Genomic DNA, 571,377 nt, shown 5'->3' on the forward strand with positions numbered 1-571,377 from the left:
ACTGGCCCCAGGTAGCTGAGGTGCAGATCAAAAGAGTGACTTCAACGAGCCCAGACTCTTGCATCTTCCATACATAGAAAAGTGCTAAATGCATGAACTTAAGATGTCTGGTTTTCTTTGATCAGCAGTAATCTTTTGATGTTTGACTACCTTCGTTTTTTGTTTTTGCTTTTTGGCAAAACCTCCTGTATATCCTGGCTTCTCCCTTACCTCTGTCCTTGGAACAGTCCCTCAGAGCTACCTGAGAGGCTGTCTTCTGGGCTTAAGTCCTCAGTAAGCCCACCGAATAAAATGTAATTCTCAGCTTTTAGGTTGTGCTTTTTTTTTTCTCCCCAGTGGACAAAAGTAACAGGGTCACCGGGGCCCAGAGAAAGTTGCTGGCTAGGGGTGGCTGGGCCCCGTCACACATCTAGGTCACATCCTATGGCCTAGCTTTGCTTTTTCAGTGACAGCTTCACTGAGATATAGTTCACATACATATAATTCACTCGTGTAGAGTCTACAGTTCACTGTTTATTAGCATATTTATCATAATCAATTTTAGGACATTTTCATCACCCATAAAGAAACCTCTGTCGACCGAGGAAAATGCACAACCTAAAAGTCAGACATCGAAAGTCAGACATCAAAAGATTACTGCTGATTAAAGAAAACCAGACATCTTAAGTTCATGAATTTAGCGCTTTTCTATGTATGGGAAGATACAAGAGTCTGGGCTCATGGAAGTCACTCCTTTGATAGGCACCTCAGCTACCTGGGGCCAGTGTCCTGTTTTTCTCCATCCTGACTCCCCTCAGGGTGCACCACGGGGGGGTGGGGTGGCAGCTGCAGTGGCTGAGAGCTTGATGGCCACAGCATCCTGGTGACATTCTTCGTCCACACCTCCTACCCCTTAGCAGTCGCTTCCTTCCCTTCCCTACCCCCAGCCTTAGGCAAACACTAATCTACTTTCTGTCTCTTATGAATTTGCCTATTCTGGATATTTCATACAAATGGAATCATATAATATGTGGCCTTTTGTGACTGGCTTCCTTCACCTTGAGTAATGTTTTCAAGATTCATCATGTTGTAGCCTGTGTCGGTGCTCCATTCGTTTTTTTTGGCTGCGTTGGGTCTTTGTTGCTGCACGCAGGCTTTCTCTAGTTGCGGTGAGCGGGGGCTACTCTTTGTGGCAGTGCGTGGGCTTCTCATTGCGGTGGCTTCTCTTGTTGCAGAGCACGAGCTCTAGGTGCACGGGCTTCAGTAGTTGTGGTTCACGGGCTCTAGAGCGCAGGCTCAGTAGTTGTGGCACGTGGGCTCAGTAGTTGTGGCGCATGGGCTTAGTTGCTCTGTGGCATGTGGGATCTTCCTGGACCAGGGCTTGAAACCGTGTCCCCTGCATTGGCAGGCGGATTCTTAACCACTGCGCCACCAGGGAAGCCCAATACTCCATTCTTTTTTTTATGACAGAATAATATTCCGTTGTACGAACAGACCACATTTTGATTATTCACTCATCATATGATGGACATTTGGGTTGTTTCCACTCTTTCGCTGGCATGAATAGTGGTGCCATGAACATTCATGGACAAGTTTTTACGTGAATACGTTGTTACTTGTCTTGGGTACACACCTAGGCGTGGAATTGCTGGGTCATAAGGTAACTCTGTGCTTAACTGTGTGAGGATCCACCAGACTGTTTTCCACAGTGGTTGCACCATTTTATCCTCCCAGCAGGGCTCAAGGATTCCAGTTTCTGCACGTCCTTGTCAACACTTGTTAATGCCTGCCTTTTTGATTATGGCCATCCTAGTGGATGTGAAAGCATATCTCATCCTGGGTCAGCCTGGCTTTATCAGTAATAAAGCTGACAATTTGACCTCTGTTCAACTTCTGTGTCTTGTCTCTCACTTGGTTCAGAATGTGGGAGGGATGTTATTTACCAGCCCCCCAAATTCCATCCACTGCCTCTGTGCCCCCTTGGGTCCAACGGACCCCACCCTCCTTAGGGCCCACTGTCCCCAGTATAGACTCCTGCCTCAGCATCTGAAAACCTAGGTCCATTCATTTCTTTTTCTTCTCCTCTTGAATGAGCTCCTCTGGGGCAGAAACCCAATCCAATTGCCCAGTCTCTGGGGCCCAGTGAATAAATCTCTGGCCTTTCAAGTGCCGTGGTTGACTGGGGATGTCTGCCACTGGTAGAGGAGGAGCAGCAGGACACATGTGTGAGGTTGTATCAAGTCAGGTTCCCAGAAAGCGCCAGCTCCAGAGTCTGACGTTGGGCTCTGTAAAAAGGTTTTCACAAGGCCACAGTCATCATGGCAGGATTGAGATCTGAAACAACCACCACATAAAGAATCATGGGCAAGCTGATCATCAAACCTATGTTGACATTTCTCCAAAGAAGGTTTGCAAATGACCAATGAACAGATGGAAAGATTCTCAATATCATTAGTCTTCAGAGAAATGTAAATGAAACCCACAATGAAATACCACGTTACACCTGCTAGAATGCTATCATTAAAAAATGGAAAATAACAAGTGCTGGCGTGGATATGGAGAAACTGGAATCCCGTACACTGCTGGAGGGAATGTAAAATGGGGAAGCCACTGTGGAAAACAGTTTGGCTGTTCCTCAGTAAGTTAAACGTAGAGTTTCCGTGTGATCTGGCAATTATTTGAAAGTAGGGACGCAAACAGATACTTGTACACTTATGTTCATAGCAGCACTAATCACAATAGCCAAAAGGTGGAAATGACCCAAATGTACATCAGTAGATAAATGGATAAACAAAATGTGGCATACCTGTACCGTGGAATATTATTCAGCCATAAAAAGGACTGAAGTACTGATACAACATGGACGGGCCTTGAAAACATTATGCTAAGTGAAAGAAGCCAGACACAAAAGACCACATATTGTGTGATCCGTTGATATGAGATGTCCAGAAAAGGCAAATCCACAAGGAACATAAAATAGATGAGTGGTTGGCGGGGGCTGGGGAGGAGAGAATGGGGAGTCACTGCTGACAGGTCCAAGGTTTCCTTTTGGGGAAAATGCTCTGGGACTAGATAGAGGTGATAGTTGCCCAACATCGTGAAGGTCCTAGATGTCACTGAATCATACACTTTTAAAGGGTTAAAATGGTAAATTTCATGTCATGCGTTTTGTTTGTTTTGTTGTGTTGTGTGTTTTTTTTTTTTTTTTTTTTTGGCATGTGGGATCTTAGTTCCTCGACCAGGAATAGAACCCATGCCCCCTGCAATGGAAGTGTGGAGTCTTAACCACTGGACCGCCAGGGAAGTCCCTGTTATGCATAGTTGACCACAATTAAAATTGATTCCTCCTGCAGCTGCCCACACAGGAGAGTAGGGTGTCCCCAGCATGGCCGTGGCAGCAGAAGTAGAGACACATGGATTCCGGTCAAGGTGGTAAAAAGGCAGAAATGACGGGAATGGTGATTGACAGGATGCGGGGGGGGATGGAGATGGAAGGATCTAGGTTGACCGCACCCTGTGTCTGGGTGGGTGGGTGCCTGTCACATGGGTGGGAGGACATAGGAGGAGCAGTTTGGGCACAGCGATGTCTGTGGGACGTCGGCAGGCAGTTGTGTGCGTGCGTCTGGGCTGGAGGTCATGTCCAGACTCCTTGGTGAACAGATAGGAGTGGATCCGTGCGGAGCAAGAGAGAGGGGGCCAGGAGCAGGGGCCCCGCGTCCTTGTGACCGGGGACAATGCTAGACTACGCCAACCACGCCGCCTCATTGCAGCAGGTGCCCCTTCCCCTCTTGGAAGGCTCCCTGCTGGGTGAGGACTTGTGTGGTCCCCCACCACAGGTGAGGGCGGGGTGGTGGAGGAGGAGCCCCTGAAGGAAACTGTGATGGCCCAACCAGAGAGGTGGGAGGAACTCAGGGAACCCCAGGTGCACCTGTGCCAGCTCTGAGACTTTGCCCTCGCCTGCCCGGGCCTCAGATTTTGCATAGATATCACAGGGTAATGAGAGTAGAGCAAAGTGGCCCAGAACTCAGGGTTCAAATCCCCACTCTGCCCGGGAGGAGCTGCGAACCTTGGACCGGCTTTCTACACCTTGGCGCTGACATTGGGCGGGTCATTCTCTGTGGTGGGGCTGCCCTGTGCACTGTAGCGTGTTCCGCATCTCTGGCTTCTACCCAGCAGAGGCCAGGAGCCACCCCGGTTGTGACAATCCAAAATGTCCAGACATTGCTAAATGTCACCCCCATAGAGAACCACTGCCTTAGACAAATCACTTGATTTCTCAGCGCTTTGGTTTCTTCCTCTGCAAACACAGATACTAAAGCCCACCTCCTGGGATGCGGTGAGGTTTAGGTAGTGTCATAAACGCAGCGCACGTGGCGCACCCTAAGGGCTCTGTGTCAGTCCAGACAGTAAGAGGAAGCGCGAAGCGTCCGGCCCAGTGCTGGGGACACAGCGGGTGCTTCTTCTGGTGTGGTTTTGGCCACGGGTTTTGGAGGCTGGCTTTAGGGAAGGCGATGAGGAGCCCGAGGCCGCTCTGGGAGAAGCTCTTAGGAGTCACTTCTGAGCATTCCCGCTGCGATGGCCTGCATCCTGGGACATCAGACACTTGGGAGGTCCCAGCCTGGCTCCGCGGCCTGAATGGAGTGCCCGTCCTGGGCCTGCTGCTGCGCCGCTGGCCCCAGTGGTGAGCTTTGAGGCTGGGAAGGAGCGGGCTTCCGTGGCTGCCAGGAGCCCCTGCCTCTCTCGCCTCAGAGCAGCCAACTGCCAGCTCGGCCAGGAGCTCACCCCGCAGGGCAGGCTTGCCAGGATCGTCTGTCCCGTCTGTTCCTGGTGACCAACCCCTCCCGGCCTGCCTGGCATGCCCTGGTTTTGACACTCGACGCCCCACACCCTGGCAAATCTTTCCGTTTTAGGCGGGTGGCCACCCTGGGCTGTCCCGATCCGGGTTTCCCAGGCTTCCCCGGGCGTGGAGCTGCGCAGCTGGGCCCCTGGACCACTGAGCTCTCCAGCTGGGCTCACCTCAGGCGGCACCGGCTGGGTGACCTGGAGCAGAAATAGAACGGGCAGCACCAATTAGCAGCTGCTCGTGAGCCGGGGGCCGCATATCCACCAGAGCGGCCCTGAGGACAGACCCTGGAGGGTCATGGAAAATCCCACTCGCAATGTTCCTCCACTGGTGGGAGGGGCTGTCAGGATGTCCCCTCTCCTGGGAACACACCCAGCTTTGCCTCTTGCTTGTCCACAGGCCAAGGGCGAGAGCCTGGGGGCAGGGGAGGCACAGACCCCAGAGATCCTGATTCCATCACTTGGGGGTGGGATGGAGGTGAGATTCTGCATGTCCCACACACTCCCCAGGTGATCTGGATGCTGGTGGCCTTTGCACTGCCCGGCGAGTCGAGGTGGGGTCCCGCCTCGCTCTGTCCCACCCGGAGTCCGGGGTCCAGGCCCTGAACATGCTCTGCACCTGGGCCTGGGGGCCACCTGCTCACCGCGCAGCCCTAGAGGCCGGCTGAGGAGTAGATGCGTGGACGGGGCCTGGCACAGAGCTGGTGCCGGGTCCCTGCTGCTGGGAGCTAGTTTCTGCCTTTCTGTCCATTCGGAACTCTGGCGTCTTGGACCCACAGCAGCTGGTGTGGGCAGAGACCCTTGGCTAGGGGCTGAGGGACCTCTTCTGTTCCAGGCTGCTCTGCCAGCCGCCCAGGTGACCTTGGGCCATTCCCATCACCTTTCCAGCCCACTGTCTTCTGTCCTTCCTCCCCTTTGGGGGACTGCTTCCTGTCAAGAGTGGAGGGGCAGCAGAAATGATGCTAGCTGGGGAGTCTGGGACGCTGGGGCTGAATCCAGATCAGCCTTAGATATGTCGCTGGTTTCTGGGCCTTGAGTTACCCATCCGCAAAGGGGGGTGCAGAAGTGAGGACTCGAAGGCGCCTCCATCCCCCGGTCTCTGACAGTCCAAGGCTCCCAGGCTCATTCTTGGCCCCAGGCACACGGCCCTCTGTCTGCTGTTTTCTCTGTACCCTGTGACCTCCCTGGGAGCAGGTAGTAGGAAAGGGCTGAGGCCAGGTACACAGAGCTTGCTTTGTCTCCTGCTTACACTCTGCAGAAAAAAATTCACCCCTTCATTACCCTCTTCCTCTTCCAATAAGGAAACAGGCTGAGGCTGGCATGACCACGAGTCACAATGTGAATTCAGATCCATAGGAAGACGTTTAAAGGATGCTCCTTTGCCAGGCTGCCACCTCCCCCCCGGGGGCAAGTGGCTTGCCAGTCAGGGCCAGCTGATTTCCGACCCCCACTGGCCACCCTCACAGCCAGGGCAGGAATTCCCGGTGAGCTGCAGGCCTGGTTGTAGCCTGAGAGGAAAGTCAGTCTGGGTTGTAGTTGAGAAGTGGGAGGGGCTTCAGGGTCCTGTAAACTGATCTCTCCAGTGTTCACAGAGCACCTCCTGAGTGCTGGAGGCCCCACCCCGAGGCAGGCCCACCTGGGCCCCCAAACTGATCAAAATCCCTGACGCTGGTGCGATGCTTGCCCCTCAAGGCGATTCCCCACATGTTGTCTCCTTTGAAGGGCCTGTGTGGTTATCACACCCGTTTCACAGATGCGGAAGGTGAGGCCCAGAGAGGGGCTGGGATGTGTCCAGGTCACACGGGGTTGGGGCCACCACTCTGGCCGCACACAGTGTGCAATGCCCATGACTCAGAGGGACACAGGAGATGAGGGGAGAGGAGCTGGGGGAGCTCTGGGGGCTCGGCAGGATGTGGGCCCTGGCGTCCAGGATGGCGGGGTGCCAGAGGGGGCCCGGGAGCAGGGTCAGGAAGGCGGGCGCCACCTCCGTGGGTGGTTAGAGTGAGGAAGCTCAGACAGATTCCTCCTGGGACTGGGAGACACACCCAGTCTCTCTTCCCAATTTCTGTCCTTGGGTTCCTCATCCATCCCACCCGGGCGGCCGTGGGTGCGGTGACTCAGGCCCGTCTCGGCTCCCACAGGCCCTGCCAGGCCACGGGCAGGACGCCCGGCCCAGGGGACGCAGGGTGTGGCCGAGGCAGGCAGCCGTGGAGGAGCGTCTGGGGTCAGTGGCTGACAGCAGTGACCGAGGAAATGAGGAAGCAGGGGAGCGGGCAGGGAGGGGGCGTGGCCACACTTGGCCAGGCTTGACAGGCGCTCAGTACCCCGCCTTGGCCGGGAGCCCAGAGCGGGGATGCTGGGATGCAGGGCGATGTGGGCTGAGGGCCCAGCAGGCCGCCCTTCAGCAGCTCAGCAGCTCCCCTTCACTCTCTCTCCCTCCCTCCCCTCCTCCCGCCCCCACTTCTTCCTTCCAACTCCCTCCCTTCTCCCTTGATCTTAAGAAGAACCCTGTGAGGCACGCGGGTGGGGATTATGACACCATTTCATAGACCGGGAAGGCGAGGCCAGAGAGAACTGGGACTTGTTCAGGCATCTTCCCCCCTCCCTCCCTTCCCTGTCCTACCAAGCCACCTCCTGCCCAAGGGAACATGCTTCTCCTAGGCTGGATGCTGGTATTTATAAACCATGTAGCCTGGTTGGGGAGCAAGGGCTCTCCCTTTGAGCACATCCTGCCATGGCCAAGATTTACTGGGCCACGGAGAAAGGGATGAAAGTGTTCCAGGCCCTACACAGCCCATCTGGGACGGTGGGTGGGGGGGCACCAGAAAGCCCCCGAGTCCCCGCAGCCTGAGGGATGGGGACGGGGCGGAGCTGGCGTGCAGAGACACCCTGCCACAGGAGCTCACAAATTGCAGCCAAGAGGGGTGCAGAGGAGGCACTGCAGGCGGCATTGGGGCCCAGAGAGTGTCGCCGGGCCCATCAGCTGGGAGGGCGCCTGGCATCATGGACTCCTGCCAGAGACCCCTCTCTGCCCACCTTTGCTGGCCTGGGCTTCTGCCCTGCCGGCCACCACTCTCCACATGCTGCCTAGTGTTAAAGGCCGGGGTGGGCTGTGTCCAGCCTTGGGCTCCGGGGCTGCCCCTATGCCAGGGACAGAGAGCAGGCTGCTGGACCTGGGAAGACCTGGAGGATTTTGGTAAGGGCGCCCGGAACTCTGTCCAGCCATCTCACTTCAGATATGGACGCATTCCTCCTGACCAGGGACCACCCCAAGCAGACTCATAGGCTCCTTACTTCTGCCCCCGGCTTATCCCTGGCCTGCCGGGTGGCCCAAATCTTTACTTCATTCTGCGCCATCTAGAGATGGCTGGAAAATGTTGCACCGAGGAAATTAGCCTCCAGCAGAATCTCTTTGCTTCCCCGGGTCTGGGAAGATCTGGAGGCTGGGTGTGGAGGGGGAGGGATGGACGTGGGAAGCCAGGAGAGAGCTGGGAAGGACTGCACCTGCTTTGCTCGAGGAGGTGGACCGGGGATTCCTGCACAGATGCCCGCCCTGGGGCTGTCCCCTGGGGCTCCTCTCCTCCACCCCAGGTCTGGTCTGCGCCCTGCCCAGCCCTGCCCTGGAACATGCAGTGATGGAGGGACGGAAGTGTGCAGAAGTCCCTCGGGTGGTGCCATAGGGTCACTTCACAGCAGCTGTGCCCTGGGGCTGCCTTCAGATCCATCACTAGTGAGCCTAACTGCCCCAGAAGGGCTGGTCCCCATCCCCCTGCGGTGTCCCAGGGGGATCTGGCTGGGCAGCCGCCGCCCTTCTCTGGAAGAACCAGTCACACCTGCAGGTCATCCAGGAAGCGGGAGGATGGGGAGGAATGGCCAGTGCAGACCCCATGGTGCATCCCTGAGCCTTGGGGCTTGTTGCTGGAATCACAGAACTGGGCGGATGAAGACTGGATTCCGGAATTTTAATTTTGTTCTGGGCCGCTGAGCGTCTGGACGTAAAGGAGAGCAACAACACTGCCTGCTCCCAGTGCCCTCAGAGTGTCTTGTGCCTGTCCTGGCTAGGCTCCTCTCCTTCCGACTGCCTCTCCTCCCCGTGTATCTGACCAGATCGAAGTTTCTGGAGTGTAACGTTCACCCCAATCTTGGAGCCGGGAGGCAGACTCATCAGCCCACCAGCCTCTCCCAGCCTCCGCCTTCCTCTGGGGGTGCGGGAGTGCTGGAGGGAGCGTCGTGCAGGGCGTCAGCCTCTCCACAGCCGTCCGTTCAACCAGCAAATGTTCTGAGCAGCTGCAACAGCAAGGCTGGGCTCAGACACTGCTTGGGGAACCGCGTCCTGACTGCACCTCTTTCGGAGAGATAGTGAGCAACCTAGGTGTGACACGGGAACCCTCCCACTGGCTGGAGCAGAGCAGGACAGCAGGGCAGGCAGGAGGGTGAAGGAGGTGTTTTTTTGCAGTTTAGCAGGATATAGGTGACATTTATTTTTGGCTATAAAGCATTACATAGAAATAGAGCAGTTTATAGCAGCGGACTTCCTACTTTATTTTCCATGTCTATCGGTAAAAAAAAATTTGAACACAAATCCCAGTAGGTGCAGAGTAAGGCTACCCTCCTTTACCAAGTGATTGCTTAAGGAATAGCAGGCATCTAAGCCTCAGCTGGGCAGTGCAGGCATTCTCCTGGCCACTGTGATTGGTTCAGGGATGGCGCCATCGGAGTGAAGTTCTGGGAAACAGAACTCTCTCTCACTCCCCTGGCTGTGAACAAGGACGCCTGTTGCCCTGGTGGCTGCTGGCAGCCAAGTTGTGACGATGAGGGAAGCCAGCCTGAGACCAAGTCCGCCCACAGAGGGGGACAGAATCCAGACCACTGCAGAGAAATGGGTCTGCAGCCCGCATTGGGCTGTGTCAAAAGCCTTTCTCATACCTGGACTTTCTGGGCACTGAACCAATCAATCCCCTTTAGTGTTTAAATCAGCTGAATTATGTTTTCTTCATCCGGAAACATCTTAACTGACCCAATGACCTTCTAGAATTTTTCTTTTGGGTCTACACGTTAAACTTTTCCCAATAAAACTTGTAACCTGACTCTCAACACTTAACAATAAATTGTGAACCTTGTTAAAAAAAATGAAGATGGATGTCACCATTTTTTTTTTTTAATATCTCTACATTGGAATTTTATTAAGCAATAAAAAGGAAGGAACTACTGATACATGCTACAACATGAATAACCTTCAAAAACGTTATGTTCATTGAAAGGAGCCAGATGCAAAAGACTACATATTCTGTTTAAATGTAATGTTCATAAAGGGCAAGTCTATAGATGCAGAAAGCAGATGAGTGGTTTCCTATTGTGGGCACAGTCATTTTTTTTTTTTTTTTGGATGTCACCATTTTTAATGGTTGTACTGTGTTACACTGGTTGTCTCATAATTCATTTAACCCATTTCATTTGCAGTGGGACATTTAGATTGTTTCCAACTTTTTACTGTTTCCAGTAATGTTAGAGCATGTATGTATCTTCGTTCACTTGTCCAACAATTTCCTTAGGATAAATTCCTAGGAGAGCAGTTGGAGCATCAGAGCATATGTGCGCTCACAGGGCTTTTGCTTCATCTTGTGAAATTGTACTTCGCCGACGGGACACCCACCTGTTTACACTCCCACCGACACCACTTCCTGGCACTGTGACCAACGTCACCCTTTTTCATCTTTGCCGGTCTATTGATAAGTGGTATGTATTTTTTTACTTAAAAAACGACTAAAAATTCCCATTTTCGGGTTTCCCTGGTGGCGCAGTAGTTAAGAATCCGCCTGCCAATGCAGGGGACACGGGTTCGAGCCCTGGTCCGGGAAGATCCCACATGCCGTGGAGCAACTAAGCCCGTGCGCCACAAGTACTGAACCCGCATGCCACAACTACTGAAGCCCGTGCGCCTAGAGCCCATGCTCCACAACAAGAGAAGCCCGCGCACCGCAATGAAGAGTAGCTCCCGCTCGCCGCAACTAGAGAAAGCCTGTGCGCAGCAACAAAGACCCAACGCAGCCAAAAAAAAAAAAGTCCCATTTTCATTTGTTCATCTACCACTTGTATTTCCTCTTTGAATATGTCCTTTGATGCATATATTTAAAATATATACTTAATTAAGAAATCAGGCTGTTCCCCCTTGGGGTCTTCTACTTCCTCATTTGTAAGATTTCCGTATATTAATACTGTATCAGACATGGCATATATTTTGTCCAATTGAAAACGTAATGACAAACCAAGCAGCATATTTAGGTCGTCAAATCAGTTTTTGTCAGATGGCCCCTGCCGTAGGTGGTGCTGGTGGGGCAGGAGGTGTTGAGGTCTCTCCCCAGTGCCCAGGCCACCCCTCCATGGCTACCTACAAAGGGGCATGCTCACTGACCAGGCTGCTGTGGCATTTCCAGGCCACACAGATTGGTTCAGGGGTGGCAGGTAGGTGATCCAAGTGGGCCAGCAGAGGCGCCCTGTGACCACGTGGAATGAGGCTCACAGTATGTTATAAAGCAGCTTACATAGTCTGGAGGCAGCGAGTGTTTATTCTTCACAGTGATTAGTTACAATTTTGTTAAATGAAAGGAACTGGTTAGTGGTTTCCTCATATCAATTTTGGGGAACAATTTAAGTTCCGCTTATGACTCGCAGAAGAATAAGCAAGAAGTGACCCAGGTCACGTTAGCCTCGCTTGTCTTGGAAAATAAGCTAAATTGAGTTTTGCTTGTGTGACTAAACTGGTTTTGTCTGCTCAGGGAATTTTCTGGTCTGGTCTCCGTTTGTGTATGATTGGAACACATGTATCCCGTGTGTGGGTCTCAGACTGTTCGATGCATCCACAGGAAGCCGTGCACAGCCTTGCACTGGCCCAAGGGTCCCACTTTACAGCCGAGGAGGTGGTGGTACTGAGCACACGGCCACCGGACCCACCGGTCCTACTACATGTTCCGTGCCCCCCAGAGGCTGCGCCCTGACAGAGCGATGAAACCTGGGGCGCCGTCCTTCAAGACGCGGTGTCCGTCCTGCATGGTGCTGTGGCCCCTCCAAGTGAAGGCGTGGGTGCAGGAGCCAGGGGTGGGAGCGGGGGGCCCCGACTGTCGTCACTCTCAGGGGAGTTTGTTTTCCCTGTTCTCACAATTCTGGCCTCTTCTAGAGGTCCCGAATCCCAGAGTGGGAACGCTTTCAGAAAAGGACACAGCGAGAGTCTCACTGAACTTTAAGTTCACTCACTTGGGGCTCCTTGTGCCAGGAAACTAGCAGGCAAGGAGAGGCGTCTCCTCCTCACCATGGGGGAGGCAAGGGTGCCCCTGTGTGGTGAGGGCAGCAAGGTCACGTGCGGCACCTACAGGAGCCACTGGGGTGTCTCTCTGACCAGCATGAATGGTATGTGGGCAAGTAGAGCAGCCACGGCCTGAGGAGGGCGCCATCAGTGACCAGCGGCTCCGAGGCCTCTAGGATGAGAGTCTGTATCACTCCAACAGGTTAAGTGACCTAGAACAGCAGAGGCGCTACCGGGTAGGGGCAGGGTTAGGGCTGGCAGCGGGAGGGCGTCGACAGCAGGTGATGGTGGAGGGACAGTCACTGCTGTGGCTCCAGGGTCACATCGTCAACCTCCTCCTGGAAGTTTATCCAGAAAAGGGACCAACCAGAATCCTGGAGACGCCTTCCTAGACGGTGAACTTACGTGAAGCCAGCAGATCTGCGTGGGGCAGAGGGCGGGCTGCCGCAGACGTGCTTGCGTCACACCGCCCAGACTCCTCCTAGAAGACCAAGGCTCTCATTCCCCTCAGTTGCTGGCAGCGTAGGCTGCTGATGGCTTGGAGATAAGTCCCTCCTTGGGATCTGACCTCGGCAGAAGGCACCTCCTCTCCCAAGATTACGCACCTTCCCAGGGGGCAGCCCACATTCAGTGACTCGTCCATGCAGCCGTGCAAAGGCTCCACCTGCTCATCTCAAGACATCTCTGGGGGCCATCCTTCGGGGTTGGCCCCATGTTCCACTGTGGCCCCTCCCAGTTTAACTTCTCCCCAGTAAGCCACCTGCATGGAAATACCTGTCTCACAATCTGCTTCCTGGGAAACCCAGCCTGCACCACAGATCTTGCCATCCTCAATCCCCACCTGTTAGGCAGCACCCAGTTTTCTCTTGTCTCCTGGCTTCGGCAACGACGTTCCCGGTTGCTTTTTTGTCCCGTCATAGCTACTCAACCTGAAACAATAGCTACAAACCTATCAGTGGGCCTGACTCCTCCAAGCCTCAGCGCTGTTCCTTCATTGCTGCAGCATTTACGCTTGCCTTTTCCAAAAAGTGTTTGAGGTAGCTCAGTGCATAACAGAGTGAGAGTTCTGTAATTACATTTTCATGTATTATGAAACAATTTATACATGCAAAAAGTCACAAAGAATAAAACAAACACCTGGACACAGTCCATCTGCCTTAAGAAGTAAAGCATAAAACAACTGAACTCTCTGTAAATTCCTCACCGATCAAAGTCCCCACCAACACCCAGAGGCAACCACACTCCTGAATTTAGCTTTTAGTATTCTTTTACTCTAAAAAAAGGGAATTAAGTGGTATCATACCACATGCATTCACATTCAACTTTTTTTCACTCAACGTTGCTTGTGAAATCCATTCATGTTGACATGTAAGTAACGTATTCATTTTTACTATCGTATAGCATTCTCCGGAAAACTATGTGTAATTGATCAGTTTTCCCCAGGAGCAACATTGCAATGAACGTTCCTGTCTTTGCACACAGGCGAGTCGCTCTAGGGTACACACCTGGCTTGTAGGGTATGTGCACCTTTAACTACAAGAAATTGCTAGATAGCTGTCCAAAGTTATTGAATGAATTTATGCTCCCACCAGCAGTGAATCGCTGCACTCTGACTTATGCACTGCTCATAAATCCACATCGCCATCAATTTTGGCACTGACAGATTTTTAAATTTTTTGTTAAGTGTGAAATGGTATGTCCTTGGGTTTTTTTTTTTTTTAAATAGATGTATTTATTTTTATTTATTTATTTTTGGCTGCGTTGGGTCTTCATTGCTGCACGTGGGCTTTCTCTAGTTGCGGCGAGCGGGGGCTACTCTTCATTGTGGTGCGCGGGCTTCTCGTTGCGGTGGCTTTTCTTGTTGTGGAGCACGGGCTCTAGGCGCACGGGCTTCAGTAGTTGTGGCACGCAGGCTCAGTAGTTGCGGCTCGCGGGCTCTAGAGCGCAGGCTCAGTAGTTGTGGCGCAGGAGCTTAGTTGCTCTGCAGCATGTGGGATCTTCCAGGACCAGGGCTCAAACCCGTGTCCCCTGCATTGGCAGGCGGATTCTTCACCACTGCGCCACCAGGGAAGCCCACCTTGGTTTTTACATTAGCCTGAATCTCAGTGAAAGGAAGCCTCTTATGTTTGCCGCTCAGGTGAATAAAGGCTCACTCGTTCACTCTCTGTGCTCATGCACACGTCCTGTTTGACTCCTGCATGGGTCCCGTTCCTCGACTACCTCTGCAGGACTCCGGCTTTCACGCCTGGCCTTCTTCCAGATATTCCCTCACATCCATCTCTACCACACGCCCCCGCCTGAACCCATTTCTGGAGATTCTCTCTAACTTGACTTTGTTTTTTGATTACGTTGCTCTTGATGCTGACCTATGCCTGCCCACCGGCCCTGGGACTTCGCCCTGGCCTGTCCTCCCCTGTGTAACCCCGTCTCCTCACCTGGAGACCAATATGTCCTCTAACCTAGTGCTTGGCTGAGGCCTGACATCTGACCTCAAACCCAACATGTCCTAAACCAACCATAAACCTGGCTGCAAACAGGCTCACCGCCTGCTTTGAGGTTTCTGTCGGTGGTACTAGTAATCTTTTGCTCAGCCTTGAATCCTTCGATTCAATCTTAGTCTCCCTGTAACTAACTCCCTCCTCTAAGAGACAGTAGACAGGAAAGCATTAGGTAAGTTATGGGGAGCAACCAAACCTAAGATGTTATAATTACATCCAATCAGTCGCTCGCTGACTGCTGTCAATCTTCCCTTTCTAAACTCTACCATCTTAGCTCTGCTGCCACCCCACTCACTGATTCTCGCAAGAAGCTAAATTGAGCTGGGGAAAATCTCCTGTCGGTAGGGCATCCCTGAGGCTGTCAGGAGCTGATCACTGAGGAAGACCTCTGGGGAGGCCCCGGGGCTGTATATCGGGAACAGATCCCTGGGGCCTTCCTGAGCCCCACTAGGCAAGGATCCCAGGAGGCTTCCTGAGGCTATGTCCAGGAAGGGGTCCCTAAGGATCCACTGAGGCTTTAGCAGGACATCTCTGGAGACTCACTGAGGTCATGAAAGGACAGGATGCCGGGACAGTTCCTCAGGCTGTGCAGCATTGTAGCCCTGAGCGTCTACCGAGGTTCTGTCAGCAGGGGATCCCCAGGGACCCACTGCGATCGCCTCAGGGAGATTCTGTGGCTGTGACAGAAGGGGATCCCTGGAGAGCTCCCATGGTTGTCATCCGTTTAACGAACGCTTACTGTGTTAGCTGTAGAAGCGGAAGACACAGGTCTCACCCGCCCAGCAGTATCTTGCAGTACCCTATGGGCTCCGTGGGAAGAAAGACAGGCGGTAAATGTTCCAGGGCGGGGACAAGGGCTGTGGGAAGCCTTTGCTATTACGAGACAGGATAGAAAACTCAGTGTCGCAAGGGATCTGAGAGAGCCACTCACTCTGCTCTGAGGGCCGGGGGTAGCCTTTACTGAGGCGCTGGTTGGCATACGACTGAGATAATACACGTAAAGTACTTAGCACAATACCCTGCGTACAGCAAGTACTACATCAATGTTACTTATCATAAGTGAGGAGGCACGGAAAACTTTAATCAGAAAATATCATCAAGAACTGGCACGCGTCTGTCAAGCGGCTCCCCAAAGCCGCACTGCGCTCCCGTCTGAAATGCCGGTCCCTGACCTCTCAGGTTAGGTCTACCGCCGACAGAAATATAATGCAGCCACATAGGTAATTTCTAATTTTCTGGTAGCTACTTTGAAAAAAAGAAGAAAGGAATGTGAAAGTAATTTTAGCAATACATTTATTGAATCTAATACACAAAATATTTTACTTCAACGTGTACCTAACATAAAAATCAGCGTCATCATTCCTTCTTTGGTACTGAAGTCCTGGGTGTATTTCACCTGCACGTTTCAAGCGCCGATAGCCGCCCGCGGCCAAGGCTCCGGTGGGGGAACCTTCACGCTTCAGCCGAAGCCTGGCCCAACCCCCTCCTTCCCCGACCCACCTGCCCCCTCCCCTGCCCCTCCTTCCCCGACCCACCGGGCCCCACCCCTGCCCCTCACAAGCCCCGACCACTTCCTTACGGTTCTCACCTCGCTGCACTGACTGCAGCGGTAAGTCAGCCACTTGGTATTTACCGATCCCTAGCAAGTGCGGGCGACAGACACCTCCTCAACCACCACCCGCAGCGGGGTGCTTTCGGTCTCCGCGTCGCCTCGCCCTCGGGTTAGGACCGTTGTCCTGCCGCTTCGCGCAGCAGAAGCCTGGGCCGAACACCAGGCCTAAGAAGCCTGCAGGTAGAAGGATTACCCATCCGCTTCCTCCGCGGCACCGCCCCTTAGACGCCTCTTAGTGACGTCAGGCTCCGCCGCGTCCGTCACGCGCGCCTGGGTCGGAGGCGGGACTTCCGGCCGCGCGGAGGCACAACTTCCGGAGGGAGGCGGAAGAGCCTCTCGGCTCTACCCTCCGGAATCCCGGGACCAGTGAGGGGCCACCCGGCGTACCGGAAAGGGCCGCCGGGGCGGGTTGGCCGCCCTCGGGGTGTCGGGGCTGCGGGTCTGAGGGATGAGGAGAGGCCATGGCCAGCGACGGGGCCAGGAAGCAGTTCTGGAAGCGCAGCAACAGAAAGGTCCCGGGCAGGTGGGTGTGACGGGGACCCGGGTCGGGGTCAGAGGTCAGAGGTCGGCTGGGCGCGTCGGCCCGCTGGGCTGCGGTGGAGTCGGGGTCTGGGGAGGGGTGACCTGGGCTCTGAGGAGACTTCTCGGGGTGTCCTGGGGGTCGGATCGTGGGGTCTGGGAGGTGACAGTGGCTGCACGTAGGAGCGAGGCCAGAAAGGAGGAGGAGGAGCTGCCGGCAGGCTTGTCCCGAGACCGGCAGGCTCTCTTCTGCGAAACTCCTCGGCCCCCTGGGGAAGCTGCAAGGAACCCACTGGGCTCCAGCCGCGAGGAGTTGGTGGAGTGAGGAGAGTGGCCGGGGCAGTCTGCGCCCGCCCGCGAGCTCGGTTTCTGCAGGGGGCGTGGTGGTTTTGACCCGCTTGATTGGCGTTCTCGTCTCTCCTGTGGGCTGCTGCTTTTGCCCTGGGCGAGGAAGAATACTTGAGGCTCCCTGTGGATTTCCATGTCCCACTTTCTGGCCTCAAAGCCAACTCCTGTCTTGAGTCAGCAGCAGGAAGCAAAATTTTTTTTTTTTTTTTTAGTTAAGTGCCTGCAGCGACCTGGGTGCACCCTGGAAGCTGTACAACTCCAAAGTCCTCCTCTGATTGATGTGTCACCCAGCCCAGCCAGGGCCCTAGGAAACATGGCAGACGTGACGGGCAAAACGCCTAGGATAAAATCAGCTGCTGGTGAAAACAGATTAGAGATAAACAAACTACAAGATTTCTACACACTGTTCAGTTTGGAAACTAAAGTCTGAGATACTGAAAATTAAGAATTGTGGTCTTAACTCCAAGTAGAACCATTCATAAGCACAGTTTATTCGTAAGTGTTGCATAGTAAACACTATTGTTTGAGTGACAGAATTGTAAACTTTGGAATGCACTGTGTCGTGTCAGAAAGGTTTAATTTTCAGAATGGTCTGGGAGTTAGCAGTATGAGTTCCTGACTGCTCAGAAAAGCGACTTTGGAGGGGGTCCCTGAAGTTGGCCAGGCACCCTATTTTACTCCAGAGGACTGTGGGTTTTTTTTTTCCTTTAAATTTATTTATTTATTTATTTATATTTTATTTTCGGCTGTGTTGAGTCTTCGTTGCTGCGCACAGCCTTTCTCTAGTAGCGGTGAGAGGGGGCTCCTCTTTGTTGTGGTGTGTCGCTTCTCATTGCGGTGGCTTCTCTTGTTGTGGAGCACGGGCTCTAGGCGTGCGGGCTTTAGGAGTTGTGGCACGCGGGCTCAGTAGTTGTGGCTCGTGGGCTCTAGAGTGCAGGCTCAGCAGTTGTGGTGGACGAGCTTAGTATTTGTGGCTCACGGGCTCTAGAGCACAGGCTCAGTAGTTGTGGCCCACGGGTTTAGTTGCTCCTCGGCATGTGCGATCTTCCTGGACCAGGACTCGAACCCGTGTCCCCAGCATTGGCAGGTGGATTCTTAGCCACTGTGCCACCAGGGAAGTCCTTAGGACTGTGCTTGATTGAAGAACAATAAGAGGTTTCATCGAAACCAATGTCAGGGTCCAGGATGATGTGAAAATCCTGGAATAGCAGAGAATAGGAGGTCCTAGCAGTGACAGGAACACATGCTCTAGAACACAGACTCCAAGGAAAGGAGCCACGTGGCAGTAGAACTTTTGTGTGTTGTTTTTAGGTCTTGAGATTTTGGTTCCTCCTCCGTCTAAATAGATTCTGATTCTTAACAACCAGCTGAGGTGTGAGAATAATCAAGCTCTTGTGTGTAGTTATAATGGTGAATAAACCTTTGGATTGATGACCGTGTCTCTTGGGTATTTGTCCTTGTATTGGGTTCAATAGTGCCCCCGGCCCCGCCCCAATTCAGGTCCTCGGACCCTGTGAATGTGACCATATTTGGAAATAGGGTGTTTGCAGATGGAATCAAGTTAAAATGAGAAATGAGGTCACACTGGATTAGAGTGAGCCCTAGTCCAGTGACTGGCGTCCTTATAAGAAGAAGGAAATTTGCACACAGAGAGACAGACACAGGGAAGATGGCATGTGAAGATGGAGACAGACTGGAGTGATGCCTTTACAAACCAAGGCAGGCTGAGGATTCGTGGCAGCCAGTAGGAGCTAGGAGAGGCAGGGAAGGATCCTCTCCTAGAGCCTTCAGAGAGAGCATGGCCCTGCCGACACCTTGACTTTGGACTTGTAGCCTCCAGCACTGTGACAGGATAAATTTCTGTTGTCTTAAGCCGCTAAGTTTGTGGTACTTTGTTGTGACAGCCACAGGAAAATAATACTGTCCTCAACTTTCTTCTGTGAAATCCTGCATTCCCAAAGACAGCCCTGCTTTTTCCTTGGACTCCGATGCTGTGCCGTGCCTTAGGCATTTTTGAGAGCAGTTCCCATGTGATAGTCCCAGACTTGGAGTGGAGTCTTGGAGGCCTCCTGGAGGCTGTCACTGCAGAGGGCAGGGCGAGGAGGAGAGGTCGGCTCGCCCGGAAAGGCCTGCACAGCCGCTGCGTGCCCCTCGCCTCCTGTGGCCTCGTCTCTGGCAGTGCTGCTGTTTCAGGCGACAGGAGGAGTTGCAAAGGTGTGCCCGTTTCCCTGTCAGTAGATGACCTCCCTGTGGTGACCACTGGCCGCATACCTGGTCTTTACCTACCCAAGCTCGGTGCTGTCAGATCCTAGCTGACTTCCAGCGGTCGTGCCAGCTCTTTTGAGTGGTTCCTGTGATTAACTTTTTTTGAGTGTGGGCCTCAACCCCGAGAAACTCAAAGGAGGAGGAATACACCCCCCACAAAATATGGAACTGGTAAAGGCTCTTTTGTATAGCACAAGCCTTTATAATTAGTAATTCCTATGACAGTAGTGGCTGCTATTCATCGAGCACTTACTATTTGCCAGGTGCTATTCCTGGCGCTCTGCAAGTGTTCGTGTCTCTGGTGTTTTAGAATTTACAAAACACACTCTGTCCTCCAAGCACACTCTGACACTCAGTGAGGTAGGCTGGTTTAAAGCCCCTTGGTCGTTTTCCCCGAAATGCCATGCTGAGAAGCTTAAGTGTTTTTGCATGATGTCTAAGGCCCTTTATAACCTGAGGCTGCTCAATTCTTTAGCTCCGTCTCCTGCCCCTCCTTGCTTTGAGCTTTGCCTTCACTGGTGCTGATGGACTTGTAGGATCCTTGCTGTACCTGCTGTGTGATGCCTCTGTCAGTTTCATGCTTTCATAGCTGACCAGAATGTTCATTTCCTCCCTTCCCTCTCCTTTGCCTGGCTTTTTATTTTTCTTATTTATTTATTCATTTTTTGGCCTCGCTGTGTGGCATGTGGGATCTTAGTTCCCCGACCAGGGATGGAACCCCTGCCCCTGCATTGTGAGCGCGGAGTCTTAACCACTGGACCTCCAGGGAAGTCCCTGCTGGGCTTACTTTTTAGAGATGTTTAAGAACTCGCCTCCAGTGTACCTCCTGGTCAGGGCTGGCCTGTTTTCATGCAGTCTGGACTAAAGTACCCCTTTGTGCGTCACACTCAGTGTTGGAAAGTGCTTGTTTTCTTCACCAGACGGTGAGCTCTTCATGTTTGGGGAGCGTGCCTTACTCATCTTTGCATTGTTACTGCCAAATCAATAAGTGGTGGTTGATCCGAACTGTTTTCCAGATTAACCTGGAGAGACTGAGTGATTTGGCCAAGGGCTTACACTGCACGAGGTGGTCTTGCTGATAGATCCCCCTATTCTGTGCACACCCTGGTCCTTAGATTATGTATTTGGCTGATGCTTCCTTAGAAACTTCTTCTCTGGATGAGGCAGGATGTGTGATATGGTGGAAAGATGTCTGACTGGGAATTGGGTGGTCCAGGTTTTAGCCATGGTTTTCTGTTAATCTCTCTGTGACCTTCACCTTCCTCATATTGCCCCCAGGGCCATCAGTTTCTGCATGTATAACCTAGGGAGTTGCATTAGACCTAAGTGGTTGTGACCTACAGGAGGATATTTGCTTGGCCTAACCCTGTTCTCTTAGACGAGAAGGAGAGAGGCCTCTTGGACCAGTTTTGAGAGTCTGATAATTTATTTATTCAGCAAATATTTATTTAACCCAGATTATGTGCCAGTAATGGTTCCAGGTGCTAGAGATGCATCAGTGAACAAAACAGACCAAAATCTGTGCTCTCACAGAGCTAACAGCAGAGTGGGAGAGGCAGAGAATAACTTAAGTTTTTTTTTTTTTTTTTTGGTTGCGCCTCACGGGTTGTGGGATCTTAGTCCCCGACCAGGGATCAGACCAGGGCCCTTGGCAGTGAAAGCGCTGAGTCCTAATCACTGGACCACCAGGGAATCCCTCGAGAATAACTAAGTAGAGAGTTAACTGTCAGAAGGTGATGACTGCTATCAAAACAGAGCAGGGAAGCGGGATAGATCTTTCGGGGGCAGGTGCCGTGGGGCGAGTGTCATGGTGATAAGGTGACCAGGTAAGCTGTAACAGAGCAGGTGACATTTGAGCAAGATTTGCAGCAGGTGAGGGAACAGGCCTCCTGGGTGGCCGGGAAAGAGTTGTCCAGGCAGAGGGCTGAGCTCTTGCAAAGGCCCTGGTTCGGGGGCAATGCTGGTGTGTCTGTGGAGAAGCCCGGGGGGCCGGTGTGACCACTGCTGAGGCGGGGAGAGACGTGTGGGGCACGAGGCCTGAAAGGTGGGAGTGGTGGGCCTCATGGTCCCAGGAAAGACAGGGCCTCCCAGTCTTTTCTTCCGAGTGAAGGGGGAGCCTTTGGAGGATTGTGGCAGCGGCATGCCCTGCCTTTGGTTTAGCAGGATTCCTTTGGCTGCCCCGTTGTAGGTAGACTGGGGGGCCGGGAGGGCCAGGGCGGAAGCAGGGAGACCAGTTAGGAGGCTTTGCGAACATCCAGGTGAGAGGCGGTGGTGGTTTGATCAGAATCAGGAAGTTGATGATAGGAATCAGAAAAGGTTCAGCCTCTGACTCTCTGGGCCTGTTCTTTCGCGGGCCATTGACTTGCTTGGCTCCCACGGGGCTGTGGCTTTCTGCAGTTGCACTTAGCATTCTTGCTACACTTCACTGTAAATGCCAAGATGAAATCATAGCACACTGGGTGGGAGAACGCAGGCAGCCTTTCAGCGTGGATCCGACGCTTGCTATTTTAGCACGGCTCTGCCTGGCAGTGTGCTCTGCTGGCAGCAGGGTAGGCGGGCCGCTGGGGCAGGTGAAGGGTGACATTTGTAAGTGCGGTGGCAGCAAGAAAGGCCGGGACTGAATATGGCGGGGCCGTGGGTGCTCGGGTAGACGTGGGGCAGAAGACCATTCGCGGTGCGCTGGCCCCGGCCGCTTTCAGCGCACAGCTGTCACGGCCACGAGGCGGCCCTGAGCAAGGGGGAGGCTCAGCTCAGCTGTCGTCTCCGCAGGCCACCGTCAGTCGTCAGCTGCAGGAGGGGAGCGTGGCGGGGCACGGTTCATTCAGAAAATACTGGAGCACCTCCAGTGCGCCAGGTACCACGCAGAATGCCGCGCAGGGGCGTGGGCCTCGGGGTCCTCAGGCCGAAGGAGACGGTGAACACCTGATACACAAGCAGTCTGCAGGCTCCCACGGCCGCAGCCTGGTGATGGGGGCAGAACAGCGGAGCCCCGCGTCCATAGAATGCCACGTTCCCCCCGCCCCCGGAGGAGGTCTCGCCTAGGCTGGGACCCGGGGCTGGAGCAGGGACCATCCTGCCACGCAGAGGTGTGGGTCGGGGTTGGGGTCGGAGCTCTCCGCAGGGAGACCCCGAGGAGGAAGTGAGGAGGGGTGCGCGGGGCCCAGAGCACGCAGGGCTTCCAGGCCCTGGAGAAGATCTGGGTCTTGGTCCCGAGAGCCATGAGGAAGCACTTCATCCTGTTCCTCCGCCTCGAAGAGAGGGTGAGAGGAAGTGGGCACGGGAAGTGGGGACCAGGGCAGTGGCTGTGGGCGGGGGGAGTGGACAGGTTCAGGGCCCGGGCTGCGGTGGGCCTCGAAGGGGTCACTGATGGGCGGGGTGTTGGAGGTTGAGGTGACCCCCAGGGTTCTGGCCTGAGGGGTGGGGTCCCCCCCAAGATGTCCACGTCCTCATCCTCGGAGCTTGTGACGTGTCAGTTCCACAGCAAAGGGGAATTACGTTGCAGATGGAATTAAGGTTGCCCGTCAGCTGCCCCTGAGACGGAGAGATTGCCCTGGATTATCCGGTGGGCCCAGCACAGTCACATCAGCTCTTAAAAGTATCAGAGATTGGACAGAGGTGGCTCCGTCTGATCTGCGCTTGCTGGCTTTGAAGATGGAGGAAGGGGCCCCGAGCCAGAGCACCTGGTGGCCTCTAGGAGCGGGGAGCAGCCTGTGCTTTTGGTCAGCAGGAAGACGGGGACCTTGGTTCCGCACCCGCTAGAAACTGAATTCTGCCAGCAACCCGGATGAGCAGGAAATGGATTCTCCCCAGGACCGCCTCCAGAATGGATGCAGCGGGCTGACCCCTGGACTTTAGCCTGGGAGACCCATGCCGGACCTCTGACCTCCAGAGTGTTAAGATGATGGGTGGGAATGTTTGAAGGCAGTAAGTTTGTTACAGCGGCTGCAGGAAAGCAGAGCCCTGCGGGGGAGGTGGAGGGGCAGGGAAGCGTGGCCGAGGGCCGTCGGGTGGGGAAGGGGTCCTGCACTTGAACGTGGGCCGGTACCTCGGCCAGTCTTCACGGGTGGGCTGGGCCCTCACTGGTGAGCTCTGCAAAGCGTGTTTAGTCAGAGGGGTCTTCTCTGTTCCGTGTCCTCTCGGGTCCAGGGGCCAAGTGGAGGCTGTGCCTCTCTTTCCTCAGAAGTTCTGAGCTGCTGCCCCACCTGCTCTCCTGTCTTGTGTGTTTATAGACCTGGCTTGTTTTCCTGCTGGTGCTTCTGGAGTGGCTGTTTGGAGTGTCTCTTTATTCCTAGTTTTCCCTGTCATGAGGAGCCCAGGAGTCCGTGCTCTGGCAGTGACTTTGTGTTTTGTGTGTGGGGCGTCGGTCTGGTTGCCACCCGTGCGTGGAGATGGTCTTGCTGTGCTGAGCACCGTGGAAGCACCTGAGGGTGGGGTTTGGCTAAATACATAGTTTGTTTTACTTGTTTGCTTTCCAGTGGTCATGTTTCATGTTATGAAACACCTTTTATTTTGTCTGGAAACATTTTGAAGAAATAAATTTAAAATGAAATCATTTTTTTTCCCTCTTAAATGTTGATCTAATGTTGCAAATCTGGACTCTTTTGGGTTAATTTTAGATGAGGACAAAAATGACTTAAAAAAAGATCCTTGATGATTTTGGATTTGTTATGTTTTTTTAAAATTTAGTAAAATGAGAGCTGGAGGAGGTGTTTCACCCCCCTGAGTCCTGTGAAGGCAGGAGCAGAGGTTGGGGGTGGGAATGAACAGAACAGGCGCCGGGAGCCCTCGCCTCCGTTTTTCTGTTCCCACTGGAGCGGCCCCGCCTGGCCCGCGTACAGCTAGGACAAGGGCAGCGGCTCGGTGACCCGGGGCCAGGGCGTGACACCCGCCCCCACCAGGCCTTCTCCGGAAGCTCCACCATCTCCCACTCCTGGGCTTATCCGCTCCTCAGTGGAACGCGTGCAGCGTGAGGACTGGCCCCTGCGGGCCCTCTGGGTGCAGCGGGGGTCCCGGCCTTGGGGCGGCTGGGCTGCACGTGGGGGATGCCTCCGTGCTCGGCCCTGGGAGGGCAGACACGACCGACCGCCTGGTTCTCCCTCCGGAGGATTCCGGGGAGGGTGGCTGTGAACCACATCCACGGCCAGGTGTTGGCTCTGCGCCCCAGGCGGGAGGTGGAGGCGGATGGAGGTGGTGCTGGCCTTGCAGTGACACCGCGTACCTGCGCCTGCTTATTGAGCACCTCCCTTGTTTCGGGCTCTTGACACACAGGTTCGGGCCAGCAGCAGCGGGAATGCTGAGGGGTCCTTTACAGACTTCACAGGCTGCAGCTGAGCTGGTGGTGGGCCTGGCCCGGGGCGGGGGGTGGGACCCGGTTGCTTGCACACGGACTTCCTCTTTCCCGGTTCTCCAGGGGTGAGAGGGGCAGCTTCTAGGTTCACCCAGACGTTCCCCCCCGCTCACAGAGAGAGGCAGAGGGTCAGGAGGCCCAGAGGGGACGGGGCAGCCTGGGTTCTTCCCATTTCTGGGCTCCATGCTACAGGGGACTTCTGTTTTGAGTGTCCCTGGTCCTTTTGTTCCCTCATTCTGATGCTGTTTCCTCTTTTGGGGGGATTCACGTGGAAATCCCAGCCTGAGTGCTGAAGGTGGCGAAGGCGCAGGTAGCTGTCGGGGAGTTTAGTTGCTTAGAATGGCTACGGGTTCTCTTACTGGGGTTAGGAGGGCTCAGGGCTGAAGCTGCTGTTAGTGTTACTAGCGCAGCTGGGCAGGGGGCCCTGCGGGTGCAGACCCCGCGGCAGCCCTCGCCCGGCTGCTGCTCTCCGCCCGAGGCCCCTCGGTGAGCGGTGAGCGAGCTGGCTTTGAACTCAAGCATGTTGGCGGAGGGCAGAGCCCTTTCTCTCCGCCGCCCTGTGCGTTTCTGGGCTCCTGACCGCATTAGCGCTCTGTTCCCCGTGGTCCATCCTCCCGGGGTCTGGAGTTCACTGGCACTGCCAGGGTGTTCCGGCCCGGGCATGGCCCGCCGTCTTCCTTCTCACCCGGGCCGCACACTCGAGCTTGGCCCGCGCTGTCGGGGCCGGACGGTGACACAGTTCTCAGACGTGCCCCGGGCCGCTCTCGCCCTGCTCCCTCACACAGCTCGCTGCAGGGTTTGCCGTGCGCCTTCTTTCTACTAGCCTCAAAGACAGAATGCCCTTGCTTGGCGCTCAGGCTCACACGCAGCGAGACAAGCGATGTTCGATGCCTGTCTTCCTGGTGGGCTCCTAATCCTCGGCCGAAAGCCCTCAGCGGGGGTCAGGGCTTGTCAGAGGGCGTGGGCGCGGTGCGCGTGGAGAGGCGGGGCGGAGGACGGGGTCTTGGAGAGGGGAGGGGGTCCCTCGGCGTCACGGGACCTCGGAGGCGGGAGGCAGCCCCTAGGGGGCGCTCAGCACCTGCTTCTCTTGTTGTCACGTGCGCGTGTTTGCAGGTGGCGAGGCCAGCCGGTTGGGTGGGAAGCAGAAGGGGTCTGGCCTTGCCATTACAGAATGCAGGAGGAAGAGAGCGCGGGAGACCTCCCGGCCCCCCAGTCTTCACCGCACTGTCTCCCTCCCGCCGTCTAGGGCGTGGGGATTGTCTTACGGGGCCGGTTACCGTCCTGGGGTGGCTAGTGCTACGGGTTAGTCTCAGACAGACCGGGGCTGCCGCCTCCTGCACCCCGTTTCGATTCCTTTAGAATTACTCCCTAGCTTGGGTTAATTTCCTGTGCCAAAACCAGTCATGGAGCCATTACAGCATTTTATGTTCCAGCCACACGTGGGCTCATCAACCACCGTGACTGTAAGTGGCTCTTACAGGGCCCGGCAGGCGTGGGACGCTGGGGGCTCCTCAGAGGGTGTTGCCTAGTTACGCCCACTTATGAGGGGATGTGCTCTAGTCTTTGGAACTTAACTCCTTCAGGTTTAAAATGCTTAATCATTCAAGTATTTGTGTAGTAAAGAAGGGAGCACTGAACTAATGAGAACCTACTGTATAGCACAGGGAACCCTACTCAGTGCTTTGTGGGACCTAAATGGGAAGGAAATCCAAAAAAGAGTGGAGATATATATATGTATACATATAATGGATTCACTTTGCTGTACAGCAGAAACTCAATACAACATTGTAAAGCAACTATATGCCAATAAAAAGTAAAAAAAAACAAAAGAAGGGAGCACTGAATGTAGCAACAAGTATCTTGGGTTTTGGGATCGCTGTTCTTGGAGATTAAGTCACGGAAGGAGTGAGTGATGGGGTCAGGAGGAGAGGGACGCTGGGGACAGCGGGTGGGTTTCAGGTGTCACAGACGGCCCAGGGAGAGAGACAGGAGGCTGCCAGGGGCTGCACGAGGCGGCGTGCGCCTGTCGTGTTGTACCTGCGTGACTGCAGAGGGTTGCGTCCTGTCTGGGGAGGTGGGTGTGAGGCATGGCAGTGGGGGCAAAGCTGATTTTTGTGACGGGCCCGTTAACGTGAGGTGGTGATTTGTGGCCGAGAGCCAGCAGCAGCTCGGCCTGGAGGCCGCTGTTTGAGTGTTTACTGGAGGTGCCCAGTAACGCCAGGAGAGAGCGCGGTTTCCCACGAACTGGGAAGAAGGCGGGGTGGAGCCCTGGGCTTCGGGACGCATGGAGGAGTCTGAGAAGCATCCAGATAGGCTGGCAGGAACTGGGAGAGGAGAAGGGGCTCAGTGCGGTGAGCCTGGGGCGAAGTCGACAGGAGAGGGGATGGGGCGAGAAGCAGCAAGGAGGGGAGAGCTGGGGAAGTGGGACCCGGTGACGGCCGACTGCCGGGCTGGCGGGGGTGGACTTTTCCATGTTAATTTCAAAAGACTCCTCCCCCCCCCCCCCCGTATTCATACATTGTGCTGTTATGGAGATGTAATTGACGTATTATATTACTTTCAGGTGTGCAACCTAAGGATTCGCTCTATGTACGTATTGCAGAATGATCACAGGAAGTGTAGTTAACGTCCATCGCCACACAGTCACACGCTTGTTCCTCGTGATGAGAACTTGTAAGATTACAAGCAACCTTCGCATCTGCAGGGCAGTGTTATTGACTTCAGTCACCATGCTGTGCGTTACATCCCCAGGACTTATTTACCTTGTTAGTGGAAGTGTGTGCCTGTGGACCCCTTCACCCATTTCGCACCCTGCCCCACCTCTGGCAGCCACCAGTCTGTTCTCTGGGTCTGTGAGCTCACACGTTGCTTTTTTCTTTTAATTGAAGTAGAGTTGATGTATAGTATTATATTCCACACATTGCTTTTTTCATGTGAGGGGGAAGTTTATTGTCAACATCCTCACTTCTAAGACCTGTCTGAAGAGCCATCCGTGAAGCAGCTTGCTGATTGGATCAGTAATTGCCCGTCTCCACTGGCTCCTGGGCCCCCAAGGAGTGTGACAGGAGACAAACTCCAGGCCCTCTTACAGGGAGCTCGTGGCCCGGTGGGGAGAGCTCAGTAGGTGGCTGAGAGCTTGGGGGACGGGGCGAGCGTCACTGCCAGGTGGCGTAGCGTGGGTGTTGATGGTGGGACAGCCCCGGAGCCCCTTTGCTCAGGGTCCTGTAGGGCCACGTGTGTCTGCACTTGACTCTGTGGGCGGGACCATTTCAGATGATGCCGTGGGCGGGAGGAATGGTGGCATTGTTTACCGTGGTAATAATGGCGTTTCGTACATTTTCCTCCAGAGTCCTCTAAAGTTAATTTCCTTGGAAAACTTACCCCTTCTGAACATATTTTATAAACCTGGGGAGCATCACTGTGGTTAGAACACGCCTAATGGTAAATCAGTTGCTAATTTAGTTCATCTTTCAGAAAACTACTGGAGGCACTGAGTGATGACTGTGCTTGGAGAGGTTGATGGGCTGTAAACTGAGTTACTGCATGATTTGCCTGTTTACTTCATGTGTCTGAAATACAGGGAGGCAGTTAATCGTAAAGGTGGCCGTATAATTTTTCATTTATTTTATGATGCTTAGGACACCGCAGCTTGGATGTATTTCTTTTACTTTTATCTCCTCTCACTCTTTGCCGTTTCATTCATTGTTATTTTCACTCACTGCTCTTTAACCTTTAACGAAAAAAAAAAAAAAATAGCTCTTCTGGTGTTGTCCCATCAGTCTTTGTTTCAGAGCCGGGGCCTTGGTGTAGGTGGTCCAAGTTCAGACCAGAAAGAAGTTCTCTGGGATACACAGGAGAGAATCGCCTTATTGTCAAACCCAGAGGCCTTGCGCCATTGGGCTCTCCTTCCTCCTGCCTTCTTGGCTTCTGCTCTGTAACTTAGGCTCATTCCCTCCTTTCTCCTCCCACTTCAGTGCCTACCTGTATCCTAATGACCCTCCACCCTGGCGGGAGCAACGTCCCTGGCATCTAAGCAGCGCCAGCGTCGGGCCGGCCCTGGAGCAGGTGCTCAGCCAGGGTGTGCCGAGTGACTCTAGTGGGGCAGCCTCGGGGTCGTCTGTGACTGGCTAAGATGTCACTGATTCGTGGTGCTCTCGGTGAAGGCCATGCCCCAGAGCTTGGCTGTCCACAAGTAGGCCCTCAGACAGACAGTCTTTGTGAGTTTTTAAAAAGCTTTCCTGGGGGGCTTCGCTGGTGGCGCAGTGGTTAAGAATCCACCTGCCAGTGCAGGGGACACGGGTTCGAGCCCTGGTCCGGGAAGATCCCACGTGCCGCGGAGCAGCTAAGCCCGTGCGCCGCAACTACTGAGCCTGCGCTCTAGAGCCCGTGAGCCACACCTACTGAGCCTGTGTGCCACAACTGTTGAAGCCCACGCGCCTAGAACCCGTACTCTGAAACAAGAGAAGCCACGCAATGAGAAGCCTGCGCACCGCAAGGAAGAGTAGCCCCCGCTCGCCGCAACTAGAGAAAGCCTGCACGTAGCAACGAAGACACAACGCAGCCAAATATAAATTTAAAAAAAAAAAAAAAAAATTCCTGGGGACTTCCCTGGCAGTCCAGTGGTTAAGACTCCACGCGTCCACTGCAGGAGGCATGGGTTTGATCCCTGGTCGGGGAACTAAGATCCCGCATGCCGTGTGGCACGACTGAAAAAAAAAGCTTTCCTGACTGGTGGTGTAAAGGCAGCCTGGAAAGAACCCGGAAGAGATGGCGTTGGTCCCTGGGGCCCATCTCTTTCTTTCGGGCGTTCCTGTATCTGCCCAGTGTCTCCAGCCTATCTTCATGTTGGGACCCCGTCCTCCTGGGAGCGCTCTTCCCGGTTCTCTCTTTAAACCTTAGCTTTGCCCGTTCTTTGTCATCTTTCTTTCCCTTACCAGTGGGGGCGTTTTCTGTGCCTTCTGCAGAAGAGGTGACCTTTATGGGAACTCGGGGCTCTCGTGGGAGGCACTTCTAGTTGGGGGCCGCTTCGGGGCTCCTTCCTGACCCGTCCTGTGCTGTCCTTTGTCTGGACCCAACCCTCTCACCGAGCTGGGAGCCTCTGTTACATCGCAGTGTTGGAAGCTGTGACGCCTTGTTAGTTCTCAGTCATTCTTCTTCCATCTGAGTCCTTCCCGGCTGCTCAGGCATGTGGTCATCAGGATATGTACAAATTGGGCCCAGAGGACACCGCTCTTGGTCCCTGCCTTTGCCTACTGGTAACAAATTAGTCTTTCTTAAGTTTCATTTTCTTAGTTTGGAGGATGATAAAAATGTCCGTCCTTTCCACATGAAGTATACTGAAATGTTCTGTGACGGTAGCAGTGCAGACTCTTGTTATTTGGGGCGGGAGGGGTGGACTTGGACCTGTTTAAAAGTTTATCGAGTGATGTTGGTCATCTGGGCAATGGGTGCTGAAGGCGTGCTTTTGCACCCTGAGCCTTCCCCCCGTGCGCACCTGCTCCCCGGCACCTGGGCCAGGAGGGACTGGTCTGGTCCTTCCCCGTCCTCGCTTCTCCCTAGCTCGCCCTCCCTCCCTCCCTCCCTCCCTCCTTCCTTCCTTCCTTCCTTCCTTCCTTTTAACACCTTTGTAGAGATATCATTGACGTAACATACATTTCGCCCACTTAAAGTGTACAATTCAGTGTTTTTAGTATATTCACCCAGTTGTACCACCGTCACCACAGAGAGAGGCCCAGAACTCATAAGCAATGGTTCCCCATTCCCTCTTCCCAGCCCCTGGCAACTGCTAACATACCTTTCGTTTCTATAGATTTGCCTATTCTGGATGGTTCGTGTAAATTGAATTGTGTGTGTGGTCCTTTGAGACTAGCTTCTTTGACTGTGACGTTTTCGAGGGTCATCCATGTTGGGGCATCTCTTTTTATGACCTAATAATGAATATTCCATTGTATGAATAGGCACATTTGATTTATCCATTCATCAGTTGATGGACATTTGGACTGTTTCCACATTTTGGCTGTTATGAATAATACAGTACAAGTTTTCTGGGTAGACATGTTTCCATTTCTTTTGGGTGTGTACCTAGGAGTGGAATCGCAGGGTCATGTGGTCAATGTTGGACCTTTTGAAGACCTGCCAGGCTGTTTTCCAGAGCGGCTGCACCCATTTTCACTCCCATCCACAGCGTGTGAGGGTTTCAGTTTCTCTGCATCCTCGCCAACACATATTATCTTTAAATTTTTGCCCCCCTCCTGGCTGTGAAGTGGTACCTAATTGTGATTTTTTTTTTTTTTTTTTTTTTTTTTTAATTTTTTGGTCGCAGCTTGCGGCATGTAGGATCTTAGTTCTTGACCAGGGATCAAACCCCTGCCCCCTGCGGTGGAAGTGCAGAGTCTTGACCGCTGGACTGCCGGGGAAGTCCCTCTAATTGTGATTTTGATTTGCGTTTCTGTGGTGGCTAATGACGGTGAGCCTTCTTTTTGAAAGATTTCTGTGCACAGTGTAGGAAGCATGGGGTCGGGGGAGGCTTAGAGAAATGTGTCTTGGAGGAGCGCTCCAGGCACTGCATTCCCTGACCCTCTGAATGGCTGTGCCTGCAAACACCTCCCCTCTCAGAGCCAGAGCCATCTGTTTAAAACCCTAGAACACATTTCAGACTTTCAGGAAGGCACAAGGTGAATACAGGGCACGTAGACCACATCCACAGTTGATGCTGTCGTGTTCCTTTCCTGGGCCCAGCTGTTTAGTCTCACTTCCCCTGACCATCACGGTTCTGAATTTTGTGGTTACCCTGCACGCAGTAGGATTTTTGACCACTCAATGTATGTACCCAAAAATGATATATTGTCTCATTTTTGCATTTAAAAAACTTCCTGTAAGTGGTGTCATACTGTGTGTACTCAGCGTTTCACTATTATGTTAATGAACTTTCCCCATCTTGAATCTGGTGGCTGAAGTTCCTTCATGTTTACTGTGGTTGGTATGCCATTATATGCGTACGTTCTAGTTTGTTTATTCATTATTCAGTTGATAATGGACATCTAGATTTTTCTTAACGTTTTTTCTCTTTGTGGTATTATGAACATTGCTGAACCTGTCTCCCTGTGTACTTGTGTAACTGTTTTTCCAGGGTGTGTAGCTGGCAGTGGAACTATGTCACGTGGATCTGCTTTTTGGAAGGAATCATTAGGGTTCAGTGAATTACTGTAGTGTTTTAAAGCAGTACAATTTATAAAAAAGTTTATTGGTTAATATATTTTTTAAGGAAAGATTTCATTATTTGAAAGGAGGTATGTGTATTAGTTGCCATTTATTCTTTAAAAAGGGCTTTAGTTGAAGCCTGTTTTTCTCTTTCCCTATGCAAAACCGAATAAAAATGTAATTTTAATAAGATACAATGAGGTTCCTTTTAGTCTGAGCTTGAACTTTGTTGGAACATTTTCTGCTCAGTAAACACAAGTGGTTTGCCCATGAAGAATTAATGAGTTTCCTGCTGTCCTGGGAGGGAAAGGCCTGCAGGATGTGATAATGTTGCAGACTTTTGTGAAAATGACATGCAAATAGTGGGCTGTAGACCAGACTGCCTGCCGGTTTTGAGCCATATTGAATACATTTGCGCATAATGGAAGATTGCAAGTGTTCAAGGAAAGATAGATTGATAGTATTGGTAAATACTGTCTGTAGGTCACTGCAGTATTCACACTGCTGTTACATGGTTATCTCATTTCATACACATTCTTATTTCCATTTCCGGGATGAGGAAGGTAAAGCTCGGAACAATTACTTGGTTAACGCTCTTATCAGCTTTAAGCGTTGGGACTTGAACCCAGGCCTTTGGATTCTTAAAACTGGAAACTTTCTACCAAGGTCAGGGAGGCATCCATGGAAATTTCAGGAAAGGAACCACGACAGATGGGTGGTGCTTGACCTAGGCAGGCTGATACTTTTTTTTTTTTTTGGCCAAAAGAAAAGAAAAAAGAAAAGAAAGCTCCTGGGTGTCACTGGGAAGTCTTGAAGGCTGTGGCCTGAGTCCCTCACGTGTCTAGCAGTTGGGCGCAGGCTGTCACCTGGGACCCCCGCCAGCGCTGTAAGTTGTGGTGCCTACACGTACGCGCCCTCCATGTGGCTGGTGTGGGCTTCCTCACAGCATGGTGGCCAGGAGAACCAAGTGGAAGCTGTATTGCCTTTTAAAAACGTTTCATCTTTACTGAGATTCACATATCATAGTTCACCTATTTTAATTCACATACGCCACCATTCATTCATTTAAAGTGTAAAATTCAGTGATATTATATTGTATTCAAAAAGTTGTATAACTCTCACCACAGTCAATTTTAGAACATGTTTATCATCTCAGAAAGAAACCCTGTACTCATTAGCAGTCACCCCGGCTTCCCACCCCCCACCCCAGGAAACCACTAATCTTCTTTCTGTCTCTATAGTATGATTTGTCCATTATAGACATTTCATATAAATGGAGTCGTATAATAATGTGGGGATTTTTTGGTGACTGGCTTCCTGTACTCAGCATAATGTTTTCAAGGTTCTTCATGTTGTAGCATGTATCAGCATTTCATTTTATAGCTGAGTAATATTCCATTTTATGGGTATACCACATTTTGTTTACCTATCCATCTAGGGTGCAGCTTTTTTCTTTGCATGTGGTTATCTAGTTGTCCCAGCACCATTTGTTGAAAGACAGTTCTTTCTCCAGTGAAGGGTCTTGGCACCATTAAAAAAAAAAAAATCAATTGACTGTAAATGTGAGGAGTCTGGACTCTCAGTTCTATTCCGTTGATCTCTCTGTTTATCCTTATGCCAGTACCATACTGACTTGATTACCGAATCTTTTAGTAAGTTTTGAAATCTGGAGGAGTGAGTCCTCCAACTTTGTTCTTTTTCAGGAGTGTTTTAACCTGGTCATTCTGGGTCTCTTGAGCTTCCATGTGAATTTCAGGGTCGTCTTATCGATTTCTACGCAGAAGCTGCCTGGTATTTTGACAGGGATTGCATTGAGTCTGTAGTGAATTTAGAGAGTGCTGTAGTCTTAACAATATTACGTCTTCTAATACAAACATGGGTGTTTTTCCATTGATTTAGGTTTTCTTTCAATTCTTTCAATAGTAGTTTTTAGTTTTCAGAGTATAAGTTTTATACATCTTTTGTTAATCTATTCCTAAACATATCATTCTTTTTGATGTTATTAAAAGTGGAGTTGTGTTTTTAATTTCATTTTTGGATTGTTCATTGCGAATGGATAGAAATACAATTAATATTTGTATGTTCGTCTTGTATGTTGAGGCCTCGCTGAATTTTTTAGTTTCACTACTTTTTTAGTGAATTCTTTAGTATTTTCTGTATATAAGATTATATCATCTAGTTAATTTTACTTCTTCGTTTCTAATCTGGATGGCTTTTATTCTCATTCTTGCCTAATTGCCCTAAGACCTGCAGTACAATATTGAACAAAAGTGGTGAGAATGGACATCCTTGTCTTGTTCCTGATCTTAGGGGGAAAACATTCTGTCATTCACCTTAGGTATGATGTTAGATATGGGTTTTTCGTAGATGTCTTTTATCAGGATGAGGACATTTCCTTCTATTACTAGTTTGTTGAGCATCTTTATCATGAAGGGGTGTTGAGTTTTGTCAGGTGCTTTTTCTGAGACTATTGAAATCATTGTGTGGTTTTGTCCTTTTTCCTGTTGGCATTTTCAGGTTTTAAGCCAGCCTTGCATTCCTTGGTCGTGATGTATAATCCTTTTTTAATGTTGTTGGATTTGGTTTGCTAGTATTTTGTTGAGGAGTTTTGTGTGTATACTTATAGGAGATACCGGTCTGTAGTTTTTTTTTTTTTTGGCTGTGCAGCTTGCAGGATCCTAGTTCTCTGACCAGGGATTGAACCCAGGGCCACGGCAGTGAAAGCGCTGAATCTTAACTACTGGACCACCAGGGAATTCCCTGTAGTTTTCTTTTGTGATGTTCTTGTCTGCTTTTGGTATCAGGGTAATTCTGGCCTCAGAATGAGTTGGGAAGTGGGTGGGCTCCTGCTTTTCTCCCCTTTACCAGAACAGCTCTGCTTCTGCCTGTGCTGTGTTTCTCTGTAAAAATTCTTTTGAAAAGTTGGTTTACTGCTAAAACACCACCCCCCTTCACACACAAAATGAAACCTCACAGGACAACAAAACTGGAGCTACATGTGTTAACACTGACACACAAAAAAACCATCTTGAGAGAAAATAAAGCTGCAAAAAGATATATAAAGATGTGTATATTATAAAATAATATTAACTTAATCTTTACAGACATGCAGAATAATATCATAGGTTGCCTAGAGATGCACAAGTCTGCAGTAAAGGTACAGACACTTGTGTGAGAATTTTAAATGTCAGACTCAGGTTGGTAGTTACCTCATAGGACAGTAGAATTGGGGAGGGTTTCAAATCTATTGTATGACAAAATGATAGGGTTTTTGTTTTTGTTTTTCCAGCCGTGCAGCGAGGCTTGCAGGGGCTTAGTTCCCAGACCAGGGATCGAACCTGGCCCCCACAGCAAAAGCACCAAGCCCTAACCAGGGACCGCCAGGGAAGCCCCCAAATGATAGGGTTTTGGATGGAGCCAAAGTGACACTGTGGTGTTTGTGTGGGTATTTATGTTCTAGGTGCTTTGAAGTTGGCCTTGCAACCTGCTAGCTGGGTGTGACCTCGGGCAGGCCACTTAAGCTTTCTGTCCCTCAGTTTCTCATGGCCATATCTGCCTGCTGGGTCGTGAGGATAAGAGGAACGAACACACTGAGTTTGGAACGAAGCTAAATCTGTTCACCACGGCTGTTATGCTCTATGTTTTATTGTCTGCCGTATCTCATGCTGGCTTTCATTTCCCAACCATTTCACCCTCTCCCGTGCCTTCAGGGTCTTACTGTGTTGTTCTCTTTGCTTGGAATGTTCTGTCTACCTCACTCTTCCTATTCATTTCATAGGTCTCAGTTTAAGGGATTTTTCCTCAAGGAACCTTCCTTGTTCCGTAAGACTGGGTTTAGGCACCCTCGTGGCATGTTATTGTAGGAATTCTCATGGAGCGTTATAATGCCCGTTCGGTTTTTGCTATTATAAGTAGACTGCAAGGTCCTTAAGAGTTTGGACTATAGTGTGCTCATCTGTGCCTGCCCAGCACCCGTCATAACGCCCATCACAAAGTGGCATTGTCAAATGTTTGTTAAATTTTGCTGAGAAGTTTTAGGATGTAAAAAAGAACATTTTACCTGATTTAAATATTGTGCTGCAGGCACAGGAATGGAAAACTGAATAGAAACGGCATAGGAAACTGAAAAAATGACCTATATATAATAATTTAATGTATTATTAAAGATGATATCCTCAAACCAGTGGGGGAAAGGGTAGGTTGTTTAATAAATTGGAATAATAGGTTACTTTTTAAAGAAGTTTCCTACTAGGTAGTATATAGCAAAATAAAATAAATTTTAGGCGATTGAAAACACGGGTAAAAAATGAAACCACAGAAATATGAAACAAGCTCATATTTATGCAGTCTTAGGTGTTATGGACTTAGGTGTTATGTTTGTGTGCCCCCCCCCCACCCCCCAATTCATATGTTGAGATCCTAACCCCCAATGTGATGGTGTTAGGAAGTGGGGCCTTTGGGAGGTGATTATGTCATGAGGGTGGAGCCCTCATGAATGAGATTAGTGTCCTTATAAGAGAGACCCCAGAGGGCTCTCTCACCCATTCTGCCATGTAAGGATATAGGGAGAAGATGTCTGTCTGCACACCAGGAAGGGAGTTCTCCCCAGACACTAAAAGTGCAGATGCCTTGATCTTGCACTTCCCAGCCTGCATGACCATGAGACTTTGTTTATAAGCTGCTCAGTGCATGGTATTTTTTATTATAGCACCCTGAATGGACTAGGGCAGTAGGGGTGGGCTTTTCCAAGTATAGTCCTCAAAGCAGAACCCTCCGTAAAGGATAAAAGTGTGATGACTTAACATAAACCTTTAAGCCTCCCACATACCAGGAAAACAGATTTGCTACCTGTATTCGTTTTCCATTGCTGCCGAAACAAATTACCACAAACCTCCTGGCTAATAACAACACACGTTTATTATCTTACAGTTCTGGAGGTCAGAAGTCTGCACACAGGTCTCACTGGGCTAAAACCAAGGTGTTGGCAGGGCTTTCTGGAGCCTCTAGGGGAGAAACCATCTCCTTACCTCTCCAGCTTCTCAAGGCTGCCTTGACTATGGCCCCCTTTCTGCATCTTCAAAGCCAGCCGTGCAGCCTCGCTCTGAGCCTTCCTCCATGGTCACGATCCGCACCCTCCCCCCCCCCCCCCCCCCCCCCCCCCGACCACAGCCGGGGAGGTTTTCCACTTAAGGACTTGGTGATTAGATTGAACCCACCTGAATAACGCAGGATGCTCTCCCAAGGTGTGTGCCCTTAGTCACATCTAAAAAGCCCCCTCTGCTGTGTTGTTACCGAGTCTAAGCTGGTACTGCTCGCCACACAACAGGCCAGTTATCGAGAGAAAAGTTGTTGGGACAGGGAGTAGCGACTTTATTCAGAAAGCCAGCAGACCAAGAGGATGGTGGGCTCGTGCCCGAAAGAGCCAGCTTGCCTGAGTTAGAATTCAGGCTCCTTTTATACGAACAGGGGAGGGGGTAAAGTCAAACGCTTCCTGGTTCCCATCAGCCCCCAGAGGGGATGTGTTCATTTCTTCCTGCCTGCGGTCATTCACAGGTGGGCCTGGGCAGGAGGTTTCCTGTGAGCTGAACAAAGGTATTTTAGCTTAACGCTCATGACCTGGGAGGCAGGGTTCCCAGAGATGGGCCACTATGTATAATTTAAGCTTACAGGCAACATCCCTTTAGTGATGAACTTGTGATAGGATACAAAGGTTCTTCCCTATTACTATTCCCCCGTCAGCATCCGTTCAGCGGTCCTGTGGGAAAAGGAATGAAGACCATTCTGCTGAACGGTAGGTGATGAATACTCCTTAGAACCTTCAGTTAGTCCTTTTTATCTACAACTGTTTGAGCCCGACGAAACCTCTTAGCACTTTGTTGTCTAATTCGTAACTGAACTTGGGGTTTTGGTTCCAGTTCCCAATACATATACTAAATTCCGGTGCTATTTATTTGGACACAGTTAAACAAATTGGTGGCCTCTTCTCCAATGGGCAATGGAGATGGAATTCCCGTCTACTTCAGTTGGATGGCCAGGCCTGTTGGAGGTAAACTCATGAATAAATAGCGCCCGAAGTTTTAATGGGATTGGCCACCGCTAGGTCTTTAGCATTTATAGATTCTCCTGCCTGGGCACACACCTGCAATGGCCTGCCATGCAGTATTCTAAAGGGGCTTAATTTAAGCCCGCTTCTGGCAGCCACTGATCCGTAGCAGCGCAACTGGCAAGGCCTTATCCCAAGTTCAGTGTCTCTTGACATGTTTTAGCGACGTTCCTTTTTAACGTATGATTCATTTTCTTGGTTTTTCCTGTTGATTGTGGTCTCCAGGATGAATGTTGTTTTAATGCCGTCATCCAAATCGGGATAATTTCCCTACGGAGGGCTTTAACCACGTCAGAGATTTTCTGTCCAGGTGGCATATGTTTCCACCCATCCTGAAAGAGCGGCCACACAAACACTAGCAGGTGTCTGAGATTTCTTGCAGTTCAAGGCATTTGAGGAAAGTCTGTTTTTCAGTCCTCGGTGGGGCAGGTTCCTCTGTGTTGAGTCTCCATCTGGGGAGGTCTGACAGCAGGCTCTGGGTTATTTTTAAAGACCTTGGGGGAAAGAGCTCTGTCTCCTTTTCTGGGATTTTCATGAGCTCCATCTGTAGGCTTAAAGCGTGTTCTGGGGGTCTTCCCTGGCGGTCCCGTGGTTAGGACTGCGCTTCCACTGCCGCGGGCCCGGATTCGATCCCTTGTTGGAGAACTAAGATCCCACGAGCTACGTGCTGCGGCAAAAAAAAAAAAAAAAAAAGCGTGTGTTCTGGACTCTGATGTCAACGCGTTTTGGTGAAAAGCTTCAGGGTGAGGTCTGTCAGAAAGACAGTCAGCTCATTTCCCACTGTCGGTTTTACCTGGGGCTCCTGTGGGGAATTAGGCGCCTCAAGTCCAAGGGAGCCCCTGGGCCTCTTCCGAGCGTTCCTGTCTTTCTACCGTGCGAGAGGCTCTTGCTCTGACTGTTCTGTTTTCGCCGAGGGCAGTCTGTTTGCCAGTGTTCCTCCTCCTCACAGCACGCTGTTCTTTCCCCAGTGAGGGCTCACCCCTCCTTCCGGGAATCCAGCGCCACTGCCAAAAAAGTGGCGTGTCGTCTTGCGTCTTCTTTCTTCTGTCGTTGTTCCCTGTTGAACACTTTAAAAGCAACATCTGCCAATCGGGAAGGGTTCATTCCAAATTCACCATCTCATTTCTTCAACTTTCTCCTGATATCTGAAGCGCTTTGCTCCAAAAGGTCAGATTTACCATCCTAATATTTTCAGGGACCTCGGGATCTGCATTAGTGTGACGTCTGTAGGCCTGATAAATCCTCTCCAAAAATTCAGAGAGGTCTTCATTTGTTTTGCTGAATTTCTTGAATATTGTTCAAACTCTTTAACGTTGGTTTCCCTTTTCAAAGCCCTGCCAAAATGGGGCCCTCCTCCCTCACTGGGGTCCCCATTTGGCTCAGCTGTGGGTGCTGCCAGGCGGGCTTCAGGTGCAGAGGACCCTCCCTGTAACGAGGGTTGCCATCTTTCCAGTTAGAGAAGTCTGAGAAACCCAGCCAGCTGGTCATTTGCATTTAGTCCCCCTATGAGATAATGGCATAAGGGAAATAGCCATGATGTCCCAAAGTGGCTCCTGGCCCAAATTGGGTGCCCTGTCGGGTCTTAGATGGCGATACCAGACCTAGTCCCTGTGCCCCAGAAGCTAACACAGGCTTTTCTAATTGATCCCTAGAAGGAGGGGAGGTCCTGAGCCCCAGTGTCGGGAACGGGAGGTAGTGGACGGGGTGGAGATATTGGCAGAACCGCCAGAGTGGCTGGGACGCCAGCTCAGCCAGAGGAGTGAAGGTGTGAAGCAATGTGTGCCCATTCTCATTCCCTTCCTTATTTTCCCTGATAACAGTACCAGTGCTTGCCCATAAAGGATTTCATCTTTCTTCCCTGCTTTTTTCCACAAAATAGCTATAGAGTCGTTCAAAAGCCACTTAAAACCATAGATAGCAGTTGATCATCTAACCATTAAAAGGTTGCCTTTTTGCTTTGGCATCAACCAGCTGGGATTACAGTGCAGTTGAACAAAAACTTGATTACTGCTGTGGCAAACAATTTAAGATAATTTCTATAATTATGACTGATGTCTTTACCAGGATATACCAGAATTTTAGGAGTTCCATATAATTTCTAGAATATAACATTTACCCATGTGATACGATCTCAGAAGTTTTATCATCACTCATTTGACAGTGCCTCTCCTGCAGTTCAACACACCACATAAGCCCAATGAGTTTAATATTCCTCTCTCTGAGATGGAGGGAAAACAAGTAATTTGAGGTGTTCCAGGGACCCTCCGGAAAATCCACAAGTTAGCCAGAGGTCAAATGAACCCCACTTAGAACTTGATCTTTGGGAAGTTTGTCAAAAATATCAAAACATTTTTAACCAGTGGTAATAAAAGATCTCAATGACAAATACAGATCACTTAAACTCACATTCTTTTACCAAAAGCAGTTCAATATTTTAAGAAAACTTTGTCCTCTTAGAGAACCAAATTCAGGTCTTGTACCACTTTACCTCTGAGATTTTAATTAAGTTCAATCTTATCTTAGAACTTGTTTAGTTCTGAGTTATGGAAATCTGGAGAGACTATTCCAGACAGACATTCCCAGTACATTATTCCTGCAGAGTTTACCCAAAACTCTCTACTTCATTTACCTCTATTTTACTTACTTAAAAGCTTCGTCACACTGTTATTTTTCTTGCTGACAAACTTTGTAATAGGGATAGGGTCTTATTTGACTTCTAGTAAACCCAGGTACAGTGAAAGTATTCTACTTAGTGGTGATGACTCTAAAGTCATATCTGTATCAAACCAACAAGCTTAAGCTAACCTTAACACCAGATGTTAATACTGAGTATTTCCTAGATCGCGTGAACCTGAGACTCATTCTGGCCAGTTTCTTTTATATTTGAGTATTTATAAGCACTTAATTTCCTTTAAGCCAATTAAGTAGAGCTCTCTTACAGATTAATTTTGGCAATGCCACACATCTATAAATCATGTGCAAACACAAACAAACACAGGGACCTCATAGTGCCCATTCCAAAATTCTAGCCGTGAATCAGGTACAACAATGTAAAACCCATCAGTTACAAAAGAGGTTGGAGTCAAATTGGGTTTCTGGCAAATGGGACAAATCAAGGTCACCTGTATACTATAGCTAAACCCTTTTTACTAGTATTTCTGGAAAAGACACTTCTATTTGTTTGTAGCTTTTGGTGATTTTAGGAACCAAGTGGAACCTTTCTCTTTTTCCTCGAATGTCCCACTCTTGGACAAGGACAGGTTTTTTTTCCTGTTCCTTTCCTCCATTTAATATCAGTAAAAGTTTTAAGCATCACAAAACTGATTTGGCTGTTAGTGGAGAAACAGTACCAAACAAAATGAAACAAAAAAACCAAAAGAACAAACAAAATCCTAAATAAACCCTCAAGTTTGGTCTTGGGGTTTTACATGTACCAAGGACACAGGAGACCATCAGGAGACCATAAACGGCATGTTAACACAGCAAGAGTAGCAGTACAGGGTGCACAGGGTCCCAAGATAACCCTTTCTAAACCCCCTGTGGAGATCCTAACAGGTACTGTGGCCACACGTTGTTACAATATCATCTTCCACTCACCCATGCTTCAGAGCTGTAATCAGATCCCTTATCCAAAATGCACCTCAGGGGACTTTCTCTAGGGATAGTTGAAACATTCCCCCCTTTTCAAGACAAAACACAAAGGGCACACACAAATGCTAGCATCCAAAGAAACCAACGAACCGGTTCACAAATCGGGTAGGAGTCCAACAACTCTTTCCACTCTCCGACAGGGTACTCCGCTCAAATACAAAACAAATTGGCTTATTCCAGTGAAAAAGCCCCAAACGGAGAGGAAATAAAGTTTCCGGCTGTGCACACCGGAGCGACTTAACCCTACTGTATGGAGCCCGTCGGCTCCCAAAATGTCGATTCCTTGATCCAGCTGCCAAGCGCTGGGGTAGCCGGTGTCGTTTCAGGGAGCTTTGGAGGGCAGATCCTCAGAATAAGTGGTCCTGGCAGCTTCTAGGGCCTTACCCGAAAGTTCCCCGACTGGGGCGGCTGGCCACGAGAGCAGCAAGGCTCCTAGATGGCTTCCCAAAATTTGTTACCGAGTTCCAGCTCGTACTCCTCACTGTGTGACAGGCCAATAATCGAGAGGCGAGTTGTTGGGACAGGGAGTAACGACTTTATTCAGAAAGCCAGCAGACCAAGAAGATGGTGGGCTCATGCCCCCAAAGAACCATCTTGCCTGAGTTAGAATTCAGGCTCCTTTTATACGAACAGGGGAGGGGGTAAAGTCAAACGCTTCCTGGTTCCCATCAGCCCCCAGAGGGGATGTGTTCATTTCTTCCTGCCTGCGGTCATTCACAGGTGGGCCTGGGCAGGAGGTTTCCTGTGAGCTGAACAAAGGTATTTTAGCTTAACGCTCATGACCTGGGAGGCAGGGTTCCCAGAGATGGGCCACTATGTGTAATTTAAGCTTACAGGCAACAGCCCTTTAGTGATGAACTTGTGATAGAATATAAAAAGGTTCTTCCCTGTGACAGTGTGAGGTGACACGTTCACAGGTGCTGGGATTGGTAGGTGACGTTTTTTGGGGCCCTTATTCTGCCCACCTCACTGCCTCAGTGACAAAGGAATCCTCTGTTTACAGAGAGGTTTTTACAAATCAGTGAGAAAAGGGTGAACAGCCCCTTAGAAAAATGGACAAAGGGTCCGAACAGGCAGTTTACAAAAAGAAGCAGCACAGATGAGCAAGATATGTTTCAAGATCGCTCAGCCTCCCCAATAATCGAGAAGGTGCACAAGCAGCATTGAGACCCCTTTTCTCCCATCAGATAGCAATGATTCATGGTCCCTACTGTGGGCCCTTGAATAACACGGGTTTGCACCGCGTGGGTCCACTTACAAGCGGGTGTTTTTCAGGAGTAAATACCGCAGCCCTGCACCATCTGGGTGGGCTGAAGCTGTGCGCGCAGAACTGCAGGTGGGAGGAGCCGTGGACACGGAGGGCCGACTGGAAGCAACGCTCGGATTTTCAACTGTGCGGCGGGGCGGTGCCCACACACCGCGTTGTTCAGGGGCCAGCCGTTTATACCTACGGTCCATACGGGCATCCTTTGTGTCCCAGGCCTGCCTTCTCTGGGACTTCATCCTCTAGAAGTTATATTTGTGTGAAAGTATTGTCCCCAGAGAAGTTCATTGCTGCTTTTATAATCACACACAATTTTAAACAAGTTAAATATCTCACGGTCAACACTGGTTAAACAAATTACCGTGTAACCATATGGTGGGACAGTGTGAAATTAGAGGGGAGATTGTCCAGGGAGGTGGTACTCATATTATTAAGATTTGTAAAAAACTTACAAAACTTGAAAATAATTATAGATTCATGGGAGTTGCAGAGAAGGGTATAGGGAAATCCCACGTGCCCTCAGTATTATGTTTTTAAATGTGCATAAGCTGTGTATATTTTTCGTGTGTACCACATAATATATATAAAGTAAATAAATGGATTTAAGTAAATTGAAGAACAGTAATATGGGGAAATAGTTGTGATACATTACTAAGTAAACAAGGTAGGATTTCATTCTGTTTTAAAAAGCTAAGAAGACTTCATCTATATACTGAACACCTGAGTGTCTGTGTTTGTCTTTACACACGTGCACCCTGCGAGGCTCTGCGTCAGTGTCACGGTGGCTGTCTGTTCCACGTGGACCGCGTCACTTAGGACTGTGAGTGCCCGTGGCCTCAACAAACAGGGGCTTGTTCATTTCATGCCATGAAGTCCGAGGTCCAACGTCGGGCTGGCAGCTCTCAAACCTGCTGGAGACCCGCGCTCTCCCCATCTCCGCCGCCACCCCCCACCCCACTGCCCTTCTTCCAGGGAGGATTTATTTTTAACTCGTGTTTATTTCTCTCGGGGGCAGGATGGCTGAGGCACCTCTCGGCCTCATATGTGTGTTCCGGGCCAGAAGTAGGGGAAAGCTAAGGGCCAGGGGTGTGCCAGCTAAGCGTTTCTCCTTTGTCTCTTTCTGACCGCTGGCCCCGGGTCCCGCGGCCGCCCCTGGCTGGGCATCGAGAGGAGGAAAGGGGCGTGGGTGAGGTCGCTCCGCTGACCAGCGTGCCGGCGGGTTACTCTGTTTCCGTCTCTTTTCCAGATCTGCTCTGATGAACACAGACTTTATAGTGAAACCATGAAGTCTTTTAACAAAATTATATTTCTCTTCTCTTTGTAATTCTGTATTCCATCTTTAGACAGAATGGTACCAGAGGAGAACTTCCTGACGGGCGTTTCACGGTCAGTCTTTTAGTCTGAGGGCAGAGGCTGCGGGAAGCCTCACCAACTCCCCTAGTCGATGCCCGAGGCTCTGTGGTGACACCCTTGGGGCCGTGGGTCCCTCAGTGAGGCCCGTTCGCAGGGAGGCTGAATGCCCTGCTTGTGTGTGGGGCGTGGGCTTGCACGGCGCCATTCATTCCTTCCAGACGCGCCCTCGTGACCCTGCGGTGGCCGGAGTTGCTCCCTCGGGCGCGGGTTCAAGGAGCTGGTCTTCTTCCTGAGTCAGTGGGGGGCTCCTGGGAAAGCCGAGGAGAAGCTAATTTGTTTTCCTTTCTTTCTGAATAGCATCCAGCATGTGTATGGCGCCCAGCACCCCCCATTTGATCCACTGTTACATGGCACGTAAGTGACGCCTCCAATCTCGCAAGGCTGTTCTCATCTCAGGCCAGGTTTTGGGGGGCTGTGGTGACCCCCCCCGCCAGCTCCTTGGAATTCCCGAGGGGGAGGAAAGTGGCCTTTCACTCAGCCAACACGCATCAAGCAGTTGCTTTGTGTGAGGCGCTGCTGGCCTTGCATAGCCCATCCTCGGAGGAGGGCAGACGTGGAAGCCATGGCCCAAGGCGGGCAGCCTGTGCGGGGTCGTGGGCTGCCTGTGGGCCAGGGCGGGGCTGGCAATTCTTTGTGAGCTTAGATCGGGAGACAGGCTTCTTAGAACACACCAAAAGCAACAACAGCAAAAGGATAAATTGGACGTCATCAAAATTAAAACCTTTTGTGCTTCAAAGGACACACCATCAAAAAAGTAGAAAACCCGCAAGAGAAATTTTTTGCAGACCATGTAGCTGATAAGGGTTAATTGACTTCCCCTGCTCTCTGCCCACCGCCCGCAGCTTGCTTGCCCGTGCCTGGGCTCCTCCAGCAGGGGCGGATGTGGGGCAGGGCTGGCCCTGGAGGACCACACGTGTCGGATAAGCTCCTGACACTCGGTGGGGCCAGTGTTGTGTGTCGTCATGCTGTGGGCATCCTTGAAATTGTCCCGTGTCCAGGTCCACCTGCCAAGGGCCTGTGTCCTGCGAACAGTCTCTCCTGACCCACGCCACCAGCTGCTGCCTTAGGGGGTCTGTGGAGGTGTCGGGGTGAGAGAGTGTTGGTGGGTCAGCGGGGCAGGGCTGTGCACTATCGCTGGGCGGTGCTGTGTGTCCTCATACATTGGTCTGTGGGGCGAACACGCAGCGTGACTCTCCCAGAAAACCTCTCCTCCTTCCCTGTCACTGCATCCTGTGAGCTTTGTCTCATTCTGGATGTCTCTGCATCGTGTTTGCTTTTTCACTTCACTCTCGGCTCGCTTGTGTACCTTTTCACCCGGGGTCTCCTCTCTGACCGGTCGTGGGTGACCACGCTCAGCCCCCCGAGGCGCAAGTAAAAGCTGCCTTTGCTTTGCAGCTTGCTCAAGGACACACCCAAGGTGCCGACCACGCCGGTGAAGGCCAAGCGAGTCAGCACCTTCCAGGAGTTTGAGAGCAACACCAGCGACGCCTGGGATGCCGGCGAGGATGACGACGAGCTCCTGGCCATGGCGGCCGAGAGCCTGAACACCACGGTCGTCATGGAGGCGGCCAACCGCGTCCTGCGCAACCACAGCCAGCGGCAGGGCTGCCACAAGCCGCCGGGGGCTCTGGGGCCCGAGCAGAAGCCAAAGCCTTCGGTGGAGCCTCCTTCCGTCCCGAGTGGTGACCTCCGGCTGGTGAAGTCTGTCAGCGAGAGCCGCACGTCCTGTCCCGCAGGTGGGAGGCGAGGGCTGCAGAGCTGGGGCCCATCTCCAGAAAGCGGGGCTGGAGGCCGCTCACCGGGGTGGGGAGGGCCCCATCCTCCCGCGCAGCAAGCGTCCCCGCCCTGGGGCTCCTAGACCTGAGCGGCAGCGGGCCTCCTGGGTAGCAGAGGCAGCACACTTTCTCTGGTCCTCCTGGCTGAGTGCGTCTCCCCTGCAGATGGAGTGGCCGGCCGGGAGCTTTCGTGGGCTGCTTGGGGGACCCCGCCCTTGTCAGGACGCCCTGGCTGCTGCCGGGGGTGTTTCCAGGCCAGGGGCCGGGCCAGCTGCACGTTCCGGGGCTGGACCTCCCTCGGCGGCTTCTGGCGATTCCCTCCAGGACACAGACGCGTGGGCTCAGGGCTTGTAGGGGTGGGTGTCTGCTCTTTGGAATTGCCAGCTTTGAATTATAAACTCCGCCAGGGCAAGCTCACGTCTGCCTCTCGTATCCACGTGCCTGGCACTGCCTTCGTCACTTTTGCCTTTTTGGGTTGGAGGGGCTGAGATAGAAAACAACACAGTTGTTTAACGAGCGTCTGTGATGGGTGAGACATTGTCCTCTGGGCTCGGGCTGCCCCAGGGGACAAGCTGAATGGAAGTCCTTGCCCCGTGGAGTGTCCCTTCTGGCGAGGGGGACAGACAGCAGCCTGCACACGAGGTGTGAGGAGGCACGAGGGCTCGAAGGTGGCAGGGGCCGGGGGTCAGAACGGAGGTGGGGAGCGGTCCCCAGAGCAGGGTGGGGCCTGGGCTGTGGTCCTAAATCGGGCAGTCAGGGCACCCTCCCCGGGGAGGCGGCAGTGTTAAGGAGGTGAGGGGGTGATTGTGGGGGTCTGGGGGCAGGGGGCAGCGGTGCGGCCGCACACCCTCTAATCCCTCTCCCCAGGGTCTCCTGGGGGTTAGTGTGCTCGCCCCTTGCTTACAGATAAGAAAGTGAGATCATCACCGTAGCCTAAGGTTACCTGTTGGTAGCTGCAGAATTAGCTTTCATACTTAGGTCTAGTTTTCAAAAACGCTTTGCAGAAATTAACTTCTAAAATGTTACAGTCTTCTTAGGTGTGAATTATTTCATTTGATCAGTTTTTGTATTGGAATGTGAACTATTTTTCTTTAAAATAGGGAGACCTTTGAAGTATTACAGCTTAAAAATGGAAGGACACCCAGTTTGGGCTTTTACAGGTTGATGGAAAATTCCTGTGACTCGTGACGGGCACTCTGACCACCTCCTGTGTGCCCGGGCCGGGCAGGCGTCCCCAGGCACCGAGTTCCTCCTGCTCGTGGGCTCTGCAGCTGATGCTGCAACCCTGCGAGCCACAGAGGCGGGACCACGTCCCAGTCCTCTTTGTTCTTCCTGGGCGTCCTGGGCAGTTAGATGCTGGTGATGTAACCCGAGCTGTCCTCAGGGCCTGCTGCCCATGGGACCTGGCAGCCACGCCCGTCCCTGCACAGGGATGTGCTGCCTGGGGCCGGGGGCGGGGCCTCTGCCTCAGGTGAGAGACCTTTGAGGTCCATTTGACTTTACTGCTCCTGTGAGCAGCGCTTTGAAATTCTGAATGTCCTGGAACGTTCCACCGCGGGGCACGGTGCAGTTAGAGCGTGGCTTCTCCCGCGGTGTGGCTGTGTCTCTGCCAGCGTTTGTGCCACCGCCCGTCCCAATCGTGAGCCCCCGCGGGGAGCAGATGTCACCCTGCGCGGCGCCCGCAGGGCCTCCCTGCTGCCGTCAGCTTTGCCCTTCGGCCCTGGGGAGATGGCGGCCTCAGAGCTCAGCGGTGGTGGGTGTGGGCGCGTAGGCTGGCTTCCCTGGGCCTTTACTTCACCTTCTGGCTGTCCATTTCTTAATGAACGTCTGAGACATCTGTTGCCTTTGTACCTGAAGTCAGAGGCACTTTGCTTGATTTCGGGTACCACTGGGTTAATGGCAAAGCGTGTCATTGGCTGGGAAGGGCTCAGTGGGCATCGGCCAGGCGAGGGCTGTCCCCATAGCTGACCATGACCCAGCCGCGAGCGGGTCTTGTATGGACACCAGTGGGTGGCGGTTAAATCACACTCTCAGGGGCCCCGGAGGTGGGACGTTGACGTGTTTTCCACTCACGGTGACAGGAGGCCTGGTTGTAGACCTTACTGTTTCCTTGGGGGCCGTTGCTGTTGCTTTACCTTCCGGATCCCACCAGCCCCACCTTCGAATGGGGCTCAGGGGCAAGTGGGGCCATTCGGGTTGGAATAAAGTCACACGGAGCATGTCTACGATCGCAGATAGATAAAAGCGAGCACATTTATTCCGTGCTGCCGTGGGCCCCGTCCCTGCTCGGCGCCTCCTGCAGACTCACGAGGCGCACGGGGAAGAGTAGGTTCCCCAGGAGGGAGAACCACCTCTGAGTCCCGCCACCTCTGCCCTCCCCTCACCACTCCAGCCTGTCCTCCCAGAGCCCCGAAGGGGGAGGTGCTCTCAGCGCTGCGCCACGTTTGCAGGCTTTTCTGGAAGTTTTACTGGGCCAGACTCTGCCCGGAGGCCGGGCCATCTTGCTCCTCGGTACCCTGAGGGCCCCCTTGGGAGCCTTTCCCATGCGTTTGGTGTAAAGCATGTCACCTCCCTTCTGGCAACTGCTGCCGGAAGCCAGCGTTAGCATGTTCACTCCACGTTTGTTTCTTGCCCCATTTCCTGGAGTTTAGTTTTTACTGTACTTTTTTTTTTAAATTGATTAATTCTTGGCTGCGTTGGATCCTCGTAGCTGTGTGCGGGCTTCTCATTGTGGTGTCTTCCCTTGTTGTGGCACACGGGCTCTAGTTGCTCCGCGGCATGTGGGATCTTCCCGGACCAGGGCTTGAACCTGTGTCCCCTGCACTGGCAGGTGGATTCTTAAATACCGCGCCACCAGGGGAGCCCTTTACTTTAAATTTCTGTTTTGGAAGATGCGATTGCTCAATGGGATTTAAGTCCCGGGGGTCTACAGCCTTTCAGGGCCTCTTGCTTGTGAGTCCCGTGCTGGGCCCTGGAGGCTCTTTGTCAGGTGACCTGAGGGCCCTCTGCTCTTTCCTTTGCCTGTCCCCAGTCCCGGGTGCTGGGTGCCGCGCACTGTGTCACTTCAGGCCCTCTTGTGGGTCCTTGTGGGTGGCCCTTCAGTCTGTCTCAGGTCAGTGGTGCCTGGGTGAGGGCTGGGCAAGCTTGCACTCTGGTGGCCCGTCGTCTCCACCTGCAGTGGGGGATCTAGCTTCCTTTGCTTTCTCTGGGTGACGGTCCCTGCCTGACCTCCCTCCTGGGGCTCGGGGAGACCTGGGACGTTCAGACAGTCCTCAGCACCTTCATGGGCTTCGTGCGCCCTTCACGTGTGCCTTGGTGGCTTCCCTCCATGCCAGGCCCGGGTGACCCGTGCGGGCATCCTCCCCTCTGCCCTACACCAGCCAGGTCCTCAGGACGCGTCACCCAGGCAGGCACAGACCGCTGGCAGCCCTGACAGACCTGGTCTCCGGTTGTGTGGTTGTCAGTGTCTTGCTTTTCGTGGGGCGCGTCTGTTTCACTGGGGAGCGCCCCTCCACCAGGAGGGCCGGCGCGCTCCATGGGTGTGAGCTAGGTTCATTTTACCCCCAAGAAACCAGGTCCTCGCTGCTCGGTGATGGCAGATCCACGGAGCGAGAGCAGCGAGGCGTGTGTGAGGCCTCCTGAGGGGCGGGCGTGGGTGTGGGTGTGTCCGGAGCCTCACCTCTGTTCTCTCCCCCTCCCTCTGCTGCAGGAAGCGCCAGCGACGCCGGCCCTCTGCAGAGGTCCCAGTCTCTCCCACACTCGGCGACCGTGGCACTGGGCGGGGTGCCGGAGTCCAGTACCCTCAGCAGCTCAGCCTTAAGTGAAAGAGAGGCCTCCCGGCTGGACAAGTTCAAACAGCTCCTTGCCGGTCCCAACACAGATCTCGGTGAGTCCCCCCGGGGGCGAGGCCACGCCGGCCGTGCCTCGTTTCTAAAGGGGGTGCAGCTCTGAAGGCCAGTCTGCTGCCATTTAACGCACTTGCTCCCCGTGTAATTCACCTGGTGAGAGGTTGGTCTGTTGTGTTTTGTGCCAGTAGGTCACTAAGACGAGAGCCGTTTGTCCTGAAAGTTTACTCTCGACATGTTTATTAACGTGCTTCCTCTGCAATTCGATCAGCATTTTCTGATCTTTTCTCCTTAATGCCCAGTTGCACTCTTCTGGCTTCTTAGCACTGCCTTGGGGAGCTCTGCAGGGCCGGCCAGGTGGACGTCCTTGTTCTTCACAGCGGTCGTGGGGCTGGCGATCCGGGCCGGTGACGGACGTCCTGACCGCGGCTGGCTTTGCACCTTCCTGCAGGGGCCCAGTGGGTCTGCGTAGAGTGTGAGCACTGCAGGGGGCAGGGGGCAAGACAGGTCTTGGGCGGAGGGGCCAGCAGGGGACAGGACAGTCACAGGCGTGGTTCTCGTGGGTCATGATATCCGCTTGGACGCTCTGCAGCCAGGCTGAGGCGTGCTTGCTGTCAAGTTCTGCTGGAATTCCACTCAGATCTGTGTTCTGCTATTTATGGATCTCATCCCTGTTGAGTGCCACTCTGCACGGGGCATTCTGCCCGGTGCCGGAGCTTTCGGGAGGGTGGAGGTGGCTGTAGTCCCTCACGGTCGCGCTCTGTGGGCTGGGCGCTGCGGCGGGCAGTGCCCCGCGTGGCCGGCAGGTGGCGCCGGAGGCCCGCGGAGGGAGGCGGCCCAGGCCCAGGCCGAGCCTGCAGAAGCCGAAGCTGCGGGCCTGGCTGGTGAGGCGGGAGGAGGGCGGCCTTGGAAAGATCCTGAAGCTCGGGAGGTGCTGCTCTGGCCCGGGTGCTGTTCTCACCGTGGGTTTTTTTTCGTGTTAGTTTTGTTCAGTTTTTGCCTGCACGCGTTTCACAGTCTCACAGCACAGAGATTTGGGCCGGCTGTTCTTGGTAGGTGCAGAGGGGAGTCGAGCCCTTTCCCGTCCCCAGCTCCCCTTTCCCCCTTTGCCCGGTTCCGGGTGTCATTTTCCAGAGATGGTCCGTGCGTATGTTGTGTTAAACTTTTTATTTCGATGTGATTTCAAATTTACGGAAAAGTTGCAGGAACAGCACGAGCGCCCCCCATACGCTCCTTGCCCAGATTCACCAGTTGTTTACGTTTTGCCCCATTTCATCTGTGTGTGCGCGTGTGCTTACGTGCAGACATGCTTTTCCCGAACCGTTTGAGCCATCTGCCCCGCGAGTCTTCATTATTTCCGAAGAACAAAGACACCCTCTCGATGCTGTCAGGATATCGTTGTCAAAGTCCACGCGGCACTGCTCGCTACTGCATGGCCCACGTTCACATCCTGACGCTTGTCCCAGTAGCACCCGTGATACCTTTCTTCCTCGTCCAGAATCCACTGCAGGACCATGCGTGGCGTTCGGCTGCCACGTCTCTCGTCTTGTTAGCTGGAGGGACGCTCCGGCCTTGCCTTGTGGTCTTGGAAGAGCGCAGGCCCTCCTGAGTGGCTTGTTTCACGTTCCCCTGGTGAGACTTGGGCCGGCTGTTTTGGTAGGAGCAGCACTTAATGGATTTGCCTTCCCAGTGACCGTAGCAGGAGGCCAGGGTGCTGGTTTGTCCTGAGGTCGATGAAGCCAACTCTGATCCCTGCTTTGGGGTGTCTGCCAGTTCTTCCCCCCAAAAGTTACTCGTGCTCCTTTGGTGATTCAGAAGTGATTTGTAGAGAGGTACTTGGGTCTGTGTATTGTTACATACGTTTCTTTCTTTCCTCTCCATGCGAACGGTACGGCTGCTCTGCTCGCCTTTTAAATTTAACAATGCATTTCCCGACAGTACTAGGGAGAGGCTGTGGCCTCTGTGCGGGGTCGGCAGTGAGCCCGTCTGTCTGCGGCTGCCACGCCGGTTGTTAGCCGCCCCTCCCGAGGGGCCCGTAGGTTTTCCTGACTTGCTCTCATTACAGACGCAAGAGCTGTTCTTCTGACAGAAGAACACCTGCTGCTCACCCTGACCTGGCGCTCTTGGAGCATCCCTGGCTGTGGGGAGCTCGGGGAGGGAGAGCTTGGGGGCCTCGGTGCGTGGAAGGCTCGTGCCCTGAGCCCGACGGAAGGGGACCGTGCGTGAGGAGCGGAGCGCGGTGCGGGGGCAGCGTCACTGGGGACGGTGAGGGTGGGGCTCCCGGGGCAGCTGCCTGCGTGGCTTCCTCTCCGCGTGCCCGGGAGCGAGCCTGCTCGTTCACCTGCAGGTACAGCAGTGGCAGCACAGGTGCCCCCCGCTTTACACCACCTCGCTTGCACGGAAGACCTACTCGGTACCTGTTTTCCCTAACCGAAGGAAATCCGGAGAGGGTTTTTGCTTTCGTGAAAAAAAGTGAAAAGCGAAAACTGCGTTTTCGCTTTACGCCGTTTCAGCTTATGAAAGATTTCATAGAAACACTCTACTTTCGGATAGTGGGGGGGAACCTGTACAGATTTTGCTAATAATATCGATACATACGAAGTTTTTAGGAGAGTGCCCAGCACTCAATAAACACTCGAAAAAAGTTAGTTATTTTACTTCTTCTGATTATTTTCATTTGCACTGGCCTGTTTATCATCTACTTGATTTTTATAACATTGACATATGTGGCCACTTTATAGATATTTTCTTGGTTACATTCAGCAGCTTCTAATGGTAGGTGGCAAGGAGATAGCTCGTGAAAACAAGATTGCCTGATGGGAACTGCAGTTCTGGGTCAGGGTCTGAGCCCCCAGTTAGAATCTTCCAGTGGACTTTGTCATTGGAGTAACTTTTGAAAATAAAATCGTACTTAAAAATAAAGCTTTCAAGACTTGTGGGAAAATGAGTACATACGGATAGATTGAAAGGTTAATAGAAAATCAAAATCTTTTGTTCGGTTGTGGGATTATGGTTTTTTTCCTTTCTTTAGAATTCTATGTAAGTATCAACTCTTAACACCAAAAAGCGAAAACCAAAGCTTTCAAAGTGAATTACTGGATTTGTATTTAGTGGCAAGAGAAAACACAGCCGGTAAATTGCCTGTTTTTATAAGGCAGTTAAGGTAGCTTCGGAAGATAGTGGGATGTATTATCTTCACATTACATGGAAGATGTAAGTGGCAAATATTTGCTCAGGTTGAAGAAGAAAATCGCTGACGTGAGCAGCGCCCGCCCGCAGAAGCAGTCCTGCCTGCAGAACGTCGCTCCGTCCGTCAGAGCGCTGGTTTTCTTGGCTCGGTTTGTGCTGCCTTCTGGGGATGAGAGGAGCAAACAGAACTTAACAGCTCACTCCGCTATTAGCATTGACTCAGTACTTACTTGTGCAAAGGCTGCCTGCTTTGAAGCCCAAGAAAGTGACACTTGGAGGCTTTCGTTGTGACCACGTGCGTCTGAACTGGCGTGTGAGTTGGCCATCGGCAAAACATGTGCATCCCGAGGCCTGCCGAGTGACCGCCTGGTGGCAGCCGGGCTCTGAGGTCGTCCGTGTGTGACACGCAGGCCTGGCGCCGGACATTCAGACACGAGCACAGAGGGAGTGAGGCCAGGTGCAAGGTCGCGGTCCAGTTACCCCGTGAGCACCCGGGCTGGGCTTTAAGGCGGAGAGCATGCCGGGAGACGGCTGTGGGGAGGAGAGGGGTTTTTCGGGGGGCGGGGGGGCGGTGATTTGGAGTTGTTCACTCAGGAAGCAAGGGTTTGAGTTCGGTGCCCCTTCAGGGCCCGGGGCTGGGGACAGCCCTGCCTGCAAGGGGCCCTGATGGCAGGAAGGGGGAGGCTGTGCACCCTGGGAGCCAGTGTGATAGGTGACTCAGCCTCCTGTCTCATCAGCCATCACGGGGGAGTTGGGCCTCCCCTGCAGGGTCCTTGTGACGTTGGAGGTGGTTGACGTGAGGTGCCCACGTAGTTCTTCATTCGGCCAGTGTTCGTAGAGCGCCGGCTGTTGCTGTAGGCGCTGGGGAACGGACCCCAGGGTCCCTGCGCTCAGGGGCTGACGTTGAGCGTCGGGGACGGACAGACAGACAGGCAGATGCACGCAGTCAGCACTCCAGGAACTGGCCGAAGGTAGTAGGCGCAGTGGAGAGAAAAGCAGAGCTGCGGGGTAAAGGCTGGAGCTTCTGCGGAGTGAGCGCTCGGCGAGGATTCTTTGAGCGAGGGCACGAGGGCAGGCGTTGAAGACGGAGAAGCATCCCAGGGAGGGGCCAGGGGTGCAGAGGTCCTGCCCTGGGACGGGGCTTCCGGGATGGACAGGGCCTGGTGGGGGAGGGCAGGGGAGGGGAGGGGAGGAGGGAGGCCGGCAGGGCAGCGAGGGGCAGGTCCGGAGGGCTGAGAAGGCCAGGAGGAGGCCCCCAGCTTTCTCTCTGCGCAAAGCCTCTGGCAGGGCTGGAGCCAGGGGAGCGGAACAAGGCCACGCAGCAGTGGGGAGGTGCAGGGATGGGGGGACAGGGAGGAAATTAGGGGGGTCGACTGGGGGAGGGGATGCAGGACGGGTCGGGTGGGCGTCGCCTGGTGGACGGGAAGCTGGTGGCCCAGGGAGAAGGGGCCACCAGGACTGTGTCAGCTGGAGCCCAGGGGCTGCAGGCGTTAAGGGGACAGCTGATGGACACAAAACCGGGGCACGCCCAAGAAGGGGGTTTTTTCACCAGGTGGCAGAATCAGGTACTGGTGAAACAGAGCCAGGGGAGGCGGTGTATCCAAATAACTGCACACTTGCTGCGTTTTTGGTCCTCACTCTGTGCGGGGCGCCGTGCTCCCTATATGTTGACATGCGTGTGCACCGCCCCCCAACCCAGACACACCCGAAGCCTGCCCCCGGCAGCAGCCGGCTCCTGATCACAGCTGGGGAGGTTGAGCCCTGGGGCAGGAGGCGACCCTGCGGCCCCGCGGCGGGGGCAGGGCCGATGCCGGCCGGGTCCTCGTTTCTCTGCTGAGGGCCTTGCTGGAGGACCGGGAGCGGACGGCGTGGCCTGGCTGTGGTGGCAGGGCTGCCGGCACCCCTGTTCCCGAAGGTCCGGGCGGTGGCCCGCCAGCGCCCAGCGTCAAACCGTAGGGCCAGGCGCAGCCCCACACCCTTGCTGCCGTGTCCCAGCCAGGGACAGTGGAGGTTGCGAGCGTGTGCGCCCGTGCGGGCTTGTCCTGCTGCCTTGTGAAAGGTGAGGGTGGTCCCAGAGGGGCGACAGAATGTGGGAGGGACAAGGTGGCAGCTCCGCTAACTCAGCCTTGCCTCTCCCTGGAGTGTCACTGGGGAGGACTCCCGCTAGGACGGCCACCCCGGGGGCCACTGGCAGCTGCCCAAGTGCAGAGACGCCAGGGAAGAGGAGTCGCGGTCTCCTCGCGTGCAGTGTTCACGCTCCCCCGCCGCAGCGTGCTTTGGACCCGCTGGCTGAGCCGCGTGCCCGCGTCCCGATTCTCAGCGGAGGTGTGGGCAGCGTTCGGTTCTTTGCCCTGCTGGTGCCAGTTCAGCTGGACACGCTTCCTCAGATTCCCCCGGGCCCTGCCGCCAGCCGAGCTTCTGAAAGGTAATTGGAGTCTAAGAGGCGGGGCACCAGGGAGCCTGGCAGGGAGCCTCTGCAGCCCGGTTTTATCTCAGCTGTGTGGTTTGGGGAAAAAGTGCTTTTCAGTGAAACAAACAGAGAAGCTTTAAAAGAGGGTTAATGAATTCACCACGCTGCCCGAGCCCTGCAGTCCCCGCCTGCAGCTCAGAACCAGAACCCTGGTGCACACAGTAGGGCCTGGCACACACTAGGCGCACATGCACCAGTGGGAGGAGTGAGCACATCTCAGGGTGAGCCGTGGCAGGATTCGGTTGGGGCCTTTTCCTCGGTTGCTGCGTCTCGTGGTCCTGGCTGTGGGTTGGCTGGGCCTCTCCTGTCAGGGAAGCACAGCCGCGGCCGATTCTGACCGAGCAGAGTGAGTGCAGACTCCAGGCGGGGTGGGGGAGTCTCTGTGAGGGGACAGGGAGGCCAGAGCCCACGGGTCCGGGCTCTTCTCGCCCACCTTTCCTTCCCGCTTCTCCTGGATTGCCCCCCTGTTTTGCTTCTCCCTGGTAGCGTCTTCTCTGACGTCAGGAGGAACACTGGCAAAGCAGCTTTCGTTAAGAACGTGCACAAGGAGTTCGTTTTTGAAAAAGTTCCCCTGTCTTGAAAGGCAGACTCTAGGTTGGACTTGTCGCCTGAGTTGACTTCCCAAGGCCCTCACTCCTCCCCCCGAACCTGTCACCGTTCGTGCCCCCGTCTCTGCACAGCGGTGCCCCCTCCAGTGACTCGGGCCCAGCCCCCCACCGTCTTCTCCTCCCTCCTCCCCACTCCCACCTCTGGGCTGTCACCAGGTCTCCTGCGCTCAGTACCTCCAGCCCACCGCCTGGTCCCTGCCACCGCCTCTCGCCTGATGGTGACAGCCCGTCCCCGCTGGCCCCTGCGCACCTGTGTCCGGCGTTGTGCTCTGCACAGCTGTCAGCGGTCCTTTGGAAATGAGATCCGGATCAGGTGCCGTCAGAGCCATCCGGCGGCTCCATCTCACTCAGAGAGTCAGCCGTTGGCCTGGTGACGCCCGAGAGGCCCGGCCTCCCACGACCTGCCTGTCCCCCTCCCATCGTCCCCTCACTCTGTTCTGCGGTCGCCTGGACGCAGCAGCACGTCCGTGCCTGGGCCTTGGCTCTGCCGTCCCTCTGCCTCGGCTCCCTGCGTGACTGACTTCCTCCAGGCCTCTGCTCGAACAGACCCTCGTCTTCAGGATCTCCCGCATCACGCCCCCCCCCCCCCCCGCCCCCAGACGCCTCCATGCCTTCACTCCCTCTCATCCTGCCGTGTTTTCCTCGGATCACCCGTCGCCCTCTGCCCCCGACCCCCGGAGGGAGACCCCAGTCTCTTTCTAGGGGTCGGCGGCGCCCGGTGCGCGAGCTCAGGGCGGGCACGGGTCGCCGGGCACCAGTGAGACGTCTCCCCCTTACTTGGGCGGGCGCAGTCCTCCCGGTCTGGCTTTATTTTCCTTCTGTGAAAGTAATCACTAGGTAAGTAATTATTCCCGACGTCCAAATGCAGGTCAGCTGCGGCAGCATCCACCCTGCAGCCGGGACCCTTGCACGTGTGCGGACCCCGTGCTGCGCCGTCCCCGGGCCACTGACGCCCTGCCTCCCCCCAGAGCCTCCGCCCGGCCCATGGGTGGCTGATCGCCCGAGCCCCCCCCCCACGGAGGAGGGGACCCCGCACGGCTCCTCCCTCTGTGTCGCTCTCGCTGTAGGGTTTCCGCGACGATCGTTCACGGAATGTTACTGAAAGTGAGAGACGTGGGAAAAATAATAAAACCCACAAACCGCAACTGCCGCTGTGTACACTGGCTGAATTTATGACAGTGTGTTTTCTTCTCTCCTCTCATCACCTGTAATCGGTTCTCGCCGACCCTTCGGAGCCCCCGGCAGAAGGGGCTCCCCGAGCTTGCTTTGTCTTCCGGGCTTCAGGCCGGGAGTGTGAGGACTGCAGAGGCCGCGCCAGTCCTGACGTCGTTGCGTTGCCACTGCCAGTATGCTCATGTTTTGGGTGGCATTCGCACTGCTAGGTGTGGCATTTGAGCTACGTGTAGTTACCACTCGGCTTAAGAGAAACCAAAGTGAATATGATTCGGTGAAAGTTGAGCGTTTCATTTAATATCTCTGGTAGAGCAGATCTTCAGTTTAATTAGGAAACCTTTCAGCGGTGTTTCAGGTAACTTTCTCCTGGATGACGATTTCCTGCGTATAATCTTAAAAGCAAATGTTAAAAAAAAAATGTTTGTACGTCTACTGTACAGTCTTAAAGGAGCAGTTTGAGAAATCAATCCGGTACACGTTTGTCTTTTTTCTCTAATGATTTCCTTTGTGGATCAGGACATGAAGTAACCAGCTGAATAATCATGAGACTGTGGTGTCTGTTTTCTGTCTGAGGGATGAGAGCGGAAAAGTGGGCAGAGTGTGTGGGAGTCCGCTCCCTGCCCTGCAGCCCTTTGTGCCTGTGACTCAGCTCTCAGGGTTGTGTCCATCTCACCACGGGACCGTGAGTTCCTCGTGGGCCGTGCTGTGAGTCACTGGTCTTCGTGTCCAGTGGTGGGGGACAGGACACAGCGCTCGCTCAGGAAGTGCTGGTGGGGTCCATCAGCCTAGTCTCTCCTGCCCCACGGCCTCTCAGTGTTCTTGACCTCTGTGGTTCACCAGCTGAGGAGGGGGATCGGTTAGGATTCGTTTTGGCTGAAGGTATCAGAAAACCAGACTCAGGGGCCTTTAGACAAATAGGGGTTTATTTTTCTCAGCAGGGTGTCTGGAGTTAGGGAGCCATAGCTTGATTTCATTGATTTCATCAGGGATCTAAGCTCGTGGCCACAAGGTGGCAGTCATTGTCCTGTGTCAAAGCAAAGGGCAGTCACCATGGCATCTGTAGTCTTATCAGGAAAGCAGTTTGACCAGAGCTGGGTCACGTGCCCCCTGCCCAGCTCCCGCCCCCCGAGCTGCAAGGGGTGCTGAGAAGGATCTCGTGGGCTCGGCCGTTGGCACTTTGGAATTGGGGTTCTGGTTACAGGGAAGAGGGAGGGGATGGACGTTGGGTGGACAGCCAGCTGTGTTTGCCACTCAGATAGGCACGTGTAAATCTGTCACCCCACCAGGTTTCCGGTTCCTTGAGGGTAGGGACTGTCTTTCTTGTATTGTAGCACTTATTAACCCATGGCTGGTGTCTAGCACTGCCCCGACCACACCGTGGAGACCCAGAAATTGTTTGAATTGTGTTGAACTGTATACACAGTCTTGGGTGTGGAGGGAACGAGTGAATGAACTCTGAATTTTCATAGTCCAAGACACAGCATTTAGAACGAGCCCTCCTGTGTCCTGTTTTTCCCCCCACATGTAGCTCAGATTCCAAAGGACCACAAACCAACACATAGCCAGGTGTCTGGTCCTGGGAACTGCAAAGAAAATAATACTTTTAAATTAATTAATTAATTAATCAATGCACAGATCCTATCTTGTGCATTCTGGAAATGCACATCCTGTAAAGTTGCCAGATGAAGCTAGAAAGAAGAGGGTTTTCTGAAGAAGGGAAGTTGGAAGAGATGGTGAGCAATTGGAATTCCCCGTAGGTGTGGAAGGATGCGGGCAACACAGCAGCAGGATGGTTTGACCTCTTTAGAATCAGATCAAGGGCTCTGGGACAGCGGTAGTGGTGACCTTGGTGGTAGTGATGGTGGTGGTGGTGGTGGTGAGGGTGGTGGTGGTGGTGGTGGTGGTGATGGTGGTGGTGGTGATGGTGGTGATGATGGTGGTGGTGGTGGTGGTGGTAGTGGTGGTGATGGTGGTGATCGCGTTGGTGGTGGTGGTAGTGGTGGTGATGGTGGTGATGTTGGTGATGGTGATGGTGGTGATGTTGGTGATGGTGGTGGTGGTAGTGGTGGTGATGTTGGTGGTGATCGTGGTGATGGTGGTGGTGGTAGTGGTGGTGATGGTGGTGATGATGGTGGTGGTGGTAGTGGTGGTGATGGTGGTGATGTTGATGGTGATGTTGGTGATGATGGTGATGGTGGTAGTGGTGGTGATGGTGGTGATGTTGGTGGTGATGGTGGTGATGATGGTGATGGTGGTAGTGGTGGTGATGGTGGTGATGGTGGTGATGATGGTGATGGTGGTAGTGGTGGTGATGGTGGTGATGGTGGTGGTGGTAGTGGTGGTGATGGTGGTGGTGGTGGTGGTGGTGGTGTTGGTGATGGTGGTGATGGTGGTGATGGTGGTGGTGATGGTGGCTGGCTTTGACCGAGAGCTTACTCTGTGTCAGGTACATGGAAATACGTGGAATCCCTGAGAAGGAGCTCAGAGAGGCTGGGGCACAATGGCTGTCCACTTCAACTTTACCCTCCTGTGTTCCTGTCATCTGTGTTTTCCAGACAGAGGCCCTACTCACTCTGGTGCTTCTTCCTGGGGAGATTTGGTTGCCCATCTTCCTAGGAAAATCCCAGGAGCCAGAGTCAGCCGTGCTCCCTCGTTTGGTTACTTTCTTGTGCCGTCTGTCTGGTTGGCGCTTACAGGTAGGAAGGAAAGTTGCACGTGTTAAAGATGAGAAGCAAGAAAGTGGAGAAGAAAGAGGTCGGGTGCCGTTTTGACTTTGTCACTCCCAGGCCCTCTGTGATCCTCAAAGGGCCCGAGTTATCCCTTCCCGGGAGGGAAACACAGAAGTCACATGTGCAGGGGCGGTGGGGCAGGAGAGGCCAGACGTGCGGCCCTGTGTTTGCATGTCCTGGACCCCCGCTCTTGAACTGCCCTGAGGATGGGGCCCCTGACCGTGGCAGGTCAGGAGACTGTAAGCTGAGTCACGCGACAGGAGCAGATGTCTGCGACACGCTCAGGGGCCACGTGGAGGAGCGGGAGCCAGAGCTGCCTGGACAGGGTCAAGTCCTGGTCCACACTGTGCTCCAGGAACGAGCGGCGGTTTACTTTTCACTTGACGGGCCCAGGGGCTGCGGTCACCTGCTCAGCTCGACCCTGCACTCATTTGAAAGCTTCACTCTGCAGGCCCACGAGTCCCTGGGGTGCAGGTGCTCACGGACGCTGTCTGAAATGGCCGGTCACCTGGCTGCAGGGCGTGCCGGTGGTTGTGGACCTCTGAGCCTGTGCCAAGGATTCTGCCCTGCGTGGCGCCGAGGCCCACGGGCTGCTTCGCCCTGAGCGGGTTTCTAGTTTGAGCGTAGAAAGCGAGGAAGTGCATTATTGGTGTGGTAATGCCCTCGTCTTGGTCCATTCAGAATGCTGGAACAGAATACCGTGGGCTGGACGGCTACAGCTGACATTTATTTCTCGTGGTTCTGGAGGCTGAGAAGTTCCAGGTCAAGGCACCGACGGCAGATTCCGTGCCTGGTGAGGTTCATAGACGGCTCCTTCTTACTGTGCTACAGTGGCCGAAGGGGTGAGGGAGCGCCCTGGGCCTCTTTATCAGGGCGCTAATCCCATCCAGGGGGACCCCCCCCCCCTTGTGATCTGAGCACCTCCTACAGCCCCCACCTCTGAACCGTCACCCTAGGAGTCGGGATTTAACATAGGCCCTTTGGGGACACAGACAGTCTACGGCAGCTTTCCGCTCGCTGAGACGCAGCGCTGTGTGGTCACCGCACAGCACCACCCTGCCCTCCTCAGGGAGGAAGGCCTCTGTTTGTGAAGGTCTCCCCCACAGGTTTCCTCGCTGGTTCCGTGCTGCCCTAAGCGATCAGCAGAGCGGCCGCATTTTGCAGATGAGGAAACTGAGACTCAGAGGAGGAGGAGGGCCTGCCTGAGGGTAGGCCCACAGGCAGCAGCAGCCCTGGGCTCCCTGCACGTCCTCTGCACTCACTGTACCAGGACACGGCAGTCCATTTTTAGAGATTTGGTGCAGGATTAGGTCGCACGTGACCAAAATGAGAAAAAGGGAGAAATTCCTGATGAATAGAAGTGCAGGGCGTGGGAGATGAGAAGTCACTCGGGTTGACCTCACAATGGGATAGGACACAGGAAGGAAGTTAGAGAAACAAGGAAGCGCTGGGTTTTGTGTCGGGAAGTGAAGAAAATCATCTTTATCCTGAATTTGCCATGAGGAGTGAAGCGCTGCCGGGTAAGGCTTTGGTTCTGGTTTTGCGCCAGGTCTTGAGCTATTAATACAAACTGAGGCTTTCTGGTGAAATAGACTGTGCTCAAATTGGTCCTAAAGGGAAGAAGTTCAGGCTTGCTTAAAGTGATTAAAAAAATGAAATGCCCTTTTTCTTAGGATAAGATAGTCTGAAAAAATTAGTTAAGGATGTCTTTTTAAATCTCTGTTTTAACCTATGTGTTGTTTTAGGTTCTAGAAGTAAGAACAACCACATTATAGAAAAGTCAGCAGCCATGATGGCCAGTCACCTTGCCCCCCATCTCTGGCCTCTTGTGGGACAGAGGAGTGTGGAAAACAAGCATGTGGGCTTTGGGGTCACATCAGGTCATGGCCACGCTTTGCCATTTACTGGCAGAGTGACCTGGGCAGTTTTTTTCCCCCAAACTTCTTTCGGCGTTAGTTTCCCCACCTGTAAAATGGGTCTAATGGTGCTCGCCTCCACCTGGCTTTGGGAAGCAGTCCCGTGAGGACTGGTCCGTGCAGTGCAGCAGGCTCGCCCTGATGCTGGTGCGGGTCTCCATCACTGCCTTTCCCAGTGGAGCCTCCCCACCTCTCTCCACAGTGGCAGCGAGGATGCAGGTGCCACTTGTCACCCCGATCCAGTTAATACCACCTCATGCGCCTTTCCCACCTTGCTGCAGTCTTCATAACCATCATTTTTAATGGCTGTATAATGTTTTTGAGAATGATCTTTATTTAAAATTGTTATCAAAATTGTGTATCTGTCTAAATCAACACTTAATTTATATGCTTAGTCAAAATCTAGACATATATAACAGTATTCAAAATACGTACTATAAACGCACTAATAGAAACGTTGTTCCTTGAGATTCTGCAGGAGGGGGAGTTGTGAGAGCACTTAAAGTTTGGGAACTGGTGATGTTCATTCGTATTTTTTGTTTACTAGTTTTTTTTTAATCGAAAAAGCTACATCATGCAATGTTAAAAAATTCAAGTGGTCTCTAAGGGCTTTCATAATGGCAAATAAATCTCCGTCCCCAGGCCAGTGGCTCCCCTCCTGTTTCTTACCTCTGTTCATAAGTGCTCTGTGTTTATTCAAGTGACTGTATGGATGGGTGTGTATACGTCGGCCCCCCAACCCCCGTTCTCCGTAAAATACAAATGGAAGCATATTAGTCTCATGGGCTTCTTTTCTCACTTTATACACGTCGGAGAGCCTGAGAATAGGTGATACTTAGCACAGTCATCATTTTATTCCCTCGTGTCAACCTGGCATACAAATCATCAAACTCTCAAGTAAAATATTCTTTTTAAAAAAATTGAGGTGCAATTCACATAGCATACAATGAACCATTTTAACCTGCACAGATCAGTGGTAGTTGGTGCATTCACAGTGTTGTGCAGTCACCTAAAGGTTGTGCCCCACCTAAAATATTCTTAATGAAAACAGAACATCCTCATGATCCCGTAAAGAGAGAAATCTGCACCCCCATGTTCACTGCGGCATTGTTTGCAATACCCAACACATGGAAACAACCTAGGTGTCTGTCAGTGGACGAGTGGATAAAGAAGATGTGATACACACACACACGCGCGTGCACAGTGGGGTATTATTCAACCATAAAAAGAATGAAATATTGCCATTTGCGACAACGCGGATGAACGTTGAGGGCATTATGCTAAGTGAAGTAAGTCAGAGAAAGACAAATACCATATGATCTCACTTACTTGTGGAATCTAAAACAAAAACAAAAACAACTGAGCTCACAGATGCGGAGAACAGATTGCTGGTTGCCAGAGGTGGCGGGGTTAGGGGGCAGGTGGAATGGGCGAAGGGGGTCAAAAGGAACAAGCTTCCAGTTATAAAGTGATACTGTATTGCATATTTGAAAGCTGCTAAGAGGGTAGATCTTAAAAGTTCTCATCACAAGAAAAACACGTTTTGTAACTGTGTGGTGATGGGTGTTGATTAGACTTACTGTGGTGATCATTACCTTGTATACCTGAAACTACTATAATATGCCAGTTACACCTCAATCAAAAATATTCTTAATGCAAAAGAATTGTCAGACAGGAACAAAGACACAGACCTAGAGAATGGACTTGAGGATACGGGGAGGGGGAAGGGTAAGCTGGGACAAAGTGAGAGAGTGGCATGGACATATATGCACTACCAAATGTAAAATAGATAGCTAGTGGGAAGCAGCTGCACAGCACAGGGGGATCAGCTCGGTGCTTTGTGACCACCTAGAGGGGTGGGATAGGGAGGGTGGGAGGGAGGGAGACGCAAGAGGGAAGAGATATGGGGACATATGTATATGTATAACTGATTCAGTTTGTTATAAAGCAGAAACTGACACACCATTGTAAAGCAATCATACTCCAATAAAAAAAAAGGAATTGTCAGAAATTTAGTCATCAGGAGGTTTTTTTGGTTTTGTTTGTTTGTTTTTTGGTGTAACAGTAGTTACATAATTGGGGATTTTTTATGTGTATGATCAACTGAAGAGGTAGGTCTTCCCTTCACTCTTTGGGTTGCCCCTCTTCAGGTGTGCCCTGTGGTTTGACGATATTCAATTACGGATTAAATCACCTCCCAGAAAATATGATGCATCATATCGTGTGTGTGTGTGTGTGTGTGTGTGTGTGTGTGTGTGTGTGTGTGTGTGACCTTGGGAAGTCCCCTGGTGAGGGCTTTCCCCTTCCTGCTGCCCGAGAGCTGGTCCTACCGGGCGTGCACTTCTGGAGCCCCGCCTGGGCCAGGTGCGGTGCCCGACTGCCTGCCCTGAGCCCGTGGAGCCGCCAGGGTCAGCCGTGGTCTTCCCATCTTACCGAGTCCCCGGTGGACGTGGCTGAATCAGACTAGATGGCCCATCCTGACTCCAGGGTTCGTGTTCGTGCTGCCCCAACAAGCTGCCTCTGGTGGGGACGGGGGACTTAGGTGCGGAGCGGTGTTCTGGAAGGGTTGGAAAGGCAGTGTGTTCACTTGTCGTGATGCTCTCCGGGGTCATCGCCACGGGTGTGCGCACCACCTAAAAACTCTGTCCGGGTGCAGGACCAGAGAGGTGAAGCCCGCTCACGTCTCTCGACGCTGTGGACACCTTGGTTGTGACCCTGTCCTTCTTTTCTTTGGGGCTTACGTGCTTTGTCCTTACCTCCTGTCCAGGTTAATGTTACTGCTGTCAGATCCGGCATTGTGAGTGTGCTCAGTGCACACTGCGGGGTGAAGTTTGTTGGAGTAGCCAGCGGCGTTGACCTTGGTCTGTGGTGTGTCCGGGCGCTGGGCACGCCCGGACCGCTCGCTCCCTTCCTACTCACGTCCTTGCACGCCCGCCCCTGCAGCTGAGCCCCCTGGGCTCCTCGGTTGTCCCGTGGAGGGAGGGTTGACCTTAAGGAGGGGAGGCTTTACCCCCAGTTTGTTGCCAGGGGCTGGGGTGGGCTGCCGTGGTCATCTGCAACCGGCCTTGGTGGCTTTTGGCCTCGGGGAGCGTGGCTGAGCTAGGCTGTGGTCCAGGACACACCCGGGCACAGGGCAGCAGGCTGCTGGGGAGGAGACATGGCGAGTGGGGCCGGGCCCTGACAGCCGCAGCAGCAGCAGGGACGATAGCACAGCGACACCACGTCTGCCGAGGAGCAGAGCACACCGCGCGCGGGAGCCGTGCGCTGTCCCTGGAGTCGGGCAGCCGTGGCGTGGTCACCGTCTGTGGGCCTCCCGGCCAGCAGAGCCAGCACTTGGAACCAGCGGCGTCCGAGGGAGCTTGTCGTCGTCCCGAGGCGGCCGCGCTGCAGGGACGAGGCTTCTTTGAAGATGCAGCGGTGGGAGAAGCCAGGGGTGCAGGCGGGGCCAGAGCTTGGCAGGTCGGGCAGCTGTGGGGCAGTGGGAGAGGCACTGCGACGGGAAATCCCCTGGGAGCCCAGTGGTTAGCGCTTTCGCTGAGCTGGGGAACCACGATCCCGCAAGCCACGTGGCGAGTGGGGCACAGATGCTGAGATCTCGGGTTCACACCCTGCCTCTGCCGCCGTCGCGCCTTCTGGTCACTTGCTGCATCCTTGGTCTCGGTCTCCTCATTGGCAAAATCAAGGAGTCGGGCCGATGGCAGCAGAGGCCCGAAAGCCTCAGACACAGTGACTCGTTCTGTGGGCGGGCGGGAGCCGCGAGGGTTTGGGGTCTGGGAGTGGAACGATCAGAGCCGCGCTTTGGGCAGGTTAATCTGGCTTCTGTCCCTTTGTGATAATCCCACTGAAGGGCTGCAGGTGACAACGTGTGGGTGACACTCGGAAATGCGGCCGCGAGTGAATTAGCTGTGCTTTGAACCCAAGCTGTCTGGAGCTCCCCCTGCGCGTTTGTGGGTCCCTTGCCCCCCTCCCCGGCCTGCTCTCTCCCGGGCACCGGCCCTTTCTTCTCTGCACACCCTGCGGTCACGGCCGGCTCAAGCCAGTGAGGCTGTTTGGAGCTGGCCGGTGGCGGGGAGCAGACCCGGACCTTCGCAGTCCCGAGGATCATGGGAGGCCCCGTGCAGCTGGCCTGGGGGGCGTGTGGGCTCCTCGGCTCTCGCGGGTCCGCCGCTTTGTTGGACGCTGGGCCTCCATCTGCCTCCAGCGCCCTCCCCGCCTGGGTGAGCCTGCTTCCGTCTGCTGGGCCCACCCTCCCGGGAGCCTCTGCCCGCGGCCTGGGGGTGGCGCTGCGTCCTGCGTGCCTTTGTGAACCCGGCTTTCAGTGGACGTTGGTGAAGAAGGGCAGAGGCTCCCAGCGTTTTAGTTGAAAGATGCTGCCAGCTAGCTCAGTGCTCTGGGGTGGATTTCGTGATCCTTGTCTCATGACCTACCACCACCGTTAAATTTAGGAACTACCATCAGTTTACATGAAAACATTCCCTAATCCTTGTGAACTTAAATTTGCCTGTTTCAGCGTATTCCTTAGTTAGCATTTATCTTTTCTTGCTTTGGTTCCTTCCTTCCAAGTCACTTTACGCTTTTTTGAGCCTCACCGTTTTGCGTTTCTGCGGTGCGTGGTACCTTCCACGTTATTGACAGACTCCGTTGTGTCGTGCTGTGTCGGGGCTGCCAGCGTGGTGATCACGTGGCCACCACCGCGCGTCACTTTAGCATTGTGCGTCTCTCAGGCGCCCGAGGCCTTTGTGTATGCAGGTCACTGGGTTCCATTTGCTTGTCCCTTTAATGACTTTCTCGATCAGACCGTTAAATACTTCGCTAAAGTACACTCTTTTCTTCCATTTATTCGTGGTTATTTCCTCAATAAAATGCATATCGAGTTAGTAAGACATGCATTTCCTTATGTGTGCCAATCCTATCAGAAGTCATTAAAACTTTTCTAGATTTGGGCCTTCTGTACTTGAAAATTCCATCCCCATTGCCTAAACCAAATATGAAAGCATAAAATCTATTTAGCAAAGTCATTTTTTTTTAAAGATTGATTGATTGATTGCTATGTTGGGTCTTCGTTTCTGTGCTAAGGCTTTCTCTAGTTGCGGCAAGCGGGGGCCACTCTTCATCGCGGTGTGCGGGCCTCTCACTATCGCGGCCTCTCTTGTTGCGGAGCACAGGCTCCAGACACGCAGGCTCAGTAGTTGTGGCTCACGGGCCCAGTTGCTCCGCGGCATGCGGGATCTTCCCAGACCAGGGCTCGAACCCGTGTCCCCTGCATTAGCAGGCAGATTCTCAACCACTGCGCCACCAGGGAAGCCCGCAAAGTCATTTTTTGATCTTTCATGTACAGGGTTCGCATGGCAGGAACACAGCCTTATCTTGTGGAATATTAACTTTGTTTATCTTTGATATTCTTAAGTATAATTTAAAATTACAAGTGTTCGGTGTTTAAAGTTTAGCACATAGTGTGAATAATCATAAGAAAAACAATAGCACTGAATATTTTTTGATGCCCATCTTGTGCCATGTGTGGCGCTCAGTACTTTCTGTGAATTTTCTTGATCTCTTCTCACAACGACCCTGTGCGGTGGACACAACCTCCCAAGACCAGGGTCAGAGAGAACGATGAAAACCAGCTGTACACCTGCTGTCCTGGTAGCCCAGGGGGTTAAAAGAGCTTATCTTTGTGTCTTTTCGGGAGGGCCTTTATGGGGCGTGTGTGTGTGTGTGTGTGTGTGTGTGTGTGTGTGTGTGTGTGTGGTCTTCCTTTTTATAGACTTGGGATCAAGCATGTACCTCTCTGTGCATCTCGTGATTTTCACTTGTTATAAATGATGTCTTTCCCAAGATAGTAATGTTCTCTGAAAGCACGATTGTTAACGGCTGTGTAATAGTCATTAAAGTACAGCCACTTCTGCCATTTGCTCATTGGTGACACATTTCGTAAGCCATTCCCCTATTATTTGGGCATTTCAGTTGTTTTCAGTTCTGGTTTTGTTTGTTATGTATTGTTATGACTGACCCCAAGGAACACCCCCAGTCATAGCTCTGCACACCTTCTGTGTTTCCTTAGCATAAATCCCGAGGCCGGACTTGGTATTAATGGAGGAACACCGTCGGTCACTCGGGCGCCGTGTCCTCGCGCGTGACCCTTCAGTTCCCTGAGGGTCCTGTGTAGTTTGAGAGCCGCCGTTGACTTGATTACTCTTTGCCCTTTCGCTTCATCCACATCAGTGTTTTTGAATTGAAGTGCCCTGGGCACACAGTAATTTATTTGGACCCTTCTGATGCTATTTCACTCAGAGCCTGCCCTCCTGCCTTCCTTCTGTTGGATTTGCTCGGGTTTTGCTGCTCAAGCCTTTCTAGATTCCTCCTTGGCGGGTGGGCATTTTCACAGCCATTTTTGCAGCCATTTCTTAGTCTCATCTATTCACTCTCTCCCTAAGTTATTCATTCTGTCATCCATTTGTTGATTTCTTCCTTCGTGTTTTCGGAGAGCGAATTTCCTAAGCACCTGCCTCATGCTGGGCACTGAGGATGCAAGAGGTATTGATTAGTCTGCTCCTGGGCTTGTGGAGGGACTGAGACCAGTCAAGTGGGGGAAGGAGCCCCTGACCTTAGTCGGGGAGCGAAGGACGGAGGTGAGGGAGAGGCGCTGCTTGCTACTCCCCCGTCCAGGCGTCCCCCTGGACGGGGGAGTAGCAAGGTGTGGCTGGGCCGTGCTGCGTGTGTGCACCTGTGCGTGGGCCCCTGTGGGAGATGGAGCTTGGCAGGTGGGTCCAGCCGCAGCTGGGCGGGAGGGCTCTGGAACGGCGAAGCAGTTTGGATGTTATCCTGAAGCTCGTGTCATTTCCCTGCTCACAGTTCTTTCAGAATGTCCCCTTGGGAGAGTCTCCCACCTGTGGTCGGTCCCACCCCCCTCTCTGGCTGCGTTTCTCGCCACTTCCCGTCTCTGCACTTGAAGCTGGTGGCTCCGGTCCAGTCTGTCCCCTGGGCCTCCCAACCCCTTCGGCTCGGCCCGCGCCGGGGCCCCCTTCACTCCCACACACGTTGGTTGCGAGGTGTCTCTGGGGACCCTGGGCTGAGTCCCCTAGGAATCACTGTGGCTCTGCTCAGGCCTGGCTCAGGGCCCTCCCTGGTGGTTTCTGGTCACCTGAAGAGCAGGCACTACCTGCTGTGTGGTGTTCAGGGGTGGCGCCTTTATCTCAGCCAAAAACTGTTTTCAGGAAAATTCCCCGCTGCGCCCTTCACCAAGTCACGTTGCTGGTTTCCAGTGGGACTAGGTGACTTCTGTGGGGGCTCAAAGGAGAATCCGTCCATCAGAAGCGAATCCAAGACTCACACCACCGTCACCAGATTGGAGTCTCCTGGGGCCTGCCGTGTCGGGCTCTGCTGTGGGCAGCCCCGCGGGGGGATCCCGGTTAGTTCCCGGCCTTGAGGTGCGCACAGGTGAGGGGGCGACGCGGCAGGCGCCAGGGTGGGCGGCCCAAGATGGGTGCGGCCAGCCCTGGCTGCAGGTGAGCTGAGGGGGCCCGTGAGCTGGTCAGGCTGGCCTGGCAGAGGCCGCGGGGCTTGGACTGGCTCGAAGGGCTGGCGGGGGCTCAGGTCGGCGACAGAAGGGGCCCCCGGGGCTCGGAGTGGCATCAGCCTGGGCGCACGCACCGGTCACTGTCTCCTGGGGAGCTTTAAAAAAACACAACAAAACCAGTGCCTGGCCTTCCCCGTGGCCGGGGCCTCGGAACCCTGGCTCGTAAACCCCGTCCTAGGGCGGAGGTAGTGGGAGTGCTCAGATGGTGTCTGGAGCCTTGCCGTGGGGCTCTGGCCACGCGAGGCTTTGGGAGGTCACGGGCAATGCCAGACCTCAGTAACTCACTGTAGCCCGCAGTGTCGCCAGGCGAAGGTCTGCTGTAGCATAGACGACCTTGTGATTCCATTAACTAACACGTGCTTGTTAGGGAAACTTGGAGAGTACAGAGGATCGCTGCAGACAGATCATTACCTGCATCGTGTCTCACCAGCTGAACTGTGGTCCTGCTCTTCGTGTGGTCAGTGTCCCCTACCTGCCACCTGAGGTCACGTGTGAGGGGTGGGTCCTCTCTGGAAGGTCCAGGGCCTGCAGTGAATTCTCGGGGTGCCAGGGCAGCATCCACAGGGTCGGGGTGGAGACCGCAGCTGTCAGCTTGGCCTGGGTCCTGGCCACACCACTGACCACCACGTGACGCTGAGCTCATGGAGAGGATTAAGTGAATTCACTTAAGTACAGCTCTCAGGTGCCTGGCATATGGACAGGACTCAATAAATGTTAGCTGGGATACTTATTTTTATTCTCGTGGTCGCTTCTGGCTCTGCTCTCCTGCTTTCTTTGAATTCTTGATTTAATTCAATCAGTTAACTGTGCTTTTGGTCCAGGCACCTGCTGGGTGCCACCAACATACAAGGTGAAATGAGACCTGGTGCCTGCCGTGACTCAGGCGACATGGATAATGGTCTCGGGCAGCGCCACTCAAGGGGAAGATGTCGCTGTAGCCATGTCTGTGATTTCACACGTTCTTGTAGCCACACCGAGGACGTGCAAAGAAACAGGTGAAATTAATTCTAAGGATTTAGGGACTTCCCTAGTGGTCTAGTGGTTAAGACTTCGCCTTCCAATGCAGGGGGTGCGGGTTTGATCCCTGGTCGAGGAGCTAAGATCCCACATGCCTCGGGGCCAAAAAACCAAAACAGAAGCAGTATTGTAATGCTGCTTTTAAACTCAATAAAGACTTTAAAAAAAATCTTAAAAAAAATAATTCTAAGGATTTACTTATTATTCCAATATATACAAAGTATTATCTTAACATATTATAAATTCAATATATACTCCGTATACAAGCTGTAAATAGTACCGTGGACTCATGTGTTGGTACCGCGTCGGTAAGAAATTCCTGGCGGCGGAGGGAAGTTTTTCTTTTGGATTACGGATGTCCAGCAGTCGAGTTTAAGTTATTTAGACAGTGACTGTGTTAACCCCCTGAGACTCCAGAGCGTCCGTCGGCTGCAGGTACAAATGCCTCATTTCCTAAGCCCTCCTTGGGTGATAGTACTTTTGCCTAAATTTTGGCTTAGAATGAGGCGGCACCTTTTTCCCCCGGGGGTCAGATGTCTGACCCTGTTTCCCTGTGGCGGGTGTGGGAGCCTCTGCTCCTGCCCATCGCTGGCTCAGCGCAGGCCCCCTCGCCCCCTTGCCGCCGCCCCGTGCTCACAGGCCATGCAGAAGGGCCAGCTCGGCTTTGCCTTCTCATCTGCCTCACGTCTCTGTCCTACTGGATGCTGGTAGCAGAAAGGAGACGTGGAGACATTTGTTTTCCACGTTGGCATAAATTATGCGGTACCTCCTTGCCAGGAAAGATCATGATGAGTTGGTTTTTGTTTTTTTTTTTTTAAGGAATTTTATTTATTTTTTGGCTGCATTGGGTCTTTGTTGCTGCACCCGGACTTTCTCTAGTTGCGGTGAGCAGGGGCTACTCTTCGTTGCAGTGTGCAGGCTTCTCATTGCGGTGGCTTCTCTTGTTGCGGAGCACGGGCTCTAGGCACGCGGGCTTCAGTAGTTGTGCCGCACGGGCTCAGTAGTTGTGGCTCAGGGGCTCTAGAGCGCAGGCTCAGTAGTTGTGGTGCATGGGCTTAGTTGCTCCTTGGCATGTGGGATCTTCCCGGACTAGGGCTCGAACCCGTGTCCCCTGCATTGGCAGGCGGATTCTTAACCACTGTGCCACCAGGGAAGCCCCCGGACACATTCTTGAACAATTAAGGTGCTAATCAGTGTCATTTCAGAATGGAAGAAGTACGATAATCAAGCATCATCTGGTAATGGAGTTACAGGAATGTCTCAGCCCACAGTCACTTGGTTGGTTGATTTCTCTAGCACGCTGGATGCTAAGGAGATTTATTAAAAAATAACACACCACCCTGAAACGTAGTCATAGTCATTTCTGAGTTGGAGTTTCTCTTTTAAGGAGTTTCCTTAAGTCACTTGATGTGTGAGCTGCACACTGGGTCGATCTGCTTTCCTTTAATCTCTCCCGTGTAAGTGTCCAGCAGTGTCTAAGTGCGGAGGCCTCTCTCTGTCTTAAAGGCTCGTCCCCTCCCCCTGCTCAGCGATGCTCAGCTTTCCTGGGAGTGGAACCATCTGTGACATTTTCACGTGCAGACTGCAGTTGAAGGAGCCTAAAGCCTTTAGTTTCTTACTCCCCTGATCTTGTTAGTTACCACCAAGTTTGTTTATTGAGAGTCTGAGCCGGGCCCATCATGTGTGTAATCGTATATGTAATCCTCAGGGTTGCCCTTGCCCGCCTATAGGGAGGCTGTTGACAGCAATTTCCCGGGGCTGGGCAGCTGTGGGGAGGGGAGCCAGTGTTTGTCTGCTTCCAAGCGTCATACAGGTTGAGGCCGCGGTGTCCAGGATGGCTCCTGGCTCTCGGTTCGCGCTCAGGTAATTGTCGAACGAATAAATGGAAACGCACAGCCAGTTTCAGCTCTCCTTTCCATGTGTGCCTCTGTGTGTGTGAAAGATTAGCTCACTGTGAAACCTGTTTTTCTTCCTTTGCCAGAAAGCAATCAACAGAGACTCCTGCCTTCGTCGCGTTGTAGAGTTGATTGACATGGTTCTTTGTGCCTGGAAAGCAAATTATGTTAAAATGTTCCTCGAGATCTATTTATAAGTTACACGGTTCAGCAGCGCCGTTTGCTTAGAACTAGGTCCCGCCATGTTCTTCATGCACAACCGCTGCCACACAGGGGAGCGGGGCTCCCACGGACCTCGCCCCTGCCTGTCGGCCACTGACCTCGGGGAGGTGGAGGGTGGGATCTGGTTCCTCACCCTCCGACGCCCCCTTCACGTGGAGGGGCGTGGTGTCCCCGCCCAGGGCCAGGGCAGGCTGTGATCGTGGGCTCGTGTGCAGCCTGGCTGTGCCGGGGTCGGGGTGGGTCTCTGTTCCTGCTGGGCCCTTGATGCTTGATGCCAGGGCCCTGAGAGAGCCTGGCTGAAGTGCCCTGGGGTCCCCGGGACAATAGGCCACTTGCTGCCGGGGCATCGGCAAAGGCTTCACTAGGTCTTGGCTGTCTTATCTGCACAGAACGTCCCAGCAGACGGCATGAGCAGAGTTAAAACGCCTGCAGTTCTTCATGCAAGTGGTGACGTAGGCTTACCCCCTTCGCTCCCCCGACAAAAAAACCCCCATCCCCAGACAGTCGTTAGGCCGTGTCTGATTCAGCAAGGCTGCCCCAGAAGATAGCACCGCATACTTCTCCTGTGCCTTCACTGGAATTAGAAGCACCTTGAGGGCAGGGCTGCCTGAGCCCCTGTGCCCACCTGAAACATGGCACAGGCCTTCCTACAGCCAGCACTCAGGTTGTAGGGTTTTTTTTTTTCCTGTTTCAGAGAATGTATGGAGTTGGAACACAGTTGTTGAGCGTGATTCTTCCCTCCTGGCCCAGGACTAATAAATGTAGGTAAAGGTGATAAAGTAAAAAAAAAAAAAAAAAAAAAGGCAGCCTTGTGGTTTCTCCAGGAAGCAAGGTACAGGGTCGGGGGGTGAAGAGGCCAGAAGCCTTTGAACGGCCTGCTGTTCTCTTAGGTGCTCACGTTCTGCTTGTAGCAGCACCCTTTCTGCTGAATGCTGCCCGGTCGCTGGGGAGATCAGTTTGTCTCCTGCATCTCTCTGTCCCACCGCCACTGTGCCAGTTCCGATTCTTGCCCTCTCTGGCCTGGACCATTCTTGTGTTGTTTCCTCTGCCCACCCACCTGTCACATGTGGTCTGATGACGACGCCCTTCTGCCTCTGTCAGCTTCCGCTTCAAAGCCTTTGATTGGCTGCTGTGGTTCAGGGGTAAAGTTCAGACTTCTGAGCCCGGGACACGAGGCCAGGCCCTTCCCTGTCTGGCCTTGGCCTGCCCTCTTGCCTTGTCATGGGCTGCTCTTTGCCACTCACTTCCTCTAGCCCACGGGATCGTCTCTCTCTTTGAATGTGCCACTCACACGCACACACATGTGCACACACACACAAGCCCTGATATCTGGTGCGCATGTCCTGCCTGCCAGGCCTGTTCTGAGTGCTTCATGTATCTAATTTCGTGCTTAAAACAACCTGCGTGGTGGGTACTATTATTGTTCCCTTTTAGCCGAGGAGCTGGAGGCACGGGAACGGCCGGCAGGGTCCCTGAGGTCACGCCGTCACCAAGTTCCCTGACCAGGATTCGAGGCAGGACGGGTCCTGTCCTCGTGTGGCGTCCCCCGGCCCCCTTGGCCTCCCTGCTTCTGCTGACACGGCTGGGCTCCCCCCGCCGCTCCTTGGCACCCCTGTGCCATCTCTGAGTCCCAGGCCGGATGGCAGCTCCCCTCTCGTCCTGGTGGGATGCCTGTGCTGACAGCTGCTGGGTCTGGGCGGTGGCCCTGGGGCGTAGGGCTGCGTCCCGTGGGTTTCAGACCCCACCGTCTGCTCAGTGAGCAGGCACTTAGGCAGCCTGGGGGCATTCTGAATTTCTTAAAATACGTGTGTTGGACTTCAGCATCCCTGATGGCCTGGGAAGTGTGGGGACCTCCAGTAGAATGTTCCGTTGAGGCTTCTCTCTTCTGAGCTCCGTGACTTTCACGAAGTTGTCTCTGTTTTTGCCGCTGATCAGAGACGAAACTTTTATAACTGACTTCCCAGCATGGAGAGAGTACATCTACTTAACATTGCTGTCGAATTAATACTGCGTCTGGAAAGGCAGGGAAAAGCCAGGTTAAGAGAGTCTTCCTGCATAATTTATGAGAGACTGAGTCATAAAATAAGCATTTACAATGGCCTGATTTGCCCAAGGTAGGGAGCGATAATGCAGCTATTGTTCACAGCCTCGGGGACAGTGGCGTTTCTGTGCCTCCTAAGGTCTCCTGCCTCTTAGTCCCCTCCGTCGATTTCTGAGGTTATCTCAGCTTCTCTTTCCAAAATTGGCTCTCTGACTGTTTGGGGATCAGAGCTTTGAAATTCAGTGATATGTGTGCAGACGGAAATGATGTTATGCAAACTGAATGTGTCGGCATTTCTAAATAATGAAATCTTAAAAAAAAACTCCTGCAAATGAACAGATTCAGTGCCAGCCGTGCTGGGCATGGTGAACTGAGTGGGGGATGCAACGGAAAGTGAGACAGGCCCGTTGCCCGGGTGCTGCCAGCTGCTGGAGAGACAGGTTGTGTCCCTGATGGTATGAGCACGGCGCCCGCGGGAGGAAAGGGTCCGGGGGGAGATGGTTTCCCGATAGCGGAGGGTACGGCGGGGCGGGTGGACAGCCGCTTTCCTGGGAGAAAATACTGCGAACCACGTATTTGGAGCTGTGCGAGGGCGTTGCGGGTATCGGCACAGCTGCCCCGAAGCGGGCACGGGTGCAGATGCTGGGGCGAGCGGCTGGGCCGTGTCCCCCCACCCGTCTCCCACCGCCCGGGCTCCAGAGGGCAGGCCCCCCTCTGTCACTGAACGACGAGCAGCCATCGCAGCTTCACCAGCAGCCCTCCCGTCTCCGAGGGCGAGAGGTCCCAGGGCTGCGGCGGGGCTGCGGCTCTGTGTGCCCCCCCGCCCAGGCCCTGGTCTGGAAGCACAGAGTCCATCCAGGGCCGTTCTCCGGGTGGACAGCGGAAGCCAGGGGCTGGCGGAAACCCTGGGTGCCTCGTAAAGCTTTCGCCAGGTCACAGTGTGTCACACCCACCCGTGTTCCATTGGGCAGAGGCTAGCACACGGCCGAGGCTGGCCTCAGCGGACAGGAACACATAGCCCTTTGTAGGGAAGCTGTAGTAGAGCCTACCGGGCAGCCGGTTTACAGAGTTCAGGCAGCTCTTCTGGCGGCGCGTGGAGGGCGGCGTGCAGGGCTGAGGCTGGACTCGGGGTGAGATAGGCGTGAGGGAGGAGGGCACGTGGACTTAGCGGTGTGGCAGAGAAGTACAGAGACACGAGGGCTGTCTCGGAGGGCCGCGGCGTCGCCAGGATGAGGGCACTGGTGGAGCGAGGGCCCGCAGGGTCAGTAGCGTGGCCGTGTTGCTGGTGTTTGGGGCCGGCTAGCTGGCAGTGACCTCGTCGGGCAGGAGGCCACCTGGGGAGGCACAGGTTGGGCAGGGCCGGTGTTTTGGCACTGGGTGTGTGGTGCCGTGAGCCCTGAGGTGGGTGAGGCGGCCCAGCATCACACATGGGGGTGAAGAGGAGGGGTCTGGCAGAGCCCGCCCCCGACCTGCCGCGTGGCGGGAGACGTAGTTCAGGAGGCTCTGTAGAGCTTCTCGTTTGATTTCCAGCAAATTCTCCAGAGTAGATTCTCTCGGCCACCATTTTGATTAATAGTGGAGGGAACACAGAGATCAAGGAACTTGCCTCAAGGTCATCCAGTGAGCGAGGCCAAGCCTGCAGTTCAGCCCCCGTGCTCGGGGTCCAGAGTGCATGCCCCCTCCCGCGGGCCATTTTCCTTCTCAGGTAGGGCACTCCTAGTGTCCTCTGGTTGAAGATCATATCTAGTATATAATGAAATTTTGTTTTCTGCAGTTTTTCAAGTGAGTGCACACCCATGATCTGACTGAGAAAGTAATTAGTATTCATATTAGAGCTCACCAAACAATCCCCTGGTATTTCAGCACCAACGGAGGAGCAAAGCAGCAAGCACTGTGTTTGTGATCTGTGATTTATAGCCGCCTGTGCCCAACAGGCTCTGGGCAGAAGGCTATAAATAAAATTAAAATAAATGGAAACAACGCGCCTATAAATTGTGTTGCAGGAACCTCCAATTGCCTTTTAGAGGAAATCCCCGATAAAATGCTGTTTGGCAATTCGTTTGAAAGAGAAGGGGCCGTAGATCACTGTGGCAGAGTCAGTAAGGTGAAGGACAAGGCTGCATTGTTGGAATATTTTAAATACGAAAACGAGCTGACCCACTGATACTTGCCATTTGGTGTTGGCTACTTTGGGACGTCCCGGGCACGTCCTTGCTAATGGGGTGAAGGCTGTCAGTTGGAAGTGCAGGATGTTTGGGGACGCCAGTCAGTGTTTCTGGTATTCCTTTCCTTTTTCAAGTCACCTCCTGGATCGGGGTCATGGAGGCTGGTGGGGCTGCATTTGAGTAGAATGCAGGGAAGGGGCCCACCTGGACACAGGTGCCCCGGGGCCGGGGGGCAGGTCCACAGAAGGACCTGTGGGCTTGTGCACAGAGAAATCACTTGGTCCCTTTGAAGTCTTGCTGTGTTTCAATGAATGGTGTCTCAGTTATGACCTATGAAAAACATTAAGTCTCTTTAAAAATAGGTTGTCCATTTTAAGAAAATATTTTAATAAAAGGTTGGCTTTAAGAAAGTTGCCTTGATGTTTATTCTGCTGAAATAAATTATAACTGTATTGTTAATTCCTGGATATCTGGTGCTAACAAGCTATTAAACAAGTCAAGAAAGCGATTGGAGAACTCCTTTCTTGGGGAACAGAGAGAGACCTTCCCAGGCGAGCACTTCGATGCTGCACGTTTTTTGTTCCTCCTGGGCCTCCTGCTAAGCCGCATGGGGGTTTCTCTTCCAGGATGAGTCTAAGAGTCAGTGGAGGCCCAGAGAGAACAAAACACACAGGTGCTTTGAGACCTTGCCGAACTGAGAAGGGGTCCCGGAGACTTGGCCAGGTTTGAGGATGGAGAGTGAATCTCAATTACGGCTGTGATTCAGAATGGTCAGGTTATTGGGAACATATACTCGTGTTAGTCTCACACTGTCTCAATTTTATATATGTGCCAACTAGGCAGAATCTAGAATCCCTGTTTGCTGCGTGTAAAAGCACTTACGTGAACTTTTTTTTTTTTTTTTTTTTTCCTTTGGCTGCTCGGCGTAGCTTGTGGGATCTTAGTTCCCTGACCAGGGATCGAACCCGGGCCCCCCCGGCCGTGAAAGCCTGGAATCCTAACCACTGGACCACCAGAGAAGTCCCACCACTTACGTGCCTTTTAACTCAGTTGACCATACTTGTGAAAAGCTAAGTTGTTTAAACTTGAAGGTCACAGTTCAAGCCCCATTGTAAACACCCTTGAATTGTAGGCGGAGGACTCACAGTGAGACAGACCTGCCTGGGAGGGCTTGGAGACAGGGCCACGGAGGCATGGCAACTGCTAGGCCACCTTCAAGCTCCTGACAGCCTTTCAAGGTTGGCAGCTGGAAGTCAGCCTGGATTGCCAACTCCTTGCCCCTCACTGAGTCCCACAGTGTGTTCCCATGCTGGGCCCCCAAGGCCTTGCCTACAGGGCTCTCAGCTCCCTGTCCTGTCCTCGGGACTTGACTCCTGGGTGAGATAAGGCTCAAGGAGCAAGTGGGAAAGGCTGAAAGTTCAGGGGAGGGAGGAGCGGTCTGGCTGAAGTGATCAGAACACTTTTTCATGGAGGAGGTGACAGCTGGGCAGAGAAGTTTGAGCTCCTGTGGGTGGAGACGGGGTGGTACTTCCGAAGAAGCAGGCGGCTACAGAGCAGTGAGCGGTCTGGTTCCTCTGGAGCCTGGCCTTTGGGCGAAACAGCAGCTGCAGGCTAAGGGGAGGAAGGCCTCCCTTCTCTGGGCTGAATCAGCCCGAGCCAGGGTGCAGGAACCTGCCGGAGGGAGGAATCGGGCTTGTCTCCGCTTTACTCCCTCTGCCAGTGCCTTAACGTTAAAAAAAAAAAAAAAAAATGTCACAGTCTTTTCCTTTTTTTAAATTGAAGCATCAGGGACTTCCCTGGTGGTCCAGTGGTTAAGACTTTGTGCTCCCAATGCAGGGGGCCCAGGTTCTATCCCTGGTCAGGGAATTAGTTCCCGCATGCTGCAACGAAGACCCCATGTGCCGCAACTAAGAAAGACCCGGTGCAGCCAAATAAATAAATCAATAAATATTAAAAATAAATAAATAAATTGAAGCATCATTGACCTACAACACTATGTTAGTTCCAGGCATACAGCGTAGTGATTCGATATTTCTATACATTACAAAATGATCACCAAGGTAAGTCTAGGCACCACCTATCACTATACAGAGTTATTACAGTCTTTTTGACTGCATTCCCCATGCTGTACATTTTATCCCCGTGACTCATTTATTTTATAACTGTAAGTTTGTACCTCTTGGTCTCCCTCACCTATTTCACTCCTCCTCACACCCCCTCCTCTCTGACAACCACCTGTTTGTTCTCTGTTTCTGTTTTGTTATGTTTGTTCATTTGTTTTTTAGATTCCACATATAAGTGAAATCAGGCAGTGTTTGTCTTTGTCTGGCTTATTTCACTAAGCACAGTTCCCTCTAGGTCCATCCACATTGTTGCAAATGGCAGAATTTCATTCTTTTCCTATAGCTGAGTAGTATTCCATCGTATATATAATATACCACATCTTCTTTATCCACTCATCTACTGATGGGCACTTAGGTTGCTTCCATGTCTCAGACGTTGTAAATAATGCTTCAGTGAACATGGGGTGCATATATCTTTTCAAATTAGTATTTTTGTTTTGTTTGGAAAAATGCCCAGAAGTGGAATTGCTGGATTGTATGGTAGTTCTATTTTTAATTTTTTGAGGAACCTCCACACTGTATCCCTTAGTGGATGTACCAGATTACATTCCCACCAACAGTGCAGGAGGGTTCCCTTTTCTCCATATCCTCGCCAACATTTATTTGTTGTCTTTTTGATAATAGCCATTTCAACAGGCTTGAGGTGATATCTCATTGTGGTTTCAGTTTGCATTTCCCTGGTGATTAGCAGTGTTAAGCATTTTTTCATGTGCCTGTTGACCCTCTGCATTTCATTTCTGGAAGAATGTCCCTTCAGGTTCTCTGTCCGTTTTGAGTTTATTTTTGTATATTTTATGAGAAAGTACTCCAGTTTTATCCTTTTTCATGTAGTTGTGCAGTTTTCCCAACACTGTTTATTGAAGAGTCTGCCTTTTCCCTATTGTATATTCTTGCCTCCTTTGCTGTGGTTGAATTGGCCATGTAAGTGTGGGGTTATTTCTGGGCTCTCTTTTCTGTTCCATTTACCTATGATTTGATTACTGTAGCTTTGTAGTATAGTTTGAAATCAGGGTGCATGGTACCTCCAGCTTTGTTCTTCTTTTTCCAGATTGTTTTGGCTGTCGGGGGTCTTTTGTATTTCCGCACAAATTTAAAAATTATTTGTTCTAGTTCTGTGAAAAATGCCATTGGTATTTTGATAGGGATGGCATCGAATCTGTAGATTGACTTGGGGAATATGGTCATTTTAATGATACTAATTTTTCCAATCCATGAGCATGGTATATCTTTCCATTTGTTTGTATTGTCTTCGGTTTATTTCATCAATGTCTTATAGGTCTCCAAGTATAGGTCTTTTTTACCTCCTTGGTTAGCTGTATTCCTAGCTTTTTTTTTTTATGCAATTCTAAATGGGATTGTTTCCTTAATTTCTCTTTCTTATAGTTTCTTGTTAGCGTATAGAAATACAACAGATTTTTGCATATTAATTTTGTATCCTGCAACTTTACTGAATTCATTTATTAGTTCTAATAGTTTTTTGGTAACATCTTTAGGGTTTCCTATATGGTATCGTGTCATCAACAAATTGTGACAGTTTTACTTCTTCCTTTCTGATTTGGAGTCCTTTCCTTTTTTTTTTTTTTTTTCCTTGTCTTACTGCTGTGGCTAGAAGCTTCAATACTGTGTTGAATGAAAGTGGCAAGGGTGGACATCCTTGTCTTGTTTCTCACCTTCGGGGAAATGCTTTCAACTTTTCCTCACTGATTATGATGTTGGCTGTAGGTTTTTCATAAATGGCCTTTATTATGTTGAGGTATGTTCCCTCTATACCCACTTTGTTGAGAGTTTTTATCATAAGTGGATGTTAAATTTTTTCAAAAGCTTTTCCGATTGATATGATTGTATGATTTTTATTCTTCAGTTTGTTAATGTGGTATATCACATTGATTTGCAGATATTGAACCGTCCTTGCATTCCTGGGATAAATCCCACTTGATCATGTTGTATGATTCTTTTAATATATTAGTTGAATTTTTTTTTTTTTTTTTTGGCCACACCACACAGCATGTGGGATCTTAGTTCCCCAACCAGGGATTGAACCTGTGCCCCCTGCAGTGGAAGTGCAGATTCTTAAACACTGGACTGCTAGGGAAGTCCCTTTCGGTTGAATTTGGTTTGCTATTATTTTGTTGAGGATTTTTGCATCTATGTTCATCAGTGATATTGGCCTGTAATTTTTCCTTACTTTCTTTCCTTTTTTTTTTTTTTTTGTGGTGTCTTCGGTTTTGGTATCAGGATGATGCTGGCCTCATGGAATGAGTTCAGAGGTATTCCTTCTTTATTTTTTTTGAATAGTTTGAGAAGGGTTGGTGTTAACTCTTCTTTAAATGTTTTGAAGAATCCAACTGTGAAGCAGTCGGGTCCTGGACTTTTGTTTGTTGGGAATTTTTTTCGATAACTGATTCAATTTCATTACTGGTAATCAGTCTGTTCATATTTTCATTCTTTTTTTCTTTTTTTTTTTGTCTGTGTTGGGTCTTCATTGCTTCATGCAGGCTTTCCCTAGTTGCAGCGAGTGGGGGCTACTCTTCGTTGCGGTGAGTGGGCTTTCTCGTTGCGGTGTCTTCTTTTGTTGCGGAGCATGAGCTCTAGGCACGCGGGCTTCAGTATTTGCAGCTCGTGGGCTCAGTAGTTGTGGTGCGCAGGCTCTAGGGCATGTGGGCTTCAGTAGTTGTGGCACGTGGGCTCAATAGTTGTGGCTTGCGGGCTCTAGAGCACAGGCTCAGTAGCTGTGGCACATGAGCTTAGTTGCTTCGTGGCATGTGGGATCTTCCCGGACCAGGGATTGAACCTGTGTCCCCTGCACTGGCAGGCAGATCCTGAACCACTGCGCCACCAGGGAAGTCCCTATTCATGTTTTCTATTTCTTCATAAATCAGTCCTGGGAGATTGTACATTTCCTGGAATTTATCTATTTCTTCTAGGTTATTTATTTCATTGGCATATAATTGTTCATAGTGATCTCTTATTCTTTTATTTCTGTGATGTCAGTTGTAACTTCTCCTTCCTTTCTGATTTTATTTGGGCCCTATTTTTTTTTGCCTTGATGAGTCTTGCTAAAAAAGTTTATCAATTTTGTTTATCTTTTCAAAGAAGCAGATCTTTAGTTTCACTGAATTTTTTTTTTTTTTTTTTTGGTCATGCGTGTGGCTTGTAGGATCTCAGTTCTCCAACCAGGGATTGAATCCAGGCCACAGTGGTGAAAGTGCCAAATCCTAACCACTAGACCACCAGGGAACTCCCTCACTGATCTTTTCTGTTGTTTTTTTTTTTTAGTTTTTTTCTTATTTCATTTATTTCTACTCCGATCTTTATTATTTCTTTTCTTCTACTCACTTAATAGGTTCGTGTGCAGGAATCCTTTCCTGAGCTGATGGGCAGCATGGATGCTCCTCTGTATGCCCAGGTTGGTGCCTGGACAACGTTGCTGGTGAATTGAGCAGCGATTGGGTCGTCTGGATGAGAAGGGGACTGAGTGTGGTGTGCGGCACATGCTTATGAGAAGATGGAAGGAGAGGACAGAGTGGTCGGGGCTAGGGTTTCTGGGGCCGCGGTGTCCTGGTCCTCTGAGCATCTGTAGGGCCTAGCGGATGCTGTGTGTGCCTGAGGCACTTGGTGGGAAATGCATTTCGTCCACCTGTTCAGTGTGGTGGCTCTGGATTTCAAGATATCCCTCTCTTCACGCTAACTCTGCAACTTGAGCAAGTTCTTGACCTCCCCAAACTTCAGTGTCCTTATTTATGAGATGGTCTGAGCGGTGTGGTGACTCAGGGCACAGGCGCGGGGCCAGTTCTGCTGGGTGGAGGAGATGGTGGGGGGCGGTAAAGATCGCTGACTTCTCTGCCTCAGTGTCCACATCTGTCGAGTGGCGGTAATGATACCTGTCTCCTCAGCTCGTTCTGAGCCTTAGTGCCCAGGCACGCAGCAGCTCTCAGAACAGTTGCGGCACAGAGCAGCGCTCGGTAAATGTTAGACGTTATCGTTATCATTATATGTGCTTTTATAGGAATGGTGATAACTGCCTTGCAGAGATGAGGGCGGCAGTGGGTAGGAAGTGACTGGCACAGACGGTGCTCTGTGAGCCGTTCACCCTGGGATGCCACGTGGTTGAGGCCCTTGGCTCCGCTGTAAAGCCGGCTCGCATGCTAACCACGTCCCGTTATCGAGCTGCCGAAAGGCATCCCCTTGTTATCTGTGCCCAGAGGAGCGCACGGTGGCTGCAGCGCACGTTGGGAACTGGGTCAGAGCTGGGGCGCCATTCATTCTACGGTTGGCTCCTAGAGACTTCTGGAAAGTTCTCTGTAGGGGGCCATATCATTTACCATCTGTTTTCAGGGTAAAGGGGTCACTATTAACAGCTAAAGAGGGGCACATGGGGAGTGAACCAAGCCAACTGACATGTCCAGCAGCCTGGTTGTCTGGGCCGAAGAAGGGCCAAGCCTCCTTTGTATTAAAGGGAGGAAATTGCATCTTGTTCCTAGATGATTCGCCCGGGAGAGCCAGTGCTGTGCCGTAAGCAGTACCTCGCGCCACCCCGGGTCCCCAGGACGGCCCCTCACGTGTCAGTAAGGACAGGACAGATGCTTTCCGTCCAGTCCATCAGACAGACACACACGCTGCAGACCGAGTCACGCCTGGTGAGCATTTGGGGAGGCGTCCAGAAACCCCAAGCCAGGTGTCTGTGGGCTGTCCAGCCCTGATGGGGTCGCACAGCCTCTGTGTCTGGCCGTCACTTGCAGGACTGTGGGCCTGGCGGGGTGGCCGGCCTCAGCGTGGGGTGACCGTGGAGACGCGCCGGGCCCTGTGTCCAAGGCTGTGGCCAGTGAGCCCCCTTGAACTGCTGCCGAGAAGAGGACCCCCGGCTGCGTGCTTCCTCCTCCTCTTCTCTCCCCTCTTTTGAGAGGTTTATCAGCTTAGTTGTGACAAAGGGATGTGCACCCGTCAGGCCTCTGGGCGGCCCCATCTCCCTCCATTTATCCACCCCCGGGCGTTGCGCAGGCACCTCCCCCGCGCCAGGTGGGGCGGCCGTGGTCACGAAGCTGGGGAGGGAGCCTTGTGGCAAACGGCTGTGCGGCGTGTCGTCAGGCGGGGCCCGCGCTGCGCCGTGAGCGTGGAGGTGGGACGCGGTGGGCGTGGGGTTGGGGCAGCTTGTGCGGGCCGGGGGTGGCCAGTCGGGAGCCCGGCACGGCCCGAGCGGAGTAGGCGGGGTGGGGCCGGGCGGCCCTGGACGGGTCGCCGGGCGCAGGGTTCTGCACGGCCCCGGTCGCGGGCACGACGAAGCCTCCCCACCCACCTGTGAGCTGAGCGTCGCCGTGGCTGGCGGTCGAGCACAGCGAGGCCGGGCTGTGAATCCGAGTGACGTCGCGGGCGCGTGGCCCCAGCGTGGCTCCCGAGTGCACAGCCGGAGAGCCGGGGCTGGGACAGCGGGCCCTGGACTGTCCCGGGGGCACAGCACCTATGCGGCAGAGGACGTGTCGGGTAGGTGGTGTCGAAGGTCCCCTCCTGCAGTCAGGCCTTGACTCCCGGGTGCTTCTGCTCCGGAGCCGTCCGGGCAGCAGAGCCCCGTGTGGGCCCGGCGCCCGGGGCCCGGTGTCGCTGGTCTTGGATTCCCGCTTCTTCCGCGGGCACAGCTCCTGGCGTCAGCGGAGAGCCGTGCTGGTGGGCTGACGGATGCCTTCCTGTTTTTCATTAGTGGAGAAAAGAGCATAAAATGAGATACCAGGGTTTCTCATGAATTATTTCGGGAGAAGGACCCCACTTTCTCATCTGAGCTGCCTGGCACACGGGTGTACCTGACGCTGTTTCCGGTCTTGGACGTGGGTTCTGAATCCGTCTTTTGTTCCATTGAGAAGATTAAGGGCAATATGTGGTTGAAAAAATTTTAATGAGGCACCTAACGGAGCTATTATTCATTTTGAAACAAGTTGCTGGGGTTGCCATAGTAATATTAAACCTTTTATTAAAGATTTTTCTTTTCAGTCTGCAGTCAGTTTTTGGTAAATGCTGATGGGGGAGCTGCAGATCCATGAACCTGGTGTCTGGAAAGAATTTTCTAGCTCTCTTGAGTTAAATCATTCAAGGAGTTTATGTTATAGGAACGTAAAGCTTATAAATCTAGTTTATCATATCTATCATTTAATTGTTCACGCAAGCCAGCTCTTCATGCAGCGGTTTACAGTAATCTCAGTGAAATAACAGTTTTGTGTCACAAAATGAATAATGCATGCGAAGAAATTGTTGAGCTCCTTAAAATCATTATGCTCGAAATATTAGGCTCTTTGATTTGGAAGTGATAGAACGATGATCGTGAACTAGTTGCAAGCTGGGGACGTCAGAGTCTGGCGTTCTCGCGGGCGTCGGGTCGCCAGCGCCCGGGAAGAAGGTGCTGGCGCCGGGCCTTCCCCGGGAGGACCGTGCAGCTCGCTGCAGTCACACTGCAGGCAGCAGCCCGCCGGAGAGCGGGCGAGGTGGGGCCGCGGGCTCTGGGAGGGCTGGGGTGCTGGCTTAGAGGAAGAGAGCTCTGTTTGAAAGATAAGGTGCTTTTTAGACCTCCGTCTGTCTGGGACAAGAAATAGGGGTCTTGCCTTTGGGTGCTGTTGCCAGGCAGACGCCGTGGAGTGGGCCACGAGGAGCCGGGGAGGGAGAGCGTGCCTGGTGCTCTGCTCCCTCGCCGTTGCTCGTGTCTCTCAGCCACGCACACGTTCCACGGTGTGTGTGGCAGTGGCTGTCCCACTTGCGAGGTGAACGAGCGGTAGCTGCTGGGGTTTTTCGCGAGGGTGACGTGCGGGGTGAGCTTGTCCTTAGCGCACCTCCATCCGCGTGGATGTTTCATCGGCCGCGGAGACACAGCCTCCCCGCCCGAGCTTTGGGCCTGTGAGTAGATGCGCTGCGGGGGATATCGGGGTCGGAGGAGGCAGTTCGTGGCGGGGTGGGGGGCACTCCGTTCCTCAGGAAACAGGCTCGGCTCTCCAAGGTGGGAGTGTGATCCATCACTGTCAGCAGGTTCGCGCCACCTCCACCTGCTCTCGCGCTCTAAAACAGTTGCTATGAAAAATTTCAAACACACGCAGAGGTCGAGAGCACAGAACAGTGGAGCCGATCCACCTATCACCCAGATTCCGCGACGATCAAGATTCTGCCGTGATCGGCTTGATCCGGCCCTTTTTTCTTTTCCTTCTGCCCCTTTGCTGTAGTATTTCAAAGCAAATCCCAGACCCCATGTCATTTCACCTTTCTGTTCTTCAGTATGCATTCCAAAAAGAAGAAAAATCTCCTGCTATTTTAAGCACATGGTGCTGGTGGAGAGGCCCTTCAGGAAGGTGTTTCCCTCCACCGACTCTGGCGTGGAGTCCACAGCCCGGGGCTGGATCTCGGGGGCATCAGCCTTCCCTGGGAGTCAGTGACTCAAGTGATGTTTGGCTAATTGGGTGGAAGGCCTCGCAGTTTGGAAAACCAGTTCTGTAGAGTCCCTCTGTCTGTTTGGGAGACCCTGGGTTTGGGGGGGCCTGACCTGGAGACATTTGTTAGGCCTTATGGCTCCAGGCTTGACGTTCAGATTTCCGTGTGTGAGGACTATGGTAGATATTCTGGGACGCAGCGTGACTGGACCTGGGATGTCTGGTGTGGGTCTAGAAGGCAGAGCACTTCTTTTGGGAGGAGCCTCAGTCCCTCAGGTGTGCACGTCCACTGATGTCTGTAAGAGACCTCTGATAGGGCCTCGGGTGTTAGATAAGAGACCCCTGATAGGGCCTCGGGTGTTAGATAAGAGACCCCTGATAGGGCCTCGGGTGTTAGATAAGAGACCTCTGATAGGGCCTCGGGTGTTAGATAAGAGACCCCTGCTAGGGCCTCGGGTGTTAGATAAGAGACCCCTGATAGGGCCTCGGGTGTTAGGTAAGAGACCCCTGATAGGGCCTGAGGTGTTAGGTAAGAGACCCCTGATAGGGCCTCAGGTGTTAGGTAAGAGACCCCTGATAGGGCCTCAGGTGTTAGGTAAGAGACCCCTGATAGGGCCTCAGGTGTTAGGTAAGAGACCCCTGGTAGGGCCTCAGGTGTTAGGTAAGAGACCCCTGGTAGGGCCTCAGGTGTTAGGTAAGAGACCCCTGGTAGGGCCTCAGGTGTTAGGTAAGAGACCCCTGGTAGGGCCTCAGGTGTTAGGTAAGAGACCCCTGGTAGGGCCTCAGGTGTTAGGTAAGAGACCCCTGGTAGGGCCTCGGGTGTTAGGTAAGAGACCCCTGATAGGGCCTCGGGTGTTAGGTAAGAGACCCCTGATAGGGCCTCGGGTGTTAGGTAAGAGACCCCTGATAGGGCCTCGGGTGTTAGGTAAGAGACCCCTGATAGGGCCTCGGGTGTTAGATAAGAGACCCCTGATAGGGCCTCGGGTGTTAGATAAGAGACCCCTGATAGGGCCTCGGGTGTTAGGTAAGAGACCCCTGATAGGGCCTGAGGTGTTAGGTAAGAGACCCCTGGTAGGGCCTCAGGTGTTAGGTAAGAGACCCCTGGTAGGGCCTCAGGTGTTAGGTAAGAGACCCCTGGTAGGGCCTCAGGTGTTAGGTAAGAGACCCCTGGTAGGGCCTCAGGTGTTAGGTAAGAGACCCCTGATAGGGCCTCGGGTGTTAGATAAGAGACCCCTGATAGGGCCTCGGGTGTTAGATAAGAGACCTCTGATAGGGCCTCGGGTGTTAGATGGGTTTGGTTGGTATGATTTGTCATCTCCCCCATTTCTGTTTTTCAGAGGTATTTTTGTACACTGGGAATTATTAGTGGAGGGCATTATGTTGCTGCTCTGCCTTTTCGTGGTACCTCTTCTTCTCCCACGCCCCCTCCCCATTTTACACGACTGTAAGGAGATGCGGTGGTATGCTGATTTTTTCTGTGATCTTAAGTCATGCTCACTGGGTTTGCTGATGGTGTTCAAGGTTCGTGCTTTTCCCAAGTAGGACTTCTGAGTCCTTCATTACAAGATGTACAAATGACACTGTACTCAAGGCGACCAAGCTCGCTGGTGCCCTGTGTTTTCAGAAGGGGCCCCACTCACTCCGGGGGGGCGGGGTGGGTGGAAGTGGGGTTTGAAATGAAAAAAGGTTCAGTTCCAAATGGACATTTCTATATAAAACATTAAAAATATGTAAGGGCCTGTTCTAATAGCTCCTAGGGCAGTAGTGAAAACTAGCAGAGCATGAAGGGGGTCTCTGCAGTACACACTCACGGGGAAGACCTCAAACCTCTGCCCTCAGTGGCTGTCCTTCCTGGGTGACAGTCCCATCTTAGGATGAGGAGACGGGAAACTAGTTGGGGGAGTGAACTTGCTCTAAGTTACCTGGCAATGCCTTTGCAGTGGGAAGTTTTTGCTCGTTAAGTGTGGCTCTGAAACACTTCCTTTGAATTCCGTTCTGCATCTTTCACCCTTCTCCCCAAAACCCCAGGGTAGGGAGGGGGTTCAGAAGAGCTCTTTAAGTATGCCAGTGGAACTTGTGGGCCGCTTGCCCCGGGCAGCATAAATCTCGCGGTAGAAGCTTGCCGTCAGGGACCCAGGAGAACAGGGAAGGAGGGCCTGCCTTTAGGAAGGCAGTGAGTGCAGACCATCTGCAGTTGATTCTGGGCCCATAAATTGGTCTGTGACTAACTGCAGGGAGTTTTAAAGCAGGTCGTGTGTGAATTTTAAGCGCTCCCTTGCCGAGGCAGCTCCGACCTGGTCCTGGTTTCAGAGCAGGCTGTGGGGTCCTGGGAGCCCACGGTGGGCCCCTGGCCTTCAGCCTCCCCGTTGGCAGCTCGGGCAGACCCCTTAGGCTCCCTGGTACAAATATTTATCACCTCTGCCTCAGTAGCAGGGGCTTTCGGTTGGCGTCGATGGAGCTGTGTGCTGATGTTTGGGCTGTTACTGTATATTACTTTTTTTTTTTTTTTTGCCTGTGTTGGGTCTTCGTTTCTGTGCGAGGGCTTCCTCTAGTTGCGGCAAGCGGGGGCCACTCTTCATCGCGGTGCGCGGGCCTCTCACTATCGCGGCCTCTCTTGTTGCGGAGCACAGGCTCCAGACGCGCAGGCTCAGTAGTTGTGGCTCACGGGCCCAGTTGCTCCGCGGCATGTGGGATCTTCCCAGACCAGGGCTCGAACCCGTGTCCCCTGCATTAGCAGGCAGATTCTCAACCACTGCGCCACTAGGGAAGCCCTGTATATTACTTTTTTATTGCATACTATTTCTGTTGCAAATAGTCGTAAATATTGTTACAGTTTTGGCTACATTATGACATGCTTCTCTGATCTCACGTGCGCTTTGGGCTGCAGGGCTGAGCACTTTGTATTTTGCTTCGGTGCTCCTTTCTGAGTGGGTTTCAGTCCACAGTGACGGGGCCTCCTCACTTCCTTTCTAGACCGTAGACCTTCACCACGTGGTTCATGAACTCTGACAGCATCTCACGGTTGGCAGGGACCTTAGGGGGACCCTTAACAATGCGTCCCCTTCCCCGCCCCGCTGGACACATTCCTTAGCCTCACCTGTAAGGAAAGCAAGGGTGGGCTGTCTCAAAGGCGGTCGGTTGTGGGCCTCAAATGCCACGGCTCATCTAATGCTCCAGGCAGGGCGCCTGATTATTCCAACAGCGGAACATTCTTTCTTGCAGGAGAGAGACTCTGTTGGCAGGTTCTCCCACTGGTCTGGCTCTGGCCACCCAAGTGTGTCTCTGTCCACCTGGCAGGTGGTCTCTGGATCGCAGATGGTGCTGGCATTGTGCTGCTGCCCCAGCTCAGGCCATTCCCGGCTGTGACCGCAGGGCCCTTTACCAACCTGACTTCCTCCCCTAGACCCCGGGTCTGTGGGTCAGCCTTTCTCCGGAATTCTGAACCAACGTGGGAGGCAGTGGGCCTGTCTCTTCCCCTCCCATGGCCTGGGATCCCATTACTCCCCTGGGGCAGCTACCGGGTGCTCTCGGCCCTCCCGAGCCGCTTGTTGACGAAGCCGCAGCCCCTGTCGTCTTTGCTAGAGAACCGCTCATTTGGGTCACCTGTCCTGGGCTGGACGGCCGGTTCAGCCACCTTCTTCCTGCATCCCAGCAGGAGAGGGACAGCCAGGCCTGTGGGTCACGGCACCCGGCTCGTTGGTTGTCTCTGCCTCTCTCTAAGGGAGGGATCGAACTGGTCCTGCACCTCTTTTTGGGCTTTTACTTCCTCAAGAAAGACTCGCAAAGACACGATGGGGTGCTGATGCGAACGCGGCTGCGCCGGCGCTGTGAGCACCGCTGGGGAGCGCCTGTGGCTGGGCTGTCGGCCCTCCCTCTGCGTGGCGGGTTGCGGAACACGCCTGCTCCGTCTCCCTTTAAGTTACTCTTGTTACGTACGCGTGCAGCCAGGTGAGTTTGCACGAGCTCAGGTAAGTGACAGCCGGTGATGCTACTTCAGCCCAGCCCTGCTTGCTCCCCGGGGAACGTCTGGAGGAAGTTAGCCAGCCCGGGAACAGCTGCCACCTTTGTGGGGCTGCCGCCCTCCTTCCCCCGTTGGGGTTCTCGCAGCTGTTCTGCGTGCCTGCTGTGGGGCGGGCCTTGTGCGCGGTGGGCGGCCCGGAGCCCCTGCCCTCCTGGAGCTCGCGGGGATGGCGCGGGGGTGAGCCCCAGGCTGAGGACGGCGCGGGGCCCCTTTCCGCCCTCTCGGGAGACGGGCTGCCTGTGCTGCCGGGGTCAAGGGGGCCAGCACTGTGGTTGCTTTCGGGGCGCACCGTTGAGTGTTTTGCCCACCGGCAGCGTTGTGGGCTGCATGTGTCAGGGCTGATGCCAGCCTGGTGACTCTGTGTGTGGGCGTGTGTGTGTGTGTGTGTGTGTGTGTGTGTGTGTGAAATTCACAGTAGAAATATAGTGTGCAGAGCCCTTCTGGGGAGGGGCAAAACCAGACCCAAGAGTTTGAGAAATAACCATTATCCCATTCAAAAAATGTACCTGTCACACCCACTAGGGTGGCTCTAACAAAAAAGACGCTAACAGGTGCTGACGAGGATGTGGAGAAGTCAAAACCTTATGCACTGTGGGTGGGAATGGAAAATGGTGCAGCCGCTTTGGGGAGCAGTCTGACGGTTTCTCAAATAATTTAACTTAGAGCTACGACATGACCCAGCAGTTACACCCCTAGGTATGTATATACTCAGGAGAATTGAAAACTTACGTCCACACAAAAACTTATATGTGACTATGCATAGCAGCGTTATTTATAGTCGCCAAAACGTGGAAACAAGCCAGGTGCCCATCAAGTGATGAACAAATACATAAAACATCATCTATCCGTACGATGAAACATTATCCAGCTGTACAAAGGAGTGAAGTCCTGACACAGGCCACAGTATGGATGCACCTTGAAAACTTCCTGCTCAGTGAAAGATGCCAGTCGTAAAAGGCCACATTGATATGAAATGTCCAGGACAGGCAGACCCACAGAGACAGAGGTAGAGTGGTGGCTGCCAGGGGCTGGGGGCAGGGGCAGTGGGGGGTGACTGCTGATGGGAATGTGGCTTGTTTGTGGGGTGACGAAAATGTTCTGAAATCAGATGGTGGTGCTGGTCGCCCAACTCTGTGAATGTGCTAGGACCCATTGACTTGTACGCTTTAAATTTTAGGGTATGTGAATTATGTCTCAAAAAAAAAAAAAAAGCAGTTTGAAATGTACCTGTTGGCGTTTGCTGCGGGCTGTCTGTGAGGGGATGCAGAGGGGCTGTGCCCTGGCAGGGGTGACAGTCTGTTAGGGGTGAGGAAGAGTGTCAGACAGTCAGAAGGTGCCAGCTGAACAGCTGGCATTTCCGTCTCACTGATTGGAACTTGGGGAGGGGCAGGTGTCACTCTGCAGGTCACAGAGCTCCTGCCACCGACCCCTTCCGGGGGGAGAGGGCCTGCTGGTGCCGGCCTGGCAGGAGGGCCCTCGCTGGTTGAAGGCAGCAGCGCCCCAGGGTGTATGACATCCAGGTTCCTGGTTCTGCGCTGTGCCACCCCATAAGGATGCAGTGCAGGCAGGCCGGCGAGCGCTCCCCAGGCCCCGTGTGCCGTCGGGATTCAGTGCGGTGGTTGGGATCCCACAGCTTGTCTTCAACAGGAAGAGATGCCGACGGGGAAGGGCTGGGGATGGGACTTCCGAGGTGCTCAGGCCGGTGGCGGTTGGGGACGGAGGGCCGGGTGGGATGGCGCACGAGGCCCAGCACGGCCGGCTGCCGGGCTCGAGGCTCTCAGCACGGCCTTTCTGCGCTCCGCGTGCCGCCAGTGAAGCGGTTGCATGGAGCCGCGTGGCCGTGGCCCAGTGGTGGCCTTCGCAGGGTCCACGCTTTGTCGTGCATTTGGCATTTGCTGAGGGCGGGAGGCTTCTTCTTGGGCATGCTGGCCTGGAGGGTGCTTCGTGGGTGCTGTGGTGGCAGCCCGGCAGCCCTCTTCTTTCTTCCTGCCCCCGAGGCCACGGCCAGCTGTTCGGCTCAGGTTGTCAGGGCGCTCAGCTCTCTCTCACCCAGGGGGAGCTGTGGGCCTTGCAGTGGCGTGCGGTCAGTGCGGGCCGAGGGCGGCCTGTCCTGCTCGGAGTGGGCGAGAGAGAGCCAGAGGAGAGGGCACCTCACCCCCTGCTCACCCCCTCGGGCGCCCGCCTGGCTTCCCAGGCCCCCAGGGAGCCAGACAGACCCTCCTCCGGGGCCCCGTGGGGCTGCCGCGTCTGCATCTGCCCCGCCTTCGGTCTGTCGACGCGATCCAGGTCCAGCCTGTCCTGGCCCATTTCTTCGAGGCTCAGCAGAGAGTCAGGAGACTTCTGGATCGTCCTGTCTGTGGTGGGAGCCTTGTTTACATTCTTCTGGATCTCAGTGGCGTGTGTCCTTGTTTTCTCGGCTGGGGGGCGAGGCTGTGGCGGTGATGACACTGCGGGTGGAAGGCTGGGGGGCTTGTTCTTGGCCTGGCTCTGGGGCCCGGAGGCCCCGCTGGACTTGGAGACTGTCTGTTTGCCTGGCACCAGGGCCCCCAGTGCTGCTCCTGTGGGGAACCTGCTTCCCTGGCAGCCCTGCCTGGCTGTGGGCAGAGTTCTGAAGGGCCTTTAAGGCCAAGAGCATAGCAGGCAAATGTCTGAAGAAAGCCAGAGGCTGGAAGGGGCTGACTTGCCCCTTGTTAAGCATCCTTTTGTGTTTTCAGACCTCTTTTCCCTCTTTCCGCCGTTGTCCTTGGCTCTCTCTCAGTTCATTGATTTTTTTTTCATGCTCCATCTGCACCCCATCCGCAGCCCTGGTCACGTTTCTAAGCTGCTTCTGGTGGGCAGGGATGTTACAGGTCTGCTATAGACTGAATGCTTGTGTCTCCCAAATCCACATGTTGAGCCTTCATTCTCAAGGTGTTGATGTGAGGAGATCACCTTTGAGAGGTGATTAGGTCGCAAGAGTGCAGCCCTTAGGAATGGGATCAGTGCTCTTACGAAAGACACCCCAGGGAGCTCCCTTGCCCTTCCCCACGTGGGAGCGCAGCAAGAAGACAACTAGGAGCCAGGAAGGGGCTCTCACCAGCTACTGAACCTGCCGGTGCCTTGATCTCGGACTTCCAGCCTCCAGAACTGTGAGAAATAAATGTCTGTTGTTTAGAAACCCACGGTCTCTGGTATTGTTGTTCTAGCAGCCTGAGCAGACGAAGGCAAGGTACCTCTAGGGTCTGAGCAGAATCGCAGCAATGCTGAAAGCAGGTGAGAAAGGTATTTAGACACCTGCTTGCAGAGACGTGCTAATCAGCATCACATGGAAGTTGGGGCATAAGAATTTTTGAACGTTGGAAAAACGTCATTTCCTTTCATTGGGGGTCTTTGTGCCTTGGTCTGTGACTGTACCACGTGCCTGGCTTTGACCTCCTCCGGGACGTTTCCTCTGGCTGGCAGGTTGCCACACCTCATTTGGGGCTGTGGGTTTCACTTGCGTCTGCCATACCTGGAGGCACAGAGTGTCCTCTAAGTGCCCTTTGCCTGAAGTCTGGATTTCACTCCCCGCTCTGCCGAAACTGGCCTTTCGGAGGTCACCAGAGACGTCCCGTTTGCCCAGTGGTGCTTGAGAGCTGACCAGGAGCCGAGGAGTGAGTTCAGTTTCCGGTGTTGTGGGTGGAGACGGGAGCCTCACGAGGAAAGGTCCCTGTTCCAGCGTGTGCTTCTGGAGCACGTGCTGTGGACTGGGCCCCAGAGGCACAGCGGTGCATGGAGGGCTCTGCTCGGTGGGCTGGGAGCAGCTGGGGGCCGGGCAGGTCTGGAAAGCAGGCCTGTCCTGTCCTTTTCCTGCCTGAGTGATGGCTTTGCAGTCTTTGTTTTCACCTGAAGCATCTTGCACCTGGAAAAGCTTTTCTCCCGGGATTTCTGTGACCCGCCCCCCCCCCCCCATCTCTGAAGGTCCCCCTGACTCGCTTCTGCTCTGCCCACCTTGATTTGGTGCCCACCGTGCGTCATCGAAGTCTCCCACCTCTCTCTTGTAGTTCTCCCTGGCTTGATTTCACTCTCCTGAGCTTCCGTCCCCAGTCCCAGTGTCTTGTAGAGATGCCCACTGGGGCACACTTGGTCTTTCTCCGTCTTAAACGTGTAAGGTGTGGTAGAAAGACCACGAGTTTTGGTTTAGAGTCAGGCAGCTGAGTATCATACCGCCATCTGTAAAATGGGGACAAGAATTGTGCCTCGGGGTGAGAAGCTGTCCCATGGGGATGAATGCTGGCACAGCCCGGTTCTCTCTCCACCCCCCCTTCTTTTTTTAATTGAAATATAGTTGATATACAATATTATATTAAGTTACAGGTGTACAATATAGTGATTCACAATTTTTAAAGGTTATACTCCATTTATAGTTATTATAAAATATTGGCTATATTCTCTGTGTTGTATAATATACCCTTGTAGCTTATTTTATACCTGATGGTTTGTACTTCCTACTCCCCTCCCCATATAGTGCCCCTCCCCGCTTCCTTCTCCCCACTGGTAACCACTAGTTTGTTCTCTATATCTGTGAGTCTGCTTCTTTTTTGTTATATTCACTAGTTTGTTGTACTTTTTAGATTCCACATGTAAGTGATATCATATGGTATTCGTATTTCTCTGTCTGACTTACTTCACTTAGTATGATAATCTCTAGGTCCATCCATGTTGTTGCAGATGGCAAGATTTCATTCTTTTTTTTTATGGCTGAATAGTAATCCATTGTATATATATGTGTCACATCTTTATCCAGTCGTCTGTTGATGGGCCCTTAGGTTTCTTCCATATCTTGGCTGTTGTAAATAGTTCTGCTGTGAACATAGGGGCATAGGGGTGCATATATCTTTCCGAATTAGCGTTTTTTTATTTTGGAAAAAAGGCCCAAAAGTGGAATTGCTGGATTGTATGGTAGTTCTGTTTTAAGTTTTTTGAGAACCCTCTCTACTGTTTTCTACAGTGGCTGGCACCAATTTGTATTTCCATCAACAGTGCATGAGCGTTCCCTTTTCTCCACATCCTTGCTAACATTTGTTATGTGTGTTCTTTTTTTGGTGATAGCCATTCTGACAGGTTTGAGGTGATATCTAACTGTGGTTTTGATTTGCATTTCCCTGATGATTAGCGATGTTGAGCATCTTTTCATGTGCCTGTTGGCTGTCTGCATTTCCTCTTTGGAAAAGTGTCTGTTCAGCTCTTCTGCCCATTTTTTAATCGGATTTTTTGTTTTTTTGAGTTGAGTTGTATGAGCTGTTTATATATGTTGGATATTAATCCCTTATCAGTCATATCATTTGCAAATATTTTCTCCCATTCAGTAGCTTGTCTTTTTGTTTTGTTGATGGCTTCCTTTGCTGTGCACAAGCTTTTTTTTTTAAATTCATTCTTTTAATTAATTAATTAATTTATTTTTGGCTGCGTTGGGTCTTCGTTGCTGCATGCAGGCTCTCTCTAGTTGCGGTGAGCGGGGGCTACTCTTTGTTGCAGTGTGCGGGCTTCTTATTGTGGTGGCTTCTCTTGTTGCAGAGCATGGGCTCTAGGCACATGGGCTTCAGTAGTTGTGGCACGTGGGCTCAGTAGTTGTGGCTCGCAGGCTCTGGAGCGCAGGCTCAGTAGTTGTGGCACACGGGCTTAGTTGCTCTGTGGCATGTGGGATCTTCCCGGACCAGGGCTCGAACCATGTTCCCTACATTGGCAGGCGGATTCTTAACCACGGTGCCACCAGGGAAGTCCCTGTGCACAGCGTTTAAGTTTAATAGGTCCCATTTGTTTATTTTTGCTTTCGTTTTCTTTGCTTTAGGAGACAGACCAAAAAATACTGTTACGATTTACGTCAAAAGGTGTTCTGCCTATGTTTTTCCTCTAGGAGTTTTATGGTGCGGGCTTACATTTAGGTCTTTAATCCATTTTGAATTTATTTTTGTATGTGGTGTTAGAGAATGTTCTAATTTCATTCTTTTACATGTAGCTGTCCAGTTTTCCCAGAACCACTTATTGAAGAGACTGTCTTTTCTCCACTGTATATTCTTGCCTCCTTTGTCATAGATTAATTGACCATAAGTGTGTGGGTTCATTTCTGGGCTCTTTATTCTGTTCCATTGATCTATGTGTCTGTTTTTGTGCCAGTACCATACTGGTTTGGTTACTATAGCTTTGTAGTATAGTCTGAAGTTAGGGAGGGTGATTCCTCCAGCTCTGTTCTTCTTTCTCAAGATTGCTTTGGCTATTCGGGTTCTTTTGTGTTTCCATACAAATTTTAAGATTATTTGATATACATCTGTGAAAAATGTCATTGATATTTTGATAGGGATTGCATTGAATCTGTAGATTGCTTTGGGTAGTATGATCATTTTAACGATATTAATTCTTCCAATCCAAGAACACAGTATACCTTTCTGTCTGTCTGTGTCATCTTCAGTTTTTTTCATCAGTGTCTTACAGCTTTCTGAGTGCAGGTGTTTTGCCTCCTTAGGTAGGTTTATTCGTAGGTATTTTATTTTGATGCGATAGTAAGTGGGATTGTTTCCTTAATTTCTCTTTCTGATAGTTCATTTTAGTGTATAGAAGTGCAGTAGATTTCTGTATATTAATTTTGTATCCTGCAACTTTACTGAATTCATTGATGAGCTCTAGCAGTTTTCTGGTGGCGATTTTAGGATTTTCTATGTATAGTATCATGTCATCTGCAAACAGTGACAGTTACTTCTTCCTTTCCAGTTTGGATTCCTTTTATTTCTTTTTCTTCTCTGATTGCTGTGGCTAGGACTTCCAGTACTGTGTTGAATAAAAGTGACGAGAGTGGGCATTCCTGTCTTGTTCCTGATCTTAGAGGAAGTGCTTTCAGCTTTTCACCATTGAGTATGGTGTTAGCTGTGGGTTTGTTGTACATGACTGCTCTCCTGATCCTTGTCCCATTTCTCCTCTCCCCCTCCGCTAGGCTAACTACCCATCTCCACTTCCTGTTTAAATCACAGTTGTAACTCTGTGATTATTTCTTTTACTCAGGGTAAGATTTGGGGGTCATTGTCAAATCTTTGCCTCTCTGTCTTGATATCTAGTTATTGCTGAAACCTATCTGTTCTTGTTCTTTCAAAATGTTCTTGTGTTGTTTCCTTCCTTCTTTCCTTTCTATCTGTGATGGTCCTGCCCTGGTTCAGACCTTTATTATTTTCTGCTCATCCATTGAAGGAGCTTCCAACTAGTCTCTTTGTGTCCCTCTTCCCCTATAACACGTTCCGTGTCCTAGCGGGTGAATCAAACTGAAACACGGCTTTCTCCTCGGCTCTAACAGCTCCCTGCTGCTTCCAGGACAAAGATCAGACTCCTGGTCTGTAATGCCCTTCGTAATCAGGCTCTTAATTACTTGTTCATTCTTCTGCTCCATCTAGACGTAGGAACCTACCGATCCTGAACTGCTGATTGTTAATCTTTATCTAATACTTGTGAATAGTGGTGATTAAAGTGTATACTAAAGTATGAAATCATCTGATGGCACAACAGATAGCAGTGTAGTAACTATTATGATAGTTAAGTAATAACAATGAACAGTAGTTCATATATTCTTCCTTGTCTGGAATGTGTCTTTCTGCATATTTTCTTTGATCTCAGTGTCCCAGGATGCCTTCTCATCCTTCTGCCACCCAGAGTACCCAAGGCAGTGCCCTTGGGTACAGGTTGATCACAGACCCAGGTGCTGGTTTACCCTGCTGTCCTGGCATTATTATTAATTATGCCCCCAAGTGTCTAAACAGTGTATCATACGGCCACCCTACCTATGCGTTATGAAGAGCATGGGTTCCAGTGTGTGAACGGTGACGGGCCCGCAGCCGCGGCTCTTTAGACTTGCCCAGAGCCCTCATTTCCTGCCCATCTCCCTTGGCAGGTGTAGGGTTTAGCACCTCGTCTGTGCAGCCGTGATGCCAGGAGTTAGGGGTACAGGGGTGTGTAAGACACAGTCCCTGTCCTCTGGGAGCCCCTGGTCAGGGCACAGACAGGCCTGGAACCAGAAACAGCTTGTGTTGGCACCAACAGAAGTGTGCACCCGGAGAGGGAAGGGGGTGATCGCTTTGGTGGGGTGGAAGTGGCGGGGCAGGCTGGGAGCCAGGGAAGCGGTTCTGTGGATGACAGTGGACCGCTGGGGAGACACCAAGGATAGGTGGTGTTCCAGCCGAAAGCACCCTGGTGGCTCCGGGACGATGAAGCGAGCCTGGCTGTGCCACGTGGGTGTGGACCTGTAGCTGGGAACAGAAACGGTCAGTTCTTAACTGTCCCTGGGTCTTCCTCTCATTGCCACTGAGGCTTCCTTCTGTGTGTTTACATGTGAAATGATATGCAGGGGACTGTGGGATTATGTTGCTTTGCCTTTGTAATTACATTGCACACTTATCTAAAATTAATTGAGCTTATCTCTGACAAGGCTGTCTGCAGCCTTCCTGCCGGCTTCCTGTCTGCTGGGTTCCTCAGTCACATGTGGCATCTAGGAGCGTGCTCGCTGGCCTTTGGGGTCACAGTGGGGGAGGGGTCCCTCAGGAGAGCTGGGAGATGGTGCCTCTCTGCTCTGCACTTCCCGGGGGGTGTCTGGTCTCGGGGGCTTCTCCAGAGTGATGGGTGCTGAGCAAGTGCAGGAGAGCAGGAACCGGAAGAGGTCGTGATGACCTCAGGGTCCTAAGCAGACACATGGATGTGGCAGAAAGCTCTCTTAGGGGCTGTTGTGTGGCTGCCCCCGTTGATACACAGACATTATAGCGTCAGAACGACTGTACTTGCTGACCCCTTAACAGACTCTGCCTGTTATGCAGTGAGTAGCCGGCTGCCAGGGCCTGTTGTCAGCAAACACTGATAACCCCAGAAGGTGTGCAGCTCAGGCCTGCTGCATGTGTACGTATATTTCTTTCCTCCCTTTCTTCCTTCCTTCCTAAATTTATTTATTTACTTACTTTTGGCTGCATTGGGTCTTTGTTGCCACGCGCGCGGGCTTTCTCTAGTTGTGGCGAGCGGGGGCTACTCTTCGTTGCGGTGAGCGGGCTTCTCATTGTGGTGGCTTCTCCTGTTGCGGAGCACGGGCTCTAGGCATGTGGGCTTCAGTAGTTGTGGCACGTGGGCTCAGTAGTTGTGGCTCACGGGCTCTAGAGCACAGGCTCAGTAGTTGTGACGCACGGGTTTAGTTGCTCTGCGGCATGCGGGATCTTCCTGGACCAGGGCTCGAACCCGTGTGCCCTGCATTGGGGGGTGTATTCTAAACCACTGCTCCACCAGGGAAGTCCTGTACGTATATTTCTTACTGCAGAAATCATAGGAGACTGAGGGTCTGTCTTCATCGAGTCCTTCTGGAAAGCAAAGAAGAGAAGCTCAAGCTTCTAATTTGTTTGAAAGGGTTTAGATATTTAACATGAAATAGCAGTAGCCTTTCCTTTAATTAAATGCCATGCGGCATTGGCTGTGGGATCAATGGTATTGAAGGGAAAACAGTGTAATTAGACCTTGTGAAGCGACTGGCAGATGACTGGGGTTCTCTGTCAAGGGTTGGGGTGTGGGTGGAGGGCTGGTCATAGGACGGGCAGAAGAGTGCACGGCGCTTTCCCTGCTGTAGGCTTTGAAACGCCAGAGTTTTCCCCAAAGCACTGTGGGTGTACTTCTTGATTTCCCGTTAGTGGGGAATGGATAGAACTCTCATTTAGTCAGTTCCCTATTATTAGACATTTAGGTCATATCTTTTCTTTTAACATATAAATAACGCCACAGTGACCATCTTTATGCATACATATTTGTTTACATTTTGGCATGTTTCTTTGGGACAGATTCCTGGAAATGAAATGACTGGCTCAGAGGGCGTGAGCATTTTCAGCGAGGCTGGATGTGAGCTGGAGGTGTCTGTCTCCATGACATCGAGTCGTAAATCTGCCTTCAGCCCTGCATACTTGGTGCAGGATGAAGCGTTCCCTGGGCTCCTGTGGCTGCCCGGGCGCACGCGCAGGGCTCCCTGGGCGTCTCTGGGGCGTGGCGTCCTCAGAGTGGGCGCCTTTGTCTTGGGTCCGTCTGCGGGCCTCTCCAGCCATGAACACGCCCGGAGCAGCACGTCCAGCTGAGCGGGCCTTTGCCGGGTTTTTAGTTCCTGTAATGAAGGTTGGGGGTCCCTGGGAGGGCTCTCATTGCTCTGCACCATCCTGTCATCTTGGGGGTGGGGGGGGGCCCTTCCAAATCCAAGCCCCTCCTTCCCCCGTGCAGCACCATTCAGCCTCCTCAGTTCTGATCAAAGCTCTGCATACCAAGGTCCATAATTATGTTCCCTGAGACAAAGGGCCCCCCCCTTGCCTGGATCCGCCCACCTTAGAAGGCAGTTAGGGTTATATAGCCTTTAAAAAATTCCTTATCCAGGACTTTTGGAAAACGTCTTTACTGAGATATAATCCACATACCATACAATTCACCATTTAAGCGTCCAACTCAGTGGTTTTGAGTATGTTTGTAGGGTTGTGTAGCTGTCACTATAGTACATTTCAGAGCTCAAAGAGAAACCCTGGGCCTGTTAAGCGGTCACTCCCCGTCCTGCAGCCTCCCTCCCCTCAGCCCCAGGTATCCACTAATCTTCGATCTCTGTGGATTTGCCTATTCTGGACATTTCACACAATGGAATCATACACTATGTGGTCTTTTGAGAATGGCTTCTTTCACTTAGTGAAATGTTTCCAAGCTTCATCCATGTTGTAGCGTCTATCCTTCAGTCGTTTTTGGGCCAAATAATCTTCCATTGTATGGATGGACCACATGTTATTTATCCATTCATCAGTTGATGGATATTTGGAGTGTTTCCACTTTCTGGCTGTTGTAAGTAACGCTGCCATGAACACTCATGTACGTACGTGTTTTTATGTGGATATGTTTTCATCTGGGTGAAATACCTAGGAGTGGAATTGCTGAGTCACGTGGTAACTCTGTTTAACTTTTTAAGGAACTGCCAGCCCGTTTTCCAAAGGGGCTGCAGCATTTTACATTCCCCTCAGCATTAGATGAGGGCTCCAGTTTTTCTTTTTTTTTAATTTTAATTTTATTGGAGTATGGTTGATTGACAATGTTGTGTTAGTTTCAGGTGTACAGCAAAGTGGTTCAGTTATACATATACATATATTCATTCTTTCTTAGACTTTTTTCTCATATAGGTTATCACAGAAGCTGCAGTTTCCTACATTGTTTATTCGAGCCATCCGAGTGGGTGTGAAGTGGCATCTGGTTGTGGTGTCGATTTCCCTGATGGCTAATGATTTTGAGCATCTTTTCATGTGCTTATTGGCCATTTGTATCTCTTCTTTGAAGACATATCTATTAAGATCCTTTGGCCTATTTTTAATTGGGTTATTTGTCTTTTTATCATTGACATCCAAGTCTCTTGATGCTGTCCATTTTTTTCTAGTTGATTGCCACGAGGATCAGGCTGAACATAGGGATCGGCAGGGAAGCTGACTTTGGCTGGCTGGGCTGTTTCCTGCGGCAGCTGGTAGGGGCGGGGTGGAGGTGGCCTCGAACTTTCCAGATGGGAGGGCCGAGGAGAAGCAGGACACCTACCATGGAGGGTGGAGCTGTTTTCCTGTCATTGCTGACAAAGTGACTTCTGTTTTAATAGGATTTGTTTTCCCCTCTATGAACAAATCGGGTATATATTCATGGAGGTAAATTATAATAAAAAAAAGAAAAAGGAAAGGAAGAGGAAAGAAGACTCCTGCTTGTGATACAAGCAAGAAACTGTGTTAAAACTAGCAAAATCAAGCAAAACAAAAACAAATGACAAGGAAAAAAATAAGATTGCCAGGTTCCTTTTTGGTTCGAATACGCACAGTCCTGTGTTCCTTTCTGATGATGACATGACCACCTTCATCTAGTGAATAAAATGCTTCCTGGAGATTAGTTCTAAAATGGTGTGAGGGGGAATTTCCTAGAGCACCTGTGAATTAAGCAGTGAACAGGAGATGCGTTATTTGGCTGTTTTGTAAAGCACATGCATGGTTTGTGTGGCAGTAAATGGGGTTACACTGCGTGGTACAAGGGGGAAGGGGGGTGTGAGTCTTGGTTTCCTTTGTGGGGACGTTGCGAGCAGCTCTTTTTGGTGGAGGGACGTTGAAAGCAGGTAATAAACTTAATTTTTAGGAATGTGGTTGATCTCATGTAGAATGACTTAGCAGTTAATTGTAGCACAGTTTCTACAATAAAATGCATCTCCGTCTTTTCATTCTTTTAAAAACATTTCTCTTTCCGGGTTGTGAAATGCAGTGGGGCAGCCAGAGTCTGGAGCTCGGAAGGCCTCGCTGTGTGTTTTCTTGCCAGTGGCTTCAGGTCTTTATGTCTGTGAGCAAAGGAAATGGCGGGAAACTCTGGAGGTGGGGGTGGCCCTCTCCCCCTTTTTCAGGACTCTCAGGACTGTGGGAGCGGGTGGTCCAGCTTCTCTCGTGTGGTCGTTACATCCTTTCTGGTGAAGTCGCAGCCTCAGGCACGGCTCCTGCTCTGTGGTCCGGAGTGGAGGGGAGACCTACCTGCTCACAACCTGCCCAAGGCCCAGGAATCTGTGTCTGCCCCTCCGCCTGTGATTCCTATCCTGGTTGGGAGTTAGTTACAGCCCCATAAGTCAGGTTAGGTAATTCTATACAAAGTAAAAGCATTGCTGGGCTTCCCTGTTGGCGCAGTGGTTAAGAACCCGCCTTCCAATGCGGGGGACACAGGTTCGAGCCCTGGTCCGGGAAGATCCCACATGCTGCGGAGCAACTAAGCCCGTGTGCCACAACTACTGAGCCTGCGCTCTAGAGCCTGTGAGCCACAACTGCTGAGCCCGTGAGCCACAACTACTGAGCCCGTGAGCCACAACTACTGAAGCCCGCACGCCTAGAGCCCATGCTCCGCAACAAGAGAAGCCACTGCAATGAGAAGCCCGTGTACCGCAACGAAGAGTAGCCCCCGCTCACTGCAACTAGAGAAAGCCTGCACGCAGCAACGAAGACCCAATGCAGCCAAAAATAAATAAATAAAATAAAATAGATTTTAAAAATAAATAAATAAATAAATAAAAACATTGCTGTCCTTCACGTGGTCGGCCCTGACTGTGTCCCTCCAGGTTTTCTTTTAGGGCCGCACCTGGGCCCTGCTGCCCCCAGCCCGCAGGCCTTGGTTCAGATGCTCCCTGTGGGGAAGGCCTTTCTCTCTGTCTGTCTGTCTGTCTGTCTGGTGGACCTCACCCCACCTTTCAAGTGGCCTCACTGTGCAAAGCCTTTCCTGGCCTGGCATTAGACTGTGCAGGACTCGCCTCAGGTCCCGAGCCCTGGCTGCCTCTCCTCACCGCCGTGTTCCCCTCTCCCTGGGCTCAGCTCTGTGTCCCCAAGAGGAGTGTTTGTCCATTTCTGCCGGTTCTCATGCCTCTAAATGCACACACCTTCCCTGTCTGGAGGAAAACCCTTTAGATAAAAGAAAAAGTTATAGCGAGAGAAGTTATTTTGCGAAACTTTCTTATGTGAATTGCAGCAATTAAGGGTCATCAGGATGAGAATCCCAGAGCACTGAGAAGAGCTGCCAAGCAGTTGGGCATCCTTGCCTCTCACCTCCTCCTCTTGCTGCCGAACAGACTGCAGCTGGCTCCTGAGAGCTCAGAGAGTGCAGCCCTCACCATCCCCTCCTGCAGCTTGGGCCCCAGGGTCCTGCAGAAACACCTTCCAGAAGGATCCTTTAGCTCCATCACCCTCCTAGCTCTGTCTGTGGAAGGGAAACCTTGTTCCAGTTTGCCAAAGGCCAGGCAGGAACGGGACAGGCGTCTTTCTCAGGCTTGCCGCACTTTTTCCTCTCCCGTCCAGGCTTCCTCTTACATAGAGTGGCGAGGGCCACCGTATGACACATCATTTACGTGTCGGTGGCTAGGAAGTTTTCCATTTCTCCGTATTTTCACCTGAGACGAGAAGCAGGCTTCCCTGGAAAGTTACCTACTTGACTTTGAAAGACTGAGGGTGGTGGGGTGGTCGGGATCTGCTTCCAGGGGCAACCATCCCCCTGTTTGGGGGTTCCTCATGGGGTGCAGCGGTGTTCCAAAGCGGGTGCTGCAGGGTGCACCAGCCTGGTGGATTCCCGCCTCCGTTCCGGCACAAAGCCTGGCGCACTGGGTGGGGGTGGCCATGGGGTGACTGGGCGGTGAGCAGGTCGCAGGGGCAGCTGGATCCGGGCTCATCCTTCGGCTGGTCCACTGGCTGCTGTGCCCCTCACATCTGGAAGGGGTCGCTGTGCTCTTCCTCTAGCTCCCTAGTCACCCAGCAAGCCCTGCGGCGTTCGCTCCAAATACCGGTGCTTCTGCTTAGGAAACCCACATCCGGTCACAACACCTTGGCAATCTTTGCTTAACACTCCCCGCCCCTCTCCCCCACCCACGCTGGCCCCTCAGCTCCTCTGAGTGTAACTCCAGGTGGGTGGCACGCTGTCCCAGCCTTCCCTGTATGATGCAGGCCCTGCTTCCCTCTCCAGCCTGATTTCTCGCTGGCACCCCCTCGCGCCCTCCCCCTGGGTGGGTGCATCGTGCTGAGCTACGTACAGTTCTGTGAAGATGTTTTACAGGCCACCCCGCCGTGCTTTTGGGTGGGTGGCTTCCTCCAGCTGCAGTGCTCTGGGCCCCTTGGCATACACCTTACTCAGTTAGTTTTCTTTCTATCAAAGTAACCCATGCACCTGGTCTGAAAAATGAAGCAGTAATATAAGACTGGAAGCAGTAGTCCTCGGCCCCCAGCCTTCCTCACCCTGCATCCCATCCCCACGGGCTGCCACTCTATGTCTCTATGTATAAGAAACTATAGAGTTCCTTTTCTGTTTCTAAACACTCTGCAAATTCTGCAGATTTTTACAGTCTAGCTGTATTTATTGCCATCTTCCTCTGGACGCAGAGAGGTTACCTCTCATGGTTCCCTTCCCTCTTCTCGTTCCCCACCCTCTAAGTGTAGCTCATGTCACAGTGTTTGGGAAATGGGGATCCATTGTGCTCCTGTGGCTGGAACTCTGGTTTGGGACTGAGCCACCGGTATCTGCCGTGTGTGACTTTCTGCTTTACCCTAGAGTTGTTTCTCTGTGCGGGAGGTGGGGACTCCTGCGTGGCTCCAGGGGTCTGGCTGCCCCCCGTGCCTTGGAAGTGGTCCACCTGTGTTCAGCCGCCGCCAGGCCTCTGGGGTTCTCTGCCATGGATGGGCCTCCCCCTCTCAGGCAGCAGGTTTTAGCCTCTTCACCACTCTGCTGAGTCAGCTCCCTCTCTCTCATCCACGTTCCATCTTCCAGATTTTTGTTGACATTTCTTGTCTGCTCTCGTCTCCTCCTTGATGCCCTCGTTTTTGTTTATGACATTGTTCCTTTCCTGTTGTGCTGATGAGGTCAAGGCTGGGGGGCAGAGATGAATCTTCCAGGTTTTGAGTTGGCTTCAAGGTGCCTCTCAAGCAGCAGCTCCCTGGGAATCTTCCCCGTGTCCCCCTTCTTCAGGGAGGAGCCCACCTCTACTCCGGTGTCCCGCGTCACCTGCACACCTTTCTTGCGCAGCCTCCCTAAACACTTGCACTGTTAGACTTTCCCTGCCTCCTTCCAGTGAGCCGCTGGAGGGTAGGAACTGGGGCTACTCGTACCCTCCGAGGCTCCTGCAGAGTCGATCGGTGTTCACAGACTGGGTAAATCAACGTGTGTGATGGACTCGGAGCAAGGCGAGTGTGGAAGTGGCTTTGGCCCCACAGGCAGCTTACCCAAAGGGTGCTCAGTAAGCGCTGGTCAGATTGCTGGTTTATGAGACTGTCCCGAACCGTGGCTTTCAGGAACAAGAGGCGTGCTTGTCCTGCAGGGCCTTCTGACGCTGGTGACAGCTCAGCTTCTGGATTGGATTCAAGCAAGAGCCTAGGGGACTGTAATATACATGCATTTCTTATTCTTGTCCCAGAATTCAGTACTGCCAAAGTTTTAAAAAATAAGAATTAAAGCCAGTTTAAAAGAGATGAGTATTAGAAAAAAATAGCTTAAATTATGGGTTGATTTTTCTGTTATTCCTGGCTTTTCAGAAAAAAAAAAAAGGTACTTATAATAGGAGTTCTTTGCATACACCATTTTGTGACAGATTTCCGGTTCAGTCTCAAATGTGATATTTTACATCCAGTTAGAACGAATGAGTCCCAATGGCTGCATGGTTTGGGTTCGCAGCCCAACCAGCCAAATAATTACATCAGTAAGCGTAACAGAATCGTGTTCTTGCATTTGTATAGTATGTCACAATGCTTTCTCATGTATTGTCTCTTACAGAAATTCTGTGATTTAAGCAAGGAAGGTATTTTTATCTTGCTACATGTTTTAGGGGAAGAAACTGGGGCTCAGCAGAGATTAAGAGTACTGACCGAGGCCACACAGATTCTCGTTGGCCACGCTGGGCCTTGAACCCAGGTCCATTGAATCCACAACTAGCGTTTGTTGCTCTATACCTCTCTGCTTCCTTTCATCATGGACTGTTTGCAATGTCAGTTTCCCAGGTGGGAATTTTATTGAGAAGGAAAGACTCACAGTACAGATGAGTATGGAGTTGTGATATTGGTGTTGTTTTCACAAAAATGTTTCCAAATTTTATTTTTTGGAAAACAAATGCACTATTGTAGAAAAAAATGCTATTTGTTTCTCATTCATTTTCTGCTTATTAAAGTATTTCTTACATTTTAGTTTTCTCTCTTAGACAACTAGTGATTTTGCAGTCTGATTCCAAGAAGTATGGGGACAGAGAGCTGAAAGAAAAGCCAAAACCACGCTGTAAATGTAAAGACTCAGGCAGTTGAAATAAAAGGTGGAAAAAGATATGCCAGGGAAGCGCTAATCATAAGAAAACTAATTTGCTTATAATAATACACCAGAAAAAATAAACATCAAGACAAAGAGTTTTTTTTTTTTTTTTAATAAACTTATTTATTTATTTATTTATTTATTTATCTTTGGCTGTGTTGGGTCTTCGTTTCTGCGCGAGGGCTTTCTCCGGCTGCGGCGAGCGGGGGCCACTCTTCATCGCGGTGCGCTGGCCTCTCACCGTCGCGGCCTCTCTTGTTGCGGAGCACAGGCTCCAGACGCGCAGGCTCAGTCGTTGTGGCTCACGGGCCTAGCCGCTCCGCGGCATGTGGGAGCTTCCCGGACCGGGGCACGAACCCATGTCCCCTGCATTGGCAGGCTGATTCCCAACCACTGCGCCACCAGGGAAGCCCAAGACAAAGAGTTTTATTAAGACAAAGAGGGATGTTTTATAACGATAAGAGGTTCAATTCGTTAAGTAGAGGCACCTTTCCTAAATGTGTGTGTACCTAATAACACAGCTTCATGATGCATGAAGCAAACATTGACAGGAATAAAGAAAGAAATAGACCAATTTCCAACCTTAGGCAGACATTTTAACACCTCTTCCTGAGTAACTGATAGAATAGGTAGGTATATAGATCAGTAAGGGGAGATATGAATAGTGCTGTCAACCAGCTGGATCTAATTGGTGTGTAGAATACCACATCCACCAACTGAAGAATGCACATTCTTTTCGAGGACATGTGGCACATTTGCCAAGTAGACCATATGCGCTGCCAAAACAGGTCGTGATAAATCTCAAGGGATTGAAATAACACCAAGTTCATCTGACCAAATCCTTTAAATTAGAAAGCAGTCTACTGTGATACCCAGGAAATGGTCAAATACTTGGAAATCCATCAGCATACTTCTAAATAACTCATGGATCAAAGAAATCACAGGGAAAATTAGAAAACGTTTCACACTGAATGATAATGACACTACATACGAAAGTGTATACGATAAACTACAACAGTGCCTGGAGGGAGGTTTATACCTCTAAGTGCCTATATTAGAAAAGAATAAAGGTTCAAATCAATGATCGAAGCTTCTACCTTAAGAAGCTAGGAAAAGAGGAGGGGATTAAACAAAACCAAAATTAAAGACGGGAAATAAAATAAAGGTGGAAATCAGTAAACTGAAAAATGTACAAATGAGAGCAAGAATCAAGAAAATCTAAAATTAGTTTTTTGAAATTAGTTTTTTGACCAATGGAAAAAGAGAGAAAACACAAATTACCAGTGTCAGATATGAAAGAGGAAACATCACTACAGACCCTACAGACATTAAAAAATAATAAGTGGATACTGTTGACAACTTTATGCCCATACATTCAAGAATGTACATGAAATAGACATATTCCTTGAGAAACATGGCCTAACAAAACAGATGCAAGAGGCAATTGGAAACTCTCATATCAGTTTAAAACATAAATTTGTAATTAAAAAACCTTCACACGAAGAAAGTGTCGGGGTCAAATGGCTTTTCCAGTGAACCCTATCAAACATTTTAGGAGGAAATAATACTGATTCTCCAGAAAGTCTTTCATTTCAGAAAAGAGAGGAGAACACACTTCTGAGCTCATTATATCAAGGTGGCATAGCCCCGATACTGAAACCTTACAAAGACATTGTAAGAAAAAGAAACTAGAGACCAATATTCCTGATGAACAGACAAAAATGTCTTTAAAATATGTCAGTAAGTTGACTTTTGCTTCAACCCGTGGAGGATTAACTGTCAAAGGAATTGCTCCCCTGTTGTAACAACTGGAAAACTGCCCCCAGTACTTGAAATAGCTGCCTTGGGACCTTGTGGAACAGGTGATGCCGGACCGCGACCCTGAACGAAGGGGAACAGCAAGGTGAGCTTTACATTTGCTCCTGTTTACAGTTGGAGGCAGTCTGCAGGCTGCAGCGCAGCTGAACCTGGCGGTCTTGCCGAGTTGAGGACTCAGGAAAGGGGGTTCCCAGAGGCCGAGCCAGAGCGTGTGGAGCAGAGTGCTGGACAGGAGAGAACAGCCAGAGGTAGAGCCCAGGTGTCGGCAGAGCGTCCCTTCAAGTCCTTGGCGGAGTGCTGATCTGTTCACAGGTGGGGTGAGATTCCATGAGGCAGGGAAAGAATCCCCAGAAAGCAGTCAGTCAGACAACCACCAGAGCTCACGCAGGCGTCGGCTGTGGGGTGTTGCTGCCGGTACCGGGACTGGGAAGTCACTCTGGCCAGTAGCTGAACGTGGGAGAAACCCTGTGTGCTCAGGGCCCGCGTGCTGGAGAAAACACGCTCTGCAGGGCCTAAGTGCAGGAGAAAGCCTGCTCAGGGGGAGGCGGGAGCTAAAGGGCACTGGGGACCACCCTCTGCAGGAGCCTGGAGAACCTGGACCAGAGCAGCCCTTTCTCCTCGACGGTCCTTCCTTCACCCTCTGCTGAAAAGGAGAGCGTCATGCCAGCTGGCCAAGGAGAAATATTTACAGGACCCAGTTCCATGATCAGAGAGGCAATAAATTGATAACTGGCACATCTGGCATTCAAAAAAAAAAAAAAACAAAACAAAAACCCAGGCATGCTAGGAAATAGGAAAATATGACCTAGAATCAGAAGAAAAATCAATCATTAGAAACAGACCCACGAATCAATAATAAAATTATTATGAACAACCCAATAAAAAGATGGGTAAAAGATTTCAATATAAACTTCATAAAAGGTATAAAAATGGCCAGAAAGCACGTGAAAATCTGTTCAACGTGCAACATCATTACTCATCACAGGATGGCTAATTAAAACTGTAATGAGATACCATTTAACATTTAGTAGAATGATGAAAATTAAAGACCGACGTAACACTAAATTTTGACCAGGACGTGGAGCAGTGAAGACTTTCATACATTAATGGTGGAACGTGTAAAATGGTACAACCACTTCGGAGAACCACATGGCAGTTTTTTTTAAATAAAGTTAAAGATGTATCTGTCCTGTGACCCAGCAGTTGCGCTGCTTCATATTTGCCTCATAGAATTGGAAACATACACCCATAAAGCAGGTATCCACAGGAATGTGCATAGCAGCTTTTTCATGGAGGAAAGCTTGTAAATAACCCAGGCATCTGTGAGCAGGTAGATACCTAAACAAATGGTGATATGTTCTTAGCAAAGAATACTGTCCCTGCTTGTAAAGAAGGAACTACTGCTACACGCATGACTCTGACAGACACATTATGAGCAAAGAGGTAGGACACAAATGAGGGCATCCCGTGTGTAGTATTTACGTGAATTTTAAGGACAGGCAGAGCTGATCTATGGTGATAGATATCAGAAAGGGGTTAGCTCGGAGTGGGGGGCAAGGAGGCACTAGAAGAGGGTGAGAGGAGTGTTTTCAATCTTGTTGGGGGGCTCTATTCATTCTTTTATTGTGTATAAATGACACTTCAATTAAGAATGTGACACCTGCCCCCCCCCCCCCCCAAAAAAAAAGAAACACCTCTAAAGGGCTGGAGGGAGGAATTGGCCTTGCATCTCTCCAGTACTTACTGCCAAGCAATCGCAAGGCACTGCATCAGGACAGACAAGCAGGAGAATCATGGCGGTCTGACCTCCAGGAACTCATAAGCCCCTTCTAGGAGGTGAGACTGATGCTCATGGCGTGGCCCTGAAGGTGGGCGGGCTCCAGGCTCCGGGCTCTGGGCTCCAGGCGGCACTCACAGAAGAGGGAAGTGAGTGAGGGCTGGAGTCGTCAGGAAGGTGTCCTAGATCTGGAAGAGGCTGAGCTGGGCCTGGAAGGCTGGGTGGATTTTGAAAAGTTGGAGGTAAAGGTGGAGATGCCACAGGAACTTTGTAGAAACACAGCAGGGTAGACAATGAAAGGTAGGTCTCCAGCATCCTCGAGCCCGCTCCCTGAACCCCTCCCCAAGTCTGGCTGTGCTTCTCGATTCCTGTGTGTGCTGGCAGAAATACTCAGTGTGGCTACATTCCCTTCTCTGTTCTCTTCATAATTTAGAGAAGTTTATTCTATATCCACCCACAAAAAGATACCCATTCTTTTCCATGGCAACACTGTCATCCAGTGGGGATGTAACAGGGTTTTTAATCATCTCCCTATTAATAGACACTTTGTTTCTAATTTTCTGTTATGATTGTACTCAGATGAACACCCTTGTGTATAATCCTTGCGTACCTTTGCAGACATCCTTGTTGAATAGGTTTCTTCAAGTGAAGTTGCTGCTCAAGCATTATATACCTTTAAATTTTGACCAACACAAAAATTATATCAATATACACTCTTACCAAACTATAAGAGAGTGGCTGTTTACCCGGAATCTCATCAATATTGGGCATTATTTAAGATTCTAACTTTTTTTTTTTTTTTTTTTTTTTTTTAATGGCTGTGTTGGGTCTTCGTTTCTGCACGAGGGCTTTCTCCAGTTGTGGCAAGCGGGGGCCACTCTTCATCGCGGTGCGCGGGCCTCTCACCGTCGCGGCCTCTCTTGTTGCGGAGCACAGGCTCCAGACGCGCAGGCTCAGTAATTGTGGCTCACGGGCCCAGCCGCTACACGGCATGTGGGATCTTCCCAGACCAGGGCTCGAACCCGTGTCCCCTGCATTGGCAGGCAGATTCTCAACCACTGCGCCACCAGGGAAGCCCTAAGATTCTAACTTTTGACAAGTGTCTTGTTTTAATAATGTAGTTCTTTGATCACCATTAAGGTTACGTGCCTAGTTTTATACATTTATTAGCCATTTCTGTCTCCTGTGAATTTTCCATTTTTCTGTAGATTGATCACTCTTACTTTTTTATGTGTTCTTTACATATTAGTGATGTTAACCTTTTAATATTTTATGTTGCGTGTGTATTTTTCAGATCTGTCATTTTTTTTTTAACATAGTTTCTTTCACTGTACAGTCATTTTAAACTTTTATATAGTTAATTTGTTAAGCTTTTTATTTATAGTTTCTGAGATTTGTGTCTTGCTTAGGAAGACCTTTTTCCCATCCCAAAGATAGCAAGATATTCTCTTATATTTTCTTGTATTTTAAAAATCATTCCTTTATACACATACGTTGCATTTAGATCTTTGGATCTTTAATCATCTGGAAAAATGTTTTTGTATGGTAAGATATATGTTCTAACTTTCTTCTCTGGAAATAGATACTGTATTGCTGGGACGTCATTAGTTGGTGGGCCCCTTGATTTGGAATGCTCTTTTTATCGCAACTAAATACAGGTTTGATGTGAACCGCTTATTCTGTTACACTTATCTCTCTCTTCATTTTAGTTTTGCTCTTAGAATCCTAATGTCTTAATTATTGTAGTCCTAGTATACGTTTTCTTATCCGTTAATGCAAATTCTTTTACGTTATTCTTTTTGGAAATTTTATTGGCTGCTCTTATGCATTTGCTCTTCCAGATGAACTTCAGGTCGGCTAATTAAGTTTCAGTCTATCTTGAAACTTACATGCAGTCTATCCTGTTGGAATTTTGATTGGCTTTGCTTCGAACTTAAAGGTGGACAGTTGACAGCATTGTAATTTTGAGTCTTAGATCCAGTCTTCTGTGTCTTCTTGTTTTTATCTCCTAAATTTCTCTTTGGTCATTGCCCTTCTCTCACTGTCACCATCCTAGCCACCATCACCTCTGCCTTGGGCTTCCTAAGTAGCCCCTTAAGTGGGCTCTTTGGGGCCACTGGCCCCGCTGATCCTTTTTCCACACTGTGGTCAAGGCTTTGCGTAAGCTGTTCCCTGGGCCCAGAATATTCCCCTTCCGGCCCCCTCTTCTCTCAGTTGATCTCTCCGCATCTCTAGGTCTTATTTCAGTTCTCATGTCCTCAAGGAGACCTCCCTAACTGGGTACCCCTTCCCACTGAGGACTTCATTGTGCTGTTCACTTCATCTTTTAAGCACTTAATCCAGTCGTGATTTTACATTTGCCATGACCTTGGAGTGGGAGGTGAGTTCCCTGCGCCTGGGGGCTGTGTGGTGGTCACTTGAGTAATTCCCCTACCGCTGGCCTTGTGCCTGGCCCCGTGGATGTGTTCCTTAAATACTTGTTAATGTCAGTCAGTGAGCTCGGTGTTTTCCTCTGTTTCTTTATGTCTTTAAGTAAAACCCTATAGTTTTCTTCACGTGGTGTTGTGCATTTCTTGTTAAGGTTATGCCTGCCAAGTTTTCTATTTATTTTTTTCTCAGTAGTGGCAAGCTGTTGATTTTTGTGCCTTGCACCTGCCCGTCTTGCTGAACTCAGAACCCTGGTTCCTGCCTGTCTGCTGGTGCTGCCGGCCTCTCTGCTGGCTTCGTCCTCAGGCTGGTTGGATTCTAGGTGGCTGTCGCAGTCCCCAGCCTGACACCTGACCCGAGCAACATTCAGAGGAAGCAAGAGAGGGTTACCTCCGACACATTTCCCAGGAGCCAGGAGGAGCTTTCTCAGAAGCCTCCAGCTAATTTGCTCTCTCTTCTCAGTGGTTCAAATAGGGTCCCAGGCCCATCGCCGAATCAGTCACCGGTGAGGGCGTGGCTTAGCTCCATACCAACCAACCTGGTCTAAGTTTAGAGTGAGGCAGGTGGGTTCAGCCTCTCCTGGGCTGCTGGGGGTGGTCACTTTGCATAATCAGGATTCTCCTGGAAAGGTGGAAGGGGCGAATGGGCCCGGGGTGAAAGTCCACCCCTGACATCTGTCAGAGCAGTCCTGTTACTTCTCCCGTCCACTCATTCCAACACCATAATAAAGTTATCATATAAGATTTCCTGATGCGGAACCATCCTTTCATTCCTGGAGTAAATCCTACTGGTGTCTGCTATTCTTTAGATATCCAGTTGTGTTTTGATCTAAGATTTCGATCTTGTCTGTGTTCCAAGAAGCCTTCTTAGTAATGGAAGTTAATCGTGGGGAAGGACTCTGGGACGTGAAGGTCACTTGGTTCCTGTGCCGCCACGGCCAAGTCACCTAACCTCTCGTGAGACTGTTCCTCTTTCACCTTGTAGGATTGCAGCCCTAATGAACTCAAGCTGTTTGGAGGATCAAATAATATATATGAAAACTCCTTTTAAACACCAGAGCTCACACAAAGTCAGAACTGTGTCTCATACTGTCTATTTAAGGTACCATTTTTATGAGCTTCTTTCACGAAGAGAGAGAACATTAACGACTGAGATTTCTCTCGGCTTTCTTCATAAACGATCATCAGAAAGCCAGGCTCATGCAGTCAGAGAGGCCCTGGGAACATGATTGGTAAACATTGCGTTATTGGTGTTCGGATATTAGGTTCCTGCTTTTCATAATATCCTTAGGGAACTGGGGAAGATTTGATATTTTCTGAGATTGCCGTAAAATGCAAGTTATCGCTGGTACTGTTGCCCAATTATTCCGTACTTATTTTACTTAGACTTTAGTAATTGGAAAAAGATTAGATGCCAGGACTTTGTATTTTGTTGATTATATTACCAAAGTCTTCTCTTTAATCATTTCTTTTATTCCTAGTATTAATCATTAGCTCTGAGCTGTTAGGTGGAGGACCTAATGGTGGATTCCTAACTTAAAGGAAAGAAATAATTACTTCAGTTTCTGTGGCATTGACTGTTATCTATCTACAAATTGAAATGTGTTCTCTAGCTGTTCAGAGCATGTGATGGATACACTGGAGGAGACCCAGAAGGTCAGACAGAATTCAGGGGCCCTTATCCTTGCCCCACCACCCCCGGCCCAGGCTGTGCCCCATCCTGCCCTTCGTCCAGGCTCCTCTGCCCCTGCTAGCCCCGCCCCTCTGTGACCCCCCCCCCCGCCCCCCACTGTAGGTGTTCGTTAGGGCAGCAGTGACTTGTACTCTTTAAACTTGATTGTCCTTGGTGTGTGTAATATGGCTACATCCTTATCAGTGCTGTGTAGACACAAGCGTATCTCCATGAAGGAATGTCTTTCAAAAGCAGTCCTGGGAAAAACACCTCACGTAGGTCTTCTTAAACAGTAAGTGGTGAGAGTGACATGGGATGAAAGAAAGATGTGAAGTTGGGAGGGGGAGGGAGTGAGAGAGAGAGAAAGAAGGAAGAGGGTGGGAAGGAAGGAGGGGTGGAAGGAAGCCGAGTCCTCTGGACCTCACCTGTCTCGGTGGCTGCAGGGACACTGGGGTGCGTTTAGCAAACACGTGCTAAGATTTCAATGCAAACAGGTCACGTTTAGCTTTGCTTGAATAGAGTGGAAACGTCTGTCGTCTGTTGAGAAAAATCAGTCTGGAATTTTTATCATTTAGGTTCAGTCTGGTTTCATTTACGGGGCTCTTTGCCCCCTGGTAACTGGTGGAGGGTGTCACCACACAGTGGAAGGTTTGCTTGCTGTTTGTAACCCTGTTCTTCCCTGTCTCTTTCTTGTCAACAGAAGAATTGCGGAAGTTGAGCTGGTCCGGGATCCCGAAGCCCGTCCGTGCCATCACATGGAAGCTGCTCTCGGTAAGTCCCCCCGGGCCTACCTGCCCGTGCGTCTTCCTCCTGCGAGGCCAGGCTCCCGGCCCTGTCACGTGCCCTGGCTGTGCCGCGGTGATCTGGGCCTTCGCCGGGGCTGCGATGGCATTTCCCATCCTTTGCTTAATTTCAAGCTTGGTTTGACAAGGCTGGCAGAAAATGAGGATAAGTCATAATTTATGACGCTGTATTCTTCTTCTCTGATTTTATTAGTTTTTAAATCTCTGTGGTACTTCCAAACCTGTGGTATAGAAAAGTTCCAGCATAGAAAATTATTTCAACTCTGAGGATCCAAACAGGGAAATATGTTTGACTGAGGATTTTTTTTTTTAAATGTTAGTAACCACGACGTTAGAAACAGTTTGTGTTTGTGTGATGGAGGCTGGAGTTGTGGCTTGCTCACCCCTAGTGCTGAGCTGCCCGTCGTGGAGGCTTCTGGAGAAGTTCGGGTGCTGGTACTTCACCTGAGTCAATGTCAGAAGTGAGCTTGGCCCTGCTGAAAACTTCAGAATAGTTTATTGACAGCATTCTTCCCGCTTTCCTTTTTTTATTATTTTTGGAGCTAAGTTAATAAGGACCCCTAAGAGTTTACTCTAAATTGGGTCTGACTTTCAGTATTTAAAAGACTCTTTCCTGCTAACGAGTCTTGATAAATTTGCAGCTTAGTACCTCGTAATCCTAATTGCACATGCAGCTCTGAACGGTGAATATTTATTGATTAAATATTCTCTTGACATTAAAATTAGACCTACTGCAATTGCTTATGTTTTTGTTGTTTGGTGTTTTTTATTTTAAGCGTTTGTATCCCGTTTTCCAAATGTCCTCTAAGATAGGTTACAGGAAGTTTGGATGAAAATACCTTTAAGAGCCTCTGTTGCGGTTTTGTCTTTGTTAAGGGTGTGCTGCACCTGGTGGAGAGTCCTCCGTGAATTACACTGTCCCGTCCTCTTTCCTTTCGTTGTCAGCCTCTGTGGGTCATGGTTTAGGCCCCCTCACGTGCTGCCCGGTGATTGACCTGGAAGAGGGGCCAGCTGGGACTCAGTGGACAGAGGGGCAGAAGAGGAGATAACACGGGCTCCACTTGGCTGATCTGAAGGGATGGGGGGAGGTGGGCAGAGTCTGTAACCAGGAGCGCTGGGGATGCGGGTGACAGAAAGTCCAGCCTGCTCAGGCACATTTATTCACTTAACCACCACTGATTACAGGGGCCCTTTGCCCGGAGGCAGAGGGGAATTAGACACTAGCCCACCACAGTGGGTTGGGGTGCTTGGGTTTGGTCAGGGGTGCAGCAGGGTTTGCTCTGGGGGCCACAGACTGTGGGATGTATGGGATGCAGGCGGGCACTATGGGTGAGAGGAGGGCAGCAGTGTAAGTGCCGAGGGCACACGTTCTGGGGGGGAGGCCTTCACTCCCAGGGTCTGCAGGTGGTGGTGGTGGGGGGGAGGCCTTCACTCCCAGGGTCTGCAGGCGGTGGTGGTGGGGGGGAGGCCTTCACTCCCAGGGTCTGCAGGTGGTGGCGGTGGGTGAGAGGTGGGGGAGAAAGGACAGAGATGAGTGGGACACTTCTGGCTCTCTTAGGCTTGCGTTGATCGCTGAGTTAAAAAAAAAAAAAAAAAAAGCGTTGGGGTCAATGAGCAGAGCCTGTCCTTCCAAAGGGGGGGCACCAAGAAAGAGGGGGCCGTTCCAGGGCAGTGCAGACTCACGCAGTGCCAGGCAGGGCTTCTTGGAGAAGGTGGGATGCTTCTGTGGCATCTCGAAGCAGGTGTCAGGGCTCCTCCGGAGAGGGAGATGAGGAGGTCACGTGGCCTGGGGCACGCAGCAGAGGCAGGACCAGCAGGAGTGAAGGCCGAGGCGAGCCGGCTCCCCAGGAGCCAGCAGGCTGACCCCTTGGATGAGGGAGGGGATGGGGAGGCACGGGGAGCTGGAACTGGGGGAGGCCAGGTCTCAGGGGCCACACCCTGAAGGCTTGAAGTGGGGGTCTGGGGGGCTGCGTTTCTGGTGAAGCCAGGAGCCTCTTGCAGGGGCCGTTGGTTGGCTTATCCGTTCATTTGATCAGTATTTATTGAGCGTTTTCCGTGTCTCAGGCACTGTGTGTGATGCCAGGAGGTAGCAGGGAAGGGAAAACGACCACGTCCTGTCCCTCACGGGGCCTGCGGAACAGGGTGGAGTCCCTGCCTTCCTCTGCTGCCCCTAGGACAGAGCTGGATCTCACTGCACGGCAAGGAGCCCATCTTCCCAGGAGCCCGCATCCCCAGTGCGCTGCTATCTCCGGCTCTCTTCCTTTGCTTTTTCACTTGTTTTGCAAGCATTTATCGAGTGCATGCTGTATGCCAGACCGTGCACGTGTGAGAGATTCCTCTGGAAGCGGTGGTCTGTGCCCCTTGGAAGGGGGTTAGAGCTGGGGCAGGGAGAACGGGAGGGGGAAGAGGGGGTCCAGGGCTGCAGGTGTGGGTGGGGCTCAGGCAGTTGAGGAGAACAGGGTGGGCGCTTTGGAACTGTGCTCACTGACCGTCCAGGCCCGTGCGGGCGAGCAGGGGTGTCACCTCAGCCTGCAGGGCTCCTGGGCTGCACATGGTGCAGCCACGGGGGCAGGGAGGGGGCTCTGGGCACCCAGGGGCAGGGAACCCAGCGGGTTGAGGGGTGCTGGTCAGACCCGGGTACGGACAGGCGGAAGGAGGTCGGACCGTGGGCGCCGTCACCTCCTGTCCTGTAAACCGGACCCGGGGGCTTGTTTCTGAGGCTTCTCGTCCCACGGGTGCTCCCGGCGCGGTCAGCCTCAGCGCGTGTCCTGTGGCAGGAAGCTCAGGCGCACCATGAACCCTGCCCGTCACGCAGCCCGGGCCCAGCAAGTGTTTCTCGTGGGTCTGTCCTCGGCTGGGCGCTGTGCAAGTGCCAGGCCCAAGGGCGTCGCGGGGATGGTGGGGAGAGAACCCTGCGGGCTCCTGGGCCGCGGGGGAGGGGGGCGTGTGGAGGAGGGGTCTCCGCAGTCAGGGCTGCCTCTCGGTCGTTCTCTGTCTCCGAGGGTCTCACCCAGCCTGACACTCCTCTCTCCTGGGAAGCTCTCGCAGATCCTGATGTTTGGGCCCATGAAACAGATCCGAGCCTTGGGTGGACTGAGGTGTCAGGGTTGGTACCGACTCCGGCTCGCTGTGACACGGGGTCTGCTGAGCGCCCACCCCAGGCTCGGCAGCAGGGACGTGGCGGTTTCAGGTCACCTCTTGACCTGTGTGGCTTTCCATTCTGGGTCCACATTCGTGTCACCTGGGCAGCTTGGGAAGTACTGCTATCTGGGTTCCCCAGGGGTTCTCAGGCGGGCCCGGGGTTGGTGACTGCTGCTGCGGGACACTCCGGCCCCACGTGGGACAGGGCGGGGCACCCCCGAGCCCGCTGGCAGACAGGGCGCTGAGGGCAGCGCACCTGGGCGGAGGTGCTGGGCGGGGGAGCGGCTGGGCCTGACTCAGCCGGATCGTGCGGTCCGGGGCTCAGCTGCCGGGGCAGAGGTGGGTGTCCCAGCCCCCTCGGTGTCCAGGATCAAGAGTTGAACCCAGGATCGGGAAGAATTTACGCTCTGTCCAGTTTAGAAAGACCACCAACCACAGCTGAACTTGAATATGAGTCTAGTTCAAGACCTGGCTAACGAATGACGTTCCCGACACATTTAAGATTTGTCGTTAACACGATTCTGGTGGCTCGTGGACGAGCACTGTTCTTAACTGATGAGTAGGAAATGCTGCTTTAATGAAGAAAGATGGGAAACTTGGCTCTGGTCGCTTATGGAGAGCTAACACATGCTCTAGAACTTTCCATTAAACCACCACTGACGCTGGTTGACATTGAAATTCCATGCAAGCCGTGCAGTAACTTTTAAAAATTAATCCTGTAGACACTGCTTTATTTAAAACAGATAACCAACCAGGACCTACTGTATAGCACAGGGAACTGGGCTCAATAGCCTGTAATAACCTAAATGGGAAAAGCACTTGAAAATGAATGGATACATGTATATGTATAACTGAATCACTTTGCTGTGCACCTGAAACTAACACAACGTTGTTAATCAACTATACTCCAATATAAAATAAAAATTAAAAAAATTAAAAAAAATTAGTGCTGTAGAAAATCATATTTTTGACTCTTAAAAAGAACTATTTCAGAAACATTGAACAAAAACAAAGTAAACACTTGACATTTATGCTAGTCAGTAGAATGGTTAGAAATGATCAGTGAAACTCTGGTATCGTCTTTCCTTCTTTCAATATATTGAGGTGAGTTTGCACGTGAACCCAGTGGGAGGGAGCGGTTTGATGTTTGTGTCACCGGGACAATTTTGATATAAGTATATGCATGCATTGTTTTACATTTATGATTAGTGTTTTTATAGCATGCTAATACAGCAATTAAGTTTTCTGTAGTTCTGTCATTTAAAATTCAGTGCATACTTGAATATATTTCATTTGCATAATTTCCAGTCTTGCTTAATTATCTAGGGGCCTCAACTTGCATATGTGTGTTTTCCTTTAGGAACGGGAGCGTCAGGAGTATGTGTGGGGTTTTTTATTGCCCGTGTCCCTGTTTTGATACCCTTGCCTTTTAGGAGTCCTGTTTCGGTACGTTAGTTAACGTTTGGGGGTGGCGAGAATTTCTGGGTACTCGTTCACATTCACTAAGAATCCTTTGGTGACACTGCAGGTGATCTGCATAAGGCTGTCCACTCTGACCCCGGCTGACACCGGGGTGGCCCCACTGCCCTGGCCTGGCACACATGTCCATGCCTGTCCTGTGCCAGGCTGTTGCGGGCTTGCCCAGGACCGGCCAGGACATGCGGCCCTGTGTGCTCCATGCGGCTCTGTCACCTTTCTCAGGGCGTCTGTGTCTGTCTCTCTCCACCTCCATCCTCTCCTCCATCACCAAACCCAACCCAGAGCAGTACTGGGCCAGCGCAGCCCTACTTCTCATCAATTAGCTCAGACACGTCCTCCCCAGCCCCCAGGGCAGGGGCGCTTCTTGGGGTGTGACGGTGTCCTTGCACATCTGTTGACATCATTTGTTCATCCACCAAGTATCTCTGGAGCATCTGTTGTGTCCGGACAGTATCCTGAGCCCTTGGGGGCCGTGTGTGAACAAAAGGGGTGACGGTTCCCGCCCCGATGGAGCTGGCGTTCTAGTGGGATGACACAAGCAGTAAACGCAACGAGTAAACTTCACAGTATCTTCCAAGGAGCTGAGTGCTACAGAACAAAGCGGGAGCAAAGTAGGGGGGCTCCTGAGGGTGAGGCCGGCGGCCGGGGTGGCGACCTGGGAGCAGGCACTTGGGGGAGGGGAGGGACGTGGCCACGCAGGGTCTGGGGCGGCGCGTCCAGGTTCATGGGTTCTTTGGAGAGGGATGCACCAAGTCCAGCAGCGCGTGGGCCTTCGGGACGCGGCGCAGACCGGGCAGCCCCGCTGCCTGGAGCCGTGCTTGGACGGTGCGGAGGGTGAGCGGCAGTAACTAGAGGCGTCCTCGGCCCCGAAGCCAAGAGGAGGGGCCGCTCCAGTGGAAGGGCCAAGCGGCGCCCGAGCCTGGAGCCCAGACCGAGGGCGTGGGAGCTGGCCCTGCGGAGGAGGAGGAGGAGGAGGAGGGCGGGCGGCTCCATCAGGCCTGGCAGGTCCTGTTCTAGGCGCCGTGGCTCCTGCCGTCCGCGCCGCAGCCTGTCCTCGGAGCTGAAAGATTCTCTTGTAAACGAAGGTGCACAGCCGAGTTCCCATGACGTTTTACCGACAGGAGCATCCTGCGGGCTGGATGTGGCCTGTGGGTGGTAGTTTGCCGACCCCGATGCAGAGGAGAAGGGCCCCGGGCAGAGGGAGCAGCAAACTCAGAGGGGCCACGAGCCAGCGTGGGTGCAGGGCGAGGGAGGGGAGAGTGTCCCCCGGCTGAGAGCTGGGAAGGGCCGGGCCGGGCGGGCGGGAGGCCTGGCGGGAGCAGGATGAGAAGGGGGCAGGGTCTCTGGGGCGTGGTGCTGGGTGGTCTGGTCCTTCGTTTCCACAGCAACGCCGGCAGCCGTGCGGGGATGGCCTGTCGGGTGGGGAGAGAGGCAGGGCCTGGTCCACCGGCCGCCGGCCACCGCAGCATCCCCGCATCCCGGTGCTGTCAGGGAACGCGCGTGCGTGACAACGTGGTGCCGGGGGACTCGGTCCCCGTTTCTGTGAACGAAGCCAGATGGCCCGAGGAGGTAGGGCCTCAGGTGGGCCGGCTTTGCCTTCAGTCCCCCGCCAGGTCTGCGTGCCTCTGGGGCCCGTGTCCTCACCTGGGGACAGGGTCGGCATCGGCCTGCGTGTGCCGGCGAGGGTTGGAGGCAGGTCTGTGTGTAGCCTGGTGGGGAGCTGCCCCTCCGTTTCCTCACCCGTGACTGTGGCAGTTTTAGGACAAAGAAAAAGAGGTAAAGCCTGGTAACCGTTACTCTCCAGGAGGTGACAGAGACTTGACGTGGCAGTGAGGCCAGCCTGGGCGTGGTCGATGCCCCTGGTCCCAGGCGGATCCTCTGAAGCTGTGACTTCCCTCGGCGGGGCAGGGCTGGGAGCCCAGCAGGAAGGGGGCTCTGTGTTGGGGCCCCCCCGGGCCGGCGTGTTCCAGGTGGTGCTGGCTGAAGAGGCCGCGTCCTGAGCCGCTCAGGTGGGTGGTTTGCCAACTGGCATGTGGAGGCTCTGGCGGGCCTGGCACTCCATCCACACTGGGGGGCTCCCGTTTGTTTTTGTTGCTGGTGTAATTACGTGAAGCGGTCTGCTCTTTGGAACGCAGATGCCTCACTTGACCAGAAGATAGAGGCAGGTGGGAACCGCGGCCACTCCTTTCCTCGGTAGTAGGGCCGCTCACTATCTGACTCTCATGTGTTGTCAGATGGACCTGCTGCTCTGGGAATGGGCCCCTTTCCGACCAACGGTAAATAATTGAAGCCGTGTGAGGGCAGGTGTTCTCCATGGGGGCTCCTCCTCGCTGCTGGGGAAGGTGGAGGGCAGGTGACACCTTGTGCCAAGGCTGCTGGGATGTAAATTGCTACACCTCCTGGCAGGGTCACTTGGAAAAAAAGGCATCAAGAGCCTTAAATATAGCCCGTATCCCTTGGAGCTAACGATGCACTTGTGGAAATTTTACTGCTCACGACCACGTATTTTAGAATACTGGACAACTGAAAGTTGTCAAAACGTTCAGAAATCGAGGAAAGGTTAAAAAGAAATCTGTATAAAGAAATATATATGGTGGAAGGCTATGCAGCCTTGGGGATCAGTGGTTTTAGAACAGGGGTTGGCAAGCTTTTTCTGTAAAGGGCTGCAGAGCAAGTGCTTCAGCACGTGTTTCAGTGGGTCACATGGTCTCTTTCCGACTACTCAGCTCTACCTCGGTTGTGTGCAGCCATACACGTGAGCAAATGGGCGTGGCTGTGTGCCACCAAAGTTCTGTTTATAGAAATGGGCAGTGGGCGGGCGTTTGCCGACCCCTGTAGTGGAACAGTACGACGTGACAACGGTAATATGGTCATGATTTTAAGTTGAGATACATAGGCATGGAATGTTGGAGAGGAAATTTCCTTAAAAAGGACTAGGCATTAAAAGTAAGTTGGGCTTCATTAAAGTCAGGAACTTCTCTTCATCAAGACATCATTAGTAGGGAGAAAGGGCAAACCACGGGGAGGAGGAGGAGATGCTTACAACAGGACTCACGTCAGACTGTATATGGCAGGTGCTTATGAATCAGGAGGAGAGAGGGGGACCACCTGACAGGGAAGGGAAAGGGGCTGCACTCAGATGACATACACGGCATCCTTCAGTCCACTGGAGATGCAGGTGAAAACTACATTCTGATAGCTACCTCCGTGAACCCATCAGGATGGCCAAAATGAAAAGATGTCTGATCGCAAGTGTTGGTAAGGATGTAGGGCAGTGGGCGTTCCCATGCACTTCGAATGGGAGTGTAATCACTTTGGAAGATTCTTTAGCAAAATCTGTCAAAGGTGTGCCCACCTAGTAGTTCTGCTCCCAGGTATATACTTAACAAAATGCGTATCGTGCATTATGAAAGGCAGGTACAAGACTGTTTATCACAAAAACTTGGTAACAACCCAAATGTCTGTTAACAGAACGGATTTCGTACATGGAGATATTATGCAACAGTGAAAATTTTTTTATTTTATTGTTTTTTATTTTTGGCTGTGTCAGGTCTTAGTGGCAGCACGCGGGATCTTCGTTGCGGTGTGCTGGCTTCTCTGTAGTTGTGGCATGCGGGTTTTCTCTCTCTAGTTGAGGCGTGCAGGCTCAGTAGTTGTGGCTCGTGAGCTTAGTTGCCCCTTGACATATGGGATCTTAGTTCCCCAACCAGGGATCGAACCCACGTCCCCTGCATTGGAAGGCGGATTCTTTACCAGTGGACCACCAGCGAAGTCCCACAAGAGTGAAAATTAACTACTGTTTTCGTGTTACAAAATGAATGAATTTTTCAAACATAATGCTGAGTTTAAGCGACGAGGCAAAAAAAAAAAAAAAAAAAAAAAAGGTTCTATGTATATAAAGTTCAGAAATAGGCAGAATTTATCCAGGTGTCAGGAGTCAGGGAGGTACCTCTGACACCAGATCAGGAGGTAAGGGTCAGTGGTTGGAAGGCTCCCAAAGGGCCCTGAGACAGGTTCAATCTATGATAATTCACACACACTTTTTGGGAGCACACGTGCACACACACATTATATTTCAGTACATGTTTATTAAAAAGTTTAAATGGTGTGATCCAAATGTGATAAAACAAATGTGCATGAGTGTGTAATCTGTAATACAGAACAAATGCTATGGAGATGCCTTAGAGAAATAAAGGGGATGCGTGTGCTCACACAGCTGAGAAGATGCGGCTGGACTTAGGTTGATTTCATCATCAAGGCAACTGAGCGCAGCTCTTCTTAAGTCAGCTCTTCGTGGTGGACCTGCAGCTCGTGGTCCTCCCTCATGGTCACAGAGTGGCTGCCGCAGCTCCAGACTGTGCACATTCTCTCTGATTCACAAGCAGCAGCAAAGAAGGCCCCGGGCCTGGCTTTTGTGCCTGCATCGGGTCCCCCCTTTACCCCTGAGCCTGTCGGTCACTGGCTGGTGGGATGGTGTAGCTGTTTAGCTTATTAGCCCATCAAGACCTGTTCTGAAGGAAGGGAATTACCCACCTTCAGGTGGCACATGGGTTGAGACTAGGAAGACGCAGTTCCCAGAGGCTCTTCAGGGCTCTGTTTGAACAAAGGAGGCATAGATGTTTAGCAGTAAGCATGGTGACGTTGACTATGGATGTGGAAACGCTTTGAAACTCAGAAAGCACCGCAGGGGATGTATTTGTTCATTTTTCACTCATACGTGAATGCACTCAGTGAAAACTCGGGTGCCTGCCGTGTGGCTGGCACAGTGAGGGGCTGGCTCCGTGGAGCCTTGTGCCAGGTGCTGCTGGGACGCTGTGTAAGCAGCCTCCTGGAGGGTCAGGTCCAGCCTCCGGAGGGAGTGACGTTGAAGGGACACTCGAGGGATGAGGAGGGACATTCGAGGGATAGGCTTTAGAACGTTAGGAAGAAAGCAAGGAGAAAAACCCTTCTTACACGGGACGCAAGGACCACTAAATATAAAAGAAAAACTTTGTCCGTTGGACTTCATGAAAATGTGAAACTTCTGTTGTTTGAGACATAAAAAGGCAAGCCAGAGGCTAGGAGAATATAATCACAGTGCATATATTTGACAAAAAGACTCGTGTTTCGAATGTATACAGCACTCATAAAACTCACTAAGAAGACAAGCAACTGATTAAAAAACTGGGCAAAAGATTTGAACAGACGTTTCACCAGAGAAGAGAAGCAGTGGCAGAGGGCTTTGTGAAAAGATGCTCAACATCATGAATCATTCGGGAAATGAAATTAAAAGCCCTCGACAGAGTGACTGATATTAGAGGTTGACAATACTGAGTATCAGGGAGGGTGTGGAACGTCTGAGATTCTCAGGCATTGTTAGTTGGGATGGAAAATGGTACCATCCTTCTGGGAAAGGATCCGGCAGTTTCTTAGAAAACTAAACATACACCTACATTATGACCCAGTAACTCTGCTCCTAGGTATTTACCCAGGAGAAATCAAACTGTATATTCATAAAAATCTTGTGCAAGAATATTTATAACAAGCGTTATTTAAAATAACGCCAAACTAGAAACAACTCAAATGATCAGCAAAGAGTGAATGGCTTCACAAGCGGGTAAATAGCCATACCCTGGAAATTCCACCCGGGGAGAAATAGGAGGTCACTGTTGGTTCCTGAAAGGATCTCAAAAAACAGCAGGCTATCATACTGTATTTGTCTTTCCCTTTCTGACTTACTTCACTTAGTATGATCATCTCTAGGTCCAACCACGTTGCTGTAAATAGCATTATTTTGTTCTTTTTTATGGCTGAGTAGTATTCCATTGCATATATGTACCACAGTTTCTTTATCCATTCATCTGTTGAAATCTAAAATATGGCACAAATGAACTTATCTACAAAACAGGAACAAACTCACAGGCATAGAGATCAGACTTGTGGTTGCCAAGGGGGAGTGGGGCGGGGAGGGAAGGACTGGGAGTTTGGGGTTGGTAGATGCAAACTATTACATATAGAATGGATAAACAACAAGGTCCTACTGTAGAGCACCGGGAACTAGAGCCATTCTCCTGGGATAAACCATAATGGAAAAGAATATTAAAAAAAGAGTGTCTATAGGTGTATAACTGAGTCACTGCTGTACAGCAGAAATTAACACAACACTGTAAATCAACTATACTTCAGTTAAAAAAGAGCCAGCAGGCCGAGTGAAGGAAACCTTGCCCCCAGGCACAGGTCTCCACTTACGGGCGATTCTAGGGCGGCAGCCGCGACCTGTGGGGAGGAGGGGGTGGGGGGACCGCAGAGGGCACTGGGGCGGTTTTGGGGCGAAGACACTGCTGCAGTCTTCACGGGGGCAGTAGTCACACAGCTGTACACCTTTGTCAAATGTCATGGAACCGTTTCCTGAAAAGAGGCACCTTCTATTTTATCTCTGTTGTGGCGGTAATGTTGACTGAAAAAGTAGAAAATGTAAGACAGGAGTCTGGGCTCTTCATGGCCACCCTTTGCTGCCTGCTGGACCCTTTCTGAGTCCGTATGGGGCCTGCGGCTGCCAGAGCCCAGGAGCCTTTGGAGAGAGGAGAAAATGTGCATGAGAATTTACACATATGTGTGCGTACACACACAAACACACACACAAGCATACGCACGTGTGTATATATATATGTGTGTATATGTGTACGTGGACACACATATACACACATGTATGTACACACACGTGTATATTGTAGCGCCTACACACTTCTGAGCTCTCCATGGTGTCCAAGGCATTTAGAGAAGGGGGCTTTCATCTCTCAGCTGTGCTATAGATGAGCGCGGTAAATGCCAGCCTGCTGCCCTGGCTCCGGCCCACTCTTATGCGGCTGCAGGTGAAGTTCCATCACCTCGGTGGAGGCTGCCGATGCCTGAGCCCAGACCCCCATGGAGTGCGGTCTTCCCTGGGGCTCAGCTCACTGCTTTTCTTTGTGTCTCTTTCTTCACAACTCATTTGTCCTCCCCTCTGTGTCAGATTTCAGAGCGCCAAGCTCGTTTAAGATGTGAGCCTTTTGACTACAAACTTTTCACAGAGACTCCAGGAACTACCATTAACCGTATATGTACTTTTCTTGTTTGTTTTTTTTCTCACGCAGGGTTACCTTCCTGCCAACGTAGACCGAAGACCAGCCACTCTCCAAAGAAAACAGAAAGAATATTTTGCTTTTATTGATCACTATTATGATTCTAGGACGGATGAAGTTCACCAGGATACATACAGACAGGTGGGGATACTTCTTCTTTTTCTTGTCACTTGAACTACTCGGTGGCATCTGCCTTCTTGGAGGAAATGCTTTATCTGGCAGGTTCCTGATTGGGTCACAGGTCTTTATCTTCTAGTAAATAAATAAACTTGAAAACAAATAATGGTGAATTCCCGCTGATACTAGCACCTTGCGCATCTCCAGTTCCTTCTGCAAAAGTGGGAAGGGTGCTCTTTTTTTTTTTTTGAACGGGTATTGATTTTATTGAATAGTTTTTTTTTTTTTCACACACACACACACACACACACTGTATTTTATTTTTACAGGAGATAAATAGACTGACATCAAGCATTGTACATGGATGACCACAACAAAAGCAACAATGATTGCAATTACCAAACATGAAACGCACTCATACTATGTCATAATATTGACATTCAGTCCAGTAATCCTCCACTGTAACAACTCCTTTACTCTGCAGTGAAAATTGATTTGTATGTTCTTTGCCTCTGAGTGGGAAGGGTACTCTTAATTGGAGCCACAGAACAGGTAGCCCAGACCCCTCGCTGTGCACTGAGATCCTCCCCCCGACCCCCGCCCCGCCCTGGGTGGAGGGTGTCTTGTGACTCAGCGAGCGTCCGTCTGACCAGAAGGTCAGGAGCGGACATTTGTCTGGGTCGGGTCAGACGTGTGAGTCCCCTGGGCCCCGCGGGCGCTGCACTCTGCTGCTGTCAGGGGTGTGATGTAGGTAGAGGAGAGGCGTGCTGCTCGGCTCGGTTCTGGAGACACAGTTCAGTCCATAGCAGAGGTGTAGCCAGCTTACAAGTTTGCTATTTAGTTTAATACAAAATGGGTATAATTATGGCTTCTTGAATAGTCAGTTGACAGTGCGCATGATGGGAAAGATACTTAAAATTGATTTACGGTTCATGGTGTATCCAGAATTTGCTGTTAGAATCGCTCGAAGCCTTTATAATTCTCATCGTCTTTGCAATATGTGAGAATTCAGAATGGTTTGTGCTGCAGTTGAACAAAAAGGTGGTGAGGAATTGGTAGCACTGCCTCGTATTCTGACATGAACGTCTGATTTTCCTGATGCGTGTCAGTACTGAGTATTTCCTCTTGGAAACCCGACCTCTACGTGAATGAGAGTTGCCGAATTTTTCCCCCTCAGATGTGGGATACCCACATCTCCTTGTCAGTTTGGTGTAGCGCTGTAAAAAGGTCCAAAGACAGGCCTTAGCTCTGATTGCTAATCACAGTTTCTTTAAGTTAAATGGATTGCTGGAAGGCATCTTCCCCACACAGACACGTGGCAGCTCTGCAGGAAGAGTGACTTGTTTGGGGACCGGGCAAGGGAGATGGGGACAGGGACCTGCTTCCGTCACCTTCCAGGGCGGGGCCTTCTCTGCCTCTGGCCCCTGCTGCCCACACTGGGGCTTGTCCTCTGTCTCCCACCTGGGCGGCTCCCAGGCCACACGATGCTGCCACCCGTCACTCTGGGAAACTGATTTGTGATACAGATTGCATTTGGATTGGATCAGGGAAATACTAGCTTACCTGGTTTGTTTTTCCACTTCACTGGTTTTAGGGAATGGGTACATTCGGTATTGTGTTGCATGTATTTTTGCTGTGTGTGGTTTTTTTTTTTTTTTAATAAATTTATTTATTTATTTTTGGCTGTGTTGGGTCTTCGTTGCTGCTCGTGGGCTCCCTCTAGCTGCAGTGAGTGGGGGCTTCTCTTAGTTTGGTGCGCGGGCTTCTCATTGCGGTGGCTTCTCTTGTTGCAGAGCACGGGCTCTAGGCGCGTGGGCTTCAGTAGTTGTGGCTCGCGGGGTCTAGAGTGCAGGCTCAGTAGTTGTGGCGCATGGGCTTAGTTGCTCTGTGGCATGTGGGATCTTCCTGGACCAGGGCTCGAACCCGTGTCCCCTGCATTGGCAGGCGGATTCTTAACCACTCCTCCAGGGAAGTCCCTTTGCTGTGTTTTTATTCCAGAAAAAGACGTCCAAAGGATGACACGAGCATCTATCAGCAAGATTTACCAGGCTGCATTCTTTTATGAATTTCTTAAGGGAAAGTTAATTAAAAACGGGTTGCATACATTTTTATTCAGTTACTGTGATAGGTAATAAAAAGCTCCTGCGTTATTGTGAATCCCCCAAATGTTCCTGCGTTACTGTAATTGAGCACAGTGTAAGCTGTGGCAGTGTTTCCCGTGGGCCTGCTTGCTTTGTGCTGAGCACACACGCCTCTTGGAGGTGGGCCCTGGGCCGTCCTGGGCGGCCGTTTCAGGTGCTCTGTTCAGGTCAAGGTGGAGCCGGCCTGGGTTTGGGGCTTGGGCACCCTGGTCTCTCCCTGCTGCCCGCTCACGGTGTTTGACCCATGAGCTGACCTCAGCCGGCCGTCTGCCCCGAGGGGTGTGGCCTGGCCTTCCCGCAGCACTGGGAGGCCGCAGGAGGCCAGGGTCCCCTGTCTGCTTCCCTGTCCCTCTTCTGTCCTCTGTTCATTTGAGTTCTGTGTTTACTCTTCGGGGGAAGATGTCCCGTCCAAAATACACAGAGTCGGTCAGAACTAAAGGTTCATCTGTGTGTCCTCCCCGCGCTGCGGGTTCTGCAGACTTCGCGGCCGCCCCAGCGGCTCAGTCCTGTGGGGGGGGCGGGGCACACAGAGCCGGTGCTGGAGTGCACCGTCCTGTCCCCCAGCAGGCGCATGACGGGCAGCTCTTCTGTTACATGGGCTGTGCTGGCCCGCGGCGTGCCGGGGACAGACGTGTGCCCACGTGACTCTGATGGCAGGGGATCAGTGCTCTGAGGGTGACCCTAGGGGACGCCCTGGTCAAGCGGGTGAGAAGGTTCTGGGCTCCTGCTAGTGGCCAGCTGCAGCCTTCCGACCCCACCAGACTGGAATGTTCCCTCCTCCTTGTCCTCGCCCTCCCTCTGCCCCTCCTCCTCCTCCTCCCCCCTCCAGGTCTCCTCCCCTCAGCTTGCTAGATCCCTCCCCGCGTTGCTCAGTGGGTTGGAGAAGGGTTATTTCTTGTCTTCTCTGACGCCATCTCCTCTCCTCTCTAACTGTCCTTCTCACCCTCCCTGCTGCCTCATCGTCCACGCTCCCTCAGCCCTTCAGTCAGCTGGCCCCTGGCCCCTGGCCCAGTTCTTACCCTGGGCAATCTCATCCCCTCCCTTGGTACCGCTGACGGGCAGCTGATTTCCAGGCTCTCCCCCGAGGGAAGAGTTCAAGGCGGGAACCTGTGAGTGCGAGAACGATTCCCACGTCTCAGAGCCGTGCAGCTGATGGAGCTCTGGGGGCTGTCGATCCACCTTCTTGTTGGCTCTTCCCCAGTAGCCCTATCGAGGGACGTGGCAGGTGTCTAACAGGCGAGGATGCTGAGCCCCAGAGCCTGGTGAGGGGCCCAAGGCCACGGTGCTGGCGAGGCAGAGTGAGGAGACTCGCAGGCCCTTGGGTCTCAGAACCCTCGTGGTCACGGGCAAGGACGGGGGATGAACCTGCATTGTAGGCTCCCCGCGGCGTGCAGATGTGCACGTCTTCCCTCGGCCCGTTTGGGCCATTTTCCTGGGTTGGATGGGGATGGTGATAGCGTTGGCCCTGTGGGGTGCTCGTGTAGGGCGTTGGGGGCCGGCCCGGATGCCAGCTCAAGCCCCGAGCGATCTTACTTGGTTGCGTCTTGAACCCGCAGGTGTGCTGCCCTGCGGTGCGGGGAACTTTGTTACGACTCTCGTGTCGGATGGTGGTCAGGCGGGGATCAGCTGATTCTACCAGAGGTTTTTAAATGCGTCCTCTGAAAAGTGCCCTGGGTCCCCCAAGGATTTTGTAAAGTGGAGAAAACTGTGGCCGGGGTTCGAAGAAGAAGCTGTCACAGTTGAACACTTGTACACTGTTGATGTGCTTGAATCGCTCCCCGTGTCAGAGGCTGGAAATCAATGTTTGCTAATTGCTATGGATCCTGTTACTAAATAGCTGAGGGCCTGCTCTGTTCCTAATCACGCAGCTGCCACTGTTGGGTTGGAAAGCGTGGAACAAGCCTGTCGTGCTAGGACGGGGGCGGAGAGGGGGGGCCCAGGCAGACAGAACCTGCCTCTCCTCCACGGGAGAACACGTGACACAGAATTTGTCTCCTCAGAGAGAGCAGACCGAGACCCAGAGCAAATCCGTTGCTGTTATTAAGGATCGCCCTTTAATCATAATGCCTGTCATGATGTTCGTCATCTTTTAAAATACGTGTGTCTTTCTCCTCCATCTGCAGATCCACATAGACATCCCTCGAATGAGTCCTGAAGCATTAATACTGCAACCCAAAGTGACAGAGGTAAGAGCTGGGATCCGGAAGCTCCCTTCTTGGAGGGAGATGGGTGCCCACCGTCCTAGTGGCTCCACCCACGGCAGGTGTGGGGATGGCCCCTGGGGACAGAATCGCCAACCGGAATTGCTAACTGTTCTTTAAATATTTTTATTGCGCAGTACTGGTGTGTACAAAAGAACGTAGTTGGAGTTGTGTATGTAGTTGACACTCACGAGTCCACCACCCAGTTTAGGACCGAGAAGCCCACTCGAGGGAGACTGATAGTGTGGAAGCCACCTGCTGTTCTCACTCGTCTCCAGGCCCCTCCCCAGGAGATGACCTGTCTCCTGACCTGTATCTGTGATTCTTCACGCCTTTAATACATGTCATGTGACACTGGGAAAGCCGTGTTCTGGAGCCCGATCATTCCTCTGTGTAGTCTAGTCTCCGCAACTTGGCTTTTTTCATCTACATTATTTTCTTAGATTCAGCTAATCTCTGTGTCTAGTCGTTATTTAAATATTCCACACTTACTGTTGCCTTTTTCCTGTTGGTGGACATTTGGGTTGTTTCTGCGGTTTGCTATTGGGAACAGTGTTGCCTGGAAGCTTCATGTACAGTCATGCAGGTGCCCCCTGGCGGGGATTTCTCAAGAGCATTTACGAAGAAGGAAGATTGTTGCAAGGTTGGCTGTCAGCCTGTTAAACTTTCCAGACGACGTCAGGACGCTCTCCAGTGGGTTGTCCTGATTCAGCTCTCCCCTGTAGAGGGCCAGCCGTCCTGGTGCTCACACCCCTGCCAGGTCTGGGTGTTGCCAGGCTTCTCAAGTTCTGTCTCTGGTGGGCATTCTTCATTTTCCTTTTCTCTCATCACCCGTGGAGTAAGCATCTCTTCGTGTATTTATGTGCTTCTGTGTCCCCCTTCTGGGAAATGCTTGTTCCCACCTTTGCCTGATTTCTTGGGTGGTTGATCTAATTGTTTGTTGGTTGTTGATCTTTATATATTAGGGATTCTAATTCTTTGCAGTTGGTATATGGCAGATTCCTCCTCCCACTCTGTGGCTTGTTTCTGACACTTTCTTCTTGATGGCTGTCACGATCAGAAGTTCTCAGTTTTCGTGGCGTTGAACTTACCCATCTCTTCTATTAGGGTTAGCTTCCTGAGGAGATCTTTTCCTACCCAGACATCCTCAAGCCGTTCTCCCTCCCTTATTTTCACCTCAAAGTTCTGAAGTGTTAGCATTCACACCTGTTTTAATTCATCTGTATCCGATGGCTGTGTGTGCTGTGAGGTGGGAATCCAGTTGAACGTTCTCCCGTGGTGGCCAGTCCAGCTTGTCTCCCCACGTTTGCAGTGTCCCTCTGTTCATGCCATTTTCACATTCACGGAGATCTGGTCTCTGTTTTGTCCCAGTATTCGAGTTACCTTCATTCATTCAGCTTCACCCTAAGTCTCAGTATTTGGTAGGAGGTGTTCACACCCCCTCTTCCTCTTCAAAAGTGATCAGGTCATCTTAAGGCTTTGCTCTTCCACGTAAGTCCCAGAGTCAGGGGGCCAAGGTTTTCTCTCTCTCTCTTTTTTTTTTTTTTTTTTAATATTTATTTATTTTCCTTATTTCTTTTTGGCTGTGTTTGTTGGGTCTTAGCTGCGGCACACAGAACCTTTTTGTTACGGCGTGTGGTCTGCTCAGGTTTCTCTCTAGTTGCGGCACTCGGGCTTCTCTCTAGTTGTGGCGTGCGGGTCTTCTCTCTCTAGTTGTGGTGCACAGGCTCCAGAGCGTGTGGGCTCTGTAGTTTGCGGCACGTGGGCTCTCTCGTTGAGGCACGCCAGGTCAGTAGTTGTGGAGTGCAGGCTTTGTTGCCCCGCGCCATGTGGGATCTTAGTTCCCTGACCAGGGATCGAACCCACGTCGCCTGCATTGGAAGGCGGATTCTTTACCACTGGGCCACCAGGGAAGTCCCTCTCTCTCTCTCTTTTTTTTTTTTTTTTTAATTGAAGTATAGTTGATGTACAGTATTATATGTCACAGGTGTACAATATAGTGATTCATAATTTTTACTCCATTTATAGTTATAAAATACTGGCTATATTCCCTGTGTTGTACAATATGTCCTTGTAGCTTATTTTATACCTAATAGTTTGTACCTCTTAAACCCCTCCCCTATAGTCCCTCTCCCCACTGGTAACCATTAGTTTGTTCTCTATATCCACGAGTCAGCTTCTTTTTTGTTATATTTACTAGTTTGCTGTATTTTTTAGATTCCACGCTTATTGGTTTTTAACGTCTGTTTGACTTAAGATTGGAATTGCACAGAATCTATAGGTCAATTTGGGAGAACTGACATCTCTATGAAATTTAGTCTTCATTTTCATGAACATGCTAATTCTCCATTTTTTAGGCCATTCTTTAATGCCTTTCAGTGAAGTTTTAGAAGTTGTTTCATAATAGGTCCTGTGTACAATTTATTAGATTTATTCTTAGTTGTCATATTTTTTTGTTGCTATTATAAATGGCATCTCTTTAAAATTGAATTTTCTTATTGTTATGAATGTTTGTTTTGCGTTTTGATTGCTCCAGTAAATGCACTTTTAAACTTGGATATCTCTTGTCTGTGCAGGAAGTTTGTTAAAAAGAAATCCAGGATTATTAAAGCCAAAGTGCTTTAGATTACAGAACACAAAAGGAGAAAATTAGTTTTCCACAGAAGTAGTCATTTTGAGGTACTTCTCTTTGATTGTCCTTTTCAATAGTTGTGCTTATATCTGGAAAACAAGAGATCACATATTATAACCTGATTTTAACGTATTTTTCCTTTTAGTGGAAAATAGAGTCTGCCACGCGACTTTCGGTTTATCTTCACTGTTGTATTTTTCCTGTCACTTGACGACTCCTTGTAGAGCTGAGCCTGTGGGCTCCTGGTTTCAGAGACGGGATCCAGCCACTGCCGGCTGGTGTCCGCTGGCCTGCTCGTGTGTGATGTGCTGGGACCTCGATCCCAATGGAAGCGCCTCTGCAGTTGCCAGGGGCAGGGGGAGGGGACAGGAGACTGACAGCAAAGGGACACGAGGGGACTTCTCGGGGCGATGGAAGTGCCCCCGGCAGCGGGGCTCCCACGGCCCCTCCCTTGGCTCCCATGCACTCCTCCCGGAGCTGCAGACCTGCCCAGGGCCCGGCTTGGGGGCAGATTGTGTGTGTGTGGGGAAACCTTCTGGAAGTGTTGGTCTCATGTTAGAAGCAGGCAAAGTCAAGTTCTGGTTTGCGGCATCGCGGAGGTTAGGCTTGGACACACTGAGGCTGATCCATGGCAGCAGTGGTTTCCCCGGCCGGGAGCCTGCTGCCCCCTCGGGGGGGAGGTCATGGGCAGCACATCGGCTGCTCCCCTGTGCTTGGCTTTCTCTTCGTGGTCCAGGCTGGGGCTCTAGCTCCCTCCGTCACGCTTGCATTCCAGCAGCAGAAATGCGAAGACACAAGACACGAGGGAGAAGAGCAGCCCTCCCATAACATAGGTGTCTGAGAGAAGCTGCTGTAGTGCTTTGGCTTGTATCCTACGTGCTTGTCCTTGGCTGTACAGAACCAGGAAACGTGACTCTGATTTCCGCTGGTCTTGTGCCCCTGTAAAGTCTGGGCTTCTCATGACTCGGGAAGAGGGGTTTCTGCCGTAAGCGTTTCCCCCAGTCTGTCCGTGCTTCGGTTTATTCGTTCAACAGGTGATGCCCACTTCTGCTCTGGATGTCTTTTCCTCCCCACCCCCCCCTTCCCCTTCCCCTCCTTCTGCCCCCCGTCCTCCTTTTCTCCTGTCAGCATTATTGACGGCTAATTGACACGCAGGAGAACTCACCTGTGTTAAGCATACAGTTAGATTAGTTTTGACACCTGTTTGTAGGAATGTAGCAGCCACTGGAATCATGGTGTGGATACTTCTGTCGCCCTGAAAAGTCCCCTCATGTCCCTTTGTAGTCAGTCTCCCATCCCCTGCCCCTGCCCCTGGCAATTGCTGATCTGCTTTCTATCCCTAGAGTTTTGCTTTTAAAGCATTTCACAGAAAGGGAATCATACAGCTTACAGACTTAGTGAGTGGCTCCCCTGACCTGGACAGGGCGTGGACGTTCACCCCTGCTGTCCACGGCACCGCCGAGCAGGGCCGTCTTCCGGGGATGTGTGTGCCCAGTCACCAGTTGATGGGTACTGGGGTCCTTTCCAACTCTGGGCCATTACAAAGTACATTTGCTCTAAACCTTCATGTATAGATCTAGGGAAGGCATCTGTGTTTTCCCCTCTCTGGTAAGTGCCTAGGCGTGGAGTTGCTGGGCCGTATGGTATGTTTATACACTTTATAAGAAACTGCCAAACCCTTTTCCAGGGTGGCCATGCCAGTTCGCCATGCTTGAGACGCCTAGTTGCTCCACATTCTTGTCAGTTCTTGGGATTTGCCAGTCTTTTTAATTTTAGCTATTTTAAAAAACAGGTGTGTCGTGGGATATTACGGGGTTACAATTTGCATTTGTCTATTGACTGTGGATGTTGAGCGTCCTTTCATGTGATGATTTGTCACGCTCAGATCTTCTTTGGTGAAGTGTCTGTTCCATTTTTCACTCATTTAATTGCTTGAAAAACCTTTAGCCTGCCTGTTCCCTGGCCTCCCGTGGACCTTCTGAGTCAGACTCCTGGGGTGGAGCCTGGAAATCCCCATCTGAAGGAAGCCCAGCCGGACGTGGAGGCCACCGATGGCGGGAGGGTCTTGGCAGAGGTAGGACCTCCTGGGGTAACCACTGGAGGCTGCTCCGCCTGACCTCCCCAGGGACCTGGGACATGGGGCCCAGCTGCTCCTGGGTTGGGGCTGCCCCCCGCCACCTGTGCTCTGCTCTTCTGTCTCCGCTGCATCTGAGCAGACCTTCTGTCTGTCTCGTTTTCAGTCCTAACGCATGTGCCTCAAGCGGCGCACGGCACAGAGCAGCTGTGCGCAAGTACTTGTTTCATGAACAGCTGTCTGGATTCCTCCTTCTCTCACCTGTGACCTCAGGTGTCTGGTTCGGAGATGCTGTTCCCAACGACCCTGGCTGGTGTCCCAGCCCCTCTCCCCCACTTTCACTCCCACTTTGTGTGTCTCAAGGCGCTTGTTATCCGATTGGATTTGTCTTCTTGTTGATGAGGTCTCACTCCACCTACATGTCAGCTCCCTGGGAGCAGGGCCACGGCTGGGGTGCCTGGAGCATTGCCTGGAGCCTCATGGGACTTAGGAGATTTTGTTGAAACCAGTAATTAATCTTTTTATCCAACGATGTTATTTGAAAGTAAAATTCGTAAATTTTTTGCCACTTGCTCTTTTTATCCTCTGTCCGACGTTGAATAAACTCAACCTATTACTTGGGAGAATACGGATTGTGACCCGAGGCCCTCTGGCCCCTGCGATTGGTGCAGGGAGCTCATGGGAAGAAGCTCTTTCAGATTTCGAAGCTGGGTCTTTTCACTTGATAAGTTCATCATCTACCGGGTCACTTCTCCTCCGTAATTGTTATATTATCTGCCCTCTGGTTATCTGCTTCTTAGAGCAGTTTCACAAATTAGGGAAAGTAGATGCTTTTTCCAATTAGCCGTGGAGAAGTGATGTCTCATTACATTTAAACAGACACAGAGGATAATGAAACACGCAGGCCTTTTAAACACGTTATCTATGTACCCTTCTTCCAGTTGGCGTGATGAGTTTTCCGTGGCCCTGAAGGATGGTCATTTTCCAGGAGGCAGGTGTCAGTGGAGCACAGATGTGTTCATGCTGGACTCCTTCCCCGACTGTGAACTTTCTGTAGACAGACTTCCCGACCAGAGCCTTTGCGTGGAGAAGCGTGGGCCCCGCGGTGGACGGGAGGAAGCCCGCTTCCGAGGAGCAGGCGTTGCCTCTGTCCACGAGGATCCGGGCCAAACTGAAGAGGGTTTTGGCATTTGCATGTGCCGTTCCTCTGCCTGGGGGCCCCTCCCCAGCCTACTCTGCTCGGCAGCCCCCCGAGCTTGCCAGCACCCCCTTTCCTGCCCTGGCCGCCACCGCGCCCACGTGCTTCCCGCGTGTTGTCACGTGTCTCTGCCCCCTTAGACTCGACCAGCCTCCACGCTGGTGATGGCCCCCTCTGGTGCCTAGCGGACATTGGTGGGCTTGGGTGGGTGAGTCAGCTGTCTTGCTGGGATTCCGGCCGTGGCTCTCTCTTCTCACACTGCAAGCTCCCCGGGCACGGCCTGAGTCTTTCTTCTCCTGGGGCCTGGCATGTAGCATGGTGAGCGCTTGGCAGATGTTGGCGGGACGCATGCGTTAAACGTGCCCTCCTCCCGGTGTGAGCGTTCTGCACCGGACTCAGTGCTCCACGAGTCCGTGTCTTCTTTCTCCTCCTCTCTTCGTTTGGTCTCATAATTCATCTTTTTTTTTTTTTTTTTCTTCAGAGGTGAGGATGCATTTGTGAGAGCCTGAGAGATACATATTTGTTGTAGAATCAGTTCATTAAACTCTTCTGGTACATATTTTGGGGATCTAATCCGTAGATCTTTCCTTTTTTTCTCCTTTTGGTTTTATGGTAAAATATGTCAGAGCAGAAAGATTTCTTTAATATATATGTCCAATTTAAAGAAAAAATTAAAAATTAGCTTCCACATACCCACTGTCAGGCTGAAGAAATAGAGCCAGACTAGCGTCATTGAGGTCCCTTCTCTGTCCCTCTGCAGATGTGTCCCTGTCCCCCAACAAGTAACTTGTTCCCTTGAATTTTGGTTAATTATTCTCTTGCGTTTCTGTATAGTTTTATGACATGAGTTTATATGTGTGTGTATGTGTGTGTTTCGCCTGTTTTTAATCTTTTTTTTTAGTGGAACTGTGCTGTCTGTACTCATTTGCCATCACTCTTTATATTACAGGGTTAAGGTTCTAAGCTCCATCCACCGATGCTTGTCGTGTAGTTCATTTTCACTGCTGTGTAGTATTCCCTCCTGTGTTCTGTGGTTTATTGATCCGGTCCAGTGTTGATAAGCTTCTGGGTTATGTTCGTTCTTGTGCTTTTCCTCAGAATGTTGCCGTGAGCATTCCGAGTCCCTGTGCACAGGTCTGAGGGTTTCTCTGGGGGGTGTACCAGGGAGTGACCCCAGGGGCCGGTGGTGAGTGCCCAGTGCCGCCTCCTCCCCTGCCCTGGGAGCTGTGAAACCGAAAGGCTCCCTGACTGCCTGGGTCTCAGGGCGCTGTTCACTTCCGATCTCTTCACTGCTGATCACGTTAAGTATTTTTTCTTAGGTTTCTTAGGCCATTTGATTTCCTCTCTTGTGAAATGCTTCTGCCCCTATTTCTATTGCATCTTTCTGTTTGTTAGTTTATCCTCCTGATTTGTAGGAGTTCCTAATATAATCTGGATACTAATTCTTTTTTGGAAACATATGGATACATATATCTTCTTTTAATTAGTAGGTTGTTTTTTCACTCTAGTTGGTGTGAACAGCAATTCCTAATTTAACAAAGGCAGTTCAGCAGTCTTTTCCTTTATGATTAGGCCTTTCTGTGTACCGAGACATCCTTTCCAACCTCACGATTTCAAAGAAATCTTATATTCTAAGAATTTTAGAGTTTTGCCTTTTACCTTTAGGACCATAATCCATTTGGGATTGACTTTGCACGGAGTTTGACACAGCAGCCCCATTTCTTTTACAATCCCCCACGTGGATGAGTGGTTGTGCCCCTTGCCCTCATGAGCTATCATACAGCAGCTGTGTGTGGGCTCCTTCTGGGCTATCATCTCTTCCCCTGGTCTGTCCACCCACCCCTGTGCCCCCTTCATCCTGTCTTGGTTACATGGCCTTGATGTCTGGTAGGACAGGCCACCCAGGCCTGGTTCTTGTTTCTGGGCTACTCATGACCTTTTGCTTTTGGAGGTAAATTTAAAATCGTTGTATTTCATAGAAATCTCGGAAATTACATAGAATCTGTTGAACAGTTGGAGAAAATTAACACTTTGTTTTTGCATTTAGTTCTTCCGATCTTCTAAACAACCGTACCTCCTTAAATATATTACACAACTTACTAAATTTATTCATAGATACATTTTAAGCAAATAGCGTTTTTAAAATTTTTAGTGGTGTTGTCTAATTTTTTATTGACAGTATATGGAAATGCAGCTGACCTTTGTAAGTTAATTTTGTATCTGGCAAACTTACTAATCTCTTTCATCAATTCTGGTATTTTGTGTGTAGATGTATTTGAGTTTTGAAAGAAGTTAATCATATTACTTATGAATAATGATAGTTTCGTTTTTTTCTTTCTGTTCTGTATATACATGCTTGGCTTTTTTTTTTTTCCCTGCTGGCCAAGACTTCCACTACAGTATTGAATGTTAGTAGTGAAAGCAGGAATCCTGGTGTCATTCCGATTCTAAAGAAGTCTTTTAACATTTCTTCTTTTTTTTTTTTTATGGTTCTTTTTAACATCTTTATTGGAGTATAATTGCTTTACAATGGTGTGTTAGTTTCTGCTTTATAACAAAGTGAATCAGTTATACATATACATATGTTCCCATATCTCTTCCCTCTTGCATCTCCCTCCCTCCCACCCTCCCCATCCCACCCCTCTAGGTGGTCACAAAGCACCGAGCTGATCTCCCTGTGCTATGTGGTTGCTTCCCACTAGGTATCTATTTTACGTTTGGTAGTGTATATATGTCCATGCCACTCTCTCACTTTGTCCCAGCTTACCCTTCCCCCTCCCCATATCCTCAAGTCCATTCTCTTGTAGGTCTGTGTCTTTATTCTCGTCTTGCCACTAACATTTCTTCTTTGACTTAGGATATTTACTGTAGATCTTATAGATACCTTATGTTAAGGATGGTGCCTTGCTTTTCTCATAGTTTTAAAATCGTAAATTACTGTTGAGATTCATCATGTCCTTTCCCACGTGTCATCTGAGAGGAGACTAGGTCTTTGCTCCTTTATTCTGTTGATATGGTAGATTTTATCAGTGGGCTTCCTAGTATCGAGGTGACTGTACATTCCCGAAATAAATCCAAATTGGTCAGGATGGATTTTTTTTTACTGCCTCATGGGATTAAGTGTGTTAACATCTCATGTGCCGAACCGCCAGGAGGGGAAGCCTGGCCTCTCTTTAAATGGAAAAGTGCCCTCTGACCAGTGTCTGATTCCTCAGTTGTGCTTTGATATGTTGTCCCATCAGCTGTGCCGAATATTTGGTCTGGTGACGTGTGTGACACTGTGATGTTTTGTTTGAAGGTGTTGTTTCTTTTCTGTACTTCAGTTTTGAGTGTGATGAAACGTCTGTGCTTTGCTAACCTATCAAGACAACTGGCTTGAGCACAAAATGTGGGATGTAAATCCCCACATTTGAAGGAGGTGAAGGTGGAGTAATTCACACACCAAACCTGGCGTTGTTGCTTGCTTCAGAGAGTGCTGCATTATTAATTGTGTTGTAAACCTATATTCAGTGTATACTTTATGTGATATCTGGGTGCCTATTAATCTATATTTTAGATTTGTTATAGACTGTTATTCTTGTTTCATTCATCAGATGTTATAATTCGTACGGGGGAAGGTTCCCTCAATCCTGTTGCAAGCACTTGTGTTGTAAATATCTCTTTCTTTCTGAGCCCACACGGCTCCTGGATTTCGGGAGATATAAATCCCACAGATCTTCTCAACAGAGCTGTATATCTTGCGGCTCCTCTCGTAGAAATTAACTCCACAGTGCTCTGTACACTGTGAAGTCGTGTTGCCGATGCATATGGTAGAATTATGATGTTTTCACATTTCTGAAATCAGATTTTTTTTCCTAAGTAATCATGAGCACAGCGACATTTTCAATTTCAATGTATTTCACTTCTTAGAATGCAGAACATCTCAGCTCCCCGAGTGCCCTGAGTCGCTGGCATCCTGGTCCTGCCTTGGAGGCATGTGGAGGGCCTGTGATAAGGTTTACACAGTGAGGACAGAAAGAGCTGCCAGGAGGGGGCCTCCTGAGCCCCTCCCCAGAGCCCTCTGTGGGAGGACGCTGGAGTTTTTTAGGAAAAACCTGGCATGGCGCTCAGGTTTCTGAAGTTGGGCAAGCAAACGGGATGCCTGTCGCATTTTCCTTTTTTTTTTAGCCCTGATGGTAATAGTAGCAAGTATTTTTATTATTGTCGTTGAGTGTAAACTGCTCTGTAGAAAAGATACTTCAGGAAGAGTTTAAAGTTTGAACGACTTTTAATGAATTCCTTCTCTCTAATAAAGATAGGAGTGTCGGGAATGTCAACAGAACTTTAAGAGCGAATAATAACCAGTGAGTATTCATTGCTAGAGCTGTCTTGGATCGTTCTGTGTTTTCATTAAACACATCCACACACGGAGGGCATCCTTTCTTTATTGGCAGATAATACCGCTACTTAAACCCACAGCACATTCATTTAAATGTGAGTTAACGTGCTGTGACAGATCTGACCCCCTCTCCGTGTCTGTTATTTCTTGAACTCCCCTGCTTCTGCTAATAGTCTTGTGCAAGTGAATGCACTGTTTTCACCTTTCCTGTGACAGCTGTTAATAAAATGCCTGGATTTTGGACACACGGAGTCGTGGGGACCGTGGCCCCTGAAGAAGCGCCAGTGGCCGACTGCTGGGCCCGTGGTGGCCGCGGTGGGCTCCGTCCTCGGCAGCGTGTGGTGGAGGCCCTGGGGCACAGAATCCGTTTGTGTGGTGCCAACCCTGCTCCCGCTGTGCGTGGCCTTGGGGAGGATGACCCGGAGGCAGGGCCGTCTGTGGGGACACGAGTTTGGAGGGGACACCGAGCTGCTGAGGCCAGCCGGCTCACGGTCTGGGAAGGCTCTCCTTCCTGACCTGGGCCTTCGGGCGCCTTGCGGGCAGGAGGCCCGCACCCCCGGCTGGCCGGCACCCCTCCCTGGTGCACCTGTGGCCCGGCTGCCTCTGCCGCCGCCTTTCCCCTGGGCCCGGGGTGCTGGGCTGACTGCGAGGTGAAGCCCCGCGGCCCCGGCTAGAGGGGGCTCGTCCTTGCAGGGGGGCTGCAGGGAGGGTGCAGGCTGGGCTCCTGCCGCTTGGCCCGCCCGGCCTGTGCCATCCCAGGGTCCCCCATTGCGCTCCGGCTGCCGGCTCCTATGCCCCTCCGTCTGGAGTCCTGGCCCGGGGCTGCTGGCTTTTGACCCCTGATGTCAGTGACCCATCACCTCTTCCCACTTCGTCTTGGGGGACTCAGAGCAGCTCTGGCCTCTGGTCTGTCCTCTGAGCCGGGCCTGAAGTTGCTCTGAGGATCCGGGCATGTCGGGGCCCTTGGAGACAGGCGTCTCGGAAGTGGGCTGGAGCCGGCTGTCCCCACGCCGGACCTCCTGGGGCTGTGCCCGCTTGGTGAGGTGGCCTGGGTGGCGAAGGAGGAGTGGGTGTCCTTTGTGAGGTTCCTCTCTGTCGTTGTAGCTGAGACTCGGTATCAGAGGCCCCGGAGAATCGGATGGGACCCGGGGAAGGGGGCGGGGCAGGAGGAGCGAGTGTGCTTCCCGCTGGCCTCTGGCGCTTCCGAGGGCAGACACCCCAGGGGACCCTGTGTGTAACTCGTACCCCTTAAAGCATGTTACATTTTGAAGACACCTGCTTGGGGAAAGCGATGCACAATCAGTGGCTTATGTTTTGTTTCGTTTTTTTTTTTTAACCAGTCTGAGAGCAAAAGCTTAGAAATGGCTCCATGCCTTCATTCTTTGCAAAATAACCGTGCCGTTGTTTGATGCAGGTGTAGAAGTCCCTCAGCACAGGCCCCTCTGCGCTGGGGCCGGGGTTGCTGTTCCTCCGTCAGGGTCTCCGTGTCTGATCTGGGGAGAGCTTGTTACGACGGCGGCGAGGACAGGGCACAGTGACCTCAGGGAAGCCCTCCCTTCACGCTGCTGCCCGAGTGCTCGCACGGTTGGAGCGCCTTCCCGGGCTGCGTGGCGGCCTTGCTGGGAAACGAGCCGAGGGGCTTCCAGAGGGAAGCAATGGGGACCCCGGGGCCCACGGGCCTGTGGCGGATTAATGGGTGGGGGAGTTTTTCAGCGACGCGAAGTGACTTTGGCTGGAATCAGTGTTACTTTCTGTGATTTCAAAACAAAAGCAAAGCACGCTCCTATGAAGTGATTTAAGACAAAAGGTACAGAATAAATCAGTCAGTGAAAAGGAAACAACAAAGAAAAAGAAACGCTGCACCCTTGCAGCTCGGCTGTGGTTTCCCATGGCAGGTGGCATCCTCCTAATCGGCATCACAGCCTGGTCTGTCGTGACTACCTCTCTGCCCACAGCCTTTAATGAGTAAGTTAACTGTGCCGCTGATGGGTTTAGGTCTGTGCCGGGCGTCCTGCAGCAGCCCTGTCTCCCGGAGCCACCGAGTCCAGTGTCCCGCTCCTGTCCCACCGGCACCCGGGAAGAGGGTCCGGGAGCAGGGATGGGAGCGGACGGAGCCTGGAGGCTGAGCCAGCCGGACAGCTGAGGGCGGGCACGCAAGGGGCAGATGTCGGAACACGTGGTCTTGGCACGTGGGTCCCCGAGGCTGGAGCTGAGGGGGCCCGGGGTGCAGCCAGGGGCACGAGGGCACCTCGCTGCCTTGCGGATCCTGCAGCCCCTGCCCCCAGCCAGCGCCCTCCCTTCAGCCCCGCTCAGCTATGGGCAGGTCAGGACTCAGGGTTCCCCCCTGTCCTTTTGGGTTCATGTTTTCCTGGTGTCACCAGGCATCCTCTCTGTATGGAGATCTCTTCTACATTATTACAGTCAGTGGAGTTTTTTCCTTGGGAGTCTAGATGGGGCTCATCTGTCTCTCAGCTTCTGCCTGCCCCTCAGCCCGATGCTGCTTCCTGTTCGGGGCTGGGGTGGCTGGTCCCAGAGCAGGGCTGGAGGGGACGCCTGGGCCAGGGGAGTCGCCTGCGAGGGCAGGTGCGGGGGCCTGGGGCAGGTGGTTGGCTCGGCTGGGGTGGAGCCTGCCTCAGCCTCCTGGTGTCCTCAGCATGGCAGGACTGTTACTGTTGGAAGAGAGAGGCTGAAGGAGATTTAAGCAAGTGGTGTACCTTTTCTTCTCCCTTTCCCACCCAGAGACGCTTGAAGCACGGGAGTTTTTCTTACTTTCTAAAGTCATAGCTACTGTTACAGGGAAATAATATGCAAGGAGGCGAGGGGCTCTAGGTGCAGCCTTCTGGCTCTGATTACGTGAGGAAGTAGGAGTGCTTGCCCAGAGCAGATGGCAGGTGAAGGGCACGCAAGCGTCAGAGCCGCTGGGGGTGTTATTTATTGGCATCGAAGCTGTGAGGGCTCCAGGTCTCGGTAGCGGCCGGGTGCCTGTGTGGCGTTGGGGCAGGAGGGCATGGAGACGGCTCGCAGGTGGCATGGTCCCCGGGGAGGGCGCACACACCCACCTCCTCCGTGGGATGGACCCGGCGCTGGCGGACAGTCGCGAGTGCTTTGCCCAGCCTCCTGCGGTAGATTCTGTTCACTCCTGGTCCTTGACTTGTGGCCTGGAAGCAGGGAGATCTGTGCGTGGATAAACGGAGAGTTCTCTGTACGTGGAGCCAGGCCATCTTGCGAAGGCCGCCGGCCCCGAGCCTCAGCCAGGCGTGGCGCCTGAGCCCTGCGCCGTCCCGCTGCCTCTTGCCGTGGCTGTCTGTCTGTCTGCTCTCTAGAAGGCTCCTCTTGCCTCCTTCCGTCTGAACTCCTCATCAGCCTCACAGCCCTGTGTGCCGTCGCCTCCTCTCCGAAGCCTCCCTGCACCAAATGCCCCCACCTCCTTCCCCTCCGTGGAGCTGAGTCTCCCCTCCCAGGCCATTTCCCGTCTTAGACAAGTGGGGGACCTTGAGGTCTTGACTGGTTGGCATCTGAGGAGCCAGGTCTGGAGCATTGCTTGATGGAGAAAGAGAATGGGAAAAGCCAGTCCCGAATCCAGGAGACACCCCGGGTGTCGTCTGTCCAGAGAGACCCCAGGCGGGAAGGTCCAGGCGCCCCCCCGATGGCAGAGAGCTTACAGAACAGAGGGGAGTGAGGGCTGAAAATGGAGGGTGGGGGGACCTTACTCATATACACCTCCATTCAGCCAATGGAGTTCCATTCAGCTACACGCCAGGACCAAGGGCACAGAAGTGAGCGAGATGGAGGAAGACCCTTCCTCGGGGGGCGGGGGGGGCCTCTGTGGAAATGGGCGGGGAAGAGGATCTGCCACCTCGATAGGGCGTAAAGGATGTTGTCTTCCACGAGAAGGGGTTGAACTAAGATCTTATGCTGAAAATCATGGTGGCCATGAGAAGTTTGGGAGAAGGGCATTCCAGGCGGAAGGAACAAGTAAGTGCAAAGGCCCCGAGGTAGGGACAGAAGTGGGCGCAGTGTGAGGGGACCCGGTGGAGGCCACGAGGGGCGAGGACAGGGCAGCACGTCCGGCTCCTTGGAGTCATGGCTAGGAGTCTGCTTTTTCCCTCAGAGTCAGGGAAGCCCCGGCCAGCCCAGCCCCGCTGCAGCTGTCTCAGGCCTTTCCCGGCACCAGGAACAGTCCATTCCAGTCGCCTGCACAGGTGCTGAATTGTTTGCACTGGACAGGACTTCAGCACCCCAGCCATTCCTCCCAGGGTAAAGCTGGCCACGTCATCTGTGCCAAGTGGCTTCTCTTGGTGCCAGGGCTGCCGAGGGCAAAATGGCATTCATGCTTGTGAGCAGGTTTAAGAGTGTGTGTGTGTGTGTGTCACAAGCCCTCTGAAAGTGTGGGGCTTAGTTAACGGTGGGAGTGCTCCACGGCTTAAATTACCACTTGCCAGGAGGATGAGATTGCAAAGGAGGAGGGGAGGTCTCTGTGCTCCGAGCTCTGGCATGTCCTTCAGTCCACATGCGCACGCGCTCGCTCGCTCTCTCTCTACACACACGCACGCACACACACACACACACACACACACACACGCGCACACCCCTGCTGCATGGACGGCTCCCTGCTGGACCTCGGGCAGGTCCAGATAGATCCGATGCAGACTTTCCTCACCAGGAGGAGCTCATAGTCTTTTCTGTTTCTTTCTTGCTATAAAATTATAATTTCTTGGTCTTCTCTTCTTTTTGGATTCATGTATGAAAACAACTCTTCTATGCTAAAGCACAGCAGTGGTGGCCCTTTCTAGGCTGTACAGGCCCCCGTTTAGTCAGACCAGTGGGGCGGAATCCTGGCTCTGCTGCTCACAGGCTGTGTGACTTTGGGGAAGTTGCTTAACTCCTCTGTGCCTCAGTTGTCTCCTCTGTATCAGTTATGTCTTGCCGCATAACAGCATTACCACAAACCTAGCGCCTTGAAACAACACACATTTATTCACATTTGTTGTCTCAGAGTTTCTGCGGCTCAGGAGTCTGGGCAGGGCTTAGCTCAGGGTCTCCGCAAGCTGCAGGCAAGGTGCTGTCTGGGCCACAGCCTCATCTGAGGCTCCCCTGGGGAAGAATCTGCTTCCACACGCCCCTGGCTGCTGGCAGAATCTGGGGGCTTGTAGGCTGCGGAGCTGGGGGTCTCGGGTTCTTGCTGGCTCTCGGCCCCCCTCAGTTCCTTGGCACGTGGCCCTTTGCATGTGCAGCTCACAGCTCAGAAGCCGGCTTCCCAGAAGCCAGCAGGGGAGAGCGTCTCCTGGCAGGCTGGGTTATGATCTTCTGTGACGTAATCCTATCCCCTTGGCTGTATTTTGGTTAGAAGCAGGTCACAGGGCCCCGCTCACACTCCAGGGGAGGGACCACACAGGGGCGGGCGTCCCGGGAGGTGTGCAGGTGGACCCCCTGCCTGCCGGTCATCTTTGGCGGACTGTGCAGCGTTGGATGGAGGTCTGCCGGGGCCCAGTGAGCGAGGAGATGCTCAGCCGACCTTCGCCGCCCCTCCTGCCCTCGCGTGGCCAGCCGTCCGGGTCTCTCCTGCCTGTCGCTGCTGCCGCCTGTCGCGTGTAGCCCCGTCCACCCTCCCCTGCTCCTGGGCTGCAGGGCTCCAGGCCTCTATGGAGCTTCCTGACGAGCGGTCCTGGGGTCCTCCTGCCGGCGGGCCTGGGCTGAGCGCGCCGTACCCTCCCAGCCTGTCCGCACCCAGGCCGCCCCCTGCACGTGCAGCCCTGCCGCCCGTCCCTGGGCTTTCCTCGGGTACGCGTGGCCGGGCGGGGCCGTGGCTGCTGCATGTCTGACGTGTGACTGAGAGGTGCTGGGGCCCGGAGGGGGTCCCCCCTGCAAGGGCCCCGCCTGCCCGCCACCCTGGCTTGTGGGGTGCTGCTCCCCGCGTCACCGAGGGTGCTGAGCCCGATGCTGGAGCGCGAGGGCTCGCCGCTTGGCGCTGTCTGTGAGAGAGGGCACACGGTGAGCGTCGGTGAATGATTCTGGTCTTTTGATCTTACTTAAATATTCAGTCTGGCTGGAAAGCTGTTGACTTAAAGTGACAGATGTGTGTGGATAGAGAGCATGAATGTGTTGCGAACTCAGCAGACGTTTACCAGGTGCCCCTGTTACAGGTGCTGGGCCGCACTGCCGCCTGATGAACGGGTGGGTCCGTTGTGGCTCATTTGGAAGGACCCCAGTGGATGAGTGCTAGGGTGGGGTTTGGGCGGGGGCCTGGGATCTGGGGCTGCTCGTGCCCTGGTTGACCTCCCCCGTCTGGGCGCCAGGCCCCTCGCTGTAAATGCCCTAGCTGGTGGTGACTTGGGGGTGTCTAGACCACAGGCCCGGTGATGTGCAGGAATGTAGGCAGTATTGGGCGGGGTTGACCTCCTTGGGTACAAACATGCTTGGCTTTGCAAGGTCGGCCCGTTTGGAAATGATGTGAGTCATCCTCTGTTGGCACGCTCGCTGGTCCAGCCTGCGCTGGTGGGAGGCCCGGGAGGGCGGCGAGGCCTGGCCCAGTGGCAGGAGCCTGGGGTCGGGGGAGCTGGCGGTGGGTGTGTCACTGAAGGGAGGCGGTTCAGCTCAGCAGGGACGCTCTGCCGGGTGGGGGACCGGGGGAGGCTTATGGCAGGCAGTGCTTGGCTCTCCCAGGAGGCTGGGGGGCGCAGGTGGCAGCACAGTCTCCATCGAGGGGCTGGGGCTTAGCTGGGAGCCAGGTAAGCGGGGGAGGGACAGGCTTTCTAGGCAGCGAGCATGGCAGGAGGTGACAGCCTGGTGGGCTCTGCGCAGCTGGAATTTGGGAGCCGGGCGGAGAGGAGGAGAGGACCGTGAGGCAGGGGCCGGACGCGGGGGCGCCGTGTGTAGGGGTGTGGAGCCAGCGACGCCCCTTAAGCCGTGTGTGTGTACACGTGTGTGCGTGCACGTGGCTGAGGGCGCTGTGTTGCGCCTGGTGAGATCCCTCTCCTGAAGGAAGGTGGAGGAGAGGGTGGCGTGAGTGACATAGTGGCGGGGAGAGAGGAGGCCCCCGGGTCGTCGGATGGCTGGCGGGGGTAGGGGTGACGGAAGACGCTGGCCTCCGGATGCCGATCGCTCTCCAGGGGTTTAAGAAGACGTCTGTTATGTCACTTCCGTGTGGAGTCCAGGAAGTAATACACGTGAATCCATAAACAAAACAGACTCACAGACACAGAAAACAAACCTACAGTTACCAAAGGGGAAGGGAGGGGGAGGGATAAATTAGGAGTGTGGGATTAAGAGGTACAGACTACTGTACGTAAAACAGACAAGCAACAAGGATTTGCTGTATAGCACAGGCAGCTGTATTCAGTATCTTAGAATAAACTATTCAATATCGTGGGAAATAATCTGAAAGAAAATCCATTAAAAAAAACAACCAAGCTCAGAGATGCAGAGAACAGATTGGTGGTTGCCAGAGGTGAGGGTTGGGGGTTGTGTGTGTGACATGGGTGAAGGGGGTCAGAATGAAATAAAAAGTAGTAGAGCTGTAATGTACAGCTCGGAGAGTACAGTTAATGATATTGTATCCCGTCTTCGAAAGTTGCTAAGGAACTAAATCTTAAAAGTCCTCATCACAAGAAAAAAAATGTATAACGTGTGTATGGTGATGGATGTTAAGTAGACTTATTATGGTGATCATTTCACAGTATAGTATTTACAAATATTGAATCATTATGTTGTACACCTGACACTAATACACTGTTATATGTCAATTATACCTCAATAAAAAAAACATATGCGGGAAATTTAGAGCATCCATCCATCCATTCCCTCCCTCCCTCCCTGCCTCCCTCCCTCCCATGCACCCTTCCATCCCCCCACCCTTCCATCCATCCATCCATGTACCCATTCATGCATGTGTCCACCCACCTGCCCATCCACCCCTCTGTCCCTCCATCCCTCTCTCCTTCACTGATAGGCCGGCTGCTGCTGTGCTGGCTGACCAAGTCCAGGACAGCCACACGCAGTGGTTACCCAAGGGGCTTGGAGGAGCAGAGAGCATCTTTTGTGGGAGCCAGCTCGTGGGGTGGGACTGAGCCCAGGGGTTGGTGACATACTCCGTATTGCTTGTTGAGTCTATACAAAATTAAGATAACTGGAGTTTTACAAAAAAATTAAACCTATTGGTATTTTAGTATTAGAGATTGAAAAGTATTGATAGTGTATATTTTAAGAATGTGTACATTTAAAAGTTTCTGCTGTGTTTACTTTTTGCTTCACCAGCTGTTCAATTTTCTTTCAGATTTTTGAAAGGATATTGTTTATATGGGCCATACGTCACCCTGCCAGTGGATATGTTCAGGGGATAAATGACCTTGTCACTCCTTTCTTTGTAGTCTTCATTTGCGAATACATAGGTAAGATCATATCATGATGTTTTCTTCTCACAAACATTAAACATGAACTTTAGTGGCCTTAACGATGTTGCTATGCGTAATTATACCGATACTGAAAATTGCTATTAATTTTACTGTTATTAATGACAACTAATATTAGAGAATAATAGTTTTCTCATTGATGCCAGCTTTAAAAAAGTCTTTAAATCCACATGCCCAACTACTGAAGACATTAAGATGCAGTTATTATTATTAATATCTTCTTTTTCCTAATGTAAGAGGAGAAATGCAGCATATATGGGGAGTGTAGTTTTATGTTAATGGCCATCAGAGCACCGGCTTTAATGGTTTGGATTTAAATGGGTAAGGTTAAGGTGACAGAATATCAGTTGAATGTTTTGCTTACAAGCTAAAAACCGAATCTTCTTTAATTGCATTTCTGCAGCAGTTCATCACCTTTCTGCTTTTGATATACTAGTAGCATTTAATTTTATGGGAATATTAATTACATGCAAAATAATTGGTTTAATGGGCATTTAGGTTGGGTTGTGATGTTTCTCTCTGAGTACTGCATATTTTTTCTTCCATTTATGTTGCAGCAGCCAACTGTGATATACCTTCACCTGGTTTATATTTCAAGTTTAAAAACAATTCTGATAACACATGTGCAGGATCTACTTTTTAATTCATCTATGGATAAAATCTAAATGCCACAGGAGGGGTTTACTCTTCAGTTGTAGCATTTTTACTTAAAACTGATATTACTTTGTCTTCATGTGAACCTTCCTGCCTTGGTGTTTGTTGGTTTTTTAGGTTGCGTTTTAGCCATTTCAGTTTCTGGTCAGCTTCGATTCCATCGTTGCTGTAATCTGGAGAGAGTGAGGTTGACTCCAGGGCATCTGATCCCCTGAGGATGAGAATGTACCCGCTTGGTCCATTTTGTGGGCACCCCTCTCCCAGCACTGACGATTTCATGGGAGTCTCTTCATTGCTAAGCAACCAACGAGCACGGGCTGCTCCCCCATCATCTCTTCAGCAGGGAGAGGTCGCTCCTGAGAGCGCTCCTGCCTCTCTGCTTCTCCCTCTCTCATTTGACAGATAATGAAAATGTTCTTAACGATCCTAGAACAGTAGGACCTCTGTCAGTAGACTTCAGAGCTGTTAATTGAAAGAAGAGGTTCAACTGAGATGTGATTAGAGAACTGATATTCCATGTTAAATAGACCATTTAATTAATGTGGTAAATAAGTTTGCCTTAATGAGTCTAGCAGCAACTTACGTTGTAAGACCCGAGCGATCCGTTGTGCGTTTGTCTGAATGATCAGCAAGCTAGGACGAAGGGACGTGACCGTGATGTTAATTGTCCAGAAGAGAGAGAAGCTGGAGGAAGGAGAATCTGTGTTCCAAGTGGTGCCTTCAGTTAGAGACTCAAAGAGACTCCCCTTGCCTTCCGTAACCCTCACCACACACACTCACACACACACACACACACACACACACACACAAAAGAAGACACACACGTGCGCGCGCGCACACACACACACACGCACACACACACACACAAGAACACACATGTGCAGCGGCCCGACTGGCCTCCTGGGGCTGCCAGCAGCCCAGGTCTCCTCCGGGGCACCTTGCCCCGCTCTCCAGGGACACAGTGTCTTCAAAATGCAAGTTTGGTGCACGCACACGTGCATGCACGCTCGGGCACACACAGACACACGCACGTGCACCACCGCCAGCCACAGCCTCTCCAAGTAAGTGTGGAACAAATCCCCAACTAACCTCGGGATGGAGCCCATGGTCTTGGGTGGGCCCTGGAGGTGCCTGTCCCACCACAAGGGACGGCTGGGGACGGAGGTCAGGGGAGCTCTTGGGACCCCGGAGGTGGGGTCACGGTGTGCGGGCTGTCCAGAGGCGGAGGCGGGAGAAGATGGCCACGCAAGCGGTGCTGAGGCCAGCGGGGGGAGCCCAGGCGCTGAGTGCCACTCCGGGAGGGTGTCGCGTGCTCGGAGGAGACTGTCGCGGAGGAGGGCTCCGCGTGGCGAGGTGCGGCTCCCGGCTGGGAAGCGCAGGGTTGGGTCCAGTTTCTTTCTCTCCAGGCTCCGCTGAGCCCGGGGGTCCTGATGTCTCGGTTTGGGCTGGAAGGAAGGACGGCCCCTCTAGCCTTGAGCCGGCCGCGTTTCCCACTGCCCTCTGCGTTGGGGCCCCCGACGGCCGCTCGCTGGTCATCCCTCGCCGGTGTCTGTGCCTGTGTGTCCCCATCAGACCGGCCTGGGGACGGGGCGCGGGCCCACGGCAGCGCCCAGGGAGGACAGCCGTTTGGGCAGAGCTCCTCTGAGTCTTTTCGCCATGTGTTGTATTTATGTAGTTCAGAGCACATTGTGTATAAAATTGTTTCATGCCTTTTCCCCATTTAACCTTGTAACTAAGCTCATCCCTATATTATTAAGAAATCTTTGTAAAGATCGTTTCCACCTCCTGCACATAATATTCTGCTGAGATAATGTAGCGTAATTCATGAAACCATTCTCCTGTTGTTGGATTTTTTTAGTTTTTTTCCCCCCAGGCATGGCGCAAGTTTTAAGTAAAGCCTGTAGTTTTCAAACAGGCTACCATATTCCTTTGAGCAATGTTAAATCTGATTTAAAATTAAGAACCATTATTCCGTCACCTTGAATCCCACAATTTAAGTAGAGACTTATATTTTACCGGAACCAAATAATTTCAGCATAGCAAGAAACGAAGAAGCATTCCCCCCCTCCCCATCCTCTGTGCTACTTAAATTTAGAAACTACTCTGGCGCTTTGGACCAGCTCCTCGGAGTGATTGAATGAGGGTTGTGCGCATGGGAGGGATGACGGTGACGCATTTTGGAAGACGAGGAGTATTTTACAATTGATTTTCATTATCAGCACGTGTAAGCTCTGATTGATTTGATTTTATATGTCATTTTGTCGTAAAATAAATTACTCTTGAAAGCTAATACGGAAAGTGACTGGCATAAACAGTGTATTTACTTATGAACATTATGGGTGTTTATTTTTATGTTCCTGTTTGTAAGTCAGAGTCTCAAAAGCACAGGTTGTTTTTAAACAGGTTAATTCTGCCCAGAGAAGACATTTTAGCACGCGGTTCCTGGAGATTGGGATGCGCTGGAATTGGATTTGGTGTGCGGTTGGCAAGGGGCACAGAGGAGAAGCGATGCCAACCAGTCGGGACACAGAGGAGAAGCGATGCAGGGAGTTTGCTGTCAGCTGAATGCTAGTGGCGCCACCTTTCTTTTGCCTTTTCCACTGTCAGCATGAATTGGGCTTCCAGTGACAGGGAGAGAAGAGCTCTTGCTCATTTCTCATTGATAAGTTACAGCTTTAGAAACAGCTGTTTCAATTTTCCTTGTTTGCATTTAAGTTTTCCCTCATTGCACTTTGTTTTTTCCATGTGTTAAGTGAACCAAGGCTGCTTTTAAATGCATCCTCACCTGGCTTCCTTTGGTGTTCCTCACACCTCATGTACCTTTGGGGTCCACAGCTCGTCTCAGAAACATGTTAAAGACAGAAACGAGCGCATCTGCATACAGGAGGCTTCCTGTGGCAGTTCTGTTCTATGTGGGGGAAGTGGAGAGCAGAGGGCCCTGGGAATGCCAGTGGGTCAGAACCAGAGGGTGGGGCTGCTGTTTGGCAGCCCCTGAAATGACAGGAGGGGGCTGTATGCTTGCATAGCCCGTGGCGTGTATGTAGTCAGATCTTCTATTTAAAACGTCTTGATGATGGTCAAAGTAATGGACTTACTAAAAAGTTGGAAAACTCATTAACAGTATAGCTCCTTGTCCCAGAAGCTGTCATTGGGACGTTTTACTAATTTCCTTCTGGTCTTCTGTCAATATACTTTTTACATTGCAGCAATTATATTATGCATGCACATTCTAGTATTGCTTTTTGTTTAACATCTAAACATTTCCCAAAGTCATTAAGCACTTAAAAAAACCTCTTTTTAAAACATAGTGACGCACTTCTTTCAATAATGAGTAGGAAAACTAGACAGAAGATCACCAAGAAAGAAAGAAAACTAAGCACCTGAAAACCCCTAGACCTAACGGACATCTACAGAGCAGTGCACCCGTCACAGCAGAATCACATTCTTCTCAAGTGCACACGAAACATTCACCAGGAGAGACAATATGCTAGACCATAGAACAAGCGCCAGTACATTTGAAAGGATGGAAGTCATACAAATTGTGTTCTCTGACCACACAGACATTAAATTAGATATCAGTAACAGAAGGAAATTTGAAGAATTTGACAAATATGTGGCGATTTTAGAGCACAACCATAAAGAAGCAATGTGGGGACTTCCCTGGTGGCACAGTGGTTAAGAATCTGCCCGCCAGTGCAGGGGACACGGGTTCGAGCCCTGGTCCGGGAAGATCCCATATGCCGCGGAGCAACTAAGCCCGTGCGCCACAACTACTGAGCCTGCGCTCTAGAGCCCACGAGCCACAACTGCTGAGCCCGTGTGCCACAACTGCTGAAGCCTGCGCACCTAGGGCCTGTGCTCTGCAACAAGAGAAGCCACCGCAATGAGAAGCCCGCACACCACAATGAAGAGTAGCCCCCGCTCGCCGCAACTAGAGAAAGCCCACACGCAGCAACAAAGACCCAACGCAGCCAAAAATAAATTAAAAAAAAAAAAAGATTAAAAAAAAAAAAGCAATGTGTCAGAGAAGAAATCACAAGGAAAATTAGAAATTACTTTGAGATGAATGAAAATGAAAACGCAGCATACCCAAACTTATGGCATGCAGCTACAGCAGTGCTCCAAGAGATATTTATATTAAAAAAGGACATCTCAAGTCATTAACCTGAGTTTTCAATTTCAGAAACTAGAAAAAGAAGAGCAAATTAAAGCCAAAACAAACAGAAGGAGGGAAATAAAGGCTAGAACAAAGTAAATGAGGTAGAGGATACAAAAACAGTGGAGAAAAATCAATAAAACCAATGTTGGTTCTTCAAAAACATCAACAAAATGTTGGCAAACCTTCAGCTAGACTGACCTAGGAGAAAAGGGGAGAAGACTCAAATTACTAAAGTTATGAGTGCTTTTAGAAATAAACAGCACTAAGGAAATACTGTGAACAACTCTCCGAATTCGGGAATGTGGATGAAAAGGAGATGTTCCTAGAAAGGCACAAATTACCAAAACTGACTGTGATGGTTAATTTTGTATAAACCCGACTAGGCTGTGGTGCCTACTTATTTGGTCAAACACCAGTGTAGATATTGCTGTGAAGGTATATTCTGGATGTGATTAACATTTAAATTAGTAGTCTTTGAATAAAGCAGATTACCCTGCATACTATGGGTGGACCTTATCTAATTAGTTGAAGGCCTTAAGAGCAAAGACCGAGATTTCCTGAAGTAGAGGAAATTCTCCTTAAGACATAGAAATCCTGCCTGAGTTTCCAGCCTGCTGGCCTGTCCTACAAGTTTCAGACTTGCCAGTCCCCATCATTGTGTGAGCCTGTTCCTTGAAATAAGTTTCTCTCTCTCAATATAATGTAATATAATACAATATAATATAGTATAATATAATATGTACATTTATTTGTCAATATCTATATGGATATATACAAGAACAATGTATATAGGAGATTAAATTAGTAATTTAAAAAATTCCAACAAAGGAAAGCCTAGGATCATAGGACTTCACTGGTGAATTCTACCCACATTTAACAAAGAATTAACACCCCTCCTTCACAAACTCTTCCAAAAATAGAAGAGAGGACATGCTTTTCAGTTCATTCAGTGAGGCCAGTATTATCCTGATACCAAAATGGGAGACAAAGATATCACAAGGAAAGAAAGCCAGTGACTAGTATTCCTTATGAAGATAGATGTAACGATCCTCAACGAAATACTAAGAAACTGAATGTAGTAACATAGTAAAAGAACAAATGGAATTTATCTCAGGAATTCAAGGTTGGTTCAACATAGGAAAAATCAGTCAATGTAATACACTATACTAACAGACTGAAAGACAAAACAACGTAATCATCTCAGAATGACTGACACAGAAAAAGCTTTTTGACAAAATCCAACACCCTTTCTCGATAAAAACACTCAACAAACTGGAAATAGAAGAACTTCCTCTCTAATAAAGAGCATCCATGAAACACTCACAATTAACGTCATGCTTAATGGGAAAGACTGAATGCATTCCCCTTAATGATTAGGAGCAAGGCAAGGATGCGTGTGCTCCCCACTTCTATTCAACATTGTGCTGGTTCTAGCCTGGGCAGTTACGCAAGAAAATGAAGCAAAAGACATTGAGAATGGATATGAAGAAGTAAACTACCTCCCTTTGCAGATGACATGATCTGTATGTAGAAAATCCAAAGAAATCCACTAAAAAATTATGAAAGCTAACAAATGAGTTCACCCAAGGTTGTGGGACATAAGATCAAGGTAGAAAAATCAGTTATGTTTCTATACACTTGCAATGTACAATGCAAAAATGAAATTATGAAAACAATTCCATTTACAATAGTGTCAGAATGAATAAAATGATCTAAATTTAGCAAAAAGAAGTACAGTATTTACTCTGAAAACTAGAAAACATTGTGGAAAGATATTAAAGAAGATCTAAGTAAGTGGAAAGACATCCCATGTTGTGGATTGGAAGACTTAATAGTATAAAGACGGCAGTCCTCCCCAAATTGATCTAAAGAGTCAGTGCAATCCCTGTCAAAACTGTAGCAGAAATTGAAAAGTTTATCTTTAAATTCACATGAAAATTTAAGAGACACAGACTAGCCAAAACGATCTTGAAACAGAACAAAGTTGGAGGATTCACACTTCCTGATATCAAAACTTACTACCAAACTACAGTAATCAAGAAAGTGTCATTCTGGCTTATGGATGGACATGTAGATCGATGGAACAGAATTGAGAGTCTAGAAATAAACCTTCATATTTACAGTCAGTTGATCTTTGACAGTGACGCCAAGACAGCCCAATGGGGAAACGGTCTTTTTCAACATATGGTGCTGGGACAACTAGATATCAACATGCAAAAAAATAAAGTTCCATCCCTGCCTCTCACCATACACAAAAATAAAATGAATCATGGACCTAAATGTAAGAGCTAAAACTATAAGACTCTAATAAGAAAGCATAGGAGTAAATCCTCATGGCCTTGAGTTAGGCCATGGTTTCTTAGATATGACACCAAAAGCAAAAATGACAAAAAAAATAGGTGAACTGGACTACCTGGAAATGAAAACTTTGAGCTGTAAAGTCTCAAGAAAGGGAAAAGACCTCTGCAGAATGGGGGAAAATATTAGCAAATCATCTACCTGGTAAGAGACATAGCCATTATATATAAAGAACTCTCATAACTCAATAAGATAATCGAATTTTTAGAAACAAAGCATTTGAATAGACGTTTCTCCAAAGAAGATAGACAAATAGCCAGTAAGCATGAAAAGATGCTTGACATCATTAATCCTTAGGGAATGCAAACCAAAGCCACAATGAGGTACCACCTCACACCCCCTAGGATGGCTGAAATCAAAAAGACGAACAGTAAGAGAAGTTGGCAAGGATGTGGAGAAATTAGAAACCTCATGTGTTGCTGGGGGCGTCACACTAGCCGAGCAACTTCGACCAACAGTGTGTGGCATTTCAGCAAAGAGTTAAACCTAGAGTTACCGGCAAAAGCCTGCCCAGGAATGCACGGGAGCGCTGTTCATTTCAGCCAGTGAAACCCAAACCCCAACCCAAGTGTTCATCAGCTGATGAAGGTGTAAATAAAGGATGATCTACCCGTACAATGGAGTAGCATTCAGCGATGAAAGGGAACGGAGGACCGAGACACGCTGTAACACAGATGGCCCTTGAAAACATCATGCTCAGCGAAAGAAGCCAGCCACAAAAGGCCACGTGCTGTATGATTCCGTCTATATGAAATGTCCAGAATAGGCAAATTTGTAGAGCCAGAGCATAGACGAGCGGTTGCTTGTGGCTTGGGAACAGAATTGGGGGGATGGGGGTTGACTCGCTGGGCGCAGGGTTTCTTTTAGGAGGGACGAAATGTCCTAAAATCAGGTTGTAGTGATTGTTGCACAGCTTAGTGAATATATTAAAAACCACTTTCACTGGCTGAATTGTGTGGTATGTAAATTGTATCTGAGTAAAGCTGTCGTAAAGCAAGTAGAGGTGCTGTCTTTGTCTGTGTGGGCTGCTATACGAAGTTCCACACACTGGGTAGCTTATAAGGAGCGAAGTTTGTTTCTCACAGTTCTGGAGGCTGGACGTCTGTGATCAGGGGCTGGCACGGTTGCATTCTGGACGCCTCTCCGCCTGGTGCACAGCCCGCGCGTCTTCTCACTGTGTCCTCGCGGGGTGGGAGGGGCGAGGGAGCTCTGGGGGGTCCCTTTTGTAAGAACACTAGTCCCATTCATAAGGGCTGCACCCTCACGACCAAAGCACCTCCCAAAGGCCCCACCTCCTAACACTGTCCTCTTGGGGTTAGGGTTTCAGCATTTAAATCTGGGGGGAACACAAGCATTCCGGCCCATATCCCACTGTGTGGTGATACAATTTGGTTGTTTTCTGTTGATGCACGTTTGCCTGGTTCCTACTTTTTCACTGTCATGGTTAGTACACGTAGTAAGTGTAATTCTTGATTGCATTTTGGAGTGTTTTCTTGGCATGTACTCTTAGAAGAGCCATTACTGACTCAACGGTTGGGTATTTTTAAGTCTTGATAACGTTTGCCAGGTTGTGTACCAGAAAGATGTTTGAATGTCTGCTCTGCAGCCGCGTCAGGGATTGCCATCTCGCTCTGTCTTTGGGGTCTTCTGAACATTATTTGTAGCTCCTGGCTGGAGACAGGACCTCCGTGTGCGTCTGTGTGCTTATATGTGCACGTCACTTGTTTGTAGATATGTCAGTGTTTGCCCGTGAGGCTGTTCCAGTGTGGGCCAGGGCTCCACGATGTTAAGGGACTGGGGGAATTTAGCTGAAGGGCCAGGAGCAAGCAGGACACCCTCCAGCATTGACGTTTGAGTTTTCAACCTGCAGGAGCCGTATTCAGCAGGCCTAATTAGGAACTTGGAAGAGACAAGGGTGCGTGTGTGTGTGTGTGTAGGGAAACAACACTGGAGTGGAGCCTGGCGTCTGCAGGCCTTGTGCCCTGTGTGCGCTAGTGTGGCAGAAACAGGTGTGTGACCAGCAGCCTCTCTGGGGGACGTTACGCACCAGATCGTTTGTCCCCAGTCCCTGAGGCGCACGCTGGCCCATCTGGAGCGAGGTGGAGGTGGGGTCAGTTGGGGCAGTTTTGTGGAAATGCAGTGTGTGCACACGCAGAACACGCGTTGGCATCAGCCAGGTCTCTGCTACACTTCCACCAGCCGAGGAAGATGCTGGTGTCTCTCGTGAACGACGAAGCAAAGCCTATACAGTCGTCAGCCACCCAAAAGGCGGCCAGTCCTCTCTTTGGCCTGTGGGCCTGTTTCTGCGACCTTGCTTTCCATCAGTTTGATCCCACTGTGTCCTCACCTCGCTCTCCAGTCAGACCCCGGGGGTCTACAGTCTTTTCCTCCGTTGCCAAAAGTGATGGCTTAGGTGCGGCCTTTCCTGTGTTAGGTGACAGTCCCCAGCATTTAAGGAGCGCTTGCTCTGGGCTGGCGTGCTGGTGAGCGGGGTAGTCAGTTAGGACCTGGGGCTCCGAGGCCGCAGACCCATGAGGTAATCGTCTTGTTCCTCCTGGTACTTAGGTGGTGGCTCTCCTTCCTTGGAGTGACAGCCGCTGTCTAGCTGGAGTGTCATAGGGTTGTGGGGTAAAGAAGGGGTTCTCCCCGACCCCTCCCCTAATTCCCCTCAGCTAAGTTCACGGTTTAATTAACTTCACTGCGCATTTCTTTTCATTCTAACGACAGCCTTCTAGGGTAGGCATTACTGCTTTGAGTTTAGGAAAAAGGAGGCGCGGAGAGAAGTTACGTAACTTGCCGAGGTCCTGGTGTTTTCGGATCTGGAATCGGTTTCTCTGCTTTATCTGAACAGCCAGGCCGGCAGCGCTGCCCCGCGGATACCTCCTAAGCTGCTGGCAGCCTGGCTCTGCCCAGGGCTGGCCACGAGTTCCTTGATCGTGTGAGTTTTGTGCTTGCTGCTGGTTGTTAAGTCAAGGATTAATTTCCCCAATTTGTAGCTTTTCTTACTGACACGGTGCCGAAGTGCTTTCTTACGTTCGGATATGATTCCCAAGGCTGAGGTGGTAGAATTTTATCCTCCTTAATTGGGACCCTTTGTACAGCCTTTTAAAATCCTTTCATCAGAGAACAAGTTCTATTTCCTTTCCATTGGAGTGCAGTTTCACGGTTGTTGGTTTTTTTTTTTTTTTCCTTTCCCTGATTTATTTCCTTTCTTTTTTAAATGGTTTCTCTTCACTTCTTGTTTTAAATTGCAGTCATTGCTAAAGGGGTCCTGGCTCTGGCTGACAGGAAAAAGCTAACAAATACATTAGTGGGATCCTTTCACTTTTTACCCTCTTAATATAAAATGCCACATAATCTGACATCCGGAAGCTTCCGCAGTTCAGCCCAGGGCCTTCGAAAACGTTTGACTTCATCCGAGTCGTGTGAAGGCCAACTTGGAGGCTGAACTTTGTGCTCAGAGCTTGCGGCCCTGGACCCTCTGCCCAGAGAGACCCCTGCCCCACGCTTTGCATAGTGTTTCCCAAGTGGACCCTATTTCCTGGGCCTGGATTCAGAATCCCTACGTGATAATTAAAGTCCTGCAGAGGGGTGTGGGCTGGACGGAAGGCTTTGCATTTACATTTGAAGACTCTCACTCATCCTTTCTCCCCACAAACTTTAGCTTTCTTCTCGAATTTTTATATCTCACTGTGTTAGAATCAGGAATTTGCACAATGTTTCGTACATAACACGTACCAGTTCCTGTCTTCTTTGTTTTTCAGCATCTTTAAACGTTTCCCTTTTATCAAAGGTTGTTGTTAAATCACCGAAACCTTTTTCGGATCAAATTTTATTTTGTTAATGTTAATTTAACAAATCCATACATGCACATACGTCTTTACACACAGGCCACATGCTTATTCCTTCTGAAAGTACTGCGTGTTACAAGAGCTACTGGTGGAGTGTCACAGCTTCTTAAAGCGGGGGTTGCTCTCTGTGTTGGGTTCTGTCCGTGCAGCCCAGATGGCAGGCAGCATCGGTGAGACCCCCGTCTACTGGGTTTGTCCCTCACTTTCCGTGGCCCCCTCCCTGCCCCCCACATGCTAAAGCCCCCCGGAGGTGGGGGGAGGAGAGGTTGTGAGCCAGGACGGGGTGAGATCTGTTTTTCACTGACGGTGACTTCGAGGTGTGGGCAGCCTTTGTTTTCAAGCTGAGAGGCCGCGGTGTCAGCGTAGTTTTATTTTTCCCTTTTGGTTGTTCTGTATTGTTTTGAGAGGAAATATTGGGAGACGAGTGGTTTGGTGGCGGCCATCGAGTCCAGCTACCTGCACGTCCTCCCTCCAGAAATCTTTATTTTCTGCCTAAGACCAATCCGCCATCTATCTACTCCTCTCCCTGCGCTGTTCGTGTCCATCTCCGGGTCTGGCAAGTGACATTCTTTCCACGACCATTTTCTCCAAAGAAGCACGAGTCGGGCCCGACTCCAGCCCTGGGTCCCTCTGCGCGGCGAGCACAGGCGACGTCGGGGCAGCTGCTGCCGGCAGTCAGGTGGCTGTGGCGGGCTCAGGGGGTGGCACAGCCCTGCTCGGCCTCCCTGGCCGGGGGCTTTCACGAGTCCAGCACAGACAGCTTGAAGTCTTGCTGAGGATGGCTCCTCCACGGCCTGCGGCCAGGCCAGGCTTTTGGGTCCCGTCTGGTGACCTCCACTGTCAGGCGGAGGTGCGGACACCGGGCGGGCAGAGCATGAGGCAGACTCGCGGTGATTATGGCTCTTCCCGTCGGGTCTGGACGAGGTTCTGCCGGTCAGCCACTCAGGCTCAGCCAAGGGTCCCTGGATGAGGGGACAGAGTGTGAAGCAGGCCTGGATCACGGACCTCTTGTGGGCGTGGACACCAGCCGGCGGGGCAGAAAGGTAGCCTTGAGCGATTACTGACCGACAAAGACTGTATTCACCAGCGCCTCTGACTGGGCCTGAAGAACCGTCAGCTTTAAACTCCAAGTGAAAACGGTTACTGACCGAAAAGCAGACTAACAGACATTCCTCATAGACTGATTAGCTAGACTTGTCAAATACTGGAAGTGAAAAATCGTTCCCAGGATGAATGTTTTACCCCTCACGAGCATAGCATTGGGTCTTCTTGGTCGGAGACAAGTAGGGTTCTTTGAGGGACGCACGAGGAGGATGAGGGGCTTTATTCAGGCTGCTGGAGTGTTCTGTGTTGTCCTTAGTTTTGAGGAACGGCGTGAACCTCTGTGAACCCTCAGGGACCATTCGACCCAACTTTAGTTTTTGAGTTTCCTGTTTGAGTATTTCAGACTATGTGTATGGGTTGAAGTTTGATGATTTTTATTCCATTCTTCAAAGAGCAAGGAGAAAAATCTACTTATTTTTGAAAAATAGAATAAAATCCCATTCTGTCTTGCAGCTACTGTGTAGGTCCATTGGACCTTTTTATAAATCTAAGATATATTGTCAGATCATAATGACCTTAATTTTTTTCTGTGTCTTAAAATATTTTGCTATTGTATCATCCCAGGTATTATTTTATTGTTACTCATCAATTATTCCTAACTACAGTTAAAAAAAAGGACTAAAATAATAAGAGGATGGAAGAATGGGAAGATGGAATCATCTAGAAGACTGATGTCACTGAGAAATAAACCATCCCTTCTGTGTGATCCTTCAGTTTTCTTATTGTGTTTCCCAAATGATAGTGTTATCTTTTAAGAAGGTATAAAAGAGTCCATAGACATTTTTGTAGTCTTTTCTTTTAAAAGCTTTTATTGAACATAGTAGAGAATTAGAATTTTTTATTTTTTTACACCCGTAATGACAAGGAGAGGAAAATCGGCAGAGGAAGGCATTTCCCCATTATTAGACGAACTAGGAGATGCACGCAGAGGGATGCAGGGCAGCTCTTTAGATGCAAATGACGACAGTGAAACTGATCGTCTAAGCAGAATCGCAGACTGTGAGTCTTCAGCCGAAGGTGTCTTAGATGAATTTTCTCAAACTCAGGCATCAGTGATTGAACGATGTAGCTCTAAGGACATGAAGGAAATGTGGTTTCTCATCCACCTAGTCATTCAACAGGAAGGACTTCATCACCTAAGATTTCGTGACAAGAATGTGGACCATCCCCCCTTTGCCAAAAAGGGGAGATGTTTGTGGACCAAACTTGCATATAAATGGAGAAATGCTGAAAGCAGGTGTGTCTGCAAGAGGTGATTGGAATGCAGGCTGCCTCGTGTGCTGTTCACAGCGAATATCAGTAACGGGGCCGTCTTTTTCGTTGTGCTTTTTTCTTTTACCTTTGTTTTAGGTGTTTTTCCCATTCTTTTTTTTTTTTTTAAATGAAAGTTTATTTATTTATTTATTTATTTATTTATGGCTGTGTTGGGTCTTCGTTTCTGTGCGAGGGCTTTCTCTAGTTGCGGCAAGTGGGGGCCACTCTTCATCGCGGTGCGCGGGCCTATCACTATCGCGGCCTCTCTTGTTGCGGAGCACAGGCTCCAGACGCGCAGGCTCAGTAGTTGTGGCTCACGGGCCCAGTTGCTCCGCGGCATTTGGGATCTTCCCAGACCAGGGCTCGAACCCGTGTCCCCTGCATTGGCAGGCAGATTCTCAACCACCGCGCCACCAGGGAAGCCCTCTTTCCCATTCTTTATAAAGATGTCTCACTGACTTCTGAAGGCCCCGAGCCTCACCACTGTTGTTTGTTTCTTTGGGCAAGTTTCAGGGACTCTTCCAAGGGTGGTTAGAAACGGCTACGGTGGCCACACTCTTCCAGCTGCTTAGCTAAGCCATTAACGTCAGACGTCTGAGTTTTTGCTTCAGTAACAAGAGTTGAATGATTTTCAAGAAGGATTCAAGCTGCATTAATATTTAAGAGACTTTTTGAATCCAGGAAGTGCCTGTGGATCTAATATATACAAGCACACGTCCATTAGGAAGGGCGGCCGCACGCTTGGCTCCCTGTCTGCGGAGGTTTATTCCAGGGGAGTGCGTCTTGCTCCAGCACTTAGCTTGCCAGCCTCCCAAAGGCATCCGCGCCGAGAAGTCATGCTTTCTATCACTTTGCTGTCTTAAATAAATGTGTCCCAAACAGCAGGGAAAATCAATTTAATTACTTATGAAACTTTTCCTTAAGGGTGAGTGAATTATGGGGAAGAGATGAAGTATCTGTCATCGGTCACCTCATTTCAGGGCCAGATAGGAGAGAAGTGCATTTCGTTATGAAGATGAGCGTGGGTTGGCTGGTGAAAGCAGAGAGAGGCCCGCAAAGGCCCGTCCGCCCGGCAGTGCGGGTGGGAGAGCGTTGTGCTCCTGGGACTGATGGAAGTGAGCTTGAGTGGCGGTGGTGGCGGGGACGGGCGTTGAGCGGGAGCCAGAGGACTTGCGTGGGTGTCACAGCAAGAGTGTTAGGAAGGAGGAGAGAGCCGATGGCAGTTACCGTAGTGATGGGGGCGGGCTCGGAAGGGAGCTGCCCACTCCCCGTTTCGCTCGTGCGCTGCTCCCAGCCTCCCCCCAACCCCCAACATCTGATCCGCCCCGCCGTCCATCGTGATGTAGTTCATGAGCCTCGTCACCCACTCTGCAGAATCTGCCCCAGTGGTCTTCGCCAGGGGCAGAAAGCAACTGTGTTTTCCCTCCACCTGACACAACTTTGCAGTTTATCTGCTGGAGCAGAGACCAGCTCAGAAGATGAAATGGTCTGTAGCTGCGGCTTTAAATGTTCAACTGTCAAGGATGTAAGTACAGGATAAGGGAGGGTGCTGCTGGCTGGCCAGGACCAGAGCAGGGCTGTGATGAGAAGGGGAGAAGAAATCAACTCTCCCACCCCTACTTGTGTCTTCGGTCTGACCTGTCAAGTGATCAATTTCTTCACCCACCTGCCTGCCTACCTACGTTCTGCCCACCTGCAGGTACCTGTCTCTCTTTTAGTGGGTATAATTCGGTGGCTTTTAGTGTATTCAGAGTTGTGCAACCCTGACAGTAATTCCAGGACATTTCCATCTCTCAGAAAGAAACCCTGTACCAATGAGCAGTCATTCCACATCACTCGCTCCTCCAGCCCCCGGCAACCAGTGATCTACTTTGTGCCTCTGGACTTGCCTATGCTGAGCATTTCATACAAGTAGGATCATACGTTTGGTGACGGGCTTCTTTCACTTTGCGTAATGTTTTTGAGGTTCATCTGAGCTGTAGCATATGTCAGAACTTCATTCCCTTTTAAGGCTTAATAGTATTTCACTGTATGCATAGATCACCTTTTGTTTATCCATTCATCAGCTAGTGGACATTTGGATTTTTTTCCCTCCATTTTTGGCTGTTATGAATAATGCCACTGTAATTATTTGTTTACAAGTCTTTCTGTGTGGACATGTTTTCAGTTCTCTTGGCTATATACCTAGGAGTAGAATTGCTGGGTCATATGGTAACTCCATGTTTAACTTTTAGAGGAACTGACAGACTCTTTGCCAAAGGGGCTGCAGCATTTTCCATTCCCACCAGCAGTGCATAAGGGTTCTGATTTCTCCACATCCTTGTCTACACTTGTTAGTGTCTTTTTTATTTTAGCCATCCTAGTGTGTGTGAAGTGGTAACTTGTGGTTTTGATTTGTATTTCCCTGATGACTGATGATGTTGTGTGTCTTTTCACGTGCTTATTATTTTTAATGTGGTGGGATTATATTTGAGGCTGATTGGATTCATTAAAAAATCTTTTGAACTTTAAAATTTCTTTTACTAACATTAAAGTTTATATATGCCATGCTTTTAAAAAGTAATAAACCTTTTTTTCACTTGATGTTCTCTAATCTATAGTAACTTGACTGAAATTGGTCTCAAATTTTATAAAATGAAGATACTTTCCTTTTCATTATTATTACTTTCATTTTTTTTTTACAGGAAAAAGTATTCTCAGAGAAAGTTGGGTGCAAAAATTTGATTTATTTTCTTATTCACAAAAGCTGAAAGTGTAGGTTAATTTTTCTTTTAAGGTAGAGATATAAGTTTGTAGAGAGTAGGTTATTTCAATTTCTGCCATCTTGTGCTTGAGAGAGATTAAAGGAAAAATTTGAAATGAGAAGGCACCTCCTCTAACTTTGCAACTTTATGCTTTCAGCAACTGATCCTCTTCAGAATCTGTGGGTTGGTTGTGACTTTGGTTCTTAAAGGTCAAAATAGAATCCCCATCTTCTGGTCTCTTTGCAGTTTCTTTCAATTCCACAGACTTTTATAAAATCACTCACAGTGGTAGGTTTTTGGCATACCAAGATGTGTAAGACATGGTCTTTGCTCTAAGATAGTTTAAATTTCAGAAGGGATAAATGGTGATTTATTATATTCATTCGGTCCGCAGTTCCTGTTGGAGAGACAAAGGTGATGCTAATTGTGGTGATGGTGACGGTGGTGGTGGTGATGATGTTGATGATGGTGGTGGTGGTGATGGTGGTGAAGATGATGGTGGTGATGATGTTGGTGATGGTGGTGGTGGCGACGGTGATGGTGGTAGTGGTGCTGGTGGTGGCAGTGGCTGCAGCTAACTTCCTTTGTACCAGGAGCTTTCACAGAACTTTCCTTATTATTACATCACTGCTCCCTGAGGTTGATGCTCTTATCATCCCATTTTGCAGGTCAGCAAACTGAGTCACAAAGAGGTTGATCAAGATCTTCAAACTACTGACTGTCAGAGCCAGGATCAACCCCCGGCCGTCTTCTGCTGTGTGGACAGCTTTTCTCTTGTATGGGGAAAGGGGCAGCCAGATGGCTGATATCAGAAGCTCCAGCCACCGGGGCTGTGTCCTCATGCTTCTGTCCCTTCCTCTGTGGGCCCGTGTAGGGACAGAGTTCATGGGGTCCCCTCTGTCAGTGCAGACTCCTCACTGATGAATAGTGCCTCCTGCTTCCTCGTGTGGGTTTGGGGCCCCGTCTTTCCGTAGAGGACAGAAGGGCAGCTGAGCCACGGAGGAGGGGATGGCTCGTCCACGCGCCATCAGCTGACGCTTGGTGGCAGTGAGCGTCCTCTTTCTGACTGATGTGATGTTTTGTACACTGCGGATTAGACGTTGCTTTTCTGCTCAGTATAGACGTGTGACCTAAAGTACTTTGGAATGATCCTTATCAGCAGTCGAAGCAACACTGCCACTCTGTGTAATTCTAACTCTCTGGATTGAAGAGCCCTCTCGTCAGTGGCCCTGTGTTGGTACGCACCCTTCTTTCTTATCTTGCGCCTTAGAGATGTGAACACAGCTTCCGAAAATGAGGGGCTGGAGTGTTTTTGTTGAATCGACCCAGCAGCTGCATTGAGGCTCATTTTCCCTGCCAGGCAGGCCAGCGTCAGCTTGTGCACCACAGCGGCCGCCCACTTGGTCCAGCCCACGTGACGGCCACCTGCCCGCGCCACTGTATTCTGGACGCGCCTGGCACCAGCGTCGTTCCCGTCCTTGCCTGCAGGGCGTGCTCTGTCGGAGGGGGAGCAGCCGGGACACACAGTGCTTCTCCCACAGGAGGCAGTGTGGTCGGTGGCCTGTGGGGGGCAGGGGAGGTGGTGTCCTCGACACGCGGGGGCCCGGGCGTCGCCTTCCCTCTGCCGCTCAGGCCCACGGGCCTGGGCTGACCCTCTGCCTTCTCATCTGCAGGGCGGCACTGGGATCAGAGCAGATGGGGCTTGAGACCAGAAAGCCTGGTGGAGAGCAGGGGGTAGTGCTGGATGCCGGGACAGAGGTGCCACCTCACCGCGGTAGGTGCGCAGGGAGGGCCTCAGGGTGACAGGCACGTGGGCCCCATTTGGTGCGTTGAGAGATTTCCCAGGCAGTCTCACTCTGGGACGAAGGTGCTTCATCCACACGGTCAGCACCCTGCACAACGTTTTCAGCATGACCACATCTCCCAGGGCAAGCCCGGGGCCTCCCTCCAGCGTCGTTGGCTCGGCGTGCCGGCCGGGTCGGGAGGTGCCTTCTGAGCACGTCACCGGGGGTTTCCTGCAGCGTGATCACACCTCCTGCTCTTACGGTGGCAGGACGTGGCCCCGCTGGGTCTGAGAGACAGAGCTAAGCTGCAGAGACAGGCCCCCAGATGCCTCCTGCAGGCCGTGGCCATCCTGGTGGCAGTCATTTAAGTTTTAGCGCACGTCCCGGCCTGTGGAAGGCACGTGCGTTGTTCACCATTTGCCCATGTGACTGTTGTGTTGGATGGCCTGGGTTTCTTCTTGTGTCCACTCTAGCGGGTGCGACCTCTCCGCCCTCCCTCTGTCCCCCCTTTCCCCTCTCTCTCTTCCCTCCCTCCCCTGCCAAGTCTCGCTCTCTCTCTCTCCATCTGAGGTGTGTGGATAATCTGTCTCAGGCCTTGGGGGGGGTGGGCCGGGGACTGCAGCCCGGGGAGCGTGGCTGGAGGTCCTGACCGCAGCCGGGCCCCTGCATTCCAACCCTGCTCAGCAGCCTGGCTCTTCTCTCCAGTGACTTGGCTGTGACCTGCCGTTCTGTTGCTAACCTGGGGGACCCGGTTATTGAGCTTTTTCTTCTCAGGAGGGATGCGGGAAAATTACCAGGGCTTTCAGAATCCTGCTCTCACCTGATAAACTTGCCTTTAATGCCAGGCGTGAATGAAGTAGGCTGCTCTTTGTGCCCTTGCATAAACGTGGTGTTGTCTAGGAAACACGCCTGTGGAGGGCTGCGGAGCCGGAGGGCCAGAGCGTCAGAGACGAACGGGAGAGATTGACCCGGCCGAGCAAATAAAAACAGCAAACCACCTGCCCTCGAATAAAACATTTTAGGTGACAGAGAGAAAACAAGAAATGAAAGCTCTTTAAGTAGAAAAGATTTTCACATACGTTTTAGCTCTTAAATTGGCAAGTGAGGTGGCATCCATACTTTTTCCCCGTTTTGGTCAGTTCCGTTCCAGAGCAGGACGTGGACAGACAGGGGCAGTTGTATCTGATGAACGCTCAGGAACCTGCCAGGAGCGTTGGTTTCGTATGTGGTCACGACTCTGCGATTCCCCATTCTTGGTCCTGCCCTTCACGATTCCCCACGTGCTGCACGCCCTGGGGTGGGCCATCCTCCACCAGCCACGGTCACGGTCACAGTCAGAGGCTTTGCTCATTTCCCCCTCGCTGCGAATTTCTAACTCCCGTCGCGTGTTAGCCGATAGCCGTTTGTCAGAGTCTGTTCTGTGCCCACGGCTGCTGCCCAGCTCGGTCGGGGAAACCTTTGACTCAGGCGCAGAGGTGCCTCCTGCCTGTGGTCTTTGCCCCTGTGGGGCAGAAGCTGCAGCTTCTCAAGAAGGAACAAGAATGGTTGTTTAAACTGAGCCCATCCCTGCTGCTCAGAGACCCCGTGAGAGCGGGGGAGACCGTGCCTTTCCACCTGGAAGCAGGGTCGTCTCCAGATGCTGCCACGCAAAGGTGCTCAGACACGAGGCAGAGAGCCCAGGAGGCGCGTCACAGCCAGGCCTACTAACGCAAAGTCAGCCCCACGTGCTGGGCCAACACCAGGACATGCACACCCACCCCCACCTGCACCCACGTGCACATGCACCCACGTGCACACACGCCCATGCATACACGCGCCCGTGTGCACACACGCACCCATGTGCACACGCACCCACGTGCACACCCATGCACACACACGCACCCACGTGCACACACATCCACGCACCCACGCACCCACGTGCACACACGCCCATGCACACCCACACACCCCACGTGCGCACACATGCACACGCACCCACGTGCACACACGCCCATGCACACACACCCCCATGCGCACACATGCACCCACGTGCACACGCACCCACGTGCACACACGCCCTTGCACACACACACCCATGCACACAGATGCACCCACGTACACACAGACCCATGCACACACACGCCCATGCACATACACGCACCCACATGCACACACACCCACGCACGCACACACACGCCCATACACACACCCATGCACACACACACCCGTGCACACACACCCATGTACACACAGGCCCCACGTGCACACACGCCCATGCATACACACACCCATGCACGCACACACGTCCACGCACACACACGCACATGCACACACACGTGCAGAGGCAGGTCACACTGTTTCGGTCATGTGAGCAGTTGTGCACGGTTCCCTGAGGGAGCAGGCGCCCTGGAAGGACCACGAGCTGGGAGCCTTTTGCCTGGGGTTCTCTTCCCCGCGCATCTGTCAGCCTCAGTGAGGGGTGAAGCTAGAGCTCTTTATAAAGCGTGCTGTCTATGCGAGACACAGGCATCTCACTGGACGTTCTGAGTGAGGGTGAACCCTCTCGGGTGGCCCTGAGGCCCAGCCAGCCTGAGGGCCCAAGCAGAGGCTCTTGTGGACATCAGAGAAATGACACCCAAGCGGTGATGGCCCGGGTCCCATAGGACACGTGAGCCCTTGGAAGGATGTTGGCTTTTGATCTGGAAGAGAGAGGCTTCTCCACAGAGGGTTAATGTGGCGTCGCCTGTGAAAGGTGGCTTGGGACACATGCAGGGGACGGGGTGCAGGGAGAAGCTGGGTGGAAGTCAGGGAGGCCAGTTAGGTTGTTGACCTAGTCCGAGGGGAGGCAATGGCGTGGGCTCAGAGCCAGGTGGCGGCGAGCCGGGGTTGCATCTGGCTGGTTTGAAGGGTTTGCTGAGAGATTGGATGGAGGTGAGAGAGAGAGGTTAAAGATGACCCTGAGGTTTTCCCCCACTAATGGGAGGGGATGGAGTCGCCTCTTCCAGAGAAGGCCACGGAGACGGACCAGGAGCCCGGTCTCGGGTGTGTGTCGTGCGTGTCGTCTGTTAGACACCCCAGTGTCCCTCTCGTGTCAAACACTACTGGTCTTTGCTTTCTCCTTCCTGGGGAGCAGTTGATTTGGGCCCTTTCCAGGTCTTGGTGTCCAGTGTGAAATGCAGGCCTCTTCTCCAGGGCAGGTGGCCGCGGCCCTGGCTTCTTGGCATGCTGCCTCTCGCTTTCCCGCCCGAGGTCAGAGCCGGCCCTGTCCTCTGAGCTTCCCGGTCTGCATTTCCCGTAAGGGCTTGGGGACCCGAGGCGGGAAGTCCCAGGACCCCTGAGACGAGAGTGCTGCATCTTTTATCCACTGAAAGAGTCACTGTAGACAGGCACAAATGATGGATGGATGTTGACGTGGGTGCTGACAAAGGAGAGATGCATCCTTGCATCTTCTAGATGCTTGTGTATGTGAAAACTCCCCCCTCAGGAGTTCTGCTTCATTTCTCTCAGGGTTACAACTGGAGTTTCAGTTCTGTTCTTTCTCTCAAGAGAGCTTTCTGCTGGCTCACATTCCTTGTAAACATCCAGGATATGGTTTTGTTGTGAGAAGTGTGTGAACCTGCCTCCGTGCAGGTGGATGTGAGCATTTGTGGGTAAAAGCAACCGAGCAGTTTTGTAGCTTTCGTTTGTTCCTGTACACAGCCTCGGGCCTGCCTACCATTTGTTTGTCTGCTTTAGACTTGCCGTCTGCAAAGCAGAGGCAGTACTTCCAGCCTTTTGTCTCGCTGGGAGGCTAATGATTGAGTTATATATATAGTGGCGTGAAGTCTTTGAAATAAAATCACAAAGTACATGTGCATTATTATTATAGCTCTAATGGTATTTATATTTAAATCATGATTGCAATAATAATACACCATTTTGCCAATAAAACACAAAACCACTTCAGAAGAACATTCTAAAATGATGGCGTTTTCTGGGGCTGGTCAGCAGCGTCTAATTTGGGGCCTTCACAGTTGGTTTCGTGATTCATGCATTGTGTATTTCCAAAGAATAATCCAGGGCGTGCAGTATTGCCCAGGGCAGTGAGTATGGAAAATACACAGTTGGTGCGGTTGGACTAAAAGAGCAGTTGGCCGCCTGGATCAACAGGGCTGGATTTCATGCGGGGTAGGGGCTCTCAGCAGCCCTCCATGCTGGTTCTGAGCCCGTGAAGCTTGACTTTGTGACAATGTGTCATCAGGGCCGAGGGCCTTTTGTCAGCTGTCCAGTTACGGCAGAGATGTACGGTGGGTGAGCAGCTCAGTGGGGACTGAGGTTTTTTCCCAGATGCATACAGAATTCATAAACCTGATTTATAACCACTGGAATTTGTGCTACTCACGCAGAAGGCTCAGATGCGGAGCCTTTATTAGTGGGAAATGTCTAGACTTTATTTAGTGGGAAATGTCTCTCTTTTAGTCGCTCTGGTACTCCAGTCCCTGTGGATGTACAAGGTGGTGAGTCTGGAGGCTGTGCCGTCTGCAGAGAAATGGGGGACAGCTGTGCCCCCCTCCTTTCATCTCCTGGGGTATTACATTTAGCTTATTGGAGTTGGACCAATTACTGCATTAAGAGCAGAAGTCAGCGAGAGGCGGCCCTTTATTATTAGTTATTTTATTTTATTTTTTATTTTTATTGTTTTTAAGATTTTTTTTTGATGTGGACCATTTTTAAAGTCTTTATTGAATTTGTTACAGTATTGCTTCTTTTTTTTTTTTTTTTTAACCTCTTTATTGGAGTATAATTGCTTACAATATTGCTTCTGTTTTACGTTTTGGTTTTTTGGCCACGAGGCACGTGGGATCTTAGCTCCCCGACCAGGGATCGAACCCTCACCTCCTGCAATGGAAGGCGAAGTCTTAGCCACTGGACCGCCAGGGAAGTCCCTGTTATGAAATTAAGAGTGTTCTGCTGAGCCACACGGCACAGAGTGGTGGTGTCCATGGCCAGTGCGGCCAGAGCACGTCTGTGTCCACCTGCAGCCACTCCTGCCTCTAGAGCTTTCTCCTTGGCTGGCTTCAGGACGGGCCTTCCTGGTCTTGCTGCCCAGGTCCTCCCCCCTCTCTTACATTGGGACATTCATCTCAACTAAGGAATCAATATTGATAGATTATTATGACCTATATTTAGTTTTTACTAATGACCGTTTTCTGCTCCAGGACCCTGTCCAGGTCACCACATGACATTTAACCATCGTGTCTCCGTAAGCTCCTCTTGGCTGTGACATTTTCTCAGATTTCCCTTGTTTTAATGACCTTGATGGTTTGAGTACTTGCCAGGTTATTTTGTAGAGTGTCCCTAAATTTGGGTTTGCCTGATGTTTTTCTTGTAGTCAGACTGGGGTTGTGGGTTTGGGGAGGGAGCACAAAGGAGCAAGTGCTGTGTCATCACATCAGGGCGTACGCGGTGACAGGGGTGATCACCTTTGGTGCTGACCTTGATCACCTGGCCGAGGTGTATTCATCACGTTTCTCCTTTGCAAAGTTCCTCTTTTTTTCCTCTCCTTTCCTTCCTGTCCTCTTTGGAAGGAAGTCACGATGTGCCCAAACGTAAGGGGTGGCAGTTATGCCCTACCTCCTTGAAGGCGGATCTCTACATAAGTTAATTGGGATTCTTCTGCATGAAAGATTTGTTTGTTTTCCCCATTTGTTAATTTACTCTATCATTTATATCAGTATGGACGCATAGATATTTATTTTACATTTTGGGTTATAGTGCGATGGTACTGCACTATTTTTTTTTTGAATTTTTGAATTTTATTTTATTTATTTTTTTATACAGTGGGTTCTTATTAGTTATCCATTTTATACGTATTAGTGTATATATGTCAATCCCAATCTCCCAGTTCATCACACCCTCCCCACCCGCCCCCTCCACTTTCCCACCTTGGTGTCCATACGTTTGTTCTCTACATCTGTGTCTCTATTTCTGCCCTGCAGAACGGTTCATCTGTACCATTTTTCCAGGTTCTACATATATGCATTAATATACGATATTTGTTTTTCTCTGACTTACTTCACTCTGTATGACAGTCTCTCGATCCATCCACATCCCTACAAATGACCCAATTTCGTTCCTTTTTATGGCTGAGTAATATTCCATTGTATATATGTACCACATCTTCTTTATCCATTCGTCTGTCGATGGGCATTTAGGTTGCTTCCATGACCTGGCTATTGTAAATAGTGCTGCAGTGAACATTGGGGTGCATGTGTCTTTTTGAATTACGGTTTTCTCTGGGTATATGCCCAGTAGTCGGATTGCTGGGTCATATGGTAATTCTATTTTTAGTTTTTCAAGGAACCTCCATACTGTTCTCCATAGTGGTTGTATCAATTTACATTCCCACCAACAGTGCAAGAGGGTTCTCTTTTCTCCACACCCTCTCCAGCATTTGTTGTTTCTAGATTTTCTGATGATGCCCATTCTAACTGGTGTGAGGTGATACCTCATTGTAGTTTTGATTTGCATTTCTCTAACGATTAGTGATGTTGAGCAGCTTTTCATGTGCTTCTTGGCCATCTGTATGTCTTCTTTGGAGAAATGTCTATTTAGGTCTTCTGCCCATTTTCTGATTGGGTTGTTTGTTTTTTTTTAATATTGAGCTGCATGAGCTGTTTATATATTTTGGAGATTAATCCTTTGTCCGCTGATTCATTTGCAAATATTTTCTCTCATTCTGAGGGTTGTCTTTTCGTCTTGTTTATGGTTTCCTTTGCTGTGCAAAAGCTTTTAAGTTTCATTAGGTCCCATTTGTTTATTTTTGTTTTTATTTCCATTACTCTATGAGGTGGATCAAAAAAGATCCTGCTGTGATTTATGTCAAAGAGTGTTCTTCCTATGTTTTCCTGTAAGAGTTTTATAGTGCCCAGTCTTACATTTAGGTCTCTAATCCATTTTGAGTTTATTTTTGTGTATGGTGTTAGGGAGTGTTCTAATTTCATTCTTTTACATGTAGCTGTCCAGTTTTCCCAGCACACTTATTGAAGAGACTGTCTTTTCTCCATTGTATATCCTTGCCTCCTTTGTCATAGACTCGTTGACTGTGGGTGCATGGGTTTATCTCTGGGCTTTCTATCCTGTGCCATTGATCTATATTTCTGCTTTTGTGCCAGTACCATATTGTCTTGATTACTGTAGCTTTGTAGTATAGTCTGAAGTCAGGGAGTCTGATTCCTCCAGCTCCATTTTTTTCCCTCAAGACTGCTTTGGCTTTTCAGGGTCTTTTGTGTCTCCATACAAATTTTAAGATTTTTTATTCTAGTTCTGTAAAAAATGCCATTGGTAATTTGATAGGGATTGCATTGAATCTGTAGATTGCTTTGGGTAGTATAGTCATTTTCACAATATTGATTCTTCCAATCCAAGAATATGGTATATCTCTCCATCTGTTGGTATCATCTTTAATTTCTTTCATCAGTGTCTTATAGTTTTCTGCATACAGGTCTTTTGTCTCCCTAGGTAGGTTTATTCCTAGGTATTTTATTCTTTTTGTTGCAAGTGTAAATGGGAGTGTTTCCTTAATTTCTCTTTCTGATTTTTCATCATTCGTGTATAGGAATGCAAGGGATTTCTGTGCATTAATTTTGTATCCTGCAACTTTACCAAATTCATTGATTAGCTCTAGTAGTTTTCTAGTGGCGTCTTTAGGATTCTCTACGTATAGTATCATGTCGTCTGCAAACTGTGACAGTTTGACTTCCTCTTTTCCAATTTGAATTCCTTTTATTTCTTTTTCTTCTCTGATTGCTGTGGCTAGGACTTCCAAAACTATGTTGAATAATAGTGGTGAGAGTGGACATCCTTGTCTTGTTCCCTGATCTTAGGAGAAATGCTTTCAGTGTTTCACCATTGAGAATGATGTTGGCTGTGGGTTTGTCATATATGGCCTTCATTATGTTGAGGTAGGTTCCCTCTATGCCCACTTTCCAGAGAGTTTTTATCATAAATGGGTGTTGAATTTTGTCAAAAGCTTTTTCTGCATCTATTGAGATGATCATATGGTTTTTATTCTTCAGTTTGTTAATGTGGTGTATCACATTGATTGATTTGTGTATATTGAAGAATCCTTGCATCCCTGGGATGAATCCCACTTGATCATGGTGGATGATCCTTTTAATGTGTTGTTGGATTCTGATTGCTAGTATTTTGTTGAGGATTTTTGCATCTATATTCACCAGTGATATTGGTCTGTAATTTTCTTTTTTTGTAGTGTCTTTGTCTGGTTTTGGTATCAGGGTGATGGTGGCCTCATAGAATGAGTTTGGGAGTGTCCCTTCCTCTGCAATTTTTTGGAAGAGCCTGAGAATAATGGGTTTTAGTTCGTCTCTAAATGTTTGATAGAATTCACCTGTGAGGCCATCTGGTCCTGGACTTTTGTTTGTTGGAAGATTTTTAATCACAGTTTCAATTTCATTACTTGTGATTGGTCTGTTCATATTTTCTATTTCTTCCTGGTTCAGTCTTGGAAGGTTATACCTTTCTAAGAATTTGTCCATTTCTTCCTGGTTGTCCATTTTATTGGCATAGAGTGGCTTGTAGTAGTCTCTTAGGATGCTTTGTATTTCTGCGGTGTCTGTTGTAACTTCTCCTTTTTCATTTCTAATTTTATTGATTTGAGTTCTCTCCCTCTTTTTCTTGATGAGTCTGGCTAAAGGTTTATTAATTTTGTTTATCTTCTCAAAGAACCAGCTTTTAGTTTTATTGATCTTTGCTATTGTTTTCTTTGTTTCTATTTCACTTATTTCTGCTCTGCTCTTTATGATTTCTTTCCTTCTACTAACTTTGGGTTTTGTTTGTTCTTCTTTCTCTAGTTTCTTTAGGTGTAAGGTTAGATTGTTTATTTGAGATGTTTCTTGTTTCTTGAGGTAGGCTTGTATTGCTATAAACTTCCCTCTTAGAACTGCTTTTGCTGCATCCCATAGGTTTTGGATTGTCGTGTTTTGTTGTCATTTGTCTCTACTAGGTATTTTTTGATTTCCTCAGTGATCTCTTGGTTATTTAGTAATGTATTGTTTAGCCTCATGTGTTTGTGTTTTTTACGTTTTTTCCCTGTAATTGATTTCTAATCTCATAGCGTTGTGGTCAGAAAAGATGCTTGATATGATTTCAATTTTCTTAAATTTACTGAGGCTTGATTTGTGACCCAAGATGTGATCTATCCTAGAGAATGTTCCATGTGCACTCGAGAAGAAAGTGTAATCTGCTGTTTTTGGATGGAATGTCCTATAAATGTCAATTAAATCTATCTGGTCTATTGTGTCATTTAAAGCTTCTGTTTCCTTATTTATTTTCATTTTGGATGATCTGTCCATTGGTGTAAGTGAGGTGTTAAAGTCCCCCACTATTACTGTGTTATTGTCAATTTCCTCTTTTATAGCTGTTAGCAGTTGCCTTATGTATTGAGGTGCTCCTATGTTGGGTGCATACATATTTATAATTGTTATATCTTCTTCTTGGATTGACCCCTTGATCATTACGTAGTGTCCTTCCTTGTCTCTTGTAACATTCTTTATTTTAAAGTCTATTTTATCTGATATGAGTATTGCTACTCCAGCTTTTTTTTGATTTCCTTTTGCATGGAATCTCTTTTTCCATCCCCTCACTTTCAGTCTGTATGTGTCCCTAGGTCTGAAGTGGGTCTCTTGTAGACAGCATACATATGGGTCTTGTTTTTGTATCCATTCAGCGAGCCTGTGTCTTTTGGTTGGAGCATTTAATCCATTCACGTTTAAGGTAATTATCGATATGTATGTTCCTATGACCATTTTCTTAATTGTTTGGGGTTTGTTTTTGTAGGTCCTTTTCTTCTCTTGTGTTTCCCACTTAGAGAAGTTCCTTTGGCATTTGCTGTAGAGCTGGTTTGGTGGTGCTGAATTCTCTTAGCTTTTGCTTGTCTGTGAAGCTTTTGATTCCTCTATCGAATCTGAATGAGATCCTTGCTGGGTAGAATAATCTTGGCGGTAGGTTCTTCCCTTTCATCACTTTAAATATGTCATGCCACTCCCTTCTGGCTGGTAGAGTTTCTGCTGAGAAATCAGCTGTTAACCTTATGGGAGTTCCCTTGTATGTTATTTGTCGTTTTTTCCTTGTTGCTTTCAATAATTTTTCTTTGTCTTTAATTTTTGTCAGTTTGATTACTATGTGTCTCGGCGTGTTTCACCTTGGGTTTATCCTGCCTGGGACTCTCTGCATTTCCCGGACTTGGGTGGCTATTTCCTTTCCCATGTTAGGGCAGTTTTCGACTATAATCTCTTCAAATATTTTCTCAGGTCCTTTCTCCCTCTCTTCTCCTTCTGGGACCCCTATAATGCAAACGGTCTTATGTTTAATGTTGTCCCAGAGGTCTCTTAGGCCTGTCTTCATTTCTTTTCATTCTTTTTTCTTTATTCTGTTCCATGGGAGTGAATTCCACCATTCTATCTTCCAGGTCACTTATCCGTTCTTCTGCCTCAGTTATTCTGCTATTGATTCCTTCTAGTGTATTTTTCATTTCAGTTATTGTGTAGTTTATCTCTGTTTGTTCTTTAATTCTTCTAGGTCTTTGTTAAACATTTCTTGCATCTTCTAGATCTTTGCCTCCATTCTTTTTCCGAGGTCCTGAATCATCTTCACTATCATTATTCTGAGTTCTTTTTCTGGAAGGTTGCCTATCTCCACTTCATTTAGTTGTTTTTCTGGGGTTTTATCTTGTTCCTTCATCTGGTACATAGCCCTCTGCCTTTTCATCTTGTCTGTCTTTCTGTGAACGTGGTTTTTGTTCCACAGGCTGCAGGATTGTAGTTCTTCTTGCTTCTGCTGTCTGCCCTCTGGTGGATGAGACTATCTAAGAGGCTTGTGCAAAGCTTCCTGATGGGAGGGACTGGTGGTGGGTAGAGCTGGGTGTTGCTCAGGTGGCCAGAGCTCAATAAAACTCTAATCCGCTTGTCTGCTGATGGGTGGGGCTGGGTTCCCTCCCTGTTGGTTGTTTGGCCTGAGGCGACCCAACTCTGGAGCCTACCCCGCTCTTTGGTGGGGCTAATGGCGGACTCTGGGAGGGCTCACGCCAAGGAGTACCTCCCAGAACTTCTGCTGCCAGGAAGTACTTGCCAGAACTTCCTTGTCCTCACGGTGAGGCACAGCCACCCCCCGCCTCTGCAGGAGACCCTCCAACACTAGCAGGTAGGTCTGCTTCAGTCTCTGTGGGGTCACTGCTCCTTCCCCTGGGTCCCAATGCGCACAGTACTTTGTGTGTACTTTCCCTCCAAGAGTGGAGTCTCTGTTTCCCCCAGTCCTGTCGAAGTCCTGCAATCAAATTCCACTAGCCTTCAAAGTCTGATTCTCTGGGAATTCCTCCTCCTGTTGCCGGACCCCCAGGTTGGGAAGCCTGATGTGGGGCTCAGAACCTTCACTCCAGTGGGTGGACTTCTGTGGTATAAGTGTTCTCCAGTTTGTGAGTCACCCACCCAGTAGTTATGGGATTTGATTTTATTGTGATTGCGTCCCTCTTACCGTTTTGCTGTGGCTTCTTCTTTGTCTTTGGATGTGGGTATCTTTTTTGGTGATTTCCAGTGTCTTCCTGTCGATGATTGTTCAGTAGTTAGTTGTGATTCCGGTTCTCTCGCAAGAGGGAGTGAGTCTGCATTATCTTTTGTTTTTCGGAATATTTCAGCTTTGGCCATTGGCTCTGTTTTAGTTGGTGCCTGGGTCCCTGTGACATACCCGCATCAGTGTGTGTGTGTGTGTGTGTGTGTGTGTGTGTGTGTGTCTGTGTCTGTGTCTCTGTCTGTGTCCATTTCTCCAAGGAGTCCAGTCCCTTTGATTGGAGAACGGTATTAGAAGCCAAGATCTGTATGACTGGTGTGCTCTTGTCAAGTATCTTTTAAAGAAATTATAAATAAGGGAAAATATCTTTCACGTTTGCCTTCCTTTACCATTACCTGTCATCTTCATTTCTTTGTGGAGATCTGTATTTCCCCCTTGTATCGTATTCTTTCTGGCAGAAGAGCCTTCTTTAGCATTTCTTGCAGGGCAGCTTTTCTTTGTCTGAAGAAGTGTTTATTTCACCTTGTGAAAGGTGTTTTTCACTGAGTATAGAAACCTGGGTTGACAGCTTTTTTCTTTTAGTACTTTAACGACATCATTGCATTGCCTTTTGTCCTGCATGGTTTCTATGGAAAGTCTGCTATAGTTATTATTTTTGTTCCCCTTCTTAGGATTTGGTAAAATTCCCTGGCAGTTAACCAAGTCCATCATCCTAGCGTCCTAGTCTAGTTAAAATGCCATCTCCACACAAGGATGGACACGGGCGTTAGAGCCGGGCAGAAAGGCCCGAGCTCCGTCCCTGCTCAGCTGTGCACAGGCTGTGGCCTCGCTGGGTTTGATGTCTCACCTCTGAGACAGGGGAGTAGCTGCCTGCTGCTTGCTCTGGGTCAGGATGAAGTAATGTGATATGTGATCAAGATATATGATATGTACTCCAGGTGGAAGTTCCTCTTGGTTGGGTTGTCTCAGTGCACATCAGTTAAATCAGCGAGCTGAGGCTTCACCCAGATGAGAAGCTGCATCTATTTCCTTGTTCAAGGCCGAGGATCCTTGTGGCTCACGGCGTGTACTCCTGCGCCCAACCTCACATTCCCCACCTCCCCCACCCCCCGACTGGCTGTCACTGCAGCTCCTCCTCCCAGAGCGCAGCCGGCATGGTGCTGTCTCTGAGCGTACCACTCCCTTGTTCAGACGCAGAGCCCCCCATGACCCCGACTCGCCACCACAGCCTGACTTCTCCTGCCCACCCGCTTCCGCCTGACGTTCTGAGAACCTTCCCCATGGTTGTACTGGCCTGTAGGCCTCGGTCAGCCTACTTCTTTTGGTTAAAACCCCATTTCTGAGAAACAAAAACAACAAAAACCCAAAGACAGCATTTAACAGAAAACACGTTATGAACCACATGGCCCCGGGGGAGCACTTGATGCGCGTCTGCCTGCTGCCAGGCCCGTGAGCGTTTGCAGGAGCTGAGCCCTGAGCCTGGGCCCTAGGGAGCCCTGCGGACCATGCTGTTGGGGAGTGGGTCACAGGGCAGTCCCTGACTGTGACAGATGTGGTGTGTTTGCTGGGGCCCTGAGCGGTGGGCAGGGCGGCCAGCCTAGGAGGACATCAGGGAGGAGGGCAGGGCATGTGAGGCCCGGTGGGGCGAGGTCCTGGGACCCTGCAGCCACCATGAGGGCGTCATGCTGGTGACTGGCGGGGCCACATCCAGAGCGGCCACAGGGAGTCTCCGTGGAGAGCCCTGGGGGCCAGGCCAGTGGGCCTGGGTTTATTGTGGGGACCTGGGGAGCTGTGGGAGAGTAATTTCGTCAGGAGAGTGAGGTGGTTGGATGTGTGCAGTTTGGAAACTATGCTTATTTACCATCCAAGACTCCCTCTTCCACGAAGCCTTCTCAAACCTCCTTCTCCAGCATGATGGACTTTCCCCTCCTTGGATGCTAGCATGCCGCATGCCTCTCTCTCCATTCGGGCCCTGGGAGGCCAGCTGACCATCCGGTCTTCAGCCAGTGTGTCTCAGGCACCTCTTTGATGCCTTTGTGTGGGGTATCACTCCTGGGGCTTTCAAGCCTACACTTTATCAGGGAAGACCAACGATAACACAGATTTCTACACACTTACTTGATTACAGTGGTGATAGTTATTCCAGAGGAGGAGAAAAGGCCTGTGTGAATGCGTTAAATAGACAGCAGGCCCACCCAGGTGTCCAGTGAGTCCCCCAGGCTTGCGGAGCACTGCCCCACCCATGGTAGTAACGCCATGAGAGCAGGGTCACGGACGAGCAGATGGATGACATGCTGTCACGTGTGGCCTGGCATGTGGCATAAGTGGAAAACCCCATAGTCAGTCTTGAGTCCTGCCTTTTCCTGTATCCTCCCTCAGTGTTAAGTTCCTTGAAGGCAGCGGCTGTCTCTCACCTCTGCCTCTGTTGCAGCCCAGGCTCTGGGCTGAGGGCCAGAGCTTAGGACACAGAGCCGATGGGGTGGAGGAGGGGCGGAATTCTCAGCAACTGGACACTGTAATGTCTTCATTCAGCTGTTGGTTTGGACTAAGTGGAATTGGTCATCTGCCCATTAGGGATCTAATTGAAAATAATACTGAGCAATTTAATACAGTGATTTCTTAACATCTCTGGCATAAATTAGCAAAATGCTTCAGAATGTTACATCCAATTGAAATGGAACTGACAGTATCCCAGTGAAAGATAAGTAGATGCTATTGGAATATCCAGGGAGGAGTTTCTGATCAGCTCTGGGGATGAAGGGGTTATCCTTGTAGTGTTCTGTTGAACCACAGAATGTTATTTATAACCCTTGTCAGGAGCAATTAAACTGATTGATGATTAAGGAAGTTTAATAGTTGAATAATAAGATGCAGTTCTTGACAGCTATTTTTTCTCATTTTGGAAGCATATTTTATGAGTCTAATAACAGTGTGAAGGATGGGCCGCAGAGTATATTGTGGTGTAATCATGTGGTGGTGATATAATATTCAGTCTGGTGTTACATGGTATGTTACTTATAAAAAATTAATACACCAATTACGATTTTTTGATTTATTATTGAAGCAGTTGGTTAACACTCACCCCAAGCAGGGTTAATTAGTACATATTGATATATTTGATTAAAAATACACTGATGTTGAATTGGATAAGAAAGGTCAATCAAAATAAATTATTTTCTCGCCACCCCAGAATGGTATCATGCATGACTTTAGTTATCTCTCGTCCTCATGTGAAAAGGTGGCTTCAAACTGACCAGAAATGTTTGCTTTGCTTGGTGGCGCCGTAAGCATTCCATGCCGTCGACAGTGGTGTTCACATTCTCACAGCACCCTGCACTTCTCTCCTTGCCTGTGGGGTTTTTTGTGACGGTGTTTATCCTTATGAACCATTTCTTACGTCTGTGAAAAGCAAACGTATAGTTGAAAAAATTCTTCTTGGAAATAAGCGACGATGCTGCAGTGTAGGAACAAATGAACCAAAAAAAAGTCTAGCGTCCCAAGCAATGAAAATGCAAATTGCACCAATAATGTAGTTCTATTTTTGTCTATCAGATGAGCAAAGATTGCAAAAGGTAACCCTCCCTGCTTTTCAGGTGAGGTGAGATCGACACCCTGTAATCTTTTGGCGAAGCAGGCTTTCTGGGAAGCGCTGGGCGCGTATTGAAAGGCTTGGACGCCCCCTTGTCTGGAGGAGACAGGAGAAGGGCACGAGGATTGGGGCTGGGGCGTTCAGCATAGAGCCCTCTGTTCCTGTGGAGCCTCCGGGGGAACCCAGACGTCCAGCCGCGGAGGACGTGTAAGCCAGTTGTGATTTTCATGTGTTCTCAGTGTGTGAAAATGGCTGGGGTATAAGCAAAAGTAGTAAGACATAACACTTCATAGTTAGTCTCAATTCTGGTTTATTAAAACAAAGTGTGTATGAATGAGTGTCATGGGCTAAATTGTAACACAGTGAACTATACCAAGATGTCAGCTGTAGCTGTGTCGTGCATTTATGGATGCCTTGCCTTTCTTTTATATACACTCTGTATCCTCCAAGTTATTTTCAAGCATCATGCGTTGTAATAAACGCGCTGTTGGAAAGAACGCTTCCCTGGAATAAGCAGACAGAAGAAGGCCCCTCTCGGGGCTCAGCCTGGCCGCCCCTCAGTTGACGGACATGAGCTGGGGTGTATCCAATGTCTGGTCCCGCCCTAAGGTGGTGATGTTGGGAAAGCACGTGGAAGCTGCTGTCCGCAGCCTAGGTGGGTGTTACGTCGGTGAGGCTGCGTGTGCACACGGACGGGGAGGGGCCGAGTGGTGCGACTGGGGGACCAGGGGGCTCTGGCAGAGGCACCTCTCCTCACTTTCAGATGAGCCTCCCGTGGGGAACACCCTCCATCCTCCGGGATCTTAGATTTACGTGCTCTCTGTCGCTGACGAGCCGGGAACAGGATCGGCCTGGAAGATAAACAGAGGCCAACAGATGGAGGCCAGAGTAGCCCCTTGAATGTGGACCCAGCCGGGCTGGGGTGTGAGCTCCGTAGGGATCCTGGGACGGGGGCGAGCAGTCAGCTCCCGGTGGGGTCCGTCCTGCCCGGGAGAGGGAGAAGGGCTCTGCCGGGCCCTGCATGCCCCTTGCTGTTGCCCAGAGACCTCCCTGAGGAAAGGGACAGCCACCGGCCAGTGATGCTCTGGGAAAGCCTCCCTGACAAATGCCCCGGGCGGGTCCGTGTGAAGAAGGGACCCTTGTGGAGGAGGGATTGGAGGCGGGAGACCCAGGCCATCCCCTGCCCCCTGATCGTGGCAGACACCCCCCCCCCGAAAAGGCACCCCACATCTCCTGCACTTGGAGGGGGCTGGTCCTGCGTCTCAGGTTGGGCACAGTGTCCTCAAGTGGCAGGGGATGGCATGCCGGGCAGCCCAGGGGTCCTGGGCTCCTGCAGGAGGGTGACAGGCAGGGACAGGGGCCGGGAGGTGGTGGCGCAGTTGTCGCGAGGGCTTCCAGCCCCAGGGCGTCGGGGTTCCTTCTGTGCACCTAACTGCCCGCCCTCCTTGGGTGGTGTAGAACCAGAGGCTTTGAAACCTGGATCGGGTCCTTCTGGTTCCCTTTGTGGCTGGGACCTGGCAGCTGGTTGTCCTGTTCCCAGGGCCTGTGCCAACCTTGTCACCGCCCCCCCCCCCCCCCCCCCCCCCGCGCCCTTCTCAGCACTTTGCCGGCCCCCCTGCAGCCTGCATCTGAATCCCGTTCATCCCGTGGGTGCTTAGTTATCTGTCGTCAAGTTGCGGTGGGACAAGGGCTCCCTGTGGGCAGGGGTCTCTGCGTGTGCGGGCACAGAGGACCCCCCGCCTTGGGTGGCATTCTTGCTGTCGGGGAGCTGTGATTTATGGGCACTTTGAACAGTTTGTCCTTGCCGCCCAGCCTGCCCCTGTCCGCAGGGCCCTGGAGGGGATCAGCTCCGCGGGTGTCATGTGCAGCGGGCCTGCCCCAGCTCGCCGGGCGCTTCTCTCTCGGGTTCCCAGGACGGCAGTGGGCTTGGCCGCTCCTCAAGAGTTAGGTCCCATCTTTGCTTTATCTGTGGACGTACTAAACGTGGGGGAATGAGCATGCATTTCTCGTAACAAGCACCCTCACTCTTGATTGCACTGAGAGTGCTTCTTCTGTGGCTTGTGGTTCTCGTGAGACAGAGCTGCAGCCCTCTGAGTGTCCGAGTTCTTTCACGAAATCTATGCAGAAGGAATATGTTTTCTCCTCTGTACCTTCTTTCCGCCCAACTGAAGCGTGAAGCTTTTCCTTTAATCAAGTATGAAGCGAGCTGGGTCTTGGATGTGGCTCACAGAGGCGGCCTTGATCACGAAACGTGTCCCCGTCTGTCCCGTCCCCCACCCCCAGACTGCGGCGAGGTGGGACGTTCTGGTTGGTTCTCACAGCCCTGGGCGGGTTAGTACTCTCCAGTTCACACGGTGAAGGAACAGAAACAAAAGGACCCTGAAACTACGGGAGGGATGGATGAGGCATCTCTTAGGGCGCCCGTAGGTGCAGCCGTCCCCGCCTCTGTCCACGATTGCCCTGGCAGCAGTGGAGAGCCAGCGGGCACAGGCGGAGGGCAGAGGAGGGCTGGACCGGGATGAGGCGGGTGCGGGAGCGCCATGCACACCGGGGTCCAGCTGGGACTCCCCACGGGGCTGGCCCCGCGCTGTCCTGAAGGTAGGAGCCGATGCCCAGGCCTTCGGGCAGTGCCCAGGCTGTCCCCCTGATGCCACCCCACGGGCAGGGGGCCCTGGAAGGGAAAGGCTCACCTCCTCACCCCTGTGCCGAGGGCCTCCCGCCTCCTCGTCTGTCCTTCCTCCAGTCAGTTCTGGCACCCGTGACCTCATTTGACCCTGACTCTGCTTGGGTCAGAGCAGACCAGACCCCCGGTGCCTCCACCCTACCGCCGTTTGGAAGCAGCCTGGCGCCAGGACTGCTCTGGTTGGCGTGTTCTGTGCTCTGTGTCCCTCTGAGCAGCCGCGTGGGCGGGGCTTTGCAGGCTCTGCTCATTCTCATGGCCTGAGGTCAGAGTGTGCCTTTTGATTTCAGTTGGCCCCTTGTCCTTTGAACTGACTTTTCCACTCAGCCTTTTCGGCGCTGCCCCCTGGGACCTCTGAAGGCCTCCATTTTGTCAGCAGGTCCTTTTGGATTTTTCTGCCCCAAACATAGACCCGCTACTGTCCCAGAGCCCCGGTTCCCTGTCGCAGAGGATGGTAACAGAGCCTGAAATCTGGATTTCCCGGGAGCACGCGGGGAAGGAGGATCCCATAGGCGACAGGCCGCCAGTGACCGAGCCGAAGAAAGGCCAGGATCTGAGCTGTCCTCCCTATTTAGAAATCTGTATTCTCTTGGCATCTTTTTGATATTGGGCTCGAGGACCCTCAAGCCAACCTACAGTGAGCGGGTCTGGGCAGGCTCCCGCTTCGTATCACGCTCTACAGCTGCAGACAAAAGAATGGCCAGCCTCCAGCTAGGAGAAGAGATTTCCTCAAAAACAAAACAGAAACCTTGGCCCAGGACTGCTGGCATGAAGAGAATTCAGTAGAGCCCGTGGAAAATGACAACAGAGTGATTAACACAAATCAGGCCTTTGAGGCTCTGCTCTGACAGAGGCTTTCCGCCTTCATTTTCTCTGTAAATAGTGTTAGCTAGTTGGTGTTAGTTCATCTTTTATCCCAGGCAGCTTTAGTATTGAATTGAGTCTCCTAACTGCCTTTGATCAAACAGAGGTTCCTGGTACCAATACATTAACATAGTCTAACTTTTTAAAAACAAGTTAAGCATTTCAGAAAATGTGGTAAATGAAGGTCAAGCATCATCTAAGCGTTTTTAAAATTTTGCTCCCGTGTTCAAGTTGAGTAATTGCTGTAGATTCACTCTTGGGTTCTACCTCAGCCAACTTGTAGGGACGCCAGTGCCTTCAGATTGTAATGCATATCTGTATGGTTTTATATTCCTGGTACATTTAGCTTTTCAAGCGGCTCAGGACATTTTTAGGCCCGTCCTCAGCGCTTATAGCCCCGTGAGACCAACAGAGAGACTGCAACAAGTTATACTTAACAGTGTTCATGCAGCTCCCTGATTTCTGTACAGCTTACAGCGTTCTGGGCCCGCACCCCTAATTCTGCATCTTGTAATCCCAGCACAAACATGACAAAGGAGAGACTCAATCGTTTCTTCAGGCAACTGGGTCGATAGAGACTCGGGAGAATTTTAACCTAGTCCTTCATTCAGTTGAGCATTCTACCCCCCCAATCCCCCATCCCTGGACACTGGGGACCCAGGGCTCTGTCAGGGGCCTTCCACAGCAGCACGTGGACTGACTTAGTTCTCGTACACGCTGGGTACTAGACGGGAGGGGCAGACACAGCGCCGTCGCCTAGTGATTACAGAGGGACCCACGTGAGCCTGCACAGGTTGCTAGCCAGACAGGCTGGGGAGTGTGTGTACGTGTGTGTGGATTTTGACGGACTTATCTGGATTGCTGTGATTTGGGCTGCCGAGTTTCTTGTGTGCTTCCTCAGGGTAATGGGTGACTGGGCTGGAGGGCACACATCCCGAGCCTGCTGGGAGGCCTGGGCTCTGCCCCTGAGGGGTGCTCGTAGTGGGAGGCGCGGGTGTCTGAAACCCCAACAAGGAGAGCCCCGCTCCCGGGGGATGAGAACTCACCCCCTCCCCGCCCCCCTTCCCATGCCTCACGGCTCCCCCTGGGAACTCAGTGAATCCAAAATGGGTTTAAGGAACAGCCACAAAGGCACTTGTGGGAAAAAAGTCAAACTTCACCAGGACATAAAAAAATGCAAATTATACCTCATTTTACTGAGCTGTTTGTACCTTCCCAGTGAGCAGAGGTGGAAAGAAGGAACCGCTGATGAAAGGTGATGGGGTCCACAGTCTCGGGTGCCCTGGCTGTGGTATAAATTCCGAACGCTCCTTTAAAATATTTTACTAATATTTGTCGGGACCCTGAAAATATTCTTACCTTCCCCTCACCTACCAGTTTCATTTGAGATGTTTATATTAAGCAAATGATTCTCAACGTGGATCAGACCCCTTATGCAAACACGATGCTCATGGGGGGGGGGGTGGTGCTTTCCTGATAATAGTGAAACGTTCCAGATGACATCCAAAGCAGGGATGTGGTTAAGGAGACCGGCAGAGCACCAGGTCCTGACTGTTTACCAGCATCCTGTAACATCCCAAAGAGTGTGTTATAAAGTGGCAAACCCTGGCTGCAAACGTCAGTATCCATATATACACATTTATATTTACAGTGCAACCATAGCCATAGAAAAGCTGAGCGAAAAGTACGTGTAGAAGAAACTGGAATAAAATTAAACTCAGGTAGCCTGGAAGTGTTTTACACGATAGACTTGTGCCTAATTTCCCTCTTTATTTACAAGTTTGAGTTCTTCAAATTTTCTTCTGTGACTGTGGATTAAAATGATCGGTACCTGATCATCGTATCCCCACCCCCACTCAGGATCTCGCACATGCCCTGGTCACCGCCTGGGGTGCTCGGCGCCCCTCTCAGTGCCCACACTGGCCTCACGGTGTGCAAGGCCCGGGCAGGCTGGGAGTGCTCGGGCCGTGGCCGTTGAGAGCCGTTCGGTCTCTGGCCAGGTTGCGGGTGCTGAGTGAAGGGCGCCCCCGTTCCTCGCCTCTGCCTCCCCAGTTCCCGGTGTGCTTTGGGGGAGTGGGAACCTCCCAGAGTGAAACCCAAGGGACCAGCCGTTGGGGGCCCCTTTGGGGACCTGTGCCTGCATTGGCTTTTCCTCTTTGATTCCAGCGTGCACAGGGTGATGGCCGTGGTGGTGGCTCAGGTGGCTCTGGAGACCGTTCCCCAGGCCTAGGCCCTGCACTGGGCCGCCTGCAACACACCTTCTGTCTCTGGACACTTCTTAGGGCAGGGATGGAGAGCGGGTGTGCTGTTTGCAAAATAAATGTCGGTCTCAAATAAGAAGAAGAAGTTAATTTGTTGGACATTTCTGCAGTCAGGCCTTTTGCAGACCTTCTCGGCACCCAGCGGCCCCAGTGGCCCCCCCCTAACTGCAGGGACCTGTAGCATTTGCTGCAGCCGTGAGCCAGGAGGCCACCTGACCAGTAGCAAAGGAAGGGCCCCATATTTTAAAGGAGTTCCGAGGGTTCTTTTCTTGGGAATGAATTTCTTATTATTGACAAGTTGGAGAGCCACACAGTTGATTATATAATTTTGAACAGAAGTTTGCTTCAAAAAATATTGAAAGGAGCCCGTTTTGCTTTGACCTTGTGTTGTAATCCGTGGACTGTCTGTCCAGGTTGTGTTTTGAGCCTCGTACTTTCTGTGATTAGATTCCATGCGGTTGGGTTAGTTACAATGCAAGCAGTTTTTAACTTCCTGTTCAGGGTCCATTTGCTGAAGGTAACAGAGGGAAGAATGGGTTGAAATGTAGCAATTCTTGATTGATGGGTCATCAGGGGCATTGCCAGGGTGACTGAAATCCTGGTTCCTGGCGAGGCCATGCCTGGTGAGTGAGCACGGACGGCCTTTTACGCAGACATGTTGGAACTGCCGCAGCGGCCGTGGCCACGGACCCCACCGCAGTCTGCGCGTGAGACCCTGATGTCGGGTGCCAGCAAATGCCATGCCCCCTCTCGCCATAAACGGCGTCACAGTTGGGATGTCAGTAGCGTGAAAACATGAGTGGAATTTTGGAGTCGATGTGTCTGAATGATTTATTGAGGACCAGGAGTTGTCAATGAAAGCAAGCTGCTCACCTGCGAATGGCCCTGGCCAAAGTCACCTTGTTGGAACTGTCAGCGAAGGCTGGGTTGTCCATCAGGTCGGGCCGCAAACCCTTCTAATGAGCCAGAGCTTAAGGGCCTCCATCACCCCAGCAGCAGAGGTGCTCACAGTGTGACTTCCTGGGAGTGCACGTCTGGGCTTTCATTGTGTCATTAGTAGTAAAGGGGAACAGCACCTTATTCCTCCTGATCTGGGGGCCCGGGGGGCGCCTACCCGTTCTCACGGGGAGTTGGGCTTGCACCGTGGAGCCCCGCTCCCCAGCCAGACCGCGAGCCGTGGCAGGGCAGGGCCCAGGGCCCCCCGTCTCAACGCCTGGCTCCCCATCGGGCACAGCAGAGCTCTGTGGATGTTCATGGCCTCTGGCCTATTTTGTCAGATTATTTTTCAGAACCCTTTATCCTTCTCTTAGTGGAACTTCTGTGTTTTGTGTGCTCCCTGTGGCTCCTGAGTCTGTTTCTCTTCACTGGTATCAGCGGTGGGTATCTTAAACTTTGAAATGTGACCGATTTTATAGGTGAACTCATTATATTTAGTTGGATTTATTCATAACTAGTGCTACTGATCATTTCTTTATGTTTTAAACAAAATATATTTGTTTATTTATTTAGGCTGTGCTGGGTCTTAGTTGCCGCACGCAGGATCTTTAGTTGCGGCATGCAGGATCTTTAGTTGACGCATGCATGTGGGATCTAGTTCCCTGACCAGGGATTGAACCTGGGCCCCCTGCATTGGGAGTGTGGAGTCTTACCCACTGGACAACCAGGGAAGTCCCCATTTCTTTATGTTTTATTATTTTTTAATTATTATTATTATTTTTAAAATTTATTTTATTTATTTATTTTTGGCTGCGTTGGGTCTTTGTTGCTGCGCGCGGGCTTTCTCTAGTTGTGGCGAGCAGGGGCTACTCTTCATTGCGGTGCGTGGGCTTCTCATTGCGGTGGCTTCTCTTGTTGCGGAGCACAGGCTCTAGGCACGCGGGCTTCAGTAGTTGTGGCACATGGGCTCAGTAGTTGTGGCTCCTGGGCTCTAGAGCTCAGGCTCAGTAGTTGTGGTGCACGGGCTCAGTTGCTGTGCGGCATGTGGGATCTTCCCGGACCAGGGCTCGAACCCGTGTGCCCTGCATTGGCAGGCGGATTCTTAACCACTGCGCCACCAGGGAAGCTCTCTTTATGTTTTTAACTGACTTTTTCATAAGTAAACTTTTCAAGTATTTTCCTCATTTTTACCAGGCTGACTTATATATTTTTCTTGCTTGGAAATAGCCCTTCATAGATTGTTTGATATTACGCCTTGGCCTGTACTGTGTTGCAGATGTTTGTCCAGTTTGTTTTACTTTCTCACTTTTTCACTTACAACTGTTTTACATTTGAATATAGTGACGCAGAGCAGGTTCTCCTTCTGTCCTGGGCTTTTCCCTGGGAGGGTCTTTCTCTGAGCTGTGCACACACGCAGAGTCGGGATTCCATCGTCACCCTGGGGGTAGTGCCTCTACACGCACCTTCTGGAGCGACTTTCTGTCCCAGCGCAGCACCCCTCAGCTTTCCTCGCTCCCTTTCTGAATGCAGTTCACCAAGGCTTTTGCGAGCAAGCAGGGTCTCGTGTTGGTCAACCTTTCCTTCCATTTGGCTGCGTTAGTAATGGTGAGGGAGTGTTTTGCTGATTGATTTAAAGACCCGTTTATCCTTTGAGGAATTATTTTTGACTTAATTAGATAAAGGGAGTAAATCAATTGAATGAATTGATTTATGATCAATTTGCGTCTGGCAGATGAGCATGACTCCAGGAAGCTTATCCTCTGTATGAATGACTGCTGTCCGCCTTCTGAAAGATGGGTCTCTACAGAACCTGCTTCTGATTGGAAATGGCATCAGAAAGGTCTTAACCAAAAGTCTTCCACTCCTTTCCTCATGAGGGAATACTGAGGGGCTTAAAGCCTTTAATTCAGTGAATAGATGTGAAAGCTTTCGTCCTGTGAGCCTGATGAGAGAGGGTCCAAGCTCCACTGCACCTCAGATGAGCATTGTGGGTTTAATGGTCTGTGTGACCCTGGGGGAGGCCGTATGTGTCCTGCTTATGACTCTCGGAGCGCGGAGAGGGCGGGAGCCCGTGAACCTGGCGCCCTGTTTTCCTGAGAAAGTGTGCCTGCAATTCTCAAAGGCGAGCTCAGCATGAGCTGCAGCCTTTCAAGGGGGCCTCAAGATCAGAGGGAGCTTGGCCTTCTCAGAGCCCCCTGAGCTTCTGCGGAAAGGAGGCTGTTAGCGCAGGCTGTACGTGACATCGTTTGGAAGAATGCCTCCTTCAGTTTGAAGGAATTCTCCTTGATTGACTTGTTGTTTGCATTAGTGGAGGCAAGTTAGATTTTATGTATAATCTTAAATGCAGCAATAATTTGGATATTTCCCTTAACCAGAGCCATTGGGGTAAAGTCTTTGTTCATTCTTCATAGGGTGCGTTGGCATAACTTTTACTGTGTTCTAGGTCCAGTTGTTGATGTAGTTACTCCTCCCTCCTAGGCTGTCGGCTCTTTGGTGGCAGGCTGTTCATTCACTTGGCGGGTGTTTTGGGGGCGTCTGCTGTGTGTGGGTGGAGGGCCTGGGGACACGGAGGGCGGGGTGGGTATGGCCCTGCTCTCCAGGGGCTCTTACTGCAGTGGGGGGGACAGAGCGCACAGGTAAAGCAGTAGGGGGTGACACAGCTCGTGACACGCGCCATGGAGGAAATGCCGCGGGGCGTTGCCGCGTCCTGGCCTGCCACCTGTCCTCCGCAACAGGTGGTCCAGCGCCTGGTATTTCACGGTGTGGAGTTGATCTGTTCTCTGGCCGTGACTTTACCAGCGGGGGGACATGAGTGGCGCGGCCCGGGATCTCACGTGAGCCTCCGTGGCGGCTGAGGTGCACACGCCCTGTTTGGGAGCATCTCCCCCGCCTCTGGCCTTCTCTTCCTGTCCACGGTGCTGTCCCTCCGTCGGGTCCCTGCGCCCCCCCACCCCCCTGCGTGAGACGCCGATGCACAGCTGTCTCCACGGCTCCCCTTCCCGCTAAGGAAGTCCAGCTCTGGAGCCTGTCGCCGGGGCCACGGAATCAGGGTCCTCACCGCCTCTTGTGCAGACGCCCGTGCCGCTTCCCGGCTCTGCCTCCTGAGGCCCCTCCCTCACGTCACCTGCTTTCCCGTCACCGTGTGCTCTGTTCTGCGTCTTCCCAAGCCCAGTTGGGATGCCACGTCTCCCCTGCTCACGCCTCCCCGGGGGTCAGGGACCCTGTGCTCTTCTGAACCTTCTGTGTCTGCCCCTTGTCCCTGCTCACTCTCCAGCTGGCCGGTTCTTTGTTCACAGGCACGGCCATGTGAATTGCATCTCCCTGGAGATAAATCAGGTCAACAAATGTTATCAATGAATAAGGTCGATAAACAGAATGAGTGAGTCAGCGCATCCGTGGACGAGTGCATCGGCGCCCTCTCCCTCCAGACTCTACGGGTGGTTCTTGGTTTCGTCTTCACCTGCCAACCATCCCCACATTTTTTTACACGTACAAGTGCTCAATACAAGTTAATAGAATCAATCAGTATTTCCACCAGTAGCGTTTCTGTTACCAAAAACTCCTACTCACAGAATTATGAAAAAAATCAAAGATCCCTTCAAGCTAAAAGAACGTTATGAGATTAAAAATTTTTCTTTTGCCAAAAGGACATTATGAAAACAAGGGTCACTAAAGATACAGAAATTTCCGTTCACTCTCGGGCTCCTTACCCACACCACCACTGCCGTTTTCCCGTGTTGCCGAGAGGCCCTTTCCCCTGGGGATCAGAGACCCGCGTTGTTACAGGAAGAGACCAGTAGCTGCCCGGCCGCCCCTCTGTCCTGTTCCCGAGAGCGTGCCTTCTGCCTGGGGGTGCATGTCTGTGAGACTGGAAGCCCCGATGGGGGGGTGTGCTTGGGGTGGGGTGGGACGGAAACAGAGCCTGTTGCTGCTGAGAGAAGGTCGATCCGTGTCACTGGGGTCCCTCTCAGGGCCGGAGGTTGACAGTTGAGCGTGGCCCAGTGGTGCCGTCTTGCCTGACCAGGGGGCAGCGCGTGGTCCTTGCTTTGTCCTTGATCTGTTACCCTTGTCTGCTGACAGCCCATCCACCCACGTGTGCCTGGGGCTGTGGGCTGCGGGTCTTCAACCGCGTCGCAGCATTGGGCACTCTGACAGGGTGTAGTCCATGACCTTGCGTTGAACATTGTTTATATTAGAATTAAACATTCCTACTGCTCAGCCAGTCTGATCATAGCATTCGTTCTTTTTGCCGGGCCGAGGAGTTTCGTGAATTTACAGTCTTGAGTTGTGACACTTCTCTGGCCAAAGCAGGATTTTTCCCTACATTGGAGCCCAAATCTATGTAATGGAGTCTCCATCACCAAAGTGTCAGGGTTTCAAATTTAAACCTCCCAAGTTGAGCGATGCAGCAGATTAGACAGTAGAACGGTTCCAGCTTGCTCATACAGAAGGGACTATTTTTGATTACCAGCTAAGCTTCTAATTATGTGAAGAGGTTTATTGCAGGGCGCGTGCCCAGTGGGTGATGGACGTAGTCGTAACAGCAGTGTTGGTCCCCTCCCTGCCCTCGCTGTTCCCCAGCAGGGCCGGCGCTCTTCCCCACGCCTCGTGCTGAGTGAGGCCGCCGTCCAGCCCGCGCTGGCGATCCTGGAATCCCGTGATGGTCCCAGCGCTCTTTAAACTGAGCAATTTCCCCTCTCCAGTTAGCGAGGAGGCCGTGGGAATCCCGCCCCCAGCAGACGGAAAGCTCGGTGAGCTTGTGCGGCAGTCCCACGGGGGCGGGGACAGGGGAGTGTTTCTTACGCACGAGGTCCTGCTCTTCTAGAGCTGTTGCCGTGCAGGGAGGTTAGGGACCAGGGCTCCTCCCTCCTCTCCACACGCAGTCAGAGGCCCCGGTGCCCAGCCCGTCCAGAGCGGCGGCGACACCAAGGGGACCAGCACAGCCTCTGGGCTCTGCCCTTCCCGGCCCGCCCTCTGCCCGCAGGCCCCGTGTCTGTCGGGTGGACGTGTTCTCCTCAGCGGGCTGTTTTCAGATGAAACGGCCCTGGCACCAGAGGACGCGCTGTGGAAACTCAGGAGCGACACTGGGTCCGTCCGTCCGTCGATGGGGGCGGTGTCCCGACTGCCTGGTGGGCATCCTCGTCATCACAGTGTCCTAGCGTTTTGCGCTCATCAGCCTGCCTGTTCCTTTATCCACTGATGCTCTCTGTCTCCTGCACACGGAAACACGGGCAGGACATTTCTGCTCTCTATTTGCCTAAGACAGGTTTTGGGATATTTCACAGCAGCAGTTATATCCCTGTGTGGTTTTCTCCTGACCAGGCTGAGTACCTTCCATTCTTTTTAAGTTTATTTATTTCTTTTTATTTATGGCTGTGTTGGGTCTTCATTTCTGTGCGAGGGCTTTCTCTAGTTGCGGCAAGTGGGGGCCACTCTTCATCGCGGTGCGCGGGCCTCTCACTATCGCGGCCTCTCTTGTTGCGGAGCACAGGCTCCAGACGCGCAGGCTCAGCAGTTGTGGCTCACGGGCCCAGTTGCTCCGCGGCATGTGGGATCTTCCCAGACCAGGGCTCAAACCCGTGTCCCCTGCATTGGCAGGCAGATTCTCAACCACTGCGCCACCAGGGAAGCCCCTTCCATTCTTGTAATAGTTTCCTGTATCTGCCCATCCGCCCACCTGCCCAGTCTGGCAGAGGCTGGCTAGCACTGGCCCCACCCACTGAATGCCAGCGGGTCCCCTCACTCTAATCATTCTCACCCCCAAACACCCTGCAAGCGTCTCAAACCATTTACAGTACCACCACCGTTGGGCACTTTTTCTCTAGGGTTATTTACCTGTGGAAAAGACAGACTTTAGTTAAACTATCCCAGTGGCTTAACCAACATTTTTTCCCCTATTGCTAAAATAACTGCATTGTGAAAATGGATGTTCCCTTTTTACCCTGTACCTTTCCATAGAGAATAAAGTAGTGATAGCTTCCTACCCCACCAATCACACCCCGGGGCATTCACGGTTCTCCTCTGAGCAGTGTTCTCTGCGTGCAGGTCTACACAGACGTGCAGCGGTGGAGTTTTCCTTATAAATGGAGTTGTTGGTAAAGATGGGATTGTTTTACAAATTGCTTTTTAAACAGTCATATGGCAGAACAGCATTTTCAAAGAATTTATTTAAATCATCCCCTAAAGCTTTTCTATGATCTAAGAAGACAAGTGAGATTATTTTTAATTAAATGTCTGCTTTTACGTCCTGTGCCTTTATATTTGGTTGTGGTCTACTTGGGACTCCTGATCTACTGGCCGGGGCTGTGGTGGTCAGCGCCTTTTCTGCCCCCCCCCCCCCCCCCCCCCCGCCCCAGGCGCCCCTTGGGTTAGCCTGTGCACTTGTCGTCCTCCCTGGCACTCTGAGGGCTCTCTGGGGTCACCTTCCTCAACGTGGTGTCCCCGGGGTACAGGGCCTGGCCCCTGAAGGGAGGTGTCGTGGATAACGTGGGGAGGAGGGCTGGGTGCAGTGTTACTCGTGCCAGCGTTACTGTTTGTTTGTGGTTAGAAGATAAACGCAAGACAGAGAATCTAGTCGGGTTTTTGATGAAACAGTTTGGTTTACATTCCGTTATTTTAAATAACGTTTAACTGTTGCCATGGTGAGTCCCCAGCGGTCCTGGCTCCCAACCCTGCAGGGGGGGGAGGGGGGGAGGCTGTGTGGGCCCTGCCCCGCCCTGGGGGGCCCTGTGCTGCGTCCCCCTCCCGCCTGGAGCATCTGCACGGGTTGTGTCAGAATGGGCCCACCCCCCAGGTCCCAGGGGTGCTGCAGAGCCACTGCCGCGGCCACAGCCACAGCCATGTTGTTACTTAGGCCTCACCTCCGTCTGCTGCTGGCCTGGATCTGTCTGCTCTCCTGTACCTGTCAATTGATCATTTTTTCCCTTTGGGTCATGTTTCTTCCTTTGAACCCTGGGATGGCCCGGGAAGCCTCACTTCCGTGGGTCTCTCTCAGTGGTCTTGGCTGACGGCCTTTCTTCCGGCCTCTCCACTGTCACTGAGTCCCACCTGGCGTGGGCTCCATGGCCGCTGGCCTGAAGCCCAGACTCCTTGGGCCTGTGCAGAGTGGGGCGGCTCCGTGTTTGGGTTTCCTCCCCTCCTGGTCGCCCCCCACCCCGACCCCCGGGCTGTCCCAGGCAGTGAGTGAGCTCTGGTGGCAGGTGTGCACCCTTGGGCCAGAGGGTCTTGACCCCGAGAGCTCGTCTCTGCCCCGTGGTGTGGGCTCTCCGGGGGGTTAGTAGCTTAGCCTCTATCAGACCGAGCCTGTACCACACCTGCCCTTTTGTTCGTGGTTTGGTCCAGCTGGGCCCCCTCGGAGCCACCAGTGCCCCCCGCCAGGGGCAGTCACTGTGTTTCCTGCTCTTGGGCCCGTCCCTCGGCTCTGACTGTGCTGCCCTCTGTACGCCCCTAAAAAAACCACGGCGGGTATTTATCTCATTCTGACAATAAGGGTCATTCCGATTCTCTTGGCTTTTCGAAGACAGATTAGCATAGGGGCTCTCTGAGTTAAATGCCATTACTTCATTACATCCAAGAGTACCAAATGGCCCACTGTGAGAAATGACACCGCTATTTCCTGGGGTAAAATAATAAGCCAGCTAAACAGACGAAGAAAACTCACCCAGTCTCCTGCCCACAGCCCGCGGCAGCTCGCACCCTGCGGACCCGGGCTGAGGCAGCCCTGCTGCTCGTGACCCAGGAGAGGAGCCTGAGGTCTGGGGAGGGCTTTAGTCCCCTGCTTGCCTTTTCTTATAGCTGAGGAAGTATCTCAGTGCTTTGAAGGCCCTTGAAAGAGAGTGCGTGGATGGAAGACCTCCAGAGGAGCCCTCTGATTATTGTTGACTCGGTTTCCTGAGAACGGAAAATCAGTCCAGCTCTGCTCTAGTTTGGGGGGGGATGCTGAATCGAGTTTCCCAGCGAGGAGGTCTCCGCCCTGACGAGGTGACTTGCACTCCTGTCTGCGAACTTGATCTTGCAGCAGGAAGGGCGTCGTGACGGGCGGGACCCGGTGCTGGGCGGCCCTTACAGCGCAGGGCAGTGAACCCCGGGGAGACGTGATTTCCCCATCTGTGAACTGGCGGCGATGACACCTCCCGCCTCGGCTGCCACGAGAAATTCCGGAGCCAGGCAGGCCATCCGCAGAATCAGGTGGGCCTCCATCCCAGAGTGTGCTCAGGGCGTGTGGGCGTAGGGTGCCTCCTGGGACTGCAGAGTTCCGAGGCCGGGCGCCTTGCTGGGCCAGCCCAGCGGGCAGAGCGGTGCCCAGTGCAGGAGGGAGGCCCCCAGCCCCGGAGTGGGGCAGCTGGGCTGGTGCAGGTTCACGGGCGCACTCGGGCAGAGGGGAGCTCAGGGCTGGCCCCGGTGCACTCTTCATCCCAGTCCCATGTCACAGGGAAGGGGACAGGGCCGCCTGGGTCTGCCTGCCAGGGCCTTGGCTGAGCACACAGCCTGGGTCCGAGTAACCCACCCCTCCCCCATCATCTGGGTGACTGTCTGGTACCTAAATGTTTCCGTTTTCCATTTATAAGGTGTTTTCCCCTTTAACCCACCAGCTTCTTGGGGGCGTTTGTTCCTCCTCATCTCTGTGCCCAAGGGTCCGGAGTTTAGGGACACAGGGAGGGCCTGCTGCCTCTCGTCACTTTGCCCCGACGTGGGGATGACCCAGTGACCACCGAGGGGCGGGGGATAAACACAGTGTGGCCCGTCCATACAGTGGAAAGTTATTATACCATAAAAAGGAGGGAAGCACTGTCACAGGCTATGACACGGTGACCCTTGGAAACATCGTGCTCAGTGAGAGAAGCCAGACACGAAAGGCCACGTGTCCTGTGATGCCACTGAGGTGAGATGTCCACACAGGCACGTCCACGGGGGCAGGACGCAGCCTGGCGGCTGCTGGGGGCTGGGAGGGGCAGGGGAATGGGGAGTGACTGCTAATGAGGCCAGGGTTTGTTTGGGGTGATGAAAATGTTCTGGAATTAGATCGTGGTGATGGTTACCCAACCCTGTGAATACACTAAAGCCCACTGAATGGTACACTTTAAAAGGGTGAGTTTTACGGTATGTGCATTGTATCTCAATAAAATAACCCTCCAAACCAAACCAAACCATCAGAAACTCGTTGCGTGAATGAGGGAGGAGATGAAGGAAGGCAGGTAAGAGTGCTGGTTTCCTTTGCCCAGAAGGACAGACGTGCCTCCAGGGAGACGCGGTGATTAGGAGTTGGATCTGCTGTGTGGTCTGCACGGCCGTGAGGCTGTGCCCGGTTGGATGTGTGTCCGGGGTCGTGGCCTCCTCTCTGGGCTCCTGAGGCCCCCCACAGAGGCCCCAGCTGGTTGGTTCCCTCACGGGGTGCTGGCCTGGAAGGACCCTCCCTGTTTTTACTTTCTGATTTCCGCTGTGAACAGAGGACGGAGTGGGAGGGTGTTCCCGGGCGGCTCTCCCAGCCCAGCACCTGGTGGGAGTCAGGCCGTGTCGGGCTGCTGCTGGGGAGGCGATCGAAGCCCGGGTGTGAGGTGTGCGCAGGTGTGGAGGGCTGGCCTGCTCTGTGGGAGCGGTTACGAGCCCGGGCTCCGGGACGGATGGCGGGTCCATACCCTGACCCCACTCCTTACCAGGCCGTCACCGGGCCGGCTCGTTGTTCCTCTGTACCCCATTTCCCAAGGGGCGCAACGGTGGCCGCAATAGAGTTAATGCATTTAAAACATGAAGAAGAGTGCCTGGCATCTAATAACCACTCAGTAAATGTTAGCAGTTATCATTGTTATGATTATTGTCATTTTTACCTGCTTAAAACTTTCTAAATATATTCCGGGCTGAAATGTTTCTTTTAGTAAAGAACATTTTCCTTGCAAAGTTACCATGCACCTTTGCAAAATACAACAAAAGTAAATAAAATTAAAAGAATACGATGCACAATTTTTAAAACATTTATGAGTGTTATGCTGGATGATAGCAATTTTTATAAGGATCTAAAGTTAATTTCTTCAAATGTCTGATAAGCCATTTCAATTAGGCATCTGTTTTGCATTTTAAAGCTTTTAAGTTATGCTTTCTCATTAGATTTTTTATGCTTGGAGGAGGAAATTATTTAGAGCACCATTGCCTATTCTTTCTTTCAAACACATCTGTGTTTTTGCTTTCTTGGTGTTTGCTCATAGCATAGAAGTATTTACGCAGTGTGGTTTTGGGAACTCTCACCTTGGAAACGGGTTTTTAGAGGGGTTATTACTGAATGAATATGTGAATATATGAGAAGCAGAATTTTAGAAATCTTAGGAAAAAACGTTCAGACCTCAGTTAGGAATAAGTAATAAATTGATATTTTAGGTCCTCTCTTATGAGGATGTGAAATGCCTGAGAAGCAATGATTTACAATATGTTAATTATGTTAATTGGAGAGGATTCAGAATATTAATTATCTGCAACTAATTAGGTATCAAAATGGAGACCCATTAAGTGATGCGGTGGAAGATGCCAAGTCATCTAGCTGGAGCGAGAAGAACGGGGCGGGGGCGGGGAGGTGGGTCCTGCCGGCAGAGCGCACGCAGAGCGCACGTCCTCCTTCGCCCCGTGGGCTAACGGCTCCCTGTCTTCCCCCCGCCCCGCGGCACAGATGACGAGGACGTGGACACCGCTGACGTCTCCTGCGTGCCTGCGGACGCGCTGCGCAACGTGGAGGCCGACACGTACTGGTGCATGAGCCGGCTGCTGGACGGCATCCAGGTGAGCCCCCCGGAGGCAGCGCCGCCCCGCGGCGTCCCTCTGGCGGACTTCATGGTCCTCAGGGTGACTGTGTGTCTGCGGGCGCACACGCGCCTCTGGAGCTGGTTGGGGGGCACAGTGCAGGGCTCGGAGGGACCAGGCCCCCCCCTGCAGAGTCCGATCCCCGCGGGTATTCCACCCCCCCGCCCCACTCGGCCGCCGGTGACTGTGGTTCTGCCCCCCCAGCACGGGGGGGGTCGTTGACGAGCCGCTTCACTGTCTGCGTGAACTGTGTTCAGAGGAACCTGCCTCTTAAAGGGCATCAGATTTGGGGCTTCCCTGGTGGCGCAGTGGTTGGGAGCCTGCCTGCCAATGCAGGGGACACGGGTTCGAGCCCTAGTCTGGGAAGATCCCACATGCCGCGGAGCAACTGGGCCCGTGAGCCGCAACTACTGAGCCTGCGCTCCGCAACAAGAGAGGCCGCGATAGTGAGAGGCCCGCGCACCGCGATGAAGAGTGGCCCCCGCTCGCCTCAAGTAGAGAAAGCCCATGCACAGAAACGAAGACCCAACACAGCCATTAAAAAAAAAAAAAAAAGTAACAAATGTTCAAGTACAATTGGGGTCTTTAAAAAAAAAAAAAGGGCATCAGATTCAAGGCCTTGGCTCCGCATCCGTGACACCGGGGCCCGTCAGCCGCCAGCCCCACCATCCCCGCCCGCCTCGGGTCAGGGATCTCGGCGCTCGAGGACCAGTGACACTGCCGGGTCCCAGAGGGAAGCGTGAGCTGGGGGGCATCCTGCCCCCCGTGGGTGGGGCTTCTGCTGGACCTGGTGTCAGCTGGGCCCCTGGCTGGGATTCTCCCTGGAAAGCCAGAGTCTTCCGGGGCCTGGGATGGTTTTATGGCATCATCCATTCCCCTAAATCAGGGGGAAACTCAAACACAGTGCCTGGGGAGGAAGACGTTGGCAGGTCAAGAGCAGGAGGACGGGCTGGAGCCTTGCGTGTGGCGGGAAGTGGCCGCGGTAGGTAGACGGCCCTCGAGCCAGCTGTGGGCCATTTTAGGCTTGTCTGGTGCCCACACAGCTTTCCCAGACGCTGGCCTGGGGCCGGGGCTGCACCCGCTCTGGGGCGGGAGAAGGGATTTAGGGCCGAGCTCCCGGGCTCACCGCGGGGTGAGGGGGAGAGGTGTGAGCGCTGCGGCACAAGGCATAAACCACGCTCCGACGACACGCCTGCGGGGCAGAGTGGGACCTGGAGGGGGACCGTGAATTTGCCAACAGAGGAGGGGAAGAGCCCGGGGCAGGGTTTTGGTCTGAGGTTCGTTCTGGTCACTCACGGGAGAACGGTCCAAAGATGACCGCCACAGGACGGAGGCTGTGCGGGGGCCTTGGGTTCTGCCAGGATCCCTTTGTCCCAGGTAAGGAGGGCCCTTCCCCCTGAAGAGAGAGGACTGGCGTTGCGGATGCACTCGTCACAGGCGTTTCCCGCCAGCTTTGGCTTTTCCTGAGCTGTTGTCATAGCAGGCATTCCTGATGCCGCCCACTGGAGAGGCCTCAGCTAAGCTGCCTGATTGGAAATGGTCCAAGCAAGGCTTTTCTAAGATGTCATCTAAAGACTGACTGAGGCCCTGAGGTTTAATTTGAATAAATCAGCTAGGACGATTCTGTTGAAGAAAACTGTGTGGGTTCCCATTCCCCTTGATAACTTAGGAATTGACAAAGAGAAAGCAGAAGCCCTTTCTGGAGTTGAACAATAGAAAGCTTGTATCTGAGAGCCCATCAGAACGCCTCCTGACTGATTTTGTATCTTGTAAAGAAAAATGTGCCTGCTGGCGACAGATTTTGGCCCCAGCATCAATTCATCATTTCCCTACCCTGCTAATGTTTTCATATTTTTCAGTCTTTCTCCCAAAACTTAAGACTCTTTTCCTCCTTGGAAAGGAGATTGAATCATAATCTGAAACTTTTTATAAATTTCAGATGTCACTTTTCTGATCATGAGTGATGGAACTTCTGCTATTTAAATACAAGATTATCCGGCTTCTATTTGTAAATAAAATCAGCTGTACAATGAAACCGATGCTGGCTTTTCATTTTTCACCCGAGATTTGTTGTCTGATGAAATGGTTTCTTGACAGGGGTGCTGCGTGGAAGGCATAATGCTTCTCTGGCGTGTGTGTGTGTGTGTGTGTGTGTGTGTGTGTGTGTGTGATTACCACGCACGCCAGGCCAACGGCAGCCGTCTGTCTTTCTGTCACATGCTCATGACTGATTCCATGTGATCCTCACGTGAGCAAGCATTCAGCGATGCCCATTACCAGCATCCAGGGAGTCTGGGGGGGCTCTTCTGTAATTCCCTTAGATGAGGCCATCCCCCGTGACCCTGTGCGAGCTCCATGGGGGACTTTTCAGTGTGTGCAAGTACTGTCGCCATTGTAGTTTGGATAAGTGTGAGGATATGAACTGACTTAAAATCAAGAGGAAACATGGACCGGGTGTCATAAACCCATTGTATGCTATTATAAATAACATATTTTTATGATAAATGAATATTTTCCAAAACAAAAATGTTTAGTGAGAAGAAAGGCATGGTTTTACTTTACGTGCCTTGACAGAAGACAGCTGAATTCTCCTATGTGTTTCTCCAGTCAACCTGTCGTAATATGTTTTTTTGGTTGAAGTATATGAAGAAAACCCAGCCTCTCACAGGTATGTAGTTGGAAAAGGGAGAAGTATTTTAACAGCCCTTTCAGATGATTGTGGATGTTTTCCCTTTAATGCTGTACCACAGCCGAACAGATGGTAGTTTCTTAAAGGTCACTTGCAGTGTGAATGTGAAGCCGTAGCAGTGAACATTTTGTGCTCAGTCACAGTGTAAAATCCATTGACCTGTCTTGCACTTGGAATAGATCTTTTACAAACGCATGGTTCTGTCACACCAGACACTGGTCATTGGAAAATCCTGGATGCCTGAGGTATGTAGATTTTCTAAACATTGGTGCGTTTCATCATACAGTATCAAAAAATCACCTTTGTTAGTGTTACCACCATTCTCATAAGGAACTGTCAAGCCCAGAGTGGTGGATAAAAGTTCTCTAAAATTCAGATTTTGGCTTAAAAGTGCAAATATTATTATTGGCAGCAAACACTGTGAATTGGTTCCCTTGAGGTGACAGGGTAACTTTGTTCATTTTTGAGAAAATTTCTGCCAGATACCCAAGTTTGAATAACCAGTTTGCCTGTTGGTCATTCTTTCAAGTACGTTTTCTCTTGGAAAATGTATCCAGTTCTGCTCTCAGCTCAGAGAATGGCACCAAAAATTGCTTTTCTGGAAGAAATCAATGTTTTTGGGTGCACTTCTCCAGAGCTTTACACGTTCTTCCCATTTTTCCCATAGAATACTGAAAAGATGTTTATCAAGGGTCAAGATTTAACCCAATACTAATCATAAGATTAGGAACTTTTCCTGTGTCACCCAGGACATCCTTAAGTGAAACTGCCTCTTTTTAAACCACGAATGTGTGGCGTTGAGTACGGTTGTGGATGCTGCCTTGGTCCGTGCCGCGAGCCAGCACTTCTACTTGCCACCACTTCTGTAGCATGACAGCAAATGCCAACACGGCGACAGAGGTAGATGATGCCTCAGTATCATTATGAATGCAGTTTGGACCTCACAGGCTGCTTGAAAGGGTCCCAGGGAGCCCAGCGGTTGGCTGAGCACCGTGGGCGCTGCAGCCCCGCAGGGAGAGATGCTCTCAGGGAGAGGCCCCCAGGGTGAGCTCACAAGAGGAAAAGTACAAGACGGAGAAAGTGCGCCACGAGTGAACGTCGGCTGGCCCTGGGACTGGGGGAGTTGTGCCCGGGGACGTGGGATCCTACAACAGTGGGTCTTTCTGCCCGTATCCTGCTCCTTGGATCCTGGGCATCGTGAGTTGACTGCATGTCCAGGGGCCATTGGGAACGTGAGGTGGAGGGCCCTGACGTGGGCTTTCCCGTCTCGTTGGCAGGATAGAGCCACACTCGGGTCTCATAATGAGGTCGATTGTCCTCAGGTATGACGTGAGGAGTCCAGCCAGAGATTGAAGGGGTAATTCCCTGGTGGTCCAGTGGTTAGGACTTGGCACATTCGCTGCCATGGGCCTGGATTCAATCCCTGGTCGGGAAACTAAGATCCCACAAGCCACGCAGCGTGGCCAAAAAAAAAAAAAAAAATTTGGTGGGCCATTATTTCTTCCAGTGGTTTCACGGATTGTGTCTTTCTAATGCCACCTTTGGAGGTGATTTTTGGTTAGGTCACCAAAGGCCAGTCCAGCTGATGGGCTGCTTCTTTACAAAGGACCGCTTTGCGACAGGCCAGCAGGACCTGGGCCTTGGGGCCGAGGAGGAGAGTGCCCGTGGACTTTCTGAGGAAGAAAGCTGCTCGAAGGCTCTGCTGCGGCGCCGGGCAGGGCAGGCCCAGGTCCCAGTCCAGGTGGGCGAGCCCTTCTCTGGCTTCTCGGGGATTATTCTTGGGCCTTTGCCAGCCTTCTCATCTCACCAACGACATGACGCCAGGGTTGTCGGGGAGCTCTCACCTCTTGAGTTACGGCTTCCATACTTGCCCGCCCTGCAGTCGTACAATTACTCTCAGATTCATTACTTAGCAGGACAGCCTCTTTGAGTAGAAAAGAACTGTTGCCTTTTATAATTAGTCATTTACATGTTCTTTCCTTGGGGAAGAATGACTCAATTCTAAGAACTGGTTGCTGGCGTGGAAGGGATGGGAATATCGGGGAAAGTGACGATATTATCTTGGAACTTGCCAGAGAAAAGGCCGGAAATGTGGTGGTGTAGTGACTGGCAGAGAAAGGCCGGGAACGACCAGACCTGTGACTGGGGGCTGGAGGGGACACTGTCTTGCGGGGGGCGGGGTGGTTCCTCAAATACAGCTGCTGTGAGTTAGCCAGGGAGAGAAAAGGGACGACGTATCACAGGGAACCAGAGCCTGCACAGGGAGCCCTTGGAGAAGGTTCTGCTCCGAAAAGGAGAGCGGCCCGAGGCACGCTCAGAAGGTGGCCCAGGATCCTCAGAAGGAGCCAGAACCTCGATCTGTTGCCACCTCTCAACCAAACTCCAAGGAAAGAGAACAGAGGGCCGGTGCGTTGCTTGGGAAGGTGGTGGAGAGGATGCGTACGTGGCCTTGACGTGGCTGTTGTTGTTCACATCAGGAGTCTCCACCTGGAAAGGGCAGCGGAGCAGCAGGAGGAGGGCGCAGAGCCAGACCTCGTGCCCAGCCCGCGGGTGGACGGTGGATGGCCGGAGCGCCCGCTCCACGTGGCGCTTTCCCGTCTCACGTCCAGATGCGTCACGCGCGGGGTGGAAGCACCTTCAGAGCTGTGATGTTAGAGCTCCAGTCGATAACAGTGAGGACTCTTGGCAACATTTTAGAAACGTTTATTAAATAGACAAGAATGTGTGGGTTACTGGGCTGAAGCAGAAGATTCATTAAGAGTGAGTTATTGTGCGCCAGTGTAAAAATGAAGATTAACAAAAATTCAATTTACAGGAGCATTGAAAACAGTGAAATCCATGTCGTTGCCTGGATGAATCGTTCATTCCTCTTAATTACAAAGCAGTGCTCCATCGTGTGACTCTATCACAGTTTGGTTAAACATCCTCCAGCTGGTGGAAGCCAAGGCTGTTTGCAGTCTTCGGCCGTTAGGAGTGAAGTTTCCGTGAGCACTCATGTAGTCGTCCTCTTGTTGACGTGTATTTCTTGTCTCTTGGGTCAATACGTAGGAGTGGACTTGCTGGGTGATGGCGTAGGGCTATACTTAGTTTTTATGAAAAACGTCCAGATCTTCTCCCCGAATTGGTTACGCTATTTCATAAGCCCGTCAGCAGTGAGGTCTGGCTGCTCCACATCCTCACCAGCGTTGCACAGCCCTGTTTTCATTTCTGCTGGTTAGCAGTCCTGTGTGTGTGTGTGTGTGTGTGTGTGTGTGTGTATCTATGTATCTATATTGTTGGGCTGCACTCCACAGGCTTGCAAGGCCTTTACTTGCCCAGCTTTAAGAGTGAAGAAAGAGCCTGGAGTCAGCAACAGAGACATCAGCGGTTTAATGGACGGGGGAGCTTAGCTCCTGGAGCAATGCCTCACCACGTGCGGCGGGCGGTGGGCAGGACATAGCAGCTGTCTTCACTCCCGGGAGAAGGGGCCGTTGCCAGTTTTAGGGGGAATTGACCTCAGGTGGGCTTGTCAGTTACCAGGGAAACCAGCAGAGAGGCACGCCCCTCATGGCCCCTTTGATAAGAACAGTCAGTAGCTGGGGCCTGGGGCAAGTATGAAGGAAGGTCAGTCACATGAGCAGGTGTAGGTGAAGCAGGCGCTGGTCCAGCAGGGATGTACAGAGAGCAAGAGAACAGCCATCCTGAGTGGCCTGACCATACGGTGTCTAGATATCTATATCTATATATCTATATCCATATCGAGAGAGGGAACGAGAATATTTTTTCCCAAGTTTGTGGCTTGTCAATTTACACTTTTAAAAAAAAAATTATTTATTTATTTATTTATTTATTTATTTATTTATTTTTGGCTGCATTGGGTCTTCGTTGCTGCACGCAGGCTTTCTCTAGTTGTGGCGAGCGGGGACTACTCTTCGTTGCGGTGCGCGGGCTTCTCATTGCAGTGGCTTCTCTTGTTGCGGAGCACAGGCTCTAGGCGTGTGGGCTTCAGTAGTTGTGGCACGTGGGCTCAGTAGTTGTGGCTCGCGGGCTCTAGAGCGCAGGCTCAGTAGTTGTGGCGCGTGGGCTTAGTTGCTCCGCGGAATGTGGGATCTTCCCGGACAAGGGCTAGAACCTGCGTCTCCTGTGCCCGCGGAATGTGGGATCTTCCCGGACAAGGGCTAGAACCTGCGTCCCCTGTGTTGGCAGGCGGACTCTTAACCACTGCGCCACCAAGGAAGTCCCTCAATTTACTTTTAAAAAATGTCTTCTGCTGAGCAGAAAATTTTAATTTTGATGAATTCTAATTTATTATTTTTTGTGGTAATGGTTGTCTGTGTCCTAACCAAAAAGCCTTTTCCTACGCCCAGCATACCAGGGTATTCTCCTATGTTTTTCTTCTAGAAACTATAATTTTAGTTTTTACTTTTAGGTCTGTCATCTAGCTTGACTTAATTTTTCTGTATGGTGTGAGGAAGGCCCCATGGTTCTTTTTTAAAATATAGATTTCCTAGTTAACACAGCACCATTTGTTGAAAACAGTTTTGTTATGTTTCCAGAGTAGATTGCTTTGGCACCTTTTCTGGAAATCAAATGACTGTATACATGTGTGTCCATTTCTGGATACTCTGTCATGTTCCATTAATCTATTAATGGGTTGTTATACCAGTACGTACTGTCTTCACTACTGTAGCTTTTCTTGGAGTTCGGTAAAGTCCTCCAAGTGTGTTCTTTTTTAAAAAAAAATTATCTTGAGTATTTTTGGTCCTTTGCATTTTTATATAAAGTTTATCATTAGCCATTTCCTACCAAAAAAGCCTTACGGCCTGGGATTTAGAATGGAATTATATTTTGAATCTATGTGTCAGTTGTCCCAGAATTAACAGTATTAACAGTGTTAATTTATTCTAATCTGTAAGCATGGTATAGTTTTAAATTTATTTAAATGTTCTTTAACTTACCCTAATAAACATTTTGTAGTTTTCAGTGTATGGGTTTTGCTCATCTTTTGTTAAATTTATTTCTAGATTTTTTTTTTTTGATGCTCCTTTAAATGGTATAGCTTTCTTGGTAAATTTTGTTTTTTTGATTTTTACTGATAGTTTGTACAAATACAATTGAGTTTTGTAAACTGACAGTTTTTCAGTTCCTATTGTTGTATAACAAATTGCTCCAAAACTTCCTGACTTAGAACAACTGTTTTATCACTCTCACAGATCCTGTTGGTCAGGATTTCAGTCAGGACACACCACGAATCTCTGTCTGTGCACCACGGTGTCTGGCGCCTTGGTGAGACGGCTTGAAAGCTGGCACAAGTTGATGCCTAGGGACTGGAATCATCTGCAATCTCACTCTTTTACGTGTGTGGTGCCTGGGCTTGGACGACTCTAAGACTGAGACTGTAGATTGAGCTGCCCACACATGGCCTCTCCATGTGGCTTAACATCCTCATGGCACAGTGGCCTTAGGAAAGTCAGACTTCTGACATAATGATTCAAGGCTCCCAGTAAGACTTCCAGAAAGCAAGCTGTTAGTTGCATTTTTTTCATGACTGAACCTCAGAAGTCGCATAATATCACTTCCACTCTACTCTTTTGGGTAAAGAAGTCATAAGCCTACTTTAAAGAGAGGGAAATTAGACTCCATCTCTTGATGCAGGAGTGCCCTGGTCACATAAAAGAATATATGGGATAAGAGATATTGTTGTGGAAAATATATGCCACACCTCGTTTCTTGTAATCTTGCTAAATTCACTTATTAGTTTTAGGAGCTTTTGGGTAGATGCTTTAGGATTTTCTATGTGCATAATCATGTCACCTACAAATAAACAGAATTTTACTTCTTTCTAGGTAATATGTGTGGCTTTTATTTCCTCTTCTTGCCTTATTGCATTGTCAAGGACCTCAAGTACAATGTTGAACGGAAGTGATGAGAGCAGACATTTTTACCTCCTTCCAGGTATTGGTGGAGAGGGTGAAACATTTAGGTGCTCACCATTAACTTTGATGTTAGCTGTTGACTTTTCGTAGATGCCCTTTATCAGGGTGGTTTTGACAGTGCAAATTCCACAGACAAGGAGTCTGTATTTTTAATAAACATTCTGCCTTATTTTGGTAGGTCTTTTTCTTTACATTTGAGGAATACCAGTATATAAAGGGCAAAGAGATTGAGGATAGGATTTGTAAGACTTGGTGGAAGAAGAGCTGGAAGACAGATCATAGTTTGCTGAGACTTCTAAATAATTATGAATCAGTATTTTGCCAAATGCTTTTTCTTGTGTTGAGATGGATGGTCATATGATTTTTCTGACTTACTCTATTAATGTACTGAAGGACATTGATTAATTTTTAATGTTAAGCCAGCTTGCATTCCTGAGATAAGTCCCACTTTGTCGTGAGATGTTCGTCTTTTTATATGTTTCAGGATTCTCTTTGAAATTTTATTTTATTGTATTGTATGTAATATATTTTAAAAGAGTTTTATATCTCTGTTCATGAGGAATACAATTGACCCTTGAACAACACAGGTTTGAACTGTGCAGGTCCACTTACACGTGCTTTTTTTTTTCCTCAATTAAATACGGGTAGTACTGCATGATCCAGGGTTTGCTGAATCCACAGATATAGCACTGCAGATACAGAGGGCTGACTATGCGACTTGAGCATCTATGGATTTTGGTATCCATGGGGGCTCCTGGAACCAACCCCCTTTGTATACCAAGGGATGACAGTATTGTCTTCCATTTTCTTTTCTTCTGTGTATTCTCTTTTTCTGTTTCGGCATTAGGGAAATGGTGATTTCATAAAATGCTCCTGTGATTTCTGAAAGAGTTTGTGCAAGATTGGTATTGTGTTTTTCTTAAATACTTGATAGAATTCAACAGTGAAGCCATCTTGGCCTGGAACTTTCTTTGTGGGAAAGTTTTAAGTACAAATTCAGTTTCTGCTCCGGGTAGGGCTCCAGATTTTCTATTTCTTTTCTTGTCAGTTTTGATAATTTGTGTATTTTAAAGAATTTGGTCATTTTAAACAATTGTAATTTATTGACATACTGTTGTTTACAATATTCCCTAATTCTTTTAATGTCTGTAAGGACTAAAGTGATGTCTTCAATTCCTAAAATTGGTGATTAAACTAATTGATATGTGTCTTGAGATCTGTCACATAGTCTATCTTGATGAATGTTTCATGTGTCCTTGAGAAGAATGTGTGTTCTGCTTTGTTGGGGAAGTTTCTGTAAATATCAGTTAGGTCATGTTGGTTGATATGTAGTGTTTTTCCTGTGTTCTCTACCCTTACTGATTTTCCATCTGCTTTTTCTATCAACTGCTGAGTGAGGACTTCTGGAAGTTCCAACTATAATGGTTGATTTGTCTCTTCTTTTAGTTTTGTGAGGTTTTGCTTCATGTTGTTTGAATCTTGGTTATTAGATACACACACATGTAAGATGATTATGTTTTCTTGATGAATTTATATGCTTATTGTTATGAAATATTCCTCTATTTCTGGTTATATCCCCTGTCCTCGATTCCAGTTCCTCTGATATTAATATAGCCATTCCATCTTCCTTATGATTAGTATTTCCTTGGTATGTCTTTTCCATCCCTTTGCTTTTAATCTGTTTGTGTCTTCTTATTTAAAGCACTTTTCTTGTAGACAGCTTATAGTTGGATTTTGCTTTCCTACCCTTTTAGTGTGTGTTTAGTTCATTTACATTCAGTAATTATTTATATGGCTGGGGTTTACACTGCCATTTTGCTATTTATTTTCTATTCATTTCATCTTATTTCCTCCCTTTTTCCTCCCTTCTTTTGCATGCATTGGGCACTTTTTAAATTAATGGACCCTGTTTTTTAGGGCAGTTTCAGGTTTACAGAAATATTGAGCAGGAAGTACAGAGAGTTTGATATACTCTGTTGCCACCTCTTCACACACACAAGGTTTCTCCTGTTATTGACATCTTGTGTTCGTGTGGTGCCTTTGTTACAGTTGATGAGCCAATATCAATATGTCATTATTAACTAAAGTCCATAGTTGACATTGGGGTTCCCTCTCTGTGCTGTACATTCTGTGAGTTTGGACAAATGTATAATGACATGTATCCGCCATTATGGTATCACACAGAGTAGTTTCACTGCCCTAAAAATCCTCTGTGCTCCACCTGTTCATCCCTCCCTCTCCCTGAACCCTTGACAACCACTGGTCTTTTCACTGTCTCCATGGTTTTGCCTCTTCCAGAATGTCATTTCCGTGGAACCACACAGTGTGTAGTCTTTTCAGATCGGCTCTTTTCACTCAGGGAGACTTTCTTATTATTCTTGTTAGTTTTCACTCTGGCTTATCGGCCATCTCTCCTCTCCCCACCTTTCTTTCAGTTAGTGGTTACTTTTTATAGCACGTATTTATAACTTACCTAGACTCCCTTCAAATACTGCTGATCTTGGCGAGACAGCGGTGAGTGGTGGCTTGAAGCGAGATCTTAGTTCCCTGCCCAGGAAGTGAACCTGGGGAGCCTGGGTGAAAACCAGGAACCCCAGCCACTAGACCAGCTAGGGCTAGAGGCTAGAAGCAAAGCTGCCGTGGCGTTTGCCCCCGTTGAAAAATGCATTTCTCACGGAGGCAAAAACTGTAAAAACAGGTACAAAGTTAATTATTAGAGACACAGCACAACAAGTGGGAGAGCACACAGAGAAACAGTTGCTTAGTTAAGACAGAAGCAGGGCAGAGATGCACACGGGGAGAGAAAGGGTGTGGGCGTCCCCCCATAATGAGGAGGAGCCCAATAAAGAGGCGGTGAAGTCATTCATATAGGGCAGTTCTTCCGGGTCTTTGTTTACCTTTGGCCAATCATCTGGTTTCTTCTTCCACACGTGACCTGCTGTAGGACCCTCCCCAGCATGCGTGCGCAACTTTTTTCCAAGATGGGGTTTCAGCCCAGAGGCCTATGGGACGGCCTTAGCATCACCTGTTATGGGGTGGTGCCCCCTCCTTTTTGACCCCCAAGGAGGCTTACTGCGCGTGTGCAATCGGGGAGGTTTCCTTGACCTCAGGAATGGTCATCTTATCTCTTTACTCCGGCAGACCTCAGCTCCGGCTATTAACTTTGGCCTTGGAGTGTCTGGGGAAACAAAGCTCCAATTTACTCCGCCTGTCAGACTCCAGCTGTCCAGCCCAGGGGCCCATCTACCTCTACCTCACTGGTACACCACCTTCTGCTGCTGGCAGGCCCGTGTCTGAACGCAGGCATTCAGCATTTCCCGTTTCCCCCGCGGTTTACAGGAGGAGCACTGGCCGCTCTGCCAGGGCTGGGGGAGCCTTCAGCCTTCACCACGTCCCATGTCCGATGTCACCGGGGAAGCTGGGGAAGGGGTGGGCGGGTGGGCGGGCGGGCTCACCCTTGGTGTGGACGCTGTCTGGGCTCCTTGAGAGATAGCAACTCACTTCACACCCCCAGCGCCTTGGGAAGGAGCCGTTCCTCACCATTTTACAGATGAGGAAACAGAAGATCAGAGAAACTCGGCTCGCGGGTGGGAAAAGAGTTGGCTTGATAGATTTTTACAATGCTCTTCCATCTGAGAAACATGCCACGGAGCTCTGTCCTTGTCCTCGTCCTTCTCCCCTCTTCCCAGAGACCGTGGCGAAGACGTGGAGGGTGTGAGTTTACCCACTGCCTCTCAGCTTGGAAGGACAGCTAATGTGATCGATGACACGATCAAGGTGCAGAATGAGTTCCACTGACTGCAGTTCCGCCTGAGAGCCAATCAAACAAACGAGCTCACGGGAATAAGTGAGAAGCCCTACGTTCAAGTTCACAAAACCAAGCAGTACAGTTCGTTGAATGCAGCCTGGACAGCCTGGGTTGACTGCGTCGCCAGTGGGACGCTCTCATGGCTCTCGTGCCCAGATTCTGGCTTTGGTCTTGTAGCTGACCTCTCGCATCCTCGCTGGCCCCTTCTGTTACGCCCCACCTTGCGGCCAGAGTCGTCTTTTCCAAATGCAAATCTCGTAACCGTGGTGGCTCCCCATTTCCGTGTCAGTAGCTTCCTTCTGTAGCTTTGCTGGGGTCTCACCCTTCGCTCCCCACGTGGCCTTCCAGCCTCCGAATGGTCTTCTCCCGTCAGCCCCAGCTTCCTTGCGGCCCCTCCCGCCGCACTGGCCTTCATTCACGCCTGGAGTGTGCCTAGCTTCCTTCTCCCTGCGTCTAGGCCCGGGCCTCACGTCCTCTGCACGCAGAGGTCAGGTCAGGTCCTCAGGTCAGGCCCCCGTTCTGTGCCGTGACGGCCGGGCTCCCCAGGGCACAGCGAGCCCCCATGCGCATTTGCGTGGTCTGCGTGATGAACGTTTGCTTAACGACCAGACCGTCATCTCTGGACAGAAGGCCCGTGCTGTTCTCCTGCCCAGCTGTGTTGGGAGGCCTAGGACTGCCCCCGGGTCCCGTGACTCCCAGCATGTAGCTGTGCTCCCGGCCGTGATTCCTCCCAGCGCGGTCGTGTGAGGCGGCAGCGGCCAAGGGAGAAGGCCCAGGGGGACCCAGGCGCCAGCTGCCCGGAGTCCTGCCCTGGTGGAGTCGCAGGAGACGCCTAACTCCCCAGCGACGAGTTGGCACCGTCTGCCAGGAGCTCGGTAGAGGCTCTGCGCCTGGGGTCTGTACCGAGGCTGTTCACATAGGTACCTCTGCCTGGCACGGACCGGCAGGAAAGCAGGAGCTCGGCGCAAACCACAGTGCTCAGCTGAGGCCAGCGAGCCATTCCTGCTGGTTCGGGAGAGGTGGCAAAACCCGAAATCCCCGGTCCCAGGCGCTGGCTGAGGGAGGGCCGACCTGGCAAACGGGCCTGTCTCAGGATGGCGGTCTCCGGCCTGCTTTTCCGCACCGTCTCTGCTCCGGCCTCGGGGTATTGTCTCCCGCACGAGGCACTCAGACAGCGTTTACTGCACAGAGGGAAGAGCTCCCAGTCTGCTGTGGTTCTGTCTTGTATGGATTGATGCATCAGTTGCATGGATTGGATCATCAGGGTGCCTGAAATGGGGCCTTGTACCGCTGAGTTGTTCCAGACGCAGGTCCAGGGCAGGTGAGGGAGGCCAGTGTGGTTTGAGCCTAAGAAGGCAGCTTTCTCGGAGTGAGACTGGCCAGGAAAGGGGTGTGGGACTTGCTGAGGGCTTGCATCTCTGGTCTGGGGGCACAGCCCCTTGTCAGAGGTAAGAGGGATTCTCAGTTCTCTGGGAGCTGGGAGTTTTAATAGGCGGGTGCTGGGGTCCTTCTGGCTAAGCCGATATGAGTGTATCTTCCAGCTCTTCTCTGAGATGCTCCTTCAGAAGAGTCGATTCTGCTTGTCAGCTGAAGAGCGCGGAAAATGCTGTTTGTTATTGCTGGAGGGTGAGGCGGGAACAGTAGCATGTGCGAGGCAAGCCTGGTGTGCATTTTTTGATTTTTTTCTGTAAAAAGGTAAGCAGAAAGGTAAAGTCCGTCTGCTACGGACTTCACTTTCTGTGAAACATTTCCCAAAAGGTCATTGTATTCTTCAGACCTTCCTTCCTTCCCTCTGACCCATAAGTTTTACATATTCTATCGTTTCTTAAAGACACAAAATCAAATCTCAGTTTGAAAGGATATGCATGTTTACTTTTCACGGAGTATTGTTAATATTATGACTGTTACTATTTCTGTAAATATACCACATTCTTATTTACTTCCTATTTTGCCTGCCTAGTCATACATTTATTCAGCAGACGTTTTCTGTGCCAGGTGTGTTGCCGGCGCGGGTTTGGATGGCATGCTGGGGGTGGCGCCCCTGCCTGAAGTGGGCAGAACCCACGGTCTGATCAGGGGCGCTGGTGGAGCCCTGCTGGGCAGCCTGAGTGCCAAGTGCCTCTCCTGAGGCCACAGAACATTCTTTTCCCCTCACACCTTCCATCTCAGCCTCTGGCTCTGGAATGTCCTTGGTGTGCCCTTCAAAGGCTTCCTGGCTGCTAAGTGGGGCCGTCCTCAGCCGACCACACTGTGCCCCTTCTGAAGGCTGGTCTTCTCTGCCCCCCGCTCCCTGCCTAAATCCAGATGCCAAGGCCACACCTGTCAATCTTCTCAGGTCCTTCCACAATACAGATTTTTTTTTTTATACTCTCGGGTGTCATTCTTTTCTTATTATTTGGATTTTCAAGAGAACTCATCTCCCCTACCTGGGTTTTGAACAAATTGAGAAATAAACTAGTGGCAGATGGTCAAAGAATAACTTTTATTTCTTCTAAATGAGAAGCTTGAAATCCTGTCTTAGTGTGAGAGCCAAATAACCTGGCTGACTGAATCCCAGGATCATTCAGGCTGACCCACCCTGTCAGAGCCAGTGCTGGGCCTGGGCAGGACCCCCTCACGTGCATCAGAGCTGTACCAGGAAGCAGCCTTCTGGGGGTTAGGGGGAGCAGTCTTCTTGGGGGAGCAGCCTTCCTGGGGGAGCAGACTTCCTGGGGGAGCAGCCTCCCTAGGGAAGCAACCTTCCCAGGGGGAGCAGCCTTCCCGGGGTGGGAGCAGCCTTCCCAGGGGGAGCAGCCTTCCCGGGGTGGGAGCAGCCTTCCCTGGGGGAGCAGCCTTCCCCAGGGGAGCGGTTTTCTTGGGGGAGCAACCTTCCCAAGGGGAGCAGCCTTCCCTGGGGGAGCAGCTTTCTTGGGGGAACAGTCTTTCTGTGGGGAGCAGCCTTCCCCCGGGGGAGCAGCCTTCCTGGGGGATCAGCCGATTCTGAGAGCTGGAAGGAGGGCTGAACCTACTGGCTGTTTAGTCTCCCAGGCTTAGCAGTTGAAGTTGCCTTCTTGGGGTGAGTATTTCTGGGGATGGAGATAGTGCAGGAGAGGCACCAACTGAGTTCCCTCCACTTGGAAGCAGACCCCGGGTTTGAGAGTGCTTCCTTCAGCTGGCTGTTTGCGTAACCATTAGGTCCCTTCTCGGCCAGGGGTGTGGCCCGCCTTGGAGCCCACCCACAGCCCATCGGGACAGGCCAGCCCCCTGTGGAACCCCCGCTCCTTTGAGGATTCTCCTGGGACGCTGGGGAGAGGGCATTAGAGCCTGGTCCTGATGGCTTTGAAACGTGTTAGAATTGAACGTTAATTCGATAATCTGCAAGGCCTCTACCTAAGGCTGCAAAACCACTCTTAGTTTATTTCTCATCCTTAATTATGTCCTGCTTGACTGTTCCACCTGGCTCATCAGAAATTCCACCTTGAGGTGAAATGCCAGTGTATAAGCTTCCAACTACACAGCATGCCCCGAATTCGAGTATAAATCTCCTTGTGTTACCCAGTTTCAGAGAGAAATTGTCTTAAAGGCCAGCCCTTGTAAGTTCAAGTCCAAAACCAGAATTTCCATTGCCCATTAATGTCTAAGTCCGTGAAAGCTCACGACTTGTGCTTACCTTGTGCTGCTGCCCTGTCTCGGCCGGAGGGGCGCCCGGTGTCTCACCGGGACACGCACGGGCCTTTCAGGGCCCAGAGGTCCTGTCCATTGAGCGCCAGTCTGTGAAAGCCCTCGCGTCACAAGACTTCAAAGTGTGGCAAAACCCACAAGCTTGTCGCCGTGTCTAGAGGACACATCACGCCAGGCCCCTGTGGCAGCCGCCCCGGGAGCACCGTCCCCCTGCGCAGAGCAGGGCGCATGTGGGACCTCAGCGTTGCTCTGAGTCGGGGCACCGCACGGAGCTGTCCTCGGTTTTGCCCTCGCGGGGATGTGACAGTTGGATCCAGAGGCTGTCACTTGAAATCGACTTGGGAGAAACCTCAGCAAGAAGTTAGGTGTGAGCCTGCTCATTTTCTGTTTCTGCGGGAAAGAGATCCTTGTTGCCTTGTAGGCATTTTAAGTTCTGTGTCATCGTGCTGCCACTCCTGCTCTAGCTAGGAGGGGTGTGTGTGCGTGTGTGCGCACGTGTGTTAAACCCAGAGAGCGCCGACCGTGCCGGGATCGGAGCCCTCCACGTCTGACTGCTCAGCCTTAGACGCTGCTGCTGGTGTGAAGGTCCTCCTCTCCCCCATGCTGTGTCGTTGGAGACCCCCTCGCAGGTCCTGGGGCGGGTGGCACCGGGAGTGCTGTTCCCACGTCCCTGGGGCCTCCCCCGTGCCTTCCTGAGGACAAGCCATCCTCTCCCAACACCGGCCCAGCAGGAGCTCCCCTGAACCGCCAGGGACCGAGGCCCCATGCGCTCACTCGAGTTCAAGGACCCGCAGGCGCAGCGCGTCGTGGCTTGAAACAACACACGTTTGTTACCTCATCGTCCTGGAGGCCAGAAGGCTGCCATGCACCTGGGGTGCTGGATCAAGGTGTAGATCAAGGCGTGGGCAGGGCTGCGTCCCTTCTGGGGCTTCAGGGAATAATTCGCTCCTTGGTCTCTTTTGTGTTGCTTGGGTGGTGACGCCTTTGCCCGCCTTCCACGTCCGCGGTGGCGAGTCAAGCGTCCTCGCAGCTCTGACTCTGAGTCTCCTGTCTCCTCCTCCACCTTCAAGGGCCCCGGGTCACACTGGGCCCACCTGGGCCATCCAGGATGCTTCCCCTGGTTCAGTCCCTTGCTTAGCAATCTTTGTCCCCCTTGCCTGGCTCCAGGAATGTGCCCTGGACACCTTACATGCATCTTACATCTTACCTGCAGTGTAAGTGCATCACTGCAGGAGTCCAGTTGAAACCCTCATTTCTGCAAACGGTCCCTGAGCGCTGGCAGAGGCTCCTGAGGGCAGTTCTGTGGGGATGCCCTGGGGCGGGACACAGAGGGCGCCACCTTCTCCTCCGGCTGGTTTGTGTTCTCAGGTGATGACAGTGGGCACCCGGCCTCCTGTCCCTGAGCCTTCATGCACCTGCCGCTCACAGTGCTTCCGGAAGCCTCAGAGCAGCCCTACACGTCGGCACTGTCATTCTCACCTTATAGATAATGAAACTGCAGCCCAGAGGGGCGGTGTTACTTGCCAGCGTCACACAGCATCTACGTGATAGAGCTGGGCTCTCGTTCCAGGTCTGCCTGACTGGAGACCCCCCTCCCCCCGCCCAGTGCCCACACTGGTTTTCCTGTCTTAGTTTATGAACTTCTTCACCTGAGTTCACTGAGACTGAAGTCCCATGTTCACTCTGCGCTCACGCAGTGACCACGTCCTTGGCCCTGGGACGGCCGACGTGACGCTGGTACTGCCAGGTCGCTGTTACGGATCGGCTCCCCTGCAGCGCTGAGGGCTCTTTGCCCCTGTGCCAGCCAGAGCAACTTCCGGCAGGCTCTGGCCCTCAGTGAGCTGTTGGTTCAATTTAAATGTAAATACCTGCGTTTACATATAGACACGCCCCATTAAACATTCCTGAGATTGGTGTGTTCCCCTCTGACATCACGGGGTGTCGGACTTCACCTTCTGGTTCGTGCTGCACACGGGTGGTGTAACGCAGCCTAATGCCTTGTGCGTTGATCGCTTTGTGAATCTGTTATGTTGTGAAACTGTTCACCTTTGTTCCCGCTGCCTTTTTCCCCTTTGGAAAGCGGGTTTTATTTTCCATGCATATGATATTCGTTGTTATTTTTCCCTTAGGATAACTACACCTTTGCTCAACCTGGGATTCAAATGAAAGTGAAAATCTTGGAAGAACTCGTGAGCCGGATCGATGGTAAGCCAGCTTCCTGGGCTCCCCTTTCCCTGCGGGGCGGGGGAGAAGGCGGTGGAAGGCTCAGGACTCGCCGGCCATCAGCTGACAGGATGCCGTCCTCGCCCAGCCCGTGGCCCCTGGCTTGCGCCTTCCACGCATCCTTCTGAGGCCACCCGCCGCTGGAGCAGGAACCGCTGCCATTCCTTTTACGAAGGCGATATAATCAGAATTCAGTGCCGTCACTTTGCAGGAAGTAATGAGTGCGTCCTAGAAGCAGGCAGCTCTTACTCCTTATTAAGCCCGGTGATTGTCATAATCTGGGTGACAGCCGGGTTGTTTATGGCCGTCCTCTGGCACACTGTTCCTGCCTCTGCACACATTTTGCTATCAAGGATGCTGGCGTAATTTCTCCACGGAATCCAATTAATTACCGAGTCTGAAAATAGCATCTTTAATATTACAGAAAAATTATAGTATGTGCTCGGCCATTTTAGATTATGCTTTCATGTTTAAGTGGGGGCTTTGAAATACTTTCTCCCCTCATCCTTAAAATAATTCCCCCTATGATGTGCTGACTGTCATATTGCAATAGCAGAGTTTAATTAAAGTTGAGAGATAATGCTGCCCATTTCAAGCATACTCTCCTGATAGTTTGTTAAATTAATGAACAGAGCATTAACAGAGGGATACCAAGCAGACCCGGGCATGGATTTGTGACACCAGCTGGCTGGTCAGTGGTGATGTGAAGAGAAGACACAGGCTGTGCCATCAGGAGCCCTGTGTGAGCTTGGTGGGTGACTTCACTGAACCTGCAGAGAAATCGTACTTTGCTTAAAACGTAGACACGCCGCCCGTGTTCCAGGGCTGCCTTCCAAGGACAGGCATATCCCGGCGTCTCTTCCCCTTGCTGTACCTTCAGCAGTAGAAAGTATATCGGTAATCATCTTCCCAAGAAAGGCCCTTGGTTTGGGAAATGATGGAATGACATTATGAAATGGAATCATACAAATCATCAACTCCATTCTGTTCCTTGATTGAACCTGATTTTCAGTTGTATCTAATGGTTATTACCTAATTTCCATATTATGAAGTTCTACACAGTTCTTCCACTAATACTTTGATTCAGTATATTTAGCTGCTTTGCAGCTACCTATTCAAAGTACTGTTTTTGGCTTATGTAACTGCATTTATGTACATTTATGCTTAACTTCATGGGGAGATCTTTGTTGGACGCTCTTGGGTTTTTTCCCTGCTAGCAGTTTCACACCTTTCCCCCAGCCTCGTTTTGTTCTTTGAAATACGATTTGCAGGAGCTGTGAATTACACTTCCTTAGCAGTTCTTCTTTTCCTCCTGTGTCTCTTAGAAGGCAGATTTTGTATATTTGTGGAGGTTGGAAAGTTGCGGTTGGTGCTTATTTGTTCCAGGGTTGCAGTCTGGGAAATAGTTGAGTTGATTTTCTCTGGTGCTGTGGTTTAGAAGAAGCACATCACAGGTTTGCTGGATGATGGTTTAAAAGAACAGCAGCAGCAACCAGAGGAATCCCAACCGGATCTGGGCTTTTCAGTAAATCCCGTTTTTATTTTCCTGCAGCTTCTGAGGAGGGCATTTTCATCCTGTGGTTGTTTTGTTTAAATGATCAGTTCTTCACAACATGGGAGGCTCTTTTTGGTAATCGGTTAGACTTTGTAATCTGTTTGTAACTATTCTTCCAATGAAACCTGGAAGAACATCTGTGATGGCCTCAGAAGAAGAATTCCCAGGCTTTTCAAGCAGGAAGTATCAGAATTGACAGAGTTTGGGCTGTTACCCCTCAGCAGCCCCGGGGAGAAGTGTCCATAGGCCCCCTTCTCTCACTTTCCTCCTGGAGAAAGAATTTGTGGTCTTGGGACTGTGCAGGGACGGCAAGGATTTTATTAAAGGCAGGATACACTAGGAAGAAAATATTGCTTTAAAAAACAACAACAAAAAAAACCACTGCCCCATTTTTGCATTTCAGGGCAAGGACAGCATTGATTTCAGAACTTTTTGGCAATTTGGTGAAGGAACACCATTTCATGGACCTGTTATTAAGAAAGCTGAGGTTTTATGGGCTTGACCCAGATGGGAATAGTTTGGAAAAGAGCTAAATTGCTACACAAGGAAAAGTGAGAGGAATTTTGGGGTTCCAGTAGTAGTGTTGTAAGTCAGGAGAGAATGGAGAGCGAGAGGAGGGCAGAGGCCCAGGGGTACAGGAGGGTGGCAGCGAGGGGAGGGGAAGATCAGGAGAGGGTCAGGGTCACTGTCTTATTTTCTAGCTGTGACAACTGGCTAAAGGATTTCTGAAAAGTACTCTTAAGTAGTTTTCTATTTTGAGTAGTGCAGTACCCTACTCTCTGTTACCCCCAAATCTTTAGAAAAAGTCTGTTCCCTAGACAGGAAGGTGGCGTGACTGAAGACAGAGGGTCGTGTCTGTAATGGAGGCCGAGCAGGAAGGTGATGGGCAGCAGCCTGAGAGACCGCCCGGTGGGTGGTAATTGTCTCGAGAGAGGTAAGCTGGCTAGTGAGAAGCCCCAGGGGAGTCTGTAATCTTTGGTGCAGAGCTTTCAGAACTTCCCACACAATGAGAGATGGAGCCTTGAGCCACTGAATTGGCAATGTCAAAGGTGAGAGTAGGAGGGCCTTCCACTGCCAGTGGTGGTGGGCTAGGTAATTCCAACCAGATTTCTCACTGAAGAGAGCTAAAAAATGGATAAGATTGTTTTTTAAAGCCAGCAAACAGACAAACGAATGAGGGGTGGTGAGGAAGAATGAAAGAGAGAAAAAAAGAAAACAAAGAAGGTAAAAAGAAAACAAATTTCATAAAAACATTGAACTCTACTAATAGGGAGACAAGAACTTCGGGCCAGATTCTGGAAGAATGCTGGAACCAGAGAGATGAGCCCAGCCCTGAAGGCCACTGTTGTTCTGAGGGTTCTTGCTAATCCAGAAGAAAGAATCCCAACGTGGTTTGTAGTTTTGACAGCTTCATGGAGGGAAAGGATCAAACCATAGCCTACCTGAGGATAGGAGTGCAGAAAATGCCCAGGTACTTTCTGAGACCCAGAAGACCAACTGTCAGGGTGGAACTGAAGTGAAACTGCCCTTGTGGAGTCTTGCAGGCCAGGTTTACATCACCTGAGAGGACCACGGTTGTTTGAGCCTTGATTATGGCACTTCTCTACTGGAGTAGAGTGCTTGGGAGAAGCAAAAAAAAAAATCTTTTCTGGAGGAAGTTACCAGAAAGTTGTTCCTCAAATTGTTTCTGCTTTTTTTTTTTTCCATATAAAATGATCTACACATAGTCAAAGATACACACACATTCAAGACTTCCTAAGTGAGAACAAACAGAAACAACAGATAACAGAAACAGGCCCACAAGATGTTAAGTTTCTGTAATTCTTACGCATAGACCATGAAACTATTTTCCTTACTATGTATGAAGAAATATAAAAAAGAGAATCTTGAGAATGTTTGCCATGGTAGTGGGAAACTATATGATTTTACATAAAAGATTTGAAAAATACAATAACCAAATTAAAAAGTCAGTGGGCAGATTTAACAAATTACACATAGCTATAGAGAAAGTTAGTGAACTGGAAGATGGGTTGGAAGAAAATAGCCAAAACAAAACATGGAGAGATAAGAATATGCAAAATATAGAAAGTAAGAGATATAGAAGGTATGGTTAGAGAGCCTCATATGTACTTATTTGGAGTCATAGAAGGAGAGGAGGGAGAGTGAGTAAGAATCTGAAGAGATAATGTTTCATTGTTTTCCAAAAGTACTGAAATAAACCAATTCACAGATTGAAGAGCCCATTGAGTCTTCAGGAGAATAAAGAGAAAACTGTATGTAAACACATCATAGTAAAATTCAATTGAAGACTAATTCTTAAGGCAGCGAGAGTAAGAGATTATTTTCTAAGAATGGCTGTCTGAGAACTGTCTTCTCAACGAAAGGACAAGAAGATATGTTCAATGTGCAGGAAGAACGATAACTGTCACTGTAGTGTCGACATCCAGCAGAAATACCCTTCAAGAATGAATTTGAAAGTCCAAGAGGCCACCTAAATCTGAATTGTTTCTCACTGCCTCCAAGAAGCTGTGTAATCAAGAAGGAAAGCAGACGAAGCACACACACCTACCCTTGCAGCATAAGCAGGGGACCACAATTACTGTGAACTTCAGAGCCCTTGGAAATCGGCAGGTCAGCACCCCATCCAGCCTGGGGAGAGTCAGGTGGTCAGTGGGAAAAGGAGTGGGTATATGGGCAGCTTAGGAGTAGAACCAGATGAAATCACCACAGGAAGACGAAATCCCACCGAGAATGGGAAAATACTGAGACTGGGTCTGAGGTCTGGGAGATCAAAGCGCTGGCTCTTGGGAAATTGGAAAGGATTTGGGAGTTCTGGATGAGTGTCTGCTACGACCTTAGCAGAACCCATTTCTAACAGTTACCTGCCTCTACGAGGTGAATTCTTAGGTCACATTTTTTCGGCGAGGGCTTGCCTAGGGATTTCTTGTTTCTGTCAAACTGCGCTTTATTTTGGCCCTGGAGCAGAGCAAGCCGCTTCTTGTGCAAATGTGTTACTGCCATAGGCCGGTCCGCCTCCAGCAGGCCACCTCGTAGCCCAGCTGAGGGACATTTGGTGTTTCTTTGGAGCACTCTGGCTGCGGGTGGGCAGATGGAAGGATTGAGTCTGGGAGACCAGGGGCAGCAGCTGTTGATAATCGGGTGAGACAGAGCTTATCCGACAAAGGCCAGCGTGTGGCATTGAGGAAGGGGGTGGCCTGGAGTCAGTATTCACGTAGCTCTCATTCGTCCAAAAAGCAGCCTCAGACCTTTTTTTTAAAAAACATTGATTTCTTAATCTCTTATCAAATGTAGTTTCTTCTTCTCTCTCGGGGAGGAATAGCTTGAGCCCTCGGTGTTAGATGTGGTTCCCGGTCCTCTGTTCTTCTGGGACTGCCTTGCACGATGCTCAGACTTTTTCTGGGAAAGGCTGTGCACAGAGCTCTCGTTCAGAGAAACGCCAGGCAGCATCAGTGCTTCCGTGAGACCACCCACCATCGTGTGGTCGTTCGTGTCCAAGCCTCAGGGCCTCCAATAGACAAGGACTGGTTGGTCGGTCTTATTGGCTGCAGCCCGCAAACACTAAGGTCTTCACCACGTCCTCGGGTTCTGCTCACACACGCCGGAGCAGTGGTGGGCGTGTGGGGCCTGCGGCGCTTGTTCCCTGTGCCTGCAGACCCTGGAGGGGACCCGTAAGCAGAGGGGTGCGCGTGCGCCCTGGGCGAGCAGGTCTGCCTGCCACGCGCGGCAGGATGCTGATGCCTGGGGATGGGTTTTACACTGGGTGCTGTGCCGTTTCACTCTGACCTGTTTCCCGCATCCCTGTCCCGGGCAGGGGCCAGCCTCCTGCGGTGCCCCTGACCCCCTCTGTGTTGCTGCTGCCTCCCCGCTTCCCCTTCCCTCTCCCATCAGCACCAGCTCCCTCTCCTCTGTGGGCTGCCACCACTCCTTGCCTGAGCGCACACGCTGTGTCCTCCGCTGCTTCGGGGTGGGTTAGATCTGAACCCTCTCGCGCAGTGTCCGAGCACACGGCCTGGCACCAGGAGTGCATCAAAGGCGCGTGTGGGCCAGACTCTGAGTGATGGGGGTAAAAGTCCCCGTTGGGCGGAAGCCAGGTACCACTGTTGCTGGCCAAACAGACCTAACCCTGACCCTGGCCCTGGCCCTGACCCTGACCCTGACCCTGACCCTGACCCTGACCCTGACCCTGGCCCTGGCCCCCAACAGACAGCCTGTAAACCTCAGCAGCTCAAGCAACACACGTTTGCGTCTCACCCACATGACACATCTTTGTGGCTTTGCCCAGGGCTCTGGTCTGTGTTGTCCTCACCTGGGGACTCAGGCTGATGGAGCAGCCGCCTTCAGGAGTTTGCTGGCCCAGTTCCTGTGATGGAGGGAAAAACTATGGGGATTGTTCACAGGCTCTTTGTGCTTCCGAAAGAAAGTGGTCCCCGGTGCTCGGCTGCATTTCATTGGCCAAACCGAGTCACGTGCTGCAACAAAAGTCAGGAGGAAAGGAAAGGGCCCTCCTGCCTGGGCCGGGCGAGCCTGGCCCCGAGACTGGGGACAGAGTAATGGGTGAGGCATAGAGAGAAGTTCAGAGGTAAGAGCGGGTGCTCTCAGCATTTCTGTTAAATCAGTCTGTTCCCTACTTATGAAACAATTTTTGTACATAAGATTAACAGTTCATGCCAATCATTGAGTAATTTACTGCTTCAATAATAAATACACGTTAACACACCATGGGCTGACAGAATTTCAACGTACAGAGTACTGGAGGAGATTTTCACTCCAGATTACACCTGGAATGTTTACACATATTTGAAAGTGAGATTTCACATTTTTGCCGTGTATCCGAGTGACACACCTTGTACCTTTATTGTCCTTATGTCTGTTACATCTGATGTCAATCTTTGAGGTTGCACGATCCCTAGTTGCCCCCAAGTTCAGCCCTTGGGCTCTTCGAGAGGCTGCAGTCAGAGCCCCTGTGACTGAATCCGGGGGCTGGGCCCCCTGTGGGGAAGCCTCACCTTGGATTCTATGCTCATGCATCTTTTGTGACATAAGATAATGTAAATGGAATATTTTTGCTATCTTTTGATTGAAAACACCGTGAGAACCTGTTTCAGTGTTTTTTTTTAATAGATCCTTATTGGAGTATAATTGCTTCACAATACTGTGTCAGTTGATGTTACACAACAAAGCAAATCAGCCATATGCATACACATGTCCCCATATCCCCTCCCTCTTGAGCCTCCCTCCCATCCTCACTATCCCACCCCTCTAGGTCATCACAAAGCACTGAGCCGATCTCCCTGTGCTATGCTGCTGCTTCCCACCAGCCAACTGTTTTACATTCGGTAGTGTATATATGTCGATGCTATTCTCACTTCGCCCCAGCTTCGCCCTCCCACCCCATGTCCTCAAGTCCATTTTCTATGTCTACCTCTTTATTCCTGCCCTGCCACTAGGTTCATCAGTACCAATTTTTTTTTTTTTTTTTTTTTTTTTAGATTCCATATATATGTGTTAGCATACGGTATTTGTTTTTCTCTTTCTGACTTACTTCACTCTGTATGACAGACTCTAGGTCCATCCACCTCACTACAAGTAACTCAATTTCATTTCTTTTTATGGCTGAGTAATATTCCATTGTATATATGTGCCACATCTTGTTTCTCCGTTCATCTGTCGATGGACACTTAGGTTGCTTCCATGTCCTGGCTATTGTAAATAGTACTGCAGTGAACATTGTGGTACATGACTCTTTTTGAATTATGGTTTTCTCAGGGTATATGCCCAGTAGTGGGATTGCTGTGTCATATGGTAGTACTATTTTTCATTTTTCAAGGAACCTCCATACTGTTTTCCATAGTGGTGGTATCAATTTACATTCCCACCAACAGTGCAGGAGGGTTCCCTTTTCTCCACACCCTTTCCAGCATTTATTGTTTCTAGATTTTTTGATAATGGCCATTCTGACTGGCGTGAGGTGATACCTCATTGTAGTTTTGATTTGCATTTCTCTAATAATTAGTGATGTTGAGCAGCTTTTCATGTGCCTCTTGGCCATCTGTATGTCTTCCTTGGTGAAATGTCTATTTAGGTCTTCCACCCATTTTTTAATTGGATTGTTTGTTTTTTTTGATATTGAGCTCCATGAGCTGTTTGTATATTTCGGAGATTAACCCTTTGTTGTTTCATCTGCAAATATTTTCTCCCATTCTGAGGGTTGTCTTTTCATCTTGTTTATGGTTTCCTTTGCTGTGCAAAAGCTTTTAAGTTTAATTAAGTCCCATTTGTTTATTTTTGTTTTTATTTCCGTTACTCTAGGAGGTGGGTCAAAAAAGATCTTGCTGTGGTTTGTGTCAAAGGGCGTTTTTCCTATGTTTTCCTCTAAGAGTTTTATAGTGTTTGGTCTTACATTTAAGTCTTTAATCCGTTTGGAGTTTATTTTTGTGTATGGTGTTAGGTAGTGTTCTAATTTCATTCTTTTACATGTAGCTGTCTAGATTTCCCAGCACCACTTATTGAAGAGGCTGTCTTTTCTCCATTGTATGTTCTTGCTTCCTTTGTTGTAAATTAGGTGCCCATATGTGCACGGGTTTATCTCTGGGCATTCTATCCTGTACCATTAATCTATATTTCTGTTTTTGTGCCAGTACATACTGTCTTGATTACTGTAGCTTTGTGATATAGTTTGAAGTCAGGGAGCCTGATTCCTCCAGCTCTGTTTTTCTTTCTCAAGATTGCTTTGGCTATTCGGGGTCTTTTGTGTTTCCATACGAATTGTAAAACTTTTTGTTCTAATTCTGTGAAGAATGCCATTGGGAGTTTGATAGGGATTGCACTGAACCTGTAGATTGCTTTGGGTAGTAGAGTCATTTTCACAATATTGATTCTTCCAATCCAAGAATATGGTATATTTCTCCATCTGTTTGTGTCATCTTTGATTTCTTTCTTCAGTGTTTTATAGTTTTCTGAGTACAAGTCTTTCTCCTCCTTAGGCAGGTTTATTCCTAGCTATTTTATTCTTTTTGTTGCAGTGGTAAATAGGAGTGTTTCCTTAATTTCTCCTTCTGATTTCTTGTTGTTGGTGTACAGGAATGCCAGAGATTTCTGTGCATTAATTTTGTGTCCTGCAACCTTACCAAATTCATTGATTAGTTCTAATAGTTTTCTGGTGGCATCGTTAGGATTTTCTATATATAGTATCATGTCATTGGCAAACAGTGACAGTTTTACTTCCTCTTTTCCAATTTGTATTCCTTTTATTTCTTTTTCTTCTCTGATTGCTGTGGCTAGGACTTCCAAAACTATGTTGAATAATAGTGGTGAGAATGGGCAACCTTGTCTTGTTCTTGATCTTAGTAGAAATGGTTTTAGTTTTTTACCATTGAGAACAATGTTGGCTGTGGGTTTGTCATATATGGCCTTTCTTATGTTGAGGTAGGTTCCCTCTGTGCCCATTTGCTGGAGAGTTTTATCATAAATGGGTGTTGAATTTTGTCAAAAGCTTTTTCTGCATCTATTGAGTTGATCATATGGTTTTTATTCCTTAATTTGTTAATGTGGTGTATCACATTGATAGATCTGCATATATTGAAGAATCCTTGCATCACTGGGATAAATCCCACTTGATCATGGTGTATGGTCCTTTTAATGTGCTGTTGGATTCTGTTTGCTAGTATTTTGTTCTGGATTTTTGCATCTATGTTCATCAGTGATATTGGTCTATAATTTTCTTTTTTTGTGATACCTTTTTCTGGTTTTGGTATCAGGGTGATGGTGGCTTTGTAGAATGAATTTGGGAGTGTTCCTTCCTCTGCAATTTTTGGGAAGAGTTTGAGAAGGATCGGTGTTAGCTCTTCTCTAAATGCTTGATAGAATTCACCTGTGAAGCCATCTGGTCCTGGACTTTTGTTTATTGGAAGATTTTTAATCACGGTTTCAATTTCATTACTTGTGATGGGTCTGTTTATATTTTCTAATTCTTTCTGGTTCAGTCTTGGAAAGTTGTAACTTTCCAAGAATTTGTCCATTTCTTCATGGTTGTCCATTTTATTGGCAAATAGTTGTTTGTAGTAGTCTCTTATAATCCTTTGTATTTCTGCAGTGTCAGTTGTGATTTCTCCTTTTTCATTTGTAATTTTATTGATTTGCATCCTCTCCCTTTTTTTCTTGATGAGTCTGGCTAAGGGTTTATCAATTTTGTTTATCTTCTCAAAGAACCAACTTTTAGTTTTATTGATCTTTGCTATTGTTTTCTTCGTTTCTATTTCATTTATTTCTGCTCTGGTCTTTATGATTTCTTTCCTTCTACTGACTTTGGGTTTTCTTTGTTCTTCTTTCTCTGGTTGTTTTAAGTGTAGGGTTAGATTTTTTATTTGAGATTTTTCTTGTTTCTTGAGGTGAGATTGTATTGCTATAAACTTCCCTCTTAGAACTGCTTTTGCTGCCTTCCATATGTTTTGGATCATCCTGTTTTCATTGTCATTTGTTTCTATGTACTTTTTTATTTCTTCTTTGATTTCTCCAGTGATCTCTTGGGTATTTAGTAGCGCACTGTTTAGCCTCCATGTATTCGTGTTTTTTATAGTTTTTTCTTGTAATTGATTTCCAATCTCATAGTGTTGTGGTCAGAAAAGATGCTTGATATGACTTTCAATTTTCTTAAATTTACTGAGGCTTGATTTGTGACCCAAGATGTGATATATCCTGGAGAATGTTCCATGTGCACTTTAGAAGAAAGTGTATTCTGCCACTTTTGGGTGGGATGTTCTGTAAATATCAATTAGATCTATCTGGTCTGTTGTGTCATTTAAAGTTTGTGTTTCCTTATTTATTTTCTGTTTGGATGATCTGTCCATTGGTGTAAGTGGGGTGTTAAAGTCCCCCACTATTATTGTGTTACTGTCTATTTCTCCTTTCATGGTTGTTAATATTTGCCTTATGTATTGAGGTGCTCCTATGTTGGGCACATAAACATTTATAATTGTTATATCTTCTTCTTGGATTGATCCTTTGATCATTATGTAGTGTCCCTCCTTATCTCTTATAACAATCTTTATTTTAAAGTCTATTTTATCTGATATGAGTGTTGCTACTCCAGCTTTCTTTTGATTTATATTTGCATGGAATATCTTTTTCCATCCCTTCACTTTCAGTCTGTATGGGTCCCTAGGTCTGAAGTGGGTCTCCTGTAGACAGCATATATATGGGTCTTGTTTTTGTATCCATTCAACCAGTCTGTGTCTTTCGGTTGGGGCATTTAATCCATTTACATTCAAGGTTATTATTGATATGTATGTTCCTATGACCATTTTCTTAATTGTTTTGGGTTTGTTTTGTGGGTCTTTTTCTTCTCTTGTGTTTACCACTTAGAGAAGTTTCTTTAACATTTATTGTAAAGCTGGTTTGGCGGTGCTGAATTGTCTTAGCTTTTGCTTGTCTGAAAAGCTTTTGATTTCTCCATCGAATCTGAATGAGATCCTTGCTGGGTAGAGTAATCTTGGTTGTAGATTTTTCTCTCTCATCACTTTAAGTATATCCTGCCACTCCCTTCTGGCCTGCAGAGTTTCTGCTGAAAATTCAGCTGATAACCTTGTGAGCATTCCTTTGTATGTTATTTTTTGGTTTTTCCTCGTGGCTTTTAATATTTTTTCTTTGAATTTAATTTTTGTTAGTTTGATTACTATGTGTCTTGGCGTGTTTCTCCTTGGGTTTATCCTGTATGGGACTCTCTGTGCTTCCTGGACTTGGGTGACTGTTTCCTTTCCCATGTTAAGGAAGTTTTCAACTATAATCTCTTCAAATATGTTCTCAGACCCTTTCTTTTTCCCTTCTTCTTCTGGGACCCCTATAATTCGAATGTTGGTGCGTTTAGTGTTGTCCCAGAGGTCTCTGACATTGTCTTCAGTTCTTTTCATTCTTTTTTCTTTATTTTTCTACTCGGCAGTCATTTCCACCATTTTGTCTTCCAGCTCACCTATTCGTTCTTCTGCCTCAGTTATTCTGTTATTGATTCCTTCTAGTGTAGTTTTCATTTCAGTTATTGTGCTGTTCATCTCTGTTTGTTTGTTCTTTAGTTCTTCTAGATCTTTGTTAAACATTTCTTGTGTTTTCTCAATCGGTGCCTCCGTTGTATTTCCGAGATTCTGGATCATCTTTACTATCATTACTCTGAATTCTTTTTCAGGTAGGTTGCTATTTCCTCTTCATTTATTTGGTCTTGCAGGTTTTCACCTTGCTCCTTCATCTGTGACATTTTTTTGCTGTTTTATTTATTTATCTTTTATGAGTGGGATTGTGTTCCTGTCTTACTGTTTCTTTGGCCTGAGGCTTCCAACGCTGGGGTTTGTAGGCTATTTGGTAGACCTGGGTCTTGGTAGTGAGATGAGGAACTCCATGAGACCTCACTCCAATGAATATTCCCTGGGGTCTGAGGGTCTCTGTTAGTCCAGTGGTTTGGACTCGGAGCTCCCACCACAGGAGCTTCGGCCCAACCCTGGGCTCGTGAGCCAAGATCCTGCAAGCCGCCTGGGGTGGCAAAAAAGAAAAAAAGAACAAAATAAAAAATAAAATTAGACTAGGAAACTAACAGATACGTTAGGAAGAATATAAAAGTAAAAATATAGATGAATCAACAACTGGAAGGTACATCAGTACCACGATAGTAAAAAAAGAGGAGAAGGAAAAAGAAAAAAAAGGTGTGGGGGGGAAAGGCCTTGGCTGTGGAGGGCGAGGCCTAAGCAAGGGCGAGGTTTGGGGGGTGGACGGGGCCAATGCTCAGGACCCACGGGGCTGGAAAAGGCCCTGGGGACTGTGGGTGGGGGGATGGGCTTAGGCTCAAGGAACAGAAGGGGCCCAGGCGTGCCCCCCACCCCTGGTCTCATGGGGCAGGGACCTCACCTGGGAGCCCAGCAGGCTTCCTGGGCTCGAGTGGGCGGGGCAATCCCCCTCCGCTTCTCTCCTGCTCCTCCTGGATGGCTCCTCCCGCCTGCCTCTCCTGATCTCCCCGGCCTCAGGGGCGCTGATCCTGTCTGGCCTCTACTTCTCCTCCCCCCTCAGTCCCCCTACGTCCTACTGGTTCACTTGTGGGTTCCTCCCATCTCCTTGGGCGCCAGAGTCCCCCACCAGCGGCCGGCAGGTGCCCTAGTTGTGGAGAGACGCTAACTCCGTGTCTTCCCACACCGCCATCTTGACTCCGCCTCCCCTATTTCAGTTTTAAAAAGGAACATTTGAAGATACTCAGCCTCAGCAGACATGTAAATCTGCTTATATCTGTGCTTGGTTTTTCTCAGAACACTTAAAATCAGATCTTAAAGAATTGCTTCACAGACTAGTGAGTTTTCCCGTGGGGAAGGAAACAGACACAGAAAGGGACTTCAGTGCATAGTTCCTGGTGGGGCAGACCCAGCGGAGGGGAAGTGGGAGGAGACAGGCACGCCCACCCCCTAAAGGCCCGTGACTCCTTTGCAGGCCAAGGTCTGCTGGGCTCTGCCCTTAGCTGTGGAGGGACCATAAAGCTGAGGCCCCGGTGGGCCAGGGGGAGGTGGAGAGACCCGGTCATTAGTCAGCCAGTCTGGACCGGATGGCCAGTGAGCATAGCCCAGAGGGAGTTCTCTCCACACTCTAAACTGTCCTAGGGCTGCTTGGGGAGGCCAGAACCACCAACAGAAATGCGCCTTCTCAGGCTTATCCAAGCTCTGCTTTCCCTTTCCTGTAGGAAAAATGGGGAGAAATCCTTCCTACCTAATGTTAGCAGTGTCAGATTTAGCAAATAAAAATATGGAACACTCAGTTAAATTTGAATTTCAGATCAATAATGAAACATTTTTTGTTCGTTGGATGCAATATTGGGCACATACTGAAATCCAGAGTTCACTGAGCCTCCTGTGTTTTATCTGGCAACTCCACAAAGGGAGAGTTCAAAGTTGCATCAAGTTGGAATTTAAACTTAGTCCTAAGCTTGAGGCTGCCCTCTTCTCCTAGAGGTTACAGGTGGCGATGAAAATACGGCTCACACACGATGGGTCATTTGAAATTAAAGTATACACATGTGCACACACACATACACGCCAGTAGACACACACACACCCTTACACGTATATGCACACACACGCACCAGTATACACACTCCCCCACACCAGTACACACATACATGCACGCACACTCACACCGACACACACGTACACACCAACACACGCATGCACCAATGTGCCCACACCCCTCTGCACTCATACATGCCCACTTTAGATGTGGTTCATTTTCTGGGCGGGGCTGCTGTGCTTGAGGTTAGTTACTTTCCCATTCTGCCGAGGGGCAGACTGACCTCGTTACCCATTCCGGCCACCCGACATGTCCACGGAGGGGCAGCCTGCCTCCCGGGAGGGCTTCTTGTTTATGCCAAAGGCTTGGATTGACCTGTACACCAGCTGAGCTCATTTGACTTTCCTCAGTGCAGACATTGTGATGAGGCTGGTCACCAGGTGATTTTTTTAAGTGAAGTTACTCCTCTTCATTTGGTTGGATCAGTTTCTGACTTATTAATCATTATGCTCTGAAAGGCTGGCGTAGGGCCCCTCGACCGTCTGGTGAATATATTCACAGTCGCCCTGGGGATGGTTGGATTTTTTTTTCACTGACCTTGGATGATGACCTTCGGAGATGTGTTGCGTGTCGCTCAAGTCCTCGCGCACAGCCGCGCGGGGCTGCCCGTGCCGCCCGGGACACTCACCTGGTTGATCCCTGCCCATGAGTGCAGGCGGGCTTGTAGGAGGTTCCTGCCTTCCGCCTCCTAACAAGATCCGCGTCTTCCTCCTCTCTGGTCCACCCTCCACGCTGCTGCTGATGTGACGGCAGTTGGACCTCGGGACTCGCGGTGCGGTGGCCTCCAAGGCCCTTCGCGGTTTGATCCCACACCCCTTCATCCTGCAGCCAGCTTTAGGCCGTGCTGAAGCCTGGGGCTGTTTATTTTTCCTTAAGCACGACATGTGACCTCAGCCGTGCTGGGATCCCTGTTCATGTTGTTTCCTTTGCCTGGAACGCCGCGGCCACCCCCCACAGGCAGTTAGCCACCCCCCCCCCCAATTTGCTGTGCGTGGCAGAACAGGGCAGCGCTCCAGGCTGGGGTGGGGTTTGACGGGTGGAGGGAGGGCAGGCAGGTGGGGTAAGTGACAGATGTGACTTTGGCCTTCAGGGAGCCGCAGGACCAGGACATGCTGACGCAGCCTGGGGAAGCTCAGTGGCCCCGTGCTCGCCCACCCGGTGGGCCTGCTGCCGTAGAGGGTCTACGGGACGCCCTTCTTTAGGCCGTAGCCCGGGAGGTGCCGTTGACAGTCCCAGGAAGATGTCACTGTCACCCTGGCCTAGGGTGGCACCAAGCCCCTGGGGCCCTGTAGTTTTCCTCTGAGATGTCCTTCATGGTTTGGGGCCACCACCAGATATTCCACGGCCAGTCCGCTGTGACAGGGCTGCTGGGGGCCCGGAGCGTGTGTGCATCCCTCCGCAGGGCGTCTGTGGTGCGCTGGGTGGGGTGGGGGCCAGTGTGCGGTCTGCAGGCCTGGATGTAGACGGCAGCCTGCCCGCCCCCCGGCCCCGTGCTCCTGTGTTTCCCATCCTTCCTCTGAGGCCGTGGAAACCCTTCCCTTGGGGGGTCGTCCTGGGTGCTAAAGAGCAGTGACAAGCTGGGGGCCTGTAAGCTGGTGGGAACCTGAGGGACGGGTTGACCTCCCACTAGGGGGTCAGAAGGAAATTAGACGCTAGAGTTTCCGTCCCCTGGTGACAGGGGCTGCTGGTCCACGAGCAGACACGGGAGGCAGGCTAAGCAGCCGAGGAGAGAAGGTGGGCCCTGCTTTGGGCTCCTTGGAAACCATTCCTGAACGTTTCTGGCTTGTCCTGAGCCACCACTCAGCACCGGGCAGGACTCCGGAGGCCGGCGTGCGTTCAGATTCTGGTTCTGTCGCCCCAGTGGTGGGTGTGGGTGGGGAGTGATGGCCCCGCGGTGGCCATGGTTTCCCTGGGAATGAGAGTCAGCACAGGTAAGATGCTTAGGACGGTGCCTGGCCCATCATGAGCCCAGCCAACTTTGTACCTGTATCATCTCACCATCATTTTTATCACCTGCGTAGCAGGCGAGTAGCGGTGGGTGGGCTAGCACTCCTTTGGTGGGATTAGTCTGGGGCCTCTGCTCCCTGGGCAGGCGCCTCTGTCCACCCCCGGATGCCCGTTAGCGTGGCCGATACTGACCCAACGCAGGGGGGCCAAGGGGAGTGCGGGCTGTCATTATTATTAAAATTTACACTCTCACCCTTCGGGGGAGAAATGCCCGAATGCACTCCTGGAGATTAGTCTTATCTCGGTGTGTTAAAGGCTTAATCTGCGTGTACATTTTCCCTTCCCTGTGTTTTTAAATTTAGGTTAAATGCGATTTTAATGAAATTTCTCTGAAAGCTGTCTCGACTACATTGTAAGGTTAAAATTGACTTATTCTTTCAAGATAGAATTCAGTTACAGCTAGTAAACTAGATTCAGCTTTATTACCATCCAAGTGAAAATATTTTTATTACTGCTACAATGTAAGCCGTCGGAGAGCAGAGGATAAATCAGCGGAGGGGCCCTGGCCCATGGAATATTCAGTGCGTGACAGCGAGAAATAACAAGCTCCCCTCCCCCGCTTGCATCTTCATTAGGCCCCGGAGTGGCTGATGGGAGCCGGGAAGGATGGCGATGTTTCCTTTGAGGCGCGGGGGCCCTGGTGGCGGGCAGAGCACCCGCGTGACGGCAGTGCTGTCAGGCACGGGAAGTCACGTGGGCACGGCGACTCCTCTGTGTGTCCCTCACCAGCCCGTCTCCCTGTCTCGGGCCAGGGCTTTTCCCCCACGGCCAGCGTCCTTATTCCGGTGGCTCTGTGCTGTGCCTGCCTGAGGCCTTTGGACAGCAGGTGGCCCATGGGTTCTCACTCTCCCAGGGCGTGTCCGGCTGATTTAATGTGCCTTCAACTGAAAACCCACATGGCTATTTGGTTGCATTTTTGGGAAGAGGGATCTATTACTCAGGCCAAAAAAATCAAAGAAGGAGAGGAAGTTTCCCGTAATCTAAAAAATAACGTATTATGAATAAACCCCTGGGTCTAGTTCAGCTCAGCCTCCATCACCAACTCTGAACTTGGTTGCTGCTGCTGCTAATAATAATAATGATAATAATAATGGCAGCTGGCATCCATTAGGTGCCAGCGTACAAGGCACTGTTCTCGGCTCTTTCTCTGCATCACTGTGCTGGTTTTTCACAGCGCCCCTGTGAAGTGGTGAGTGACCATCCCCATTTTGAGAGCCCTGCCCCTTCTCTGGCCTCAGTTTCCCCTCAGGCCGGATGATCTCCATGTGGCCTCCAGCTCCGCCCACGCTGCGTTGGTACTGAACATGGGAGAGCCCACTGAGCTGTCTCCCAGCCGTGCGGGGGACCCGGTGGTATCCTCGGGCTCTGAGTCACGCTCGTCCCCGCCTGCGCCCCAGACTTCCTTGGGGAGCAGCAGCCTGTGGCCGCACCGTGGCCGCGCCCACCGCCAGACCCCCCGTGCTCCGCCCCTCTGGGGACCCCTGGCCGCATCTCGCGCCCCGCGTGTGCAGGGTGTGCTCCGCGCCCGTTGGTGGGTTAACAGTCAGGTGTTTGCTGTGCTTCCTGCACAGGGGGGCGCCCTCAGCGTCCGTGGCTTCGAGTTGCTTCCGTAGAGTTTGAAGATGAGGCTCCCTGTGTACAAAGTGCAGGTTTGGGTTTAAAGCAGTTTCCGTGTTGGTTGTTCTAGTCTCTAGATGTTTGCTGCACCACATGGGTTTCCTTGGAGGCTTTTGTTTTGCCTGAGGCTCTCAGCTCCCCCTCCTCCTGCCCTTCAGTCCGTAGGATGGGCGGTCGGATGCCTGGGAAAGCTCGTAATATGTGCCAGTGTAGCCCCGGCTGCGGCTACATCATTTGTAAAAGGGACAGAAAAATGCTGCATATGCAGGACAGACGAGCAATTCCTGGCTGAGTCGCTGAGAGCCGACCCTCTCGTGGCCGTCTGCGAAGTGTCCGGCCTCAAAGCGAGTCCCCACTCCCACCCTCCCCCGCCAACCCCACCGCTGGCCGAGCTGGGCCTTCCTCGCTGGGACCCGAGGGCCTCTCGGACTTGCTGGCTTCTCCCGCCAGCTGACCTCTGTGCTGCTGTAGAGACAGCGCTTTCTCTGTGCAAGAGCCTTGATCCCAAGTGACCATCTTCACAGACATTTCCCACCACCCCCAGGGGTGTCACGTCGTCGGGGGAAGGGGCGATGCCTTCCAGAGAGCTCGGAAGGACTCGGCTCCACCGTGCTTGAGGGGCTGTACCGGCCCGACGTGAAGGGTCAGTGGCTCAGGGGTCCCCGGGCTCAGCACCCCTGTAGCCGTGCTGGACGGCCCCGCCCTCCGCCCTCCGTCCCTGCCCCTGCCAGCCTTCGCTGCAGGAGCCCGGTCCCAGAGGCCTCCCCACCGTCGTCCTAGGGCCTGGGGTCAGGCCTGTAGCCGCCTCCAGAGCCTGAGTGGTGTGTGGGGGAGTCGGGCTGGGCCCTGCCACCTGGGACCCTGCCTGACCCTCTCTGGTTCCCCGCTCCCTCCTTTCTAGGCCTCCCTGTCTCCCGGCCCTTTGTGTTTTCCTCCCACCCCCCGAGCAGGTGGCGAGGGATCTGTTTCCTTAAAATCAAGGGGCAACTCTCCTCCCATGTCTGGGCTGGCAGGGTCCCGGGAGGGTCTTGGGGCTGGCGGCCGGCAGGTGGGACTGCACTGACATGCCCCCCAGGACAGAGCGGGGTTTTTAAGACCTGGAGCTGAGGCGTCGGTGGCTTTGACCATTGAAGACGTTCTGTCCTGTACGAGCAGACAGAAGGTTAACAGTTGCTCCGGGAGTTCTTCCTTCCAGGCCCGCACTTAGCACCGGCTCGTGAAAGACTCCCCGTTCACAGGCGGGGCCCTCGAGATGGCCGGGCCACCGCCACCCAGCCCGCTTTACGGCCCCAGGAAGTGGGTGAAGGTGGGCTGGGGCGGGACGGGGAGGCGGGTCGGTGCTTGTGTTAGAGATGCTACACCTGTGGCTTGGCCGGCCCTCCTTCCCGGAACCACCCGGAGGTGCCGGCACGGAAGGCCACGTGGGGATTACTGGCTCGCCTTCGGCTGCTCGGGTGGGGGCCTGTTTACCTGGGGAGCGGTGATGACCGCCCAGTGGGTAGGGAAAGGCGAGCACGCGAGGCCTCCCGAGCAGTGAATTAGCTGCCTTTCTCCTTAGTGATGCTATCTTTGTGACCCTCCCCCCGAGACTGATGTCCGAGGTTTATTGCCAAACCGAGACGAGTTAATTAAATTGTAAGTAGAGACTTCCAAAGAAAGCGACTCTCCTTGACCTTAAGAAGAAAAAGTTGTCTTGGTTTTGAATGTAGGCCATCAAGTCTGCTTTTGAAATGATTCCCCGAAGCCATTTTTGTTCATGGTTACAAGCTGCTGGAGAGAGTGTGGGTGGCTTTATCTCCCTTACTGTAAAGAACCAACGTCCGTCTGAAATCAGGACGGGAGGCCGCCCCGGCAGCCGGGCTTTTCCACGCGGGGCTCGGTGGAAGGAGGACAGTTTATTGCACGGGGGTCAGACTCCTTTCCACAGTAATAAACCATCCGCCCTTTCAAGAAGGCGGAGGAGGCACGTGCTGTTTCTGTGAAGGGGGACCTCAGATGGGCCCTCGGGGCCCCCCGTACCTCAGGCTGTGGTCCCTGGCGGGCCCACCCTCAGGGTGCTTTCCCTGGCCTGTCCGAGCACCAACTCTGCCCTGCAGTCACGCCCCCATCACCGCGCAGGGGACAGTGCAGTCCTCCGTGCTCTGCCGGGCCCGGGTCCCCCCCCACAGAGACCCCCGGTGTCACGTCTGCGGTGGTAGCCCTCCTGTGTTCTGGGGGCTGGGCAGGATGGGGAGGGCCGGGGTGCGGGCACAGGCCGTCCCGCTGCTTCTCGAAGCCCCCCACTCTGTCCCAGCACCCCCTCCTCGCCTCTCTCCAGGGCCCAGGGCTGTGGGCTCGCCTCTTGGCTCTGCGTGGCCTGGGCGCAGGCTGAAGCAGGCCAGGCCATCGGGGGAGCCCTCTTGTCCGTCTGTCTCTGTCTCTCTGCCTTTCTCTGGCCCTCGAGTGTTTGCCCCCTCCTGTCGCTGTGCGGGGTGCCGGGAAGGAGGGGAGGTGTGCGCAGGTGTCAGAAGCCCCTCTAACGGCCTCTTAAGCCGCCCTGGTCCAGGCTGGGGTCCCGGACGGGGTGCCAGTGGTCTCCGCCGGGCGTTGCCTGGGAACAGCCCCGCACCCAGCAGCGGTGGGAGCGCTGGGGCGCTGGGCACTCAGCCCGTGGTGCTCTGCCCGCAGCAGGCACTCGGTGCGTCACCCGTCCCCACGGCTGGTGAGGTCAGGGCTGACGGGACCTGCACCTGACACATGGGGACTGAGGCCGCCAGGAGCGTTTTGCTCAGGTCACACAGATGCATTGTCCCTCTATCCACTCTGATGAAGTGTCTGTTGACCCTGGAGCCCATGCTTGTCGCCCCTCGGCCCGGGCTCCTGAGGGCCCCGAGTGTGCCCCTGAGTGTGCGTGTGTCCACGTGTGCGTGTGACCGCTCCAGTCTCTGGTTGCTGCCCTGCTGAGGGGGCTCTTAGCACCCCTCCTTGGAACCCGTGACAGCGATGAGGAGACCCGCTCCCCCCGTCTTCCCCAGTGCGTGGCAGCCACGGGCCCTGAGCTGGACACTCGTGCAGCCGGCTCTCTGGCGCGTGGGGACACGCCGGCACCGGGCGGTGAGAACGCAGACCCGCGGCTGTCCTCTGCAGGTGGCACCTGGGGGGCACCGGAGACCAGCAGGCGGTTAGGGGCTGGGGCGAGACGGGCACAGAGAGCCGTTGTCACAGAGCTGCCCGTCGTGTGTACCCGGGAAATGACACCGTGCGACGGGGACGCAGGGCTGAGGGGTGCAGGTCCCCACGTGGCACCTGGGGAGCCTGGAGGGGGTCGCTTTGGGTATCCTCACATTGTCAGCTGCGTGGAGAAGGTGTCTCTTCATTTGATCTGCGCCAAGCAGCCTGAGGACAACCAATGCTTTTAGCTCCATGCTAAATGGGTGCCTTACCAGGGTGTGCGGACACCGTGGCCCACCTCCTTCTTACACTTGGATGCCTCCCTCCTGATTGCAAGGAGACCTGCAGTTCCCTCCTGGCGCCCTTATGCTCGCTGTCTTCACACCGTCCCCGGGTGTGGAAAGCGCTCCAGCGGGAACGGCATACGGGCCTGTGACCACACGTGTACAGGTGTTCCGGGTGAGCAAGGTTTCCCGCGGCACCACCCGTGTGGGCTGTTCTGCGTCGTTTGCTTGCTGACAACAGCAGCGGGAGAGCCAGGGCTGGGAAGAGCGGCTGGGACAGGAAATCCAGCCATGCTGGGGGGGTCTCAGCAGGTAGGATGGGGGCGGGGAGGGCTGGCTCCTTCCCGGGAGCAGCCCGGCCCCTGGAACGTGCTGCGGGTCTCGGTTGTAGGCGGGCAGGGTCAGCCGAAGGCCGTTGTCTTCCTCCTGCTCGTCCCCTGGTGGAGAGCGGCCTCTGCTTATCTGCCACTCAGGCCCCTGCAGAGCCCCGCCTGGCCTCCTGAGCCTCCGCTGAGCCCTCCTCACTTCAGATGGCCCCGGGCTGGCCGAGCAGCTGAGGGTTGAACTAGGGCCGCCAGGAGAGTCTCAAACACCCACCTCCCTGGTTCGGTCCTTCCCTGGTGCGCAACAGCCCAGCCCTTCCCGGTAGCACGGGGCTTTGCCGGCTCATTAACACTGTGTGCACTTGCGTGCTGGTGCCCGAAACCCTGGTGCACCCCCTCTGTCTTAGCACTGGGAGCCCTGGGGGGGCCTTCGGAGAGGCCCCCTGAGCACTTGCTGGCCTGTCAGCCAGCCCGGTCAGGGCAGCCCAGACCCTGGTGTGGGTGCTGGCCTCCTGGCGGGCAGATGCCTGGTATTCATGCCCCAGATCCCCCGCTCCGCACCGTGGGCACCTGGCTGGCCAGCTCACGCCTGAGGAGCCCCAGGTGGATGTTCGGGGAAGCTGCCTTCACGGCACCCACTGTTGAGTCTTTAGTTTACGCAGGTGTCTCCTGGGAGGAGGAGCCCCACCATTCGCTCATCCCGAGGGCCAGGCCAGGAGCGGCTGTGTGTGTGCAGAGAGCACCCAGCCATGCAAACCTCAAGGCCACCAAAGTGTCACAGGCACTCTCTAGGAGTCGAGGTGAGGGCACTGAGGAAGGGGGCTCAGCTCCAGGGTGGAGAGAGGTCAGAAAAGGCTTCAAAAGGGCAGTAATGCTTGAGCTGTCTTGAATGTGGGGAGGCACGGACCAGCCATTACCAGGCGCGGGGAGTCTCAAATCCAGGTCAGACTCAGACACATGTTTTTTGTGGCGTATTCTCAGTCTTAAAGTGCATCAGGAGAGAGGGAAGACTTCTGGGAAAGCTGTACGTCTTCGATTTCATTGCAGACTTGGGTGGTGTCAGGGCTGGCCTCCTGCCCACAGCGAGCTGAGATCTGTCCACAGTGCAGCTCGTTGAGATCTGCACGCCTCACCAGCCCCGCCCTGTGTCCCCTCTAGAACCTTGTATGGGTGTGGGGGGATGGAGCCGAGACCCATCCACCGGATCTGGCGTCGCACCCACTTCCTCTCTTCTCTGGGCGTGGCCAGGGCTGGGGGCAGGGAGCCCTCATGTGGCTTGTGGAGCGGTCGGTGCCCCGCGATGTGGGCTCCGTCTCCTGCACTCCGTGGAAACAGCCCCAGTTTGGGGTGTGTGTTGAGGTGCTCGTGAGCACACCTGTGAAGGGAGCATGACTTCATACCTCGTCGCTTCAGTTCTGTGTCGCTCCGGAAGAACTCGTATTTTGAATGATGTTACTGTGGAAAACATAGACCTTGACACCTCTCCAGGGATGGAAAGATGGTGTGGGTGGCGTCAGATGAACGCTGTTTCCTTACAACCTGCTGGGAAGCTTCATTCCATCCCGCTCTCGTGTTTATGCTGGGGTCCTGAGAGTGTGGTGGTGTCCCTGTCCCCAAGGCCAGGTGTGCCTGGTGTGACCTCCTCCCGGGGGTGTACTGCCCACTTTACAAACGGGTGGCAGCCTGTAGGGTCCGACCCGCCGTCACCGCCACCCCCCTTCTTCCTATATAACAAGCTCGCGACCCCGCGGCCTGGCCTGGGTGTTGAACTAGCCTTGGAGGAGTGACCTGGGGAGAACGTATGTGCAGTTTGGCCCCTGCCCTGATGTCTGTCTGGATCTCAACCCTCAGGGTCGTTTAATGCTGGAGGAAGTCCTCTGCTCGTACACCAAGTGCCGCGTGGGGTGCCCCGCAGCACAGTTCTGCTACTCCCTGCCAGGGTGAGCGCCAGACCCCCGTGCCGGCTCAGTTCTCCAGGAGGTGCCAGCCGCACGCCCGTGGCCCCCAGGCCGCCCGCACTTGTGACCCATCAGTGATCAAGGCAGCGAGCGGTTGCTGGGGCCCCAAGGCCTGATCCCTCGCTGGAGCAGCTCACAGAGCTCAGGAGAGCCGGCCAGGGAAGAGAGGCGCAGGGTGAGGTCGGGAGGGTCCCGGGGACTCGGCGCTTCCTCTCGGCCCTGGAGTCAGGGCCTGTCGCCCTCCACAGTTCACGTGTTCACCCGCTGAGCCCGTGCGTCCGGAGTTTTTACTGGGGCTTCCTCACGTGGGCAGGATGGGCCGAATCACGGGCCCCCCTGATGGAGCTCAGTGCCCAGCTCCTGTCGTGTCCTGAGGTCCGGCCTCTGCGAGCCCCGACCCTGAGACCCTGGGACCAGGGGCTGTCACCTGTGGCCCCGTCAGAACGCGCGTGTCCCCTGTGGCTGGAGGGGCAATGCGTCTGCTGGTCTCAGGTCCTGGCAGAGCCCCTGCCCAGAGCCTGGCCGCCTTCCCACTCTTTGTCTAGGTCCCCGTGTCCTGAGTCTGCTCCCTCTGCCCCTTTGCTCACTGCGCTGTGATGGCTGAGCAGGGTCCGTGGGGAGTCTGACGTGGGCCTGTGGCCCGAGGCCTTGGGAGCCGCGTCTGCTCTCGGGTGCTTTCTTGAGGCGGCTGAGAGCAGGCTCCCTGTTCGGCGGAGGCCTTGTTCGCGTGCTCAGAGCTTCCCTGGCGGATGTACTTCTGGAATGAGGCTTAGCTGCCCTCCCTCCCTCCTCTTGGTCTGGCGCCAAGAGAAGGGCTGGGAGGGGCCTGGCACCTGTGTCGCATGCCCACCGAATGGCAACCACTACCCCGGGACTCTCCCGAGAGGGTGCTGTGAGGGAGCTGGGGCTCTCCCCGTTCCAGGGAGGGCCTGGAGGCGCTGACAGCCTAGAGAACCTTCTGGAAGCTGACCTGGGATCTGAGCCCAGCTCTCCTGATGCTGTAACCCGAGGTCTCTCTACTGTTCTCCAGTCTGACCCGGGCTCTGCTCTGCCTGAGGAAGAAGACAGGCCCGCTCACTGCATGAGCGTGTTGTGTGCGTGGGGAGTGGAGTCACGGGTCCTGGGTCCTGCTCTGCTTCCTTCACTCCCCTCCCAGCTCAGGCCCTCTGTCCTCCTGGTGGCCTCTGGGGGTGGCCCCGGCAGGTCTGTCTGCAGCGGGGAGCCCTGGACGGTTCTCCCCCGGGAGCTGCTGGGCCGGGCGTCACGCGTGTCGTCCTCTGTCCGGCTCCTTCCTCCTGCCCCTTGGCACAGCCCTGCGCCCTGGGTCCTCAGCCGGGGGTCCTGGGTATGCGGCTCGGCCCTGCCCGTTTGGGGCTGATGCTTTCTTCTAGCTGTTTGTTCTTACCGTCCATCAGCCCTGGCAAACGAGGAGGGTGGGTGAGCCCAGAGCAAGGCCGCCTTGGCTGCAGAGAGGCCCGAGTTCGCGTTCGCTGTCAGAGGCTCTTGTTTTTGTTCTTCGTTATCTTTTTAACTGATTAGAGGATTGAAATCTCCACCCACCCCCACCCCCGAAACCAAAGCCTGTTCGGGCCTCGCCCAGCAGAAGTGGGTTGGGGGGTGGCTTGGGGCGGTTTTCCTTGTCAGGTATCTACAGGTGAGCAATTAGGTTCACTCTTGGGGCAAATAAATCTAAGCAGTGCCTGGCCCTGCGTAAACAGTGCCTATTCTTCGTGCCAAGTCAACGGGATACATGTTTTTTTTTTCCTTTTTAGCATAAATCTTGGGGCACAATCTGTTTGTGTAATTTATTTTTGTTTTTAATGAAGAAGACAAGGTGTTGCAGCAGAATTTCCAGCCTGCAGACGCGCTGTTTCAGGTGCTGGGAGAAGCGTCCGGCACGTGCTGGGCGATGGGCACTTCCTGTGCCTTTGTGGCGGTCTGCCTCAGAAGGCCTTGATGGAGAAACGTCTCCTCAGCCTGAAAGATGATAATAATTACATCTGCCTGCTCACTCATTCCACGTCCCCTCTAATTTCCAGTGAAATGGAACTTTCAAATGCAGAATCACCGCTCACCGAGTTACCTTTATCAGTGACAGAGCATCTGCTCACAGTTGCTTATAAGAATCTTCCCAGCACACACATTTGTGCTCCGATGTACATAACTGGAAAGTAATGGCTGGGGCTTAGGCGTCCATTTTTCAACACGTTCAGAGCAGGAGGCGGCCTCTCCGGAAGTTCACTGTGTGCGTTAGGAGGGGGGCGGGGGCAGTGGCCATGTCACTCTTCATTGTGGCTTCCGGAGAAGCCAGGTCACCAGTGAGAAACGGCCACCTCCACGTGACCGAGGAGTGCCTCCCGCGGTCCTGGGATGGCTGCTCCTGTTGGCCTCGAATCGGCTGGGGTGGCCTGGTCGTGGGTCGGAGCCTGGCGGCCGAGGCGCGCATCCCCACCAGGTGGGCCCGGGGCTGCCTGCTTCGCTGCTGTCGGGAGCTCGGGCCCGCGTCGGGCAGAAGAGAAGCCCGGGCCCTCAGGACACTCAGAGCCGGTAACTCTGGTGAAATAGGCAACTCGGAGGCTCAAAGTTGCGTTTTCTTTCTGTCTCTCCTGCACGTTGCTGAGCTCGTGGAGGGCAGGACGCCGGCCATGTCTCCTCTGTAGCTTCACTGTCACAGGCGGTGGGGTACATGGAGACCCCGAGAGCTTCCCGGAAAGAGCTGATGAATGAGCAGCCTCTGCCCGTGTCCTCGTGGGGTTGACGCTGTGGCCCTTGCTCTGCAGAGGCCCCGGCCGTGCCCAGGGTGCTGGTACCCGGCGATACCGGGCGGGTCTGTGGGCCCATCTGGCATCGTGGGGTCATTTCAGGGCATGGAGAGGGACAGTCCTGAGTCTGCCGCTGCCGCGTGCACCCCCGGATGGGCCACCTCGCCTGCTCCTCGCGTGGGCACAGGTCCCGTGGGCGGGAGCTGGCCACTGGGCTGTTGGTCCTCGCGCTCTGGCTGGCATGGGCTCCGCTGGCTGAGCCTGAGACGGGGTGGCGTCCGCCAGCGTCTCGTGGGGCGCGCCTCAGGTGGGACTGCCGGAGGAGAGAAGGGGTTCATTTTTACTTGTTTGGTTAGGTTCCTTCAGTGACAGATGTTCCGGAAATATGTGTTTAATTTTGCAAATCACTTTGCTCACCAGTTCACGTTAGAAAGGTGTGGCGTGCCTCCCGGGCACTTGTTAGAGTTGCTTGTTTTCCCCGCTTGTAAACGGTGACCTTCTGCGTCAGCCGAGGAGGCCAGTGGCACTGCGGGCGCAGGGATGTGGCTGGGGGACTGCGGGCAGCTCGTTCCACGCCACCGCCCTGCCCCCGCCTCCGAGCGCATCCGGCCCCGGCCGTCACTCCACCCGACCCGCGAATGTGCTGGGCACACGCCACACGCCGGGCCTGGCTCTGTGCCAATCCCTGGGTCCAGACAGGGTCCCGCCCCACGGGCACCGCGGTGCAGGGGGACCCTGAGGAGGGCCTTTGACGGCTCGTCAGCTGGCGGGCCGACACCCAGGGCTCCACAACCCGTGAAAAGTCACCTGAATCCACGAGGGTGAACTCGGAGCGGCCCCGCCTTCCCAATTATCAACACCCGGCGAGCGCCTGGCGTGGGGTGGCGTCGGCGCCCCGCGCGGGCCTGGGCAGGAGGCGCCTGGCCCTGCCACCCGCTGCTCTCTGTCCTCAGCCCCCGTGTCCCGTGGAGTTTCAGTGGCTAGTGAGTGGCGGGTCCTGGAGCCCCTGATCGTCCAGGCCTGTCCTGGGAGCAGTCCCTGCGGGTCCCCCTCCTTCGGGCGCTCTGTATTCAGGAGGCGGTTTTCTCTTCGGAGCTGCCACCGCCCTTCCGCCCGCTCTGCCCCCGCTGCCGACTGCACTCGTGGAAGCTCACTGCCCTGTTTCTGTGTAAAAGATCCTTGTTCAGTAAATTGATTCATTTTCTGAACTGCCGGTTTCCAGGTGTTGATGGTATTCGCGTTTCCCGTTGGCCGGCGTGCTCGCGTCGGTGCCCAGGCCTCGGCAGGGGCTGCCGCCCTTGGGGAACAGGCACAGGGGGCCACTCAGTGCCCCACGGAACTTTCCAGCTTTGTAGCTGCTGCCGTTTTCAGCTTAGAAATAAATCTTAATTCTTTAAAAAGAACAGGACGTCCATCGCATTGCTGGAAAGCTCCGCAGTATCTCGTCGTGGAGAAATAGGAGGAGGGGGGTGACTGAGAAATGGGCGGTTTATTCACATGTTCAGTTACCCATTTTCTAACTTCATTCATTCCCTCATTCATTCATTCATTCATTCATTCACCCGTCATCTGGTTCATGCTTACTGGGCACCTAGTATGTCCCAGGGCTGCAGGTGCGGAGGGGTCTCAGGCACTGCACCTGCTGTGGAACAGCTCATGTCCTGGGGCGGGCACGGCCCTAAGCAGCGAGGCCCGGGCAGTGTGACACAGGGTCCAGGGAGGCTGGCGCGGGGGGAGGGACTGGGGCGGCGCCCGGGTGGGGCCTGGCCGGGCACACAGTGTCACCCGAGCGGGCGCAGTGCTGGGGGCCGAGGGCCGAGAAGGGCGGTCCTGGCCCAGCTGGCCCTTCTTTGTCTGCCAGCTGGTGTTTCTCAAACTGTGGGCCATGTACGGGGCCCTCACGATGTCTGGAGGGGAACCCCCTCGTGGTATTAGGTGGCCCCCGAGCTTACAAGCTGGGGACACGGGGAGGACACTTCCCCCTGCAGACCCCAGGGCTCTCCTCGGTGACAAGCCGTGTGGCTCGTTTGTGCCGGGGCTGCCGCCCTGGAGGCTCCACCGGCTCTGTGCTGTGGCTCTGCTCCCACTTCATCCTCCGCTGGAGCAGGAGGGGACCGTTTTGGGTCGTGAAGTGAAGTGAACAAGTAAGTGTATTTAGTACAACACAAGCTGATTAGAAGCTGTAGAGCGGACCACAGAGCCAGCCCTGCCCTGCGTGGGGAGCCTCTCCTGGGACGCGGACCCTGTGTCAGAGGCTGGAGCCCCGTCTTCCTCTGTCTCTGGGGGCCCGGGTGCCGGGTCCTTGTGTAACTTGTCCCTGAGAGGGCTCCCAGCACAGGTGGGTGGCTGGCACGTAAGAATCTTCTGGAGACACAGAAACTCAGATCCCGCCGGGAAGATTGTGATCCAGAAAGTGGAGATGCACCCGAGAAGCTGTGTTTTAACAGCCGCCGAGATGAGGATGACGTCTGGGAACCCCTGAGGTCACTGTCCGCCCACACTGCGGCCCTCTGAGCTGGCCTCGCGCTTCCCTGATCCCCTGGCTGCCGCTTGTTTGTTTGCCGCTTCTAGAACTTTCGTCGGGAGCACTGAAGGACCTGTACACTTTTTCAGGGCTGCCTCTCAGGGCAGGCGGGGAGCGGGGGGTGAGACCAGAGGAGGAGCCAGTGACTCCGGGCATGTGCAGACACGGGGCCGTGGGCCACACTCGTGGGTCCTGTGGACAGAAGTCAGGGTGGGCACGTCCCAGTCCCCAGTCTGGATAATTAGGCCACACTTGCCTGTTTTGTAAGGCAGCACCCGTCCTCCCCTGGCCCTTCGAGTGGCTCTTCCCAGGGCAGAATGTGGGGAAAATGGGGCAGTCACCATGATCCCCAGAGTCTCTGCTTCCTTGGAGGGGCACTTCCAGGGTCCCAGGACCTCGGAGCTCCAGTGAGCTCTGAAGCCTTTCCCGCGGGTTGTTGAGAGCCCAGCAGAGAGACCTGGGCGGGGAACGCTAGGGGCTCGAGCCGTGGAGCGCCGTGATGGGGAGAGACTCTGTGGCTGGTGGGAGATGGCGCTTCGGGCCTGGTTCTCCCCAGGGGCCCTGCTGTCTTCACAGAAGCCCCAAACCTGGGATCCAGGGATGGGCCCGCCTGCCCCCTCACTGGCCGGGCCCGGGAGCCCGTGGGACCCAGGCCGGCACGAGGTTGAAGCCGTCCCCTCTCTCAGGACTGCAGCCCGTATCTGGCGGACCTGCCTGTGGGCCAGACGGGTGAAGGTCAGCTGAGCCCCGCCATGTGCCCCCGAGCGTCCGCCGGCCTCTCGGACCAGTGCTGCCATCTGTAGGGCAGGACTGGGCCTGCCCGTGTTCCTGGGGTGGGGCTCGGGGCATCCCAGACGGGGCACACACTCCGCCCGCGGGAGCTGTCGTGGTCCTAGTTACCGTTAACCGCCGTCACCACCCGTATGCCTTGAGGAAGAGAGTCTGAGGTCTTGGAGTGGAAGTTCCTTTTCCTTCCGTGCTCCTTGGGGGCGGTGGCTCGGCTGGTTGGAGGGGTTCCGAGGTGGGCCCGGGGCCTCAGGGAAGGGGCAGGCCTCCGGGGGCTCTCCTGACAGCCGCGGGGCCTGTGTTTGTCCCTGCAGGGCAAGTCCACCGGCACCTGGACCAGCACGAGGTGAGGTACCTGCAGTTCGCCTTCCGCTGGATGAACAACCTGCTGATGCGTGAGGTGCCCCTGCGCTGCACCATCCGCCTGTGGGACACGTACCAGGTGAGCGGCCCTTGCACCGCCCCCTCCCGCAGGGTGCCCGCGGCAGGAGCCAGGCCAGGTCCTGCCCCCACGAGGGCCCGGGCCGTGTCCTCGGCACCTTACCTCCTACCACCTTCTGCTCTGGGTCCCTTTGCTGTGCTCCATTTTGCCTTCAAAACATCCTTCCACTGAAATGCGGTCTTTTTAAAGTCCACCTCTGGCGTTCTTGTCATCTGACTAGATGTAAGACAGGGAAAAGAACTTTCTGTAGTTTTACCTGTAGCTGGATTTCATCCCGCTGTGCAGTTTGCACTTTGGCAGGTGTAACTCCAGCGAGACTCTGAGCTGCATCTACCGGACACACTCACGCTCAGGACTCACACCTTGTCTGTGTTTTGAGTCACTCATGATAAAGATTTTAAAAAGTCCCCGACAGATTCATTGCGCTGTGAAGTTTCCTCCTCTCCACAGCGTTTTCTGGAACAAACCACCTTTGTTCTCTCGAGTGTCAACGTTGCTTATTCTAACGCCTTTCCAGTTTCTTGGAGATGTTCGCTGCGGCTGAGGCCATGCCGGGGGTGCCACGCTGGCCTTTCCTCATCCCTCGTGGCGAGCAGGCACCTTGTGTGGACTTGGAGTGGCGTCCCCTTGGAGGCTGGCTTTCCTTCTTAACTCCGGGAGGCAGGGTTTTCTGCACTGGGTGCCAGCCCTTCATGGGCCTTGGACGGGGCAGCTGCCTTTGGAGGCTGGGAGAGGGAGCCCCAGGCCACGGGCTTCTTCGTCGGGCAGCAGGAGTCCCAGGTGCAGGGTTGGGCTCCCGTGCGTTGACGTCCACGAAGACGGCAGTGGGGGCCCGGGGCCCCGAGCAGGCTGGAAGGGCCTCGCCCCCCGGCCTCCTCATCAAAGGAGCCGTTGGTCTAGATGGCGCGATCGTCCGTGGGATGGGGACCTTGAGCTGCTGCCCTGCTGGCCCCCATGCCCGCCAGCCTTGAGTTCTGAGCACATTTCTCCCAGGTCATCGAGAACAGTAGCCTAGAGCTTTGTTCCTCATGCTGGCCCGTGTGCCTGTTTGCCTGTGTGCCCGTGTGCCCGGCACGGGGGTCTGTGGCTGTTTTTGTGGCTCTGAAGCCCTGTGTTGTGACTTTGCTTTTCCTTTTTGCAGCTGTATGTGCTAATGGTGTTGGCTACAGAAATTATGACTGGTCAGTAGCCGCACCCAAATCCCCCACTTTGGTTTTGCTTTCGTAGGTACTTGACAGCTACAGAATTTCTAGCCACTCACATTTCCTGGGATGTAAAGCCTTTTTTGGGGGGCTGTTTGGTTAAAGTGGCCATTGGCCTGGTGCTATCGATCAGGTCTCAGTTACGTCGCAGGAAACAAAACTTCATATCCCGTAAATTTTGAACGCTCTCTGCTAGTGATAGGTTACACTGAGATCCTGACCCCCCTTATTAAACACAGAGTTCCCTGTGATACTGTCCCCATTATGAATAAATTAGATATTAAGTCAATCGCATTTTGAGGAGCAGAAAATGGATCTGCGCGTCTGTGGTCCTGCACCACTTCACTAAAACTCCTAATAGATATTAAACCTTTAAGCACAATTGTGGCATCTTTATTGAGTTAATTTTCTTGAAATTAAATTTTGTTACGAATCGACTCATTTGTACCATGGACTGATTGTTGAACTGACAGTACCCTCGTCATAAACCTTTTCATATCTTAAAAATTGGGGGTATTTCTATTTCACAGGCCCAAGTAACCATGAAATTGTATTGCGTCTTTTGGCAGTGAAAATACGTAGTAATCATAGGATGGCAATCGGGTGATTACTCTCCCTTCAACTAGGGTGCTTATTAGCTGGGCCATTACAGGTTTCAGTAACTCTTTAATCCCTCACAAGGTAGCTTAAAATCCTCTTGGGACATGTGTCAACAAAAGGCTATCCGTAATCTGTCCCAGGCCGTGGGCTAGATTGGTGGCACAAAAATGAATGAGGGGCATTAGTTACAAGGAGGAAAAAAGGCGATTAAAAAGCGCAGATCATGCAGAAGTAGCCCGAAGAGCAGGGAGGTGAACCCTGGGTGCGTGATGTGCCCCATACGAGCAGGGCGCTGGGTGCGGGCCGCCGTGGAGGCCGCCGTGGCTGAGCAGCCGGTCCAGCTCCCAGGGGAAGCCGGGGGGAAGGGTGCGTCCCACCCGCCGTAGCTGGAGCCGACACGTGGATTTTGAGGACCTCAAATGAGAGAGAAAACTCTGGGCCCGTGTGCTGTGCTGTGGGTCCACGGCCGCAGGGCTGACTGAGGCCGTCGGGGCAGCCGGGATGCACTCCGTCCCGCCCGTGTCCTCCCGGCCCTCGCTTCCCCTCCCGTGGGCTCCCCTCCACGCCCCCGCTCCGTGTGCAGGAGGCGTGGGCTCCCTCCCTAGCGAGCGAGGGCCCCACGGGGCTGACGGGAGAGCACGCGGGTGTTTCCGGGCCACACCTGCCGCCTCCTGCTGCCACCTGGACGGTGAAGCCGAGCCCGGCCCTCTGGGTCCGGCCTGGGGGGCCAGTCCCGGGCTGCGGAGGGCTGGGTCAGCAGGCCGGAAAGCCGCTCGGCTGCGCGTTTCAGGGGCCTGGACTCCAGGGCACCCTGCCTGCTGGCGGGCACTGAGCGGCGCTTCAGCTCTCGCCCCTCTGCACTCAGAGCCGCTCTGCGCCCTGAGCCTGTGTTCCAGCCTTAGCAGGCCTCCCTCGCGGTCTTTGGTTTCACGCACCTTCTCTGGAATTGCTTCCCTGTGGAAGAACAGCCACAAATGCGGCTTCTATTTTATTGTAACGTGGGTGGGCCCCGGATGGTGGTCGTGGCTCAGGGCTCGTGGGCCTCTGCGTCCCTGCGAAGCCCAGGGCCTGCTCCAGGGCTGCTCCTTGGGCGTCTCCCGGCAGCGGCCGGCGCCCTGGGCGCAGAGGTGGGTCCTAGGGCTGCGCTCCCTCCCCGCGTCCCTGGCTGCACTTTATGTCTGGAGGCCTGGTGGGCACAGGCAACTGACTCCAGGGACCGCCACCCCCCGACCCCCGGGCCAGCCCCTCCCCCGGCAGTTCCTGGGACAAAAGCCGCCCTTCTGTCTGAGCCGCTTGACCTCCTTCCAGACCATGGGAGTGTGTGTGCCTGTGCGCTGTTGAGGAGGGTCCCTGGCCCCCGGTTGCTCGCTCTCTGGGGTGTGCACCGGGGCTGCAGTCCCACCACGCGGGCGGGCGAGGACCGCGTGAGCTTCTCCCGGCGTCGGCGGTGCGGCAGCCCCCCTCCCCCACTGTGAGTGGGACTGTCCTCCCGCGGGGGGACCTGCCTGGGAGGAGACAGCCAGAGGGGTCGGCACCTGCTGATTTCCTGAAAGATGGGAGAAGAAGTGCGTTTTCTGGTTTGTATTTCTTTTTTCCTAAATGGCATTAGTATGTCGGCCAGCTCAAGGTTGCTTTAGCTGTTCGGGGTCTTTTGTGGTTCCCTACAAATTTTCGGTTTGTTTTTCTGTATCTGTGAAAAATGCCATTGGAATTTTGATAGGGAATGCCTTGAGTCGCTTTGGGTAATATGGACGTTTTCACAGTACTAATTCTTTCAATCCACAAATGAGGAGTGTCTTTCCATTTATTTATGTCTTCTTCAATTTCATTCATCAGTGTTTTTTAGTTTTCAGTGAACAGATTTTTCACTTTCTTGGTTAAATTTATTCCGAAGCATTTTATTTTTGATGCAGTTGTGAATGGGATGGTTTTCTTAATTTCTGTCTCCAGTAGTTCATTGTTAGTGTATAGAAATGCAACCGAGTTCTGTATATTGATGTTTTTTTTATCCTGCAAGTTTACAGAGCTTGTCTAAAGGTAATGAAATTATCTCACAGAGGTATCTGCACCCTCATGTTCATGGCAGCCGAGATATGGAACAACCCAAGTGTCCATCGATGGATGAAAAGATAAATTGTGTGTGTATACACGTATGTATGTCTATATATACATGTGTACACACACACACACAACGGAACATTATTTGGCCTTTAAAAGGAAGGACCTCGTGAGCGTGGCCGAGGTGGCTTAGGGAGGGTCTAGGGGAATAGGCGGGGCAGCCGGAGGAGGGCGTCCCCCGGGCAGGAGGGGACACACCTGAGTGCGAGCCAGGGAGAGAGGCCCAGAGCAGCAGAAGGCTCTAGGATGACGGGACCACCCAGAGGGGAGCCTCTAGGCACACGTGGGTTTTCCACACTCGAAAAATATGACCAGTGTGACCGAGGAGCTGAATCTCTAGTTTTCATTTTAGTTCACTGAGATTTATGTTGAATAGGCCCACCCAGAGTAGCTGCATGCAGCACTGCTCTGGCAGCGACTGGTGGAGTCAGCGGGTCAGGACCCGTGGGCATCGGGCAGCAGCGGGCAGGGTCAGGACCCGTGGGCGTCGGGCAGCAGCGGGCAGGTGCAGGACCCGTGGGCAGCGGGCAGCAGCGGGCAGGTCAGGACCCGTGGGCATCGGGCAGCAGCCGGCAGGTCAGGACCCGTGGGCAGCAGGCAGCAGCGGGCAGGCGCAGGTCCGGCGGGGCAGTGACTCGAGCCAGCCCTGGGGAGAATGTGAGGAAATGGACTTGGCTGGAGCCCCCTGTCCTCCGAGAGGTGTGGCTGTGCAGGGAGGGGGCCGCGGTGGGAAACCCCGGGCATTTCCAAGCTGACGGGCTTGTCGGGAGAACCGAAGAGGTGGGCGCGCTGGGTGGTGGACATCTCTGCCCCCGTCCCTCCTTCCCCGGCGCCCCGAGGCTGATTCAGGAGGGTGGGCTCCGCTGGGACCTGTCTCGGAATGAAAACATCAACAGCTTTCTGGAATGGAAATGTGAGAGCCAGGCTCTCAGAACAGTGATACCTGTTCTCTACATTCTAGTAACTTCCTTCCTTCCCATTCCGGCTCTGGCTGAGGTCTTCCCATCACTGGCTGATACTCGGGGCGTGAGCCCCGGTGGAGCCAGGGCCCCGGGCCAGGGGAGGGGGCGTCACAGCCTCGTGTCCACGCAGAGGTGACGACGCGTGTGACTTCAGGAATGGCAGTGGCCCCCGCCCCATCCCGAGGACTGCGGCTTGGGTAGGTGAGGGCGTGCTGAGGGTCCCCACGGAGGCTGACGTTTCCCACAACCTAGTGATTGCGTTAGAAGAAAAGGAAAAACTTCCTTTTGCCAGGTGAGTGTCGCAAGGTGGCTTCACTGGCTTAAAGCATTTATTAAATTCCTTCTTAGTGGCGTCTAAAGGCCACTGGAGTTCTAATTAAGAATGTATACGTACTGCTCGTGTCCCCGAGTGCATCTTTAGGGGCCGGCTGTTGACACAGGAGAGGAAACGTGGACACCCACACATCGGGGCCTGGCTGGCGAGCGGCTCCTTTTCTCACCGCCCCTCCCTCCTGGTGCAGAGCCGTCTCACACGAGCGTTGGAGCGGCCTGGGCTGGTGCTCCCGGCCCTTGGCCCTGGCTCTTGGCACACACGCCGTCAGAGGGAAGTGGCAGGAGGGCATTTTCTACCAGTAAAGCTCCGAATCGCTCTTCTGTGGCCAAATGGAACATAAGGATTTGTTTGGATGTTCCACGTAAGCCCCGTGGATACTGTGACCTCTGGGACTCTGGCAGAACGGCCTCTCCATCCTAGCCCAGCGCTGCCCTTGTAGCCTTGGGCAGGTCCAGGGTCCTGAAGCTCAGCTCCTAGGATTGCTGTTGGGACTGAAGGAGGAGTTTCTAACGCAAGGATCGGCAGACAGGTCCTGTAAAGGGCGAGGCAGGCAGGCTTTTGGGCCCGGGGGCCATGTGGGCTGCACAGCTGCGCCGCTGTTGGGGCCCAGGGGCAGACGCGGCCTCGCCAGCCAGACTCGTGGGGAACTGGGTGCTTCCCGCACGGAGCTTAGAAAGCACCATGCACACGGTGGGCGCTGGGTAAGAGCCCTTTTCTTCCCACACCGCTGTCGCCGGTATCTTGTAAACTGTAGAGCTGCACAAATTCTGGGTTTTATTGCCGGGCTGTCACTGTTATCAGCCAGTTTTTACAGAAATTGGAACTGGGGTCTCGGAGCTCAAGTGACTTGGCCTCTGCGTCATTCCAGTGGCGTGTGGCCCACGCAGGGTCCCTCCACCTGGGCCCCCGCCGTCCGCGCGTCCCCGGCCCTGGCCGAGCACTCTGCCATGTGCGGGGACGGTGGGGCTGCGGTCTGAGGAGCTGGCACCCTACAGCTCCCTGTGTGTGAGGGCAGGGGACCGAGCTGCAGCCTTCCTCTCTCATGCGGTGGCAGGGCTGTGTGTCGAGCTCCTCCAGGGTCCTGGGGGCCTAGCTGGGCCCTTTCTGAGATGCGGCCCCGTGTCTCACAGCTCCCGGCCGCGCCAGTCAGGGGCAGGGGCAGGGGCAGGGCAGGGCCTCCGGGCCCGTTGAAGGCCAGCTGCCAGCTGCCCCCTGACACGCCAGGGCCCCCGCTGGCTGCCGCGGAGCCCTGCATGCCCCGAGACCCTGAGCTGGCTCTGATCCCGAGATGCCGCGTCTGCTGCGGCAGACGTGGCCGCCTGCGCCATTTTAGGTGAAGTCTCCCCATTGGTGCAGCCTCCCCATCCTTGGAGGCGGTGAGCGAGCCGTCGCCAGAGGTGAGGCCGCCCCTGCACTTCGGCAGACTTCCCGGCCTCCCGGGAAGGAGCCCGGCAGTGTGGGACCCCTGTCGCTGGCCGGGCCCCGGGGTCACAGTCAGTGCTCGTTTGTTGGGCGCCTGCTGTGGGCCTGGCCCTGTCCTCGGTGCCGGGGACCCAGCCACGGAAGAGGTGGGTCCTGATCTCACAGAGCCCGCTTCCTGGCCAGGGAGCCCAAGCAAACCCTGGGAAGAAGGTGGGCCTGACTGTGTGTGGGGAGGTCGCAGGGCTGTGCAGCCGGGGCGGCTGGGGGAGGGAGGTGGTCCGCAGGAGGTGGCCCTGCAGGGCCGCTGCTCTGTGTGACGGGAGCTTTGGGAGGGGCTCTCGGGGAAGAGCATTTCAGGCTAACGGCATCCTGAGAGCCCAGCCGGGACAGGGGGCGTGTGGAGAGGCCCGCAGGCTCCAGGCGAGAGGCGCGAGCAGAGCTGGATCTGCAATAACCAGGCACCGCGTGTGACTGCCCGATGCCCAGGCATCTCCAGGCTGGGAAATCTGGTGAAGGGTACAGTACGGGTGTTTCCAGACTTTACGTACACCCTGAAGTTTGAAGGTGGAGTCAGAGGGACGGGCTGAAGAGTGAGAGACGAGGCTAGGTCGGGGGATGTTTCTGGAAGGGCCTGCAGTGGTGCCCGCTGCCGGGTGTCCGTGTCCTGCCCTCCTGCGGGCACCGCCCCCTAGTGTGGGCTGCAGGTGGTGACTCACTTCCTGCAAGGGGATCCAGCAAGCATGTGGGGATGTCACCTCTGAGACTGTGACCCCGTCTCTCTACTCCCACCCTGGCTCGCTCCGAGGGGAGCTGCTGCCACGTTGTCAGCTGCCCAGAGGGGAGGACCCGAGGCTGCCATCAGCCACGGGAGCGAGCCTGGGGACATGAGATGACCACGGCCCCAAGCTGGCCCTGGGCTGAGCCTGTGAGAGGCGCTGAGCCAGAAGACCCAGCCGAAGCCAGGTCTGAGCCACGCAAACAGCAAGATAACGGATGCTTGTCCTGCTCCGGTTCATGGAGTTTGTTAAGCAGCAGGAGATAATTAATGCATTCGTGTCTTGGTGGCAGGAGATGGTTCAGGTCGCGTTTACTGGGTTGGGCAAGATGGGGTGGGATAGACTGGAGAGGGCGTGGGAGGGAGGAGTCCTGTCGGGCTTCCTGTGCTGGAGATGCCTGTTGGCCCTCGAGGGGAGGGGCCCTGGGCAGCTGACCGAGGCCTGGCGCTTGCTCCGGAGACTTGCAGGCAGGTGGCAGGAGGTGGCAGCTGTCGGCGGAGAGGCGGGCTGTGGAGGCCCGCGGCAGATGAAGCCCTCAACTGGGGCCTTTGAGTTTTCAAATCTGTCCTTGATGTGCACACAGAGTGAGCACGGTGTTGGTGCCCACTAATGCTTTCAGACGAAAAGAAATTTTTTTGCAAAGGTTGGGAGGCGGGGGGGATGTGCCTTCCCAGAAATAACTTTGAATTTGGAGATCAGCCTGTCAGTCCATGGAATTGCATTTAAGTTCTCATTGGAAATGCAAGTTAGTTCTACTAATAACACTTTTCTAAGCCCAAAGGGGGCGTATCTTCTGATGTCCCATGGGCATCTGTCTTTCCTTCTATCCGCCCTTCTTTCCCTCCCTCCCTCCACCCAGCTACCTGCCCACCAAGTACAATGTGAACCCTGGTGCACAAAGAACAGGGCGGGGTGGGGCTCCGGGACTCCACTGAGACACGCCAGGCAGCATCCCTGCCCCCTACGGGTCCGCAGCCTGGGGCGGAGGTGGGCGCGTGATGTAGTTACAGCCCGGGCAGCAAGCGCTGTGATGGAAGTAATGAAGTAGGCGCCGGGGACTTGGGGGCACCGCACGCTGCCCAGGGGTGCTGAGGAGGCTTCCCGAGGGGACCTTGAGGGTCGGAGGGTGCACGGAGAGCTCTTGCGGAGGACGGGGCACAGAGCCGGCTCGCAGCGAAGCAGGGGCAGCTTGCACGGGAGGGAGAGCGTGTTCCAAGGCTGGCAGAGGCAGGTGGGCACGGCTTGCGCTGCAGGGTCTGTGCTGGGTGTGGTCGTTCCCGGGGTGTCTGGGGGCCGGGACAGAAGAGGGGCCGTGAGGGGCGGCAGGCCCACGGTCTCATCCGTGGAGGCGGGCCAACTCTGTTCCCAGATGGTGACTTGACCTCTGCAAACCTTGGTTTCCTGTCCGTAAAAGAGAACAGAGCCTGCTCCCGTGGCCACGCCTCTAGCCCCACCTGTGATGCTTACCTGGCGCCATGGCCACACCGCCAGTCCCACCTGCAGCATGACCTGTCACTGCGGCTGTCCCTCTCATCCCACCCGTGCAGAGTCCCCATTGCTGCTGTGAGGGCCGCCTCGGGGCTCTGGTGAAGGCGCCGGGCGCTCAGCTCTTGGTCATGGTTCTCGCCAGCCCCGCGTCCTCCCGCTGGGCAGTGGCGGATGGAGCCCTGGGGCCCAGGGCAGGAGCTGGCGGGGCGGCCGGGCATCCTGCCGAGGTGTTCGTGTGGGCGCGGCAGAGGGGCCAGGCGTGCAGGAGGGCCCGGAGCTGCAGGCTCTGCCCCGTTGCTTGTCCAGCCTCGTCTTGGGGTCACTCCCACCTTAGCGACCCGCGCTGCATTCAGACGATGTGCAGGCTTTCCCGAGGCCCCATCCTCTGTTCCGTGGTCCTGCCTTTCCAGGGGTCGTTGGGACCTGCTCTTCGACTCCTCTGGAAGGTGGCCCTGGGCCTTCACACTCCGCGGTACCCTCAGGAGTGCGGGTTGCGGTGCCTGGTGGTGGAGAGCACGCTCGGTGCAGAGCCCACGGGGTGCCGAGCAGCGTGCCAGCCGCGCGGCTCTCCTGAACCTTCCAGGGCTCTGCAGCGCGATTCTCAGTGAACCAGGCAGCGGTGAGCCTGATGGATTGGGTTAATCTAATTAGACTGGAGAAGCAGGTCTCCTTACGACATACTTTTTCATAAGCCCATTAAGGTTTGAGGTCGTGAGCATTTCACGTGGGCCCCCCTCCAGGAAGCAGGCATAGATCACTGTCAGCCGGGGAAGGGTGTAGAAAGGAGCATATTCAGTGAGACCGTGCTCCCTGCTAAGTTTGCGGGGAGGAGCTGGAAGAGGGCTGTACCCCCTCCTCCAGAGCGGCATTGAAACAGCGGCCTGGGGATTTAGAGGTAGTATTTAAGAAGTATGGAGAATGTCCTTAGTGACGCTAAGACTTTCTTTCTTCGTATCTCCATCAGGATGGGTTTATCGGAACTTATTCAGGGCTTGGGGACTGTGGCGATGTCTTCCCTCTGCAGGCCTGGTTCAGGCTGAGTGAGACCTGTGCCCCTCAGTCCTTGCTAGGGGCCTGTGCGTCTTGTCCCTTCCCTGTAGGTGCACCACCGACCCCCAGTCCTGGCAGGCTGTGGACTCTGGGACAGGCCCCCAGTCCCTTAGTGACCAGTTAGATGCACCCAGGGGATGACCGGGAACAGCCGGTGAGTGACCGAACCACAGAGACCAGATGAGGAGGGAGAGACCCCTGGGGACACACGTGCTGCCCACGTCTAAGGGCCGGGCCTGGCGTTGGCATCCGACCTGGTCTTTGGGGCTCTGGGTGTGGAACTGGGATGCGTGGGCAGAAATAACGGGTTAGCGTCCAGAACGTGTTCCTGCTGGCTCTGTGTCTCCCTGACATGGTGCCCCCGTCTCCTGGGTTCCAGCTCCCGCGGAGTCACGGCACCGGCTGACGCTGCTGCAGGCGATCCCCGCGTCCCCACCAAAGCGGGGCTGCTGGAGCGCTGGCTGGGTGTCCAGGGTCTCGTGGGCACGCATTTCAGGTGAGGAGGCTGGAGGCCTCGCGCAGGGTTACACTGAGGATAATAGCTCTGTCGCGTTTGTGCTCAGCTTTAAAATGATGCGTTTATGAACGTTTTATCTGCACTGTGACCTGAAGCAGCTTGTCTGACGTCCTTTGGCCTCTGGACAGAAGGCTCAAGAGAACTGGGGGCTGTTGGAGGAGACCCAGAGGAGACAGGATGTGTCCCGATGCAGTGGCCCCGGGCCGCGTTCACAGCCCAGATGTGGCCCGGCCCCTCTGGGCTCTCCGGGTGGGCCTGCTGGGAGGCGGGGACCAGCGAGGGGCCGGGAGGTGGGTGCGCTTGCTCTGCCTCGACCCCTGCCCCTGGTTACACAGGCCTCCTTACCAGGCGGAGGGCAGAGGGCAAAGGGCAGCGTAGACGTGGCATCTCAGGTGCTTGTGATGGCGGCTGCCAGGCCTGAGGACAGGCAGAGTCACAGTAGGCACTGGGACACCTCCCCCCGCCGGACCTTGCTCGTGTGCTGACCCCGTGCCCTCACAGGACCCCCACGTGCACGGGGACACTGAATGAGAGTCGCCGTCCTTGCCTGTCTCCCCCCCACCCCCGTGAATGCCCTGAGTGGGGCGGGGCAGGGCCGTCTGGTTCACTGACCCTGGTGCCCCGGCAGGGCACCCGCTGCTCTTTACTCAGGAGCAGCGTTGGGGGTGAGGACACCTCGTGGGTTTGTGCCGGGGGACACGCGCTGCGAGCTCCTGGCGGACGTCACGGCCGTCCACGCAGGGGCGCTTCTCCTGACCGCTGTGCCCTGGGTTTACAGACTCGTCTTTAAGGGTCTGGCATTGCCCGGTAATTACCCTGATTTTTACGTCCTCTGGAAGAAACTCAAAAAGTAAAAGTTAGCCTGCGAATTGCCTTCTGGAGCTTGGCCTGGTGCATCCCAAGCGTGGGGAGTATTCTCAAGGTTTCCAGTCCAATTTTCCGTGACCTTTTGTGAATGACCACGAGGAGAAGGCCGTGGTGCCCTGGGGTGACCACTCAGTGCTGCTGGTGGGCTTTGGCTTCTTCCTGGGCCCTGGGAGACCAGGCTTTGTGACATGAGGGTGGTGTCCTGGGCCAGCCGTGGGCTTCCTCTCGCTGTGTGAGCATCGAGCTTTCCAAATGCTAACCTAGCTGCTCCGCAGACCTCTTTGTGCTTAACCGTGAGTGCAGAGAAGCCTGCCGAGCAAAGTACAGGCCTGCCCTGGGTTCACTGAACATCAAGGCCCCCTTGGCTGGCACCAGTTGCATTGCTGTAGATAAACCTTAGACCGTGGTTAAATTCCAAGTTGGCCTCCTTCACTGCTTATTTTCTAAAATTTTATATTCTTTTATTTCACCCTGAGAGTATGCTGCAGAAACTTCTTAGAGAAGAGAAAGCCCTCCCCCTGACATAACTAGCCGCTCTGGGGGCACGCTAGTGTTCCTTCTCCATCTTTTCTCGGCAGTTTTTAAAAATGTAATAATCATGTATTATATACAGTTTTGCTTTCTGAGTTTGTTACACTGCCCCATCATGACGTTTTTTTCTTTTTTTTTCCCCCTGTATTAGTTCCTAGTCCTTACAGCCATCGCTTTAAAGGGTTGCATAATATCCTGATAATATCCTGCCCTGTGGGTATATTATCGTCTGCTTAAAGGTGGTGGGTCAGTCTTGCAGTGTAATTATGACTGTCATGTGACCTCTTTGTGCTTAGAGCTTTTTCTGTATTAACAGTCCCTTGAGACAGATCCGCAGGAGTGGCCTTACGGGGTGAATGGGCGTGACGGTGTTCAAGGTACTTGATGCGAATCGCTCTTCAGGGGCATTGCGTGGATGTCGTGACCAGCAATACGTGAGAGTGATGCTTTCTTCACCCTTGTCATCATCAGGCTTTTGAACTAATGTTATTTTTCTTAAGTTGACTAAGCAATAGATGGTAATCCCTCGATTCTGGTTTTATTTCTGTGGTTACTGTTACACTTCTAAAGTTTCGGATATATTGATCTTTAGTAGCTGCTGTGCTGTGTTTTAAGATAACCTTTTTCTCGGTCCATGGTTTCTCGGCGGGGCATTTTTAAACTGTAGAGAATCAGTTGAGTGTGCCCGTCGCTGCCACTGGAGTTTGTCTGGGTCCGGGGCTGGGACCCGCAGGACAGGCTGTCGGGAGGGGCGGAGCAGAGGGCAGGCGAGCCCACCGCGGACGTGCAGCCCGTTCCCCAAGTGGCGGCTGTTTACTCCATTTTTTGGAAGAGAAAACCAAGGTTCGAGAGGCTGTGATTCGTTCTCTGCGGGCCTCTCCCGCTGTCTGTGGCCACTCCGGCTGCCCTCCCTGTGTGCCCAGCTCCTGTTGCCTTGTTTATACCCCGCACATCTGCTCCCAGGTGCGGCCTCACGGACTCTTTGCTGGTGTGGCCGAGACCTCGCGGGGCAGAGGCGCTGGCCCCACTCGTCGCGATTCCGGCCGCGCTGCTCCCCCCGTTCTCAGGCCCTCGGAATCCAGGCGTTCCTGTCCCCCTCGTCCGTGTGATAACAGGACAAAGGCGCCTCGCCTCCTATTGAAGGCCAGTAGCAGGGCAGGCGACAGGCGCCTCCCGATTGCTGATGCCGCACTGTGATGCCCGCGCCGCGGTGCCGTGGGGAGACCGGCAGGGGTGCTGGCTTCCTGGTCCTTTAAGTCACGCTCCCGCCCGTCGTGACCGTGTGAACAGGGAGGCGGGCGGTGTGTTTGGCCCAGGCCTGGGGAGTGTGCGCGGGGCTGGGAGCCCTCGGGGCCAGCACCGCCTCTCTTTGGGGACCAGGCTTCTCGGCCGAGCACGTCCTCAGAGCCTCCCTCCTCTGGACACTGGCCGCCCGTCTCCTTGTCCCCATGCCCTCGGTGGCTGTCCCTGCCCCCCCGTCCTTTCTGCTCCCAGGGCCGCACGTCACCATGCAACCACGCTTCAGAGCCTGCGTGGGCTTCCTTTATCCAGAGCAGGCGAGGCTCAGAGGGAGGCCGGCCCAGGAGAGCAGGTTTCTCGAGGGCTGGGCCTTGGCCGCATGGGTCTCTGGGTCCCAGTGTCCAGAACAGCGTCTGACACAGACATGCTGCTGTCAGCGTCTGTTAAACCAAGTGGCGTAAAGGAAATGACATTGAGGACTCGTGTGTCCGTGCTTGACCACCTGCGGGAGGCGTATGGGGTCAGAGGAGGTTGGGCCACTGGCTGGCCTTTCCCACCGCCCTGCCCACGCTGCACCGCGAAGAACCGGCTGTCACGGCAGGGCTGTGGCCGCGTCCCACGCTTCCCTCGGCCTCCTCGTAGCAGGCGGGTGCAGTTGGCACCCTCACGGCCGCCTTCAGGTGAGGGAATCGGGGCTCAGCCAGGGCAGTGCTCTGTCCAGAGCCACCGGCCGGTGTAGCGGGCCTGGCAGACAGGCCTGGCCGTGGGGCACCTCCAACTGCCCATCACCCCCGCTTCCTGCTTTGTCGTGAATCCACGTACTGGGCGTCCGCGTGTTTGACGCGTGGAGCCCGTCCTCTGCTGGGGAAGGAGCCGTTGGTGGAGAGCAGTGACAAATGGGGGGGGGGGGCGGGCAGCAGGGGCTTTCCCAGGTGGTTTCTCCCGACCTCCCCGCCACGCCCATGCCCACTCCCACTCAGCCTTTGAGAAACCTTGGCTTTGCAGCTACTTTTCATTGACATCATTTGAGCTGCAGATTTCAGGGTTTTTTTCAACATTCCACTTGAATATTGAGTTATGAGTGTTTTCACCCCCAACTTGAGCACATCTGTGTCCGTCCCCTAGAGATGCTTGGACGCTGGAAGCAGATGCTCATTTGGGCGGGACTGGGGCAGTTCGTGCCCGATGGTCGGGCACGTTCTCTGCACTCATCCGCTCCTTTATGATTTCAGACCGGGTCGCCAGCAGCCAGGCCCCCGCTCCCCGGGTCCTGAGCACGTGCCGGAGGGCTCCCATAGCTGGGCTGCCGCTGCTAAGGGCTCCTGACTCTGTTTTCGGGAAAAGCTGCTGATGCTTCTGCAGGCGAACAACTGCCAAATTACATGGCGGGGAGGTGCTGTCAGAAAGGGGTGAACAATTTAGTTATAAACCCGCTCAGCAGCCTGTGCTTTCTGGACGCTTTTCTGTTGTGGAGTGTGAATGGTGCCTCCGCCTTCCACTGGCCCAGTGCCTCTCAGATCTCAGCTTGGTGGCGACAGAGGCGGGCTGTCGTCGACATTTCACTGTCGGGGGTCCTGTCTTTGCCCACTCGAAATATACCTGCAGCCCCCCCCCCCAGAATGGCATTCACAGTCATTTAAGGTAGCTGTCGGGATCCCTGGAACGTGAGCTCCTGGAAGTCACGAGCCTGGTCTTCGTCCCTGACCCCCTCGGCCACGGTCCTCTGTCCCCTCCAGAGGACCTCAGGGACGACGTGCTTTAGGACTCGGGAGGGCCCGACTTGTTCCCACAGCTGCACGCCCCGCCCCGGCTCTTTTCTTTGCCTGGCGGTGGCCCCGCTTTCTGTGGCCCCGAGTGCCCGGGGCTGTGTCCTGCACTGCTCTGCACTGAGACACGAGGATGGCTCAGCCCCTCGGGACAGTCCATCCACAGCGTTGACCTGTCTCTCTCCTAGAATTTTATACACGTGGAACCGTCGCAGGATGTGCTGTCTGGCCTCTTTCACGCTTTATAATTATCTTGAGATTTATTCATGATTTTGCATTATAAGTAAGTTCGTGCCTTTTAATTGCTGAGTCCTCCTTTGTTGTAAAGGAGTCTTTCCTTAAAATCGCTACTTCCTCCCCATCTCGAGGTTAGGAGGTGTGACAGGGTATGTCCTCAACCCTCTTTTCTTGGCCGTCAGACAGAACTTGTGATGTTCTCTCTGACAGCGATTCTCAGAGCCTGGTCCCCGGGTCGCAGCATGGCATCACCTCGCTAGAAACGCATGTTCTCAGGCCCCACCTGACCCGCTGCATCAGAATCTCCAGGGCGGCCCAGCCACCTGTGTCCCAACAAGGCTGAGGAGACTCCGGCGCCCGCTCAGGCTGGAGGCCGCTGCTCTGAGACTGCGGGGAGGTCAGGACTCGGTCCTGGTGGTCGCGAGGTTCAATCAGAGACGGCTGGTGGCTCCTGGAACAAAAGCGTCTCATGTCCCGACTGGATTACGGGGTGTCCTTCCCGCTCCTTTCTGCTCCGTTCCCACATGGGGGCACCGTGGATTCCTGACACGGTGTCTGGCGGTTTCTGTTGCCATCAAGATACAAAATGTAGAAATAGGTGGATGTTATGATATTAACGCAGAGAAGAGCAGGAAAGTTCCGCCGTCCCTCACTGTCCTTGTGGGCGAGGAGAGGCACCTAGAGGCGTCGCGAGTCCTGAATGGGACCCTTCATCTGCCCTTGGGCCTCTCCCGCCCGGTGGCCCCTGCAGCGCACGGCGTGGCCAGTCACCCCAGCCACGCACCTGGCCTCGTCTGAGACCCGTCGCTCTCAGCCTTGGGTGCACGTTGGAATTGCTGGGGCAGTTTTAATTCCAGTGCCTCATCAGACCAGGATCTTTGGTGGGGGGCGTCCAAGCAACAACGGCTCCTGACACCCCACCCCGCTGAGCTCAAAGTTCAGCCAAGGTGGACCCTGTCCTGGACTCTCCCCTTCCCTTCCTCCCCACCTGTTGCTCCTGCGGCTGAGATAACACGTGACTTCTGCTCCCATTTCCACCACCAGGCGGCGCCCTCTGTCCCCGGGGTGGTCCCAGAGCCTCCTGCAAGCCGGTGCTTGTACTCACTCTGCCGTCTCTCACCTGCCCTCTGGCCCACGCGCAGGACCAGACCACTGCGTTTGGTGGCCCTGGGGGCTCTGCGGTGGCGATGGATTAGCCGGTCCCCTTTCTCTGCTTGGAGTGGCTGCTCTGGGCCACCAAACCCCCTCACCTGGCCAGCTCGACTCAGGCAGCCCTCAGGTTCCCTCTGGATTGGATGCTGTGCTGGTTACCTGTTTCTGGGAAGCAAATTGCCCCAAGCTTCGTGGATCAAGATAACAATTGTTTGTTTTGCTTGTAGACAGGCCATTTACCCTGGATTCGGCAGAGATGGCCCTGCTGGGTGGCCTGGCGGGTGGCTGGAGAGCGCCCTCTGAAGAGGGCTACCCGCCTGCCTGGCAGGTTGGTGCTGTCCCAGCAGGAAGCTCCGGGGGGCCTGGGGGCTGCTTGGGCTCCCTCTGGGCATGGCAGCTGGGTTCTGAGAACCAGGTGGCCTCCGAGGCCGGGGAGCGGCCAGCACTGCACGGCCCCTTCCACAAAGGCCCACCCAGACCAGGGGAGGGAAGAGTCCCCACAGCCCAGTGGAGCCGGGGCGGGTTCTGGGGGAGCTAGTGGGAGGGGGGAGCTTCCCAGGGTGGCGGCAGCAGTCGCCCCTGTCCGTGCCAGCTCTGCGAGGGCAGGTGTGTGAGGTCACGGGCGAGTCCTGGGGCCTGCGTGTGGTGGCACGCGGGAACGTGAGGTGGCCCCATGGAACTGCACACGCGCTGCACACCCAGGGATGCCCGTGATCCCCTGGGCCCTGGACCAGCAGGCATCGAGCAACCTGTACTGTGAGCGGAGCTTCCAGGGGGCGTGTCTGCTCCATGATGGCCAGCAAAGCAAGCGGCTGCCCACAAAGAAACATCTAAACGTGCAAGAAGTCCAGATTACTGAAAAAGTATTGGGGTTTCCCTGGTGGCTCAGTGGTTAAGAATCCGCGGGCCCATGCAGGGGACACGGGTTCGAGCCCTGGTCCGGGAAGATCCCACATGCCGCGGAGCAGCTAAGCCCGTGCGCCACAACTACTGAGCCTGTGCTCTAGCGCCCGCGAGCCACAACTACTGAGCCCACACGCCTAGAGCCCGTGCTCCGCAACAAGAGAAGCCACCGCAATGAGAAGCCCACGCACCGCAACAAAGAGTAGCCCTCGCTCGCCGCAACTAGAGAAAGCCCGCGCGCAGCAGCGAAGACCCAACGCGGTCAAAAATAAATAAGTAAAATAAATAAATGAAAAAAAAAAAGTATTACAAGTTTTAACTTCTTGAATATTAAAAAATGGGAATATATATGCAAATGCAACTTAATCAGCCCGTTCGAGCCTTTCAGCGTTCAGCAGATGCGTGCTTTTTGTTGGCAGGCTTCCTTCTGGGGGGTGGACACATGGCGCCTCCCCCGTCCTTCTGCGTGAACCCACAGCCATGCCCTGTTCCAACGGCTGGAAGTTTCTAATTGTCGGCTTTTGTCTTTGCCTTTCACAGGCCGCTTCCTGAAGGCCTACTGTTTGGCTGTGTTAGTCGATAGACGCACGTGCTATCAGAGTGCTGACGGCTTACCTTCTCTGGCCCTGGGTTCAGATCTTGACTCCTGTGCTGTGTAGCTGAGCGGCCTTGGGTGCATCTGGCCGGGCCCTCGGGATGGGGTGGGCGGTGGCGCCCTGCTCTCCGTGAGCCTTGGGTTTCTTCTCGGGGCGTTGGTGCGGGCCAGAGCCCGACTTGTAACCACACCTCCCTTGGTGTCTGGCCTTGGCTGATGAGGGACCCTCTCCGATCCTCAGCTCCCCAGCTGTGAAAGAGCGCTCTTCATGGTGCCTGCCTCCCGAGGCTGGTGGGGCTCCCCTCTCCTCTCTGTGTTTCTCATGCTGGGGTCTGCCTTCCGCCCCCGGCATCCTGCCTGTCTGGTTTCTGACATCTCCACGTGGTGCCCGTTGAACTGGCCCTCGGCGGGGCTGGCACGGGGAGTGTGCAGCACCCCTCCCTCCTGCCTCTGGGCTGACAGAGGCCCCGAGATGCTCCTGGAGAGCTTAGGGGGATGTAGCCCAGCCCAGCCACTTGTCCGGAGCCCCGTGGGAGTGAAGTGAAACCTCGTCCTCCCAGGCAGAGAGACAGCAGCCTGCAGGGAGGGACAGGGCATGGACGCTGCTCAGCCTCTGTCACAGCCTCCTTGCGGACCCCTGGAAGTGTTTGGGGAGCACAGTCTCAAGGAGGAGCCTGGACGCCCTTCTAGCCAAGCCTGAGGAGGTGGAGGACAGGTTGGGTGTGACTTGTGTGGTGTGTTGGTTTCCTAGGGCTCTGTGACCAAGCACCACACACTGGGGGCCTTACAACCACAGACATGTACTCTCTCACAGTCTGAGGCCAGAAGTCTGAAGTCAAGGTGTGGGCAGGGCTGGTTCCTTCTGGAGGCTCTCCTAGCCTCTGGTGTCCCCAGCAGTCCCCGGCATTCCGTGGCTTGTAGACGCATCACCCCAGTCCTTGGCTCTGTCATCACAGGGCTTTCTCCCCTGTGTGTCTGTGTCTGCAGTTCCCTTTTCTGATACGGACACCTGTCTATGACTTCATCCTCACTACATCTGCAAAGACCCTGTTTCCCAGTTAGGTCATGTTCACAGGTGCCCCTGGGGTTAGGACTTGAAGATCTCTTTTTGGGGGGACACAGTTAAACCTGTGACAGATGGGCTGTTCTGGCACCAAGCGTGGCGGTCGTGATGGGTGAGGAGAAGTGGCCGGCCCGTCCCTCCCTCCTGGTGGGCGTGCAGGGTGGACCAGGGCTCAGTGGCCCCGGGCAGCTGTGCGGGACCGCCTGGCTGCTCCCTGCCGGGCAGCTCCATCCGCGGACGCCACGTGTGCTTAGTAAACACGGGACCAGGGACATGGAATCGCTGTCCAATGTCTGTACGGATTGAGCTATTCAGCTCAGTGTGGTCCATGTCAGGAAGGATTAAATGCTTCAATCGGATGATTTCGCCTGATGGCATTTTAAGTACAGAAACGGTAGTACATTTTCAGGGGGAAAAAAAAAAAGTCCTTTTCTTATTGCCGTGAGTGCACTGTTATCAGTACACCTCTGTGGCTTTGTGGCTTTGGGGGCCAACCCGGCCCTGGTCGTGCTCAGCAGTGGGGCAGAGCTGGGCCCCCTGTACTGCCACTGTCACCGTAAAGCCAAACCCTGGGCGCAGCCGGGTTTTCATAACTGAGAGTCGCCGCGAGGGGCTTTGTCTTCGTTATCCTTGGGATCTCCGGCGTGGTAAGGTGTCAAGAATGAGCTGCTTTTAATTAAATTTCACAGAGAAAAAATGTTAACTCTAGAAGTGTCTTTCTTTTCTGCAACTGACAGTGTCTTTTGAAAAATGTACTCTACACGTTAATCTCCGTCATTACGAAGAGGCCGTTCTAAAGGATGTATCAGTGCTTTGAAAAGGAGCAGAGTCTCAATTATAAATTAAGGGTGTTTGAATCTGTCTCTGGCTCTTCACTAACGTTAGCCCCGGCCTCAAAGTTGCGCGGCACAGATGTGGTTTTTGCTCAGGTGGCGGCCTTTCTCCCCAGGAGGTGAGCAGAGACCTTGCAGGGCCTTCTCCTGTCCCCTGGCCAGGTGCGCCTGGACCTGCTTCAGAGCAGGGGGGTCGAGGAATAAATGGTGTCCAAGATTTCATTTCCCTGCTGTGCTTCTCTGTGGAGACCTAGCAAGGTCCTTCAGTTCAAAGGGCTAAACTGATTGGATGGATCCCTGGAGAAGACCTAAGGGAGCATGTCCTCGGATTTCCCCTCTAATTTTAGGGGCCGAGAGATGAAAGATCTTGAAGTCTCTACCATTCCCCGCCCTCCAGCTGCACGTGAGCAGAGGGAGGGAGGGAGGAAGGGCCCAAGGCTGCTGTGCCGGGAGCCTTGTCCCCGGATGCCACCCAGGCTTTGTGTTGCCCAATCTCATCCCTGTTTCCTGGTGCCAGGAAGCAGCCAGGTTTCGGTGTTGCGTTTGGTCCGGGGGCCCAGGGACCCCTGGCCACTTCTGCATCCCTCTTGGAGTCCGCGGCCAGCCCGCTTGGCTGTGGTGCATGGGGCAGGGGAGGGGGGCTGGTGGTAGGTAGAAGGATTGTGGAGAAATACTGAGCCGCATTTTGGACCTGCTGACTTGGAGGACCTTGGACACATGTGGGGACCATGGCCAGTGGATGACTGGACCTAGGGACCCAGGAAAGGAAGGCCTTGTCTGCGGCCACCCTGCGCTGTGAGGTGTGGGACACACAGGGAATGTGCTTCCGGCAAGCCTGTGTCGTTGTGACATGCCGACACGCTGTGGGATCGGAGCCACCAGCAATTAAATAAGCCAGGGCTGCACGTAGAGCACACAGTCACTTCCCAAAAGGTCGGCGGTTTTGTTGAAAAGAGAAAAATGCCCCCAAATGCACAAAAACAACCTCAAAGCCACCTGCTGCCCAGCGCAGGAAGGTGGCTGCCCTGGAACCCCTGAGTGGGACTGCGGCGAGGGCTGACCGCTGCGCCCCAGAGCCCCAGCTGGGTCGTGGCCCAGCCGGTGGAAGAGAAGCTCGCCCGGGGCAGCCCCATCCCTGTTCCCGTTCCTTTGGTGACCGACTGGCCCGGCAGAGGGAGGCCGCAGAGGGAGGCTGCAGAGGGAGGCGGCAGCGGGAGGCGGCAGCGGGAGGCGGCAGCGGGAGGCGGCAGAGGGAGGCGGCAGAGGGAGGCGGCAGAGGGAGGCGGCAGAGGGAGGCGGCAGCGGGAGGCCGCAGCGTGCCGTCCCGCCTGCCTGGCTGCCTGGCGTTCCTGGGAGGGAAGGGCGGATTTGGGAGGCGTGGTGAGCATCCACAGGATTCCCTGCCACGGCTACTCGGATCTAGGAGGGCCGAGCTTACCTGGGGTCGCCGACTTCCCTGACGCTCCCCTGACTCTTCCATGGAGCAGTTGTCCCTCTGGGGCGGCGAGGAGACCCCTGGCCCCTGGATGGACTCGACCTCAGAGCACATTGGTGTCTCTGCTCTCACCCCGGCCCACTTCTTCACCTGATTGTTTTTATCCAGTTTTAAAGCTTGTTCTGGATAGGTGATGGCAAAGCTTTTTGGGGCTTTTTTTTTTTTTTTTTTTTTTTTAATTGGATGGCACTATTCCTGCAGGCCTCCCTGCCTGCGTTGGCCCGCCTGACACCAGCCCGCTTTAAAGCCTCCTGCTAACCTCCTTCCAGGAGTGTAGAAGCGAAGGAAGGCCGTTGGAAGGCGAATCCCAGTGCCGTTCTTCCAGGTGTTATTTTATTTTTAAAAAATTTTATCTATCCATTTATTTATTTATTTTTAAAAATTTTATTTATTTTTGGCTGCGTTGGGTCTTCGTTGCTGTGCCCGGGCTTTCTCTAGTTGCAGTGAGCAGGGGCTACTCTTCGTTGTGGCGCGCAGGCTTCTCATTGCTGTGGCTTCTCTTGTTGTGGAGCACGGGCTCTAGGCACGTGGGCTTCAGTAGTTGTGGCACGCGGGCTCAGTAGTTGTGGCGCATGGGCTTAGTCGCTCCGCGGCATGTGGGATCTTCCCGGACCAGGGCTCAAACCCGTGTCCCCTGCATTGGCAGGTGGATTCTTAACCACTGCGCCACCAGGGAAGCCCCCCAGGTGTTGTTTTAAATGAATAAATCCTGCCTCCTCTTTCATTCATCCTAGTGATGAAGAGGTGAGACTCGGGGGAGAGAGGGCCTGCAGAGATGGGCACAGACATACACAGGGTAGACGGGGCCTTTCTCCCTCCTGAGAGGCTTCCCTTTGTGTGACCGCAGTGAACTCTGGACACGGTTGGCGCACAGAGGGCCAAGGAGCCAGCTGAGAGGCCCTTGGGGTTGCTGCCACAAGGCCAGGCCTGTCCCGCACTGTCCTGACCTATCCAGCCCAGGATGGTGGGGGAGGTTTGCGTGCATCCTCAGGGGTCAGGCCAGAACAGGCAGAGACGCTGGGGCTGGAGCCAGGGCCTCAGGAAGGAACGGTGGCCGTTTATGCAGTAACTCGGAAGAAACAGACAAAAACTACGCGCACATGCACACAGCCGCGCTCTGCTCAGCATTTGACCAGCCTTGAGGCTCTACTGGGTCTGCCTTTGAAGGTGGGGGGAGGAGAGAGGCACCTGCCAGTCTCGTCTCCCTGGAGCACACTTGTCCATCTGTCTGTCTGTCCATCCATTCATATTTGACGCTCTGAGCACTTGTGTGGGTATTTGGACCCGTCCGAGTGCTCGTGCCGGACGTGAAAAGACAAACGAGAACACCTTGTGCCTTGGGGGCCTTCAGGTGCGTGGGGGACAGAGGGTAGGTGCTCCTTCACCACAGCCAGTAGGTGCTAGGCAGGGACTGCCAGGGTGGGTGGCTCAGCTGTCCAGGCCGCAGGCAGGCTCTGGTCTCCTGGCTCTTGTTTTCTCAGCTGGCCAGCAGTGGGGGACCTTGTGGGCAGAGGTCTGGGTGCCAGGCTGCAGGGACAGGTACCTGCTGTGTGCCACCACCACCTCGGGCGAGGCATTCCGTGCGTGGCCCGCCATCGGGGAGAGGACCCTGTCCCCCCAGGCCCCCTATTCCCCTCTGCCAGCATCTCTGGGGGTGAAGCAGACATCACGCTGGGCCGTCAGGAGAGCCAGCCTCGCCCGGGCACTGCGCCCCTTCCCCGGAAGTGTGCACAGCAGGACACGAGACGTTGAAGGTGAAAGGCCTCCCGGTGTGGCCGTGGCCTTGCTGCGCCCTGCAGCCTCCCCTGTGTCTCACAGGGACTTAAATAGAGGATCTTTCCTGGGCTTGAGTGATCCCGAATCATGTCATCAAGTGGAATCTGCAGGGTAGTATTTACATACCTGTAACGTCTCTCAAACCCTGGGGCCAGAAACTCCAGTGGTTGCTCTATTCATGGACTCGTGTTGCAGTAAAATGGGGTAATTGTTGAATATCTGTGGAAATGGGTATGATTGTGTCCTCTTTAATGAGCTAACAATTTCATGCCGAAATCTCAGCAGCGCTATTGTTTAGAATAAAAGGAGACATGCAGATGAGGCCAGGGCTCAGATTGTGGTGTGAACAATGCCGGCAGCCTCTTTGTTGGGCCCATTAATTAATTCCCCATCAGCCAGTTTCCCTGGGAATGAACTGGAAAAATAATTAAAATGATACATGGGGTAAGGAGTTTAGATATTCAAAAGGTGAAGGCGAGAATTAGTTTAATACATAATTAGACGTATTACTTGTGACTGTACATTTTTTTAAGCGTGTTTCACTGAGGCAGTGGGGTCCTATTTTTAGTCCTGGATGGCTCATAAGCACCATTTGGGACTGTTTTTCAACTCATGAAGGCTCATAAATTTTCTTAATGACATTAAGTGGCTAATTATATTGTACATTGTTAAAATAACTCCAACTGCAAAATCAAATAATACAACAAAAGTTGCAAAAGCAAGTTTTTAAAGGAGTTAATTTGACTAAGTTACCAAGTGAAATTCTGGGTGCTTGCACCAAATTGAAAGAGTTTCAGCAAAGAATCTCCAGGTTCGCGTGATTTGTGGTGTAAATTTGATCCAGAGGACGAACCTCCCTCGCCAGCCTGCTGTTGATGTGAGTGGTCCAGGTGGGAGGTCCCCCCCGCCAGGTCCTAGCTGACCGCCGCGTCCACAGTTCTCGAGAGCAGCCTAACCCCACGCAACGTTCACTTCCGTTGCAGTGCTGTGTGTGTCAGGCTCCGTGGATAGCTGTCGAGTCCGCCCTTGAATGGTGCAGACACATTTGAGTTCCACCCGTCCTAAACTCCTGTCAGCATCGTCCCCTTCCTCAAGAGCCACCGCTGGGAGGAACCAAAGCTGCCCTGACCGCCCCAGCGCCGTCCACCCAAGTTGTTCCCTGTGATTCCCTATTATTGTGAATTACAGGCTGAAGAGGGCCCAGCAATTCCATTTCTGGGAATCTTAGGATGTAAACATTTCTTAAAGTTATCGATGTTAAGTTTGAACCCTGTACTGAGGCTTTGTTGTTTTTTTTTTTTTTAATGGGCAACTTCAGACTCATTTTAGAAGCCAGTCTCCTGAATGATGGGAGGAATGACCATAAACCATAAATGAAAGAAAATAAAAACCCCTCAATGAAGAGCCCACGGTGGCAGCCACCATCGTAAGCACTGGTGTTACACCTTGGCTTGTGTGGCCGTCGGTAACTGCGCCGGGAGCCGGGCCCCGCCTGCGTCGTCAGTGGGTCCTCCTGAGGCTCAGGGCCGGCCCGGCGCTGCCCCGAGGTCTCCCAGCCACGAAGCTGCTGTGGGTCGGCTCGTCGAACCTGGTCTTCCCGCTGGACTTTACGAGGCCATGGCCGTGCGTGTGGCCCTCGGTCAGTCCCTGCTGGTCCTCGGCTGCTTTTCGGTGGCAGTGCAGGACCGCTCTCCTCCTCACTCCACGTGGAATGCTGGGCGCCCCTGGTCTTCCCTAGGCCTGCCCCGCTCGGGGGTCAGCCGCACCCCACTGTTAGTCGTTGCTTTCATAGTCAGAGTTAAAATGGGAAACCCTTAGCTCAGGGTTGGAGGGAAAGGGTTCCACCCTGCCATTTCCATTCTTTCCTTTTAAATGAAACTCTGTCCATTAATCATCCTGTGATTTGATCTGTCAACCCAGAAACACTTGCTAATGCTTTATAGCCGTGGCTTGTCGAAGTTCTGGGAAAGAGGAAAACAAATAAGCGAGTCCTAGTAAATGAAAGTTATGTCCTCATTTGAATTTCCGAGTCCAGAGAGCCCGTACGATGCGGACGTCAGTCTCTCCCTCCCTGCTGGGGAGGAACGTGGGCTCGCTGTGCGTCACGCGGGGCTCTGATGAGACGTGAGCGGCGTGTTTGGCTGGGCTCAGCCTTCCTCCCCTGAGACGGCTGCCTCTTTGGGTTGCAAATTACACACTGAGCTCAGTGCTGGAGCCGCGCTGCGTTCCCGTGGTCTGTAAGAGCATTGCATGAAGCATCACGTTTCCAGGTGGGTGAGCACGGCGTGGGTGCTCAGAGACCTCTGCGTGTGCTTGCTCGTGGAAGGCCCACCGAGGCGGAGGCGTGCGGGAGCGGGGGGCCGCGCTGAGCTCTGGGGACAGGAGGGAAGCGGGGTCAGAGCCTGGAGAGGCTGCCCAGGGGCGGGGCAGGGGAGGGAGGCTGCCCAGCTGTGCAGCTGCCGGAGGGACTGAAGCTCAGGGTCCTTCGGGCAGGCCCCCGCTTCTCCCCAGTGGCCCCTCTGCCTGGTTCACTGCTCTCCAGCACGAGGCTGCTGTGTGATTCTGAAAATAAGCCCACGGAGCTTCTCATCACGGCCGTCTTGGCTCCAGCAGTGCGGTGCCTGATCCCACACTTGGCTGGAAGCGACCTACCAAGTTGGCTCAGCAGGGTGGCGTTTGCACCGGTTTCAGATGTCGGGGCCCTCGTTTCTCTGCACCTACAGCGCTTTGCTGGACCCCATTAGTGCTCCTGCTGTTCTGTGGAGGCACCGTCTTCACGCGTGCCACACACACACTAGCTGGGAGTCCTGGAGGGCGGGACCGGCCGGCTGGGCTCCGCGCGCCACCCCGCTGCACAGGGCCTGGCACGCCGGCATCCGCAGAGGGCTGTGTGGGAGGTGGGGGGGGCCTGGCACCCCCGATCTGATTTACCTGGTGTCTTGTAGGGCACACCTGTAAACACCTGCCAGACCTTGTTTCCGGGGGAGGGTAACGCGGCCCCGTCTCCCAGTCCTCGCTGCTGTGCCTCTTGGGGCTACAGCTCATGTCTGGTTCAGCAGAGCAAGCTCTGTCCTGCCAGCTGGGGGCCGGGGGCCGCCCTCCCGGCTGCAGTCAGGCCCCGCACTCCGGCGTGAAGGACGGGTGGCTCCAGGCAGCTTCTTGGTCCTGGGGTCAGATTTGAATGTAAAACTGAAAAGTTCTAAATTTATTAAAGGCTTTCTTTGGGGGCTGGAAATATGCCATAGATTTTCTATCCCTCTCAATTCTCTCTTAAAATTTAATGCTGCCGTAAAAATGATGGATAACAAATTATTCCAGGAAAAATGATACTGAAAGACTCTTCTAACTGTTGAAGCAGAAATGTAGACTTGGCGAGGAAATATATGTGACCCAGAAAGCTCACAGAGAAATAGGAAATCATGTACTTTGTGGAAACCACAACTGCATAATGTTGTTCCAGGCTGCAGAAAACAATTTTTATTCAAGGTATTGAAGTACTGAATCTACTTTGCGCCATTGGCACCTTTATTAACATAGTAACATCATGCCTTTCTGGCTACTTTCATCGAGTAGCCTTTCCTACTTGGAACATCACAGAATCCCAGCAAATGAGCAGGAAAGACCAAACTTTAAGGCTTAAAGTCAGAAAGTTCCCATGTGACAGCCTGTGTCCATTGCTCTCTCGAAACTTCCTTGGCCCCCTCAGTGCATCCTCCCAGAGAGTTCTGCCCACACGGTTTTGAACTGTGTGAGGCTGTGATTAAAGCCACGGATGGCGGGGCTTAGGACTGCCCCACCCGGACACAGTGATGGTGGCGGGAAGGCGACCTGACAACCAGACCGCAGGCCGGCAGGAGGGAGGAGGAGTTGTGTACAGACCAGACAGGCACTCAGACCCCACCGCAGTCTGAGAAGAGTGAGTGCGGGGCACACCGCCCTTTGTTCCTTGGTAGGCCTTGGGAACATCATCCCATGGTAGGTTTTTTTAAAGAGCATAGTATTAAAAGACAGCGATTCAGACTTGACTTCCTGACTGTTTCACACCAGAGCAGTGGGAGTGATGGTGCTGATGGTGTCGTGGTGCCGATGCCCTAGTACCTCCTAGACCAGGCATCCAGGCCAGGGTATGGCTTAAATGGAGCCCCAGGTAGCCGCTGGCTGAGATGGCCCCGACTGGCGCTCGTGGTCACATTTGTATTCCCCTGACATGTGTCGCCATGTCTATTAGGAGAACTTAGGGAAAGGCGTGACCAGTATCAGTGATTTCCAGTTGGAAGTGTCACCATGACAACTCCGGAGGTGCTGGAAGCAGACACTTGGTTAATTCTGAGTCTTGACCCTTCCCAGGCAACTCCACAATCTTTCCTCTGGAGAGAAATAGGCTCATTTGGGAAATGTCTCTCATTGTTCCTAAGCTACATCCACTCAAGTGAATAATTTACTTTTTTCTATAGGTTTGGAAGAAGAGGTGCACACAACCTGTCTAATACTGTCTCTTTGCACATTGTAATGTTAGCTTCTTTAAGCTGCTCTTTTGATAGCCGGTTTCTCAGGGAAGAGGCAGCACCCTGTAAATGGTGCTGCCTCAGTTCTGTTGTCCTCTTGGTCCCGTAAATCTCAGAAACTCCATGCCACCTGGGCAGCTGTCCCACTACCTTCCTGCCTAATCACCTTCACTGGCACCTCTCTTGCCCGTCAGATAAAGCCCAGAAGCCTCAGGCTGCCTGTTAGGTATCTTTACCATGCAGCCCCATCCTACACTCCCGGTCCCGTTCATCAAGACTCTGGGGAACATCTCCTCCAGGTTAGACCTGGGCCAGCCGGGGTAGCGGGAAAGCACAGACGCGAGTGAGACGCAGCCCTTGCCACCGTAGAGCTCACCGCCTGCTGGAGAAATTAGACTGAAGAGGGGGGGACAGTGAAGAGCCCAGGTGCAAACCCAGGAGCTCCGGGGGGGCTCCGATCCCTGTATCACTTCCTGGGTGGGTCTGAGGCAGCCTTACAGCACGCTGAGCTTTAAATATGGCGTATCACACGATCCTCAGATCACCCAGAAATGCTGATAGACTATCCAAAGCAGACTTGTAAGTGCATGAAAGCTTGCAGGAAAGCAGGGTCATCCCAGAGGGCCAAGTGAAAATAGATGGGAAGGGAGAGGGGTTTTTTGCCAGTCTTTAGGCCTGGGTTTGAACAAACACTTGGAACAAGAGGTCGACCGTGTGCCCCTCACAGGTAGGGAATGCAGAGCTAAGGCACTTAGGTAGGGCCATACTGAAAGGCTATACTCTTGGGCAAAGGATGAACTAGAAGGAAAAAAATCCATTTGCCAGCCTGGGAGACAACTGGGTGCACCTCTGTCTCAGCCTGGGCTGTCAGGTGGGGGTGAGGGAAGGGATGTTCCTCCCTGTTAACTTTTTACTCAGGGCCACGTTTAGCACTTGAATTGACAAGAACTGAGCAATTAGCATAGAAAGATATTAAAGGCTATTAGTATCAGTGGAGCGCCTCACATAATTATAACTGGAGACTTTAATTCTTCTGTCTCAGTGATTGATAAAATAGGCCAAAAATCAGTAAAGATAAAGGAGATACAGAAATATCATCAAGCAACTTGCTTGAGCTCATTAATAATCCAACAACTAGGGATATCCAGCCACATTCTTTTCAAGTACACAGTGACCAATAACCACAATAGTTTATTTCCTGGGCCATAAAACAACTCTGAAAATGTAAAAGGATTGAAATTATACAGAGGATGTTATCCAACTGTAATAGAATTAAGTTAGAAATCAATAAGAATGATGTCTACAATTCTCCAAATTTTTGAGAATTAGGCAGCAAACCCTTAAAAATACCCTTGAGTCAAAGAAATCAGAGGGAAATCAGATAATATTTTAAACTGAATGAATAATAAAAATGTAACATTTGAATTTGTAGTATGCAGCTAAAGCAGTGCTTGGAGAGCTAACATATTCCTATAAATGCATACATCAGAAAAGAAGAAAGATTTAAAATCAGTAATTTTAGTTTCCACCTTCAGAAGATAGAAAAGGAAGAGGAAATTAATTCCCAAGGAAGCAGAAGGAAAGGGCAAAAATCAATAAAATAGAAAATGGGCAAGCAGTAGAGGGAATCAACAAAATCAAAAGTTATTTTAATAAAAAGTTTAGTAACACTGAAAGATCTCCAGCTAGGCTAATCAAGACCAAAAAAAAAAAAAGAAAGAAAACAGAGAGAGGAAAAAAAAAAAAAAAGGACCAGTATCATGAATAAAGAGGGGCCATCACTACAGATCCTACAGATATTTAAAACTTAGCAAGGGAATATTATTCACAACTTGTAACAGTCAGTCAAGTTAACAACATAGAGGAAAAGGACAGATTCCTAAAGGATACAAATGATCAAACTTTGCACATGAAGAAATAAGAAGCCTGAAAAGCCCTGTATTCATTTAAGAAATGCCTTTCATAATTAAGAACCTTTCTATAGTGACAACTGCAGGCACAAATGACTTCACTGGTGAACTTTCAAATACTTAAGGAAGAAATAATACCAATCTTACACAAATTCAGAGCATAGAGGAAGAGAGGACACTTCTCAGCTCTTTTTATTAGTCAGCCTAACTGAGATACCAAAATGAGACAAGGATGTTATAATAAAATAAACTTATAAACCAATACCTTAATTAACAAAGTTGCAGAAATCTTTGACAGAGCATTAGCAAATTGAATCAAGTAAATTATAAAAATAACAGTACATCACTATCAAGGGGATTTATCTCAGGCATCCAAGGTTGGTTTAACATTCAAAAATAAATCAATGTAATTGATCCCAGTAACAGAATAAGGGGGAAAACTATAAGATCACGTCAAAAGATGCAGAAAAAGCATTTGATAATTCAACACCCACTCATGAAGAGAACTCTCAGTAAACTGGAAATAGAAGGAAGCTTCCTCGATGATAAAAGGCATCCAGAAACCCTACAGCTTACATCACATTTAATGGTAAAGTTATCAAATGCTTTCCCCCTAAGTTGAGAACAAGGCAGAGATATTTGCTCTCACCACTTCTATTCAATATTATACGTGAAGGTCTAGCCAGGACAATCAGGAATGAAAATGAAATAAAAATTATAATGATTGGAAAGTAAAAAGTTAAACTGTCCTTATTGATTACATATGTAGAAAATCCTAGAGTCTGATGAAAAAAAAAAAGAAGAACAACAGAACTAATAAAGATGCTGGATACAGGTTAATATGCAAAAATCAATTGTATATCTATATATTAGCAATGAAAAATTAGAAGATGAAATTTAGAGACCAGTATCATTTATACTAACATGAAATTCATAAAAATACTTACATACAATTTTAACTAAAGATACTTAAGATTTTTACACTAAAAATTGCAAAGCATTGCTCAGAGAAGTTGAAATACTTGGTGAGATATACACCATGTTTATAAGTTGAAAGACTTAATATTAAGATATTAATTCTCCACAAATTGATCTGTAGAGTCAATGCACTCCAAATCATATTCTACCAAGCTTTTTTGTAGAAACTAACAAGTTTATTCTAAAATGTATATGGAAATACAAAGGACCTAAGATTGCAAAACTTACGTTTTGTTAAAGAAGAACCAAGATGTAGGGCTTAAAGTCTTGATTTCAAGATGTACCATAAAGCGGCAGTAATCAAGACAGTGTGATGTTGACATAAGCCTAAATAGTAGAATAATGGAACCGGGTGAAGTCCAGAATAGTTAAGAAGCACACAGGGAGGAAGTATTTATCATACACATATTTGACAAAGGACTCCTATCCAGGGTATATAAAAATTCCTGTAGCTCAATATTACAAAGACAAATAGCTCAATTAAAAAATGGACAGATGACTCAGACATTTCACAAAAATAGATGAATAGCCAATAAACACTTGAAAAAGTACTCAACATCATGAGTCCTCAGAGAAATGCAAAGTAGACCACAGAAGGAGACCACTATACACTCACCAGAATGGCTAAAATTAAAAGAATTGAGAGTGCTAAACATTGGCAAGTATGTGAAATCTTATATATGGCTGGTGGAATGTCAAATGGTAATGCCCCTCGGGAAAACTGGCAATCTCTTATAAAACTAAGCATACATCTGCCCTCTGATCCAAGAGCTCCATTCCCAGGTCTTTACACAAGAGAAATGAACATTTATGTTTACACACACACACACACACACACACACACACACACACACACACACACACACACACACACACACACACACACACACACACACACACACACACACACACACACCCCTTGTAGGAGAGTGATCAGAGCAGCTTTATTCATATTAGCCCAAACTGGAAACAACTCAAACACCTATCAGCAGGGGATGGGTAAACAAATTCATACAGTGTGATGCTTTTCAGCGACAATGGAATGAATCTCAAAGACACTGTGTTTGCCCGCGAAAGCCAAACACCAGAGTACGTACCGTGTGAGTTCATTTATATGAGGTTTTGGAACTGGCGAAATGGCTCAGCAGTGAGAGGGCTCCCAGCCGTGGGTTTCCTGTGCCTCCCCTGCAGGATGCCTGGGAAGGGTGCGTTCTGTATTCATAGGGATGTTGTTGATTCCGCTGGCGCATTTACTTGTCGAAACTCATCGGGCAGTATTCTTAGGTTTCTGTATTTCTCTTTATGTAAATTCTACATCAGAAATAGCTAATAAAAATTTTAAAATACTGACTAGACATACTCAATTAAAAAAAAACTGTCCCCCAAACCATAAAGCAAAACAAAAAGGGAGTCAAAACATGAACCCAGAGTAAGTGGAACACCGAAGTCATATTTTTTAAGTCTTTTGAGCTTGAGCTTCAATTTTGAGGCCTTACCGAGTGCTTGGGACAGAAGGAAACGTTCACCACAGGCAGTGAGGCGAAGGGGAGAGCCCTCTGAACAAATCAGTCACCTCCAAAGGGCTCTGTCCTCAGGGTCAGGCTGCTTAGCAATAGCTCCCGCCCTGCCCCAGGACCCTCGTGCCAAGCTCTGTGTGAGTGTGAGTGTGGTGTGTGTGTGTGTGTGCGCGCGCGTGCGCCTGTTACCAGGGAGGGTTTAAGGACCCTCTGCGTAAGTGTGAAAGACAAAATATCACACTTTAGGGAGGACTGGGGATGTAGAGCAGTAAGAACCATCATACACACTGGAGAGGTCGGGCGGGCGGGAGGGGAGTGTAAACTAGTAAAAAACACTTCAAAAAATCATTTGGCTTTTCCTAGGAAAGTTGAGGAGATGCATTCTCCTCCACCCAGGTATTCCACTCCTGGGTTATATGTACTCAGAGCTGTGCTGTCACTAGCCACGTGTGGCCGTTTAGATGAATATTAGTTAGAATTTAAAGGACTGAAAAATTTAGTTCCCCAGTGCTATAGGCCAGCTTTCTTTCAAGTACTCAGGACCCCGCTGCGGCTGGCGGCTGCCGACTCGACAGCGCAGACGTAAGACGTTCCCATCGTTGCAGAATTCCGTGTGGCACGGTGGTTCTCAAAGCGTGGTCCTTGGGCCAGCATCAGCGGCAGCACTGGGGAGCTCGTCAGACATGCAGGTTGTCGGGCCCCGTCCCAGAGGTCCCCTGGATCAGATGTGCTGGGGGGGTGGGGCTCCGTGTGATTCCGGAGCCCACAGCGGTTTGAGAACCAGTCATCTGGAGAGACTCGTACAAATGTGCACGAGGATTCCAGCAGTACTGATCTGTAATAGCCAGAAGTGGAGACGAGCCTAAAGACCCATCGGCAGTAGTGTGGATGAAGAAATTGTGGAGTGTCAGCGAGGCACGGAAAGTAATGATGGTCTGCAGCTGCATGAAGCGACAGGCATGTATTTCAGGGACATAGTGTTGAATGAAATAAAAGTCCTCGAGCCATACATACCTTGTGCTGCATTTATCTAAAATTCAGATCTAGAAGGAAACAACTGTGGTGCAAAGATAAAGGTAGTCAAGGAAATGATAAACACACAGTTTGGGATACTGTTTACCTTCGAAGGGTTGGAATCTCAAGGAAAGGGCTGGGCTGGCTTTGGAGAAAGTTACCTAGTTAGAGGTTAGTTTTCTTCTTAAACAATGGATAGTAAACCAAAGAATTCTTGTTCTGTTGGTATGCTTTTATTCCCATATATGTAAAAAATATTTGGTATTAACTCAATATTTAGTTAAACAATTTAAAAATAGTAAAATATCAAAGTATTTGGCTGGTCGTGAATTGAGTTTTTCCAAAAAGTAAAATTGAGCACCAAAAATATCATTTTAAATACCCACAGATTCAATGAATATTTCATTCATGTAATCTTAAAGTATATTTGTCAGATTTTGTTTGAATTTTCCTTCTTAACATTTATTCCTCCTTTGGGGACATAAAAGGATTAGAAATAAAATGCTGGGCAAAGCTCTCCCGATCAAACTCGAGCAGAAGCAAAATAGGAATGATAATATTAAGATTAAAAAGACTAAAGGAAATAGTATTGAGTTAATTAAAGACAGCCATTTTATTATAGCAAAACAATATTAAATATATATGTCCTAAGTCATGGAGATAAGAAAACATAAAGCCAGAATCTGATAGAAAGATTACAGTTGTATTGGAGAACTTTAGTTCTTTCTTATCAGTGTATGAATTATCAAACAGAAAAAAAATAATGGCCAAGGATCTGAACAGTATAATTTTCATGGTCAAATTAATATTTATTCACCAGGAACCCAGAGATGGGAGAATAGCTGGACTCTGTTTAGAAGAGGTCACACTAACACCTGCATCCATGCACCTGGATACACGTGCATCCTGCATCCACATACATGTGTGCTGGTGAATGTGCAAAGCAAAGGAATCTTCATTTAAACAGTGAAGTTAAAATCGTATTCCAGGTTAAAAATTTTCAGCCCACCGGTGCCCACTACACGCCTTGACTCAGTAGCCCGTGTGCAATATCTGAAGACCGTGATGTGTGCATTGAGCCCGTGCCCTCCTGTCAGCCGTGTGAGCAGCGCGGGGCCCAGGCCAGGGGGTCGATCAGTGTTCCTTTTCCTGCAAATTAGAAGGGTAGCGCCTAACTGTGTAGAGGGAACATGGGATCTCTTTGTATTATTTCTTGCAACTGAATGTGGATCTACAGTTATCTCGGCAAAAGGTTCAATGAGAAAACAACAATGTAGGCCCTTGTCCCTCTGTACCGCTAGTATATATGCAGTAATATTTGTACGAGGGGTAATGTTATCCAGCGCCCACCGAAGGTGAGCCATCAGCCGGTAGTGACTGACCCGTAAGCTGGTAAGAAAGGTGGGCAGCCAGCAGGGAGGTGAGGACGGGGCTGCAGCAGGTCGAAAGCAGGGCCCAGGAAGGACGCATACAGGGGCTATTTGTTGTTCTCTTGCCAACAACACAGGTTCTTCCCTGTTGGCCCAGGAACCATCCGAAAGTTAAGCTGGAGAAAATAGAAAATGCTGTATCCACAGGGTCTATCCGTTGTAGCACTGTTTGTAATGGTGAAAGGCCCGAAGCCCCACAGATGTCCGTCAGCACAGGGCTGGTTGACACTCCCAGGGGTTGGTGCACCCCACAGGGGTGAGGAGGGATGAGGGGGCTTTCTGCACGTGGCTGGGGGGGGGGGTCTTGGCTGTACTGTTTACTGGGAGGGGCAAGGCACAGACAGCATGCGTGGGTGCCCTCGTTGGTTGGTTGGTTGGTTGGTTGGGAGCGTATGAGCAGACACACAGACACACACAGATGGACAGACACACACACACCTTTTCCTGAGTGCACACGTGTTTACTTATATTACAAACAAAAGTCAGTGAAAGGGTAAACCAGAACCTAGTGGAAAAGGTGTGGTCTTCGTGGGGAGGATGGGTGGTGTGGAGAAACAGGGATGCAGCCCGACTTCTCCAAATGCACCTGGTTTGAGGTTTTTACTGTGGAATCATGTGTTGCTTTTCATAATTGTAAAACCAAACTAAACCTAAACAAGTGGGCCTTAAAAAGCAAGGACAAAATTAAAAGGTAAAAAGTGAACCTAACTCTATATTGTGTTGGTGGCCTAATCACACAGAGCAAAATTACTTTGAATAGACTTCTGAGCAATTTGCACGTACAGTCCTAGTAGCATATATTTCAAGCACAAAAAGAATTGCAAAAAAATTTAAAAACCTGCTCAGTAATCATATTGTTAGTAATAACATGAGTGCTATCTTGAAACTATTGTTTATATACACACATTACACATAAATACGTACATTAGGGTAAAGCAAATAAGTAATTATGATAATGTTATAGGAACTAAGATTTTTAACCTAAAAGAGAATCAAGCATAAAATCAAAGAAGGAAAAACGCTATAATCTTAAATATGATTTAAGACTCAGTATGAACCTGTGATGTATTCTTCTCTTTAAAAGAAATAAAATCACATCTTCTAGCTTCCTCCCCTGAAAATTATTGGGTCCAGTGATCAACCCAGTGTAAATAAGCACCCTGTGGAGTTTCCATACCATTTCCCGTGAAAAGGAACCAGGGCTCCTTAGGAAAAGGCGCGGTCCCAGGCCTAGGGCAGGAAACGTTCAAGATGATTCTGGAGCGTCTCATCATAAAGAAGGCAAGTGGCCTCTCAGAGACTTCCGGGGTCACGTCAGAAGCCCAATTTAAAGGGGCCAGAAATGGGAAGATTGAACATCAGGAAGAATTATGAAGGCAGTGGATTAAAATAAACCAAATATGTTAAAGTCTATGAATTCATCATGATTTCTAAATTAAACCCTCACCAGCTCGCCTTTGAAGGTTGCTAGGGCATCACCTGATAAACAAAAGGAACGATTCAAGCAAGTATCGTGCTTTTCTGGTAATCAAATAGTTTTTGAGGAGAAGTTATTCCTTACAGAAAAAAAGCGGATATAAAAGCAGAGGGAAGGAAAGAATCACATTGTCACCCTAATGATATTAACAGCTTAATAAGGACGCTCACCAGTGGCTTTGAAGATCTTCAGAGGTGGCTGGCAGGGAACTTTCTAACGCATGGATCCGTCTGGCAAAACCTGCACCCGCTAATAGTGTCGTGAAGGAGAGACGCAGAAGCCACGAGCCTCCTGATGGGAAGCATGAAGGGTGTTCTGCTCCATTAATTCCTGCAAAACAGAATTGCATCCGACTCCGCCCCAGCTTCAGGGTCTAAGTCCAAGCTCACAGGACATCCTGGGGAAGGGGACACGGGCACCACTCGCCAGCCGGAGCCCGAGTGGGAAACACCCACAGAACAGGTGACCTGCTTTTCATGGATGACTTGTGATGACGGGGATTCCCTTAGAATATTCCCACAGCATGTGGGCGGCGTGGGGATCGGGTAAGAGATGAAACAGGTTTGGCCACATGTGATCGTTGTGGACCCTGAAGAATGGGTACATGGGCTCCTTTATTCTGTGCTTTCTAGTTTGGGGAGTTTTTGAAAAGTTTTATTATAAAATGTTTTTAGAAAGCACACCCCATACACACACCCTCTCACTCTGAAGGCCTGGCCTGGGGGAGGGAGTTTGGAAGGAGCAAGGCCTGAAAGGATGTAGAGTAGTCCTGTAGTCATGGCGGCAGGACCATTGGACACGACAAGGGGACAGTCGCATCGTGTCAGACTCTTTCTTATTTCTTAGTTTGCGGCAGTGTCTGTGTAATTTTCCTTGTTTTAGCTTACAGGAAATTCTTTTCTCTGTTGTCAACGTTTTCTGCTACATCTGGGCATTCCCTAGAGAACGGCCATTAGGGGAATGTGGATTCTTTTTGTTCAAATTAGTTTCAAAGCAATAACAGTCCTAGTCACAGCCTTATTTACAAGGGGGCTGATTTAAGTCTTGACTCAAGGTTGGTGGTCTGAGGACGTTCAGTCATTGGGAAGCAAGGAGCTTAGTCCATAACTTGGGACTTGATCGTGGCCTTCATTCATTCACTCGGTATTTTGATCATTTTCCAAATACCTGCTGTGTGTGGAAACACTGCGCTAGCTGCTGGGGGAGACCCAGGCAAAGGGAAGGCAGGTCCTCGTCCCCAGAAGCTCCCAACCCAAGTGGTTCTCAGATTTCACTTTGTGTGACAGCCTCTTGGGAGCTGGTTAAGAATGAAGGGTCCAGGCTTGTGACCGGGAGATTGAGATTCTGCTTCTGCTTCGCGCTGAGAGCGGACATCTGTTGGTCCATCCCAGCCTCATCCACCCGCCGGGCCCCAAGGCTCATCTGATGCCAAGGACTGAGCTGGCATGAAGGGCACGGGTGACGTGAGGCCCAGCCCCTGCCTGCAGGGAGCTCCACGTCAGCCGGGGGTGTCTGGGGACCAGCCAAGCTCGCGCCCTCTCGTTTCAGACAGTGTCATCCGGTGGAGGGTGTGCGTGGCCCCCGTGGACCTCCACCACCTCCGTCTGCTCCTGCGTACTGCCCTGGCTGAGTAACTTTGGGGAATGCCAGTCAAGGACATGGAAAAGCTAACATTTTGGCTCAAGTCAATGTCCTTTGTTGCTTTGTTGTAGCAAAGGAGCGATCTTTCCCCTGTCCAGGCAGACACGGGGCCTGCAGGGGCCTACAGGCCACGCGTTCCTCTGCTCTCAGAATCCTCCTCATTCGTTTACTACCAGAATGAGACTTTACAGAGAACTGCTCGTGAGGCCGATGGCCGTGTGGGGGAGTGGACAGAGGCAGGCATCCAGAAGCGACCCTTCCGGGAGTGGACTCGTGGCCCTCGGCCCCTCGGGGTCCTGCCCTCGCAGTGCAAACCCTGGAACCTGTCCCGACGTCTGAGGCCTGAGAAGGTGTCTGGCTCAGCGCTCCCTTTCCATCGAGGTGCCTGAGGTTCGTTTGGAGCTAAGCTGTCTGTCCGTCTTTAACAAGTTTCACACTCGTGCTCACCATGAGATGCGCATCGGGGTGTCGGCCTCCTTCTCTGACCCCGTCTGGGCGCAGGGCTTCGTGCTGTGCACCTAGACACGTCACCCTGGCCTTCCCGGAGCTCGCCCCGAGGGTAGACAGGCGCTCTGCACTCCTGGACGAGCACTTGGCAGCCGAGGCAGCGCGGGAGCTGGGACCAGGTCAGCTGCCCTCTCCAGGAGGGCACAGGGGTCCCTGTGGGCCGGTGTCTGCGCAGAGGGGAGGGGTACAGGAGCGGGCTGCACACGCGTGTCCTGGTGTGTTGTGGGGACATGGCACTGAGCACGGGAGGGACCCTCGGAGTCAGCCAAGAGAGGCCGCAGGGGAGGCGGCCGGGGAGGTGCGGGCAGAGGCAGGGGCCTTTGAGGCCTTGAGAGCTGGGAGGAGCGTCAGGAGAGAGTCGGGGAGGAGGCCAGGGCTGGAGCTGCGGCGGAGACGGGGGCGGTGAGGGGGGGGGGGAAACCAGCTCCCGAGCACACGCTCACCCCACAGGCAGGGTGTGCCACCTGAGCTCTCCCGGTGCCAGCCTGTGGACGGGCACGTGTGCAGGCCTGCCTGTCCAGCGAAGGGAAGTGCCCGCCCGTCCTCGCAGAGCTGTGGACGGACAATTGGCTTGTTCACCGAGAGCTGCAGCTCACTCACTCACTCTGACCTTTCTGCTCTCTTGGCTCAGTCTGGTCTACGGAGAGAATTGAAGCTTTGAGTTTTTAACTGGTGTGATGTCATTTCTTACTTCAAAGAAAAAATAATCAGGACCCACAGCGGGATCTTCTTCCTTTTAATTTGCCAGGATCATCCTTGACAAACTGTGAACAACGGTAGAGATTATCAGGTTGGACAGGGTAGCAAAAACGCCTGTAAGGCGGTGCCCATAGTCCAGACCGTGATTCATGGTCTCACAAAGATGCCAGGGCATCAGGGATGCAATGTTTAAATCTGGGAAATGGGAGGGGCCGTAAGAAGGGCAGCTGAGGTTAGTGACAATGCGATGCTGGCTCTGGCCCCTGCAGTTCTCCAGAACTTGTATAATTCATGAAGTTTTGACAGAGCAGCATTCAAAGGATGCCTTTGATTTCATCCATAAAGGAGCCAGGCATGTGCAGGCAGCGCAACACTTGTGATGTGAACTTGTGGTGCGAGCCCCCCCTCGCCTGATGTCTCTTGGAGGTGACGAGCGGCCCGTGCTGCAGGGGGGCCGAGTGGCACACAGTCTGCTCCGAGCGCACGTGCTGGCGGAGTGTGTGTCTGTCCTGAGGCCCGTGCCAACATATTTAAATCAAAGCCATTGTTTGTTTGGCTCTTAACTGGTTTTCGCTGGTGTGCCTTGTCTGCATTTAAGGATCAACTTCTCCCTTATGTCTCTGTGAGCCGTAGGACCTTGTTGTTTCTGTTGTTGATTAATTGAATACCTAAACCAATCGTTCTTCGTCGTTTTAGAAGGACCTAGGAACACAGCACTGGAGAATGCCTTTCAAAATTGAAGACGGATCATGATCTGGGTGATGGTTAATTTTGTGTGTCAACCAGGCTGGGCCACGATACCCAGCTATTTGGTCAAATATTATTCTGGATGTTTCTGTGAAGGTGTTCCTGGATGAGACTAACATTTAAATCGGTGGACTCTGAATAAAGCAGATTGCCCTCCATCACGTGGGTGGGCCTCGTCTAATCAGCTGAAGGCCCGAATGAAACAGAGGCCAACCTCCCCTGAGCAAGAAGCAATTCTGCCTCCAGAAGGCCTTTGCAGTTCAACTGCAGCATCAGCTCTTCCCTGGGTCTGCAGCTTGCTGGGCTTCCCCAGCAGATTTTGGACTCTCCAAGCTTCTATATTCAGTCTCTTTATACATATGTATGTGTGTGTGTGTGTGTGTGTGTGTATACACACATATATATGTATATATATATAAATGTATGTGTCCTGTTGTCCCAACACACACACAGCCTTTTGGTGCTGTTTCTCCAGAGAACCCTGATACATCATCAACAAAGGAATAAACATTTCTTAGGAATGTAAAAAAATATTTCAGTATTCTTTGTTATTTTATGCTTTTTCCAGCTTTAAAATGTTCATTTCAGTTGGGAATTGCTGACACATCAGAGCGACAGCAGGTGGGTCACCTCCCTTTCCCAGACCAGCCCTCCCTGTTGGATGAGCATGCAACCAGTGACTCCCGGAATGAATTGGACTGGCCGTGACCTTTGTCATTTAGCCATTTGGAGTGTTCTCAGACGTGGACAGACACATGCCTGAATTATCTGGCAAGAGATAATAGATCAGTCACTCTGAGGCCGGCTGGATGAGCACCAGCTCATTTATGCCTCAGGATTTGGCTGCATAATGAAATGTGATTTACAGTTCCATTACCAGCCCAGGCCCCAAACATGAGGGCGTTGGTGTGAATTTTAAGATGGCCGTGCTCTGCATTCCTGGTAGGTAATTGTGTAATGCACTGGCCTGGTGATGAATATTTCAAAGGAAATCATAGCAAAGATTTTGCTTGCACAGCTGAAGTTGGTGCACTCGGATCCGCACAAAGAATGGGAAACAATTCCTGTCGTTTGAATGGCCTCAGAAATCCATCTACATAAATACATGTACGTAGGAAAATCTCCTGTGCCAGAAGGCCATTCGGTTTTATTTCAGTGCCAAAAATTATAAGCAAAGTTTAATGATGCGATTAAAGGTGAAAAATTTTTCCTTTTATCACAATTTCTCTATTATAAAAAATAGAAGGAAAGCTGTTTCTTTGCCTGATTGCCTACCTTTTGAAAAGTGTACGCCGTATGTAAGTCATATGCATTTAGTTAATCGTGTAGTCATTTCAGACTTTCATTTTGTCATTTTATAAGCAAAACTAGATCCACTGTGGAACCTGACATGCACTTTGAAGAAAACTCATGTTAGGAGCGCCCGGGTTTATCTTCTGCCTCTGGCCAGCAGCTGGAGGAGAGGGGAGAGGCCGGGTTGCCCCGGGGACCGCTTTTCTGCATTAAGTTCTCATCCTCTGAGCTTCTCTCAAAAATCAAGCCTTCTCCGTAAGAGTGTAAACATGCCAACAGCCCCGCTGGTTTAAGGGCAGAGGAAAGAGTCTCAGAAGAAGGTCAAAGGGAAGACGGAGGGCAGTTAGGGGCTGCCCCCCGCCCCCTGTGCCTGTGGCCCTGGGAGGAGACATGAGCAGGGGTTGCCCAAGGTCGTGGAGGTCAGAATCCACCTGAGGCCACAGTCTGAGTGACAGCGAGGTGGCTGGGGCCAAACAGATGCCCCAGGCTGGGCTGGAGCCACAGGAATTAGTGGTCCCTCACCCAGTGACCCCAGAAAAGACCATTGCAATTTAGTCCCCAGTCTGTTTCTTTTGTTTTAATTATAAAAAGCCTTTTTTAAAAAAAAAAAAAAACTTTATTGGAGTATAGTTGATTTAAAATGTTGTTAGTTTCTGCTGTACAGCAAAGTGAATCAGTTACACATATACATATATCCACTCTTTTTTAGATTCTTTTCCCATGTAGGTCGTTTCAGAGTACTGAGTAGAGTTCCCTGTGCTGTACAGTATGTTCTTATTAGTTACCTAAATTTTAAAAAGTCTTAAGTGTACAGAAAGTGTAGCTAATAATCCAGTGAATGCCTGTGTACTAACTACACAGTTCTGTCAAATCTGACAGTTCGTTTTTCATTTTTGTTTCGGATCATTTATTACTGATTTAAAAATTAAATTTCACATTTGTCATTGAAGCTTCCTTCCTTATTCTCCAGAGGTGACCACTACGTTGAAATTGGTTTTTGTAATTTCTAAACATGCTTTTTTTCATTTTCACCACATACATATATATCTATAAACAATATTTATGATCTTGATGATATTCTGAAACTTTCTATAAACGGCATCACACTTAAATACTCTTTTGTGACCTGCTTCTTGTGTTCAACTTTATATTTTAATGCTTATTCATGTTGATGGATGTAGCTGTATTTCATTTATTTTCACTCTTCATAGCTTCACACTGTATGAATATGTTATAATTTATCCAATCTCCTGTTGAAAGACATGTGAGTTGTTTCTAAGTGTTTTGCAGTTACAAACAGCACTCAATCCTAACGTTCTTGTATGTGTCTCCTTATACCCTGGTGTAGGAGATGCTCTGTTTAGGACAGGACTTTTCTGGGTTACAGCATGCAAACATCTCGATATTACCAGGCTCTTCACAGCAGTTGCATCCCCCCACCCCTCCGCCCAGCATGCGCAGAATTCCTTTCCGCCCACATCCTCTCCTATACTCTGCAGTCCTCACAATTTCTAGGCTTTGCCCATTTGAAAAACAAGAACTGACATCTTTCTTTTACCTGTCTTGCTCCGCACCTCCCTGGTTACCAGTGAGTATGGGCAGCTTTTCCTATTTTTACTGACCACTCGAGGTCTGTTCATATCCTTGGCCCATTTTTTAAATTAGGTAGTTTGTCTTTTTCTTATTGATTCTTAGGAGGATTAAAAAATATGTGTGTGTGTGTGTGTGTGTATATATATATGTATATATATACACACACACACACACACACACATATATATACTGGATACTGGATACAGTCCTTTGTCAGTCATATATGCACTGCAGATATCCTTTGCTAGTCTGTGCCTTATACATTTACCTTAATAGTGCCTTTGTCAAACATAAGTTTTAAATTTTTGTGTTGTCAAATTTACTGATTTTTTAAAAAATTGATGCCTATGCTCTTAAGGTTTTGCCTTTGCAGGTTGCTTTGTAATCCACCTTGAATTGGGGCTTACGTATGGCATGAGGTAGGGACCTAATTTTACTTTCTCCATATGGATAGCCAGTTATTTCAGTATCATTTATCAAATAATCCATCCTTCCCCGGCTGGTCTGCCTACCCTGTCTGCCAAAGACAAATACCCACATTACCACGGGCCTGTGCCTGGGGTCTCTGCTCCCCTGGCCCACCTGTCCTAGGCCCAGATCACATGGTCTTCATCAGTCTCACAAAATGTCTTGAGAGTGGATGTAAATCTTCCCCTTATCTGTCCATCTGTGGGCTTGTCTTGCTATTCTTGGCCCTTTGCTCTTCAACATCAACCTTAGAATATGCTTCATGTTCCACAAAAAAACATGGTTGGAATTTTTATTAGAAATACCTTGATTTATAAATTATAATGGAAGGCAATTGACATCTTTCCAGGTTTGAAATTTTTGTCCATTAACCTGGTGTATCTTCCTGTTTATTAGGTTTTCTTTGATGTCTTTCAGAGAACTTGAGCATCTCTCCCACAGCTGTCTTGCACTTATTTGGTGTGATGCATTCTTGGGTGCTTCCACCTCTCCCCCAGGGGAAATCCTACAGGGATGGGCCACACGTCACCCAAAGGCTGCCCACCTGCCTGCAGTCCTGGCCTGTCAGGGTGTCCTTTCCTCTCCTCTGTCTGCCCTGGGAGGGGCTCTGAGTGCTGGGGGTCCCCTGCGGTGACGTGGGCATCCATCATCCTGCTGCCTTCTTTTTGGAGCGGGGTTTGGGTTTGCTAGACACAGTTGACTGCAGGTAATGAAAGTCTTAAGACCTGAGATTTCAGATGTCTGATCCGACTGGAATGGGATTGGGGCGTTTAAATGGTCATTTTCAAGTGCATCTGGGGTCTTATGTGAATTGTCTTTTCCTCAGCTAGAGAGATGATTTTATGATTTTTAAAAATGACGTTCGTTATAGGACCAGTGTTCCTCCTTGACCCCCAGAATTCCCCGGCCTCAGAATCCTGAGGGTGAGCATTTTAGGAGGAGACTCTGCTACCAGGCTTGCTCTTCAGAGGTGATGGGCCGCCACGAAGGCAGAAGGGCTGCTTGTCGTCCTGGTGTACCGCTGAGTGGCCTTTCCAGCTCTCTGGCTTCCTTTCCCTCCCAAGTCATCTGGAGCCTGGGGAGGTGGGAGATAAGGATTTGCAGCCTGGGCCCTGTGCGGTGGCGGCCGGACGGCCTCGACTGGAGGGTCAGGCACGTCCCTAGAGCCTGCTCTGAAATGGCCGCAGCACTGTGCTTCCAGGGGGTCGGCGCCGCGGTCAGCCAGCACTGGCCCCTGCCCAGGGGGCTTCCTGAAGGCTCATCCTCTTCCCTTGGAGAGCTCTCTGTGTGCTCGCCGTCTCCCCCCTGGGCTTGTTTGGAAACGACCGGTCCCCGTGGCTGATTTTGCACCAGTCGGGAAGGTCCCGATTGCATGTGCCAGATCCCAAAGACGACGGAGACCCCCGTCCTGAGTGGCCACGGGTGGTGGGCCCTGCGACGTGTGGGCGTCCGCTGCGGAGAGCCTGCCTCCTAGGCTCGTCCCACCCGGGCAGCCGACAGGTGGTGTTTATTGTCAAGGTTAAGCTTCATTAGAGCAGAAGCCCAGTTTCCATTAGGATATGAAATTTTTATTTATTAAGTTGCTATTTTAACATAATTTACCAAGTCATCGAAGACAAATAATCCACTTAAGCGAAGCTGTAAAACCCCATTTTCCCCGAACTCTGTGTTCCCGTGAACGCGTGGCTTATACCGAACTCCGCTCGCCAGCCGGGGGGTACCTTATGGGGACGCAGGATTCACAGCCCAACCTCCTGAATTCCGAGTGAGGATGGGTCTCAGGGCTGGCCTGAGGCTGACCTCTGCACCCCCCGGTTAAATAAAGGTTGTTAAGCAAATTAAGAGGCCCCTCCATCACAGGATACAGCGAAGGCTGCTGGTGTATTTTTCAAAAACGTAACTGCAAAGGAAGAGAGACTCTCGTATAGCAGAAATCTCGAGAAAATGTAAATCGAGAGAGAGAAGGGGGCAGCATCCAAGCAGGCTTTCACCCAGGGGCACCTGCCAATTAATTTCCAGGGCCTTCTGCCTGGTTGTAATGAGCCTCAGGCAGGAGACAAACCTGGAGCCTGTCCAGGGACTGAACAGGTGCTGCTGGTCGCCTTTCTTGGCCTTGGCCATGGAAGTTAAGGAAAAAGGAAGGAAAACACCTCCCTTCGGAATATCTAACCGCAGTCCTGAATTCACATGAGTCTGGAGTCCCAGTTCGTATTACTTGTCTTAGAAAATTTCAAGCTGAAAATTTAGTTGAAAGTAGTCTTGGGATAATAGTGCCTTTAGGCTCTGGCAGAAGCAAGCACAAAGATTTTTTTCCCCCAAAGAAAACCGTTTTTGATACACGCTTCAAAGAACTCCAACAGATAAAAGTTCCAAGGAACATGTCGACGAAAAGTTGATAGTCAATCTAAGAAAGAAATGGAGAATTTTATTCGAGCCAACCTGAGGATAATAACCTGGGAGACAGTCTTTCAGAAAGCTCTGAGGACTATTCCTCCCGTTAGAAGTTAAAGCACAGTTACATACATTTTCGAGAGAAGGAGTAATACTCCATCAAATGAGGTATTGACAGTTTACATAGTCCAGATCTGCACGTACAAGGCGAGTAGTAGGTCATCCTGACCCCTTACAGGATTAAGAAATGTTATCTCCTAAGGAGTTACCTTGCTGGCGCCAGGCGAAAATTGCTCTCTGTGATGGAGCAGGCATGCCCGTGTCCTTTGGGAGGTCTGGTTCATGTGTAGCGTAGGTGCACAGTGCATGCTAAAGAGGGGTAGTGGCCCAGACTGGCAGAGAGGATTTTATGTTAAAACATTTTTTGTCCTGCCTTAAAAATAATTTTATTTCATCAAACATAAGCTCCAAGAGGGGGAAAAATCACTAAAGTACAAGGAAGCAGGCCACTAAGAGCAAGACTCAGCAGAGAAAACAAGCTACAAGAAAGAGACCTACAAAGACTACAGACTTTAAAGTTATCTGAGAAGTGCTAGAAAATAAGTTTTAACGTGTTTAAAGTGATAAAAAGGAACATAGTGAATGAAAAAGAAGGAGGAAAGGGAAACTCATAATCTACAAAGCAGGTCTGAGAAAAGAAGCAAGTTTCAAATTTAATAGGTGAGTTAAACAGGAATTGTGATACAGTTGAAGAGATGACTAGTAAATTGGAGGAAAGATTTGAAGAAAGTAATTCTCCCAGACAGACAAAGAGATGGAACATATAAAAAGAGAGGTTAAGTGAAATGGAGAGCAGAATGAAAAGACCTCACACCTGCCTAACCTGGGTTCTGAGAAAATGCAGAGAATGGCAGGGGGCAGATGGATGTTTGATAGGAGATAATGGATGAGAGTTTTCCAAAACTGATGAAAGCAACCCATTCTCAGGATATCTCTAGCAGAATAAATATTATAAGGAAAATGCAAAACATCCAAGACAAAGAGGGTATCTCAAAAGCAGCCAGAAAGAAAAGTTTGATTTCCTACAAGGGAATGACAAATAGATTGATAGCATTAAACAGCGGAGGCTAAAAGATGTCATTTTTAACATCTTTAAAAGTAATAACCAACAGTTCTATCTCTCAAGAATGAGAATGAAGTAAAGACATTTTTAGACGACAACTGAAAGGGTTTACTGCCAAAAGACCTCTCATTAGAGGATCTTCTAAAGGTTGCATTTCAAGAAGGATAATGATTTTAGAAGAAATGTCTAGATGCTGCAAATGCAGCAGAGGTTCAAAGAAAAATAGAATATTATGAGCAACCTTGAAAACTTAGGTGGCAAATTCCTACAAAAAGAAAAGTTTTCAAAAATTTTTAAAAGTCTGAAGTGTTTTATAATCATATGGAAATTGAATCAGGAATACAGACCTTTCCACAAAGAAGACATCATGCCCAGCCCATTTCTAGCCAACTTTCGAAGGACGGATATCCCAGTCTCGTACAGACTCTGAGAAGAGAAGAGGAGGAGGAAAGAGACAAACACAACCTTCGTGATTAAAGTAGACAAGGATGGTTCTATAGAAGGGAACATGAGAGGCCAGTTTTCTGTAAGTGTGAGAGCAGCAATCCTAAATGAAAGATCAGCAAACAGGGCCCAGCTGCGATTAAAAACTATAACGTACTGTGACCAAATTGAGTTTACCAGGAGTGCAAGGTTGGTTCAATATTAAAGAAACTCTGATACTAATGTAATTCAGCACATTCACAGATTAAAGGAAAACAATCTTATTGTCTCAGTTGATTCAGGAAAAGCATCTGATGAAATTCTGTAACCATCCATAAGAACTCTAGTAAATAAGGAATAGGAGGGCACTGTCCTAACCTGCTACGCGTTATCTACACGAAGTTCTAGTGCAAAACAGCTTGCTTCTCCGGCACGAAATGTGCAAAGCAGCGGTCAGGAAGCAGAAGGCAAGGATGCCACCACACTGCGGCAGTTCTGCTCAACATGCCGATGCCAGTTCAGCCGGCACAGGGCAGCGAGATGCAGAAGCACACTCCCGTCTCTGGCTTTTCTCCTCGGCGCCCTCTAACACTCCAGGCAGTGTCACCTGCCAGTGACGTCCGTGTGGCTAAACCCAGTGGTCAGTCACCTCCCCGGGGCTCGTGTTACCTGACCCTCTGCAAGCACCTCACACTCTCCTGTGACTCCTCCCATCTCCCTGCTCATTCCCCGCTAGGCCCTCAGTGTAAACTTGTGGCCTGGACCGTGGGGCCATCCTCTTGCACTTGTAACAGGGAAGAGCCAATTCTGATTACATGTTGCATCTGCTTCTTTTACTTTAACCTTTGTTTTCCGCTGCTTTTGTTCACTGAAAGGATACTGTCTCTACATAACGGCCTGCCTCGGGGAACCCTGCCCCCTGAATGTTAAACCAAAGTGCCTTTGTTCAGGGAAACATCCAAACCCTGTTCCACCTGTGGATGGCTGGCTACAAGAAAGAAGAAATCAGTACATCCCCTCCCTGAGGCTGGCCATTATTCCAGGTGATATTTGCAAAACTTAGGGCCTTTTCACTTTACTTCTCATCTCCTCCCCCTCTCTGTGCTATAAAAGAAACTGGCATCCAAACCCCGATAAGATGGTTTTACAAAGACACTAGTCTGCCATCTCCTCGGTCTGCTGGCTTTCCAAAGAAAGTCACATTCCCTACCTCAACACCTCGTCTCCGATTTATTGGCCTGTCTTGCGGCGAGCAGAGCCAGCTTGGACTCGGTAACGCACCCTGGACGCATCTGTCCCACTGCCTGCCTGACGGCTCCACTCGGATGCCTAGCAGGTGTGTGTCCACAGGACAGACTCACGACCTTCCCATCAACACACTTTCTCCTGCACCCTTTCCCGCAAACCTTTCCTCCTCTTAGGAAACGGCGGCTTCCTCTTGGCGCTTGTTCAGGCCAAGGATGTTGGTATTATCCTTGGTTCCTCTTTCTCTCCTGCCCCGTAGGTCCCACATTCGTCAGCCTATTTTGTTGGCTCAACCGTCAAACCATCTAGCATCTGACCTCTTTTCACAGCTGTGCTGAACCCCTTGTCCCGACTCACAAGTTGGGATTTTATGATTTCCATGGTCTCCTATCCCACCTCCCTGGGTCTGCCTCTCCCCACCCTGCCCGCTGCCAGGTCTGTCCTGGCAGCGCGGGGAGCAACGAAGAGGGGTGCAGGTGACCACTCGGGGGGCACGCGGCTGACCCCACGCTTCCGGTCAGCGTCGTTTCCGGGCAGTGCCGGGCCGGACGCCTGCTCTGCTCTTGCCTTTCATTCAGGGCTGAGTGATCGGCCTCTGTGGGGAAAACGGGTCCCTTCTCACGGGGTGCGTAGAATGGGGGCCCCTCGGACTGGCCTTTTATCGTTGCTGCCCATCATCCGTGCAAGAAAGCAAGCGAGCACCCGGTCGCCGGGCACATCCGCTGTGTCCCGCTGCCCGATGAGAGAGAAAATTGTCCTTATTTTAATGAGATGAGGATTACAAATGAAGGCCTTGAGTAAAAAAGCGAGCAAGCTGGCCCGGCTCCGTGTTCCCGGCCGGCCTGTCTGGGCTGCACGCTGACCTTCTCGGCTATTCTCTCTTGCAGTCGGAACCCGAGGGCTTCGCGCATTTCCACTTGTACGTGTGTGCTGCTTTTCTCGTGAGATGGAGGAAAGAAATACTGGAAGAAAGAGATTTTCAAGTAAGTAAATGCCTTTTCAGAAGAACCCGAGTGTGATTTCCTGCTGGGAGGGAGGTGCATTAGATTTAGTTCACAGGGTTATTTGTGGAGGAGCTTGGAGACGGGCTGCCCGTGGTCACCACTGACCTGCCGCCTGAGACTCCACGGCCGAGGGCACAGATCACATGGGGCCTGGGCTCTGCCGACACTGGTCTTATTAAACGTGCTGTCATGGACTCCAGGAGATACCCCCTGAGCCGGCCGGTGTGTGTCCTCAGCAGAATGGCCAGGGGGCTCCTGGGAGCCTCGTGACAGCTGTGGGGAGTGGGGCATTAGGGAAGGGGCTGGCCGCGTGATCAGATGGCCTGGCTGCCCGGCACTTGGTAGCTGTGTGACCCAGGGGTGGTTGCTTAGCCTCTCTGAGCCACGTTTCCTCAGCGGTTCAGTGGGAGAGCTACACCCGCCCCCATCCATCAGAGGCTCTGTGCTCGACCCAGGGGCTCGAGGTGGGCCGAGCCCCCACCCCGTCCCCGCCCCCAGGTGTGCTTTGTGCGGTGGTACTGTGTGCGGTGTTGACCCCTGGGAGAGCGGGCCGCCTGGGGTGCAGTGAGGAGACACCAGCGGAGGGGACCAGGGACCAGGCTCTGCCCCTCACTGGCTGGGGGTCACTCTCTGGCTGCTTCACCTCCTCGAGCCCCTCATCTTTCAGGTGAGGGGACAGGGAAGGGGAGGCCCTGTTGTCCCAGGCCACAGTGTGGTGACACTGGGCAGCTCGCTTGGCCCGTGGTCCCTCAGCTCCCGTGCTTGTCAGACGCTCTGAGGACCCTGCGCCACCCGCTGAGGGCCGTGGGGAGCTACCCCGCCCTGCCGCAGCGCCTGGGGGCTTTCCATCTCGGCCACCAGGAGACGGTGGACGGGAAGGGCCTCTGCCCGGGCCAGCAGAGCCCAGCGCCCAGCCTGCCCCGCCCCGAGGTGCTAGATGGGGAGACCTGGTCCCTTTTCTCATCCTGGCTCCTGCCCTTGCTGTCAGCACGGGCCTGGCCATGCCCGCGGGTGCTGCGCTGCGGGAGCCTGGCTCCAGGGCGGCCTTCGCCCCCGCCCTGCCTCTTCCCACCTCTGGTTGCTGTCTGTGAACTGGGGAGAAGGCAGCCTCCTGCCCTGCCCCCTTGGGCTCATGGGAGGCCTGCGGCCCCCCGGGTCACTCTGCGTTGGGCACGTGGAGGTGCCGAGAGAGCCCGGCGCCGGCCTGCGTCGCTGAGTGAGGGGGGGTGACCGCGGGTGGCCGACGGGGGCCCCCGAGGGCCTGCTGTCCATGGAGGTGCGGGAGAGCCCGCAGGCTGGCCGGGCTGTTGGTTGGAAGGGAGAAGGGCCCCGCCTCCCTGGTGACCAGGGCCAGCGTCCACGCCTGCGCCCGGCCAGCTCTCACCTGGACGACAGGTGATGCAGGTGCCCGAGTCCCCCAGGCTGACGGTGTCTCAGGTGTCGCTGCCTCAGTTACGCTGGGGCTTCTCTGGTTGGGGAACGGTTCCGGGAGGCCCCAGCCGGACATCACTGCCCTCGCAGGGCCCGCACCTGGTGGGGGGCGGTGGTTCGGAAAGAGTGTAGGGGGTGCGCTGAGCCCAAGGCTCGTCGTTGTCCCAGGAGCCGCTCGTGACCCCCACCGCTGGGCGGCCCCTGAGCCTCGCGTGCCCGAGAAATGGCCCTTGCCCGCCGGCGTGAGTCCCGGCTGGGGACAGGGACCTGAAGCTGGTAGTGACCTCGTGCAAAGGGTCTTGCCCTCCGTTTCTTCCTCCTGCTCCGCAAACAGGGACGGTGCTGCCAGGGTCCAGGGCCACTAGGAGCAGCCCTGGACGCGAGGGTCCCTGAGCTGGGTGGGAGGAGGTGCCCGCGGGTGGGCGGTGCTGGGCCGGCTCTGGCCCTTCCTGGGCCGCCCCGCTTGGCCTTCCTGTCTTCCCGGCCCACGCACAGGAGCCCGTGGAGGGCTGCCCAGGGCTCTGCAGTGTGGCCGCCCCACCTGACGTGGCTGCGTCCCTGGTGGCCTTGGAAGACGTGAAGACGAGCCCCTTGCCCCTCGCTCTCGTGTTGCTGTCTGGCCAGAGACGCTGCCCTGTTGTAACTGGAGGGCGCTACTGGGTGGCTGGTTAGAACGCTTTGCTGGCCTCCTCAGGGCCCTGCTCTCTTAACTCGAGGTTCACCGAGGCCGGGGGACAAGCACAGCGCAGCAGCCGGTGCGCCAGAACTCGGAGGAGCCATGAGGTCGATTCTCCCCCAGACTCAGGATGGACTCAGGCCTCGGTGTCGTGGGGTTGGATGCAGGGCGTGTTGTGAACACACTGCGTTGTGGGGAATGGAACTGAATGGGAAAGTAAACAAGAAGAGAAAACAAAGCACCTTTGGAGCCCTGGTGGGCACGGGGCAATTGCGTGTGCAATTGTGGCACTTTAGGAACATGATTCTGTGTGCACGGAAGACAGCTTGAGGGTCCAACAGTGGGACATCCATGGAAAAGGCTTGAAAGGCCCTTACTCTCTGCAGGATCGTGATTTGCCCCTGGGGAAATGGCACACCGCCGTGTCATCTCCGTGGGAGCAGTCATTTCCTGAGGGGCGTCTTCAGAAGAAAGACGGAGGCCTCCTAGTGTTCAGCATGCCCAGCGGTGTGGGTGCTTTTGGCGGGAGGGCATGGGCTTGACTCCCTGCGTCCGGTTCCCAAAAGCCTAGTGAAGTCGGGGTCCCGCCTCTTCTTGTGTGCTTCGGCTTCTGAGACCTGCCCAGGCCAGGGGTCTGGTTGCGTCCTGTTCTGTGGACCTCCGGGAGGGTCGCTGGGTCGTCTGGTTGGAGGGAGGCACCTCCCGGAGTGGACGGTCACTCCTGCCCTGAGGTCTGGTGCCCCAGGGACCTTGTACTTTTCCCCGAGGATTTGCTGTCCCCCGGGCAGACCTTGTGCCATCCGTCCTGCAGGTAACGGGTCCCCAGCTCTGCCCGAATGCAGCCCGCAGGCGCCGCACCCTGGGTGTCTAGAGCCAGCCTCCTCCCCCAGGACGCTGTCCTCACCCCGCCAGCCACAGAGGTCCCCGCCTCAGCGCCCGCAGCCTGATTCTCCCCGGCTGCCTCTTTCTAACCAGATTCTGTAGGGCCTGTGGGGGAAGGAGCCCCCCTGTGCCCAGTCTGTGTCCCCTGGCGGTGCGGCTGGCACGTTGACCTGGTCCCTGCCCTCTGTGGGGTGCTCCACAGTAAGAACTTGGGGCCCAGAGAGGGTGAGCGACCCTCTCGTGTGCACGTGGCTGAAGATGCCTTTGAAGGGCTGGGCTCAGGTCCTGAACCAGAGCTGCCACGTGCCCCTGATTGCTCCTCCTCTCCGACGGGGATGCAGGTGAGCTGGGGGTGCTGGCCTTACCGGGCTCTTTGGCTGATTCATAAGGGCAGCTTATAAAACAGTTGGTAATGAGCGACCCTAGAAAATCATTCTAGTTTATCCCCCCAAAGTCTGAGCTGCTTAGTTTGTCCTGGTGTCCCAGGACATCGGGGGTCTGACAGCCCCCGTGCGGCCCCCCTGGTCCTCATTCACAGCCCGCAGAGCCTGGTTCGCCCTGGCCCTGCTGCTTGGTGGGGAGGGCAGCACCCAGGGGGGATCATTCCTACCCCACTGCCTCCCGGGGGGTGTGACCCGGCAGCGTGGGTGCAGAGGTGCTTTGTGACATCGAAGTTTCTCCCCACGTAGGAGCTGGCATCGTGCTTCTGGATTTAGAAGAGGTCAAGTCCCTTAGATGCAAAAGAGGCAGCAGCATGCAGTGCTTTGTTTTTCAGAGTAGACAAAGCAATTAATTTATGGTGAACAGAGCGTGGAACTTCCAGTGAAATCAGGGACCTTCTCTGCGGGGACCTCGGGAGCTCAGAGGTCTGTAAATATTTCTGAGAAGGTAATCGGCTGCTGCATATATGTTGATGAACGACGAGCCTCACGGGGAGAAACGGCTTCCCGTGCGTGCGTGGTGGCCGCCAGCCCCGGGAGGCTGTGAGCCCGGGTGAGGCCGGGTGTAGGGCCCCGCCTGGAAACCCCAGCCGGTCCACGGAGGGGGCTCAGTGTGTGCGTGGTGGCCGCCGTGCCCCGCACCCCTGGCGGTGGGGCCTCCTCTCACGCAGGCCCTTCCCCTCGTCTCCTTCGATCGCAGGTTGCCGCTCGGCGGGGACCAGGTGGGGACAGGCAGGGGCAGCGCCCAGGGGGAGGCGTCTGTCTGCTCTGGTGTCCCCTCAGGCCCTCCCTCTGCGCCGGACCCTGTGCTGTCTGTCACGAGACTCCGTTTCCACCCACGAGGGGCTGGGCTGGCTGGGGGTGTAGTGGGCGGGGACAGCAGGGCGCTGTGTATTGTGAGGCCAGGGGTCAGGTGCGGGAGCAGGTTGGGGCGCTAGAACCAGGGACCCGGATCTGGAGCGGATCAGGTACCGGCCTGCGCTGCAAGGGAAGTGAGTCAGTGAGGCTGGGGCTGAGCGTGCGGGCTCGGGGTGTGCGTGGTGATCGGGAGAGGAGCCTGAGAGGGCACGAGGGAGCCACGCGGCTTCCTTAACAGGGCAGGGGAGCCAGGGGTGGGAACGGGACCCCTGCAGTCGGAGGCGGGGCCGTAAGGCTGGAGGAGGAGCCCTAAGGGGGCGGGGGCGGACCTGGGGGGGGAGGTTGGGGGGCGCGGAGGGGTGGGTAGATGGACACGCCCACAGGGTGTGAGGCACGTGGAACCCAGAGGGACGGGTGGGCAGCCCGCGCAGACTCGGGGGCAGCGAGGTTGGTGGTCTTCCCGTGGACTTCGAGGGGGAAGCGGCCACAGTCCGCAGCGCGGCCCACGGCTCGGAGGTGCCTCTGCTGTTAGACGTTGTCTGGCAGAGGCTCTGGGGTGTTGGACGCGGTGGTCCACGTCTCACTTTGTCAAAGTCTCCCTCTGTCTGCAGGTTAAACCTGAGTCTAAAACTTTGCAAACAGAAAGACGTCGAGTGGAGCAGCCGCAGGAGGAGACGCATCTGTGTTTAAGAAAGTTAAACCTGAGTAATCAAGCATTTGGAAATGAGAGAGCCCTCTTCAAAATACGTGGGTCAAGATGAAAGTGATCCTGTAATTGTAGAGTAAATTTAAAAACACATGGGACCTTGTAGACTCCTCTTTACTGTCTGTAAAGTTCACATTTGCAGTTCTTGGTCCCCTTCTTCTATCAGTGAACCTCAATCAGCCCCATCACAAAATACTCGAAACGCCCTAATAATTGGTGACCTGCAAAGGGAAAAAAACAAACGTGTGGGGTGTGGCCTGTGCTGGGCTTGTAAACAAATTCATGGGCGAAATGCTTTTTATTATTTAAAAACATTTTTTTAAAAAAGGCTAGTAACTCTTTAACTGAAGAAGTTAGAGATGGAAAAGTCAAGTTGGCTTATGATAAAAGGCTGTGAAGGGACCAATGATAAAGTAAATGGATGGCTTAGGAAGTGGGTTGATGAGTGGCTCCTCACGCCCTCCCCGCCTGAGCCCCGCAGAACCCGCCTCCCTCCAGGAGCTGATGGAAGCCCAGGCCCAAGGTTTTTACTGGGGCAGGTGGCGGAGGCACCCTCTGCCCACCAAAATTCCAGATCCCGGAAGGACAGCCAGTGCCCACCGTGCATCCTGTGGTTGGTGCAGGCAGTCTTGGCAGGCTGGCCCCGGAGACACAGCTCCAGCTTGCAGGAGCCAAGCTCCAGATGCCAGCCAGGGGCAGCCTTGCAGCCAGGCCCCCCAAGGTCAGGGCAGCTGTGTGCACTCCTCCCTGCTCACTGTTGTTGTAACATCCTAGCAGTAAACCAGCGGCATCAGGGCACAGGGGGTCTTAAGAGATTCAGTAGCTTCTCCTGAGTTTAACAGAAAGGAAGAACCAACCCTACTCTTAATAAAGTAGAAATAAGAGAACATTCACCTTGACATGCTAAAGAATATCTCAAATCGACAACCTCAAATACCTGGGGAAAGACCAGGGACTGTCCCATAAAATCTGCAGTATCCTTCTGTTTCTGCAGGATGATGGCTAAGTGCTCAGTGAGGCCCCCCTCGTCCTCCCCCATGTGGCACATGCACACACACACACACCATGGACATGAAAAGTGGATTTTCTAAATTTGTGGACTCTTCAAGGAGTAGCCAGCATGGAACTGGTGCTGGCCCTGAGGGCAGCTGCTGGCTCCTGCTGGGGGGGTGGGCAGCCCCCAAGTGCAGACAGCCTGGCACAGGGCACGAAAGAGAACCTAGAGCCTGAGCAGGTGGATGTTGAGTGAGAAACCCTCTGCGTGAGTCAGGACCCGTGAACCCAAGCGAGCAAGCCCGACACACAGAGCTGGGCGTGTGGATTCTTGCTTCTCTAAGACTTGGCTCTGAACGGGACAGGAATGAAGGAAAGTCTCCCTGGAGAATTCCCAGCCACAGCCTCACCCTCCCACTCAGTTGGGGCTAGAACGTATATGACTTTGGGGACCGAAACACCCCAAATTATTGCAAATGGTCCCGGGTGCCTAAGCTGAGAAAGTGCCAGCTCTCTCTCAGGTGACACGTTTTAAGCTAAGCCTTGAAATAGTAAATGTCTGTATGTCTGAAAGATCATAAACAAATAACTAAGAAGAAAATGTCTACGTGGGAAAGACAGTGGGTGGAGATGATCAGTACGGTGAGACAGGCTGTCCAGGAAAACTGAGATGTCCTCCGATCATATGTGAAGAACTGAAAGTTGAAACAGATGCTACCTGTCAACTTAGCTATGCTCTTTAAAATGCACTTTCTTAAAATCGGTGAAGTTGGCATAAAGCAGGCCTGTTCCTTCATTCCTACAAGGGGTGTAAGATACAACCTTTCTGGAGAGCTGTTAATAATCTATGTCAAGAGTCTTACCTTTGATCCAGTAATGCCGCTTGCTTATAATTACGGAAAAACAAATCGTCAAAAGCCTAAATATCCAACGTTGGCAGAAGAGTGCCCTGGATTATCGTATGTTGCTGGCTGAAATGTTTTCTAACTACCAAAAATCACATCTTCAAATAATAGTCACTGATGTTGGAAAGTGCTCTCAGGATATTTCTGTGTGGGGGGAAAAGTGTGACCCGAAATCACACACATCTACACACGTACACACACACACACACACACACACACACGTCTATATATGTCCATACATGTAAAACACACACGTCTATATATATATACACGTGTATAAACACATGTATACACATGTAAGATGCACACATGATCTACACATGTAAACAATCTTCGTATGTATATAAAATATGTGTACATGTGTTCAACATTACAAATCTATACACTACACATATAGGGAACACACCTACATGTGTACATATATATAAAATGCATATATATATTTACATGTATATATACATGTAGAAATGATCCCAAGTTTGCTTGTCTTATATGCACAATAAAAAGACTTAACAGGGACTTCCCTGGTGGTCCAGTGGCTAAGACTCCACACTCTCAATGCAGGGGCCCAGGTTCAATCCCTGGTCAGGGAATTATATCCCACATGCTGCAACTAAGACCCAGCACAGCCAAATAAATAATAAAATAAATAAATAAATAAATAATTAAAAAAGACTTAACAGAAGCAGGTCACAGTGTTTGCGTCATTTAGTTTAGGTTAGTAGAATTATGGATATTTTAATTTTCCTGTTTGAATGTTTGTTGTATTTTCCACGTCCTCTCAGTGAGTGGTCAGCATGATTTTCTCACTCGGGTTAATTCCCGCCTTAAGCAGGTGAGACCCCTTAGTGAGATGCCTGGCTGGGGGCCCTGCTCAGTGACGCTGGGCTCCAAGGTCCCTGAGTGTCCTCTGGACGTCTCAGCAGGTGTCCCACTGCACCGGGATCCCCGCAGACTCTGTCCCTCAGCTCACACAGATGTGCACATGCAGACACAGGCATGCACACCACGTGGTCCCCAGGGGCGAGAAGTGTGTCCGTCTCACGTGAGGACTCCCAGTGCCCACCGGTGTGCTCCCGCCTGCCCGTGGCGGCTCGGAAGCTGCGCGCGGCGCCCCAGCTGTCCCCTCCCTTTGGCCAGGGGGCCGTGACGGAGGGTTCTGGCCCCGCCTGGTCTAGCCCATCGGTCATCCTCAAAGCCTGTGTTGTACTCATTGGACCAGGCTTCTTTCTGCCAAGTCATCGGTTCCTTATCATCAGAGAAGGGCTTAGAAGAGGTCATTTCTAAATAGCCATGCCGGATCTGTGTGCAGACTGGGCTGGATTCCGGTACATGACCTTCAAGCCCCCTCCCAGCTGGCCTCCCCATCTCCCGGCCTGGCGCTGCACTCAGCAGGCCACCCTAAATGCACCTCGCCGCAGACTTCTGGGATCTTTGTTAAAGAGCCTACTGATAAAGCCATTAAAAGAATCTCTGGGGCATCTCTGATTTACAAAGACAGAAAGAAAGACAACAAGATGCAAAGCCTGATCTTTGAGGAGACCGAGCCGGGCTTGGCGTGCAGACGCGGGGCCAAGCGACCTCACCGCTCACCTGCCCTCGCCCATTACGTGTCCTCCGGCCTGGACGCCGGCACCCGGTGTGCTCAGCCTCTGGCCGCAGCCCCGTGGAATTCGTTTGCTTTGCCAGAGGCCTCCATGTAAATGCTCGTCAGCTAGAGCCTTTGTCAGGTTGGACTTCCGGGCCTTTGAAGATCACCTGCAGCTTTAGAATTACGCGTGGAAGCGGGTGGAGTGGAGACAGCCTGTGCTCACACCTGCGGGGGCCGTCACCCCCGGCGAGTGTCCTCTGCCCCGTGGGTGTGGGGTGTCCACGACCGTGAGGTCTCGGAGCCTCCGACAGGATGGAGGGGCCGCCTTGCGTGCCTTTGCCCGTCCCAACTCCGTTCCTTTCCTTCGCTCTGAAACCAGTTGGCAGAGTTGGCGGGACCTTCCGGAAGATCCTCCTGCCCTCCGTCCGTGGGGACCTCTGGGGGGGCCACCCGACGCCCCGTCACTGACGCCTCAAGCGTGGGGTCACGGCCTCGCCTCCAGTACCATCCTGCTCGCCTGCGTTTGGAGCTCCAGCACCTCCTGGGCAAGTCCGTTGCTGTTTTGATCCACGGTGCATTCAGTCCCCCGAGGCAGCTAATTAGTTCTCTGGCGTCATCCCCTCCACCGGGTCAGAGGAATGGCCCCGGGGCAGGGTGTGCGTCTTTGTCAAGCGGCACTGATTTTCCTCTGCCGAGTGGCCTTCCACGGGTTAACCTCCAACGGTTTGTATTTCATCGTGTGTTCATTTGAAGCAGCAAATGTCAGGAAATGTCAACGTAAAGATCAATTGTCTCTTTCTTCATCATTTCAAGACATTTTAAAGACAAAATTGGGTCAATTGAAAACTAATCTTTCGGTGGATCGTGCTTTCCTGTGCTCCCGTGGGTGGCATGCGTGCTGAAGTGTGGGTGTGCGTGGCCGTGGAGGTGGACGGAGTGTCAGCTGCCGGGACCTTTCCTGACTAGGAGCTCTAGGGGTGCCGACCCCTTGCCACGCAGTCTAGTGTGACATCGTGAAGCTCTTAGGAAAGAGGGCTCGCACGGTGCTGGGTGGGTGGCAGGGTGGGTGGTCCGCCGTGTGGTCCGTTGGGACAGTGCGGTGCCCGCGGCAGCACCTTCTCTGCGGGGCAGGAGGGGCTGGGCCGCGGAGGGAGTGACCGTCCACGTGCCAGGCTTGCCGGTCGAGGTGTCCGGTCTCGGAGAGTGCCGGGTGCGCGTTGTCTTTGGGACAGGTGGTCCTCACCCCCTGCCGTGCCCCCCCACCCCCCGTGCGCTGGCCTGGACTCGCCGATCTGAGGGATTCGCCTTGACGCCCGCCCGCCCCTCCTGCCACCCCAGTGTCCGCGACACGTTTCCGTAGTTCTCCGTCTTCCCCGAGGACAGGCCCCTGCGGGTGGCGGTGCGCTTGGCAGTCTCAGTGAGTGAAGAGTGGGAGGGGAGGCAGGGGCTGGCTGTCCCCACCCCTCGCTGGGTTCCCGCCCCCGCCTCCACCCAGCCCCCTGGTGGCCCCTGCCCTCCCACGGGTCGTGTCCCTTTAAGAACTGCCCTCTCCACGGGCGTTTGAAGAACAGACGTGGGAGCCTATGTCCCACGACCACCATCCTCAGACATGGCTGTGCTCTTATTAAATCAGCCCTCACTGCGGCGGGTCCTGCTCTCTCCGGGGGATGAGCACATGGAACCCGAGCCCGCGGGGCCCCGCTGGGCCTGGTGGCCCCGGGGCTGCACCCAGGCCGCTAACTGCCACCTGGAGAGCCCGCGTGCCGTTCTGTGTCCGCGCGTCACCAGGCCACGCCTGGCCACACCTGGCCTCGGGCCCGAGTGAAAGTGCACATGCCTGTACGGACAGCCTGAGCCGGCAGCGCCCGCGGGCCAGAGCCGGGGGCCCGTCCGCACCTGCTCCCTGTGCCCAATTTTCTTTTTCTTCTTGCGGGGGTGCCGTGATGAGCGCTGTCACCCCTTCGGTGGTGATTCTCAGGCTCTGCGTTGCTCGCCCCGTCACCATGGGCTCCGCGCGCTCCTGAGCCACGGGTGCGGCCGGGGTCCAGTAGGAGTGTAAACAAGAGCTGAGATGAGACAGTGTCGGCTTTGTAGTTACGCGGCCCTCATTGAAGTTCAGATCCTGAGGATTCTTGCGTGGCGGTCCAGCGGTTTCCCTTCAGGTGTGGCATTTCCATCAGTTCTCGGAAGACCGCTCAGCAGAGGGTTTTCGAACAGAAAGCGGAGAGGGGTGGGTGGGGTTGGCACTGTCCCCGTGTGTTCTTGCCCAACCCCAGTCATCACAATTTTTTTAAAAATGTTAAAGCTACTTATGTATGTATATTTTTAAAAGACGGAAAGTTCTAAAGGCCTTTTCACCAAAAACAAGCCATTCCTTCTCCCCACCTTCCCCTCACTTCAAAAGGCGCCAGTTTCAATCTTAGGTTGTCTTTAGTTTTTGTGTTTTGTATTTACCTGTGTCTTTCTAAATAGCTCTTTCTTGATTTATTTAAATAACGACTTTGCAAGCAGAAAGGGAAGGTGCGGATTCGCTCTTGCCCCCCACGGCCCCCGGCTCCCAGCGTCCTGGTCAGAGGGTGGCCTGGCCGGGCTGCCCCGCGTGGGGGCCAAGTGCCGCTCGCGGGAGTCAGTCGGTCCCCTCCTGTCACCCTTGGACTTAGCGGTTGTGTCCCCACGTTCTCTGTGAATTCTTCACAGGTTCACCCACCCCCCGTGGTTTATCGGAAGTGGCAGCTTCTCCAGAAATCCCGCGAGTGGGCACTGCACGCAGCGTCCTCCCGGTGTCCTGCCCAGGGCGCTCCCTGCCCCCTCGCTGGGCTGGTGCTCCCGCAGCCCGATCCCCTGCCACCCGCAGAGTCCAGGAGCACGGCGGGGAGTCAGGGTGAGGGTGTCCCGTCCTCCCTCGGGCACGGGACGGCGTGGAGGGTGGAGCCGGCCCCTCTGGCCGTTGAGCACGCCACTCCACGCTCTCCTCTTGCCCAGCGCTGCTGCTGAGAAATGTAGTGCCATCTGACTCCGGGCCTTTATCCCCACCTTTCTGCCCACGGCCCGCCTCTGGGGGCTTTTGTCTGTCCCCTGCTTGAGGCGTCTGGTGAGGTGTCTTTCTGTCATCCTGCCGGAGTGGTCATTGGGCCCGTTCAGTCTGCAAAACGCCAGGTCTCCATCTCGGGACAGTTTCCCGAGCTGTGGACTCACGCCATGTTTCTCTTTCTGGGATCCTGGTCAATAGTTGGCATCCCGGATGGCCCCTGGCCTCTGAGCTTCCCGTGTTCCTCTGTGTCCATCTGTCCCATGTCGGGGACCTGAATAGACTGGGAGCTTCTGAAAGCCCAGGTCCCTGGCTCTCGACCCCAGAGGTCCCGATCCGGGGGACCGGGGCCCGCGGTGACGCGGAGGCACCGCCACGCACGGGTGCCACGGGTGGGTGCTCAGTTCCCTCCGGCTCCGGTGTCCTGTCCTGCTTACCTGGGTGCACAGGAAGTGCCGTGTGTGTTTACGATCTTGCTGGAGGGGCGTGTCCTTGGCAGGTGGAAGTGGGTTCCTCTTGAAGTGCGGAAATGCGGAATCTGCTGCAGGGGCCGGGCCAGCAGTGAACCCACCCCGCGTCCTCCTGACGGTGCTGTGACACACAACAGGGGTGTGAGCTCCGCGGCTGGGCCGCTGCTGTTTCCTGTAAGATCCACGGCCACAAAGCGGACAAGAAACTCCTCGGCCTGCCGCTGCCTCTCTCCTGGCGGGCGGGTTGCGTCTTCCTGGGCTGAGCCCTGGACACACGGGGAAGCCGGAGGCACTGCCTCGCGGGGCAGGGACGCTGTGGGCACAGCGGGGCCACCAGGCCTCCTCTGACAGACGAGGCTGGAGCTGGGCCCTTGCTGTCCGCCTCTCCCGGGTTCACGTGCTCTTCCTCTCGGCGGAAGGCGCTTCTGACCGTCAGTGCGGAGTGACCAGGAGCCGGCTGCCAGCGCCCCTCTGAGGGCTGCACCTCCCTGCGGGTCCCCCCAGCTGGGGGTCCAGAGTCAGCTCGCAGCTCAGACCCGTAAGCTCTCGTCCTCAGTCTGCAAGCGGGCCTGGCCGGGCCGAGGGTGGCCGTTTCCCACGCCCCAGCCGTGTCGGGTGGCAGCGTGGCGCTGTTTGTCAGGCCTGGGAGAATCTTCAGGATCTGTGGATTATCTACATGACACATTTTGAACCGAGGCCGCAGCTTCCCTGGGATGGCCATCGAGTTCACGTGGAGATTCAGCCTCACTCAGGACCCAGTTTGGGCTCAAGCTTGGGGCAGGGCGGCCACCGCAGTCTCAGGAAGCAGCGTGTGTTCTTTGCGACTTGGAAAAAGTGGGCTCCAGAAGGTGAAGTCAGCGAACATTCAGGTGACGTCTATAAAAAGTAACATCCTGTCCATTTCATTCACTGTTCATCTTTATTTAAACGTGACGATGTTTGAGCATAAACGTGGGTTAGAGTTTGTCACTTCACAGCGGTCCCGGCACACACAAGGGCTTCTTAGGAATCGTAGCCGATCTTAAGTGAATTACTTGCCACTAAATAATTTCAAAATAATAATTTAAAAAATCCTTTTATGCTGTATAAGAAAAAATATTTAGTGTGAAGTTTGGCTGCATTTTAATTCCTTGTTATGTGGCACCTCTGAAAGTCCCTGGGTCAGGGACCGAGCAGGTTGTGAGCCCGCCCTGCTGAGGGCTGCTTGGGGCGGCCGTCCCCAGGCCCCAGAGCCTGAGCGTGACACAGGTCCCCAGAGTTTGCCCAGCCAGGGCTGCCCGCGGTGCAGGCTTTGGCTTTCACTATTGGGTGCCTCTGAAGGCCCAGGCAATTCCAGCTTGTGAGGCAAAGTTGGGATCTGCTGGGGGAGTGACTCTGGTTCTGCAGGGCTGCTTTTTAGGACCCCTGGGAGCACTGGTGGGTCCCCCCTCCTCTCCTGTTCCCTCCCCATCCCCACCTCCACCTGCCCTCCCTCCCCTCCCCCATCCTCCTTTCCCCCTCCCCTCCCCCATCCTCTCCCTCCCTCCTCCGTCCCTCCCCCGCCCTCCCTTTCACAAAGGAAGAATTTCTCTTTCCTGGTGGAGAGTGACATTCCAACCCCAGCACTGAGGCCCTTTCCCTCCCTGGGGCCTGGATTGCATCCTGACAGCCCACTTGGTCTGGAGGTTTCCCAGCCGAGCCTCCATCAGGACGGGCCGGCCCTGCAGGTGAGGTGGAGGGCAGCTGAGAGCATCTCTCCCTGCTCATTTCTGCTGTGAATTAGTCTTGCCATTAAAGAAAAAAATTACACCCACCATTCAAATCATTAATTGAAAGGCCCTTATTATCTCATTAATGGTGTGTGATATCTAAGGTAGATCAACTCGGAGAAGCTCATCTGTTCAGTCCCTGAAGAAATGTAATCACATCTCGGGCCTTATTAAAACGTCTCCCTCACAGCCCCCCCCCCTCGGCTGTCACGCGGTCCATCCTGCACCTTCCACGGACACCCGCATGAAAACACCAGCGTGGAAACACCACCACACAGACCTGGGGGTGGGCCTGCCGCCCCGCGTGGATGCGCTGGCCGGGGTGTAAGGGAAGCGTGCGTGGCTCTTGGGCCAGCTGGTCGGCGGCACTCTGCCTCCCCAGATGCCGATGGGCCCCGCACTGCTTCGGAGGCTTCCTGGATGTGGGCAGGTCTGATTCAGGATTTTCCGGTGGCAAAACTTGGAGGGATGGAGCCGACCCTAATAGGCTTAGCAGCCACTTACATGGGCTGCCAAGGCGGAGAAGCCTGTGACGCTTCCTGTAAACCTGGGACAGAAAGAAATCAAACGTCCCTCGGCCGTGTCCTCTTGCCGAGCCCGGGATTAGCTGGGATAGCCGCTGGCTCCTGGGCTGCCTTGTGGAAGGAGGCCCTGTGCCTCGCGGTGGTTCCGTCCTCTCTCCTGGGTCCTCATTTAACCACGTCCTGGGTTTCCACGTGGCCATCGCACACCCCCAGGCCCCCAGGGCTCTGTGCCGGGGAGGGGTTGCCGTATGGAGGGGTGCGTGCTCCGTTCATCCTTGAGGACGTGGCCGTGTGGCAGCACCGTCCTGATAGGGCCATCCGGGCTGGAGATGTTGGCCAGGGGGACCCGTTTAGGGGCTGCCCGGGTGGCTGGGTGGAGTTGGCAGAGCAGGTCCCGGGCAGGAGCAGGTGGTTTTGGGGGCCTCAGATTCCCCCTTTCAGGCTGGAAAACGAGGCACAGAGAAGCGCAGGGACTGCAGGGCTCGGGTGCCAGCTTCCTGTGGCTCCCAGCCATGGCCACCCCTCCTCAGCCCCACTGTGGCCACGGCCCCGGCCCAGGCCCTTCCTGGGAGGCTCCGGTGGGTGGCGGGAGATCTCTGGGGGATGGGGCTGTACACACGCCCCCTCGGACCCAGAGACTTGGGGCACAAAGAGCCCGGGTGACTCAGTAGTCCTGGGCTCGACCCCTGGCCACCACCCCCGTGTGACCCCGAGTGGTGGCCACTTCCCCCCACTCACCGCCCATCCCAGGACCAGGTCCCGAGAGGAACTCAGAGAGCAGCGGGGGGTGGGGACTGTCTAGCACACCCGGGGCCCTGGAGTGGGGACTGCTGCCGTCCAGGCGCGGTGGTGACCGGTGGCACGCTCGCCCCCCGCAGGCCTGGCTCACCCGTTCCGGCCCCTGGAGGGGGTCCAGCGCAAAGGTAGCAAACTCGGCCACAAGGTCCTGGGCTCACCAAGTCCTTTCCCCTCGTGCCGCATAAATAACAGATGTGATGAAACTGATGGAAGTGCTCTAAGAAATCTGCCTTACGATCCACTTTCAATCCTAAAAGCCCTTGATCTGTACAGAACGTTCATTTTGTTACCCTAATTAGTCTGAGGATTTTCAGGGCAAACACGATAGGATTTCTGAATTCAATTTCGGGGTGTTTGTTTATTGAGATATAGCACACAGAAGAAGTTGCATTGATCTTGTAATTCCTCATGCAAAGAAACAATATTTGCTCTTCTCTTATTCAGCGTGTCTGATCCTCAGCTGGGCCGGCGTGGGTGGAGGGTCCAGCTGGACGGGATGCGGGAGCTTTGCGGACACCCGGCCTCCCGCCCTTCCTCACGCCCCTCGCAGCAGGCAGACGGGACACCTGCTGCCTCTTGTCAGGGAGCTGAGGACCCCACCGTGCCCGCCATCTTTCCTTCTCTGCTGGGGCAGGCTTTCCTGGGGCTCTGCCTGCGGGAGCTACGCTGCCCCCGTCCCCAGCCTCACTCTCTGCGCCCGAAGCAGGGACCCCACCCTGCTGAGCACCTCCAGCCGCCGGCGAACCTCACAGCCGAGACCAGAGTGTGTCCCTGTGTGGCGTTCAGCGTCTTCCTCTGAGGGATGGGGACCAGCACCCGCTCTCAGGATTGTCACGGATGCAGGGGGAGCACAGGTGCTCGTGGAGACTCATTGCTGGTGTCACTGTCACCTAAAGGATTCCTAGTCCCCTGTAGTTCTGAGGCCCGCTATCTTAGTCAAGGAGTTGGGAAGGTAGAGCATCTCAGGGTCCCCCCAGGCCCCCCGACCCTTCCTGAAGGAGAACGCCCAGAGTTACAGCCTGTGAAAGTGACAGTGGAGGTACTGGGCCCCGCCCACTGCTCTCTGTGTGCTTTGTGTGTTCCGGCTGAGGACACACGCCCCACCCCACGTGCCCTCGGCCTTGCATGGCAGTGGGTCAGGCAGCGGACCGCGGGTACCTGCAGCTGGGCGTGACGTGGGTGTGTTTTCCTGGAGAAGCTGCGAGAACCGTGTGTCTGCAGTGCCCCCCCCCCCGCCCCCCCGGGGCCCTGCTTGGCACGTCGTCCCTTCGGGGGCGAGGGCTCCAGCAGGTGCCTCCTCTTCCCGTCCAGGCCGGCACGTCCTTGGGGGGCCTCCTCAGGGTGTCAGTGGACAGCTGTGTGTTTCCCAGCTGCCTGTTCGGCAGGAGCCTAGAACCCACGTGCGGCCGGCTCTGGAGGCTGTGGCCATCCCCCCTGGTGGCCCAGCCTGGATTTGGGCCCCTTGGCCTGGAAAGACCCTCATGAGTCCCACACCGAGCCTTTGCCAGAAGTTGACCTCATGTGTTTCACTGCTGTGTGTCCACACTGAGTCACCCCTGGGCTCATCAGTGACCGATTAGGAACCAGGACTCAGGCCTCCAAAGGCCACTCCCCCCGGCGTAACTGCTGCGGGGAGGGGGCGGGGCCGGGGCGGAGGTTGCTGATTGGAGCATCTCAGAGGATACAGTTGGCACTGGCGTGGTACCACGTGCGGCCACATGTCCCACACACCCTATCCGGGGTACGCGCCCGGGACCCACGTCGCCCAGGCACTGAGGTGCCCTGGAGGACCCCAGCTCCTTCATCGCTGTCATACCGGGGTTGCCACCCTTCTTGTTCTCCGCAGGGAGCTTTGAGACTGTGCTCCCACGGGGTCCCGATAGGGGCCGTGCGGAGGGTGACCCACGGGGACAGGTGTGAAGCCACCTTCCCCAGGGGTCTCAGGGCGACGGGCCAGCCCCTGTCTGCAGACTCCCTCATCTGCTCTCGGCCACTTCCTGTCCGGGGGCCAGTGCTTGCCGTGGGCCTGCACTGGTGCTGCCGTAGCCGACGTGCACGTTTGTACTCAGGCGTTGCTGCGGGGGAGAGGCTTGGCTCTTGGTGCTGGTTTTGTTTTTGTTTTTAATTTAATTTATTTTTTATTTTTGGCTGTGTTGGGTAATCGTTGCTGCACGCAGGCTTTCTCTAGTTGCGGTGAGCGGGGGCTACTCTTCGTTGCCATGCACAGGTTTCTCTTTGCGGTGGCTTTCCTTGTTGCAGAGCGCTGGGCTCTAGGCGCACGGGCTCAGTAGTTGCGGCACGCGGGCTCAGTAGTTGTGGCTCGCGGGCTCAGTAGTTGTGGCTCGCAGGCTCTAGGGCGCAGGCTTAGTAGTTGTGGCTCACGGGCTCTAGAGCGCAGGCTCAGTAGTTGTGGCGCACAGGCTTAGTTGCTCCGCAGCACGTGGGATCTTCCGGGACCAGGGCTCGAACCCGTGTCCCCTGCGCTGGCAGGCGGATTCTTAACCACTGCGCCACCAGGGGAGCCCCCAGTGTTGGGTTTATGTCTCCAAATAATCCCGTTGGAATAAACCTCATTCCTGCTGGGACGTGCACGCCAGCCTGTGAACCTGTCGCAGAGTCAAACAGCGTGACGCCTCCTGTGATACGGTCGCCCTTGGTTAGAGTCGCACTCTTAAATACCAGTCTGGTTCTGCACGCCCTCCCCCCCGCGTCGTTAGGTGACACCTCTGTCACGCTGGAGACAGGGCGGGAGGAGCAGCCACAACGCCCCCAGTGAAGCCCAGCGACTCTTTAGGCGATTTCTCCTCCTTGGGAGCAGTGGACATAATTTTGAGCAGAAGTTGAGCTGCATGTATTTAGAAATCAGTGGAAATAATCAGATTGCACAGGCGCTGAGTGTGTGTGTGGAACTGTCGCTTTTTTCCTGGTGGCCAGTTGGCTCCACCTGTTTTAAGCTGGGTCTCCCGGGTCACGTGGGGCGGTTCAGGAAGCGGGCTGTTTACCTGGAAGCTTCCCTGGCGTGGCAGCCGGCCAGGCCCTGGGGAGCTGCCCCTGCCCGGCCTGCCCTCCACCTGCAGCCCGGCAGCTGGACATGGTGGCCCTGGGGGTGGTCCTGGACGCTTCAGTGTTGCTGCTCTGGGCCTGGGCTGGTGGCGGGCCACTTGCCACGTGGTTCTTGGTGCCGAGGTGGTGCGTCGGTCCTATGAGAACTTGGCCCCCCCCAAAAAAAAAACACATGCTCCTCCCCACTACCAGCCAGCAGGCGGCCCTGAGTGGGCGCTAGCTGGAGGGGACCTCGGATTCAGCCTCCACGGCCGGGGTTAGGGCCTTGGTCAGGTCCCCTGTCCTCGCTGTCCTGCTCTCCCCAGTGAGAGGCCCAGATCCCAGCCCTCCTAAGGGCTGCCCCGTGTTTCGTGTGTCTTTGGCAGAGCTCGCTGTGCTCTTTACGTGTAACATTTTAATCCTTGAAAGAGCTCTGCCAGAGGGTGGGGTTGTCCCTACATCTGGGGTTCAGAGATGGACCGCCCAGGGTCACACAGCTGACCAGACCCCAGGGCAGTCCAACTCCATACCTGGGCTCCCAGCCACACCCCAACCCGCCTGCCCAATCGCAGGCACCACGATTCTGCAAGAAGAAATGGGGCTGAGAGATTGGTACCAAACACCTCTTTCAAGGTGTAGGTTTTTTCCTTTGTTGGCCACGTTTAGTATTGGGGATTGGATTAGTATTGGATTAGTATTAGTATTTAGTATTGGATTATTTTTTTGTGCTGTGTTTTCCTGGGGAGGGAGGGAGGGAGGGAAGCAGGAAAGGAAGGGAAGGGATTGACTTGGCTAATATCTTAGTTTAAAGATTACAGTTTTATTTGTCAGATTCCACTAGTTCCCAAGTAGCACTCAACGGGATAAAACATGAATGCGACTGAAATTTCTGTTCTATGAAATGGTTATCTGGCACAGAATGTGTTCGCATTTTTATGCATCAGTTTGATCAGTAACGGTGCTAATGGAACATAAGCCTCCTGTGTGCTAGGCCCTCTGCCAGGCGCTGGGAGCACGTACGGAATCTGGTACAGCTGTGGCCCCACAGGCTCAGGCTGAGGTTGGCTGCTCGCGGGACTAGCTGGCTTCCAGTGGGAAGGTTAGAGCCACAGCCTACTTTCAGGACCATCCCAGACGTTGTTTTGTTTACTTTTTTATCTGTCCATCCTCCTACCTGCCCCTGCATCCATCCACCCATTTATCCACTCACCCACTGATCCATCTATCCATCCAGCCATCCACCCACCCATCTGCCCATCCATCCATCCATCCATCCACCCACCCATTGATCCATCCATCCACCGCCCATCCATTCATCTACCTGCCCATCCATCCATCCATCCGCCCATCCATCCATCCATCCATCCGCCCATCCATCCATCCATCCATCCACCCACCCATCCACCCACCCACCCGCCCATCCATCCATCCATCCATCCATCCATCCATCCATCCATCTGCCCACCTACCCTCCACTCAACATTTACTTGGACACATGCCCTGATGCTCTCAGTCGAGCATGGTGGAGTTCCGGAGGCCTGCTGGGCCTAGTCTGTCCGAGCCTTTGCCCTCAAGGAACTGAGTCATATGGTAAAATCATATAAAGGCCCTGAGGGTGACCGCGCTGTGGAGACATCATAAGGAACCACACACCTCCCCAGAATGTGGCTCTGGAAAGAGAACACCCGAACCGAAGCCTTGGCCTCTGGGAGGGCCTCTCCTGGAAACTCTGCCTCTGTCTCCCAGGGAGTGGGCCATGCCAGTGGAACAGGACCTGGGAGCCAACTCTTTCCCCACCCCCAGTCCCAGCTTCAGCCCAGCAGTGTCCCTTCTGTCGCTGAGACCCTTGGTGGAGCAGATGAGGGTAGGGGGCGGAGGAGAATCTCCTCTTTAAACACCTTTCTGAATTGATGAAGACTGAAGAGACACTTCTGCCCCTAAAAGTCCGTAAATCTCAGGTCCAGAGTACTTGACGGTGACCCTTTAACATTCCTGAAAACAAAAGGAAAGTGTCCGAACGCCAGGCGATTTACAGCCCGGGTCTTACTGGAATCAGGAGGTAAAAGCCCTGCCGTGCAGCTAGTTCATTAGTTTTGAACAGTTTCCAGGAAGAAGCTTGCATTTTAAACCTCACCGTCGGGGCACTTGTCCTGTAGCTCAGTGGACAGTGTCCCCCTGGAGGGATGTTTATGCAGCGCCCAGTGTCTGGGAAGCAGGGGCTTGAATCACAGAGCCGGGCCTGGGGAGCCTGGGGTCCCTTCCCGGCCGCCCTGTCTGCAGGGTCCCCTCGGCCCCGCGTGCTCTGTGCTGCGCGTTCTGGACCTGCACACGCAGGAAGGGCCCTGCCTGGAGGAACCTGCCCAGGGCTCGGTCCCTGGGGCCTGGCAGAGACCGGGAGGAGGCGCGGGGGCCTTGGCATCCAGGAGACACGGGAGAGCCTCACGGCTCACTGCCCCGACGCGTCCTCCTCCTCTCACGTGTGTCCTGCTCCGCGGCCTCCCCGGCCTCCCGCCAGAGTCGGCCCTTTAGTCGGAGGTTTCCGAGGCCCTTGCCCCATCGCTCCGGGTCAGGCCAGATGCCCCTGGACGGAGGGTCTCAGGGCATCGTGTGCTTGGAGGGGTGGGAGGCGCAAACCTTTCGCCAGCACCCAGGGTAAGGGTGTTCTAAAATACCACTCCTTTGGCTTCTTTCGTAGAAAAAGAGCCCGAGCCGCCCAATCCCCATCCCTCCCCCTCCCCGCAACCTTCCTGAGCCGGGGCTTCTGTCTCCTTTCGGGGCTTCTGTCTCTTTCCGTAGGTCAGAGCTTCGCACCAGGGCTGCCAGAGGCCCTCGGTGGAGCTGCGCATTGTAAGTGAGCTGTAAGGGGACATTTGTGACCCAGAGTTCCTCTCCCGGAGTTTGTCTACTCATTCTAGAAGGTTCTTTCCCCTTCTCCCGAGGGGAAAAGGCCCTTTTGCCTGCAGCATAAAGGCAAGCGGGGGGGGGGTGGTGGGGGGGGGTGAAGGGCGGAGTAAGGCAGCTTCCGCTCACCCAGGGCCCACCAGCCCCACCTTCCAGGCACCGCTGGGGGGCTCAGGAGGTGACGGCAGCCGGGAGGGGCCCCCAGGAAGGTGAGACGCAGGTGCAGGGGAGCCTCGTGCCCACCGGCCAGTGCCCCTCCTCGGGACCTCCTCTTGGTCCCGTGGACGTGGCCCGACCGGCACACGGGCCCCTACACGCTCAGCTCCCGCGGACTCTGGAGCGCACGGGTGTCGCTGTCAACCAGGTCACTGCAGGGGGACGCGTGCAGGTGCCCAGACACGACTCCAGTGGCTGAGATCCTGGGCCTTGGAGTCAGGGGGACAGAGCGTTTGGTGCAGCCGAAGCCCCGCTGTGTAGACGGGGGGTTGTAAGGGAACTGCGGGGGAAGGGGCGCGGACGTTGTAGGCGCACACCAGCCGTGGGCTCTGTGCATTTGCTTTGTTCTCCCAGCAGCACCACGAGGTCAGTGCTGTCGTCATCCTATTTACAGCTGGGGCGGGTGAGGCACCCAGCTCACCCCCTAGCGAGGGCAGCGCCGGCAGTTGGCACGGGTGGCCTGGCCCCAGAGCCTCCACTCACGCCCCCTGCCGAAGGGCGGCTCGGGCGGGCTGGGGAGGTGTGGTCCCTCTGACGAGGGGCCAGTGTCGTCACTGACGCCACCAGGTGACTGCTGGGCCCTTCACACAGGGCCTGAGCCGGGGGACACCTAGCAGGGAGGCCCTCACCTGCCCCAGGTCGCTGTGAATTCACTTGTTCAAAGTTTCAAAAGTCTATAAACGTCTCAGCAAGTTATTGGATTGTTGGCAAACTGATTCTAAAGCTTATAGGAAGGAGGCAAAAGACCCAGATGGTCCAGACAATATTGGCGAAGAGCAAAGATGGAGGGTGCCGCTGCCCAGCACCCAGGTGGACCGTGAGGCTGCAGACATCAAGATGTTACCCAACGCAGGTTCGTGCGCCCGACGCGCAGTGAGGCCAGACAAACCGAGACGTCGCTGTGTGGAGTGAAGAAAGGTTTATTACAGGGCCATACAGCGAAAACGGGTGGCTCCTGCTCAAAAAGACTACAAAAACCCAAACTCCCCAAAGGGTTTCAGCGAAGCGTGTTCAAAGGCCAGGTGAGGGAGGGTGTGGTCGCAGGGTGTGTGGCGAAAGAAGAGACACGCAGATCACTGGAACGTAACAGAGAGCCCGGAAATAGGCCCCGTAAACGTAGTCAGCGGGCCTTTGACGAGGGGGCAAAGGCAACACGACGGAGCAGAGGTGGCCGCTCAGCATGGGGTGCTGGAACAGCTGGCCGTCCCCGTGCGGAAAGCTGAGTCCAGACACAGACCTGCCACCTTCGCTAGATGAACCCAGCGTGGATCACAGACCCACATGTAAGACACAGAACTTACGAAACTGCTGGAAGTCGACCTAGGAGACAACCTGGGTGGCCGTGGACACGGTGATGCCTTTTTAGTTACAACACCAAAGACGTGATCCTGGTAAGCCGGACTTACTCAGATGAAATCTTCTGCTCTGCGAAGGACAGTGTCAAGGGCGTGAGAAGACAGAGCACAGAGTGGGGGGAAATACTTGCAAAACGTGTCTGGTAAAGGGCTGTTATCCATGTAAAATGCCCCTTTCGTGCCTCCAGGCCCCTCCCAGGAGCCCACCAGGAGGGCCCGGGTGGCTTTGAGTCCGCTTGCCACCCTCAGAGGCGATTGTGTGCACGCGCGGTGCTCTCACGCCCCCGTGGTCCTGGGCGCTCTCCCCACATCTCACAGGGTGGCCCCAGCACGCGCTGGCATGAAAGCGGGCCTTGCGGGCTGAGCCACGCTGCGCGTTTTCCCTCCTGGCCTCCCGGGCAGCGGGAAAATCAACGTGAGAACATACTTGGACAGCTCGGGAAATTTAATCAGCTTTACAATGTGTATGACAAAGAAAATATCATTTTGCTGGTGAGTCTGTGAAACCAGCTCTGCTGCAAGTCGATACTATCGGCGGTCCGGGTGCAGCCTCTGCGAGTGTGGATAACGGTCGTGGAACATGCTGGTTCCGTGGGTCCAGCCATGGCCCTGCTGGTGGCCTCTCTCCCCGGTGGGCGAAGGGCTCGTGTCTCAGCTGTCATCTGGGCTGAGAGCCTTCCTGGGGACTGGGGGAGGTCACCGAGGGGGTGTGCCTGGAGGTCTTGGTGGTCTCCAGTGGGCTTCCTGGAAGGCCCCCACCTCCCTGGGGTATAGGAGGACCCTGAGCTCGTGGGAGCCGTAAGGCCACCATGTGGTGGCTTTCCCAGTGGTCTGTCTCTCTGAGCGCAGCCACTTGCAAAAGGGAAGAGCAGTGTCTCCACTGGCCGGCCCCGGGGCTCCTTCTGGGCCCCCTGGCTGTTTCGGGGCAGGCTGAAGAGTGGTCGGGGCCCCGAGCTTCCCCATCAGGCTGGCCCTGAGGCAGCCCACCTCATGGGACCCTGTTGTCCCCTGTCCCACCATAAGCCCCGGCTGGCCGGGTGGCCGTTTCCTGTCTCCTCGGGCATCTGCCAGTTGTGACTGCGTGCCGGGCGCTGTGGAGGGCGCCCTGCTCCAGAACCCGGGGCTCTGTTACCTTCCTCTGAGGAGTGCGGGAGTCACCGTCTGTAGACCCTGGAGATAAATGTCTCCTTTAGGGCCTTTCTCGGGAAGGAAGATGCCCCCCACCCCGCCCCGCCAGGGGCCCTGGGCCGGCCTGCAGCACATCTCGGCGCTCAGGTTGGGTGGCCGGGGATGGGCTCTCGGGGTGCACGCGGGACCTGACGGTCGTGGGGCACGCCAGGGGACACCCTTGGAGGAGGAGCTGAATGTTGGTGCCTCTCAAGGGGAGAGGGGCCTGGGTGGGCTTGGAGCCGACCAGAGCCAAGCCGCAGGGACCCTAGCCTGCGGGTCTGGGCTCTAGGGCCAGCACCAGCGCCAGCTGTTCGGTGGCTTGCGGAGAGCAGAGTCGCTGGGGGACGGTTTTCCTTTTCAAGACGAAGCCGGTGTTGCGGCCGTGCTGGTGATGGATTGGGGGGTGGGCTGGGAAACCAGGGGGCCCCGCGGTCATCCACCAAAGGGTGGTGGTGGGCTGGGCTGGGGTGCGAGCGAGGCAGGGTGGGAGGGCCCGGGGAGCCGGGGTGGGCTGGACCCAGGAGGGAGGGCTCAGTCCTGGGAGCAGGGGTCTTACTGCCGTGGCGAGGGCACCATGTGTGCGGGCTGTGTGCCCCCGTCTGTGGAGGGAGGGGGAGGGAGGGGACATGTTTAGTTTGGGAGCCCTTACGTGGTCGTGTGATGGCGAGCGGCTTACAAGTGCAGAGGGGTGCAGGCAGCCACAGGACATGCAAGGACGGGGTTCAGGGACAGCTGGGGGTGGGGACACGGGTGCGGGTGACCCTGGCTCCAGGGAGGGCGGCCGCCCACCCTGAGAGGCCTGGCAGGGGGAGGGTTCACCAAGGAAACTGGCAGGGTGGCCAGGGGCATGGGCGGTGATCTGCAGGCAAGGTGGGGCAAGGGGGTTTCAGGAAGGGGGGGTCAGTAGGGAGGACCGGCACTGGGGGGACACTGGACATGGGGAGAGGGCCACATGTGGGGAGCCACGTGGGCTGGCACCGCCGGGCCGACGCCGTCCCTGCCCCAGAGCCCGGCAGGGTAGTCCCCGGGGACGTGGGAGGCTGTGGGAGCTGCCGCTAGCCTGTGCAGGCAGCACCCCCAGGGCTGGGGGGCGGGTTCAGACGGCAGCCCGCAGCAGTCCACCCACCGCCTCCCTCCCATGACCCCCTCCTCTGGTTTCTCGGGGGGGGGGGGGGGCGGGTAACAGCTGGCGCCACCTCCAGGCTCCCAAGCCTTCTGCACGGCGCCTTCCCTCTGCCCGTTTGGAAGGGGCGTCTCTGCTGCGTGTAGGTAAACATGGGCCTGGGGCCTCTCCCCCCTAAGTGGGCGTCCTTCCCGACCGGGCGTTCTCGAGGGGCCTCTATGGACAGCATCTCCATCTCTCCATCGCACCCCGTCTGCGACCAGCCGCCCGGTCCTCCAGCCCGCGAAGCGGAGAGGTCCCTGCGGGATGGACCCGGCTCTAACTGCCGTGCCAGGATTTTAAATATCCTCTGTGTGCTGATCAAACGCCTCTCAGCCGTGCGCATGAAGCGCAGAGCTCGCTCGATTGGGGCGCTCATGTCAAGCTTGTGTTTTCAGTACCCAAAGGTGTTTTCTCTTTAGAATCCCTTTTTTGACAAAGAAATATGAAATTAATTGCAAGGAAAGCGCACCTCCCAGAGTCCTCAGAAGATCGCTCTCTGCGGTGTCACCTTCCATATCCTACCTTATGGAGGGCTGTCACCAGCCAGTGGGTCAGCCTGGCAGCTGGCTGTCCATCCCAGCCAGCTGTCACTGTCCTTCTATTTTTAGCCCTGGTTTGGTCCAGAACTTGACAAGATTTTCAAACTAATAACTGGATTGTCAAAGGAATCAGCTGTCACAGGACCATCTGGGAGGGCGGGGAGAGGGAGGGAGGCAGGAAGCAGCCCCAGGGGGCCCAGCACAGCCCTGATGGCCTCCAGCTGCCCAGCCCCTCCCGGAAGGCGTTAGGGCCTGAGCCTCCCCCCCTCTCCCCGCCCCCCGAGACAGCAGGGGCTCTGTCTTCCTGGACGCCGGGGTCCGAATCTGGTGGGGACGCAGGATTGGACGTGGCGAGTCGGGCCCCCGAGCGAGCATCTGCCTGGGAGGAGCAGCGAGCCGGGCGGACTGACCTTTGCAGGGCCGCCTTCACGTCTGCTGAGCGTCAGGTTGAGTTCTGTATTCTTTGATCTCCTGGCTAAAGGGCATCGAGTGTGATAGGTTAAAAATAAGGGAAATAAGGGTGAACTTTTCATAGGTAATTTTCATACCAGGGCCTCTGGGCCCCTCCTGGGGCCGTGGCTGGTGCAGGGGGGGGGTTGTGCCAGTGGAGCGGGACAGGGCCTTTGTAGCATCATAGCCCTGCTCGCGCCCAGCTTCCTCCTGCCCACCCGGGGGGCTTCCCGAGGCCTTATCCTCTGGTCAGCTCTCAGCTCTAGGAGGAGGGACCAGGTCAGAGCCTCGGCTGTCTGACCTCCAGCCCAGGGCAGCCGGGTCCCAAGGAGGCGTCCTTTAAGTGTTGGGGGGAGAGCAGGGGGTCACATTTGAGGGGGGCAGCCCCCTCTGAGCACGTGGCCTCTCAGAGAGGGAGGGTCTTGCAGAGGTCAGGTTCAGGGCTCAGGAGGGTAGCCCTGGGGGAAGCAGCCCTCCCAGCGCCAGGCGTGGACTGAGCAGTCACTAAGATTCCTGGGGTCCCAGATTCCTCTTTCCCAGGTGGGGTGTGTGGGAGCCCCGGGATTGGTCGTAGACACGGGGAGGAGGGGTGGGAGCCCTGGGATTGGTCGTAGACACGGAGAGGAAGGGTGGGAGCCCCGGGATTGGTCGTAGATGCGGGGAGGAGGGGTGGGAGCCCTGGGATTGGTCGTAGACATGGAGAGGAGGGGTGGGAGCCCCGGGATTGGTCGTAGATAACGGGGAGGAGGGGTGGGAGCCCCGGGATTGGTTTTAGACACGGGGGGGGGGGGGGGGGAAGGGAGGGAGCCCTGGGATTGGTCATAGACACGGGGGGGGGGAGGGGGGAGCCTCGGGATTGGTCAGAAGGTCAGCGTGTAGCCTGGTGCTTGGCACAAAGTGAACTCTGGGCCCAGGGCAGTTCATGGTTGACCACTGACTCGAGGGGCGGCCCTGGGACCTTCTCTGAGTGGTGACCCCCGAGGTTCATGTTTGTCCTTGCCTGTAGCAGCCGTCGCCACGCAGGGGACAGAGCCCGGCCTGCTCCTGCAGACCCCGTCGTGTGGCCCAGGGCAGGGTCCCGTCTCCCCACGCCGACGGGATGGTCCTGGCCGAGGGAGCGGAGGGAGTGGGTGGAGGCGCAGAAAGGAGAGAGCCGCGGGCTGTACGGTCACGCATGACTCCAGGACCATGTGCCAGACGCACGCCAGCTTCCCGGCTCATGGCGCCGTGCCCGCCCCGTCCCCCACCCCCGGGGGTGCCCAGGGAGGCCCGGCCAGGAGCCCCCGAACCATCAGAATTGCCCGGCAACCCGCTGCTGTCAGCGCTGCTGCCAGTCGCCGCAAACCCGCTTCAGGGTAATTTAATCTCGGCTCCTTTTTTTCTTCCCTTTTACACATGTACTGACCAAGAACAGGTATTTTATGTTGAATGTGGATTCAAGCCCCAGTAGCCCCTGCACAGGCAGAAATACAAATGACCTGGCCTTGCACCGGCTGCCGGGCGCTGGGTTTGGGCCTGGACCGTGACCTTTGACCTTTGGAGCGCGTGGTCCCTGGAGACTCGCCCAGGTGGGCAGGGAGGTGGGAGGCTGGCCACGTGGGCCCAGACCAGCACATCCGCCCACAGAGGGCAGGCCCGGGCGCAAGGTGCTGTGCAGATTCCAGCTGCGGCCGCTTTGTGTGACCACCACTCTCATCGTCTGAGGTCCTGGTAGCCGAGGCCACGACCACGACCACAACGAGGGTGGTGGCGGCCATGGTGGCAGCTCCCGTGTGCCGGGCGTCCTGCTGAGCTTGTGTGCGCTGGGTCCTCAGGTCCTCAGCACACCCCTGGCAGGAGCTGACTGGCACCTCTGAGGCGGTGACGCCCCCAGGGCCCGCTGGGTGTCAGTGGGATGATGGTGACATGGAGATGATGGACCACAGGGCCACTCCTGCACTGAGCATGGCTGAGTCACTGCCCCTCGGACCCTCCCAGCCTGGAGGTCACTCCTGTCACTGCCCCCGCCCGGCAGACGCAGCCTTGGCTTCCAGAGTTCCCAGCCGCCTGTGCTCTGACGTCGCCCAGCCTTGCGGGGACAGACCCGCCTGCTGCACAGGCGCCGAGCCACCCAGGCCCTGGGCCAGGCTTCCTGCCTCCCCCGCCTCGGTCTCCTCGCCTGGAAGGCTGAGGATGTGGGAGAAACGCCCGAGGCCCCAGCCTTGCCCACCCCAGCCTGCGTGTCCCCACGGCCACCCTTCCGCGGCCGGTCGGGGCTCCCCAGCGGCAGGTTTGCTGGCCGAGCTGCACAAATTGACTGTCGGAACGTGGTGGAGAAGTGAATTAAACCAATTAGGCCTGTCACCTGCCCATGTCAGCGCAGGGGTTAGTGTTTCTTCTTCTCAGTTAAGGGGAGAAAATAATCAGAGTTCGCAACTGGGCCTTCAGCCCCGTCATGATTAATTCACTGGTCTCTGCGCGTGGCCAGGCTGTAAACTCCTGGCCTCGGTGTGCTCTGCCACGTGCGCGGAGCCGGCCTTGACCTGGGAGCCTTGGCGTGAGTCCTGTGCCCGAGGGTCCGCAGAAGGGGGCGTGGTCGGCACCGTCGCGGCCGCTGCCCCGGAGCAGGGGGGCTGTGTTGGGTGTAATAAGAGCAGCGCTGTCCGCTGGAGAGGAACGCCCGCCACGAGGGAGGGCTTCTGGGAGCCTCGCAGAAAGGGGAAAACCAGCGAGATTAATATTTTATTTAACCCAGTACATCTATATATAACATTATCTTTCAACATGTGATCGATATTAAAGTTAAGAAACATTTTGCAGACTTTTGTTCAGACCAAGTATCTGAGATCTGGAGTGTCATCTACCCACATCTCCACCGAGACCCCCATAGTGGGGGGACAGACGGGGGGCCGCGTCGAGAGCCGCCCGCCAGTCACGCCTGGTTGGACCCCTGCGCAGGGCTGAGCGTTGTTTGCCTCGTAACCCTTCATCTGGCCCCCGAGGGCAGAGCCGGCCGTGTGATGGCGCGTGTGCCCTGACGCAGAGGCAGGTGGAGTGAGGGGACCTGTCTGCCTTGCACCCAGAGCTGCTCCTCCCGTAATCGACTATTTGGGGCCGTTTTGATGACACGCAGTGCCTTTTGTATCAGACGTCAGAACTGGACGATCCAGTCCACAGGCGCTCCTTGAAGTCCCCTCAAAAGGGTCCCACGCGGCTCCCTGGTCGGGGTCCTAGCCACAGCCCGTAGGTCGACACGTGCGGCATGTTTCCTTCCTCAAGATGCCGGCGCTGCCTCCTCTGAGCTGTCAAGGGAGGATGCTGTTTCGTCTTGAGCTTGTTTGCCAAACTCCCCGGCGTTTCCCACGGATAGGAATTTATTCGGCACAAACGCCACTACTGCTGCCGTGACGATCACCACCACCGCGAACAGTGATTTAAGACTAATTGAATAATAGAAGCAGCAGGTGACACTTATCCTGTGCTTTTTATATTCTGGCGCTGTTGGGAGCACTTTGCACAAATTAACAACCCAGAGAGGGAGGCGCGTTATTGTCCCCATTTACAGATGAGGAAACCGAGGCACAGAGAGCCAGGAGACCGGCACGGCTGAGTGGTGCAGGGCTGGATTTGAGCCCCGCGTTCAGCTTCCTTTACAAGTGTGTGTGCCTTTAGCCGACTGTGCCCTAGCGACTGTTCACAGGTCGGCACCGCGTGCTGTGTGCTTCATGTCGGGGACATGGGAACACACGTGGAGCTGTTGATGTCACAGAGGAGACGATCACCCCATGACGTAGGTGAGGACACCAAGGATGTGCCTCCAGGGTTCTGTGGGGTCGTGGTGGGGGTGTGCTGGGCTTGGACCCGCCTCCTCTGTGTCTGGCTGTGGCCTTACTGCTGGGCTCACGGGAGCCTCTGCAGGGGGCCAACCAGACAGAGAACCTGGGGCCCTGAGAGGGGACCGCCTGCCCACCTTCCTGGACGCCACTGTGTCACCATTTCGTCCTTCCTGGGAGGGACAAAAGAGATAGAGATAATCATACTTCGCAGATGGTAACGTAATTCCTCTCTCTGGAAAAATGAAACTGTTTTGGCAAGAAGTCCCCAAAGCCATAAACATTATTTGCTGTTTAACGTTGGAAGGCTCACCTCTTGGAACCTACCCAGAGGCAAAAGTCAGAGCGGGAAAGACCCTGTGGAAAAGATGTCCCCGGCAACAGCCCAGCCCAGGGCCCCGCCCTTCACCCTGCCCCCCGCTCTCCCCCACTGCCGTCACCCGCACGACGACGCCTGCAGGGCTACCTGTGGCCGGGGTGGTGCGGGCGGGGCCTCCGCAGCGGACTTCCTGGTAAAAGGGACCACCAGCCACGATCCACATGCTCGCGAGGTGACATCCAGAGTGTCCAGAGGACAGTCAAACCGCTCGTCATACCGAGACCCCGGGCAACCCGGGATTCGGGGCCTCTGCCCTCTGCGGGGCCGGGTGCTGCGGGCCTCCAGACTCCGGGGTGACCGTGACCTTGCTGGGGGCTGAGAACAGCAGGCCTCCAGGCTGCGCGGTGGGGACGGCACCATCGCTACGGTCCCTCCCGGCCACCGTGGACAGCACGTACCAGCGTGGGAGGGCACGATGACACAGGCCGATGGAGGGGGCGGGATGCCCCGGGCCGTGGCTTTGTTGCCGTGGTGGCATCTCGTGGATGTGGGAAGAAAAGAACCACGGGGACGCGACTTGTCTTTGATTCCTCACAACCTCAGTGTTGTGAGCAAACCTTCCTTTAACTTTTATTCTGCAGACGTGGTCGCAGCACTGTTTACAGAGAAGTTAAGATTAAAAACGGAATTGCCCTCGCGGGCTGCTGGACCGGGCCCTCCCTGCCACCATCGCAGGGGATGGCGGGTCCCCTGGGGTGTGACCCAGTGACAGCATCGTGACCGATGGCCCTTTTCCCGAATGATGTGGCTAATAGATGTGCCGTGGCTCCCAGGTCGGAGGTGTCACTGCCTAGCTCGTAAATAAGACAGGCCTTTTTAAAAAAGAAATCTGCATTTAAGGGCGTGTTCGGCTGCGTCCCCTGCCTCTCGTAAAGGTCACCCGGACAGATTTTTTCCTTCTTTAACATTGCAGGCTGCGGACCACCGGGCATTTCTATTCTCTCTCCGTCCACTGAACCTGGGGGACTAAATTAGATTCTGAAATTGAGTGTGCAGTAGAGTTGCTGAGTTACCACAATGGGAGGGTATTGCTTCTCACCTTGCAAGTAGCGAGGTCATGATAATATGAAGCGAAGTGGATTAAAAATAAAACCAAAGGTATTTATTTATGACCTGCTCAGAATTGGACTGGCATCCGTGTAAGTTGCATCTAATGGAGAAAGACAGCCGATTGATGTTGATACGTCCCCGGGGACATTCTGCCAGTGAAGTTTGCTCCATGAATTCAATTTAAAGGCCCCCAGAAAGTGTCCAAAATGCGAAAGGAAATGGGACCGAGGACGGAAAAGCAGCAACAGGGAAGCCGCACTGGCGGAGAGTCCCGACGCGTGGCTCTCCACTGGGGAGTGGGGAGAGGGCCGTGCGCTGGGAGGGGCGTCGTGAGGACAGCAGGCCTGGTACAGGCCCCCGCATCGCCGAGCGCCAGGCACTGGTGGCCCCGATGGGAGCTGGGGCCCTCGTCTCGATGGGGAACCTGGGGCCCCGAGGTGGTCAGCGGCTGGCCCACCAGCCGGGAGGCAGCACAGCCAGCACCTGAGCCCAGGCCTGGCTTCTGGGTCTGAGCCCCGAGGGCCCCCCGCCGCTGGGCTCTGGGCATCCCCGCCCGGATGGCCCTGGGCCCCAGAATGCCGGGAGGCCGGGGGCGTGCGTGCGGCCCGGCTGTGTCCCGCTGCTGGCGCTGCCCTCCGCGTCCCAGCAGGCCTGGGAGCCTCCCGGGGGGCTTCCTCCTGGCTGCAGGGCGTGGGGCCCTCGGGCTCAAGCTGGGAGGGGACACGATTCTCGGGGGCTGGGCGCCCCCCCCCCCCGGCTCACCCCGCCGTGGGCCTGTGCGTTTCCTCAGGGCTCCTCCCGCGGGGGCCCCCTCCCCGACACAGCTGGCTGCCCCGTCTGACCCAGGCTGTCTCTCTCCCCCCAGGAGCTGCTGCTCTTCCTCCAGAACCTGCCCACAGCCCACTGGGGCGACGAAGACGTCAGCCTGCTGCTGGCCGAGGCCTACCGCCTCAAGTTTGTCTTCGCGGACGCCCCCAATCACTACAAGAAATGAGCCCGGGCCCACCGCCGTGGCCTCCCCCGCCCCGGGCAGCACACCCCACTGCCGGCCGGCTGAAGGCCACGGCCAAGGAGAGGCCTTGCTGGAGCGGCTGGCCGGGACGTGGTCCAGGGCCTGGCGAGGGCTGGCGGCCTCTGTTTTCTGAGATACCAAAGAGAGCCAGGGAGGGTCCCGGCCACGCAGGGCCAGAGAGGGGCCGGGCGTCCCCCTCTCCCGACCTTGGAGCATCCTTGCCAAACGCCCACCTCGTGGAGCCCCCAGCCGGGGCGGCCTGAGAGGCAGACCGTCTCCGAGTGGCCTGCTGTCCGGGTGCCGGGGGCAGAGGGAGGTGGCAGCCATCTCCTTACCTACTTGGAAATGTAAACGTTCTATTCTGTTGCGCGAAAGAGAATAAAACGTAGACAAAGTCATAAGTGAAACGTTGCACTAACCTATGAAGTCTCTGTGCTCTCCCAGGCCTCTGACAGCCAGCCGGATTTCTGTAACTTGGTCACGTTAACGTTGCCGCGTACTTGCTCCCTTGGCTTAAACGTGGCTGGGAGGCAGACGGCGAGCCTGGGGAGGCTCCGGCTGCGGCAGCTGGGAGCAGAGCGCGGCCTCGAGAAATGGCCTTATTTTCCATCCGTGACCTCTGGAAACAGAGAACCGCCCCGGCTGGTCTGTCAAGGAGCCTGCGCGGGCGGGAGCCCTTCCGCCGGGTGGTGCGGGGCGTCGGGCGGACGCTCAGGCTCCAGCCACAGCCTCGCTCGCCTGGGCCACCTGGATAGGTGGGTCCGGACGCTCCTGCACCTGCACCCACACCGCGGGGGCCGAGTGGCCCGGGCCCCTCTGCTCGCTGCGTCTCCGGGTGTGTTGTGGACCTGATCGCTGCTGCTGTGTGTTGGTCACTGGGGCCGTGAGCCCAGCTGCAGAAGGTGGCAGACTCGCCCTGCCCTGGGCTCTGCTGGGGCCCGTCCTGCTTCCCCCACATTGCCCGCCCCGGCCAGAGAGCACCTGTCACGGGCATGTCGCCCGTGGTGACGTGGACACCCCCGTGGAGCTCTAGGCCAGAGCCACAGCCACACAGGAGACAGGCTCCTGACCTCTGCCCCAGGCTTTCATCCACGCGCAGGCATCTCTTCCCACCACCTGCCAGCCCTCCCGGGGCAGCCCCGCCACCACCCGTCTCTGCACAGCTCAGGTGCCAGGCGGCTGCCCGGAGGCTGTGCAGCCGAGGATCAGACACAGATGCACGTGTGTGGTGTGTGCGTTCCTTATTTTCGGCTCGTTACGTGTGCGTGGAAATCAGCACAAAATACTGTGCAAATGTCAGAAGTCCCCAAATCAGCAGAGGGCCCTGCTTGCCACAGAGCAGATGGAGAGCACCCCGACTGGCCGGTCCCTGCCCCCAACCCTGGCATCAGGGGTTCCTCCCCGCGCAAGGCCCCCGGCCCGCTGCTGCTTTCCTGCCGGGCGTCCAGTTCCACGAAGGCCCGTCCTGCTTAGACCCCGGGCACTGCCCACCGCGGCTCGGGTAGTCTGTGCAGCCCAAATGTTGGGGACACAGAAGATGTCCCCTGGAGGCAACTGTTTTTTCAAATAGGAAGCATCTACGAAGTTCAGTGAGGCTCTGAGCGTGTTTCCATGTGTATATGAACCTGGAACTGAATGCAGGGGGTGTTGGCGGGGTCCTTGGAGCCTGAGCCAATCAGTCTGAAGTGATTAGAGGCTGTTCTGTCTGGAATACAATGTGTGAAACACGGAATAAAGATGCAATGAAAATCCAGCCTTGGTCTTTGATTCAGGGGCTCTCCTGAAGGAACAGGGTGCCCTGGCCTGGTGCTGGGTCACACTTGGCTGTCTGGTCTGAGGCCGGGTGAGAGCTGAGAGCCAGGGGCACTGGCCCAGCCCTACAGCAGCCGCTGGACAGTCCGAGTTCTGGGCCTTTCCATACAGGCCGTCTGCAGCGTGCCAGGCCTGGCGTGGGGTGCAGCACCCACAGTCTTGCTGAAGCCCATCAGGGCCTCGTAGGGAGCTGAAGGTGCAGGCGGGCCAGACTCAGACTCGAGCTGAACCCCAAGCCCAGGCTGCACCGGCTGGGGGTCAGGATCCAGGCCGGCCCGGGACAGGAGGGGCCTCCCCATCTGGCCGCGGTCTGTCAGACGTCTACTTGGGGCAGGCACCCGGGTCTGGGGCCCACTTCTCCCCACTCCTAGGACCCAGGACACGCCCATCCGCCCTGCCCCCTGGCCCGGGGTGTCCAGCCCCCTCCTCAACCAGCCCCCATCCTCCCAGTGATTGGTGAAGCAAGGCCCCGTGAGCCCCGGTTTCTCAGGGCTGCTTTCGTGGCGCTCTATCCTCCTCTGGGCACCCCATGTCCGCCCTTCACCCCCGCTGGGGGCCCCACGGGGCAGCACTTTGCTCTCTGCCGTCTTGGGATGAGGTTCCGTCCCCATGGGTGGGCTGGAGCCCCCTGGGGGGCGGGGGTCTGTTTACCTCTCCTCCCCGCACGAGCCTGCGTCGAGCTGGGCGGACCCTTGCAGACCCCCGGTGCCGGCTCGAGGCCGCAGGGTGGAGACACGCTGCCCACGCCCCTCGCCACAGTCAGGAGGCGGGAGATGCCAGGCTCCAGGTCTCAGCTCAGCAGTTGGTGGCGGCTGTCATTTGCTGTCGTTGTTGGTTGGTGTTCCTGGCCTAGCGGTTTGCTCCTCAGGCCCACTTTGGCGTCCTCGAGCCCCCAGGGGTGGCCCAAAGCCCAGGGGTCCGAGACGAGCCCCTGCCCCTGTGCGTCTCGCCCTGCCCGGCACCAGGAGGGGCCCTGCCTGTGGGCCCCACGGCTGAGAGGGAAGAGCGGGAGGCCGGGCCCTGGGGAGGTCTGGTGCCAGGGAGGGTGGGGCTCTGGGCGTGGAGGCCGGAGAGGTCTGAGCGATTTGTGCTTTTGGAGGGACTCACAGGGGGCGGGCGGGAAGGGCTTTCTTGCCGCGTCAACTGCGAATCTGAAATGGGAGCATGCCCCCTGTGTTTGAGCAGCCCGGTTCCCCTGGACACGTGGAGGCGTCTCTGCAGGAAGGCGGGTCCCGGCTAAGCTGCACCGAGCCTGGGGCTGCGGGCCCGTCCACCCTGAGCTGGAGGTGTCCGCTGGGCCTGCAGCCCGGTGGGTCAGCTCTCAGGGCTGGTGTTCGGTGGAGTCTGCTGAGAGTGTTGGGCAGCTGGGCCCTCCCTGAGCCTCCCCGGTCCTGCCCGACCCAGCTGGCCCTCTCCCCTCTCGTCCCCTCTCATCCCCTTCCCTCCAGTGCTACCCTAGCCCCATGGGGTCTGCCCCTCTCAGCTGCAAGGCCTTGTCTCACTAGTCCTGTAGCCTCACCCCACCCAGTCCCCGGCATGGAGAGGATCTTAACAAGGATGGCCGAGGGAGTGCTCGCAGCCACTCTGTGACCATGTGACCATGCATGAAGCATCTAACCCTTGAGCCCGTTCCAATGACAAACCGAGGCTAAAAAAACTATATACCCAGGTAAATTCCAGATGAATGGATTTAAATATTAAATAAATCCCCCCAAATACTCAAAATAGAAATAGATAGATATTTTTATCCCCGGGAACGGTGAAAGGCTCTCTGAGCACCATGCCAGTGGCAAAAACAATACAGGAAAAGACTGATGATAAACATCTATAGTATGCACCACGGAGAAATGCTGCAATGACCAGCAGAGCTCAAAAACCTCAATAAACAAAGATAAATGATAACAGGCCCAGCAAACATACCTGCAACCTAGGTGAGACAGGTTGAAATTCCTTAATATCTACCGAGTGCTTGAAAATAACTGGAAATAATAATTCTTGGAAATAAAAATGGGCACAGCACAGAAAATAGGCAATTCACAGAAGGAAGAGATACAAGTGCCTGACAAGATGGTCACATCATTCATAGTTTAAAAAAGTGAAACAGGGGCTTCCCTGGTGGCGCAGTGGTTGAGAATCTGCCTGCCAATGCAGGGGACGTGGGTTCGAGCCCTGGTCCGGGAGGATCCCACATGCCACGGAGCAACTCGGCCCGTGAGCCACAATTACTGAGCCTGCGCGTCTGGAGCCTGTGCTCCGCAAGGAGAGGCCGCGAGAGTGAGAGGCCCGCGCAACGCGATGAAGAGCGGCCCCCGCTCGCCACAACTAGAGAAAGCCCTCACACAGAAACGAAGACCCAACACAGCCATACATACATACATACATACATACATACATAAAAAGAATGTAAGCAGACAAGAATCTCATTAAAGATATTAAAAAAAAAAAAAAAAGTGAAACAGAAGTCACAAAACGTCTGACCAGCTGAGTGACCCTGGCTAAGTTTGCGGTAAGTTATTAACAGCAATAGAAAACCAGTCCACTCGTTCAGTCTTCCTATTTTTTCCGAAAGATTTGGCAATGATTTTTGTTGTTTTTACTTTAAAACCGTGATATATGCTAATAACAGCAGGCCACACAGCACAAACCTAGGAACAGTGAGTTGTCACAAGGCCGACACCAGGAGCCACTGTCACCATCAAGAAGTAGCACATGGCCCGTACCCACGGTGTCCCCGGGTGCCCCCTCCCCAAGCAGGATGCCACCCTGACTTCTGACACCATTGTGTGGTTTTGTTTGTTCCTAAACTGCGTTATCTGAAGGAATCACACGGACAGACTCTTGCAAACAACTTTTCTGTTAGTGAAGGTATCCCCGTGGTTGGGCGGCTGTGGTTCATTTTATCTATTGCTGTCGTTTTCTCTCCTCTGAGTGGACCACAATTTACCCATTCCGCTGTGGGTGGTGGACACTGGAGTTGCTTCCATTTCGGAGCTGTTGTAAATACTGCTGCTCTGAACATCTGTGTGCACGTCCGTCGGGGGGACACGTGCCGGTTCTGTTGGGCGTGCATCTAGAGGTGGAATTCCACGGCCACGTGGGGTGGGTATCTTCCACTTTAGCAGATGATGCCAAACTGTTTGCCAAACTGGTTTTCCAGTTTACGTTTCCACCGGTGGGTTATGAGGGTCCTTGTTTCTCCACGTCCTCACTGCCAGCTCTTGGCGTGGTCAGCCTTAGCCATTCTCAGGGGGCTCATGTTACCTGCACCAGCCCGGTCCCCACTCCTGCTGAGAGTTCACACGGCCTCTCTCACAACTCCTGCTGTGGGGTGGCACCTGTTTCCGTCCTGCCACAGCCAAAACAGAGACCTGCTTAAGATGTCGTGTTGTGCGAATATCATAAACATTTTCTCATATAATTAAGATTCTTCAAAAACATGATTTTAACGACTGCATAATATTCTGTTGCATGGATTAACATAATTTGTTTATTCCCTTCCTGTACGTCAAGTTGCTTCCATTTTTTTTTTCCTGTCGCAAACGATGCTGTGACACATCTCTGCTTTTCTCAACGCTTATCCATCGTAGGTTTCTAGTAGTGGGATTCTTCGGTCGTTATTGCCGAATGGGCGAGTCGGCAAAATGACCACTGCCCTCCCATCCTTGGTGGCACCCACTCACCTGGTTTACTCGAGAACGTCTCAGAAAATACAAGTTTAAGAAATTATTTTAAAATGGAAGGATAACTTTTAGAAGAATAGAAATAGAGAGTATAACTTCCAGGAGAGGAAAAAGAAAGCGAATGAACAAAACTGATCGAGTCAAGAAAAGATAGGAAAGGAGTTGGGGAGAAGCAAAGAAAAAATAGGGTAAGTAGGAAATACTAACATGGTCCAAGGAAGTTCAGATATGCAAGTGATCATGATGAAGAAATTACTTAAACTCACCTATTGAAAAAGATTCACATTATACTTTTTAAAACCCCCCATAAGATCCAACAATATACTATTTACATGAGATACACCTAAGACACAATGGCACAGGATTTGAAATAAGAGGATGAAAACAATAAATGTGAGAGAGATACTAACCAAAAGAAAGCGTGGCTGAGAATATCTATATTCCCCTAAAAGATATTTGAAGAGCATTCACAGGACAAAGGGTTGTGTCCTATGATGAAGAGACGGCCTCGGTGAGTCATGGGCCTGAGTTAATAGGGCAACACGACCCCAACAGAAAGCAGAAAATGACCTTTCCACAGCATAAACGGATAGGTTAACACATCTCTTACAGAAAATGTGGACCAAGGGAAGAGAAAAGTTTTAAAAAGAGAGATTTAAATAAAAATGATGGTTTGATGTAATAGAATTTTGCTCTCCACGAAGAGATTACACATTTATTTCCGGCATGTGAAAAAACATTTACAAATGTTTGGCCTTTGTAAGGGAGATTCCAGTAAACCCAAAGCCTCGGCAGTATACAGACCTATACGTTCTGTCCACAATGCAATGATATTAGAAATCCAAACCAAGGAGAACATTTAAATGCCAAAGCCCCCATATACATATACATAATCATAAAAATAGAATCATACTGGAAATTACAAAATGATAGTGAAAGACTAAAATATCAAAACTTGTGGGGTGCAGCTAAAACAGTAAGTAGACGAGACTTTATAGCCTTACATGTTTTATTGAAAGACAGATATTTAAAAGAATTTAGCTCTACATTCAACTTAAGCTGGAAGAAGAATAAGAGAGCAAAAGTGCAAAAAAAAAAAAAAACCCATAAGGATTAAAATAATAAATATAGAAGCAGAAGTTATTGGAGTAGAAAAGAAACGCAAATAATGGAAAAGACCGATAAAACCAAAGTTAATTTTTAAAGTAGACTAGGAATGTAAGCAGGGATCTTTGTTTTGCAGTTGGCTCATCTCCAGCTTTAGAAAGAGCACTTATACATAGTGGGGATTAAATAAATGTTTGTTGAATGAAAAATAGACAAATATTTCTAAGGGATAAAATTCAACCATATTAACCAAAAAAAAAGGAGGCAAACTGCAGGTGCTTAAAAATCATAAGCAGCAGAGAATGAGAAGACAAGCCACTGACTGGGAGAAAATATTTGCGAAAGACAAATCTGATACAGGACTGTTATCCAAAATACACAAGAACTCTTAAAGGGCAACAGTAAGCAACCGGATTAAAAATGGGCAAAAGAGGGGCTTCCCCGGTGGCGCAGTGGTTGAGAATCTGCCTGCCAATGCAGGGGACAAGGGTTCGAGCCCTGGTTCTGGGTTCGAGCCCTGGTTCTGGGAGGATCCCACATGCCGCGGAGCAACTGGGCCCGTGAGCCACAACTACTGAGCCTGCGCGTCTGGAGCCTGTGCTCCGCAACAAGAGAGGCCGCGATAGTGAGAGGCCCGCGCACCGCGATGAAGAGTGGCCCCCGCTCGCCGCAACTAGAGAAAGCCCTCGCACAGAAACGAAGAGCCAACACAGCCAAAAATAAATAAATAAATAATTTTGAAAAAAAAAAAAAAATGGGCAAAAGAGCTGAACAGACACCCTCACCAAAGAAGATACACAGATGGCAAATAAGCACAGGAAAAGCTCCACGTCCTGTGTCATTGGGGAAATACAAATTAAAGCAGCAGTGAGACATCACTACACACCTATGAGAATGGGCAAAATCTGAAAACCTGACAACACCCAGTGCTGGTGAGGACGTGTAGCAATGGGATCTCCCATCATGGCTGGTGGGGATGTAAAATGGTGCAGCCACTTCGCTTTTATACGTTTAAAAAAATTCATTTTATTGAAGTGTAGCTGATTTACAATGTGGTGTTAATTTCTGCCGTGCAGCAAAGTGACTCAGTTATACATATATACATTCTTTTTCATAGTCTTTTCCGTTAAGGTTTATCACGGGATATTGAATATAGTTCCCTGTGCTCTACAGTAGGACCTTGTTGTTTATCCAGCCTGTATATGATAGTTTACATCTGCTAACCCCAAACTCCCACTCTATCCCTCTCTCACCACCCCCCTTGGCAACCACAAGTCTCTTCTCTATGTCTGTGAGTCTGTTTCCGTTTCGTAAATAAGTTCATTTGCGTTATATTTTAGATTCCACGTACACGTGGTATCATATGGTATTTGTCTTTTTCTTTCTGACCTACTTCATTTAGTATGATAATTTCTAGGTCCATCCATGTTGGTGCAAATGGCATTATTTCGTTCTTTTTTATGGCTGAGTAGTATTCCATTGTACATACGTGGTACAACCACTTTGGAAGACAGTTTTATGGTTTCTTACAACACTAAACATACTCTTACCATATGAGTAAGCAATTATGCTCTGTGGTTTTTACCCAAAGGAGTTGAAAACTTATGCCCACACAAAACCCTACAGATAACTGTTTATTCATAATTGCCAAAACTTGGAAACAACCAAGATGTCCTTCAGTAGGTGAATGGATAAACAAACAGTGGTCCATCCAGACAATGGAATATTATTCAGTCCTAAAAAGAAATGATCTATCGAGCCTTGAAAAGATATATAGGAACATTAAATGCATTAGTAAGTGAAAGAAGCCAATCTGAAAAGGATACATACTGTATGATTCCAACTCGATGACATTCTGGAAAAGGCAAAACTATGGAGACAGGAAGAAGACCAGTGGTTGCCAGGGATTGGTGGGGTGGGGTGGTGGTGGAGGAGGGGCGAATAGGTGGAGGACAGGATTTTTATGGCAGTGAAAATCCTCTACATATGATACTCTGTTGGTGGATACATGTCATTAGACATTTGTCCAAACCCACAGACCGTCCGCCGTGAACCCTAACGTCAACTGTGGGCTTGGGTGATGTTGACGTGTCCGGGGAGGTAATAAATGTACCCCCTGGTGGGGTATGCTGATAACGGGGGAGGCGCTGCACATGTGTGTTGGGGGGTACGTGGGAAGTCGCTGTACTTTCCTCTTAGTGTTGCTGTGACTCAAAAACTTCTCTAAAAAATGTAATCTATTAATTTAAAAAAATCATTAAGTGCCTCCTACGAGCAGCTATGTACCTATGAATTTGAAAACCTGGATGAAATGGACAATTTTGAGAAAAAATACAAATTACAAAAATTGACTCGATAAGGAAATAAAAACTGAGTAGGTCAATCAATAATCGCTAAATACCTTGAACAGGTAGTCACATGTCTCCATTTCCAAAGGCCACGTGCCAGATGGCTTTACAGCGTGTTCTACTAAACCCCAGTGACCAGAATTTAGCAAAACAATGCATGAGGTGGAGGCCCCAGGCACAGCTGTGGGGGGGGCGGGGCGGTGCTTGAGGCCTTGGCTGCACCTGACCAGCGTGGCCATGCCAGGGTGGCCTGCGTGTTTACAGCTGTGAGGTTGGCTTTTGGCTTCTGCGGCCTGGGCAGGGGTGCTGGGTCCCGGAGGAGCTGAAAAGGCTCGCAGTGGGGCTTTAACCGAGGAGCGGCCCTGGGGTCTGGGGAAAGTGGGGTCTGGGCCCCGGGGAGCAGCTGCTGGGTGCAGCCTGACCTGGGCCCACACCCAGCAGGGTTGGGGCCGGGAAGCAGCCACAGAGGGGCTTATGTGCTGCTTTTAACGTTTTCTTTATTTTTTTCCATTGAGTCTGTAGGCTAAGAGGCCACAGGCCCCCAGGACCCCTACGTGCTTTGGGGTTAATAATGCAGCTTTTATCTAGAACTCATTAGGGCTGGGCTGCCCCGAGTTCACGTGGTTTTGAACTGGATTCAGGTGTCATGGAAGAAAATGAGGACCTCGGAGTGTCCCGGTTAATTACAACCTGTGACCAGGGCCTTAGCGTTCAGCGACCCAAACTGGGGGTCCAGTTATCTTGCAAACAAATAAAAAGAACGGGGGAGGCGCTTACTGCCCAGAGAATACGGCCTCTTCTTGGTTGGAGGTAGAGGAAGGGCTTGGCGGGTCTCAGCTTGGAGGGAAATCAGGAGCCGGGCTTGGGGAGAGCCGAGGAAGCGGAGACGAAGACCGGATGGAGGGGAGGGCGGGCGAGGAGAGAGGTTTCCAGGGGAGACCGGCTCAGACTGAGGTGGAGAAACGCCCGAAGCCAACGCGGAAACTTGAAACTGAGACACACCCGGATGCACATCAGCGAAGGGGCCTCAGCTCTGGACGGAGGAGACCGGCGGGAGGGGGCGGGGCCTCCTCCCTCCGAGGGGCGGGGGGGAGGGGCGGATGCAGCAAGTCCGGGAGAACAGCGGCCAGGCCTGGGGCGCTTCTCTGTCTGTCTCTGCCGCAGGGACGGATGTCAGTCGGGGAGCAGCACCGAGGAAGGCGGCTGGGGTCACACGTGCTGGCCCCCGCGTTCACCAGAGCCAGTGCCTTACATCGGTCACTCTCCCTCGCCCCCACCCACCCCTTTGTGTCTTCAGAGCCTGGACCACCATCTCCACGACCACTAGTTCACGAGCGCAGGGTGGTCCCCACCGGGCCTCTGATTTGTCCTTGATAATATTTTAGGAGCGAATGAATGACAATGTTTGGGGCCTCCTGGAGAGGCCAAGGGACTTCCCAGGGCCCTATAGCCAGGGAGGCCTGGGCTGGCCTGGACCCCGGGCCCCACACAGTGACCCCCCCTGGAAGGGATTAGGAGTCCACTCCAGGGGTCAGCACCCGAGGGTCAGAGAGCAGAAGGGACGTCCAGGCTCACCCAGTGAGTAAGGACAGTGGTGCCTGAGCCCAGGGAGACCTGACCCCAACCCACTCCTCCCCAGCGGTGATCCGCCTTGGTCGTCCCAGTGGAGTCAAGGCCGCAGAGCAGAGACGACCACAGCCTGGCCTTGGTCTCCCGGGTGACAAGTGGTGGGAAGCTGGTCCCTGCTCCCCTCTCCAGCCTGGAATCTCTTAATAAACTTTCAGTGGCCACCATCCTCACAAGGCCACTGCTGTCTGGGGATGCCAGTGGTGAGAGGGACCCAGGGACTGCCGCCCTGACCGGCTATTAAAAATAATTGGCCACCCACAATGCGAAGAAAAACGTGTTCTCCTTCAGTTTGGCTGGAAAATGTGAATTATTCTCACGTTGCCATAGAAACCGAAAGAAGTTCCTGGCATCTTTCAGATATTTAATTTTGTGAGCCCAGGGCTGACCCCCTGAGCGCTGCAGAGCAGCAGGGGGCTGCGGGAGGGAAGGGGAGCGAGAGCTGGGGGCACAGGGAAGGGTGGGGAGGAAGAGGGAGGGACAGAGAAAGGGGGGAGAGACAGCCGTGGACGGGGCTGGGGGAGTCCCAGCCTGAGTCCCTGCCGGGAGAGCGCCCACAGGGTGGTGACCACAGAGGGCAGCTCCCCGAGCTCTGGGATGAGAGGCCGGGCTTCTGTGGGGAACCTGAGGTCCTGGGCGGTAAGGGACGGTGGCTGAGGTTTGCTTGGACCCCTGAGTCTGGTAGCTCCACGTCCTTCAGGGTAGCCGCCTGCCTTCCCAGCCTCAGCGCTGGTGCCCCCCCTCCGCCCTCCCCGGCCACTGCCTGCAGCTCCCCTTCCGGCCCCAGTGCCCTGCAGTCTTGTCCGGGCACCTTCCACCTTTGCTGGGACCCTCCCTCTGCCCGGAATGTCCTTCTCCGGCTGAGAAACCCCTGTGTGTCTTTGTGTCTAAGGCCCACTGTCAGGGTCTCCACACATGGCTCCATCCCTGTCCCTGGAGATGCCCCGCCCCGCTTCCTTCTCCAGAAGCCCCACCTAGCGCTGGCTCCCACACTTGCCTTAGGTGACAGCAGGGGACCTGCCACCTCTGTCCCCTCATCCTGGCAGGGAGTGGCCTCAGCCTTGGCCGCCCCAGGCCCAGGCGGCTCCTAGGGAGGAGTCCGGGCGGGGGGTGGGGTGAGCTGCAGGAGCCGTGCAGGAGGGCCCCGCCAGCCGTACGGGAGGCCCCGGGCCCACAGTGCCAGGTGGTCAGGGTTCCCTGCAGCTCCTCCAGCGGTGACAAGGCTCCTGGCCACGGGGAGCTGGGGTGGTGGCCAGCCGTGCTCTGGTCATCCCCAAGTGGACGTGCGCTTCGTCTGGGGGCTGTGGACGGAGGGAGTGGGCCTCCTGGGGGGGTCTGGGTGCAGAAAGCGGGTGTCAAGGTGGGCACGGTGCGGCGTGGGCGTGGTGGGTGTGGCGTGGCGGGCACACCTGCCCAGCTGTGGCCGCCTCACTCGCTTCTGTTCTCTGCTCACAGCTCTGTGAAGCCCATTTCCTGCTTTTATCCCACTTTCAAAGAATGTGCTTAGAAAATGTCTCTGGCATTTTGCTAATAGCGGTGGGAAGAATGGAAGAAATGATCAGTCTCCAAAAATCACAACTTCAGATTGAGCTGGTTTCAACAGCAGAATTTCCAGATCAGAGGCAGATGCGAAGATGTAAGAAACACACGGATCCCTGATTTTCAGAGGTGGGGGGAGGAGGGCCTGCCCTGTGCCCCAGGATGGGTGTGTCCTGGGGGGCGGGTGTTGCCGGATGAGAAGGGTCCAGGTGTGCCCTGCACGTGGCTTCCAGTCTTCTGTGTCTCTGTGTCCAGATGTGATTTTTCCACCATGAAGGTGGTGGAGGCCGGTAGCGAACTGGGAAGCAGAGGAGGGGGAGGAGGAGGGCCGAGTCCCAGGAGCTGAGGGTGGGGCCGTCTCCCCAGTGTCTCTGAGCCCCGCCTTATAGGGTCCTTGCAAAGGGTCCCAGCCCCCCTCGCAGCTCCTGCACAACTGTCTGGGCCGCCTGGTCACTTCTGTCTGTTCATCCAGAAACGGGGTCCCTGTGGCCAGCAGGCCTGCATCCCCTCCCTCATCTTTCCCTGGACCCAGGGCCGGCAGGAGAGGGACAGCACAGCCCCCTTATGCTAACTCCTTTGCCCTTTTTACAGAGGAGGAAACTGAGGCCCAAGATGGTGGGGGAGGGGTGTCCGGTGACTTACTCAAGGTCACCCCGTCAGTGGTGGAAAGACCGCCTGGGGCGGTGGGTGGGAGTGGCCGGCGGGCTGTGGCCCGGGGCTGGGGTCCAGCATCCGGTGGGCTTTCTCCCCTCCCCCGTGTGGGTGTTCTCACAGAGTGCTGCCCCCTGGGGAAGCCGAGTCCCCGGCCCCCGAGTCTGACACCCGCCCCGGGCTGAGGGTCCCGGCCCTGCGTGCTCACCAGGGCTGCCGGGCCAGAGCCGGGAAGCTGTGCTCCTGAAAGATTTCCATCGATCTGCCAAATTAATGTGTGTGTTCTCCACGTCGCGGGAGATGTAATGAACTGTCAGCGGGACGAGAGGGCTAAAGGAGCGACTAAGATGTCTTTTATGGTGTCATTACATCTTATAATAAGATTTACTTGTCAACTTGAAGTGTCATCATGTAGTCATTTATTTGGTAGCCTAAGGAAGACGTGTGGTTCAAGGTTCCGGCCGTAATAATTACCCTGGAACGGTGAGAGCGCGCCCTCCCACTCCACACCCTTCCGCCCCTCGGGGCTCCCTGGGCCCTGCGGGAGGGCGGTGGGCACCCTCCTTTCCGTCTGACCAAAGGCTCAGTGATTTGGGTGCAGCCAGAGTGCTGGGCAGGGCACAGCGCAGCCCCGGGGCCCTGGGTCCCGGCTCCCTCTGGTCCTCTGCATCTAAGCCTTGCTCACGCACGCCCTGCGTCCAGCCCTGCGTCCAGCCCTGAGCTGAGGCCGGGGACTTGTCACACTTGGTCTTTGTCCGGCTCTCAGCCCTGGGGCGTGAATGATGCTGATAGAGGGCCGGACACGGGTGCCCTGGGGGCTCATCCTGCCTGGGAGGGTCAGGGACGTCTTCGCTAAGAATGGGACCTTTCAGCTGGGCCTTGAAGGATGAGTAGGAGTTTGTTGGATAGAAGAGGGCATTCTGGGGAGAGAGAAGAGCACAGGCAAAGGTGAAGGAGGGACCAACTGGAGGTCCAGCCTGGAGAGGAGCCTGGGGGTGGGCAGGGAAGAGCAGGAGAACAGGCTGCAGAGAGGTTGGGAGCAGCCCCTGGGGACCTTGAGCACCATGCTGGGGGGAGTTCATCGTGTAGCAGCGGTGCAGACAAGGCAGTGGCACGTTCAAGGGGTGTCTCTGGCAGAGGGGAGGGGCCGCCCCGCCTTGACCTGAGACGGGGGTGCCTTCTGAGGAGATGCTCTCAGGTGGGGTGGGGTTGAGGCTGGGTCCTGGACACGTGGCCTCGGAGATGCCTTTTGGTGAAGGTGACTGAGGGCGTTGGGTAAAGGGACTAGAGTCTGCAGGGGGCCCAGGAGAGACATGCACATTGGGGTCCCAGTGCCTCCATGGCGTTCTGTCCACAGGGCGAGAGCTCCCTGGGAGGGAGGGAGCGGAACCTCAGAGCTTAGCAGGTGGGGCGGGGCTGGGGGCACCAGCGGGGCCTGGGCTTCCCGCTCCTGCACCCAGAACCTGCGGGCAGCTGCCCAGCCCCTCCCGCGTCTCCCCCAGGCCAGGAGGGTTTCCGTCCAAGCTTCATGTGGGGCCTCTGCACGGGCTGCCCAGGGTCCAGGGCCCCCGCGGACCCCACTGCGGGCGCGCCATTCCTCTGGCCTGGTTTCCGTGACGGTGATTTTTGCTGACCTGCAGAATTTCCAGCGGGACAGAGCGATGCTCTGCTCAGCCCACTGAGGTCATTAATTTATGCAACCCGGCGGCTTCATCAGAGAGGGTTGTCACGGTAACATTAACAAACCATAAGTACCTGCTGGACGCGAGAAGGTGACCACTCCATCCGCCTTCCTGGGGCAGGAGGGGTGCCGCGGAGGGTATTTCTCCTCTGGTGTCGCAGCCTGGGGGGCTCGCTGTCTCCCTGGGGGCTGCCAGCTGCTGAAACAACATGGATCTGTGGGAACCAGTCACAGTGACGGCTCTGCGGGGCTGCCCTGTCCCCGTCCTGCTCTGCGGGGCTGAGGCCCTGGTCTTCTCCCTCCCTGGGGGCTTGGGCGTGGCCTCCACTTCTGGGGGGCTCAGCTGAGGGCAGGTGAGAGCCCGCCGCTCGGGACCCAAGACCTCCAAGCCCCTAGGCCAGACCCTGTATTCCAGGCTGGCCTCCAAGGCGGTCTCCCCTGCCCAGCTCATCCTTTGGTTCAGGTCAGCCTTTCCAGTGGCCTGAATCCTCAAGCACCAAGCTTCTTCCTGAGGTGGCCTTGCTAAACCGGCCCCGCAGGATCCTTGCTAAAGGCAGGATTTAGATGCCAAGGGCTGCCTAAGCCATCAGAGGAACCTGACTAGTTCGGTCAAGGGGGGCTTCTTCGTCAGGAGGCAAGAGGCGGTGGGCTCTGGCCCGAGGGGCAGTGGTTGCCTTGACAGAAAGGTCGGTGGGTCAGTGCACAGCCCGGGCGCAGAGGCCCAGCACGCACGGGGGGAGGGGCGGCTGCTGGGGCATGTTAGTTACCACTGGCCCTGGGGGCAGAGCTGCTGCCGCCACACGGCCCAAGGTCTGCTGAGGACAACCATCCTTGCAGGGGCCTGAGGAGCCAGCCAGCCTCGCACCCCGAGCCCAGCCCGCTGGCTGGCCGCCCTTGAACCACCCCACCTTTCCCAGTGACACGGATGGATCCAGAGCTACAGGGAGTGAGCCGCCCGCCCGGCCCGCACACCCTGAAGCGGGCAGGCTAGTGGCGATCCACCACTGAGGACTTAGCTTCCTGAGTCATGCTCCCGAGTTAAAAGCATCCTGAGTTCTCCAGGATGCTTTTCACACATAAGCATCGATTTATTGCATGTTTTCTAGAGGAATCATGTGCTGAGCCAAAAATGAATTGTCACCGACTTTCAACAGGCCAGTGATATAATTCATGGGCATTGAAATACCCTGAAGTGAGTAGCCCTTTAAGAAAGAGCCGAAATCGCTATTTTATCGTTCTCTTAGTTTGTTATAATTTTCAATTTCATAACATTCCAATTACCGGGTAGTTAGGGAACGTGTGTCAGGTCTCTGGCACCCTTGTGGCAGTCCTCCTTCCCTTGGGGTCTAATCAGGTCCCTCCTAGTAGCTTCCCCCCCACCGCGGACCCCGCACTCCCCCATACTCCGCTCTTTGGCTGCAAATCCCAGCTCTGTACCAAAGTCTCTCCCTATGGCAGTAGCTCGTATAAAGTCTGTCTTGCCGTTTTTAACCAGTGTCTGGTGAATCATTTATCTTTAACATTATTCAAGGCCTCCTTTCCAGCCACTGCCCTTCCCTGTTTCTGTATCATCCCGTTTCCCCCCATCCTGGGCCCTTCCCACAGCATCCACACAGAGGGACACAGCCCACCCTAGAAAGCCTTCCTCGGCCTCACCCATTTCTAGCCCATTCTACCCCGTGTCTCTGCCCCCTTTGCCACGGAAGCCCACTGGCCACGCTGCTGTCCTGCAAGCACAACAAACACTGCTGCCCCGGGGCCTTTGCTTGTCCCTCGGCCTGGAGTGTCCTCCCCAGACACCTGCAGGGGTCGCCCTTTCATGCCCGTAAGTTCTTTGCTCAGCGTCACCTTCTCAGGGTTCTGTGACCCTGGGGGGAGGCCCATCTCTGTCCCCGTACGCTCTTGTCCCCCGAGCGCCGGCAGCCACCTGGCCTGTTGTCTCTTTGCTCCTGGCTCCCTCTCTCCTGCCGGCTCACTGTCAGGGCCCAGGGCCGGGCACTCAGGAGCCACTGACTGCGTGTTTCAGGACTGGACTGGATTCTCCCACTTGGGAATTTCATGGGGACGTGGGAGAGTATGTCCGGTGGCAGCAGGGTTAGATATGGGACCATCTAGGGAGAAGCTGGGGTGGGGAGAGGCCCTGAGTCACCCCTCATGGACCACGGTGGAGGGAAGAAGAATGCCTCCTTGGGATCAGAGTGTCCCGTGGGCTGGCAGCCTTGTCAGGTCCTGAAGACACTCACAGTAGCTCATGTTCAGCCAGGAAACCCCAGTGACTGCGGGGTCCTGACAGGTCTCCATCCCTGGCAGCCTCTGAGCTGACTGGACTGCATGTTCTCGACCTCGGCAGACCTTCTAGGAGATCAGCTCCCACGCGGCCTGGACGCTGTCCCCGAAGTCCCCTCCTTGCTCATTCCCTCCTGCAGCTGGAGGCCAGAGAGAGCTCCCCGTCCCTCCATCTCCGCCGTTGGAGGGCTGGGACCCCGCCTCACGCATCTCCTCTTTCCCAGCCTCATCCTGCTCCATCCCCTGTCACCCGACTCAGGTCCCTGAGTGCCAGCCACCCTGGCCCCGCCTGTGGTCTTCATTGCGGACCCTCCACCCCCTCTGTCCTGCCTGGACCAGGGGAGACCCCTTTGTGTGAGCATTACCAAGGGCTGTTTGCCCGGGGCCCGCCAGGGTCACCCCCACCCCCGGAGCACCCAGATGCAGCATTTCCTTAATGATGCCATATACTTAGGGAGATGATTCAATTGTCAGTCCCTTACTGCCGAACGGGGACGGGAGGGAGCGCGAGTTTTCCCCCTTGTTTATTCTATCGTTGGCTATCAAGCTCAATTCCTTGCTAAAGAATTCATTAGGCATCTGGTCAATTCTTTTGGGACTCGTCTTCGGGGAGGACGGTTTCTTGCTCGGTAGGGCTCTGTCTCCACACCGGCTGCTTCAGAAGTCATCTGGGCATTGGCATGGCCTCAGCCCGTCTCCGGGACAGAGCTGACGCGGGGACCACAGCCCTCTGAGGACGGGGGGCCGGGGGTGGGCACGGGCCTCTCAGGGCTTGTGGATTTATTCACGTGAAGCGCCTTACGAACGTCTAAAAGTGAAATCCTATTTAATTGTACGTGTCAAGGATCATCCGTTTTCGGGGTTAAATCTCATGAAACTTGGGCTGACTTGTACACGCGGGGACGGTGCAGGATTAGAAATTGGCTCAGGCTCTGGAGCCACACGGATGAAGGTTACATTTTCATCTCTGCACCGACCAGCTGTGTGGCTTCGGGCCGGTTACTTCTCTCTGGACCCAACTTCCTCATCTGTAAAACGGTGTAACACTTGGGCTTGTTGGATTGTGTGGGGAGGGGCAAAGGGGTCAGGTGTGTCAAATGGTAGCTCCTCAGAGATGGTGATGGTGGCCCCCTTTGTCGGATATTTGGTCCTGTGGTTTGTCACCAGGACTCCAGCTGAAGGGAATACAGACTGGGTGACTTTGTGTGGGTACACGGGGTGTGTGGTGTGTGTGTATATGACTATCAAAAATGATTTCAGGAGGTGATGGAAATGTACTAAAGCTGACTTACGGTGATGGCTGCACAACTTGGTAAAATAAATCATTGAGTTGTACCCTTGAAAAGGGTAAACGATATGACATGCAAAATACGTCTCAGTAAAGCGACTTTTAAAAAGTGGAGCGGGGGCAGGAATTCCAGATTTCCAGATCACGATGGTGGTCTGAACTCACAGGCTTAGCTCTTTTTCCGCCCCAAATCTCATGTAAATGATTTAAAAAGGTAAAAATAAACAGCAGCACTGGGGAACAGGAAAAGATGAATTAGTGGATCAGAAATCCTGAGAAAATCCTGCAATCCGCAGCATGGATGAGACGGACTGACGCAGAAATAGGGCTGCCGAGAGAAGCTTGAGCAGGCAGCCCAGGCACCGGAGGAATGGCTACTGATTTCCCAATGTCAGCCTCCAAACCCCCGAACCCCCAGAACGTGGTGGACAAAAGTGAAAGAGAAAGTGTCCATGGAAAGTGAGAGGGAAGGAAGGCAGAGGGCTGGGGAGCTGGCTGGTCCCTCGGCCACAGACGGGCAGCGTGGAGGCCGGGCTAGACGGGCAGGGTGGGCAAGTGGGAACGATTATTCCATGAGGGCACCACGGCTCCCCGCACCACGAGCCATGGGTCAAGCCCACGGCCAGGCTTGGTAAAGTCACTGACACACGGCCACACTGCAGTTTACATGCCATCCAGGGCCGCTTTCCTGCTACGACGGCCAAGCTGAGCAGCTGTGAGGCTGTAGGGCCTGCAACGTTGAAAATATTTACAGAAAAAGTTGTCAACCCCGGATTAGAAAGAAAAGCATGGTGGCAGCTCCCAGGGCCACTTCAGGCCACTTCATCAGACACGGATAAAAGATATACTTAACTAACTATAGAAAGAGTGGTTCCGCAGGGCAGTTAAATCCTCAAAATCACATCTCCAACATGACCCGGTGGTCAACTAATCCTCAGTGAAACAGGATTAATACAGGAAACAGAAGAGAATTGTAAATTTCTAATTAGCATCTGCCGAGAGATTCAAAAGGATATCGTGTCCGTGAACCGTGAAATAGGAACTGGGCACAGTTTTTTAATTGGGGGATTAAAGAACAAGAAAGAGATCTTTGAAATTAAAAAACATGATTACTAAAACGCTGAAACTCCAAAGAAGCTGTGGGTAACATGGCTGAAACCCAAACTGGTGAATCAGAGGTGAAGCCATTTAAGTCTCTTGGGGCAGAAAGAGAAATGAAAGATGGAAATTTTAAGAGTTAGGTTGAGAGACGGGGAATATAGATCCAGGAGAAGAAATATCACGCCAATGGGGTCCCAGGGGAGAGATGGGGGGAAAAGTAATTAAAGAAATAAGAGAAGAAAATTTCCTCTGAGATGGGAAAAGGCTTGAGCCTTCAGATCTTGGGCGTATGAAGAAGGAATCATGGGAGAATGGCACACTCTACATATATCCATACATCCTGGTGAAATTTATGACGACAAGGATTAGAAAGACCTCGAAGATTCCAGAGTAAAAGAAAAATAGATTGCTTAAAAAAGGAATAAAGGTCCACTCCTGCTGGCCATTCTCATCTGCACTGGCTCCAAAGTTGTGAAGAAACAGGACTTCGAAACTCGAATTCCATATCCAGATAACATATAGTTCCATTGTGAGGAGAAAATACATGTGTTTATCTATTTTCGGGGATTTGAAGAGTATATCACAGCTGTTCCCGCTGGGAAAAATATAATTGTGGGGTAGCATCCAGTAGAATGAGAGAAAAAGACAGGGGTGGCATTGGGGCACAAGAAACAAGGGTGAGCAAACAGACAATTAAAACGTAAGTTATGTCCAAATAATTACTGAGAAAATGAGATTTAATGCCATTGTTAGAAAATAATTCCCCAAATAGACGGGACATAATGTTCCAAAGTAACTGGCATAATGTGAAAGAAGATTAATAACATTCTGGAACTAAAATTCTGAATGACTGCAATAAAATCGTGCCAAATGTCTTGTCACATTCAAGTGGTAGTTGATGGATACTGATTAACTCTTAGAGTTGATAGAAATATGTGTGTTAATATTTTATTGATTAGGACTCTTTGGGTTGCATGGAACAGAAACCCAACTCAACCCAGCTTAAAAACCATGAATATATTGTGAGGACTCTGGGACGTCTCATAGGACCCAAGGGGAGGATGCAGTTTGGAGCTCAGAACAGAAGGAGCTGGAAATTCAAATGTGTGTCTCCACCCTTCACATCTTCTCACCTCTGCACCAGCATCCTTCCCTCTGCACCAGCATCCTTCCTTCTGAGCAGCTGGGCTCCTCAGCTGCTCAGACCCACGAGGGCAGAACACAGCACTGACGGCACCTGCACTTTGCATCTTCCTCCGTAGGCACTCCATGAAATGTCAAGTTCATTGTCTCAGTTCCAGCTCCCAAACCTCTCGGGAAGACTCTCATTGGCAGAGCTCAGGTCAAGCGCCCACTCCAAAATCAACCAGCTGGGGCCCCAGGGCAAGATCAGGGGTTTCCAGGGCTGATCCAGACGCACAAAGAGGTCAAGGAGGGGATTCGCATCCTAGAAAAGGGGTGGTGCTAGGGCACGCAAGCCCGCTCGCGACCACCACCGTCCACCCCTGGGCTGCCTGGCACAACCCTCCTCACCCTCACACCGCCCCCCTTCACTCCCGTGAAAGCTCCACCCACTAGGACGCTGGTTGGAAATCAGGTCCAGGAATTTGGGGCATTCAGGTTCCCGGGCAGCAGCGGCAGGAAGGGGCAGGCGCTGGGAGGGGCCTCGAGTGCCACCTGGCGTCCAGGTCCTCGGGCCAGAGCCAGAAGGGGCGTCAGCAGCCCCAGCTGGGGACCAGGGCGCAACAGTGAGCAAAACAGCCGTTCCCACGTCTCCAGGCCCACAGGAGAGAGAGGCACCCAGCTCAGACTTGTCAAGAATCACGTGGCTTTAAATGAATGCCCCAGACCCTCGGGCACCCAAGTCGACGTGGACACACGCATATTTGAAAACCTTGACCTTTACACCAGCAATGCACAGTGTGTCTCCCACGTGGAAGGATGTCTCCTCACTGCTCTTTTGGGAACTCCTGGAGACATCCCTGGAGGGGAGGGAATAGAGTCAGGCTCTGTTTGGAGGCTGTGGTGATTCTTATCTGACCCCTTTGCACCTGCTGTTCCCTCCGCCTGGGACGCCCCTTCCCAGGGTCACCCCTGTGGCTCCTAGACTTTGGTTACCTGCTGTTGCATAAACAAACCTTAAACTTGGTGACTTAAATCAATGGCCATTTTATTGTCCCAGTTCTCCTGTTAGTGGGCTCTGAGGGCAGTCACCTTGGGGGGAGGGGGCTGGAGACCACCACCGGAACTGGGCAGGTGTGGAAGGGGAAGGGGTGGCCCAGGGGGCATGGCCACTGTCCCCAAATGGGACATCCACCCCAGGCTCCCAGGCAGCCCGGCCTCCCCACCCCAGAACCTTCCCCCCAGTTCTGACGTCTACCTCTCGTCCCTCTGTCCCCCTGCTTTGTGACTCCCTGCCACCTTCCCCTCCGCCCTCATGCTCCAGAGAGTTCCAGAACACACAGGGGGGCCACGGTCACCCTCTCCCTGCATGAACTGAACTCGTGAGGACCCTTTCGGCAGGCGAGACTGTGCAGGATGAACCCGGCAGAGAGGGTCCCTGCCGCCCCCGGAGCCCAGCAGCACCCAGAGCGGCCCCCCGGGTACCCCCGGCCCCTCCACAGACACCTCCTCTCCAGGAGGAAAACTCCGTCGCCTTGAGCACCTCACCCTGAGGATGCCACGCAGCCAGGCCATCGGCAGAGGGAGGGCTAGAGAAGGAGCAGAGTCTGATTCATTTAATGGGGCGTCCAGGGGAGAGTATCTCGGAGATGGAGCGAGCAGGCGTTTGAAAAGCACAGCGATAAAGACATTAAATCACGCAGAGCAAATAGAAGTGGCGGCTTTGCTGATAAATACTTAAGCTCTGAAACTTTCAAGAGGAAGTGGCCGGGTCCGAAACAGACTGGAGCGAAGGCTGAAGCAGAGGTGGGGCTGCAGGCTGCTGAGGGCTCTGGGTCCACCTGCTCTGTACGTTTCTCTCGACGGGTGGGGTCATCCCCCTCCAGGGAGACCTCGTGGCCTTTTGTTTCTAAGACGATCTGACAGTTATCAGCTGCCGGTTTATTATCAGGCTGCCGTCTGCTTTTCCTGTGCCGTGGGGACACCCACCCGGGATGAATCTATCTGGAGGGTGAAGACGGGGGCCGGAAGCTCAGATTCCCCCCAGCCGGGAGAGCCTGGTGCCCCCTACCCGTTGGCCACCAGCCCCCTTGTTTCCTCTGGTTTCCGGAGCTTCCCAGTGGAGAAGACTCAGCGCTGATTCTCATCCCCATCTTAGGGAGGGTAACACTGAGGCCCAGCCAGGCTGGGCAAGGTGACCACAGCCTGACAGACCTGGGACGGTTTCCCTTCCGAGGCAGCCTGTGCCCTGGCAGGGCAGCACCCACCGTGGGCCCATCTCAGATGCCTTCTGCAGAGGCGACCCACCAGCCTCCTGGGCAGTGGAGGGCAGACCTGTGTCCCGAGGAAGGCCAGGAGTGGGAGGGACCGGGCACAGAATTAAGACGTCAATAATGAAAGATGGGGGGACTTCCCTGGTGGTCCAGTGGTTAGGATTCCGTGCTTCCACTGCAGGGGCACAGGTTCGATACCTGGTCGGGGAACTAAGATCCTGCAAGCTGCGCATCACGGCCAATAAATAAATAAGTAAAAATAATGAAAAATGGGATTGATCACGAGTTGGTTTCAAGTAAGGAATAGGACAGACCTGGGTCCCAGTGCCAGCCCCACCACCGCCGGCTGTGTGATGGGGTTGGGGGTGGTTTCTCAGCCTCTCTGTGCCTCCATTGCTTCACCCGGAAAAGACAATAATCAAAGTATCTGCTCCCTTGGGGGGCCGTTGGGAAGATTAAACCAGGAAATGGAGTTTAGCCCAGTGCCTGGCACATCGTAAATGCTTAACAAGAATTCTCAGCTCCTGTTATTTATATTCGTCATCCCCTGCTTGCAGCAAATTATCCCCAAGTTTAGCACCTTAAGACATAACACACTATTCACACCAGCCAAGACATGGAAGCAACCTAACTGTCCATCGACAGAGGAGTGGATAAAGAAGATGTGGCACATATATACAATGGAATACTACTCAGCCATAAAAAAGAACAAAATAATGCCATTTGCAGCAACATGGATGGACCTAGAGATTGAGTGAAGTAAGTCAGACACAGCAAGACAAATATCATGATATTGTTTATGTGTGGAATCTGAAAAAAAAAGGGTACAAATGAACTTATTTACAAAACAGAAGTCGAGTCACAGATGTAGAAAACTAACTCATGGTCACCAGGGGATAAAGTGTGAGGAGAGGGATAAATTGGGAGATTGGGACTGACATATACACACTACTATATGTAAAATAGATAACTAATAAGGACCTACTGTATAGCACAGGGAACTCTACTCAGTACTCTGTAATGGGAAAAGAAACTAAAAATTTAAAAAAAAAGAGTGGATTTAGAAAGACATAACAGATGTTTATCATCTCACCGTGTCTGTGGGTCAGGAGCAGCTTGGCCAGGCGGTTCTGGCTTTGGGTGTCCCACGTGGGAAGCTGCTGTCGAGATGCGGGTCGGGTATGCTGCCCCCCGAAGGCCCCCACGGGGCTGGCGATCCGCTTCCAAGAGGGCTGTTGGCGGGAGGCCCGAGTCCCTCACCACGTGGGTCCCTCCAGGGGGAGCTGACTTCCCCAGAGGGAGTGACCCAGAGCGAGGATGGGGGAAGAAACCTCGGAGGTCACCGCCGTCTCTCTGCCGTATCCCACTCATCAAAAGGAAGTCTCCAAGTCCAGCCACACTCGGGGGAGGAGGTTAGTCTCCATCTTTCAAAGGGGAGAGATTAAGAACTCGGTGGACGTATTTTAAAGCCACCGTGTTATCGTCAGAAGAATAAGACCAGATCTCGAGGGAAGGGGGGCAAGGAAATTGTCTAGAAAGGCCCATGAAAAGAACTAGAAAGTAACTAAAAGCAAGTTGCAACATTCTTGACTTTCTGGCCAAGAGCAAGGCTCCGACTGCCCTGCTGACCCGGGTCTCCCTGTTGGGGGGGGAGACACCCCACCAGGTCACCCTGGACCCTCGGGCCAGGCAGACCCGCCCAGGGACTGAGCGTCTAGGGGGCGGGGGGAACCGGCAGCCAGGCCTCCTCGTGGCCTGTCCCTCCCTGTCACCGTGCCCCTGAACCCGGACACCACGGGGATGCCCGCCCTGGCTGAGAAGGTGTCCCACACGGGCACCCAGGCTCCAGAGACACCTCCACCACTGCCCTGAGGGCCCCGTCCTGGGGGGTGGGGGGCAGGGCCTTCCAGGAAGATCCCTCGGGCGCTGGAGGGGCAGCCCCACGAGGGAGGGTGGGAGGCTGCTCTGGGGGAAGAAGGGGGGGCGGGGAGGGGGGACCAGGGCAGGGGAGGCCTAACGGGGGTGGGGAGGCTGCAGGAGAAGGGGGAGGAGAGGGTCCCGAGGGTCCTGCCCACCCTTCCCCCGGGCCTGGACACACTCACCGCCTGGGTCCCTCCATCTGCCTCCCCTAACTGGGGGGGAGCTTGGGTGTCCCCACTAAACCAAGAGCAGGAACTGCCTCTCATTCCTCCCCCCCTCCCCAGGCCAGGCAGAGTCTCTGTTCCAGGTGCCACCCCCGCCCCCGGGGATGCGCAGGACTGCCCCGCCCCGGAGGGAAGCAGGGAAAACATTTACAGGGTTCAGTCACGTTGGGTAAGCTTTCCTGGTGTGAAATGACTGCGGATGGCCCATGTCACACATCACAGGTGCAGGTCTGGAAGGGAGGAGAGGCCCCAGAAGCGGTGACGGGGGCTGCACTTTGAAGTGCTACAGTGCAGGTGGGTTACAGATGGAATGTGCTGTGTGATATTTAAATTATGTTAAGTCAACGAAATGGACAAGAGGTTTAAAAAGACTCCTGAAAAAAGGAGAACCACAGGTTGAAAAGAAAGTAATTGTAGCAAAACAAGGAGGAAGAGGGGAGGGGGAGGAGGAGGGGAGGATGAGAGGGAGGGGGAGGGGAGGGGGCAGAGGAGGCAGCCTGTCCCGTCGACCCTGGGTGGCAGCTCCTCTGTGGCCCCAGGGAGACCTAATCAGAGGTGACAAGGAGTCAGCAGAGGTGGGGGGGGGAGGATTTTGAACCCTGGATTTGCTTACCCTGTAGTGAACCTGACCCTTGGCCTGTGGGTACGTTGTGTCCTAATGAAGGTGGGATGCCACCAGATTGACACATTTAAACCAGAAAACAAAGGAAACAATTTCTACAATTTATCCACAATGTTTAAAGTCATGCAATACACATTCTCCCACATGGTAAAAGTTTACAAAACGTCATGATCAATATCCGGAAGCCCCTTTTGAGGTTTCCTTGGCAAAAGACAATAGCTGCGTACCTGGGGAAAAGCCCCGGCCCTCCGGTCCAGGTGTGCGGGGGGGTGGCCGGGGAGGGGCTCAGGGCCCAGCGCGGTTGGTCGGTGTGGCAAAGTTAGTTTCCATAGTGACAAGAAGCCAGCTTTGGGCTGCTCACCAAAGGACAGATGGGCAGAAAGGATATATTCTCAAAGTAAAGGTTTGTTTGTTTGTTTAAAAAAAAAGTTTTGTCAAGAAAAAGCTCAGGGAGAGGGGACCTCCCTCTCCCTCCCTCTCATCCTTCCCTCCCTCTCCCCCTCCTCCCTCCCCCCTCCTCTTCCTCCTTGTTTTGCTACAATTACTTTCCTTTCAACCTGTGGGAAGGCTGTTGGACAGGATTTCAAGAAGGACTCGGGGACTGGGTGACGGTCCGTGTCACCCCCACAAGCCCTCCTCTGCTCCATCCATCCATCGCCTCCAAGTTGAAGGCAGAAGAACTCAGACAACAGGCAAAACGAAAGAAAATCAGTGGAACCTTCCAATACTTCGTACTTAGCTCGGTCGTGAGCCTAAAATATTCCGCACACAGAGGCCTCCCAGCTGGTGGTCAGATCAGCCCGTAGAGATGCGGCCCCTCGGCTTCTCCGAGAGGAACTGGGCTGCCAACTTCCCGCCCCGCCACCTGCCACCCAGCAGGTATGTAAAGGGATCGTGAATCACTCAGGTAAGGGTGACAATTTCGACGATGACAGAGAGACACATACCAGTCTTCTGAGCTAAGGACATATTTTGAAAATGGTTTTGGCCTTTGGGAAATGTTTGCATTGTTGTGTGTTTATCTGTTTATAAAATTCATACCTGCCCACTTAAAGCATTCTGGAAAATACTGTCTAATCATTGGAAAAATCTTTATGTGAAAACTTTCAGTGTGTTTGAGCATATTTGTGTGCATGTGTGGTGTGTGTGCGTGTGTGTATGTGTGTGTGTGTAGCCCACAGGAACAAGCACAGACATCTCAGGGAAGATGGAAAGTGTACCAGCCACATTCCAGTGAGGATCTCACGTACGTGGTGGGGTCCACGGTGAGCCTGGCCAGCGAGGTTCACCTCCTCTGGTCCCACGGCCCTTTGTGAGACTTTATCATCATGGATGTTGTGAAAACAAAGTGCAGAAGTAACCAAACTTAGAACCAGACCTTCACCTCGCAGTATCACAAGATTCCCCCCAAAATAGAGAAATACAATCGGATTACACTCACTAAAAGAATATGTTTAATAATATTTTAGTGAAAATAAAATGTTTTCAGTACTGTTGATAGAATGGAATTTTAACGTTACTTTAGCAATATGTTACTTCATCTTGATTTCAATGTTTCTCACTTCCGTTAGAAAGATCTCAGCATGCACTTACACGTGTGTAGTTTATAAGTGAATAATTACACTGCTGTTGGTGCATTGACTCAGGTATGTTTTTTGACGAGAAGGGGGACCAGATTTCGGAGGCCGCAGGTGTGTGGGGCAGGGGGGCGACAGTGTACGCTCTGGGCCCAGGTGATCTAGTTCAAGTCTGGCGCCCCCGTGCCTCTCTGGGCCTTTATTGCCTCATCTGGGAGGTGGGGATGCAACCAGGCCAGCCTCAGAGACAAGATGAGAGGAGACGGTTAGAAAACTGTCCTCAGCCCAGGACCCGGGAGAAGTCTCTGCAGCCCCGTTTACAGTGCAAAGTGGATCTTAGTATTTCTTTGTTAACAATCTAAAAGCAGCTAGCCTCGCAGGCTTGTGTGTACCAAGCCTTTAGAGGTATTAAGGCCTGTTTCGGGTCTATATATTTTGGTTCGTTGATGTAACCCTTGGCTTTGTGTTAGTACCCAGTATCTTCGTGACTGTTGCTTTACATAAATATTTCAGTAGCTGGTGGGGAAAGTTATTACCTATTCCCTTCTTTTCCGCATTTCCTTTACAATGATCTCCTGAGAGTATTTCAGGATCTACTTTAGAACAATGTTGCTGAGTTTTGTTGTTCTTTTTAATCAGGACTTCAGTTGGGATTGGGCCAAATATTTGAAATGTTTTGGGAGAATGGACATATTTACAATGTTCACACTTTCCAGCAACATGGCATGCCCTTCCATATACTGATGGAATTATTTTCTCAGTAGAATTTACAGTTTTCTTTTCGCACAACTGCTGAATATTTTTTATTGCAGCTGTTTCTAGGTGTTACTTTTTTTTTTTAATCTGTTGCTACTTTGAGTGGAATCTTTTTTTCCCATTATGGACACCAACTGATCATTGCTACTCTGTAGGAAAATGAGAGATTTTAAAATATTCATTTCGGGACTTCCCTGGCGGTCCAGTGGTTAAGACTCCAAGCCTCCACTGCAGGGGGTGTGGGTTCGATCCCTGGTCGGGGAACTAAGATCCTGCATGCTACACAGCGTGGCCAAAAAATAGAAATAAAAAAAATTCATTTAGAATCTGGCCAGTTTGCTAAACTGTCATTAATTGCAGGTTGTTTATGCTTCTCTTTGAAAATCACTTCTCTTGGGTTTTCTGGGTGTTTCTCTGGGTATCCTTGGTAAAACTTGAAACAGTTACTGCTTCCTTTCTAGTCATTAGACCTATGAGGTCTGTTTTATGCTTTGAAGCATCCGCTAAAACTTCAGAAAACGGCAAAATAATAGTGCGAACGTAGCTTCCTTGGTTTGCACCTGTCATTAATGGGAATGCCCCTGGCACGTCCCTGTGAGGCATCGTGTGGAACGCCGGTGCCTCTGGAGAGGCCCTGGTTTTCCAAGAGACTTCATAGGCTTTGAACGACTGCCTTCCGGGACATCTGTGGGCCCCGGGTGGGGAAGGCAGAAGTGCCTCCTTATTGGACCATCCATGCGACTGGTGTGTGTTCTGATAGGCTCCTATTCTGGAAGCATCCTGACTTGAGCAGAGCCCCCCGCAGTTGGGCCATTTGTCGGCATCAATAGTCGTTTTGTTCAGTTGGCTGAGGTTTCTTCCCTTGCACTGGGGGTGGGTGGGTCCCAGGTGGGTCCCACCCCCACCCCGGCTCGCCTCGCCTCGCCTTCTCAGGAACTCTTGTTGATTATTCTTTTTATATATATATATGTTTATTTGTTTTATTTTTGGCTGAGTTGGGTCTTCGTTGCTGCACGCAGGCTTTCTCTAGTTGTGGCGAGCGGGGTCTACTCTTCGTTGTGGCGCGTGGGCTTCTCATTGCGGTGGCTTCTCTTGTTGCAGAGCACAGTCTCTAGGCTTCAGTAGTTGTGGCACGTGGAGTCAGTAGTTGTGGCTCGCGGGCTCTAGAGCACAGGCTCAGTAGTTGTGGCGTGTGGACTCAGTAGTTGTGGTGCCTGGGCTCTAGAGCACAGGATCAGTAGTTGTGGCATGTGGGCTCAGTAGTTGTGGTGCACGGGCTTAGTTGCTCCGCGGCATGTGGGATCTTCCAGGACCAGGGCTCGAACCCGTGTCCCCTGCATTGGCAGGCGGATTCTTAACCACTGCACCACCAGGGAAGCCCCTGTTTATTATTCTTTCTCTCTTCTTAACCTTTGACCTCCTACATTGTGACCAGCCCACTCCTCCCCTCACTTCTTAACCCTCTGTACCAGGTCCCACCACAACCATTGCTCAGAAGTCACCAGTGACCTCAGGACCCCAAAGCCCATGGGCGTCCTCAGCCCTCCTTTTAGTTAAGATGTAATATCGGGCACCATCAGATAACAGGACCTCTTCCCCTGCCCTGACCCTCTCTTCCTGTGTCCTGCTCTTGTATCTCCATCAATCACCTGGCAGCCCTCTTGTGGCATCTGTGCAGGTGCATCTCCCTCTATCTGGACATTCGTTTTGGAGTCTCTCAAACCCCTCCTCCCCAGATCAGGTGTCCCCTCCTCAGGCAGCGCATGCTGGCCCTCAGCAGAGTCGGGAGTCCCCAGCACCTGCCCAGGTGTGCAGCGCTGCGCTTACACGTGCAGGTCTCTGCTCCCCGCTGTGTCCTGGGGACAAAGCCGGTCACGTAGCAAACCTTGCCCTTTCTCCAACGAGGAAAGGGACTTGGCACCTCCGGTAATAAGTGAGATTGGCCTGTGGTTCCCTTGCTCTCCTGCTGTTTAAGGTTAAATGTTGTTACAACACAAACCAGGGCACTTTTTTTTAGTGGTCGGCAGCTATTTATCTGGCACTGGAGGGAATCTGTTATTTGAAACCATCTGAACCTGGAATGATTTGGAGGTTTTTATATTAAATTTTTGCATTTCCTTGCATTGTTATTCTTTGTTGCATTAGTCTAGACTTTTCATAATTTATATTTTCCTAGGAAAATGTCCCATTTCGTGGGGATCTCAAAATATCTTAACATAAAAGTATACACAGTCGGCCCTCTGTGTCCGCAGGTTCAGCAAACGTGGTTTCAACCAACTTTGGATTGAAAATATTTGGGAAAAAAAATTCCAGAAAGTTCCAAAAAGCATAACTTGGATTTGCTGCAGCCATCAACTATTTACGTAGCATTTACTGTATCAGGTAATGTAAGTAATCTAGAGATGATTTAAGCCATAAGAAGGATTGTGTCAGTTATGTGCAAATACTACACTGTTTTATATAAGGGACTCGAGTGTTTGCAGATTCTGTTATCTGTGGGGGTCTTGGAACCAAACCCCCGTGGATACCAAGGGGGGACTGTATAGTATTCTTGTAATTTATGCATTTTTGTTTTTCTTTCTTACTTTTAGAATTACATTTTCCAGAGATTTATGTATTTTCTCACGCAAGACAAAACAGCAGAAGTCATCATAGTAATTTATTGGTACTTTTTCCTGCTTTTCTAATTCAGTAAACTTTGCTTTCTTCATCCTTGGTTTTTCTTGGATTTGTCTTATTTTCTCTCTAATTTCCAATTACGTGGATGTACCTTAATTCGCTTACCAGTCCTGGGTGAGGACGTTTAGGTTATTTCCAGTCTCCCACTATTTCAAACAATGAAATGTGTTCTACTTGAATCTCACACACATGAGAGCATATTTACAGTAGAATTGCCATTAATAAGCTGTATACATTTCTAATTTTAATAGATTAATTTTTTCTCCAGAGAATTTGTGCCCGTTTACATTTCCATCAGCAGTATATTTGCTTCATTTTGGTTAGTATCACATTTAACCCATACTCTGTACCAGGCCCTTGACAAATTTTAACTCAATCCTCAGAACAACCCCACTTTACAGATGAGGAAATTGAGACTTAGTGAGATTAAGTAACGTTTTCAAGTGTATTAAAAAAAAGTGAAAACTCAGTGACGAAAGTGAAAAAGTAAAAGTGAAACTCAGACCTAGACATTCTGGCCCGAAGTTCATGCTCTTAACCAGCACACTGAGCTGCCTAGTTTCTCACACCCTTTTCATCACAGAGTTGACAAATGTTTTGATCTTTGCGAACATGGTAGGTAAAAAAAGTCTCGTTTTTAGTTTTATTTTGCAATTCCTTACTATGAGTAAGGTTGAGCATTTCTTCAAATGTTTAAGAGGCATGTGCTTTCCCCTTTTTGTGAACTGTTTGTTCATAACTCGTCTATTTTTTCATTTGGGCTGTTGACCTTCTTATTGATTTATAGAAGCTCTTTACGTATTAAAGTAGCTAGTTCCTTCTGTGATATAAAATGCATATATCTTTTTACTCTTTTACATGTCTTTCAATTTTCTTTATATAGTTTTTACAGCATATAACTTACAAATTTTATGTAGTCAAAAATTTCAAGTTTTTCTGCTGTGTGTTTACATATGCCTGTTTTAGCAAACTCAGAAGGCATGACCAACCTGAGATTTAAATAGTTCTCTTATGTTTTCTTCTAGTACTTTTATAGTTCTATAGTTCTGTTCTTCACATTAAATCTTTGATTTATCTGGAAATTATTTTCCTGTAAGATGTAAGGTAGGGAGTCAACTTTTTTCCCAGACATGAGTTGTTTTGTAATTCATCTTCTCTTTTAATTAGATTTCCACCTTTATCATATAGTCAGTCCCCACATGTATTTGAGATCTCCTTTTCCCCCTGTTGATCTGTGTATGAAGGCAGCTGCACCACAATTTAAAAAGTATTATAATTTCAATGTATCTTACTATCTAGTCACTCATTCCTCTTTTTCATGGGAACTTTGGGATCAGTTTATCTAGTTCCTCAAAACACCCCAGTTGATATTTTTCATGAGGTTAATTGACATGATATCTAGACTTCATATCCAAAAACATGGTTTGCACATATGTATTTTTAAGTTATCTTTTATATTTAGTTCTATTTAAAATTTTTCTTTTTTAAATAGAGCTTGCACATTTCTTAGGTTTATTTCTAGGTATTTTAATCTTCTTTTCATTACAGCTTCCAATGAATTGTGCTGTAATACATAAAAGCTATTGACTTCTATATACAAATTTTATGTCAACATCTTTGGTGAATTCTATTGTTATTTGTAATAGTTTTTCAGTTTATTTTCTTGGAATTTCCAGATATATAATCCTATCATCTGCAAACAATAATAATTTTATCTCTTCTCAATTTTTATATATCTTATTTCTTTCTCTTGTTTGTGTTGGTGAGTATCTCTAGGATAATATTCAGTAACAGTGGCAATAATAGATATCTTTCTCTTGTCTTAACTTTAATGGGAGGATGTTTATAAGTATTTTCCTATTAAACATAATGCTGACCTTGGAGATGAGATAAATATATTTTGTCACATTAAGTATCAATCAAGTCACTTTTGAGAAGTTTTAAAAGTAAAATAAAGATGTTGAGTTTTATCAATGCTTTCCCAGCATAGAGATGATCATATGATTTGTGTTTGATCTGGTAATATAATGAATTATATTAATAAACTTACCTATATTGAAACATGCATTTATGGAGGGAGGTGAATTGTGTTTCTCTCTATTTTACCTTGAATTGCCTAAAGGTTTTTCTTTATCAATGTTGATGCTTTGTTGTTTGGTGCATGGTATTCACAGATGCTAGGTCTTCATTGTGGATGGCATCCATTATCATTGTAATGGGCTCTGTTTTTCTTCCCTTGCATGCTTTTTGTCTTGAATTCAATCTTATCTGATATTAAGAGTTTGAGATTGAGAACCCTGTTTTATTTTTTCTTCATGTTAATTCCCACCCCCCAACTTTTCTGAATCACTTTAAGTGTGTTTTTTTGTACATAGTAGCGTAGATATGGATTTTTTGGTGACCTAATCTTAGTCATTTTGTTTTCTTTTTATCAGTGAAAAGCACACCCTTTGAGACAAGCCATCAGGATTAGCAAAGGGTTCTTTGCATCACCCCCCATCACTGCCTGGCACAGTTTCCCAGGGGTGACCACACATGGAATTTCCAAACAATATCTCTTTAGTCATTTTCTTTTACTATGTGAGTTTAGCTAATATAAGTTTCAATATATAGATATATTGATAAGATAGTTTTCTTTTAATTCTGTCATGATTTTTAAATTATGCTTTCTGTTTAAACCTTAAATATCTTTTTCTATTTTTTTTTTTTTTTTGGCTGCATTGGGTTTTCATTGCTGTGTGTGGGCTTTCTCTAGTTGGGGCGAGCAGGGGCTACTCTTCGTTGTGGGGCGCAGGCTTCTCATTGTGGTGGCTTCTCTTGTTGCGGAGCATGGGCTCTAGGCACACAGACTTCAATAGTTGTGACACGTGGACTCAGTAGTTGTGGCACGCGGGCTCTAGAGTGCAGGCTCAGTAGTTGCGGCACACGGGCTTAGTGGCTCCGCGGCATGTGGGATCTTCCCAGACCAGGGCTCAAACCCATGTCCCCTGCATTGGCAGGCGGATTCTTAACCACTGCACCACCAGAAAAGTCCCAAACCTTAAATATCTTGTACTGTATAGTCTATGTTATCATATTTTTTTCTGTGTTCCTATTACTTTTGATAATTTAGTATGTGTATGTTTTGTCTGAGTGGTTACATTTCTTTTTTATTGAGGTAAAATTCACATAACATAAAGTGAACCATTAACCATTTTTAAGTGTATAATTCAGTGATAGTTATTATTTTTAACTGTGCATTTATAGACTATTCATAATCATTCTCCATTTGCTTTATATCAGCAGTTCCTTTACACTCTTAAAAACCATCAAGGGCCCCAAAGAGCTTTTGTTTATGTGGGTAATATCTATTGATACTGTATTAAAAACAAAAAACTGGAAAATTTGAAAATATGAATTATTTCACTGAAAAATCACAATGATAAACACATTGCATGTTAACATAAATAACATTATTTTAATGAAGTATAACTATATTTCTGAAACAAAGAAAAAATTAGTGAGAAGAATGGCATTATTTTACATTTTTGCAAATCTCTTTAGTGTTTGACTTAGAAAGACAGATGGATTCTCACATCTGCTTCTGCATTCAGTCTGTGATAATAGATTGTTTGCTTTGCATTTTGAAGAAAACCTGGCTTAACACAGATATGTAATTGGAAGAGGGAGGGATATTTTAACAGTCTTTTCAGATAATTGTGGGTATTCTTCTTTGGCAAGTGGTGGTTTTTTAAAGGTTGGTTGTATTGTGGAATCTGAAACCATATCAGTGACCTTTTTGTACTCTGTTACATTAAACCCTACTTGTCTATTTTGCATTTTGACTGGATCATTTAGCCCTTTATGATTTTGTAACATCATGCACTGTGTCATTTGGAAAATGACCTGAGTTATGCAGATATTCCAAATGTTGACACATTACATTATACATTATCAAAAAATCACATTTGTTAAACCTAACCAAGGAGGTGAAAGACTTGCACACTGAAAACTACAAAACACTGCTGAAAGAAATTAAAGAAGATGCATTTATAAATGGAAAGAGAGCCATGTTCATGGATTAGAAGACTGTATTGTTCAGATGTCAATACTACCTAAAGCAATCTACAAATTCAACACAATCCCTATCAAAATCCCAATGACTTTTTTTTTTGTAGAAGTAGAAAAAAAATCTTACAATTCATATGGAATCTAAATCCAATAGCCAAAAATAATTTTGAAAAAAAAGAACAAAGTTGGAGGACTCACACTTCCTGATTTCCAAACATATTACAATGCTACAGTAATAGAAACAGTGTGGTACTGGCATAATGACAGACAAATAGACCAATGTAAAAGAACAGAGAGCCTGTAAATAAACCCTTGTGTATATGGTCAAGTGATCTTCAACAAGGGTGGCAAGACCACTCACGTGGGAAAAGAAAGTCTCTTCAACAAATGATGCTGAGAAAACTGAATGTCCACATGCAAAAGGATGAAGATAGACCCTTATCTTACAACAAGTACAAAAATTAACTCAAAATGGATTAAAGACCTAGACATATGACCTACAACTACAAAACTCCTAGAAGAAGACATAGGGGAAAAGGTGTATGACATTAAACTTGGCAATGATTTCTTGGAGATGATGTCAAGAGCACAGGCAACAAAAGCAAAACTAGACAAATGGAACTACATCGAACAAACACTTTTGTACATCAAAGGACAAAATCAACAAAGTAAAAAAGGAGCCTATGGAATGAGAGAAAATAGTTGCAAATCATATATCTGATAAGGGGTTAATATCGAATATATAAACAACTCCTACAACTCAACAACAACAACAAAAATCAAATCATCCAGTTTTAAAAATAGGCGGAGGACTTGCATAGACATTTCTACAAAGATGATATACAAATGTCAACAGGCATATGAAAACATGCACAGTATCACTAATCATCAGACAAACGCAAAGCAAAACCACAGTGAGATACCAGCTCACACCCGTTAGGATGGCTACTATTAAAAAAAACTACAACAACAGCAGGAAAAAAAGTATTGGTGGAAATGCAGAGAAATTAGAACCCTTGTGTACTGTTGGTGGGACTGTAAAATGGTGAACTCACTATGGAAAACAATATGGAGTTGCTAAAAAACATTAAAAATAGAACTATCATACGATCCAGCAATTCCACTTCTGGGTATATACCCAAAATAACTCTAAGCAGGTTTCAAAGAGATATTTGCACACCCATGTTCATAGCAGCACTATTCACAATAGCCAAGAGGTGGAAGCAACCTAAATTTCCATTGATGGATGAATGGATAAACAAAATGTGGTCTACACATATGGTGGAGTATTTTCATCCCCCCAAATGAAGGAAATTCTGTCACATATTACAACATGGATGAATCTTGAAGACATCATGCTAAGTGAAATAAGCCAGTCACAAAAAGACACATACTATATGACTCCACTAATATGAAATATTGAAAGTAGTCAAATTCATAGAAACAAAATAGAATAGTTGTTATCAGGGGCTGGGTGGGGGAAGGGGAGATGTTATTTAATTGGTCTAGAAGTTTCAGATTTGCAAGATGGGAAAGTTCTGGAGATCTATTTCAGAATAATATGTCTGTGCTTACTGCCATTGAAGTGTACACTTAAAATTTGTTAAGATGGTAAACTTTATGAGTTTTTTTTTACCTCAGTAAGAATAATAAAATTTGTTAATATCACCACTGATCTCATCAGAAAAATCTTTAAAAGTATTGAGAAGCTATGATTTCATGATGTTGGTCACAAGGTTTCTAACATTATAATTTTCCCCCACAAAAAATTTTATCATTGGCAACAACTACTGTCAGTTGTTTTCCTTGAATGACAGGCTTGCTTCATTTTTGAACAAATATCTGCCAACCACCCATATCTGGATAACCATATTTTGTCAGTGTTCTCTTAGGTAAAAATTGCATTCCATGAAAAAGGAGGTAGTTCAGCTCGTAACTCTCATGTTTGTGCAAGAGCTTTTCCTGAAGGTGACAGCAGTGCTCTCAGTACACAGGTGAACTGCTTTCTGAATGCTTCCCGTTTCATCAAGACCATCTCCAATCATTTGGGCTGCTGTAACAAAATGCCCTAGATGGGTGGCTTATAAACAACAGAAATTTATTTCTCACAATCTGGAGACTGAAGGTTTGAGATCAGGGCACTAACTGGGTTGCGTTCTTTGGTGAATGTTCTCCGCCTGGTTCACAGACGGCGTCTCCTCTCTGTGTCCTCGTGGGTGGGAGGGGCGAGGGAGCTCTGGGGGGGTTCTCTTTTATAAGGACACTAATCTCATTCATAAGGGCTCCACCCTCATGACCTAAACACGTCCCAAAGACCCCCACCTCCTAATACTATCACTTTGGGGGATTAGGGCTTCAACGTCCGCATATTGGGGAAAAACAAACATTCAGACCATAGCACATAGAAGGTTAAGAATATGTGCATTCAAGCATTGGTACCTAATAAAATTAATTTTTTTTTGCTGCTCTTCAAGGACATTTTTTCCCCTGCAAACACATGGCAGTAAATAATACAATAGCTGCTGGTACAGTTGGTGTCACTGCCTCGACTGTGCTGAGGGTCATGATAGCCTTGCCTGCCACTGATTTTGCACCATCAGTGCAAATGTCAACCCAGTTGTTCCAGAATAAATGATGAGCTTCACAAAGTTCTTCTGCAGCGTGAAGATTTCCTCCCACTCGTGTTTTCTGCCGAGAAGACCCAGAAGAGAAGATCTTAGGTGTAAGGTGGTGCTGATATGGGACCAACACACGCGGATAGCATATCTGGGTCCGTGGATATCTCTGTATGCAGGGCAGAGTTCACCTCTGCTGACAAACTGTTAACTCAGTCTCCATGTTTGCAGATAAATATTTACATGACGAGTTACCGTGGTGCTGGGCAGTGGAGGGCTGACTTTCCACCCAGCACTGCCAACTCTGCATGGCGCTATTAGTCTCCCCGTGATGCCCGTGTCTCCAGCTAGTGAAAGGGTAGCTCCATAAGATGCCTCAGTGACTTCTTAATTTTGACTTTGAGAAATTGTAATGCACAATTTTGGCTTTTAAAGCTCTTATCACACGTTTAAAACATTCCATCCCTTTTTTCTTTACACTCTGAATGCCTGGCCTCAAGATGATTCTGCAGCTTTGCCGATATCATAATACTATGTGAAAGTGTTCTGTTGCATAAGAAACAGTAAACATTTATAAAGAAGAGGAAATAGCTTTCACCATGTTTTTGTTTCTTACTTACACTTTCACCCAGTTTCCTCTCATTCATCATTTTCAGCATTTTTCAACATGGATGGTAAAAATGGGGTCTGAGAAAGTGAATCTCCTCCTCTTCCTTAAGCCAAAAATTCGTCATTAAATATAAGGAAAACTTATTATAAATAAATTTTAATTTTAAAATAGAATATTATTAAATTCTAAAGAAGGCAATTTTGAAAAAAAATTTTAAATTTGGAAAATTTTCCAAAAAATTAAAATATTTTTGTAAAACAAAACAAGAAAGAGAAACCGATTTGAATTAAGGGAAAAGGAAAATCCTTCTAAGAACTGGTTAGCATTGTCCAACAATAAGGCAGTTGTCCTTAGGAGGAGTGAGTTGCCCATCATTGGAGGTAATCAAGCACTGACTGGACAACAGGAGGCTGGGATACTGTGGAAGAGGCTCATGGTCCAGTGGGCACTTGGGCCCAATGGCTTTGAAGGTTCCAGAGCCCTGGTGGTCTGCCTTCTGTGCCCGCCATCCACTGCTCCTCCTAAGGTCCCCGGTGGCCCCCCATCTCCAAATCTGTGTCTTCCCCAGAGCCTTCTCACTACTCAGGCTTTCTGCACTGCCAGAAGACTTGGAACAAGCTCCACTTTGAGCCCCTCCCCCTGGTTTGGGAGGCGCCAAGAGCTCTGGGTTCCTCCTCTCACTCCGCAACCGTGGAGCTCGGTGGCCTCCGTCCTCCACCCGAGCCGTGGGCCTTCCCCCAGCTCGGGCCTCGGGCCTCCTCCTCCTTCCTTCTGCACTCCTGCGGAGTTCTCACCTTCCCTCTGACTGGCGCTTTCTGGGTGGCTGCAGGGGCTCTGGACACCTCCCACCAGAGGGGGCGGGGCCATCATAATCTTCAGCACCAACGCCCGCCGCGGTGCGCACAGTAACTCAGCAACCCTCTCGGCCGCTTGGAAGGGGATACTCCCTCCTCTTTGCAGCGCCAAGGAATTGAGGCTCCAGGGCCCTCGGGAATTTGCTCCCGATTCCCCCGGCAGGAAAGGGCAAAGCTGGGGCTTTGGCTCGGGTGGTCTCCCTCGGAGGCCTGTGCTTGGAATCTCCGCGCATCTGCTTAGAAGGACGTGTAGGATCCGCAGAGGCCGGGGAGAACATTCCAGGCTGAGGAAACACCGCAGTTGAGGCAGGCAGGGCGGAGCACTCCTGGGGAGTGGGCCCCATTCAGCTCAGGGCAAGGCCCTGGGGCCCGCTGGGCGGATCAGAACAGGGGGCGAGGGGTCTCGGGCCTCGTGGCAGGCAGCAGAGGGGACAAAGGGACCCCGAGGGACAAGCCCTGGGGCATCCAAGAAGCAGGACCTGGGAGGCACACCTTTGGGGCTGGAATCACACGCTGCTAGTTCGGCACACCGCTAGGGAGGGACAGGCACACAGACAGCTGCTCCCCCTTGGGCCTTGGAATGTTTTTCTTTCAGAGCATGGTCTTCCCTTTACAGGATCTGAGCACCCTGCCCACACGTGATGGCCAGCGTGGCGTTTCTCTTGCTTTAGCAGTGAGCAAAACAGCCTTCAATTCTCAGCATGCATTTTCATTCAAAATGCGCGGTTGCCATAGCAGAGTTCAGCGACCCAGAACTTGGGCACACGTGCCGGATGTCAGCCTCTCCAAGGACATGACAACGACAGCTCTCTGGTCCACAGACCCACGGGGGCTGCTCGGAGCCAGGGCCAGAGGTGACCCAAGAGGCTCCACCGCAGGCACATTCAGAGACCAATGAGGAAGCACAGAGACCGATGGGCCCGAAGCGCTGGGTTTCAAAACCACGGCAGCCCTTCCTCCCAGCTGCCTCCCAGGCTCTAGCAGGCCCTAGCAGAGGGGACCCCTAACGGAGTGCCTGCACTACTTTTTTCTTAAAAAGAAGGAGTCAAAAGGTAAAGGTTCATTCCTATCTTTGACCTCAGAGACTTGGAGATTAAAGAATAGTTCTAACAACCTAAAGGCAAAGTCTTATAGAATTAAAAACAGGATTGATCCTTTCAAAATCACTGGTTAAGAATGAAAGCCCCAAATGACCATATCAACACACAGAATTTTTTTTTAAAGAAATGAAAGAACACAAGAATAAGCATAAAACCAAAAATAAAAAAGCATAAAACAAAGGTATAGAAGATCAAACATATTCATTTGGGTCATAAATAAATAGATAGGCATAAGGTCTTTACTAAAGGAAAAAACATTTTCAAATTGGGTTTAAAAATATTCACCTACACATCCACCCATCCATTCATTGATGCGTCCATCCACCCATCCATCAAGCCATCCATGAATCCTGAAGGGGATCCTGAAGCAGCCCTGTGACTTAGCTCCAGCCCCACTCTGCCTCAGTCAGAGGCAGTCTTGATTGCCCAGGGAACCAGCAGAACACACACTTATCCTTGCTTCTGGTAACATGAATCTATTCACCCATCATCCATCCATCCATCCATCCATCCATCCATCCACCATCCATCCATCCATCCAGTCATTTATTTATTAAACACTTCCTGAGCATCCTTCTGTGTTAGGCCCCAGGATTCAGAGATAGTTCTGCTGTGGTTCCTTGAGTCTTTCAGAGCCTACTTGGTGAAGACCAATCTGTAAACAGACATATTGACAAATGTAGTCAGGGTAGTGGGGGTCCAATGAAGGGCATATTTTCTGGGGAATCAGGAGAGCTTCCCAGAAGAGGTGAATTGTGTAAGCTGGGCCTTAAGAGATGATTGAATGCTGGTCTGTGAGCAAAGGGGCTGGGGAAGGGACCTCCCACTCAGAAGGAACAGAATGCATACATACCGTCGGCATGGAGTCCAGAAGGAAACTGAAGGTGGGGGCAAGGAGTAGCAGAAGACAAGGCTGAAGAGGTTGGGGTTAAGGGACATATCTTGGGGTCACTGGTTTCAGGCTGAGTAGTTTGGGCTTTATCTTGTGGGCAGGAAAGCCCTGAAGTCTTTAAACACAGCGTGATCTGATGACATTTGCCTTTTATAAATCTCACTGGGATGGTGACAGTGCGGAGGACGTCCCAGGAGAGAGATAGTGGGCCTGGGTCCTGGCGTGACGGTGAGTGTCCCAAATCCTCAGCATACTAGGAAGACACATCTGGCAAAGCCTGGGAACATATGGGTCAGGTGGTTGCTATGGAAACATCAGATGTCTCCCTTCCTATGTGAGCAGGGTGGGTATGGAGCAGACCAACAATTACCTTGGGTTTATAGGCATGAAGGTGGAGCTGGGCTGCCCTAAATGAATATTGCCAGTGAGATATGTGTCACCAGTCTCCTCTGAGTGACACTTTGCCCAGAGAAGGCCACTGTGTCAGGGGTGAGCAGAGATGGAGCTGCCTTTTTCATCCTGAGGGCGAGATGGGAAGGCACTGAGTTCATTAAGGCTGTTTAGGTCAATTGCACCAATGGGACAAGTGACCTCACATAAGTCTGAGATGCAGCAGTGACTTGACAGCAGAAATGTGTGACAGAGATGGAGAGCAAAAGAGTCTCTCAATTCCAGAGCAGGAGGATCCCTTTCAGGGCACCTATTGCAACCTCATTTGATGGGTGAAAAAAATGGTAACGACAACAACAAAATAATGATAATCATGATGGTGGTGATGATGTTGATGACAGTGATGGTGATGATGGTGGTGGTGATGGTGGTGATGATGATGATGATGGTGATGATGGTGGTGATGATGGTGGTGGTGATGGTGGTGATGATGATGATGATGGTGATGATGGTGGTGATGATGGTGGTGGTGATGGTGGTGATGATGATGATGATGGTGATGATGGTGGTGATTATGGTGATGATGATGGTGATGATGATGGTGATGATGGTGGTGATGGTGGTGATGATGGTGATGATGATGATGATGGTGATGGTGGTGATGATGGTGGTGGTGATGGTGGTGGTGGTGGTGATGATGGTGATGATGGTGATGATGGTGGTGATTGTGGTGATGATGGTGATGATGATGGTGATGATGGTGGTGATGGTGGTGATGATGGTGATGATGATGATGATGGTGATGATGGTGGTGGTGGTGGTGATGATGATGATGATGGTGATGATGGTGGTGATTATGGTGATGATGATGGTGATGATGGTGGTGATGGTGGTGATGATGGTGATGATGGTGGTGATGATGGTGATGATGGTGGTGATTATGGTGATGATGATGGTGATGATGATGGTGATGATGGTGGTGATGGTGGTGATGATGGTGATGATGATGATGATGGTGATGATGTTGATGACTGTGATGGTGATGATGGTGGTGATGGTGGTGGTGATGATGGTGGTGATGGTGATGGTGGTGATGATGGTGGTGGTGATGGTGGTGAATGATGGTGGTGGTGATGATGGTGGTGGTGATGATGGTGGTGGTGGTGATGACTATTAACATTTATATTATGCCTAATATTTTCTGGCCACTACTGTAAACACTACCTAAATTAACTCATTTAATCCTTACAAAAGCCCTATGAGGAGATATTTTCATTCCTGCTTTTCATGTGGGGACCCTGAGGCACAGAGTGGCTAATGCATCTTGCCCCATGTTACACAGCCCACTAAGGCTAGACAGCACCGGCATTGTCCTGATCCAGCAGTGTATGCTGGAGATAGAAGGCATTTTGGAAAAAATTGTTAGCCCTCAGACAAGGGTGGCAAGTGGGATCGTTCTAAGCGACTGGTGGTTCTGCAGAGTGTTTGCCCTTGATCCGTGCCTAGGCTGGGTACCCAGGCGTTGTGTGGAAGGTGGGACGCAGAGGCAGGGAGGATGGTGCAGGCTTAGAGCTGCTCCAAACCAAATGCATTCTGAGTGGTTCCAGGGGAAGACAGAGCGCTTTGGGCTCAATGTAAAGGGGACCTTTGCCCCCACAGATCCGGGGTGGGAATGAAGAGATCATGTAGGGATACTGTGAGCTTCTGCCTTCAAAGGTGTGCAAGGAGAGCCTAATGATCACGTTCTAAGGGTTCGGGCTTGGTGACTTCTGTGGCCACTTTCAACTTTGGGATTGTAGTGTCCCCATTTCACAGATGGGGAAACTGAGGCTCCGCGGGTGACTTGTCCATGGATGCTCTTTCCATTTAGCCACTGCTCCGAACTGGCAGATGGGAATGCTTCTTCTCCACCTCTCATGTTTCCATGTGGAGGGACATCCTTTTGTGTAACACTCCTGGACCCAGATGGGGAAGGGAGGGTTGTTCTGCAAACCTAAACCTCTGGGGGCTGGGGTCCTGCTTAGCCTGACCTGGCCTCTGCCAGGAACTCAGGGACCAAGTGGCTCATAGGGAGGGTATCCAGGCAGGGCATGGGGTCAGATGCTGTGTGATCTTGGGTAGACCAGTTACCTGCCCTGAGCATGGGTTCCTCACCTATAAAGCTGAGCTACGTGAGGATGAGGTACAGGTTGTGGGAGCTCATGGGTGTTAGTTGAATGAATAAATGTTGGCTGGGAGATGCGTCTGTACTGCAGTGCCCTGGCTGGGCAATTTCCCCCCAAGGACTTTCTGCTCCCTGAGGCCCCCCAGGGCATCCCAGGCTGAGGGGCTGGAGGGTCCCTCCTCAGAGTGTCCAGGCACCCTGGCTCCTCCCTGGGACGGGCACCTGCCTGAGGGTCTCTGCTCCCCGCCTCCACCCCCCGCTGGCCCTGTCCATCGTTTTCAGCTGTGGGTGTCCATTCTTCAGATTTCCTGGCTCCTCTGTGCACCTAAACAGCTGGTGCTATTTGTTCTGGGTGATTTCCCTTATTTATTGCCGCATTTTCGGAAGGCACATAACTCTGTCTTCCAGCCATTTTACTGCAGCCTCTTTAAATGGAAACAATTGATCAGGCCTTTGCTTTCCTCCTTTTGTTCCAGTCCCTCCTCCCCAGCTGCCTCACCCCACCCCTTCTCTTTCAAGCAGCAATTAAATTTAAATCTATTTTCTCTAAAGAAAAAAATTAATCACAGTCTCAGGCCCAGGAGTGTCCCAGAGTCAAGGGGACGTGGCAGGGCACACAGGGCTGGACAGAGGGCAGCTGACTCTGCCCTTATGGGGGGTGCAAGCCCCCAGCCCAGCTCCGGCCCAAGGCAGATTTTGACCCCAATGGGCGGAGGCCTCGTAGGTCACAGGGAGTGTGACCAGCGTGTCACGGGCAACATGGTTCGTCATGGAATGCAGTTAAATGGGCCGTGGGTCAGGCAGGATGCGCAGGTGGTACCCTGGCCTTTGAGATGGGGTTGAGGTCATTGCCTCGGCTAGTCTCGGGGTCCCGTGTCCGTGTCCCAGGCAAGGAGCTGCCAGAGGGGACGCATGTGTCATGGCATAAGGATGGTGAGCTTCTGGTCCCTGCTCATCCTTCCCTCTTTTTTTTAGCCACGAGGAAGCTGAGGGCCAAATCTGCAATTGAGATTCAGGAACTACTCGTGACCCGAGTCACATTCTGTCCCATCGAGAGTGTCAGGCTGCCTGCCCCACGCCCTCCCCGTCACCCTGGACTCCTTCCCCGTGGCCCCATCACAGATGTGGTCATTGCTCGTCCTGAGTCCATATGCACCTCCTCTCGTCTGCCCGGAGCCCAGGGAGCCAGTGACCACCCCCCGCCCCGTCCCGGATGTATGGAGAAAGGAAGCAGCCAGCAGTGCCGCTGGGGAGTTCACATCCTGTCTGGAGACGTCTAGGAGCGGGTGATGCAATAGACCAGTCAGCCCAGTTGCTTCCCGTGGCCAGTTTCTCAGGCCACTGAGCTGCCTGTGGAAGGAATCACGCAGTCTGTGTTCTGGTGTGTCCGGCTCTTTCACTCACCCTAATGTCTGTGGGCTGCTCCCACACTGCTGCAGGTGCCGTGGGCTGTCCCCTTTCACTGCCGAGTATGTCCCTCTGTGTGGACGGAGGGCAGGTGGTTCATTCCCCTGTCGATGGGCGTTGGGACTGTTTCCAGTTTCTAGCTATTATCATGATTTCTTTTTTGGTGGCCATATACATTCTCTTAGGTATATTCCTAGGAGTGGAATTGTGGGGTCATGTGGTAAAAGTATGCTTAATTTCAGTATACACAGTCAAACAGCTTTCCAAAATGGTTTAACCATGTTACATTCCCACCCGGAAGTGTATGAGCGTCCCAGTGGCTCTACATCCTCACCAATGCTCCTCACTGTCAGTCTTTCTTTTCTAACCCTTCCAGTGAGTTAGAAACTATATCTCATTGTGGATCTAAGGCAATGAGTTTGAGCAGTTTGCCTATACTTATTGACCATGAGTACATTTCTTTTTGTGAATTGCCCATTCAAGTCGTTTGTCCCTTTTTAATTGGATTGCGTTTTTGTTAATTGATTTATGGCAGCTCTTTATGTATGATGCTTATGAGTTCTTTGTCAGAAATGTGTATCATGTATATTTTTCCTGATCCGTGGATTGTTTTTCACTTAATAGTGTCTTTGATGAGCATAAGTTTAAAATATTGATGACATTAAATTTACATATTTCTTTATGATTACTTCCTGTGTCCTCTCTAAAAAATATTTGCCTACTCCAAAATAGTGAGGATATTTTCTCATGTTTTCTTCTAGAAGATTCATATTTCTACCTTCCACCTTTTAGTCAATGATGCATCTTGAATGAATGTGTGTGTATGGGGTGAGGGAGGGATCAAAGTTTATTTTTTCCATATTGTCAGCTAGTTCCACGACCATGTGTTGAAAAGACTCTGCTTTGTCTGATGAATTGCCCTGGTGCCTCAGTTGACTATATATGTGTGGATCTATTTCTGGACTCTCTTCCATTCCATTGATCTATTTGTCTGTTTTGCACTAATATCACACAATCTTAATTATTGTAGCTTTATGGTAAAGAGAGTGTCCTCCAACTTTATTGGGTTTTTTTCAAAGATTTTCTTGGATATTCTAGGCTTTTTACATTTCCGGATTAATTTTAGAATCACCTTTTCAATGTCTGTAAAAAGCCTGCTGGGATTTTATTGGGATTGGATGGACTCTATAGACCAGTTTAGGGAGAACTGATATCCTAAAAAACTGCATTTTCTAATCGATGAGTATGGCAAACCTATTCAGGTTTTGAAAACATTAATTCCCCTCAACATGTTTTATAGCTTATAGTGTAGAGATCTTCCATATCTTTTATTAGATGGATTCTTAGGCATTTGATTTGTTTGATACTATTATAAATGGTATTTAAATTTTTCATTTTCCAATTGTTCATTGCTAATATATAGAAACAAAATTAGTTTTTGTATATTGACTTTACATTTTGCAATTTTGCTAAATTTGCTTGTTACTTTTAGTAGTTTTGTCATAGATTCCTTAGGCTTTCCATATACGCAGTCATGTTGGCTCATATGGACAATTTTGCTTCATCCTGTTCAATCTTTTTGCCTTTCCTTTCTTTTTCTTACTTTCCTTCACCAGCCAGGACCTTCCCAATGATGATGTCAAGTCGAAGCAGTGAAGGAGGACATCTTGCCTTGTTCCTAATCTTAAAGTGTTCAATATTTCATCATTAAGTATGATGTTAGCTGTAGGGTTTTTTGTAGGCACTCTTTATTAGATTGGGGAAGTTTGTTCTGTTACATTTTGCTGAGAGTTTTCTTTTCAATCATGAATAAGTGTTGAATCTTCTCAAGTGCTTTCTCTGCATCTATTGAGATGATAATATTTTTTTCTCCTTTATTCTGTTGATTTGGTGAATTACATGGAGTTTTAAATGTTAAACCAACCTTGCACCTTGAATAAGTCCCACTTGTTTATGACACACACACACAGGTTTTGTTTTGCTAATACTTTGTTCAAACTTTTTACATGATTTTATTGTTCTGTAACTTTACTTGATTCTAATTTTATACCATCTGACAATCCTGCTTTCTAATTGGAGTGTTTATTCCATTTACATTTAATTAAGTTACTGATAAAGTTGAGTTTACATCTACTTTCTTGCTGTTTGTTTTCTATTTGTGCCATCTGTTCTCTGATTCTTTACTGCTTTCTCTTGGATTCACTGAGCATTTTAAAATATTCTATTGTATGTCCTGTCTTGACCTTTTAGTACCTCTTTCCTTTAAAGTGATTGTTCTGGGTATTACAACATAAATCCTTAAATGATCACAACCTACGTTGCATTAATATTATACCACTTCAAGCTCAATTATAAGGACATTACAGCAGTGTAAGTCCCTTTAACTCCTCTTCCTCTTGTGCTATGATTGTCATATATTTTATTTCTACATGTATAAACCCCATAGCATGATGATATCATTGCTTTAAACAGTCAATAGTCTCTGTTCATTCATTCTGAATTCATATTTTCCTCTAAATTATTTAACAAACTTATAGTAAAAATTTAAAGTTGTCATGTGCTAATTCCAACATCTGGGTCATCTGGGCATTTACCTGTACTAACTGTTTTTTCTCTTGATTATTGGTCACATTTTCAACTAAGAGTCCAACTGACCTGGGGCTGGCCTCACCTCTCATATGTTTTTGTTCCTCTCTGGTTTCAAATGCGTTGAGGGTGGGGTCAGGCCCTTTCCTTCTGCAAGTACCAGGAAACCATGTGGATCTCTTTTTGCCCTCAGCCCCAAACTCCAATTCCTCTTGCATCCTCCATGAAGGGAGTGATCTCTGTGGTCTTATCAGGAATTGAGCTCATTGGGAATTAGCTACAGGTTTTTTTTTTTGGCTGCATGGGGTCTTCGTTGCTGTGTGCAGGCTTTCTCTAGCTGTGGCGAGCGGGAGCTACTCTTTGTTGCAGTGCGTGGGCTTCTCATTATGGTGACTTCTTGTTGTGGAGCACGGGCTCTAGGTGCACAGGCTTCAGTAGTTGCAGCACGTGGGCTCATTAGTTGCGGCATGTGGGACCTAGAGTGCGCGGACTTCAGTAGTTGCGGTGCATGGGCTCAGTAATTGTGGTGCACAGGCTCTAGGGTGCTCTGACTTCAGTAGTTGTGGCTTGTGGGCTCTAGAGTGCAGGCTCAGTAGTAGTTGTGGCACACGGGCTAAGTTGCTCCGCGGCATGTGGGATCCTCTCGGACCAGGGATCGAACCCGTGTCCCCGGCATTGGCAGGTGCATTCTTAACCACTGAGCCACCAGGGAAGTCCTAGTTACAGCTTTGATTAGTTCTAGTTCAACCATGGTTTCAACTCTTTTGAGAAGAAAGTCAGACACCATCTCATCCCCAGCAGGGCCCTGGAGTCTAAACATCATGAAACTTCAAGATCTTGCTCTGCTTTCCAACCTCACCCCCATCTGCCTCTAACTGAGCATTATCAGGTGATAGAGATTATTTTTACCTTTGGGTCTCTTTCAAATTCCAGTCTGTCATCTAAAAAAGAATATATATATAAAATATATTATATATGTATATATATACATATATTATTATATATGTGTATACATACACACATGTATTATATATGTACACATATTACACATATGTAATATATTACATGTATAAATGTGTAATATGTATATATGTGCATATATGTATATATGTATATGTAATTATATATGTATAATATATATGTATAACTGAATCACTTTGCTGTACACCTGAAACTAACACAACATTGTAATTTAATAAAAATTTTTAAAAAAAGAAAAAGAAAAAAATTCCAGTCTGCACATAAGCCCATGGTGCTGAAAGGGGTTGGCTGGTTTCTCCTTGAGCCTCAAGTGTCCTGGCCTATGGCAGGCAGAGGAGTGAGGCCCCAGCCTTAGTAACTACCCCAGATAAGATGGCAGGCATTGGTCTTCGCTCAGTTATGAAGGCCTTGTCTTTCTCTGAAATTTGGTTCATTTCGAGGTTTTTTTGCGTTTGTAGCTCTTTGAAGGCTTATCAAGTATGATTCTGTAGTTTATGTGGTGTTTTCTTGCTGTTTCTGTAGAGTAATGGTCTTTATTTTCTACATCAACTAGAAGCAGGACTCCACTGTAGACATAGTTTTTGGTGCATTTCAGGAAAATGGGAGACACCACCAAGCAGAAAAGTAGGAGAAAAAAGACTCATGAGCACTGATGGAGGGTGAGTGTGACCCTGAGCCTGTGGGAAACGGGTCCCCAGGGGCCCATGCCTCCACTCCTTGAGTCCCCAGCAAGGCAGGGGGCTGAGACTGATCCTTCCTCAGACAAGCTGGGATACCTAGGTCCTGGGTCAGCAGCAATGCCAGGCTCCTAGAGGAAGAAAACGACTCCCCTGTGGAGGACGGTGACCCGACTGGAAGCCTTGCGGACCCCCAGACGCTGAGACCACGAGCACACGAACTACCTCACTGTGACGATTTCACCAGCACGCCAGGAAAGCAAATGCCGTGAGCAAGAGGCAGCCAAAATAACACAACAGATAACACAACCCCCGGATCGCAGGCGCTGGGGTTCTCGGGTTCAGCATGTGAAATGGATATGTACAAAATGTTTGAGGACGTGAAAGCTGGAATCTGTCAGCGAGGGCAGGACCCTGACTGAGGGGGTTTTGTATGTTCAGCCAGAGCAGGGCTGCGGCCCAGAGGCCTCACAGGCTCTCCCTGCAGGGGACTGTGCACCTAGGTGACCTGGGGGGTTCTAGGGAGGTTACCTGGGAGGAGGATACCTGGGGGGTAGTCACTTGAGGGGAGGATACCTGGGGGGGAGTTTACCTGGGGGGAGGTCACCTGGGGGGTGGTCACCTGGGGGGGAGGTCAGCTGGGGGGGAGTTTACCTGGGAGCTGGTTACCTGGGGGGGGGAGGTTACCTGGGGGGGAGGTCACCTGGGGGGAGGTCACCTGAGGGGAACCTCGGAGGTCCTCTGGCAGATGACTCTATCCCTAGGTGACCTGGGAGGGGTCACATAAAGTCATGTAGTCCAAACTCCATTTTCTGTAAGGAGACTGAAAGTAGAAGGACTCGTCACCACCTCCAGGCTGGGGCAGGTCTGGGACAGTGGTCTCCTGACCCCGAGGCTGGGAGGCCCAGGAGCACTGTGCCCAGGACTTGGGCCTTGGGGTTCTACGTGACGCCAGTACCTAGCTGAACTCCAGTTCTGGAGCATGAACCACAAGATGGGGAACGGAAACAGCCTCTTGGGATCCCAGCAGCCTTTTTGGAGGAGGGGCTATTTGAGCAGGGCATTGAGGGATGCATAGAAGTCCGAGGGGAGGGTAGCATCATTGGCTGAGTAGCGGCCACATGCCATGTGGAGCATTTACAGGCATCATCTCGTACGGCATAGCACAGTGTTCACTGCACCGTCCTTGTGGCCAGGCAGCTTAAGTTCAGGTCCTGACTCTGCCACTTACCAGCTGGTGGTCCTGGAGAGGTCACCAGCCAGCTGTCCTCCTGTGACGTGCTCAGCTCCACCTCCTGCCCGCAACTGAAGACACTCAGGATGTGTGCCCTTGGGCCAGCCTTCGGGTTCTCTGAGACTGACTTCCTTGGGGGAGACACGAGGAGCCCACCCAAGCCCTGGGGGACTTTCTGTTCCCAGACTAAGCTCCCTGCCTTGCCTGCGGCTGCCTGCGGCTGGGGCTCAGCAGGTTGCATCCTTGATGACACTTCAGCGGGAAACCCTGTGTCTCGGGCTGGACACAGGCGTCCTCCGGTGGACCATGGTGACGGCTTTACATCAACACGCCAAGCTGTCAACTCCTCGACAGCCCCACCAAGTGGGCCTTAGGCTCAGGATGCTGCCCTCGGGGAAATCCTGTAAACTGCCACCTGCCCCTCACAAGAGGAGGCAGTCTCGAACCCAGGCCTCCTTGGCACGGGGGCTTCCTGACTTCCGCGACGCAGGAGTCAGCGGGACTGTGCCGGCTCTGACGGGGGGGGGGGCAGTGCTCTGGAATGGGCGTGGGGTCTCCCAAGTGCAGTGTGGCTGCAGCTCTCAAGGAGAGAATCTTGGAAAGAGTCTGCAGAAATGCAGGTCTTCAGTTGCTTCTCGCTGCTCTGAGGGACCCCCAGGCTGCGTCCCGGGGCCCAGGGGTCCTGACGGATCTGGCCGCTGTCCCATCTCCAGCAGCAGCTCCTGGCTGGCCCAGTGCCGGGCAGATTCACTTCCTTGGAGGTTGTCTGACGGTGTTTTGGCTTCAGGTGTGAACGATCTGACACTGGCCAAGCCAGAGTTCCAGCAAACCCAATGCAGATACTTGTCCTGGCAGGTTTGGGGGGCACAGAGGGGAGTGAGAAGGGCCCCCAAACCCCAGAGAACCGAGGACATTTCCCAGTGGAGGGGAGGTCAGTATGGTGCGGAGCATGGGAAATTCGGCCCGGCCGTTTCTACCGGCGTTAGTTGTCTCGGGCCAGTCATGTGATACCCAACACTCGGTTCCCCTCCCGTCAGATGGAAATAATGCCTTTTGTTCTGGTCTAAATTAGCAGTAAGGGCTCTAAAGCAGCCCCCACAGAATCTGGCCCCGATATTGTCATTTCTGTAATAATAATGATACCAACACTATTTTACTTTGCTATTTTATTCAATGCTCACAGCTCCTTATGAGGAGAGCATGGCCTGGTCTTTCTTGTGTCCACTTTACAGACGAGAACACTGAGGCACAGAGGACAAGGCATGCAGCTGACGAGGGGCAGAAGCTCATGGAAACTTGGCGTTTGGGGTCCTGGTGCTGCCTCTTCCCTCCCGGCAGTGACACCCCATCATACAGCCCTGAGTCCTGGAGGCACCACCAGAAAGCAAGCCAGGGCTGGTGACGCGGAAAGCTCAGTCTCTCTACACCAGTGCCGAATCGAATCTTGGAGACAGAGTTTTGGGTGGAGTAGAAAAGAATAGCTTTACTGCTTTGCCAGGCAAAGGGGGACACAGCGGGCTCCTGCCTTGAAAAGCTATGTGTCCCAACCTGGGAGGATTTTTTTTTTTTTAATTTTTAATTTTTCGCTGTGTTGGGTCTTCGTTGCTGCGCACGGGCTTCTCGTTGCGGTGGCTTCTCTTGTTGCGGAGCACTGGTTCTAGGTGCGTGGGCTTCAGTAGTTGCAGCATGTGGGCTTCAGTAGTTGTGGCTCACGGGCTCTAGAGCGCAGGCTCAGTAGCTGTGGTGCACAGGCTTAGCTGCTCCGCAGCATGTGGGATCTTCCTGGACCAGGGCTCGAACCCATGTCCCCTGCATTGGCAGGCGGATTCTTAACTACTGAGCCAGCAGGGAAGTCCAACCTGGGAGGATGTGATGAGGAGTTTTATAGCAATAGTTCAAGGGTGGGGTTGCTGGCAAGATGAGGGCGTGTGCAGGGTCTCAGGTGGTCGGTCTCCTAATCTTGAGGAGCTTCTCTGGTCCCTTCAGTCTCGCCTCAGGTGGTTTCCTGGCTGCTTCTCCCTTGACGGGCAACTGTTCAAATCTGCCCTTTGGAACTCAGGGAAGGTCATGGAGGCTGGAGTCTTGCCTACAAGAAACAGGGGACAACAAAAAGGCTTCTGTGCCCAGGAGCCCACAGGCCACCCTCCCCACCGCACCCCCCCCCCACCCCGGTTTTACTGGGACCCAGGAGGTGGCGTTGTTGTCTGAGCCACGCAGACAAGAAGAATTCCAAAGGAGGCTCCGGAAGTATTTCATCTCTGCTGCCAGATTCAGTCCCGGTTCTGTTTGGACTTGATCCGTCTGGGGACAGACGAAGGGGCCCTTGGGGTCACACCAGCTGCAGCAGCTGTCATGACACGAGCCGAGACAGGGCCATCAGAAGAAACTGCTTCTCCTGAACAGTCAGAGATGTGGGGCTGAGTCCCTGCCCGGAGGGAAGCTTTGGGGCTGATCAACCTTCTGTCAGTTGCTGTTGGTGCGACGGGAAAGGGGCTCAGACAGCTGATGGGTGGCAAGGATCTGGCTGCGGGGGAGAGTTTGGAGAAGCAGGACCTGAGGCAGGACTACTTCCTCCTCTTGCTGCACCAGCCCACGAGTCTGATTTATTTCTGCAGAAGTGCATTCGAAGGTCGAGATGTACCAGGCAAACAAGCAATGAGGATGCCGGGATTCGGGGCCATCCTGGGCTTGCAAAGAGCCTGCGTTCTGAATAGACCTTTTGTTCGGCGCGGCCATAATGAAGGGGGGGAATTGGCAGTAGACGCCCAGAGAGCTCTCTAAGTGTCCATTCTAAGTGGAGCATTTTAATCGAACATCCGTGTAATTTATTTGAATAAAAATGTGTGTTCTTTCACAACCCAGCTCTCTCCCCAGTCTTTCCATATTAATAGGCCATTAATACTCTATGAATGGGTGATCATCGTCTTGGAAAACAAATGCAAGGGCATAAAAGGGAAATCATGGTTGGTTAAACTTCAAAACAAGTGATCGCTGGGGACGGGAGACCTGTGTTCTAGGCTGCAGCTTTGGGAGAGGGGAGGTGGGTGGAGCTGGACCAGGAGACTCATGGTGGGTCCAGCCCCTGAGGCCCCGCTGCACGCCCTGACCTGCAGAGGGCGCCCTAGAACCCCTGTGGCTCACGGTCGCCCGCGAGGGCTGGATTTGGTGTACAGTCGGCTGCCCCAAGCAGGGCCTGCCAGGGCAGGTACAGGTGAGAGGCTAGCCAGGAAGGGAGCCTGATGGGTTGGGTTCCCACCATCAGGTATCTGGGGGGTGTCAGGGCCAACCCTGTGCTCTCTTGGATTACAGAGGTGCAGTCACACCTGTCCCCTGTCCCCTGCAGTGTGGGCTCTGTCAGTCCAAAGAGGCTCCCTGGTTTTCGGACCTTATGGTGGCGGAGGACCCTGGTCTTGGGCTCTGATGTCCTTTGCCAGAGACTTCCCTGGATCCAACTCTTTTTTAAAAAAAATTCTTTTGTCTTTACTTATTTAGTTTTTATTGGAGTAGAGTTGATTTACAATGTTGTATTAGTTTCTGGTGTACAGTAAAGTGATTCAGTTATACATATATATAAATACATATATTCTTTTTTTACATTCTCTTCCATTATAGGTTATTACAAGATACTGAGTATCATTCCCTGTGCTATACAGTAGGTCCTTATTGGTTATCTCTTTTATATACAGTAGTGTGTATATGTCAATCTCAATCTCCCAATTTATCCCTCCCCCCTGTTCCCCCCTGGCCTGCTACCCATAGGATTGTTTTCCACATCTGAAACTCTATTTCTGTTTTGTAAATAAGTTCATTTGTACCATTTTTTTGGATATAAACGATACCATACGATACTTGTCCTTCTCTGTCTGACTTGCTTCGCTCAGTATGACAATCTCTAGGTCCATCCATGTTGCTGCAGATGGCATTATTTCATTCTTTTCTATGGCTGAGTACTAGTCCATTGTATATATGTACCACATCTTCTTTATCCACTCCTCTGTCAATGGACATTTAGGTTGCTTCCATGTCCTGGCTACTGTAAATAGTGCTACAATGAACACTGGGGTGCATGTGTCTTTCCCTGGATCCAACTCCTGTGAAAAGTTCTCTGTAACTCTGGATGAGACTTCCCACTCCTGGACCTCAGTTTCCTCACCTGTAAGCTAAGGTGACTGTGTTACCAAACCAAACTTGGGTCTGCTTGGCTGTGCACCCTAAAGCCAATCTACTGATATGAGGTCGTGCGTGGTGAAGGAAAGTGCAGCACTTATTGCAGGCGCCAAACAAGGAGTCCAGGCAGCTAGTGCTTAAAAGGTCCGAACTCCCTGGAGGGTTTCAGGGAAAGTATTTTGAAGACAGAGTTAGGAGGGGTTTGTAGGGTGCGTGATCAGCTCGTGGACTTTCTTCTGACTGGTTGGTGGTGAAATAATCAAGAGTCAGCATCATCAACCTTCTGGTTCCAACCGGTCTGGGGTCTGTGTGCTTTTGGCCAGCAGATAGTTAACTTCTCCCACCTGGTGGGGGTTTCAGCATCTGCCAAACAGCTGAGAGGATGCGACTCAGAATATCATCTCTAGCCTTTGAGGAGGAACTAAAGGTCCTTGACTTTGTTTAATGGCTAAACTATTATTATTTTGTCTTGCTTGACTGTTTTCCTTTGTTACTGCATTTTCTCACTTTTCTGATTAAATTTGTTCTTCGGAACTCAGGGAAGGCTTAGGAGGCTAAAGTTTTTCTACAGACAAGAGGCGGGTGGAGGACATGGTGGGTGGGGGGGTGGTTCTGTCCTGGGAAGGCCCCATAGGGTCCTGCTGAGTTACATTTGGACTGGATGATGCATGCATTCATTGATTCCACAATTAAATCAAGTTACAAGCTAAGCAGTGGGCTGACATCTCTGCAGTCAGGATTTTATGAGTGAACAGGTAGCGTTTGAGGTAAGAAGGACAAATTCAAACTCACTTGTCATGTTTCTCGCTAGCCTGATGTTGGTTAACCTAATTATTCCCTTGGAACAAAGATGTGTCTGTCCATCCATCCAGGCTTCTGACGGCTATCTGAAGCACCAGAGTGTCTGTAGTCCCATCAGGATGCAGCCACGACCCAGCTGTGCATTTGGATGAGGAGGAGATTTATTCCTTTCCACTGGTCCACAGCTCTAACTGAGTCACCAGCTGTGCGGCGCCAGGAACACCCAGCAGTTCAGTGTGATAATGTCTTGCACGCTGTGTCAGTCTTCTTCCCAAGCATTTATTGGGCATCTGTGTGTGCCAGGTGTGGAGATGGGGCTCCGAGATGGGTAAGAATGGAAGCACCAGCTTCCAAGGCGGGGAGCCTGTCTGCTTTGCTAGGACTGTATTTTCAGCACCTAGGACAGTGCCCAGTGAGTGCTCAGTAAACACTGTGAATGAATGAATGAATGAATGGATAAGACCCTGTCCCTGCCCTCTAGGCTTTCCAGTGTGGAGGAGGAGCCGGAGAAGCTGATGACCAGGGTACAGTGTGATGCACGGGCTGATGCTCAATGCCCAGGTCTCAGCTCCTCTCCTCCCCTCCCCTTCCTTCTCCCATTCCCCGTCCCTTCCCTTCCTCTCCCCCTATTTCCCTTCCTCTGCTCCCCTCCCCAACTATCCTAGTTGCTCCCTCTTTGAGGATCCCACCAGATTTGGTGTCCAGCTGTGCTCTGTGCAGCCCTGTGCATGGTCACCATTCCTGTGTGTCTGTCCCCTAGAGTGGGACTCCCCAAGGGCCTGCCCCATCTCGAATTGGTTTCCTTGGCCCCAGCACATGGCACAGAGTCAGAATGAGCACTATACCAAAGATCTGTCTAGGGAAGGAGGTGGCCAGGGAAGGCTTCTTGGAGGAGGGGGTACGCATGTGGCATTTCACATACCACCAGTCGGGGCTGATGGCAGCATTTCAGGCTGTGCAAGCCTTTCTGGGGGTTGAGCACAGGGCGGTGCTTAGCAAGCTGCAGTCGCCCACCATGTTTGGATTTATCCATGCGCTCTCATTACCACTGCGCAGGTGGGCGTCTGATCTGGCCAGGAATTGCTTTCTGCAAAGCGACACCCTTTCAGTAGGGGAGGGGGAGGGACAGGGAGCAGGGCAGGGGGTGGAGGAGGGTCCTCTCCAGCCAGTTTCCCTGAGACTCGGGGATACGATGGTCCTCCAGGTGGACTTGCCCAGAAGCCTGGCATCTGAGGGTCCCAGGATGCTCTGGGGGGCTGGGCCCGGGCATCATCCTCGGACATCGCAGCAGCTCTCCAGGATGAACCCCACGAGGATGAAGGGACATTCAGGGAGGCTGCTCGGGGCCCCCAACGGGTGCTTTGACACCAAAGTCCAGGGGCATTGGCTGCACTGCTGTGAGTCCCGGCCTGGAGTGGACATTTGGGCTGGGGACAGTGTGTGGGGACTACACAGAGTACGAGAGCTCAGCAGTGAAGCGGTGTCCCCGGGTGCCGTCGTGGCTGGGAATGCCACTCTGGGCTACGGCATGGCTGTCTCTGCATGAACATTCGGAGCATCAGAGCGTCACGGTCTGATGTGGGTGGATGAGGGCTACTTCCTGTGTTATGAGGGAGCCGGGGAAAGCAGCCTCCAGATTTGCAGCTTCTCTGTATCCCATTCAGGCTGATGCTGCCATAGGGACCTGTGAGATACAAGCCCTCCTGCTACGGAGAGGGTGGCCGGCACTTAACACCTCCTCCCTCTGCAGGATAGGGTGTTGGGGAGGGGCCCCAGGACCACTGTGTGCCACCTGCAGGGAGATCATCCGAAGGTCGGTGCCCCCATGGCAGCCTGGACTTCTCTGTTGCCCAACTGGGCACAGGAAGTCCTGGCCTAGAGAGACGGGTGGGTGTGAGGGTCTTTCTGTGCCTGGAGCTTGACAGAGTTTGGGGGTTCAGTCTTTCCTTCCTGCTCTGTCTTGCCTGGTGGCCTTTGCATCCCGCCCTAAAGCAGCCTTGGGTCATGAGGCTCCTAATGAACCTGGCTGACCCCTGACTCTGTCTCTTGCCAGCTCTGTGGCCTCATCAGGTCCTTTCTGACCTCTGGGCCCCGTTTCTAGTGATGGTAGGTCTCGAGCAGAGCAGAAATCATACCTAAAATGCCACTCGTGGGGGAGTCAAAGAGCCCCCTGCTGATGGTCTGTGGTTCATCAGCCAGTGTGTGTCCTTCTCAACACCCCTCCCAAACAACTGTTCCCTGGATCATTAAAATAATCTCCTCTCAACTGTCTTCAAAGGCATTAAGTAATGATAACAAGACGGCAAACTGTAGAGCTGCCCAGGGACGGTGACAGACGTGAACCTACGCGGTCCTCACGCAGCCCCAGGACCCCCGGGCCATCAGTGTCCCCACCTTCCAGATGACTGGGATGGCACCTGTGCTGGTTTCTCTTAGCATCCGTGCCAGATCTTTCACCCTTTAAATGTGGTCCCGCACTCCCGAGCTGCATTGAGGGGTGGGTTTGGTGGACGCCGTGAACACTCTCAAGACGGCCAGGCCTCAAACCCGCCGGCTCCTCCATCCAAGCCCTAGTCAAGTGTGAGCCGGCCGGTCTGTGATTAGGCAGCCCTGAAGGGTCTGCAGTGGCCACGCTCCCTGCTGCAGGCAGCACGCCTCTCCTGGAAGCAATAGCTGGGGATGTGTTGGCTCCATTACCAGAATTTGGAATCAGCTAAATTATTCCAGTTTTATGCCATCTTTACCAGATGCTTCAAAAAGAAAATCTGTTAATTCCAATGATGGTTTAATCATTTTCATCTAATTTATGGAATCGTAATAAAGCTTTTGAAGTTCTTCCTGTTGCTGGTGAAACAACGTTGCTTTGGTGAAGCTGGTGTCATGGTAAAAACAATGTTCTTTGAACAGACTCAGAGACATAGAGAACAAACCAGTGGTTACCAGTGGGGAGAGGGAAGGGGGGAGGGGAAATATAAGGGGAGGGGAGTAGGAGGTACAAACTATTGGGTGTAAAATAAACTACAAGGATATATTGTACAACATGGGTAATGTAGCCAATATTTTACAATAACTATAAATGGATTATAACCTTGAAAAATTGTGACTCACTATATGGTACACCTGTAACTTACATAATATTGTACATCAACTATACCTCAATAAAAAAATAAGGAAAAAAACCAATGTTCTTTGTAAATTAAGTGCAGAAATGGGCTAGGGTTCTGGTGATGCATTCAAACAAGCTGTGATGATCTGCCAAGCAAACAGAAGTGGTAGCTGTCAAAATTTGCAGCTGTTATGTGTGTGCCCAGAAAGACTTGAAATAAACAACTCTGTGATTAAGTTAATGTTAAATTCTAAAGAACCTACAGTTTAATTTTTTCGGCATGGTAGAACTTTCTTTCCTTTTTCTTATTATCAACCAGATTTGAGAAATGTTTGAGCCTTTGCTCAAAATATCAATTCAAGTGTCCTATAATGGTACTAAACGTTTTTTTGTAAATAAATCCTCTCAATGTTGGATGCAGTTGTATAAAACCAGTTGGAAATGTTTAATTGAAGCATTTAATGGATGCAAGCCACAAATGTCAGGAACATTTTTCACCAATTGTGGTTATTGCAAACAAAACTCACATGCAGGAAGACAGTGAAATTTATCCCTAGAGGAGCCAAGGGGAGTTGGACATGGCGTAGGTGAAGCTCAGTGTACGAGTTTTTTTTGTTGTTGTTTTTTTTTTAAATTTCACTTATTTATTTATTTATTTATTTTTGGCTGTGTTGGGTCTTCGTTTCTGTGCGAGGGCTTTCTCTAGTTGCGGCGAGCGGGGGCCACTCTTCATCGTGGTGCGCGGGCCTCTCGCTATCGCGGCCTCTCTTGTTGCGGAGCACAGGCTCCAGACGCGCAGGCTCAGTAGTTGTAGCTCATGGGCCTAGTTGCTCCACGGCATGTGGGATCTTCCCAGACCAGGGCTCGAACCCGTGTCCCCTGCATTGGCAGGCAGATTCTCAACCATTGCGCCACCAGGGAAGCCCACGAGTTTTTATTTTGAGATTCTTATTTAAACCTTGGCATATCTTGACACACAGGAAGAATCTTTAAATGAGGCCGCTATGTTTATTTGGATAAATTGATGATGTGGGCAGGAGTGGAACCTTGTGCAGAAGACCCCGGACTAGGATTTTACAGTATCTACATTTGGTGAAACATCAAAAGGATCGTGAATAGAGATGATGTATTTGACATATTTTGTCGTGAAAAAATATGCATTGAAACACGGTACACTGAATGGAGGCAAAAGGCAGGATTTGTGACAACTTTGCTGCTGGAATCTCTCCACATTTCAATGCCAAAATGTTAGAATTGCAAACACTCTCCATTTCACAAAATTACTCTGAGCTCACCAGGTACTTCAATTCCTGTAGATATATTTTTAAATAAAAAATATGGCCTATTGAGAAGAGTCAGGTGGAATGTTAACAACTTAAAAACACAATTTGAAGACTGTTACATGCAATTATAGGAAATATTTAAGGTGACATAATGATATTAAAAATACATTCTTCTGAAAAAGACTACTTACCCAGTATGGATATGTAGAGGAAGGAAAATGACTAAAGGATGTAAGTATGTACCAAGAATAATTTTATTTTGGGAACTGTATTTAATATCTTGTAATAAGCTTTAATGGGAAAGAATCTGAAAAAGAATATATATATATATATCTGAATCACTTTGCTGTACACCTGAAACTAACACATTGTAAATCAACCATAATTCAATTTGAAAAAGTAATTTTATTTTCATTTTTAATATTTAGATAATAAGATAAAGAATTTTAGCTCCTAATGTAGCTAGAGATCCCTATTTTTTCTCTACTCTCCCCAAAATTCTGTCATTTTCTTCATATTTCTTTTTCTTTGTTGTTTTAATTAAATATTGAGTAAAATCAAAATAATATATATCCAGTAGCTATAGAGTACCCAGACATCACTGAGCACCCTGGCAGTAGCACGACCTTAGGGAATTAGATGTGACCTTTGCACCCCTGGGTTTGTGCTTGCATCCTGCCCATCCCCCCTCCCCTGGGAAGTAACCGCTGCCCCGAGTTTTGTATTCATCATTCTCTTACTTTGCTCCCAAGTTATACAAGTGCGTGTCTGTCTACAGTGCATCTCTGGTTTGGCGTGTCTTGGGCTGTACAAAGGGGAATCAGGGTCAATTCGCTGTATGACAGTCCATCCCCGAGAGCCCACCCAGTCATCCTGTTGTCCATGCCCTGGTTCCTTAGTTCTCCCTCAGGAATGGGATCCCGTTGTGGAACCAGAACAGAATTTAACCCATCCTTTCTCCTACTGATGGACACTTTGACTGATTCTGGGTTTGTTTGGTTTGCTTTCCTATCGGGTACTGAATGTTCTCTGTCACTTGTGGGAGAGTTCCTACGGCGTACGGCGTATACCCCAGGTGTGTGATTGTGAACCTGTGAGTGCGTTTTTAACTTCACCAGGCGATGCCATCCTGTTCTCCAAGTGGTTGCCCACTGGCAGGGCAGAGACGGGTGTTCCGCATCCTACTCAACACTTGTCATCAGAGCCTTATGTTTCTTTCTAGTTTAGTTGGTGTGAAAAGACATATTATTGTTTCTTTAACTTATATTCTCATCATTTTTTAATGAAGCCAACATTTAGTCTCAAGTGTTCATTGCCCATTCTGATGGGTCTTTGTAAAGCATAGCTCTGCTTATGGCATCTCCTCTCCTCCCTCCCCCAGAAACCCTGGTTGTTTAATACATTTATGTCATGAAGCATTCCTTTCTGTTCAGACTCACTTCTCACTCCTTAACTTCCACTCCTGAAACTGTCACCTGAACTGACCGTTCCCCAGGCGCCATGTTCTCTTTTTTCTCCAAGCCTTTGCCCGCGATGTTTGCTCTTCCAGAAACCTTCTTCTGGGACATCTCTCTCCTCATCCTGCAAGTCTCAGTTCAGGGTCTCCGGCCTCCAGGAAGCAGTGTGTGTGTGTGTGTGTGTGTGTGTGTGTCCGTGTGTGTCTGTGTGTGTGTGTCCGTGTGTGTGTGGGGGGCATGTGTGTACTGGGCTGTGATATAAAATGAGTTTTGTACTGAAGATCACTGTATGAGTTTCCTGCTGCTGCTGTAGCAAATGACCACAAATTCAGTGGCTTAAAACAATCCACACTGATTCTTTCTCAGTCCTCCTGGTCAGACGTCTGAAGTGAGACTCAGTGGATTAAAATCAAGGCCTTTCTGGAGGCTCCAGGGGAGAATCTGTTCCCTTGTTTTTCCGGCTTCTGAGGCACCCGCATTCCTTGGCTCACACCCCCTTCCTCCCTCTTCAAAGCCGGCAGCGGAGAATTTCTCTGACTCTTACGCTGTCACATCTCTGTCTGACTGTAGCCAGAAAAGGTTTTCCAATTCTAAGGACTCACGGGGTGTGATTGGACCCACTTGACTGATTCAGGATAATCTCCCCAGTGAGGATACTTAACTCACACCTGCAAAGTCCCTTCCACCATGTAAAGTACCAGATTCCCAGGTTTGCAGGGTTAAGATGTGGACATCCTTGGGGACCATAATTCAGCCTATCATAGTCATGGTCAGAAATTTTCAGAAGCCACGAGGCCAAGTGACCCCGAAAGTCCTTTCAAGCCCAGAGCTTCTGTGAGTAGAACCACAGTGAACCAACCAGCAGCCTCTGTGGTTTGTATCTGCTCCATTTCCTGCCCTGTCACCCATTTCATGGAGAATAACAGAAACCTGCTGGGTACAGCAGTCAATTAGCCTTAAACCCAGGACTCTCAGAACCTCCAGGGGCTTCCAGAGCCCTGGGAAACTTCCTTGTCCACAAATGAAGACAATCCAGCCAGAAACGGGAGAGCCTTGCCCCTGGCCCCCCACTGCAGGTAAGGCAGGGTTTGGACTAGTACCCGGCTGCCCTTGACGCCAGGTCAGGGTGAAGGCAGTGGGGTGGTGGAATGTTCTGGAAGCAGGCTGGCCTGTGTCCAGCCATTCGTTAAGTGGATGAACTTGGCCTGGCTGCTTCCGAGAGTCTCAGCTGCCCCATCTCTAAAATGGGAGTAATCAGGCACATCTCGTAGAATGGCACATCTCAGATTCTTTGAGATAATCTGTATAAAGTGACTGGCTTACAGAAGGAGCTCAAAAAAAAAAAAAACAAATCCGAGTTCCCTGTGGAGGTTTGAACTATTAGCCCCATTTCTCCATGCTTCCCCGCCACCTCTGCTTCCACACCCTGGCCATGCTTCGTCACAGGGGTCCTCCCCACACCTTGACTTGGGACTTGGCAGGTGACATATGGATACAAGCGATGGTGTGCCAGTTCTAAGCCTTCAAAGGCCTCACGTGCTTCTGTTTGCCCTCTGCCATCGCCACTAGAAGACCACACGTTGGCTAACCTCGTGGGCCCAGAAGGAGGGTGAAAGTGTGTGGTTGTCCCAGGTCCTGCTGCTAGAACAGAACCCCCAGCCTGGGCCAGACAATCCCAGCTGACCTGCAGACACAGGAACAAGCCCAGCCAAGATCAGCGGGGCCACCGAAGCCCACCTGTAGATGCCTGAGAAATCCACGCCCACTGCTCATGCCCTGCTGAGTTTGGGGGTGGTTGTTATGTAACAGTAGCTAACCGCTACATCCCCCATTCCTATTCGTTTCAGTTTCTTCAAACTGAGAAGACGTTTCACTATTACAATATTTTAGAATCAACTGTGTCAAGAGCCCCGCCCAACGCCTGAGGAGAACACAGGTCACTCCGTTGGGTCTCTGCTGGGTTAGCCTCAGGGACTTTGGTGGCTGAAGCCCCCTCATCTACATGCCCTCAGCCTGTAGTGGGGTCATGAAGTATCTGCTAAGTCAGTGAGCCATGGGCCTGAGCAACTCATTTTCACTTCTAATTTAATTATTGATTGATTCTGCCTTGATGGCAAAAAGGTTTCTGTGCAATGCAATTAGTTCCTTGTACTGAAGCATTTTGATTGTTTAATGATTGTCTCCAACGCAGGCCAAGCATGCAGCCCACTTTTAATTAAACTAATCTGTTAGAAGAGCCAGCCTGCTTCCTGACCCGGCCGATTTCAGTCACACAGTGGGGAAAGAGCTGTCCGGCTACCTGGACACAGCCTGTGGGGTCCAGGACCCTGCGTGGCATTTATGAGTCATGATAACATCCCGGAATTGAAATCCCAGGGAGATCAGTCAGCTTAACAGCCCTGTCCCATCCCTTGTTGCCTTTACAAATGTAGGGTTGTCACTGAGCTCTCACTGCTCCCAAAGGTCACAAGTCAGGCGACCCTTCTGTGGCATGAAGGGTCAGGCCAAGAGCAGAAAGAGGAGCACAGGCTTGGGGTCAGAGTCGAATGTCTTGCTTTGTCCTTCAGCAGCCCTGGACCCGGGGGAAAGCTATCAATCTCGGTGTCTTCATCTATAACATGGGGTAACAGCCCAGGTCTGCAGCCCTCAGCTGATGCTCTTGAGGCAGGTGGGTTTCCATTTCACAACTTTTCTTCTGGATTTTGGAACAACAATCCAGTGTGGATTACATATCACTAACCTGGCCAGTGGGTCCAGGGCAAATACCGCAGAATCAAGTTTGTTATTTTAGCAGCAAAACGTGAGTCCTTAAATAATGTGGTAAACAGATTATAAGTGGTCTCTTGAGAATTCAGTTCAGATTTTGTTGCCAAATAAATTGTGAAAAATCTTTTGGGTTTTAGAACTCTTTGGACTTTGGGATTTGGGGGTAAAATGATAGATGCATATCTGATTCACAGGTTCTTGTGAGGGTGAAGTGAGATCCCAGGGGCAAATTGTCACAGACAGTGGGGGGCACTTAGAAAGTTTTCAGTAGAGTGTCATTTCCTCCCATCCATTCCCTCTGAATGGGCCAGCCCTTTTGGGGACGTGGAGACACAGCAGACACGGACCACATCTCCAGATGGATTTGGGTGGATGTTCTAGGCTATAGTAGCTACCTTGCCAGGAGGAGGTATTTACTTCAAGACATACGGGAGACAACAGCAAATGGCTGATGGTCACTGGAGGACATGTACCTCCCCATCAGTAATTCAAAAACTCCAAATTAAAACACAATGAGATATTCTTCTTCAGTTCTCCAGTTTGTAAAATTTTAAACACTGCTGATGTCCAGGGCTGGTACAGCAGTGGGAAACAGCTTCCTTATACTATCGATGAGAATGAAAATTCATCAAATAGGCACTAATTTTTTTTTTTGGATGGATTATGTTTTAGTTTCCATCAAAATTCAGCATGCATTGGCTATCCTTGACTCTATAATCCCACTCTGGGACTCTACCCCACAGAAAGAAATGCAAAGACCTATGGTGCAGCAGGACAGTCATGGCAGCATGGTTTGTAATTCCAAAATAGTGGAAGTGACTGAAATGTTTATTGATGGGGAATGGGTGCCTATATCAGCTGCATTCATATTGTGGACTATTACGCAGTTGGTAAAAAGAGTGAGGTAGATCTACACTGGAATGAAAGGACATGAACCCCAGTCTCTCACCTGTAAAATGAGGGTTTGAGTTGCTCCTCCTACTGAGGGTCACTGGAAAGGCTATAAAGCTTTTGACACAGTGCCTGCCATAAAGAAAATGCTCAAGACATAGGTATTAGCTGTTTTCTTGCTGTTTGATGGTGGGCTCTTAGGTGCTGGCTCATTGCTGTGTTGGATTAGCTCTGTGATCTTGAATCCCTGGCTCCGTGTCTGTCCGTCAACCTAGGCTGAGTTCTGCTGCAGCGACAAACACCCCTCCATCCATGCTCATCATGAGGGGCTCAGCTCGTCACCCTGGGACCACAGCTGAGCCCCCTGTGGGACGTGCTGGTGGCAAGGAAGAGGGACAGAGAGAGCCAGGAACCCTACAGAGGCTCTTAATGTACTTGCACTCGCATCTCAAGGCCAGAGTGAGCCCAGGGGCCGTACCCAGCCCCAGTGGGACAGGACGCACAGCCTACTGCAGAACGGGCTGTAAAATTTTGATGATGATACGGCCAACCACACTGAGTCTGTAAAAAGTAAACCCACAGCCCTTTCCTGATTGATTCTGTGAGTGCTGAGGGGTGTGTGCAGGGTGCCCGTGGGTCCCTGGCTCATAGTAAGAGCAGCCCTTCCTTCCTGCCTCCTTTCCTGCATCTGGCCTTTCCTGTCTTTAAGGCCCAACACCAGCTTTTGTCAGATCCCCACGTTTTAAACTCATGAGGAACAGCTAGTGACATCTGTGAAGATATTTCTGATCTTGGTTTAGGTAAGGATTTGAAAATCTCCAATCAGCTTATTCTGACTCTGAAGATACAGGAAAAAGAAACAGACATCATTCGTTTGCCCCGAGGCTGGGTGTTTGGGGATCTCTGAGCAAGGGGAGGTGTCCTGGCCCCAGGACTTGGGGGAGTGGGGAGGCCCAGGGCCTGCAGGAAGGCACTCTGGTCAGCTCTGGGCTGCCCTAGGCCCCCTGGGGCCCCCCGGAGGATCGTGGAGACCCAGGGGTGCCCAACGTCATCACAAGGGTCCTGATCAGAGGGAGATGGAGGGTCAGAGGCAGAGAGGAGGTATGGCCATGGAGGCAGAGGTCGAATGAATGGGGTCACGAGCCAAGGAACATGGGGGACCCTAGGAGCCTGAAAAGGCAAGGAAATGGGCTTTCCCTGAGCTTCCAGAAGGAACATGGCCCTGCCAACCCACTTTGGACTTCTGATCCCAGCGCTGTAGGACAATGAACCCATGTAGCTTTAAGCCTCTTGGTTTCTCCCAGAGGCCACAGGAGACGAATAAAGGAAGGTCCAGCCAGAACCGGGTCCAGGCGAGGCTGGCTGGGCCGGATCTGAGCAGAGCTGGCCCAGCTCCCCAGGGCCGTGGACACATTGCCTCCTGTCTCAGCCCGGGTCTCTCGTCTGAGGTGGGCAGTGCTGGCTGCCTGGCCCTGCTCAGGGCTGCTGCAGGCTACAAGGGGTCGTGAGCATCACGGTAAATTTCCAAGATGAGGTGCTTTACCTCTGGGTGCCGGCTAAGATGAGGGCTGGGGCTAAGAGGGCCAGGCTACTACTGGCCAGTGTTCCAGCACCTTCTGCGGCTGTGGCCCTGAGCCCTGCTCTCTCTTGCCTGGAGAACCAGCACCTTCCCATGGGGACCCCGTTCTATTCTCTCCTGTCCCCTGCCATTCCTCAGGAGGGGGCCACAGAGACTTTCCTGCCCCCCCCCGATGGCGTGGCTCCCTCTGCAGTAAAGCCGCCCCCTTGACTCCCTCTGGCCCCAGTGGGGTGAGGCCCAGGCCCCTTACCCATGGGTCCCACCTGGCTGCCTATCATGCTGTGCTCTCTGCCTGATCCCGGCAGGGCTTTGCCTTCCCCCTGGAGCCAGGTTCCCTCCTTTGCAGACATGTCCTAGTTTGTCGTATGTGGTTCTCTCCTTCTCATGGACGTCTGTCCTCCTAGGCCGTCAGCTTCTCAGTGACAGGGCCTGACCATCTTAGCTCACCCTTGCATCTCCTGCACACAGTACGGGCTCCGTGAATAGCTCTTGAGTGAATGGATGGCCATATTTCTGGACTCACCTTTCTCTACTTTTAAAAAAACCTGTGAATCCCCTTTGCTTTAGGACCAGGCATCACCGACTCTGGGAAGCCCCCCTAGATTGCCCCAGGCCTGGGTGGGTTGTTCCCACAGCCCCGCACCAGCCCCTTTGGTGTCACGTGCTTGCCTGGGGGTCCTGGTTGCTTCTCCCCCCGTGGCCCGCGCCCTCTCCGCCCCCCACTGGCCGCGGCCTGCACACAGTAGTTGCTACGGGTGCATTTGCCGGGTAGTTCACTGTTCATTCAACATGTATTTGCCAGGTGCCTGCTTCGGGCCAGGGAGGGACTGCTGTATGCCCCAGGGACCCTGCTGTGACCCAAACAGAGATGCCTGCCCCCTCGGTACCTTCCCTCTAATGGCAACAGCGCGGCCTCTGCTGGCGTGTGGCATCAGCAGACGCTGCCCGAGTACAGACATAACTTCTGTTTTGTCACCGTGTCTGGTTGTAAAAAGCTGCATTTTGATATATTTTCACGGGTTAAAGATTTAAGATAAAATCAATCTGCCAGGTCTGAGTGATTGGCGGGGTTTGAATAACGCCACTTAATAGACAGTGTCAAGTGGAAGTCGCTGCCTTTGCCAGCAGTGGGCTGGCTGTCCTACAGCGCCCTCTGCTCTGGAAGCCCAGCCTCGGGTCCACCCGACAGCCAGCCAGGTGCTGGCCTCTGTCCCCTGTGTCACCAGGAAACCCACTTGCCCTAGCCCATCCAGGCTTCCCTCCACCTGCACAGAGCCAGTCTCTGCAATGCCCACAAAGGCCTAGAAAAGTCCCCAGTCTTGTCCCGTCCACTTTTCTCCTCCAACTAGTTCTTTCCATCTTGAAAGTTAGCGCAGTTTTGAATTCGAATATGGGGCCACCAAGGGATGGACACAGCAGGCAGAGGTCAACACGCCCTTTCTACAGTTTTTCAAAACCAAACCCCTAAACTAACTTGGGAAGAATATTGTGCCCGGCCGTGGTGCCCAAACTTTGGATGAAAATGAAGGAAACGAGGCGTGGAGATGCGTTTGCGGGAGAAGCAATGGAACCCGCTCTCCTGAACGGAGCGCCACCCCAGGCCTCTGGGTCCCCATCTGTCAGAGTTGGTGGCGGGTGGGATGCTCTTCATGCCTTCCCTGCCCTAACCCTCTGTGACTGGCGGCTCCCGTGGGAGGCGTGACTGGACAGAGCTGAGTTATAAGCGGGGACTCTGGAATGACCGGGAACAATCTTGCCCCCTGAGCGAGCAGGGGACCGCTGGTGGGGCTGGGCGAAGCAGGCTTTCTTGCTGGCTCAAGCTCTGGCCCGACCCAGCCCCGGGGGGTCAGCCTTAGGGCCCAGATGGTTCTCCAGCCAGCTGAGCTGGAGGGCTTCCTTTGTCTGTTTGCCTCAAACCCTGACCTGAGTCCGAGGACTTGTCAGCCCCAAGGGAGGAGCGTAGAGGCGGAAGCGGGCGCCATGGCTCCCGTGCCCCGATGGGCAGCATGGAGGCGGGGGCAGGAAGACCCAGGTGGGAGCCACCTGGAGGCCTGTCTTTGTGCAGCGGAGAGTGTCACGTGAGAGGCGCATCTGTAGGTACTGAGCCAGCGGGTTCCAGCCCCGGCTAAACATCAGGATCGTCAGGGAGCTTTAAAAACCAGTTCCTGAGCTTCATAAATCCAGATCCCTGGATCGAAATCCCTGCATTCAGGCTTGGAGAGCTGAGCCTTTTATGTCCCTCTGTGAGGGGCTTGGAGCTGTGTACCTGGCCAGCCCAGCTCGTCCCGCTGTCTGTCATTGGGGCACCAGCCACCTTGACTTAACCGGGAATTTATCCTCTGTCATGCCCTGTGCAGGGCACCAGGGATGCAGAGCTGGAAGCCCGTCCTTGGGCATCTGACTGTGCTCTGGGGCTGAGAGTTAAGTACTCAAATGGCTATAATATGGGGGGTGAGGCCATGGTGGAGTGGCACCAAATGAGGGTTGACCGACCCTCTCCACCAAGCGCAGGCTCCTCTGAGCCCTTTTCTTGACGAGGCCTCGGCCCAGGCCTTTAAGGACTGCAGACTCCAGTCCCAGCAAGAGACGTGAACCCACACTGGCATCGTTTCTAGCAGCTCAAGGCCCCTTGGGTTCCTGGCCAGGGAAAGCTACAAGCTGCCACTGTTCCCAGCGCCGGCAGATGGGCCCTGTCTCCAGCGTCCGTGGGAGGGGAGGAGCATTTGGATCAGCCCTAGATGGCAAACCCAGGTGGCTGTTGCATGGGCCACCTCCCTGCTTTTTGTAAATTTCCACTGCTCTGCCTCTGGTCCAGCCCGGCTCCATCCTCGTCCTCCCTTTAAGATGCCCAGTCACCGCTGCACAGGTTGAAGGTGAGCTCCGTGTACTCTGGACCCTCCTCTCTATTGCAACAGATGGAATGAAATCTGTTTCCGTTGCCTTTAACTAGTGCTGGCCCTGTTCACCTCTGCTGGGGTTCAGGGACCCCTCTCCAATGAGTGGCTTTGGGACAGGCCTGGGTTTGGAGGGCCGGCTGGCGTGTTCACGTCCTAGCAGTGAAGGCCCTGTCCATGGCGTCCCAACGGAGACATGGGTTTCCCTAGACATCAAACCCCTTGGTGAACTCACTCCTTTTCTAGACCTGCCTGTAGTTTCAGTCTTTCAAGGTTGGAAAGATTTTCAAGCTCATTGGGGTCAACTGTGCTCCGCGTCTTGAGAACCCTCTGTGGTAGCCAGCAGTGATCTTCACCTTCGTTCTGCTTTGTTTTTTACACCCCATCTGAACACTTACTATGGGGATTAGTCTCCCATGCCCACATGGTCCCCAGGGGGTTGTCTGGGACCCCAGTCCTTTCCCAAAAAAGCAGCATGGAAGGCATTGTTATAGATGCCCTGGACATCTGTGGTTCAGCCCCTTTTCCCCCTCTGGTAGCAGAATCCCTCTCTGGGGGACTCACAACTCTTAGTCCTTGTAGTTCAAATAAGCTGCCAACCTGCCATATCAGGATGAGCAAGACACCCAGGGCTGGCCAATCAGAGCTCACGGTAATTGGCTCAGAGACGGTCACGTGACTCCAGGCAAGCCAATCAGAGCCCATGGTAACTGGCTCAGAGAGGGGCACGTGACTCCAGGCAGGCCAATCAGAGTATGGCCTGGGACCTTTTTTCCAGAAAAATTAGAAGGACACTTGAAAAAAGTTTAGTGTTAGTGGTTGTTTATTGAGCATCTACTGTGTGCCAGGCATTGGGCTAGGGGTTTGCGTACATTGTTTGTAATCCTTACAAGTACTGTACCTGTAGTAGTCATGGTTCTATCTTTGTTACAGGTGAGGAAATCAAGGCTTGGGGAGGTTGTGACTGTCCTGAGGTCATCCGACAATGTTTGCAGAGCCAGGCTGGGATTTCAAGACTGTTTGCCTCTTTGTGGCTTTCAGACTCGCTTAGTAACTAACGCTGCCCTCCAGGGTGCCAGAACGTCCACGCTCAAATGAGAAAGTTCAGTGATACGTACCTATGAAATAAATGTCTTCAAGAGCCACGTCTGGAATCTTAACAACTCTCAAGGCCATTTCTAGGTATTGGTCCTAAGAAAAGAATCCAAAGTCCACACAAAGACTTAGGAAGAGTACTGTTTATTCATCACAGAGTAATTCGTGAGAGTGGGAAATTAGAACCTGCCTAAATGTCCTATAATGAGGAAGTGATTAAGTAAATTATGCAGCCAAAGATGCTTACAATGAGTTTGCAATAACATGGGGAAATGTCTAGCATATTAAGGGAGGAAAACAACCAGGTAAAAAATTTTTATTTGGAGGCTGATATCATCCATACACAATTACAGATCGAAAGACAGATATATTTTTTAAAAGATTGAAATAGGTCAGTGTTTCCACAGGGCTTTTCTCTGGGTGGTAAGATGTATGCTTGCTTTTTATTCATAGTTTCCAAAATTTCCAAAATGGGTGAGTAGTGTGTTTACAGTCAGTGCAGAAGAAAAGATGATACTAAAAATTCTGGTAAGGAAAATGTCAACAGGATTTTCATTCTCAACTGAGCTAGTAATATCCAACCCCCAGGCCAGAGGCAGATAAACAATAAGGGCAGTTTGCATTGGAGCAAGGTTTTGGGTTTACAATGTGCTTTCCTGTATGTGACCTTTTCTGGTAAGCAGACGATTTCTGTGTAGTAAACAGGGCAGGTTCTTTTTCTCAGCCTCATTTTCATTTTATTTTGTTACTGTCATATATATCATACATTCAAAAGAATGGGTAAAATATAAATACAGTTTACTGAAAGGTAACAAGACAAACACCCACGCATCTACCGCCTAGGTTGGGAAATAGAATATTCTGGTACCTTAGAGCCTCTGTGTACTCCTTCCTAACCCTATCTCCCTCCTTCCCTAACATCTGTGGGGCTCAGGGCAAGAGTACAAACACAGCCCCACATACCATATGTCAAAATATTTATAAATTATAAATCAAGTTAACGAACTGTTAAATAAAAAATGTTCTAGCCTCCTGCTTTGACAAATATACCTTCATAATAACAAAACTGAAAAGATGTATAGAATTACGGGTTATTTTTTGATAACTGAAAGCTGGCAAAATATCAAAGAGAACTGAATTTAATTATTATTGCAGATGCCTGAGTGTTCTGTTGATGGGCCAATAATGCTTGGATGAATAATAAAACCAAAACATGCATAATTTATAAATTATTGTATGTTTATTCTATAAAATTTATTTTCTTGCCTTCATTTCAGCACTATTGCTAATTATGTTGTTATAATTAAGATTTTTCACATAATTTGCATTTTGTTGACAGTAGTGACAAATTAGACACCATTTCTTGAGTCATTGTTGTTCTTAGATAAGTTTTTAAAAATTAATTTCAGTTTGGAGAAACTTTTTGATCTGCCGAGGCAGTAGTAGCTGGGACGGTCAATAAAACCCTTAAAGACAGGTATTGAAGGAAATTAACCAAATTTCTTTGAAATTTTACTTATAAGGTTTAATCATTGTAATGGGATTGAATATTTTCTTTTCTTTTATTTATTTTTATTTTTGGCTGCATTGGGTCTTCGTTGCCGCGCGCAGGCTTTCTCTAGTTGCTGTGAGCGGGGGCTACTCTTCATTGCAGTGCGCAGGCTTCTCATTGCTGTGACTTCTATTTTTGCGGAGCATGGGCTCTAGGTGCACGGGCTTCAGTAGTTGTGGCATGCGGGCTCAGTAGTTGTGGCACACGGGCTTAGTTGCTCTGTGGCATGTGGGATCTTCCTGGACCAGGGCTCGAACCCATGTCCCCTGCATTGGCAGGTGGATTCTTAACCACTGCACCACCAGGGAAGTCCCCCTTTTTTTTTTTTTTTTTTTTTTTTAAGGATTGCATATTATACATAATCATTAACACAGGAAACATCCTATTTTAATTTCATCATATAAAATCACAATCACTTCTCTCACAGTTTTCCTCATGTTTCATTGTCAATGTCAAGATTCCTGCAACACTGCAAAGAACAGATACCAAGCTTCATTCATGTTCCATCTAATTCTACATAAATGTAAACAGAGAAGAGTTACCTAAGGTTGCAAAATCATTCCCAGCTTCCGTGTGTGACACTTACCTGTGCCTCCTGACTGGTGAGACCTTCGGAAACAGAAATGCTGTCCAAGGAGAGGCAAGAAAGTGGTCCCTCGGCACTACTGGGCAGGATTCCCTCCTAACTACCGAATTGAAATGATGGATAGACAACAACTTGATGCCAAAAACTCAGCCTCTGTGCACCGGGGCTGGATGGAATCTCAGAGACAGTTTTGGTTGAAGCAGAAAAAATTAGCTTTATTGCTTTGCCAGGCAAAGTGGGACACGGTGGGTTCTGTGCCCTGAAAAACTGTGTGTCCTAGCCCGGGGGATTTGGTGAGCAGTTTCATGGTAATGGTTCAAGGGTGGGGTTGCTGATAAGGATCAGGGTGTGTGCAGGGCCTGCACTCCTTTAATCTGGCCTCAGGTGTCTCCTGATGAGTTTCTCTGGTTCCTTTAATCTGGCCTTTGGGACTCAGGAAGGTCATGGAGGCTGGAGTCTATTCCCTACAAACAAGAAACGGGGGACACAGAAAGGCTTCTGTGACCAGGAGCCCCACAGGGTCCTGCTTGGTTTCAAACTGACCACATCCATGCTATTTGAGGGAGGAATTCGACAACTAGACTTTCCTCCCGCCCTGTGCTTCCTCCTCCCAGACCCTCTGTCTCTGAGATCAGTGTCTGCCTCTGACAAGAGGGTAGCACAGCCCTGCACCCTGGTGGTAGAGCCAGGGAGGTGGGAAGAGCTTCTCAGGGGGTTTGGGGCACAGGTCTGGCTGGGATGGAGTGAGGGGTGCACCCAGGGGTTCTTTAATGAGTGACTTCTGGGGGATGTTTCTAATATTTGGAGCCCCCAAAGCAGTGATCCCAGAGTAGGGACCCCTCTGTAGGGATCCTTTGGAGGAGAAGCCTGACTTGTCTCATTCCTTCCTTGTCTTTCTGGATCATCCAGGACAATCTATCGTGAAGTACTGAAGACCCTCAGGGCAGCACATGTGTGACATGTAAGGAAGGGCGTGTCATCCCCTCAGAGGAAGAAGTGCTAACAGCCTCGAGGCTGGTTTCAGCTTCCCTGAGGGTTTGCAAGTCCCTCTTGGGAAAATCGGTGGGCGAGGCCTGAGCTGCGGAGTGGCCCGTGTTTCTGTTTCACGGTTTCTAGACCAAGTCCCTGCAGAACGCGGCTGGGGACTGCCCTGAGTGCTCTCAGAGGTCCTGCAAGCAGAGGGTGGCAGGGAGGTGGGGCTCCTTCGGTGTGTGGCCAAGCCCAGCTCAGATCATGACTGGAGCCAGTGTCTGTCCTTAGGTTGATAGGACAGGAGGGTCTGTGCGTCTAAGCCTGTCTATCTCTTGGGTTGGACCATCCCAGCCTGGACTGTCGTCCTCCATGCTGCTCTCCCATCTCCCTCTGGGGTTCTCTGCATGGCTCCCTCACTTTCTGATCTGTTGCTTCTTTTTTTCTTCTATGCTTTGGTTTTGCTGGAGCCATCCACCAGTAGCTGCTTGAGGACCAACGCAAGGAAGTTAAAGTTTGAGTCCCAGTGTGTCTGAAATGTCATCATGCTACCTTCATGCTTGTCTGAGTGATTTCCTGGGTAAAGAATTCTAGTTGGGAACTATTTCCCGTGAGAATTTGGGAGGCTTCGCTTCACTGTATTCTGGATTTCAGGGTTGTTGCTGAGATGTCCAAATCCATTTTGCTTTCTGATTCTTTGCATGTGACCTGTTTTCCTGCCCCTTTTTGGCCCCATGCGGAAGGCTGAAGAATCTTCCTCGTGTGGCCTGGGTTCTGGAATTTCCCAGTGACGTGCCCTAGTGTGGGTCCATTCTCATCTGCCTGTGTTGGGCACTCGGTGGCCTTTTAAATTTGTGAACTAATGATCTTCCTTCCTGGGAAATTCTTGTGCCTTTTTTCTTTTTTTTTGAGCTTGCAAACCAGTGTTTTATTTTACTGTTCATTGCATTCAACGGGTGGAGGAAAAAATAAAAAGCTGTCTTGTTTCCATTCTGAAAAGAAGTCTGAAGTCTAAAACCAGTTTCTTCCTTTTACACAATGGGTGTTCCTGAGGGCAGTGGCCGATCTGACTTTCTGCTTGGGCCTCCTCTGCCCTGGTGGCCGCGAGCAGGGCCTCGTGCTTCTGAAGGCTCCTTTCCCCAGTTGATTTTCCTCCGCCAACCTGAACTCCACTTGCAGCTAAGGAGACTAGGAAGACTGTGAGCTCCCTGAGGGCGCAGAGAGGGTCTGTTTTGTTCATCCCTGCATCCTCAGGGCTTGTGTGCCGCCTTGCAAATACTAGGCATCAAATGTGAGCTCCCTGCCTGTGACCTGCTGGTCTTGGAGAGTCTCCCCGAGAGGCAACGGCAGCTCACCCTGGGGACATGGGCACCGGCGGCAGCCATCCCTGGGGACTCAGTCAACCATGGGGACCCAGGTGCTGGCAGTTCCACAGAGGAATCCTCCCTCCAGCCCACCAGCTCCAAGACCCAGTGCAGGGAAGCTCCAGGCCAAGCAATTAGCGGGGCAGGGACACAGCCCCACCCATCAGTAGACGGCTGCCTAAGACACGCCCCTCCCCACCCCAAGCCCTCAGCCACCTCTGGACAGAGCCCGCCCACCCTCTCTTGCCTTTTAAATGATGCCCTCCCCTCCATTTTCTTTGGAACTCCTGGTTTTCTTTCCTGGATGCAATATCTCTTTCCCTGAGGATACGAAGGGAAATCCTCTTCTTCCTCAAGCCTTGCTTACTCCCTGGGGACCTTGCCTGTGTTTAGTTTTGATGCTGAAAACTCGGCCTCTGTGCACCAGTGCTGAATCGAAACTTGGAGACAGAGTTCTGGGTGAAGTAGAAAAGAACAGCTTTATTGCTTTGCCAGGCAAAGGGGGACACAGTGGGCTCGTGCCCCTCAAAACTGTGTCCCAACCTGGAGGATTTGCTGAGGAGTTTTACAGCAGTGGTTCTAGGGCGGGGGTTTCTGATAAGGATCAGGTCGTGTGCAGGGCCTGCACTCCTTTCATCTGGCCTCAGGTGTCTCCTGATGAGCTTCTCTAGGTTATCAAACTGTGATCTTCTCTGGAATGAAGAATGCTAACAACTTCCATTTGTTGGGGGTTTTAGTTCTATAAAGAGCTCAAAGATATTGTTATGTGTATCCCTTGAGGGGGAACCAGGACCTGCCCCAAGGCTGCACTAGTGTTTCCTGACTGCTCCTCCCTTGTCTCTGCACCACCCCCCCAAGTCCTCTTCATTTCTGTCAGCCCTCCCTTCATCTCAGCTTCCAGAAGTGCCTGCTTTCTCAGTTTCTAGCTGTGTTGGTCTGATTGGTCCTCGAATTTCCAGGCTGCATGTTTGGGATTTGGTTTACTCAGGCCAGCTAAATCACTTACCAGCCATAGGCTGTTCTGCAGTTTCTAGCATCTTGCTTTGGAATCTCCTTTCTTGTTCTCCTGTACCTTAAAACCCCTCCTTACTGATGTTTCGGTGGAGCACTGGGAGGGAGTGAAATACTTGCCTGCATTCTAAACTTCACCAGCCAAAAGCCCACTTGCTCTCATGGAGAATCCTAACGAGGATGAGGCAGGTCCAGAGCTTCTGGTGGTGATGTCCCTGTGACACAAAGGGAGCCTGATGGACAAAGGAAAGTGGAGCCAAGAGATGAGAAAGGAGACAGACTTCTGACAAGGTGCTGGGTCCAGCCACTCCTGAAGCCACCTCACTGCTTCAGTGTCCCACAGATGTGCACCATGGAATCTTGTGTTTGTGATTGTTGTTTGTTTAGTGTAGTTTGGCTTGAAATTCTGCCAGGTACAACTGAAAGATCCCTGACCCATACTTTGTCTTCTCTAAATTTTATCTGCTGGCTATGCCGTCTGCCCCCCTTCCTAACCAGGCATATTCAAACAGCACCTTCTCAGAGAGGCCTACCTACTGAAACAGCACCTGGTTCTCTTCTGTCTCCCAACCCCCTCCCCTCTGACCAAGCCAGGACCCCTCCAAAAATGCCACATACACTCAGGGAGCTGCAAATGATTTGATAAGATGGAAGGGCAGGGGTTGGTCAAGTGTGGCCCGTGGACTGAATTCGGCCCATAGTCTGTTTTTGTCAATAAAGTTTTATTGGAACACAACAGGGTTCATTCCACTGTATATTGTCTATGCCACTTTCACCCTGCGATGGCGGAGTTGAGTAGTGGTCTGCAATGTGTAAAGTACTTACTGCCTGGACCTCGATGGGACTAGTTTGCCGAGGTCTAGAGTCTAGTGGCTAAGAGGACGGCAATCAGACAGGCTTGCGTTCACATCTCGGCAAGGTCACCTATGCACTGTGTGACCTCGGGCAGGGGATCTAGCCTCTCTGAACCAAGCCTCTCTGCATCTTCAAGCAGGTGCCCGCCTCGTGCTTGTCGGGGAGATTCAGTCCTGCAGTAACAGATGTGTAACCCAGACGCCTGTGGGCCCTCAGCGCCAGCAGTGAACTTCCGTTCACCCCAAGGCAAGTTTCCCGGAACGTCCATTGGCCCCATGTGGGCGGGGCCGCTGCCCAGTTTGCTTTGGTCCCTCAGTGTGTCGTTCACTGAATGAATTGATGGAAATGACCAGTTGGCCTGGCCAGCCTGTGCCCCTCACTGCAGGCCTGAGATCTGACTCCTTCCTGCCCACAGGCCTGGCGCCCCCAGGGCCCGGGGATGGGGGGGAAGAGAGGCAGCGTTCACACCCTGAATGCCTCGGCGAGACCTGACGGGGACAGAGCTAGATGGGGCTGCGGGCAGCAGTGTGGAGAGTCAGGAGCCGGGCTCTGCAGGATGCGGGTGGGGGGCGGTCACTGGCCAGCGTGATGTCCACAGCAGGCTTTGAGCTGCACCCACTCACCCCAGACAGCCGTCCCCAGCCGCTAAATAAATAGTGAAAACTACTTGCAAGCCTGGAACCCCACAGTCAGCCTGTCCCTCCAATTTCTAGCTCTGGGCATCTCCCTCCTTGTCTGCTGGGAGGACCTGCCCTTGGTAGGCTGTGCCTCGGTGAGCATGGCTCTTCCAGGAGACCAGGCAGGGGTCCCTTGGTGGTGACCAAGGAGAGCCTAAGGTCCCCATGGCCTTCCCACCAGCCATGGAAGGTTCTAGGTGCCTGACGCCGTGGCTCAGTGGCTCAGCCTCCTGGGCGTCCTGGCCGCATGGGGCCCTTGGTGGCATTGGCACCCCAGTCCCCCAACTTTACAGCATTAACCTCCTGGGCCCAGAGCACATGGTCCCGTGTATGAAGAGTTTTCCTGGCATGGATTGTTCTTTCTGTTTGCAGCTCTCTCCCCGGCCTTTTCCTAGGGCAGAGGGGGTGCCTGATTGCATATGTAAATATGCTTCATTCTTTGCTGTGTTAGCTTCCTGTGGCTTTAATTTTCTTATTCTTTTCTTCCAAATAAGACTGAAATCAGTTTAAGCAAAGAAATTATTCATTAACGGAATGGTGTCAGTGTTTGGTATTGGAAGCACCTGCAGTCAATTAGGGATCAACAGAATAAATTATTCTCTCCGGGCTGAAAGCAGGAGGTGGGAACTGGGAGAAAAGGATCTCTCCTTAACTCATGGCAGGGAAGAGACAGGATTTTAATAGACCTGAGTGGTTGCATGTTAGCAGCTCCACGCTAAATGGCAGAGGTTGGCAGGGGGCTGGTCGTCCACACCCATCCGCGGAGAATGGAATCTCAGCTAAAAATGGGCTCCAGAAGGGAGCCCCCAAAGGGACAGGTGGGCATGCACCTCAGGCACAGAATTTAAGGGGGTCGCAAAACTCAGTCATCAAGATGAAGAATTGTTCAGTGCAATGTCTTAACAAGTGTTAGAGAGGGTGTGGAGAGATTGAAGCCCTGTGCAGTGTGGATGGGCGTCTTCAATGGCGCAGCCACTGTGGGAAACAGTATGGAGAGTCCGCAGAAATTAAAAATAGCATCTCCATATTATCGAGCAGCTCCACTTCTGGGTATAAACCCAAAAGAATTGAAAGCAGGGTCTCAAAGAGACATCTGCACTCCCATGTTCACTGCAACATTATTCACAAGAGCCAACATGTGGAAGCAACCCAAACGTCCATCAGCAGATGAGTGGACAAACAAAATGTGGCCTTTACATCCAAGGGAATATCGTTCGGCCGTAAGACAGAAGGAAATCCTACCGTTTGTGACAACGTGGATGGACCTGGAGGATGTTACGCTGAGTGAGATAAGCCAGGCACAGAAGGAAAAATACTGTGTGATGCCACTTACACGTGGAATCTGAAATAGCCAGACTTACAGAAGCAGAAAATAGAATGGTGGTTGCTGGGGCTGGGGGAGGGGGAGGGGGAGGGGCTGCCGGTCATTGGGTACCAGGTGATGGTTACACACCAGAGCTCTGCTGTGCACCGTAGGGCATGCCCTTAACAGCACTGTATTGTGTACTTAACATTTTGTTTGATGGTAGATTGTGTGTTAAGTGTTCTTACCCCAAAAACAGAAGAGACAAAAATCAGAAAACAAGGGACACAGGGAATCCTTGCTTTCTGCTATTACCATGAACATGGGATAGTTTCACAGGTGTTTGCTTACGTCCAAACTCATCAAATTGTATTCATTAAATGTGTCAATTATATTGAAAGCTGAGCAAAAAGAAAAAAACGTTAAAAAAAATCAAAATCAGTGCAAACTAATCTACAATGGACAAAATGTCAAAATTTTAAGTAAAGACAGCCTGTTGTTGTTTGTTTTATGACCTCGCAATGGGGTCACGTGTTTTCAACCCACCTGCGGCTCTGGGCCTGGCTGCCCTTGTGTCCCCCTGTGTCACTTGGGTTTATGAGGGTTGACAATGACGCGCCAGCAGACTGGGCAACATGGGGCTTTATATAGAGCCACGTCCTTTGACTGTAGGGTTTTTATTCACCTTTCTCACTTGGTTCAAGATATGAGGGGACATTCTGGTAAGCGTGTGTACTGATGAAATGTCACCCCCCCCCCGGCTGGCCTGGGCCCAGGCTGGTCTCTCCCTTCACTGGCTGAGCACTCTCGGGTCTGCTCCAGACCTCTCTGATCCTCAGGGCCTGTAATTAGGAAACCTGGAACAAAGCATCACGGACCGAGCGGCCACGGGATCAGATGACATGACAGATGGGATGCATCTTGGTAGCGTTGGGCCTCCGTGCAGCACGGGGTCCCTTCCATCTCCTGTGATCACCCACACTGGACAGGTGAGGGTGGTGATGGCAGTGGAGGTATTACTGGGCCTGGGGTCTAAGCCCACCATGCTCAGGCCCGGCTTGGACCAGCCACAGAGCCTGGCCTGGGGGTGCTCAGGAAAGGCCCGCTGATGCGCGGGCCATGGGGTTTCTGACCTCATGTGACTCTCCTGTCACCTCCTAGAGAGCTGGGCATTCAGCCAAACCTCTGAGCCCTGGGCGGCCCATGTGGACACTGCCCACAGCCCGTACCTGTCATGTGTGCGAAGGTTAGGAGCCCTGAGGTGTCCAAGTGAAAAAGAAAAGAGGCCCAGCAGGCAGGGCCAGTGGGGATGGAGGGGACTCAGAGGGATGGGGTAGGCGCAGGGGGCTGGAGGGGATGCAGGGGGCTGGAGGGGATGGAAGTCAATGGGGGATGCAGGAGAATAGGGGGATGCAGGTGGATGGAGGGGATGCAGGGGGATGGAGGGGATGCAGGGGGATGGGATCCCGCGGGAGACGCTGCCAGAGGCTCTTCCACTGGGAAAGCCCTGCCCTTGGGTAGAGGGAACCCAGGAGGATCCCCCCATCCCTGGCCTCCAGCCCCAGGCCTGACTCTGGTCCCCCAGGGGCCTGCCCAGCCTCGGAGACTCAGGGGGGCCTGAGGAAAGGGCCAGAGGCCCCCCATAGTGGAAAGCCTCCTTTGGGCTGGAGCGAGTCCCCAAACCAAAGCAGTCACGGGAGCTTGTGGTGTGTGTGTGTCCGCACTTGCTCACATGTGTGTGTATCTGCACACACACGTGCACGTGCCCACACATGCCTGCGGGCTTACATATGTGTGAACACGCAGGTGCCCACAGGCATCTGTCTTTGTCCACCTGTGTGCCTGCTTGTGCTCATGCACGTGTGCCTGTGTGTATCTGCGTGTACAGGCACACGGTACCCGCACACACACACACACACGTGAAGATGTATGTGCTCGTGTGTGTGTTCACGTGTCCTCACAGTGCACACACCCACATGGTGCTCACCTGTATGTATGCATGCACACGAGTGTGTGTGTGTGTGGTATCAGCACTTATTCTCTCCTTCTCCTTCACTCAGGGAACCTACCGGGCTGGCCGTAAGACCTCTATTTGTCGGTCTGGCCTCCTGGACTCGTGCAGTTTCCAACCAAAAGTGCACCTGCTTTGGGCACCTGCCGCAGGAAGAGGCTTGGATCTGTGAGACTGTGGGCCCCCGGAGGGGGCATTGCCAAGGGAGACGGAGCCTTTGGAGCACGAGTGCATCTGGGGGAGGCTGACGAGTTCCTTCTTTCCTCCCTCCCTCCCTCCCTCGTTCGCTTCCCTGACAAGTGCTGGGTAAGGGTGAACTGCTACAACTTACCGTTTGTCCGTGGGATGCCTTCCACAAGGACCTGCCCGCTACATTCCTCTTACAATTCAGAATCACAAAAGAGTGCACTGATCTTGCGAAAACAGCCACCTTCCGTTTTATTCCAAACGCAAATTAAATACAAAAAGTATTTCTCTGGGAATGTAAATTGGTACAGCCACTATGGGAAACAGTATGGAGGTTCCTTAAAAAACTAAAAGTAGAGCTACCATATGATCCAGCAATCCCACTCCTGGGCATATATCTGGAGAAAACTCTAATTTGAAAAGATACATGCACCCCTATGTTCATAGCAGCACTATTCACAATAGTCAAGACATGGAAGCAACCTAAATGTCCTTCAACAGATGAATGGATAAAGAAGATGTGGTATATATACACAATAGAATAATACTCAGCCGTAAAAAAGAATGAAATAATGCCATTTGCAGCAATGTGGATGGACATAGAGATTACCATACTAAGTGAAGTAAGTCAGAGAAAGACAGATATCATATGATATCACTTATATGTGGAATCTAAAAAATGGTACAGATGAACTTATTTATAAAACAGAAACGGACTCACAGACATAGAAAACAAACTTATGGTTATGGAAGGGGAAGCAGGGAGGGATATATTAGGAGTTTGGGATTAGCAGATACAAAGTACTATATATAAAATAGATAAACAACAAGGGCCTACTGTATAGCACAGGGAACTATATTCAGTATCTTGTAATAACCTATAATGGAAAAGAATCTGAAAAAGAATATATATATATAAATATATATATGTAAATGGAATCACTTTGCTGTACACCTAAAATGAACACAACACTGTAAATCAACTATACTTCAATAAAAAAAAAGAAAGAGTATTTCTCTTTTTGCTCTGGCCTCCAGTAAACTCAGAGCTAGATTTTGGCAACTTCTAAAGTTCATTGAAGTTTTTGCATTTTTTATTTCTTTGCTCATCCATCGATTTTGATATTTTGAAATAGCCTAAATGAAGATTGTTCCTTGTAATTCTCAGCCTCAAACCCTTCTCAGAAATATTGATTATACACATCCAGGTCCTTCTTACAGAGAAACAAGTAAATAACATGCAATTATTCAAATTCTGGTTGTTTATAGACGGGAAGGGCTAGCGAATGGCTGTTGTCCGGGTGAAATGGAGCCCCGGTGGACTGTGGAGGGTTACAGCCCAACGCACAGCACCGGCCCTGCCTTCGTTTTATTCACCTCTAAACCAACATTAGAAGTCTCTGAACTACCAGGAGGAAAGAAAAGACTTAAAAAGACAAAGTATAATCCAGGAAAGCAATGATTTCTCGGGCTATTTGTCACTTCAAGTGCAATACTTTAATAAAGTGCTGTAATGAGAAGAGCTACTAAAAAATGATTTATTGATACTTTAGACCTGTTAAAACAGGTTAATGTCAATACAATTAGCTCCTGGATCAAGGCAATCCCCTGTAGAGGGAAACTTGATAAAACAGCATTAAACGCCACTTCATCAAAGATCGGGGAGGGGCTGTGAAGACTTTGACCACAGCGAAGGGGAGAGAGAAAAGCTCTTCTACGGTGTCCACCCTGAATCCCCTCTGTGGTCCTCTCGTCTCCAGGACTCCATGGGCCGGAGGCCGGGCGGCTCTGAGAAATGGTCAGTTTATCTGGAAGGCACGAGGCTCTGCTATTTCGTGGGTGAATGACTCTGAGCATCTTGGGAGAATACCCAGCGATTGTTATGCTGCGAAAACGGGCAGGGGATTGAGGGGGGCCGCCATGAGCCCCCAGCAGCGAGCAGCGCTCTAGAGGCGTGCACGGGATGGAGCCTGGTCTTCCTTGGTCCAGGGGTGCAGCGGGGAGCACTGGGTGGGCCTTGTGCCCGGCCTGGCGTGGGGGGCCCTCCGTACTTGCTGAGCCCCTCAGCACCCACCTCTGCTCCCAGGGGCCACTCTTACGGGGAGCCGGACCGAGGCTGTGTGGCCTTCAGTGTCCCTTAGCCGGTCATCAGGGTGTTCCCGCCACCATGTGAGCTGGGACGGCCTCAGTGTCACCATGCCTATCCTCAAAGAGGCGTTGACAGTGGCAGTGCCTCTGCTAAGTTAAGAGGGCACAAGGTAAGAACTCAAATGGCACTGCAGTGAGTGTGGTGACGTTTCCATCCCCCTGCCCTGTCCGTGATCTGTGCCACCTCTGGGGTCGTGTCCTTGGCTCCACAGATCTGCGTGCAGGACCCTCCTATGGACACAGGTTCTGCTGCTCGAACCCCAGGGTTCAGGAGAGAGGGTCCAACTGGGCTTCTGCGGACCACCACCCACCACTGGTCCCGTCAGCCTTGCCCGGCTGGAGTCAAGTTCTACAGATGGGGTGGTAATGGCGGGCACTCTGGTCCAGCGGCTGTTTCCCGTGATAGAAGAAGGGACAGTTTGGGGCCATGTAAGTGCCCGAGAGAGAGAAATCTCGTTAATGTTGGTGGAGTCCCCGTGACCAGAGCCCTCCTGGCAGGGCCTGGGGACCCACAGGTACTTTGGGATGAATGAATGAATGAATGAATGAGCGAGTGAGGAGACACCATCTCAGCACTGACAGGGAGCCAGCTCCCTGGGGTGCTGTCCGCCTCTGGTGAAGGGCAGGAATCCTCCCCACAGCCCCCCTCCTTCCCCAGGTCGGAATCTCAAGCAACTTCCCCTTATTTGCCTGGCACGGTCAGCTGCCCGTGGGGCGGGAGGACAGAAGAGCAAGGCCGCGTGCCCGTGTTCCCATGTGAGGGCCTGGGAGCCGCAGCCCACCCTTGTCCTGCACCGGCCAGGACGCCCCAGGCCCGCATCCCCCTCCCTCGGTGGGGAAAGCGAGGCTCTGTCCTTTCCGGGGCCCGCTGGCTCCTGGAACGAGGAAGCCAAGATGAGCATGGAGACAAAAGCGGCCCCCGCTCCCTGGGACACAGCGGACCCGCTGGAAAAGGTCCTCTTGTTCTCTTCTCTGCCGGGAGCCCAGGAAAGTGAGGCCCTTCCTTTCAGTTTTCAGGGCTGATTGCTCTGAGTGTTCTGAAGACTCTCTTCCTGAAGCGAAATTCTCCTCCTGAAAATCACACGTCACGGGATTTTCCAGTCCTTTCCCGTCTCTCACCTGAGGCCCCTGAGAGCTTTGCCAGCCCTGGTGGCCTTGGCGTGACCATCGACAGCTGTTACCCCTGTCACCTTGGGCGCTGCTGCCCTCCCAGCTTTTCTGAGGCCCAGCAAGCCCGGGCCGGCTCAGGGCCCCCGTGCACCCCTGAACCGTGGCATCTAGAATCTCATATCACCTCTGGGTGCTCCGGAGCAGGTGGCCTCAGCAGGGAAAGTGATGGCCGCAGGGTCGGGGGGAGGGCGAGGGGGTTGGGAGATGCTCGCCCCCACCATCACGACACTTGGAAAAGAGAAATAAGCTTGTTTTCTGGGAGGGAAACACAGGCCTGCCCAGAACAGGTGAGACCTGGAGAGGCAGGCTGGCCTCCGGGTAGAGAAGGAAAGGTGAGTCCCTTGGCAGGGTAGCCAGTCAGCAAGGGCGAGTGGGGTCAGACTGCTCCAGGCTGTCCCAGTGTGCGCACTGCCCTGGGGGCTTGGCTTTGGGTGTGGAGGCTTTCGACGCTGTTGACCAGATGGTCCTTGAGGCCGAGGTGGAGGCTCTGGGGTCCTCACGATGCCCAGCCATTCAGTCCAGAAATAGCCTGGACTCCCTTAGGGGCAGGGTTGGAGCCCCTCTGCTTCCACGGGGGGCTTCCTGGAGGGAATGGCGGTCTCCTGCATGTGGAGGATTCGGCAGCTGGTTTCCAGTCCTCTGCCCCGTTTCTGGAGGGCTCACCCACCTGGGGCCACCTGGCAGGTGGAAGACAGCTTGTCCCCCCCGGGACCAGCCCAAGGCTCTGACCGCTCCTGCTGTCCGCATCGTGCAGGTGTTCACCCACGGCCCTAACCAGGGCATCCACGGGAGGAGGGACAGGAGGCTGTGTCCTCTACCCTCTTCCCAGCACAGGGACAGTGCACTGCGTATGGTTGCACTCAGCAGACCAGAGGACTGGAAAACTGCCTGCAGTTGATGGCCTCTGTGCTGGGTCTCAGGAGCCTGGGTGACTTCAGCTGGGGGGTGAGGGAGCAGGGGGCCAATGTGGGTCTGTATGTCCAAGGCGAGTGAGGGGGACTGGTGGAGACCTAGAAAGGTGGCTTGTGTCCCCTCCTGGGAGAGCGTTGAATGCCATGGGAGCGTCCCCACAAATACCTTTGGACATTCACCGTTCTTGCTTTAAATGGCGACCCTGGAGAGGCAAGGGTTTTTGCCCAGAAGGGTCAGTTCTTCAGGATGAATGGATTGGCCACAGGGTGAGGATGGATGGCGGGGTGAGTCTGATGTCAGGAGACCCTGTCAGCAGCCCTGGGAAGAGGGATGAGCTGGAAGCAGAGAGAGCTGACTGCCTGGGGGCGGGTGTCCAGAAGAGGAGGGGTCAGTTCTGTTTCTGAGATTGTCGCCTGGGTGACCCGAGGCTGGCAGGGAGCGGGAGAGGAAGCTGCCCTGGGGGAGGATGTTGTGTTTGGCTGATCAATTGCCCAAGTGGTGAGCATTCATCAAACACCTTCTCTGGGCAGAGTTCTCCAGACAAGCCAGACTTCTATAGGAGCGGCCTTCTGGTCTACCCACCTCAGGGGCATTTTGCCAGCGTGGCTGCCCTCCCCCCATCAGCCCTGGCATCTCTCTGGGTACCAGGATGCAGAGTTGGGGGACACAGGCTGGACCCTGCAGAGGGGCCCCTGCCTGCTGAGCGGAATCAGTTCAGCCCAATACCCTCCACCACTTGGAATGTGGATTTCACTCCGGAGAAACTCATCTGGAATAGATATTTCTCTCCACCGCAGGAGGGATTTCTTGGCAAAACTAACCATCTATTAACATTATCTGGGGACTCTGCACCGGTGAGAATAGATACTATAAATCTTAGTTGTATAAAAACCCAGGAGCTAGAAGGCTTTAGTGGACAGCAAATAGAAAAGTCCAGGGAGTTCAGGCCTGTTTATTTTACTTAGAGGGAAAGAACATTCGGTGTGCAGCCAGCCAGGAAATGGGTTTTGGGGGCGGCCAATTAGCCTAGCTGTTGTCCCTGAAACCGTGGGAGTAATCGCTGCCTGCAATTAGAGTGGGCAGCTCAAAGGACCGTGTTCTGTAGCCGGTGGTGGAGACTTCTGGAAAAGGAAGGCTTGCAAGTCCAGGCAGGTGGCCGTGGGGCCTGCTGGGGAGGAAGATCCTGGCGACAGGCTCCAGCCCCCAGGGATGCGTCTGATTAGGGTTAGTAAGAGCCACCACCGGTGAAACCAGTCGCCCTGGTGTGAGCCGGGGTTGGGGGTTGAGCAGGTGCCCAAAGCTCCGTTCAGCCGACGCTCTCCGCCCGTACTTTGCATTTTGAGTGTCTGGGAGCAAGCGTGGGAGAAATGGGGGGCTTTGTCTTTTCATGCATTTCCTGTTGCATCCCCAGTGCCTGGGGCGAGGCTGGGTATAGGGAACCCCGCCAGCCCCTGCTGGCTGACCCCAGACCCACCTCTCCAGCCTCTTAGTCCTGAGATGTTCCACATCCTTTAGTGGGTTTTCTCTCCACTTCGATCCGTCAGCACCTGTTTCTGCCGACGGTAGTCGGGCCCTCAGCAGATCCGCAGGAGTGAGGACCCACGTCCCTGGCACCTGGACACAGGGGCACCCAGGAAGCGTGAGTTACGTATGAGGTGGAGGCGTGAAGGGCGAGCAAAGGGAGCCTGGCGCCCCCTCCCCATTAGGCACCGAGGACCTGCCTCCCTGACAGGGGACGTGGTTGTCCCAGAGCCCCTGGCTGGGGACGGTGACCTCAGGGCCTGGGGCCCCGCAGAACCCACTCGCCACGAGGACACTGGACTCCCCCTTCCCCTGCAGGTGGGGTGGATTGGGGTTGGCCCTGGGTTAGCCTTTGCCGTGGCCTAGAGGAGATCTAACGCCCGTGCTTTGGGACAGCACGCCTGCCTCTCAGTCACTGCTATAGACCGAATGTGTCCCCCTCGAATTCATATGGTGAGGCCTAACCACGCCCCCCTCCATGTGATGGGGCCTTTGGGAGATGAACGGGTCACAGGGGAGATGCCCCCATGATGGGATTAGTGCCTTATAATGGGGCGGACACAGCGAGAAGGGGGTCATCTGCAAACACTGTGGAGGTCGGCTCTCTCCCCCAGGCACTAAATCGGCCCCGCCTTGAACTTGGGTCCCCCAGGCCCCCACGGCAGGGAGAAATAAACGCTGTGTGCCAGCCCTCCAGTCTGTGGCATTCTGCTGCAGCCGCCCGAGCCGACGAAGCCAGTCACGGGCCTTTTCTGATCGTGTCTCTCGCTAACGTGCCCTGAGTGGCAGGGGGACCGCGGGGAGGCTGTGCTTGCAGACAGGAGCGAGCGTCCTCAGCGGCCGGAGTGTCCAGGTGGGTCGCCATGCTCTTCCCGCCGACGGGGATCGGGGCTTGGCTCCCGAGACCCTCCACCCAGGCCTGGCCTCAGGCTTCCACGGCCATTTCAACGTCCCCCTTCTGAAAGAGCGGCACGGCAGACCGGTGCCCGGGTGGCAAGGCTGAGTTGCCATCCTTCAGAAACATCAAGAGAGGGCTTCCCTGGTGGCACGGTAGTTAAGAATCCACCTGCCAGTGCAGGGGACACGGGTTCGAGCCCTGGTCCGGGAAGATCCCACATGCCGCAGAGTAACTAAGCCCGTGAGCCACAACTACTGAGCCTGCGCTCTAGAGCCCGCGAGACACAACTACTGAGCCCACGTGCCACAACTACTGAAGCCCGCGTGCCTAGAGCCCATGCTCTGCTACAGAGAAGCCACCGCAATGAGAAGCCCGCACACCGCAACGAAGAGTAGCCCCTGCTCGCCGCAACTAGAGAAAGCCCGCGTGCAGCAACGAAGAAGACCCAACACAGCCAAAAATAAATATAAATAAATAAATTTAAAAAAAAAAAGGAAAAGAAAGAAACATCAAGGGAGTATCCTTCCAAATCTCCCGAGGGATGCTGGAGGATCGGAAAGCAAAAACAAGTGGCTTTGTCCCTTTGTCCACTTCTCCTCCCCCCTCCCCCCACCATGACCTGCAGATGTTAGGAACAGGCACAGGGCAGTGGAGGGGGTGCTCCAGAATCAGGGTGCCACCCGGGCCTGGGGAGGCACCACTTCTCCGGGCCTCTGTTTCCCCATCCGCAGGGGCCTGTTGATGTAGAGTCTCCAAGTTTACCCTCGGCCACGGATGCTGCAGCTGCCTTGCTGCCTTTGAGGAATGGACGTGCCCTTTCCTGGGTGAGAGGGGCCTCAGAAAGAGGCATCGGTAATTAATATCGATGTGGCTTCAAATGTTAAAAGTTAGAATTAAATCCAAAACAGAAGGAGAGGGTCGTAGGTAACCAATTAAACGGCGACTTCTCCACTGCCCCCCACCTGCTTTGGAGGTGGACCGGACCTTGTCTGGCTCTGCCAATTAATCTGCCCTCACCTCCCTGCGCTGGGGACCTCAGGCTTTCTGCAAATGGCAGGGAAAGGCGAGATCGGCCGGTGGCAGACACAAGACCATCTCCCGTGGTGCAAATGCCAGGGACGGGAAGGCTCCCGTCAATTTGCAGGGCTGAGGCCCGGGAGAGGAGAGGCGGGCTGTGGTACCCCAGCTGGTGCGTGAGGATTAATGAAGGGGGCTGGGAAGATGAAAGACCGCCGGCATCTGAGATGAAGCCCAGCGGGTTTCGCGAGTTCTGGATAAATTTCAAAAAGCAGAGATTGCGGGTGGTGAACTAATTACCTTACACGGATGGGATCGGAGATTGTGTCTATGCAGCTCGAAATAGCCAGGTGGAAGGAGAGACGCGCGGCCCGCTGGGGCAGGTTGATCGGGCAGAGGCGGTGAGGGCCGGACCCCCGTGTCTCCTCCATTCCAGTCCTGGGGCTGAAAGGCCACATTCGGACCCTCATTCTTTAATATCCCCAAGTTAGAAATTGGTGGGTTTGTGAGGACCCCTAAGTCGACTAGGATTTGGGCCTGGAGGGGGCACAGGGATGGGGGTCTCAGTCTTGGTGTTCAGCCCCGGCCCCGTCAAGTGTGAGCTGCCTCCGTGCCGGCACATGCCTTCACGTGGACGACCCACTCCTCGTGACAACACAGTGGGGACTGTTCCAGAATCACATCCATGTTAGCGATGGGGAACCTGACACTGAGAGGGGCCAGGTGAGGGCCCTGAGGTCACCCAGCTGGTCAGTGGCAGAGGTGGGGCCCGGCCCGGGGCTTACCTATACTCCTGACCACTGGGGACCACTGCTCCCACTGGGGACTCAGCAGACGCTGGCTGTGACCGTGGGCCATCAGGGAAGGTGGGTCCTGAAGATGGAGTTTGCCGGGAGCTGGAGGGTTGGGAGGAGAACGTACATCCCAGGCAGAGGGAACAGAGTGGGTGAAGGGTCCAGAGCGGGGCAGGGATGGGGCAGCTCTGGGTGGCAGGTGGGGCATGTGGGGTGGGCGCTGCAGCGGGGAGCCAGGGCAGGAAGGGTCCAGTGTCCCGTATAAGAGGCAGGGCCAAGGTGCCCCTGGGGTAACCTGAGGTGTCGGGGGTCAGGGCAAGCTGTGTGCTTTGGAATGCTCTTCCCAGGGTCCCCTCAGACTGGAGGTGGGTGAGGTGGGCCAGGGCTGGAGACCCACGCCTCGGGAGGGATTTAGGTGACCGAGTTCGAAGGACGCGGTGGCTGCCCTAGGCTGGGGCGGGTATTGGCATCTCCATTTCACAGATGGGAAAGCTGAGGCTCATGGCTTCTGCATCAGTCAGCTCTCAGTGTGTAACAAGCAACCCCCCCCACGTTTAATAACTCAAAACGGCAATCGCTTCTTATTTCTCTGTGTCTGCAGGTCTGCTTGGCTGGCCTGGGCCAGGCTGGGCTGGGCTGGGCTGACTGGGCTGGATCCTGCATCGGGGATCAGAGGGTGGGCCAGCTGAGGTTTGGCTGCCGGGGACAGCTTGCTTCTGCTACATCGGGTCTCTGGTCCTGCAGCAGGCCAGCCTGGCAGCTGGGAGGGAGTGGAGGCCTGCAGGGCCCCTGAGGCCAGGCTCAGAATGGGGTGATGTCACTTTTGCTGGATGCTTTGGGCCAAAGCAAGTCACAAGGCCCGTCCAGATTCAAGGGGAAGCTCCGACTCCGCGTGTCCTGGGAGGAGCTGCCAAGTCACGTTGGGAGGGGCTGTGTCCAGGGAGGGGTGGGCATTTGGGCCAGGGATGTGGGCAGTAGGTTCTGTAGAAGCCCAGAGGAGGGACTGTCAGATGCGATTGGCTGGTCAGGGATGGTTTCTTGCGGGAGGTGGGACTCTCCAATTTCTACCCACCAGTGTGTTTTATAAAGTTTGGTTTCTTTGCTAAAATTCAAGGCTCATTAAACTTTTCTTTAAAACTTGGAATGGCAGAAGGCAGGCTGCCTCCCATGTAAGATGAGTTTATGAGCAGGCCAACTGCACATTCATAATTAAAGGAATTTGACAAGAAACAAAGAGGACTGGTTTCCACTGGAGGTGTGGGGAGTTAATTACCCGTTTGTACTCTCCACAACGGGCGTGTGTGAGAAATCTGAAGTGGGGACGGCTGGGAATTCGCTGGGAAAATGCAGTGAAATGTACGTGCCAATACTGATTTTGTCAATTGAGGTCCCCGCACTAGACATCTTAGAGATGAGAAAAGGTGTTTTGTGCTTGGTTTCTAACATGTTCAGAAACCTCTTTCCATGAGGCTCAGACAGAGGACCCCTGGCAGCTCCTCTGGGATGCAGCAGGGCGCTGAGGACATTCTAGGTGGACCAGAGGTGGTGATGGGGCCCTGGACTCGCACAAAGAGGTCTCTGTGCCGTCTGGGTTTCTCTGGCCCAGTGACCACATGGAACAGCCACTGGGCTCTCTGCTCCCATATCCTCCCTCCAGGATGGCTGTCCCTGCTCTTGCAAGAGAGCCAAGGGCAAGGATGTGGCACTCAGGGCATCTGGTTCTTTCTGACCTCTCCAGGCCACTCTCTCACGCTCTGGCCCTCACCCACTTCTGGGCTCTCCTTCATCTTGAGCTTCTACCTTTGCTGATTCTGCTGCCTGGAATACACTGGAACATGCTGGAACATTCTTCCCAGTCCCTCCCTGCTTCTCCCACACCAGGAATGTCAGGCTGCAGACCCGACGTGTATTCATGTGGATGGACTGCCCTCTGTGCTCATCCCTGGAAGGACGGCCCTGGGCCCGGCCTCCAGCGAGGAGCCCTCCAAACCCAACCTGGTCAGCCCTTCTGCAGGTGACCTGTAGATCGAGGGCATGAAAGTAAATGCTTCTGGCCAGATGCAGCTGAGTTTTGGAGCCGTTTGTTATGCAGCAAGGGCTGACTGATGAACCTGGTCACACCCATGTACTCTTGCTGACTCATGTGACATGCCACTTCCTCCAGGAAGCCTTCCTTCACCCCCAAGGTCTGGATGGGGTGTCCCCACTGCATGGCCCATCCTGGTCCTTGTCCTGCTGTGTGGTCACTGTTTTTCTCCCCGTCTGTGTCTGGCTCCCAGGGCCTGAGTGCGGAGCTGGGCTCATCCCCTTCCTGGGTCCGACAGCTGCTCTGCCCTTTGCCAGCCGTGTGACGTGGACGAGTCACTCACTCCCCAGCCCCAGGTTTCTCACAGAACAATGGGGATGATCGCTCCAAGTGTCAAAGTGAGGTGTTGGGTGAGCGCAGGCCTGGCCCAGAGCCTGGCGCCGGAGGCCTTGACAAATGATGCTCGCCCTTCACTTCGCTCCCACCACCCGCAGCCCCGCATCCGCATGGGGGGGGGGGTCACCCTGTCCACTGTCTCGCTGAGCCTCAGTTTCCTCCCCTGCAGAGTGTGGGAGTGGCCATCACAGCTACCTGTGGTCACCAGGGTGCAACGGTGACCCCTCCCATAGGTCCACGGGTCTCCACCACCTCCCCGCCGGTTGGACTTCATCTTCTTGCTGCCCTTCCTTCTGACACAGACAGGGCTGGCCTCCTGGTCTCCGCTGCAGGCCCATGCTGACCTGGGCAGATGAGAAGGCCCGCTCCCCTAGGCCACCACCCAGGCCCCCCTGAGCCCCACTCGTGGGAGGGTGAGGGCCGTGACCCCTCCTGACCGGGTGCATGGGAGGGAGAGACACCACACAGTCCGTGCAGGGATGTTCTAAGCTGCAGGAGCCACGTGATGGCGTGACCAGGGCTGCCTCTCCCTGTGCAGGTCCACAGACCTTCTCTACGGCCCTGCCCCACGCCCAGCCCGGCCTTGCAGGGGTGGGGGCCGGTCACCCCAGCCCCTTCCCAGGCTCCTCCTCCGCTTTCTCTGCCTGGCCCTGGGCCCTGGAGGAGGTGGCTGGGCCGGAGGTCACTGCCCCCAACCTGGGCTGGCGCGTCCCACACTGCCTGGGGGACCCCTTACCCGGACTACGCAGTGTCCGGGACCCGCAGCCTGGGCCACCTGGGCCGAGTTACTCATTTCTGTGCTTCAGGGCACTTGTTTGTAAAATGGGCTCCTAAGGGCTCCTCCCCAGTGGGGCTGGAAGGAACGAATCAATGGGTTAAAAGTGCTGGGAATAGCATCGGGCACGGAGTGGCTGTGACATGTGTGCTGTCTCTGTAACTATTGTCCCGTGTGTATCATCCTTGCGTTTCCTGCACCCAGTGTGGTGCACACACCCTTATGTGGGACCCACTGGCTCCAGACACCTGAAGGTAAGCTGTGATGTGTCACACAAGCTAGATCCTACTAATTGCTTAAAATGCTTGTTTCTGGGGTGCACAGGTGATTCATGCTCACCATATGTTATCTGGAGGGTAGACTAAGTAGCCCAAAGAGGAAAAGCGCCTGTATTTCAGAGCCCAGAGTGCTCACCGTTACTCTCTGCAATCACCAAGCCACCTGCATTTCGACACCCAGGGATGATAGCTAAGATTTTGCTGAGTGTCTTTTCTGGTTTATTTTTTTCTTAAGTGCCCGTGTGCACACGCACGGAATATACACCTATGCTGAAAACTTAATTGCAGACGATTTGAGGTTACATTGTTTACTTTATAACGTCTTTCAAACTTTTCTCACGTCACATGTGTCTGTCTGCAGCTGTCTGTCTCACGGACGTGCCATTTCAATGGCCCCTCACATGTTGCTCTTGTAAAGATGGTGGAGAGCACGATCTCACAGGTACATTTTTATGCAGATCCATGAGAATATCTCCAGGGAAAACTCTTAGAAGAGCATATATATTTTGGGATAAAAAATATGTATATGAAAATACCTGTGATACAAATTGTTCGTTTGGCTTCCAAAAAGCAGCGGTGGGCCGAGGGCCACTGTCCTGCACTCCTCTCTTCCATTAGGGTGGTGGGTTCTTGGGGGCTGGCTTTGGCTGGGGTGGGGAGAGGGGGGCAGTGAGTCCGGAGCCCTGAGGGAGGGTCTCCCGCTGCCCACGGCCTGCACAGGCCCAGCTGTATCTCCAGTCCCCACAGGAGCCATGGAGGCTGGATGCTTCCAGAGCCCCTCCCCGTGCTGAAGGCTCCAGGTGAGAGCAGGCCTTTCCCTCGGGGCTGGCTGACCCGGGAAAGGGGGTGAGGCAGTGGGCCTCTGTCCCCACAGCAAGCCGTGTGTGGCATGTGGAAGAACTGGCATCATTTCAGACCAGCCTCTGACCCAGTTGCCTCCCTGAGACCCACTGGGAACCAAGCCCCTAACTGGAGGCAGGACTGGGGATCTTGGCCGGGCTCTGCCCTGACCTACCTGGGACTTGGGACAAGCATCCCCACCTAAATGCCCTGTCACATAGGTCATTGGGCTGCTCCCGCCGGCAGCCTGGTCTGCCTTTGGGGCCTGTCTGCCCTCTTTCTGCAAAGTTGTTTCAGACACAGATCAAGTGGTCTTTTGGGGTCAGGATTAGCCTGTTTAATGTTGACAAAACCTGCTCAGGTTATTTGTCCCATTTTACAGATGAGGCGACTGAGGCTCAGAGAGGCCCAGTTGCTCGCCCCATAGCCTCTGGCTGGAGTGGGGTTTTCCACGTGGACTCCCTGTGTCTAGAGACCCCTTTATTTTATTTTATTTTTTTGGCTGTGTCGGGTCTTAGTTGCGGCATGCGTGTGGGATCTAGTTCTCTGACCAGGGATCGAACCTGGGCCCCCTGCATTGGGAGCGCAGAGCCTTAGCCACTGCACCACCAGGGAAGTCCCTAGAGACCACCTTTCTGATCCCGGGCCTGAGACGGAAAAACTTCTAAGGCCCATTCTTGTCCTGCAGACACAGGACGTGCCACGTTTGTGCAGCAAGCTGGAGCAAACTGCACGAGACTGGAGGCCATGGTGAAATAGCCATATGTTTTCATATTGTATAATTTTAAGAAAAAAATGCAAAGTAGTAGTAGACAGACTGAACATTAAAACTTCAAAATCAAACCCTCTCAAAAATTAAAAATCAGAGGCAGACACATGACCTTCTTCATGGCAGGTTTTTATTTGAAATGGTCTCAGGCAACTCCTGAGTGCAGTTCGTCCAAGGCTGACTGCCAGGCCTGCTGCTGCTAAGAGACGCCGGCGAGGCCTCCAGCAAACGGCCGAAGATCATTGATTGCATTTCTCCGCCGGGCAGAACCTCCTTCCTCACCATTAACCGGAATCTGGATCATTTCGTGTCTAAATTGAACTCCAAGGGAACACTCCGTCTTCCAATCTAACAGTCTTTTTCTTTCATTGACAAATATAATGTTGGAATTTTGGGTGATAATGCAAATGGATTTTGAATCTAATTGAACTTTTTATATCAAATATTTCAAAATAACGATGACATTCTCCTCAGCATCCACAGATGTCGCTCCCAGAGTCTTACTAATTCTTCTTTGGGATTCAAATTATAACCCTCACTAAACATCGTGGGTGAACATTTCTGATGGTTTTGCTTCGAATCCATCAAGTCTATCATTAAATGTTACCATATTTTCATATAGTTCTTGCAATTTTCAAATAAGTTCATTTCAGTGCTCAAGAAATGGCAGTGAAGTCAGCCGTTTTTGAAGCCAGTGACTTTACTTCGATAAATCAGCCAAAAAATAAAATCTATATTTTAGCCCTAAGCTCTGGACTGAACCTCCCCTTGGGCGCCAGCTTCTCTGCCTTGAGGGACCAGAGCGTGGCTCCGACCCCATGTCTTCCCAGAAAGCTGAAAACAGCTGGTATTTACTAAATTCCTCAGTTTTATCATTTCAGATGTACAGGCAACTTTTGCACGTAAGAACTTGAATTTGGAGTTTTCAGAACAAACTGTCCTACTTCTGGTCACTGCAGCTATGATGAGATGTGCTTAGTGCTTCCATAATGTTTTTTTTTTTTTTACAAATCTATTTATTTATTTATTTTTGGCTGCATTGGGTCTTCGTTGCTGCATGCGGGCTTTCTCTAGTTGCGGCGAGCGGGGGCTACTCCTCGTTGTGGTGCGCGGGCTTCTCATTGCGGTGGCTTCTCTCGTTGCAGAGCACAGGCTCTAGGCACATGGGCTTCAGTAGCTGTGGCACGCAGGCTCTAGAGCGCAGGCTCAGTAGTTGTGTCGTGTGGGCTCAGTAGTTGTGTCTCACGGGCTCTAGAGTGCAGGCTCAGTAGTTGTGGCACACGGGCTTAGTTGCTCTGCAGCATGTGGGATCTTCCCGGACCAGGGCTCGAACCCATGTCCCCTGCATTGGCAGGCGGATTCTTAACCACTGCGTCACCAGGGAAGTCCCTCCATAATGTTTTCCATAATGATGATCATTGATGTGGAGAATTTCATTCGCCCAGCAGCCGGTTGGGTCCTTTTTTTTTTTTTTTCAACACAGATGGTGTTTTTTAAAAAGCGTTTTTCTTTAGGGATTGATTTCTGCAGTATCCAGTGACAGCCCCAAGCCCCTGGCTTTGTTGCTTTGACACAGCTGGCAGCATGACCGTTAGCTGTCCCAGTGTCCCCATGGTTTCTGTGGGGACCCCTCTCATTCCAGGTGAGACACTGCAGCCGTCGGCACCCCGCGGGCAGGGGCTGGAGAGGAGGTGGTGGGACCTGCTGACCTGGTCTTGGGCCCGGCCCAGGAGTGTTGAGAAACCTCGGTGGTTCCGGAAGCTCTGGCGTGGGGCCTCTGATGCTGTTTCTTATTTCTCTGAGAAAGGAGGTGAAACCAGACAGAAAATCCCTTCATCTTTCCTCCCCTGAATCTATCAGCCTGAATCTATCAGCCTCGTATCCTGGACCCGTGTTCTATTGGATGAACGGCCCAGACCCCTCCCTGTATCCAGACTCCCACCCCCCTGGTCTTCTCGTGCTCCTCCTGCATAACCATCTTCTACTTGCTCCTCTGGGCCAGGATGGCCAACATCCAGCTCCCAGGTCAAAAAGAAATCCTCCCTTGACTCTGACTCTGAAGCGCTCCCCGCTTCTGCCCATGGTTCCCACCTCCAGTCAGTCACCAGACCCCCCCACCCCGCAAGCGACCCCTCCATTCCCAGGCCCCGTCCTCCCCGAAGGTGACTGTGGCCCTGACCTTTATGCCGTCACTTACTCCTTGCCTTCTTCTATCGCTCTGTCATCCGCAAACAGGTTTCTTAGGTGTCTTCAAATAATATGGTTTAGTTTTGCATGTTCTAAGCACTTATGCCAATGAAATGATAGAGTACTTTTGTGACTGGCTGGCTCGACCCAACTTTATGTTTTAGACTTTATGTTTAATCCCCAGGGCTGTGTGTAGCTGTGATGCATTTGTTTTTATCACTGATACTGAGATGCTCTCATCTACTTGCTATTAAAGAATATTTGGGTCCCGGTACATTCGTGAACATTTTTCTGTTGGGTGTATACCCAGGAGTGGAATCCTTGGTCACAGAGCACGTGCGTCTGTACATTTCTCAGACAATTCTGTTGTTCAGGGTGTACAGTATCTTAGGATGGTCCCCCTTGTTCTGCATCCTCCCCCAGTCATTTTAACTCTTTTGGTGGTTTGTGGTCGTTTCTCACTGTGGTTTTAAATGTGCATTTCCCTCATGGCTAATGGGCCACCGTTTTCTGTGTTAACTGGCAGCTGGGGCTCTGCGTTTGTGCTGTTCTTGTTCACGTGTTGGGCCCATTTTTGGACTGGATTTGCAGGGGTTCTTTATATATGTCAGATATGAGACCCTTGTCAGTTACGTGTGTTTCAAATACTTTCTGCCACTTGTCTTGCCTTTTCACTCTTTTACTGGTGTTTTTGGATGTATAGAAATACGTAATTTTTATGTGGCCAAATTCATCCAATTTTCCCTTGATGGTTATTGCATTTTGAATTCTGTTCAAAAATCTTTCCCCATCTGAAGGTCATGAGGATATTCTCTTATATCATCATTTAGAAGCTTCATTAAGTGTTTTGACTATCACACTGGGATTTCAGTCTGCATGGAATCACTGTTTGGGTGCCTGGGAGGTGCAGGAGTTCCAGTTCCTTTTTTTCCTGTGGGGATACCAGTTGTACCAGAATCGTCTCTCTCCTTCAATGCTCTTCAGAACCATCTTTGTACTAAATCAGGTGTCCACCTACCGTGGCCTCTTTCTAGGCTGATTACACGAGCTTCGTCTTGGCATCTGGCAGAGCAAATACTCTCACGTTTTTCTTGCTTGTCAACAATGTGCCGGCTATTCTTGCCCTTTGAATTTCCATATCCATTTTAGAGCTAGCACACCGAGATTCGCAGACGTGCTTTTTGGGATTTTGATTAGTATTACAGAGAATTTATGTGTGGGGAGCATTAATCTTGTGTCCACGAATAAATGCAAATTTTATTTTCTCCATTTTAAGAGATTCTTTAAAATGCCTCAGTCGTGTTTTATAGTTTCCTGAATAAAGACCTTTTACATCTTTGTTAGATTTATCCCTTCTTCATATTTTTAGATGCTGTTGTAAACTTTTTCCCTGAGCATTTCTCATGGAGGTATAATTTGCCTACAACAAACTACACGCAATTTTGAGTACAGTTCAATGAGTTTTGACATATACATACACTCAAGGTAACAAGATCTCAATCAGGAAGGGTCCCTAGTGCCTCTTTCTGGGAAATTGTCCCATTCCTCTTGCTGAGACAACCACTATTTGGATTTCCGTCACTGTGGATTAGATTTGCCTGATTTAGAACTCTGTATGAACGGAATCAGACCGTATTCACCCTTTGGTGTCTGGCTTCTTTCATTCGACGTTTGTGAGATTTACCCATGTTGTTCTGTGTATCTGTAGTCGTGCCTTTTTATTTCAGAATGGCATTTCATTGGATGAGCACACCATAATTTATCACCCACCTGTGGATGGTTATTTGAGTTGTTTTTAGTTTTTGGCAATTATGAACGAAGGTGCTGTAAACATTCTGGTAGAAGTCTTCGTGTGGATGTGTATTTCCCTTTTCTTGGTTAAACATCCGGAAGTGAAATGTCTGGTTTGCAGGATGGGGGTGTGTTTAACTTATGAGAAAATATAAAAGAATTTTCAGCGTGGCTGTACCATTTTATATCCCCACCAGCCAGCGTCTGAGAATCCCAGTCAACTCTATCCTCACATTTGCTGTTGTCTGGCGTTTTAATCTCACCCTTCCTAAGGGAGAGTGAAGTGCTATTCATTGCGATTTTAATCTGTATTTCCCTGATGACTAAATGGTGTTGAGCATCTTTTCATGTGCTTATTGGCTCCTCATATATCTTCTTCTGTGATGTGTCTGGTCAAGTCTTTCATTTTTTTCGAAAGCATCTTTAGAAAGTTGTATTGTACATGCAATAAATTACAGTCACTTTAAGTGTATCACTTGATGCATTTTTGACAAATGTACACATGAATGTATGACCACCACAATCAAGAAGATACAGACTATTTCCATCACTCCAAATCCCCTCCTGCCTCTTTGCGGTCAGTTGCCACCCTAACCTCTGACCCTAAATCTCTGATCTACTTTCTAGTACTAGGGATTACTTTTGGTTTTTTTCTAGAATTTTATATAAATGGGATCCTACAGTAGGCATTATTCAGTATCTGGATTTTTTCATTGTGTGATGATTTCAGATTTACCACGTTGTTGCATGTGGGCTGTATCTTGTATGTTCATTCATTTCTGTGGGTTTTTTGGTCTTTGTGGTATTTGTTTTTGTAGTATTCCATTATATGTTTATATCATAATTTGTTAGTCCGTTCACCTGTTGGTGGTCATTAGGGTTGTACTCAGTATTTGTCTCTTATGAATAAAGCTGTTAGGAACATTTATGTACAAGTCTTAGCAAGTGTTTTTGTTTATCTTAGGTAAGTACTAGGCGTAAAATGTCTGAGTCATAGGGTAGGCATATGGTTAACTATTTAAGATATTTCAAAGTGATTACAGCATTTAATGCTACTACCAGCATTGTGTGAGGGTCCTGGTTACTCCACATTCTCTCCGTTTGGTATCATACTTTTGCCATTACAGTGGGTGTATTGTGGTACCTGATTACCATTTTAATTTGTATTTCTCTGGTGACTAGTGATGTTAAGCGTATGTTTGTGTTCTTAGTGACTATTTTTTATCTTCTTTTATGAAAGGTCTTTTCATATCTTTCTTCCATTTTTACTTGTCTTCTTATAATTGAGTTGTAGGAGTTCTTTATACGTTCTGGGCGCCAGTCCTTTGTTAAGATATATGGTTGCAAATATCGCCTTACAGTCTGTGGCTTGCCTTTTCATTTTCTCTGTGATGTTTTTTTTTTTTTTTAATTATTATTTATTTATTTATTTATGGCTGTGTTGGGTCTTCGTTTCTGTGCGAGGGCTTTCTCCAGTTGCGGCAAGCGGGGGCTACTCTTCATCGCGGTGCGCGGGCCTCTCACTATCGCGGCCTCTCTTGTTGCGGAGCACAGGCTCCAGACGCACAGGCTCAGTAATTGTGGCTCACGGGCCCAGTTGCTCCGCGGCATGTGGGATCTTCCCAGACCAGGGCTCGAACCCGTGTCCCCTGCATTGACAGGGAGATTCTCAACCACTGCGCCACCAGGGAAGCCCCTCTGTGATGTTTTTGAAGAGGAGAGATTCTGAATTTTATGAAGTCCAATGTATCAATCGCTCCTTTGATGTTTGTGCTTTTTGTGTCATAGCTAAGAAATCTTTGCTGTCTCATGGTTGCAAAAGTATTTTTCTACAACTTTTATAGTTTTAGCATTTACATGTAACTCTGATTCATTTCAGTTAATCATAACAGTTACAAGCCTGTTGTCTATGAATAAAAGCATTTTGCTGCTTCTTTTTCAGTCTGGATGCTTTTCATTCCTATTTCGTGCCTCATGGCACTGGCTAGACCTCCAGTACAATGCTGAGCACAAATGATGGAAACAGACTCCTGCACTGTTCTCAATCTTAGGGGGAAAGGGTTTGGTTTTTCATTATTAAATATTATGTTAGCTGTAGGTTTTTGGTAGGTGCTTTTTATTATTTTGAGGAAGTTCCTTTCTATTCCTAGTTTGTGGAGAATTGTTGACACAAATGGATGTTAAATTGTGTTCTATGCTTTTTCAGTATCTCTTGAGAAGAGCATATAATTTTTCTCCTAGATTCTGTTAGTATGGTGAATTGTCTTGATTTTTTTGCTTTTGAATGCTAAAACAACCTTGTATTTTTGGAATACAGCAACTTTTATATTTCAGTGGATTTGATTTGCTAAGATTTTGTTAAAGGTTTTGCACATATATACATGGGAAATATCGGTTGGTAGTTTCCTTTTCTTGTAATGTCTTTATTAGGCTTTAGTGATTGGTGATGCTGGCTTTACAAAATAAACAGTGAAGTAGTCCCTCTTCTTCCATTTTCTGAAAGTAATTGTGTAGAATTGGTTTTACTTTTTCCTAATTGTGCTGTACAGTTCATCAGTGAAGTCATTTGAGCCTTGAATAATTTTGGCGGTTAGATTTTTGTGAATTTAAGTTCTTCAGTAGTTAGAGGGCTCTTCAGATTTTCCATTTCTTTTTGAGTCAGATTTGGTAATTTGAGTCTTTCAAGGAATTTGTCTATTTCATACAAGTAGTTGAATTTATTGGCGTAACTTGTGTTCATAATGTTTTCATATTATCCTTTGAATGATTGTGAGATCTATAATTATGTCACATCTTTCATTCCTGATGGCAAATTTATGTCTTTTATCTTACAGTCTTCATCAGATGTACTAGATATTTATCAAATTAGTCAATTATTTCATTTTTAAAAATTTATTTTAGTTATTTATTTTTGGCTGCGTTGGGTCTTTGTTGCTGCGCGCAGGCTTTCGCTAGCTGCAGCGAGCAGGGGCTACTCTTTGTTGAGGTGCGCGGGCTTCTTACTGCGGTGGCTTCTCTTGTTGCAGAGCACGGGCTCTCGGTGCGCGGGCTTCAGTAGTTGCAGCACTCGGGCTCAGTAGTTGTGGCTTGCGGGCTCTAGAGCACAGGCTCAGTAGTTGGAGCGCACGGGGCTTAGTTGCTCTGCAGCATGTGGGATCTTCCCGGACCAGGGATTGAACCCGTGTCCCCTGCATTGGCAGGTGGATTCTCAACCACTGCGCTACCACGGAAGCCCAAGTCAGTTATTTCTAAGAACCAGATTTTGGTATCATCGATCCTCTCTATTTGCCTTTTTCCAATTATTTCTGCTATCACCTTTAAAATTTCCTTCCTTCTAATAATTTTGCATCTTATATATTCTTTTTCTCTATCTTCTTAAGGTGAAAAATAGAATTATGGGCTTTAGACCTTCTTAATTTTCTGACATAAACATTTAAAGCTCTTAATTTTTCTTTACATGCTACATTAGTGGCATCCCATAAATTTTGATAAATTCCTTTTTATTTTTATGAGCATAAATTATTTCCTAATTTCCCTTGGAATTTTGGCCCATGGATTATTTGGATGTATATCATTTAATTTTCAAATGTTTGGAGATTTTCAAAATATCTTGTTCTGTTATTGGTTTCTTTTTATTTTTATTTATTTATTTTAAAATTTATTTTTGGCTGCTTTGGGTCTTCGTTGCTGCACGCACGGGCTTTCTCTAGTTGCGGCGAGCAGGGGCTACTCCTCACTGCGGTGCGTGGGTATCTCACTGCAGTGGCTTCTCTTGTTGCGGAGCATGGGCTCTAGGCACATGGGCTCAGTAGTTGTGGCACACGGGCTCAGAAGTTGTGGCTCACGGGCTTTGTTGCTCCACGGCATGTGGGATCTTCCTGGACCAGGGATCGAACCCGTGTCCCCTGCATTGGCAGGCGGATTCTTAACCACTGTGCCACCAGGGAAGTCCCTGTTATTGGTTTCTAATTTAATTCTGTTTTTGTAAAATTTCTGTTTTAATATACTTTTAATTCTTTTAAGCATACTGAGACTTATTTTACGGTCCAGCATATGGTATATCTTGGTAAATGTTTTATGTGTATTTGAACAGAAAATGTATTCTGTTGTCACCGGGTGGAGTGTTATGTGTCACTAGTCTAGCTGGTTGATAACATTGTTTAAGTCTTCTGCTTAAACTTACTGACAGTCCGTCTATATGCTCTATGAATTACTGTGGGAAGAGCGTTGAAATCTCTAATTATGATTGTGCCTTTTTTCCTTTCAGTTTCACCAGTTTTTGCTTCATATATTTTGAAGTTCTGTTATTTGGAACACTCACATGTAGGATTATTATGCCTTCTCAATGAACTGATTCAGTCATCATTATGAAATGCCTCTCTTTATGCCTGGTAATGCCCATGTTCCTCATGCTTCCTGTTTGGCATGGCATATGTTTTCCATTCCTTTGCTTTTAATTTTTTTCTCCTGTGTCTTTATATTTAAAGTAGGTTGTTGTAGACAGAATATTGTTGACTCTTACTTTTCCATCCATAGTGACAATTAATGTAATTGTCCCTATAGTTGACTTAAACCTACCACTTTCCTATTTGTTTTGTATTTGTCCCACTGATTCTTTCTTTTTTCCCCTCTTTTTCCTGGCTTCTTTGGATTAATAATTTTTTAATGATTCCATTTTACCTGCATTAGTGGCTTTTTGACTGTGGCATTTATTTATTTTTAATATTTAATAGTTACTTTAGGGTTTACACTACGTGCCTTTAAGTCACCAGTCTCTACTTTTACGTGATAACACACCACTTCACCCAGAGTGTAAGAACCTTGCAGCAGTATACTTTTCACTTCCTCCTTCCGTCCTTTTACAATAGTTGTCCTATGTATTTTACATCTATATATTTTATAAAACTCCAAATATGTGTTTTATTTTAAATACATATTTTAATTTAGAAAAAAAGGTTTTTATCTTTACCAATGTAGTTCCCATTTCCACTGTTCTTCATTCCTTTATGTGGACCCATGTCTCCGCCTGGAACAATTATTCACCTAAGGAAGTTTTTATAAGTTTTTTTTTTTAAGTGTAGGTCTCCTGACAACAAATTCTCTCAGTGTTTGATCATCTGAGCAAGTTTTTATTTGGTCTTCATTTTTATAGTATTTTTTGCTGGATATAGAAATTTAGGGTGACTTTTTTTCTTTCAGTGCTTCAGAGACAGCATTCCATGCCTTCTGGCTTGTGCAGTTTCAGATGCTGTGTCTGCTGTATTTCTTCTCTTTGCATAATGGTCTTTCCACCCCCCTCTGGCTGCTTTTAAGATTTTTTTTCTTTATCACTGGCTTCCAACAATTTTAGTTTGGTGGTGACTTTGTATGGTTTTCTTTGTTTTTATCTTGAGCTGCTTGCATTTGTAGATTTATAGTTTTCATCAAATTCAGAAAAGTTCAAAATTTAGTTCTTTAAGTAATCTTTTCCCCTCTCTCTGTTTCTGCTCCTTCTGGGGTTCCAAATGCAGGCATTTTAAACTGTGTGATATTGTCCCAGAGATTACTGAGGCTCTATTCAGGGTGGCTTTTTTTGTCTTTTTCCCCTCCCTGCTTCATATTGTATAGTTTCTATTGCTATGTTTTTGAATTAATTAATCTTCTGTTCTCCACTATGTAATGTACTGCTAACCCCATCTAGTGAAATTTTTATTTGAAAGATTGTATTTTTTGGTTCTAGATCTTTGCTGTTGGCTCTTTTTGATATTTTCCAGTTTCTCTTCATGTTCATGTTGTCCTTTAAATAGCGGAGCAAATTTAAATACTTAAAGTAGCTGTTTTTAAGTCCTTGTCTGAGTGATGGATGTTTTCCTATGAACTGTTTTTTTATGTTGATAGCTTACAGGTTTTGACTGGATGCCAAGCTATTTGAAGTTTACATTGTTGACCCTTTCCCTTTGGTTGTCTTCCTTTAACCAATCAATGTTTGCTTTGACGGACAGTTAGATCACTTGGGATCCAGTTGATCTCTTGGAGGGTTTTTTAAAAAAATTTATTTTATTGAAGTATAGTTGATTTATAATTTGTTAATTTCTGCTGTACAGCAAAGTGATTCAGTTATACATATAAACATACATATTCCTTTTTATATTCTTTTCCATTATGGTTTGTCACAATGTATTGAATATAGTTCCCTGTGCTCTACAGTAGGACCTTGTTCATCCATTCTATGCATAATAGTTTGCACCTGCTAATCCCAAACTCCCAATCCATCCCTCTCCCACCCACCCTGGAGGGTTGTTTTTGAGTTTCATTGGTGGCATCTAGAGTAGCCTTTATTGGGGAAATTTTAGCCTTACTACTACACTGTAACCCTTCTAAGGTCTTCATGGATCACTCCAGTCTTTCTACTCTTGAAGGATGGAATTAAAATATCTCCCATCCCTGTGTGGGGTCCGGAAGCTTTTTACTTTAGAGCACCCAGCAGACTGGCTTTGTGCTATTTTACTGTATACATGCAGAGACCAGTGTCCAGCCAGAGTCTCCACCAGATCCTTATGAAGGTTCCTGGAGCTCTTTCTCGGCTTGGCTTCTTCTCTGATAATCTGCCTTGCAAATTCCAGCTGCTGCAGCCTCCCCAGGCTCCGCTTTCTCTCTCTCTCCTCATTTCATCAAGAAGTCTATGTTCTGCCCCAAGAAAGCCAGGGCAGTCTCAGGACTTAGCCACATTTGTTACCCTATCTCAGGGACTACCGTCCTGCACTCTCTTTTGCTCCAACTTTTGTATATTTATATATACATATGTATATGTATGTACATACATACATACATTGCCTATATATGCATATATATTTATATACATATGTATATTTATATACGTATGCATATATGTATATGTATTGTATATTATATATTTGTATATTTATATACATATATATATTTGTATAGTTTGAGAAGTTTTGAAGTTGGTTAAGGTGAGAAGGCAAATTCTACACTAATTACTTTTCATGCCCAGTGAGGGAGTATCTTTGGCTGATTAAAAATTTTCTCTTTATTTTTTTCATCAGTTTGATTATGAGGTGCCCAAATGTGGGGGCCGTGTGTGTGTGTGTGTGTGTGTGTATGTGTGTGTGTATGAATGTGTGTCTTGATTGGAATTTGTTGAGATTCTTGCAGCTGTAGGTTGCTTTGGGTCAAATTTATAAGATTTTCAACAATATTTCTTCAGTTATATATTTTATATCCCTCATTACCTTGCCTTTGTCTTTCTGGGACTCCAGTTCCTTATTGGTTCTTTCTTTTTCTGGTATTTCCCCCCTCAGTTTCCAGAGGCTCTGACACCTAACTAACGCTGACTCACTAAGATGCTGTTTTCTGCGTGAATTCCATCCTGTGTGTGCCATATCCCTGGGAAGAGTCGGGGAAATAGACTCACCCCGTGTGACTGTCTTCTTTCACGTGTGGTATCTCCATCCAGTTTCTGTCGAATTTTGTTTGCTCTCCTGTGATTTCAGAAAGTTGCTTTATACATTTTCCCCGGAGTTTATAATTGTCATCAGCAAGAGGATTAGTTTGAAATCGGCTTCTCCACTATTACCAGAAACTGAAAAGCATATGCATGTTATCTGGAAAAAATTGTTTTCTGGTATGCAGAAATAAAATTGATGTTTAATATTGATTTATATATCCTGCTGCATTAGAAAAATGTTATATTAACTCAAATTACATAGTGCAAATTCCTTTGCATTACGTTTATATTATAGCATCTGCCAATATTAAAAGTTTAGTTTGTTTTTTATTTTATTTTTTGCCATTTCTCACATGTATTATTTATTTTCCTTGACTTAATGTGCTGCCTAGTCCTACTGTTAAGATACTGGATGGAAGTTGTGATAACAGGCATTTTTGTCCCCTTCCTATTTCTAAGCCAAGATTTGAATAAGTCACCATTAAGAATATTCCACTTCTGGGCATATATCCAGACAAAACTATAATTCAAAAAGATACATGCACCCCTATGTTCATAGTAGCACTATTCATAATAGCCAAGACATGGAAACAACCTAAATGTCCTTTGCAGATGAATGGATAAAGAAGATGTAGTTTATACATATACAATGGAATATTAGTCATAAAAAAGAATGAAACTGTGCCATTTGCAGCAACATGGATGCAACTAGAGATTATCACACTAAATGAAGTAAGTCAGACAGAGAAAGACAAATACCGTATGTTATCACTATATGCAGAATCTAAAATATGACACAGGGAATTCCCTGGTGGTCCAGTGGTTAGGATGCTGTGCTTCCACTGCAGGGGGCCCGTGTTGGATGCCTGGTCAGGGAACTAAGATCCCACATGCCGTGTAGTGAGGCCAGAAAAAAAAAAGGACACAGATGAACTTATTTATGAAACAGACTCACGGACATAGAGAGCAGACTTGCCGTTGCCAAGGGGGAGGGGGTTGGGTGAGGGAAGGATTGGGAGGTTGGGGTTATAGCAGATGTAAGCCATTATATATAGGATGGATAAACAACAAGGTCCTCCTGTATAGCACAGGGAACTATATCCAATATCCTATGATAAACCATAATGGAAAAGAATATTAAAAAAAGAATGTATATATATGTATAACTGAATCACTTTGCTGTACAGCAGAAATTAATACAACATTGTAAATCAACTATAGTTCAATTAAAAGAAAGAATAATACTTAGTGTAGGTGTTTTTGAAGACACACCTCAGATTAAGGACATTTTATTCTATTTTAAAATTGATTCAGTTACTTGTTAAAAAAATTATGAATGAATGTTGAATTTTTAAATCACAGTTGCTTTGTTTTGAGATGATCATGATTTTTCTCCTTTAACTGTCAATGTGGCAAATTATATTGATCAATTTTCTAATGTTAGTACAAATTTACACTCTGGGAATAAACAGATTAGGTCATTATGTAGTTGTTATCCTTCTTAGATAATTATTAACACTGTGCTAATACTTCATTTAGGATTTTTGCATGTATGTTTGACGTGTACCTTTCATTTTCTTCTCCATACTATCCTTGTCAGGTTTGGGAGCAGAGGTATGCTAGTCTTATAAAGTGAACTGGGAAATGTTCCTTTTTTCTCGCTTTTATCTGAAAGAACTTGTGTACGTTTGGAATTCTTTCTTCATTCAAGGTTTGGTACAACTTTCCACTGAATAAATTTTTGCCTAGAGTTTTCTTTTTGGGGAAGGTTTTTGTATTACCGATTCAGTAATTTTATTATTTATGGGATGATTTTGATTTTCTCTGTTTTCCTCAGGCAGTTTTAAAAAAAAATATTTATTTATTTTTCTTATTTATTTATTAATTTTTGGCTGTGTCAGGTCTTAGTTGTGGCACAAAGGATCTTTGTTGAGGCATGCGGGATCTTTTCGTTACAGCGCGCGGTCTGCTTGGGTTTCTCTCTAGTTGTGGCATGCGGGCTTCTCTCTAGTTGTGGCGTGTGGGTTTTCTCTCTCCAGTTGTGGTGTGTGGGCTCAGTAGTTTTGGCGCGTGGGCTTAGTTGCCCCTCGGCATGTGGGATCCTAGCTCTCCGACCAGGGATCGAACCTGCGTCCCCTGCATTGGAAGGCGGATTCTTAACCATGGGACCACCAGGGAAGTCCCCTCTTCAGGCAGTTTTGGTATGCTGTATTTTCCTTGAAGTTAGTTATTTTCATCTACATTGTCAAAAATTCTTATCACAAAGGCAGGTTCTGCCTGCAGGTTCTGTAGCCATCACCTTTTTTATTCTTAATATTGGTTTGGTGTTCTCTCTCTTCTCCTCCCTCTCTGTCCCTTTTTCTTCATTAGATTCATCAGACGTTTATCAATTGTGTTTGTTTTTTCAAAGAACTAACTGTTGTTTTTGTGACTCTCCTCATGTACACTTGTTTTCTATTGCATTACTTTGTTAATCATGTGGTTCAGTCTGCTGGGTCTTTCCTCCCTCCCCAGCCCATCCTGCTTGATGTATCAATTATAACGATTAGGGATTTGCCTTTTTTTGGTACATTTGTCAAGTTTTGCTTTACGTATTTTGGGGTCATGTCTTTAGGTGCAAACTCAGGAATTATATATTCTTGGTGAATTAAAATGTTTATCAATATAAACAGCCAGTGTTTGTCTCTGGTGATCTTTTACCCTCAAGTTTATTGATACAATATTGATATTCATTAGCAGCTTCCTTTCAGTTAGTGTTTACAGATATACTGTTCCCCATTCTTTCCTTTAAACCCTTCTGTTTTCCTATGTTTAGATGTGATTCACAGAAACAGCATATAGGTTTTTAAAAATCCTGCCTGACCATCTTTGACTTTCAATCAAATGGTTAAGTCCGTGTGTTAGTCAGCATGGGCCACCCTAACAAAATATCACAGACTGGGAGGTTTAAACAACAGAAATCAATCTTCTCACAGTTCTGGAGGCCGGAAGTCCAAGGTCAAGGTTCCAGCAGATGTGGTTCCAGGGTAGCTCTTTTTCTAACTTGTGGTTGCTGCCTTGCCACTGTCCTCAAACAGACTCTCTCCGGTATGTGCACGTGGAGAGAGAGAGCTCTCTCTCCCTTTTCTTAAAAGGCCACTAGTTCTATGGGATTAGGGCCCCACCCTTAGGACCTCATTTAACCTTAATTACCTCCTATAAGTTAAAGCTCCAAATACAGTCACATTGGGGTTTAGGTCTTCAACGTATGAATTGGGCGGGGGGGTCACAATTCAGTCCATAGCAGTCCATTTACAATTAATGTGATTACTGATATTTTTAAATTGTTTCCATTTCTACTCTGTGATAAATATTTGTTACACCTGTTCTAGGTTCTATTTCTCATTTCCTTGCTTTCTTTTGGATTGATTTGAGTTCTTAAAAAATCATTCCACATTTTCCTCTTTTAGTTTAGAAATATGCACTCTTCTATTTTAGTGATTACCTTAGAAATTGTAATATGCATCATTGGCACATCAAACTTTAACGTTAATCAATACTTTCACCCACCTCCTGGGAAAATACAAGAGTTCTAGGGCAATTTAACCCTTCTTATCCTTTCCTGACATGTACGCTGTAGTTGCTGGGCATTTTAATTCTATATCTTTAGTTATAAACTTACCAGACATTATATTATTGATATGTACAATCAATGTGTATTTAGATTTATTCCCCTGTTTACTGCTGCCTTGTGCCTGGATTATTTTCTCCTTTCTGCTGAGCACCCTTCAGAATTTCTCTTTGTGTAGGTTTGCTGTTGGTGAGATCTTTGTTTTTGTTTGAGAGTGCTCTTTCCCCCCACCCCCTTCTTGTAGAATGTCTTAGCAGGGTATGAATTTCTAGGACGACAGTTAGATTTTGGCACACTGATGTTACCTCAGTTTCTTTGGGCTTCCTCACTTGCTCTGGAGAAGCCCAGCCTGCAGTCGAAGAAGGAATCCATCTTTTATTTATTTGTCTATTCTTTAGACTTTTTCTTATATTTGGAATTCTGCAGTTTCACCATGAAATACTAAGTGTGTTTGTTCTCTGTTAGTTCTGCCTGCAATTGGCTGGGCTTCCAGAATTTGTGTGCTGACATCTTTCATCAGTTCCAGAAAATTCTCAGTCTTTATCTTCCTAAGTACTGCCTCTGCTACACACTGTGTCTTCTCTCCCTCTGGTACCCCAGTTAAACATAAGTTGGATCTACTCTTTGACATCATCTATGTCTTTTACCATCTACTTTGGTCCATGTTTTTTTCCTCCTCATCTTCCTTTTGAATAGTTTCTATTCACTTATCTTCTAGTTTGCTAATTTTTTCTTCACCTGTGTCTGGTTTGCTGTTAAACCCTTCCACGGAGTCAAGTTCTTAACTTTCGTTTGTTTTTAAATTCTAAAAAATTAATTTGACTCTTCTTTTAAAATCTGCTAGGCTTATTTTTGTTTTGTTCTGTTTGGTTTCCAGTTTCTTGATGAGATTTTCATGCTCAACTTTTATCTTCTTGAATATAGAAATCATAGTTGTTTTACAGTCTATGATAATATCTGGACACGCTTTAGGTCTGTTGCTCTAAACTGTGGTTTCTCCTGGTTTTCACTCAGGGTGTCTGGTTATCTTGGTTAGTTTTCTGGTGACTGTAGTTGAACAAAAGCCTTTCTGGAAATTATTTGGAGACATAAGATGATAGCTTCCTCCAGAGAGGATTTCTATATTTCCTTCTAGGCTCCTACGTGGAGTCTAAGGACTTCTTCTTTTTTTTTTTTTTTAACATCTTTATTGGAGTATAATTGCTTTACAATGGTGTGTTAGTTTCTGCTTTATAACATAGTGAATCGGTTATACATATACATATGTTCCCATATCTCTTCCCTCTTGCATCTCCCTCCCTCCCAACCTCCCTATCCCACCCCTCTAGGTGATCACAAAGCACTGAGCTGATCTCCCTGTGTTATGCGGCTGCTTCCCACTAGCTATCTATTTTACCTTGTCATATTTTTACCCTTTAAATGTTAGAATGCTCTGGCCAGTTCCTCACCCTGCTCTTCTTTACCTGTGCCCATGTGCGTGGTCATCTCCTCTAGTGCCATGGCTTTAAGTAACTGGATGTATGTCTGGCAACCCTACCTCCACTCCTGACCTCTGCTTTGAGATCCTGACTTGTGTATCCTCTCCTCTTTGCATTCTTCTCTTGATGGTCTACAGCCATTTCAAACCTAAAATGTCACACACTGAATTCAAATTCCATCTCCCTATTGACCCACTTTTCTTTAAGTCTTCCTTGTTCCGTCCAAAACATAGGAGATAATCTGAATTCCTCTTCTCTCATACACGACATCTGCTCTAATGGCAGAGCTGTGAGTTCTACCATGGAAACACCCTCCAAGTCCAGGCTCCATCACCTTTTTACTGGATTGTTCAGGAGCCTCCTAAGTGGCCTCTCATCTCCATACCTGCCCCTGTGTTGTTAATTCTCCATCCAGCAGCCAAAGGGCATATGCCTCTCCTCTGCTCAAGATGGTCCAATAACTTCTGCTTATGCCTAAAACAAAATCCAAAATCCCCGCTGTGCCTCACAAGGTCCTACCTGATTTGGCCTCCTTTGCTCTCACTCACTCTAGTCACACCAGCTTCCTGTTATTCATTAAAAAGGCTGTTACATCCTCTCAGAGCCTGTGCATGTTTGGTTCCCTCTTTCTGGAATGCTCATCTCCACGTCATTCCATGGCTTCCTTCACTTCATGCACATCTCTGCTCAAAGGGCAGCTCCTTAGAGAGGACTTTCTTCATCGCTTAAGCAAAAGAGCACCCTTGATGTGTTATCTATTATTGTATAACAAATGATCCTGAAACTTAGAACAACAGTAAGTGTTTATAATCTCACACAGTTTCTGTGGGTCAGGAATTTGGGAATGGCTTCACCCCATCTTGAGACCCATTATGAACTTGTATTGAAGACGTCAGCCAAGGCTGTGGTCACCCCAAGACTTGACTGGAGCTGAAGGACCACTTCCAAGATGGCGCCCTCGTTTGGCTGGAGATGTGAGGTTTCTTGTTAGCAGGAACCCCCCCCACAGGGATGCTTCCGTGCCCTCATGATATGGCAACCGGCTTCCCCCAGGGTGAGTGACACAAGAGAGCGAGTGGCAGCAGCAATGGCACTGACTTTTAGCCACTGTCATTTTTCTCAGTCACTTTTGCAGTACGCTGTGGGTTACATATGCCATTTCTATTTGATGTGTGAGGGCAGCACACAGGGCATGCACTTAGGAGGTGAGAATCACAGGGGGCCATCTCAAGACTGGCTACCGCATCCTATACCTCTTCAGCCTTTACCCTGCTTTATTTATTTTATTGGCCCTATATCCACCCAAATTAAATTTCATTGATTTGTTCCCTGTTTGTTGACTGGTTAGCACACTGAACATTTGCTCCTAGAAGGCTGGGTCTTGTCTTTCATGCTCACTCTGGTGCCTACGATAGCGTGTGCCTCGTAGCAGGTGTTCTAGAATTACTCTCTGAATAAACAAATGAAAGGTTACTGAGAGCCTGGAGGGGATCTGGGCACAAGCAAGAAGAAGTCATAGAAGTGAGGAACAGGCGACGAATCAGGAGTTGCCAGCAGATCGAGAGCCAGCAAGGGCTGAGCCAAGAAGGTTCCAGATGAAGCTGTGAACAAGGGATTGGAGGTCCCATTGTAACTTGGGACCGAAGGGATTGCCAAGGGCAAAGATGGGCCGGAACATTGATGATCGTTGTAGAAAAGCTGAGCTATTTTCTTTGAAATCAGGACAAAGTTCATAGTGCTTTGGTTTTATTGCCATAGAGGAGCAGGCAGAAACTAAACTGGCATGAAAGATCTCATTTAATAATAATAATAGTGCTTCCCTGCTGGCACAGTGGTTAAGAATCTGCCTGCCAATGCAGGGGACACTGGTTCGAGCCTTGGCCTGGGAAGATCCCACATGCCGCGGAGCAACTAAGCCTGTGCACCACAACTACTGAGCTTGCGCTCTAGAGCCCACAAGCCACAACTACTGAGCCCGTGTGCCACAACTACTGAGCCCACATGCCTAGAGCCTGTGCTCCGCAACAAGAGAAGCCACCACAAGGAGAAACCCGCGCACCGCAATGAAGAGTAGCCCCTGCTCTCGGCAACTAGAGAAAGCACGCGTGCAGCAAGGAAGACCCAACGCAGCCAAAAATAAAAATAAATAAATAAATAAATTTATAAAAATGTAATAAAAAATAATATAGTACTAAAACTACTACTAATGATGATAATGATAATACCCTTTTTAAAAAAAATTATTTTATTTTATTTTTTAATTTAATTTTATTTATTTATTTTTTGGCTGCATTGGGTCTTTGTTGCTATGCACAGCCTTTCTCTAGTTGCGGCAAGCGGGGGCTACTCTTTGTTGCAGTGTGCGTGGGCTTCTCACTGCAGTGGCTTCTCTTGTTGCGGAGCATGGGCTCTACGTGTGTGGGCTTCAGTATTTGTGGCATGCGGGCTCAGTAGTTGTGGCTCACAGGCTCTAGAGTGCAGGCTCAGTAGTTGTGGCACACAGGCTTAGTTGCTCCACGGCATGTGGGATCTTCCCAGACCAGGGCTTGAACCCGTGTCCCCTGCATTGGCAGGCGGATTCTTAACCACTGCGCCACCAGGGAAGCCCGATAATACCCTTTTGATGCAGTGCACAGTCTATGACATCCACACGGGAAACCAGAATGGGGCTAGAGGCGACATGCAGAACGAGATTTATGGATTTGTCACAATGCCGGGTGGGCGAGTGAGATACTTGAAAATGCAAATTGTCAGGCCCAAGTTCAAATGGCTTTGGGGCTGAGATGCTGTGACTGACAGAGCAGATGAGAAGTTAGTCCATTCGGGTAAGTGTTTGCTTCTAGTTTATGGCTGGGAAGAGCTGCCTAGAAGCTATTCTTGATGATAACGTAAATATCTACTTCTATAATTTTAAGAAACTAGAATTCAGCCTGTGTCACAAAGGACATAGCACATGTGATGAGTGCCAGCCTTGGGAGCTTTTCCACGGGAAAGGACCTGATCGCCTGGATAACTGTTCCTGATGGTAAAGCAGATCCACGTGGTCTTATGCATTTTTAACTAGTGATTAAATGGGATTTTTTGAATTTATTTTTCTTCCTATTCAAGCTAGTTAATCAAATAAATAGATTTTTTTTTTGGAGCAGTTATGATATTAGCAGAGCTGGTTAAGCACTGTGGAGAGATGACAGAGCCTGGGTTCAAATTTCAGCTCCTTCACTTTCTAGCTGTGTGAGCTTGGGCAAGTTTCTTAACTGCTCTTTGTCTCAGTTTCCTCATCTGTAAAATGGGACAAGAGTTCACCTCTCATAGATGTGTTGTGGGGATTAAATGAGTTACATAGGTCAAGCTCTTAGGGGAGTACATGGCACACAGTAAACATTAGATAAGTGATAAGTATTATGTAGAATATATGTGTGTGTATATATATATATATATATATATGTATATATACATATATATATGTATTTTTTTATTTTTATTGTTTTGAGAAATGATCTGTGTCCTCAGGGAAGCAGTGAGATACCAGACAGAGGGCATGACTCAGGACCAGGACAGCATCTGCCCTCCCTGATACCACTGTTAGTTGCCTTCGAAGTATCCACTTTACCCCACTTTCTTACCAACAGAATCATGAACCCATTGGGGGTGGAACTGTGTCCAGCTTGAAAACAACAACATCAGCGACTTTATTTTCCATCTTCCCTTGTGGCCCAGGCCTTATGACCCAAGTTCTCTCTGATGACATGTGAGAAGTTGCTGGTTGGGGCCTTTCTTCCTACCTGGAAAGCAGGTGTGCTGCTGGAGCAGGAACAGCCGATTTGTGACCAGTGGACAAGCACATGGGAAGTGTGTGAGTTTTCCGGGGCTCCTGTTACAAACTGAGGGGCTTCAAAGAACAGATGTTGCTTCTCTCACTTTTGTGGAGGCTGGAAGTCTGAGATCAAGGTGTTGGGAGGCTGGAGCTCTCTTTGAAGGCTCCCAGGGAGAATCCGTCCCATGCCTTTCTCTTAGCTTTTGGGCCACCAGCCATCCTTGGTTTGCAGCTGCATCCCTCCAATCTCTGCCTCTGTCTTCACGTGGCTTCTCTCTGTGTGTTTGTGTCTCTTCTCTTCTTGTAAAGACACCAGTCATATTGGATTTAGGGCCCACGCTAATCCAGGGTGGCCTCATCTTAACTAACTACATCTGCAATGGCCCTATTTCCAAACAAAGTCACCTTCGGAGGCACTGCGGGTTAGAACTTCAACACCTTTTGGGGGGACACCCCAGCCCCGCCTCAGAAATGGCCCTCATACTTTCATCTTCTAGATGAAATACCTGTAGCTTGGAGACCACAGTCACAGCTACAGTGGCAGGGCTGGTTGTGAACCCTGGTCGGTGACCCCAAAGTTTGAGCCCTTCCCCTGAGCGGCCTGTGCCCTGGGAGCCTGAATCCTCTACACTCCTTTGTTTGAATCACTTCAGTGTCTCCCTGAGGCTTTTAGATGTTGAAAGACTGCGTCCTAGTTGGTAGACATCTACAGGGAAGTTCTTGGTCCTCTTTTACAGGATCTTTGGCCTGTGGTTGGGTGTGGTTCCTGCTGGCCATGTTTTCACTTTGCCCTCTGGGCAGAGCTGTTTGGTCTGGGGATGATGGTCATCTGACCTAAGCTGGGCCAGTTAGATCCTCTGGGGGCTTTGCATTTACAGAAGAGACATAATGTCCCAGACATTATAACAGGTTCCCTCAGGTGGGAGTCCCTCAGGTGCACTGAGGCAGCCCAGCCACACCTGGCCCTTTGCACTGCACCTGCCCTGCCCAGGGGTGGGCCCCGTCAGAGGGTGCTGGTCCAGCAGGGCCCCGCCATCCTGCTCTGACTCGTCCACCTTTGTTTTCCTCTGTCCATCCCTGTCCTGCTCTGTCCCCCTCCTGCCCTGCGGTCCCTCCTCCTCCCCAGACATTAGTGCTCTGGGCAGGTCTGTGGGAATAGACCCTCAGGAGAACGGCCTTCCCGCTGGTGCTGGCGGCCGTCTCCCCGACTCTGGCTCACATGGGAGCGGGGTGTTGGACGTATAGGGACGATGGCAGCTGAAGTGACAGGTCCCCGCTGGACCTCATCCAGCCATTTGTAAAGACCCCAGACCCTCATGGCTTGCAGACCCCTGTTACTTTCCTAAACTTCGGTGTTGAAAATCTCTCCTTTCCAAGAAGCTAAATAAACCCTGACTTGACTTATTTTGTTGGTTAATTTATGCCAAAGCCATCAGAAACGATTTGTTGATTGGCTTCAAGGAGAAATCCCAGAAGGACGATACTATCAACTTTTCCAACAAATCTCGTATTCAGTCTGGGAAGGAAAATTTTTTCAAGGTAAGAGTCGAAAATACGAATTTCATACTAAAGGAAAACTGCTTTATACCCTCCTTGTATTTGAGGAATAAGGTGATTTGATGAGTGAAAAATCTCCATCAGCAGCAGTCAGACCGGCAACTTGATTCCTGCATCCCAGCCCCAGCAGGTACCAGCCCAGGACTGCGCATGGGTAGCTGGGGCAGCCGGGACCACATGTGGTGATGGGGCTGCCGGGTGAGGAAGGGGCTGCTGAGGATGGAGTCCTGGCCGGGATGCCCGGGCAGGAGGTGGTGCTGGGTGGGTGGGGCCAGGGTCCTGGGGGGTGGTGAAGTTTGGGGCGCCTGTGTGGGGTGCGTGGTGGGCAAGGAACCCAGCAGACAGTGCTTGGGCAGGCGCTCAGGCCTGGCGAGTCAGTTGGGAGCTTGGTGTGTGGGCACCTGTGACCGGTGATGTGGCTGGAGGACCCTGAGGTCAGCCCAGCTTTGCATCGGGCGCTGCTGCTGAGCTGTCGCCCCACGCAGGTACCGTGACCCCTGCGCTCAGATGCGCTGCGCGTACAATAGGGATGATGACGGCTCTCGCTTCGTGCAGTTTCACGAGACTTGGATGCGAGTGCCCAGGGGTCATTAAGGACCCTCTGCCTGTCCCTCTGTGAGTGTCTTCAGGGAAAGGAGCAGAGGGAGAAGCCGGGGGCCTCGGGATGGAGCCCTGGGACCACGGCGCCAAGGGGAGGGCAGGGGACGCCACTGGCCGAGCTCCCACGGGCAGAGAAGACCCTGCTGGAGAGGGAGCTGGGCCACCAGGATGGAGGACTGCTCCACGGAGCCCCCAGTGGTTGGCAGGCGCGTGTCTGGACCAGATCCTGCAAGTTGAGCCCAGAGAGCTGCCCGCGGATGTGGCAATACGGAGGCCCGCGCTACCTTGGGAGTGAGTCCTGCCTGGGCTGGGGGCAGAGAGCCGGATGGTGACGGGACGGGACAGCAGCTGGGTCCTCCAGAGAACCGGGCCAGTGGGAGGTTATGTGTATGTACGTGCACACATGTGTAGGGGGGCGAGGGGGTGGGAGAGAGGGAGAGGTTGATTTAAAAAAATATTTTAGAGCGTCTTTATTTTTTTCTTTTCCATTATGGTTTATCACAGGATACTGAATATAATTCCCTGTGCCATACAGTAGGACTTTGTTGTTTATCTGTCCTATATATAACAGCTTGCATCTGCTAACCCCAAACTCCCACTCCATCCCTACCCAGCCCCTGACCCCCTTGGCAACCACAAGTCTGTTCTCTATGTCTGTGAGTCTGTTTGTTTTGTAGATAAGTTCCTTTGTGCCATATTTTAGATTCCACATATAAGTGATATATGGTATTTGTCTTTCTCTGTCTGACTTACTTTGCGTAGTATGATAACCTCTCCATTCATGTTCCTGCAAATGGCATCATTTCGTTCTTTTTTATGCCGAGTAGTATTCCGTTGTATATATGTACCACATCTTCTTTATCCATTCATCTGTCGATGCACATTGAGGTTGTTTCCATGTCTTGGCTTTTGTGAATAGTGTTGCTGTGAACATAGGGGTGTATGTGTCTTTTTGAATTATAGTTTTGTCCGGATAAATGCCCAGGAGTGGGATTGCTGGATCATATGGCAGCTCTATTTTTAGTTTTTTAAGGAACCTCCATACTGTTCTCCATAGTGGCTGCATCAGTTTACATTCCCACCAACAGAGTAGGAGGGTTCCCTTTGAGAGGTTGATTTTAAGGCATTGGCTCACGTGACTGCAGGACCAGCAAGTCTGTGGTCCGCAGGGTGGGCTGGCAGGCTGGACACCCAGGAAGAGGTGCTATTGCAGTGTCTTGGGTCCAAAAGCTGTCTGCTGGCAGAATTCCCTCCTCCTCAGGGAGCTCAACCTTTTTTTCTCTTAAAGCCTTCAACTGATTGGATGCGGCCCACCCACATAGGATCATCTGCTTTACTCAGTCAGCTGTTAACCACATCTACCAACTACCCTCACAGCCACATCTAGACTGGTGTTTGATCAAATGTCTGGGCGCCTTGGCCTGGCCGAGGTGACGTTGAAAGTGGACCACCCTCGATGGTGGGCAGGAAGGCTGGATGAGAGGGGAAGGGCCACGTGAGCATGTTGTGAGCACAGAGGAGAGAGCAGAGAACAGAGCAGAGGAGAGAGAGCCCTGGCTCCGTCCTGGTGGAGAAGCAGGAACCCGGGGCAGTTTGCTGAGGCCAAGGGGAGGCTGCATTGGCTCCAAGCTCCAAGGTCAAGGGGCGGGGACGCAGGACAGGGGAAAGGCAGGCACCCAGGGCTGGCCTCCTGGAGGTGGGGTTGCCAGGTGGTGAGGGAAGGGTGAAGTGCCGGGTCGGTGGGCTTTGGGAGTGGGTGGGAGTGGAAGGGATGAGACCACGCCCTTTGGGCCACCCAAGCGCTGTCTCTCTTCCAGGGCACGTCCCATCCTCTGCCTCACAGCAGTTGGTTCTGAGACCCCCTGGCCCCTCGGCAGGCAACCTGGGCCAGCTCGTAATCTCAGCGCCCCAGAGGTGTCTGGCACACAGGGGCTCAGGGACTATTTGTCACCTGATGAGTGAGTAACTGAGTCCCCAGGCCCCTGGCTGTGGACCCCTTTCCATAGTAGGGCCTCGAGTGGCTCGTGTGCCTGAGCACCAAGTGCCCCGATGAGAAACAGTCGGGGAAGGTGACTGACTGTCCTCAGTGATATTCCACCCTCGTGGCACTGACCTTTATTCAATAATCTTCCTACGTTGTTTTCCAGGGTAATAAGGCTGCAGGGAACACCCTGGATTATCAATCCGGATGCACTTCTCCGATTATTCCCTTAAAATAGAATCCCAGACACGTGTGAACAGGATTGCATTTTTTCTAGGGTATCAGGTTGGGATTTGGTCAGTGTTGAGCATGGCCGGGAACCCAGGCCTGCCTACCTCCTGTCCTGTCCATCGCTCCTTGGCTCTGAGATAGGTCAGAAGGGCCAGCCAGATGGGAAATGGAATAAGTGCATTCACCCCCTGATACCCCAGGTGCCCTGGCAGGTCGGAGCTCAAAGCTTAGGCCTGAGACTTCGACAGAGACCGCTGTGTCCCTTCCCCCCCCAGGATTCGTGACTTGGGAGCTGGTCATGGTCCAGCTGCTGGATGGTAGGTGGCCTTGGGGCAAAGGCCTGCCTGCGAGGGGCGCGTGTTGAGTGTGGCCGTGGCTACAGCTGTGCTGAGGCCACGCCCTGAGGCACTGCTCCCTGCTGGGGTAGGGGGAGAGGGCGGGGAAAAAAAAGGCATGGTGGCCTGGGCCTCAGGGCCAGCTTGGGCTCAGCCCCTTCCCTCCGCCTGGAGGGGAGGGGACGAGAAGGCAGAGCAAGAATTAGGAGAAGGGACCCCACCCATTAGTAAATCCACAGGAATCAGTCAGCTTGTGCTGGTCCCCAGCCACCCGTAACTTAGAGGCTAAAACAACATACAAGCATTTAGCCCATGATTCAGCAGGTCAGGGTTTGGGCCGGGCTCAGCTGGGAGGTTCTTTGGGCCTCTCGGAGCCTCCCTCCAGCGTTGGTGGTCAGCCTCAGGTCAGCGGGGTGGCCCTGCTCCTGGGGGTCAGCAGGCTGTCGGCTGGAGCAGTGGGTACCAGGCCATGTGTCCCTCCTTACCCAGCAGACTGGCTCCCGGCCACCAGCAGGTTTCCAGGAGAACAAGTGACCGCTTGAGGCCTGGGCTCGGACTGGTGCACTGTCCATCCCTTCCAGCATGTTCTATGGGTCCAGTGGGTGGAGAAAGGCTGTGCTTCCTGCTGAGAGGAGCTGAAAGTCACCTGCACAGGAGCACGGATATGGGGAGGGAGTTAGTGTGGCTACTTTTGGAGAAGATCTACCAGGGGCCCAATCTATGTCACAGGGTTTGACCAATCAGACGAGCATCTTGTCCTTCTTTGTGGGAGGAAGGAGAATAAGGGGGGGAGCAGCTCCTGCAAGACGGTGAAGGGCGCTGCATCTCACCTCCTTCCTCCTACGATCTTCGGGGCATCCTTTCCACGCGGGAACAGAAAGAGGGCCAAACTCTATGCCTGACACTTAGCCCCCTCCTTCTGGAGTGCCGTCTTTCCACAGTCTCCACTGGGAAGCTTCTTTCCTATAGTCAGTTCTGTTCTAAAATATATCGAATCACCTAGATACTGAGCTGCAAGCATGTCCAATCTGCTGGGACCAGCACCCGGGAGGAAGGCTCTTAAATCAATTGGAAATCACTTCCATGTAATATGAGTGGACACGGTCAGGGAATAGAAATCCCTGCCAAACCCCTACTCTGAATAAGATGAAAAATTAGATTCATCTGAGAAAAGTAATCAGCAGGCGCTTGTGTACCCTGATGGAGATCTCCAGGGGGACAGAGGAATCATGGCCTGGTGCGGAAGGAGGACCAGGGCTGCTCAGGCTCCCAGGCTGGTCGGCCACTCAGAGTGATGAAACTTGGGCTTAAACTTCCTGGACATTCGTTTGCTCAAAGCTGACGCAAGGATAATAAGGCTTGCCTTGCTGGGTATGTGCTGCACACATACCAATAACATGTGTGCAGCCTTTCACGTAGAGAAGGGATGGAAAAATGGCAGCCATGGGCACCTCTTCCTGGAAAAGCTCTGATGTTTGGGGAGCCATCAAGTGTCCCTTGGCCGTGGTGGGCAGGGCGCCTCCACGGTGCTGCAGGCTGGCCTTGGGCCTCATGTAACTCATCTTACTGCACAGCCACAGCAAAGCACATAAGTATTCTGTATCCTGCTTTATTTCCCTTAATATTGCAAGCATTTTTCACGTGGCCAGAGCTTGCAACATTAAAATGCATGATAGCTGTGAACAGTAAGACTGCACGGGCCAGGTCACTATTTTTTGATATTTAGTTTGCTTCTAATTGTTGTTAGGGGTCATGTGACGATGGAGTGATGGAGCCTTCCTTCTCCACCTGATTTTGGATGATGTTTATTTTTTGTCCAATTCCCAGAAGTGGTGTGAGGGCTCCACTGCTTCTTGACCTGTCCGTCCAAACTGCTGTTCCTAAATCCGAACCAATTTGGACTGACACCAAGGACATATGACCACATCGATTTTATTGAACACTTGCCAGGATTAAGACTCATTTCTCAGCGTTTTTAAAGTGGATATAAAATATGACCGCATTATTCTTTTTGAAAGTGTGGTGGTTTCGTGATGCGTCAGCTTGGCCAGGTGAACTACACTGCCCAGAATTCCCTTCGCGGAGGTTCTGGGCGGAGTGGTGGGTGGGTGAAGGTCTCACGTGAGCTGCGGAGGGAGGCGTGCGGGGTTCACACGTGTGACCCCCTCATCTGCTGGCCTGATGCCGGGGCGTGGGGGCTGCTCCTGGTTCCTCCAGCTCCTCTGGCACGTTCAGGTCCACAACAAAGGGCTGGATCCCGAGGACACCCACACTGCCCAGGCCAGAGGCAACAGAGGGACATGGGTTCCGTCCATCCTCTGGGCTCCCCACCTACTGCCTTCTTCCCTCCGCGCCGCCTGCCCTGTGGACGTTAGCCTCCCTTGAGAGACCCCTTAACTAGCTCCCACCCTTGTGTGAGGTCAAATCCCTGTAACAAATCTATGTCCATCTCCCCTCCTCCTCCATCTCTATCTCCATCTCCATCACCATGTCCATGACCATGTCCATGTCCATCTCTGTCTCTGTACTTACTGGTTCTACTTCTCTGATTGGACCTCGACTGACACAAACGGTATCCTTATTTGTGATTAGGCAGTACGTGGGAAAGCAAACAGGATATGCAGAGTTGGCCGACCTTCCTGGCCAGCCCGTGCCCAGCTCGCCTCTCCAGATGTAATTAGACTCGCTGGTTCTTGTGAATCTTGGGAAGTAAGTCCATGCACAGACAAGCTTATGTGTACCTGGTTATTTTAATTTCCACACAACTCTGCTTTTCACACAAATGGCAGCACATTGCATCACTGTTTTTGCTTTATTCTCTTGATAGTGTGTCTTGGAGATGGAACCATGGTATCATGGACAGCTGCCTCGTTGTTTTTAATGGATGCCCAGTATTCTTTTACACGAGTGCATCATAACTGATTTTACCAGTCACGTACTAATGGGCTTTTATGGTATTTCCAGTCTTTTGATATTACAAACAGTGCTATGAATAATATCTTGGTAGACGTGTCATTTTGCACATGTGCTAAAATACCAGTAGGATAAATTTCTGGTTGGTGTAATTACTGGGTCAAAGGGCAAATGTGATGGGTGTCGTTACTCAGAGAGATTGAACCAATTAGCCCACTTTTCTGGATCACCTCTTGTTACTTCCTCATTCCTTTTCTCTTCTGTCTGCCCCCCTGTATTGCAGGCGTCAGAGCCTGGAGACTATTTTCCCCAAATCCTTTGGAAGCATGGATCTTGTTTATTATCTGCCAGTGAGGCCACTGGTATGAAATTCAGAAGCCCAATATAAGAAGCTGATGTCAACAAGGTTGTGACATGTGGGTTTCCACAAAGGCTGGTGAGTCTGCCAGTGGTTTTCAGGTGTGGCTTCCTGCAAAGACCATTCGTGCACAGCTGAGATCTGCAGTGGTGTTCCCCACAGCTTCTGCTCTCCTTAGATTCCCAAACACTCCAGAAGCTTCCCTGACCCTTACTCTTCCCGACAGTTTTGTAAGCCTCTCATTGCCTGCATGAAATCCCCTCTTGTTGAAGTACCTTTGTTGTGTGTCCCCTTTTCCTGGCCAAACTCTGGCTGATACATAATAGTATTTGGTATCTGTGCCCAGCCCATGGCTGTACCTTCTAACCACAAAGTACTTGTCAACATTTTGCCCACATTTGATGGCATCAAACTGAAAACTGTATCTCACTGTAGTTTTTATTTCATAAGTGTGTGTTTGTGTATAAGGTTGAATAGTTTTTATATGCTTAGTACCATTTGTATTTCCTTTTCTGTAAACTGGGTACATATCCTTGGATTATGTTTCTGCTGTCCTGTTGGTCTTCTTATTGATCTGAAGAACCCCCTTTTAAAAAAAAAAAAAAAAGAAATAGCAGTTGTCTATGACGTATGGACCTAGAGACTGTCATACAGAGTGAAGTAAGTCAAAAAGAGAAAAGCAAATATCGTATATTAACGTGTATATGTGGCATCTAGAAAAATGGTACAGATGAACCAGTTTGCAAGGCAGAAATAGAGACACAGATGTAGAGAACAAACGTATGGACACCAAGGGGGGAAAGCGGGGGGCAGGGGTGGTGGTGGGATGAACTGGGAGATTGGGATTGACATGTATACACTGATATGTATAAAATGGATAACTAATAAAAACCTGCCGTATAGCACATGGAACTCCACTTCGCTGTACAGTAGAAACTAACACAACATTGTAAAGCAACTATACCCCAATTAAAAAAAAAAAAAGAAAAAAGAAATAGCAGTTGTCTATGACATAAATTGCAAACGCTTTCTCCAGTTTATAGTTTGTCTTTTGATTTAGTTTATACATTTCTTGACATGAAGATTAAAATAATTTTTATGTAATCGAACCTGTTTTCTTTTATGGACTCTGGGATTTGTGCTACCCTTAATGTGGCCAAGGCTGCACCATCAATGGCCCCATGGGCTTCCCTAGGTGTCTCTGCTCCCTTGAAGATTTTGACCATGTTAATTATATCCTGATCTCCTGTGTTCTTACTCATTTTCCCACCTTGATCTGTCTTGGACTAGGAGATATGCATGAACATTTCCTACCCAAATACATCCCTGTTTCCTCCGATCTTCTCTGAGCGCCTGCTCTGGGAGTGACATGACATTACGATGCATGAATGTCCATAATTGCAGACTTCTTTGTGGATGGCACCCTCTGCCATTATAAAGTGCCTTTTTTGTTTTGTATAATGCCTCTTGTCTCCAAATAAGCCCTCTCTGATGTTACTGTTGTCCCTGCATTTTTGTATGCACTTGTCTTGTACACGTCCATCTTTAACCTTTCTGAGTCTCTTTGTTTTCAAATAATCTCAGGATGCAGCCTGAAGTTGGGCTTTCCTCCTGGTCCAGTTTAACCCTCTAGTGAAGCAGGGGTATGTCTGAAGTTCCTTCTGTTATACTTTCCACTTTTGATTGTGCCTTAAGACCGTTTTTCACCATAAGTTCTTGGTGTCCTTTACTCTGTTGTGTCAGTTTATTTTTATTGTGTGGAAGTTTGTTTAGTGACTATCTTATAGTCTGAACTTCATATATTTGACTCAATCCTTTACTGATTCCACGTGATGAGAAATTATAGAACAAGTCCAACTCAACCTTCTCTGCGAAATTTACTTGGGTTTCTTTTCAAATCTCAGAGTTTACCTGTACACTTTCCCACATCCTTACACATCTAGCAATTGATTTATCAGATTTAAATACATTTTTGTCTCTGGTTATGGCAGGGGAGGAAATCTGTGTCCTTATACCACCTTTTGAATAATTTGTCCTTTCTCTTCCAGCTTTTGAAGGTACAATATTTCTAAACTGCTCTCATATTTAACCTTTACATTTTCTCTGGTAACTAAAACACCATATTTGTTTTAGTTTTTCATTCATAGTTAACAGTGTAAACATGCTCACTGCTGGTTCTTTTTCTCCACTTTCTCCTTTTGTCTCTTGGTTGCCCAAAGTTGTCTTCTGGTTGGTTCTTCAGGATGAGCTCATTTTAAGGATTTTCCTCTAGATTTTGAATTTTCAAAACATACCTGTCTTTTGTCTTTATATTTGAAAGATACAGATTGGCCGGCTGTGAAGCTCTTGGGTTCCAATTCCCTTTTCAGGACTTTGTAGGCATTCATAGTCTGGATTCCAGCACTGGGTGTTGTCATGGTAACGACTGAGGCCGGACTAATGATATTCCCTTTTATGTGACTTGATTTTTCTCTTTGGCTGCCGAAATAATTCTTTCTTTATCTTTAAAATTGAGCAACTTTGCTAACACCTTTGCCAATTTTTTTCCCCCTGTGACATGTACCATTCCATCTGTAGACACAAGTCCTTTTTTCTTGTGAGAATTGTTCTTGAATGATAGTAAACTTTTTCTGTTATACTAACTTGCTCTCCATGTCTGTGCTTTTCTCCCTCATCCTCTCAGTCCTTGTGGATTTCCACCTCATTTGCTTGCTTTTCTCAATCAACTCTCATGTCTATTACTGTGTTTTCCTCATATTCGCATTTGTCTTTGCACCACGTTCAGCTGGGTTTACATTTTAGGTGTCGTTTTATGTTTTCCTTCTACTTTTTTCCTGAACGCTGTCACTTTTCCGCCCATCTCTTTGTTTTCTCTTGATACTTTTATCTCTGCTCTCAGCTCATGTTTATAGAACTGATTCTCTATTAAACATAACATCTTTCCTGATCATGGTGAAATATGTGGTATGTGCTACAGACCAGCAAAAAGTCCCCTGAGGATGCAGGTTGTGTTATTTGGGTTATACTTCTCCCTGGCCACACTGGGTTATCACTTAATTCACAGCACCGCCTCCTTCCTCTGTCTGGCTCTTTAAGAAATGGCTTCCTGTAAATCGGGCATCTCAGTGAAATCCCTGGTTCAGTCCCTTTTTCCTACTTCTGGAAACCTACAAACTTGGCCCATGGATGCTTGTGTCCCAGGTCTGTGTCCTGTTCACTTTGTCCAAAGCTGAGTGGAAAGTTTCCACTGGGGCTTTGGCTTCCCCCCGACATCTACCCCCATGGGCCTTTCTTGGTCCCTTTCCATACTTCCGTGTGACTTTTATCGCATATGGCAGTCCTTCCTCATACACCGAGGTTCAGGCCTATCGATATGTTTCTGTTTCTTGTTTTCTTTTGTGCTTTTTGGTTCATGTCTAAAAGGAGGAGGGGGAAACAACTGTCTTTCTCTTGCCATTTAAAAACTGCTTTAATTTTTATTTCAATTTGCATTGCATTGATTACTAGTGAAGCTAAATATTGATAATGTACTCTCTCTCTCTCTCTCTTTGTTTCTGGCTGAGCCGTGGGGCTTGTGGGATCTGAGTTCCCCGACCAGGGATTGAACCCGCACCCCCTGCAGTGGAAGTGAGGAGTCCTAACCACTGGACCGCCAGGGAATTCCCGATAATGTATTCTCATTACGGAATTTACAGAAAACCCAGTATAATATAGCACAGTGTAGCACTGAGATTGGTCTTATTTATGGCCATTCTGCAAGTCTTGAAACTCTGAACTTGCCACAGTGGGAAAGAATTCTAGTGCTTCTTTTCAACCATGGAGGTACTTATAACAACAAATAGGGTTCATGTGATACGGCCTCTGTAAAGACAGCAACAGAAGGATTTGTCACAGTGACTAAACCACACTTGAATGAATTCAGTAGTTCTCTCGAAGCAACCTAACATCATTATGTACATGACAACCTCAATGACATGCCGAGGCCTCATTAAGAAACTGATGAGGCTCTGGGAACGTTTCTGCCTCTTGGTCCTGGTTCCCTTTTCCCTGTCCTGACTCTGGGTCCCACGCAGGCCCTGCTCTGTGCTCCCCACTCTCCCAGGCTCTGTGACATCGCAGTGGACGGGCCATGTCCAATGAACCAGAGCCTCGATGCTCATGGTGAAAACTCTCAGAGTCCTTCACAGGCTCCCAAGTTCACATTTCCACCTGGACTCTTCCTCGGCCTCCCACGTCTACTGACCCTGACCCCATGCAGAGCTGAACACTGGTGCAGCGCCTGCTTCTTGCTCTCATCTATTCCGAGCACGCAGGTGCTTCCCTGGTCTGCATGGCAGCCGAGGGAGGGTTTAACCTGCTCGTGTTCTTTTGGCGGGTCCAGCCTGTGTCCTGCCTCGTGCCTCCCGTGGTGAGGAAGCCTCTCCCGGGGTGTTTCCTGCGTCTCGCGTCACCACCGCCCCAGGCCGGGCCCCGGGGTTTCATCCCTGATCCTGTTTTGTGAGATGTGAGCCTCACCGGTCACTGGTGCTGCGTCCTGTGTTTCCTGCAGCTTGGCTTCCGTGACCTCCCCCCGCCAAATGCAAGTGTCTAGAATCACCTTCCATAGAAGCTCAGAGAGCACGATGTGGATCCCTGTTTTGCTGGATGCTTCCAGGGCTCTGGACCCTGCCTGTGCTCAGGGTGGGATCTGAGAGGTGGCCAGGCTGGACGTTGGGGTGCAGGCCTGGGGGTCATGGGCCCAGGCTGCGAGGGGGCCCTTCTCCTGGAGGGGTCCCCGTCCAGCGGGCAGACAGGTGCTCCTGGTCATGTGACACTGCACGGGCATCTGTCAGAGTGGAGGCTGGGTGACGGGGCTGCTGGCGCCCATGCTGACATGGTCAGGCTTGCTGGAGGATGGATGTCGGGGGGAGAGGCGGGTGTGGAGACGGGACAGCAGTTTCCAACAGCGTTTGCAGAAAGGCCTGAATCAGGGCAGCTCCACGGCCGGCGCGGAAGGCCAGGGAGGCCCGGGGAGGGCGCTGTGCTGAGGACGGGGAGGTGACAGGGCTCGAGCTCAGTTGCATGGTGGGGAGGGTCCACGTGTGTGACTGATTCCTCTGCTTTCCTCCCAGCGTCTGGCTTTGGTAATAGAGACAAGGGGAGGGTGCTGGGCAAGCAGCATCCCCTGGTCTGCCCTCGGCCAAGACGGTGTTTGTGCAGAAACTCTGCTAACTAGACACGACCTGACAGACCCTCAGCACCCCGCCGGGTGGAGACGCTCTGATAGGGCAGCTGAAGCTTCTGTCGTTCGCGTTAGAAACATCCGGAACAGGGTGACGGTCCACAGATTTACAGTAAAGCAGGAGGGAGGGGGAAAGGCAATGGCCCCTCTGTGCACAACCCTCATCCAAAGCCCCTCCCAACCCCCTGCCCAGATATCAGGATACAGGAAGGATTTGAGAGAGGTCCCTCAGGGCTCACTGTTACTGACAGTGAAGGGGGCTCAGGACCTTGTCAACCGGGCTCTTTGAGGAAAGAACACCATTTCCCCATCACCACAGAGCTTTCAAATTAATTTATTACAATTTGAGGGAATGCATTAGTTCTCATACACTTGTGATTTAAGCCTTGGCAGGAGCAGCCCGGGCAGCTGGGAGCTGGGGATGGAAAGGACCGGGCCCTGCCCCCTCCTCCCGCCCCCACTGGCTGCGATACCCACACCTGCAGGGGCCTTGTCCCCGTCCCCCAGGGCCCGGCTCCAATCACGCCATCTGGATTCCGGGGCAGGTGCTTCAGCTGACCTAGTGTGGCCGCTCCCAGCTCATGTCACCATCCAGGCCTGGGTGTCCCTGTTGGTACAATGTGTCTCATGGACTAGATTCTCCCACCTGTTTATTCACCACTCCCCTGATGTCTGTGGTACGGAGGAGACTAAAAGCAAAACTCTCCCTGTGGCCTGAACCCCAGCAATGGCCAGGCGATGGCCCCTTCCCACTGGAACATGTGTTAAAATGGTATGACCAAGGCTGAGCCGCCTCCCTGTGGCAGCCCTGTTCTCGGGGCTCCTGCTGGGACCTCCTTTTGATATCTGTGTGAACTTAGATCGATGAGGGAGGAAGTGTCCCTCTGAGTCCCAAAGAATTTATCCTTGGGTTTCACCACAGGTGGATGGAGGCTGGGGCTGCATTTCTCTGCATCCCTCCATCCCTGCCAGGGAGGCCTCCCGTTCTCTGGCTGGAGCCCAGCACTGTAGAGCTTGCAAAGCTCAGGAAATCACACGGTTGCCTTGATCACAGACAGAGGAAAGCCAGCCCTGGGGGGTTTGAAATTCTGCCTTCAGGCAGGAACCTGGACACGGTCTGGGTGCTGTGATGGCCCCGTCCGGTTAGATGCTGCATTCCATGGGGGTTAGGGGGGCGTGAGGCCCTTTTAGTCTCTGATGCCTGCATCTCCTTGGGGCAGCCTAGCTGGGAGAGGGTAGCCCTCCCCAGGGTGGGGAACCGAAACAGGTGGGCCCTCACGTGGGCCCCGCTGTCTGATGGGGGAGTTGAATTTAGTCAAGGAGTCACACAGGTAAAACTCACGCTGAGCCAGGGCTGTGAGGGGGACCTGGAGCCATGGGAATAGGATGGGGGCGGGGCAGGAGTCGTCAGGGAAGCTGCCAAGGCCCTTGATTGGGAGAAGACCACTCCAGAGAAAAGACGTGGTGTGTGCCAAGGCCCTGAGGCTGCAGAGGGTGCGGTGGGTCAGGGACGGGGCGGGTGTCGGTGGGGCCCGCCCCGGGGAAGATGGGGGAGCGGGGACAGGTGAGGCTGGGGGCTTGGCCTGCGGGGCTGGCTGCCAGGTCGAAGGTTCCGTCTCCACCCTGAGAGCTCTGGAGGCTTTGGACGGATGCGAGGAGGGACGTCCTGGGTGGGGTTTGCATCAGAGGAGGTCGGGGCAGGCCAGAGCAGGCACTGTGGGCCAGGAGAGGAGGCGGGGAGGCATCCCAGCAACGGCCTCGACGTCCCGCCGAGCGGGGTCCAGGCCCAGCCTCTGGGTGCCGGCCTGTCACTGCTTACGTCATCGGGCAGGCAGGGGTTACTCCCGGAGATGCCTTCCCATCCCGCATACGTAGCCTCCACTGCAGCCCCAGCTCCGAGGAGGGACTGGGGTGGGGGACTGCGAAGGAGGGAATGAGTGAGTGGTCCAGGGGGGCCTCCAACTGGCTCAGACCATAAATCCCGGTGCTCTCCTCCCTCGGAGCCCCCTTCAATCACTCCCTCCCCTGACAGGAGCACGGGGAGGGGGTACTGCATCCTTTCTCTCGCCACACAGTAGTTAAACCCTCCCCAAAGGTTACTTGCAAAATGATGAGAAACTCGAGAACAGGATCTCTGGGAGTTCAGGCGGCAGCCTCCCCTGGATCTGGGGCCATAAATCTTCTTTTCCGATTGCAAACGTTGTCTGCGGTATTTCATAATTGGTGAGATGAAGAGCCCCAATTTCCCAAGAATGTTCAGGAATAACTCAGTTTTAAAGACCACGTCCTAACAAGTGGAATGGGCCGATTATTCCAGGGAACCCTCCGAGAATCGTTGCCACACGACGTAGGGAAATATATTTGAATTATTTCTGAAAGTTTGCTGAGAGAGTCACGCTGCCCGTCGCCAGGAGAGACATTAATGCCCATTTATTAAACACGTTTTTGAGGTTTTATTTCCATAGAGGGATTTGTCTCATGTAACATGTCCTGTAAAGGGCTTACGGTGCGGGCCAAATGCAGCCCTTCCCTGATTCCCCAGGGGCTGGGGGTCGCGTCGTTGAAGGCAGGCCCTGTGAGGGTGAGGGCCGGCCTGGGGCGGATCAGAGAAGAGAGACTGGCACGTAGTGGGGACCGAGAGGAGACATCTGTCCCAAGGGCTAAATTGGTCTTTGGGCTGCAGGCACCTCTTACGCTCCCTTGATCTATGGGGTCAAATGTTCGCTGTATCGGTGGAGAGTCCAGGGGCGGTCGTGATTTTCACAGAGGCAGAGAAGAGCTGGCGTATCAGGAATGTGAGACTCTCGGGGCCTCCAGAATTCTTGAGTGTTGTCCCACTTTCATGGGGTTCTCTAGAGATGAGCAGGCCAAGAGGCTCCCTGAGAAGGCAGATCGAGTTGGTGACACAGCCAGGCTGCACGGTTTCCTTCCCACCATGGTAGGCCCTCCTGGCTGTGCTGTTTGAGTCCTGGGTTTGAGATTTGTTAAAACACTTAGCGAGGCCTGTTTACAGGTGGAGAGTGGCCTGTGTGGCCTCCACTGTGAACAATGTGAAGGGTGCAGTGCAGAGTGGAGTAATGGGTCTGCTTGAGCAAGCCATACCTGAAGGTGTCATTGCTTGAAAGGTTGCTTTGCCAAGGAAAGATGCTCCAGAAAGGCAGGCAGATGCTGGCAGTGCCAGGCCTATGTGCGTGGGTGGGTCCTGACTTGGGTCTCAAAAGACAGAGAAGCCTTGGCTCTACCGTCTAACGGGGCCTTCTAACTCCCAGTTTTCTATTACACCTCTGCCCAACATGGAACTCTGGGCAACTCTGAAGTCCTTTTAGGAAACAGCTAAGAGGGAGCTTGGCTGGCATGTCAGGTTAAAGTTGGCTTTGGAACTGATGGCCAGATCCCGGCCATGTTGACATCAAAGACCATCAGAGGGGCTGCTCTGCGGAGGCACCTTGGAGCTGGCTTTTGGAACATGCCAAGCTCCCTTGGTGGGGAGTCTGGAGGGTGCCCACAGCTCCCAGGATGCTGGCCTCGGCTTTCCCCTGGACCATCTGTGCCGATCACCCTCTCCAGCCACCTAATGTTCTCTTCAGGAATCCCCGCTTCCTGACCAGCTGTTAGGACTGAAACTGATCTGAAAGCTTACAGCCTCCAGAAGACCCTGGGCAACCTCGTTACTAGGTTTCTGCTGGAATGAAAGGCACGGAGGCTCTTTTGCGTTCCTGTGGCTTTGCTTGTGCTGTCCCCTCTGGAGTCGGCACCCCACGCTTTTTTCAGGTTCATCTCCCCACATCCTCCAGGACTGTGCCAGCTCCCTCCGCCCAAGGCTGGGTGAGGTGCTGTGTCCACATTTTCATGGCCCTGGTCTTCACCACCAAAGCCTGAGAAGGGCAAGGGTCTGCCCAGGATCATGTATCAGCTAGGGGCAGAGTAGAGGGGAACCCACGTGAGATGGGCAGAATAAGGACCCCAGAGATGTTCAGGTCCTGGTCCCCAGAAACTGGGAGTGTTTCCTTACATGGCAGAGGGAGTTTGCAGATGTGATTGAGTTAAGGACCTTGAGATGGGGAGATGGGCCTGGGTTATCGGGTGGGTCCAGCGTCATCACAGGGTTCTCATGAGACGGAGGCAGGAGGGTCAGAGTCAGAGAGGAGATGTGGTGATGGAGGCAGAGGTCAGGGAGAGAGAGAGAGAGCTGAAGATGCTGCACTGCTGGTTCTAGGATGGAGGAAGGGGTACCGACCAAGAAACTGAAAAAGGCAGATTGTCCCCGGGAGACTCCAGAAGGAGCCAGCCCCCAGTGTGCCCCTTGACTTTGGCGACCCAGGTCAGACTCAGGTGGCCAGCGCTGCAGGACGACACGTCGGTGGTGCCGAAGTCGCCGAGTTTGGGGTCCTTTGTGAGGGCAGCCGCGGAAGCCTGGCCTGTTGGCTTCTCACTGCATCACTCCCTGCTGCCCCCTGGTGGCTGTGCCCGTCGTCCTGCCCAGGCCTCAGGGCGGGAGCAAGGCCGACCTGTCTCCATTGTTCTGAGAAGGTGGGGGGCATGGGGGCCCCAGAGGCAGTAAGTCCAGGAGCAGAGATTTGAACTCAGACCTGCCGGAATCCCAGGCTCATGTTACGGCTGAGGGAGGAAAGGTGCCTCCGTGTCCTGGACCCCGTGGACCCCACCCGGGGGCAGAGGGGCTTAACATGACAGGCATCGATTCCCTCATGGTTCTGGAGCCAGAATCCACAGTCAAGGTGTCGGGGGCCACGCTCCCTCTGGAGGCTCCAGAGCGAGGGGTTCCCTCCTTGTCCCCTCCAGGTTCTGGTGGCTCCAGCGGCTCCTGGGCTGTGGCCCCATCGACTGCCTCTGTCCTCACGTGGCCTCCTCTTCCCACCCTGCGTGTCTCTTAGTACCTTATAAGGACACTTGTAGCTGGATTTAGGGCCCACCTGGAAACCCAGGACTCAGTCACTTCTGCAGACCGGCTTTCTGAATAAGGTCGCATTCACCGGCCCAGGGATCAGGACGTGGACATGTTATTTTTAAGGGTCACTGTTCAACCTGCTCCAGACGGGTGCTCAGGGCGTGTTTGGTGAGGCTGGGAGCTCTCTGGGTTCTGGACACTGAGGCTCTCGGGACGGGGTCAGGTCCCCTCCAAGGCTGTTGGCTCAGACCTAGGGGCGTGGAGTCAGGCTTCGGGGGCAACGCTCCATCCAGGAACCAGAGTGGGGACGCAAGCTTAGTATTTCAGGGAACGGTGTCTGCGGTCAAAGGAGCGGGAAGCGAACGTGTCCTCGGGGATCAGACAGAGCCAGTCCCGCCCCATCTCCGCTGTGTGTGCGTGGCCCCTCGGTCACCTGAGCCTCTGTTTCCACCTCTCCGAACTGGAGTAGCAACATAGCCTGTCGCACTGCGTTTGTGAGGATTTGATGGAATCAAGGCGCTAAGTCGGCCAGCTGGCCAGTGACGCACAGGTGCACACGCAGATGCACAGGAGGTGTACACGCACCGAGGTACAGAAGATACACACACCTGTGCTCTTCCTTCCCTTTCCTCACCTGCCCACGGCCCGTCACACAGGCTCTTCTGGGCGTTTCCCTCTCTGCCTGCTGCGTGGTCACCTTGAGGAGGGCAGGCCCTCAGCCTGGCTGGTTTCAGCATCCCTCACTCGCCCACCTGGTGGGCGACAAGGACGGAGTGGGCACTGTGCTGCAGAAGCCATCTGGGTGCAGGGATGCACGTGGGGCTGCAGGGTGCAGGTGTGGTGGCCAGGACACCGACCAGGTGAGCCAGGCGGTGAGGGGGTCCGTGGGTACAGGCCTGGGTGTTGTGGCTCGCGGGAGACTGGGAGTCCTGGAGAAGCTTCCAGGGGGTTGCTGGAGAGTGCCGGGGGGGAGTGCAGGCAGGTGGCCGCGGGGGTGTGGGCAGCCCTCCCGGGCCCCAGGTGACCGTGGTCCTCACAGAATGGTCCACAAAGCCCCACGTGGTGGTTTTCCTGATTCCAGCCCCATGGCTTTGCCGGGTGGTAGGGATGCCATCCTTGTGCCGCTGAGGAGACAGGGCCCAGACAGTGACCCACCGGGGGCACAGCCTGTCACTGTCCCGCAGGGACATGCCCGCTCCTTCCTGTAAGGGCCACTGCGACCAGAAGGCTTGTCTGGATGGGGCCCCCCCGCCATTCTCCTGTCCCAGGCCTTGCTCACCAAGGGCGGTGCAGCACCCGCCCCGGGAACTTGCTAGAAATGCAGAGCGGCTGCGTCGGGAGCTCTGGGGATGGGCCTGAGGTCTGTTTTTCTAGGCGGGGCTGCTGGGTGCGCCGGTTCGAGACCCCTGCGCCGAGCTGCCTGTCACGGCTGGCGCCCAGGGCCCACCGAGGACACTAAACCGGTGTCCCGCAAGCCCCCTTATCTGCGGATTCTTCCAGCTCCGCAAGCCCCCTTATCTGCGGATTCTTCCAGCTCCTCGGGCAGCCCCGGCCGAGGCCTGGAGCACTGCAGTGATTAACAGCTTTATCTTGAAACACCATTCTCTCCCTGTCCAAGCCAGGAGAGCTTCTCACGCAGTCTTCTCCAGAAAACAAGAGCTTTGCGCTTGAACTTGGCCTGGGGAAAAGATTGGTTCGAAAATGTGAAAAGGAAGAAAAGGCAGGTGAGGGTGTTCCCTCATCGGCCACCGTTCTCTGAGTCCAGTCACTGAGGTCCACGTGCTCGCAGTGTAGACACAGGTGGGTCCGAAGGTGTCCCTCCCCTTTAGAAGCTGAGTCAGGGCCCCCTGTGCACACCGGCCTCCCTGGCATCTTCCCGCCTTCCTGGGATGCCTTTCCTTGGCAAAGCATTCCTTAGAGCAAGGGGGCCTTCGGGTACAGCTGCCGCCCCATTCTGCACTGTGCCCTTCCCGTTGCTGGCTGACTGCCCTGTTCACAGTGGAGGCCACTCTGGCCACCGTCCACCTGCTAGCAGGCCTTGCTGTGCGTTTTCACTAAATCTCAAACCAGTGTCTAAACCCTGAGAGGATTCCTTGGAACTCTGTAGTTCTGTTAGTTTTTCCTGTTGAAAAATTAATAGATTTGGCCATCCTTGATCAGGATGTCTGGGGGCCACATTCCCCTGGGAGTAAGTAGGCCGTCCCCTTGAAAGGGGCCAGTGGTCTCTGGTTCATCATGGTCACTACCGCTCTCTGTGCTCCCGCATCTCGGTCAACCACCGTCCTGGGCTCCCAGGTCTGCCATGTCCCCCCCAGGAGCCTGGTGGCCGAGTTGGTGGCTCTGGTGCAAGGCAGGAAGCCCTGTAGCCGGGGGCTACAGCGGAGCTGCAGATGGCGTGTGGGGAGAGGGAGGGTGGGCAGGAGGGGCGGGGGCTTCTTGGGAGAGGCGAGGTGTGGCAGGGGCGGGGGAGGACAGTCTGAGGACACTCTGATGGTGCCGGGGAGACTGGATCAGGCCAAGTGCCCGTGTCTGTGAAGGTCCTTGACTCATGTAGTGGAAGGTCATTGGGTCCCTGGTGTGACGGCAGGAGCATGGCCTTGGGGGAGGGCGACAAGTGGACCTGGCTTCAAATCTCTACTCTGCTAGTTACTATCTGCGTGACCCTGGATGGTTATTCACCTTTCCTGAGTCTCAGTGTTCTCATCTGTAAAATGGGGCCGATACTACTTTATTTATTTACTTGGATGTCTGCAGATACCTTTATTTGGGGCACTCTTCAAAAAACAGATCCTTTCTATGCATCAAATATTTTATTTTATTTTTTTAATTTTAATTTTTTTTTTTTAGCCAAGAACAAAGAAACTTATTTACGTAAATGTTGGTCAAACATCATAATTGACATACACTGGATATCGTTTTTTTCAGGACTGGACCTACTTCCCACACTCTCTTTTTTTATTATTAATTTTTATTTTATATTGGAGTATAGTTGATTAACAACGTTGTGTTAGTTTCAGATGTACAGCAAAGTGATTCAGTTATACATATACACGTATCTCTTCTGTTTCAAATAATTTTCCCATTGTAGGTTATTACAGAGTATTGAGCAGAGTTCCCTGTGCTCCACTGTAGGTCCTTGTTAGTTATCTATTTTAAATATAGCTGTGTGTACGTGTCAATCCCAAACTCCCCATCTATCCCTCCCCCCACCACCCTTCCCCCCTGCTAACCAGAAGTTCGTTCTCTAAGTCTGTGAGTCTGTTTCTGTTTTGTAAATAAGTTCATTTGGGGTCGATACTACTTTTTTTTTAAATTAAAACAATTTTTTTGGCCATGCCGCGTAGTAGGTGGGACCTTAGTTCCCCGACCAGTGATTGAACCCGTGTCCCCTGCAGTGGCAGCGCGGAGTCTTAACCACTGGACCGCCGGGGAAGTCCCGGGGTCGACACAGCTTTAGAACTGTGGCGCGTGGTGTATGTGAAGGCCCGAGCTTGGCTCCCCAGCGTTGTAAGGGCTTCCTCCTCTGTCTCCCTCTCCTTCCCTGTATGGCAGCGAGGACAAGACGCCTCGTGGTCCGCCCGATCCTCAGCACAGAGGTGACCAGGGGTCGGTCCAGGTATCCTGACCTGGAGTCTCCCGCGTCACCCTCCGTGGTCCTCCGGTGGACGCGGGGGTGGTAACCTTCTCAAGACCCACACTCACTGATTTTCTCCTTTGAAACCACCCAGATGCCAGGCCAGGAGCTCAGGAGGTGCGGACAGCCCGTCCACGGAGGGCCCTGGGGCTCGGGGTGTTTCCTCACCTGCGGGAAGGCAGGCGTGTCTGTCCAAAGGCTCCTGGTTTAACCAGCACATCGGAGGGGTGGCCGGCCCCCCGAGCCCCAGGCTTGGATGGCTCGTGCTCAGCCCCCTGACTCCTGGGCCGGGAGGGGACAGCCTCTCTCCCCCCTCACCCCACCCTGGCTGCCACTCAGAGATGGATTGGCCTCAAAGCCAGAGCACAAAAAACAGATAAATATTTATTCCAGAAACTCCTGTGATGTCAGGTTTTATTGTAAATACATTTGGTGAGTGACAGGCCGATAAATCTTGCCTGTGTAAGGTGCTCCCCGCTCCGATCCCTGGCCCCTGACTGCTTGTCGTGATGGTGTGTGGCTCTGTCCTCCAGATGCTGCCCTCCCTCCCCGTCTCAGCTCAGTCCCCAGCAGGGGTCCTCCTGGTCCTCTCCTGCCTCGGCAAAGACCCCTTTTCCCCCATTCCTGCATAGGAGTGAGGCTGCTTTGGATAAAAAGGCACCAAGGTGGGCAGCTTGTTTTTAATCCCCCCTACTCCCGTCTGGAGCCAGGATCCAGGATCCAGGAGGTGGCCGGTCCCCCAGGTGTGTCCTGTGGGTCGGTGGGCTCCCGAGATGCCCCACATCATCACTTCCAAGGTCCTCTTGGAAGCACTTCCCTCCTCCCTTCTCTGGGGGATTCCCAGCCCCCTCAGCATCCAGCAGCCCCGTGGTCACGGGAAAACCCTGAGGGGAGAGATGGGCTGAGCAGAGCTCCTGGATGGGGCTCCAGAGACAGCGGCTGCTGTGACTCAGAATGTTTCTTGGGGCACAGTGCTCTCCCACGGCACACCTGCATTTGCTCTAGGAGCATTCGTTGAGAACCTACGGAATTCTAGGTCCATGATGCACGAGCTTCCATGAGCACGGCTGGTTCATTCATGCAGCAGGTGTCTACTGTGTGAACGACAGGGCTCATCCCCCGGGCCGGCCGGGCTCTGCCCTCCTGGAGCTGACATGCGTGTGCCCAGCCTGTAGGTAGAGGCTTGCTGGGGGGGCCTTGGGGTCTGAATGCTGGTCGAGAGGGGTCTGGAAGCAAGCCAACATGAGGATGAGTCCCCCTGATGAGGAGCAAGGAGGGGGCTGGGTCTGCAGCCTGGGGATAAACGCTGGCCTCTGGACCACCCAGAAATGAGTGATTCTGTTTCCAAGACTTGGAGGGGAACCTTTCCATCTTCTTCTCCTTTGAGGACTTTGCAGGGAAGAAAAGGAAAGTTCTGTCACCTTCAAAGTGAAGAACTTTGACAACTCTGCAGGTCTGACCCAAACACATTAGAGCCAGGAGTGTTTGGGGGCAGACAGAGAGCCCCGTAGGACGTGGGTCTGGCGGCTGTGAGCACATGGGTGGGTGGGTTATACTTGAAGCCCCTTTTATGTCCCCCCAACAACTCCTTTCTGCCCCATCTCCTGGAAGCAGTAACACGAACCCCAGTTTGGCTGGCATTCTTTTTATTCCTTTACTATGTACATATCTGTACATAAACAGTATCTGGTATTGTTTGTGTGCTTAACATTGTATATGAATGAAATCTACATGTTCCATGATTTTTTTTTTTCTTCAAAATCGATCCCAGTAATTCATTCCTTTGAACGGCTGCACAGCCTTGGCTATGGCTTAGGCCTCCATTCCTGCACTGGTGGATATTTTAGTCACTTCCCACCATTGATCGTTGCAGACGCAGTTGCCGTGCCCATTGCTGTCCCCCTCACCTGAATTTATGTGGCAGAGTTCAGCGGTGGGAAGCTTCTAGAGATGGGTCGGCTGCATCGTAGGGTGTGTAGGCCTCTTTGCTAGACACTGCTGGTGGTCACAGCTCACATGACCCCATTTTCCAGATGAGACAGTCAAGGCACATGAAGGTTAAATAACTGGCTCAAGGTCTCATGGCTGAGAAGTGGCAGAGCCTAAACGCAAACCCAGGCCATCTCGCTCGGGGCAGAAGAGAGAAACTGGAGGTTCTGTGGCCCCGGGGCCTGTCCAAAGTCCCCACCCACTTTCTGTGCCACCACCACGAACACAAAGTCGATGCTGCGACACCCCTCAACCGCACGTAGTGTGGTCAGACCGAGCCCACTGCCCATCTGGTGGACGCCATGGTGGTGAGTGGGCACTTCCCTGGTGGTTAACAATGGTGGGCATCCTTTCACGTTGAATGTCTGTGATGGTTGGTTTCATGGCTCACCTGGGTTGCGGTCCCCACTTATTTCATCACACCACACCCAGGTGCTGCTGGGAGCGTGTTCTGTAGATGTGGTGGATCTACGATCAGTGGACTTGAAGTGAAGGATGACCCTTGATTGTGCAGGTGGGCCTCACCCAATCAGTTGAATGCCTTAGGAGCGAACGCTGAGGTTTCCCAGGAAGGAAGAAATTCTGCCTGAAGACCGCAGGACCTGTTCTTGCCTCGGTTCCCACCTGCTGGCCTGCCGAGCGGATTTCAGACCTAATGGCCCCGTAACTGTGTCAGCCAATTCTTCAAAAGAAAGGATATAGACCTCCTACTGGTTCTGCATCTCAGACTGACCCAGAGGCTGCTCACACTTTCTCTTCTGTGAGTTGCCTGTGTATCTGGCAAATGCTTCTGTGAGTTGTCTGTGTATCTGGCAAATGCTTCTGTGAGTTGCCTGTGTATCTGGCAAATGCAGTATTGCAAATGCTGATACCTGGTCAGTTATGTGAGTTGAAATGGCATCCCCCAGGCTGTGACTTACCTTTACGCTGTCTTTTTGAAAACAAAATTGTCTTCCTTTCTGGTTTGTGGGTTTGTGTGTGTGCGCTGTTAATAAATCTCTGCCTTTAGGTCCTAAAGATATTCTGCCATATTTTCTTTTAAAAACTTCTGTAGTTTTCTTTTCACCACAGAGGCCTTCCGTCCACTAGAAACGGACACGTGTGTCGTGTGAGGTAAGGGTCATGTGGGTGCAGCCCCTCCTGGGGGTTACTGATGAGTCATCACGTGCATCCGCGCTAGTCTCCGAATTGCGCACCTTGGATTTCCCGTCAGTTCTCCACATTCTATGGAGCGTGCAGCCGGGTGGGCTTGGTGATGTAGGAAAACACTACCCAGGAGAGGATACTAGATTCTACAATGTGTCTTCTTAAAGGAGATTTTCTCCGACCACATAAAGTATTTATGCTGGAATTTCAACCTGGCTTGTTTGGAGACCTAAGAGGTTTTTACGAGATTATTGACAACACGGCAGCTCTTCCCTTGGAACACGGCAACGCCATCTGCCACCATCGCCGCTGGCCCAGTGCATCCCCAGCGAGGAAGCAGGAGGCCTGGGTTCCTGCTCAGCACACACAGCCCAGCCTGACTTGCTGCAGGATCGGCTGAGGATATGTCATTTGAACTTATGAAAACAGCCTGTTCTTGCCATAAAATATTTCAGCCAAGCCTCCAGCCCCACAGTCCACAGGACTGTGTTAAGGTTCAGATTTTATTCTATTTTTTGTACATGAACACTCAATCCAGCGACATTTACAGAATAATTCATTTGTTCCCTACTGATTTGTGCTTTGCCTTGCTGTGCGTTTGGCTGATATTGATTGGATGTTGGATGTTGTATACGGAAAATTGTAGAAACAGTTTTAAGCCTGGGGTCTTTATCATCTTCCTCTGGAGAAGGTGTCCCATGTTTCTGGCTGGAAACAGGGGCACTCAGAGCCCAGGATCCCCTTCCTCCTGTCTCGGAGACTGAGTGTTCAGGAGCTGGTCTCTGGTCCCTGGGACTGCTCAGCTCTTTCTTTGCTCCCAGGTATTGGGGGAGGATGGGGGTCCCTGTCACTCTGTTAATTTCAGGTTTTCATTGACATGTGAGTCTGTTTCTGTGCGGTGTGGCCTGTTCTACTGGCTTATTTCCTGCCCCTGTGTCAGCATTACACCCCTTTAATTGTTCTGCCCTTCGGTGGGACAAAACCCATCCCCTGTTTCCTAGTTCAGGATTTCCTTAGCCGATTCTGAGCCTTTCCTCCTCCAGGTAAATTCTAAGGTGAGCTTAGCAACAAAGCAACCTGTTGAAGTTTGAATAGAGTTGTGATAAAAGTATGCCTTGGCTTTGGAGACACGACGTCTTCCTGATGTTGACCCTTCCCTTGCGTGAGCACAGTACACTTCCCAATTTAATCACTTTGTCTTATGTATCCTGATTATATGTTCTTTAAAAAAAAGAATAGATTTTATTTTTTAAAACAGGTTTAGCTTTACAGAAACCTTGAGTGGAGAGTACAGAGAGTTCCCATATACCTCTTCCCCATTTTCCCTAATTTTATAATCTTGCTTTAGTGTGGTACATTTGTTACCATTGATGAACCCATACTGATACATTATTATTAACTACACAAAGGTTCACTCCATGCTGTACATTCTATGGGTTTGGACAAATGCAGTAATTCCATGTATCCATTGTTACAATCTCATACAGACTAGTTTTCCTGCCCTAAAAATCCTGTGCTTTGCCTGTTTGTCCTTTATTCTTGCCCCCCAACCCCTGGCAACCGCGGACTCTTTTTACTGCATAACTTTGCCTCTTCAGAATGTCCTGTAGTTGGAATCATACAGTCTGTAGCATTTTCAGATTGGCTTCTTTCTTGTCTTATTGATTTAGTTACCGATACTATTGCAATGTTTAATAGGAGTGGTGAGAGGAAAAATTCTTGCCTAGGTCCTGATCTTAACAGGTAAGCATCTAGTTTCTCAATATTAAGTATTATATCAGCTATAAGTTTTTTTTGCACTTATACTTTATCAAGTTGAGGAAATTCCCTTCTGTTCTTAGTTTGCTGAGAGTTTTTATCATGAATGCAGGTTGGGTTTTGTCAAAAGAGTTTTCTGTATCTATTGATATGATCATTGATCTTTCTTCTTTAATCTGTTGATGTGATGGCTTATATTAATTGAATGTATACCTGGAATAAATCCCACTTGATTGTGGTGTATAATTCTTTTTACACATTGTTGGATTCAATTTGCTAATATTTTGTTGAGGGTTTTTGCATCTTTGTTCACAATATGTATTGGCCTGTAGTTTTCCTTTCTTGTAATGTCTTTATCTGATTTTAGCATAAGTGCAATGGTAACCTCATAGAATTAGTTAGAAAATTGTCCTTCTGCTTCTATTTTCTGTAAGAAGTTGGAGAGGATTGGTATCATTTCTTGCTTATATGTTTGATAAAATTTACCAGTGAAACCATCTGGGCCTGGTGCTTTCTTTTTTGGAATATTATTAACTACTGATTCATTTTATTTTAATAGATTAGATTCAGATTGTCTGTTTCCTCTTGTGTGAGTTTTGGTGGCTTTTGTCTTTGAAAAAATTGGCCTATTTCACCTATGTTATCAAATCTGTGGGCATGGAGCTGTTTGTAATATTCCTTTATTATCTTATGTCAATGGGATCAGTAGTGATGACTCCTCTTTCATTATAGACATTAATAATTTGTGTCTTCTCTTTTTTCTTTGTTAGCTTGGTTAGAGGTTTATCAATTTTAAAGATCTTTTCAGAGAATCAGTTTTTGATTTCATTGACTTTTTCTATTGCTTTCCTATTTCCAATTTCAGTGATAGCTGCTCTAAATTTTATTATTTTCTTTTCCTTGCCTTAGGTTTACATGGGTTTTCATTCTTTAGTTTCCTTAGGTGGGAGCTTAGATTATTGATTTTAGATTTTTCTTCTTTTCTAATATGCATTCAATGCCGTAAATTTCTAGCAACTGTTTTCATTATATCCCACAAGGTTTGATAAGTTGTATTTTTATCTACATTTAGTTCAAAATATTTTAAGATTTCTTTTGAGACTTCTTTTATGAAGAAGACTCAGGTGTTGTATAAAAGTTATTTAATCTCCAAATATTTTGAGATTTTTTTCCAGCTGTCTTTCTCTTATTGATTTCTAATTTGATTCCATTTTGGTCTGAGAGCATACTTTATATGATTTCTCTTCTTTTAGATTTCTTAAGGTGTGTTTTATGGGCCAGCATGGGATCTATCTTGGTGAGTATTTCATGTGAGATTGAATAGAATGTGTATTCTGCTGTGTTGGATGACCTATTCAATAAACGTCAATTAGATCCAGTTGATTGATGGAGCTGTTCAGTTCAACTATATCTTACTGATTTTCTGCCTGCTGGATCTGTCCATTACTGATGGCGGGTGTTGAATTCTCCAACTATAATAGTGAATTTATCTGTTTCTTTTTATCAATTCTATCAACTTTTGCTTCACATATTTTGAAGCTTTGTTGTTAGATGCATACATGTTAGTCCTTGTTATGTTTTTTTGGAAAACTGACCGCTTTGTCATTATGTAATGCCCCTCTTTATCCCTGATATTTTCCTTGTTCTGAAGTCTGCTTTGTCTGAAATTAATACAGTTTCTCCAGCTTTCTTTTGATTAATGTTAGCATAAAATATATTTTCCCATCTCTTATAATCTATCTGTGTCTTTATATTTAGTTAATTTCTTGTAGACAACATAGTTTGGTCTTTTTTTTTTTAATACTCTGAAAGTCTGTCTTTTAACTGGTATACTTAAATCATTCACATTTGAAGTGATTAGTGACAATGGTTGGATTAATATCTACCATGTTTGTTTTCAATTAGTTGCACTTGTACTTCGTTGATCCCCCCCCACCATTTTCTGCAGTTTTAATTGAGCGTTTTATATGATTCTATTTTCTCTCCTCTATTGGTATAGCAATTATACTTCCTTTTTAAAACTTTGAGGTGGTTGTCCTGGAGTTTGCAATACACTCTTACAACTAATCTAAGTCTACTCTCAGTAACACTAAATCACTTCATGGGTAATTCAGGTAACTTTTAACAGAATATTCCCAATTACTCCCCCTTATCTGTAATATAATTGCTGTCATGCATTTCACTTATCCATCTGCAATCATCTCCCAACACATTGTTTCTGTTATCACTTTGAACAGTTATTTATTAGATCAGGTAAGATTAAGAAAAATAAAAGATTTTATTTTACCTTTGTTTATTCCTTCTCTGAAGCTTTTTCTTTCTTTCTCTTGATCTGAGTATATGGCCCATATCATTTTCTTTCTCTGCAAAGAGCTTCTTTTTATATTTCATGCAAGGTGGGTCTACTGGCAACAATTTCTCTAAGCTTTTGTTTGTCTGAAAAAGTCTTTATTTTTCCTTCACTTTTGAAGGATAATTTCTCTGCACAGAATTCTAGTTTAATGTTTTATCTTTTAACACTTTAAATATTTCACTTCACTCCCTTCTTGCTTGCATGGTTTCTGATGAGAGGTTCAATGTAATTCTTATTTGTGTTCTTCTAAAGGTAAGGTGTATTTATTCTCTGGCTTATTTCAAAATATTCTCTTTGTTTTTTGTTTGTTTGTTTGTTTTGTATTTTAAATAGGATATGCCTTGGTGTAGATTTTGTGCTACTTATCCTGCTTGGTGTTCCCTGAGATTCCTGGATCTGTGGTTTGATGTCTGTCATTAATTTTGGAAAATCCTCAGCCATTGTTACTTCAAATACTTCTTCTGCTTCTTTCTTTCTTCTCCTTTTGATATTCCCATTACATGTATCTTGCACTTTTTGATATGGTCCCACACTTCCTGGGTGCTCTGTCTTTCTTTTCATTCTTTTTTTTTTTCTTTGCATTTCAGTTTGACAAGTTTCCATTTACTTATCTTCAAGCTTACTGACTCTTTCCTCAGTTGTGTTCAGCCTACTGATGAGATATTCTTCATTTCTGTTGCAGTGCATGTGATTTCTAACATTTCCCTTTGATTCATTCTTAGAGTTTCCATCTCTCTGCTTAGAGTACCCATATGATCTTGCACGTGGTCTACTTTTTCCATTAGCGTCCTTAACCTATTAATCATAGGTATTTTAAATTCTTGATCTGATTATTCAAAAGTCTCTGTCATATCTGAGTCTTGTTTTGTGTTTTTTCTTACCTTTTAGCATGACCTTTTGATGTTGTTTTTGTTCACATCCAGACCTAATATATCAGGCCAGAGAAGCTGAGGTAATTAGGCTTTTAGTGTGAGGTTTTATGTTAATCAGGCTCTTCCAAGAAATAAAAGAGGAGGGAGTACATTCCAACTTATTTTATGAAGCCAGTATTACCCTGACACCAAAACCAGACAAAGACATCAAAAGAAAAATAAACTACAGACTAATATATATTCCAAATATAGACACAGAAATTCTAACAAATACTGGGAAACAAGTTTAGCAACACATAAAAAGTAGAGAACATGCCAAATGGGATTTGTCCCAAAAGTGAAAGGCTGGTTTAACATTTGAAAATCAAATAATATAATATGCTATGTCAGTAACATAAAAGATAAAAAGCAAAAACTACATGGTCATCTCGATAGACACAAGAAAAGCCTTTGACAATATTCAACACTGTTGCATAATTTAAAAAAAACCTCAACAAACTAGGATAAGAAGAGGAATTCCTCGACCTGATAAAAGGCGTCTGGGGAAAAGCCACAGCTGACATCATAGTTAATAGTGAAAGATGGAATGCTTTCCTCCTAAGTTTAGGAACAAGAAAAGGATGTCTGCTCTTGACAGATATCTTCAATATTGTCCTGGAAGTTCTTGGCAGAACAAATAAATAAAATGCATACAGATTGGAAAGAAAGAATTTGAACTATTTCTATCTGCAGATGATGTAAACTTATATATAGAAAACCATAAGAAGTCCCCCACAAGCCGTTAAACTAATAAGCGTGTTCACCAAGATTCAGGATGCAAAGTCAATATATAAAATCCATTTATTTCTATACTCTTGCAAAGAACAATTCAGAAATGAAACTATGAAAGTAATTTCAGTTAAAATAGCATCAAAATAATAAAATATTTAAAAATAATGTTATAAAATAAGCGCAAAATGCATAGCCTGCTAACTGCAAAACACTGTTTTGCAAAAAGTGAAGAAGACCTAATAACTGGAAAGAAACCCCATGTTCATGGTTTGGAAGCATTAATATTGTTAAGATGGCCATACTCCCAAAATAGATCTAAATGTTCAACGCAATCCCCAAAATAATCTCTATTGCCTTTCTTGTAGCTATAGACCAGCTGACCCTAAAACTCACACACAAAATCAGGGGATCTAGAATAGCCAAAACTATCTTGAAAAAGAATAACAAAGTTGGAGGACTCACTTTCTACAATTTTGAAACTTACTGCTCTGCTACCATAATCAAGACAGTGTGGTACTGGCATAGGGATAGACAGGTAGGTCTGTGGAATAGATTTGAGAGTCCAGAAATAAACCCATTTATCTACGGCCAGTTGATTTCTGAAGAGAGTGCCAAGACAATTAAATGGGGGAGATGAATAACTTTTTCAGTGAGTGGTGTTGAGACACCTGGATTTCCATGCATGAAAGTATGAAGTTACACCAAAAATTAACACAACATGTAACATTGACAAAAATTAGCTCTTAAATGTAAGAGCTAAAACTATGAAGCTATTAGGAAAAAATGTGGGTGTATACTTCATGACCTTGGACTAGAGAGGCAGTGGTTTCTTAGATACTACATCAAAACATAAGCAAAAAAACCAAAAACCAAAAACCAAAAAGCAGAAAAAAAAGATTAGTTGGACTTCATCAAAATTAAAAACTTTTGTTCTGCACAGAACACCACCAAGAAAGGGAAAAAGGCAATCTACAGGATGAGAAAAAATATTTGCAAATCATAGAAGAGACTTGTATCTAGAACATATAAAGAACTTTTAACTCAGTAGTAAAAAGATAAATAGCCCAATTAAAAATGGGCAAGGGTTTGAATAGACCTTTCTCCAAAGAAGATAAACAACTGGCCAATCAGTGCACGAAAAGCTGCTCAGTATCATTGTCATCACAAAAATGCAAGTCAAAATCACAATGAGTTACTGCTTCAAACCCATTAGAATGGCTTTAATAAAAAAAGATAGATAATTTCAAATGCTGGAGATAATGTGGAGAAATTGGAATCCTCATGCACTGCTGGTGGAATTACAAAATGGAACAGTTTCCTTAGCACACAGGCTGTCAGTGTTGTGAACTAAATGTTTGTATCCCCTCCCCATTCATACCTTGAAGCCCTAATCCCTGAGGTGAGGGTATTTGGAGGTGGGGCTTTGGGAGGAAAGTAGGTCATGAGGATGGAGCCCTCACGAGGAGATGAGAGCCCTTGTAAGAAATGACAGGTGAAACACGCTTACTTTCTCTACCTGTGGGGACACAGTGAGAAGGTGGCCATCTGCAAACTGGGCAGAGGGCTCTCACCAGAGCCCCACCCTGATCTGGGACTTCTCAGCCTGCAGAACTGTGAGAAATAATTTCTGTTGTTTAAGCACCACCCCCAGTCCGTGGTCTTTGGTTAAAGCAGCCTGAGCTAAGAGAGGCATGTTCTCAGAGGATAAACAGAACTGCCATTTGACCCAGCAATTCCACGGCTTGCTGTATCCCCGAGATCAAGGAAAACAAGTGCCCACACAGCAGCTTATACACAAACGCTGAGAGCAGCATTATTCATAACAGCCCCAAAGTGGAAAAAACCTCAGTGTTCATTAACTGATGAATGGATAAATCAAACGTAGTATGTTCATAAGATGGAATATTGTTTGGCAATAGAAAGAAATGACGTACTGTCATACTACAGCATGAGGAACCTCGAAAACATGATGCTCAGGGAAAGAAGTCAGACACAAAAGGCCACATACTGTATATTTCTATTTCAATGAGATGTCCAGAATAGGCAAATCTATATAGAGAGAAAGTAGGTTAGAATTGCCTAGGACAGGGATGGGAGGGGGAGAAGCTGGGGTAAATGGGAGTGACTGGTGGTGGGTGCTGGGTTTCTTTTTTGTCATGATGAAATGTCCTAAGTGAATGCAGGATTTATGAATTGTCTCAGCAGAGCTATTATATAAAACATGAAATGATATGGTTCCTAAATTATGAAGATTTTGTTCCTTCCTTCCTAATTTAATGTTTATATTTGATTAGTTTCCTTTGTTTTGGTTTGTTTTATGTTTTTCTTGCTTGTCAAGACATTTAGGCAAGACAGGAGAGAAGCAGTGAGAAAGGGCATCCTTGCCTGGCTGCTGCCTCTAATGAAATGGTTTCTACAGTTTGCTGTAGGTTTTCTGAAAGTCTGGATCACCTTAAAGAAGATGCCTTGTATTCTTTGCTAAGCATTTTTGTCCTGAATGGGCATTGAATTTTATCACATGCTATTTCGGTATCTATTTAGGTGATTGTATTTGTTTTTCTTCATTCTGTTATTTTGGGGTATCCCAATAATAGATTTCCTTATGGTGAGCTGCTTCAGAATTCCCATGATCATGTTTGGTAATGATATACAGTGCTACCTATGAATTGCTGGTATTTTTTTTTTGTATTTCCGTGTGAGATAGCTTTATAATTTTCTCTTCGTATACTATCTTGTCCAGTTTGGGTGTCCAAGTTGGATATATTTCCTTATGTTTTTAAAATAAAATTTTATATATGGTAAAATTAAATTTTATTGCATAGAACAATGCATTTTGACAAAGGCATAGTCACTTAAACATTACAGTGGAGATATAGAAGGGTAGCAATAGCCCCAAGTGCCCCTGTGCTGCTGATTTGTGATCAATTCCTTTCCGTTCCCCCCAGCCCTGACCACACCGGACCTGTTCCCCATTCCTAGACTGCTTTTTCAGAATGTCATAGAAATGGAATGATACACATAGCCTCATGAGTCAGACCCCTTTTGCTTAGCAGAATGTGGTTCTGTCACCCATTTGTTGGTGTTAGTCAAGAACTGGTTACTGTGTGTTTCTGAGTGTATTTCTTTGTACAAATAGTTGATGACTCCATTGAAATGAATTCTCAAGTTTGGTGTAGGTTTCTGAGTCTTGACCAGGTCAAAGAACTTGTCTTTGTCTCTTTGTTTGTTGAAGGACATTTGGGTTGTTTCCAGTTTGGGGCTGCCATATATTCTTACATTCAGATTTTTGTGTGACTCTAAGTTGTCATTTCTTCTTACACCAAGGAATGCGGTTGCTGGGCCATTTGAAACTGTATGTTGCACTTTACAAGAAACGGCCTTTTTAGAAGAAAGCTCCTCTTTTCCATAGTGGCTGTACCATCTGGCATTCCCACCACCAGTGAGTGAGAAATTCAGTTGCTCCTTCTGCCACCTAACTGCCCCCTGACATTGCAGTTTTTGTTGTTGTTGTTGATTTGGTCTAGTTTTAACAATTCTAGTGGGTTGAAGTGGTATCTCCTTGTGGCTTTTGTTTGTGTTTCCCTAATGATCAGTGATGTTGAGCACCTTTTTGTGTGCTCATTTGCAACCCAGATATCTTCTTTGGTGGAATGTCTGCTCAAAAATTTTTGCCTTTTTTAAAATTTGGAGTGTCGTTTTCTTATTGCTGAATTTTTATGGTTCATATATTGCAGATACAAGTCTTTTGTGGGATATGTGGTGTGCAAATATTTTCTCCAAGTCTGTGGCTTGTCTTTTCATTCTCCTGTGTCTTGCCTAGATCAAAAGTTTTTAATTTTTGCAAAGTCTCATTTACATATTTCTTTTTCTGTTGTGGATCATACTCTTGGTGTTTGTATCTAAAATTTTTTTGCCTAACCTTAGCTCACAAAGATTTTCTCCTCTGCTTTCTTTGAGAAGGTTTATAGCTTACATTTTACGTGTAAGTCTTTGATCCTTTCTGAGTTAGATTTTGTAAAAGGTGCCGGTATGGGTCAAATCCTCTCTCTTTGTCTCTCTCTCTCCTCTGGCATATGGATGTACAATTGTGGGAAAGGCTCTCCTTTATCCCTTGAATTGCCTTTGCATCTTTGTCAGAAATCAATTCACCACATTCATGTGGGTCTGTTTCTGGACTCCGCTCTGTTCCATTGACCTATATGTCTATCCTTTTGCCAATACCACATTTTCTTGATTACTGTAGCTTTATAGTGTGTCCTGAAATCAGTGAGAATCCTTCAACTTTGTTCTTTTTTTCCCCACAGTTGATTTGGCTATTCTAGTTCCTGTGCCATTTCCTATTAATTTCAAATCCTTATTAGCCTTTATTTGTTTTATGTATTAATTCCTTATAAGTTAATCTCTCATAATAACTGTAGATTTGGAAAATTCACCTACAAGTTCATGGTTTTTATTATTTATTCTTTTTACTATGTGATCTTCCTTTTTAATCCCTATTAAACCTTTTTGGCTTAAATTATATTCCCTCTCTCTTGCTACATCCCTTTCTTTTATGTAGTATTTTTCATGTATGTATATTTCCATCCCTTTATTTTCAGCTTCTCTGTGTGGTTTGCTTTCAGATATGTTTCTTGTAGTCAGTAATTAGCTATGTTTAAAAATCCAGTATCGTATTTTGGAACTTTTACTCCATGATTTTAATCCTTTTGCATATATTGAGATTCCTTATATGTTTAGAGTTATATCCAGATTATTTTATTTTATTTTTTTTAATCCTTTTCAGTTCTTTTTCATTTTTGCCTTCTATAGGATTAATAGTACTATCTAAATTTGTTTTTTCTTTGTTGGTTTCGGTGTTATATATTTTAATTATATGATTTTAGTGGTTTTTCTTTACATTTTTTAATATTAATATTTAACTGTACATTTTTTCTCGGGAAATGCAGGTACTTAATACATGCTTCTCTTTCTCCTGTCAATCACCCGTGAACCACTGAAAATCAATTCTATGTAAATGTATTAACCAAGAGTTTATTTCCCACTATTAAAAAAGGGGAAAATTTATAATGTATTATATATCCATCCCAAACTCTCAACCAATTTCCTAGACTGTATCTAAAACCTGGAAAACGTACCTATATAAAACTAAAAACCTAGCATATTAGGATATAAAATGTTTAAGCATCGCTTCCAGATCACCAACGCTTGCTACGGTTGTTGACAAACCACTGCTTTGCAGGCAGCAATATGTCTCGTTTATATGCTGTTCCGCAAACATTATGTTTGTCACACAGCATGGCAAATCACACACAGAAATAAATAAACTTGTTGGAAAAATGCAGACTAAAATTCTTAATAAAACTCAAGGCCAGTTCCTTCCCAAATGAGGTAGAGACTTGAAGCTCCAAGTCAACTGAGAAGAGGGGTGGATGAGGGTGGAGGTGGTTACTATATCCTGGTTGTGGAAGAGGTGGGCAAAGGAGCAGGGTGAGGAAAGGTCTTTGGGACAAGTCATCAGACTCAGGAGACCTGTGAAGGATTCTGTACCATTTAGGGGCTGCTGTAGAGACTTCTGTGGAAAGGGGCTTGACAAATCTTCAGAGGAGTTGGTCAACACTTTTGGATGAAACAATTGCAAAATGCAGTCTTACTTCTTCCCTTGATGTTGACTTTCATAAATTTATTTATGTGGGGTTCTAAGAGATATCAGGCTGCTTGTTTCCTCCTTCTCTGGAGGGTGCCCATATGTCACAGTGAGATTCAAGGCTAATGTTTGACACTGCATCAGCATGGACCTCCTGGAATGATGCCTGTCTTGGGACCAGCAACATCCCAGGTGTACATCCCTGCCCTTGGCATTCTCCTTAGAAGGAGGAGCCATTTTTTTTCATGTGTCACTAAGAAAGAAACATGCCAAAGGTAAGGGGTCTGATTGGAGCCCCCTGCATAAGCCTGGGACCCCAAAGGGCTGCAGCCTTGCTGTAAATGAGAAAGAAACCCACTGTGTGGAAAGAGGGAGCAAGGAAAACTGCTCTCTCCTCTGAAATTTTAAACCAAGTCTACATACTCAGGTTTACAGTTTGAAATCAAATCTTAACCATACATTTTAACCTCAAGTGGTCATGGGTCAGTAGTACTCTCAGGTGCCTGGCAGGGCAAATGCAACTTCTCCCTGGGAGTTGTTTCCAATCTAGACTAAGAGTGGTCATAAGTGACTTTCAGCTGTCACAGGTATTCTAATTTCAGAAATGTTAAAGGATGAAACAATGCACAAGGAACTGATGAAGTGCACCGTGTGTGTGTGTGTGTGTGCGTGTGTGCATGCGCACATGCATGTCCACATCTGTATATCTACATAAATCACGTCTCTCTAGGTGGCATTCAAGGTGAGTTCCTCAATGTCCTCTCCAATTCACTAATTCTCTCTTTAACTGCATTCTGCCTAAAATGTGTTCCTTTTATAGCATATATTATTTCAAGAACGTTAAATTTTTCCCCTAGTTTTCTAATTGTTTTTTTTAAATGCCTGTCATTATTACTTAGATGCCTGTTTCATTTTTCTATAGTTTCTTGTACTTTTAAGCAGACATTCTCCCTCATTTCCTTCTGCTATTTCTTTAAGCACTCTAAACATAATTCTTTCAGTCATAGGCTAATTGTTCCATGCAATTAGCTTCATCTGGAGTTGCTTCATGTTCTGATGATCAATTTTGTTATCAGTTAGGACATTCCTGTGTTGAGGGTGAGAGGAGGTTTCGGCTTTTCCCCCCCACACCCCATTTTTCTGCTTTTGTGTTTGTCCCTCATCCTGGAGCACCCCCCAACCCCACCCCAGGTCCTGGGGGGGCCTCTCTCCCTCGTGGTGCATCTCTTTCTGGTTCTTCCTGTTTCTCACCATCAGCTTCTTGCTGGGCCCATGGATTCTCTCCTCTTTACGTCTCTCTTCTCTTTTGTTCAAGCAACAAGTATTTTTGGACACCGACTTTGAACCAACCTCTGTCCTATCTTCTCTTTCCTTCTTTTAATGATCATTTTATGGAAATGGATCCTATTTTATTGATTACTGTTTATATTAAGTACTTTTATGAGTTCTGCTTTCACGTACAAGAAGGTTAGTGGAATGGCGTGTATTTCTATGAAGAGGTTCTTCTCTCTTCTCTGAGCCTTAATGGATTTACTACTTTACTTTCTGTAAGTCACTGTCCTTCTGTTATAACGTCAGTTCCTCATTCTTGTGCAGCACTTTGCAACCTGAAAATGCTTTCTTTTCCATCAACTCAGGTATCCTTTCAACCAGTTGCCATGGGCAGCAGATGGGGCAGATATTCATCCTGTTTTACAAGGGTAACCTGAGGCTCAGAGAGGTTAGGTCTGTCCCAGGGCCACCCAGCCAATAAGAAGCCAAGCAGAAACACAACTCAAAACCATCTCATAATTTAAACACCTGCGTCAGACTCTTGAGATGAGACTCAGAACATTGCCTGTGCAGGGGTCACATCTTCTTTCTTGGTATCCCTCCTTGGACCTAGCACATGTCTGGTCATGTGATATACTTACATAAATGAAACGTTTGATGAAAGTGCCTGGGAGAGAGTGGACTTTATGTATCTCAGGCAGGGACTGTGGCTGAACAAGTCCTGCAGAATCCTGCACCCCTGCAGGCCCAAAGGATGACCTGCAGGGCCTGGGGAAGACACATGCCTACAGAAGTGTGTGAAGGAGGACGGGCTGCTGCCAGCCCTCGTTCTCTAGCGAAGGAGGATTTATGCCCCAGCCCCAGCAAAGGGGATTCCAGGACCACTCACCACATTCATGTTAGAAAAAAAGATATCGATTCACATTACTGAGTTGACTGAAGGCAGAGGCAGTATTTATTTGGAGCTGTGCTCCTGATGTAATAGCACTTAGATTACAATATTTTCTGTAATTACTTAAAAATGACAATGCATATTGAGTTAGTGATAAATCAGAGGCAATTTAAATAATGTCACCAGGAATCAAGGAGCATAAATTCTGTGGGTTTCATCCCAGCCAACGAGCCATTGCTTCAAAGGGTGGGCAGTGTCTTGACACTCAGCACCATCTGGGGAGGGGCCAGGGTCCCGGGCTCTGACCTTGGCCTGTGGTGTCTGGTCCTCCTGACCTGGCCACTCTGGGCGTGGCGGGCCAGCACAGGCTAGAGCCTGGAGCACAGAGGAGGCTGGGCTGGTGCCAAGGGCTGTCCATGTCCTGGGGCAGCAGCAGCGGCAGGGAGGAGGGCTCTGCCAAGAGTCCTGCAGCTCAGGAAGGTGGCGGCCACCTGAGCCCCTGGCCTGATGCCCAGGCTCCCCTCTCGCCTCCCCTGCTCACCCTGCGCAGGTGCAGTCTCCCTCGGGGCAAAATGCACACGTTTACAAGCGTCCTGGAGCTGCCTCCAGTGACAGTTTGGTTTCTCTGGTAGCTTAGTAGGGCTCCACATGGGCTCTGGGCCCCCATTCTCTGCAGAGGTGGAGGGGGTGGTGGTTTCCTTTAGGGCTGAGAGGTCATTTGCTGGATGGGTCTGATTCCAGTGGATGGTGGGGAGAAAGGAGGTGATGTTTATTGAGCCCCAATCATGAGCTGAGCGCTCCCCTGGCTGCCTTCTTTATGGCATTAATTCAAGCCATGTGCTTGCAAATAACAGAAGCAAACTCGGGTCACCATAAGCGAGAAACAGGAGCTGGTTATGGGGATTCTTGAGTATCTCGTGTGATGCGGGGAGGAGCGTGGACTGGACCTTGGAAAGGGGGAAGGGTCAGACCAGGGTCAGACCAGGGTCAGATCAGGGTCAGGTCTGGGTCGGACCAGGGTCGGATGGGGAGAAACATCCGTGTCTCTCCCCACTTTCTTCCTGCTCCTCGTGTGCTCGTCTGCTTTCGTCCTCCTCTTTCTGCAATTGTGTCCCTGCTCCTCTGGCTTCTTGCAGCCCCCGACCTGATGGTACAAGTCCAGCCCCTGGAAGACAGGGATTGTTCTTGGGCTCAAATCCGCATTCCCAGGGAAGGGTCAGGGGCCCACCCCAGTCCCATCAGGGTAGCGTTGCATTTACAAAACGACTGCCTTTGTCCCACTGGTGTGGACCAGCTGACATCCGAGCGGTCCTAGGAGCTGGCACACACTTTCAAGGGTGCCTCCGACATGGATGCCACTTCACTGCGTTACTCAGGGTGGCATCTTACGGGTGTTACCAGAGAACAAATTGTGCCCAAAGTGAGACAATGTGTAACACCCCAGCAGGATCTGAACCCACAGCTGCTGGGTCCAAGGAGCATGGTCTGTCTGCCGCAGCACTCCACCCCCGACCATGCTGCTCTGAGCTCTAGTTGGAGGATGTGGCACAAGCAAAGGGCTAGGGGCAGGCCGGCCAGCGCAGCAGGCAGCTTTGCCAGCTCCAAGTTGTTTCCTGGAGTGTTTCACCTCTGGGCTGGTTGGGTAGAGGTGACCCTTTATCCTGCTGGTGGGACTGTGAGGGTCCCCCAGACAGAGCCGTCGGAAGGAATGTTCGGCTCAGGGAACAGTATGGGATGGGGGGGTGTGTGTGTCCACTCTGCCTGGAGAGGAGACTCAAGTGGGAATGAAGACAGGTACCCAGAGCAAGGAGAGCATACAATTCAGTAATGAACAAACGAGGAAATTATGTAATTTTTGTACCAAAGAACCCAGATTGGCTTCCTCTGTCCATCTTACTGGTGAAATGGCTGGCTTGCTGGCCACATAAATGCCCCTAGGACTCAGAGTTTTCACCCAAGATGGTTCAAGACCAAGTCTGCAAGATGCCAAGTCAAGAACATCTGTAATTCCCTTCAATCATCCAGATTAGTGTTTTCCATTTTTTTTCTCCCACTGTGACACCAAGCGTCCGAAAACACTTGGAGGTTTCACTCAAGTCTCCATTCCCATCATGGTACCTGGCCCCCCATCGGTACAGCAAATACAGCATTACTAAAAACGAGCGAATAGCAGAAGGTTTAATGGCCCTCAAAATCAAGGTCAATTTCCGCCTTTCTAAATAACTTGGGAATTGTTTTTCCTCCAGTGTTCACATTTTCTAAGCTCCTTGATATTCTAAAAACATGAAACTGACTCTGATTTTGAATCAAGCTTGTTAGTCTTGAAAAGAAAATAGCCATGCCCCAAATTGAGAGCTAACGTGGTCTGGAAGTAATAATGAGGGGAGCCTGACCGAGGAGGTGCCTCACTTCTCCTGGTACCAAGACTCCACCCTCCTTCAACCTCACTGTCAAGTGCATTTGGATTTGGAAAGACCCACGTTCAAGTGGCAACTCTGCCTTATACTGTGTGTCCTTTGGTGAATGGCTTCACATTCTGGGTCTTGGTTTCCTCACTAAACACTAAAAAAAGGATATGTTCGGGTCTACATCAGAGGATGGTTGGAACAAGGTGAAATAGCATATGCAAAATAGCTGTACGCTTTTGAAAACCCTCTGTAAATGTACTCTCTTTCTTAATGATACTAATAATTACAACCTCTATTTGTTCTTCTCCCAAGCATTTATTTGGAATCTACTGTGTGCAAATTCCCTGTATCAGATGCTGGAGGAAGGAACTGGGTTGAAATTGTCAACTTGCAAAGTTTATAGTGTTTTTCTTGCAGGCTTGTTCTCCTGGAAACAAAATCACTATTCAGTACCTGGGACATTACAATAATACATTTTAATGAAAACTTAATTAATTTGAAAGGATGGCTTTGTTGTAAGTAGAAGGAAAGAAAAATCATTAAAAATTGATAAAGAGAGAGAAAAATGCTTTTATATAAGTCCATAGGAGACACATAGCGAGACAATGAATATTTCTAAAATAAGAAAACATAAAACTTGAGTTCATAAAGTTATTTCCTTAATTTGGAGGGCTGTTTCAACTTGTTCCCTGATAAAAATAAAAGAATCAAGCTCTGCAGCTTGTGCAAATGAATACGGAAATCAATGGAAGCTTTTTTCTTTTTAAACTGTTTTCCAGTGGGGTTCAACGACATGGGTTCATCTGGGGCTTCCAGCATTTGTTTGGTTTGGTTCTTGTACTTCTCGTGGAAAAGCACAAATCTCAGGACCAGAAGCCCAACCAAGTCCCTACAGCCTGCACACCACTCACTGGGCCCCTTCGCTGTTCAGACGTCTTCAGGGTCTCTCAGTTGCCTTCTGGGTCCAGCAGGGGCAGACAAGAGGGGCTGCTTGATGAGTGAAAGAGGCAGACCATGAGTAAAAGAGAGGCTGAGCTCCATTCCTGGCTCTGCCACTTACCAATTTGAATTAATTTATTAATTCTCGTATCCCGAGCAGGTCCCAGTCCCAAAGGGAGCCTCGGATTTGCCGTCTCTAAAATGGGTGAGTTCAAATCCAGCTCTGACACTATAGCCCAAGCTCTGTCCCCAGCGCTATGCGGCATCCGCCATGTTTGAAGAGGGAGGGGATAACTCTTCAGGGCCACGTGGTCGGATGCACAAGTCTCCCCCACCCCCATCCGATTCTTCAGGGTCCCCTAAATTGTTCCTGTTCATCTCTCTTCTGTTGGGCTCAGGGTGTGCTGGTAAGTATTTAATGGCCACTCAATGGGAAAAAGAGCCTGGATTTATGAGGTTTGCCAATTTCCATGGTGTAGATACTCCACTCTGACCCATTCAGGCTACCCACGAGGTGCCACTGGATGCTGAGTTGGGAAGGATACTTCTCACCTTGGGCTGTGCAAGCTGGCTCCAGCTGACCACTGGTTAGGTGTCTCTCAGTGACGGGAACTCCGTCATCGCTGGCTGACCGTGGAGGTGGGTCAGATGACATGAGCTAACAGTCACTGTTGCTATTGAACCAGGCTCCCTGCTCAGTGCTTTACATAGATTGTCTCATGCAAGCATCAGCAGAGCCCAAGGATTTGATCCCTTGGCACAGATGGTACATAATCTGCCCAAGGTCATGCAGCCTGGAGGAGGTGCTGTCTGGATGAACTCAGCCTGTCTGACTCCATAGCCTGGGCTTTCCGGCAATACACTACCCTAGATTTCAGCCTTGGTGCTTTCTGCTGCAGACAATTTTTCCAACCTGCAGAAAAATGCCTTGAAACATCAAACAAGTCCATTTACATTTGGTTCCTTTATTTTCAACTCATTTATCAAATTTCCTGACGATTATCATGCATCTCTTTAATGCACCTGACCCATTCATAAACATATTGGTAAACATACTTTGATGGTGTTTTTCTTCCCTCTGAGAACTTGCAGTTACATGCCATTAAACGTTTTCTTTCTGTTTTGTTCTTGGGTTGGTCCCATTAACGGGCTAGAGTGCAGACATATGGGTCTTATATAAAAAAAGTGACTTTGGAACAGCTTTTCTGTGATTAGGGAAAGAAACAGCCTTAAGTAAAGGGAGCTATTTGGAGCAGAGAGGTTTTTAATTAGGATGATATTCTGGTGCTGAGTGACAGAGCAGTTCTTGAATAACAGAAGCAAGGACAGCTTTTCCTGAGAAGGGCATTGACATACACCAGCCTGCCAAGCTGATTTTTCAGGGAATTAAGCCCTTCTCCCAAACTGGCAGAGACATGAAGCATTTGTCCAACTGAGCACAGTACAAAGTGCTTTGAAACACAAACAATTATCTGGAGAATCAGGCCACTTGCATTCAAAACTGGGTAATTTGTCCTCATCAGCGGCAGTAGTAGCTACAAAGGGTTTGATTCTATGGGCTACTCTCCTTGGCCCTGGACAGACTGCCCCTAGGGAGATGGCAACCTCATGCCACTGAACGCAGTTTTAAATAAACTCATGATATGGAAGCACAGATTTGCAGACATCACTTGAGGTGAAATCAGCTCTCTGATGGTTAGCATAATGTAGCAGAAAGAGCATTTTCAACAAGTCATGGCACTGTTGTTTTCATAAAAGCGATAGCTGCTCATTACAAAATCCAAGCTGTATAAAGAAGAAAGCAACAAATGACCTAAAATCTTACTACTCAGAAATAATCACACAATTAACGACGTTTCCCGTTATCTTATCTGTCATTATGTACAAACAGCCCACACATGGTGGCATAAAACAGGGACTATCTTTTATGCTCCTGGGTTCTGTGGGTCAGGAATTGGGACTGGGGTGTGTGTCTCTTCTCCATGGCGTCTGGGGCCTCAGCTGGGGAGACGCCATTGGATAGGAGTGGCTTGATGGGCTGGGCGCTGGAATCTACCCGAGGGGCCTTCGCTCAGATGTTTGGTGCCTGGGCTGTGAGGACTCTCACCAAGGCTACCAACCTCTCCAAGTGTCTGAGGCTGTCCCAGTGTGGTGGCTTGGTCTGCAGAGGGGGCGCCCCAAAGGGAGGACCTGGAGAGTGAGTGGTCCAAGAGACCATGGCAGAGGCTGTAAACCTCTTTCTGACCCCCGTTGGATCACACTGTGTTCTCTTCACCAGGAGGGAGTCCCTGAGGTCAGCTCAGTTCAAGAGGAGGGGGATTAGAGACCGCTTCTTGAAGAGGGAGGAACAAGGTCACGTTCCCAGAGCATTGGGGATGGGAGGCATTACCATGTTCATCTTCGAAAAATTCACTCTACCGCCAGTGAACATCTTTCCAGATAACTCTTCAGGCTTGGGTACAGACGCGTGATGGGTAGGTGGTAGCCTCTATAGCAGGTGTAGAATCTGCAAAGGTAGATTGGTAGAAACACTTTAGTAAGAATGGCATTATTTAATCATGCTTTCAAAATCACGAATTCATAAATTTAACTCCTTTGGCATTTAACAGAAGAAAAACTGATACAAAATGGTAAGATTTGCTGAGCTTCAGATCATTTTTTTTTAACCACAAGAGATATTAGTTCCTCAATGATCTCTCAGAGAATAAGGAAATAAATTATGAAAACCATTAAAAGCATGGAGTCATTATTTTTTAAGATACACTTTTTTTCAATTTTGGACAGTAAGAACTAACTCATGGCTAGAAAAAAAATGCTGTGATTCTAGTTTTTACACATTTTTTTGCTCTCCCTTGCCCCCTTGCCCAAGTTTTGTTGCTTATATTATTTTTATTTTGTCAGGGTTTATGACATTGCCATTCTAATGCAGCTGTGTTCCTTAAGTTGTTTAAAAGTCTTAGTTATGTGTTAGTACGGACTTGGAGATCAGTTTTTGATGTATGTGTGTAGGTAGATATGTAAGTATTTATGTTCATGGTCCCTCCCTCCTTTCCTCCCTCCCTCCCTCACTGTGGCTTCTTCCTTCCTAGTTTCTTTTCTGGCTTCATCTCTTTGTCAGATGCATTTTATCTGAGTGATTTTCATCAAGAAGGGCTCATAGGGGCATTAGTTCCCAGATTCTTTGAAAATATGATTGAAAATACTTGCATCTTGCCTTTGATCTGCAGTCACCTCCGTGGGGGTAAACTGCTCCTGGGTTGCACACACTCCCTTCCCCTGTACAGTGTGCAAGGCTCCCCTTCCTCAGCTCTGGAAGTGCAGTGTTCTGCCCATGTCCTGGGGGACCATTTCACCTGCTCTGTCTCCTGGCTGCACTTAGAGGGCAGGTGGTGCTTTCTAACGGGTGCTCTTGAAGCCTGAGGATGTCGGGGGCAGCGGAGAAGTGGTAGCTGGGCCAGAGTGTGGTCCTTGGGCTCCATGTCATGGCCTCAGTCTCGTCCCTTCCTGCCCAAGGCCCTTCCTGCCCGAGCTGGCTCAGCGCCCTTCCTTCCTGAGCTGGGTTCCACGTTCTCTCTGTAAGCCCTCTTCTCTGCCTCGGTCCTTGGTGCTGCATCTGCGGCTGGGCAGGGAGGGGACCAGGTTGGGGGCGTCTGGAGCCAGGAGCTAAGCTCTAGCCGTAGGACAGTCTTCCCCAGCTGGCAGCGGACAAGCTCCACATAACACCAAACAGAATCTGAGACCAGGGCTTCCAGCTTTGCCCGGTGTGGGTGGTGTGGGTGTCATGGAGTCCTCAAGGTGGGGTGGAGGCTAAGGCAGGACAGGACTTAGAGGTTCATGACACTCTTTACCCCTTAACATGCCTTTGGGGTGGATTTAAAACTTCATGCTTCTCTGTGCCTCCGTTTCCCCCTTTGTAAGATGGAAATCGTCATAATCCTCACCTCGAAGGGTGCAGAGGTGGGGCTGCAGAGTGCTGGATACCATCTCCAGCAGGTCGTTGTCATGGTTACCGTGTCAGGGTTGGGAAGCGCCATCACCTGCATTGTTACTCTGGCGCCCTACCATGAGACACTGCTGCCACAGAAGGGGACCCCCCCGTAGCTGTGGCCCCCTCACTGCTCCTCCAGCCTGCCTCTCCCTGGTCTTAACTCTGAGCTGGGCCTTTCAGTTCCTTCCCTCTTGGGGCCTCTCTCCCCAGCTGGACCTTGGTGTCAGCTGTTCTCCCACACTGCCCCCAGCCCTGCCGTCCCTGGGTTCCATGCCCTGCTGGCGCCTTTGGTCTTAGACACACACCCTGGGCAGCTGCGTGTTGGCCTTTACCCTCACGCTGCCCATCGAGACCCTGGCTTTTTCCACTGAGTTTACAACATTAAATGATGCTCAGGGCCCAGGTCCCATTGTCCCCCCATCAGCCACCTTATTGCTATTTTAAATGGTTTCTACTAAGCGTCTCTAATCGGCTGCCCATAAAATAATGGAAGGAAAAGTATTCTCATTAAAAAGGAGTTTATCTGGGTTGTAAATGCGGGGCCGCTAATTGGGTCCTAAATGCCATGGTGGGATTGTTGATTACTGCTGATGGAGAGAGCTGTGTGATCAAGGCTCATGTCACCTCAGGCCACTGGAGAAGGCCTTACTGGCGCTGCCCTGCCGGGGCTTCTGGTGGGAACAGAGGGGCCTTGTCCGATTGCTCAGAAGCAGACCCTTGGCAAGCGGCTGAGGTGGGGAAAGAGCCTGGAACCAAGTCAAGAGGAGCTGGTGCCCGAGCCACCTCTCACTCCCGGAGCTCAGGGCACAGGGCCTGGCCTGGCCACGGTCTCGGTGACTCTCTGTAGGGTGAGGGTGAAGCCCAGTTCCTCTCTTGGAGGCAGGGAGGCTGGGCAGCTCCTGTGGGTCCTGGGTCAGAGACGTCTGAGTACCAGCCTCGCGTCTCCCCGCAGGAGCGGTGCCTCCGCCTCTCTGTGCCCACTTCTTCATCCCCAAATTCCAATAAAAATGCCCAGCTTGTGGGGCCATTGTGCGGGTTATGGGCCAAGCCCAGTGCTTGGCAAGCCGTAGGCACTTCATGAATGGCTCTTTAGCTGTAATCAGTAGTAGCTTTTCCCAGCCCTTCATTCAACAGGTGGTTTCAGAGCCTGACCCAGGTTCCTGCTTTGCTGACTTCAGGGGACATCACTGTCCTGTGTATTTTATGTTCCAGCGGAGGCCACGGAGAGTCAATGAGCAACGGGCAAATGGCCAAGATCGTGTCATGTCACTGTAGGGGCGCTAGTGTGCTGGGTGAGGGGACAGGTCCATGTCACTGTAGGGGCTCTTTCAAAGGGACCTCTATTGAAGATGGCACTTAAACCCAGACCCCACAGAGGCTGGGTTGTCATTACGACACGGGTCCTCTGCTTGGGTCACCCGGCCTGGGAGAGCCTTTGCTGGAGCCTTCCCGACATTCTGCTCCTCCAGCCCCTCCCATCAGGGCAGCCAAACAAGGATCCCACCTTTGCTTGTCGTTGATGCAGGATCCGGGTCAAAGGGTTTTCTTGCCCCTCCTCCAGTGGCATGTGTGTCTCCCCTTCTTCCAGAAGCAGAGGGTTCCCCTTGTTCTTAAGGATGGTGGGGGGCTTTGGAGTCACGGGCTGTGCTTGGAGCTTGTTCTCTTTGTCTGTCCATCGTCCCATGCGCTCCTGTTGTTGCAGGGACCCTCCCCCGTGGCTCTGGCAGCGCCCATTGGAGAAGAGCTTGTGGGTGAGTGCAGACCTCCTTCGGGTCTCGAGCGCCCAGTGATTCTGAACTGACACCCTGGCCACGGGCAGCCTTTAGCCTACCTCTTCTTGCCCCGTCCACGGTGGCCACCTCTTCTGCCCAGGCTCTGCTACTGGGGGAAGTTTGTTGTTATTTTCTAGAATCGTCGTAATGAAATAGACTGGATATCTTTTTATTCCTTCAAGATTTGAGACTTGATCGATGCCCCAACATTTCGTAAGTGTTTGACCTGTGTGCTTGAAAATAGAGTCTATTCTGCATTTGCTGGAGACAGGGCTTGATTTTGTAAGTCACGTTCTTCAAATTTTTTTCTATCTTCACTGACATTTTTCTGCCTGTTCTTTCAGTTTCTGAGACATGTATTAAAATACCCCATTGGATTGTGGGTTTGTCTATATCTCCTTGTAGTTCTGTTGATGTTTGTTTATTGTTTCTTGAAGTTCTATTCCTAGGTGCCCATAAATTTAGAATTTTTTTTAAAGGTTTTTTTTTTTAAATTTATTTTTATTTTTGGCTGCGTTGGGTCTTCATTGCTGCAGGCGGGCTTTCTCTAGTTGCGGTGAGTGGGGGCTACTCTTCGTTGCGGTGCGCGGGCTTCTCACTGAGGTGGCTTCTCTTGTTGCGGAGCACGGGCTCTAGGCTTGCAGGCTCAGTAGTTGTGGAACACGGGCTTAGTTGCTCCGCGGCATGTGGGATCTTCCCGGTCCAGGGCTTGAACCCGTGTCCCCTGTACTGGCAGGCGGATTCCTAACCACTGCCACCAGGGAAGTCCTAAATTTGGAATTTTTAAATCTTCCTAGTGCTTTGAAAATTTTATCATGAAGTGTTCCTCTTTATCTCTACATTTTTAAAACTTACAGTTTATTTTTTTCAGTATTTAGAAATTTATTCAAAAAATTAATTCATTTTAAAACAAAAATAGCAGTTTAGACAAATCCGAGAGTGATTTTTTAAATTAATAAATCATAAAATAGACAATTTATGGCTAGTATTATCATGGCAAGATAAAATTCAGAGGTAAAAAATACACATTTATTTTTCCATTACAAAGGAAATCTGTTAACAGCTACAATAATTTCAAATGATAATTAATGAGAAACAACTTTACACTAATACATTAAAAAAATCTACCTGAAACTAATGACTAAGTCAAGAAAAATTAGATAATCTGATTAGAATAACAGTTAAGAATTAAAACAATTGACATCTAAACATGCTCCATTTTTAGATGATTTTGCTTTTAATTTTTATTTAAATTAAATTTTTTAATTTAATTTTATTTTTTCTTATTTATGTGCAGTCTACTAGCCCACTTTAACATTAACATAGTTTCACAGCTGTGGTAGGATTTGGTAGGATATATGTATATCCTATGTATATATACATATATATATACATACACTGAGATATATATATATATACACACACAAGTGTATATATATATATATATATATATATATATACCTTTGTATCAGTATATGTGCAATAGAAATGTCTTTTTTCAACACCATGTGGGTACTATTGGGTCTTGATTATTTTTTATCCGGCGTGTGAGTCTTTATCTTTAGTTGGACAGTTTAGTGCAATTACATGTAATGCTATAACATGGATGAACCTTGAGGATGCTGTGCAAAGTGAAATAAGTGAGTCGCAGAAAGCAGATGGTACATGATTCTGCATGAGGGACTGAAAATAGTCAAGCCCATAGGAGCAGAGAATAGCATGGTGATACCAGAGCCTGGAGGGAGGGGGAGATGGGGAGCTGTGTGCCGTCAGTGTAAAGTTGCAGTTATGCAGGATGAATTCGTTCGAGAGCTCTGCTGAACAGCACAGGGCCTGCAGCCAGCAACACTGCATTGTGCACTTACATACTTAACCTTAATTTCTGAAGACTGTTTCCACTGCATGTAGCATTCTTGGTTGGCATTTATTTTCTTTTTAGCACTTCTAAGATGTCATTCGTTATATTTTAGTTTTTTATCGTTTCTGTTGAAAAGTCAGCTGTTATTTTAATATTGGGTCTTTCTCTCATTAAAAAAATCCTCTTTGTTTATGGTTATAAGCAGTTTTGCTGTGATATAGCTTGGTGGGGATTTTGTTTTATTTTTTCTGCTTGGGCTCTGTAAGGCTTCTTGTTTCTGTGGCTTGATTGTCTTTCTTCAACTTTGGAAAGTTCTCAGCCATTATCTTTTCAAATTTTCTTTCTGACTAATTCACTCTCTTATCTTCTTTTGAGCTTCTGATTACACGTATGTGAAATCGTTTCCCTGTGTTTTTTCTATTTTGTACCTGTTTCTCTATATTTGCCATCCTTTTGTACCTCTGTTTTTTTATTCTGGATATTTTATTTTGACATCTATCTTCTATTCCCTAAATCTCTCTTCACCTGCAGCTAATCTGCTCTTAGACCCATCCACTTAATCTTATTTTCATAGTTGGATTTTTCAGTTTTAGAATTTCCATTTTTAGAAAAAGGAGTTTCCACTTCTATGCTGAAATTTCCAATTGTGTCCCGTGTCCCCTTGATCATTGTAAACATAGTTATTTAAAAGTATTTGTCTGATAAGATCTAGGGTCCTGGTGATTCTGCTTCTGTTTTCTGTCATTTCTTCTGGTTTTGTTTGTGTCATCTTGACTCTTTCTGTGTATAGTTACCATGTGCAGATGTTGTCCTTTTCAGGTTGTTTAAGAAATCCGTTGAGGCCTGGATGACGTCTTCCTTCAGAGACGATTGTTATTTCTGTCTGTTACTGTTCAGCGCTGGTGTCTGGGGTCACTTCAGTCAACTCCAAGTGCTGAGAGGATAATATGTAACCTATATCCCCTGAGAAAGCCATTACTGGATTCTAGGGTATTTGGCCCTTTGGTGTCCCAGCCAAAGCCAGAGGGGGCTCACCAGGACCCATTCCTGTGGTCCCAGACCCTCGAGGGAGTAAAGCACAGCTTAGTCTTTCAGCCCCAGGGAAAAGCAGCCACAAAAATAGGCTTGGTTTCCATTTTCCCACAGATCCTGGCCTGCTGATTTTCACTATTTTGTTAGTTCTCTAATGATTTTTTTTGTTTTTATTTTTTAAAAAATCATAAAATGTGTAGAATATAAAATTTCCCATTTAAACTGTTTTTAAATGTACAGTTCAGGGGTATCAAATACATTCTTAATGTTGTGTAAACATCACTACCAAACATCTCCAGAACTCTTTTCATATTGAAAAACAAACTCTATATCCATTAAATGATAACTCCCCATCCACCTCCCAGCCTCCAGAAACCACCATTCTACTTTCTGTCTCTATGATTTGGACTACTCTAAGTATCTCATGTTAGAGGAATCATACGATATTTGTCTTTTTGTGATTGGCTTATTTCATTTATCATAATGTCCTCAAGGTTCATCCATATTGTAGCAGATTGCAGAATTTCCTTCCTTTTTAAGGCTGAATAATAGTCCATTGTATGTATATGCCACATTCTGTTTATCCATTCATCTGTCAATGAACTCTTGGGTTGTTTCCATGCTTTAGCTATCATGAGTCATGCTGCTATGAACACAGGTGTACAAACATCTCTTTGAGACCCTGCTTTCAGTTCTTTTGGATATATACCCAGAAGTGGAGTTGAGGAACTGCCATATTTCTACAGCAGGTGTGCCGTTTTACATTCTCACCAGTGGTGTGCAAGGGTTCTAGCTTCTCCACATCCTCTCCAATGCTTGTTGTTTTCTGTTTTCTTGAAAGTAGCTGTCCTGATGGGTGTGAGGTGGTATCTCATAATTGTTATTTGCACTTCCCTAATGATTAGTGATGTTGAGTGTCTTTTCATGTGCTTATTTACCATTTGTGTATCTTCTTTAAAGAAATGTCTATTCAAGTCCTTTGCCCATTTTTAAATGGAGGTTGTTGGTGTTGTTGAGTTTCATGAGTTTTCTGTATACCCTGGATATTAGTCCCTTACCAGATATATGATTTCTAAACATTTTCTCCCATTCTATGGTTTTCCTTTTTACTCTGTTGATTGTGTCCTTTGATGCACAAACTTTTAAAATTTTCATAAATTCCAATTTGTCTTTTTTGGGTTGTTGTTGCCTGTGCCTTTGGTGTCATATGCAAAAAAATCACTGCCAAATCTATATTATGTAGCTTTCATCCTATGTTTTCTTCTCTTGTTGTTTTAGGTCTTATATTTAGGTCCTTGATCCATTTTGAGTTAATTTTTTCTCTGGTTTTAGGTAAGGGTCCAAATTCATTCTTTTGTATGTGGATATCCACTTCTCCTAGCACCATTTGTTGAAAAGATTATGCCTCTAAACATTCACAGTAAAACAAAACTCTCAGTTTCACTCAGGAATTTCCTTAGTGAAGCAGTGAAAACTACTAGTTTTATTAAATCTCCATCCTTGGCTACACACTGTGTTAATATTTTGTGTGACCAATTGGGAAGCACACACAGAATACTGTGATGCGCACTGAATACAGTGGTACTTGAGTTACAAGCTAAACTAGCCCCTGTTTTCATGAACATGGTTTTTACTTGAAAGAACAATGTGATGGACAAACTAGGCATATTCAAACTTGGGTGTTCAGCAGACATTTTCCCAAAAATGAAAGAAGTGAGCCTGTGACTTCAAGGAAAAAAACTGACAGTACTAATCATAATATTATTGATAAACTTTGAATCTTCAAACAAAAATTAGGATTTAATAACACTTGCATCTGCTACCATGAGCTTGCCAGCACCCCAGTGCTTAAAGGCTTCTCTGATGAGATTCATGGTGATATTAACAAGTGTGACTTCTTGCTATTGGATAATAAAATACATCAACATTTAGAAAACCTGCATGGCTCAGTGAAGCAATAATTTCCAAATGGCCAAAGCACGATGCTGTAAAACTACGTGTGATTAAAAGATCTACCTGAAGTGCAAGATTCAAAGCTTCTGATCTGGTCCTGGTTAGGATGAAGCCATCATGTTTGGTCTCTTGTTTCTTGAGCTCCTCATTGATGTTAATGTGTAGCCAATGTAAGAGCCCCTTCCTTTTCCAGTCTTTTAATTTACAAATGGGGTGAACCAAGGCCCAGTGAGGGAAAAGGTGAGCTCAGGCAGGGCTGGGCGGACTCGGGTTCCCTGTTCACCATCAGTAATTCTGGGGAGTAAAGAGAAAGGCTTTTTGCTGAGCTTCAGAGGCAGGCTTTGATCTGCTCCAGGGGTGCAGAGGGTGGGACTGAGCTGGGGAGTGTCATCGAGGGACAGAGGACAGCAGGCAGGGCCCGGGGGTGGGGCAGTGGGGGAGCCACCTGCCAGAACCTCACGGACCTTTTCTCCCACAGCAGACCCTTCTGTGAAGCTGGATTTTCTGGTTGATCTAAAGGGTGGGGGGACATGGCGCCCATCTGGAGGGGTTGAGGGAGGCTCTCTGCAGAGGTGAGCCTAGACTTAAGAGCTGAGGTTTGTCCTGGAGTCAGCCCAGTGCGGGGATGGGGTACGTGAGAGGAAAGGGACGTCCCATGCCAGGGGCCAGCCCCGTGCCCAGATGGAGTTGGCAGACGGCTGGAAGGTCCTTTCTGCAGCCGGGCCAGGCCTGGTCTTCAAGTGTGAATTGAGGCTCAGGGACCCCTGCTTTCCCTCCGCCCTCACGGTACACCATTCATCAGGAGCTTCAAGTGCCAAAGCCCTGAACATGGTCTTGAATATTTTATTTAATTGTATCTTCACAAACCCCACCAAGTGCCACTGGGGCCCTTTCATGTCTGATGAGAAAAATGGGGCTCGGAGGTGACCAGGGATTTGCTGGCCAGAGGCTGATCCTGGACATGAACCCAGGTCCACCAGGCTCCAAACTCTCCCACAGCCCACGCGCCTCCCCCCTTTAGGCCAGCTGTCAGATGGTGGAGGCTTGATTGGGAGCATAACAGGGAGTGATTTCAGAAGAGGCTGCTGGTGGTTATTTTGGGGATATTGGGATGCAGCTGGGATATAAGTGTCTAAAATATCTCCTGTGAGACGGAGCCGGGCCCGAAGCTCTGCGCCCTGAATTTCAGCCCTGATGAAGGCTCAGGCATCCTCAGGCAAAACTAAACCCACCCTCAGGAGTCCGGGCCTTCCCTGCCGGGTGATGGCTCTCAGCCCCAGGCCCATGGTCTGGGCTTAACTGCCTCCTGTGGGCTCCTTCACGTGTTAATCACGTCACGGTCCTGCTGTACCTTTCAGCTCCTGCAGGTAAGTGTGCTGTGAATCTGTTTCACAGACAAGGCCCTGGGAATCCAGCTGACAGGGGACAAGGGGAAATGTGCAGAGCGCCGATTTTGTCCATGGAGAGCACAGGTACCAATAAAAACTGAAAGAGCCCTTCCTGGTCCTAGGACCCAGTATCTGGGTCTCACCTCCTCACTGGAGAAGCCGGGCAGCCCACACTTGAATCCATGTCTCTACCTACTGGCTGTGTGACCTTGGACAGTGACTTAACCTCTCTGAGCCTCCTTAGGTTGTGGGAGGACGCACCCCTGTGCATGGCCTCCTCCGGGCGGCAGGGGTGCTGAGAGTGGGCTTGGCCGTCTCTCCTGCACCCTGTGGAACCCCGCTCAGAGCAGGTCTGTCCTACTTGATTGAATATTTTGAGGGAAACCCTAAGTGCAGAGTACGTTGTAGGTGCCAAGAAGTCTAGAAAAACTTCGATGAGTTAAATCTCTGCTCTTAAGTCCTTTTTAAATGCTGTTGGGTACAAAGAGAAAGGATGAGTATCAGTGTGGCCGGCAGAATTACACCCCCAAAGATATGCATGTTCTCATCCCTGGAACCTGTGAATAAGTTGTCACCAGGCAAAGGGGAATTAAAGTTGCAGATGGAATCGGGGTTACCTGGATTATCTGGGAGACTCCAGTGTAATCAGAGGGTCCTTGCAGGAGGGAGACAAGAGCGTGAGGGTCAGAGAGCAACCTGAGAGGGACCTGACCTGCTCTTGCTGGTTTTGGAAACGGAAGACGCCAGGAGCCAAGGAATGCAGGTGCCTCTAAAAGTTGGAAAAAGGCAAGGAAGGGATTCCCCCCAGAGCCTCCAGAGGAGCGCCGCCCACACCTTGACGTTAGCCCCGTGACCCATTTCAGACTCTGACCTCCACACGTGCCAGGGAGTAAGCATGTGTGTTTGTTACAGCAGCGATAGGAAACTAACACTGGGGGCTGGATCTTTGCTGAAGCCCAGCTGCCCTGCGGGGGTTGCTGATGGGTGGCGGGCCTGTGTGCGCCTGGGTCTCCATGCTCCCGGGCTTGCAGGGGGCAAAGCACATCCACAGTCCCCAGCTGCCCGGTGCTGGATTGCCACCCCGCCAGCACGCTGTGCGTGTCCTGCACTGGGCCTCACCTCATTTCATGCTCCCTGGGTCGGGGCACAGCTGCCCCCAGTTCACAACAGAGGCAGCTCCAGCTGGCGGCTCTGTCCCCCCAGGGCCCCCTTCTCCAGGGCCGTGTGCTGGTCAAGAGGCCGGCCCAGGGCTCCCAGCGGGAGAGGCCACTGTCAGCGTGGAGCCTTCTGGAGAGACCACGTCGGGAGGCGGCGCACTTCAGCCCTTAAAACAGGAAGAAACTGGGGTGATTATGAACCTCGAGGGAAAGGAAAAGGTACAAGATGTGGGCACTTGTGTGTGTCGCTGAGTGTGGTGCCCGGGCAGGCATAGCCGAGTGTGTCATCTGGCCCTGAGGCCGCGGGAAGCTGGGAGAAGCAGGACACGGCGTGCCTCAGGAGACCCAGGGCTCTGCCCCTCTTAGTCACATTTAAACAGCAATTACGGAAGAAACACTTTTCACCGACGGTGAACTTCACAAGGACTGTAATTATGGGGGCACCAGGGGACGTGAATGTTTACAAATCTCTTCTCGATCGGTTTCCTTACGTTGCCTTTCTAATCCACACCAGGCCAACGCACACACTCACATACGCACGCACATGCATGCATACATGCGCTCACATGTGCACGGGGACCCACACACACGTGCACACACAGCCTGACCGATCCTGGTCCCCGAGTCAGAGTGAGGGCTGTGAGAAGCCCATGGGTTGCCAGCCTCCAGTGCTGGGCGGGGCACACACTAGAGTGAGGGGGTCCCCTCCGCTCACGTGGTCCTGTGTCTCGTCCGGGCCACGCACAGAAGAGCCTTCAATCCCAGCGCTCGGGCAAAGCCGGGTGCCCGGGGGCCTGAGGGTTGTGAGGCGGGCAGGCGAGGCTGTGGTCTGGTGGTTCCTCCCTGGCATCTGCTGCCGTGTCCTCAGTGGGCTCTCAGCCTCAGTGCCAGGAGAAGAGGTGACGTCCGGAGAAAGGACAGGGGCCCACGGGTGTCCTAAGGTCTTCTGCCTGGAGAAAGAACTTTCAGAATGTAGATGAAAGGGCATTGGGCTTGGGAGCCCAGGTCTGCAGACCTTGAGTCTTGGGATGTGTGGCCCTGGGACCCCGCACGGTGCAGCCCGACCGCTGTTTCTGGCCTCGTCCCCCACCACAGTCCGTGCTATCTGCTCTCAAGCAGCAGCAGCCTTCCCAGCACTGGGGTCCCTCCCACCACAGGACCTTTGCATAAGCTGTTTGCTCTGCCAGGAGCCACCTTCCCTTCCTTCCTAGTTGATGAACTCCTCCGGTTCCGGGGATCTCTGCTTGCACTTACATCCTCAGGGATGCCTGTCTTACTCCCTGACTGCCCCCCTCCCCCGTCCTTCCCAGAGCCCCCATCTTGGGTAAAACTTGGCATTTGTTTGCATGATTATCTGAGGGGCATCCGGTTCCCCTCCCGGACTGTGAGGTCACACGAGGGCCGGGACCTGCTTGTTTGTTCCACCCCTGTATCCGGAGTCGAGGTGGCGACGGCACACAGCCATCACCATCGTAGCCCTGCAGGGACACCCAGGCGCCAGGCCTGTTCTGAGTGCCTTACAGGGACCGTCCGGTTTGCAGAGCACCCCTGGGTGCGGATGGCTATTACCTCCACTCCACAGAAGAGGAAACTGCGGCTCAGCGAGGGTCTCAGGGTGTCTGGGGTCACGCTGACGAAGAGCCACAGCCGGGACTCGGTCCAGGCAGCCTGGCTCGTGGTGGTACGGTCCATCGTGGCCGCCTCCAGCCGAGCATCCAGGTGAGTTTACAGGGATTAAAATGACATGCACTTTGCCTTTCTCAGATGCATTCGCCACATGCCCAGAGCGTAGCAGCCCCGCGGGGCCGGAGGCTGCGGGCTAGATGGTCCAGATCCAGACCACGTCCACTATCATGGGAGGGGCTGCTCTAGAGTTTGCCTCTCCAGCCTGAGCTCGGCGTGGGCGCCCCAAACCTCTTCCAGGGGGAATGAATGAAAGGGGCTCCGTGTGCCTCCCTCGGTGTCATGCCTGAACTCGGAAGAGGCTCGCCAGCTGGCCTTGGAGTTGGGGGACTTAATGCTGGTCCTCAGGCCCCCCTGCTGTGCAGCCTCTAAACTGCTGACGGACAGTCACTCCTTTTTCTAGCCTCCTCTTCTTTCTACGGCAGGGATAGCAAACTTTGTTTTGTAAACGGACTGACAGTAAATGTTTCAGCCCTTGCACACCATGTATGGTCTCTGCCATTCCTCCCTCCTCCCTCCCCCTCCTCCCCCTCCTCTCCCTCCTCCCTCCCCTTTCCTCCTTCTCCCCTCCCCGCCTCCCCTCCCCTCCTCCCTCCTCCCCCTCCTCCCTCCCTCCCCTTTTCCTCCTCCTCCTCCCCCTCCCCTCCCCTCTCCTCCCCCCTCCTTTTCCTCCTCCTCTTCTTTTTTCCTCTTCCAACCCCGTGAAATGTGAGAAGCATCCTCAGCTCGTGGGCTGTGTAGGAGCAGCCCGTGGACCGGGTCTGGCCCACAGGCTGTGTTGGCCAGCATCCGTTCTAGAGTTTGGGGTCTTGATCGATGCTCGCTTCTCCCTGATCATCACTGGGGGTTCATCTCTGGCTTCCTGGCCTTCTCAGTCTCGGGTCAGCCCCTTCCTCATGGGACCTGGATTCGGGGTCCTCTCGGGGTGGCTCCATGGGTGGGAGTGGCGACTGAAGCACCCCCGAGTGTGCCCTCTCTCCCTCCCTCCCAACATCAGCGGTTCTGGGGCTCAGAGGTTATTTTTCGTGGGTGCGGGTGTCGCCTCAGCTTGTTTAGCTGTGGTGGTCTTTCATCGCCTGTGATTTTGGCTGAGACCGTGTGTTTCTGACCGAGTCGATGGCAGACCATCCCAGTGGTCAAGTCAACTTGGCCCACGTTGGCCCTGGAGGCCCAGGGCCTTTCCAGGTTCACGTCCCTCCGTGGGGCCCTGGCGCAATCCCCTTTATGATGCCTGGGCTGCGTGGTGACTGGCGCTGTGTCCTTGGCCCTGGTTCCTCCCTGCCAGGGGGATGGAGACACAGAGCTCGGCATTCTGAGAAGTGCCTGGAGCGCCCGCCACCCAACTCCACATTCCACCAAGCCTTCCTTCTCGTCTCTCTGCAACTCCCTCTGCCCACAGGTCTCACCCGCCAGCAGCCCGCTGCCCACTCCCAGCACCTCCCCTCTGGCTCACGCCATGCCATTCCCAGGGGAGCCCACAGAGAGGCCGGCACCAGGAAGGCTCAGACTTTTGGGGGGAGAGGCTGGTGACTAGGATGACACGCCTCTCTGGGCACCAGGCAGGGCACCAGGCATCACGCTTAAGAGCACAGACTTGCAGACAGACAGAGGTGAGGCTGAAACTCGGGTGCCCTCTCTCCAGCTGCAGCCCCTGGGGGAGACACTAACTTCCGTAAACCCCCTTTGTAAAATGGAAGTAATTATTGCATCTGTGTCAGGGGTTTGCAAAACGCCTCAGTTAGTCCTTGGAACTTGGGGGCTTCTGCCCTGCGTCTCCCCACACCCTGCTCTGCCTGTGTCTATCCCACCACACTCCACTGGTTCGCATGCTACCTAGCCCAGCACACACAGGTATGGACCATGCTCAAGGCCGGGCCTGACATTGGCTTCTAGAAGGTTCTCCATGCGGAGGACACAGCACCTGCCAGCAAGGAGCTCACAGTCCTAGGGAGCGGGGGTGGGTGGGTGGAAGATACAATGTTCGTGCTGGTGAAGATACAGATGAAGATGATACAGATGGAGACACCTGCCTTAGCAGAGCTGACCACTTTATAAGAGGGTGTGGCCTCAGGGGGTGGGGATGCGGGGCTCACGGGGGTGAGGTGGGGGGGAAGAGGGAGGGACGGAGGGCCAGTAAGATGAGGGTGTGTTATCTGTGGGTCCTTGCCGAGCCTGGATGACCGCTTCCACTGGGGAAGCCACAGAACCATGGCACCGTCCCTGGGATGGGGGGAACTTACCCCTTGGTTAAGGGTTCCTGACCTGGAGTACTGGCTGGGGTCCCTCCGTGGCATCAGTTGGGAAGTCATCCATTCATTCACCCAACATTCAGGGACACCCCCTCTGTACCAGCCCCAGTTCCAGACCCAGAGGCTACAGGAGGGACCACAAGGGGATGATGGCCTTGAGTCCGGGGCTCCCAGACTCCCTGCCTACCCCGGCGACATCCCAGCTGCCTGTAACCCTAGACCCTGTGGGCAGGCCCAGCTGATTTTCGGCCCGAACGAGGTTTCCCTCCAGCTGGGGAGGTCAGGGTTTGGAATGACCGAGCTTGCCTTTGCTCATGGTCAGAGCAGCAATGGCTCAGCACGCGAACTTGAGATTCTGGTAGGTGTCCGCTCCCTCCCTCCCTCCCCACTCCAATCAGAAGTGGCTTTCGTGTGGCTCTCAGCCTTGCCTGGCTGGGCCTCTTGCCCTGAAATCTCGCCTTGAGAAGTCTCTGTGGGCCCTGACTTGACCTGACATCACGGGCGGGACTTAGGTCTGGCCCCAAACCCCCGCCTTCCCCGTTCCGTCCTGAAGGGTCCCCAGAGTTGGGCTCCATCCTGGTCGTGTGGCTCCCCCACCCCTCCCCTCCACAGAAAGGGGGCCGTTCTGAACAAGCACTCCCTGCTGGGGAGGGGGGCGCTCGTGAGGACCACAGCCCCTGGCTTTGCTGTCACCCACCTGGGGTCAGCTCTTGTCTCTGCCTGTTTGCACCTGAGTGACTTGGCACAAGTTTCTGAATTCTTCTTTGTTTCCTTACTAGTAAAATTTTGGATTGTGATGCCCACCTAGTGGTAGCACCACCAAGGCTTTTATGAAATAACTCATGCCAGCCTCCCAGGGCAGGGCTGTCCCAGAGCTGGGCTCAAAATAGGTTGCCTGTTATCACTTTTATTATTAATACTAGTGAGGGTGGGGTGGTATACCCCTTCTCCCTGGCGGGGTCTCCCCTCACTCCCAGCAGCCCCTAGCCGACTCTGGGTGTACTAATAACCCCGGGTCAGCCTGCTCAGTTAGGGTGTGATGGGGCCTCACGGGAACAGAGAAAAGGGCATTGAGGAGAAAATCTTGGATGATAATGTACTTTATTCATTTTTGTCTTGAGTTTTTAAAATAAACATTTAAAAAAATTTAGTTATTTATTTTTATTTTTGGCTGTGTTGGGTCTTCGTTGCTGCGTGCAGGCTTTCTCTAGTTGTGGCGAGCGGGGGCTACTCTTCGTTGCGGTGCGCGGGCTTCTCATTGCAGTGGCTTCTCTTGTTGTGGAGCACGGGCTCTAGGCGTGCAGGCTTCAGTAGTTGCAGCACACGGGCTCAGTAGTTGTGGCGCACGGGCTTAGTTGCTCCGCGGCATGTGGGATCTTCCCGGACCAGGGCTTACACCCTTGTCCCCTGCATTGGCAGGCGGATTCTTAACCACTGTGCCACCAGGGAAGTCCCAAAAGAAACATTTTTCTGCTTTGCTCTTGAGGGCTTGGGAAATGCGTGGAATGAAACCACGTGGGAGAGCGTCTCGGGGGGCTGGTGCCTTGACCCATGCTTGAAACTGGACAGCTTCTAGGTTTCTCTGCTCCCGGAATATTCTGGAGAGGCCGAGAAAACAGCGTGTGCTGAGTCACTTGGGCTCCCAATCATTCCTGGCGTTTCGGTGACCCGGCCGTCTGGCTTTTCAGAGGCACTGGGGACAGACGCTGTCCAGGTGACCCAGGCTGTCTCTACCCGGCCCTGCTCTGCTTAGGGGGCTCCCCTGTTTCCTAACACAGCCCAGGGCCCCTCTGTTCCTCCACTCTTTTCACGTGGGTGGGGATGGGCAGCGACCATCTCTAGACAATGGGCTGCCCTGCGCTTTGGTTTTTAACGGCCTCAGATGGTTCTTAGCAGCCCTAACTCGGATGGGGTCCCCTCGGGTCTCCCAAGGCCATGCCCTGGACTGGCTAACGGAGGCGGGGGAGGAATTGCCCTTCTCTCCGCCACGCCCTGCCCCCGCCTCCCTTCTTTAACCCCATCCTGCATTCTGTGATCCTGGCATGAGGACTGTGTCTCATTATTGCTGGCCGTGCTGGAAGCCTTGAGTTCCAGAAGCTTCTCCATAGTTCTGGGTGGAACGCAGCCAATTCCGGCCTTTTCTTTTGGAGAAGTAAGGAAATGCTAATTCTGAGTTTCTTATCTATAAAATCGGGATAAGAATACCTCACCCACAGAATGGTTGTGAGGATCAAACTAGGACAGCTGGCCAGGAGCCCGCCTGAGAATCTGGCCCACATTTAACTGGCATTGTCACGTCTGCTGGTGCCCTCACCAGGCTACAGGCATTGCCTGTATTTTTTATGACTTGTAGTCAATACGGTGAACTGAATTGATGGAGAATGCCTCCCCTGCTTCAAACATGCAGAAATGATGGATAAAGTACAACAGAAAACTGTAAATGCGTGTAAACGCGAAAGCAAGGGAAAACCTCAGATACCAGAGGTAGATGGGATTCAAGACCAGAGTGGGGGGGGTGGGTTTAAGGGCAGTGTCATGGGTAGGGACGGCAGAGAGCTGGGATCGAGTCCCTTCATGAAGTCGGGGTCTGACACAGGCTGTCACTTCTGTGAATGGGACAACCAAGTGGTTACCTGCTGTAAGCTGTGGATTCCTGATTTCGTAATGCCAACTTTGGATATATAGAATTCATATTTATACCACACGGACCCTGAGGGGAGAAGTCAGGGTTTGGCCTCAGAAAAATGCATCTGGGACTGGTTGAAGCACTTGTCTGCCAAAGACACAAATGCCAAACCACTGCCCCCACCACAAATGCCTCCACCACCTAGGATGCTCAGGACGCCCACGGACAATAATTCTCATGCAAGATGCACTCAGAGTGAAAAGGTACAGAGACTACACAGCACACGAATGAATTCACATTCCAGGACTGCAGATGACAGAACAGTCGGAAGAACACTTAAAATAAGTATGTTTAAGTTTTTCAATGAGACGAAGGAATGGACCACATAGACAAAAGTAGGGCATTGCGAAGAAACTAAACAGGTAGTTTCAAAAACAAAAAAAGAACCAAAGGGAAATTCTAGGAATGGAAAATGTGGTCATTGAAAGGGAACAGAGGCTTTGTAGCGTCTGTTCCCATTTCTGAGGCCATTGTCTTAAGCATAGAGAAGTGTGCTGCTTCCAGTCTTTGGAAATATGATCAGGAAATGAAAGATGTGCCAAAGCTCCCATCTGCCATCTCCATTGTGAATTCACAATCTCCTGAGGGAGACAGGCCTTAGAAAATAAAAGTAACGCAGAGCATTTGCTTGTCGCTTCCTCTGTCCAGGCACAGAGCTAAGCCTTTTATAGACACCGGCTAGGCTAGATCAATTCCGACCACCTTTCCAAGGCGTCTGCTACTGGCTTGGCTGCAGGTGAAGCGGCTGGGACCCAGGGATGCAGGGACTGTGCAGTCCCATCGCTTGGGCTCGGTGGTGCTGGGCCGAACCCGGGTCTGTGGGATCATGTCATTGCTGCACGGTCAGCTCTCCAGAGGGACACGCAGCGGAGAAACAAAGGCACCTGCCCACACACCACTCGGCTCTGACCATGGCTGCGCCTCACATCCAAAGCTGGGTCAGTTTGCCAAAAGCATGCAGATCAATTTCCTCAGTGATTAATTTGGGAACATTCAACCGTTTTATGAAGGTTCTCTGGGGGGCACCCAATTTCATTCTCCTAACTCTCTGACCACCGTCCTTGCCTCTCTCCACTAGCCCTTGTACTTGACCCTGTCGTTCATGGCCTCCCTTCTACCTCCAAGCCTCCCTTTTGGGTGGTATAAACGGCTGTCAGTGAAAAACTTGCATTCCTCAGGGCAAGTTCTAGGACACTAATTCAAGTCTGGCAGCAGCTCCTCATGGTTGACTGGTGCTCCAGGGACTCGCTGACTTCTTTGCCACCAGGACCCGCTGAGATGCAGATGAGGAGGCATCCATTATGCAGACTGATCAGTCTTCAGGGGATGGATCAAGAATGCACAGAGCATAACAATTGATGCAGTTAATTGTAATTAATGATTAAGAAACCCTTTAAGAATTCAAGATTAATTCAAAAAGACATGTATAAGGGTACAAAACAGGTTCAACAATCTTTAAATGCTTCACATTTAATACATATTTATCAGAAGCACATTTTTTTTTCCCCAGACATGCTTTTGGAAGAATACATGAAAAGATGTTCTTAAAATATATCAAAGTACAACCTCCTTACACCAAAGGGAGAAAAAAGGATAGGATTTGTCGACGCATATGAATATGTTATAAAAGGGTGCTGAAGTTCACGTCAGCTGGGAATTAGGCCACAGATCATCAGGAACGTTGCTTTAAGTTTGCTGATTTGAGGTAAAGTGGTAGGATCCCATCCTAAGCATGCTGGGCATTTTATTTCATAAAGGTAAGAGAAAGTTTGGAGTGTAGAGGAAGGCAGGGTTGTGGGGATCCTCAAATACATTTCCAGTGAGAAGTGTTTGAAAAACCTAGAGTGTGGAAGAAAAGAAGGTGGGAGACCTCTGCCCCTGTGGTCATAGCGAATTAAAGACCACTGCAAAATCTTTGCTGGTCACCCCGTTCAGAGGCATGACCTATGCCCCACCCCTTGAATCTGGGCAGGCTCAGTGACACCTGACAGTAGAGCATGGCAGAAGTGACACTGGGTCAGCGTTCAGGCACAGTCCTTAAGAGGCTGGCCACACTCATTTCCTGCCTCTTGAAATACTGACCTTTGGCACCAGGCCACCATTTTGTGAGGAAGACCAGCTGCTCACGTGGACAGGCATGGGGGCCCCTGGCGGACAGCACTGCAGCCCAGCTCTGGCCTCCAGGCAACCCAAGCTGCCAGCCATGTGCGTGAGCTGTCTTGGGAGTGGGTCCTCCAGCTTCTATCAAGCTGCCCTGAGTGACCACACCCAACAGAGAAGAGCCATCACTGCTGGGCCCTGCCCAAAGCATGGATGTGTACGCAAAGAAAAAGTCTGTTGATAGTTCAGACCACTGAGTTTTTTGGTGGTTTGTCATACAGCAATAAAATAAGCAGATAAAAATCCATCAGAAAAACAGTGAAATGAGCTATGTGGGAAACTCCTTTCCTGTCCAAACAGATACAAATGTGCTGGGAAATCTCCAGGAGTCAGACAATCAGAGAGAACTCATAGCCTAGCAGTGAGGGGTGATGGAGTATTAGGCCCAGACAGACATCTTAGGAGCTGGGGTCCAATGCCTATTTTTGGGTCTTGTGTGAAGATTAGAGGACCCAGAATTTATAAAGGATCTAGACCTGGGCTTTCTGCAGAAAGCTTAGAGCAGGAAGAGCTATCTAATTTATGACAGGAAACAGAGCACCTCTGCCGGTTGGCCTGGAGAAGCAGACGAGGAACAAGCTGCCTTAGGCAGTGATGGCTTCTCTTAAAGAGTGAAAGCCCCAGGCCCAGGCTGTTCAGAGTCCAAATCCACACGGGACTACAGTGCAAAAAGCCTGAAGTGAGAGCTTAAAGTCAGCTGATCTAGAACAAGTGAGCTCATAAAGCACCTCTGAAATACAGTCCTGTAGGAAAATCTTCCCATTCTTGGGAACCAGCAGAACTATGGCAGAGGAAAATGCTGCTGGAGGATGAGATGATGGTGTACCAAGTGCAAGGAGAACCCCCCCATGGCAGGGGGCATTCAGCAGAAGACTCATTGCAGAATTCACACCTGAGGAACTAGAAATAATAGAGCATCCTAATAGGGCTTTAATGATTAAACATGGCCAGAGAGACAAAGAGAGAGAGAGAGAATTCATCAAATGGCATGAGGGCGTTATTACAAGCAAAAGGATGTTGTTAAAAATAAAAACAAATTAAAATGAGAGCATTGGAAAATCCAGCCAAATAATAATTTTAAAATCTCTGAAATAGATATTTCACAGGAAAGGCTTTACACCTTCCTAGAGAGAAACAGCGTTCTGGTCGGTACACGTGAGCCCAGAAGACCTGGGATGCAGCTCAGAGACGGAGATAGGGAAGCACAGGGACCCCATTGCTGCTCCTCATGCACCCCCCACTCGGGCTCTTTCATGGGCTCCCAGTCCCAAGTTTATATGGAATTCCCGGCTAATGCTCTGACTCTACATTTCCTTTGTCCTCTGGCATAGAAGGGTTTTCTTTCTTCTTTTGAGTTTGGTTTTGTTTTATAAGACGGTTTTTGTTGTTAGGATTTATTCTGCGTTTCTATCTGTTTGGAGTATGGAGAGGGGCATTAGCTCAATTCATCAGTTTTTGGCCCTGGGTTCTTAGTAGGAATATTCTGGGGCTGCTCTGTCCAACACAGCAGCCGCTAGTGATAAGAGCTCATGTACATTTGAACTTAAATGAATTATCATGAAACAAAATGAAAAATTCAGTTCCTCAGTTCCCCTAGCCAAGCTGTAAATGCTCAGTAGCTACACTTGGCCAGTGCCTGCTGTGCTGGGCTGTGCAGATAGAGGACATTGCATCATTGTAGAAATTCTGTTGGTGAGCATTGCTCAGGATGTCCAAGAAAATCCAAAAGGGGAGTCACGAGGAGGGAAATTTAGATTCACCATGAAAGGAACCTTGTGCAGAGGGACAATGGACCCTGCAGTGTGTGGAAGGATGCCCTGCTGGGGGCTGGGGGCAGATTCTTGTTTGGGTGGGAAGTAGCACTAGGTCTGCGAGATTCCTTCAGGAATCACTCATGGGGGAAGCAGGTCATACGCAGCCTTGGTAGCTGGGAGTCCTCACCGAAGGATGAGGAGGGAGCAGGGGACAGAGCAGCTGTTTGGCCCTTCTCCCCTCCTCGGGAGGGAGGAAACTGCAGCTGTGGGATCTGGGCACTGGGAGCTCAGGGAGCTGTTTCCAGATGTTGCTGGATTACGCCAGAACCACACCTCCAGATTGTAGCAGCACAGAGTCATTCGAATGCACGCAGATTTGAACATGAACTGCATTTCAAAATGAAGCAGAAACAGGGAGCGGCTTCTGGCCGCTATGATGAGGAGAAAGGAGCTGAGCAAACTGTTTAAACAGGAGCAGAAATAGTTGACTGGAGAAGTTTGCCATCACAAAACGAAGGAAATTGAGCATCTTCAAAGACTGTACCCCAGCCAGGCGTCAGCGAGGAGCTGGATGCGCCTTTCAGCGGCAGGGGTAGCCAAGCAAGGTTTGAGCACAACATGTCCTCAGTGGAGGATGTGGGCTTGCAGCCTCAGTCTTCAGGGAAGCTGGGAAAATCAGTCAGCAGGGCAAGCAGGGTGCCAGCCGATTAGTTTCTCATGTTGAAGCACCAAGTTCCTGGTGAGTTCCAGAGTGATGCCCGAGGGTCCCTTCAGTTGAAGGTGGGGTGACAGAGCATTAGCCAGAAAGGAGGGCTGGGGTGAACCTGGAGATGCAGGAGGCACAGGGCACTGAGGGCAGTGCCGGGGGGCTGCCCTCCTAGGGCCAGGCTGACCCAAGTGGGTCACTCACGGGCTCATCCCTTGTGCTGAGATTGGGAGTTTCAGAGATATTCAGAGCCTCACACCTATCCCTCGTGGGGTTCACTGTCTAGTGGAGGAATAAGAAATAAAGAGCATGGTTAAAATCCATCTTGGAACAGAGGCTACAGTTGGGGTAAAACCTGAATTCTGTGAAGAGAGCAGAAAGCCTTTTCAGAAGAAGTAGCATCTGAGTTGGGGCAGGGAGGGTGCCTTCGTTTCCTGGAGTTGCCATAACAAAGCACCGCAAACCAGGTTCTTAAAAATACCATATGCTAACACATATATATGGAATCTAAAAAAAAAAAAAAAAGGTTCTGAAGAACCTAGGGGCAGGACAGGAATAAAGACGCAGACGTAGAGAATGGACTTGAGGACACGGGGAGGGGGAAGGATAAGCTGGGACGAAGTGAGAGAGTGGCATGGACATATATACACTGCCAGATGTAAAATAGATAGCCGGTGGGAAGCAGCCGCATAGCACAGGGAGATCAGCTCGGTGCTTTGTGACCACCTAGAGGGGTGGGATAGGGAGGGTGGGAGGGAGACGCAAGAGGGAGGGGATATGGGGATATACGTATGCATATGGCTGACTCACTTTGTTATACAGCAGAAACTAGCACACCATTGTAAAGCAATTATACTCCAATAAAGATGTTTAAAAAAAATGTATTCTCTCATGGTCCTGAAGATTAGAAGTCAGAAATCAAAGTGTGGGCAGGGCCGCGGTCTATGAAGCCTGTGGGAGGTTCCTCCCCTGCCTCTCCCTGCTCCTGGTGTTGCCGCATCCCTCGGCTTGCAGCAGCACAGTCTCTTCCTCCATTGCCATGTGGCATCTTCTCCTGCGTGTCTCCCTCTGTGTCCTAAAAGGACGCCAGTCATACTGGATTAAGAGCCCACCCTACTCCAGTCTGACCTCATCTTAACTAATTACTTCTGCAATGGCCCTATTTACAAATAAGGTCACATCCTGAGGCGCTGGGGGCTAGGACTTCAAGAGATCTTTTGGGGGAAAGTAAATGAACCCAGGACAGAAAGACAAGAGGAACTTCAGCAACTGTAGCAATTTAACCAAGTCAGAAACCCGGGAGTTCCCCTACACTTGGTGCCGCTGGGTCCCCCTGGGCCATTTGGGAGGTTTTGCCCTCCCTCCCTTTCTCGTCTGGACTCTGCCAGCAGTCTTCTAATTGGTCTGCAAACATGCCTCACCCCTTCCCTGCCCCAGTCAGAAGGACCTGTCTAGATATCACGTTTGACCTACCCAGAATTCTTACGGGGACCCTTCTCTGTTGCAGGATAACATCCAAATGCCTTTCAGGGACACATGGGGCCTCAGCACTGCCTGTTTCCAGCCTCTCCACCCAGCATCACAGTTTTGCAAAAATAGCAGAGGTTTATGGACTTGTTACCACTCCCCAGGCATCATGCAGGAGATGCATGATCTCATTTATCCCCGCAACAAACTTGGTAGGTAGATGGTCATGCCCACTTGCAGAAGGGGATGGAGACACGGTGAGTTTAGTTAAATTTTAAATAATGTTTGTTGGAAGAAAATATGGCTCTTGCAGGATACACTGCTAGTAATTCGAGGAGCCCGGATGCAAAACCCGGGCAGTCACGGCTTAATGCACAGGCTCTTCGCGCCTGTTTTTCTGTGATTGGCGGCCCCCATCCCCAGCCTGCCAGTTCCCGATCTTCTCTTAACTTGTCTAAATACTGCCTGTTTGTACCTCCTGCAATGGGGGCAATGTGCTCTCAAGCTTCTCCACATCTTGTTCCCGATTTTGACACTTCTGGAACTCCCTGCCTGTGCTTGTCCCCCCGTTCATGCTTAAGGTCTCCCTTAAGACATGCCATCACTTTCTCTCATTCAACGGAGGACCCAGAAACCCTCCCCCTCCCCCTCCCCTCCCCCTCCCGCTCTATACTCTCTCCCCTTCCCCTCCCTCCCTTCCCTCTCCTCCCTCTCACCCTTTTCCTTCTGGCTTATTTTCTCCTTTTATCCTTTCTGACCTCAGGTGCAGAGTTGGGTTAATCACACTTTCTAGTTCCTGACATGAAATATAAGGATCCTCTTTTCTTACAAAAAATAAAAATAAAAAGAAGATTTAATACTTTTACTAGGTATTTAAAAATATACTCATTCATGAGACGTTGTTTAAAATTTTGCAAGATATTGGATTAATTTTTTGTTGTTGTTGTAAATGTTTCTCTACTAAGTAGAGTCATTAAAAAATGTTTTGACCCAGGAGATACATATATATATATATATATATATATATATATATATTTTTTTTTTTTTTCTGCTTCCTATTTGTAGTAGCTGGAAGTTCTGCAAAAACATAATTCTGCATATTTTTTCATTTTACCATGATAGCCATTTAAATAATAGAGTCTTTGTTCTGGAGGAAACTTGAGTATCATTTTAGAATTAGTTTCTATTAAATAATAGATATATACAAGAGACACATGGTACACATGAGGAACGTATAAAGAATAAAGGTTAAAGGGAGCCCCTCTGTAGGTACTGCCCAGCTTACATAGGTAACTGGCAATTCTGAAGTCCCACTGGTCATGTTTGCCCCTGCTTCCTCTCTCGGTCTGCACAGCGGGGCGGGGACATTTACCATTCCTTCCGTGATTACCAGAGAGGCGGGCATCCTGTCATGTTCATGGGACATCTGCGTTTCCCCATCAGAAAAGTGCCCAGTCAAGTCTGTTGCCCATGTTCTATCAGTTTTTGTCTTTTTCCATATTGATTGACTGATTCATCCAAAATTCTTTACTGAGCACCTTTGAAGTGACAAATCTTGTTCTAGGTCTTGAAAACGTAACAGTGAACAAAAGTGGCAATAACCATGGCCCTTTGGAGCTTAAATTTTACTGGAGAGCGTGCGTGCGTGCACGCGTGAGCACAGGAGAGAATGAGTCAAATAGTTCATTAGGAAATGAAGTGTTCCAGGTATATCAGAAGTGTTATATATGTGTGTGCCCCCCAATTATTATGGAAATGTTATTGAGGAAAATAAGGGAGGGAGAGGCATAGGAAGTGTTGGTGGCACTTTGTAACGTTGCTGCCCAGGAAGCCCCGTTGGGAAGGTAAAATGTGCAGAGCAGGCACTCCTACCTCCTGCTCTGCACGTCTTCCCTCTGCCAGGGCCACTTCTCCCCAGCCCGATCTTGCTCAGATGTAACCTTCTCACTCTCTTTATAACTTTCCTCTCTCATTCTTTTCTGGCTGGAGTTTTGTCATTTAGTTAGTATTTTCAAGCTTTGCTGATCTTGTCTATTGTTTTTTACTTTCTCTTCATTAATTTAATATTTTTTTCATAAATTTATTTTCTTCCTTCTATTTTCTTTGGTCTATTCTGTTGTCTTTTTCCTGACTTCTTATGTTGGATCCTTGTCTCATTAATTTCCAACCTTTCTTTTCTAACATAAGTAGTGAAGGCTATAGATTTCCTTCGATATTCCTAACTTAGCTGCATTTTACCAGTTTTGAAATTTCATTATTTTTAAAACTCTAATTTCCATTATAATGTTTTTGTTTTATCCATATTTAATTCAAAAGTGTGCTTTTAGTAGATATTTTCAAATGTTTGTGGTATTTCTAATATTTTTGCTATTTCTAATTTAATTAAATTTTTGTCTGAAAAATTGGTTTTTATATTTTTAAACCTTGAGATGTAAGACTGCTTTATGGTCTATTTCATTCTAATTTTTATAAATGTTCCATGTGTGCTTAGAAATAACATTTATTCTGCAGTTGTTTTTATTTATACATTTGATCAAGTTTATTAATTGTGCTATCCAAATATTTAGTATATTTACTGATTTTTACCTGTTCCATCTATTAATAGCTGCAAAAGAGAAGAGAATTTCCTTCTATGATTGAATATAGTTCTGTCAATTTTAGTTTCACATATTTTAAAGCTATGTCATTACATATGTTATTAGCTATGTTTTTTTGAAGCTATGTTCTTATTTGGAATTTTTATATATCTTGGTAAATTGACTTTTTATCATTTTATAGTGACTTTCTTTATCTCTATGCGTTTGCCTTAAATACATTGTTTGACTACTGTATGTGTTTAAATATAAATAAATATATGTATGAGTAAATATGTAAATACATAAAAATAAACATATTAACATATATCCTATATTCCAGTTTTCTATTTTTAAAAAAATTTATTATTATTATTTTTTATTTATTTATGGCTATGTTGGGTCTTCATTTCTGTGCGAGGGCTTTCTCTAGTTGCGGCAAGTGGGGGCCACTCCTCATAGTGGCGCGCAGGCCTCTCACTATTGCGGCCTCTCCTGTTGCGGAGCACAGGCTCCAGACGTGCAGGCTCAGCAATTGTGGCTCACGGGCCCAGTTGCTCCGCCGCATGTGGGATCTTCCCAGACCAGGGCTCGAACCCGCGTCCCCTGCACCGGCAGGCAGACTCTCGACCACTGCGCCACCAGGGAAGCCCTCCAGTTTTCTTCTGATTCATATTTGGGTGATATATATTTTTTCCATCCCTCTCTTCCATCCTTCCTGCATTCTGAAGTTTTGCAACATTTTTTTGTGAACAACATGTAGCATATAGATCCATAATCTTTTTAAAATTCAGTTTAACCATCTTTACCTTTTAACTGATGAATCTGAGCTATTTACATTTATTGTAATTGGTCATAAATCTTGATTCATTTCTATCATCTTTGTCTATTTCTCCTCCTTTTTCTGTTTCCCTTCTTACTGTTCTATATCTTGATGGAGTTTGTTTTATGCATTCCACTTTTCCCCAATGCTATTTTGGAGGTTTTTGCACTTTATTTATTTTATTTCAGTTGTTCACCTTGAAACCTTTACTTTTATACCTAACAAAGTAAAAAGTAAGCAATATATTTGCCCTCTTCCCCAGCAACACAAGGATCTCAGAATACTTTTAACTACCAGAATTATTCCCTTCTCTACTTAGGAGTTATTTTGTGCATTTTAACAATTTTTAAATTTTATATATATTTAAGCGCCCCCCCCCCCCACCCCAGTTGGGTCCTACTGATGCCGTTGGTGGTGCTTTTGCTGTTGTTTAGACTTTATACAGTTTAGCTTTGTGTAGATTTATTTGCATATTTATTAGTCTCTTTACCCACCATTCCCTCTGGGTTTTCCCAATTTCTTCTGGACATGGTTTTACGTGACACTGATGGTTTTACATAAAGGTAATTGGTGGCAAATTATCTTTAAGTTATTTTATATCTGAAAATGCCTTATTTTGCCTTCACGGTTAAATTATAGTTTTTCTGAGCATTCAAATCTTTTATTTTCTCTGAAACACGCTGAAGATATGATTGCACTTTTTTTAGCATCCTCTGTTGCTGTTGAGAAATCAACCCTTAGTCTCATTGTTGGTGCTTTGTAGGTAGTATCTGTTTTCTTTCTTACTTCTTTAAATGTTTTTTCTTTGATATTCTCCTTGCTTGTTTTGTAATTTACTATGATGTATCTGAGTGTGGATTTCTTTTTAAAAACTCTATTATTGTTGTGTTTTGCTAGATTGCCTGAATCTGAGGATTGGTGCCTTTCTTCTGTTTCTGAAAATTCTTACCCAACATGTAATATGTATTACCTCTGCCCCATCCTCTGTATTAACACCTTTTAGAATTCTGATTATGTACCCTCTCCACTCTGTCTCCCTCTTAACCAGTCTTTTGCATCTGTCATATCAGTTTGTGTTTGTGCTACATCCTACCTTCCAGTTCAATAATTGTTTCATCAGCTGTGTATAATCTGCTATAACCAGTCCATTGAGTTTTTTATTCCAATTATTATATCTTTTATTTTTTTAATTTTTAGAACTTTTACTTATTTTTCAAATCTGCCCCATTCCATCTTATGGTCTTTTGTACTTTATGCATTTTTAAAATGTTACTTCTTGAAGCATGTTTCACATACTATTTTATTCCAGCTTATACAAATGCAATAGCTGAAGTCTTTGTGGTGTGATTCTGCTCCCTGCTAGCAGAATCTGTTTCTGATAGCTCTCATGCATGCAACTTTCCTCTTCGTTTATTGTGTGATTTTTGACCAACGCTCATTTTTCTCATAACTTTACATGTGAGAATTATGTGAGGCCTGTGTTGAAGGTGCATTCTGCTGAAGAGAATTTGTATTTGATTCTGTTAGGGACTTTGGGTTGCTACTAGCTCAGGATAGGACAACTTTAAAATAATTTCTCACTTGAAGCTTTTTTTCTTTTTAACACAGTTGGTATGAGTTGAGGCTGCAAAACCACGTGGGGACTTGGGGTTACAAAGTATCAGGGGAGATTTTAATTTTCCATCCACTCAGCACCAAATTTGAGCCAATTTATTGTCTTTTCCCAAGGTCTTTCCAGGTCACCATTACATGGAGGGGCAGCCCTTGGAGGTCCAGCTTCACGTGGGGTTCTCTCATGAGACCCTTCCAAGGGCTGGCCTAGCCTTGTCCCCAGAACCCCAGGACTGCGCAGTCATCAGATCAGAAGGTCACAACCTTCAGGGCTTAGCAGACATCACTGGGCTCACAGCTGGCTCCAGGGTTCTGGTCCCTCTCTGCAATCCCACTTTCAATGTTGTTTGGTTTCTGAGGATTTCTTCTTTCTTGCCCACTCAGCAAGATATTTCAAGGGATTTTTAGAACAGTATTTTACTGGGTGTGTTCATTTGTCATCAGAAGGGTTATTCACTTTATATATTTTATCAGTGGGTCTTCTTTCGTTTGTCCTATTACTGTGCTTCCCCCTTTCTGTGTCTCCCCTTCCATTCTGCCTCTAAGCCTCATAAGCGCCAAGTATAGTAGACTTGGTGTATGTCTTTGCATGTGGCAAAATCTCTGCAAAATAATGTTGTTTTATATACATAGTGCTTTAACTTTCCTTAAGTGGGTATGTGCTATAGACGCCATTGTCTTTCTTGGTCCCCACGGCCGTCCCCTGGACTCTGTGTGTTAAGACCTGTCCATGCGGGATGCCCCTCCAGTTCACTTCTTGTTCCGTGTGCGGTTTCATCAGGAACAGCCACCTCCTGCTGTGTATCCATCCCTGCAGATGGGGCACTTGGAGAAGAGTGAAAGGGTCAAATTAGCATTTTAAACCTGTTCTTTTTGGGAGGATGGGAATTGGTTTTGGGCTTGGAAATAGGGATACTGGACTCAGGTTCATTCAATTTCTTTTAAACGGCTGGTTGAGTTTCTGGGACAGTTGAAAGAGCGAGCAGCTCAGAGGGAGGCTTTGTCTTGCATGTGAATGTCCGTGGGCCTCACTGGCATCTCTCCTGTGGCACCAGGCACTCTCTGCTTCAGGATGGAGGATTAGCATCAGTCCTAGGAACTCTCCAGCATGGAACAAGGCCCTGCTCCTCCATCCTTATCCACCTGCATTCACTGACTTACTTGGGACCTGAAGACAGTCTCAGTGGGAACAGAAGTCACTCATGTCTACACGGGCCCAGGAGCTAGGTCTGCTGGGTGGCTGGATCCACTTGGGACCCACTGGGCGGCTGGGGGTGTGCAGGGTCAGGAGTCGGATTGTGAGGAGCGGGGATGGAAGCTGCCTTAGTCAGCTTTTGCTAAGTTGTGCCATGGTAACACGCAACCCTCAAGTCTAGTAGCTTTACCGCAGAAAGATTTGGTTCATCTTATATGTTGGGTGTGGACTGCCTGTGGCTCTGCTTCATGTATCTTCTTTCTTCTGGGAAGCAGGTAGAAGGATTAGCTACCAATTTGGATCTTCCGTTCTTAAAGCCGGGGGGAAAAGAGCAGCAGAGCTGATGGAAACATGAGACGCCCTTAAAGCCCCTGCTCAAGTTTAATTGGCTAAAGAAAGTGACCTGGCCCACGGGATGGGGAGGGGGTGAAATATGCCCCCGCCCCACGCAGGGAGACACCACAGGCCACGTGGTGACAGGGAAGACAGTGACTGCTTGGAAAGTGTGACACGGTCTGCAACAGGAACCCAAGGATGGATCCCCCGGGGGGTAAGGAGCAGGGCCAGTAAGCAGCTAGAGGGTCTGTGAGAGTGGTCTGGGTACAGTGTGTGGCCAGGATGCAAACTAGTTCTGAGCCCACATTCCCAAGGGGCTACAGCAAAGGCAGGAAGAGCCATGTCAAGGAGCCCATAGCACTCTGGAGCCCAGGAACTGTTGCTGTGGGATCCTCCCAACGGACTGAAACCCAGACTACAGACTCTCTTCCCACGGACAAGAGCTTTGTCTCACGGGGATAGTCTGGAAAGGGCAGCTGGAGGAGATGGGGGAGGCACGGAGCACCAGGCCAGCCCGTGGGGAAGCTCATCTGATTCGTTGGTCAATCAGGTTTCTCCAGAGAAACAGAACCAATGAAGAGAGGGAGAGGGAGAGGGGAGAGGGAGAGGGAGAGAGAGAGAGAGAGAGAGAGAGAGAGAGAGAGAGAGAGGAGAGAGAGAGAGAGAAAGGAGAGAGAGAGAGAGAGGAGAGAGAGAGAGAGAGAGAGAGAGAGAGGAGAGAGGAGAGAGAGAGAGAGAGAGAGAGAGAGAGAGGAGAGAGAGAGAGAGAGAGAGAGAGAGAGAGAGAGAGGAGAGAGAGAGAGAGAGAGGAGAGAGTGAGAGAGAGAGAGAGAGAGAGAGAGAGGAGAGAGAGAGAGAGAGAGAGAGAGAGAGAGAGAGAGAGAGAGAGAGAGAGAGAGAGGAGAGAGAGAGAGAGAGAGGAGAGAGAGAGAGAGAGAGAGAGGAGAGAGAGAGAGAGAGAGAGAGGAGAGAGAGAGAGAGAGAGAGAGAGAGAGATTATTATTAAGGAATTGGCTCATGTGGTTATGGAGGCTGGTGGATACAAAATCTGCAGGGTGAGCCAGCAGGCTGGAGACCCAGGGAAAAGCCAGTGCTGTAGTTCACGTCCAAAGGCTGTCTGCTGGTAGAATCCCTCTTAGTTGGAGGAGGTCAGCCTTTGTTCTATTCAGGTCTTCACCTGATTGGGTGAGGCCCACCCGCATTATGGAGGGTAATCTGCTTTACTCAAATTTAAATATTAATTTAAATTTAAATATTAATCTCATCCAAAAAAACCACCACAGCCACATCCAGAACAGTTTTGGACCAAATATCTGGTTCAGCCAATCTGACGTACACAATTAACCACCACATTCAAGGAGCCAAGAGAGGTTGGCCAGGAATGGGTGGTGCTTTCCATGAGCAGGTGGTGCTTGGATCCAACATGCTGATCAGACTTCATCCATTCCAGGAGAGAATGACACGGGGGTATATCCCCTATCTCATGGTCCCTTGTGTTCTTGGTCTGTCTTCTCTGTAGACCAAGGGCCCCTAGAGGGCAGAGCCCACTCCTCTAGAGGACCCCACAGGAGCGCTTGCTCCAGGTCTGAAACTGTACGTCTTGTTAAATGTACAGGCAGCTTTTCTGAGAATAGACTATCTGACCTCCCAGCTGCTAGGTGAGCGCTCTCAGGCTCTCTCTGCCCCTGTTACTGGTTCACTGTACACACACATGCTGAGCACAGCTAGTGCAAGGGCTCAGCCAGGCCCCGAGGGACGTGTGTGTTCAGAACAGCGCAGGTGCTGGAGAGGGGCAGGCCCAGGTCTCCCTGTTGGAAGGCGTTCAGGCCTTCGCCTGCCCCTGGACACCCTGGCTTCTCCCTTCTCTGTGCACTGCCATCCTTGTCATACAGGAGCCGTGGTCCTGGGGGTAGAGGATGCTCTGGAGAAAGGAACCATTTCTCCCTCTTTTATCTGTTTGTGTCCATTCCCTCCTGGGGGAGAGGAGTGGGAGGGAGTGTTTGCATTCCTGAGTGGGATTCACAGGACTCTCCTTCGCGCTCAGAGCCGCTCCAGGACTGTCCCCCTTTTGTAAAGTGCTCCAGCCAGGCGTCCCAGGCTCTGCACCATCAGCCACACCCGTCCAGTCTGCTCTCCGGCCATCCACGCCATCTACTGGTCTACGTCCCTGACGTGCTGTGCTTTCCTGCTTCTCCCAATCTTGCTCAGACTCTTGCCTCGCTCTGGAATTCTCTTCTTTTCTTTACTCAGCAAAATCCTATTCATTTTTTGAGCATGAAGACAGTCTCCTCCAGGAAGCCTTCTGTGAATGCCCAGGCTGGACTGAGTGTTTTTCTCTGAGTCCCAGCGACACCCTGTCCTTCCTCGATAGCACCTGAATGTGCTGTACTTTCACTGCCTACCTGTGTCCTCACCTGTGGGTTCCGGAGGGAGGGAGCTGCGCCTGGTCCTAGGTTTCCACCCCAGGGCCTGACGTGTCGCAGGTGCTCCACTGCTGATGGAGAGGAGGGACGGCCCCACACAGAAGGGCAGGAGTCCTGTTCTCTCCCTCCAAGGAGCCGCTTCCATGGCTGTAAAGCGTGCTGGAACCTGAGAAGCATGGTGAGCGCACGGCGTTGCCAGGCAAGTTGTTCAATGCCAGGGCTGTCAGGCCCTGGGAAGATGTTTATTTGTCTCATAACCGCAGAAATGGAGTCCTGTTTCCTTACTTTCATTTATGAGTAAGATGTCTTCTTAGGTTGTTCAAAAAAGCAAGTTTTAGACCATTAAGTTGTCTTTATTTTACCTTTTATTGGAGTTTAAGTAACAAGGTGGGCGTGGAGCACAGTGCAGGGTGATTAGGAAGTAGTAAAAGGCATTTAGAGTGCTCACAGGGCAGGCAGGGAGACTGAGAGCCAGTGCGGAGAGAAGGATTGCCGACATTGATTCCAAGCACGGCATTTGTCTAACCTTTCCTTTTAATGGAGGAACTTGTGAAAACATGGAGGTATGTCCTCCTGTAGCCGGTCGGGAAACGAGCACTAGTTGGGTGTCAGGAATCTGGGATGCTAATCCCACTTTCCAACTGCTGACTGGGTGATCCCTCCATATCTCAGTGCGATGGGAATAATACCTGTCTCAGGTGTGCTAGGACAGGTTAATGGGATAATCAATGTAAAGTTTGCCTTGACAGTAAAAAATTTATACAAGTGTCAACTATTACTTAAAATATCATTTTACCACTCTCCTCCTCAATACTAACGCTTATTGAGTAGGCTTAAGAAGAGGGAATCTGGATGGATAAACAACAAGGTCCTACTATAAAGCACAGGGAACTATATTCAATTTTTTTTGTGACGAAACATAATGGAAAAGAAGATGAAAAAAAATAAATATATATATATATATATAAAAATATAAATATAAATATAAATATAAATATATATATATATATATATATATATATATATATATATATATATATATATATATATATATATATATATATATGTATATATATATGTATGTATATATGGAAATAAACTTAAGGGGACCTGCTAGCAGGGTTTTGCAACAATCCCAGCAAGAGTTGGCTGTGGCTTAGGCCAAAGTCACAGTAAGGGAAGTGGCGAGGAGTGGTTGGATTCTTAACGTTATATTTTGAAGTTAGCATCAACAGGATTGGCTGATGGGTTTATAGGGAGTTTAAAGGACTGGAAGGGGGAAAGGGTGTGTCTAAGTGGTTTAGCACCAGGACTGGAAGAATAAAGTGACCATTTATGGAGGTAGGAGAAGCCACGAGAGGAGCAGGGAGGAAGGTACTGGATATCAGGATTTGGACCTTTAAGTTGGAAGTGCCAAATCATGATGTTGCCAGTAGGCAGCTGCATATACAAAGCTAAACAAATAAATTTAAAACTCATGAGCGTGTAGGTAGAAGGTGAAGCCATGGGACTGGATGGGATCACCGAAGTAATCAACGTAGATAGAGAAGAAGGGAGGTCCAAGGGCTGAACCTGGGCATCCCAACACCGAGGGCTCAGAGAGATGAGGAGGAAGCAGCAAAGGGGTAGGAGGGGACTAGAGAAATGGGAGGAAAATCAAGGGATTTTGGAGTTCTGGGAGCCAAGGGGAGAAAATGAATGAAGGAAAAATGAGTGACCAACAGTCATAGATGCTGCCAAGGGGACAAGTCAATGAGGACTGAGAATTGCACTTCAGATCTTGCCTCATGGGGGTCAGTGGAGACTCTGATGAAGGTAGTTATGTTGGAGCCATGGGAGCAGAAAAGCATTGTTGGGGAAGGATTCAACAGAGAGAACGGGAGGAGGGAAGTGCAGACAGCAAGTAGAGATAACTCTTTCAAGGAGTTCTACTGTAAAGGGGCGGAGGCTGGAGAGTGAAGTGCGGTCAAGAGAAACCTTTAAATCAGAGAAATAGCAGCCTGTTTGTTTGCTGATGGGAATGACCTACTTCCAGTAGAACAAGAAAAAACCATGACCTTGAGTGAGAGGAAAGAATTGTTGGGTTGTGTCTTTTTAGGTAAGAATGCCTGGATTCTCTCGGGCAGGTGGAGACGTTACGAGAGCTAGGAGCAAGGAGATGCACCCACAGGAACAGGAGATAAGGGAGAACCCTCAGCCATAGTTAAAGGAAATGGTTAGGGCTTTCAGCAGGTCTCTTCTGAGAGCCTCTGGTTTCTAAGGGAGATACTAAGCAAGGATGAGAGGGAGAGTGAGAGGATGCTTTGGGTGTCTAAGAAGAAAAAGGAAGAGGAAAATAATCACCTAGGAAAGTAGGAGAGAGAATGAACTGGGAAAATGTGATAGAAATTCCTGGGCAGCATTAAGAGTCCACTTAAAGTTAGGGGTCAAGAATTTAAAGCGAGACCTGTCAGCACGGTTATGCATTTTTCTCTAGCTACACTAATCAGAGAAGGTGCAAGCGTGGTAGGTATTTAATTGGAGATGATGATCGGTGTTGTGGTTTTGCTCAACTGAGGATGATAAAGTGAAAGAGGGGCAAGAGAGTTGAGGGCATATTTGAGGGAGTGGTTATGACTGAGTCATGAAGTATCAGCTGTGTAGACAATGAGACAGGAGCTAAGATCTTTGAGGAATCAGGGAGAGTGATTGGGGAGGAGTAGAGAGCTTCAACAAAGGAGGAGTGGTGGGTGGAACAGTCTGATATGTGAAACTCACAACTGATGCACTTAATGGAGAAGGGAGGGAGAATGACTTGGGAGCAGGAACGGCCAGCAAGGACAACACCTGCCTCCAGGCCCAGTGACACGGTAGCGTCAATTTTTCTCTGTGTGAAGGGGAAGGGGAACCAGGAAATGATGGGACCTGAATCTTGGAAGAGGAGTCTGAGTTCACCAAGTGGATGCACAGAATGGCCAGCTCCCTGGGGCAGCCCAGATTTGCTGGAGTGTCCCGGGAAGATTCTAGGCTTTAGAAGCAGTCACGTTTGAGTCTAAAACCCAGATCTGTCACTTATTATATAGATAAATCTGGGCCAGTTACTTTACATCTCTGAACTTCTGGTTTCTCATCTGAAATAGGTAAATTCTCGCTCTTAGGATTGTTACAGATGTTAAAGAATAACATATACACCCATTTGGCGACTAGTAACTGTATGTTTTTAGTCTTCATTTTCCTCTAGGGGACCAAGTTTCTTCATCTGTAAATGTAGGATAATACATATTTGGGTTGTCAGATGAATTAAATGAGATAATATACTATATATTTTCTGGTTCAAAAAAGGCACTCTATAATGTTTAAAGTTAGCCTTGACCTTTCTAAAAAAGATCTTTGTTTGTAAAATAAGGATAATATATGCTCCCGTGGAAAGTTCTCCAAAGAAATATTATTTGCCTCAGTATATCCTCATCTAACTTTTAAAACCAGCCGGTAGGAGGGAGAAAAAAAAAAAAAGAACACTGCAAGGCAATTTCCAAATCTACCATGATAGTTGTGCTCGATCTAATTGCAATGAAATTGGAGTTGATTTAATTATCGGCATTTATAAAAATAAATTTTGCTGGATACATGTGTGTTACATGGAGATCCAAAAGAACTCCAAATTCCAGTAAGTGATTAGTTCATCATGTAGACTAATTGCTTTTACAGTTATAAATAAATTCAAAACATCGCAGATCTAAAGTATACACCTGTGCACTAATTGCTTTTCGGAGAGCTGTTTCCATGGCTGCAGAGCAGACATTCTGCCACGCACAGATAGGATGGTACAGGTAGATCCCAGAGACAGGCTTCAGAGAGGGCACATTTATGCCAGGGCTTCGGCAACAATGAGCTTCAGCACCGCAACTCTCTGGACAGCAGCTCCATCCGAAGATTCTGCACTAACTCAGAATTCCAGAACATTAATTAGGTCTGAAAAGGATTTAGAAAAAAAGACAAAAACCAAAAAACTGGTGAGGACCCTGGGCCTTAGAGACTTTAAAGTAACGTCCTCAACGCCCCACAGTGGACAAAGCAGCAATATGGGGCTGGCTCCCTGGCTCATTTGAGTCCAAATCGTTAGCTCTCCGTGCAATGGCAACTGGTGGAAACAATGCTTTCTGGGGAACATTTTTAAAAGAAACGAATGACCAAAACTCTGGATGCTTTAGTTAAATATGTGCATTTTGAAAGGCTTGCTTCTGCTTGAATTTGCATAATGGTCCTTCCCCACAGGCCAACGTTACCTTTTACTCTGTTTAATAGACTCGATGTTGCATTATTAACAACCTTATGCAAAATGATGACCTCAGGAGGCTCCTCTCCCCCCACATGCCTTCTTCCCTGATGACTCACCTGTGACCTCTGTGGCCGAGGCGGCTTCCTAATGGGGCAATAGTGCTTCTTTTGTCCAGGTGTCTAAATGGAGCCACGTTGCCTAATGAATCCCCAGGGCTGGGAGGAGAAAGCCTGAATGAGGTAGAAATGACCTTCTTTTCTGAGCCTTGAGCACACACAAGCCCGTTCATCAGTATTGAGCACAAGTAACGCCATTTCTTTTCTTTTCCTTTTTCTTTCTTATTCTGAAACAATCTCCAACTTGTGGAAAAAGTTGCAAAAATAGTACCCTTCACTGGAAGACCCTATTCAAGTTTCACCAGTAGTCCCAATGATGCCCTTCGATAGCAAAAGCACCCAACCCAGGACCACGCATGGCGGGCTCTTGTCATCTCTCTTTAATACCTTCCTGGAACAAGTTTCTCAGTCTTAACTTGACTTTTATGACCTCGATATTTTTTCAGATTAAAGGCCAGTTATTTTGTAGAATGTCCATTAATTTGGGATTGTCTGATATTTCCTCATGATTAGAACTTCCTTTCTTTCCTTCCTTTCCCCCTCCCTTCCTTCTTTTTATTTATTTATTTATTTATTTATTTATTTATTTATTTATTTATCTATTCATGGCTGTGTTGGGTCCCCATCTCTGTGCGAGGGCTCCCTCTAGCTGCGGCGAGCGGGGGCCACTCTTCATCGCGGTGCGCGGGCCCCCCACCATCGCGGCCCCCTCCCGCCGCAGAGCACAGGCTCCAGACGCGCAGGCTCAGCAACTGCGGCTCACGGGCCCAGTCGCTCCGCGGCATGCGGGATCCTCCCGGACCAGGGCTCGAACCCGTGTCCCCTGCATCGGCAGGCAGACCCTCAACCACTGCGCCACCAGGGAAGCCCCTCCCTTCCTTCTTTACTCCCTCCTTTCCTTCCTCCTTCCCTCCCTCCCTTCCTTCCTTTTTCTTTCTTTCTATTTTTCTTTCTTTTCTTTCTTTCTTTCTTTCTTTCTTTCTTTCTTTCTTTTTCTTTCTTTCTTTCTTTCTTTCTTTCTTTCTTTCTTTCTTTCTTTCTTTCTTTCTTTCTTTCTTTCTTTCTTTCCTTCTTTCTTTCTTTCCTTCTTTCTTTCTTTTTCTTTCTTTCTTTCTTTCTTTCTTTCTTTCTTTCTTTCTTTCTTTCTTTCTTTCTTTTTCTTTCTCTCTCTCTCTTTCTTTCTCTTTCTTTCCCTTCCTTCCTTCCTTTCTTTCTCTCTCTCTTTCTTTCTTTCTTTCAAGTATAGTTGATTTACAATATTATATTAGCTTCAGGTGTACAACATAGTGATTCAACATTTATATAGATTATACTCCATTTAAAATTATTACAAAATAATGGCTGTATTCCCTGTGCTGTACAATATATCCTTGTTGTTGTACATTTATTATTTAGCATTCATTTGTAAGAAATAAAATTCTCTGCTACATAATTAATTAATTAACTAATTGGTGTGAGTATAATAGATACAGACATATACTTGGTATATACTGTTTATACGGGCTCAGAGGTTCCTATGCTATTCAAGGGACTCAAATATGTCACTATCAAAATTTACTTGGATGCTGATATTTTCCCAAGTTTGGTCTGTGGGAGCCTCTTCTGTGTTTTGTATTTCTTTAACGCCGTGGTTGAAATTTAACTGAATATTACAAAATAAAGATGCTATGAACCTCCATAGCATAGTCTATGTGTTTGCATGGACACAGGCTTGCATTATCTCTTGTGCAAATACCTAGGAGCGGAGTGACAGGATCATACAGTCCACGTGAGCTCAACATTTTCAGAAACTGCCAGTTTTCCATAGTTTCCAGTTTCAGTTCCTAGTTTCCCTTCCTCCACAGCACCCTCAGCACCTGGGAAGGTCAGTCTTTTTACTTTTAGCCATTCTAGCATATGTGCAGGGGTATCTCTTTGTGGTTTTTAATTTGCATTTCCCTGATGACAGTGACGCTGAGCATCTTTTCTTTTCTTTCTTTTTTTAAAATAAATTTATTTATTAATTTATTATTTTTTTGACTGCATTGGGTCTTTGTTGCTGCGTGTGGGCTTTCTCTAGTTGCGGTGAGTGGGGGCTACTCTTCTTTGCAGTGCACAGGCTTCTCATTGCAGTGGCTTGTCTTGTTGTGGAGCACAGGCTCTAGAGCTCAGGCTCAGTAGTTGTGGCGCATGGGCTTAGTTGTTCCACGGCATGTGGGATCTTCCTGGACCAGAGCTCGAACCAGTGTCCCCTGAACTGGCAGGAGGATTTTTAACCACTGCACTACCAGGGAAGTCCCTGACCATCTTTTCATGTGCGTTGTTGCTCTCTGTATATTTTCTTCCATGAAGTGTCTGTTGACGTTTTAGCATTTTTAAAAAATTAAGTTGTTCATTTTCTTGAGTTCTGAGAATTCTCTATATGGTGTGGATACGTGTCTTTTGTTTGATATATGATTTGCAAATATTTTCTCCAAGTCTGTGGCTTGACTTTTCATTCTTTTAAGAATGTTTTACAAAAAGCAGAAATTTTAATTTTCTTTTTTAGATTTTACTCTTGGTGTCATATCAAAGAAAACCTAGACTAATTTAAGGTCACAAGGTTTTTTTTTTCCTTCTAGAAATTTTATAGCTTTCAGTTGTACATTGGTTTACTTTTTGTATATGGTGAGAGGTATGGATTGAAGTACATTTTTTTTTGCATTTGCATATCTATTTGTTCTAGCATCATTTATCCCTTCTTTACTAAATTGCTTTTACATCTTTGAAAAAGAATTGGTGGTCCACATATGTGTGGGTCTATTTCTGGACTCTCTGTTCTGTCCCATTAATCTATATTTTCTAACTTGCTGTCAATACCAGGTTGTCTTGATTACTGTCATAAATCTTGAAATCAGGAAATTTTAGTTGCCCTACTTTGTTCTTGTTTTGCAAAGTTGTTTAGTTGTTCAACATCCTTTGACTTTTTGTAGAAATTTTAGATCAGTCTGTTAATTTCTACAAAAAAAACCTACTGGGATTTTTTTTTGTTGTTAAATTGTAATTGTCTTAAATCTTCAGATCAATTTGAAGGAGTGACATCTTCACAATATTGAGTCTTTCAGTGAATGAACATGGTGTATCTCTCTATGTATTTGTCTTCTTTAATTTCTCTTGGCAATGTTTTGTAGTTTTCAATTTATAGATATTTCACATTTTTTGTCAGATTTATACCTAAGTGTTTCATATTTTTATGCTATTTTAATTGTTATTGTTTTTTAAATTTTAAAATGTGATTGTTATTAATATATAGATATAAAATTGACTTTTGTATGTTGCTCTTGTGTCCTGTAATCTTGTTAGACTCCCTTATTAATTCTAGTAGTTTTATTTATTTATTTATTTTGGTAGATTCCATCCAGTTTTCTACAGAGACAATCATGTTGTCTGAGAACAAAGACACTTTGACTTTACATCTTCTTTTTGTTTCTTTTACTTGCTCTATTTCACTAGCTAGTATCTCCAGTAAAGTGTAGAATACAAGTAGTGAGAGCAGAAGTCCTTGAATTAACGGTGTACTAGGTGGGTATAGAATTCTGGAATGGTGGTTTTTTCTTTTAGCACTTTAAAGATGTTGTTTCTCTGTCTTCTTGCTTACATTATTTTTGACGAGAAATTTCTTGCTTCCATCTTTTGTGAAGAGAAATTTCTTGTTATATCAATCTTTTTCCTGTGTATGTAACATCTCCTTTATCTCTGGCTGCTTTTAAGATTTTCAATTTATTATTGGCTTTGAGAAAATTGATTATGATGTGGCCTTGTGTTGTTTTCTTCATCTTTCTTGCACTTGGGATTCATTGAGCCTCTTGGATCTGTGGGTTTATAATTATAAAATTTGGAATATTTCTTCAAATATTTCTTTCTCTCTCCCTCCCCCACCATTCTCTTCTTCAGGGACTCAAATTACACATGTATTGGGCTAACTGAGGCTCTCCCATAGCTCACTGATGCTCTGTTCAATTTCTAAAAATTCTTTTTTTCCCCCCTATGCTTTATTTTGGATAGTTTCTACTGCTATATCTTCAAGTTTACTAATCTTTCTTTCTGCCTTTAATCTTATTCAGTGTATTTTTCACCTTATGCCTTGAAGTTTCTCTAGATGTTCAATTTGGGACATTTTGTTTTCCATCTTTCATGAACATATGGAATTGACTTGTTGAACATATGGAATGCAGTCATAATAACTGTTTTAGTGTCCTTCTCTGCTAATTTTAATATCTGTGTCAGTTTTGGTTTGGTTTCAATTGATTATTCCCTCATCCTGGGTCATTTTTCTACTTCTTTGCACACCTGGTAATTTTTGGTTGGATGCCAAACATTGTGAATTTTACCTTGTTTGATGCTGGATAATTTGTATTCCTAGAAAACATTCCTGAGCTTTTTTTTTCCTGGGATGCAGTTAAGTTGTTTGAAACAGTTTGATCCTTTCAGGTCCTGCTTTTAAGATTTCTTAGGTGAGAATTGGAATAGTGTTCAAAGCTGATTATTCTTTACTACTGGGGCAAGACTCTTCTGAGTATCAATGCAATGTCTAATGAAAAGTAAGATTTTCTAGTCTGGCTTGTGGGGCAGGCACTATTCCCAGTTGTGTGTGTGTATTGGTCATTGCTAACTTTAATCCTCTTTATTTGGCCTTGGATGGTTTCCTCATATTTATGTGCTAATCAGTTTTTAACTCACTGAAGGAGGGGACCCTCTGCAGATCTTGGAATTCCTTCTCTGTCAGATGAACTCTGGCTGCTTTGGTTCCCCAGACTCTCGGCTTTCTCTCTCCTCCACTTACGGAGTGCCCCCGAGCTGGAAACTCTCAAATTTGGAAACTGGGGAAATCCTAGGTCTCCTCATTTGTTTTCCATCTCTCAGGATCACTCTCTTTTGTTGCTTGATGTCTATGTCTTGCAAACTGTTGTTTCATGTATGTTTACCATTTTGGGGATTTTTTTTTTGGTGGGGAACATAAATTCAGTCCCTGGGAGCAAAAGCCATTTCTGTATCTTTTTGACACATCCCTTTTATTCCCTTCCTATGTTCTGGCCCATCAAGATATTTCAGCCTCAACTTGTAGTTTCCCTGTCCCAGCCCTGGGATCAACCATTTCTCCAAGGAGCCCTGGTTCCTTTAGTGGAGAATGGTATTCAGACAAGATTTGGGCACAATGTCACTGCTGTCAGATTCTCTCAGTGGAAAAAAATTTGCATATATATATATATATATATATATATATATATATATATATATACACACATATATATGCATTTACATTTGTTTTTATTTGCATGTCTTTGTACATTGAAAACCAGGAGTTCACGACAATACCTCAAATCCCTCTCCACCACCAGGCTCATTCCAGAGTCCCTCCTTTCCATATTTGTACTCCCTTATATTTTAGAGCATCATCTTAAACAAAATGGAAGGTATCCAATTACCCCCAGTGGTATTTGAATCCTTTGGCGGGGGCTGGTGTGTATTAAGCAGCAAAGGGAGCCGGGCACCCAGGCAGCAGACCCAGGTCTGAGTTGGGATTGCAGCTGTGTGAACCTGGGAAAACAGGTGATTTGGCTAAGTCTCCTCATCTGTAGAACCAAGAAAATAATACTTCTAGCCTCTGTGAGGGTGATAGGTTCCTATGAAGATGAAAAGGGCTGGTGTTGCTGCCAAGGAGACCGGTCCTGAGGGAGGGCTGTAGCTCACAGAGTCACCAGCTCGCCGGGGCCAAGGTGAGAATCGGGGGTGAGAACAATGCAGCTCGAGGCTCTGCGAGACACAGAATAATCCCGGGGCAGAGGCAGACACGGGAAAGAGGCTCTGATCCTTCACTGACTGGCCCTGCAGGCATTCCCTGCCTGTGTGCTCGGCCCCGGGCACTGTGCTCGTCCTGAGGACACCCCGGGGCTCCTTTCTAGGGGTGGTGGCAGGTAGATTAATGGGTGGGAAGGTACCAAGGAACATGGCTTATATAGACTCTGAAAGAAAGCCCCCATCTGCGGGATGCTGCCACCAGAGTCTCGCATTTGGGGTGGCAGTGGGGGGAGCAGGTTCCAGAGAGCAGGATTCTTGTGCCTGCCCAGATAACCAGATATTTCTCCGAGCCTCAATTTACTAATCTGTAAAATGTTGGCTGTGGGGGAGGGTGAAGACCCCTCTTGGAGGAGGGATGCTGGACCAGATGACCTATGAGAGCCCTTGGAACACTGATGTCTTGTGTCTAGCAAAGCGCCTGGCATATTCTGATGAAAGAATAAGTGAGTGAATTTTGACGTCTCCTAGCCAATCATCGGATTGGTAATGGATGCCCTGGCCCCTCCCTCTGGCAATTCCTGGCATGTGACTCCTGCCATTCCTGCCTTCCCTCCGCCTCAGAGGGGCAGCGCGGTTTTCTGTACCCCTTGGAGTGTTCTAGTCCAAGGGCGATGGGCTGCCCTTTTCCCGTCTTTGACTGCAAAGGTCCCTGCTGATGTTTATCTAGACTCACCATGTCAGAACTTCCTCTGAGCATGTTCCATTTTTACCATCTCACTGCTTCACCCTAACAGGCTTTGGGGATGCTTCTAGTTTCATTCCCGCTTTGAGGACAGGGAAACTGAGGCACGCAGAGGCTAACTAACTTGCCGGGGGTCAGGAGGCCACCTAGCTGGCGAGAGTCAGCTTGAGGGCAGGTCTGTAAGTGTCCCTGGCTCCTGGGACTCCCAGGACCACCCGACCTGGAGAGGGCTCAGCAGGAGTGAATGGGGCTGTTGTCAACGTCCCAGCCTTTGGAAGGAAGCTCCATGGGAGCTGGTGGGGGTGGGCAGAAGCTCAAAGGGGATCATGAACCCATTTAGAAATGTAAAGCACTATAAATATTAACAACAAGAAGTCCGTTTTCATAATCTCCCATTTTCCATTGTGTTGCAAATTCTTGTACATTGTCTTGCTCTCTGGGAAAGATGAAGGCAGCCTGTTTAATAACCATACTATTAGCAAGTTATCAAGTATTTGATTGCATTTTCCAGAAAGCACCTCAGTGGCTGGGGGATCATTTCACATCTGCCTTTTCCACTGACACTCAGCATTTCCAGCCTCGCAGCCGGGACTCCTCGATGTAAAATTGTCTGCGTATCACGGTTGAGGGAAATTATTTTTTAAAGGGAGGAAAAGAGTATCCAATTTACAGATGTCTTGTGTGATGCACGAAGCAAGAATGACTCTTCCCGGCCCCAAGTGTGGACAGATTTCGCAGGCGTCAACAGAATGCTGGGATGGGTGTCAGATGGATGCAACTTCATAAAAGTTCTCAGTGAACTCATGCAGTTAACCTTTTGTTGCATAGAATTTGGAAACTTGCACCCCCACCCCGGCCCCTTCCCTCCCTTGCGCAGGGGTTCTCAACACTTTCTGGAACAACCGGGGATGGGGGCAGTGGCCTGTCCTTTCCTGGGTACACCGAGCTCTTGGTGCTGTCTGCTGTCTCCCCATCTCACCTTGTTTCCCTGGTGTAGGGGGTCGAATCATGTCTCACAGAAGTGCACGTCCACCAGAAACCTCAGAATATGACATTGTTTGGAACTAGGGTCTTTGGAGATATAATTAGTCAAGGATCTTGACTAATTATAACCCAGGGGGATGGTCCTGGGTTATCGGGTGGGTCCAGTGTAATCACAAGTGTCCTCACGAGAGGGAGTCAGGAGGGTCAGTGTCAGGGAGGAGACATGGTGTGATCATTGGTTTTGAAGATGGAGGGAGTGGCCACAAGCTGAGGACTGCGGGTGGCCTTGAGACTCTGGAAAAGGTCAGGAAACAGACTCTTTCCTAGAAGCTCCAGAAGGAACATAGAACTTCCCAGTTGTAAGGCTAACAATCTGTGTGAAGACACTCAGCTTGTGGTAATTTGTTACAGCAGCAAGAGGAGACTAATACAGGCTCCTACACTAGGTGTCAAGGAGAAAACCCAGGATGGTGGTCCACTGTACTCACCATGTTCAATTGACCACTAGGCCTGGTGACCACACCTCTCCAGTAGGTCATGGGCCTGCCTCTTAATCCAACCCACCACGGCACACCCCTGGACAGCCCACTCTCTCCACCCACCCACCCGACCTGCTCCACTCTGCTCTTCACACACTGCTGGGCTAATCCTCAAGGACAGTGAAGGGGCCAAGAACCCATCAAAGGCTGGGGGTCAAGTCTGAGCTCCCCATCATGGCCTGCTTCTCCAGCATCACCTGGGGCCACCTCCCCCTCCCACACATGTGCCAGCCCCAGTGGGCTGATAGTCACCAGACCCCTTCCCTCCCTGCCTGGATCATGTGACCCTCAGTCCACGGCAGGATGGCCCTTTCCTCTCCAGTCTCAGGCTGAGCGCCTTCCCCTCGGGTAAGCTCCTTGTCTGTAGGGGGAGAAGGGAAGTTGCCCAGAGCTGAGGACCCAACGTGGGCAGGGCCTTTGTTGCTGCTGTTTGTAAGCACGTGTGATGCTGCGTGTGTGTCTGCCTCTCCCTGAGGATGGCTGAGTCACCAGGCAGGGCTTAATGGCATTGGCTTGACCCTGAGTCCACGCCCCACAGATGATCAGCAGAGGGCGCTCCAGGGACGCTGGCATGAGTGGCACCTGCCCATCTGCCCCAGGTGCAGCCCTCAGTCTCCACACCCAGCACCACCTCCCCACCTGTCTAGGGACACTTCAGGCCCAGAAACACAGGACCATCTTCCACTGACCCCTCCTCATGCAAAACAGCCCAGGGTCCTGGGCATCACCCTGGAAATGCATTGTGTCCCATCCCTAAATCAGTATCATGTTCTCAACTACAGAATCTTTCCTCTGAAATTGAATAGATCCTAGGCCTGTGGGAGCTGTGCTGTTCATTAATCATGTTTCTCCTGTTCTGTATTTTGTGATGGTTTGACATCTTGGGGGGTCTTGCTGGCTGGGGGAGATGTCCCACCCAGGAAGCTAATTCCTGGAGATCATAAGCAACTGGCTTGCTAACATGTCCTTCAGATGCAAACCAACCAATCCGAGTCCATCACCCCAACCCCTCCTCATCTGCCTCTCATACACCAGGTTGGTGTCGCCCTGCCCTAAATCACCCAGGGCCAGGACCACCCTATGCCCCAAGGCCTGCCGAAATCATTCAAACTAGCTGACTCCAAGCCTGCTTACCATGCCTCAGAGACCCTGATACAGGCTGGGCTGAGGCCCCCTCCATCCTTTCTGCCTCCTGTCCAACTCTGGTGCTTCTCCCTGTGGCCCTGCAGGGCTTGCCTCTCGTTTCCAGGGGAACTGCGAGTTATACTGCACTTTTCTTTCGATGGCATTGATGTCTCTATGGCATCACTCTGACCCCTTTACAAATTAAGACCAGGCCGAGGTCATGTTGTTACCATCATTCTTAACACCACATGGTCTGCAGGGTAAATAAAGCTGTCATGAAGGATAGGGTGACATTTTCTAGAAAGGTTGACCTGGGTGGGGCCGGGGAAGCATGATAGGGCCCACTGTGTCTTGCACAAAGGGTCTCTGGCTGCGAGGGGTGCACTGCTGGGGCTGGGGTTTCGAAGAGTTCCCCACACGGCACGCCTCAGCCCCTCCCCAGCCTGCCTCTCCTCCTAATGACATCCCTGTGTCCACCCTGCGCTTGGGTGGGGTCCTGGTTTTGTGGACGGAAGCCCACGCTCAAGCCCACAGTGGCTTCCTTGTGGTTGAGCCTCCTGCCTTGCTTATGAAATCAAAGTATCTCTGTATGATAATAAGTAATCAAAATTCAATGAATAAAATATTGAACGCTCCTAATAAAAGGCAATGTCTGCATCAGCAGAACCATCCGCCGGGCACACTGGTATTTGTTCTGGATTCCCCAGGGACTGGTAAGGGGAAGGGGGTGAGCTCCCAAATGGCAGTGGGACCGCCGGGCTGCTGTTCCCGCCTCACCCAGAGGTAGGCCAGGCCAGCGGCTCGCTGGCTGCTTTCATTTGGACGGCTTCAGCTTTCACAGGGCAACCCCATAAAGCAGTCTCTTAGAGTGCATCTTTGAAATTCTGGTGCTGTCGCCTCCAATAAAAGCCGTAGAAGGGAAATTTCAATAAGATAACTCAAGAACATTTAATTTTCTGCTCCTTTGGATTTGCTGTCTTATTACAACCATTCAGTTAGCTAATAAATGTCCGATCCTGTCCAATCTTCATAGTGAGCAAAGAGGCTGGGATTTAAGTAATTGGATGGAATGTCTGGGGGCAGCTTTTAGTGGAGTTGGCCAACAAAATCCGCGGGTGCAATGTCTAACCCTATCATGGAAGCTGCTTCCGCTAATCCTGGCTGACCATCCCCCAACCCTGCCCCGGGACCCCTGTTTAGCTGGGATGAGGGGCCTGGGTGGGAGGATCAGGGGCAGGAATGGAGACCTTCAGAGTCCTGATTTCATTCTCAGATGGAGGAGGGGTCCGGGCAGGGAGCTGAGGTGGCCCGGTGAGACCAGCCATACCAGAAAGGCTTCCTTTTCTGGTTTTGACACAAAATCCATATCCTGCTGGGCTTGGCAGTGATGGACGCAGGCTCACCTGGCAGCTGCTCCCCTTGAGACAGCAGACGGGCTAAAGTCTTAATGTGAGCCCAGCCTGTACCTCTCCTGGGGCCCGGGTCCAGGCACCTGCTGTGTGTCGGCTGGACCTTTGGGGTCATGGTATGGCCTGGGTTTGACCACAAACACTTGCTCCCAATCACCACACTAGAGGCCACTCTGAAGGGCCTTGGATGAGGCCACTGAGGCCGGGTGTCGGCTGAGGCCAGTTAGAGGCTCCCCGGGCAGGGTGGGCCCTCCCCTCCCTCCCCTCCCTCCCCTCCCTCCCCTCCCTCTCCTCCCCCACTTACTCACAAGCCCATGCTAGGCCTTGGGGGAGCCGGACTGCAGGGCTGTGCTTGCCCGTCAAGAGCGCTGCTGCGGGGACAGAAGCAGAAGCACCGAGCATAACGTGAGTCCCACCCACCAGATCTCCTACAAGGTGTTTTCTGAGAGCACCCGCCAGCCCCAGGAGGAGGGGCCCCCAAGGCGCTTGGAAGGCGCCTGTGGTCAAGGCCACGCTCAGTGGACATCAGATTGGTCCTGGGAGCGTGGCCAACATTGCTGACGCCGTCCGGGTGACGGGAACGAGAGGCAGGAAAGGAGGGTCTTGCCCCCGGGCAACAGACAGTCTGAGGGTGGAGACAGCGCGGGGACCAGCAGCTCTGCACCGAGTGATGAGGGAAGAGAATCAGCTCAGGGCCCAGGGGAAGCACCTCCCTGAGGCTGGGTGGCCGAGCCGGGACCCTGGGCTGGACGGTCAGGAGGACTCAGCCTAGCGTGGGAGGGGCGAGAACGCGGGAAGGTGGGATGTGGATTCGAACCCACCATGTCCACGCCCTGGGCCCCTTCCAGCTAGCTGCACCAGCACAGGACGTGAGATTCAGAAGTAAAAACCCACGTGGAGCCTGGGGTCTGTACCACATCAGGAGTGCCATCTGGGAGGGTCACCAAGGACATCTCAGGCGTCAGTTTCCTCATTTGTAAAACGAGATTGTGCGTGGCTCCTCCCCCCACCTGTGGGGTTTCGGAGAAGCTGAGGCCTCCCTCATCCCTTCCCACGTGGCCCCTCCACCTTCAAGTCAGAAAGGGCCTTTTCCTGCTCGGAATGTCTCTCTCCCTCTGCCCTCCGCCAGGGAGAGGTCTCTGCTCTTGGGGGTTCACCTGGTCAGGTCAGGCCCACCTGACATACCCTCTCCCTTAGGCTACAACGTAACAGATTCCCAGGAGACATGTATCCTAGTCACAGGTTCTGGGGATTTGGGGAACATCTTCAGGGTGCCTTCCGCTTTCCACACATGTAGTATGCTGGCACCCCCTCACCCACATGCCCGCGTTCCTGAACGGGCCAGGCCCTGTGCCACATGACGAGGGCACCAAGGAGGGAGACTTCCCCCTGCTGTCTGCACTCAGGGTTCACAGTCTAAGTGGGAGACAGGCAGATTAGAGTACACGGGCCCTACAGTTAAAGACTCTCAGACAGAGAAGGAACTCATTAGCCCGGGCTGCGGGCGGAGCGACCCTTGGCCTGGGTTTTGCAGGAGGAATAGGCGTTCACTTGTGCTGTGGTGGGGCATGTGCCCCTGGAGCAAGGGCGTGCTCGTGCAGGGCGAGCGGAGCTCGTGGGGTGAGCAGGGGTGGCGTAGCTGGAGGGGAGGGGAGGAGGCAGGGCTGGGAGAAGTGTACAGAGGCCAGAGCAGGAAGCTGAGGGCCGGGTGAATGGAGGATGGGGGATGCGGGGGAGTCTCAAGCATCCTCCACGGAACACGTAGCTGCTCAGAGGTGCATCAGTGCCCAGGCCTCACGTTTTGAGATGCATGACCCTAAAACCCCATCTTCCTCCTCCTCCATGACCTCACTGGCAGAGAAGGGCTCTGGCTCTCCAGGCCTGAGGGGCTTCCCAGCTTTTTGCAGCACTCTGGTCCTGTACTCAGCTGAAAAATGACCCCCAGATGTTCAGACCACAATCCCCAGTACCTGTACATGTCACCTTACTGGAAGAAGGGGCTCTGAAAATGAGAATAAGTGAAGGATCCCGAGACAGGAGATGATCTTGGATTGTCAGGCCCGATGTCATCATGAGGGTCCCTGCAGATGAGACTTCAGGAGATAAGAAGGTCACATGACACAGAGGCAGAGAGAAACGCAAAGATTCACGTGTGGGCCCTGAAGGTGGAGGGAGGGATGCGAGGAGCCCGGCCCTCCTCCTGTGGGACAGAGTCAAGAGCTACGATTGCTTCCCGGTCAACACGGACGACCCTGCTTGCTCTGGGCGAGGGGACTGGGGTGGGGGTCCTGTGGCTGCTGTGACAAACAGTCACAAACTTAGTGGCTTTAACGACACCCATTTCTTCTCTTCCAGTTCTGGAGGGTGGAAGTCCCAAATCAGCTTCTGGGGCTGAAGTCAAGGAGGTTCTGCGGGGAACCTGTTTCCTCGCCTTCCCAGCTTCCGGAGCTGTGCTCCTCACGTCCCTCCTTCCACCTTCAAAGCCCACATGTGGATCTTTGTGTTTCTCTCTGCCTCTGTGTCACGTGACCTTCTTCTCTGGGTTCTCTGGAACCCAGCTCTGACCTCCCGTTCACACGCTGCCCGGGACCAGGAGGCATCCCGGAGTCCCCCAGTGTGGGCCAGCTGCACAAACGTGTGCTGCGCTTTTGGGGTCACGTTTTCTGATAAGCAACCACGTTAACAGCCTGACGCATTAAACACAAATCAATGTATTTCTGCCCTGCAAAGAATGCTTAATGCCCTGCCATAACTCCTGCTATCTGTTGGGGCCAAGAGAGAGATGGCTTTATTTCTCCCATAACTCTTGGTAGCACAATTCCATTGTTTACTTGGTGACACAAACTTGCTGTCATTTATCACCTGGGGAGAGAGATGGAGTTGGTGGCTGGCTGGAAAACTGGGCCGGGAACTCAGGAACATCCCCAGTTCCCATGGCTGCATGAGAATCTGGGGATCTGGGGACTTTTCTGTGCCTGTTGACCGTCACCGTGCTTCCAAGTGCTTTTGGCAGGTCCCAGGTCCCAGGTCTGTCCACTCCGGGTGCACTATTCTGCAAAGTTCCAATGGTCAGTTCAGAGCTGCTGCACAGAAGCCCTCAGCCATGCTTGTCCCAGGAAAATGGAAAACCATTAATTTGCAGTCGTCTGAAGTGTGGTGGGGACACGACTGCTAATTGGCAATAAGAGATACTAAGTGGAGCAAAGTTTATGTTAATGAGCCATTTATCAACAGGAAGCGGCCTGCTGGCCCCCTCCATCACTCCGCTGGCGTTGGGTTTGTTTGCGTCGCAGGTGTGTCCCAGCTGATGGAGCCGGCCGCCGGTTCCCTCTCTTCTCAGCTGCCCTTGGCACGCCCTCGGCGCCCCTACTCTCCGGTCTTGTTTCTAAACCTCTGGTGACAACAGCTGCCCTGGACCGAGCGTCTCTGGCTTGTCAGGCGCCGTGTTCACACTTGTAACCCTCATCTCGTGTCCTGAGGCTCCGTGATCCTCCAGCTCAGAGACGCCAGCCTGCCTGCCTTTCTCCAGACCCCGCAGAGGATTCAGGGCTGCAGAAGGGACCACTGCTCTCACACTGGTTTCCCTGAAGGCTCAGCCCAGTCTGTGCTGGTTTCCGGGGTGGGGGTGGGGGACAGCTTCCCGGGTCATTTCAGTGCCCTGGGGCTGGATGTAACCTATGACCACAAACGGGGGGCTTAAAGCCACAGATGATTCTCCCACACTTGTGGAGCCAGAATCCACAATCAAGGTATCGGGGGTTGTGCCCCCTCTGGAGGCTCTAGGGGAGGCTCCCTCCTTGTCCCCTCCAGGTTCTGGGGGTTCCGGGGGCTCCAGGTGCTCCTGGGCTGTGGTCGCATCATCCAGTCTCTGCCTCTGTTGTTACGTGGCCCCCCCTTCCTGCCCGTGTGTCTCTTCTTCTGTCTTTTAGCCTCTTATAGGGACAGTCATCATTATAAGACATTATAGGTGCTCACGTGGGTAACCCAGTGTGATCCTTACCTTGATCCGATCTGCAATGGCCCTTTTTCCAGGTAAGGTCACCCTCACAGGTACTGGGATGAGGACATGTCTTTCTGGGCACCACCATCTAACTTACTCCGGGTGGGGAGTGGGTGGTGCCCTGTGTCCTCGTGGGTGACCCACTGGAGAACTGGCATTGGGCCCCAAGGCAGGGGGTGCCCCATGGCCCAGCCAAGCACCTATTCATCCCTCACGGAGTCAACAGCAACATTTGCAGGCGGCTTTGGAGGACTCCCATGGTCACCTTGGGCGGTGTGTCTGTCCCTGGTGCCCGGCGAGGGGAGGCGATGGGGATGTCTGACGCCAGGGCTCCCGCCGCCCACACCTGCCCGCTTGGTTCACGTGCACCCATTAGGGAAACCCCGGATGTCCCTGTTTCTGAGAGGAGGAGGGGCTCCAGGGACGTCATGGGAGCCCCGGCTGTCGGGCAAAGTGCTGCCCCCAGGACACTGGCTCTGCCCCGTCATGCACTGGATGTGCCATAAACAACACTTCGCCTCTTTTGCAAACCCAGGGAAGCAACGCCTGCATCTCAAAGCCATGGTAGGACTCCATGGGGATGGGGTCCAGCACCTCGGTGCCACCCTCAGCAAGTCGGGCCCCTCCCTGCCCTGTCCCCACCTGTCACCCCAGGTGGGCTGGCAGAGCCCCACTCCTTGTCTTGGGTGACAGCCGCGGGGAGCCCCACCACAGTCCCAGCCCCAGCTCTTGGGAAGGGGCCAAGAAGGAGACACACAGGAGCCCTGAGGGGCCTGGAGGTCTTGCTGGCATCCGCTCGGGGAGCCAGTGTCTCCCTGTGGCTGTCCTGGCATTTCTGATGTTTCTCCAGGTGAGAGGGGACCTGATTACTCTCCACCTGCCCCCCAGATCCATGCCTGGCCGTGCCCGGTGCTTCAGTGGGTGCTGGCAGGAGATGGGGGGCAGGAGCAGAGCTAGGTGTGTTCCCCGCCTCCTCTGCCCGGCTCTGGCTGAAACCCCTCCCTGACCGCGGCTCCAGCACCCACCCCTCCCACTGCGTTCCCACCTAGGGGTGGCCGTGCCTTCCCGCTGCCCGGCTCTGGCTTCAGTCTCCCAGTCCTGCCCTTCTTTCTGTAAATAGTCTCGTTAATTTCCCCAGTTCAACCTCTGAGTGGAATTCTGGTTCCTGCTGGGAACCTGATTTTTCCAAAGTGGCATCATGATTAATTGATGTATTTAATGACTAAAAGGCCATCATCTCTCCTCCGCTTGGCCCACCGACCCCTCCTTCCAGGCTGGCTTTGGCTCTTCTGGCTGCAGAAAGCCTTTCCTGCCCACTCCAGTCCACACTTGGTTGGTCCCCTCCCGGGACCCCCGTGCCACTGATGGAGAGCTGCTCGGGTGGGGGGCATGTGCAGAGGTCCCTGGTCACCAAGCTCCCCGCTGCTTGTCACTCATGATCTGCCAGCGTCTTTACTGCACTGCCCTTGGCCAAGCACACATGCCCCCCTTTGGCTGTCCGGTCCTCCAGGGTCAACTTGCCCCAGGGCTCACTGGCTCTGATGGGATTGGAGACGTTTGTCTGAAAACCCCAGGACCCCGGGACCACTCTCCTGCCCTCCGCAGCAGGACACAGAGGAACCGACACCTCCCATCTCCATTGTGTGACCTGGGTGCAAATGTGTGTGTGCGAGGCTGTGCCTCACTCCACGGGGGCTGCTCCTAGCGTGGGACACAGATGGAGGAATGAAAGCACGCTTCCAAGTTGGAAAGAATCTCCCCCCAGGATGTGGATTCTGGTCCCATCACAGTTTATCCTTCACGGATTGCCAGCCCCGGTTGGGGAGGGGGTGGCTAAGTGCCCCTCCCCCGCTTCCAGTCACCAGGCCAAATATCAGCGGCTCTGTCTTTGGGCTGAGTTGGATTTACCGAGCAGACCTCTGTTCAGTGTTCTGTTGGCCCAGAGATGGGGCAAGAGCCATCTTTTTGCTTGAATATGATACAGTGAAGGTAATTTTGTGAGATGCTAATAACATATGGGGACATAGCTCATGTCTCCAGTTCAACCCCTCTGAGCAGAACCACTGCGTGCTCACCGGGGTCCCTGTGGGAGCTGGTGGGAGTGGACCCTCTTACCTGGAGCCCCTGAGGTGTGTGACTCCTCAAGGGTCTCCTTCAGCCCCCTCTCCCGTTTCCCGTGAGTCCCCAGCAGCTTATTCACTTGGTCAAACACGCTTGCCTGACGTGCCGTCATCTCTGGGTTGATGGAGGTGCCCCGGCTGCACCGTCAATCCCATGAGTGATGGGCATGAGCTCCACCAGCCTCCTCTGCCAGCTCAAGGTCATTATTTCAAGCTTGGTCTTGGAGCTCTGGTGCCAGGGAGGATGGCAGTGCCCACAGGGAGGGCTATTTTGAGTCCCACACCCCGTGCATTTGTTCTGATCACCCGCAGCCCTGGGCACAAGTTGAAAGGGTGGCTGTGAGTCACCAGGAGAGGTCTCCCACTGGCAAAGTCCTGCCTGGTTCCGGCCCATTCTCCCTTTGGCATAATCAGTCACGTGCTTTCTTTCCAGGCAAATGGCAACCAAGAGTCTTGTGGAATGGATAATCAATTTCAATAATAAGTTAAATGGGTTTGCTTTTGTTTCCAGAAAGTCTCCCACTGGGAGAGAGATGTTTTTAAAAGACTCCTGGGTTGAGTTTTACTTCTGAACTTGGGCCTCTAACTGCTTCTGAGCCAATTGAGTAGAGAGCATGAATAAACATGGGGGGGAGCTTCTCCTCCACACCCACACGCACGGGGTTGGCAGCCCCGGGACCAGCTCTGGCAGAGGCCTCGCTGGCCCGTGCTGTGAAGGGCACATCATGGTGTCAGCCGCCCTCCGCCACTCTGTTTAAACGTCCCTTCAGAGCCAGATTGCTTCTCCTCGAAATGCCACGCGTGGCTTCCAGGACATGGGGGTGATGTTTGTCAAACACGGCAGACCTGAGCTATCTAAGTGAATGTCACAAAGCTGAGCCCAGAAGCTGATTTCATCGTGGAACCAGCCCAGGGTTTGCAGCCATCTGGAATCTGCCGGTCTCCACCGCCATGGGCATGTGACTTGTTATCCCTCTGCCTTCGGGGCTTAGAACAGATTATGGTACATCATGTTCAGAAAGTGTTTACTGGAGGGATGAACGAGGGGAGGGAGTCATCTCTGGATCACTCACTTGTCCAGTTTGAGGATGTATTTCTCTGGGAAAACCAGTAAGATCTCTGAGAACAGGATCGGGCTGGGCATATTTTGTCGGCCCATGACCTATCTGCCGTGCATGATCAACAAACACCCATGGAAAGAACATCACTCATGTGCTGCAGTCGAGGAGTTCCTTAGGCGGGATTTAAATTCTTTGTGATGACAGAAGTCCTGAATAAGCCAGTTTTCTTTTGATAATTCCTCAAAGCATCTGTAAACTTCTTTGCAGTGTGATCTCTCAGAGGGTTACAGCACTCTGACTGGTGTGTATCTCTTTGGTTGGGAACTGGATAAAGTCATTGCCTTGCATTTAGGGGCTATTCGTATTAAAACACCATCTTAAAATGCTAGACTCACACATAGCTGACGAGCTACTCAGTTGTGAGGGGTGTACCTGAATGGGAAAAAAGGTGATTTTTGTCTCCCGTGTCTTGATCACTTATTGAATGGAAAGGCACGAAAATAAACCACACTAAGTTCTTTTCTTTCCCTTTCCTTTTGTGCCAAGAAAATAGAGACTGGAAGTGATATAAATTAAATTCATATATGTTGTCTCCACTATAAGTACTCAATTCTGATCCACTCATTGGTATAGGGAGAAACTTTCCTGTTAGATGTGAGGATCAAAATTTTGTCATTTAGGGGTAAAACCAGCTAACCAACCCACCTACCCATCCATCCACCCATCAACCAACCACCCAGTTAATCAGCCCAAAACTAACCAACCAACCAACAAACCAAAAACAAATCAACCAACCAGAAGCCAACCAACCAACCAACCGACCAAAAAAAAAAAAAAAAATCAACCAACCCAAACCAACTAACCAAAGAGCCAACCAACCAAGCAACCAACCAACCAACCAGTCAACCCATCTTGTCTGGACTGGCTAACCAGCAAAGGTGTGGATCACCCATGTGCAGCCATGCAGGGGGGGTGCAGTTTTGCTCAGCGGGAAAATGCTGTGGGTTACCTGACAGTAGTAAATGTCCTTGAGGAAAAGGGGCAGCGTCTGGTCCTGCCGACTTCTCTTTCCTATTTGCCGCACTTGGCTTCTGTGATGACACACCCTGTGGTACTTCACCTACTTCTCTGTTGCTTATTCTCAGTCTCCTTTTCTTGAAACCCGCCCCCCCAGCCCCCGCCGCCCACCTGCTTATGCGTTCCCCATGGTACTAACCTGTCTCATTTTCTCATGGCAATTTTGTTCATTTCTTTGTATTCTGTGGCTTTTGCAGTGCAAGTGATGGTTGAGCGGAGCATTGATCCATTCAGGTAGGGACATGATGAGCTTGACGTGTCCTGGACACCCATGTGGGCATCTGTGATTGGAGTGCCTGGGACATTGGGACGTGACCATGATTTAGACTTAAGCAAGCATCGGTCTGAGCCCAAGAGGAAGCCACACAACAGCTTGTGATTTGGGGCATCTTCTTAGTCTCAGCTTCCGCAGCTATAAAAGGGGACTAATAATGCATATATTAAAGGATGTGTTTTGTCAATTTAATGAAAATTTCACTGAAAAGTTCTAGTAAGTGGTCAGATGCCCGTGGATGGTCAATGTCTATGGCAACTTCTCTTTGTTCTGTTGAGTCTGCCCTTGACTTCCAGTCATGGACCTTCAGCATTTATGGAGTATCAACCATATTCCTGGAATGTGCTAAGTGCTGGGGACATGCGGAAGAATGGGACACAGCCCTAGGCAAGGAGGCAGGTTCAAATGGGAAGTGTTCTCAAGGCACAGGAAATGTGAGCACTTCCTCCTCCCCCTCCCCGTCTGTAACATGATCCATATGCCCCTTGCTTCTCATTGGATGTTGCCATCTTCTAGAGAGGGAGAGGCTACCCTTGTCTCACCAGTTGGCAGTTGATCATGTTTGATGTCCTCCTATTACCAGAAAGGTACCTTTCAGCTTCTTTTTTTTTTTTAGCCACACTGCATGGCATGTGGGATCTTAGTTCCCCAACCAGTGATCGAACCTGTGTCCCCTGCATTGGAAGTGTGGAGTCTTAACTACTGGACTACTACGGAAGTCCCTCAGCTTCTTGATCTGAGCAGACTAGCTCTCCACAGCCTGCTTTTTACCTGTTCAAGCCCCACCTCTCACTACTCCACTCCCCCTGCTTTAACCACATTCAGCCTCTCAGTGTTATTTGCCATTCCTTGAGTCTTCTGAATCCCCATCTGTGTAAGTGGGACCTCCTGCCTGGATTTCTCTTCCTGCCACCCATCTTTCAAGCTCCATCCAAGTTCCCACCCTCTCCTAGAAGGCTTCTGGATGTTTACAATCCCTGCCAGTCAACCAGCCCTCCTGCTCCCACTCTTCCTCTGTACCCTGATTCTAGAACACTCAAAATCATCGTAGCATAAGGAGATTAGCGCATGCTTCTAAATCCACAGACGTGGCACCTCCAGGACAGGGACCACGTTTCCTTCATCTTTGTAGCGAGTGTGGGACCATGGAGGATGGTCTGAAGATGACTGAGCTTTCCGCCCAGGCAATGGGGTAGCTGGTGCGTCTTCTCCAACAGAGTGAACTCTTCAAGGACAAGGAAGTGCGGCTGTGCATTTTATGTCCTTGGAGAACACAAGGCTTCCCAGAGAGGCTCAGTAACTACATGCTGGATAATGCATTGGACTGAGTTATTGAACACGTGAAAAATGGTCTTACACTTAACCAAAGCTTTCCCTTCTTTCCATTTAAGTGCTAAAAATCTTTTCTCCCTCTTGGGAAGCTCAGGTACCAAGGGCAGACAAACATTCTCTCCAGCGGGCTTAGTTCCTAACTTTCTGCCACACCCTCCCTCTAGCACCGCTTCGTGGGATCCTTAAGGTAGCCCAGTGGACAGTCTGTTCTTGGCTTTCCCCTCCTGGCTGGCACATCAGTCACTTAACCTGAAAGATCCTAGCTGGTCCCACAGTCTCAGCTCTCCTGCAGATGCCTTCTAGAACTGTCCCTTTAACCTCTCCTGTAACTTTTACTTAATTTGATAATGGCAGCACCTAGTGAATGTCCCACAAGCCCCTATGGTACCTGGGGATCCTAGGTGCAGACAGTGAAGGACATGCACAGCCTGTCTTCCACGGGAGGGTATTTGTGTTATGCTGTGTAGGATTTCTTGGATGGACAAGGAATCCAGTTTGAGTGTTAACTCTTTCAGGGACCAAGCAGGAGAAGACTCCAATCAAACCATAAGACCATTTCAGGGGAATTTCCACTGTTGATATGACCCACCATGCAGCAAACACCAGGTGAGGGACTGGCCCCTGGAATCTGGGCCAGCTGCCATAACAGAGACGGGGCCTTTGCTGCTTGCCCCTGCCCCCCACGCTTTATTTCGACTTCCAAATCTCAGGCGAGTGCAGCTGCTTGGTAGAGGTGGTGCCGCAGGAGAAACCTAGCTTTGTGGGGGATGAAGGTAGGTCATCTTTGGAACTCTGACCTCTGCCTGCCGATGGGGTTGGTGCAGTGTCTCAGGGTCTGCAGTCTGCCCCATTCTCCCTTTCAGCTCTTCCGCATCTGTACACATCCTTCTTCCATCTCTAAATTTCCAGCTGTAAGAGTAGCTGCAGCTCTGTGCCTCCTTGATGTTCCTGTGCACAGATAATGCTTTCTCCCTGCCCCCAAAAGGGAGGGCCCTCACTGTCATCTGTGTCCACTTCTGGGAGATGATTATCCAATCACAATTCCATCTTGATACCTGTAATCCATGGACCGGATAATAGAACTAACCGCCATGACACACCCTCTATGACACAGGAGGTGTAAAGAGATGGAAAAAATGGGAGAAGCCATCTATCCGTACATGCATGCTTGACAGAGCAAGGAGAGCTATGGCTGGCGGCTACAATTTCTGTATCTGTAACAGGTCACAAGGCCAGGGCTGGCATGTAAAGCCTCCATTATCCATCACTCATGTTATATTTATTTGCCCTTAGCTAGCACCAAGTTGGTCAGGCTTGTTATCTTGTAGGGCGGCTCCAACCTTTATTCCTGACGGGTATGAGCCCTCGGTGGTCCTGTGTGTTGGGGGGTTGCTGTAATCTTTCCCCAACTCCTGTCACTGTACCTGGAGGTAGCAGGGAGGACCCCAGAGAATGTCTGGGCTCCAGACATACTTTTTTTTCTGTCACCACTGCTTAGGGACTTCTAGTTTTCCCTTGGTGGCCAGGACAAACTTTCCCAGACAACACAATAACCTCCCCACCTCACCTGCTCAGGGACTTGAGGAGCCTGAAGCCTTAACCTTTAAGTCAGTGGGACTGTTGTCAGGGTTCCCCATTGGAGAATTCCTCCTCCAGGGACCAAAATGTCTACGCCAGAAGAGCCCTGAGCTGCATGAACTGGACACACAATTTTTGCTTGTGGGAGGTGTCACTGTCACCTCCACCCTTGGTCCCTGGACAAGTGTGTTCTGTGAGAGCAGCTGCCCCTGTACTAGTTTCCTACGCTGTGTAACAAATGACCACAAGCCCAGAGGCTGGAAGTGACGTCCGTTTATTATCTCACGGTTTCTGCAGGTCAGAATTCTGGGCGCAGTTGAGTTGGGTTCTTTGTTCAGAGTCTCGTGAGGCTGGAACCAAGGTGTTGGCCAGCCCTGCACCCCTTCTGGAGCTTCGGGTCTCCTTTAAGCTCACGTGGTGCTGTGCTGGCAGAATGTACTGCTTTGCAGCTGCGGGACCTTGGCTTGCTGGCTGCGGGCACAGGCTGAGCTCAACTCCCAGAGACTGCCTTCAACTCCGTGCCAAGCCAGCTCCTGGCTCTGTGACTCCCCAGAGGCCCTCTCAGGCCTCAAATCTCCCCTTCACAGAATGCCCCGTCCCTCTAGGGGTCAGGCCCACCCAGGATAATCTTTTTTTGTTTAACTCAAAGTCGGCTGATTAGGGACCTTAATTACACATGAAAATCCTTTCTGTGGTATAATGTAATGTAGTCACAGGGCTGATACACCATCATTTTGACAAGTCCTGCCCACGGACAAAGGGAGGGGTTTTGAAGGCTGCATACACCAGGGAATGGAAACCTTGGGGCCATCTTAGGATCCTGCCCCCCACAGTGCCCTATGTCGGCTTCTGTTCAGAGCAGGCATCTCCTAGAGAGGAGCACGCCAGTTTCATAAGGTGTTATCTCTGTGAGGAGCCATTTGTGAGTCTGCAACAGGGTTTTCCACGGTTCTGGGACCTCATGTGCTCTTGGTTGAAGGTGAACATCGTAAGACACTGAATACCATGAGTCAGCTCACAGTTTTGTCTCGTTCGTCTTCTCGCCCCTCCAGAATGGCTCCTTGGACAGAAGCAAAATTGAAAGTGATACTGTAGCAATGGACGAAGTGTTTAGAAAACCCACAGATGGTGTTTTGGAGAAGTGAGCTAGGCAGGAAAGGCAAACAGTTATTTGGAATGTGTCTATTTCTCTGAGGGCCAATTTCTGCCCCCTCCGTGTTAGAAGGGGTGCAATACAATCCACCTGCCGCCAGGTGGCTGGTGCCCCAGGTGTCTGCTGCCAGACCAAGGTTCAGCATTGGCCACTGCTGATGGCATTTCAGGCTCTCAGTAGAGGTGGTCTGCCAGCCCCCGAACTGTCCATCTCTGCCTCCGAGTCCGTTTTGTCCACACGCCCATTGAGGATGCACAAGGATGGGAATGAGGCTGGCTGACCCATACCTGCCGACCATGCATGCCCTTTGGGGCCATTTAGAGAGATCCAAGTATTTTCACTCTCTGAAAGTTCCAGCAACAAGCCTCCCCCAAACATTCTGTTCCCAGCTCCCACTCTTGTTCCTTGGGGTCCCTGGACAACCAGTCAAACCACTAGTGATCATGAGTAGCTATGGACCTGCCCCTCTGGCCATCTCCCTTTCCTGGCAGTCCGTGAGCTCTGCTGCTTGGAGTTCTACCTACTGGGGTTTCCATCCTCCGCTCTCCTGTGGTGCCACCCCTGAGCAGGCTGGGGATGCCCCAAACTCTTCTCTGCTCGTTGGCATTTGGAGCAGGGTGATTGGTGGGCAAGATTGCATTTTCCCTGAGTTGGCTGCAGTGAACTCCCCAGGAGACCACACACTTCAAACCCAACAAACCTCAAATACCCCTCTGTGCCCTTCTTAACTAATCTGTATCTTATTCATTCATGTGTTCATTTGTTCATTCAACAGATGTGTATTGGGGGCCTACTGCATACCCTGAGCTTGTCCCCTCACTGCTGTCATAGAGAAGGGATGTCACAGATGTGGTCCTAGCCCTGGAGGAGCCAGAGAAAGAGACAGTGATTAAAAATAATAATAATAAAGTACAGTGGTCTAATCAACTACCGCTGTGACAGCTAGGGAAGCGAGGGTTTCAGCCGATCAGTGACCCCATGCCCTGAGACTTACGAGCCAGGCACTGGGTCCTTCCTCCCGTCCTGCCTTAGTCTCCATCACACTCCCATACAGCGCAATTAATACTGTACTTTCTCCAGCCACCCCTGCTGCCGTGGCCATATTTGGACTCCAGCATCTCTCCCTATCTCTCCCCAGGCCGTCAAAGCCGATAATGTGTTTCTCTGCTTCCAGTTTTACCTTTTCGGTAATTTTCTTTACCAGGCAGTCCTAAAGGATTTTTGAAAGATGCACAATCTGCTCACATCCCTGCTCTGCTAGAATTGTTCTGTTTCTCTGTGCGCCTTTGGGGAGGCATCGGAGCTCCTTGGGGCACCTTAAAAGGGGGGACGTCTGCCTTCCGTGCTGCCCTCCCCGCATTTGTGTTCCATAAACACCAAGCCGCCTGCAGTCCTGACCGCCCCATACTGCTTCCGGTCTGTGCTATCCAAAGGCTGCCCTCTGCCTGAAATGCTCTGATCTCAGTACCTGAAAGGCTTCTTTTCAGTTTCCAAACCCTATTCAGTCCTCACCCTCTGTCTGAAGTCTCTCTTGAAAATCCCAAACAGAGATAATCACCCCTCTTTATGTTTCTGTCTGTACCTCCGACATCCTGTTGTCACTACATGTGGCATTTTGGATGTAATTACTTGTTGACAGTGGAGTTGTATCTTGTATAGAGTGTGGTTCTAAAGTCACCTAGGAGGTGAAAATTGCCTGTAATCAAAATTATTCTTGAAATTTCCTTCAATTGCTCATAAAGAGCGGTACACATGGGTTTGTGTCAATAGACATCACCCATTGCTCTGATCTGGTTCATGGTGGTTTGCTAAGACCCTCGATGAGTCTTCCTGTGTCTTCATGGATGTCAAGGAAACCATTGCCTGCCCCCTAAACAAAGGTGTTTGCTTTCCTTCTGTCAATGGTCAGGGAAAAATCGAGATCCCACATTCTCTGCAGCTTGCTGGCTGACCTGGCTGGCTCTGGCTTATCCACGCTGTGTTTGGGGTGAACACACACTGAAAACCACGCTGGGTGGGGTCCCATCTCCCTGGCAGACTCTCTCCAAGGAATAGACTTCAATACACAGAAGTTAAAAGAGCATCAGATGTGAACCCAGGTATGCGCTTTGTCTCATGCTAGATTGTTAATTCCCCGCGGTAACACTGTATGTTACTCATCTTCACTGAATCGGTGGCAAACAATTGGGAAGACAATATCTAGATCAAGGCTCATCTTCCACCAGATGCCTGCATGAAGGAGGGACTCTTGTCATTTATGAATGAATACACCTGAGACAGAGCCACGTCCCTGGTCCACAGAGCTGCCGCAGACCTTGAGTGATGGTGACCCAGAATCAGGCAGCATTTCTCTCCCTTTCTGCCCACTCTTTCTGTGCAGCTGTGTTATACTGCTCTTTCTTTATTACTCCAAAGCGTAACCTTTAGGAGTCTGTGCAACGCTCACAGATTAAACAATATACTGCACTAATAATCTCCCTTAATTTCCTTATAAATTAGTATTTCCTGATGCATGCTTCTTAACAAGTGCTGCAAATGCTTTCTATGCCTTTTCAAATCCAATTCCTTGAGCTTTTTAGAAAATGACCCTGAACCCAGGGACTAAAAGGAGGGAGGAGGTTTTGCCACATCATCAGTAACTGGAGTGTTTACTCCAAAAACCATGGACTGAGAAATTCTTTCCAGTAGCTCTGTCCAGCACCCTGTTTCCACAAAGTAGGAGGTAGTCTCCTGTCTTCAAATCTGTGAACCAGGAGACAATGGTCTGGAGATTTTCATTAAACATGTTAAGATGGAAGAGAAGGACTGTTGTAAAGAGACACTAAGAAACTCCATCTGTACTTGACTTGGAGGTTGATTTCTGACTGATATTGATATGTATCTTCTAATCTGAAGGTACAGTTGATGGAAACATCTGCTCCATCAGGGTCCGTCACCCCCCTCACATTATTTACTCTACCCCAATGATAAAACCAGCCTTTGGGCCATGATGCAATTTCTATCTCAGACTTTTGTTATGCACGTTGTCTTTGCTGACAATGGCAGCGGTTAAAATGGAATGAGTTAGTGTGTTCTCAGTTAAAGGTCTAGAATAAAAGCTGTCCCAGGATTCAGCGATGTTTCAGGCAGCCTCTTTTTTATTTATTCAGTAGAGCCATCTAGGGACAACTTGTACTCCCTTGTGTCTTGAATATCATACACCAGACTTAAAGAGGCTTCATTGGTTTAGTTTGGTAGAGAATTCTAGGCTTAAAGTCATTCTTCTCAAGGACTTTTGAAGAGCTTACATGCTCTCTTCCAGCCAATGTTATTGTCAATGAGAAAATTGCCAGTCTTTTTTTTTTTTTTTAAAGATTTATTGATTGATTGATTGCTATGTTGGGTCTTCGTTTCTGCGCTAGGGCTTTCTCTAGTTGCGGCAAGCGGGGGCCACTCTTCATCGCGGTGCGCGGGCCTCTCACCGTCGCGGCCTCTCTTGTTGCGGAGCACAGGCTCCAGACGCGCAGTCTCAGTAGTTGTGGCTCACGGGCCCAGCTGCTCCGCGGCATGTGGGATCCTCCCAGACCAGGGCACGAACCCGTGTCCCCTGCACTAGCAGGCAGATTCTCGACCACTGCGCCACCAGGGAAGCCCAAAATTGCCAGTCTTATTCCTCTTCTCCTCTTCTTCTTCCTTCTCCCCCCTTTTCCCTCTTTTTGTAGGCAATCTATTTTCTCTTTGGTTGCTTTCACAATACTTTGCCTTTTTTTTGTTCACATTGCCTGATGTTGGGTCCAGGCAAGCATTTATTTTTAATTCTCCTGTTTATGACTCAGTGAGCATCTCAGCTTGAGCATTCAGGCCTTTCTTCAATTCTGGAAATCACTTGGCCATTCTTATCTGTCTCATTCTCTTTATGCTTTCCATCTGGAACTCAAATGAGACCCATACCAGGATCATATTACTTTGGTCTCAGTTTTCTGTCATCTCTCAGTCATACTTTCAAATCCTCTACCTCTTTGTGCTGCATTCTAAGAGAATGTGCTGCGTTTCCTCATTTCTATCTTTCACTTCACTAATTCTCTTCTCAGCTGCTTCAATCAACCATTGAAATGATTGTTTGACTTTTTAATTTAAATGATTGTCTTTGGCTCTTTTCCAAGTCTGCACGTTCTTTTTAGAATCTCGTTCTTTCCATATGGTTTCTATTCCTTATTTGATCTCTTCAATTATTTTAAACATAATAATTTTATGGCTTCACAGAATTCTAACATTTCAGGTCATTGGTATGCTGCACCCAGTTACTCTCTGCCCTTTATAAGAGGGTTGTACATACATCCCTGCTGCAGCCTTGTGGTTTGCAATGCCTCTCTGCAAGAAGAGATACTTTCCCACCCCCCAACATCAGCCTGGGAATTACTTTGGCTAAATGAACATAAGCAAAAGTGCCCCATATTAACAGTAGGCTTAAGAACCACTGCATATGAGAACATGTCCCAAATAGTGGCTGTTCATTCAGACTGGATTTCAGGATGAAGAAGACACAAGGAGCAGAGCCAAAGCCAACCTTCAGGGTGCTACCTAGTGTGAGTGGGGCAAGCATTTTTGCTTCTTTAAGCCACTGGGATTTGGGGTTTGTTTGTTACACAACATAACCTAGTCTAAACTGGCTGAAACAGGTACTAACTCTTCTTTTTTGATATGTGCTAGCACTTGTTCATGGTGGATTAACTACTCATGTGGTTTGTCATTCTGTTATTGTGAATCTATCTTCATCGTCAGTTTTTGGTTTTAATTTTGGGAGTCTTACGGACTCTGGGGGGTGGGTGTGTCTCTACTGATATATATTTTCCTTCTTTCCTTCCTTCTGCCGAGGGACCCTGGGTTTTCTGTTTAGGACCTTTGTTCACTTGAGGACTTTTATTCCATTTTGCTCTTCTAAATTCAGACCTCATACCTATATATGGTTAAGGCTTCTGTGTTTAGTTTTCATGAGATCCTTTGTTTCCATCCACATCCAGGGACAGACGTGACCTCCCCCTTCAGCTCCCTATTTGCTGGGCAGCTTCTGTCCACTTTTCAGGGTGGATCACCCATCTTGGGTCCTGCCTTTATGCAGGGGTCTCAGGTCTCAGGTGTCCTGCCTTTACACAAGGCCACGTCTTCTGCCCAGTATGGACATGAAAGCCCTAGACCCAGCTGCTGGGCCTCATACCAGGTCAGATACCTCAGCAACGCTCTGGCCTTGAGTTCCCACTCTATTTCAGGGGCCTGGTTCCTTTCCTTTTAATCTTGTGTTTGTAACTGTCAGAGATTATATTTTATCCAGCTTTTCTTTGTGGTTGTGGTGGAGGCGTTGGGGAGGCGCCTGGTTCAGCTCTCTCTGCTTATTTCATTGTCTATATACTCACTGAGGCTAGAACCCCATGAGGGCAGGGACCACTAACATCCTACTCGCTGTCATTTCTTGGTGCCGAGAACATGCCTGGGACATGGAGGTGTTCAGGAGGTATTTGCCCGTTGATTGAATGAATGAGAGTTTAAAAGAAGAGGTTGGAGGGGATCCACAGAGGAGGGCTGTTTGCTTCTGTCTGTCACGATTCTGATCCTCTGCCCTGTCCATCTGTCAGGCTGTTACAGAATAGGCTTGTAAAGGAATCGGGGGAGGACTAGAAAAATACCACGAGTGGAGAAGGGTTTTTTTCCTGTAAAGGTCTTGTTTGGGTTCACATTTTAGGGGCTGGCCTGGGGCATTCCGTCCCCCTTGTTACATGGGAGCCAGAGCAAGCCTGGGCCTCTGCCTTGGTAGCTCCCAGTGCCATGCATGAGGGGCATGCAGATGGGCAATTACAACCCGGTTTGGTAAGCACTGCGGTGGAGGGGAGGATGGGAAGTTAGAGGATGGGAGGGCGGGCAGGCCCAGGAAGGCTTCCTGGAGGAGGTGATGCTTTGACCTGAGCTGTGGCAGACTCTGGGCATTTTCCAGGTGGACACAGGCAGAGGAGGGGGGGCATGGGCAGCCCCGCTGGGGACTCAGCATGTGGCAAGGGTGGGGGTGAGAGCAGGTCGATGGGCTCTGGGGGATCATTAGGGTGGGCAGAGTGTTACTGTTTTCAGGTCGTGCATGTCTCCCCTTCCACCTGTAGACATGATTTTTCTCAGATTCCTCTTAACCTCTTTGAAAATGCAGATTCTCTTTCCAGAAGGAGCGCATTCACTCAGCATTCAGCGTGGAGACAAAGGGGGGGGGTGACTGCTCAGACCAGGGTCTGGGATGGCTCAGGAACTCACCTCTGAGGAGAAGACGGATGGTTTCCAGATTCTCTAGAATGTTCGGGGTCACCTCTGACTGGAGCTTTTCTGGCAGGTTTCCTTAGAGATCTGGGAAATGAAGCTGGCTCTGGGCAGACACGGGTTCCAGCCTAGTGCGACCCTTTGGTGCTCTGAGTTCAAGGACAGCGAGGTCACCGCAGTGGCCACAGTGCCTCCCCCTGCAGGGGGCTGATAGGCCCTGCGCTTCCTGGGATTGTTTAAATGCTGTGGAAGAGGCACTGAGTGTGTTTGCACATGAATGGCAGTAAGTCTTAGTAATCATTATTATTATTGATACATTTTGATTTCTCTGTTTCTTTTCTTTTTTTTTTTTTTTTTTTTAGTTTCCAAATGTGTATTTTTGATAGTCTGTATTTTCATCAGTTAGACATATATATTACTATTGGGGGGAAAAGGAAACATTTGTCATTAAAAAAATGTTATTGGAGTGTAGTTGATTTACAATGTTGTGTCAGTTTCTGTACAGGAAAGTGACTCAGTTACGCACACATCTTTTTTCATTCTTAATTAACCTATTAAAGTTTTACTTATTTTACTCAAGCCTGCCTGTGAGGACCCAGGTCCAGGCCACTGGCCGGTCTCCCCTCTCCGGGGGCTCCCAGGATGACACCCTGGCGGGGGCGGTGGCTGGAGGCTGGAGCAGGCTGTGCTTCGGGCACCCTCTGAGCGCCTGCCCTGGGGAGCTGCCCGGTGCCGCCCTGCAGGCTGGGAAGGAAATCAGGAGGGCCGTGAACTCATGGGGGACACACACCATGCATTCACTTTGACTTGTAAATTAAAACATCCACTGGTACAAATTAGGGATGAGCAAAGGAAATGAGAATTGGTCTTTCCTTTTCCCAGCCTCGCATCAGAACCTGACAACTCTAAATAAAAATTGAAAAAATTCCCATTACTATGCAGATGGATTTTAGGGATCTCACCTCTCTGTCGTGTGGCTCTGAATCCGACATGAGAAGCCCCAGCACCCCCACGGGGATGGACTCTGCCAGCGGCCGGGCTGACCCCACAGGGGAGGAAGGTGAAGACGCTGGGGAGGAAGAGTGGGCTGCGTCCACAGGCTGCGCACGTCTGAGGTTAATCCCCCGGCCCACGAGCGCGCCAGACCACTGCCCTCCCCGACCTGGCTCCACAGCCCACGTTCTCAGCTCAGAGCCCGGTGCGCAGAATGAGCCTTGGCCACACTCCGGGGGCAACTCATACCAAACACCCTCGCAGAAAGGGTGGGTGGTCTCACCCCGGGTGAGAAGGGTTGGTGGGTCGTTCAGAGAGGCTGGGAACACCTGAGCAGAGCCGTGATGCCTGGGCAATGATGCTGAGACCAGATAGTGGGCTGCAGAGAAGGTTCTGGTGGTCAGCCTGGGGCTGCCAGGGTCTCCCCCATCTAGAGCGTATTTCAAAGCTCTCCGTTGTGTGTGCGTGTGTGTGTGTGTGTTGGGGGAGATGACAAGACCTCTCTTTAAGCAGCCTTCTCTGTGCCCCCCTCCCCTGTCCATAGATGTCTTTGTGTCCAGATAGATGTGACCCTCGTGGGTCACCCCCCATTCCCTCTGCAATGGGTGCTAGGATTACACTGGTGGGACTCTGGCCATCCACCTGCCTGGTGCCCCCAGGACCGGATATACACAAGGACCCGCAGAGCAGACGCGGCTGCCAGTGGAGCCTCGTGGGGTCTCCCCTCCCTGCAGGTGCTGGCGCGGCGGAGCTCAGGCATCAGGGTCGTGGGTGCTGTGAGTTCCTACTGTGTGCACGCTGCAGTCTATGTGGACGTGGTTCGGGTGGTCCACACGTGGTGGGCTCTGCCCAGGCGTGTTTGGGGCATGTGGCCCCATGGGATGAATGTCTAAAGCCCCACAGAGGCTGGGCTGGTGCAGGTGCCGGGGGTGGTGCAGGACAGGGACCCGGGTGCTATTAGCACACAAGGCCCTTGAGAGCAGAAGTTGTGTGTCTCTCCCTCCCCCCTGGGGTCTCCTTGCCTGGTGCCCTTGACTAGGTTAAATCACGCTGGGTTCCCACCTGTGAGACCATAATGTAGAAGATGATGGGGCCGGACCCTGCTGCTCTGGGGTCTCTGGGGTCATTCTCCCCTTGACCACAGCTATCTGGTTTCTGATTGGGTGAGAGCTCAGATGCCCGGATGGGGCCGTCCACGTACTTCATCTCTGCCGGTGCAGGGGTGGGTCCAGTGGGATCTGCAGTCCAGCTTGGGGAACCGGCTCCAGAGCCTGCCTGGTGGCCCCGGGCAACACCTGGAGTCAGCTTTGCTTCTCTGGGAGCCGTGGGTTCGGGGGGGTGGGACATAACTCGGTGTCCCCGAGTGCCCTTTGCTCCCAGCCACCTCCAGGAGCCTGTACGCTGAGTCTCGCCGCGTCCCTGGCACGCGTTAAACGCTCCCCTCACCTGTTCTTGTGATTCCACACCGTCCTTGTCCGCACGCAGGTGGAGGGTGTGGGCCTGAGAACTGGCCGCCCCGCCTCCCTCATCGTCCGACATTGACTGAGCACCTGCTGTAGGCACATCACCGGCTCTCGCGCCTCATCTGTTGGGGACGGCACACGATGAGGAATAAACATAACTGGCAGACACTGGGCTGGAGCCTGCAGGTGATGGCCGGCAGGTGCCGAGGGCCAGGCGCCACTCTCGAGAGGACACCTGAAGGCCGAGGGGCCCGAGAGGACCCCGGGAGGAGAGGACGCAGGTTCTGCTGCACAGCTTTTCATTCATTCACTCACTCATTCCATAAACATGGAACGAGCGTCTATTCCGGGCCCCGAACTCCCCCACGCATCAGGACACGCAGCAGAAAGCCTCAGGCTGCACCCACCGTCCAGGTGGGAGATGGAATGGCACGGGGGTGGGGGCACAGGAGGCCTCTGACCCAGTGCGGGTGGTGCCAGTGGCACTTGAAGCTGACACTTGGGGTTTGAGGTGGGGCTGGGAGGGGTGGGCATCCATGGAGAGTGGACAGCCCGTGGATGGACAGGAGACTTGGAGAAGGAGGCATGGCCAGAAACAGGGGGCAGGGGGACGGGAGGGCGTGGGCTCTGTGCTTCCATCACCAAGCATCCCGAGCCAGTCTCCACGGGGGCTGCGGACCTGCCCAGGTGCTGGGAGGAGACTGAACAGTTCTAAGCTGGGTCCCGAGAAGGATGTGCATCCAGAAAGCTCACCGAGACAGCCGCCATGCAGGAGTGGACCAGACGGTGGGGATGTGAGCCAGGCTGGGCAGGGGAGTGTGTGCCGCATTCGTGATGGGCTGGTGCCAGGGACTGTGAGGGCAGAGGAGGAGCGGTGGGTGCCCGGGGCCTGGAGGCAGGACCTCAGGGGTGCAGGGTCCCACCATTCACTGTTGGGACACCCCCATGGGTCACACCCCTGCTCTTGGGTAGAGTAACAGACTACCAAGAGGTGGAAACAAAGAGAAGTGGGGAAGATACCCTCTTCCAGGAAGCCCTCCATCCTCCTGCATGGGGATCAGACAGAGCCATGCCCCTCTCCTCCTCGCTCCGAAGGCATCTTCCCGGTTGCTTTGCTTTGGTGCCCACCTCATTTTGTCTTGTCCCCAGGTCTCCCCTTGGTTTCCCCACTTGCTTTTTCCTGGCCAGCCTAGGAGGAGAGAGGCGGTTGCCCTTCGAGGACATGACTGAACTGGGGAAGGAGCGAGTTTCTGATCAGACACGGGCCTGAGCTTTAACAAGCAGGGGCTTCAGATTCAGGAATTAGGGAAATAAAAGCATTCCCACACGCACCACAGAGAGCTCAGGCCCCACGATGAGGCCAGCAGCCCTGCAGCCCTTGGGGGTCGGAGCCTGGATACGAGGGTGTCAGGGGCTCCCTAGGTGAGGGTTGTCCTCTGCGTAGTTGCACCTGCTTGCGTGGGTCTAAATGCTCCCTTTGCAGCCTGGCGTTTATGTCCCAGCTAAGAGGCTGCCTCCCTCTTCCTTTTGTCTGAATGGGGTCAGCGGGTGCCCATGTTTCTGTTCCAGCAGGTCACCTCCAAGTGCTGGGGGCGTCCTGAGGGCCACCATTCTCCTTACAGGCCCTGCTGAGTCCCTTTCCATCCTGGCTCTTCTTCTGGAATGTATGCAAAGAGATTAAAAAGTGCGGATACCCATCTGGGTGTACATAAACGGTGAGATTAATCAGGCCTGGGCCTGCACGATTCTGGGGAGATGAATAAAATGTGCTGAAGTCAAAGGGAGACCTCCCCGAAAATGAGTGACAGACACGGTTCTGGTGGAGAGATGAAATCACAAAGCAAGCCGGAGGAGCCGAGTGAGAAAACGTGAGGCTGGCGGGTGCGGGGGTGAAGAGAACCCCGCCCTCATCACAGCCTGTCTGCAGCTCCACCTCGAGCAGCCCGCGACAATTCAGGTGTGTTTCGGAAAATCTGGCCACATTTCTGTCCTCCCCTCCCCTTTTATACTGAGCACTTCCTCATTTGGTCAGAGGACAACAGCATTCACGTGCCACCCGACCCTCCGCTCCCCCACCCCCCCACCCCGTGCGTCCAGAGCTAAAGCTGGGCATCCTTCCTCTGCCCCAGACGCCAGGCCCTGCCAGGGTCCTTGAGACCTGGCCTGGCAGCCGGCAGGGGTGGAGCTTTCAGGGCAGGGAGGGCGCCCTCCTGAGCGCCGCAGTGAGATCTGTGGGCCTGCCTGACGCGCTCAGCTTGCAGACGCCACGCCCGTCCCTCCCTGGCTGTGTGAGCCCTGGGCCTGGATTCAGTTCAGACTCCGGCTCCGTCCCCTGCGAGCTCTCCCCGTGGTCTTTTGGGTTTTCGGTGGGGACACACTGGCGCACGTCTTACTGTGCTGTGACGTCCGTAAATGGAAAGCCCAGTTCCTGGCGCCAGGGAGGGCTTGGTAAACCGTAGCTGCTTTTCCTCCTCTCTGTCCTGTGGCCTCGGCCTCCTTGGCCCCTCCAGGCCTCTGCATTCTTCTTTTTTTTCTATTGAAGTGTCGTTGATTCACAGTGTCGTGTTAGTTTCAGGTGTGCAGCACAGTGATTTGGTTATACACACACACACACACGTGTATATTCTTTTTCAGATTCTTTTCCCTTATAGGTTATTACAAGTCTAGTTCCCTGTGCTGTGCGGTGAGTCCGAGGCTTCTCCATTCTCGCACTGACTTCTGCTCAGACCCACCTGCGCATCCATGTCTGGGCAGCTTCTCACCCTCCTGGAAGTGCCCCCCTGCTCTGCTCTGCCTGCCTGGTGCCTGCCCAGCCCTTGTCGCAGAGCTCGGCCGAGCTCTCCATCCAGCACCTCTGGCCACCTTCTCCATCCCCCACGGCGCACGAGCTTCACACCTTCTCCCGCCCGACCCTCTGCTGGGAGGGCGCCTCCTGGGCCTCCGAGAGTTTCAGTGACAGTGGGTCCAACCAGAGCGTGTAGCTTTCCGGTCGAGCACGGATCTCAAACCACACGTGTTTGATAAATCAGGTGGTGGAGGGATGATTTGAGTCCCACCGATGGGATGGACACTTTAGTACTCAAAACTAAAATCCCGTGAGTCTGCAGTAAACAGACTGCAGTGACCAGCCCCTGCCCCCCAGGGGACCTGCTGGGGGGTTTTCACCACAGGTCCTCCCCGGAGGGGTCTGCAGATGAGGCGTCTCTAGAAGCCAGAGGAGTGGGGAGTGGCCAAGCGGGGGTGGCCAGTACCGTTCGCAAGAGCCGGTTGTTAAATCTCCAGGACCTTTGCACATCCGTTGACATCACATTGAGAGTTTGAAATAGGCTCTTTGGGGAGTCCTGGCACCATAGATATTGGTGAAGATGATGGATAATGGTTTAGACTGCAATCCTCCCGTACCCCTCGCCAGGGAGAGCCGGCCATCAGACACCCACCAGCGCACCACTTCCTGGGCCCGCAGCTGGCTTCCACCAGAAGTGCTTCCTTGTGTTTTCTCCTGGACCCCTTTTGTGTCTCTTTCCTAGTAGCTTCCGGGCATCACCACATCATCTTTCTGCACTTGGCCTCTCCCGGCCACGCCCCTGCCCGCCCTGACCCGGGCCAGCGCACAGAGGGCCTGCAGGCATCTTTGTCTCGCTCTGCACTGGTCCTCCCAGGGGACAGTGGGCAGGAGGTGGCCTTGCCATGAGGTGAAGGGCCGTCAAGGAGGTCTTGCCGATTTCCAGGTGACTCAGCAACTTGGGGCGCTTGGCAAAGCTCCAGGGCAGATGGGGTTGAACCAGTGCCCCCTCTGTTTCCAGGCAGGCTGGCCTCTTTGGTGGGCAGTGTGGCCTGGGTTTGGATCTGCTCTTCCACACGGACCCTGGCACCATCAACACTTCTGGGGCCTCCCGAGAACGGGCCTCCCACCTGCAGACCAAGCGAGGGCCCAGCGCCCGGCCTTGGTACACCTGGCGCTGTGCATCGCAGGGGCCCTGGCATCCTCCGAACACCCACGTGGTGTCTGCTGTTGGGGTCTGTCCTCCAGGCAGGAAGTGTGTGTGCTTTGTTCTTCATTGTGTCACAGGTCATGAGCCCCACATGACTCATGGCGTGTGACATGTTGTCTGAGCCAATACTGATCATATTGTTTTTGTTACTCTGTTGTTAGTGTCACTCCATGGTTCAGTGTGTCCTCACCCCCATTGTGTATGTGTGTGTCCTCACCCCCACTGTGTGTGTGTGTGTCTTCACTCCCATTGCCAGGCGCTGTCACCTCCCCTCTGATGGTGGCTGTGTTCTTACAAAGATCGCCTTCGCTCAGGTCACTCCAGGTCTGGCATTTCTCCATCACGACTAGTTTATATTCTAACCCTGAGGTTTGGAAAAAAAAAAATGGATTCAATTGTTTTTAATTATGTCCATCTTGTATGCTTTACATTACAGGAATAGCTCAATAATACTTTACAATCCAAATAGCTGTAGGAGCATTGCTGAATACCCAGAATGGAATACTAGAGTTTTCTTTTTGTTCAACTTATAAACTACTCTGAGAAGTGCCATATCTTCCTGATTCAGTGGTTGCTCTCCCCTTTATGGCTCTGTTTATTGCTCTGTGTGTATGAAGTAAAGCCCTAATAATTGCTCACTGTGGTCTTTAGTTTATTACCTTCAGGCCTGTTTGCATGCAAGTGGTGGGCCATGGGAGTGGGGGAGGAGAGGCCCTGGACAGAGGCCAGCTGAAAGGGCTCTTCTCCCACCCTCCCTCCCTGGCTGTGTGTGCCTGGGCTCCTGGCAAGCATCTCTGAGCTCAAGCTGCTTTTCCGTGAAGGGCCAAGGTGGGCCTAAGAGGGGCAGTGAGCTAACACCAAACGAGCATGTTTGGGCCAGCTCTTCAAGACAAGGCGTGGCTTGGTGAGGAGTGAGACACGTTGGGACAGGTTGCAGCTCTGACCCTTCCTGGCTGGGGGACTCTGGGGGGGGGGCCACCCTACTTCTCTACGTTTAGTTCTGTTAGGTAACAGTTCCACCGATTATAAAATGGGCAAAAGAGACTCCCTTCTTAGGGCTGTTGATGGATGAGATGAAAGGCCCTGAGTGCAGTTTCTCGGACAAGGTAGCCCCTTTTGGGGGGTGCTCTAAAGAGAGTTGCTACTGTTCTACTGCACAGAACCCAGCACCCAGAGGGACCACCTGCATGTCTCATCTGTGAGTATTGCTGTTTCCCAAATTAACAAGTTGTTTGCCTTGACCTTGACTCTGTACACGCAGTTCATGGTGCTTCTGCAGAGATGAGGGTGCTGCTGGAGGGCCCCACCCTGGTTGGGGGCTGAGGCCCAGAATCCTCCCGTCCTACCAGAGAGGCGACAGTAATAGTCTTTCTCATCCAGAGATCCCAGAGAGCTCTTGCTGTCCTGTCCTCCACGAGTGCTGCCCCCAGCCCTGCGGACACGGGGTGGGAGGGGAGGGGGAGGAGGCACGCTTACCCCAGGTGTCAGGGTTTGGCCACACCCACCCTGCAGCCCCAGCTGCAGGCCCCAGTGCCCAGAAGTCCCCAGGAGGGCAGGACTGGCCCTGGAAGCACGCTTTGCCAACAGCTCCTAGAGACTCGCCGGCTAGGCTCTCGTTTTAGGGAAGAAAAATGCCTCTGCAGTTTATGAAAAGGCCCAGCAGACCCCTGCCGCGAGAACCCAGCTGTTCAAAGGGAAGAAAGATGCTTCCTGAGAGTGCCGGGCGTGCAGACAAGTTTAAAAACCAACTGCTTCAGATATATGTTCCTCAATAAGCATAGACAGCAGGCACTGGGCAGAGAAAATAATCAATTTCAGCCTGCAGGAGCGGGCCAGCAGGAGAGCCGGCCTCTGTTTAGTTATTTATTTACTTACTTCGTTTGGAAAGGAGGCCCTGCAATGCAATGTGAAATACTTAGCCCACCAGCTCCCTCCCTGGCCGTGGAAGCTGATGGCACAAAGAGTTATTTTCCAGCGGAGCCCGGGCAGGGGGACGGGGCAGTGGGCTCTGCAGGGTGTGGGCAGCCCGGCCGAGTTCACAGCACTGGGGTGCTTGGAGGGGGCAGGAATTTGTGGGTTCTGATCTCTGGAGGGCCCAGGCCCTGGCGGGGTGTCCTGAGGTCCCCAGGGCCCCCAGACCCTGGCAGCCCCAAGTGGCCGCAGAGACGGAGTACCAGGTGCTGAGTCCCGCTCCTGGGTCCTGGTTCTGCAGCGGGGGAGCTGGGGTCTTTGGGTGCATGACCGTCTTTTCTGAGCCGCCCTCCTCTGCCTTCCCCTGGGAGTGAGGACTCTTGCTGCGCCCTCCTGGCGTGGCATTGGGAGATGGGCTGTGAAAAGCACTTAAATGCCAACCAATCCACACCCCAGCCAGGCTCCCCGCAGTTGCTAAAGGCTGCTGGGGGCAGGGGTGGGGGTGATAGCACCTGTCCCAAAAGAAAGGGGACCGGGGTGCAGAAAAGATACAGTCCTGCCTGGTCAGAGTGCGTGCCCTCTGGCTGGGGACTCAAGGGCTTACCCAGGGCCGACCGACCCACGACTCTCCTGTGCAAGGACATCTCAGCTGCCAGACGAGGCTGCACTCTGTCCACACTCTCTGGCCCCTGTCTGGGACCCACCTTTGCAGGACCTGCTCTCCCATCTCCCAGCACATGTCCCTACCTCCATCCCTGTCTGTTCTTGCTTCTCAGGCTCCCCAGTGGGTACCCTTCTTCCTTCAGTGTCTGGCTATTTGCCTCTTCCTTGGTGGAACCTTCCCCAGTCACCTCCCCTTACACCTTCACACTCTAGTCAGAATTAGCCCATCGTGCTCTGTGCTCCCAGCATTCTTTGCACCTCTCCTGCAGTCCTTATCTACTGGCCCTCCAAGCAGTGACTCCCGTCTTTCCCCGGCATGAATGCCCCAGCAGCCCCTCATTAAAACTAAATATTTGGTGGCTTTTTAACAGACCTTCGTGTGTCCCTCTGGGAGAACTTTGTGTATCAGAATAAGGGGAGGGAGGCTCAGAGCATCCCAGGTATCTGCCTGCAGAGGTGCAGAGCTGTTTCCCCAAGCCCTCCCATCCCCACCCAGCACAGGGTCCCCCCGCGTCTCTCGCAGGCTCTGCCTCTGGGTGCCATTAGGTCATGAGGCTGCTCGCCCTTCTTGGGTCCTGGGTGTGTCTTCCAGAACTGAAGGGCACCCCAGCATTGAGGCCCCATCCCCTGCCCCTTGAAGGCTCTGAAGGCAGGTGCTTTTGCAGTGCTCTTTTCAGATGATCTCACCTGGCCGTGGCTTCGGCCCTGGAGCCAGAATGCCTGGGTTAAGATCCCAGCTCTGTGACCTCAGGCAGGTTACTTGACTTCTCTGTGCCCCAAGTGCACTTCTGTTAGCAGGGTGATAATAGTTTTAGCTCACAGGACTGCTATGGCCCTGGATGAGCTCACGAAGGAGAGTGCCAAGCGATGCCACCTCTGTCTGGTTTTGACCAGCCAAAGACCCCAAGCCAGCCTTCTCTGACAGCCCACGTGTCCTCTGGCCCAACTCGGGGGCTTCTCAACCTCCGTGCGGCCAATACGGGATTCTGGGCTTTTCTTCCCCCAGGCCTGCTCCTCTTCGGGTCTCTTTTCTCCAGGACAGACTCCCTCCATCCCCCAGTTGCCCCTCCGCAGTGGCTCAGCCACGAGATGTTCGGGAGCTTTGCGTTAGGTCCCTACTGCTGCGCTACAAATGACCGCACAGCTCCTGCTTAACGCTACAGAAACCACTTGCAGTGTCTGAAGTCAGGAGCCGGGAGAGTGCAGCCCAGGGGTTCTGGCTGGAGCTTTCCCGTCAGCTTGAGGTCAGGCTCTCGGCCAGGGCCGCATCACTGGGCACCGTGTCTGGGGCTGGAGATCCTGCTTCCCAGAGGGGCCTCTCCTGCTGTTGGCACCGGCTGCCACGTGGGCCTCTCCCCAGGGCACCTGAGGGTCCTAGAGAGACACAGAGACAGAGGGAGAGACAGAGAGACAGAGAGAGAGGAAGGGAGGGGTGGGGGAGGGAGGGAGAGGAAGAGAGAGACTTCATTGGTCCCAAGGGCAGCTCAAATCCCACCCCCGGAGTCGTCCCTGAGCAACTGGCCAGAGACCCTTACCTGCTCCTCTACTCCTGCCCCCGTGCTCCTTGGGGCAGGTGGGGGTCAGTGCCCACCTGGCGCTCAGGACCTCCACCTCATGTGGCCTGACTGCCCTTTCTCTCGCTCTCTGACCTTGGGTCCCTTTTAGTCCTGGAAGAAGACGCAACCCCGAGAGTAGGTGTCCTGCAGACATGCATCCCTGCCAGCTGGGTGGTAAGACTTGGGGGGGCAGCCGAGCTCCGGGCGAGGAGACGCGGGGTCCCGAGCATCGGGCCAGCGACCCTCAGAGCGTGCTTCTCCCCTCACCTCTTGTGCTGGCTTTGCCACTGGAAACAAAGATAAGCGAAGATAATTTGAATTTATAAATCCAATTCCAATGGGGTTATCGATGTGCAAAGAGAAGAATACATAAACGTGTGGTCAGGTGTACGCTCGACTCGCTCCTTGACTACATTTATCCCTAAGAAGTGCTTCCTGCAGGATGACAAACATTTGTTGTATAGATGGAGCCCAGAGGACTGACCCTGCTGAGAGAAATCAGATTATTAGTGCTCCGACAATTGAGTTTACACAAACTTTTACTTCCAGTTATTAAGAAAGGCAGTGAATTTACATTCATGTGGCGCCAGGAGCCCGGTTGGAGGGTGTTAAGCAAGGGCTGGGGGGAGGGGGCGTCCCCTCGGCCCCTCTGTGAGTCACTGCCTGGCCTGCTCACCCCCAAGGTAACGTGAGTCTGGGGGGGCCAGCTAGCTGTTGAGGAAGGAGGCACCATGCCTTAAGTGAGAGGGCAAAGAAGGAGACACAGCCCCTCCCCAGTGGGGAGCTGTCCGCTCTCTGCAGGGCAGGCGCCGTGACAACCAACAGCCTCCAGGACAGGAGGAGAGGTGAGATGTGTCATGCATCCAACCCGGCAGCCTCTGTGTCACCTCTCCCTGAGAATCGCTCTCCACTCCCCTTCCCGGGCGTGAATATCTTATCAGGCATCGCTCAGCTCTCGGTCACTGCCTCAAAGCAGTTCCCCTCTCCTCCGACTCACAAACCTCTCCTCTGCTTCAAGGCTCCTCTCAGACGTGCCCCCCTCTGGGCAGCAAGGCCCCTGCTGACCTAAGTTGCTCCCTGGGTCCTTGTCAAGGCCATGGCCCTGGCGGTGACTGTGCTGTTTCCTTATCCTGCCTATGCATCTGTCCCCCTGTAGCAGGTGCTGTTGCTGCCTTGCCTGTGCTCCTTGGCTTTACTGTTCTGGGCGCAGGGAGGGCTGCCTGCGTGGACTGTCCTCCCTGCCCACGGGGCAGGCTGGGGATGCCGGCTGGCTGAGGCCCAGGGCAGGGCGGGCTGCTGGGGGTTTGGAGGAGGCGTGCCCAGTGCCCCCGCCTCCTTGGGTGGGATGCCTGTGAGGTCTGCTTCTCACCGTCTACAGGATGGATGGATGGTGGGCCGAGGTTCTAATCAACACCCACATGCTCCAGGGAGGGGAGTTTAGGGTTTTCAAAGGAAGAGTTCCACAAACACATCTTGGGAATTCAGACTGAATTCTGAGCTTAAAGGCCACAGCACAGGAGGAAGGGCATTTAAAAAAGGAACACTGATGTGCTGTGAGCCCCAGGAACTGCTCTGGGATTTCAGCTTTCCTCAGTCACATCGTTAGTGCCATGGGCGTTGGTGATCAGCCAATATCCTGAGGAAAAGAGGCTGTCAGCTCGCAGAAGGGCACTGGGGCGCGATGGGGAGGAGGAGGGGGCTGCCCCGGTCCTGGTCCCCCAGGGATCTCCCCTCCTCAACCCCCAGAGGCCCCGCCTTTACCTCTGAAGGCCACTCTGCCCTCTGCCTGGGCTCCGCTCGGCTCTATCTCCACCATGTAAAATTTGTCATTTGCTTTTAAATGTTGTTTATAGTGTTCTTGCAAAAAATAAGTTTCTTTTTATTTTTATGGAGTCAAACAGTAAATTCTATGAGTTTTCCCCTTTATGATGTTTTCCTTTGATGTTGTGCATGGGAGGGGCTCCTGTCCTGAGTCAGAAGAGCATTTATCGCCATTTCCTTCCAGGTCTTGAATGGTTTCCGCCCCCTACCCCACATACCACTTGAATATTTAATTGGCAAATGAGCTGAGGGCGGAGTCCAGCCTGGAGTTGGACATCCCTGCAGCCCCATACAGTCCCGTCTGATTTGAAACGCCCCTCATCCCAAGGCCCCGGTCCTTCTGGGTAGAAACTTCTGCTTCTGGACTTTCTTCTTATTCCTATCTTCTTGCCCTTGTATCCAACTCTTATAAGTAGTATTACTTCATAGAATATTTCTTTTTTCTTTTAAAAACACAGAAGGAACAGAGAATAAGCCCTATGACCAGCACCCTGTAAACTAAAATGAACAAATATTAACATTCTATAAGTGTCCTTCAGATATCATTCTTTTATAAACCATATGGACCATTCCTGATAAAACTGAGGTCTCCAATGTTTCTTTTCTTGTGCTCAACCATCTGTTTCTCTATAGATATTGATTATCGTGTAATTTGAGGGTATTAAATTTAATTTTTTACTGAAGTATAATTAACTTGCACTACTATATTAGTTTTAGGTCACAAAAAATGATTTAATGTTTTTATACATTGCAAAATGATCACCATGATAAGTCTAGTTATTGGCTGTCACCATATGAACTTATTACAATATTATTGACTATATTCATGCTGTACATTACATCCCTGTGACTTATTTATCTTATAACTGGAAGTCTGAACCTCTTAATCTCTCTCACCAATTTCACTCACCCCCTACTCCCCTCCCTCCTAGCACCCCCTAGTTTGTTCTCTGTATTGTGAGTTTGTTTTTGCTTTCTTATGTTTGTTCATTTGTTTTCTTTTTTAGATTCCACATATAAGTGAAATCATATAGCATTTGTATTTCTCTGACTTATTTCACTTAGCATAATTCCTTCTAGGTCCATCTGTGTTGCCCCAAATGGCAAGATTTCATTCTTTTTTATGGCTGAGTACCATATATATATATATATATGCCACAACTTATTTATCTATTCATCTATGAATGAACATTTGGGGTGCTTCCATATCTTGGCTATGGCACGTGGGCACCAGGTGTGTGGGCTCTGTAGTTGCAGCACACGGGCTCTCTAGTTGTGGTGCGCAGGCTTAGTTGCCCTGCGGCATGTGGGATCCTAGTTCCCCAACCAGGGATCGAACCCGCATCCGCTGCATTGGAAGGAGGATTCTTAACCACTGGACCACCAGGGAAGTCCCCTTGGCTATGGTAAATAGTGCTGCTATGAACACAGGGGTGCATATATCTTTTTGAATGAGTGTTTTTGTTTTCTTCAGCAAAATACCCGGAAGTGGGATTTCTGGATTGTATGGTAGTCCTATTTTTAATTTTTTGAGGAGACTCCATACTCTTTTCATTAGTGGCTGCACCAATTTACACTCCCACCAACAGTGCATGGGGGTTCCCTTTTCTCCACACCCTCGTCAACAGTTTTTATTTGTTGTCAGCCATTCTGATAGGTGTGAGATTATATCTCATTGTGGTTTTGATTTACATTTCCCTGAAGATTAGTGATGTTGAACATCTTTTCATGTTTCTATTGGCCATATACAGGTCTTCTTTGGAAAAATGTCCATTCATGTCCTCTGCCCATGTTTTAATCGGGTTGTTTGTTCTTTTGATGTTGAGTTTGTGAGTTTTTTGTATATTTTGGATATTAACCCTTTGTCAGATATATTTTTTCTCCCACTCAATAGGCTGCCTTTTAATTTTGTTGATAGTTTTCTTCACTGTGCAAAAGCTTTTTAGTTTGATTAGGTTCCATTTGTTTATTTTTGCTTTGTTTCCCTTGCCTGAGGAGATGTATCCAAAAAATATTTCTGAGACTGATATCAAAGAGCACACTGTTGGGCTTCCCTGGTGGCGCAGTGGTTGAGAATCTGCCTGCCGATGCAGGGGACACGGGTTCGAGCCCTGGTCTGGGAGGATCCCACATGCCGCGGAGCAACTAGGCCAGTGAGCCACAACTACTGAACCTGCGTGACTGGAGCCTGTGCTCCGCAACAAGAGAGGCCACGATAGTGAGAGGCCCGTGCACCACGATGAAGAGTGGCCCCCGCTTGCCGCAACTAGAGAAAGCCCTCGCACAGAAACGAAGACCCAACACAGCCAAAAATAAATAAATAAATAAATAAAAATTTGAAAAAAAAAGAGCACACTGTTTATATTTACTTCTAGGAGTTTTATGGTTTCAGGTCTTACATTTAAGTCTTTAATCCATTTTGAGTTTATTTTTGTATATGGTGTGAGAAAGTAGTCCAGTTTGATTCTTCCACTTGTAGCTGTCCAGCTTTCCCAATACCATTTATTGAAGAGGCTGTCTTTTCTCCATTGTATATTCTTGCTTTCTTTGCCATAGATTAGTTGACCATATAAGTGTGAGTTTATTTCTGGGCTCTTTATTCTGTTTCATTGAGCTATGTGTCTGTTTTTGTGTCAGTACCATACTGTTTTGATTACTGTAACTTTGTAGTATGGTTTGAAATCTGGGAGTTGATATCTCCAGCTTTGTTTGTCTTTCCCAATATCGTTTTGGCTACCTGGGGTCTTTGTGATTCCACATAAATTTTAGAATTATTTGTTTTAATTCTGAGAATAAAGCCATTGGTATTTTGATAGGAATTGCATTGATTCTGTAGATTGCCTTGGGTAGTTTGGTCATTTTAATAGTATTAATTCTTCCAGTCTACGAGGATATCTATTGCGGGGCTGGCTGCTTGGCCTGGGGGGTCCTGGGATGTTTCCAGCTGGCTGGTAGGTGGGTAAGCCCCTGGTGCTAATAGGTTAGAGGGAGGACTCTAAAACAGCACTTGTCAGCACCAGTGTCATCACAGTAGAGTGAACCCCATAAACAGCTATTGTCAGCATCTATGTCCCCAGGGAAAGTCCCAGTTTTCTCCTGCCTCTCCAGGAGGCTCTCCAAGATCAGTAACTGGGCTGACCCAGACTCCTTTCAAATCACTCCCTCTGCACTGGGACTCAGAGGGTGTGAGATTTTGTTAGCACCCTTTACGGTCATTGTCTCTGTTTCCTACAGCCCTTTGGCTCTTCCAAATGCAAGACTTACTGGCCTTCAAAGTCAGATGTTCTAGGGGCTCATCTTCTCTGTGCAGGACCCCCGATGTGAGGCTCAGATCTCTCATTCCTTGGGGAAAAACTCTGCAGTTATAATGATCCTCCTGTTTGTGACATATCTACCTGGGGTTGTAGTCTTGTCTATACTAAGTCTCCACTCCTCCTAACCATCTCATTATGGTTCCTTCTTCATATCTTTAGTCATGGAAAAATCTCTTCTGCTAGTCTTCAGGTCATTCTCATAGATAGTTGCTCTGTAAATAGTTGTAATTTCGATGTACCTGTGGGAGAAGGTGAGCTCAGGGTCTTCCTACTCTGCCATCTTTGCCATGCCTCCTCTTTTTGGTAAACTTTTAATTTTGGTCCACTCTTTTCTACATAATCAACCATCATTCTTACACATGGCTCCTTGGGAGCAGTATGTGGAGCTTCTTTTGTATATTTATCTAGGGGAGCAATTTCTGTTTCATAAGATACAGATACCCTCGCCTTTGCTATTGGTGACTTGGTCTGCAAAATGATTATTCCAATTGATGGTCTGTGAAATGCACATATTTGTCAGTATTCCCTGCCCACCCCCAGCCAATTTGTAGGAGATTTGTCTACATTATCAGGCTTTCCAAAGAACCAGCTTTTAGTTTTGTTGATTGTTTCTATTTTCACCTTGCTTCCTGTTTATAAATTTGAGTTCAGTATCTTCTTTATTTCCTTTCTTCTACCTTCCTGAGTTCACTCTGTTTTTTCAAATTCTAAAGTAGAATACTTACTTCTTTTCAATAATTCTTACTTCTCCAGCATTTGAAGTATTTTCCTCTAATCATCCTTCTGTGCCTTGTTTTTCTTGTAAAACTGGGATAATGCCCAGCTCATTTGTTCACTTTGTTTTCCATTTATCCATTTGAGCTTTTACTATCTTTATCATTTCCTTCCTTCTTTCTAAACTGGAGC

General features: G+C 50.9%; 1 protein-coding gene across 4 annotated transcripts; it reads left to right on the forward strand.

Moving 5' to 3' along the window:
* The first annotated feature begins 16,554 nt into the window (after positions 1-16,554).
* TBC1D22A (TBC1 domain family member 22A) lies at positions 16,555-331,843 on the forward strand. Of its 4 annotated transcripts, none has more exons than XM_068561089.1 (13): positions 16,555-16,754; positions 44,639-44,695; positions 45,737-46,077; positions 49,826-50,002; positions 115,712-115,782; positions 127,547-127,675; positions 131,916-131,978; positions 150,548-150,662; positions 201,117-201,226; positions 219,449-219,524; positions 248,931-249,058; positions 297,833-297,928; positions 329,944-330,172. In XM_068561089.1, the coding sequence occupies exons 1-13, from the start codon at positions 16,693-16,695 to the stop codon at positions 330,070-330,072; spliced, it is 1,554 nt and encodes a 517-aa protein (XP_068417190.1). In that variant the 5' UTR covers positions 16,555-16,692; the 3' UTR covers positions 330,073-330,172. The 4 variants fall into 4 exon arrangements, with proteins under 4 accessions (XP_068417190.1, XP_068417189.1, XP_068417187.1 ...); XM_068561088.1 differs by lacking the exon at positions 329,944-330,172 and adding an exon at positions 302,848-303,124; XM_068561086.1 differs by lacking the exon at positions 248,931-249,058 and having other exon boundaries at positions 329,944-331,843.
* Positions 331,844-571,377: the final 239,534 nt, after the last annotated feature.

The sequence above is a fragment of the Eschrichtius robustus genome, chromosome 13 (assembly GCF_028021215.1).
Source record: "Eschrichtius robustus isolate mEscRob2 chromosome 13, mEscRob2.pri, whole genome shotgun sequence".
Taxonomy (NCBI): Eukaryota; Metazoa; Chordata; class Mammalia; order Artiodactyla; family Eschrichtiidae; genus Eschrichtius; species Eschrichtius robustus.

Excerpts from the sequence above, each read along its gene's own strand:
- TBC1D22A (XM_068561086.1), top strand. The coding sequence starts at position 16,693 with ATGGCCAGCGACGGGGCCAGGAAGCAGTTCTGGAAGCGCAGCAACAGA. Across the intron at positions 46,078-49,825 it reads CCGCACGTCCTGTCCCGCAG|GAAGCGCCAGCGACGCCGGC; the intron begins GTGGGAGGCGAG and ends CCTCTGCTGCAG. Across the intron at positions 127,676-131,915 it reads ACCAGGATACATACAGACAG|ATCCACATAGACATCCCTCG; the intron begins GTGGGGATACTT and ends CTCCATCTGCAG.